The sequence below is a fragment of the Bombina bombina genome, chromosome 8 (assembly GCF_027579735.1).
Source record: "Bombina bombina isolate aBomBom1 chromosome 8, aBomBom1.pri, whole genome shotgun sequence".
Taxonomy (NCBI): domain Eukaryota; kingdom Metazoa; phylum Chordata; class Amphibia; order Anura; family Bombinatoridae; genus Bombina; species Bombina bombina.
Window position 1 is genome coordinate 171,506,915 of NC_069506.1, and position 576,716 is coordinate 172,083,630.

Consider the following 576,716-nt stretch of genomic DNA (forward strand, 5'->3'; position numbering starts at 1 on the left):
AGGTTCAGCACCATGGATAGTGCTTGCTTATTGGAGGCTTACATTTACCCACCAATAAGCAAGCATAACCCAGGTTCTCAAGCAAAAATGGTCCGGCTCCTATACATTCCTGCTTTTTAAATAAATATAGAAAGAGAACAAAGAAAAATATGAAAGTTGCCTTAAATGGCATGCTCTATCTGAATATTGAAAAAAAAATGGGTTTAGTGTCCCTTTAAAGTGGTTAAGTGCTCATTATCTTCAGTTAATTCTCATTTAATTAATATTTGTATCAGATTTAAAAAAAAAAAAAAAGAGTTATGTTAAACAGTGTTTCTACACCATATAACCTAAAATTAACTTTTTCTATGGGGCATTAGATCTGATGAATGAGTTTGTGTGTTTTTAACATTATTTGTCATTCTAACATTAAAACAGAACTCATAAATCAGTACATGACCAATATTTCTAACCAGACATTAACGTAAAGAAAAATTATATTACTCATAGGACTGAGCACCATTTCCAAAACAATACTTTTGCATGAAACAGATTAAATGGACAGTAACATTATTTTGTTCACTGTTTCTTAAAGGGACAGTCAACACTAAAATTGTTATTATTTAAAAGGGTAGATAACACCTTTACTAACCATTCCCCAGCTTTGCACAACCAACATTGTTATTTTAATATACTTTATAACATTTAAACCTCTAAATATCTGCCTGTTTATAAGCCACTCTAGACAGTATAAATAGGGCATGTAATTTTAAACAACTTCCCAATTTACTTTTATCACCAATTTTGCTTTGTTCTTTTGGTATTCTTAGTTGAAAGCTAAACATAGGAGGTTCATATGCTAATTTCTTAGACCTTGAAGAATGCCTCTAATCATTTTGACCACTAGAGGGCACTAGTTCATGTGTTTCATATAGATAACATTGAGCTCATGCACGTGAAGTGACCTAGGAGTGAGCACTGATTGGCTAAAAATGCAAGTCTGTCAAATGAACTGAAATAAGGGGGCAGTCAGCAGAAATTTAGATACAAGGTAATTACAGAGGTAAAATGTGTATTATTATAACTGTGTTGGTTATGCAAAACAGGGGAATGGGTACTAAAGGGATTATCTTTCTTTTTAAACAACAACAAAAAAATTGTGTTGACTGTCCCTTTAATATAACCATGTTGGTTATGCAAAACTGGGGAATGGGTAATAAAGGGATTATCTAACTTTTTAAACAATAAAACATTTGAGTTGACTGTCCCTTTAATTATTGCAACGGACAGTAGTTGGTTAGTTCCCTAAGCTGTTGGGATGTTTATTGAGTTACACATTTGCATGCATTTCAAACAGAAAGAAGTTTGGGCTGTTCCATGGAATTAAGTGTTTAGTTGCAAACAATATGCTAATATGTAGCATTGTTATCCAGAGGAGGATCATTCTACCAGTATAGAAACTAATATACATTAAGTGCTGTTTGAAATAAAGCAATTTATTTTGGGTTGATTGATCTTTATTCCAGTTTTTCTTTTACTGAAGCAAATCTATTTATATGTTAGTTGTTAAAAAATAACTCTAGTTTGTATTTGTACAAGGGGAAGATTCTATTTGCAATAGCAACTCTTGTGTTTGTTGTCAGAGCACAAGCAAGCAGTGCCTATCACACTGTGCAGGTTCTACTTCCTACTGTATTAAGGGAGGTGTGCATTCAAATAAAAAAGAGAAGGGTAAAGTCCTGCCTTACAGAGAGGAGGAGAATTGTTTGACTGCTGCTGCCAGTAATGATCTGTAACTCTCACTTCCCTATTACTTTATGACTTAAGACCAAGTTGCTGACAAGCCTGAACTGCTTCCCTCCTAAGACAATGTCAAAGTGGTTCAACTTGAAAAGTTAGCAAAACCTAAACTGAAGAAAAAGAGTTAAATAGTTTTTTTTTTTTCAATTCTCTTGGAGATTAGCGATTCAGACATCTTCATAAATCGTTGATTTTTCAATGTGCCAATGGCGTTTCCCAACATCAGTCCCCGGGAACACAAATCTCTGTTCCCACTGCTATTGGTGAGTGAAGAATGTGTTTATTCCTTTTAAAGTTAGCTGTATTGACAGGTCACTAGTTCTTGTTGTATAATTTGTGTAAATATGTGTTTATACCTAAGAATACATCCATTTCCTATTCTATCTTTGACAATTGGTATTGGTGTTACCAAATATAGGGTACTAATTTCAGCAAAGTAGTCATTTATTTTTATTTATATAGTTTCTCTTTGTTTATTTTTACTAGATACAATTATACCAAATACGTGCTTTCTTCTACCTCCTTTTATTTGTTTATGTAAAATAAATACTCAAATTCAAGCTGTGACCTTATTCTACTCATACCAATGAATGCAGCGTACACATTTGTGTTTTAACAAAGCTAAAAGGAAAGTTGCTATTTCAGTAATGCTTCTTAGATTCACTGTAAGGCTGCTGAAGTCTCTCTAAGCTTTACTCTTGCTCAGTGTTTGTATGTTAATATTATCTTACTACATGTTTTTGTATGCATTAATTACATGTTCACCCTTTGTAATTGCTGGGGTTTCAATTCCAGTCTAGTGTTTGTATGCTAATATTATCTTAGTACATGTTTCATTTTATATGCATTAGCCAATTGCAAACCATTGTGATAGTGGATTGTGATACACACTGCAAAAATCCTGAAATGCCATTTATAAGTGTGTGCTTTGTGTGCTAATTAGATGCACAACTCCTTGTGACATTGAACTAGATGCTAAAAACCACTGACAAAACATCATGATGTATAGATGGTTGGCATTTAAGTTCATGGTACTAGGATTGTACCCTCGAGGACCAGAGACAGATTAGATTCCTGTATGGTAAAATGCAAGTTCCTGAGGTACCTGTTTCATCTGTGCTCATGCAGAGATTACATTTGGCCCATACAGATAAATATTGGACAACCTTGGTTTATACAGGGTTATAAGAAATATTATATGAAGCCATTAACAATCCGTTTGATTCTCAGCTGTTGTAAAAGTACACGCTCAACTGAAAATTCAAAGTTACCAATCTGACATGCCCATAGAAAATAACCGCACACTTTAGTTACAGAATTGGATGATTAGTTGAAGCCATTTTTTGTGGATATGACCTAATATTCTTATCAGCTGACATAGCAAGCTAAGTCCAAAATAGGTGTGTGCACTCAGCATCTTTCAAGTGGTGAAGGTCTGAGGATGTCAACAGGGGGGCCAGACTTACATCAGCTATGGCAGGCAAATGTCAACAAATATTAAAGGGACAACAGCAATGGGCACTAGTTATCTGGAAGTACAAGATGTTGCCAAGAGGCTGCTCGTAAAGATTCAAATTAATGACACAAAAGATGATGGTAACATCTTAGTGAATGAATTTCAAATTAAAAATAGTTTGCAACATCTCAGCCTTTTTTTAATTTGAATTAACAGGGTGATATAAAAAAACAGGAAAAACCTGATGTGAGTACAGAAACAATACTATTTACAGAAACAACATAAACAATGGTATTTCCACTAAACAAAACAGAGCAAACAACTATCTTTAGAAAGCAGGACAATCTCTAAATGAATAAAAAAATAATAATATGTCATCTGTCTGATGAATAGCATCAATCAATTTATGTTCTAATGACTGGGCTTAACATAATCACCATATTATTTTGTATTATTGTTGTTAAGTTAATATGAACATAATCACCATATTATGTTTATTATTGTGGCTAACATGAACATAATCACCATATTATTTTTATTATTGTGGTTAACATGAACATAATCACCATATTATTTTTATTATTGTTGTTATTATTATTATTATAATTATTATTATAAATTTGGGTTAGATTGGCAAAATCTTTCATTTAACTCCCCAAAGACCAGTAATTTTCTGCACAGCCAAAAAACATTAATAATCTGGCACACACCCATATGAAAACTATACACTTTTAGGTTGGTACAATAGGAATTAATTCCCTTTAAATGTGATTTTATATATATATATATATATATATATATATATATATATATATATATATATACAGTATACATATATATATATATATATATATATATATATATATGTTGTATATAAATTAATTAACGATATATAGGCTGAACTAGTCATTGTCTCTTGACCTATATGCATTCTGCAAGTACCATTAATGCTTTAAATCTGTTTCAATGTAAGGATATACTTCACAGAAAGGATGTAAAAATAGATTTCTTATAAATAAAGTGAAAAAACTGGAATATCGTCTTAACAAAGCAGTTTAGCCAGAAAAGCCATCACAACACGCACAGAGCAAAGCAGTAGAATCACAAGAATGTCAGAACCTTAACTCTGTTTTTAGCTATTCTGACGGTCATTCTGACATTAAATCAAGACATTTTAAAGGATATGATAATGATATTAGTTAACAACAGCAAATAAATGCAAGATATAATGATATGTTTATAGCAAAGATTAGCTTGAGAATAGTATGTATTTTTTTAAAATTATATCAGTTGTTTAAATATTGAAGATATAAGTTTAAAGTTTTTATTTCTATAAAATACTTACACCTAGATTACGAGTTTTGCTTTCGTGTTTTAATGCTTAAAAAATTGCCATTTCAGCGTTAAAACAGCTCCGCGGCCATTACAAGTCTTATCGGTATAGCTGTACCCCAAGCCTTTTAGACTGTAAAGCAACAGTCCCGCACACGTAAAAATTACGTTTTTTTCATGGGACTTCCATAGCGCAGCCGTTACAAGTTTTGCGGTGAGGCTAAAAAGCTTGCGTTGCAACCTATATCGACAAGATCCGTTCCGCAATCTAAAAGCAGTAGTTATGAGTTTTACGCTACAAAACTGTTACGTAAAACTCATAACTAAAGTGTTACAAAGTACACTAAACACCCATAAACTACCTACTAACTCCTAAACCGATGCCCTCCCGCATCGCAAATACTATATTAAACTTATTAACCCCTAATTTGCTGCTCCCGACATCGCTGCCCCTAATAAAAATTATTAACTCCTATTCCGCCGCTTCCCGACATCGTCACCACTATGATAAAGTTATTAACCCCTAAACCGCCGCCCTTCTGCATCACAAACGCTATTTAAATATTATTAACCCCTAATCTGCCGTCCGCCCACATCACCCCCACTTCACTAAAGTTATTAAGCTCTACACCGCCGCCACTATAATAAACCTATTAACCCCTAAACCGCAAGCCCCCTACAATGAAATATACTAAAGTAAACTATTAACCCCTAAACTGAAAGCCCCCCACATCACAATAAACTAGATTAATCTAGCAACCCCTAAACTTAACTTTAACTTTAACTCTAACGTAAACCCTAACCCTAACACCCCCTAACTTTAACATAATTAAAATAGAGCTAAATTAAACTTACAATTATTAACTAAATAATTCCTATTTAAAATTAAATACATACTTACCTGTGAAATAAAGCCTAAGCTAGCTACAATATAACTATTGTTACTGTAGCTAGCTTAGGTTTTATTTTTATTTGACAGGTAAGTTTGTATTTATTTTAACTAGGTAGACTAGCTAGTAAATAGTTATTAACTATTTACTAACTACCTAGTTAAAATAAATACAAACTTACCTGTCAAATAAAACCTATGCTGCCTTACACTAAAACCTAACATTACAAAAAATAAAAAAACCTACCATTACAAAAAATAACAAACAAAATTATACAAAACAATAAAATGTATTCCTATTCTAATACCCTTTAAAAAAAATCACCCCCAAATAAAAAAAAAACCCTAATCTATAACAAACTACCAAGGACCCTTAAAACGGCCTTTTGGGGAACCTTAAGATGGCCTTTTGAAGGGCATTGCCCTAAAGTTAACAGCTCTTTTGCTACAAAACAAAACAAACACCCCCTAACAGTATACAAACCCCCACCCCCTCTAAAAACCTAATCTACCCATTGCCCTGAAAAGGGCATTTGTATGGGCATTGCCCTTAAAAGGGCATTTAGCTCTTTTGCTGCCCAAACACTAATCTAAAAAAAAGCCCCACCTAAAAACCCTTAAAAAAAATCTAACCCGACGATCCACCTACAGTTTTTGAAGCCCCGCTTGAATGATCTTCATCCAGGCGGCGAGAAGTCTTCATCTAGGCGGCCTCTTCTATCTTCATCCAGCCTGGTGGTGAGAAGTCTTCATCTAGGCGGCCTCTTCTATCTTCATCCAGCCTGGCGGTGAGAAGTCTTCATCCCTGCAACCTCTTCTATCTTCATCCAGGCGGCGAGAAGTCTTCATCTAGGCGGCCTCTTCTATCTTCATCCAGCCTGGCGGGGAGAAGTCTTCATCCCTGCAACCTCTTCTATCTTCATCCAGGCGGCGAGAAGTCTTCATCCAGATGGCCTCTTCTATCTTTATTCAGACGGCATCTTCTATCTTGATCCCAGCAATGTGGAGCGGGTCCATCCTGAAGACATCCAGCACGGAGCATGCTCTTCATACGGTCACCGCCGTACAATGAATCTTCAATGCAAGGGAGCCGTTTCAAAATGGCGCCCCTTGCATTCCTATTGGCTGAAAAAATTTAATCAGCCAATAGGAATTATAGTTGCTAAAATCCTATTGGCTGTTCAAATCAGCCAATAGGATTTAAGCAGCTCTCATTCTATTGGATGATTCATCATCCAATAGAATGAGAACTGCTTAAATTATATTGGCTTTATTTTTTATCATTAGTTTGTTATTTTGTGTAATGTTTTTTTTTTCGTTTTGGGGTGGGTTTTTTATTTTTAGATTAGGGCTTGGGCAGCAAAAGAGTTAAATGCCCTTTTTATGGCAATGCCCATACAAATGCCCTTTTCAGAGCAATGGGTAGATTAGGTTTTGCTTTATTTTTATTTTGGACAGCGCTGCGGAATATGTTGGCAATGCCATACAAAAGTCAAATCAATATTCAAATCATACTACTCACCCATAGGGGTAGATTTATCAAAGGCTAGGCAAACTCTGTATGTGCTCCTTTAACTTCTCCCCAGCTTGCCTCCGGAAAAGCGCACGTGTGCCTGAATTTATAAAAAAAATAGATGTAATTTTGCGTGTTTAGTAAAAGGCAAGCTGGGGCGTAATAATGATACATTTTGCCTGTCGGAAAAAGCATTTACTCCCTATTTATCAAAGTACATCCCTATAAATATTTATGCCGCCAACAAAAAGCGTTTTTTAGGTATCTATTTTGCGCATATTTATATTATATCATGTTTCTGTGCTGTTTTTGCCATATGTTGGTAATTTAAGATTGCAAAAATCAATATATCAATATATCGATATATATATATAAAACTCTTGGTACCCGTATGCACCTGTGGAAGCGCACATTTCTGGCAATAACAGTCTCTTCTTGGCGCTGAGCCTTTGCAAAATGAGTTAAAAGATTAAAGTACTGCATCACAAGATGTAAAAGCATGTATTATAATGGTGTTCACCTCAGTCTGTATGGCGAAATACACGCAATTAAAGGAGAAATTACGCCTATTACTAATGTATATTTGTGCACTCGGGAGCACGCCGTGCGCCTAGGTGAATGCAAGCGGAGTGCGAAGAAGTTTCTTTCAGATTTGCACAATTATAGGTGCAGATTGCTTTCATAAATATGGCAATTGGTGCGTATGCGTTATTTTGCCCGCAATTACAGGCAAATTGCTTTGATAAATCTACCCCATAGTGGTAGTACTACTAATATCCCACAAATGATTACTGTATAAAAAATCAGCTCACGTTACAAAATGATTTTTTGAGTGGGCTACAAGATGCCCCCAAACCTCAAAGATGCAAACTGAAGACAATATTTTGATTTGCTGTGTTAATATTCCCAAACTTGTTTAGTTATTCCTAAAGAAAGATATGTGAAGATAAAAATCTCAAGAGATCTTATCTAACATATTGTAAATATATATTTAATTATATATTTTGTATCGCATTTATCTACAGTATATATATATATAAACACACATATATACACATGTGTGTTTATGTGTGTGTATATATCCACACAAATATATTCACACACATATCCCCACACACACAAATATATAAACACACATATATACACACACATAAACACACAAATACCGTATATATATATATATATATATATATATATATATATACACATACATACATACATACATACATACACACACACACAAACTTTATTTTCTACATTAATTGTTAAATATAGCTTATTGTTAAAGGGACAGCCAAATAAATAAATCACATTCACTAATTCATTAGAACAAGATATTATTGCATTACTGACACATAATATTTTTTTTTTTAAAGGGACAATAAACGTAGATATTAAAGGAATAGAAAGGTCAAAAATGAAATGTGAATGGGTTAATTTCAAATTTAAATAGAAGCATTTTTGCAATATGAGCAGGCATGGTGTTTGATTACTGATACACAGACCCTCACAGAATATCTGCGTATGCCACTGAAAAGCAGTAACACATTTTTTTTTTTTTAATTTGTTTTTTATTGAGGTTGTGAAAGACATTACATAAAATATGCATAGATAAGCAAAAATAATCATGTGATGATACATACACCTTTAGTCAATAGTCATCCGAAGCGGTAGAAAAACAAAACTCGAATCTGTAATTCTCAGAACAGACGTAAACACTGTGTCTCTATAATATATAACTTAATCCAATAAACTACCTGTCAGTATCTAGTGGATCTAGTAAATGGAGGTGGTAATCTGAAGTTATATAAGCTAGTATGTCCATAGAAATTTCGCATAAGGTTTAATGGAACCTCAGTTTTATGTTACATGTACAAGCAAAATGATCCCTTCATTGCTATAAAGAATATTTATTAGGTTAACTATTCTAGAAAGAATGTGGCAAGGGGGGGTTTACATTTTTTTGGGGTTTTGGGTTAGGGGAATTCAGCGGGCAAGAGCCGCTCAAAATGAGATAAGGGAGAGGGGAGGGGGGCGGGGTTAGTTATGGTGCTAGTCTAGAAAATACGATTGAGCTTTTAAATTATGTGGGTGCAGAGCCAGAAAATAAATTTCCAATCAGTGCCAGGTATAGGGAGGAGCTGAAAGATGCTGTAAACCCTTTCATCAGATACCATATTTAATATCAGCATGCCCCTCTAATGAGTCACTATTGTCAGAGAAGTATGTAATAGGGCCATAATAATTTAACTTTCTACTGCATGGTTTGCTGGGCATAAGGAGACTACTATACTACTAAGGTGAATAAGGGAAGTGATTTATAAAAGCGTTTACAAATTAGTGTAATAGAAACAATAAGGATATTGCTAGGTACCCTTTAGCACTAAACATATCTTATATAGGAGAATAAATCTCTGAAATGTGTAAACTTTACTATCTTATGAAAATGTTTATTTAGCCAGAAACTCAGCAGCGGCTTCATTGTGTGAATCAAAAGACATGAGATGGCCTCATAAATGACCAGTTATGGGTCTTGGTAATAAGGAGGATTATCAACGAACAATCACCACTCAGTAAGGTATAATATAGCTGAGATTGGCTATTATAACTAATAGAGTAATAATTATTTGTTGCGAGAGGATTATTTCATGCTGAGATCAAGTCAAAGCAGGTAAAAATTAGTTTACATTATAGTTGTGAGGGAGGAAGGGATAGTCTTAAGTACTATAGTTCTGAGTAGAGCCCCAAGTAAAGTACTAACTAGGGTTAAAGGCAATCTAGCTACGGGCATCAGAGCGTGGAGAAAGATACGCTAGCAAAATAGTATGGTGTAAAAAGTCAGTATGAGTCTGGTGTGTGAGCCCTGCTACAATCAGATAGGGAGCCCATACAACAGCATACAGCCTAGGCTATGGTGGCGTTGTATACTGATAGCCCGCACTTAGTCATCATCATGGTCTAATATGAGTCTTGTAGTAAGCAGATGACAAAAATTCATTATGGTACTCTATAATACACGCTTGGTAAGGAAGGGGTGGACTAAGGGAGTTTTAGAGCTTGGTTTGGGACAAAGTTAAACTATCAACTGTATAAACTGCACTTGAACTGTTAACTAAAAGTTATAAAGAGATCCCTGGGAGCTGGGTTCAACGCTACATAAAGGTCCACACTAGTACTATTAAGTTGTCTGAACCAAAATCAACAGACAATAAATGTGATCTCTAGATTACAGCATGTAAATCTACGGTGGCAGTAAAATTATGAATTAAAAGCGATTACATAGCGGAATAGTAGCAGTAACACATTTTTTCCAGAAACATTTATGCTAATGCAAGTATATTGCATAAAATGCTTCTATTTCAAATTCAAATGCACCCATGCACATTTATTTTTATCCCTTTAATGGTATGTCATTCTGCACTATAGTGCAGAATTACGTAACATTAATATCTGTGTTTACTGTCCCTTTAACTCCTACAATGAGATAATCATAAGAAAACTAAGGTAAAGCACTACTACAAGCATTGTAGCGCCCAAGAATACCATGTTCTGTTGGGAGCTACAATACTTGAGGCTCCTGAACAGGAATTTACCTTTGTTTAAACACATAGGGCCAGATTAGAAGTGGAGCGCAAAGTAACTCTTCAGCTCGAGCATTAATTGCAATAGAAGTAAGCTTTTTGCTCTGGTATTATGAGTTGAAAGTAAACTGTTTTTGCTCTTGCGCTAACCCGACAAGCACATAAAGCCAAACTTAAAATATTGCATGCTCGTTCACGTATTCCCCAAAAGAAGTCAATGGAGCAAAAAAATGTAGGGAAAAAAACCCCACTCTCCCGCAAACCCGACCGCATATTCTCATTTGCGCTAACCCAACATGAAAATATGAAGATTTCACATTCCAATGTTCTTCAAATAACAGAATATATTCTATTTATTCAGAAATACATATTTCTACATAAATCTGATGTTATTTTGGTATAATATATAGCTATATACATATATATATATATATATATATATATATATATATATATATACATGCTTATATATAGGTATAGATATATACAGGAATATCTATTTAAAAATACATAGAACATGTTCCCCTATGTGCAAAACATTGGACTGTGAAATATTTACAGTAAACACAGTATAACACTTTATTAAAAATGAATATGGCATAAAAATGCTTTTACATATTTTTATCTACTTGACTGTAAAGGGCTCCAATGCACTTATATGTGTGTCTATATATGTGTACATGTGTATTTATGTGTTATATGTGTATATATACATATATTTATACACACACATATATATATATATATATATATATATATACACACACACACACATATATACATCTTTAGACATGTATATGTATGTATCTTTATGTTAAAGCCATTTGTCTGCCACCTGACACCTCATATTTTTTTACTTTTTTGTGCAATTTTTAAAAAAAAAAATCATTTTTAATAGATGGTGTTATTATGAGTGTAACTAAACTTTGTAATGTATTTCTGATGTGTCTGGTGTCACTTTTTTGTTTCGCAAAACAGTTAACCAGAGCTTTCAACTTGTAATACCGGCAGTAACCCCTTATCGCTTGGGCGCAAATGTTTGCGCTCCACTTGTAATCTGCCCCATAGATAGTTATCTAGGATAAGTAATACAAAAATGACATGCTCTAACAAACAAAAGCATTTCATTTTAACAACTAAATGCCCCTTTAAATGGCCTGTGATTCTTAAATTAATGTAGCTTTTAGTTGTCAGTCTACTCACAGATATATCTGGAGATGGGAATACTTAGTATCTCACTGTGTTTACAGAAGACAAGATATTATCTGTATTGCTAATTAAGGCAGGTGAATATGGAGGCCCCAGGGGCTAGACATTATTTGTTAATGTTTGTCTAAAAACACAGTAATGATTGGTTTACATTTTAGTGGAGCAGCCCATATTGAAGTGTGATGATTATCACTTGCCATGGAGCTAATAAAAACATTATGGCAAACAGTATGACAAGTATAAAACAACTCTATGTACAGTTATCTGCTATAGAGAATCTGGTAATGATGGGAATAAATCTTCTGTTGGGACAAATATATTATTATTATTATTCTTATTTATAAAGCACCAACAGATTCCGCAGCACTGCCCATGGGTACAAGGATAAAAGTATAATGGAGAAACAATACAATAAAAGACAAAATTTTACAGACAAATACAGGAGGAATTGAGGACCCTATTCCCATGGGAATTTACAATCTAGATATATAATGGGACAGATTACAAGTGACGCGCTATTTCCTCCCCGCTTGTGAGCAAACACAGCTCCAGCCACCACACACTAACCTCCTCCTGATCTCACTATTGGGTGTGTGTGAGCCTGTGCCTGAAGTCACTGTCATTCCTGCGCACAGTGAACATAGCCCTCTAACATCTAATACAAATTAAACATGTTTTCAAAATGTTTTGTTTGTATTCAATGGAAAGTGGCATACTTAGCTTGAGGTTTCAGCTACAGTAACCAACCCTTGTGGCACTGCTGGAGCAGAGTGTCAAAAAATGCCACCACCCCAAAAAAATCAGCCACCCTAGGCAAATGCCTTGTTTGCTTAGGCTATAATATGCCCCTGATACATCTATATATATATATATATATATATATATATATATATATATATATATATATACATATATATATATATATATATATATATATATATATATATATATACTGTATATATTCTGTATACTGTATATATATTTAAAAATACAAAGAACATTTTCTTCTAAGGAAAGAACATGGGAATGTATAATATTTACATTAAATACATAGTAAAATACATTACTAAATATTAAAAATTATTTTACAGGTTTTAAGGTATTTGAGTGGAAAGGGATCAAAAGTGTGTGTGTATGTATATATTTAAAACATAAATACAAACACATATATTTATTCACTATAGCCTTTTTTCAGTCAAACACGTTGTCATATGCTGTATACCTTTTAGGTATTATAAAAAACAATATTAGTATTTATATGAATATATTGTTATCAGAAACTTGCATATGCGTGTAATATTTTATTTTAATGTACTCATGTTCTGTTTGGTGCACTTTTTTTTTTTTAACGCCTCATATTTTAAGCTAGGTCTTCGGTTGTGCTAACCTGACAAGCGCAAATTATGTTGGTGCTCAAGCACACCTGTCTACTTTTTACTTTAGCGCGCCACTTGTAATCTAGCCCATAACTGGCACAATCAGGTGCAATTACACCAGTTTATTGATATGCTTCTACATTGCTATTTAAGTATGGCTTAAACTAGTTTTTGACGCATAAGTGCAGCATAAGCAAATATTTTGTGTCTAAATCTAACTGTCAGGATTCAGATAGGGAATGTAATTTTAAGTAACTTTCCATTTTTTCTGTTATAAAATGTACTTAATTCTCTTGGTATCTTTCTTTAAATAGTATACCTAGGTTTGCTCAAGAGCAGCAATGCACTACTCAGAGCTAGCTGCTAATTGATGGCTGCACATATATACCTCTTACTATTGACTCACCTAATGTGTTCAGCTAGCTCCCAGTAGTGCAGTGCTGTTCTCAAGCATACTTTTCAACAAAGGACAACAAAAGAATAGAACTGAATTGAAAACTAGTTCAAAAATTGCTGCTGTACATGAAAATTTATTTTTGACATTACTGGTCCTTTAAACTCTAAAACATTGAATATATATACAGTACATATAAAAATATATGTTAAAAAACATAATTTATGCTTACCTGATAAATTTATTTCTCTTGTAGTGTGTTCAGTCCACGGGTCATCCATTACTTATGGAATATATTCTCCTCCCCAACAGGAAGTTGCAAGAGGATCACCCAAGCAGAGCTGCTATATAGCTCCTCCCCTCACATGTCATATCCAGTCATTCGACCGAAACAAGACGAAAAAGGAGAAACTATAGGGTGCAGTGGTGACTGGAGTTTTAATTAAAATTTAGAACTGCCTCAAAAAAGACAGGGCGGGCCGTGGACTGAACACACTACAAGAGAAATAAATTTATCAGGTAAGCATAAATTATGTTTTCTCTTGTTAAGTGTGTTCAGTCCACGGGTCATCCATTACTTATGGGATACCAATACCAAAGCTAAAGTACACGGATGATGGGAGGGACAAGGCAGGAACATTAAACAGAAGGAACCACTGCCTGTAGAACCTTTCTCCCAAAACCAGCCTCCGAAGAAGCAAAAGTGTCAAATTTGTAAAATTTTGAAAAGGTGTGAAGTGAAGACCAAGTTGCAGCCTTGCAAATCTGTTCAACAGAGGCCTCATTCTTAAAGGCCCAGGTGGAAGCCACAGCTCTAGTGGAATGAGCTGTAATTCTTTCAGGAGGCTGCTGTCCAGCAGTCTCATAGGCTAAACGTATTATGCTACGAAGCCAAAAAGAGAGAGAGGTGGCCGAAGCCTTTTGACCTCTCCTCTGACCAGAATAAACGACAAACAGAGAAGAAGTTTGCCGAAAATCTTTAGTTGCCTGTAATTAGAACTTCAGGGCACGGACTACGTCCAGATTATGCAAAAGACTTCCTTCTTTGAAGAAGGATTAGGACATAATGAAGGAACAACAATCTCTTGATTGATATTCCTGTTAGAAACAACCTTAGGTAAAAATCCAGGTTTAGTACGCAGAACTACCTTGTCTGAAAGAAAAATCAGATAAGGAGAATCACAATGTAAGGCAGATAACTCAGAGACTCTTCGAGCCGAGGAAATAGCCATCAAAAACAGAACTTTCCAAGATAAAAGCTTAATATCAATGGAATGAAGGGGTTCAAACGGAACACCCTGAAGAACTTTAAGAACCAAGTTTAAGCTCCACGGAGGAGCAACAGTTTTAAACACAGGCTTAATCCTAGCCAAAGCCTGACAAAAAGCCTGGACGTCTGGATTCTCTGCCAGACGTTTGTGTAAAAGAATAGACAGAGCAGAAATCTGTCCCTTTAACGAACTAGCGGATAAACCCTTTTCTAAACCTTCTTGTAGAAAAGCCAATATCCTAGGAATCCTAACCTTACTCCATGAGTAACTCTTGGATTCACACCAATATAAATATTTACGCCATATCTTATGGTAAATTTTTCTGGTAACAGGTTTCCGAGCCTGTATTAACGTATCAATAACCGACTCCGAAAAACCACGCTTTGATAGAATCAAGCGTTCAATCTCCATGCAGTCAGCCTCAGAGAAATTAGGCTTGGATGGTTGAAAGGACCCTGAATTAGAAGGTCCTGCCTCAGAGGCAGAGACCATGGTGGACAGGACGACATGTCCACTAGGTCTGCATACCAGGTCCTGCGTGGCCACGCAGGCGCTATCAGAATCACTGATGCTCTCTCCTGTTTGATCCTGGCAATCAGTCGAGGTAGCAACGAAAATGGTGGAAACACATAAGCCATGTTGAAAACCCAAGGGGCTGCTAGTGCATCTACCAGCACCGCTCCCGGGTCCCTGGACCTGGATCCGTAACAAGGAAGCTTGGTGTTCTGGCGAGATGCCATGAGATCCAGCTCCGGTTCGCCCCAACGAAGGATCAGTTGAGCAAACACCTCCGGGTGAAGTTCCCACTCCCCCGGATGAAAGGTCTGGCGACTTAGAAAGTCCGCCTCCCAGTTCTCCACGCCTGGGATGTAGATCAATGACAGGTGACAAGAGTGCGACTCTGCCCAGCGAATTATCTTCGAGACTTCCAACATCGCTAGGGAACTCCTGGTTCCCCCTTGATGATTGATGTAAGCCACAGTTGTGATGTTGTCCGACTGAAATCTTATGAACCTCAGTGTTGCTAACTGAGGCCAAGCTAGAAGAGCATTGAATATTGCTCTTAATTCCAGAATGTTTATTGGGAGGAGTTTCTCCTCCTGAGTCCACGATCCCTGAGCCTTCAGGGAGTTCCAGACTGCACCCCAGCCTAGTAGGCTGGCATCTGTTGTTACAATCGTCCAATCTGGTCTGCGAAAAGTCATTCCTTTGGACAGATGAACCCGCGACAACCACCAGAGAAGAGAATCTCTGGCCTCCTGGTCCAGATTTAGTAAAGGGGACAGATCTGAATAATCTCCATTCCACTGACTTAGCATGCATAGTTGCAGCGGTCTGAGATGTAGGCGCGCAAATGGCACTATGTCCATTGCCGCGACCATTAAGCCGATTACTTCCATGCACTGAGCTACTGATGGGCTTGGAATGGAATGAAGGACACGGCAAGCATTTAGGATTTTTGATAACCTGGACTCCGTCAGGTAAATCTTCATCTCTACAGAATCTATAAGAGTCCCTAGAAAGGGAACCCTTGTGAGTGGGAACAGAGAACTCTTTTCCATGTTCACTTTCCACCCATGCGACCTTAGAAATGCTAGAACTATCTCTGTATGAGACTTTGCATTTTGAAAAGTTGACGCTTGTATCAGGATGTCGTCTAGGTACGGAGCCACCGCTATGCCTCGCGGTCTTAGTACCGCCAGAAGCGAGCCCAGAACCTTTGTAAAAATTCTCGGGGCCGTAGCCAACCCGAAGGGAAGAGCTACAAACTGGTAATGCCTGTCTAGAAAGGCAAACCTTAGGTACCGATAATGATCCTTGTGAATCGGTATGTGAAGGTAGGCATCCTTTAAGTCCACTGTGGTCATATACTGACCCTCTTGGATCATGGGTAGGATGGTTCGAATAGTTTCCATTTTGAACGATGGAACCCTTAGGAATTTGTTTAAGATCTTCAGGTCCAAGATTGGCCTGAAGGTTCCCTCTTTTTTGGGAACCACAAACAGATTTGAGTAAAAACCTTGCCCTTGTTCCGTCTGCGGTACCGGGTGGATCACTCCCATTACTAAGAGGTCTTGTACACATCGTAGAAATGCCTCTTTCTTTATTAGGTTTGTTGATAACCTTGACAGATGAAATCTCCCTTGTGGAGGAGAAGTTTTGAAGTCCAGAAGGTATCCCTGAGATATGAACTCCAACGCCCAGGGATCCTGGACATCTCTTGCCCAGGCCTGGGCGAAGAGAGAAAGTCTGCCCCCCATTAGATCCGTTTCCGGATAGGGGGCCCTTTCTTCATGCTGTCTTAGGGGCAGAAGTAGGTTTTCTGGCCTGCTTGCCCTTGTTCCAGGACTGGTTGCCTTTCCAACCCTGTCTGTAACGAGTAGCAGTCCCTTCCTGTTTTGGAGCGGAGGAAGTTGATGCTGCTCCTGCCTTGAAATTACGAAAGGCACGAAAATTAGACTGTTTGGCCTTTGATTTGGCCCTGTCCTGAGGAAGGGTGTGACCCTTACCTCCAGTAATGTCAGCAATAATTTCTTTCAAGCCGGGCCCGAATAAGGTTTGCCCTTTGAAAGGAATATTAAGCAATTTAGATTTAGAAGATACATCTGCTGACCAGGATTTAAGCCATAGCGCTCTGCGCGCCTGGATGGCGAATCCGGAGTTCTTAGCCGTTAGTTTGGTTAAATGCACAACGGCATCCGAAATAAATGCATTAGCTAGCTTAAGGGCTTTAAGCTTGTTCATAATCTCATCCAATGGTGCTGTGCGAATAGCCTCTTCCAGAAACTCAAACCAGAATGCCGCTGCAGCAGTGACGGGCGCAATGCATGCAAGGGGCTGTAATATAAAACCTTGTTGAACAAACATTTTCTTAAGGTAACCTTCTAATTTTTTATCCATTGGATCTGAGAAAGCACAACTATCCTCCACCGGGATAGTGGTACGCTTGGCTAAAGTAGAAACTGCTCCCTCCACCTTAGGGACCGTCTGCCATAAGTCTCGTGTGGTGGAGTCTATTGGGAACATTTTTCTAAATATCGGAGGAGGGGAAAAGGGCACACCGGGTCTATCCCACTCCTTGCTAATAATCTATGTAAGCCTTTTTGGTATAGGAAAAACGTCAGTACACACCGGTACCGCATAGTATTTATCCAGCCTACATAATTTCTCTGGGATTGCAACCGTGTCGCAAACGTTCAGAGCCGCTAACACCTCCCCTAGTAATACACGGAGGTTCTCAAGCTTAAATTTAAAATTTGAAATTTCTGAATCCGGTCTCCCCAGATCAGATCCGTCACCCACAGAATGAAGCTCTCCGTCCTCATGTTCTGCAAATTGTGACGCAGTATCGGACATGGCTCTCGTGTCATCTGCGCGCTCTGTCCTAAACCCAGAGCTATCGCGCTTGCCTCTTAACTCAGGCAAATTAGATAATACTTCTTTCATAACATTAGCCATATCATGCAAAGTGATTTGTAAGGGCCTTGATGTACTTGGCGCCACAATCTCACGCACCTCCTAAGCGGGAGGCGAAGGTACTGACACGTGAGGAGAGTTAGGCGGCATAACTTCCCCCTCGTTGTCTGGTGATAATTTCTTTACCGGTAAAGACTGACTTTTATTTAAAGTAACATCAATACAATTGGTACACATATTTCTATTTCATCTGTATCAGACATGTTTAAACAGACTAGCAATGAAGGCTAGCAAGCTTGGAAAAAATCTGTCAATAAATTTACAAGCAATTGAAAAAACGCTGCAGCGCTTTTAAAAACACAAAAAACTGTCACAGTTGAAATAACAATGAACTAATTCAGTTATAGCCAACAATTTTAACAGTAATTGTATGAATTTAGCAGAGGATTGCACCCACTAGCAAACGGATGATTAACCCCTCAATACCCAAAAACGGATAATCAATTTAAGATTTAATGCTTTTATCACAGTCAAACACACTGTCACAGGTCTGCTGTGACTGATTACCTCCCTCAAAAATGAATTTTGAAGACCGCTGAGCTCTCTGTAGACGTCCTGGATCAAGGAGGAAGAAGCAGGAAGACTGTGCAAGAATTTTAACTGCGCAACAAGGCGCTAAAAAAGCCCCCTCCCACTCATATTACAACAGTGGGAGACCTGTTACAACGGTTTCTATGCAGAAATACACGTTAGCCATATGGAAAAAAATCATGCCCAAAAAGATTTATCACCAAAGTACCTCACAAAACGAATAACATGCCAGTAAATGTTTTAAAAACAACTTTCCAGTGTTATGCAAAGTTATCACTAAGCCTGCTACCAGTCGCTTCTACTGCAGTTAAGGCTCATACATTTATTTCAGTATTAACAGTATTTTCTCAGTCAAATTCTAGTCCCTAGAAAATAACTCAACTGCGCATACATTTATCAGCCTGATACCAGTCGCTACTACTGCATTAAAGGCTGTGCTTACATCATATGGGTAACAGCAGTGTTTTCTTAGTCAATTCCATTCCTAGAAAATATTACTGCACATACCTCATTTGCGGGGGACCCCGCATGCTATTCCCTTTTCTGAAGTTACCCCACTCCTCAGAATGTGCGAGAACAGCCAGTGGATCTTAGTTACGTCTGCTAAGATCATAGAAAAACGCAGGCAGATTCTTCTTCTAAATACTGCCTGAGAGAAAAAAACAGCACACTCCGGTGCCATTTTAAAATAATAAACTTTTGATTGAAGAATAATTAGGTAAAAAACTCCTATCTCCTCTCGCGACCTCCTTCTTTGTTGAGACTTGCAAGAGAATGACTGGATATGACATGTGAGGGGAGGAGCTATATAGCAGCTCTGCTTGGGTGATCCTCTTGCAACTTCCTGTTGGGGAGGAGAATATATTCCATAAGTAATGGATGACCCGTGGACTGAACACACTTAACAAGAGAAACTAGCACTATATAAATATGTAAACAAATATTTTTTATTTTAAAATGTAAAACAATTTATTATGACATAAAGTGAATTTCAATGTAATGCTTGTATGTGGCATAACAATTTTATTGGTTAATAAGGACACCTCTCACCACTTGATTGGTGTTCAAGGATACGCTTCACAACCATGAACAAAGTGGGGGGTTTTATTCCCAGTTCATGAACAAACCTATTTTTTATTCATAAAATCACAGATGCAACCAACATGTTTTTTTAATCTCCTGTTAAATCTAGTCATCAAGTACCCAGCAAGAATGTTTTCATATATGTATGCCTTGGTTAATCATTGGCACGGACACAGGGATTTATCTATACTTTTGTTAGGACATCCTCAAAACCAGGGCTGTTACAGCTACTTGATTGCTGGCAATAACATACTATTCAGGTGCAGTAAATAATTTACATTCTATTTCAGCAAGGAGTTAATGGATATGGTGGTGTGATGTAAAAGGGCCATATTATTATTTAAATAGGGATTGTATCAGCTATAAAAAAATCATCTTCTTTACATCATCAAAGGGAGATCTAACCTTGTGCCAGAGTTTGCAGTAAGTATGTACATGTCAGGGATGTGCTGACGGCTGTCACTGATACAGGGGACGTGTAAAATGAAAGTAAAGTTTCACCTTTTTTAGAAAAAAGTGTTACTGTATTGTCTTTTTATTGTGCAAGGGACACTAAAGCCACACTTTTTCTTTAAAGGGACACTGAACCCAATTTTTTTCTTTTGTGATTCAGATAGAGCATGCAATTTTAGGCAACTTTCTAATTTACTCCTATTATCACTGTTTCTTCATTCTCTTGGTATTTTTATATGAAAAATAAGAATGTAAGTTTAGATGCCAGCCCATTTTTGGTGAACAAACTGGGTTGTCCTTGTTGATTGGACAACACCAATAAACAAGTGCTGTCCATGGATTCTGAACCAAAAATTGTCTGGCTCCTTAGCTTAGATGTCTTCTTTTTCAAATAAAGATAGCAAGAGAACAAAGAAAAATTGATAATAGGAGTAAATTAGAAAGTTGCTTAAAATTGCATGCTCTATATGAATCACAAAATAAGAAATTTGGGTTCAGTGTCCCTTAAATGATTCAGATAGAACATGCAATTTTAAGCAACTTTCTCATTTACTCCTATTATAATTTTTTCTTTGTTCTTTTGCAATCTTTATTTAAAAAGCAGGAATTTAAAGCTTAGAACCTGGGTTAACCTTGCTAAGTCGTAAGCACTATCCAGAGAGCTGAACCTAAAATGGGGTGGCTCCTAAACTTTACATTTCTGCTTTTTAAATAAAGATAGCAAAAGAACGAAGAAAAATTGATAATGGAAGTAAATTAGAAAGTTGCATGCTCTATCTGAATCACAAAAGAAAACAAAATTAGTTTAGTATCCCTTTAACTATGCAATTTTGCTGTAATTTAATGGTTCTTTTAACTCCAGTAGAATTTTGCAGGGTTTTAGGCCCAAGAAGATGAAAAAGAGATCTTCTGAATAATCAATGAAAATAGCTTGTACTTTGAGGATATACTATTAAAAGAATTCTGAATAGTAAGTGTTACTTGGTAAATATGATGCACAAATCTTGTTTGGTGTTTACTGCCCTACACTTGTTTCCGCTTATATAAGTTTCCAATGGAAACTGTGATATTTAGGACTGATTTTGTTCTTAGATGCAGAAACCACAATAATTTGTTTCATAGCAAATGATGCAGAAACCACAATAATTTGTTTCATAGCAAATATAAATTAAGGTTTAGTCTCTTTAGTAACACAGTGGCTAAAGTTCACAAACAAATACTTCTTAATACATGTTAAAGAGTAAACAATATTACTGTAAATACTGATGTAAATGAGAGTTGTTAAGTGTACATCCTGATTAAAGAGGGGGCTTGCAATCAAGATGGTGATTGGGTCATTAAAGTGAATGTAAACTTTAATGAATTAAATGCCAGTATCAAATAATAATTTTAAAAACACGGGCACTATAATTCATTAAAGTTTACAAAGATGTTTATTTTTTACAATACTTACCTTTTGGTTATTCTGGGAATATGGAGCAGTGTGAGATTATGGGAAAAGGTTCCACTAGAATGTTGTACATTTATAGAAAGCAATAAGCAGCGTTCTGTGGCACCCAGTCACCAGTGAAATAGCATAAGAAAGAGATTTAGTTACAGCCCTGAATGTATGATCTTTATCTTTCAAAAAAGTGAACATGAAGTAAAGAGCACTGACAAGCCCTGAAGTAAAGGGCATGATTAAGGGCTTGTAGAACTGAAATACTGCTGTTATTTTAAGTACTTGTGCTTCAATAAAGAATATATTTTATTGTTAATAGTGCTGTAAAGTGGACTATGTATTGAATTATATAGGCATTGATAAATTTATTTAAAACTGAATATTGAACAACAAGATTAAAACTTTATAAATATGCCTACAATAATTTAAGTTAGGAACGAGAAAAAAATCTACATAAATCACGTACCATCACAGGTCATTATTAGGGTTGCCAGGTGTCCAGTATTTAACTGGACAGTCCAGTATTTTAGCAAGCTGTCCAGTAAAAACCTCACAAAAAATACTGGACACTTACGTGTCCACTTTTGTTTTTAAATATCTGAGTGTTAGTTAAATGTAAAAGCCCTCCTTTTCCTCAACAGATTACAAATATGAAGCAGAAAATGCATGGGGCAGTTAAGGGAGTCAAAATAGTCACTTCTATTTATGCTTCTTACTGGCAGCCAAAGACATAACATTATTTATTTGTATGTTACTGGCAGCCAAGGGGCAAAATGACTTCTTAGTTGTGAAAAATATGCGGGATCAAGAAGGGGGCTAACATAGAGCATTGTAAGGGCAGGGGTTATTGTATTACCCTACCTACCATCGTGCCCAGTTGCAGACAGTTTATCCAGTATTTTTTTGGAGGACAGCTGGCTTTCCTAGTCATTATGGCACCCAGTACTTAGTTTGGATAACCTGGTTTAGAACACCAGATTGTTTGGAAACTTTGGAATAGATTATAATCTTTATAAAATGATTATCAAGAATTTTCCCTGCACGCGGATCCATAGCATTTATGCACCAAGCATTCAATTTACCAATGTAGCCAACAGAACCATGAAAATGAGAAATATTGTCATGGAACCTGTTATAAACTTTCTTAGAAACATTTATGCAATAAAAGTATATTTCAAAAATGTGTTCTAGTCAAAATTGACTTTTATTTCCCATTAAAGGGATATAACTGTACAACAAGAAAATGCTCTGTTAGAATATTTTTTTTATTGCACTGTGTTACTTGCTATATTGCTGTGAGTTTAACCCCTGCAAATGGGATTAAACACATATTTTAAGTCAATGCAATGTTGGGAGCTAGATAAACACATCTGGTGAGTAAATGACCACAGGCAGCTTACCACCAGTAGTGTATGATATTTACATATTCTATTTAACAAAAGACACCTAGAGAACAAAGTAAAATTGGTAACAAAAGTGAATTTAAAAGTGTCTGGCACTTGCATGCTCTATCTGAATCATGCAAGTTTAAATTTGACTTTCCCATCCCTTTAAGTTACATTGCATGTCATAAATAACAGATAAGCAGCCTACATATTTAATGATCTACACTGCATATCTAAGTGGTCAGGCAATTCTATTCATTAGGGCAGGGAACAGTTCCCTTGTGGTCAGGAAACACTACAAAGCAGGATGTGCATTGCATGATTGATAACATTATTACACATACTGCACTATTGTGTGGCACTGCTTTTAGAAGATGTGTACTCACAATAGAATATTAAATACATTTACATGGTAATAAAAGCATATTAATTTAAAAACCAGAATTTTAAGCCTATTTGTTTCACCTGCACATTGCTCATTAACCTGTTTTTGCTTAAAGGGACAGTTAACTCAAAAATGTTCTCCCCTTTAATTTGTTCCCAATTATCCACTTTACCTGCTGGAGTGCATTAAATAGTTTACAAGTATTTCCATTGCCCTTATATTGGCATTTGAAATAGTTTATGTAGCCGGTAGTATCCACACCTATCCTTAAAGTTTTTGGCCTCAAGGCCAGTAGAAGAAATTACACTCCTAGTGGGTTATATAAGAGATAAGGTAATAAAATGTTAATTTTCCATTGTTCTCTCCAAGTATTGGTGATTGGTTTATGGACAGAAATAATCCAAAGAAGCTGGTAAAAAAAGTAATTGGAAACACATTAAGAGAAAAACAATTTTATAGTATACTGTCCCTTTAATTCTTTTTACACTTTCACCAAAATAAAATGAAAAAGAACAGAAAACAGTTCTAGTTGGAAATGTCACCTGACTGTTTATATTGCAGCTACTAAAACATGGCAGTCAGGATGTTGCTATATCCAAAGATTGGGTATATTGGTGTCACTTGTGCAGGATGACTTTGTCTCCTGGGTGTAAATGCCTGTTAACCCTTTGAATGTCAATAAAGGTTGCAACACATTGCTATGCAATGTTCTGCACCTTTCTATGTTGCGCAAGGGATTAAACCTAGCTCCAGTTCCTATCCTTAAAGGGACGCTCAGGTCAAAATTAAACTCTCATGATTCAGATAGAGCAGACAATTTTAAACAAATTTTGAATTTACTTCAATTAACAAAATGTGCACAGTCTTTTTATATTTACCCTTTTTGAGTCACCAGCTCCTACTGAGCATGTGCAAGAATTCACACAATATGCATATATGCATTTGTGATTGGCTGATGGCTGTCACATGATACAGGAGGAGTGGATGTAGACATAACTTTAAAATTTGTCAGAAAAAAAATCTACTACTCCTTTGAAGTTCAGGCTAAGTGCTATTGCATTGTCTTTTTATTATGCATTTGTTGATTATCCAAATCTATTATATTAACTGGTCCTTTAACCTTACATCAAGATTACTTTCCATATCATTCTTCCACCAGGATGTCCCATGTATTGATATGTCAGTATGCAGAGCAATCTCACAATATTAAAGTTATATAATAACCAATTCCTTTTTGTCAGGTGGAGGTGTGTCCTCCTCTACCAATAGAGCAGTGGAAGTTGTCCTTATCAGCCAGTCAGAATTAGTAGAAAAACTACAAAGTCTGCTGTATAAATTTAAAGGGACCCTCAAGTCAAAATAAACTTTTATGATTCAGATACAACATGCAGATTTAAGACACTTTCCAATTTACTTACAAATTTTGCACAATCTTTTTATATTCACAATTTCTGGGGAACAAGATCCTACTGAGCATGTGCACAAGCTCACAGGGTATACGTATATTAGTCTGTGATTGGCTGATGTCTGTCCCATTATACAAGGGGCCGGAAAAATGGAAGAAAAAATACATTTGTCAAAAAATAATTTGCTGTTTATTTGAAATTCAGAGTAGGTTTTATTGCCTTGTATTTTTATTATGCATTTGTTTATTATGTAACTCTACTGCATTGAGTGGTCCTTTAATTTTAAATTATCCTATTTGTATGCATGCTAGAAATTAAAAATAAAATAAATCAATCAAAGCCCTAGCCACATAATCAGTACTTTTATGTCGTGCGCCATTCTGCTTTTTTTAAATGTTTTTTATGGTAAATCTAAAGGTTATAATAGAATATTGAAATGGTCAGAGGGAACATATGGCAAAGAGGATGATAGATATGTGGCCAAATGCTTATAACATCTTGAGAAATAAGGATCACACTTCTCAGAACTATTGCCTCATGCATGCTACCTGGGATCTTTCTTGTTGTGTCATTTACTCTAAAGAAGAAATCTTGTGTAAGAATTATTAGTGTATACTTATAGGAGTCTTTCATTGGCTGAGGGCTTTCACACGATACAAGGGGCTAGCAAATTTAAGTAAACTTTGAAATTTGACAGAAAAAAATCTACTGCTCGTTTCAAATTCAGAGTAAATGCTATTGCATTGTGTTTTCATTATTCCCTTGTTGACTATACAATTCTTCTGTATTAAAAAGTCATTTAAAACTCAGTTGATCACAAATTAATGGTCCCTAGTTGTCTAGTAGGGGTATGTGATACAATGTGCATCCCTGGCCTCCAATTTTATATATTAATATAAATATAAATATAAATATATACACACACACACACATATATATATATACACACAGACACACACACACACACATATATATATATATATATATACACACACACACACATATATATATATATATATATATACCATCAAAGAAAGACCTTGCACTCGCTGGATTTTTCAAAATTTTTTATTTTACTTGGCAAAATTAGTGACGTTTCGGGGACAGTGTATCCCCTTCCTCAGACAGTGAATGCTTCAAACATTAGTGACTTTATACAAACAAACAAATAAACCCCTCCCCCCAATTAGCAAAAAACCCGCCAAATGTGTTGCTAAGGTGACCATATGTCACAAAGTAAACATAGTATAAACATCATACATAAAGTGCAGTATAAGCCATCATTGCTCCTATACCAACTGTGACAGTGCAAATGTTCATATTAAAAGACCTGTAGCAATACTGAGCATGGTAAACAAATTTACATTCCACAGTTCTAATAATCACAACATACCCCTTATAACCATTATGTTAGGGGAGCCAACTAATATTAAAAGCCTCTTGAGTCATTAAATGAGCTGTCGGACACTAAGTTAATATCTAAGCTGACTCACAACCTACCATGTACAAAAAATATGCAGAATTCCTGATACCGATCGCCGTGTACCACGCCATCGCGAGCGCATCCGCAGCAGTAAAGGAAAACAAACCCGGAACTGCATCAGCCGCTCACGTGTGTGGCGATGCACCAATCACCCGGGTTGCGGTTGTCATGGCGATGGGTCACAACGATCCTAAGCTAAAACAAAGGGAAGAGCCAACAATACTATGTAACAGATTAAATGCAAAGCGTTATCTTGTCTGCAATAATACTATGTGACAGATTAAATGCAAAGCGTTATATTGTCTGCACTAGAACACTGTATCCTATCTATGATAAAGCGCGTATCAATCTACACTCATAGTGGGCGCCGCTGCAATAACTATAACCCTGCTGTAAAATTCATTGTTTATTTATTCTTTGGTTTATTTAATTTTGTTTACCTTTTGATTTATTCCTTGTTTTTTTGGTCATTTTTTGCACTATTTTCTTTTTGGGGACTACTCTTGCTGGGTTCTCTTGATCTATTATTTTTCATTCTTTGTGGTGCTTTGGGTACTCTCTCTTGGGAAGGTCTATGGGTTGTTGGGTCTCCTATCTATGATCGTGGCCCTCCTCTAATTGGCGGTGCTACCGTGTATGAGACTTACATATCCCCACCACATTACGGCAGGATTAGTATACAGCATGAATTTTACAGCAGGGTTATAGTTATTGCAGCGGCGCCCACTATGAGTGTAGATTGATACGCGCTTTATCATAGATAGGATACAGTGTTCTAGTGCAGACAATATAACGCTTTGCATTTAATCTGTCACATAGTATTATTGCAGACAAGATAACGCTTTGCATTTAATCTGTTACATAGTATTGTTGGCTCTTCCCTTTGTTTTAGCTTAGGATCGTTGTGACCCATCGCCATGACAACCGCAACCCGGGTGATTGGTGCATCGCCACACACGTGAGCGGCTGATGCAGTTCCGGGTTTGTTTTCCTTTACTGCTGCGGATGCGCTTGCGATGGTGTGGTACACGGCGATCGGTATCAGGAATTCTGCATATTTTTTGTACATGGTAGGTTGTGAGTCAGCTTAGATATTAACTTAGTGTCCGACAGCTCATTTAATGACTCAAGAGGCTTTTAATATTAGTTGGCTCCCCTAACATAATGGTTATAAGGGGTATGTTGTGATTATTTGAACTGTGGAATGTAAATTTGTTTACCATGCTCAGTATTGCTACAGGTCTTTTAATATGAACATTTGCACTGTCACAGTTGGTATAGGAGCAATGATGGCTTATACTGCACTTTATGTATGATGTTTATACTATGTTTACTTTGCGACATATGGTCACCTTAGCAACACATTTGGCGTTTTTTTTTTGCTAATTGGGGGGAGGGGTTTATTTGTTTGTTTGTATAAAGTCACTAATGTTTGAAGCATTCACTGTCTGAGGAAGGGGATACACTGTCCCCGAAACGTCACTAATTTTGCCAAGTAAAATAAAAAATTTTGAAAAATCCAGCGAGTGCAAGGTCTTTCTTTGATGGTATATCTAATTCTACTAGCACCCTGGTTGCTGCAATTAAGTGAGAGTGCACATCTTTGCTAACGTATATATATATATATATATATATATATATATATATAAAAAATTTAGCGCTCCACTTGTAATCTAGCCCATAGTGTGTTCGATTGTTTCATTGTTATATTACTATTAGATTTTACAATACATAAAATGTATTTTTTGTACCAATTAATGGTGTTTATTTGTTGTGCTTTGTTTATATCCAATCCTTGTCAGTGAGCTGTGTTTGGTGTTCATATAGATGCATTTCCTTTAAATCAAAATACTTTGTTCATGAAAAAGTGTAACATTTAACAATATTCTTACAGAACCTTTAAACTCTATTTCAGAATCCATTAAAAACATTTTTTTATTGCACTTATTTTTTGCAGAAGTAGTTCCTTGAACGTTACTACAGGTTTCTTGTGCAATTAACCTGCTGAGTATTTGCCAGCACTCAGCATTTATGTGGGAGGATAGCTATACTGTAAAATTGCTTGCTTTCTAAGTGTAATATTGCTTTAACTAAAACAAATTGCTCTCTTTAAAGGGACAGGAAATGTAAAAAATAATTATACATAATTCTGCACATAGTGCAGAATTATGTAACATTATTTTAGCGACAGCTTTAAAAATCAAAAGATTTGACCGATTTTAGCCCTCAAAGTTGCACTTACCTGGTCTCCTCTCCAGACTCTTCTGATCATGTCTTCTTTTTCAAAAGTGGTTTGCGGTGATTAGACAGCATGCCCAATCACGCTATTGAATTAAATGTAAATCGCTCCCGCTGCCAGACCAGAGTGGGAGCGTACTACATTCAGTTCAATAGCTGTGATTAGACAGCGTGCCCACGAACCGCTTTTGAAAAAGAAGACCTGATCAGAAGAGCCTGAAGAGGACACCAGGTAAGTACTTTGAGGGCTAAAATCTATCATATAGTTTGATTTTTAAAGCTGTTGCGAAGATAATGTTACATAATTCTGCACTATATATTATTATATTACTGTCCCTTTAAAAAGAAAAAAAAAGACATTCAAGCATTTGCTATGCTTTGAAAGGTTATTGGCTGAGCTTGGTTGACAAACTCTACTCATATGGTAAATCCAGAAAATGTACTTTGTAAATAGGTGAATATAAAATACATAATATTAAGTGACTGTGTGTAAACTTATTGTGTAGGATTTATGCATTATAGTAGTTTTCTACATAACATGTACATGACCACTAGCTGGAGGTGTGATTAATAGGTGGATTGTGTACAGGTAATTTGAGATTAGGGGTGTGGTCTGTATAGGTATTTAAGGATGAGGTCAGTTCCTGTTTAACCATACATGACTAAGGACATCTGTCCAAAACGTTGTTGTTAATTTGCAGTCTGGCTCAATAAATATACTTGATTCTTTGGATCCTTGGTGGTGCAGCTATTTTCTGGATTTGCTGTTATCTTTGGGGGATTGTACAGAGCCCTTGTAGTTTGCACACCTATTGCTCCTAGGTGCTGGATTCTCTGAACATTATCTACTTGTTATATGGTGCTATGCAAGATTGTCAACTACAGAGAAGGCTAAATGTGTGTGCTATGATGGTAATTCAAATTATGGTATACTTTACTTTTTTTTAAATCAGGTCCGGAATCTAAGCAATATTTTACATGGACTTTAATTGATCACTTCAAAACTCATATTTTTTGTGAGCTAACAGTTTGAACTGTTCTCCAATCAGCACTCTAGTCATATGGCACAATTTTCGTTGCTAGAGCGCTGATTGGAGAACAGTTCAAACTGTTAGCTCACAAAAAATATGAGTTTTGAAGTGGGAAGCTGGAGTGCAGAGGATAAGAATGGCATGGCAAGATTAAAAAGTAAGTTACAACGCATCTTTATTATCAGTGATCAATTAAAGTCCCTGCTTAGATTCCAGACCTGATTTTGAAACATGTAACGTTTACTATTACTTTAACACATTAAAAGTTAATACCTTTAAATATTACATTTCATAGCATAGCATTTAAAGAGCTGCCTAACTATCAAACAGTCTAAAAGAAAAAATACTAGTATTAGCTGATGTCTGTAACTTTTACAGCTAGGACCAGACACATCAACTATTAAGTATTTCGATGGTGAATTCAAATAAAAGATTTACAACATAAAATAATTGACTTGAGGCAAATATTGAGCTTATAATTGAAATAAAACATCAGGAGTTTCTGACACGTGCCTGCACATATATGCCTCATGCTATTGGCTCACTCAAAGTTCAGCTAGCTCCCAGTAGTGCATTGCTGCTTCTTCAACAAAAGATACAAAGAGAATGAAGACAATTAGATAATAGAAGTAAAATGAAAAGTAGTTTAAAATCATATGTTCTATCTGAATCACAAAAGAAAAAAAAGGGATTTCATGTCCCTTTAAATCAACTCAGGTACAAAGGGGCAAAATAAATAATGATAGTACACAACAAAGCTGTTTTTACTACACATAATTAAACATTTTATATGACAATCCCAAAGCATTTCATACCCATTTAATGGCCAGATTACAAGTGGAGCGATATTTAGTGCTTACGCTAGAGCGCTATTTGCGCTAGAAGTAAACGTTTTTGCGCTCGTTGGGTTGCACTGGTATTATGAGTTGAAAGTATAGCTCCCAACGAGTGCAAACAGCTTACGTCTAGCGCAATTAGACTATCGTGCAAACAAAAATCTCTGCCCCCATAGAAATCAATGGAGAAATAAAGTGGAAAAAACACCCTACTTGCGCGCTAACCTGATCGCATATTCTCATATGCGCATACCCGATCGCATATTCTAATGTGCGCTAACCTGACATGAAAAAATTAATATTTTACATACAAGAATATGTTCCGTTTATTCATGAATACATAAATACATATTTCTATATATCTGATGTTTTTTTTGGTACTATATTTATATATATACGTATATATATATATATGATTTTAATTATATAAATATGATTATATAAATATATATATATATATATATATATATATATATAGGAATATCTACTGTATCTAGAAATACTTTGAACATATTCTGCTATGTTCAGAACATTGGAATGTGAAATATTTACAGTAAATACGCAGTATAACACTTTTATTGCATAAATATGATTTTACATGTTTTCATTAACTTAAAGGGACATTAAACACAACATAAATGCTAGATAGAATGATGCATTTAAAGAAAAGATTCGTCTGATACATGTAGAAAATTTCATTAGCTGTTTAAATAGTGATAAAATAAGTGTCAAGTTTTAGGGGCCGATTTATCATCGTTCTGTCATTATTCTTGTGAACTGCTTGTGCAATGCCACACCCTGCAGATTCATGGCCAATCAGTCGCTAGCAGGGGACGTCAATTAGCCCGATCGTATAGGATCGGACGGATTGCGACCACAGCCTCAGAGCAGGCAGACCAGTTATGGAGCAGCGGTCTTAAGACGGCTGCTTTATAACTGCTGTTTCCGGTGAGCCTGAAGGATCGCGCAGAAACAAAAGCTTCAAGCTCCCTTCGGAGCTTGATAATTCGACCCATAGATTTGTATAAAACAATGGGAGCTGCCATGTTGTTACTTAGGTTACCTTCCCTGCTGTGTCCAGTTAGGTACAGTTATAAAATAGGTCACTAGAGTGTGTAGCCAATGGCTGTGTGGGATATAACATTGTTCTGCACTTCTATTTCTAACAGGAACTGAAAAGCTCACATTTTCAGAATGGAATTAAAGGAAAGGGGGACAAAATAAATAATGGAAGTATATCGCAGATTTTTTTTTAATATATAATATATATGATTTATCATTTTCTATTAACATCTTAAAGTGTTTCATGTCCCTTTAACTGCAAAGGGCTCCAATGCACTTCTATATATAGCTATATATGAATACACATGTATTTATGTGTTTATATATATATATATATATATATATATATATGTAAATACATAGATACATATGTACACATATATAAACAAATACATCTCTAAAGATGGATATGTATGTATATACTGTATATATATCCTTATAACTGCAATATTTTTTTTAAATAATTTTCATCAGATGGTGTTATTATGAGTGTAACTGTAATTTGTAATGCATTTGTGACACTATTTAAAAAAGTCGCTCTCCTTGTTAAAAATTAGTTTAACACTTTTGTGGGAGTTAAACATGTATTAAGCAAAGAATGTTTATGTTTATGTAAAACTAACAAAATCTAACTAATTAGAAGATTTTAGCATTAAAATATTCCTTTAAGCGACAGTAAACACAGGTTTTTATATAAAATGTTTAGTTACGCATAATCAAACGTTTGCAACATTATTTATTTTGCCCATTCATGTAATTTAGGTCCGAAAAAATTGTGGATTGTGAAAATTGAGCAATTTCTAATTCTCAGAACTTGAAATACACCCTGCTGATTTCTCAAGGATAACTATGCTACATATATGTCCCTAATTGGCTTTATCAGATAACAACTGCAATGCCATGTACTTTATACTAACTTTATGACAGTGGCTTGCGCCTTGTTGTCTGTGGACTAAAGCCCAGATTGGCTTCTCCAAACAAGACAAATGGTGGGTGGAGTTTGGCTATTGAAAAACTATTGTAGCAAAAAAGGATGTTTTTTTGTTTTAAAAACATTTAGACTTGGTATATATTTCTATAGCAACACAACAGAAATCTCTTGTAATTAAAAAGTGTTTACTGTCCCTTTAACCATTTTTTTTTACATAAACACGACTAAATGCCCTACTGTCTAAACCTATTATCTCTTTTTTTCCATGCCCCCCACCCCCGGGCCTCAATTATACTCGAGAAAATAAAACATTAAAGACGAAACTGGGAAAGATCATTCAGTTCACGTTTAATTAGAGAACAACAATGGCTAATTTTTATAAAGTGTAGGGTGTGAGTTTTAAAAATGTATCGCCCACTAGTGCATTGACCCAGTCACACAGACTGAGGTACAGCCCACAGCTATACTTGCATAAAGTAAGAGCAATCCCAGGCCAGCAGCTTAGGGATATCACTTGTCCTATTAACTCAGCTGTCTCCTCTCCTACTCTGTCTGTACCTAAATCAAATCCGAGTTATGTAGTAAGGGCATAAACAAAACATTCAGGCCCCAACTCAGAGAGTTATAAAGCAAGTTAAAGCTTGAGGGGAACATTCATTAATATCTCAGAATCATGGGGACTTGGTCAACTAACTCTTCTTGCCAAAGACGAACATACAGCAATGTCATTATCAGATTCCTGTCCCAACCAAGACAAATGACACATGAGAAGGGAGAAAAGTAAAAACGTTCTATCCACTAGTACAAACGTGGACTGGCTCCACGATAGTCCCTGCTTATGAAGGTAAATGCAAGCCCACCCCTTAGTGTAGTATTATTTTACTACATAAGCTACTGACAGCTTCTTAGTAGCGATAGGCGAATATTTCTCAACAATCAAAATTTAAAGCAAATATTTATACATTTGTCTGTTTGAATTGAATTTTGAATATTTATCAAACATTGTAATCTTGAATATTGGTATTCAAATTTTAATTAACATTCGGTAATATTCGTTCAAATATTTAAATTTTTTTTGTTTACTTTCGAATATAATATCAAATTTTAAAAAGTTAATTCCAAATAATAAAAATTAATTTAGATTTCGAATGTTCATAATCTATCGAATATACACATTAGAAATTTGAATGCTTATATTTGAACTATTATGAACATTCGAATTTGAAAGTACATTCAAATTAGAAAATAACATTCAAATTCGAGAATAACATTCAAATTAGAAAATAACATTCGATTTTCAAATTTTAAAGAATTTTCGTTCTTATCGTTATTCAATTGTGTAAAACGAATATCGAAAGGAATATTTTTTCTACCATTGACATTTCGATTTAGTCACATTCTCCCATCCCTAGTTCTCAGATTAAGAGGAGACAAATAAACAACTATTACCTTGGAAAGTTATAGAAAATGTCACCTAATTGGATATTTATTGTAGTCCAGCTCTGCTAAAGAATTATCACTAAAGTGACGGTAAAGAAAGTGAATATTTTCAGTTAACATATATTATATGTTCATATTTTTTTGTCTGAAATGATATAATTTTTTTTAATTTAAAATGTAAACAGTACCTTCCATGAAACTGTTGGCTGCTTTTTCTTCAACTGAAAAAAAAAAAGCTTTACATACAATATCTGCACACTGCAGTGCTGCTATACCACGTTCCTTACTATAACTATAAAGGTGCATTAAAGCACAATTATAATAAAATAATCACATGCTTTACTCCATTAGAGAAGGTAATTTTAAGACTATCAACCTTGCAGCACTTGCAAAGGGGTTAAACACATAGTAGAAATACCGCTCGGGATTCACAGTGCACTGCTGTTCCCAACGGAACTCGGCATTGATCCAATCAGCAGGGCTAATCACATGACTCAGCTGTCTAACAGTGCACCTCGAGCTCTGAGTGGTATTTCTAATGTGTGTTTAACCTTATTGCATAGGTTAAACACACAGTGCTGCATGTCATTTTTCAACTATAATGGCCCTTTAAAAACATTGAGATTTTACTATAAAATGTTTAAGTGTGTGTTGTAAAAAAAAACACATTAATTATTTACTTAGCTTTTTTCCTTGTAGTTTAGCTGAAAACAGCTTTCAATTCCTATTAGAAGTGCAGATTCCACAGTCTTGTAATTCATTTATAACCGTTCCTAATTGATCTCAGCAGTAAAGAAAACCTGTTACAACATGGTGACACCTATTGATTTATGGACAATACAACTTTACACTTGTTTTATTTTTATATTATCCTTGCTTTGAATATATAATGCTACCTTTTATTTAGTATTAAAATGGACATTGCCAGGGGTCAAGTCCTACAAAAAAAAGTGTGTGAACTCACCAAGACTTCCACCTCCCTCACAATTAATATCGGTTTATATACACACACACACTGTATTTATATGTATAAAATCTATACACTTTCGTTTATGAAAGCAAATTAAATCCAATGAAGGGTTGAATGGTTGCCTTTGGGCCTGAGTCTGTCCCGGAGTCTTTTTAAGGTGCAATAGTCCTATGTCTGATAAGGGGAGCTAAATAACCCAACCTCAAGCCAACCACACAGAAATGTAAGCGCCAGGTGTTCCACACAGTGCAGGGTGATCACACAGCAGGACCGCTGACAGGCTTACTTTTAGTGTATTGTAGGAAGTGTTACTGCCCATTAGTAGAGGATCTCACTATCCCTCTAACCAGGCTGTGCTCCAACTACTCTCACTAGCAGCAGCAGTGTTTACTGAAGCGCTCCTGTTCTTTTTCCAGAACTTAGTTCAACCTGCATAAAAAGTGCAGGAACTCCATTCCCATGCGTTCCCGTTCGACTTGACCCCTGGACATTACACTATAAAATAGTTTTCCCCTTAACGTGTTTACAATGACTTTTTATACAAGCTGCAGGGTATAACATTTATTGGAAATAGCTCCTTTATGTTTAGTTTTATCCATGAAATAGCTGATTTTTCTTGTTGAAACTTGGGCTGAACTTGCAGAAAGAGAATATATAATCAATTTCTCTATCTATGCATGCCTCTTTATTGTATCTATTTGTCTTTATATGTAATTAGAAATTAACATATTAGTATATCACTCCCCACTGGACTGCTACTAATGTTTACATAGCTTTTGTTTAGGGAATACAAAAGGATTAAGTCTAGGAACTGAGACAAAAATCTGCTATTTCAAATAGCATAATAAATATAAAGAGGCTATTTGTAAACAATTTAATACACTCCAGCAGGTGATATTGATCATTAAGAAACAGGGTAGAAAATGTTGTAGTACACTGTCCCTTTAATGTACAGATATATGATCTGTGTACTGCAACAACTGCTGTATTTTAGAAATATGTTCCTGAAACTTTCTAATCACTCACTGGTTAACTGTCAGAATTTGTACTACTTTGCATGGTTATCACTAAAGGAACACTTCTATTTATAATTAGCAATAGCTATAGCTAAAAGAGGAAGTATTTCTGTTCTGCAAAAAAAAGAAAAAAAAGAAGAAACAGAAACTCATACAAGAACAAAGTCCTTAAAACACAAAGCTTATGATTAATTACAGGCAATAAAACAATGACATATTGTATGAAGCTTGTGACGTCAGATAGGTAGAAGTAACATACTTAGGTGTGCTTTTTGTGTTGATCTTGTTCCTGATTTCACTTCCCAAATTCAGAATTTAAAAAATGATCTTGTTAATTTATGAAGAAATTGTGTGTTATTAGTGTGTATATGCTGGGTAAATGTGTATCAAACAGACATTTACATTAGATCTAGTAGTACATATATACATATATCTTCATAATGGAAACGGGATTCAAATTTAAACTTTTAGAATTCAGAGTGAACAATTAAAAATAATCCAATTTACTTTCTATCTCTTGAACTTCTTGGTTAAACTTTCAATGAGAGCATACAGTGTTAGGCTCAGGGGTGTGTACATATATTGATCTATGCAATCAATGTTGCAGAGATCAGAGAAAACTGCAGCATATAAAGTATGCACTATGTTCTCAAGCTTGTTTGAGAAATTAAAAATACACAGGAGAAATTACAGAAAAAGCAGGCAAAATAAATACTGAAAAACATTGGGCTGATTTTTTTCCACTATGCTTTATTTATTTGTAATGGTGTAGATTTGAAGCTTGAATTTGCTGTCTCCAGAGCCAGAGCTTTCATAAAGCAGCTCACCTTAGTGTTCTCCTATAGGGAAGCGTAGAGTTGCATTGCAAAAAGGCATAAAAACATATTTTTTTAAATGTATGTTTTTTCTTAAAGTCCCTAAATCCCTGCAGCTTTCAAAAATAATCCATGTGTGAGGAGGGAGGATGTCTTTGTGCTTTTTTGTTGTTGGGACAGTATACTATAAAATAGTTTTTCCCTTAATGTGTTTCCAATTTCTTATTTTACCAGCTGCAGAGAATAAAACGTATGCGATTTACTTTTTTAAGCCTTTTTTGTGTATATGAAGCAGCTGATTTTGTGTTTTGAAGCCACAACCTAATAAAATGGGTTGAGTTTAGAGGTATAAACAGATCTCATTACTTTATCACATTCAGGCCCATTTATCAAGCTCCGTGAAGACCGCTGCTCCATAACCCTGTCCGCCTGCTCTGAGCAGGCGGACAGAAATCGCCGGAAATCAACCCTATCGAGTACGATCGGGTTGATTGACATTTGACACCTCCCTGCTGGTCAGCAGGGGGCGGCGTTGCACCAGCAGCTCTTGTGAGCTGCTGGTGCAATGTTAAATGCAGAGAGCGTATTGCTCTCCGCATTTAGCGAGGTCTTGCGGACCTGATCCGCAGTGTCGGATCAGGTCCGCAAGCCCTTTGATAAATTGGGGCCATTGTGCACATATACCTGCTTCTTTATCTTATATCTGTCCATAAAACAATCACCAATACTTGGAGAGAACAATGGAAAGTTAACATTTTATCACCTTATGTCTGGAGCATTACATGGCAGGAAATAGTGTTGCCATCTAGTGCTCTTGCAAAACTGCTGTCATAGTGTGCTCCAAATACGTGCACGCTCCCGAGCTTATGTCCCTGCTTTTCAGCAAAAGAAAACTGATAATAGAAGTCAATTTGTTTAAAATTGCATACACCATCTGTATCATAAAAGAAAATTTTGGCTATCTGTTAAAGGGACCCATTTTTTTCTCTCCTGATTTAGAAAGAGCATGCAATTTTAAACAACTTTCTAATTTACTTTGCTGAAAAGCATATCTAGATAGGCTCAGAAGCTGCTGATTGGTAGCTGCACATAGATGCCTTGTGTGATTGGCTCTCCCGTGTGCATTGCTATTTCTTAAACAAACGATATCTAAAACATGAAGCAAATTAGATAAAAGAAGTAAATTGGAATGATGTTTAAAATTGTGTTCTCTACTTGAATCATGAATGAAAATCTTGGGGTTTAATATTCCTTAAAATATAAATAGAACATTACATTGCACATCTCTAAAACATCTTTTTTAAGAAGCAGTAATAGTAAGGTTTGTGATTTTTTTAATACACTTAGAATGCTTATTTCCTATAGGCTGGGAAGAGTACAATGTTAAAACTACAATGGCCATGGTCAAAATGTACCAGAAAAAATGAATAAATAAAGAATGCTCAGAAAAATATATGATCAGTAATATGCCCAAGGCCAATGTTGCACCCAGGGTGGATTATTTTTTGGGTGAGTAACCTAAGGGCACTGAATGATATGGAATGCAGAAGGCCTTGTTCAAGAGATTTGTAATAAATACTAGGTATGTGCAAAATGTTGGCACTCATTATTCGCATCATTTCAGTGCTGGATTTATTAGTATAAAAAAAACAACACACAAATATCTATTCAGATACAGATATTTATACAAATACAGATATTAATCTGTATTTATCACACTTTTACGCTAATTAATCTGGTGTTGAAATGACAGAATGTCACAGACCACAGCCATTTTTGGCATTCGTTTCACTAAGAAATATCAAATCACAAAATTTGCACATACCTAATACATTTAATTCAACTCTTCCAGGACCCCTGATCTAAGTTATTTTAATTTCATTTTGGGACTTGTGAGTTATCTGCCTCATAAAATATGAGGGTGATTAGAAAAAATATAAAGCCTCAGTGCCATGACTCGTGATTATAACAGAATATGTAGTGGTACGCCAACGCCAAAACGAACACTAACAGGCACGACAACATAATAAATATATACAGTGATTTGTTGCATAAATATATAGCAAGGGGAATACAAGTGATAACTGTGAAATGTTATTGTTGTTGCCCATGATTTTTATTCTTATTTCCAATTTTTTGAATTGATGTTTCTAACACAATAAAACAGGGTATTTAATAAGGCTATACTCAAACCTATGTTTCACATAGCTAGGCCATAAACTTCTTCAGAAATTTCAAAGCAAAAGTGTCAAACTCAGTGGGACTCTTACTCAGCAGTTTGTGTCTTAATTGGACAGTCAAGTCACAATTAAACGTTCATGATTCAGATAGGGCAATTTTAAACAACTTTCCAATTCACTTTTATCATCAAATTTGCTTTAGTCTCTTGGTATTCTTAGTAGAAAGCTAAAACCTAGGTATACTCATATGCTAATTTCTAAGCCCTTGAAGGTCGACTCTTATCTGAATGCTTTTGACATTTGTTCACAGCTAGAGGTTGATAGTTCATGTGTGCCATATAGATAACATTGTGCTCATGCCCGTTACTTATGAAAGGGCACTGACTGGATGAAATGCAATTTGTCAAAAGAACTGAAATAAGGGGGCAGTCTGCAGAGGCTTAGATACAAGGTAATCACAGGTGTATGGAGTATATTAATATAATCGTGTCGGTTATGCAAAACTAGGGAATGGGTAATGAAGAGATTATCTATCTTTTTATACAATCAAATTTGAGAGTAGACTGTCCCTTTAATGTATTTTGTTGACATCTGCTGACCACTACTGTATGGTATTTTTATTTTTTAACAAATAAAATCTAAAATAAAAATATATATATATATAAATTAAAATTTAAGAGTGGTTCTCTTTTCTGTAATTAAAGTGAAGGTAAATTTATATGATAAAGTGCCCGTTTTTTAAAAATCAGATTAAATACAGGGGCACTTTAATTCATCAAAATTTACATTTAACTCGTGTTGTGAAAATACCTTATTATCTTGACAGCCGCTGCATCGCTTCCCCCGCCCTTCGCAAAGCCTCTTCCCGGGTCTAAAATGAGGAATCCAGCTTCCTCTAATCGCGGTGTTTAATCAGACACTGATTCCCCTGGGGGGAAGCCGTGATTGGAGGATGACCGATCCGTCATTTCTGACGTATGAAGAGGCTTGCGACGACTGGGAGAATTGCTGGAGCGGCTGTCAAGATTAATAGGTAAGTATTTTCAGAACACGAGTGAAATGTAAATTTTGCTGAATTAAAGTGACCCTGTTTTTAATCAAATTTTTAAAAACCAGGCACTTTATCATCTAAATTTACATTCACTTTAACCAGAAACTACACCCAATATGTACTTTTGTTCATCTTTCAGATTAAATGCATTTCTAAACAATAGCAGTTTAATGAATAAGACTTGCTATCTAGACTTCAGAACAAACCCACATCCTGTTTCATGTTTTGGAGGAGCTCCTGATTTATATTAGGTTTTAAAGAATTAATTACTACTTAAATGGTTTCCTACACCAAAGTTTTAAGCTACTGTCTCTTGGGAAGCCCTGGGAGATTTTAGAAACCTTTTTCATAAAGCTGACCATCCCTATGCTCTTCAGCTAAGCGGCGGGGGACAGACCGCATGGTAGTGAGAACTGTGTGGTATTTCTGTTTTTCTTCACTGCTGGGGCTGCCGCACATTCCCCCCCCCCTAGATTCGAAGGATCTGGGGTTATAAGCAGCGAATAGTGCTGCCTTACATTATCCTCAAAAACCACCTAAGTACTTTCAAATAGAAGGGTGACAATACCACTCATCTGAGCAATGGCGGCGACGGAAGCAATTGTTTTGGAACTCAGCAAGCTTCTGGAATTTCACCAGACAGCCTTCACAGAAATGCTGCACAAAGCTTTTGGCTCAATTCGGGAAGTCATTTACAATAGGGGTAGCAGAATCGTATCAGATGGGGAGTTCCATGTGAATGGTGTTTACCTAGGGTCTCGGCACTCGCCACCTCCTACCGTTCCTCATCGGGATATGAAGACAGAACAGCAGGCCTCCTGCAAGTACTCTCAGTCTGTGGGTATGTGCCGGACCTCCTCTGATCAGCCAGAGCAGACCGGGTATAATCCATATTCAGAAGCCCAGATTGAAGAGGTACAGCGCAGGCATAACACACTGTACACGGCCGAAGCCACACCACATATTAAGGAGAGTAAAGCGGAGGAACAGGCCCAGATCTTGCAGAACGATGTAGAATTGGCTTACCGCTCCGTTAAGAGTACATCAGGGAAATCAGGAGCTCAATATCTAGGGCTGCATAGGGCAGTCATTATCACACCGGGCCGCACTGAACAGGTATGTGGTCTATCTCTATTAAAGTACTGCAGGGTGGAAACCCAAATCCCGGTCAATGAGCTTCCTTTTCTATCAACCCTAGTAGCTCTCACCTCACCAACTTCTCACCTGCTGGACACGGAACTCACACATGCAAGGAGGGAACGGGTTGCAATCTTACATGGCAAGCAGCTGAAGCATGGACACGCTTATCCACAAACAGAGAAATCTATAGTAAAGGCTGGTGTCGGCTAAGGCTAGCAAGGTAACAAATTAGTCCCCCTGAGCTATCTCTAACAACCATGGACGTTTGTGGAACTTGCAACGTCTTTCTTACAAAATGGGGACTTAACACTCGTTATAACAATGACGCTTGTATATTGATATTTGCTTGGTTTAATGTGATACTTCCCTAAAGGCTTCTGTTTACTCTTCCCTGACTCTATTACGTTGTGAGTTGATCAGATGCATGGAAGATATATGTACTTATGTTGTTTTATGCCTTTATACAACATAATCAATGGAGATGTTAGTTTTATTTTGCTCATAACAGGTAGTCAGAAGTACTTCTGTCCTTTGATATACCACAGACCTAATATTACAAAATATTGTTTACCTGTTACTGTTCTGGGATACCGTATACTAATCAACATTTACTCTGTTAGTAAGGAAACTACTACTTTGTTTCTAATGTAATGTGCACACAATGTGGGTTTGCTCTTGCTTAAACATGCATATAGGTTAGAAAAGTCATATTTTCTTTATAGGATGTAACTATGCATAGATTGTTGACCTGACGCCAATATGGGACTGCAAGTGGGTATAGTTGTAGTGTTAAAATTTAATGCACCCTAAGGCTATATGGCCAGTCCTATTGTATCTGACCTAAGTCAGATCATTGAAAGAGATACCTCCTTATAGAAGACTATAGTATGGTTCTCAGTGAGTATATAACATAGGGAATCACTTTAACTATAGTGGATATAATTTCTTCAGTACTGAGTACTCCTGTCTGTGCCTTATTTTGAGAGTTTAGCTTTACCCACTATATAGAGCATCTCACTTCTGTACTAGTTTCAAAAACAAAGCATTGTTATGGCTCAGAGAGGCATGCGCATAATTAGTTCAACGGCTATAATACTATTCATACATATTCCAGATGCTTATATCAGTTGAGAATTTCAACACACTTTACTAAGGGTCCAATAGAGACCCCAATTATCATTTTATTCCCTCTAGATAAAATTTTAGGTTACATGAGCCCAAAGGTGGCTTATCATAACAGGTGAGGGAGTTACAATAAAAGTACAAAATGAGGTCTCTGTTTAGCCTGTTAAGTACACATGTAGAGATATTACCTTGGGTTTTCTTAGGGAAAAATTCTATCTACATGAGACTCCATGTGTTACTTGTGTATTCTTATGCAATATTATAATCTAAGAGAATGTTTTAGAATGTCTATTGTAACATCTTTATTTGATGATGTTTTGCTTATGACCTCAATAAAAAATTATTTAACCCCCCCCCCAAAAAAAAGCTTAATTGTCAAAGTATCTGTTAATGAAGCTAAGCTCCTTTCCATGGCAGCATACTTAGGTAAGCTTAAAGGGACATTAAACCCAAACATTTTCATTCATGATTCAGATAGAGAATACAATTGTAAACAACATTCAAATTTACTTCTATTTTCTCATTTGCTTCATTCTTTAGATATCCTTTGTTGAATAAATAGAAATGCACATTGGTGAGCCAATCACACGAGGCATCTATGTGCAGCGACCAATCAGCAGCTACTGAGCCTATCTAGATATGCTTTTCAGAAAAGGATATCAAGAGAATGAAGCAAGTTAGATAATAGAAGTAAATTAGAAAGTTGTTTAAAATTGCATGCTCTTTCTAAACCATGAAAGGCATTTTTGGCGTTTAATGTCCCTTTAAAGGGATATGAAACCTAACAATTTTCTTTCATGATTCATAGAAACATAGATATTGACGGCAGATAAGAGCCATAGGCCCAGCAAGTCTGCCCGATATTACCTAACAGTATAAACGTATCTAGTTCGTAGGATAGCCTTGCTTGTCCCAGGCATTTTTAAAGTCTGCCACCGTGTTTGTCATTACTGCTATTCAGATAGAACATGCAACTTTAAACAACTTTTTAATGTACTTCTATTATAAATTATTCTGCGTACTCTTGGTACTCAGGGACGGAAGCTCATGATCCTACTGGCAGCAGTTTTTCCAAAATGCTATCCATTTGCAAGAGCACTATATTGCAGCACTATTTGATGCCATGTAGTGATCCAGATGCCTACCTAGGTATCTCGTCAACAATATATGAATAACATTGTCATTAAACACTTTTTGCTTTTGTGTAAAAATTGTACTTTGTTGCACACTCCCTAGAGAGAGCAGAATAGGTTTTTAAAATGTTGCAAATAGCCTAAACAAGCGAGTTGATAGGTAGTATTGCAGGTTACAATTTGCTTCCATCAAGCACAGTTTTTACCCAAAAGCAAGTGTTCAATGTCGTTTTAATGCAAACACTTTGCCATACAGTCAACAAAGGATATCAAGAGAAAGTCAGAAAGATGAAATATGAAAAGAGAGATAAATTGGAATTTATTTTTTAAAAATTTGAATAATGAAAGTTTAATTTTGATTTCCACATTCCATTTATTTACAGGAGTTTTTTTTTTGCTATGGATTAAATTAAAAACAGAATTCCTAATGAATGAATTTACATTAATGGAAATAAACCAACATTGTAAGATTCTAGGGCGCGATCCGATATCGATCGCAGTTTGCGGCGCAAGCGAGGGAACCGGCGTCGTCCGCAGTTTCAGCTCGCAACTCGAGCCATCCCATATAGGTCGCCGTCAGATGCTAACGTGCCGTAAGTCTCACAAACCAGCGATGTCCAGAAATCTGCGTAAGTACAAATTTCTGGCGTCGCCAGTGACTTGCGCCACGTTAGAAACTGCCGGCGCCTATAAAACCTGACTAAAGTTTAAAACACCCGCACTGTCTAACACGCCTCCCTAACATAGCCCGCACTGTCTAACACGCCTCCCTAACATAGCCCGCACTGTCTAACCCTCTATCCGCTATCCCCCCTCACTAGCCTAACAATAAAAAAGCTATTAACCCCTAAACCGCCGCTCCTTTACCCCGCCGCAACCTAATAAAGTTATTAACCCCTAAACCGCCGCTCCCGTACCCCGCCGCAACCTAATAAAGTTATTAACCCCTAAACCGCCGCTCCCGTACCCCGCCGCCAGCTATATTATATCTATAACCCCCTAAAGTGAGCCCCTAACACCGCCGCCACCTATATTAAAATTATTAACCCCTAATGTAAGCCCCTTACACTGCCGCCATCTCTATTAAAATGATTAACCCCTAATTTAATCTACCTACCCCGCCGCCAGCTATATTATCTATATTAACCCTAAGTATATTATAGTTAATATAGGTATTACATTATATATATTAACTATATTAACCCTAATTATATTAGGGTTAATATAGTTAATATAGTTACTATAGTATTTATATTAACTATATTAACTCTATCTAACCCTAACTAAATTTATATTAAATTAATCTAATTCATTTATAAACTAAAATATTCCTATTTAAATCTAAATACTTACCTATAAAATAAACCCTAAGATAGCTACAATATAATTAATAATTACATTGTAGCTATGTTAGGGTTAATATTTATTTTACAGGTAAATTGTTAATTATTTTAACTAGGTATAATAGATATTAAATAGTTATTAACTATTTAATATCTACCTAGTTAAAATAATTACCCAATTACCTGTAAAATAAATCCTAACCTAAGTTACAAATACACCTACACTATCAATAAATTTAATAAACTACAAACATCTATCTAAAAATACAATTAAATTAACTAAACTAAATTACAAAAAAAAACAAACACTAAATTACAAAAAATAAAAAAAAGATTTCAAGATTTTTAAGCTAATTACACCTATTCTAAGCCCCCTAATAAAATAATAAACCCCCAAAATAAAAAAAATTCCCTGCCCTATTCTAAATTAAACAAATTTCAAAGCTCTTTACCTTACCAGCCCTTAAAAGGGCCTTTTGTGGGGCATGCCCCAAAGAATTCAGCTCTTTTGCATACAAATACAATCCCCCCCCCCCCATTACAACCCACCACCCACATACCCCTATTCTAAAACCACCCAAACCCCCCTTAAAAAAGCCTAACACTACCCCCCTGAAGATCTCCCTACCTTGTCTTCACCACACCGGGCCGAACTCCTGATCCGATCCGGGCGATGTCTTCCTCCAAGCGGCAAAGAAGAATTCTTCCTCCGGCGACGTCTTCCTCCAAGCGGCAGCAAAGTCTTCATTCTTCCGGCGGCATCTTCAATCTTCTTTCTTCGCTCCGCCGCCGCGGAGCATCCATCCCGGCCGACTGCTGTACTACGAATGAGGTACCTTTAAATGACGTCATCCAAGATGGCGTCCGCCGAATTCCGATTGGCTGATAGGATTCTATCAGCCAATCGGAATTAAGTTAAAAAAATCTGATTGGCTGATTGAATCAGCCAATCAGATTCAAGTTCAATCCGATTGGCTGATCCAATCAGCCAATCAGATTGAGCTCGCATTCTATTGGCGTCGCCGGCTTTTGCGATTTATATCGGATCGACCCCCTAGAGAGACTGTAGTTTACATTCTGTAATCTAAAAATGCTGCAAACTGTCAGATGTGGATACTAAGCACACAATGATTGCTTAAAGTAGTGCACAAACTAATTGGTCACAACCAGGAAGGGAAATATGCTAATTAAAGGAACATGAAACCCAGAATTTTTCTTTTATAACTCAGAGCATACACTATTAAATTTAGGGTGACCATATTGCCGCTTTAAAAAGGAACACATATGAAAAATACATATGTCAGGGCTGTTTTCAGGGCTGTTTAAAAAAAATGTATTGTATAAGAACTCTGACATATGTATTTTTCATATGTGTCCCTTTTTAAAGCGGCAATATGGTCATCCTACTTTTTAAACAACTTTCAAATTTACTTCTATTATCTAATTTTCTTCATTTTCTTGTTATCCTTTGCAATACTGGGAGCTAGTTAACGCTTTGCGTGAGCCAATAACATTAGGCATATATGTGCAGCCACCAATTAACAGCTACTGAGCCTACCTAGGTACCCTTTTCAACAAAGGATACCAAGAGAACAAACAAAATTAGACAATAGAAGTAAATGGAAAGTTGTTTAAAAGCACATGCTCTATCTGAATCATAAAACAAAAAAATGTTTTTTATGTCCCTTTATCTTTTTTTCAAGTGGTTAAAATACTAATTTGAAAAAAAAACCTGCATGTTCTGCTAAGAATGTGACAGTTTAAATTGCTTAAAAAATATTTTGTGTATAGGGCTTTTGCAGTTTCCTGATAGATAGTATTCATATATAAAAACAGACCTTAAAAGGACATAAAACCCTAAATGTTTCATTCATTGTTCAGCAACAGCATCCAATTTTAAACAACTTTCCAATTTACTTCTATTATAATTTGCTCACTTGCTATCCTTTTTTAAAAAACATACATAGGTAGGCTCAGGAGCAGCAATGCATAATGGGAGCTAGCTGCTGATTGGTGGCTGCACTTATGTGCCTGTTATTGGCTCACCTGGTTCAACCAGCTTCCTCCAGTGCATTGTTACACCTTCAACAAAGGATACCAAGAGGATGAAGCAAATCTGTTAATAGAAGAAAATTGGAAAGTTGATTAAAATTGTATGCTTTATCTGAATCATAAAATAACAAAATTGGGGTTTATGTCCCTTTAAAGTCCCTTTAAAAGGCAAATACTAAAACAAACAAAAACTTTACCAAATGTTACTTTCCTGTGTAAATTATACAGTTGAGTAGCTCCATTTCAAATGTGTGCTTGTGTGGTGATAAATGTACTAAACATCCGAACACCTTTCTGAATGAGTCATGTGAGTGAGGTCTGTGGGAGCCTAGAGATTTATGTGCAAATGTAAAATGTATTAAAAACACACCTGATGTATTTTTATTATGAGTGATGCTCTTAATTATTGTTTTTATCTTCCTATATCGTTTTAATATGGTCAATGTATTTTACATTCTTTTGTTGTTTTTTTTGGACTAGTGTTTACATAATTTTGTACCCTCATACTTTGCTAGCATTCACATTAAAAGGACACTAAACCCAATTTTTTTTCTTTTGTGATTCATATAGAGCATGCAATTTTAAGCAACTTTCTAATTTACTCCTGTTAACAATTTTTCTTTGTTCTCTAGCTTTCTTTATTTGAAAAAGAAGGCATCTAAGCATTTTTTTTGGTTCAGACCATGGAAAGCACTTGTTTATTGGTGGGTGAATTTACCAACCAATCAGCAAGAACAACACAGTGTGTTCACCAAAAATGGGTCGGCATCTAAACTTACATTCTTGCATTTCAAATAAAGATACCAAGAGAATGAAGAAAATTTGATAATAGGAGTAAATTAGAAAGTTGCTTAAAATTGCATGCTCTATCTGAATCACAAAAGAAAAAAATTGGGTTCACGGTCCATTTAATTATTTATATCTGTTTTAAATATCTCATGACTATTGTGTTCATATTTATTTATTACTGTTAATATCTGTATCCAGACTAAAAATTAAAGTAAACTAATTCACCTGGATACAATAATTAAAAGATTCTGTTAAAGTATGTGTCCAGACTATATTTCAGTTTATATATGCAATTATATTATAGATTATGTCTCCTAATATTCAGTTATATACTTAAATAAAGTAATAAGTACTACTCTACTTTTAGACCAACACCACATTCATAATTTATACTGAAAGGTTTAATAGTACTGGAAGGGACATTGAATATAGAATTAAACGTTCATGATTCAGCTCAATAAAAAAATAAAAAAGCATGAAGAGAAATCACACAAATACTGTTTTTTTTAAGAATAACATTGTAATAGGTGTACCTCCTTTACATCCATAACCCTGCATAGTGAGATAAACAGACATTTACCTAGGTATCTTTCAAACACAGAATATCATGGGGAAAAAGCTAATTTAATAATAGAAAAAAATGGATTTTTATTTTAAATGGTATGTTCTGCCTGAATCACAAAATCATTTTTTTGGGTTTTCCTATCCCTTTAAGACACATTCATGCTCCTGAGCCTGCCTAATTATGCTCTTTAACAAAGAATATCAACAAGATTGGAAAGTTTGTTTATTTTTTGTTCTATCTGAATCATTACATTTTAATTTTGACTTTTAAACGTGTTCTTTTAATGTAAATATCCAATATGCCTCACTTACATTGATATTTTTGAATTTATCATAGAATATGATCTTTTGTCATTATCAAAATATATGCCAACACATTGTCATGTTGGCTCAAATGCCTGGCCAGCATAGAAGTTAGATTTTACTGTTCTAATAAATTATTACATATTCTTTCCCTCAAGGTATGAATCATGCACCCTATATACTGTAATGAGCACTGTTTGCCAGTGACTAAATAAACTATAGATTCAGAACATCACATAAAAAAATAACTTGTAATGTCTTTGTATGACACTAAAAGTAAATATATCTGAGATGCATGTATAATGACAACTATTATAAAATCTTCCTCAATATTTATGAAAAAATAAATAATTTTCTATTATTGTTTTTAAATCAATTGCCATTGTAGCTGGTTTGCCATTTCCGCAACATTTCAGCTTAATACGTAACCTATTGTATTAGTTCTTTTAGAGATCATTTTACACCCTGCAACTACTGCAAATACTAAACTCTTTCATCATACTTACAAATTTTAGTTTTGTTTTCTTAATTCTTGTTTGTCCAGTAAGTTAACCTCTTATTCATAGTTTATTTTTAATCTAATTAGTTGCTCTAGCCAGAGTCAGATCAAAATATAGTATTTCCTGAAATGGGTTAATCATTCCGGATAATTCAAACGTATCCATACATATGGAAATTAATGGTCTTGTGTGATGTGCTTGGGAGAATCGAGTCTCCAGTTAAAGAGATAGTAAAGTCCAAATTAAACTTTCATGATTCAGATAGGGCATGCAATTTTAAACAACTTTCTCATTTACTTTTATCATCAGATTTGCTTTGTTCTCTTGTTATTCTTAAATGAAAGCTAAACCTAGGTAGGCTCATATGCTAATTTCTAAGCCCTCAAAGGCCGCCTCTTAAATTAATGCATTTTACATTTTTTTCACAGCTAGAGGGTGTAAGTTCATGTGTTTCCTATAGATAATATTGTGCTCACGCATGTGAAGTTATTTAAGAGTCAGAACTAATTGCCTGAAATGCAAGTCTGTCAAAAGATCTGAGAAAAGGAGGCGGTCTGCAGAAGCTTAGATACAAGATAATTATAGAGGTAAAAAAGTATATTAATATAATAGTGTTGGTGATGCAAAACTGGGGAATGGTAAATAAAGGGATTATCTATCTTTATAAACAATAACATGTTTGGTGTTTACTCTCCCTTTAAATTCCATTGCAATCTTGCATTGTGGATAGAAGAATCATTTTTTATGCTCCTCTTTACTCAAAAGGCATTTTAAAACAAAACAAAAAAATAGTTCACTATGGGCCAGATTGCAAGTGGTCGCTAAATAACTTTTTTGCTCCAGCACAAACACTCACAGTAAACCTTTAACGCGGTCAGGTTCGCCCTCGTATTACAAGCTAAAAGTAAACTGTTTGCGCGCAAGCGATGTGCACTAACAGATGGACTTTGGATATCACAAACACATTTAATTCTTCTCTGTTTAGATTTCAATAGAGTGCACTTTAAAAAACAAAAAACGAACACTTAACGCTCGAACGCTAACCTAACACTGCATTAGACCCACAGCGCTAAACCTGAAGGTAGATATAAATATTTTACATTTCAATGCTCTTCACATAGAAGAAAATGTTCTTTTGATTTTTAAACATATATTTCAATATATCTGATATTTTTCGTAATATCTATATTTATAGCTATATATTTATATAATTATATACAGGTATAGCTAGGGTGACCATATCTTCATATCCAAACTTAGTGAATATTAGCAAATGTGCATACACATAGAAACTTTTCAATCGGAGCCATTTAAAGAGCTGTTTGGCAATAAAATAGAGAAGTGAGAGGGGTGTTAACCTGACTGTTAAATAGACCCTAACATTTCTAAACACATAACATACAGTAGTTCAATAGATCACTTACTTTTTAAAAGGGCATGATACTTTGTATATATATATATATATTTATAAAGACACTGGATGTGGGTACATTTTAATACTGGTATTATACATTTTATCACAGTGTACATGATAAACAAAAGTATTATTTTATTATTTTCTAAAGGAACATTCAATTCAATTAATGGAGTGAGGCTAATTGGTCTTTTTAGCAATATAGACACATTTCACATTGTTCTACATTGTGTTTATCATTTTTATGTATGTTTTAAAGGGACAGTCAACTTTTTTTTTTTTTTAGTACGCATTTAAAGCATGGTACCAAATATTTATACTTTCTTGCATTTTTCCAAAAAATTACTTTGCTTGCGTATTTGCACTTGGTGCATCAGTGCAAAGTAATTCACAATAAAGAGGAGAACTCATCTGTAATGAGATGTTGTGCTATAATAAAATTGTAAAATATAACAATGTATCTAATATCTCAAAGTACTAAAATATATATAAGTGAAAAACTTAAAAAATATTGTGACTGTGTATCTTATTAAGTTTTTAGGAATATATTACTGTATTCTGTTCACAAAAATATGCAGCTAAATCTGACAAAGTAAATGAGTAACCCTTATCTCAAACAAGGGGGAAAAATACAGAACAATAGTACTAAGAAACCAAGGAGGCAGCATCTCAAATCCTAATGTAGTGACTGTAGTGAGTGACAACTTTCTAGTATCCAAACCTCAAATATAGAAGACAGTAACAAGAGAGTTCCCCTTTGGTGTATCTACTTATATCCACAGACCTCAATCCAAATGATATAAGGGCTGAGTGTATTGTAGAATCTCCCATGTGTGTGTCTATGCAGCTTCTCTGCAGCTTGTAGCATGGTAGACTTCACTACAGTCCTTTTGGTATATGCATCGTACCGGATGGAAAAAAGAACAGCCAATAGTGATACTGTAATAGTACAGAAAGCCCCAATGCCCTGAAGGATCACACTTACAACTTTATGATGTATTTATTAAACAGAAAAACAGAAACACAATATATATTGGTAATACACCAATATTGTAGAGTCCTCGAACCTTGTAAACGAATACGTCTCAGACGGTTTCTTAGGAAAATGATGAGATGCTGATCAAATCAGTTGAGTGTCAAAAGGTAAGTACCCCTTACACGTTTCGAGATATATATATATATATATATATATATATATATATATATATATATATATATATATATCCAATAAAAATTGCAATTAACAGGGATTTACTGTAAAAAACTATGGAATAATCATCAAAATACTTGGGAAGTTTCAGAATGAGCTGATTCTGAGCTGAGATGAAAAGACCTGAAGTATTATACACAAGCTGTTTGAATACAGAACTAAGATGGAGACCCAAAATCAGTGCTATCAGTTCCAGGATATTCCCAGACATCAACAGTGACATATTACTACCTTTTCTTCCACTCACTGCAAACAAATAAACCTAGAAAGATACCACAGTTGATAATAAATTATTTGCTGGTGTCTGCACTAGAGCACACAAGCTGAAGAGAATTCCTTTCACAGTTAGTAAGAGCAGATGATACTTGCGTTGCCACCTAGACAATATTTTAAAGGCAACATGGTGTTTTTAAGATTTGGACCTCTATGTTAAATAAAGAAATAATGCCTTGATAATGGCTTTAACCATTCCTACATTTGAGTGAATCTATTTTGGGGGGGGGGGGGGGGGACCTATTTCAATCAATATTACCAGCCTTAGATTTTGGGTGATCATTAATTATGTGACATCAGTCATTGGAATGCCCTGAGTATTTGCACCAATCAACAGATTATGTGTTACAGAACCAGTACAGGTAACATTCAAATATTGTGAACTTTTTTTTTTTAATCCAAAACAATAGTATGGGCAAATAACACAATTTTATTAGTACTTGAGTATCCCTTTAACATTACCTGTAATGTTTTGGAAATTAATACAATTACTAATTTGCCAATACATTAAAACTTTAAAGGGACATGAAACACAGTTTTTTTCTTTAATGATTCAACGAGTCCATGCACTTTTAAATAACTTTCCCATGTACTTCTAATATCAAATGTGCTTCATTTTCTTGGTATTCTTTGTTGAAAAGCATACCTAGTAAGGCTCAGGAGCATCAATGCACTAATGGGAGCTAACTGCTGATTGGTGGCTGCACATATATCATATGCCTTTTGTCGTTGGCTCATCTGATGTGTTCAGCTAGCTCCCAGTAGTGTATTGCTACTCCTTCATTAAAGGATACCAACAGAATGGAGCAAATTTGACATTAGAAGTCAATTGGAAAGTTGCTTAAAATTGTATATTCAATTTGAATTATTAAAGAGATAGTAAAGACAAAATTACGCTGGCAGGATTCAGATAGAGCATGTCATTTTAAGACACTTTTAAATTCACTTCTATTGTCAAATGTTCTTCTTTCTCTTGGTATCTCGTGTTGAAAAAGAATACGCATATATCCTACACAAGTGGGAGCCTGGTGCTGATTGGTGCCTGCACACATCTCTCTCTTGTGATTTATCTAACTAGATGTGTTCAGCTTGATGTCAGTAGTCCAAAGCTGTTCCTTCAGCAAAGGATAACAAGGGAATGAAGCAAATTTGATAGTAGAACTGAATTGGAATGTTGTTTAGAATTGTATGTTCTGTCTAAATCATGAAATATCATTTTGGGGTTTCCTATCCCTTTAAATAAAAAAATAGGGTTTCTTGTGCCTTTATAAAATAATATTTAGGGAAAAAAATATGACTTAAAGGTTAGAGGTGATCGGACATACGTGGTGAGAAGAGATGTACAACACAAACATATCACACTCGCTGACGTCAAGAACCAACAAACTTGTAACCACAGGAGAAAGTCATCAGCAATATGCAAAGTGCTTGTCAGCCACACAAAGAACCACTCTTTCTTGTGTAAAAGATTTGTATATGCAAAGAGACCAGCCATTTATAATGAAAAAATAACCAATATTTCACCAGTTTGCTTATCAACTATGAGAATCCTTCACACTCGAAATAACTGACTTATAATTCAAAGTCACGTACTTGGAATAATATTTTCAGTAATTATTGGGAGGCTGTGCTTAAAATAGCCAAAATATTATTGCAAAGTGGAAACAATGAGAATAGGAGATGTTTGTTTTGTTTTTTTCGTTTTTCTTTTTAAATTTACAAGAAAATAAAAAAGCCATGAATAGATTTAATGAACAGTACTCTTTATAATTGGTAAATACACTAATGTTTGTGCCCAAACATGAACGATCATAGACCTCTTTGTCCTAATAGTCAGTGTTTCTAGAAAATGGAACTTAATCCTCTGTATTGAATGTCCCAAATTACAAAGCAAAATAAAATATTTACACCTGCCATAAATGTCCAGACACCCTTTGTATTGCTATGTCTAATAAACAGATATTTAATTCCAGTGCAATAGATTTCTGTCTGCCATTCAATCAAATGGATTTTTGTTTAAAGGGATATGAAGGCAAACAAATTTGTTTCGTGATTCACATAGAGCATGTAATTTTAAACACATTTCTAATTTAGCTCTATTATCTAATTTGCTTAATTCTCTTGTTATCCTTTATTGAAAAGAATATCTATATAAGTTTAGGAGCAGCAAAACACTTTGGGAGCTTTCGGCTGATTGGTGGCGGCACATATATGCCTTTTGTCATTGGCTAACCTAATGTGTTAGCTAGCTCCCAGTAGTGCATTGCTGCTCCTTCAACAAAGGATACCAAGAAAACAAAGCACATTCATGTTAGATTTTATGTCCCTTTAATAATATATCCATATAAATAAGAAATATGTATATTCACCATCTAACTCCTTATTTTACTCTTTGCCTTGCACCCTCTTCACTTGCTTTGATTGTATTTATTTGTTTTTACTTACCGGACTCATCGCCTGACCATCATGGTGACAATGCTCCTAACCATATTTTCCATTTTTCCATCACTATAGATGGAAGTGATTTTATTTTTAATAACTATCCAAAGAATCTCTAATTTCACATTATAGGTGCCCTATTCCATAAGACATCTGAGGGTATTAAAAAGCATTAACAATGTAACGGGTTGACAAGCTTACTTAGAAAACTTTAAAGGTATAGAAAGGCCAAAATCTAAATGTGCATAAATTAATTTCAACTTAAATAGAAGCATTTTTGCAAAATACTTCCATTAGCAAAAATGCTTCTAGTAAATCTTATTACTGTTTTTGTTTTGCATATGCACATATGCTGTGAGGGCCTTGCTCAGAGAGCTGGCTGTGGTGTGTATTACTTCTGTACGGATGCAATTTGTATCACAAAAGCCCCCACTGACTCTCTGAGAAGGTGTGGTGTCTGAATACTGGTGCACGAGCCCTCACAGGATATGTGCGTATGCTGCAAAATAAACAGTAATCATTTTACTAGAAGCATTTTTCTAATAGAAGTATAATGCAATAATGCTTCTATTTCACATTGAAATGCACCCATGTGCATTTCAATTTTGACCTTTCTCTCCTTTAAGGAGCCAGACATGGGTGACAAATTCCTTTCCTATCTATCGGCTAGATTACGAGTTGTGCATTAAGGTAAAAAAGCAGCGTTAAGAGGTCCTAACGCTGCTTTTTTACACCCGCTGCTATTACAAGTCTTGAAGGTTTAGGGTCACCACACACTTCTTTGGCCTTACTGCAAAACGACTTATGTAAACTTCGTAAAATCTTTTTTCTATGGGACTTCCATAGCGCTGATATTACGAGTCTGTCCTGGGAGGCCAAAAAGTGAGCGGTACACCCTACCCCGTCAAGAGTCCTAACGCATTCTAAAGTCAGTAGTTAAGAGTTTTATGGTACAACGCTGTAACATAAAACTCATAACTAAAGTGCTAAAAAGTAAACTAACACCCATAAACTACCTATTAACCCCTAAACTGAGGCCTTCCCGCATCGCAAACACTATAATAAAATTTTTAACCCCTAATCTGCCGCTCCGGACACCGCCGCCACCTACATTATATTTATGAAACCCTAATCTGCTGCCCCCAACATCGCCGACACCTACATACTATTTATTAACCCCTAATCTGCCACCCCCAATGTCGCCGCAACCTACCTACACTTATTAACCCCCAATCTGCCGCCCCCAATGTCGCGCCACTATACTAAATGTATTAACCCCTAAATCTAAGTCTAACCCTAACCCTAACACCCCCTAACTTAAATATAATTTAAATAAATCTAATTACTATCATTAACTAAATTATTCCTATTTAAAACTAAATTTTAAGTGACATCATCCAAGATGGCGTCCCTTAGATTCTTATTGGCTGATAGAATTCTATCAGCCAATCAGAATTAAGGTAGAAAAAATCCTATTGGATGATGCAATCAGCCAATAGGATTGAGCTCGCATTCTATTGGCTGATTGGAACTTTTCTACCTTAATTCCGATTGGCTGATAGAATTCTATCAGCCAATCAGAATCTAAGGGACGCCATCTTGGATGACGTCACTTAAAGGTACCTTCATTCATCTTTAGTCGTCGGATGAAGAGGATGCTCCGCGTCGGATGTCTTGAAGATGGACCCGCTCCGTGCCGGATGGATGAAGATAGACGATGCCGTCTAGATGAAGACTTCTGCCCGTCTGGAGGACCACTTCGCCCGGCTTCATTGAGGACTTCGGCCCGGCTTGGATGAAGACTTCTCCCGGTAAGTCGATCTTCAGGGGGTTAGTGTTAGGTTTTTTTTAAGGGTGTATTGGGTTTTAATTTTAGGTTAGGGTTTGGGCCTGCCAAAGAGCTAGCTGCCCTTTTAAGGGCAATGCCCATCCAAATGCCCTTTTCAGGGTAATGGGGAGCTTAGGTTTTTTTAGATAGTATTTTATTTGGGGGGTTGGTTGTGTGGGTGGTGGGTTTTACTGTTGGGGGGGTTGTTAGCATTTTTTTACAGGTAAAAGAGCTGATTACTTTGGGGCAATGCCCTGTAAAAGGCCCTTTTAAGGGCTATTGGTAGTTTAGTTTAGGCTAGGGTTTTTTTTTATTTTGGGGGGCTTTTTTTTAATGTGATAAGGCTATTAGATTAGGTGTAATTAGTTTAAATATCTGTAATTTGTTTATTATTTTTTGTAATTTAGTGTTTTTGTTTTTTTTGTACTTTAGCTAATTTAATTTAATTTAGGTAATTGTATTTAATTTAGTTAATTTATTTAATTATAGTGTAGTGTTAGGTGTTATTGTAACTTAGGTTAGGATTTATTTTAGCTAGGTAGTTATTAAATAGTTAATAACTATTTACTAACTAGTCTACCTAGTTAAAATAAATACAAACTTGCCTGTAAAATACAAATAAACCCTAAGCTAGCTACAATGTAACTATTAGTTATATTGTAGCTATCTTAGGGTTTATTTTATAGTTAAGTATTTAGTTTTAAATAGGAATAATTTAGTTAATGATAGTAATTTTATTTAGACTTATTTAAATTATATTTAAGTTAGGGGTGTTAAGGTTAGGGTTAGACTTAGATTTAAGGGTTAATACATTTAGCATAGTGGCGGCAACGCTGGGGGCGGCAGATTAGGGGTTAATAAATGTAGGTAGGTGGTGGCGATGTTAAGGACGGCAGATTAGGGGTTAATAATATTTAACTAATGTTTGCGAGTCGGGAGTGCAGCGGTTTAGTGGTTAATATATTTATTATAGTGGAGGCGACGTTGGGGGCGGCAGATTAGGGGTTAATAAGTGTAGGTAGGTTGCGGCGACATTGGGGGCGGCAGATTAGGGGTTAATAAATAGTATGTAGGTGTCGGCGATGTTGGGGGCAGCAGATTATTGGTTCATAAGTATAAAGTAGGTGGCGGCGGTGTCCAGAGCGGCAGATTAGGGGTTAATAAGACTAATGTAGGTGGCGGCGATGTCGGGGGCGGCAGATTAGGGGTTAATAAATGTAAGATTAGGGGTGTTTAGACTCGGGGGTTCATGTTAGGGTTTTAGGTGTAGACATAAATTTCCCCATAGGTATCAATGGGGCTGCGTTAGTGAATTTTCCCCGTTGATTCCTATGGGGAAATCGTGCATGAGCACGTACGACCAGCTCACCGCTGAGTTAAGCAGTGCTGGTATTGGAGTGTGGTAATGAGCAAAATTTTGCTCAACGCTCACTTCTTGTTTTTTAACGACGGGTTTGTAAAAACTCGTAATACCAGCGCTGTAGGTAAGTGAGCGGTGAGAGAAATCTGCTCGTTAGCACCGCACAGCTCAAAATGAAAAACTTGTAATCTAGCCGTATGTGTTTAACTCCAGAATAAGGATTAAATTATCCACAGCTGTACACCAGGCATGTTCACCTGCTGCTGCAAAAAGTATGAGCCAATCAAGAGCAGCATGCATTTGGATGCTCCAATTACCAGCCACTTCCTCATCAGATGTTGCAAGGAAGCAAGGGCTTAGGGTGCAATTTTGAATATATTTAATATCATAGCAGTAGCCAGACAAATAGCCTTCTAATCCTTTGGAAGAGATTATTAACTTTTCTCTGCAAAATTCACTATTAAAATTCTATAGGACTTTTGTTGATACATCATTTTGTTATTCTCTTCTACTCTACAGTATAAAGTAATTCACTTCTTCTCTACTCCACCAACAGAGAGACAGAAAGTGGGAAAAAAATAATTATGTTTAAAAGGACTACAAGACTTCCAAGTTACCTCCCCAGTTAGGAATTATTCAAAACTATTTATGATCATGGACAGACATTGTAATAAATTAAGTTTATATCACAAAGCTCTCAATATGGATGTGAGCTAACCATGACTAATGTTACTGGAGGGATATGTCTGATCTGCTGAATGGCAATTACTGGAATTCAGGTGGAATGGCTTTGTGCGTGGGAAAATTATTAGAATGAAAAATAATTAATATTTAAATAAAAAAAGAAGATGGAGGTGAGGAAGACAAACAGTGATGTAAGTCTATCTGAAGGAATTAGGAAAACTACTACAAAGAGATTTTCTTTTTTTATATACTTTAATTCCACTATTTCAAGCCAAGACTATACCAACCTCTGCTGGCTTTAGAATGGAAACATCTTTCTCTGAGCAGCGCATCGGGCAGGAGGAGTTAAAATAAAATCTAGCTACGCAAGTTGCGCAGTACTACGCAATGTGCGTAGGGATATTGTAATTTAACTTCTCCTCTGTCGGTTTTCACTGATGTCCAGCCAGGCACTGTAGGGAGTTGCGGCGTGACGGGGGTGACACCATCAGAGGAGATTAATTCCTGCTTGATGGTGTCAAGGACCACCAACATCTTCTCGTGGACCACCAGTGGTCCATGGACCACTGGTTGGCGACCGCTGCTATAGGCTATTCCTGCTAGAATTACCAGCTGCCATCCATATAAATATAGAAAAGGTTGTAGGTGGATGTGTAATGGTGGTAAATGAGGTCACACAATGGCTCCTCCCTTGAACCTGCAATATAGATTTTTCAAAACCCAGCAGTGATTGTATCCTCTTGAATGCCCGAAGCACAAATACAGGCTATTACCTCTTTAGCTGCCAAAAGCAAATACACAGCAGTTATTTGACCCTTCTTGACTGCCAGTAGCACAAACAGAAAAATTTTCTTACATCCCAATGGCTGACAGTAAGATACAGAGAGTACATCCTTTCTGTGCAATATTACTTATAATCAGTATCAGTATTTTCATTTTCTTTCATGTAATTGGCAAGAGTCCATGAGCTAGTGACATATGGGATAAACAATCCTACCAGGAGGGGCAAAGTTTCCCAAACCTCAAAATGCCTATAAATACACCCCTCACCACACCCACAATTCAGTTTTACAAACTTTGCCTCCTATGGAGGTGGTAAAGTAAGTTTGTGCTAAGATTTCTAAGTTGATATGCGCTTCTCAGCATTGTTGAAGCCCGATTCCTCTCAGAGTACAGCAAATGTCAGAGGGACGTGAAGGGAGTATCACTTATTTGAATACAATGATTTCCCTAACGGGGGTCTATTTCATAGGTTCTCTGTTATCGGTCGTAGAGAGTCATCTCCTACCTCCCTTTTCAGATCGACGATATACTCTCAATTTACCATTACCTCTACTAATAACTGTTTTAGTACTGCTTTGGCTATCTGCTATATGTGGATGGGTGTCTTTTGGTAAGTATGTTTTTTATTACTTAAGACACCTCATCTATGGTTTGGCACTTTATGTATTTATATAAAGTTCTAAATATATGTATTGTACTTATATTTGCCATGAGTCAGGTTCATGTATTTCCTTCAGCAGACTGTCAGTTTCATATTTGGGGAATTTAAACATTTTAAGAAATTTATTTCTTACCTGGGGTTTTAGTCTTTTTTTCAATTGACTACTTCTTGCTATTGCGGGTATTAGGCCCATGGGTGCGTCAAATGCTAAACTTTATTGCGTAATTTTTGGCGCGAAAATTTTTTTGGCGCGCAAAAAGACGTTTATGATGCAACTTCGTCATTTCCGGCATCATACGTGACGCTGTGACCTTTCACACGGCGGCGTCATTAGTGACGCGAGTGTGTCATTTCCGGTTATTTTTTTTTTTGCATTATTTTAATACCCCATTGATGTTTGCCTTTTGCTTTTTTCTCTATCACAGGCCTATGCTTTTGCATTTTTTCCCATTCCTGAAAATGTCATATAAGGAAATAGATAATTTTGCTTTATATGTTGTTTTTTCTCTTATATTGAGCAAGATGTCCCAATCTGATCCTGCCTCAGAAGTTTCTGCTGGAACATTGCTGCCTGACATCGGTTCTACCAAAGCAAAAGTGCATTTGTTGTAAAAGTGTAGAAATTATTCCACCAAATGTAATTTATAATAGTTGTCATGATAAACTTTTACATGCAGATAGTATTTCCATCAGTAATAGTACATTGCCAGTTGCAGTTCCTTCAACTTCTAATGTGCATGATAGAACCTGTAAATTTTAAAGAATTTGTTTCTGATTCTATTATGAAGGCTTTGTCTGCATTTCCACCTTCTAATAAATGTAAAAGGTCTTTTAAAACTTCTCATTTAGCTGATTAAATTTCAAATGACCAGCAACATAATAATTTATCCTCTTCTGATGAGGATCTATCTGATTCAGAAGATCCTTCCTCAGACATTGACACTGACAAATCTACTTATTTATTTGAAATAGAGTATATCCGTTCTTTATTAAAAGAAGTGTTAATTACTTTGGATATTGAGGTAACCAGTCCTATTGACGTTCAGTCTAATAAACGTTTAAAGGCTGTTTTCAAACCTCCTGTGGTTTCCCCAGGGGTTTTTCCTATTCCTGAAGCTATTTCTGATATGATTTCTAGGGAATGGAATAAGCCAGGTACTTCTTTTATTCCTTCTTCAAGGTTTAAAAAATTGTATCCTTTACCAGCAAAATCTATAGAGTTTTGGGAAAAAATCCCCAAAGTTGATGGGGCTATTTCTACTCTTGCTAAACGTACCACTATTCCTATGGAAGATAGTACTTCCTTTAAGGATCCTTTAGATAGGAAGCTTGAATCCTATCTAAGGAAGGCCTATTTATATTCAGGTCATCTTCTCAGACCTGCTATTTCTTTGGCTGATGTTGCGGCTGCCTCAACTTTTTGGTTGGAGAATTTAGTGCAACGAGAATTGGATCCTGACATATCTAGCATTACTCGCTTACTGCAACATGCTAATAATTTTATTTGTGATGCCATTTTTGATATTATCAAAATTGATGTTAGATCCATGTCTTTAGCTGTATTAGCTAGAAGAGCTTTGCGGCTTAAATCTTGGAATGCTGATATGACATCTAAAACTAGATTACTATCTCTTTCTTTCCAAGGTAATAATTTATTTGGTTCTCAGTTGGATTCTATTATTTCAACTATCACTGGAGGAAAAGGAGTTTTTTTGCCTCAGAATAAAAAACCTAAGGGTAAATCTAAGGCTTCTAACCGTTTTCGTTCCTTTCGTCAGAATAAGGAACAAATACTCAATCTTCCTCCCAAGGAATCTGCTTCCAGTTGGAAGCCTTCCTCAAATTGGAATAAATCCAAGCCATTTAGGAAACCAAAGTCTGCCCCTAAGTCCGCATGAAGGTAGCTCAGCTGGTAGGGGGCAGATTAAGGTTTTTCAAGGATTTTTGGATAAAATCTGTCCAAAATCATTGGATTCAGAGCATTGTCTCTCAAGGGTATCGAATAGGATTCAAAGTAAGACCTCCTGTGAGAAGATTTTTTCTCTCACGCATCCCTGTAAATCTAGTAAAAGCTCAGGCTTTTCTGAAGTGTGTTTCAGACCTGGAGTCTTCAGGGGTCATCATGCCAGTTCCTCCTCAGGAACAAGGTTTGGGGTTTTATTCAAACCTATTCATTGTACCAAAGAAAGAAAATTTGTTCAGACCAGTTCTGGATCTGAAAATTTTGAATCGTTATGTAAGAGTACCAACTTTCAAGATGGTGACTATAAGGACTATTCTGCATTTTGTTAAGCAAGGACATTATATGTCCACAATAGACTTGCAGGATGCATACCTTCATATTCCGATTCATCCAGAACACTATCAGTTTCTGAGATTCTCTTTTCTAGACAAGCATTACCAATTTGTTGCTCTTCCATTTGGCCTAGCAACAGCTCCAAGAATCTTTTCAAAGGTTCTGGGTGCCCTACTATCTGTAATCAGAGAACAGGGCATTGTGGTGTTTCCTTATTTGGACGATATCTTGGTACTAGCTCAGTCTTTACATACTGCAGAATCTCACACAAATCAACTAGTGTTGTTTCTTCGGAAACATGGTTGAAGGATCAAGTTACCAAAAAGTTTCTTGATTCCTCAAACAAGGGTCACCTTTTTAGGTTTCCAGATAGATTCAGTGTCCATGACTCTGTCTCTAACAGACAAGAGACGTTTAAAATTGGTCGCAGCATGCCGGCACCTTCAGTCTCAGTCATTCCCTTCAGTGGCTATGTGCATGGAAGTTTTAGGTCTCATGACTGCAGCTTCGGACGCGATCCCCTTTGCTCATTTTCACATGAGACCTCTACAGCTTTGCATACTGAATCAATGGTACAGGGATTATACAAAGATATCACAATTAATATGCTTGAATCCCAATGTACGACACTCTCTGACATGGTGGATAGATCACCATCATTTGGTTTAAGGGGCCTCTTTTGTTCGGCCAAAGTGGACTGTGATCTCAACAGATGTGAGTCTTTCAGGTTGGGGAGCTGTTTGGGGATCTCTGACAGCACAAGGGGTTTGGAAATATCAAGAGGCGAGATTACCAATAAATAATTTAGAACTCTGTGCAATTCTCAGGGCTCTTCAGTTTTGGCCTGTGCTAAAGAGAGAACCGTTCATTTGTTTTCAGACAGACAATATCACAACTGTGGCTTATGTCAATCATCAGGGTGGGACTCACAGTCCCCAAGCTATGAAAGAAGTATCTCGGATACTTGCTTGGGCGGAATCCAGCTCCTGTCTAATCTCTGCGGTGCATATCCCAGGTGTAGACAATTGGGAGGCGGATTATCTCAGCTGCTAGACTTTACCTCCAGGGGAGTGGTCTCTCCATCCAGATGTGTTTTCTCAGATTGTTCAGATGTGGGGTCTTCCAGAAATAGATCTCGTGGCCTCTCATCTAAACAAGAAACTTCCCAGATACCTGTCCAGGTCCAGGGATGTTCAGGCGGAAGCAGTGGATGCACTGACACTTCCTTGGTGTTATCATCCTGCTTACATCTTCCCGCCTCTAGTTCTCCTTCCAAGAGTGATCTCCAAAATCATCATGGATCAGTCTTTTGTGTTGCTGGTGGCTCCAGCATGGTCACACAGGTTTTGGTATGCGGATCTGGTGCTGATGTCCAGTTGCCCGCCTTGGCCACTTCCGTTACGGCCGGACCTACTATCTCAAGGTCCGTTTTTCCATCAGGATCTCAAATCATTAAATTTGAAGGTGTGGAAATTGAACGCTTAGTTCTAAGTCATAGAGGTTTCTCTGACTCAGTGATTAATACTATGTTACAAGCTCGTAAATCTGTCTCTAGAAAGATTTATTATAGAGTTTGGAAGACTTACATTTCATGGTGTTCTTCTCATAAATTCTCCTGGCATTCTTTTAGAATTCCTAGAATTTTACAGTTCCTTCAGGATGGTTTGGATAAGGGTTTGTCTGCAAGTTCCTTGAAAGGACAAATCTCCGCTCTTTCTGTTTTATTTCACAGAAAGATTGCTATACTTCCTGATATTCACTGTTTTGTACAGGCTTTAGTTCGTATTAAGCCTGTCATTAAATCAATTTCTCCTCCTTGGAGTCTTAATTTGGTTCTGAAGGCGTTACAGGCTCCTCCATTTGAGCCTATGCATTCTTTGGACATTAAACTACTTTCTTGGAAAGTGTTGTTTCTTTTGGCTATCTCTTCTGCTAGAAGAGTTTCTGAGCTATCTGCTCTTTCTTGTGAGTCTCCTTTTCTTATTTTTCATCAGGATAAGGCAGTTTTGCAGACTTCTTTTCAATTTTTACCTAAGGTTGTGAATTCTAACAACATTAGTAGAGAAATTGTTGTCCCTTCCTTATGTCCTAATCCTAAGAATTCTTTGGAGAGATCTTTACATTCTTTGGATGTGGTAAGAGCTTTGAAATATTATGTGGAAGCTACTAAAGATTTCAGGAAGACTTCTAGTCTATTTGTTTTATTTTCTGGTCCTAGGAAAGGTTAGAAGGCTTCTGCTAGTTCCTTGGCTTCTTGGTTGAAACTTTTGATTCATCAAGCTTATTTGGAGTCGGGTCAGGCCCCGCCTCAGAGAATTACAGCTCATTCTACTAGATCAGCTTCCACTTTGTGGGCTTTTAAGAATGAAGCTTCAGTTGATCAGATTTGCAAAGTGGCGACTTAGTCCTCTTTGCATACATTTACTAAATTCTACCATTTTGATGTATTTGCTTCTTCGGAAGCAGTTTTTGGTAGAAAAGTTCTTCAGGCAGCTGTTTCAGTTTGATTCTTCTGCTTTTGATTTAAGTTTTTTTCTTTCAAAGATGAAATAAACTTATTTTTGTTTTTGGGTTGTGGATTAATTTTTTTCAGCGGAATATGGCTGTTTTTATTTTTATTCCCTCCCTCTCTAGTGACTCTTGAGTGGAAGACTCCACATCTTGGGTATTGATATCCCATATGTCACTAGCTCATGGACTCTTGCCAATTACATGAAAGAAAACATAATTTATGTAAGAACTTACCTGATAAATTCATTTCTTTCATATTGGCAAGAGTCCATGAGGCCCACCCTTTTTATGGTGGTTATGATTTTTTGTATAAAGCACAATTATTTCCAAATTTCCTTTGTTGATGCTTTCTACTCCTTTCTTTATCACCCCACTGCTTGGCTATTCGTTAAACTGAATTGTGGGTGTGGTGAGGGGTGCATTTATAGGCATTTTGAGGTTTGGGAAACTTTGCCCCTCCTGGTAGGATTGTATATCCCATATGTCACTAGCTCATGGACTCTTGCCAATATGAAAGAAATGAATTTATCAGGTAAGTTCTTACATAAATTATGTTTTTATTTACATTAGGACTTTAGGATATTGGAGCTCTAATAAAAATATAGTGTCATCGCATTAATTTAAAAAGAAACAGTGTGAAGCTGTGCAAGTCATGATATGAGTCCTTTGTCTCCAAAAATCTAGAAAACATTGTTTCCACAGCTCTGATTTTACAAGAATAAACATAGTAAATACCTTTAAAAAAACACACTGTATTGAAGCTGACTGAATATGAACAAAGCTCCTTTGTCCATAATAAAGGCTTGAAAGAATCCTCACATCTATTGGTCTATCCTGGTCAGACAATAGACTGCACCCCTTTTGTTTCACATAGAGGTGCATTATCAATATGAGCATAGATGGAAAACAGCAAGCTGTTCTGTATGCTGTTTTGTTTTGTCAGTTTTTGTCTGTTACCCATTTAAAGAGAGTGGGAGTCTGTCCCATTATCAATACAAGAATGTTTGGTAAACAGTGCTTACAGCATAAGCCTCTGTTTTTTAAGAGCAGAATGAGCTTATTCATATGACCTTTCGTTTCACCTGCAAGATTCACGTCACTGAAGCATGAGCAGAGCTTGGAATGTACAGACAGCCACTGCCCAAAAGAGCAATCATTGTCAGAGTGTTTTGATAATGAATCTCACAACCTGTCATAATCCATATTAAAAATATAAGATAGAGATAGAAAGCAGGGACAGGCTGAAGAGCTATTTACCACAGCACTGGGTTTGTAATTTTAGCAACATAAGTCAACTTTAAAGGGACACCAAACATCTTGTACTTACAAAACATTACTGTTGTGTTGCTATAGGGTAACACATCAGCCAAGGCTAAACATTTTTACAACAAATGAACATCTTTTCTGCAATTGTTTGTAAGGACCAATCCGGACTTTAGTGTGCAGGCAAAAAGGCTAGTCATGATGATACTAATGAGCCCACTTGTCCTGTTGATCATTTTATGGTTTACGGCTTAAAGTGACTTAAAGGGACAGTCAACGCCAGAATTTTTGTTGTTAAAAAAGAAAGACAATTCCTTTATTACCCATTCCCCAGTTTTGCATAACCAACACTATTATAGAAATACATTTTTTACCTTTGTGATTACCTTGTATCTAAACTTCTGCAAAGTGCCCCCTTATTTTAGTTCTTTTGACAGTTATGCATTTTAGCCAATCAGTGCTCGCTCCAGGGTCACTTCACATGCATGAGCTCAATGTTATCTATATTAAACACATGAACTTATGCCCTCTAGTGGTTAAAATGCATTCAGATTAGAGGCAGTCTTCAAGGTCTAAGAAATTAGCATATGAACCTCCTAGGTTTAGCTTTCAACTAAGAATACCAAGAGAACAAAATAAAATTGGTGATAAAAGTAAATTGGAAAGTTGTTTAAAAAGTTGTTTAAATTACATTTCCTATTTAAATCATGGAAGTTTTTTTTGGACTTGACTGTCTTTTTAAGGGCACGGCCCTCTACCTCTACCATTAGGATTTATGTAAATGTCTGATTATTTTACTCTATAACTGTATACTTAATAACTTAAAGGGACATGAAACACACATTTTTTCTTTCATGATTTAGAAAGAGTATGACATTTTAAACAACTTTCTAGTTTACTTCTATTATCTAATTTGCTTATTTCACTTGATATAGTTTGCTAAAAAAAAAGCATATCTAGATAGGCTCAGTAGCTGTTGATTGGTGGCTGCACATAGATGACTCTTGTGATTGGCTCACCCATGTGCATTGGTTTTCTTCAACAAAGGATAGCTATAGAATGAAGTAAATTAGATAATAAAAGTAAATCGGGATGCTGTTTAAAATTGTATTCTCTATCAGAATCATTCATGAAAGTTTTGGGTTTAATGTCCCTTTAAAGTGATGGTAAACTCTCCCCTTTGTATAAAGAGATCCAGAATGTTACTGATATATATAGGATGGAGTTTAATTAATCATTAATAAGTTGTAATTAATCAGTTGTAATTAAGATGCGCTATAACTTACTTTTTAATGTAGTGAAGTAATTTTTTTTCTGTGAGCTAAGGGTTTGAATTGTTCTCCAGTCGGCGCTCTAGCCATATGGTGCTTGAGCGCCAAGTGGAGAACAATTCAAACCCTTAGCTCACAGAAAAAAATACTTTTGAAGTGAGCGGCCGGATCCCAGGTATTTTAATTTCAGCGCTGCATTAAAAAGTAAGTTATAGCGCATCTTCATTAAATTAATTAAACTCGTCTAAAATATCGCTAACATTCCGGATCTGTTTATACAAAGAGGAAAGGTTATAATCACTTTAATGTTACAGTGCTGTGTAATATGTTAGCGCTTTATAAACAGTAATAATAATAATAATTAATTGTTTTTCAGATGTTTTTCAGAAATGTAGAACGGTTAGCCTTGATATGTCAGCAGTGTGCATTTCAAGTTCAGAGAATTAGAAAATAAAAATTCAGAGCTGAATTACATGGAAAGTAGGTTGTTTCATTTTGCATCACTAAACATTTTATATAACAATATCAAGGTGTTTACTGTACCTTTAACATATTGAAATATTTTTGTATGTAAAAAGTGTAAGTTAAAAGTTTGATTTATTTTGAAGTACGCAGGAAATGCATATTTGAGTAGAGTACAGGAGTGAGAATACTAAAGGCAGTGATAATCACCAGAGGCAGCAGCGGTTTCATTTCTTTCAGAAGTTTCATAACCATTGTATATGTGTGTGCTATAAATGACACACATTAAAAAGCTGCATGCATTTTAGTCCCTTAGCTAGACAATTTTTAATAGATAACCAGATAAAATATTTTTTGAGTATGATGCCATAATGCACGTAAGGCTAATATTCCTCTTGCAGACAAACATAATAGAAGACTTTTGTTCTGTGTTAAACTAACAGGGGTGCTTAAAGGGACAGTGCACTGTAAACTTATTTTCCCCTTAATGTGTTTCAAAAGACTGGTTATACGAGCTGCAGAGTATAAAATGTATGGGAAATTGATCATTTTGATTTATTTTTGCATATGAAATAGTGCTAACAGTTACGCAAAAGCGATAAAAGGTGTATCGAGGGTGTTTGTGCACGTGTTTTTTTTTGTGCTCATACTACATGTTGAAAGTAAACCAGATCGCTGGAGTGTAATTAAAGTTAATGCGCAACCTCAGAACTTTGGTTAACTGTATCGCAAAACAAAAAAGTGTCACAAAACACATCAAAAATACATTACAAAGTACAGTTACACTGATAATAACACCATCTAATAAAATGATTAAAAAAAATATTGCACAAAAAAGTTATAAGGGCTCAAAGATATGAGGTGGAAAAAAAGTATGTTAAAAAGGGCTTTAACATACTGTAAATATACATACAGACAGTACATATACATGTCTAAAGATGGATATGCATTCGTATATATACACACACATATATTTATATGTGTGTACATATGTATTTGCAGACATATATACGCATATAAACACATAAATACATATGTACACATACACACATATATATATAATATATATATATATATACACATATACATATATATAGATACATAGATACATAGATACAAATACATATGTGCACACACATATATATATATATATTTACATATATGTATATATATATATAAATATATGTACGCACCTGCATATAAATAAACATAGGTACAAATACATATGAACACACACATACACATATATGCATACACACACACATATATATATATAAATATATATTATTAGCATTTATTTGTATAGCGCTGCAATATATATATATATATATAAGTGCATCGGAGCCCTTTGCAGTCAAGTAGATGAAAACATGAAAAGCAAATGTATCTAATATTCATATTTAATCAAGTGTTTAACTGTGTATGTATACACATTCACACACATATACACACACTGTATATGTATATTTCACATTTCAAAGTTCTTCACATAGAAGAATATGTTCTATGGGCTCCATGCATTAAAGGGACATTCCGGTCAAAATTTAATTGCACATAGATGAATTACATCTTTTAATACAAACATAAGGCAATATACATGTATTGGCAAAAATGCTTCTAGTAAAATTTATCACTGTTTTTGTGTTAACATTTTTCTCTGCACGTGCATGTGAAGCATAGCAAGATATTGTCAGTGCACTGGCATTATAAATACGGCAGCTGCTCAGAGCACCAGGGCTTGTATCATGTCAGCAATTAACAAATTGAGTCATTACTAGATGCTATAAGCACATTAGGCTCTCTGAGCAAGTGCTGTATTTAAAATGCTGGTGCACGGAGCATACTTAAATACGCTTTTGAAACAGCTATAACTTTTATTAGAAGCATTTTTGCTAATACATGTGTAATATAAAAATGCTTCTATTCAAAACTGAAATGAATCCATGTGGATTCCAATTTTGGATGGAATGTCCCTTTAACTGGCATGCAGACAAGTTTCTCAACATGAGAAGTTGTCCGCATGCCTATGCTGCATTTGAGCAGCGGATCTGTTTGTCCGCTGGCCCGTATGCACCATTACACACTCTGATGAGAGTGTAATGCCCACCTCTTTAATCACGCAAGAGAAGGAAGTGTCAATCACCCAGGGCGAGTGACCACTGCTTCTTAGATTGCAGGAGGCAGGCTCCCATGTGCAAACCTGCCCTGCAAGAGCTCCGGAGCAGCTTACGCTGCTTCACACATTGAGCCCAAAGTATTTTTAAAGACTGGGTATTTCTTCAAAAAAGCTTTATTCCAATGGAGACATAAAATTCATAATTAAAAACATGTCATGACACATAAGCAGTACATGTCTTACGCGTTTCGGCAGGAACAACACAGCCTTACTCATAGACATATTGCTGAAGCGAAAATGAGAGCTTAAATAGTCCTCAATCAATTCTGCAATCGTTACAAGCTGTGTGCCTTAAAGGTAAATTACACTCAACACTGAATGTGACTCGTACACCGAAGAAACACAAAGCTTTAATACATATCTAGGCTTAATAAGCTTAGTACTTATAAACCCTTACAGTTAAACTAAATAGTTCATGTGTACTCATTAATTATATGATTCATGAACACTTGTCAGCTATTACAAACATAGAAAATATATGTGACACCATTTACATATTATCGAGTGACTGAATGTAAATATCAGTATCTGTAGGGAGTTCAACTGTAGCTATGGTCATGTTTCTTGAGAATATTAGATAAGGGGTCTATTCTAAATACAGCAAGAACAGTAGAGAAAAAATAAAAACTGTCATAACATACACCATTCTAGTATGCATTAGGATGTTTTTGTCTCTAAAAAGAGAGTTAAAGGGACAGTATACACTCATTTTCATATAACTGCATGTAATAGACACTACTATAAAGAATAGGATGCACAGATACTGATATAAAAATCCAGTATAAAATTGTTTAAAAACGTACTTAGAAGCTGTCAGTTTGGCTCTGTTGAAAAGGTAGCTGGAAAGCCCACTGCAAGTGGCAAATAAGACACTCCCCCCTCCCCCTTCTTTTGTATATGAAAAGACCCTTTACACAAACAGGAGCAACCTGGAGAAGGTAGCTGACAGTATTCAAATAAAACTTTGGGGCTTGGTTAGGAGTCTGAAAATCAGAGCAATGTTATTTAAAAATAAGCAAAACTATACATTTATTTAAAAAAAAACTTTATGGGCTATATAAATAGATCATCTACAAAACATTTATGCAAAGAAAAAATGAGTGTATAATGGCCCTTTAAATAAACAAACAAACAAATCAGCCCCAGAGAGACCTATTCTCATATATTACAGGCAAATAATGATGATGTGGTCAATTAGAGGCTGCTTTCCTATGAAAAGATATCATCTTAGAAGGCACCATGTTAATTCGCTTATTTGCTAGGTTGATCACATCTCCATCAATATTAAATCCATGTGGTTTTCTGGTTTTCAGATAAAAGATCCAAAAGGCTTCTCTAAAAGCTTGTAACATTTTTTTTTTTTTTTTTTTTTTAAAACAAGCTTTATTAAATGAAACATATAAAGATACAGAGTCACAAAATAAAAATGTATGGTTGTACATAATTGAAATGGCATGAAGACGCGTGGCACACGCACCCTCAACAACGAGTGTGATATGTGACAGAAGGCTTGCATTTTTTTTTTTTTTTTTTTAACATAAATTAACATTTTTTGCCATAAATTAAGTTAGCGCACACGCTTAATTTGGCAGTGCACCGTAGGTATTAAAAGAGCGGGAATTGAGGAAGGAGAAGTAGGATAAGAAGAGAAGGCACAGAAGGAAGGAGGGAGAGGAGGAAGCTTGTAACATTTTTATTATGATAATTAATAAAATGCCTCGCTAGGTCTCCTTCCGCCAGTGCAAATCCTCTTTAAAGTACCTAGGTACATTCCTTACTGATGACTTAGAATCGGTTTACAATGCAAACTTTGTTAATTTTAAATTGTCTCTGGAGCGTGAACTATCTTCCTGGCACTCCAGACGCCTTTCCTGGATGGGAAGAATCAATTCAATAAAAATGACAGTCTGTATTTATTACAGGCCCTTCCTATCCCCCTCCCTCCGCGATTTTTTACGAATATCCAACAGTTATTTAATTCTTTTATTTGGAGGGGTGGACACTCGAGAATTAATAAAAAGATAATGATGAGTCCCCGTATCCATGGTGGTTTGGGAGTACCCAATTTAGAACTGTATAGTAACACGATTTTTATCCAGAGAATCCTTGACTGGAGGTTACATAAATCCCAGAAAAGGTGGATCCATCTCGAGGAACTCCTCAATAAAGGCATACATTTACAATCTAGTTGTTGGTCCCCACGAGGCGAGGAACTTATTAAAATCATGGAAAATCTGATCACTAAGGAGACCTTGACCCAGTGGGAAAAGGCCAATAGAACCAACCCATATCTTTCTTCCAGACCTTCCCCACTGACTTCCCTGATTCATAACACTGAGTTTACTCTGACTGACCTAGAGTTACATTCCAATGACCTTAAAACCTCCCGAGACATTGCTATACATCACCTCTCAGAAAATGAACACCTACACTTTCATACAAAAATGCGGGAGAATTCAATTGGGCTTATAACTGATTCAACTACAGGAGAGTTCACCATTACATTACAACCCATAAACAACAGCACAACATGTTGAGACCCAAGACTAATTTAGAAAAATTGCTATCTTTCACAACCTCACTTAATCATACCCTATCTAAGATATACTCAATCCTAACTCAACCTCCCCCTGGTTATTTGCCCCCTTCCATCGAGTCTTGGGAGAGGGAACTGGGGGTTATTATTCTCCCCCATATGGCATCCTCTATGTTTATTAACACTAAGACATTCTCATCATCGGCAGGGCTGTTAGAAATTAACTACAAAATTCTCCATAATTGGTACCTTACCCCGAGACGTTTACATAAGTTGTACCCCACATCTGGTAACTGCTGCTGGCGATGTGGACATGTAGGTAGTGGCATGGGCCACATGTGGTGGTGGTGTAACGGCATAAACCTCTTTTGGAGAGCCCTTATCGGGGAAATAGAGACAATTTTCCAGAAATTATTACCCTTAGACCCGCTAATATTTTTCCTGAATAAAAACATCAAACTCCCATCCAAAGTTCACATTATCCTGTTTCGTATTTTTACTAATAGCGCCAAATCACTTATCGCTAAAAACTGGAAATCCCCAGACCCCCCGGATATAATAATGTGGAGGAAAAAAGTCTCAGACCTTATAGAATTAGAGGAATATAGATCTTTCAGACTGGACACTAGAGACCTTTTTATTATTGCTCAAGACATGTGGGATCAATATATAAATCTAGATCAAAAACCTATCTGCAACTGCACATTACTAATATACCTAAATTGGTGTTAGTATATTTGTGGAGGCTTATTCTTATCATTAGTCTTATTTGAAGTGACCTTTTGCATTTTTATACAAGAGTTCGGCTGGAACAGAAACAAGGCCTATCTGGCTGCCTTTTACTTTTTTACTTTTTAAGTTATATATTTTTGTTGTCTTTATATCTCTATAAGAGATTAGTTGTTATTGTTAAGCAATATTGATCACATTGAAAAGTTATCAGAAGTATGTCTTTGCATATTCAATGTTGTAAAAACTCCTTTTTTGGAAACTTTCTCAATAAAAAAGAACTTGGAATAAAATGCCTCGCTAGGTCTGAACATTCGATCGGGAAAAAGGAATTGCAGGGTAGCGCTAATAAAAGCAAAGAGCTCTAGATATATATGTGGTATCTACCAGTGTAATATAAACATACGATCCCCTTGTCTATATTATTTAGATGTTCCCTTATCCGAAACCTGGCTTCCCTAGAGGAGCATGAAAAATAGTAGTGAAAGACAGCACCTTTTCAGTCTGGGGCACAGGAAAGGGTTAGCCAAACCCCAATATCAATTTCAAAAAAGGTAATTTTCCAGCCTCCAGTAGAATTTAAAAGACCTTTATTAATCTCTTACAGGGTCCATTATAACAACAACGTTTCAAACCTATGCCAGGTTCTTAATCATGTCCCTAGAGGAGCAGCCAACATATTGTTTTTCACAGACCGTACATTCTGCCAAGTATATTACATTGGTTTGCAACAGTTGGTACAACTGGAAAGATCATAGATTCTCTGTGTGACTCTGGACTGAAAAATCTGAGAAACTCTAGCACAAACACATGCAATACACTTGCTAAAGTGACATTTGAAATGGCCTTTCACACTTAGCCAGCCACTGGTATTTACTTTTGTATTTTTAAGCATGATAGGAAGGTGACAGCATATTCCCCTGGGTATACCCCCTTCTTGTTTAGATCAGTCTGATATAATCCAGGAATGTTCTCCTCTGTGAAACTGTTGGGCTAAAAGAGGCTTTGACTCACCAAAGAACATGCTTCTGAGCTGTTGTTTGTCTCTGGTAAAGTGCTTTTCTTTCTGTATGTATTTGTATTATGACCCTGGGGAACATCTACCTAAAGGTTACTGGGGGAAACCAAATGTGGACTCCTTGCCCAAAGTGTCTAGAGGGATATGGTTGCACCTCACGGCCTGCAGAAGGCTAAAATGATCATCTGGGGTTGCCATGTTGCTTGTTCAGAGGAAGATTTCTGGGTACTTCAAGGCTGGACAATCCTTTTTAAGTTGCATCAGATTGATATACTTCAGGAAAATTCTCCTTTGTTAAGTGCACAATAGGCCTAAAAGAGGTAGTGACTGACCAAAGAAGAAGCTTCTGAGCTGCATTTCATTTCTGACTAAGTGCATCTCTCTCTCTTTTTATAAATATAAGGAGAATACTATAACATAGAACTAAAAACACACAAAAAAATGTTTTAGAATTAAATTGTCAAAATACAATGAAAAAAAAATAAGTTTAAAGCTTTTGTCTCTATACATTGTGCTAGAAGGCTGTAATTTGTTAGACAAGGGTTAAAAATGTGCTCTCCTTATCTTATCTCCTCTGCTTAGACCAGTTAAGGACAGAGCTAAATGAGCTGATAAATATCCATCTTACAGGGTTTAATCTCCCCGTATTATACATCAACAAAAATGTAGCACGTGGTAAAAAGTTTATCCAATCGTGAAATACATTTCTCTTATCTGTTACAATCATTTTTCTTTACACATTATTTTGACTGCCAAGAAAATAAGGTTTCTAATTTTTCTCTAGAACAGGTATAGTAGCCGGATATTAGATAAAGTAATATTTTGGCTGGAATCTCTCTTATTAAACTAATGCATTTGATGCAGCCTCAGATAATGTAAACCCTAATTAAAACGTCTGACAATAGTCAATCTCTGTTGTAGAGAGTTAGTTCTTTTAAAGGGACAGTAAACTTTACTTTTATAAACTGCATTTAAAGCAGTGTATCAAATAATTGTAAGTCTGTGCTTTTTTTTTTTTTAATGATCCTTATTCTACCTATTTTCACACTAGTTAGGTACTTGTCCACTAATTCTGCTGGTTGCCCCTTCTTCTGAGTTTTTTTCTGTATTCCTACAGTCATTGTGAAATACTCAAAAAAAGCAATTATTATTTTGAAAAATTAAAATACAAGAACGTACAATTATTTGTTACAATGCATTAAATGCGTACTCAAACAAAAACTGGAGTTGATTGTCCCTTTATACATTAAAATAATAAATACAATGTAGAATAATGTAAAATGTGTCTATAATGCTAAAAAGACAAATTAGCCTCACTTTATCCATTAATTGTATTTATTCTATGTTTTGTATTTATACTTTGTGCTATGTAGAGGAAGCTGAAGGCTGTTTACAGAAAATCCGGGAAATGTTCCTTTGGAAAATAATACTTTTGTTTATCGTGTACACTGTAATAAAATGTGTTCCTATTTAAAGCTGAAACATATAATAAGTTAATTATTTAAACAAAACTAGTAGAAGATAATACCAATATTAAAATGTGCCCAAATTGAGTGTATATATATATATATATATATATATATATATATATATATATATATATATATATATATATCTATCTATATGCAAACACACAGTGCATGTACAAGAGATATAGAATTATTGTATAGAAAATTATCAAAACTATGCAAGTATCCCTGCTTGCTTTCCCCCAGAAGTACTCTGCATACAGTTACCAATGTACCAGGGAACTCTGGGTAAGATATCTCTTTTTTTTGCTTCCATTACTGTTTTAAGCATATGTTACCCAGATTTCCCTGGTGCATTGGTAACAGTGTATACAGAGTTTTTCTGGGGGAAAACAAGCAGGGATACTTGCATAGATTAACTAATTTTCTATACAATTATTTTATATCTCTTACTTTTATGTAATGGAGGATTTTAATCTCATGGTTGTATCTCCACCATAGCAAAAATGAGTATATAATTTATGTATATATATATATATATATATATATACATATATATATACACCTCCAACTATCAACAATTACTTAGAAACCTAGATCTCAATCAATTTACGTCTCAAAAAAGCAGTGAGAGCAAATTCTGTGTTTCAACTTCATTTTAACATCGACAACGGACCATCAAATTTTGACCATCAGGGTGGTACGTGAGTGTCTGCAAAATATATCACTTTTGTAGAGTGCGTTTAATATGAAATGATGAGTTGCTAACACCAGAGGCTCAACACATCTACAGCTGAATACAGTATCAGAGCTCCAAATCTTAATGCACATTGCAAAATTGTGTAGATTTGGGATTTTTATCCCTCTATATAACGTATAGCTTCTGTCAATGAATCCTGGGATATCACAAACCCTTTTAAAAAAATTTGCACACTCTGCCAAAGACCTACAAAGACATGCATCTAGTCAACCCATACTCTGCCTCACCAATCCCAACCACTAAGTCATGGCTTTTGTCATTAAAAAACTGGAAGCTATGCTTTATGTGTTGGAACCTTGGAGGAATGTTTCAATACTTTAATCCTACAATAGTAATATTAGTCTTCTTGCAACAAACGTGTACTGATGAAGACATAGACAGAAAGAATATGCGTCTTTCTGGGCCTGTACTTAAAGGGACATTCAACACAAACATTTTTTTATTGTTTAAAAAAATAGATAATCCCTTTATTACCCATTCCCCAGTTTTGCATAACCAACACAGTTATATTAATATACGTTTCACCTCTGTGATTACCTTGTATCTAAGCCTCTTCTGACAGCCCCGGATCACATGACTTTTTATTTATTATCTATTGACTTGCATTTTAGCTATTTTGTGCAGAACCCACGGGCGTGAGCACAATATTATCTACATGTCCCACATGAACTAGCAGTCTCCTGTTGTGAAAAGCAAATAAAAAGCATGTGATAAGAGGCTGTCTTTAGTGGATTAGAAACAGGCAGAAATGTAAAGGTTTAAATGTTATAAAGTATATTAATATAACAATGTTGGTTATACAAAGCTGGGTAATGGGTAGTAAAGGCATTGTCTATCTTTTCAAATAACAATTTAATGTTGACTGTCCTTTTAACAAAGATAATTTAATGAATAACTTTGCTAAGATAATATTAGCAGTTTTGTAGGCCAAACCAATTATACATCTAGATAAAGCTCATTTAAAGTTGGGTTAAAGTATTATACATTGATTACTAGACAGACAGGCAGATGGACAGATATATATATAGATAGATAGATAGATAGATAGATAGATAGAACCAACAGACAGATGTTTTCCATTTACTAGTAGTAATGTGCTTATTAGACAATAAGATTGGACACCCCTGCTTTACAAAATCACATTCCTTTGATTGAACACAGCCTGTAATAGCGTATAAGGCACACTGAATTACATTAAAAAAACATTAGAAAACATTTAATTCTGTTTAAACTTATATTTGTACTGAAATGTGCAGTGTTTGTTTTTGTAACAGATCCCACTTGTTCTGTCCCCATAGTACAGTCTAAATTAATTATTCTCGTTAGAGTGGGGTAAGCTGAGTGCAGCATTTTTAGAATTATAACGTTCCTTAGTGAGACTCCCACTTTAAAATTAATTACTTTATTTTTAGCTATCGAATGCACAAAAACACAGTCTACTTTAGTAAGAAAGGCCTCTTTTTAATAATAGATCAGGTAAAACTAATCAAAAAGCTATATAATAGCATTGTGGGCATATAAACTGCTGTCTAGCACTAACCTTGTTGTAGTTGAAGAATGAAGTAAACCACAATGTATACAAACAAAGCTTACCCTATATAGCTCACAGATGTTGTACACTTTAGAATAAATGTCTTTTGTTTGTAATCACAGATGATAGAATGCATTTAATGGATAAATGGAGTGAGAAAAATTGGAAACTTTCAGGTAGACTAAAAGTTTGATATTTTGTTCTTTTCCATTAGGCAGTAAAGGTGTCACTACTACAAGTAAATATATTGTTTCTCTTGACAAGTTTGAAACCAGATTATTATAATCTGTCATTTTCTAAATCTTAATGTGTAGAACCTTATAAATGCAGACAGACTTCTATATTCTACAAAGTCATTGGTTGCAGTCTCTAATGACCCATTTATAACTCTTCCTAATTGGCCTCCGCAGAGAATGAAACCCTGATCACAATGTGGTGGCACTCATTGCTTTATTGTCACTACTAAAACAACTAAAATCATTTTTAAAAATACATCAATGTATTAAAATATTTTGCTTTGAATACATCATTCTATCTAGCAGTTATTTAGTAATTAATGTCTGTTTAAGGTTTCTCTACTAATTAAATCTTTATACAAATACTTTTTGTAATTAATTATATTATTGCCTTATATTATAAGGCAATTTTATTTATTGTTTTATTATTTAATATGTCATTCATAGAATTACATTATAACATAGTGCTCATATACTGTATAAAATGTAACAAATATAAGACAGAGCATTCATTTTTTTATTTTGTGTCTGAATATATATTTTCATATTTATTAGAAACATTTCCAATAGAACTTAGACCATAATGTTTAAACTCACAAATGACACATGAGCATTGTTTGTGTCCATATCATGGTTCATAAATTGTCTCATGCTTTAACAAGATTACATGTTTTATAGATTGATTTGAGCAGGGATCCACAGGAGGATACAGTAGACATTTGTGTATCTGTTTTCAGGTTACAGGGTTAGGGAAAAAACAGGAGTTTCGTGTCAGTAGGCTAGCTGAGACGTGTTAGATTATTTAAACCATGGAATGCTTACTCTGCATACTTTTAAGTCTACCCTAATAAAAACCAGAAACAATGAGGGGGTGTCACAAACATATTAAACACCAAGCAGTGCAAGTTGTGAGACAAAACAGATGGAGTAACTCATGCGTTTCTAAGTAAAGCTGGACAGAGTGTGAGGCTAGTATAGTATTTTTGTCTAAACAGGACCTTTAACATAGTAGATGAGGTTGAAAGAAGACAAAACCCATCAAGCTCAGTGTCTACAAATTTAGCATTTCTAAAGACTGAAGTACAGTACACAAAAAAAGACATTAAATTGCTCACTATTCTTAGCAAACAATCGTTCTCTTATTGTACCTCTTTAGTGAAGCTTATCTTCATCTGAAGCTTCATCTTAGAGTGTATGTATTCTTGCATTCTGTGGCAGAAGCGGCGCACATTCATGGATCAGGATGTTGCTGTATCATGTGGTCACTGATCTGTGAATGAGTACAGCCGTACAGCATCTGTCACAGAGTACAAGAAGGCCTAAACTCCTAGATAATGGTGCCAAGTAAAAAAATATGGCGCTTGGCCAACCAACACCATTACGGGGTTAAAATAAGAGAACGATTTTAAACTGCCGGTACAGGAGGAATAACAAAACAATGATGAGTAGTAAACCTGCTACTATAGTTGTGTCTATCAGCTGAAGACAATAGAAAAATAGAATTAAAATCAATGATATCCATTCTGTCCATTTTAGTTTTGTTAGTCTGACCAACTGGGTTCCCATTTCGTTTTCTCCTATGTTATATAAAAGCAGTTCAGTTGTTGGGCTCTTACATAATGGCTGTCTACCAGATATTATTTATTTTCCTTCTAATCATAGAAACAAAAAAATAAAAACATCTAAACAGATTAGTTAAAATACAAGTATATACAATATTTTAGATGTTTAACATAATGTCTGACAAGATTATGATATTATATAAAGGAAAATCTGAAAGAAATAAAGCGAAAACTTGCAGTTTAGTTTCTCGTAAAAATAAAATGATGAAGTAAAATTCTTGTTTAAAATCTATTCATACTCCTTTAAAGAGCTTTTATTTCATTTTAACAGCTAACAACTTAAAAATGTCCGCCTTAAACGGATACTAAACCCACTTTACTTCTATTATCACATTTTCCTTGTTTTCGTGCTATCTTTATTTGAAAAAGCAGCAATGTAAGGTTAGTAGCTGGCCCATTTTTGGTTCAGCACCTAGGTAGCGATTGCTGATTGGTGGCTACATTTAGCCACCAATCAGTAATTGCTACCCAGATGCTGAACTAAAAATGGGCCGGCTCTTAAGCTTACATTTCTGCTTTTTTAAATAAAGCTAGCAAGAGAACAAAGAAAAAATGATAATAGGAGTAAAATAGAAAGTTGCTTAAAATTGCATGTTATATCTGAATCATGAAATATTTTGTTTTGTTTAGTATCCCTATAAAGAGACGTTAATAAAAACAGTTAAAAGCTAAATATAGATAAATTGATATAACAGGGAATGTATGTATGTGCAGAAAGCTGAATGGTTGAAAAGGACAAATCCCTCTTTCTATTGATAGAGAGGGACATGCATCAACAAGCATGACAAGAAAAGGTAGTTATTCAGCCTGCAACATTAAATATAATACATTTTAAAATACTTCCTTTTAGAGAAGACAAAGATCAAAACATTACATGTATTTCCCTTTAACATCACTCCTCTGACATTTTGATGAAACAAAAAAAAAATGAATTAAACCGTAGCTAAGAAACCACAGATGTAAAGAAACACAGCTACTTATGTTCAAAAGGTCACTGACATACATTGTGGGGCGTTTCCGTTTCCATCCTCAGCTTGCTCCTTTCAATATGTGGTGAAACCTGTTTAACGAGTTTATATGCTATTTCACATAGACAATGATGTTCACTCACATATTATTAGTTAACAGAAAGGGAATAAATTGCTTCTATTTTTTACATCAGTCTCACTTGCTTCTATTTCCATCCTATTTACCTAAGGATTATTTGTTTAAAGAAACGAGAATATAACATACAAAAGTATTGTTTGTCAATTCAAACTGACATTTTCAGAACACTTGCTAAAAATACCTCTTTCTTGATATCATACATTTGACTTCTGTATAATTAATTTAAGCCCATTTTCATATTCCCAACCTTCAATGAAACAACTAGGTTTGCCAGCTCTCCTCCACAAAAATACTGGACACTGTTGGCGACTGAGCTAGCTTAACACATCTGGTGACCCAATGACAAAAGACACATGTGAGTAGCCACCAATCAACAGCTAGCTCTCAGTAGTTCATTGCTGCTTCTGAGTATTGGTACATTTCCTTTTTAACAAAGTTGCCCAAGAAAACAAAGCAGAAGGGAATTTTCAATTACATGCTCAGTCTCAATTATGAAAATTGAATTTAATCTTTCCTGTCCCTTTAAGCAATCAGTATGGCTAAATTATACTACTAAAATTGTATGTGCTTGTTTTGGGGGTCGATCTGAGTGGGTGGAGCGATGCAAACTATAAATGGGCGTGGCTGTCCTGCAAAGTGTCCCTGAAAATGTTTTTCAAATGTTGGCAACTATGGGGTCACACAATGTCATCCATGATCCCATGATGTATATTCTTCACAAATGATCACACTTTATCTTGATAAAGCCAGGGTTGCTGGCGAAACATGTTGATATCTGTGTGAACACCAAGAAAGAAAAAGCCTGTTTTTTTCCTGCGTACAGAAGTACTTAAGTGCAGGAGATTGAGGAACTACAAACACAAAAGCTAACTTGCGCAAGTTACAGAAACAAAAGGATTGTCTACAGTTTGGTGCTGTAATCAGAGCACTTCTACAAAGACCAGTGACAAGGTAACACAAAGAAAATTACCTACCGGAACCCCTTGCCTGAGAGTCAAACTGAGGACACATAGGAACCGCTGGGAAGCCGTGAGTAGTAACAGCTCACAAGAGAGGGTAAGAAAATCACCCCTAAACACTGTTTGGAACATTCCTTTTCTACAAATTAAGCTCACTGAGGATACAAAGAGGTAACAGTGAAACCGTAATATATCACAACATAAATATAAGGATAAAGAACACAGCCCTCAGTAATTTATCTCCAATTACTTACAAATGCTTTGATGAACTTTTTAGATACACAAAATTACAACCAATATAAGTAAACAGCCATTGTGGGGACACCATTTATAATCAGTCTTGCATTTAAATTGTTTTAACTAATTGTTAGTTTTTGCTACATATTTGTAATTTTAAAGTTGATGAAATATAGATATAAAATTATCGAATAGAGACAAATATTATTAATTGTGTTGAAATAAAAGAATACATTCTATCTAAAATCTTTGAACAAAGGATACAAAAGAGCAGATAAATCCTTTTATTGGTGTATGAAACAAATATATATATGAATTTTAGAAATTTTATGAATTGATCGATATAGTGTTGCAACACTTAGGGATTGTGATTTATTTTATCTTGGTATTATCATGTTTTTATTTTGAAAATAAATTGTAGAAGAATTTTTCACTTATTCTGTTCAAGGTCCAGTTTTTTCTACATATTTAGCTAACGACTTGCATAAACACCTTTATCCCTTTCGCAGATTAAGCGCCTAATCTCCATAACTTTTTCACTTTATACACCTTTCTATCAGGGAAGTAGATAGTAGGAGAATAATGCAAGGGATATTAACTCTTAAGCGCTAGTTTATTTAACCCCCTTTTTTTTCTACATAACTATGGGGTCACACAATGTCATCCATGATCCCATGATGTATATTCTTCACAAATGAGCAATAGTTTTACCCCTTGGCTGCCAGTAACCTACAAATGAATTATTTAACCTCTTTAGCTGCCAGTAACATATAGTAATTTAAACCCCTTTTTTGTAAATATTTTACTGGACTTCTTGCTAAAATACATGAGTGTCCAGTGAATACTGGACTCCTGGCAACCCTACCAACAGCCAAGTGACATATCTAGGTGTATTGCATTGCGGAAGAAACATGCAACTATAGAGCAGCATGTGAGAGGAATTCAACTCTAAGGGGTACATTTATTAAATGGTGAGCAGACATGATTCAGCATCATTGCACAAACATTTCTAGTGAAATGCTTGTGCAATGCCGCCCCCTGCTCACTGGCTGCTAATCGGCCGCTAGCAGAGGCTGTCAATGATCTCGATTGTATCAGATCGGGATGACTTAAATCTGCCACCTATATACTGTGTGTTTATATATATATAGTAAACCAATGTAGAGAGCACTCACCGGGTCTTCAAAAATAAGCATTCAATTTATTAGAATATAACAGTGACGTTTCGAGGAGGTTATTCCCGTCTTCAGACCATATAACATAACAGAGTACATACCTTTTTTCTTTATACCCCATCACCAAACACCTTCTGACGTGAAACCAGAAGTTCCCCGGCATCATGGCCGCACCATTGCGCAGGCACAGCCTGTTGCCAAGGTTACCGGACACTGCATGTCTAAAAGCAGGACAGAAAGAGACACCGGACAAAATTATCAGACATTGGGCACCACAAAGTGCTTCACAATATGCCATATATATTAGTATTAGATTGCTGCGTATTGCTATTTCTTAACAGTGCCTTGCGATAAAATGCTGTACTACAAATATTTCTTTACTTTGAAAAAGTGACAGGCGGCAATTACATCTAAAGGGAGGGATAGCAGGCTCAGAGCGCTATCATTTATAATTGATATACGTCTCAAGTGCATAAGACAAAACATCCAATACCCTCTGCATTACCCCAACAGTAGATACACCTTGTCAAAAATACGCTAAGCATAAAACTGAAAATAAACTTAAAATAAACTATGGACAGCAGGGGGCATAATTAACTGAGTTAAAACTTTAAGGAACTCTCTTGAGTTAAAAAACAGATTAAGATAGAAAGTAGCTAATCAGCAGTGAGACCCACCATTACACAGCATAATATGTTGCATTACAATTGAGAACAACATATATACTTAGAGATAGCAGAGCCAGTCAAGGTGTGTATTCAGACCTCTGGACACCATGGTCCCCAGGTTAAATATCCACCTTGACTCGCACTGCAACAGCATTTTACTTCTATCCCCTTCTCTAAATGGAGGAGGGATGTGATCAATGATCACATACCTCAAATCAGAAACTGTATGGCTACTCAGCGCAATATGCTGAGCCACAAGTTGCTGGGACTTGTGATTTTTTTATAGCAGCTATAATTGAAGTACTGTGATTGGCCATACGCCTCCGGAGGTCATCCACCGTTTTCCCAACATAGAATAATCCACATGGACAGTATAACAAATACACAATAAAAGTAGTAGTGCAGGTTACTCTATGTCGGATCTTAAATTTACGATTAGTTAGTAGATGGGGGAAAAATTTGGTGGTTAGCAGACCATTGCAGGTGGTGCACCCAGCACATCTGTAACAGCCAGATTTTACTTGTTGTAGCCAAGTGGCAGTCTTGTAGCTGTGTACTGGATCCACCTTTACCAGAATGTCCCTGATGGATCGCGATATCTTCTATAACCCACTTTAGGAAGTTGCATCCATTTAAATGGTAGGTTTTTGTCAGACTCTTTTATCCGCAGTATAAGCTGTAGTGAGTATCATTCTCTCTTCTTGTTGCTGCTGTTTAGAAGTCATCAACGCCTTTTCTTTGTCCATGTTCATGAAAGTGTTAAGGTATTGTTGGATGTGCAGAGGAAGGTGTGCAGAGCCCTACGGAGGAGTATTATATATATATATATATATATATATATATATACACATACATATATATGCTTATATATATATATATATATATATATATATATATATAAAAGCTTATTTGTTAAATAAATGCGTGTGTGTATATACTGTAGGAAGAGGGTAGAGTGATTCTTGAGAAAATTAAGTAAAAAGCAATTACTTAACTGGCATGACAGTACCAACCTTGAGAGATACATAAATACAAAATTATTCCTCGAGGATTTAGAATGAAAAAAGAGTCTATAATAGACAGCACAGAAGTGGAACTCCTCTCAGAGTGGGAGACGGCCCTGGATACTTGTTCTTTCCCCTTTCTAGACATACTTATTAGATATAGGCAAAAGAAAGTTAAGGATATATCTGACCAAATTAAAGATATAAGAGAAAAACTTAATAACTTTAAGGGAGATGTATATTATCGAGAACTCGATAATGAAAATAAGAAGAAGATAGAAAGGTTTGAGGCACAAGTGGAAACAAATAAACTTAATAAATTTCTAAGGGACCTCAATGAGAGCAAGATGGAGAAAGATAGTACTCAGGAAGGTATTACATCAGGGTTAGAAGGAGGTGAGGAGATGTGGCAAGACACACCAGATACCCCGGGTTTAGATCCTCATAGCTCAAACTGGGCCAATATCTCTTCTGCTGACTATGTCACTTAAACAAGTTTTGGACAGATGTATAGTCACCAACTGGGTAAAGAGAATAGATATGCGACTAATCAGGTATTAGTAAGAAACCAGAATGTAGTAAAAACATATGACACTACAAGGCTTACGAGTAATAAGAAAAGTGCTGATCAAAATACTCAAATATTGAAACACTTTCCTTTTAATACTAACAAGAATATAAATACGAATTATAATTAAAACAAAAACAAAAATCAATATCCCAATAAATATTACAATAAACAGAAGGGGTAGGAGACCCCTAATGGGTATGGTAGATTCATTAATCATACCAATCAGCAATATGTGTCTCATAGTGGTTCAAAATACCTAAAAACCAATCAGGGTTTTCCAGGGGCACAACTCCAAAGACCTCCAAATATAAGTCAGGAACCCCAATTTTGGGACGAATGGTCAGACAGGAAAGAAACCCCTCTTTGGAGAGGAAAGGGTATGAAAAGAAGAAAAGAAAAACTAGACAAGGATGCAGAGGAGGAAAGAAACTTCGAAAGCAAAAGGAGAAAACCATCATGGATATGAGTGAGGGAGACCTGATGAAGATAATTAATCTCTCTAAAAGAAATCTCACTACAGAGGAGGAAATTCTCCTGAGACGAGGCCTTTCCTTTGCACCCATGAGGGGGCCTAATGCTTTCAACCTCTTTGTTGATATGAATAAATACATCCGTAAGCTAACATTACATAGACACTATAGAAAAATTGAGAATTCACAAAAAAATCTGAAAATGATAATGGGTTATTAAACCATGACAATTTTGAGTCATTGGAGGTTTTGGAGGCCTTGCAAGAGGAAAGTAAGGCTTCAATGGAAGTGGAAAATATAAATCCAATTCTAAAATAGGATCCTCACACGACGTTCAAACCTAACTCTGTGTTTAACCCCATACACTCTAGAGGAAATTTCATCCCAGTTTTCAATAGTTTGGTTCAAACAGACTTAGACAAAATGTGTGAGTCTTTTAAAATTAAGGATGGGAATCTTTCCAAAAAAGAAAACGTATGGTTGGATCTTCTGAAGAATGATAATTCAATAGTAATCGGAGAAGCAGACAAGGGGGGCGGGATTGTAATTCAAGATAGAAATTACTATCTTGAAAAAGCTAATAGACTCTTGGGAGACATAAGTTAATGTAAAATTGGATAGGAATCCCACTTCACAGTTTATGAGACTATACAGCAGCTTGCTGGATGACGCTAAACACCTGGGAACACTAAATGAAAATGAGTTTAAATTTCTGAATGTGGCAGATCCAGTAGCTGCTATCTTCTATCACCTCCCAAAGGTGCACAAGGGTCTTAAAGCCCCCCCAGGTAGACCAATTGTGTCGGGCATAATTTCTCTTACTACTAGGTTGTCCGAATTTGTGGACACATATCTGCAGCCACTAGTCCCATCTCTAAAATCATATATAAGGGACACCACAGATATAATTAATAAACTCGGCTCTATTAAGTGGGAGGAGGATTTTCAATGGTTAACTTTAGATGTGAGTAGCCTGTACACATGCATCCCCCATAACATAGGGGTATCAGCCATTGATTTTTGGCTGAATTATAGAACAACACTACCTAAAAATACCCAAAATTTTCTCTTACAAGTAATAAAATTAATTCTTGAACATATTTTTTTCTTTTTGAAAGTAAATATTATTTACAGATAAGTGGCACTGCTATGGACAAAAAATTTGCCCCTAGCTTTGCCAACCTCTATATGGGGTTCTGGGAAAACAATAAAATCTGGAACTACAACCCCTTCATATCAAATATAGTCATGTGGGGCCGCTATATCGACAATATAGCGATGATTTAGAAAGGGAATATGAATGATTTTAATTTAAAATTTACATACAAAGCTTGTAAAAAAGAAATTGATTTTTTGGACCTAGTATATAGATAATTACTAAACTTTTTAAAAAGGAAACAGACAGAAATGGGTATTTGCATGCCAGCAGTTGCCACCATCCAAATTGGATCAAAAACATTCCATACGGACAGTTCCAACATATTCGAAGGAACTGCATTAGGATGAAGGATTTTGAGCTTGAATGTGAGAACTTAAAGAAAAGGTTCATCAGCAAGGGTTACAGAAAGAATAACATCAAGAAAGCTTATGTAAAGGCAAAAAACACCCATAGAGATGATTTGTTGAAAGTGAAATCATATAAGAAAAATAACAAATTACATGAGGGTGTTAAGTTTGTAACCACTTACAATGAAGGTGCAAAAGAAATACAAGCATTGATAAGAAAACACTGAAATGTTTTGGAAAAAGATAAATTACTAAAAGATGTCTTGCTATCAGGGCCCCAAATAATTTTCAGGAAAAACAAGAATTGTAAAAATATTCCGGCACCAAGCCAACTAAGAGAAAATTCCAGGAGTGAAGGGAATTGGTTACACTCACAATCGATAGGGTATTTTAAATGTAACAGGGCCAATTGTGTAGCCTGCATCACTATGACAAAAAACCTACAAAACAAGTAGTATCAACTAGTAAGTAATAAGTCAGTATGTGTGATTGAGACTCTGTGTAACTGCAAATCAAGATTTGCGGTTTATCTTCTGCAATGTGTTTGCTGTTTCCAATATATAGGATGCACGACACGCCCCTTCAAAGTCAGACTTTTGGAACATATAAACAATATAAAAGCTGGTCTAACCGCACATAATGTTCCAGTGCATTTCACACACTTCCACAACAAGGATCCACAAGATTTGGAAGGAATGGATGGAGTGTTTGTGGATGATGGCGATGCCTCCTCCAGGTCGGTTGCTGTGGTCTTTGTGGGAGATTTTATAGCCATCGGGGATGGCGATGGCAATGTCCGGCGCTGATGTGGGGTTGAGCCAGGTTTTGGTGAGGAAGGCGACGTCTGGGGAGGTGGAGTTGAGCAGGTTCCAGATTTTGATGGTGTGCTTGTGCATGGATAGAAGCAATTCAGAAATCCAGCACTTCAATCCTTGATAGGGTGCATACTGCAGTAGGATTACTGCAAAAATCCTCAAAGTAATATAGAACAAAAGTAGCAGACGCACCACAAAGTCCTTATGCAGAGGTTCTCTTTATTGTCACAAACTGGGAGCCAGGAAAGCAGAACAACGTTTCGGGCTACAAACCCTTATTCATGTTCATGCACAAGCACTATAGAACAAAAGTAGCAGACGCACCACAAAGTCCTTATGCAGAGGTTCTCTTTATTGTCACAAACTGGGAGCCAGGAAAGCAGAACAACGTTTCGGGCTACAAACCCTTATTCATGTTCATATATATATATATATATATATATATATATATATATATATATATATATATGTATGTATGTGTGTGTATGTATTGGTATGTGTATGTATACATACCAATACACACATATATACTGTATACATCTTCCTAGTCCAACACCACTTTTTTTCAAAAAAATATTTGAAATATCTTTATTCTTCACTCAGAAGACGTGAATGGAATTTTAAATGGAAGTAGAAAATCCCCTTCCCCTCATTTTTAGTAATATTTTGAGCTAACTGTCCAAGTCCTGCTAACGTGATAACTTCACACTTTACAAATACCATTATCTTTATTGTCTCAGTTACTTCCGTTTTTTGAGAGGGTACTATTTTTTTTATGATAGTATAGTTTCGTATTATGGCATATCTTGTAATATATGATTTACCCTGTGTTTTATAGCATTTAAAAATACACAATCTGTATAAAAATAGCAAGTGCTAATTGTAATTTGCTTTTCCTGTTAAATTATCTTAAAAGGACAAAAGTATGTGTTGGTACTTTATACTCAAGCTTGCTTGAATCAGAGGATAAGCAATATTTGATTGGTGCATACACTGTGCACTATTAATCATGACTAGCAGCTAAGCATATGGATGGTGTGTACTTCTGCACCAAAATCAGTACTAAACAGTACTAAGTAGCAAAATTAATAGTGCTAATTTCTAAGCTAAAAAATGGACCAATGGAAATGTTTTAAATGTTTGTATGTTGGAATGTTGCTCAAATTGTATACAGGTAAAAAACCTTTATCCAAACTGCCTGAGACCGGAAAAGGTTTGTATTTCGGAAAGGTTTGGATTTCCGAATATTTGCATTTGTTAAATGGTAAAGTTTAGAGAGGGGAAGTAACCAAGTGTAAACAACAATATCTTATTTAATTTAGGTAAAAATTAAAAGAGAGACGCGCTCAACCTTGGAACGAACAATAGCATAATAGCTTGTTCTATGGCTAGTTACCACCCAAGAAGCAGCCTCTTTTTGCTCAACATGCGCCTTTCACAGAGAAGGGCTTTCCTGTAGCATATCATTCTGATCCTGACTTAACAGTACAGTCCAGCCCCGAAATACCAGGCAATCCCTCTCTGAACAAGAGAAAAGGCAAAACCCCAGACGTACTTTTCGGCCTAGCATGGACCTCGTCAGTGAGGTGCAGCCATATTCCTCTAGGCACACTGAGCAACGGGTCCACGTCTGGATTCCTGCATCACACTTAGGGAGACTTCCCTAAGAGTCATAAATTGCATAAATTAAAAGAGAGAAGCGCTCAACCTGGGAACGAACAAAAGCATAATAGCTTGTTCTATGGCTAGTTACCACCCAAGAAGTAGCCTCTTTTTGCTCAACATGTGCCTTTCACAGAGAAGAACTTTCCTGTAGCATATCAGTCTGATCCTGACTTAACAGTACAGTCCAGCCCTGAAATACCAGGCAATCCTTCTCTGAACAAGTGAAATGGCAAAACCCTAGACGTACATTTCGGCCTAATGTGGGCCTCGTCAGTGAGGTGCAGCCATATCCCTCTAGACTCACTGAACAACGGGTCCCCGTCTGGATTCCCGCATCACACTTATCGAGACTTCCCTAAGAGTCATAAATTGCATAAATTAAAAGAGAGAATTTGTATGCAAATGATATAATTTAGGTAATATTTACATGTCATAATGCAGCTTATACATGAAACCTAGAGGTAGTTTTATATCATTGTTATACATTTGTGTACATAGTACCCTCAGAAAGATACTACATTACTATAATTAGAAAGATAATATTTTTTGTTTAAAATATAGACTATTATTTGCATTTTACAACATAAAAATAAAATAAAATACACAGACATAGAAAATTGTGCCTTTCGTCATTTAGGAAGAAAGCTATGTCTTGAAAATAATAACTGTCTTTCCTATGTTACAAAATAGGTTATTTCAAAAGCTGCAATTGAGACTTAGGTATCTGTGTGATTAAGTATTTCAAAGTGTTCTGTACACCTCTGAAGTTATGAGGAGAGATTATAGTTTGTGAAAGAACTGGATCATCATGACAATGAACACTAGAAATGGCATCTGCTGTTCAATTTTTGAACCAGGGACAATGTGTTGTATGAAAATTTAAACTGACAGCTGAGAGCCAGCTCGGAATATGGTGATGTGGTGGAGCGAATGCGCAGTGAGTGAATTTGGGGTCAGACAGCTGATTCTACGCCAACGAAAGTCATATGATTGGCTAATCTGATGAATTAGCTGACCTGACAGGACACCAGATTTCTTCTTGTGAAAGTTGCACAAATGATCCGAATGCACATGCCTAATAATAATAAACTAATTGCTTTTCAGTGCAATTCACTTATTCACAGATTAGTGTCTTCTCAATGCCCAGATATAAGAATTTTAAAACTCAAAAGGCTGATTGTAAATGCATTCTAAACATAATTTAGTGGCACTCATCAGCTCTTAGTAAATGACTAGATCAGCAACACTGAGAAGGTTGTGATCTAGGATTAGAAGAAAAGAAAATCATAATAATATTATTATATTTAATAGGAATTAATTTTCTTATTGCAGTGTTATGTCCCTTTAATTAATAGTGTTTGTGAAATCTTTGGGAATTTGGTGGCGTCAGTGAGAGAACATGACTGACAAACAGGAACTAACTCTAGAGTAACTGGTAAATTGGATTGCATCTATAAAAATCTCTGCCTACAATTTTGCAGTAGTACATGAATATCAGATCTCTGACCTTGTGAGAACAAGCAACTTTTGCACTAATAATTTGAAAATCATAAATAACAAAGAAGAAATTAAAATTAATTAAGGTTAATAAATTAAATTAAATCAAGCGTATTTCTTTACAGAACAATCACACAGACATTTAGGGAGTTCATATGCATTTACTTATTTAAATGGGCATAACAGAGGAATACTATGATTCTGTAATAGGCAGAGCAGTGGTGGGAGACTTTATTGTGAGTGTGTAACCATATTGGAAATAATCTCAAAAAATATATGAAGGATACATGGTACCCTTTTAAATTAAAGGGTTATTAACCCCTTCACTACCTGGACTTTCAGAGAAGAACCTTACCAAAATACCAGATCATTTTTGCTATCACTCCATTTAAACAGAAATAGAGCCTTGTTTTTTTTATTTACCTGTCAAAACAATATATATTTTTTAAGTAGACAACCCAATGTATTGATCTAGGCCCATTTTGGTATATTTCATGCCAACATTTCACAGCCAAATGCAATCATATAAAAAAACAGTTAACTTTTTTCACAAACTTTTGGATTTCTCACTGAAATTATTTACATATCACTTGTGCAATCATGACACAAATGATTGTAAAAGCTTCTCTGAAATCCCCTTTGTTCAGAAATAGCAAACATATATGGCTTTGCCATTGCCTTTTGGTAATTAGAGGGCTGCTAATTGCAGCTGTGCACAAGACTTTTATTATTCCAGGCAGTGAAGAGATTAATCAGGTATCTTGGAAGGTTAATTTTAGCTTTAGTTTAAAAATGACCCTCCCATCTGACACCTCTCACCCCCTGATCCCTCCCTTACCCCCCACTGGTCACCACCATCTTAGGTACTGGCAGACAGTGTGCCAGTATGCAGTACAGGCTGTTTTTTTTTTTTTTTTAATTATTATTTTTTTTTTTTATATTTATTTTTTTCTGCAGTGTAGTGATCTTCCTCAACATTTCCCTGATAGCCCCAAAAAGCTTTCTACCCCCCCCCCCCCCACACACACAGCCATCTTTAGCACTGGCAACTGTCTGCCAGTACCTATAAAATACAATTTAAAAAAATATATATTTTCTGTAGTGTAGTGGTCCCCTCCCCACTGGTGATCATTGTCTAAGGCCTCCCACACCCACAGCCCACTTTTTTCTGTAGTGTAGCTCCCCATTCCTCCCTCTCCATTTATTTTTTTCCCCCACTCCCTCCCTCTGCTACTGGACCGCTCACCCATCTCCAGGTTTCCATGGCACAGCTCCTGCCAGAACAAGCAGATAATCGTTACATATGGTGATGACACACAAAGTGTCACCATCTGTAACAATCTGGCATCTGCCTTCATATGGAACCGGAGCACTGATTGTGATCTAGTTCCATATGAAGGCAGATGCCTTGAGCTCAGGAACTCCAGCTCTTGGCTGTAACTCCTGCAGCTCCGACATATATATATGTCATGCGGTACGATAGGCATAGTACTGCATGACATATATATATACTTATATAGCTTAAAGGGTTAAAAACAAAGAAATATTTTTAAATGCATAATATATATTACTAATTAATGTTTAATTGTTGTTATACAGCATGGATTCATAAAAAATAATATTGAGGACTATCATATTTTCCCAGTCTTTCTGGGATGAAGGAGGTTAAAGACATTGCGGGCGACAGGCATTTTGTGGGCAGGCAGTGGTCATATCTTTGTTGGCTGTGGGTGTGTCTGGCAGTCGCTTAAAGGGACATGAAACCCAAAATTTTCCTTTCATGATTCAGATAAAGGGTACACATAAAAACGTTCCCTGTTTACTTCTGTTATTTAATTTGCTTTGTTTGGTATTGTCATGGTATTCTTTATGAAAGAGGATACACGCCAATCCTGGGGTACTATGTCTGAGGATAATGAGTGCATATGTCTGGAGAACTATAAGACAGTAGTTTTGTAAGAATACTTTAACACACTAGAGTGTCATCATACTGTATTACATTGTTAAAAGCTTTATTTTAATACTGCTGCCATATAGTTATCCAAAAATGTGCATGCTCCTGAGTCTTCTTAACTGCTTTTTAATAAAGGATACCAAAAGAAAAAAATAAATTTGATAATAGAAGTAAACTTGAAACTTGAAAAACTTGTTTAATTGTACACTCTAAAACCAGGAAACCGAGAGGCTGTGGTAGGGAAGTGGGCCACTCCTCCCAACTCAGGATGTAAGATGGTTGGGAGGTTTGTAATGTACTATATTTTTAGCCAATTAAACCAAGCAGTATGTTGATAGCCCAAAGGCAGTGTCAACAAAATTGAGTGCAACATTTGGAATTTATATCATGGACTTTTACTATTGCCCTTTTACTTAAAAAGATCTGTGTGCATATACTTAACCAAAAGAGGTTAAACAATTTGTTAAAGTTGGTGCTAAACCATAAATGTACTACTGGCCTGATGCTGTACACAACAGCTGAGCCAATCAGATGCAACATATGGGTGCAGCCTCTAATCACTTACTGAGCTAAATCAAATGCAACAAATGAGTGTGGCCCCTTGTCACTGACCTCAGGAATAATTACCAATCCAGAGCAGACTTTAACTGTATTGAACTTCTATGATCAAATTTGCTTCATTATCATGATATTCTGTGTTGAAGAGATAGCTAGGTAGACATCTGGAGCCCTACATGACAGGAAATAATCCTGCCATCTAATGCTCTTGCAAATGGATAACATTCTTGCAAAACTGCTGCCATATAGTGCTCAAGAAATGGGCTGTCTCCTGCTCTTACATAGTAACATAGTAATATAGTAGATGAGGTTGAAAAAAAGACCGAAGTCCATCGAGTTCAACCTATACAAATCTAATATTCTTACAAAAAGCTTCAGTTGCGCTTAAATGAATCCAATTAAAAGGTGACACATTTAACACAAGCAATCATATCCATGAATTCTGCTTTTAGACATAAATGTATCCAAACCATTTTTAAATGTATCTAAAGTATTGGCATTCACTACCTCCTTTGTGTTCCACATGTTTATTGCTCTTACAGTAAAAAAAAAGTTTCCTTTGCAGGAGATGAAATCTCCTTTCCTCCAGCTTTAAATTGTGACCTCTTGTCACAAACAATTTGCTTGGAATAAACAGAGCTTTTGCCATCTCTGTATATGGGCCTTGAATATATTTATATAAAGTAATCATGTCACCTCTCAAACGCCTTTTTTCTAGAGAAAACAGACCCAGTTTGGCTAACCTCTCCTCATAGCTTAAATTGTCCATTCCCCTTATTAGCTTTGTGCCCCTTATCTTAACTTTTTCAAGGTCTACAATGTCTTTTTTGTTAGATTGGTCCCCAGAACTGAACTCCATACTCAAGGTGAGGTCTTACCAGGGATTCATATAGTGACAGCATTATGCTTTCCTCCCTTGAATCAATGCCTCTTTTAATACATGCTAGTATCTTATTAGCCTTAGAAGCCACTGCCCTGCATTGTGCACCCATCTTTAGCTTGTTATCTATTACTACTCAAAAATCCCTTTACTCTGTTTGGCTAAGTCTAGTCCCATTTAAATAATAAATTGCCTGCTTATTTTTACTTCCAAAATGTAGAACCTTGCATTTTCCTGTATTAAATCTAATTTTCCATTTACCTGCCCATACTTTTTTTTGCAGATCCCCCTGTAACTCTAGTTCATCCAGCTTTGACCTAATGACCTTACACAACTTTGTATCATCTGCAAAAATACAGATGTTGCTATTTAATCCTTGCTGCAAGTCATTAATAAAAATATTAAAAGAACAGGGCCTAGTACTGATCCCTGGGGGAATCCACTGATAACCTTTGTCAAATCTGAGTATTATCAATTTACTACTACTCATTGCTCTCTGTCTTTTATCCAGTTTTATCCATGAGCTAACATTTTAAGATATTCCCTGTCCCTTAATTTTGTACATTAATCTCTCATGTGGCACTGTATAAAACGCCTTTGCAAAATCTAAGTATATCACATCAACTGAATCCCCTTTATCTTTATTTTTACTTCCTTCCTCATAGAATCTAATTAGATTAGTTTGACATGATCTATTTCTCATAATATATTTCTCATAAAACCATGCTGATTTGAACTCATAATCTTGTTTACACGAATATACTCATCAATATAATCCTTTATAATCCCTTCAAGTATCTTCCCCACTATTGATGTCAGACTAACTGGTCTATAGCTTCCTGGATCAGCCCTGCTTCCCTTTTTGAAGAATGGCACCACATCAGCTTTATGCCAATCCTGGGGTACTATGCCTGAGGAAAATGAGTCTTGAAAAATTAAGAGTAGAGGTTTGTCTATAACAGCGCTAAATTCCCATAAATGGGTGTATTCCATCTGGGCCTGGAGTTTTATTTACCTTACGTCCCTGATTTTTAACAAAAGATACCAAGAGAACAATGAAAATTTGATAATAGATGTAAATTAGAAAATCGTTTAAAATCACATGCTCTATCTGAATCGTGAAATTTTTTTTGGGTTTCATCTCCCTTTAATCTTAAGCAACATTTTACAATGTATTAAATAAGCATATTTTAGCTATATATATATACACGCACAAACACTTATTCACAGAGTTTCACAATACACTGATATTTCCAAAAACAACATACTATGCCAGATATAACTCTTTAAACTTTAGCCTGTGTGTGCGTTGAGCAAACAAAATTGTTTTCTATTGGATGGCAAAAAATTTACAATGAGCAAACAGTCTGAGTAATTCCTGGTTCCTGAATCACTAAGCATATTTTATACCAGTTTATAAAGCTGAGGATAACCGACAATGCAGATACAAACTGAAAGGAATGTATCTAGTTTAAAGGGCGATTATAGTGTTAAAATGACATGCTCTAAGCCATTAAAACTAGTGATGCTGTAAGGCTATGGGCCCCATGTATTAAAATTAAGATAGAACTTTTCAGCACTTACAGGCTTAATGTTGCACGCCACCTAAGGACCACTGCCTAGGTCCCAAGTTCATAAATCAGAGAAAAAGCAGGCAGGTGACAGCAAATATGATAAATGGTAACAATATTTGCTGTCACCTGCCTGCTTTTTCCCCCCATGTATTAAAAGACAGACAGCTTTTAAACTTGCGAAGCTGTCCGCCCGCCTTCACTGCATGTGAGGTGTGTAATGGCCATCCCTTCAGTCGTGTGACCAATCGCGCGAGTGAAGGGACTGTCAATCACCGAGAGTGAGCGAGCTCTCAGTGATTTCTCTCCGTGCAGCGGTCTAGTAATGACCGCTTCTTCTTACATTGGGGGAAGCAGGCTCACACATGCGAACCTGCCTGCAAGGGCTCCGGAGCAAGTCTTGCTGCTTCTTACATGGAGCCCTATGTGTTTAACCCTGCAAAAGGGATAATCACATAAAGTCCCACTGATCCAATCAGCAGCACTAGTCACACAGCTGGATTAGAGCATGTTGTTTTAATACTGTTGTTTTAATACTATAAAGTCATATCTATTACAGTAAATTTCTATACCCACATCCCAAATATAGCTGATCAGCACTCCGAAGGCTCAGAGCATGAGAAATCACAGGATCCAGGGAGCCACAACCTCTAACTATTTTAAAATACTCTACATATGAGTATACAGACACCATGGCAGAGTTCCCATTTGTTTTGTGATTTGCTTGAATGTCTCAAACTGGGAGCTCTGTCCCACTTCCCCTCGTTCTTCCCAATTTATATCCTGATTTGTCTAAAAGTGAGCCGGACAGATTGCTCAGCATGCTAAGTCACTGTGGCTGAGCTCTGTAGCAACCCAAGGGTTGCAGGTTCAATCCCCGGCAAGGTCCACTCAGCCTTTCATCCTTCAGTGGTCGATAAAATGAACAGCGCCTTGAGACCCTTAAGGGTGATAAGCCGCGCTTTACAAGTACCCAATACATACATACAAAGTGACAACTTAAAGAGCCATTAAACACAGCAGAATAACATAATCAACAAATGCATAATAAAATGACAATGAAAAAACATTTAATTTAAATTTAAAATAAGTAGATTTTTATCTGACAAATTTTAACATTAGTTCTATTTTCCTTCCCCAAAATCATGTGACAGCCATCAGCCAATCACAAAATGCATCTATGTATATGCTGTGACTTCTTGCACATGCTCATTAAGAGCGGGTGCCTTTTAAAGTGTGCACATTTCGACGATAGAAGTAAATTTGAAAGTTGCTCAACATTGTGTTTTCTCTCTGAATCATGAAAATGTACTTGTTCCTTTAAAACCTAAAGAATGCTTAGACTCCACCTTGGCATGTTTAGCCACCCCATACTCTCTTCTGTAAAATCCGACACTGTCCCAGACAACTGAGACTCAATATTAAGATGAACGAACTTGTGCCAGTGACTCCTCAATATCCTGGGTGCATCCTAAGTTCTTGTAGAAGGAGCTTTAGAGTACAATAGGTTTAATAAAGAAGACTGAACACAAATCGAGAGTGTAGCTATCTTTCGGCTAGATTACGAGTTTTGCGTTATGAGTGAAAAAGCCTCATAACGCTGCTTTTCACTACCACTGCTATTATGAGTTTTGCAGATATATCTGTACCGCACACTTTTTTGGCCGTAACGCAACGTAACTACCACAGCTTTCAAAAAGTCCTTTTTCGATGGGACTTCCACAGCGCCGGCATTACGGGTTTGCTTGTCCGCCCAAAAAGTGAGCGGTACAGCCTATAACTACAAGAGCCATACCGTAAATTGAAAGTCAGTAGTTATGGCTTTTTTTTTTTGTAAATAATTTTTTTATTGAAGTTAAAGCATACATCATGACAGCAAGTACTCGCTCTAAGGCCAAAGTTACAACAGAGAAAATAATACATTGTCTATATAAAGGCATTATAAAGTAGGCAATATGCATATATATTTCAAATCTGAATATGAAAATAGACAATGTCTTAAGCGAGATGAAATAGAACTTCATTTTATATTAACAGCTTATGAGCTCCACATTCTAGTAGTGTTTTACCTAAGACCAACATAACAGCCTGTGGAGATTTAATATGAGTATCGGCCACTCTTGGGCCGAGCTATATGGGGGGGAGGGGGATATTCAGCGGGTAAGCACCGCTATGCGCATAGGGAAAGGAGGTGGGGGGACGGAGCCATGTATAAATATAAGTGACATAGGGTGTCTGAAGTGGACTTAGAGATGTCCGATCTCAGAGAACTTATGTTATTGGAGTTTAAATAATGTCAATGTAGCCCATAATATATATGGATCTAAGTGGGGAGACTACTAAAGCCTCCTGAGATTATATATAGGCTAAGGAGTAGATGAGTTGCAGAAGGGTTGTTAAATGTTGGAAAATGTATGTGTCTATGTGAGATGGAGCAGATGCTTTATCGTCTGGACTAGTAGCTATTGTCTTGGGTGCAACCATCTAACTATTGGCATATTTCAAGGCTTATGTGAAGTAGTGTAGCCAATAATCTATCCATCTTAGTACATTTGAGAAATATTTTAAGTATATCTAAGATTTAAACCACAACAAAACAGACAATATATAGCAAAAGAATTGTATAACAATTAGCCAACATAAACAAAAACCTGTAGGTCTAAATATAGAGTTAGGTCTATATAATACCAAACAAAGAATAGAGCATGCTTAAACATAAGAAAGTGACCTCTAAAACAATAAAGAACTGCAGACCTGTACTACGAGTAACTGTAAATTATACAATTCTTGATAGGAGTTGATATTAGGGTAAGAAGTGATCCAGCAATGCATAGTACTTGGTTAAATATGGACCAGGATGCTAAGGTACATCTAAATACAGAATTGTAGGCATATAGTATCTAAGGGTCAGCTAACCCTAACCGGGTCAAGTAACTGCCATGTTTAGTAGTACTTATACAGGTATTATGTACATCTAGCCTCAAAACCCATTATCAATAATAATATGGCACAATTAAAATGCAGAAGTGTAGGGCATATGCATTAATCACTGGCCATATTCACATGAGTTAGAATACATACAGCATATATAAACTACAAGCTGATAAGCCTATATTAGATTTGATCTATATAAATAGAATCATTACTGAAAAGCTAAGCAGAAAGAATATATTGCATGAAAAACAAAGTAAATTCTGTAGTGGTCTGCACTGATAAGAATGAGGTGCTAATACTTATTTTCACGGCAGCTAGTAGCAATTATCAGATAATATATGCAATATGTAAAAAGCATTTTCAGACCCAATCAAACTTGACAGGATATCTATTGTAATCTAGTGGAGTAACATTAACAGTATGCAGATGGAAACAGTTAAAAGCATCATATGCACTTGTCGGGTCTGAGCTACAAGCAGATGCCCTAAAAATGAATAATGTAACATTGAGCAAATGGACATGCAATGCTCAAATACATATCCAATAATCAAAAGATGCTATAAAAACTTCTATAGAGCCTGGGTATACTGATTCTCTGTTGGTCAGCGTAGGAGCCTGAGCAAAAAATATGAGGGCTAGCATGTTTCCCACACTGTCAGCATAATGCCTATGACTTATATATAACATTTAAGTAGTACATCCTATATGTGAAGAGTCAATATAGATATAGATCAGATAAATGTGAGCTACAGCAAAGAAAATCTTAGTGCATTAAAAACATTTTGTTAAGATAGGTAGCTGATGTCATGCAGGTCTCTTGGAGCTACGGGCCTGGAATGGAATAGATTGTCCTCCAATGTGTGGAGGCAGCAAAGTAAACATTGCTAAAGATTAACTTTATATTGTGGAAGCCTGTATTATGGCCTAGCCTCGGCAGGGAGACATTTGTACTTCTAACAGTGAGTTAAGACAGATATACTGGCAGCTTATGACTATATGTGAACTAATCTGGTTTGTAACCAGAGAGTGAGATAATAAAACCTAGCCTACAGGCAGAATGCACAAACTAAAGCGCAAAATAAAAACTTTTGAACATAAATAAACCCAGATGTATAAGTTATTAGGCCTAAGCCTGTTCATAAAAAATTAATGTCTTATTTCACATATAAGGTCACATTTCATTAACAATTAAGCATATAGTCAATAAGTTAGGACAAATGCAAATATTTAGGTATAAATCCTAGGTTAACAAGAACTAGCTGGTAATATATATGATGCCAGCACTCCAAACAAGGAGAAACATGAGTATAATGTTAGATTAGGTCCATGTAAATATAAGGGAGAAGGGTTGTCCCGGTTACTACAAGGGCCTTTATATAGAAGCTCCGTAGAGCTGCAAGGCCGTTCCATATGTGAGAGATAAGATGCTCCTAGTCATAGGTCCAGTGACATTTAGCAACAGGGTCAACATTAGGTATAGTAAATATATTGTAGAGACACTCATACCCGCAATTGGAGGTGGTCAAAAAATAGAGAAAGAAGTATCCAGTTAAGCCCTGTGATCTGTCCTGTAGCATTAGAAATCTCAGCCGATGCCTTCTCTTGTACAGTGATTTATAGGAGCGGAGTAGACTAGCATGGAAGTGCAAGTAGCGTTCCGATGTAACACACAACAAGCTAGGCCTAGGGTTGTGTTTGTAGTGTCTCCTAGTAGATGTTCTGGGCTGGAGGGTATGGCCTTAGATATTGGTAGGATCACTGCCACTTCCAGATATAAGAAAGTGTATCTCCTGCTGAGTTCTGTAAACCCTTCTTTGTAGAACGAAGCAGAGAAGAGGCGCTGTGTGTCAGTTGTCTTAGAGTGCAAAGTGAAATCAAATGCATGCCATAGCTCCGTAGTCTGTGGAGGCTGTTCCGTTACTGCTGCAGTACTTTTAGCGGGTAGCCTAGAAAGATCTCTCATCTGATCGCAACTTTCTTGTACATGATCACCCATTTCAGCTTCGCATCTATGAAGCAAAGAGAGTTGGCAAGGCGTTATTAAAAGATCCTCTAGGAGATATTCGTTCCCCGCAGCTCCGGAAAATTCACTGGTGTGTGCGCTGTTAGCTGCTCCCTTCAATGTCATCTGCAGCGTGTCTGATAAATCCGCATAGCAATTGTCAAGCTGTCGGGCTAGATCCTGAATTAGAGCGTGTAACGGCTCATGTGGCACCTCCATGAGAGAGATAGCTGTATGCTCCATACCATGAAAACTTGAGCTGAAAGTAATGGAGGTAGATCGGAGTGTATCTTTACACGTGGCGCAGCAGCTTTCTCCAGCAGTAGTTATACGACAGGTAGTCAGACATGCAATCCAACTCAGACAGAGCTTCTATTCAATTTACATCAGTATATGAGGGGTCACTCATGGGTCTAAAACGTTTTTGAGCTAAATATATATATTTTACATGGTTATGGCCTAGGAGCTCAGAAAGTGAGCGACCGACTCCATCAACTGCTGGCTCCGCCCCCACCAGTAGTTATGGCTTTTATGTTACAAAGCGGTAACATAGAACTCATACATAACCCTAAGCTAGCTACAATATAACTAATAGTTACATTGTAGCTATCTTAGGTTTTATTTTTATTTCACAGGCAAGTTTGTATTTATTTTAACTAGGTAGACTAGTTACTAAATAGTTATTAACTATTTACTAGCTACCTAGTTAAAATAAATACAAATTTGCCTGTAAAATAAAACCTAACCTGTCTTACACTAACACCTATATTACACTACAATTAAATCAATTACATTAATTAAATACAATTAACTAAATTACAAAAAAACAAACACTAAATTACACAAAATAAAAAAGAAATTATCAAATATTTAAACTAATTACACCTAATCTAATAGCCCTATCAAAATAAAAAAGCCCCCCCAAAATAAAAAACCCCTAGCCTAAACTAAACTGCCAATAGCCTTTAAAAGGGCCTTTTGCAGGGCATTGCCCCAAAGAAATCAGCTCTTTTACCTGTAAACAAAAATACAAACAACCCCCCAACAGTAAAACCCACCACCCACACAACCAAAACCCCCAAATAAAATCCTATCCAAAAAACCTAAGCTCCCCATTGCCCTGAAAAGGGCATTTGGATGGACATTGCCCTTAAAAGGGCATTTAGCTATTTTTCAGCCCAAACCCTAAGCTAAAAATAAAACCCACCCAATAAACCCTTAAAAAAACCTAACACTAACCCCCGAAGATCCACTTACAGTTTTTGAAGACTGGACATCCATCCTCAACAAAGCCGGGAGAAGTCTTCATCCAAGCGGGCAGAAGTCCTCAACGAAGCCGGGAGAAGTCTTCATCCAGATGGCATCTTCTATCTTCATCACTCCTGAAGCGGAGGGGCTCCATCTTCAAGACATCCGGCATGGAGCATCCTCTTCATACGGTCCCAGCCGTACACTGAAGGTCCCTTTAAATGACGTCATCCAAGATGGCGTCCCTTGAATTATAATGGCTGATAGCATTCTATCAGCCAATCGGAATTAAATAGGATTAAGCTTCAATCCTATTGGCTGATCCAATCAGCCAATAGGATTGAGCTCGCATTCTATTGGCTGTTCCAATCAGCCAATAGAATGCAAGCTCAATCCTATTGGCTGATTGGCCAATATGATTTTTTCACCTTTAATTCTATCTATAGAATTCTATCAGCCAATCGGAATTCAAGGGACGCCATCTTGGATGACGTCATTTAAAGGAAACTGCATTCTTGAAGAGCCATCGAAAGAAGAGGATGCTCGGCGCCGGATGTCTTGAAGATGGAGCCGCTCCGTGTCGGAAGGATGAAGATAGAAGATTCCGTCTGGATGAAGACTTCTGCCCGCCTAGAGGACCACTTCTTGCCGCTTGGATGAAGACTTCTCCCGGCTTCGTTGAGGACTTCTGCCCGCTTGGATGAAGACTTCTCCCGGCTTCTTTGAGGATGGATGTCCGGTCTTGTAAGTGGATCTTCGGGGGTTAGTGTTATTTTTTTTTAAGGGTTTATTGGGCGGGTTTTATTTTTAGCTTAGGGTTTGGGCTGAAAAAGAGCTAAATGCCCTTTTAAGGACAATGTCCATCCAAATGCCCTTTTCAGGGCAATGGGAAGCTAAGGGTTTTTAGATAGGATTTTATTTGGGGGGTTTGGTTGTGTGGGTGGTGGGTTTTACTGTTGGGGGTTGTTTGTATTTTTTTTACAGGTAAAAGAACTGATTTCTTTAGGGAAATGCCCCGCAAGAGGCCCTTTTAAGGGCTATTGGCAGTTTAGTTTAGGTTACGTTTTTTTTTATTTTGGGGGGGCTTTTTTATTTTGATAGGGCTATTAGATTAGGTGTAATTAGTTTAAATACTTGATTTTTTTTGTGTGTAATTTAGTGTTTTGTTTTGTAATTTTGTTAATTGTATTCAATTAATGTAATTTATTTAATTGTAGTGTAAGGTTAGGTGTTAGTGTAAGACAGGTTAGGCTTTATTTTACAGGTAAATTTGTATTTATTTTATCTAGGTAGTTAGTAAATAGTTAATAACTATTTACTAACTAGTCTACCTAGTTAAAATAAATAAACTTGCCTTTGAAATAAAAATAAAACCTAAGATAGCTACAATGTAACTATTAGTTATATTGTAGCTAGCTTATGGTTTATTTTATAGGGAAGTATTTAGTATTAAATAGGAATTATTTAGGTATTAATTGTAATTTTTATTTAGATTTATTTTAATTATGTTAAAGTTAGTGGGTGTTAGGGTTAGGGTTAGACTTAGGGTTAGGTTTAGGGGTTAATAACTTTATTACAGTGGTGGCGACATTGGAGGCGGAAGATTAGGGGTTAATAAGTGTAGGTAGGTGGTGGCGACATTGGGTGCGGCAGATTAGGGGTTAATAAGTGTTGGTAGGTGGCGGCAACATTGGGGCAGCAGATTAGGGGTTAATAAATGTAGGTAGGTGGCGGCAATGTTAGGGGTGGCAGATTAGGGGTTAATAAGTGTAATGTAGGTGTCAGCGATGTTGGGGACGGCAGATTAGGGGTGTTTAGACTTGGGGTTTATGTTAGGGTGTTACGTGTAAACATACATTTTCTTTCCCCATAGGAATCAATGGGGTTGCGTTATGGAGCTTTACACTCCGTTATTGCAGGTGTTAGGCTTTTTTTAAGCCGGTTCTCCCCACTGATGTCTATGGGGAAATCGTGCACGAGCACGTAAAACCAGCTCAAAGCAGCGCTGGTATTTGAGTGCGGTACTGAGCTCAATGGAGCTCAACGCTACAATATTGCCTGCTAACGCCGGGTTTTTGAAAACCTGTAATAGCAGGGCTATAGGGAGGTGAGCGGTGGAAATAACTTGCAAGTTAGTACCGAGCCGCTCATAACGCAAAACTCGTAATCTAGCCGTTTGTCAATTAAATATCTAAACAGCATGTGTGAGTAGTAGTATGAAAAGGTAGAGGTGTGGGTGTTCCCTGCTTTCACTCAGTACTGCCTGCTATACCCTCCCTCTACAGGTTGCTTGTTTAATATTGCTACAAACACTGCTGCCACAAACTGTTCAAGGCACATGTGCATTCCTCAGCCTACCTCAGTATGCCCTCATGGAAAGGGGCCAAGATTCAACCAAAGAGACAAAGAAAGGGGGTAAATGTGACAAAAGAAATGAATTGGAAAGCAATTTAAATTTGTAAACTGAGAGTCATGAAAATTTAATTTTAGCTTGTCCCTTTAAAGCCCAGTTATATACAGGCTTATACTTCCTCAAATCAAAATATATAAGTTTAACAACTATTTTTTTATTTTTCAAGCAAAAAACAAGTTAACATGTTTAAATAATGCTCTTTCTTATTGTCCCTTTAGGGCAGTAATATTTTTTATATAAGGCATTTGCTATTAAAATAACTACCTGTTTCTAAACTCCCACTACCACCAAATTGCTCCTACAGATCTTTTTTTATCCATTCTTTTAATTATATTAACTAAGTAGGGTTTTTGTTACTAAGTAAAATCTCTTTACAAAGATTAATACTCTTGTCAGCCATTCTTATCACTACACAATTTCAAATACATCAGTAGAACAGAAAGTAAGTTGTACTTTGATCTCTTGGAAAGCAAATTTTATTATTTTTAGACACAGACAGAAATAAAGTTAACTCACACTCATAGAAAATGATTGTAATGTTAGTTTAAAATATGCGCAAGGCAGGTGTGGTCACAATCTCACTTTTGTTCTTACTCTGGTGTTCATTGGAACATTTGATTAAAAGCATATCATATTGGCAAAGCAAATAACTTTTTTTATTACCATGGTGCAAATCTGCAATGGATGTATCTGCCTTTTAACAGATTGGCTATTTTGTCAGAGATAAAAACAGAGAACAACAACGAAGCTTCAGAAGCCAATAACTTTGAAAAAAACTCACTTAAAGTGACTGCAAATGTTAACAAATATTTTCAGCTCCTAGTGCAGCATGTGCAAAACTAATTACTATAATGATAGCCTTGTTTTCTGAAAATAAAGATTTCTTTATACAGATGCACTGAAAATTCCTCAACACCCTCCTTCCTGCCCCAGCATAATAAATAAAAAAAAGGTGTCACTGGGTTGTGCTTTAATCACAAACCACTTGATTACGCTGTTCACTCCAATGTATCAAGCTCCTACACTGGATAAAGCTGACAGCTTTTCCATGGGTCATACTAATAGGCTTAGGAGCATGCTTGTGCGCACTGAATCATGAAAGCCATGTCTCTTTAAATTGCCTTACATATGATTTACAATGTTATATTTTAATATAGACTTTTAAAGGGACAGTCTACACCAGATTTTTTATTGTTTAAAAAGACAGATAATCCCTTTATTACCCATTCACCAGTTTTGCATAACTAACAAAGTTATATTAATATACTTTTTACCTCTGTGATTACCTTGTATCTAAACCTCTGCAGACTGCCCCCTTATCTCAGTGCTTTTGACAGACATGCAGTTTAGTCAATCAGTGCAGTCTCCCAAATAACTCCACGGGAGTGAGCACAATGTTATCTATATGACACACATGAACTAGTACTGTCTAACTGTGAAAGTTTTTCAAGATGCTCTGAGCTAAGGAGCGGTTTTTAACGGTTTAGAAATCAGTTTGTGCCTACCTAGGTTTAGCTTTTCAAAAATACCACCAAGGGAACAAAGCAAATTTAATAATACAAATTTAAAGTTGTTTAAAATTGCATGCCCTCTCTGAATCATGAAAGTTTAATTTGGACTAGACTGTCCCTTTAATGAAGGAAGGTCAGTATTAAACTTTCATGAGTCAGATATAGCATGCACTTTTAATAGAGGATTCACTGTATTTGTATTATTAAAGAAACACTAAGCACATCTTGCTTTAGTGTAAAAATTGTGTTTTGTCTCATGCCAACAAGCAAAATCTGCAACTTGGTTTTCAAAATGCTGCAAATTGCCTTAACCAGCTATTTGATTTGCAGCAAATGCAGGATACAGAATTTGCTTTTTGGGAGTGTAGGACAAATACAATTATCATGCAAAAGCAAAAGGTTAATTAATGTCCCTTTAAATTAACTTAATTTTCTTAAAGGGACAGTCAAACACCAGAATAATTTTTGTTGTTAAAAAATATAGATAATCCCTTTATTACCCATTCCCCAGTTTTGCATAACCAACACTGTTATATTAATATACTTTTTACCTTTGTGATTAACTTGTATCTAAACATCTTCTGACAGCCCCCTGATCACATGACATTTTATTTATTATCTATTGACTTTCATTTTAGCCAATTAGTGCAGTGTCTGCCACAAGCCACAGGCGTGATCACAATGTTATCTATATGGCTGACATGAACTAGCTTTCTCCTGTTGTGAAAAGCAAATAAAAAAGCATGTGATAAGAGGCGGCCTTCAAGGGTTTTCAAAATTATTATATGAGCCTTCCTAGGTTTAGCTTTCAACTAAGAATACCAAGAGAACAAAGCAAAATGGGTGATAAAAAAAAGACATGCCCTATTTGAAACATGAAAGTTTTTTTTGGACTTGACTGTCCCTTCAATATACTTTGCTGAAAATCAAACCCTAGTCAAAAAGGAGGATCTTCCTAGTGTCATTCTGAAGTAATCGCCTTAACGGTGTGGAATCTTTAAAACTGACAGTCAGCCAAAAATATAGAGTATACTTACAGATTTAAAATGCACTGGTGAGTGCAAACATCAGCATTCTGAACCTTTATAAGCCTTTCAGTAAGCTCTATCTATGTATATACACACATTCACAGTAGTTGGGTTGCTGAGTTGTGAAGCGCGTAGCACATAAAAATTGCCCATCATGACTACAGAGTTATAAGGTTCCAGACTTCCTCAGGAGGCAACGTCAGCACACGAACTGTGCATCGGGAGCTTCATGAAATAGGTTTCCATTGACAGGTAGCTGTACACAAACCTCAAATCAATATGTACAATGCCAAGCATCAGCTGGAGTGGTGTAAAATATGCCAACACTGCACTCTGTAGCAATGGAAACTTGTTCTCTGGAGTGATGATTCATGCTTCACTATCTGGCAGTCTAATGGAATAATCTAAGTGTGAGGGATGCAAGGAGAACACTACCTTCTGGAAAGCATAGTGTCTACTGTAAAGTTTGTTGAAGAAGGGATAGTGGTCTTGGGCTGTTTTTCAGGGTTTGGTTTAGGCCCCTTAGTTCCAGTGAAGTGTTATCTTAATGCTACAAGATAAAAAAACATTTTAGACAACAGTAGGCATCAATGGGGAGAGCAGGTGAGAAAAAACCTAACACCTGCGATAGCGGAATGAAAAGCTCCGTAATGCAGCCCCATTGATGTCTATTGGGAAAAAAATGTTACGTTTAAACATAAACCCTAAATCTAAACACCCCTAATCTGACGCCCCCGACATTGCTGACACCTACATAATCCTATTAACCCCTAATCTGCTGCTCCTGATATCGCTGCCACCTAAATAAATCTATTAACCCCTAATCTGCCGCTCCCGATATCGCCGCCACTATACTAAAGTTATTAACCCCTATTCCCCTGCACACCAACATCGCCCACACTATAATAGATCTAAAAACCCCTATTCTGCCACTCCCCGACATCGCTGCAACTAAATAAAGCTATTAACCCCTAAACCTCTGGCCTCCCACATCCCTACCACTAAATAAACCTATTAACCCCTAAACCGCCAACCCCCCACATCGCAACAACCTAAATTAAACTATTAACCCCTAAAACTAACCCTAACGTAACCCTAACCCTAACACCCCCTAACTTTAACATAATTAAAATAAAGCTAAATTATAGTTACAATTAACTGAATAATACCTATTTAAAACTAAATACTTACCTGTGAAATAAAACCTAAGATAGCTACAATATAACTAATAGTTATATTGTAGCTAGCTTAGGTTTTATTTTTATTTCACAGGTAAGTTTGTATTTATTTTAACTAGTTAGTAAATAGTTATTAACTATTTACTAACTACCTAGTTAAAATAAATACAAACTTACCTGTGAAATAAAACCTAAGCTGCCTTACACTAAAACCTAACATTACAAAAAATAAAAAAAACCTACCATTGCAAAAAAATAAAAAACAAAATTATCCAAAACAATACAAATTATTCCTATTCTAATACCCTTTAAAAAAAAAAAAAAAAAACACCCCAAAATAAAAAAATCTCCTCAGGGATGAAGAAGATGCCGGTCCCGCGATGGATGAAGATGCGGCCTGGATGAAGATGTGGCCTTAATGAAGATGCGGCCTGGATGAAGATGCGGCCTGGATGAAGATGCGGCCTGGATGAAGATGTGGCCTGGATGAAGATGCGGCCTGGATGAAGATGCGGCCTTAATGAAGATGCGGCCTGGATGAAGATGCGGCTTGGATGAAGATGGAGCCGCCGGGATGAAGATCCTTCAAGCGGGACCGGCATCTTCTTCATCCCTGAGGAGTTTTTTTTATTTTGGGGTGTTTTTTTTTCCAAAGGTTATTAGAATAGGAATAATTTTTATTGTTTTGGATAATTTTGTTTATTTTTTTTAGTTTAGGGTTTGGGCTTTTCGTAAAAGAGCTAAATGCCATTTTAAGGGCAATGCCCATACAAATGCCCTTTTCAGGGCAATGGGTAGATTAGGTTTTTGTTAGAGTTAGTTTTTTTTTTATTTTGGGGGGTTGGTTGGTTGGTGGGTTTTACTGTTGGGGGGGTCTTTGTGATTTTTTTTACAGGTAAAAGCTGTTTAACTTAGGGCTATGCCCTACAAAAGGCCCTTTTAAGGGCTATTGGTAGTTTATTGTAGGCTACGTTTTTTTTCAGTTTGGATGGGCTTTTTTATTTTATAGAGTTACTAGATTAGGTGTAATTCTTTTATATTTTTGATCATTTTGTTTGTTATTTTTCGTAATTTAGTGTTTGTTATATTTTGTAATTTAGTGTTTTTATTTTTTGTAATTAGCTAGTTTGTAATTTTTATAGTAGTGTTAGGATTTTTTTAATGTGTATTTTAGTTTTATTTTATTGGTAGTTAGTTTAATATTAGTTTAACAGTTATATTAGTTTAATTGTTAGTTTAAACTTAGTTTTTTTTAATTTGATAGGTAAGTTTTAATTTAATTTAAGATAGTGAAATTGTAATTTTAATATAAAGTTAGGGGGGCATTAGGTTTAGGGGTTACTAGTTTAAATTAGTTTATTGCGATGTGGTTAGTTATGATTTTTATGTAACAGTTTTGTTGCGTAAAACTCACAACTACTGCTCTCAGATGGCGGTACGGATCTTGTCCTTATAGGGTGTAACGCAAGCTTTTTAGCCAGAACGCAAAACTTGTAATGGCTGCGCTATGGAAGTCCCATGAAAAAAACATAATTTTGAAGTGTGCAGGACTGACGTTGCGTTACAGGATAAAAGGCTTGCGGTACAGCTATACCGACAAAACTTGTAATGGCTGCGTTGCTGTTTTAACTCTGAAATTACAATTTTTTCAGCGTTAAAACACGAACACACAACTTGTAATCTAGGTGTTAGAAAATAACAGTCCCTTTAAGGAGAGACATACATTACAATATTATTTCCAAAAAAAAAGCCTCCAAAGATGTTGTGTGATTTTTTTCCATGCTGGCAAACTTTTGATCATAAGCCCTAAGACGTTGAAAACCTCTGATATATATTGATATTGCCATTGATAGCAGTGTCAGCTGCATAATGGAGTTTGGGGTAATGTTGTTGCTTGGTCATATGTATGATGTCATAATCGATGTTGTGATTCAAATGTCATGTGATCAGCAGTGCCATATTTACACCACATGTGATGTCATAAGGCATAAGAGATATTAGCATTGTCAATCAAGTGTTTGAAACTTTCAATCTCTAAATTTTACTTAAAGGGACAGTCTACACCAGAATTGTTATTGTTTAAAAAGAAAGATAATCCCTTTTTTACCCATTCCCCAGTTTTGCATAACCAACACAGTTATATTTATATATTTTTTTACCTCTGTGATTATCTTGTATCTAAGCCTCTGCAAACTGCCCCTTTATTTCAGTTCTTTTGACAGACTAGCCAATCAGTGATGGCTCCCAGGTAACTTCACGTGCATGAGCACAGTGTTATCTATATGAAAAACTTGAACTAACACCCTCTGGTGGTGAAAAACCTGTTAAAATGCATTCTTAAGAGGTGGCCTTCAAGGTCTAAGAAATTAACATATAAATCTCCTAGGTTAAGCTTTCAACTAAGAATACCAAGAGAACAAAGCAAAATTGGTGATAAAAGTAAATTGGAAAATTGTTTAAAATTACATGCCCTATCTGAATCATGAAAGTTTTTTTTGGACTAGACTGTCCCTTTAAGACCCCTTATTACTGAATTTTTAATAAATTTAGGAGTAACTAAAAATCTGACTCCAATAAAACTATTTTATCTCATTGAATAAATACGTCAACATAAATAAAATTTTTGTTCTCAGTTTGTCCAATTATCCAATTATTTTGATCGAGGATGGTTATTATATAATTATCTCATGGTTGATGATTTTACCTGTCTGAGAAATATCATTACAGGAGCAGGAAGCAATCCTTTTACTATGCTAAATACTTTACTCAGTTATTATCACAAACTAAAGAGGAAGTTGGATTTTCCCTTCATGTTAAGCAGAAGTTCATAATGTTGCTTTTCATTTTTGTGACATGAATGTAACTAACTGCGATTTAACATGAGAAAAAAGATATCATAAAAAGCGCTACTCATAGTTGCCAACATTTGAAAAAAAAGTCCAGGGACACTTTGGAGCATAGCTACACCCATTTATGGATTGTATAGCCCCGTCCACTCTAATCCACCTCAAAACAAGCACGTATACCAGTAGTATAATTTAGCCATAATGATTGCTTAAAGGGATAGGAAAAAAAATGATTCAGAGAGAGCATGTAATTTTTAAATTCACTTTTGTTATCAAATTTACTTTGTTTTCTTGGGTACCTTTGTTGAAAAGAATATGTACATATCCTCAGTAGCAACAACGCACTACTGCTCTGGAGATGACTTTAACTATGTGTTTAATCCATTTGCATGGCATTTTCTTTTTGCACTGTTACATCCCTTTAATGCAGGTTTAAATAATCAAGCTTCCTCATATCCTCCCTTACTCTCAAGCACATAACTGGCAAAGGAAAAATAACTTTACAGTATCAAAACAATCAAGGGTTAAATTAATAACCCTTCAGCATCTACATAGCAGGACAGCACAAAGCACACTAGTTTATATAGCTGTTACACAGCCTGAAATGAGATATAACCACAGTATGTTTAACCTGCTAACTGCTGTGTTGGGGCTTAACTTGTACTAAAACAGTATTGAAAGTTTCACAAGCAGGTGGAATTTTATGAGGTAAATAGTAATTTTTTATCTTTGCTGCAGCAGTGATTGTGGGCAGTGGGTCAATAGACTTAGCAATGCCCCAGTAAATCTGTATTTTTTTGTATGTTCTGTGAATTCCAGTCCTCCCAGCACATGAGGAGCCTCACACAAGGCATTATAATCTACCCACCCTGGTATTACACATCTCATGGCTCCATCTTATCTGACTACACATTGCTAACCTTCAGTATAACAGATGAGCAGAGATTAAAAAGACTAGAGAAAAAACGTATATGCTGTATTAGTGATGTCCGGTTCATGAACGAATCGTTCATTTGAACCGGATCTTTTCACTGAACTGAATGAATCAGTACATCAGACTGAACTGATTCGTTTGAAACAGTTCAGTTCCTGAGTCATCAGCAGCACTCTGGTAATATGATCCTAGAGTGAGTTCTGCTCTGCTAACTCCTCCTTTAATGAATCACACAGCAGAATCTCACTCTAGGATCATATTACCAGTGTTGTTGAATCAGTGTACTGTTAGCTAACTCGTCTGCAATGAATCAGTCTATTAACAGTTCACTGATTCAAAAGAAGTGAACTGTTAGCAAACGACTCAGTGTACTGTTAACAGATTCATTGCATACGAGTTAGCTAACAGTACACTGATTCAAATAACAGGTCACACTCACAGCAGTTCTCAACAGACTACTGCATTTACATTAACCCATTCAGCATCCCATGGCCTAGATTTAGAGTTCGGCGGTAGCCGTCAAAACCAGCGTTAGAGGCTCCTAACGCTGGTTTTGGGCGCCCGCTGGTATTTGGAGTCAGTGATTAAAGGGTCTAACGCTCACTTTACAGCCGCGACTTTTCCATACCGCAGATCCCCCTACGCCATTTGCGTAGCCTATCTTTTCAATGGGATCTTTCTAACGCTGGTATTTAGAGTCGTTTCTGCAGTGAGCGTTAGAGCTCTAACGACAAGATTCCAGCCGCCTGAAAATAGCAGGAGTTAAGAGCTTTCTGGCTAACGCCGGTTTATAAAGCTCTTAACTACTGTACCCTAAAGTACACTAACACCCATAAACTACCTATGTACCCCTAAACCGAGGTCCCCCCACATCGCCGCAACTCGATTAAAATTTTTAACCCCTAATCTTCCGACCGCCACCTACGTTATACTTATGTACCCCTAATCTGCTGCCCCTAACCCCGCCGACCCCTATATTACATTTATTAACCCCTAATCTGCCCCCCACAACATCGCCGCCAGCTACTTAAAATAATTAACCCCTAATCTTCCGACCGCAAAGCGCCGCCACCTACGTTATCCCTATGTACCCCTAATCTGCTGCCCTAACATCGCCGACCCCTATATTATATTTATTACCCCCTAATCTGCCCCCCACAACGTCGCCGACACCTGCCTACACTTATTAACCCCTAATCTGCCGAGCGGACCGCACCGCTACTATAATAAAGTTATTAACCCCTAATCCGTCTCACTAACCCTATCATAAATAGTATTAACCCCTAATCTGCCCTCCCTAACATCGCCGACACCTACCTTCAATTATTAACCCCTAATCTTCCGATCGGAGCTCACCGCTATTCTAATAAATGTATTAACCCCTAAAGCTAAGTCTAACCCTAACACTAACACCCCCCTAACTTAAATATAATTTACATATAACGAAATAAATTAACTCTTATTAAATAAATGATTCCTATTTAAAGCTAAATACTTACCTGTAAAATAAATCCTAATATAGCTACAATATAAATTATAATTATATTATAGCTATTTTAGGATTAATATTTATTTTACAGGCAACTTGGTATTTATTTTAACCAGGTACAATAGCTATTAAATAGTTAAGAACTATTTAATAGCTACCTAGTTAAAATAATAACAAAATTACCTGTAAAATAAATCCTAACCTAAGATATAATTAAACCTAACACTACCCTATCAATAAAATAATTAAATAAACTACCTACAATTACCTACAATTAACCTAACACTACACTATCAATAAATTAAATAAACACAATTGCTACAAATAAGTACAATTAAATAAACTAGCTAAAGTACAAAAAATAAAAAAGAACTAAGTTACAGAAAATAAAAAAATATTTACAAACATAAGAAAAATATTACAACAATTTTAAACTAATTACACCTACTCTAAGCCCCCTAATAAAATAACAAAGCCCCCCAAAATAATAAATTCCCTACCCTATTCTAAATTTAAAAAGTTACAAGCTCTTTTACCTTACCAGCCCTGAACAGGGCCCTTTGCGGGGCATGCCCCAAGAAGTTCAGCTCTTTTGCCTGTAAAAGAAAACATACAATACCCCCCCCCCAACATTACAACCCACCACCCACATACCCCTAATCTAACCCAAACCACCCTTAAATAAACCTAACACTAAGCCCCTGATGATCTTCCTACCTTGTCTTCACCATGCCAGGTTCACCGATCCGTCCTGGCTCCAAGATCTTCATCCAACCCAAGCGGGGGCTAGACATCCACTGAAGAAGTCCAGAAGAGGGTCCAAAGTCTTCCTCCTATCCGGCAAGAAGAGGACATCCGGACCGGCAAACATCTTCTCCAAGCGGCATCTTCGATCTTCTTCCATCCGGTGCGGAGCGGGTCCATCTTGAAGCAGGCGACGCGGATCCATCCTCTTCTTCCGATGTCTCCCGACGAATGACGGTTCCTTTAAGGGACGTCATCCAAGATGGCGTCCCTCGAATTCCGATTGGCTGATAGGATTCTATCAGCCAATCGGAATTAAGGTAGGAATTTTCTGATTGGCTGATGGAATCAGCCAATCAGAATCTAGTTCAATCTGATTGGCCGATCCAATCAGCCAATCAGATTGAGCTCGCATTCTATTGGCTGATCGGAACAGCCAATAGAATGCAAGCTCAATCTGATTGGCTGATTGGATCAGCCAATCGGATTGAACTTGATTCTGATTGGCTGATTCCATCAGCCAATCAGAAAATTCCTACCTTAATTCCGATTGGCTGATAGAATCCTATCAGCCAATCGGAATTCGAGGGACGCCATCTTGGATGACGTCCCTTAAAGGAACCGTCATTCGTCGGGAGACATCGGAAGAAGAGGATGGATCCGCGTCGCCTGCTTCAAGATGGACCCGCTCCGCACCGGATGGAAGAAGATCGAAGATGCCGCTTGGAGAAGATGTTTGCCGGTCCGGATGTCCTCTTCTTGCCGGATAGGAGGAAGACTTTGGACCCTCTTCTGGACTTCTTCAGTGGATGTCTAGCCCCCGCTTGGGTTGGATGAAGATCTTGGAGCCAGGACGGATCGGTGAACCTGGCATGGTGAAGACAAGGTAGGAAGATCATCAGGGGCTTAGTGTTAGGTTTATTTAAGGGTGGTTTGGGTTAGATTAGGGGTATGTGGGTGGTGGGTTGTAATGTTGGGGGGGGGGTATTGTATGTTTTCTTTTACAGGCAAAAGAGCTGAACTTCTTGGGGCATGCCCCGCAAAGGGCCCTGTTCAGGGCTGGTAAGGTAAAAGAGCTTGTAACTTTTTAAATTTAGAATAGGGTAGGGAATTTATTATTTTGGGGGGCTTTGTTATTTTATTAGGGGGCTTAGAGTAGGTGTAATTAGTTTAAAATTGTTGTAATATTTTTCTTATGTTTGTAAATATTTTTTTATTTTCTGTAACTTAGTTCTTTTTTATTTTTTGTACTTTAGCTAGTTTATTTAATTGTACTTATTTGTAGCAATTGTGTTTATTTAATTTATTGATAGTGTAGTGTTAGGTTAATTGTAGGTAATTGTAGGTAGTTTATTTAATTATTTTATTGATAGGGTAGTGTTAGGTTTAATTATATCTTAGGTTAGGATTTATTTTACAGGTAATTTTGTTATTATTTTAACTAGGTAGCTATTAAATAGTTCTTAACTATTTAATAGCTATTGTACCTGGTTAAAATAAATACCAAGTTGCCTGTAAAATAAATATTAATCCTAAAATAGCTATAATATAATTATAATTTATATTGTAGCTATATTAGGATTTATTTTACAGGTAAGTATTTAGCTTTAAATAGGAATCATTTATTTAATAAGAGTTAATTTATTTCGTTATATGTAAATTATATTTAAGTTAGGGGGGTGTTAGTGTTAGGGTTAGACTTAGCTTTAGGGGTTAATACATTTATTAGAATAGCGGTGAGCTCCGATCGGAAGATTAGGGGTTAATAATTGAAGGTAGGTGTCGGCGATGTTAGGGAGGGCAGATTAGGGGTTAATACTATTTATGATAGGGTTAGTGAGACGGATTAGGGGTTAATAACTTTATTATAGTAGCGGTGCGGTCCGCTCGGCAGATTAGGGGTTAATAAGTGTAGGCAGGTGTCGGCGACGTTGTGGGGGGCAGATTAGGGGTTAATAAATATAACATAGGGGTCGGCGATGTTAGGGCAGCAGATTAGGGGTACATAGGGATAACGTAGGTTGCGGCGGTTTACGGAGCGGAAGATTAGGGGTTAAAACTGTAATGCAGGGGTCAGCGATAGCGGGGGCGGAAGATTAGGGGTTAATAAGTGTAAGGTTAGGGGTGTTTAGACTTGGGGTTCATGTTAGGGTGTTAGGTGCAGACGTAGGAAGTGTTTCCCCATAGGAAACAATGGGGCTGCGTTAGGAGCTGAACGCTGCTTTTTTGCAGGTGTTAGGTTTTTTTTCAGCTCAAACAGTCCCATTGTTTCCTATGGGAGAATCGTGCACGAGCACGTTTTTGAGGCTGGCCGCGTCCGTAAGCAACTCTGGTATCGAGAGTTGCATTTGCGGTAAAAATGCCCTACGCTCCTTTTTTGGAGCCTAACGCAGCATTTGTTTTAACTCTCGATACCAGAGTTAAATTTATGGTGCGGCCAGAAAAAAGCCCGCGGAGCGTTAACAGCCCTTTTACCGCCGAACTCTAAATCTAGGCCCATGTTTGTATATATATATATATATATATATATATATATATATATATATATATATATATATATAATTTGTTGTTCTTCCTCTATATCTAAGCTAACTTTTACTTAGCAACAGCTACAAATTATATATATACACACAAACATGGTATGCTGAATGGGTTAATGTAATTGCAGGGGTCTGTTGAGAACCGCTGTGAGTGTGACCTGTTATTTGAATCAGTGTACTGTTATCTAAATGATTCATTAGAGTTACAGTACACTGAGTCATTTACATACAGCACTGCAGGAAACGAATCTGCGGCTCTACAGTTCACCTACTGAACAAGAGGTAGAGCCTCTACCTCATGTTCAGTAGGTGAACTGGTGAATCGGTTCATGAACCGGTTCAGTTAATCGAACCGTCCGAAATGAACCGATTCACCCAAAAGAACCGAACTGCACATCACTACACTGTATACAGAAACTAACAGACTAGACAGTGAAGTTAATCATAAGCCACAGCGCCCTCTGTGGTGGGAGTACTGCACTGCACACAATATTATCTAAATATAGACTAAATAGAACAAGGGACACAATTAACCCCTTAACGACCAGTGGCGTACCCTATCCTGGGAAAGACGGGATAATTAGCAACTATGTAAATTCATTATGTTTATCTATAAGTATACTTGGATCATCTATTATAGGTCTCAGACTGTTTCTTCTGGATCCCAGGGACTTATTTAAACTGAGCCGATATACAAAATATTGTGGCTGCATATCAGTACAGATCTATTTTAAAGGGACTTAAAATTGAACTCCCCCAAAAATATTTATGTTCATTAAAAAAACCTTTTAACCTACTTTCATTATTTATGATGCCTGCTTTTCCTGTATGTAAACTCTGAAAATTATGTTTTTTTACCATCAGCCTCCAGAGAGGCTGAAGTGGATTCTGCTGGATACAAAACATTCTGCACAGTGATTGCTTGATTAGCACAAAAACTGATTTTATGTCCCTAATTGGTCACAATAAAGGTGAAAAGAGAAACAAAACTCATGCAGATTTTTATACAGTTTTGCCCCTTTACTGTTTGCATGGAGGTCTTAAGCATGCAGTGCTTAAATGTTGATATATAATATGCATAATAAAAGTGATCGCCTAGATTTAGAGTTTGGCGTTAGCCGTCAAAAGCAGCGTTAAGGGGTCCTAACGCTGCTTTTTACCGCCCGCTGGTATTTAGAGTTAGGCAGGTAAGGGTCTACCGCTCACTTCCCTACCGCGATTCCAGGCTACCCCAGATCCCCTTACGCCAATTGCGTATCCTATCTTTTCAATGGGATCTGCCTAACGCTGGTATTTGGAGTCTTGGGAGAAGTGAGCGGTAGACCCTCTACCGACAAGCCTCCTAACGCCAAAAAAAAACAGTAGTTAAGAGCTTTATGGGCTAACGCCGGAATATAAAGCTCTTAACTACTGTGCTCTAAAGTACACTAACACCCATAAACTACCTATGTACCCCTAAACCGAGGCCCCCCACATCGCCGCCACTCTAATAAAATTTTTTAACCCCTAATCTGCCGACCGGACACCGCCGCCACCTACATTATCCCTATGAACCCCTAATCTGCTGCCCCTAACATCGCCGACCCCTATATTATATTTATTAACCCCTAATCTGCCCCCCCCAACATTGCCGCTACCTAACTACACTTATTAACCCCTAATCTGCCGACCGGACATCGCCGCCACTATAATAAATGTATTAACCCCTAAACCGCCGCACTCCCACCTCGCAAACACTAGAATAAATAGTATTAACCCCTAATCTGCCCTCCCTAACATCGCCGCCACCTACCTACAATTGTTAACCCCTAATCTCCCGCCCGCACCGTCGCCGCTACTATAATAAAGTTATTAACCCCTAAACCTAACTCTAACCCTAACACCCCCTAACATAAATATAATTTATATTAAACAAAATAATATTCCTATAATTAACTAAATTATTCCTATTTAAAACTAAATACTTACCTATCAAATAAACCCTAATATAGCTACAATATAACTAATAATTACATTGTAGCTATTTTAGGATTTATATTTATTTTACAGGCAACTTTGTATTTATTTTAACTAGGTACAATAGCTATTAAATAGTTAATAACTATTTAATAGCTACCTAGTTAAAATAAATACAAAATTACCTGTAAAATAAATCCTAACCTAAGTTACAATTAAACCTAACACTACACTATCATTAAATGAATTAAATAAATTACCTACAATTACCTAAAATAAAATACAATAAAATAAACTATTCTATAATACAAAAAAACCAAACACTAAATTACAAAAAATAAAAAAGAATTACAAGCAGTTTAAACTAATTACACCTAATCTAAGCCCCCTAATAAAATAAAACAGCCCCCCAAAATAAAAAATTTCCTACCCTATTCTAAAATACAAAAGTAATCAGCTCTTTTACCAGCCCTTAAAAGGGCTTTTTGCGGGGCCTTGCCCCAAAGTAATCAGCTCTTTTGCATGAAAATAAAAATACAATACCCCCCCAAACATTACAACCCACCACCCACATACCCCTACTCTAACCCACCCAAACCCCCCTTAAAAAAAACTATCACTAACCCCCTGAAGATCTCCCTACCTTGAGTCGTCTTCACCCAGCCAAGCCGAATTCTTTATCCAAGCGGAGCAAGAAGATGTCCTCCATCCGGTAGAAGTGTTGATCCAAGCGGCAAAGAAGAGGTCTTCCATCCGGGCTATGTCTTCTTCCAAGCGGCATCTTCTATTTTCTTTCTTCCGGATCCATCTTCATCCCGCTGACGCGGAACATCCTCCTTCCCCGACGGACTAACGACGAATGAAGGTTCCTTTAAGGGACGTCATCCAAGATGGCGTCCCTTCAATTCCGATTGGCTGATAGAATTCTATCAGCCAATCGGAATTAAGGTAGAAAAAAATCTGATTGGCTGATGCAATCAGCCAATCAGATTGAAGTTCAATCCGATTGGCTGATCCAATCAGCCAGTCGTATTGAACTCGCATTCTATTGACTGATCGGAACAGCCAATAGAATGCGAGTTCAATATGATTGGCTGATTGCATCAGCCAATCAGATTTTTTCTACCTTAATTCCGATTGGCTGATAGAATTCTATCAGCCAATCGGAATTGACGGGACGCCATCTTGGATGACACCTTTAAAGGAACCTTCATTCGTCGTTAGTCCGTCGGGGAAGGAGGATGTTCCGCGTCGGCGGGATGAAGATGGATCTGGAAGAAAGAAGATAGAAGATACCGCTTGGAAGAAGACATCGCCCGGATGGAAGACCTCTTCTTTGCCGCTTGGATCAAGACTTCGCCCGGATGGAGGACCTCTTCTTGCTCTGCTTGGATGAAGAATTCGGCTCGGCTGGGTGAAGACGACTCAAGGTAGGGAGATCTTCAGGGTGTTAGTGATAGGTTTTTTTAAGGGGGTTTGGGTGGGTTAGAGTAGGGGTATGTGGGTGGTGGGTTGTAATGTTGGGGGTATTGTATTTTTATTTTCATGCAAAAGAGCTGATTACTTTGGGGCAAGGCCCCGCAAAAAGCCCTTTTAAGGGCTGGTAAAAGAGCTGATTACTTTTGTATTTTAGAATAGGGTAGGGAATGTTTTATTTTGGGGGGCTGTTTTATTTTATTAGGGGGCTTAGATTAGGTGTAATTAGTTTAAACTGCTTGTAATTCTTTTTTATTTTTTGTAATTTAGTGTTTGTTTGTTTTTGTATTATAGAATAGTTTATTTTATTGAATTTCATTTTTGGTAATTGTAGGTAATTTATTTAATTCATTTAATGATAGTGTAGTGTTAGGCTTAATTGTAACTTAGGTTAGGATTTATTTTACAGGTAATTTTGAACTAGGTAGCTATTAAATAGTTATTAACTATTTAATAGCTATTGTACCTAGTTAAAATAAATACAAAGTTGCCTGTAAAATAAATATAAATCCTAAAATAGCTACAATGTAATTATAAATTATATTGTAGCTATATTAGGGTTTATTTGATAGGTAAGTATTTAGTTTTAAATAGGAACAATTTAGTTAATTATAGGAATATTATTTTGTTTAATATAAATTATATTTATGTTAGGGGGGTGTTAGGGTTAGAGTTAGGTTTAGGGGTTAATAACTTTATTATAGTAGCGGCGACGGTGCGGGCGGGACATTAGGGGTTAACAATTGTAGGTAGGTGGCGGCGATGTTAGGGAGGGCAGATTAGGGGTTAATACTATTCTAGTGTTTGCGAGGCGGGAGTGTGGCGGTTTAGGGGTTAATAAATTTATTATAGTGGTGGTGAGGTCCGGCCGGCAGATTAGGGGTTAATAAGTGTAGTTAGGTAGCGACAACGTGTGGGGGGGGCAGATTAGGGGTTGATAAATATAATATAGGGGTCGGGGATGTTAGGGGCAGCAGATTAGAGGTTCATAAGTATAATGTAGGTTGCGGCGGTGTACGGAGCAGCAGATTAGGGGTTAATATTATAATGCAGGTGTCAGCGATAGCGGGGGTGGCAGATTAGAGGTTAATAAGTGTAAGGTTAGGGGTGTTTAGACTCGGGGTACATGTTAAGGTGTTAGGTGCAGACTTAGAAAGTGTTTCCCCATAGGAAACAATGGGGCTGCGTTTGGAGCTGAACGCTGCTTTTTTGCAGGTGTTAGGTTTTTTTTCAGCCCAAAATGCCCCATTGTTTCCTATGGGGATATCGTCCACAAGCACGTTTTGCCAGCTTACCGCTACCGTAAGCAACGCTGGTATTGAGGGTTGAAGTGGAGCTAAGTTAGGCTTAACGCACCCTTTTTTGAGCTTAACGCAGCCCCTCAGACAACTCTAAATACCAGCGTTGTTGGAAGGGTGCATTGGCAAAAAAAGCAGCGTTAGCTACGTGGCTTTTTACAGACAAAACTCTAAATCTACCCGGATGTTAATATCCCTTTAAATGGAGATTAAATATTTTGAAATTGTTATATAACGTGTTTAATTATATGTAGAAATTAAAATAACTTTGCAATATACTTTATTTATTTTGCCCCCTTTTACATCATTTAAATCTGAAAGCTGTGGGTTTTATACCCAACCCTCCTTCTACATATGGTTCCAATTTACTTCCATTAACAAAATGTGCACAGTCTTTTAATATTTACACTTTTTGAATCACCAGCTACTATTGAGCATGTGCAAGAATTCACAGAATATAGGTATATGCATTTGTGATTGGCTAATGGCTGTCACATGATACAGGGTGAGTGGGAATAGACATAAGTACTATGTCATGTATGTGTTGATAATGCAAATCTACTGTATTTACTGGTCCTTTAAAGTGAATGTAGTGCCCGGTTTTTAAAAATATTATTAAAAACAGGGGCACTTTCATTCATGAAAGTTTACATTGCAGCGTATTCTTAGAAATACTTACCTTTCTCTTCAGCGACGCAGGATCGGCGATCCCCCGTCCACTTCTCATGCTGTACTTACACAGCAATGACGAAACCGTCTTTCTCCAATCACGGCGTGGCCTCACGAAATGGACTCTCTGGGGGGAAGCCATGATTGGAGGAAGACGGTTTCGTCATTGGTGATGTAAGTACAGAGGTGCTGCGGGCGGGGGAAAGGTATTTGTAAAAATATGCTGCAATGTAAACTTTCATGAATGAAAGTGCCCCTGTTTTTAATAGTATTTTTCAAGAAGCTTAATGAATATAATATTGTGTGGAGTAAAACAGATCTGCACAAGGAGCTCAGTGTGAGGAGGGAGGGGAAAAGTAAAATTAATGTGATACCAATAATGTTATTGTTTTAGTTAAATAAAACTATTTAAATTGATATTATTAAGGTAATGATTATTTTTCTCTTTTCAATAAAGCACAGCAGAAACGTTGTCCTAATATGAATGATAGATAACATCGCAATCATTTCATAATTATCTTTGTATTTCTAATGGTATATAACCAAATCAGTAATTTTCTGGAATAACCATAAAACTAAGCTAAAAATAAAACCTGCATCTGGTTGTAAATATTAAGATTGTATATATAAAGTCTAAAACAACCTGCAAAAATGAGTCTTTATGTAGAAAAACATGATTTAAATTAAGTCTTAGTGATTAGTGATTTGAATTGGAATTTGGCTGAAACATGACAATATTTTTCTTTTGCACTATGCCTTTATTATTTTTTCAAAATATAGAAGTACATAAACATTATCTATTTATCTATTTATCTATCTTTCTATTCATCTACTTATCTATACATCTTTCTGGCTGTCTATCTAGACACACATACAAAGTCAGACACACATACACAAACACATATATACACACACTGACACAAACACATACACACACTCAAACACATATACACGCACTCACACAAACACATATATACAGTATACACGCACTCACACAAACACATATATACACACACTCACACAAACACATATATACGCACACTTACACACACACAAACACATATATACACACACACTCACACAAACACATTTATACACACAAACACATAATATACACATTTATAAACACAAACATATATACACACACTCACACAAACACATATATGCATACAAACACAAACACATATATACACACACTCACACAAACACACACACATATATATATATATATATATATATATATACACACACACAAACCCATATATACACACACTCACAGGAACACATATATACACGCACACACACAAAAACATATATACACACACTCACAAACACATATATATACACACACAAACACATATAAACACACACTCACACAAACAAATATATATACAAGCACATATATACACCCACACATACATATATACACGCACTCACACAGCAATAAAAACATTAGTTAATTAACTATTTTGTATCAAGCAGAAATGATTTATGGAGGAGATCATACTGTAAAAACAAATAAATGTTCAGTTAAGAGAGAGAATATTTCCCCATGATTCCTAGAATGCATCCATAAATTCCTAAGTCCCTTTTTATTGTAGTATATAACCCATGCCATTTACATAATTTGGTCCATAGGTAATACAATTCCAGAGCATAAAGGAAAATTTTGGACTTCCAAATTATTTGCTAAATACGGTATATCTTAGTTTGTTAAGAAAAGGCTAAATAGATGTGAGAGAGTTTTTTTTTTAAATATTACAAAACAAGATAAAGAATTAATACATAATACACTTTAGCTACTGTGAAAAAGTAAATGTCCAGTGAAGAGGAAAGAGAAGGAGGTCATCCAGTAGCTTATTTACGGCCAATTGTCATACATTAATCCTCTCGGTACAAAAAAAAACCTTAAGAGCTAATACACATTATTCACAACACTTTGTCACAAAGCCTTAACAATCTTAACCTACAAATATACATTTATATTAAATCATCTGCCCCACAAGTTACCCTGGGACATAATCCTACTCCTTCCGTCCTAACCCCTCAAAAGCTACAAGCCTCATTAATCATTGTGTTAATGTTCCCTTTATAACCACGTTAATTATTTTGAGTATCCATCTATCCTTATTTCTATTGATCAAGTCATAGTAATTATCTACTCTGTTCTATTGCCTATGATCTGATCTAAGTCCAATTCCGGGCCCCAATTCAGATCTCCTGTTGTAACACAGATTAGAGGGCCAAGGATTTGTTTCTGGAGTGTTCTACTCTGCGCCTTAAAAAAAAAATCCTCATTTTGCTATAATTTTTTTTGCCCTTATCTCTCTACACCTAATGTGTCCAGCACTTCAATATTTAATTGCATTGTCAAAGCCTGACGGAATTCCTTTATATTTGGTATACCTGGTGCTATCCATTCCCTTAAAATAATTTCCTTGTAAAATAACCATCGACAAAAAAAAAAAAGCTTTTTCTTTATTTACTTGCCTATCTGCTAAGAGTATAATGTCATTGAAGCCAATATTATTTTTTTCCTTTAAAATATTGGTAATCCAGTAGCTAACCTTTGCCCATAATTGCTTTAGTTAAGGGCAGTCATATACATTTAATACACTTGCTCTCACATTTAAACAATTTAATAGCTTTCTTAGGACTGACATAAAACCTATTTAATAATTTTGTCTGAGTCAAGTGTAACCCCTTTAATGGTTTTTAAACTTCCTGTGATTTCCTTAACTTCCAATTGAATTGAGGCATCCTTCTGCCAGCCCTCTGTCATTTGTACCATCATTTTATTCCTGTTTGAAACCAATTGAGCTTCATACATTTTTGAATACATACGTTTCCCTTTAAAACAATTTAATTGACTTAGCACAACAATGTGGCTCCCAAATCTCCAGATGTATTTTCTCAATTCCCTTAATATAATGAACGAATGTAAGTATGCAAAAAATGTGTGTCAGGTAGTCCATATTTATCCCGGATTTCCATTAAGGACCTTATCCTATTATGCTCTACATCAGGCAAATCTCCCATTTTATTTTAATTCACATCAGCCCAATTTAAAAAATTTGGGAATCCAAAACAGGGGAGAGTTTTACATTGTTTCTTATAGGCAAATACACAGACCATTGGTTGGAAACCCCCATAATTTTATGTATCTTACTCTATGCTTTTAAAATGATTCATACATAATATTAATCCTAACTTGGTATGGAATCTATTTCCAATCTGAATGTAGTAAATATATTATAAATAAATCCTCTAGAGATCCATTATCCTTCAAGCTCTCAGAAAAATTTTATTTTTCTACAACCCAATCTATTGCCACCTTAGCTAAGGAGGATAAATTATGAAGATGAATATCAGTTATACCCAACCCTCCTTCTACATATGGTTGTTGGAGTTTCTTCAGGCTTATACATATTTTTTACCACACCAGAGAAACAAGTTAAATTATTTTTTATGTCTTTTTTGGGGATCAGTATTGGTAACATATTCATGGGGTGCAATCATTTAGGAAAGATCATTATTTTAATGAGGTGAGCTTTTCCCGTCAAAGCAATGAGTAGTTGTCCCCATCTTTTAAATTCTTGTTCTATGGATATAATAATTTGATACAAATTTAAATTATACCATTTGTTAGGTTTACTCCATACATTAATACCTAGATATGTTAAACATTTGTTGACTTCTATAAATGAATATTCTATACAGGCACAATTCTGATTCTAATTTAGCCATAGGATTTCTGATTTACTATTGTTTATTTTGAACCCTGAAGTTTGTCCTGTACAAACAAAAACATTTTGTCTGCATAAAGTGAGGGTTGATAGCTATTCTCATTTAAATTGATACCTGGGAAAATACCCTGTAATTGAATTGCCACTGGTTCTAACACTAAATAAATAAGAGTGGTGATAGTGGACATCCCTGTCTAGTTCCTCTCCCTTGATTAAACCCCTACACTGTCTCTCCATTGATTGCCAGGAATGCAGATGGCTTAAAGTAAATACTTCCTTTAAACTCATGAAAAGGACCCTGAATATTATATTTTCTAAACATGTCAGTAAATATCGCCATTCTGCACTATCAAAGGCCTTCTTTGCTTTACGTATATTCTTAGCAGAGGCCCTTCCTTGCCTGGACAAAACCTGTTTGATCATTGTGGATCAGAGTTGGAAGATACACTTTTAATCTATTGGCCAGTTATACAGTTCTGTCAACAATAGTTTTAACAACTTCTTCCAACAATATTAAGCTGTTTAAGGTCTCCTGTTGTAATTTTAGGGATTTCAATGGATGATAGAAAAGCATCATAGAAAAGCAGAAATAGGAAAGCAAAAATAAAAGAAAAAACTTTTATTGATAATCCATTAAAAACCACATCAACGTTAAAAAAAGACAAAAACACAGTCTGACCGGTTTTGGCCTGTCGACCGTACTCATTAACCTGTGTGTTACAAAGGAAGTGTCTCCTTTAAAAAGGCTAAAGTGTATCCTGATTGGCTGAAAACAAAAAACAAACAAACATTCATTTGTAACACACAGGTTTATGAGTATGGTCAACGGACCGAAACCGGTTATACTGTGTTTTTGTCTTTTTTAACATTGATGTGGTTTTTAATGGAAAATGTTTTTCTTTTAGTTTTGCTTTCCTAGTTCTGCTTTTCTATATTTATGTGGAGCACAGGGACTCCTCTATTTGGAAAGCATTTTTTTGTACTAGAGGCTTTTTTGTTATTTCTTGGATTACCTGCGGGCTAGCAGTGCTGGAACTTTTCTCACTCTCACTTCCTTGTGAGCCTCCTTTGATCACGTCATCTTTGCCTCAGCGGATGTTGAGTAGGATGCCAGGTTGAAGCTGTTGGATGCCGGGGAATGGACACAAGCTACTTTGCAGGTAGTAAGGAGCTTGATGGTCGAAGAATTTCACTGGTGGGGCACGATACACTGGCAGTACATGAACAAAGATGTTGGAGGTATGTGAACTTTTCTACAGCTATGCGGATAAGTGTTTACCAGCTCCTATATCTCTTTGCTGTGGGGCTGACATCTATACATGCTGTTTTGTGACAAGTTACAGTTTTGGTTTTCGTGCGTTGCTATTGGGGTGAGTGCGGTATATCCATGGTCCCCATACGCATCTTATCAGCTCTTAATAAATATAGTCCTTCTTCTAATGGATCCACATTTGTTTTATATCTTAGAAAAGCATAATTTTTAACATTATTCTTATTAGTTTCTGCTGTATATAATGATGAATAATAATTTAATAAATTCTTCCACTATTTCTTTGTTATCCGATTTCAGACCTTGCTTTCTATTTATGAACGTAATTTGCTTCCTAACTTTTTTAATCTGAACCAGGGAGGCTAATAACCTACCTGAGCGGTATCTATACCATTTAGTTTGCACTTTTTATTATCTACTCTAATTGCTTGTTGGGCCAAATGTCAATTCATTTCTTTTAAGATATTAAATACTTCCGTAAATTAAGTTTTGAACGCTTGTCAATATAATTTCTATACGAAATAGCACATTTTTCACTTAGGTGGTCATATTGTTTTTGTAAAGATTTATTATAATTACTCACATATGCGATAAATCCCCTCATGACTGCCTTTTCTACTTCCTACAATATTTGAGTATCCTGCTTTTCTTCCTTGTTACTATTTAAATAACTCTCCCATTTAGTGTTTAGAAATTCTTTACATTTTTCTGACCTGTATAGAAATCTTGGAACCTAAATTTTGAATGGTTGGCCTTGTTGTCTTTTCATTAGAAGTAATAATTTAATTGGTGCATAATCCGATTGTAATATCTTCCCTATCTTTTTTTTTTTTTTTAATATTTTTATTGAGGTATATTTAAAGGCATACATTAACCATAAAAAAAAAAATTAGTTTTTGCATCATATGTCACATACAGTGAAGCTTCACTTGTATAGGAATGGTGAAATAAACATATAAGAAACGTAGGGACAACAATTTACATACCATGCAACCATTGGATATATATATAGAATATATGATATAATGTAGTATATAATGCGAGTGTTGTTTAGCAAATGGTGTTGTAAATAATAACAAGAATGACTGTTCAATGACATGTTCTCTATGATTAAGACAGTAAAAAAGGGTACATTGAAATTGTGCGAAATAATACAATTAACTCTTTTCCTGTAGAATGACATATCTCAGTAGTTATAGCAAAAAAACAAACTAAGTTGAAACCTCTTTTTTAAGCAATATAGTGTAATATTGTATAAATCTCTCACGTGTTACCTTAGGCCACTCAAGGACCTCACTGTGCTGCAATTATCTTTAAAGAGAGTATGATAAACAGTAATTTTGAATGAAAAAGCTTGAACTCAAGTTGTAGGTAATGTTGAAGATTATGAAGGTGCGGCATAGGCAAGAGAAGCCGCGTATTTAACCCTCCTAATCTAGGAGGTATATTATGGAAGGGGGGGGGAGGTTATTTATAAATATGATAGGCAGCTTATATAACAGAAGTGTTAGTCCATCCTACTCTAAACATAGAACACACACTATAAGGTAGGATTATGGAGCCCAATAAAGCTGTGGCTATAGCAATACTTTATATATTTTAAATATTTTAAACAGGTTCAAAGCAAATGTGTGAGGGTCTAGACATATATTAGGTATTGAGCGCTGAAATCCATCTGGAGATACTAGGGCCTCTACTCTACCTGTAGCCCATACATAAGTGTAGGCGAACTCGGACATCCCGGCCGCAGATATCCAAGCTCCCCAGCTCATTCTCACCTAAGAGCCACATAAAAATAGCTGCAGAACGCGTGGTAGTCAGGTGCATACAAGATAGTGGTGGATAAGCCGTTGGGCTAAAAGGGATATTATAAAACACAACTTTATGCTGAGTTGCTAGGACTACCTCTAGAGGGGATATTACTGAGTAAATAATTAGGTGGTAGCTAGATCAGAGGAGGCATCACAATGCACTATTTATGCTAGGCGGAAAAGAATGCCTCTAGATTTAATACTTATAACTCAAGCTATTTGTAGCAAACTAGCACCTTGGTAGTTAGAGAGTAATTAATATGTCTTATACTCTAGGCGCGTGGAGACTCAATATAGATTCTGGTGAAGACAGGCCTTCAAGAGAAGTGCTAAATAAGAAACATATAAGCTAGTGTTGCAACTATATCCTAAAATAGATAAACGATGCACAAAGTATTAATAACAATTGAATAAAGTTATATCAATGCTAGTATAATTATCCCTCCATATTTGTAAAGCACATTATATAGGCAGTTAGTATCAAAGCAGGAGAGACAAACAGTAGGACACTCAGCTCAACTTAACACCAGTGATAAACTATATACATATAAAAGGTGTATGTCCACAGTGTGATATATGATGCTTATACCAGAGAGAATGTGGTGAAGTCCTTCAAATCATAAGTGTAATTATTAACAGTCCAGTCCCAAGATTTATCTAACCAATACCACTCCTGGAATTGGCCTGTCTGAGAGGTGATGAGGAGAAGTAATTCATCAAGCAGTGGGAAAGTAGGTGTCCATCGCTATTCCATCTCTGTACTCCAAGTCCTCTAACGGCAAGAAGGTCCGGCATGCACCGATCCATCATCGCGTCCATTCTTTTAAGACCCCCATTAGGAGCTAACCAAAGCTGTTTCACGGGAGGATGGGTAGCTTTGCGCACCATAGGAGAAGATAGGTCACGGGGTGTTGAGAATGTCGGCTCATAAGTGTTAGGCCTCAAGTCCAGCGCTGTCTTCATCGATTTCCCAGGCTCCGTCTCAGTATTGCTGACAGGACTCACTGCAACCGGCTCGGTAAGCTTACTGGTTAAGGCGGAGTCTGTGTCTAGCGGTTCTGGCATGGAGGAGCTAAATGCTGTTTCAATGGAGTTCAAGAATCTTGCGCGATGCGCAGCTAGCAAATCAGCAAAGGCTGTAATAAAAGTGAAGGGCTCCATCTTCGCTCCCGGATGCGTAGTAATTCTGACACACTAGAGGGATATTATAATACCTTAGACTGAGATTGTTGTTCCCCGCAAGATTCTAAGAGCTGGGTTGAGGTAATTTGTGTAACACAGTGCTATGGCATCGCTACATGCCGGTAGTTCAGTGATATGCAGAAGACAAGCAGATTGATGGGGTATTGCTCTGTAACACCCGTAAAAAAAACGAAGTCCCATATGATCTACGGATCTGATGAGTTTTCTCCCACTTTTTAAGTATACTTTTATGCTGTGGTTGTATGCTTTAGGTGCTGTTGTTAGAAATCCTCATGGAGAGCTTCTCTCTTGAGCGGCCATTTCTAGCGGCGCTTGGCTCCGCCCCATATCTTCCCTATCTTAACTTCTTTTATTTGGGGTAACAATTATTTAGAGACCAGAAAATAATCAATTCTTGAGGAGGTTCTTGTGGTTTGGAGAAAAATGTGTATTCTCTTACATTAGAAGTACAGTGTCTCCAGACATCTACTAAACCAAGTGCTTCCAAAATAAATACAATTATCTTCTGGCCTGTTTTAGCTTTATTTCTTTGTCCTTTTTCTTTAAGTGTAGAGGACTATCCTGTTCTATCTACAGCATAGTTTGTTGTTAGGTTAAAGACCCCACAAATGATCAGTCTAGTGTCTAAAAACTTACTCAAAACCATAACTAGTCTATTGGATTCATTGAGACCATATACGTTACACAAGGTTAGGTAAGTAGTTCTTCCTTGATTACAACTTGCACAATAATATATCTTCCCTGAGAATCTTTTATCACCCTTTTAATCTGGTAATCTAAATTTTTATTAATTAAAATTGCAATACCTCGACTTGATTTTTTTTTATATGATGCAAATAATTCTTTTTTGACCCATTCTCTTTTCACTTTTTGATGCTCTGTATCTAATAAGTGTGCCTCTTGTAAAAATACCAGGTCAGACTTAAAAGATTTAAAAAAAAAAAAAAAGTATTTAATTTCTTTTGATGGGCGAATTAATTCCGCCCACATTCCATGATGTAATGTTAAGCATTTATATTTTGCAAACAATGAGCCAAGAGAACAAGAAACATATCTTAACCATCATTTTTGCTGAAGAGTTGGTTAGGGGGAGAGGAGAGAGGAAAAAAAGTGTGGTTCTACACACAAGTGTGTAATGTAGTCTTGAATGATTATTGTAATAAAAAGGGGGGGGGGAGTCTTAGGCATCTGTTATAGTGTAAGGGGGGGAAAGTGAGGTTCATCCTGTCCCTCATTGGCTTCATCAGAGAAGGAAGGAGAAGGTTTGAAATGTTTATAATTTTGGTATGTAATAAACAATTTGGCTTAAAAACATGACAATATTTTTTTTTTGCACAATGCATTTATTATTTTTCCAAAATATAGAAGTACATAAACATTATCTATATATCTATTTACTTTTCTGTATATATTTCTGGCAGTCTATCTAGAAACACACACATAGTCAGACACATACACACATTCATATGCACACACATACACACATACCCAAACACATATATACACACACTCACTCAAACACATATATACACACACTTAAACACATATATACACACACTCACACACATATATACACACACTCACACACATATATACACACACACACACATATATATACACACACATACACACTTATAGTCAGACACATATATACACACATTCATATGCACACACATATACACACACACAAACATACACAAACACACACATACACACACAAAAACACACACCCACCCAAACACATATATACACACACTCACACACACACACACACACACACACACATATATACAGGGAGTGCAGAATTATTAGGCAAGTTGTATTTTTGAGGATTAATTTTATTATTGAACAACAACCATGTTCTCAATGAACCCAAAAAACTCATTAATATCAAAGCTGAATAGTTTTGGAAGTAGTTTTTAGTTTGTTTTTAGTTATAGCTATTTTAGGGGGATATCTGTGTGTGCAGGTGACTATTACTGTGCATAATTATTAGGCAACTTAACAAAAAACAAATATATACCCATTTCAATTATTTATTTTTACTAGTGAAACCAATATAACATCTCAACATTCACAAATATACATTTCTGACATTCAAAAACAAAACAAAAACAAATCAGTGACCAATATAGCCACCTTTCTTTGCAAGGACACTCAAAAGCCTGCCATCCATGGATTCTGTCAGTGTTTTGATCTGTTCACCATCAACATTGCGTGCAGCAGCAACCACAGCCTCCCAGACACTGTTCAGAGAGGTGTACTGTTTTCCCTCCTTGTAAATCTCACATTTGATGATGGACCACAGGTTCTCAATGGGGTTCAGATCAGGTGAACAAGGAGGCCATGTCATTAGATTTTCTTCTTTTATACCCTTTCTTGCCAGCCACGCTATGGAGTACTTGGACGCGTGTGATGGAGCATTGTCCTGCATGAAAATCATGTTTTTCTTGAAGGATGCAGACTTCTTCCTGTACCACTGCTTGAAGAAGGTGTCTTCCAGAAACTGGCAGTAGGACTGGGAGTTGAGCTTGACTCCATCCTCAACCCGAAAAGGCCCCACAAGCTCATCTTTGATGATACCAGCCCAAACCAGTACTCCACCTCCACCTTGCTGGCGTCTGAGTCGGACTGGAGCTCTCTGCCCTTTACCAATCCAGCCACGGGCCCATCCATCTGGCCCATCAAGACTCACTCTCATTTCATCAGTCCATAAAACCTTAGAAAAATAAGTCTTGAGATATTTCTTGGCCCATTCTTGATGTTTCAGCTTGTGTGTCTTGTTCAGTGGTGGTCGTCTTTCAGCCTTTCTTACCTTGGCCATGTCTCTGAGTATTGCACACCTTGTGCTTTTGGGCACTCCAGTGATGTTGCAGCTCTGAAATATGTCCAAACTGGTGGCAAGTGGCATCTTGGCAGCTGCACGCTTGACTTTTCTCAGTTCATGGGCAGTTATTTTGCGCCTTGGTTTTTCCACACGCTTCTTGCGACCCTGTTGACTATTTTAAATGAAACGCTTGATTGTTCGATGATCACGCTTCAGAAGCTATGCAATTTTAAGAGTGCTGCATCCCTCTGCAAGATATCTCACTATTTTTTACTTTTCTGAGCCTGTCAAGTCCTTCTTTTGACCCATTTTGCCAAAGGAAAGGAAGTTGCCTAATAATTATGCACACCTCATATAGGGTGTTGAAGTCATTAGACCACACCCCTTCTCATTACAGAGATGCACATCACCTAATATGCTTAATTGGTAGTAGGCTTTCGAGCCTATACAGCTTGGAGTAAGACAACATGCATAAAGAGGATGATGTGGTCAAAATACTCATTTGCCTAATAATTCTGCACTCCCTGTATATATATATATATACACACACACACTTATAGTCACACACACACACATATTTATATGCACACACATATACACACACACAAACATAGAAACATACACACACACACACCCAAACACATATAAGCACACACAAACACATATATTCACACACACACAAACACATATATACACACACAAACACATATATTCACACACACACAAACGCAAACACATATATGCACACACACAAACACATATACACACACACACACACACACACACACAAACACATATACACACACACACACACATATATATATATATATATATATATATATATATACACACACAAACACATATATACACACACATTCATACACACGCACACATTCAGTAATAAAAAACATTAGTTCATTAACTATTTTGTAGCAAGCAGAAAAAAGTTATGGAGGAGATTACACTGTAAAAACAAATATATGTTCAGTTAATAGAGAGAATATTTTACCATGATCCTAGATTGCAACCATAAATTCCTAAATCCGTTTTTATTGTAGTGTTTAACCCTTTACATTTACATCATTTTGTCCATAGGTAATACAATGCCAGAGCAAAAAGGAATAATATTGGACATCCTCATTACTCACTAAATAGATCATTAAGAAAAGGCTACATAGACTTGTGTGGAATGCTTTAATTTGTAGCATTACAGGTACAAATCTCAATTCCGGAATTCCAAAATCCAGAATTATTCAGAAATCCAAACTTTATTTAAAAAATAAAATTATTTTAAATTACCATTACCAGAAATTAAAAAAGTAAAAAGGTGCTATGTGCCTGATATATGTTTATCCCATTTTGCAAGGGTTAAAGGGACAGCAAATACCTTGATTATAACCTTTATTTATAGCAAATGAACATACTATTTGCTGAAGTTCAACAGCCAAACTATACCCAACATTTGCCTTATTTGGAGGAGCCACAAGCTACCCTCAGCCATAATGTTAGTATAAAATGCATTGTTTTGCTGGTTTTACCAGCTAAAGCCAATTGGTGAAAGAAATGTAGCACGATTAGCCTTGAAAAGTTAGCAGTGTGGATTTCAAGTTCTGAGAATTAGAAAATCCTCAATATTCAGAGCTAAATTACATGAAAAGGGGCAAAATAAAAAACTATTGGCTAGATATAGAGTTTTGTCGGTAACGACCCGCGTAGCTAACGCTGGCTTTTTTCTGGCCGCTCCTTTAAAATAACTCTGGTATTGAGAGTCCATATAATGTCAGCGTTAGGCTCCAAAAAAGGAGCGTAGAGCATATTTAACGCAGCTTCAACTCTCGATACCAGAGTTGCTTACGGACGCGGCCAGCCTCAAAAACGTGCTCGTGCACGATTCCCCCATAGGAAACAATGGGGCTGTTTGAGCTGAAAAAAAACCTAACACCTGCAAAAAAGCCGCGTTCAGATCCTAACGCAGCCCCATTGTTTGCTATGGGGAAACACTTCCTTCGTCTGCACCTAACACTCTAACATGTACCCCGAGTCTAAACACCCCTAACCTTACACTTATTAACCCCTATTCTGCCGCCCCCGCTATCGCTGACCCCTGTATATTATTTTTAACCCCTAATCTGCCGCTCCGTAAACCGCCGCTACTTACATTATCCCTATGTACCCCTAATCTGCTGCCCCTAACACCGCCGACCCCTATATTATATTTATTAACCCCTAATCTGCCCCCCACAACGTCGCCTCCACCTGCCTACACTTATTAACCCCTAATCTGCCGAGCGGACCGCACCGCTATTATTATAAAGTTATTAACCCCTAATCCGCCTCACTAACCCTATAATAAATAGTATTAACCCCTAATCTGCCCTCCCTAACATCGCCGACACCTAACTTCAATTATTAACCCCTAATCTGCCGACCGGAGCTCACCGCTATTCTAATAAATGTATTAACCCCTAAAGCTAAGTCTAACCCTAACACTAACACCCCCCTAAGTTAAATATAATTTAAATCTAACGAAATTAATTAACTCTTCTTAAATAAATTATTCCTATTTAAAGCTAAATACTTACCTGTAAAATAAATCCTAATATAGCTACAATATAAATTAAAATTATATTATAGCTATTTTAGGATTAATATTTATTTTACAGGTAACTTTGTATTTATTTTAACCAGGTACAATAGCTATTACATAGTTAAGAACTATTTAATAGTTACCTAGTTAAAATAATAACAAAATTACCTGTAAAATAAATCCTAACCTAAGTTATAATTAAACCTAACACTACACTATCATTAAATTAATTAAATACAATATCTACAATTATCTACAATTAAACCTAACACTACACTATCAATACATTAATTAAATACAATATCTACAAATAACTACAATGAAATAAACTAACTAAAGTACAAAAAATAAAAAAGAACTAAGTTACAAAAAATAAAAAAATATTTACAAACATAAGAAAAATCTTACAACAATTTTAAACTAATTACACCTACTCTAAGCCCCCTAATAAAATAACAAAGCCCCCCAAAATAAAAAAATGCCCTACCCTATTCTAAATTACTAAAGTTCAAAGCTCTTTTACCTTACCAGCCCTTAACAGGGCCCTTTGCGGGGCATGCCCCAAGAAGTTCAGCTCTTTTGCCTGTAAAAAAAAACATACAATACCCCCCCCAACATTACAACCCACCACCCACATACCCCTAATCTAACCCAAAGCCCCCTTAAATAAACCTAACACTAAGCCCCTGAAGATCATCCTACCTTGTCTTCACCATACCAGGTTCACCGATCGGTCCTGGCTCCAAAATCTTCATCCAACCCAAGCGGGGGCTGGCGATCCATCATCCGGTGGCTGAAGAGGTCCAGAAGAGGCTCCAAAGTCTTCATCCTATCCGGGAAGAAGAGTAGATCCGGACCGGCAACCATCATCTTCCAAGCGGCATCTTCTATCTTCATCCGATGAGGACCGGCTCCATCCTGAAGACCTCCACCGCGGACCCATCTTCATCCGGCGACGTCCAACTGAAGAATGACGGTTCCTTTAAGGGACCTCGAATTCCGATTGGCTAATAGGATTCTATCAGCCAATCGGAATTAAGGTAGGAATATTCTGATTGGCTGATGGAATCAAGTTCAATCCGATTGGCTGATCCAATCAGCCAATCAGATTGAGCTCGCATTCTATTGGCTGATCGGAGCTCTTTTTTATTTTTTGTACTTTAGTTAGTTTATTTCATTGTAGTTATTTGTAGATATTGTATTTAATTAATGTATTGATAGTGTAGTGTTAGGTTTAATTGTAGATAATTGTATATATTGTATTTAATTAATTTAATGATAGTGTAGTGTTAGGTTTAATTATAACTTAGGTTAGGATTTATTTTACAGGTAATTTTGTTATTATTTTAACTAGGTAACTATTAAATAGTTCTTAACTATGTAATAGCTATTGTACCTGGTTAAAATAAATACAAAGTTACCTGTAAAATAAATATTAATCCTAAAATAGCTATAGTATAATTTTAATTTATATTGTAGCTATATTAGGATTTATTTTACAGGTAAGTATTTAGCTTTAAATAGGAATAATTTATTTAAGAAGAGTTAATTAATTTCGTTAGATTTAAATTATATTTAACTTATGGGGGTGTTAGTGTTAGGGTTAGACTTAGCTTTAGGGGTTAATACATTTATTAGAATAGCGGTGAGCTCCGGTCAGCAGATTAGGGGTTAATAATTGAAGTTAGGTGTCGGCGATGTTAGGGAGGGCAGATTAGGGGTTAATACTATTTATTATAGGGTTAGTGAGGCGGATTAGGGGTTAATAACTTTATAATAATAGCGGTGCGGTCCGCTCGGCAGATTAGGGGTTAATAAGTGTATCAATAAATCATCAAAAAGAAGAGACAGTGTTCAGAATCAAATAATCCCCTGGTGCTTAAAAACGTATATCAAAGCACCCAGTCGTTGGGAAGTTCTCGGTCCCAATTAAATGTGTATTTGTAAAGAACCAAAAAAAGTCAATATGAAAAGTCACTAGGGTAGGAACAGAGTCCGTTGTGCCTTATGGACAAGGTATGAAATGAAATGAAAGTAAAGTTCCACAGTTTCCAGGTGTCTCAAAAGCCTAATAGTCACGGGTGGCAGTGTTAAATCACAGTATTGCGTCTTCGATCAATTCTTACCCTCCAATCCGATGGTGGGGTGCCTGGGAACACTCCTGTACTTCTCCTCGAGTGGGCGACGAACCCTTTCGGGGGGGTGCAGTCTGTGTTTCCCTTCTCGGCGTATCAGTGGATCCGACGCAAGGACGTTTCCTCAGTACCTGACCCGTGACGTTGCAAGGCTGGACCAAGTGGTGTTTCCTGGAGGGGGGAAGCAATCCGTAAAGGCAAGTAATAACGGCTCTGTAGCCCGGAGGTGGCTTGTGCTGGTATATGGTGCTTAAAGCGGTAAACCCAGCCGCTTGGAAACATAAAGTCAAGAAAAAGAAATAGCACCAATAAGTCGTAGCATCTGTTATGGTAAGAAAATTTTATTGTACAATCCAATGTTAGAGTACAAACAGGGTCACAGTGGAGAACGCCTGACGCGTTTCGCGCATGCGTAGATGCGCTTCTTCGGAGGAGAAGAAGAAGCGCATCTACGCATGCGCGAAACGCGTCAGGCGTTCTCCACTGTGACCCTGTTTGTACTCTAACATTGGATTGTACAATAAAATTTTCTTACCATAACAGATGCTACGACTTATTGGTGCTATTTCTTTTTCTTGACTTTATGTTAATAAGTGTAGGCAGGTGGAGGCGACGTTGAGGGGGGCAGATTAGGGGTTAATAAATATAATATAGGGGTCGGCGGTGTTAGGGGCAGCAGATTAGGGGTACATAAGGATAACTTAAGTAGCGGCGCTTTGCGGTCGGCAGATTAGGGGTTAATTATTGTAGGTAGCTGGCGGGGCGTTGTGGGGGGCAGGTTAGGGGTTAATAAATATAATATAGGGGTCGGCGGTGTTAGGGGCAGCAGATTAGGGGTACATAAGGATAACGTAGGTGGCGGTCGGCAGATTAGGGGTTAAAAAAATTTAATCGAGTGGCGGCGATGTGGGGGGACCTTGGTTTAGGGGTACATAGGTAGTTTATGGGTGTTAGTGTACTTTAGAGTACAGTAGTTAAGAGCTTTATGAACCGGCGTTAGCCCAGAAAGCTCTTAACTACTGACTTTTTTCTGCGGCTGGAGTTTTGTCGTTAGAATTCTAACGCTCACTTCAGACACGACTCTAAATACCGGAGTTAGAAAAATCCCATTGAAAAGATAGGATACGCAATTGACGTAAGGGGATATGCGGTATGGAAAAGTCGCGGCTGAAAAGTGAGCGTTAGACCCTTTTTTGAGTGACTCCAAATACCGGAGGTAGCCTAAAACCAGCGTTAGGAGCCTCTAACGCTGGTTTTCACGGCTACCGCCAAACTCCAAATCTAGGCCTATTAAAGTTGTTTAATTATGCTTTGCTGAACATTTTATATAAAACTCTCAAGGTGTTTACTGATCCTTTAAACACACAGGTCCTCATTACAGTCAGTCAGAATGGCCATGCAAAGTGTATCTTGTGGCTTTTTGTTGTTTAAAATCCCTTTTTAAATTGTTTGAAAATGACTGTAATTGTTTACAAGTGTAAAATATTCCCATCGGTTTTGTTATCAAAAATGAGTATTGCTGGATACAACAGAAGTTATCTCAGAGACATTGCAGAGTACATGAAGAAGGTCTGCATGTGTCACCACACTACCACCAAGCATGTGTAATTAGTAAAGGCTCTATTAACCTTGTGAAATATCTTGTCCCTTGCTGTTGTGTCTTACTTTTGCAAAGTTGTTCTATTCCTTTCCTTTGTGTGTTGCACAAATAAATCTGGTGCCGAGAATCAGCCAAATGCTGCTGCCTGCGGACATATTTGCCATTTTCTTTGTAAATTAATGTTAAAAAACAACTTTCTGCCCATACATAGTCGCAAGATGGATACGGCTCCACTAATATAATGTAGGACAATTTGCAGATTTGACAAGGGGTGGGCACAAATCTCAACAATTTTCAAGTTGTGATCTTACAAAACCTTAAAGAAACTGAACAGGACCCAGCCAATTACCTGCCATTTTACCTGCCAAGGCTTGAAGCTTTTTTGGGGGATCAACACATAGTTATCTAGCAATCTCACTGCAAATGGGAAAAACTGTTATGAATTAGAGCATGTCATTTTTGCATTAAAGGGACAGTCTAATCAAAATTAAACTTTCACGATTCAGATAGGCATGTAATTTTAACCCTGAATATCCGATCGGATACAATCGGGTTGATTGACACCCCCTGCTAGCGGCCGATTGGCAGAAAATGTGCATGGGGCAGCATTGCACAAGCATTTCACTAGAATCTTAATAAATTGTCCCCTTAGCTTCAAATTTGCTTTGTTTTCTTGGTATTCTTAGTTAAAAGTTAAACCTAGGTAGGCTCATATGCTAATTTTAAGCCCTTGAAGGCCACCTCTTATCTCAATGCATTTTACAGTTTTTCCCAGCTAGAGGGCGTTAGTTCATGTGCGCCCGTGAAGTTACCTATGAGTCAGCAGTGGTTGGCTAAAAGGCAATTCTGTCAAAAGAACTGAAATAAGGGGCAGACTGCAGAGGTTTAAATACAAGGCAATTACTGAGGTAAAAAGTATATTAATATAACCATGTTGGTTATGCAAAACTGGGGAATGGTAATAAAGGGATTATCTATCTTTTTAAACAATAAAAATTCTGGAGTAGATTGTGCCTTTAAAATGTTGATGTACTTTTATATTTCTGATTAAATTGCTTTCTCTACAGTCTTTGCTGTACAGTGTCAAGCAATAACATTTAAGGTACACACAGGTACATCGTTTGTTTTGAATGAGGTACAAGAAAGGAATTCATCGGTACAGTTACATATATCACAACAGAAAGGGTTTACAGATGTTTTGTGGGCGTTAGAGATGGGAGGGATAAAGAAGCAGACTTGTAATGTGGAATCGGCATGTCACAGGCAGGGCATGTTGTGGGGCAAAGCCGGGGAAGTCCATGAAAAATTAGGACATTTGCACTGGCTGGATCGGCTTTGGAGTGAAAGTGGCAGATTTCCCAAACAGTAACAATCCCAAATGATCCGCGGAGGCTGGAGATCGGCATTTACAGCACCTCAATACTGATTCTGATTTTATCTCTTTAAAGGGATAGTAAAGTCCAAATTAAACTTTCATTATTCAGATAGGGCATGTAATTTTAAACAACTTTCTAATTTACATTTATCATCAAATTTGCTTTGTTTTCTTGGTATACTTAGTTGAAAACTAAACCTAGGTAGACTCATATGCTAATTTCTAAGTCCTTGAACCCCGCCTCTTATATGAATGCATTTGACAGTTTTTCACAGCTAGAGGGCGTTAGTTCGTGTGTTTCATACAAATAACATTTTGCTCATTCACGTGGAGTTATTTAAGAGTCAGCACAAATTGCCTGAAATGCCAGTCTGTCATAAACTCAGCAAATTCCCAAACAGGGAAGTACAATTTTCAGAAATGATAATCAATTGCAAGATCGGACTGATAAATTAGAAGTTACACAACAGGTTTGCTTTTTTTAAAAATATTTGTATAGTTAGATTTCATAACATAATGAGTTTAGTGGACGAGGAGCATCACCCAAAAAAGCAAACAATAATCTACTTACACTGGCAAAATTCTGGTTCCACTTTCTATTTTGAGTTATGACTATTTTTTCACTTCTGCTTTCAAAACATTAATATTCTTTCACTATTTCAAAGTCTGTATTTTTTTTGAACTAACACTTCTAGAATTCTGGTTTGTTTTTAATAGCACATTAAACTTTAATGATCTCTTGGTGTCCTTTGTTTAAGAACATACATAGGTAGGCTCAGAGCATAGCTGGTAATTGGTGGCTATACACATATGTCTCTTGTGATTGGCTCACCAGATGTGTTGGGTTTTATCACCCTTTAACTATTTAGACGTAATATCAGTTGTAAGTTAATTACATGTCATTAACTAAGACTATACCAATCTGCAAGTTTACAATTGTGGCAGCCACCAGCAACAACATATCATTTTGGCTGATTATTTTAGGTATTCACATGTTTAGCCAATCCGAATGTAGGAAACACAGAAATTTTAGGATTATCACAGACATATGATGTGTGGCCCATATGCAAACATAAGAATAATAAGAATATTAGAGAAACTTGGAATATACTTCACAGTTTAAATTTAAGTACAGACCAGCAGACGAAAATTAACAAATTTAAACGTTTGTTTTTCAGAATGTATACAATTTTCAGCACAGCAAATATGTATAGTTTTTCTTTTTAACGTCTTCCTTATCCAAATTTGCTGTAATTGTATTTCACAGTTTCTGCAGGGAAGATTGCACTATATTATGGGTTAGATTACAAGTGGAGCTCTAATTTATCGATCAGATCAGATCTCTGGTTAATTTTCTAAAAGTGCCCCAAATGCACCCTTAATAGAGGGTCTTTTATTTTTTTATGAAAAAAATAAATGTAGCATTTTTTTTATATAAAAACTTCTGCACTAGTAGGTTTTTTGGGATTAAAAGTGACGGGTGCTAGAAAAAAAAACGGCACTGAAAAGTGCCTTTACATTGTGGGCTATGGGAACTCTGTGTTCCTGCTGTAAATATATATGTATTTGCTTATATACATATATATGTAAAATTGCTGACCATCGCCGCACCACTTACACCCTTTACTACACTTAGGTTCTGTGCTGTGTAAGATGGCATCAGAATGAGGTCGTGTTCGCATTGCACCTAACTCGTAATGCCAGCACACATTTGCATGCGCTGGTATCACTCTGTTGAGCGCAAATATTGCTTTAGCATAAGCGATATTTTGCACTCAACTCGTAATCTGGCCCTCTGTTAGTAGTTAACAAAATATATTTGAAATGTTTGAGCCACCCTTGATACTGAAGAGTCAGCCATATAACACTAAGGGGCGCTGAATGGTTTTGCATAGGGATTATGTAGAAGACTATACAACATTTGGAGCTGTTACTCCTTGGATTCGCTAAGCCCTGTATTATACACATAAATTATATTTAGTAAAGAAAAAAATACTTACATTGAGTTATTTTGTATGTTTGTTTTTTAGAACATGATGATAATGCTACTTTTTAACTAATGTATAAAGTTAAAGTGATAGTAAATCCTAGCATTTGTGAAATGCTAGGATTTACCCGTGCAACAAATAAAGGGGACTTTCAGTCATGAAGTATTAAATACTTCATGCTGAAAGTTCCATTATTTGTCTGTAGCATTTGTGGCGCTGAGCGCCTCAAGCTGCCGCAGCAAAACGCTATTTTTTTCTATGAGGTAATGTTTCCACCTCTTAGCCAATAGCCATGCGGGCCAGCTGGCACCATGCCGGATAGCAAGTACGCTATTGGCTAAGATTAACTCATTGTAAAATAGCTGCTGTGGGCTGCCTGAGGTGCTCAGAGACAAATAAAGGAACTTACAGCATGAGGTATTTTATACTTCATGACTGAAAGTCTCCTTTATTTCTTGCACTGGTAAATCCCAGCGTTTCAAAAAAGCTAGGATTTATCATCAGTTTAATATATTATCCCATTTTCTACATTTTATGTTTTGTTTTATTCTCTCTGTGCCCTGCATTCTATTTGCGGTTTCATTCAGCATTAGTGTTTCTACATTTGCAAATGTAGAAGTCGCCATATAGGTGCATGGGACCCCACAGCATATGTGTGTATGCTGCTGAAAAATAGTAATAACTTACTAGATGCAGTTTTGCTCATTGAAGTATATTGCAAAACTGCTTCTATTTCAATGGCTCTGCACCCATGCACGTTTCAGTTTTGACCTTTCTATCCCTTTAAGCAGTGTGCAACATTTTTAAAATCTTCTTTTGCGTTTTATTTCTCTATGGAGTGTGGTATGAACACAATATTTACACAAATGCAAGATGTGTTTAAAGGGATATGATACCATTTAAAAAAAAAGTTTCAATTTACTTACATGATCAAATTTGATTTCTAGAGCACTACAGGGCATGAAATAGTTCTACCATCTATTCCTCTTGCAAACAGGAAACATTCTTGATACCAAGAGAATTAAGAAAAAATAAAAAAAATTAAAGTAAATTAGGAAGTTGTATTCTCTATGTATCATGAAAAAAACTTTTTGGGTTTCATATCCCTTTAATGTCCATTCAATGTATTGTCCTTATTAGATCCTCAGCTGTTTTCCTTTGCTAAATTAACTGAATATAGATCATTATTTCTAAGTCTGTGTAATATGGACAATCTCTTTCAATTGTAATCACAAGACTATAAAATAATATAGAAATTTCGGAATATTCTCTCGCTGTAAATTAAAATACATTAACGTTCTGTAGCTGATAAATTTATTTTACAAATGTAGAACACAGATCTAGAAATCCTACAAGTTCATGAAAACTAGAAGTATTTAGACGTTTCAGCAGCGAGCCTTGTTTTCCTTTGTACCTGCTATGCAATATTTGCAGTATTTATTACTCTCTATGTCTAGGTAATGATTATCCTCATCTTGTTTAAAAGTTAATTACTAAACATAAAATATATTAATGAGCCATAAATTAGATAAAACAACAGGGAAAAAAGAATAAAAAAATGTTCACATACATGTGCTTGTTTGTAAATAAAAAATATTCTGAACATGGAAGAGGTATGTAATACAATAAACTGTAAAACATCACTTATTATTCAGGTTTATAGGTGTTCAGGAAGTTACACGATTATTAATGACTAACAACAAAGCTGGATTTGCTTTCATGGTTTATAACAGGTGCAAAACAACTTTTTTAATTGTACAAGATTGCTTGATTATTGAAGAGTCCTGCCACCTGCTGGTTAGTTGTGTGTAAAGCACAGCTGTTTGTATGGCTAAGGCAATACATAATAAAGGTTTTAGCAAACGCGATTAATTAAACATCAACAGGGAAATGCCCCAGGTTTACTATAATTCTGTTCTAAATAAATGTCCTTATCTTTGATTTCTCAAGCTGTGCACTGAGAGGAAACTCTTTTAACTGATAAGTTGCCAGAAAGTTCTGCAATACCCTCTTTGCAACTATTTAGTACAGGAATTGTTTTGTTTTTTTAAATAATTTTGTAATGCCACTTTTAAATACAGTAATATTTAAATCTCTCATATAATATGTTATTTATTGGCAGATTTTCACTAACAGGGTAAAAAAAATCCCCCAAATTATTTTTCTTTAAAGGAAATTGTATTAAAAAATAGTACTATATAATTTATACTGCAAACTGTTAAAGGGACATAAAACAATATTTTGTTGTTTATGATTAGGATAGAACATAACAATTTTAAATAACTTTCCAATTTACTTCTTTTGTCAAATTGTCTTTATTTTCTTGTTATCCTTTGTTGAAAAGCTGGGATGTAAGCTCAGGGGTGTGCACGTGTCTGCAGCACTATATGACAGCAGTTTTGCAGCAATGTTATTCATTAGCAATAGCACTAGATGACAGAGCTATTTCTTGTCATGTAGTGCCTCGGGTATGTGCACGCTACCTATTTAGATATCTCTTCAACAAGTAAATTTGAAAGTTGTTTAAAATCACACTCTCTATCTGAATCATCAAAGAAAAAATGAATTGTTATTTTACAAACACAATTTCATAAACTTTTAATAAACATATTTCTTACAAATAATTATATTAGGATTATTCTAATTATGTTTGGTTTTTAACCTTACATTTTTTTAATGTTTTCACTTTTCTTTGCTTTTTAGAGCACTTTTGATTTTACTCTGTTCCACTATTTTTTTTATTATGTGTTTTTGTAAAATGTTTATTTAAAATGTATGTTTATTTGCTGCACAAAAGGCTTCTTGGTTTTATGCCTGTGGAATGTGTTGCTCTCTCTACCAAAAAAAGCTGTTGGAAGTTTTCATTTCAGCCAGTGAGAGATGGTGCATACGTGAATGTCTTGTTAATGAAAAAATTTGTTTAAAGGGACACTGAACCCAATTTTTTCTTTTATGATTCAGATAAAGCATTCAATTTTAAGCAACTTTCTAATCTACTCCTATTATCACATTTTCTTAATTCTCTTGCTATCTTTATATGAAAGCAAGAATGTACAAGCCAGCCCATTTTTGGTTCACATCACAACCTGTGTAAACAAGTGCTGTCCAGGGCCTGAACAAAAAAATGGCTGGCTCCTTAGCTTAGATGCCTTCTTTTTCAAATAAAGATAGCAAGAGAACGAGGAAAAATTGATGCTATGAGTAAATTTGAAGGTTGCTTAGATTTGCATGCTCTATCTGAATCATGAAAGAAAGAATTTGGGTTTAGTATCCCTTTAAACAGCTTCATAACATATGTTCATGCAAAACAATATTTTAACATGTTAAGCAAGATAGACTTTTTAATAAATAAATAAATAAGCATATTTGATATGTTATCCAAATTTAAAAAAAACAATATGTGCTATTAAATGTGCCTAATCTGCTTGTACAAAATAAATTATTTTATATTTTTTTCCAGGCAATTCTGATTTGGCATGGAGGTACAGAAGTCATGGCTCAATCTGGTAAGCATCTCCATTAGCCTTCTAAGGAACTTTATAATGAACTTCCTAGAACAGACCACTGAAAGACGCTATTGTCAGACCAGTGAATCTGGATTATATTTTTCTCTCTTTGGTTATCTTTAAGTTTTACATTGTAAGCATGGTAACAGTAAATTGTTTATGTTGCTCTATATGGCTTCAAAGTGATAGTGATTGATATTTAGAGTAACTGTTTTTCTGAGCTTGTTAAGATAGAGAATAAGGAAGAATTCCTGGGCTTTTATTTTTTTCATTTTGGAAATTGTAGTATAAAATGGGGCATTGTAGAGCCAACATTACATGCTGTTATTACTTACAGAATGTCATTTTAGCACTATTGACCCTACAAGTCTATCGGCTAGATTTAGAGTTTGGCATTAGCCGTCAAAACCAGCGTTAGAGGCTCCTAACGCTGGTTTTGGGCTACCGCTGGTATTTAGAGTCGTGTAGGTAAGGGTCTAACGCTCACTTTCCAGCCGTGACTTTTCCATACCGCAGATCCCCCTACGCCATTTGCGTATCCTATCTTTTCAATGGGATCTTTCTAACGCTGGTATTTAGAGTCGTGGCTGAAGTGAGCGTTAGAAATCTAACGACAAAACTCCAGCCGCAGAAAAAAGTCAGTAGTTAGGAGCTTTCTGGGCTAACGCCGGTTCATAAAGCTCTTAACTACTGTGCTCTAAAGTACACTAACACCCATAAACTACCTATGTACCCCTAAACCAAGGCCCCCCCCACATCGCCGCCACTCTATTAAAATTTTTTAACCCCTAATCTGCCGACCGCACACCGCCGCCACTTACATTATCCCTATGTACCCCTAATCTGCTGCCCCTAACACCGTCGACCCCTATATTATATTTATTAACCCCTAATCTGCCGCCCCCAACGTCGCCTCCACCTACCTACAATTATTAACCCCTAATCTGCCGACCGGACCTCGCCGCCACTATAATAAATGTATTAACCCCTAATCCGACTCACTCCCGCCTCAATAACCCTATAATAAATAGTATTAACCCCTAATCTGCCCTCCCTAACATCGCCGACACCTAACTTCAAGTATTAACCCCTAATCTGCCGACCGGACCTCACCGCTACTCTAATAAATTTATTAACCCCTAAAGCTAAGTCTAACCCTAACACCCCCCTAAGTTAAATATAATTTAAATCTAACGAAATAAATTAACTCTTATTAAATAAATTATTCCTATTTAAAGCTAAATACTTACCTGTAAAATAAACCCTAATATAGCTACAATATAAATTATAATTATATTGTAGCTATTTTAGGGTTTATATTTATTTTACAGGCAACTTTGTATTTATTTTAACCAGGTACAATAGCTATTAAATAGTTAATAAATATTTAAAAGCTACCTAGTTAAAATAATTACAAAATTACCTGTAATATAAATCCTAACCTAAGTTACAATTAAACCTAACACTACACTATCAATAAATTAATTAAATAAAATACCTACAATTATCTACAATTAAACCTAACACTACACTATCAATAAATAAATTAAATAAAATACCTACAAATAAATACAATTAAATAAACTAACTAAAGTACAAAAAATAAAAAAAGCTAAGTTACAAAAAATAAAAAAATTAATTACAAACATAATAAAAATATTACAACAATTTTAAGCTAATTACACCTACTCTATTTAACAAAGCCCCCCAAAATAAAAAAATGCCCTACCCTATTCTAAAATTAAAATAGAAAAGCTCTTTTACCTTACCAGACCTTAAAAGGGCCTTTTGTGGGGCATACCCCAAAGAATTCAGCTCTTTTGCCTGTAAAAAAAAACATACAATACCACCCCCCCAACATTACAACCCACACCACCCACATACCCCTAATCTAACCCAAACCCCCCTTAAATAAACCTAACACTAAACCCCTGAAGATCTTCCTACCTTGTCCTCACCATGCCAGGTATCACCGATCGCTCCAGGCTTCGAAATCTTCATCCAAGCCCAAGCGGGGGCTGGAGATCCATCATCCGTCTGAAGTCTTCTATCAAGCGGCGGCTGAAGAGGTCCAGAAGAGGCTCCAAAGTCTTCATGCTATCCGGGCAGAAGAGTAGATCCGGACCGGCAACCATCTTCTTCCAAGCGGTGATAAGCGGCTCCATGTTGAAGACCTCCAGCGCGGATCCATCCTCTTCTTGCGACGTCCTAACTCCGAATGAAGGTTCCTTTAAATGACGTCATCCAAGATGGCGTCCCTCGAATTCCGATTGGCTGAATGCCATCTTGGATGACGTCATTTAAAGGAACCTTCATTCAGACTTAGGACGTCGCAAGAAGAGGATGGATCCGCGCCGGAGGTCTTCAACATGGAGCCGCTTGTCACCGCTTGGAAGAAGATGGTTGCCGGTCCGGATCTCCTCTTCTGCCCAGATAGCATGAAGACTTTGGAGCCTCTTCTGGACCTCTTCAGCCGCCGCTGTATAGAAGACTTCAGACGGATGATGGATCACCAGCCCCCGCTTGGGCTTGGATGAAGACTTCGGAGCCTGGAGCGATCGGTAATACCTGGCATGGTGAAGACAAGGTAGGAAGATCTTCAGGGGCTGAGTGTTAGGTTTATTTAAGGGGGGTTTGGGTTAGATTAGGGGTATGTGGGTGGTGGGTTGTAATGTTGGGGGGGGGTATTGTATGTTTTTTTTTACAGGCAAAAGAGCTGAATTCTTTGGGGTATGCCCCGCAAAAGGCCCTTTTAAGGGCTGGTAAGATAAAAGAGCTTTTCTATTTTAATTTTAGAATAGGGTAGGGCATTTTTTTTATTTTGGGGGGCTTTGTTATTTTATTAGGGGGCTTAGAGTAGGTGTAATTAGCTGAAAATTGTTGTAATATTTTTATTATGTTTGTTAAAATTAATTTTTTTATTTTTTGTAACTTAGCTTTTTTTATTTTTTGTACTTTAGTTAGTTTATTTAATTGTATTTATTTGTAGGTATTTTATTTAATTTATGTATTGATAGTGTAGTGTTAGGTTTAATTGTAGATAATTGTAGGTATTTTATTTAATTAATTTATTGCTAGTGTAGTGTTAGGTTTAATTGTAACTTAGGTTAGGATTTATTTTACAGGTAATTTTGTAATTATTTTAACTAGTTAGCTATTAAATAGTTCTTAACTATTTAATAGCTATTGTACCTGGTTAAAATAAATACAAAGTTGCCTTTAAAATAAATATAAATCCTAAAATAGCTACAATATAATTATTATTGATATTGTAGCTACATTAGGGTTTATTTTAAGGTAAGTATTTAGCTTAAAATAGGAATAATTTATTTAATAAGAGTTAATTTATTTTGTTAGATTAAAATTATATTTAACTTAGGGGGGTGTTAGGGTTAGACTTAGCTTTAGGGGTTAAAAAATTTATTAGAGTAGCCGTGAGGTCTGGTCGGCAGATTAGGGGTTAATACTTGAAGTTAGGTGTCGGCGATGTTAGGGAGGGCAGATTAGGGGTTAATACTATTTATTATAGGGTTAGTGAGGTGGATTAGGGGTTAATACATTTATTATAGTAGCGGTGAGGTCCGGTCGGCAGATTAGGGGTTAATAATTGTAGGTAGGTGGAGGCGACGTTGTGGGGGGCAGATCAGGGGTTAATAAATATAATATAGGGGTCGGCGGTGTTATGGGCAGCAGATTAGGGGTACATAGGGATAATGTAGGTTGCGGCGGTGTACGGAGCGGCAGATTAGGGGTTAATAATAATATGCAGGGGGCGGCAGATTAGAGGTTAATAAGTGTAAGGTTAGGGGTGTTTAGACTCGGGGTACATGTTAGGGTGTAAGGTGCAGACTTAGGAAGTGTTTCCCCATAGGAAACAATGGGGCTGCGTTAGGAGCTTAACGCTGCTTTTTTGCAGGTGTTAGGTTTTTTTTCACCTCAAACTGCCCCATTGTTTCCTATGGGGGAATCGTGCACGAGCACGTTTTTGAAGCTGGCCGCGTCCGTAAGCACCGCTGGTATTGAGAGTTGCAGTGGCGGTAAATTATGCTCTACGCTCCTTTTTTGGAGCCTAACGCAGCCATTCTGTGAACTCTAAATACCAGCGGTATTTAAAAGGTGCAGGGAAAAAAAGCATGTGTTAGCTACACGGGTCGTTACTGACAAAACTCTAAATCTAAGCGTACGTGTTTCAAATAGGGTGACCATATTGCTTTTTTTTAAAAATGGACACATATGAAAAATACATATGTCAGAGTTCTTATAATGGAACATTTTTTTTTTTATATGTGTCTCTTTTTAAAGTGGCAATATGGTCACTCTAGTTTAAAGGGATATTAAACAGTCCTCCTTTGGTAGCCCCTGCCCCAGTGTGATAAAAGGGGAACATTTTTTAAACTTAAAGTGAATGTAAATTTTGATGCTAAAGTGCCGGTTTTTAAAAATTTGATTAAAAACAGGGGCACTTTAATTTATTCAAATTTACATTTCACTCGTGAAAAAATACTTACCTTTTAAACTTGACAGCAGCTCCAGCTTCCTCCGGTCGTCACAAGCCATTTCTGATGTCAGAAATGATGGATAGGTCATCCTCCAATCACGGCTTCCCCCCCCCGGGAATCAGCTTCTGATTCAACACCGTGATTGGAGGAAGCCGGATTCCTCATTTTAGATCCAGGAAGAGGCTTTGCGACGGGTGGAGGAAGCTGGAGCTGCTGTCAAGATTAAAAGGTACGTTTTTTTCACAACACGAGTGAAATGTAAATTTTGATGAATTAAAGTGCCCCTGTTTTTAATCTAATTTTAAAAATTACACATTCTCTTTAAGTTTTGTTCGTTCTGAGCATGAGCAGATCTGACTCCCTATTTATCTAGTTTATTCACTTAATACTTAAACCAACTCTGGAAGTTGTATGACATGATGCTAGATAAACTTCCTGTAGAGACCACAGCCTCCTTGTAGGGCTGTGACAGGAAGTAATGGACACTGCACAAATGAAGTTTGAAAAAATAAATAAAAGGTACATTTATTTAAATAGATGAGTAATACATATTGCAATTATTTATATTAAGTATATGCTACTGTTCATTGCTTTTTTATTATGATAATGAAACAGACTTTTTAATATCCCTTCAATCCCTGCAAAGCGAATAAACAGTTTAAAGTACCTCTCAGAGAATTGCTTGTCCAGAGCAGTATCGACCTGTGAGCCAATCAGCAGTGGTTGTCACACGACTCAGGGTCAACAGTGCTAAAATTCCATGCGCTAATAAATTAGAGCATGTTATTTTTGCACTACAATATAAGGATAAGTGCAAAATCATGTGTTAAAGTCTACACCAGAATTTTTATTGTTTTCAAATATAGATACTCCCTTTATTACTAATTCCCCAGTTTTGCATTACCAACACTGTTATATTATTATACTTTTTACCTCTGTGATTACTTTGTAATTAAGCATCTTCTGACAGCCCCTGATCACATGACATTTTATTTATTATCTATTGACTTGGATTTTAGTCAATTAGTGCAGTGTCTGCCACAGGCGTGATCACAATGTTATCTATATGGCTCACATGAACTAGCTCTCCCCTGTTGGGAAAAGCAAATAAAAAAGCATGTTATAAGAGGCGGCCTTAATACAGATTAGGGATCCCTAAAAGATTTGGGGCTTAAAAGCCCAGTGCTGAATTACACACTGAAAATTTTAAATATTGAAGTAAATAAAAAAAAAAAAAAAACTTTATTAATAAATATGCAACACAGTCACACATTTAAAAATACAGCCGGAGCCTCAGATATGACTGGGTAAATCACTTCCACTTCACATTTATATTTCTGAAATCCAGCTAATAGTTAAAAAATAGAGCTGTGTGGGCTGAGAGAAGAGACGTAGTGATGTCACTGTAATCATGAATTGAGAAACTGGGGTGTACTCCAGCGCCAATAATAGCCTAAAAGCCCAGGGGGGGTGATCCCTAGCTGTCACCGCAGAGGTAAATAAGGAGAAAAAAGTGTGCCCAGGCGCCAAACCAAACGGAGGCTAAGGTATAAAAGCAATAAATTGTGTAATTAAATTATGTGATTAAAATATTTATTACAAACTTGATCAATAAAAGCAGATATCATGGATCCATGCAAAAAATTACAATAAGACAAAGTGACACATTAAAAGATAAGCAGCTCCAGCTTCCTCCGGTCGTCGCAAGCCATTTCTGATGTCAGAAATGATGGATAGGTCATCCTCCAATCATGGCTTCCTCCCCCGGGAATCAGCTTCTGATTCAACGCCATGATTGGAGGAAGCCGGATTCCTCATTTTAGATCCAGGAAGAGGCTTTGCGACGGGTGGAGGAAGCTGGAGCTGCTATGAAGATTAAAAGGTAAGTTTTTTTCACAACAGGAGTGAAATGTAAATTTTGATGAATTAAAGTGCCGCTGTTTTTAATCTAATTTTAAAAATTACACATTCTCTTTAAGTTTCGTTCGTTCTGAGCATGAGCAGATCTGACTCCCTCTTTATCTAGTTCATTCACTTAATACTTAAACCAGTGAACCAGTGAATCTGGATTATATTTTTTTCTCTTTGGTTATCTTTAAGTTTTACATTGTAAGCATGGTAACAGTAAGTTGTTTATGTTGCTCTATATGGCTTCAAAGTGATAGTGATTGATATTTAGAGTAACTGTTTTTCTGAGCTGGTTAATATAGAGAATAAGGAAGAATTCCTGGGCTTTTATTTTTTTCATTTTGGAAATTGTAGTATAAAATGGGGCATTGTAGAGCCAACATTACATGCTGTAATTACTTACAGAATGTCATTTTAGCACTATTGACCCTACAAGTCTATGTGTTTCAAGTAGGGTGACCATATTGCTGCTTTAAAAAATGGACACATATGAAACATACATATGTCAGAGTTCTTAAAATGGAACATTTTTTTCATATGTGTCTCTTTTTAAAATGGCAATATGGTCACCATAGTTTAAAGGGATATTAAACAGTCCTCCTTTGGTAAAAACAAATCTGTTAACTCAAAGTAAACATTAAAAGAAACAGATTGTGTAAAAAAACAGCAAACAACATTCTAGTTTTCTTGCAAAATTATCAGTTAGAATTTCAAGTCTTGATAAAGGCCTAGTAAGGGCCGAAACGCGTAGACCTGCACTGGTAAGCCTTATTTCAATCAGAGAATTTATTTGTGAATGTTCTACACATTTTGCTCTATCTTTTTTCCCCACAGGATTTTTTCCCACAGGATTTTTTCCACTCTGGCCCACTAGTTGCTTGTGATCGCCAGCTACTAGGAGCACAGAGACATTGTATCACTGAATATTTCTGCCTGACAGTATTTTTATTGTTTGATATTGGCACTTCACCTTTGTTTGTGATCAGCACATTTTTTATTAGACTTTTTTTCACGTTTGGATTGCATACATTTTACCACACCACTGGATTTGTTTATTTTTATTTTTATTTTTCTTTGGATATGACACCACGTTGACCTCATTATTTTTGGATATATATTTTTTGGACATTTGACTTGTTGCTTATTTGGATCACCGTTCAATTTGAAAAGGATCATTGACTTATTGACATTTTATCACCTTCACATTGTTTCTTTTTCTTTTTCTGTCCACACCAGGACCCTTGTTCGGATTTTTTCCATCACTTTTGTAATTCCTGACCGATACCCGTGTATGCTTCTTGTCTTACCATATATGTTTTAATCAACTATTTTATTACGTATTTTATCTTTTAATGTGTCACTTTGTCTTATGGTAATTTTTGCATGGATCCATGATATCTGCTTTTATTGATCAAGTTTGTAATAAATATTTTAATCACATAATTTAATTACACGATTTATTGCTTTTATACCTTAGCCTCCGTTTGGTTTGGCGCCTGGGCACACTTTTTTCTCCTTATTTTTCTCCTTACGTTTTTCTCCTTTTTTTCTCCTTACTCACTGTAATCATGCACAGGGATTCAACTTTCACACAGGTTGGCTGATCTATGCGCTCAAAGGCGACCTCCTGTCTGCATACTGCTGTGATTTAACACAGTTAGCCGATTTCTAGCTGTAGTCCCTAGTGCTGCAATTATCAATAGTCAGTACAAATTAAATGCAACTCCCATATCATGGAGTAAGTATATGTAGCAAATATTTCAAGCGTTACTCATTCATTTATTTCACTTAGATTAATCAATATCTAAGTTATTAAAGTAACAAAAATTGCTACAAATTGTTTACAGCAAACACGCTTCAAACCACACTTAATCCTCTCAACCCCGTGCTCCGACACGTTTTGTCACTGTACGTGACTTGGTCAGGGCTTAGGTGCGGTCTCAGCTAGTTTCTCTTATTATATAGGTATCTGTTGCCATGGTTATGTCTCGTATGGGCGTAAGTGTCAGCAGCCTGGCGATCCTAGTGCCAATGGTAATAGGCAGAGCTCTCACATATCGCTTATCCAAAATATGAATGTTATTGTTACGCTACAGATTCAGCTTTCCTACCTGATTTTAACTACCAAGGTTTTTAACAATCCATAATACACTTATCAGGTTAATTTTACCCTATACATGTCGTTAGATACATATATAGGGGACAAACAGAGAAAATTTAGCATTTATTCCAATAATCCTTTGATATAACTTATATGGATCAGTTTTATGCCTTTAAGGAAAAGCATAATACAGGATTTTATTATTCTATTTATGATTCAATATGGATGGTGTAACGTTCTCATATGTAGTGATTTAGAAGTGTGTATTCTGTTCATATGTGATACCCATTAATATCATTGTTCGATCACTTATTTACACATGTATTAGAGACAAATATCTCATTGTTCACAATCAAAGGTGATATTTAAAATAGTTCCAATTGAACAAGGATGCATATGCACTGCCTTAGGAGCTACGAATGAATGTATATCATTCTGAGCATAAAGGTAATAGTAATTCAGGTGTATACTATTTTTTGTTGTACAGGATTCTGCTACCCGGGTGGGTGAGAGGTTCACTTATAGATTTTGACATTGTGCCTCTTATGACCCTTCCACTGGGAACTATTTGGAATAAATACACAACACCATAATTGGGGTACAAAGGCCGCAGCTTTTTATTAACTTTAACACATAACCAGTTATAAATAATCAACTCCTCAGTCAAATACTCAAACCCACCAAACAGAGCTTGCCCATAGCAGTTGCATAAATCCATTATCCATCATATTCTCCCCTGGCATTCCAGGAGGTACCCCTTACTGCTATCCCACCAGGCAAGCACTCTGCCACAGGCACAGGCCTTACCGCCTTGCCCCGCCAACCAACCCAAAGGCCTTTGTCACCCCTTCCTTAATGTTAAAATTGAACAAATGCAAACCCACCTCATTTAAATGCCCCCCATCTCGAAGGAAAAAACATCTCCCAGACTCTCCTTCAAATTCCAGATGCCGTAAAGACAACCCGCCCCTCCTTTTAACAAAAACACTCATCATTCTGTTAATTTTCCTTTGAGATGTATCCAGCTTTTTAATATCCCATGCCGCCCTCCAAGCCAACCGCGGCTCTATTTCAGACCACAATATTACCAGCCCTGGAAACAGTTCCAACAATCTCTCCACATCCCTCTTCATTGCATTCACCAACTCCTTTTGCGCCATGAAACCTAAATCATTACCCCTAATGTGTATAAACAGGACCTCCGGCGGTCGGTAAAGCCTCGCATACTCTATCACTTTGACCAGCATCTGGTCCCACCTCATACCTCTGAAACCCAACCAACGCATACAGACCTCATCCGCTGACCACCCCAATTGCACCCCTTGCTCCTTAACTGCCGCCGTCTTCCGTGCCCAGTAAATGTATGAGTGGCCCATCAACCAACAATTAACCAGACCTGGAAAACAAGAAAAAAAAAACACACGGCCACCATGTCAATTCTAAATTAAAGCCGGCCTAACATACGACAAATAACTGTTAGACACCCACCTCCCAATCTTCTTAATCCCCCCAACCCCTATACCTAAGGCTTTCGCCTCCATGGCCGTCCCTATCCGGAATGAGTGTGTCCCAAACTCCCTTGGCTCCAACCCCAACAAATTCACACACCTTTTTAAAATTGCCTGAAATTGGAAGCGTGACAATGATGTCCCATCCTTATGAATAAATAGGGGTCCCCCTCCCTGGGGCCTCACCCCCACATAATCCTGAAAACTTTGTACTGGAGAACAAATTCCCCCCCAAGGTTCCCAAGGATATCTGGCAGCCCCTCCCCACCTGGTCCGTCTTGGACCTCCTCAGCCATATATCTAGCACCCCGACTCCCATCGCCACATCCTCCCACTGGATCCCCCCTTTGTCCCTTTTATTCATACCCACTAGCTCTGATATCCCAAAGGCCCCAAAAAAGGCCATCACAAAAGCCAACCTAAATAGCTTATATTCAAAATACGATAAACAGATTTCTCTCAGTTTTCCAATGATGCGCAGCAAAACTGAATAGTCCACAGGTCTTCTGCCATCCGGCACCCTCCTCCCTTTACACAAACTCCTCGCTGCCAATCTAACCACAAACCTCTTAGAAACGTCCTCCCATCCCATCAGCTGAAATAAGAAGGCCAGGGCCGACAACCTTCTCCTCACCATGGATCTGGACACCCCCATCCTCCGCCATTCCAACATCCAATCAACCACTGCTTCCATTCTGTCCTCGGAAGATCAACCACCGCCCGCCCCTGCAAAAATGTAAACCACAGAGCCTAAACCTGCGTGTATGCTTTCCAAGTTCCTGGAGCTACCGCTCCCCTCACCAAATTCAACCTGTCGCGAATGCTCTCCTCCATAACGACTCTGGGCATTGATCCCCGTACTCTTCTGCCTCCGGAGCCAACTCCCGAAATCGATCCCACTGTAAACGGGAAAGAGCATCAGCCACATTGTTGTCTTTACCAGGCACATGCACTGCTTGAAACAACACATTGCATTGCAAACATTTCAGCACAAATAACCGCAACAAGTGGACTACAGGCAAGGATGAGGCTGTGAGGCGATTCACTGCATAAACTACACCAATGTTATCAGAATGAAAGGTTACCCTCTTATCTGCCAAAAGATGTGGCCATACCTCCAATGCCACCACCAAGGGAAACAGTTCCAAGTACACCAAGTTTTTTGTCAAACCTTCCTCTTGCCACCACTTGGGCCATAACCCAACACACCACCTGCCCTGTAGGAAATCCCCAAAGCCAACTGCCCCTGCCGCATCCATGAACAAGTGGAGATCCGACTCTGCCGTCACCACCTCCTGCACTAGGGCTTTCCCATTAAACTCCTCCAAAAATGTCTTCCAAACCACCAAGTCCTCTTTCAGCTCTTTCCTCAGCCGGATTCTGTGCGACGGTTCCTTCACCCCCGCAGTTGCCAGCGATAGCATTCTCGTGAAATCCGTCCCACCGGTATAATTTTACATGCAAAATTCAACTTTCCAATTAGTGATTGCAATTCCTTCAATTTCAGCTTCTGCTTCCCCAACACCCCTTCAATTGTGGCTAACAAATCCTCCACTTTATCCGCCGGCAAACTACACTCCATCAGGTGCGTATCGATTTGAATACCCAAGAAGCTCAAGCACGTCGCCAGCCCCACCGTCTTTTCAGCTGCCACCGGAATCCCAAAGTCGCCTGCCACCTGCATAAAGGCCTTCATCAATCTTCACAATCCGCAGATCCCTCCGGGCCCACAAACAGGAAGTCATCCAAATAGTGCACCATCGACCCCAACCTCGCCGTCTGTCTTACCACCCATTCCACGAAACAACTGAACTTTTTGAAATAGCAACACGAAATGGAGCAACCCATCGGCAGACATAAGTCCACGAAATACGCCTCGTCAAAAAAACACCCCAGCAGATGGTGACACCTCGGGTGCACCGGTAGCAGTCGAAAGTCCGCTTCCACGTCTACTTTTGCCATCTAAGCCCCCACCCCTGCTGCCCTCACCAGTTCCACTGCCTTATCAAAGGATGCGTACCTGACCGCTGTTACCTCCGGGTCAATCCCATCATTAACTGAAGCCCCTTTTGGGTAAGACAGATGGTGAATCATCCGAAACTGCCCCGGAACCTTCTTCGGAACTACTCCCATAGGAGAGACCCTCAAATTATTCAATGGCACATCTCTGAATTGGCCCGCCATCCTACCCAGCGCAACTTCTTTCCCCAATTTACTCCGGACCACCTCCGGGAATTCCCTGGCTGATCTCAAGTTCCCTTTTGCCCTGACTCCCCCCCTTTCGACAAACAGGATCCAAAACCCCAAACTAAAGCCTGACAGCAGCAACTCCGCATCCCGCACCCCCCTTTGGCCCCTTAGCATACCGTTTTAACCAAGGGACCATCCTTTCGACCCTCACTGGCGTCCGCGCCCTGTGTACCCACGTCCCCCGGTTTGGCCGGGAACTTCCCTCTTCTAAAGCATTTTGCGCATGCGTGGGCCCCCCCACATCCTGAAAATTCGTGTTTATACTTACACGTTTCCCCAAACCTACACAGTCCATCGTTGAACTTGAAGCATAAACCTTTTCTGATAGCCATTGCCGCTGTCGTGCCTCCTCCTCCTGCCCCTGCTTCCCCCAGCCCGTGAAAGGACTGGCCCCCTCAAAGTGGGGATCGCACTGCTATCCTCTGGCGAAACTGTTCATCGTAACGCCACCAAGCCATCCCACCGTAAGTCTGATACGCCGCGGCTATTTCATCAAAATAAGAAAACAGCGCGGATCCCTGCTCCGGAAACTTCTCCGCCGTTACGCTTGCCAATATGCAAAACGCCCTAGATCAGTTCCCAAAGGTCTTGGGCAACTTTCTGTACCTCTTTTTCCGCTCTTCTTCCTCCTTTTCTCCATGTTCTCCTTTGGTATCCTCCTTAATCTCCACAAACTGCTCCAACGGCAACAGGGAAAAAATCTCCAAGAACTCCCATTTCCAAGTCTTTTCCTTGATGTCCTGGGCCAAATGTATCCCCAGTGGCCCGATCGTGCAGAGGCATGGCCTACTCATTGCAACCTCGGCTACCTTAATAGATCCCCGGCTGCCACTGCCACCGCCCCCCCTGTAGCCCCTTGGCCCCCCACCTGCTGGCCCCAGACACCTGCTACCCCTGTACCACCCCCACACTGCTTCTCTGCCTGTGCCACCAACTTTCTCAAACCTCTCAATAACCCAGACACTCCTTCATTTACATTCCCCACATTAGTTGTGATAGCTGTTTCTGTTGATCTTGACACCTCACCTGTGTTGAGAGGTGCCATGGCCTGTCCTGCTCTGCCTTCCTCCTGACTTCTGCTTCCAAATGCCTCCGCCCTCCTGGTCCTCTCCAGGGATCTCCTGTCCCCCCTTCCAGCTCCATCCCCTTGCCTCCCCATTGATTGTATCCTGTCCCTCGTCCTGTTCCTGTCCGCGTAACCACCTCGCCTAGGTGATCTCTCCAGCCTGCCCCAGGTCGGGGAGGTGTGCGGCACCCTCTGTCTCTTGACTTCCACCGGGGAACGGGACCTGTCCTGCCGTCTTTCCGCTTCCATTCCACTCCCTCTTTGGCTGCCATGTCTGCCGCCATGCCCGGATCCTGCCTGGGAAGATACAACATGTTCAAGGCTAGTCCACCCAGACCACCCCGTGCCAGACCTGCTCCCGTTGTCTATGTTCCTTTGTCCTCTCCCCCTCTCCCCTCCCGCAGCACCAGGTGACATAATCTGCAGCAATTGGGCTAACACCCTCATGTCCCCTACCTGGTCCGCTGTCCTTGGTCCTGACTCTTCCACATTCCCTTGCAGCTCCTCATCAATTATATGAGTCCCCAAGAAAAATGGTATCCATATCCATCTCATTAAAGTCGGGCTCCTCCTGGGGCGACCCCTGCCTCGCAGGTCCGCTGTCGCTGTTCCTGCTCCCCTCTGCTTGTACCCCTGCAAGGCAAGAAAGGCAGAAGGCAGACAGGGTACCACCCTCAAATTAACACTGAACCACACCACAATCCTAAGCACCCCCCCAACCCGAAGAAAGGGAGGGGGGAAGAAGGAGGGGAGGAGGAAACAAGAGAGGAGAGGGGGGAAAGGAGAGGAGGAGGAATATATATATATCATATTCAGATTGTTACATCAGTACATAATATATAGCTTGTAACTACTAAACCCAATTTCCTCAATTTTTTTTTTGCGCAACCCTCTAGAAAAATGTGGACATGCTGCACCCTGGCTTACATGGGCCGCTCCCCTGACTGCCCACAAACTGCTCTGAAAGCAGAGGGAACCTGTAACTCCCTGTCAGAAAGCCTGCTAATTTATGGGATGGCGATTTGAGTTCCCCCAATGTTACTGCCTAATGCCTGCATGCCCCCACGTGGCTTCCCATTCCTAAGGCCTTCATCCCCAGGCTGCCCAAACCCTCTCCTAACTCTGCACTACCTAATGCCCTCAATCCCTTCATGGGGCCCCCATACCCCCAACCGCTATCCCACTAATCCGGCCCATGTTTATCCCCACACGGGCCCCCATTTTTTAATCATTCTCCTTTGTCATTTTACATGCCCCTTGGACCTTAAATACCCATATAATTAACCCATGTACCTCTTTGCTAATCCGGCCCATGTTTATCCCCACACGGGCCCCCCTTTTTAATTATTTCCCTGTTTTATTATACAGGCCCCTCAGACCTTAACCCATATCCCCTCTGTGCCCCCTGCAATCACCCCGACACCCCCCCTGCATCTGCTCCTCATCCCCCGGTGAACATCCCCTCTGCCCCATCATCACACCGTCACACTACTTGTCCGCCGCCTCTCTTCTTACCTGCCTCCGGCGTCTCCTTCCACTGCAACCTCCTCGTCGGCTGGCTCCACCTGGTCCTCCCACCGGATCCTGTAGTCCCGCCATCCACTCCTCGATCCGTTGCCGCCTCTCATCCTTCTCCAGCTGACTTCCTCACTCCAATGACCCCGGCCACCGCCGCCGTTTCCGTTGCCGCGGGTCCGGTCACTGCAGGCGACATTCTCCTCAAACTTCTTCTCAAGCATGGCCCTTGCGTCCTGGGCCTGCCGCCGACTTCTGGACTGAGCCACTCTGGTGGTCTGGCCCTCCTGGCAGGCCTCCCTCCAGAAGGCCGTGATGTCCTGCCTCTCAGACAGCATCTCCGCTCTCCAGTGGCGCCAAGCCCACTGTCCTCAACTGATCCCTCACCCAGTCTGCGCCTCTGGCATTAGCCAAGGCTGTCACAGACTCGATCAGGTCCTGCAGAGATGCCATTCTCATACAAGGTACGTGACAGAAACTCCAGCTTCTTCCCCCACGGACCTTTGTAGGATAATTTTGGCGCTCTTTTGGACCACTCCCCCTTCCTATATACCCGATCCCAGCTCTCCACCCACTCAGCTCCATTGGTCCCTAGGTAGGGGGTCACATGCCCCTCCGACGTATCTGCTCCTCCAGGGCTTCTTTTATGCATACCTCTTATTATTGGTAAGAGTATATGTCACATATCACCTATAACCCATTCATCAATCCCTTGGTTGCAGCAGAGTTTAGTTTGTGTATCCATCTACACTCTTTTTGCAGCAAAATTTTATTAATGTTACCTCTTCTGCCTTTCAATTTAATTTGTTCAATTGCAGAAAACTGAATGTCATACTTGTTATCGGCATGTTGTGTCACCCATATGCTCCAGGACTCTAGTTCTCAGTTCCCTAGATGTTTCACCTATATAGATCATATTACATTTGCACATAGCCACATATATGACCATTTTGGACAACCAGTTAAGAAAGGATTTGATTTCATATTTTTTATGCGTGCTTGGGTGTGTAAAGAATTTTGTAGGTCTCACTTTCCTACAGGCTTTACAATGACCACACTCGTAAAATCCTTTAGTTTCCTTTAGCCAGGTTCTAGGTTTTGGAACACAAAAGTGACTATTAGTGAGGATATCTTTGAGATTTTGTGATCTCCTATTTGTTATCAATGGATTCTCAGTGATCACTTCCAACAAGTCTGGGTCATCTTTAAGCACATGCCAGTGTTTTTTTTAAAGATCTGGCAGACTTTATGGTTGTTCTCATCATATGTGCCTATAATTCTAATCGCTTGTTTTTGTTCTTGTTTGTTTTCCTCACCAATTTTTAGACATTGGTTAGGATACCCTATTTCTCTAAAACTTTTCCTTAAAGGGGCACTCAAGTCAAAATTAAACTTTCATTATTCAGATAGAGCAGGCAATTTTAAACAACTTTCCAATTTACTTCCATTAACAAAATGTGCACAGTCTTTTTATATTTACACTTTTTGAGTCACCAGCTCCCACTGAGCATGTGCAAGAATTCACAGCATATATGTATATGCATTTGTGATTGGCTGATGACTGTCACATGATACAGGGGGAGTGGAAATAGACAAATTTGCAATTTATTTAAAACAAATCCACTACTCATTTGAAATTCAGACTAAGTGCTATTGCATTGACTTCTTATAATGCATTTGTTGATTATGCAAATCTACTGTATTGGTCTGTACTGGTCCTTTAATAAAGTGTGGCATATACATATGTTATTCTTTATCATGAAAAAATGTATATACAGTATATATATATATATATATATATATATATATATATATATTTATATATATGTATATGTATTAAGTATGAAAATAGGCATCATCTTTGGTCACACTTTCATGCTAGTGTGAAAACATCATGAATACAATAACACAATGTGTACTGCAATTATTTTTAAATGGCCAAATTCCCCCTCCACATAATAATAATAATGTGTTATTAGTATTATAATTATTATTACTGTTTAGTGTTGCCAAATCCTGTAGCTCTGGACCACCTATCTTATTTGGGGGCGCCAATCCAGATAGAAGCCTGTTAAGAATCGATATGTAGCAGGGTTTGTCTGCAACCTGCACTTCCAGTTTTCAGAATTGGAAAACCTAACATTTTCAGTGTTAAATATAATGCAAAGGTTTTTACTTATATAATAATTTAAAAGTATATCTGAAATACTCTTTTGTTTTCTCTTTCATCTTAGAACCATCCACAGTCAGCAGTTTAAATGTAACCGGATATACAGATATCAGTGTGGAACTATTATGGACCAATCCTAATGAGACAAATTCATCAACATATAAATACAATATTCTTGCATCAACTAGTAACATATATGTGTTCAACCAAACAACAGAGGCCAATGCCACTCATTATAATGTGACTGGGTTAAACCCTGGGGTGAACTATCATTTCCAGGTTTTTACCGTTTCAGCAAGTGATGTCTCCAGCAAAGACAGTGCAAACACAAGTCAAACTACACGTAAGTTTAGCTTTTTATCCTTTTTGCTTTACTTAAATTTTTGCTAGATTCACAGCATTCATTTGACTGTCCTAGACTTATTTAAGGAGGAAAAAAGGGAAAAATAAAATTCTCTAATGTGTTACAGAATTTTATTATTGTACTATTGCTTGCATGTATCTATGTTTAACCCCTGAAAAGTTAAACCCATAGGTAAAGTAAGCTTCAAAGCAGCACTGTACTACTGGTACCTAGCTGAACACATCTGATGAGCCAATGACAAGAGGCATATGTGTGCAGCCACCAATCACCAGCCAGCTCTCAGTAGTGCGTTGCTGCTTCTGAGCATACCTAGATATGATTTTTTAACATTGGATACAAAATGAATGTAGTAAATTTGATAATAGGAGCAAATTTAAAAGTCTCTTAATATTGAATGTGATTATCTGGATCAAAATGATTTTGTGTGTATGAATATAAAGCTTTTCCTTAAAACTCTGTTGATTTGTAAATACAAAAAATCTGAGTAGGTTTTAACCAGGTAACTTGTAATCTTTTAAAATGATTGATTTTAACTTTAGCCACAATTGAATTATATGCAAGAATGTAAATTTAGCAGTGGTGTTAATACTGATATCGTAATATAAACTGTGACAAAATGAAAATAACAAATATGCAACATTATTATGTAATGACATATATATTCACCATTTTGCAGATCTGGATATGTTTTGTAAAAAAATCTATTTTTCTAATTTAATTTATTAAATATTATTTTTAAAGCAATTTCCTTCTATGTTCTAAACTGATTGTTTGCAATACTCTCAATATGCACAGCAACCCTGTTTGGTCAAATTGTGAATTAGATGAATTCCTAACAGGAGAGGTTATTGGGTCTCACATCACCAGAATTGTCATTTTTATTAGAGATTTACCCAAAAACATTTATGAGTGACAATCAAGATTTAGACATTTTCAGATTTGTGATAAATTTGATTCCCCAAATGATATGAGTGGCTGCAAGAAAAGATCCTGATGACCTAAAAAAAGATTTCAATGATTTTATGCTCTGCACTGTTTTACATAGAAAGAAAAAAACAAGTGACGCGCTAACTGCGCAAGCGATATCGTCTTTTTGCCATTAAAACGGAAAGAGTGCTATATTATAAGTTAAAAGTAAACATGACCAAGAGAGCGCAATCGCATTTTACACTCGTTAGTGTGATTGAAAACCTCACTTATAGGCTAGTGCCTTTAAAAAGTTGCACATAACACAACATTGACAATTAGTTACACTCATATAAACACTATCTGATAACAATTATTCACATACATACATATATATATATATATATATATATATATATAAAGTTATAAGGGTTACAAAATATATCGTACATATATGGTTCATGTATATGTTTTCCCCAGGGTCTTTTTAGCTATTTTTATTGACCACCCGGCTAAAATTTTAGCCAATATTAAGCTAAAATGAGATAATATTAAAAATGTTCAAGTTTTTTGCACAAATGATCATTAAATAAATTTACGTTAAATTATGTAATTAATTTGTGCTTTAGATAGCTGAAAATGATATAATATTAAAAAATATTACACTGCCCTCACCATGGCTACTTTATAATGCCACCTGGCTGGCAACATTTTCTGTGGAGAACACTGTAGTATATATCAAGGTGTTTAACTGCAAAGGGCTATAATCTATATTGTATATACATACATATACATGTCTAACTATGTGTAGGTATGCATATATGTGTGTGTATATATGTATTTATTTTACTGTATATTTTCTGTACATATTTAACATTCTAATGTTCTTCATATACAGATTTTTCTTTATTTTAAAAATATATTATATACAGTATATCTGTATATGCCTAAACCTGTATATTTATTCCTATAAATGTGTTCCTGACATATTAATAATAATTAAAAATGATTATAGATACTGTAAAAAATTATAAATAATCAATAGAATATATATATCATTTTTAATAATGATTTTTAAATATTTTATATTTAATATATCAAGAACGCGCTTTAAGATTATTAATTCTTCATGTGCGCTAACCCGACACCACGTTAGAACTAAAGCACAAAATATGAATCGTGTTACACATATTTTACATTCCTATGTTCTTCACATAGAATTTGTTTACATTTTTGTTATTAAGTATATTTTTCCATATATATCTGATAATGTTAATGTAAAATAGATATCTATAGCTATATATACTGTGTATATATATATATATATATATATATATATATATATATATATATATATATATACAATAAAAATAGAATTTTCCTCTATATGAAGAACACTGAAATGTAAAATATTCATAACTCCTGTAAGCGCACAAGTGATGATTGTTATTTTTTTCTATTGCACCCTCCATTAAAGTCTTTGGGGAGAATAAGTTAACGCGGCTGCAATATCGCAAAGTACTTTGGTTAGTGCACGTTGGGTTTTACTTTCATCTTGTAATGCACACGCTACTTAATTTTTCAATAGGACAGACATATAAATACACATTCCATGATTTAAATGAGGTAACACTTTTCAGCAATTAAAGGAAAACTACTGTTGCACTCTGCCTCCTTGCTCTCTAATCTATAAGCAGAGACTCAAACTGTGTATATAACCTCAGACCCATGTAAGCAAATTGACAAAATTCTGATTATCCTAGCTTTGTGAAGGAATAATCTAGATTTTATTAAAGAGACAGAGACGAGTATTTTGCATAAGCCTTTTCCTTTACTGCTCAACTTTAAATATTAAACATAGAAAACACAGAAATGAATATGGTAACCAATGAAAAACAACCCTGGATGGTGTGATCTAATTCAGACCAATCAGGAAAATTAATTTTGCTATAAACTGTCCAAATAATATCCCAACTGCCTCTTTGAACTTTGGTGCTTGAGGAGAAAATATTATTGAAGCCTTCACAAATGAGTCCATAAACTAATACAAAAAAACATAAGTAAAAACCAGAAAAAATAAAGAAAAAAATTTGAAACACAGTTCATCCGAAGGAATTTGACAAGGAGGATGAAATCCTGTAGAACTTGTTGAAAACTCTTCATATAAAGCTTGAATCTGAAGATCTTCTTCTGAATTTTGCAGACGTTCAAAATCCTGAAGGAGAGGGACCAGGAGCTGAAATAAATATAAATAAATTATTTATCCAATATAAATAAATACAAATACCAATAGGGTAGCGAAAAGGGGAGGGAAAATACTAATCTCTGTCTCGTTAATAAAATCTAGATTATTCCTTCACAAAGCTATGATAATCTGAATTTTATTACAAGGACAGACTCCTATTTTGCAAGTTTAAAGCTAGAAATAAAACTTATTCTAATAAACATTGAGGCAAAGAATTGATGGGTTTAAAATAAAATTGTCTAAAAACTGAATCAGAAGACCAGTCAGCGGCATTCAAAATTTCCTGAAGAGAAGCAGGGAAAAAAATAAATTAACATCCCAAAAGGAAGAATACTTAGCTGAAGGAGGTCTTTTAATTTTAATCGATTTAATAAGTCTAGAAATTGATATATGTTATCCAATAGGCATGTTATTAATAAATTCATGACCCGCAGATATAGCTAATCTATAAATGTTAATAGATCTATAAGCTAAACCTGCATAAAATTGAGAAGTTAAAAAAAACATTTATAATTTCATTTAAAGGAGCTGAAAAGGGATCCAAATGTTTTTGACAGAACAAGCTAGACCATGTGGACCAAGATGATAAATAACATTTTTTTTTTCCTGGGGCCCAAGCGTCTTGTAATAATGATTTAGCTGAAGAAGAAAGTCCTTCAGAAGCCCAGGATCCCCTGAAATTGTCCATGCAATAAGTTGAAGAGAACCTTGAAGAACTAGGTCGTGAAAACCTCCATTTGGATCTAATAGAAGGTGAGGAACGAGAGGAAGAAGGACCGGGAAGTGGATTGACATTTCCAGAAGAGATGGGTACCAGGATTGAGTTGGCCGAAATTTTGTTCCTCCTGATGACATTCAAAACTCGAGGAATCATTGAAAATGGAGGAAAGGCATACCCTCCCTGAAGGGGCCATGTCTGAAGAAATGCATCTACTGCTAACGCTTCTGGATCCGGACGCCAACAGAAGAAAGGAAGAATCTGATAATTCAGACGAGATGCAAACAAATCTATTGAGAAAGGACCTCTGACAAATTGTAAACTTTGAAAAATATCTGGATGTAATTTCCAATCGATGAGTCTGATATATACAGAGAACCCCAATCTGCAGCTGTATTGGAGAGACCCAGAATTTATTCTGCTTTAATAGATATGATGTTCTGGAGACATTGATGTACAAAATTCTTCGTTATAGCTGATAATTGTTTGGATTGAGTTCCACTCAAACGATTCAGATAACGAACTGCTGAGATATTTTCCATCCGTAAAAGAATGGAAATGGGAGAATTTTGTTTGACAAAACTCTTAATTGCAAATGAACCTGCAATCAATTTGAGACAATTTATATGCAACTTGCGTTCCGAAATTTACCATTTGCCTCCTGTTATTTGAGAACCACATCTGGCACCCCAACCTGAATTGCTTGCATCCGATTCTATTATAACATCTGGAGCTTTCCCAAATATAGCTTTGCCATTCCAAGCTTCTATATTGGAAAGCCACCAGATAAATTTGATCCTGGCCTCTTCTGACAAAGAAATCTTGTGCGAATAAGAGAAACCCTTCCTTAAATAAAATATTTTTAATCTCTGCAATGCTCTGTAATGTAATGGAGCCGGAAAAATAGCTTGAATTGAAGCTGAAAGAAGACCTACAATTCTTGCAAGAGACCTGATTGGAAAAAACCTTTTCTTTAATAAATTAGAAATTTCTAATTGTAATTGTTTGCTTCCTCCAAGGGAAGACTCAAAGTTGATAAAGATGTATCTATCAGAAAACCTAGAAAAATCATTTTATGGGAAGGAATTATTTTTTGTAATTGATTAGAAAACCTAGGTTCTTTAAGATATCCAGGGTTAATTCCAAATGAGAAAGAAGAAGAGAAGGATCTTGATTCATAAGAAGAATGTCGTCCAAATAAATAATTAGACAAATTCCTCTGAGTCTTAGCCAAGCTACTACAGGTTTCAGAATTTTTGTGAAAACCCAAGGAGCTTAAGAAAGACCAAAAGGGAGACAAGTAAACAGCCAAATCAGATTTTTCCAGATAAAACTGAGAAAATTGCGATGTGAAGGATGAATAGGAATTGTCAGATAAGCGTCTGTTAGATCCAGTCTTACTAACCAGTCTTTGTCCATAAGACAATCCCTCAGAAGATGAATTCCCTCCATCTTGAAATGATTGTAAGATAGGAAGGCATTCAGATTCCTCAGATTTATCACTGGATGTAGAGATTCTTCTTTCTTTCTCACAGAAAACATGTTGCTGAAAATCGAATTTTCGTTGTTTGGAGCTATTTCTATAGCTTGTTTTAAAAGAAGATTTTTTATTTCTTGGTCTAAAAGATTCGAGTCTGCTTTTGAAAATACAATTGGATTTGGAGGAAGATATTGGAAAGGAGGGGATATGAAATCTAGGAGGAGACCTGAAACAGTCTGAAGAACCCAAACGTCTGAAGTTATACAGCTCCAATTTTTTATAAAAAGGGATAATCTTCCTCCAACTTGTGTTGAGTGGAGAAAAAGAGCTTACCTGAGAAAGGTCTTGGACGGGATCTTGCTCTGGAGAATCTTGGGTTCCAAGAACAGGCTCTTGAAGGGAAGAAGTTTGTGATGGACTGAGTTGATGGAGGGAAGGATTAATATTGAGGTCTATTGGAGAAGTATGGAGGACCAGGAAAAAGGCCTCTTCCTTTCCCGGCCCAGTCAAAAACACGGTTAGGTGTAGGGTAAAAAATATTTTTTTAAGTGGTTTTTACTTTAGTCAACACATTGAAGGTATTTACATATGAATTTAATTATTTTAAACCTAGGTTACCAAACAAGAGACCCTCAGCATGAGGACCCATCTCTGTAGGAGCAAAGTCGGAGATTTTATGGTAAAGTTTTCGCAAAATATTTTGTCTACGCTGAGTAGACAAGGCCGTATTGGTGTCATTAATTAGATAAATAGATCTTTGAATCCATTGTCTCATTACATAAGGATCTAACAAAGATTTGTTAACAATAGCTTCCTCAGTCAGCTCCAACATTTTAGTAATAGGACCTAAAGTGTCCAGATATTTATCCTGACAAGCTTTCAAAAATTTATCAGGTCCTCTTCTGATATTAAAATTTTTTGAACTTACAAATTTCACAATATTTGCGTCCACTTCTGGCGTGACAGAAGTTTTATGAGGCAAGTCTGGTCTAGGACATTCAGCTCTTAAAGTGGACCTGGCTTTTGATTTCTTAATAGATTTTTTTAAATTTCTTCTTTTTAGGGACATAATCCGAAGAAAAACTATCAGAAAATTCTTGTGTAAAAACAGATTGCCAAGAATAATTATCATTATTTGAATTGGAGTCCGAAAACTCAGATGTAGAAACTAGGCCTACTTTCCTCTTGGCTGCTTTTTTAATAGGAGCTGCATCTTCAGAATCTGATTCTGAAGAGATAATTTGATTTTTTGTAATAGGAGAATTAACTCTGTTGTCTGGGTTTATCAGACTAAAAGCTCCTTTATTAAACTTCTTTTTCAATAAAATATTTTTATATTTTTTTGGATAAATGTTTTCTTTTTTGCTTAACTTTTCTAGGAGAATTAGCATTCTCATTGACAGATTTTGATGCTGTCTTAAAATGACTTCTATAGTCTCTAATAGAGTTATCAAATCCATCTGTAACAGATTCCTCAGATAAGGAATATGACTCATCTGTATAGATTTTTAATTACAAATAATATACAATACAAATGTAAAATTTATATGAGGGTATATAACTATGTATAGTATATAACTAAATAATGCCCCAATACAAGTATTAGTAAAACGAAACTTAGTTAGATAAAATAAAGTAATGCAATATCAGATATAAACAGTAAAAAATGATTTGTGTTTAAATGAAACTGTCAACAAATATCAGAGTACAAACTTTAAGAACAATGTTGCTAAAAATCTGAGAACTAAAAGCAAATTCTCCAGATATCGCAACAGTTCAGTGAGGTAAGGGCGGACCGTCAGTCAGAGGTGGGAAAACAGACGACGGCTCAGAGAGAAGATGGATGCGTCACAGGAGGGGCATGTCTAAGACGCAACAGGAAAGAAAATGGATGCCTGAACCAGAATACAGCAGTGTCGCTGTCAAGAAGCAAAGGATAGATACAGAGAAGTAATAAAAGCTCTAACCTAATGGTGAAAATAGGAACAAAACCCGGAAAGCACAAGAAGGTATATAACGATATAAAAAATGAAAATAAAAGTTATAATAAAACGGAAAAAGAAAATAAACTAAGCCAGAATAACAAAATACAAAACATCACTATAATAATAAAAAGAAATCAAAATAAAAGATAATAAAACGATAACAGAAGATAACTGCCTAAATGAAATAAAAGAAAAAATTAATACGAATAAAATAAAAGTAAAAGAAAAAAACAAAAGAAGTTAAAATAAAATAATGAATAAAACTTACAATAAATATAATAATATAAATTGAAACTCAAGGGAATAAAAATTTTATTCAAACAGATTTTAAATAAAGATATTTTGAAACACTGCAAAATACTTATCTTTGAGAGCAGCAAAGTGAAAAGAGGCAGTTGGGATACTATTTGGACAGTTAATAGCAAAGTTAACTTTTCTGATTGGTCGGAATTAGATCACACCATCCAGGGTTGTTTTTCATTGGTTACCATATTCATTTCTGTGTTTTCTATGTTAAATATTTAAAGTGTTTATTCTTACTTTGAATAGCTGTTGAGCAGTAAAGGGAAAGGCTTATGCAAAATAGGAGTCTCTGTCCTTGTAATAAAATCTAGAAAACAAGTAATCTTTTTGGCATACTCTTAAAACCAATTTACAGATGTATGATGTACAGATGCTAAACTTTATAACAGCTTCAGTTTCCATTAATAACAATACAAATAACCCCAAATACCGTGATTATCTATGCTGAACATTTTAACAGCATTTTAAGCATGGGAGCTCCCTTATAAGGCTATATGGACAATCTGTGAATCAACAATGATACATTGTAATTCTTAATATGGCTATCTGTTAGGACTTCTTTTCTCTTTTTGATTATAAAAATAATATAATGTGAATATTATGTTATGGAATCGTAAATGAAGGTATAAGTGAAATTTACTCCTAATCAAATAAAATTGCTGTTGAAATTGTCAAGTGCTAGATAAGTCTCGGATAAAGGTTAAATCATTTTAACCCTACAAGTGTCTTTCTTATTTTGTATCCATAAATATAATAATCCCAGTGCACCATTACATGCCGCCCTCTACACTAGAATGTACCTATACAGTTTCTGTATAATACTTACAGGCCCTATCCTAAAGGCCCTAAATCTTTAATAAAATAAATCTAAATATACATGCACATCTATTGCAGCTGAGTTGGTCACAGGTGAGGGTGGAGTACACAAAACAAATCTATACCACTATGTTAGAGTTTTTGAACAACATACTCTGAGATGATCATTTTCTTGTAGAAACTACGAAACTGCTGAAAGTTAAATAAACATGAGGGAAGAATTACACCTGACAAAGTGCTAGAATACGAGTGACATGCTAACAGTTGCGCCCGAGTGAAAAGGGATTTATTGCACCTTTTTGCACATCAGTAGTGTGCGTATTACAAGTTAAAAGTAAATGCATTCATTGGAGTGCAGTTGAATTTAACGTGCATCAGGATAGTGTGACTTCAGAGCTCTAGCTAACTGTTACGCTTGACTAAAAATTTGCACAAAAACATCAAAAATACATTGCACAGTACAATTACAATCATAATAAGACTGTCTAATAAAAATTATTTTAAGAAAATTGCAAAAAAAGTGATGACTCAAAGATTTAAGGTCTCAGGTGTTAGAAAAAAATGCATGCAAATAGCTTTGACACAGAGATACAGACTTATCCATGTATATTTTTATTTACAGTCATATTTACAGATATAAACATATAAATACATATGTATACATATAGGGGCTGAATTATCAATCTCCGAATGGAGATTGATGCCCCTGTTTCCGCGCGAGCCGTCAGGCTCGCCGGAAACAACAGTTATGAAGCAGCGGTCTAAAGAGTCAGACCACTGCTACATAACTTGTTTTCCTTCTCTGAGGCTGCGGACATTAATTCGCCCAATCCTATACGATCGGGCTGATTGACACCCCCCTGCTAGCGGCCACTTGGTAGCGAATCTGCAGGGGGCGGCATTGCACAAGCAGTTCACAAAAACTGCTTGTGCAATGATAAATGCAGACAGCGTATGCTGTCGACATTTATCGATGTGCGGCGGACATGATACGCTACATTGTATCATGTCTGCTCGCACTTTCATAAATCTACCCCATAGAGGCATATATTTAAGTGCACTGGAGCCCTTTGCAGTCAAGTTGCTGAAAACATGAAAAATCAAATGTATGCAATATTCATATTTAATAAGGTGTTTGACTGTGTTTGTACTGTAAATGTTTCACAGTATAATGTTCTTCACATAGGGGAATATGTTGTAAGTATTTATAAATATATATTCCTATATATATATATATGTATGTATCTATACCGATTTATAATTGTGTGTGTATATATATATATATATATAGTTATAGATTATATTTTACCTAAAAAATCACACACATACACACACATATATGTGTGTGTGTGTGTGTGTGTGTATGTGTGTGATTTTTTTGTAAAATATATATATATATATATATATAAAACTATATATATATATATATATCTATATATATATATTTATTTGTATATATTATTTTTTACAGTGTATGTGTGTGTGTGTATATATATATATATATATATATATATATTTAAGAATAAATAGAACATATTATTTTATGTGAATGTGTAATATTAATATTTTATGTCGGGATAGTGCACTTGAGTAAACAAGATTAGTTTTATGTGTGAGTAAGGTTTTTTTTTCACATGGGGGAATTACTTTAATGTGGTTGTGATATTCAAAGTTTGGCTTTTTGTGTGTGTCAGGTTAACGCATAGTGTTTAGTATATGCATATACTGTACAGTTAAATTTCTTAGAAAGAACACATTTTTATAGCTTAACTTTTACAGGACTTGTTTGTTTTTTTTGTTCCCTTTTGAATTGAGCTTGTGTAGGCTTGTCGTAGAGCTATGTGAGACATCCCTATCATCCAGTGTGCATAATATGACAGCATTATCAGAGCACAAACAGGGTTTTTCCTGGTTGTTTACATTTACACAGTTGTTACTTTACATCTTTTGTACAAACATTGTTAATAGTTTTTTGCTCTTTCATAAGTAAATCACAATTTTCTTTTTTAGTTCAATATCCAATGCCCTTCAGAATTGTTACAAAAAGAAATCAGATGTGATCATTTGTTTTTCTTGTATTTTTAGGTCCTTCCACTGTAAGCAAAGTGAATGTAACTGCAAGAACGACAACCACCATCTCTTTATCATGGGCAGTTCCCAATGACATAAATACAGCAACCTATGTCTATAACATAACTGTGAATAATGGCAGCTCTTCCTGGGAGATTTCTACAAAGGACAACAAAACACAGATTACATCACTATTGCCTGGTGTAAACTACGCATTCAAGATCTATACTGTCACTTCTGATGATGTGACAAGCATGGATTTTGTTTCCATCAGGGCAACAACAGGTAGGTTTATCTATATAGATTTACCTTGGTGTGCAAACAAACTTTTTTTTGCACTTTTCATATCTCTGTACTTCCTATTTGTGGTCAATAAATGCTTTACGACTACCAAAATTCAGTTACCTACTATCCTATCTAATCCTCCCTGTGCCCTTCTTTCCTTCCTCCCTGAGCCCTTCTTTCCTTCCTCCCTGTGTCCTTCTTTCCTTCCTCCTTGAGCCATTCTTTACCTTCCTCCCTGTGCCCTTCTTTCCTTCCTCCCTGAGCCCTTCTTTCCTTCCTCCCTGTGACCTTCTTTCCTTCCTCCTTGAGCCATTCTTTACTTCCTCCCTAAGCCCTTCTTTCCTTCCTCTCTGAGCCCTTCTTTTTTTCTTCCCTGTGCCCTTCTTTCCTTCCTCCTTGAGCCATTCTTTACTTTCTCCCTGAGCCATTCTTTCCTTCCTCCCGGTGCCCTTCTTTCCTTCCTCCCTGTGCCCTTCGTTCCTTCCTCCTTGTGCCCTTCTTTCCTTCCTCCCTGTGCCCTTCTTTCTTTCCTCTGTGTGTCCTTCTTTACTTCCTCCCTGTGCACTTCTTTCTTTCCTCTGTGTGTCCTTCTTTACTTCCTCCCTGTGCCCTTCTTTACTTGCTCCCTGTGCCCTTTTTTCTTTCCTCCATGTGCCCTTCTTTCCTTTCTCCTTTTGTCCTTCTTTCCTTCCTCCCTTTGTCCTTCCTTCTCATTTTGACTGATAGCTATCAATATGTTTAAATCCCTTTTTTCTTCCTCCTGTATTTTCTTACATCATGAAATACAAATCACATTATTGTAAGATTGCACATAACAATCTAAATAGATATTTCTATATATATCTATATACCTATACCTGTAAATGTATTCATATATACACACACACATATATATAAATCTATCTATATATATATATATATATATATATACACAGTGTATATATATTAACATTATCAGATATATATAGATATATATTTTAAAAATACAAAAATATTTTTCTATGTTAAGAACATTTAAGTATAAATTATACTTAATGAGCTTTTTCAATATTTCATATTTAATAAATTCATAATGCACATTGATATAACTCATGTCAGGTTAGTGCACATGAAAAATGTGTGTACTCCTTTTAGCTTTGCGCACATAAGCCGACATGAGTATATTAATTCTTCATGTGCCCTAACCCAACATGAGTGCGTTATGTATTTATTAAATATCAAATATTGCAAAATATTAACAATTAATGTAAATAATTATTATAGAGTTACTCAAATATTCTAAAAAATCAATAGAATATATATTTATATTTAACTGTAACTATAATAATTATTAATAAATATTTCTAGTATTTTTTCAATATTTAATATTTACATAATGTGCCTTAAAGGGACAGTCAAGTCCAAAAAGAACTTTCATGATTTAAATAGGGAATGTAATTTTAAACAACTTTCCAATTTACTTTTATCACAAATGTTGCTTTGTTCTCTTGGTATTCTTAGTTGAAAGCTAAATCTAGGCGGTTCATGTGCTAATTTCTTAGAGCTTGAAGACTGCCTCTAATCTGAATGCATTTTGACCACTAGAGGGCATTAGTTCATGTGTTTCATATAGATAACATGGAGCTCATGCATGTGAAGTTACCATGGAGATAGCACTGATTGGCTAAAATGCAAGTCTGTCAAAAGAATTGAAATAATGGGTTAGTTTGCAGAGGCATAGATACAAGGTAATCACAGAGGTAAAAAGTGTATTTCTATATTATTGTTAGTTATGAAAAACTGGGGATTGGGTAATAAAGGGATTATCTTTCTTTTTAAACAACAAAATTCTGGTGTTGACTGTCCCTTTAAGATAACTAATTATTTGTGTGTGCTAACCCAACACTGCGTTAGACCTATAGCACTCAACCTTTAGCTCGTTATGCATATTTTACATTCCAATGTTCTTCACATAGAAAAGTGTTCTTTTTTATTTAATAGATTTGTGTAGACAAACAGTGTCTGATTTACTAAACCTTAGAAATCCTATGTCATTAGTTTATGGGAGTCAAAGGTTAGTGGTATACATACTGCCCAAGTTTGTACAAATATGCAGCCAGATTACGAGTTTTGCGTTATGGCTGGCTCGCTAATTACTTGCAAGTTATTTCCACCACTCACCTTTTAATAGCGCTGCTATTACAGGTTTGCAAAAAATGGCTTGTGCGGGCGATATGGTTGCTTTGAGCTCCATACTTCACCCAAATACAAGCAGTGTTTTAACGTGCTCGTGCACGATTTCCCCATAGACATCAATGGGGAGAGCCAGCTAAAAAAAAGGCTAACATCTGCAATCTCAGAGTGTAAAGCTCTGTAACACAGCCCCATTGCTGTCTAGGGGGGAAAAAAAAGTGTGTTTAAACCTAACACCCTAACATAAACACAGAGTCTAAACACCCCTAATCTGCCGCTCCTAACATCGCCGACACCTACATTACACTTATTAACCCCTAATCTGCCGCCCCCAATGTCGACGCCACCTACATAAATTTATTAACCCCTAATCTGCCACCCCCAATGTCGCCGCTGCCACTATACTAAAGTTATTAACCCCTAAACCTCTGGCCTCCCACATCACTAACACTAAATAAATATATTAACCCCTAACGTAACCCTATATCTAATCCTAACCCTAACGTAACCCTAACACCCCCTAACAAATATAATTAAAATAAATCTAAATAAAACCTACTATTAATAACTAACTAATTCCTATTTAAAACTAAATACATACTTACCTGTAAAATAAACCCTAAGATAGCTACAATAGAACTAATAATTACATTGTAGCTATCTTAGGTTTTATTTTTATTTCACAGCTGAGTTTGCATTTATTTTAACTAGGTAGAGTAGTTAGTAAATAGTTATTAACTATTTACTAGCTACCTAGTTAAAATAAATACAAAGTTACCTGTAAAATAAAACCTAACCTGAGTTACACTAACACCTAACATTACAATAAAATTAAATAAATTAAATTAACAAAATACATTGATCTAAATTACAAAAAATAATAAACACTAAATTACACACACACAAAAAAAGAAATTATCAAAAATAAAAATGAATTACTCCTAATCTAATAGCCATATAAAAATAAAAAAGCCCCCCCCCCCAATAAAAAAAACCCCTAAACTACACTAAACTGCCAATGGCCCTGAAATGGGCCTTTTTTTGCGGGGCATTACCCCAAAGAAATCAGCTCTTTTACCTGTAAAAAAAAATACAAACAACCCCCAACAGTAAAACCCACCACCCACACAACCAAACCCCTCAAATAAAATCCTATCTAAATAAACCTAAGCTCCTCATTGCCCTGAAAAGGGCATTTGGATGGGCATTGCCCTTAAAAGGGCATTTAGCTCTTTTACATTGCCCAAAACCCTACATTTTTTAAGTGGCGGCGACATTGCGTGATGGCCAAAAAAGTGTGTGGTACACCTATACCTACAAGACTCGTAATAGCAGCGGTAGGGAAAAAGCAGCGTTATACTCATAATGCAAAACTCGTAATCTGGCTGAGAGTTTCTTATTCACAGTTATCAGTGTCTCTTTTTCAAGTATAAAATGTGTTGACGTCAACAGCTGAAAAAACTGTCCAGTTTGTTTCTCTCATGTAGTTGCTATCACCTTGTAGTTATAGACAGATAACGTAATACTGCTCTTTTAAGTGTGAACCTTACCAATACTCGGTAGATGTGTAAAACAATTAGAAACACTCACTCACCATATTAAGTCTGTGTATATGGTTACCATAGAGATGTCCCTCTGCTGCTGCAGCTGTCTCTGCCTTATCAGTGTCAGCTTTTTTTCACTCTAACGGTTAATTCAATGTGAGCATTTGGCTTCAGCTGGATGCGGATATTGGCCCGGATATAATAATAATGTAATAGTAATAATGATCATTTCGAATCATTAATGTACTGAGTGATTGAACCACTTTAGTCAACGTAAACCCTATAACGAAACATGTGTCAAAGGATGTTATTTATACATATATATATATATATATACATATATATATATATATAGATTATAATCAATCCTAAAATTTTAGTGTATAATTGATACTAAAGTATATATAGGAATGCTATATCAGCATAAATTTAACATTGCTGATTAATTTATGTGATTTGCCAAAATGTGTAAAATTGTTGTGTCAACTAAAGTGTAACGATACTAAAATGTGAATAGATGCTGTGACAAACTAAGTATAACTGACCTGTGTGTATGAATACTGTGTCAAAATAAGTATAGCTAAGCTATGTGACTTGTTGAAGTATATGTAAATAAATAAATACTGTGTAACTTATTAAAGTATATCAGCTAGAATACGAGTTTTGAGTGCTATAGGGTTTCTAACGACTGCAACAAAAGCGTCGTTATTTCACCCCCTATAGCGCTGCCATTACAAGTTTTTAAAAAGCAGGCTTGTGCTGGCGATATGGATGCGTTGAGCTCTGTACCACACCAAAAACAAGCGTTGCTTTGACATGCTCGTGCACAATTTCCCCATAGACATCAATGGGGAGAGCGGGCTAAAAAAAAGCTAACACCTGCGATCACGGAATGAAAAGCTCCGTAACGCAGCCCCATTGATGTCTATGGGGGAAAAAAAAGTATCGTTAAAACCTAACATAAACTCCACGTCTAAACACCCCTAATCTGCCGCCCCCAACATCGTCGCCACCTACATAATACTATTAACCCCTAATCTGCCGCTCCCGATATCGCCGCCACCTACATACAGTTATCAACCCCCAATCTGCCGCTCCCAACATTGCCGCCACCTACATACAGTTATTAACCCCTAATCTGCCACCCCCAACATCGCCACCACCTACATACAGTTATTAACCCCTAATCTGCCACCCCCAACATCGCTGCCACCTACATACAGTTATTAACCCCTAATCTGCCGGCCCCAACATCGCTGCCACCTACATACAGTTATTAACCCCTAATTTGCCGCTCCCAATATCGCCGCCTAAATAAAACTATTAACCCCTAAGCTGCTGCTCCTGATGTCGCCGCCACTATACTAAAGTTATTAACCCCTATTCCGCCGCTCCCCGACATCTAAACTAAATAAAGTTATTATGCATACGAAGAGAGGAGCGCTCTACCAGGAACGAACAACAACTCATCAGCTAGTTCTTGGGCGATTTACCACCCGGAAGTAGCCTCCTTTAGACCAGTGTGCTTTTCACAGAAGAAAACTTTCCTGAAGTATATCAGTCTGATCCCGCCAATTAAGGTCAGTCCAGCCCCGAAATACAAGGCAATTATCCTCTGAACAAGGAACATGACAACCCCAGATGATTGTTTCGGCCTCCTATGGGCCTCATCAGTGAGGTGCAGCCACATTCCTCTAAGCTCACTGAGCAAGGAGTCCACGTCTGGTTTCCCCCATCACCCATAGGGAGACTTCCCCAGGGTCATATTAATTTGAATACAAAGAGAGAAGTGCTCTACCAGGAATGAACAACAGCTCATCATCTAGTTCTTTGGCGATTTACCACCTGGAAGCAGCTTCTTTAGACCAGTGTGTTTTTCACAGAAGTTCCTGGTAGAGCGCTTTTCTCTTCGTATGCAAATAAATATAACCCTGGGGAAGTCTCTCTATGGATGATGGGGGAAACCAGGTGTGGACTCCTTGCCCAATGTGCTTAGAGGAATGTGGCTGCACCTCACTGACGAGGCCCATAGGAGGCCGAAACGATTGTCTGGGGTTGTCATGTTCCTTGTTCAGAGGATAATTGCCTGGTATTTCGGGGCTGGACTGACCTTACTTGGCGGAATCAGACTGATATACTTTAGGAAAGTTTTCCTCTGTGAAAAGCACACTGGTCTAAAAGAGGCTGCTTACAGGTGGTAAATCGCCATAGAACTAGCTGATAAGCTGTTGTTTGTTCCTGGTACTGCGCTTCTCTCTTTGTATGCTAAATAAAGTTATTGACCCCTAAACCTCTGGCCTCCCACATCACTATCACTAAATAAATCTATTAAATCCTAAACTGCCAGCCCCCCACATCACAACAAGCTAAATGAAACTATATTGAGCCCTAAATCTAACCCTAACCCTAACACCCCCTAACTTTAACATAATTAAAATAGAGCTGAATTAAATTTACAATTATTAACTAAATAATTCCTATTTAAAACTAAATACAAACTTACCTGTAAAATAAAACCTAAGATAGCTACAATATAACTAATAGTTATATTGTAGCTAGCTTAGGTTTTACTTTTATTTCCCAGGTAAGTTTGTATTTATTTTAACTAGGTAGACTAGTTAGTAAATAGTTATTAACTATTTACTAGCTACCTAGTTAAAATAAATACAAACTTACCTGTGAAATAAGACCTAACCTGCCTTACACTAAAACCTAACATTAAAAAAATAAAAAAAACACTAAAATTACTAAAAAAATAAAAAAGTCCCACTAACATTACAAACCCCCACCCCCCAAACCTACAAAATAAAAAACCTATCTAAAAAAACCTAAGCTAACCATTGCCATGAAAAGGGCATTTGTATGGGCATTGTCCTTAAAAGGGCATTTAGCTCTATTGCATTGTCTTTAAAATGGCATTTAGCTCTATTCAGAAAGCCCAAACCCTAAACTAAAAAAAACCCACCCAAAAAAACCTTAAAAAAACCTAACACTAACCCCCGACGATCCACTTACAGTTTTTGAACTCCCGCTTGAAGGATCTTCATCCAGGCGGCAAGAAGTCTTCATCCAGGCGGCGAAGTCCTCATCCAGGTGGCGAGAAGTCTTCATCCAGGCGGACTCTTCTATCTTCATCCAGGCAGCATCTACTATCTTGATTCCGGCGGCACAGAGCAGGTCCATCCTGAAGACATCCGGCACGGAGCATCCTCCTCATACGGTCGCCGCCGTATACTGGATCTTCAATGCAAGGGACACAATTCAAGATGGCATCCATTGCATTCCTATTTGCTGAAAGATTTGAATCAGCCAATAGGAATTAGAGTTGCTAAAATCCTATTGGCTTTTCCAATCAGCCAATAGGATTTGAGCAGCTCTCTTTCTATTGACTGTTCCAATCAGCCAATAGGATTTGAGCAGCTATCCTATTGGCTGATTGGAACAGCCAATAGAATGAGAGCTGCTCAAATCCTATTGGCTGATTGGAACAGCCAATAGGATTTTAGCAGCTCTAATTCCTATTGGCTGATTCAAATCTTTCAGCCAATTGGAATGCAAGGGAAGCCATCTTGAATCTGGATGAAGACTACTCGCTGCCTGGATGAAGATCCTTCAAGCGGGACTTCAAAAACTGTAAGTGGATCGTCGGGGGTTAGTGTTAGTTTTTTTTAAGGTTTTTTTGGGTGGGTTTTTTTTTAGTTTAGAGTTTGGGCTTTCTAAATAGATCTAAATGCCCTTTTAAGGGCAATGCCCATACAAATGCCCTTTTCAGGGCAATGGTTAGCTTAGGTTTTTTTAGATAGGTTTTTTATTTTGGGGGGTTGGTTGGGTGTTGGGTTTTACTCTTGGGGGGGGGTCTGTGTATTTTTTTTACAGGTAATAGAGCTGATAAACTTAGGGCAATCCCCTACAAAAGGCCCTTTTAAGGGCTATTGGTAGTTTATTGTAGGCTAGGTTTTTTTTATTTTGAGTGGGCTTTTTTATTTTAATAGGGCTATTCGATAAGGTGTAATTCTTTTTTATTTTTGATAAGTTTGTTTGTTATTTTTCGTAATTTAGTGTTTGTTATTTTTTGTAATTTAGTTTTTTTTTTAATTTTTAGAGTAGTTTTAGGATTTTTTTAATGTGTATTTTAGTTTACTTTAATTGGTAGTTAGTTTAATTGTAGTTTAATAGTTTTATTAGTTTAATTGTTAGTTTAAACTTAGTTTTTTTAATTTGACAGGAAAGTTTTAATTTAATTTAAGATAGGGAAATTGTAATTTTAATATAAAGTTAGAGGTGCATTAGGTTTAGGGGTTAATAGTTTAAATTAGTTTATTTCGTTGTGGGGGGCTTTCGGGTTTAGGGGTTAATAGTTTATTTTAGTATATTTCGTTGTGGGGGGCTTGCAGTTTAGCGGTTAATAGGTTTATCATAGTGGCGGCAGTGTGGGCGAATGGCAGATTAGGGGTTAATAATATTTAAATAGTGTTTGTAATGCGGGAGGGCGGCGGTTTAGGAGTTAATAACTTTAATATAGTGGCGATGATGTCGGGCAGCGGCGAAATAGGGCTTAATAAATTTTATTAGTGGTGGCGATGTCGGGAGCGGCAGATTAGGGGTTAATAACGTTATTATAGTGTTGGCAATGCGGGAGGGACTTGGTTTAGGGGTTAATAGGTAGTTTATAGGTGTTAAGAACAAACCAATGTGTAAAAACACACAAGAGGGCGCTAGTATGTCTGGTGACACCGTGAGAAAACAAAAAAATATAATATACCTAGGTGTGGATGAATACTACAAACTGAATACAATCAAATATTATTATATATAAATTGCTAATAATAATGATGATAATGGAAAGTGACACCTCATTAAATTTGTATAGTGAAATAGTCCAAATTTTTTCATAAATAGTCTAATAGATCACCAAAAGTCCACAACAAATTCCAACAAGTGGATTCGGTTTCCAAATGGCTGTGGAAATGATCCTCTCCTCCGATGTGGAATCAGTGATCTGTATAAATTACAAATAGAAAAGGACGACCATTGTGTGTATCGACAGTTCAAAAGACCCCACACATGCAGCCCACTCTAATCCAGGGTACTCACACTTTGGCTGAGCACACCAGTGTGCTTGTGGATACGATCTGGTTATCTGAGCCAACCAGCTTGCTCTTTCACAGGCAGCGTTCTCCTCGCAGCAGCTGTACACCAGCTGTACACCAGCAGACTTTTTGTAACTTCACGGCAGTATGGTAATGAGCACCTTGCTGCAGCCTTACAACACCTGACAATCCACTTGTTGGAATTTGTTGTGGACTTCTGGTGATCTATAAGACTATTTATGAAAAAATTTGGACTATTTCACTATACAAATTTAATGAGGTGTCACTTTCCATTATCATCATTATTATTAGCAATTTATATATAATAATATTTGATTGTATTCAGTTTGTAGTATTCATCCTCACCTAGGTATATTATATTTTTTTGTTTTCTCACGGTGTCACCAGACATACTAGCGCCCTCTTGTGTGTTTTTACACATTGGTTTGTTCTTAGTTTGATACACATTTGCGCTTATGATATTTGTGTTAAGAGGTGCTGCTTTAATATTTTTTAGGGATATTTTACTTGTTTATATAAACATTTAATAACTAGGAAGGATCTAACAAATCATTGTTAAAAGGAGCATATAACCATATATTGTCCCCACAAAGATACATACCATATCATATGGTGCTTGTATATTACTAATTTTTGTAATAGGTGTTTTTAGGATTAATCATGTATTTTATTTAACAGCGCCCTCTAGTGATTGTTTCACAAAACTTTCTTTGATTAGTTTATAGGTGTTAGTGTACTTTTTAAGACTTTAGTTATGAGTTTTATGTAACAGCTTTGTGGCGTAAAACTCCTAACTGCTTGTCTCAGATGGCGGTATGGATCTTGTCGGTATAGGCTATAACGCTCGCTTTTAAGCCTCCCAGAAAAACTTGTGATACCAATTCTATGGAAGTCCCATTAAAAAAACCTAATTTTTAGGAGTGCGGTACAGACGTTGCGTTACAGGCTAAAAGGCTTGCGGTACAGCTATACCGACAAGACTTGTAATGGCTGCGTTGCTGTTTTAGCTCTGAAAATTCCATATTTTCAGCGTTAAAAGACGAACGAACAAACTTGTAATCTAGCTGTATGTAAATAGATAATGTGTCAACTTGAGTCTGACAACTATGTAGTTTATTTGTAGAAAAAATCTTGCAGTGTTAGTGCACCTAAAGACTTTGGATGTATAAAACATGAGTATTAGAGAGTGATGTGTGTCATGTTGAGTACTGTGTTCATTTCTGTATCGGCTTAGAACTAACTTCTGTGTCAGCTAAGAACTAACAATATATAATGACTGCCGTGATGATGTGAATCAGTTGTGTTTGCAAATTCGGATATGTGCCCTAGATATTGGAGCATAAGAAGTGCAATAAGTAAATATAATACATTTGTGAGGTGGTGAAAATAAAACAAGAATACCTTTGTAAGAAACAAAAAGCAATTTGAGCAGTATTAGTGTACGTGAAGTGTGAGTATATGAAACATGAGCGTTGAATGATGTGTGTAGTGTTAAATTCTGTGTTGATTTCTATATCGGCTTAGAACTAACTTCTGTATTAACTGAAATCTAGCAGCGTTTAGTAACTGATGTGATGTTGTGAATCCAATGAGTTTACAAATTTGGGTATGTGCCCTAGATATCGAGGTATAAAAAGTGCAATAAATAAATATAGTGAATTTGTAGAGTGAAAGAAAACAAACAAATGAACATACCATTTTAAAAAACAGAAACAACCTTGTAGACTCATGAAGGTTGTTATATCTATAGTGTATATGTATATCTATAGTGTTGTTATATCTATATGTGTTTATGGAAATGAAGACAAGGGTGCAAGAAGATTGTATAACTAAAGAAGTAAGGTTAATATCCAATGATAAACAAATGCAGACGTTCCCAAATAAAATAATCATATTATATGATGCAACTTTACATACATACTTATTAAATTAGATATATAAATATTATATGGTGAGGAATGCAAGGGTATTTAGGATGATTATGTTATTTGATGCAACTTTGCATACATAATTATTAACCCCTTAAGGACCAAAGCATTTTTCCATTTTCTGACCGTTTGGGACCAGGGCTATTTTTACATTTCTGCGGTGTTTGTGTTTAGCTGTAATTTTCCTCTTACTAATTTACTGTACCCACACATATTATATATAGTTTTTCTCGCCATTAAATGGACTTTCTAAAGATACCATTATTTTCATCATATCATATATAATTTACTATAAATTTGTTTGTAAAATATAATGAAAAAATGGAAAAAAACACACTTTTTCTACTTTGACCCCAAAATCTGTTACACATCTACAACCACCAAAAAATCAACCATGCTAAATAGTTTCTAAATTCTGTCCTCATTTTAGAAATGCCCAATGTTTACATGTTATTTGCTTTTTTTGCAAGTTATAGGGCAATAAGTACAAGTAGCACTTTGCTATTTCCAAACCTTTTTTTCCCAGAATTAGTTACACTGGAACACTGATATCTGTCAGGAATACCTGAATATCCCTTGACATGTTTATATTTTGTTTTAGAAGACAACCCAAAGTATTGATCTAGTTCCATTTTGGTATATTTCATGCCACCATTTCACCGCCAAATGCGATCAAATAAAAAAAAATCGTTCACTTTTTCACAAACTTTTTCACAAATTTTAGGTTTCTCACTGAAATTATTTACAAACAGCTTGTGCAATTATGGCACAAATGGTTGTAAATACTTCTCTGGGATCCCCTTTGTTCAGAAATAGCAAACTTATATGGTTTTGGTGTTGCTTTTTGGTAATTAGAAGGCCGCTAAATGCCGCTGCGCACCATACGTGGATTATGCCCAGCAGTGAAGTGGTTAATTAGGGAACTTGTAGGTTTAATTTTAGCTTTAGTGCAGTGTAGTAGACAACCCAAAGTATTGATCTAGGCCAATTTTGGTATATTTCATGCCACCATTTCACCGCCAAATGTGATCAAATAAAAATAAACGTTAAATTTTTCACAATTTTAGGTTTCTCACTGAAATTATTTACAAACAGCTTGTGCAATTATGGCACAACTGGTTGTAAAAGCTTCTCTGGGATCCCCTTTGTTCAGAAACAGCAGACATATATGGCTTTGGCGTTGCTTTTTGGTAATTAGAAGGCCGCTTAATGCGGCTGCGCACCACACGTGTATTATGCCCAGCAGTGAAGGGGTTAATTAAGGAGCTTGTAGGGAGCTTGCAGGGTTAATTTTAGCTTTAGCTTTAGTGTAGTAGACAACCCAAAATATTGATCTAGGCCCATTTTGTATATTTTATGCCACCATTTCACCGCCAAATGCGATCAAATAAAAAAAAATTGTTCACTTTTTCACAAACTTTTTCACAAATTTTAGGTTTCTCACTGAAATCATTTACAAACAGCTTGTGCAATTATGGCTTCTCTGGGATCCCCTTTGTTCAGAAATAGTAGACATATATGGCTTTGGCGTTGCTTTTTGGTAATTAGAAGGCCGCTAAATGCTGCTGCGCACCACACGTGTATTATGAGTGAAGGGGTTAATTAAGTAGCTTGTAGGGAGCTTGCAGGGTTCATTTTAGCTTTAGTGTAGAGATCAGCCTCCCACCTGACACATCCCACCCCTTGATCCCTCCCAAACAGCTCTCTTCCCTCCCCCACCCCACAATTGTCCCCGCCACCTTAAGTACTGGCAGAAAGTCTGCCAGTACTAAAATAAAAGTTTTGTTTTTGTTTTTGTTTTGTTTTTTTTAAAAACATATTCTGCTGTGATCCCCCCTTAGCCCCCCCAAACAGCTCTCTAACCCTCCCCCTCTACCTTGCGGCCAATCAGGTGGATTGATGTCCGCGGCCTCAGAGCAGGCGAACCTGTTATGGAGCAGCGGTCTTCATAATTCGGCTCCATTGTCTGTGTTGAGTAGGAACACTTCAAATACAGCCCTACTTTGCTGATATTGCAGCGGTGTGGGCGTTCTTTTGCTGAAGCCGCAATCCCTATTATTTCCTATGGAAAACACATCACCACTTCTTGGCACAGCGAGGTACAGCCCACTTTTTCAGAATATATCAACAAGTTTTGAATATTGGGCTACATAAATGCATAGAACACTCCTTAACCCCTTCACTACCAGGACTTTCAGAGAAAAACACCCAAAATACCGGAGATTTTTTAGCATTTTTGCTATCACTCCATTTAAACAGAAATAGAGCCTTGTTTTATTTTTTATTTTCCCTTCAAAACTATATATATATATATATATATATATATATATATATATATATTTAAGTAGACAACCCAAGGTTTTGATCTAGGCCCATTTTGGTATATTTCATGCCACCATTTCACCACCAAATGCAGTCAAATTAAAAAAATAATAACTTTTTTTCACAAACTTTAGGCTCCTCAATGCAATTTTAGCTTTAGTGTATAGATTACCCTCCCACCTGACACACACCCTGGTCCATATCTGATCCTTCCCAAACAGCTCTTTTCCCTCCCTCACCGTCCACTGGAGTGGTCACCCCCATATTAAGTACTGGCAGACAGTCTGCCAATATACAAATGTAAGGCTTTTTTTTTTTAATTATTTTTTTTATTTTTTTCTGCTGTGTAGTATCCCCCCTTACTCTCCAACCTCACTGATCCCACCCAAACTGCTCTCTAACCCTCCCCCCTCTAACTAATGCCACCATCTTAGGTGCTGGCAGCTGTCTGCCATTACCTATAAAATGTTTTTTTAATTTTTTACTTCCCCCACCCACAATTGTAAATTACGGAACCCCTCCACACCCCTTTTCTGTATTGTAGCTGCCCTGTGAAGTCTGCACTATAATTTGTCTCCAACCAAAATAATCTTTTATCATCACACGTCTATCACAGTTTAACATTATGAGCCTGATGATCTAATTATCTCTCTCGCTCAGGTGAGATGATTTAAAATGATCCTACAACATTGAGAGATCCCTAGTGAAATTTTAAATAGGCAGATTTTGCTATAATTCTCCAAGGGGCGTTCCCTGCATTTTGGTAAATGAAGGAGAGACAAGCACAGTGCAATATAGCACTGCATGACATGACAGTTCTGCTGCATTTACACTTTGTGCTTTGCATTTTATGTTACTATACTCTTCAGATTAAGTTGTATTACATTTAAAAAAATACAGCAGTGTATTTAGGATTGGGATTTTACAAATTCAAATTATACTATCAAATTATACTATCAAATTATAATTTCTGAGTAACCTTAACAAATAAGGCTCATACTTTGGGGCCGATTTACCAACAGCCGTATTGTGCCTAATGCGGTCTTAAGATCACCGCTCCTTAATTCATACACCTCCTCTGAGGCTGCGGTCTGCAATCCGCCCCATTGTGTATAATCGGGTTGATTGACACCCCCTGCTAGCGGCCGATTGGCCGTGAATAGGCAGGATGCAGCATTGCACAAGCAGTTCACCAGAACTGCTTGTGCAATGTTAAATGCCGATATCGTATGCTATCGGCATTCAGCGATGTCTGGCAGACATGATCCGCTACAGCAAATTATGTCCGCCAGACATTTATAAATCGGCCACTTTGTATTTTTATGTGTATATTTTACAAATTACTTTGTATTTCTTGTATTTAAAATAAAACTGAAAAACTGACTGCATTAGTTTCCCAGAGAGCTTCATTACTTTCTATGGGCCCCATAAGCAAAGTTTCTCTAGTTTGGAGATAAATTATAGTGTAGTGGCTCCCTGGGCTTGAGGATTTGTCAAACTCTGCTCTACTTACCCTGGAACTGTCCCATTTTGGGCCACTAGCATTACAGCTCCTGAGCAGAACACAGCTGGTGATTGGGGGTCCTGTAATTGCTACTGCTAAATATCTCCCTGACCATACCTTCTGGGGACCAGTAATTATCTACAGAAATTCATTCATGGGCTGATTTATCAAGGGCCGAATGGCCCCTGATGCCCCTGTTTTCACGCAAGCCTTCAGGCTTGCTTGAAACAGCAGTTATGAAGCAGTGGTCTTAAAACCGCTGCTCCATAACTGGTCCGCTGACTATGAGGCTGCAGTCTGTAATCCGCCCGATCGTATACCATCGGGTTGATTGACACCCCCTGCTAGCGGCCGATTGGCCGTGAATCTGCAGGGGGCGGCATTGCACAAGCAGTTCACCAGAACTGCTTGTGTAATGTTAAATGCTGACAGCGTATGGTGTTGGCATTCAGCGATTTCTGTCTGACATGATACGCTAGATCCTATCATGTCGGACAGACGATGATAAATCGGCCCCTTTGTCCGTTTCATCAAATAATTTATTCTGTTGTTCTTATTTTGGATTACTCAATCTGCATAAATTCAAATGAATTTAGATTTGTCCAAAACTGAATGCACCTCTCTAGAAATTACATGAAATAGAGCACGTTATTTTTACACTACAATATTCATTTAAAGGAACACTAACATTGTTTAAATTTACACAGTTGTTACTTCACATCATTCATGAAACACTAATTTTGCATTATTGTTAATTCATTGTTATATGCACAACAGAATATTTTAAGCTCAATATCCGATGACCTTAAGAGTTTGTGATAATTTGTATTTTCAATGTATTTATTGTATTGCTGCTCTGTCATATGCACAGAATATTGTTAACTTCAATATCCAATATGACAATTTTTATTTTTTGTATTTTAAGAGCCCTCTGCTGTAACCAATGTGACTGTAACTGCAAAAACGACAACCACCATCTCTTTATCATGGGCAGTTCCCAATGACATAAATACAGCAACCTATGTCTATAAAATAATTGTGAATAATGGCAGCTCTTCCTGGGAGAATTCTACAAAGGACAACCAAACACAGATTACATCACTATTGCCTGGTGTAAACTACACATTCAACATTTATACTGTCACTTCTGATAATGTGACGAGCGTGGCTTTTGGTCCCATCCCTGCAACAACAAGTAGGTTTAACTTTATTGATTTTTTTTTTATGTGCAAAAATATTTTTACAATTTGATATCTCTGTACTTCCCATTCATGGCCATTAAATGCTTTACAGTAACCAAAATCCAGTTACCTTTCTATATTCCACCCATTTTCCTTCCATCCTTTCTTCCTTTGCCCTTCCTCCTCTTATGTAACTAATAGACGTCAATCTATTTAAAGCCCCTTTTTTCTTATATTTTATTCCATCATTATATAAAAATAAATTATTCTAAGATTACACATACAAATCTGAGGTATTAATGTATGTCAAACTTAACCTAAAGAATTTATGAATTGTCAGATCACATAATCGCTTGTCAATAAAATAGGTTTGGAGATTTAATTTTGTCCTTACTGACCCTTTTAAGGGACATTGTAGTGAAAAAGTCACATGCTTTAATTCAGTGCTTGACAGGTTTATGTCAAATTTAGGAGCCAGCCAGGAAGGTCATGAGCCAGTTATAGAGTTTAGTAGCAAAGCAAGGACTTAAGTATATAGACAAATGCAAATAACAAACAATTAGCAGCCTGTGGTAAAATTCTAGGTGTCATGGCTCCCTGGCCTTTAGGATTTGTCAAACCTTTCTCTAATTCATTAGAACATAAAACTTTAGCACTACTGACCCTAGAACTGTGTCTAATATCTGCAAAGATGTTAAAAATAGCTAAAGTTCCCTTTGGTGGCCACAAGTATTGCAGCTCTTTAGCAGAGCGCAGCTGGTGATTGCTGGGGTCCTGCAACTGCTGCTGCTAATTATTTCCCAGGCCTTGCCTGCTGGGATAAACTATTATCTGTAGCTCCATTGCAGGGCTTTAAATATATGTTCATCGCCTTTGTGGAGGCTAAACACAGAGTTCCTGGGTCAGTAGTGCAGAAATTACTAGAGATATGCATGGGCACAAAAAATTTCAGCCAAAAGATATTTTTCCCAACATTCAGTGTGGCCGAATTTCACTCATCTGGGCATTCGTTTCTTACCATTATTTCCAATGGAAACAGCAAATATATACAACTAATTTTAACAAAAATCTTATATTATAGAATTTGAACAATTAAAAGAACCTATCGTTCAATGCTAACAGAATTTCCAACTTGATGATTGAATCTAAGTCAATGACTAGCTCACACAGTTACACAACTTCACATTAGAATAGCTCTAAACAAACGAACCAGGCCGCTGCAGATCCACAGGTGAGTGCTGTAAAGCCGAACGCCGCACAAGCTGAGGGAGGAGCCACACACAGTCCCGAGAGGTGCAAGCCGGAAGCGGCCAAGCAGAGACCGCAAAGTGCACCAAAAAAAGTTAAAGGCAGCACTCGGGAGGCACTTATGAGAGTAAAAAAACTAAATCTATTGGAACATGTTAAAAACAGGCACAGAACAATAGGCTCCTTACGCGTTTCACTTAATCATAGGAATGGGTGGTTCGTTTAGACACCCCCTACTTAAAGGTAGGAGTGACCCAACAAAACACCTGAGGAATAATTAAAACATCATACAATAATAAGACATGCCAAATAGGACATGATATTGTGTTACATTGGAGTGGTTGAAATAACAAGTAATCGATCTATGTACAAATTCAGTTTTAGTTGATACTGTGTAACCAAAAAACATACACTTTGCAATTCAAACAAATTATGCCAAAACATATATACGGCACTTGCAAATATTATTGAACTTGAACAGAATCAAAAACTAAAACTAAAAAAAAGGGAAAGTTATATTTGATATAATGTATGGCATATATACATATGCAACTAGAAGGGCATATGCATGTTATTCTTCGACATAACATTTGTGTGAAAACATTTCATTTACTTAGAAATTATTATTACTACATGCAAACAGCAAAATTCATGAATTAATTGCCAAGTCCCGGGACACTTTATTTAAAAAAAATTAAAGATTTAAAGAGACAGGGACAGCAACACTCACTAAACAGAGAATCCAGCTGTCAAATCCCAAGCATCATATACATTGTATTATTATAACTCCATAAGGGACCTAGTTCGATAGCAAACTTTATAATTGACATCCCCAAATATATAAAGGCATTCATCAATGTAACATTGTGCAAAACATAGTTCCTAAGAATAATAATAAATGCTTATGAAAAGTACATGTGAATTGACCTATTTCATATGACATAAGTAAAAGGGGATATTGTGGTGTTTAACAGACATGTACAGTGATACCAGAAAAGGATAAGGGCTCGAATAAAAGTTAACACGAGCACATATGTTTATATCTAAAATGAAGATCTATACAAAAAGTAGATATGAACGTTATGAGTATTGTTCACACTAGTAAACGAAAATCCTATTCTACAAATAGACTCATATCCCATTCTTTATTAATACCACTAGGGGCAATAGTTCTTAATTTATAAATCCAGAACATCTCTTGTTTTAATAATAACTTATTTCTGTCCCCTCCTCTGATTGGTCTTCTCACTATGTCAATAACTTTTACCCCCATATTAAACTTATTAGTCATATGTACAGAAAAATGATGTCTGGCGATAGCTGAATCTTTGTTGAAATTTTTTGTATCATAAATATGTTCTCTTATTCGAGATCTGAGCTGTCTCGATGTTTGACCTGTATACTGCATGTGACACAAATTACACTCTAGGAGATATACAACAAACTCACTTCTGCAATTAGAATAAAATTTGATCTCAAACTGCTCATGGGTAAGCGAGCTATTGAATGTATTCCCTATACTAATTGTATCACAGGTGAGACAAGGACCAGTTCCACATCTAAATGTGCCCTTTCTCTGTAACCAGTTTCCTCCCTCATGTTTGTTGGTACGAACCATACTAGGTGAAAGTTTATTTGACAATAATGTGGGTGCTTTTCTGGGAACAAATTTACACTTCTCAGCTATTTCACAGAGTATTTCATCATCCCTTAAGATGTAAGTTTTTCTCCATAACCTCTTTCTACTAATCTCTCTTTAAGCGCTGAGGCTTGTTTGTAAAAATTATCTTGTGAGTTTGTGTTTCTCCTGAGGCGTAAAAATTGTCCCCTTGGGATGGACCTTTTTAAATGTGGAGGATGACAAGACCTAGCATGTAAAATGGTATTGCCAGCAGTTGGCTTATGAAAGGTATCAGTTATAATGTTCACTGAATCGACATCTCTTAGTGTGAGATCTAGAAAGTTAATCTCGTTGGACTGGCATTCTCCAACAAACTTCAAATTTAAATCATTGTCATTCAAATATTCCATGAAACCATCAAAGTTCACTGATTCATCTACTATAAAGATCAGATCGTCAATATATCTCATATATGTGATGATGGACTCCACAAACGGGTTCTCACTGCTATAGATGACATGATTCTCCCAACAACCAACATATAAATTGGCGAATGAGGGGGCAAAAGTTATGTTGTAGCAGAAATTCTATTATCTCACATAGTAGTAATTTTGTTTCTTCTGTGAAATTGGTGTTTATATCCAAAAAATACCTAATAGCTCTAATGCCCTTTATGTGGGGTATACATGAATACAGAGATGTTACATCTGCTACAATCCAGTAATACCCTTTCTTCCATGTTATTTACTGTAAAATCAAATCTGTGGAATCCCTCAAATAACTGTATAACCTGATTACCAAAGGTTGTAAAATGGAATCAATCCAATTGGACAGAGGCTCAAACAAAGAGCCTATGCCCGAGATGATTGGCCGGCCTGGAGGGGAAGTGACATTCTTGTGTGTTTTGGGCAAGTGATGAAAGATTGGTGTCAATGGATGGTTAGGGACAAGAATGCTGATCTCTTTCTTTGTAAGTAACCCTATCGCTAAAGTTTGTTCTAATAATCCTAACAATTTTGTTTTAAATTCACTTGTAGGATTTTTTGAAAGCCTTCTATACGTCTTAGTATCATCAAGTTGCCTTCTTGCCTCTGACATGTAATCACATTTATTTAAAATAACAACATTCCCTCCTTTGTCACTAGACCTGATTGTGATATCATTCTTCTGTTTTAAAGATCTTAGTGCCTCTTTCTCATTTTTTGTTAAATTTTGTTTTGTGTGTGTAGATTTGAGTTTTTCTTCTAATTCTAGTATCTCTTTCTCAACTTGTTTCTGAAAATTATTTAATGCTCTACCCCTGAAATGTTCTGGGTAAAAATCTGAAGATTTTTTTGAAGGCATTGTGATATCCTGATCACTAGGTCCCACACTAGTACTTTCAAGATCTCTTAGTTGTTTTAAACTGACTAGGTCCCTAAAGTCAAAGTTGTGATCGAACATTTCTGTTTGACCATTCTCAAAAGGCTCAGAATTTGTAAGTGTGTGACTCCTATCATGTGCCAATGCTCTATCATTTTTGAAAAATCTTTTTAACGTCATTTTTTCAACTTAGAATAGCTCTAGTCAAAGTGATTAAAAAACGCCTGAGCCTCCCCTAGTCTTCCACCTCCCTATGCTAGGTTAAAGCTTGATTGGGCAAGCCTGTATGACTAAAATCCAACATGTAGCCCATAACTAACATCAATAATTATTAATACTTCACCTATTTCATGCAATAATGTATTCGTCTGTTTGTGTATCGGACGACTCGTCGAATATGCATAAATATGGACAAATTTGAATATGTTTAAAGCTGAATGCACATCTCTAGAAATTACATGCTCTTATTAATTAGATACTCAACAATGTCCATTTAAAGGGACGTAAAGTTTTTTAAATTTACACTGTTGTTACTTTACATCTTCCATGCCAAATATATTTTTAATATATTTTAATTCTCCTCTAGCATATGCACAACAGAATATTGTTAAAGTGATTGTAAACTTTAACGAATTAAAGGCCAGTATTAAATAATACTCTTAAAAACAGGGGCACTTAAATTCATTAAAGTTTACAATGATGCTTATTTTTTAAAATACTTACCTTTGATTTATGGTAAACATAACCCTGATCCTCCGCCCCGATCTGCTGCTTCATTAGCATATCGATGACGAAACCGGCTTCCTCCAGTCGTTGCGTTGCCCCACAAGCTGAAAAACCTAAGGGAGCACACAATGATTAGAGGAAGCCGGATTCCACATCGATCTGCTAAAGAAAGCATAAGATGCGGGTGGAGGATCATTGTAAACTATAATGAATTAAAGTGCCCCTGTTTTTAAGAGTATTATTTAATTACTGGCCTTTAATTTGTTAAAGTTTACAATCCCTTTAAGTTCAATATCCAATGCCTTTCAGAATACGAAAATCAGATATGACAATTTGAATTTTTTGTATTTTAAGAGCCCTCTGCTGTAACCAATGTGACTGTAACTGCAAAAACGACAACCACCATCTCTTTATCATGGAAGATTCCCAATGACATAAATACAGCAACCTATGTCTATAAAATAATTGTGAATAATGGCAGCTCTTCCTGGGAGAATTCTACAAAGGACAACAAAACACAGATTACATCACTATTGCCTGGTGTAAACTACACATTCAACATTTATACTGTCACTTCTAATAATGTGACGAGCGTGGCTTTTGGTCCCATCCCTGCAACAACAGGTAGGTTTAAAGTTATTGATTTTTTTTTTGTATGCAAACAAACGTTTTTACAATTTTTATATCTCCGTACTTCCCATTCATAGCCAATAAATGCTTTACAACTATCAAAATGAAATTACCTATCTACATTCCACCCATTTTACTTCCATCCGTTCTTCATTTGTCCTTCCTTTTACAATTCACAAATAACATGCAATTTTAAACAACTTTTTCTATTATCAAATTGACTTTGTTGAAGAGTAAGCTCAAAAGCAGCAATGCACTACTGGGAGCTTGCAGAACATACAGTATATGTTGAGCCAATAAAAAGAGGCCAGAAAGAGGACACAAAGAGCAACCCTGGAAAAATTGAAAACCAGCCCTATATTTTGTTAAGTTCATAGAATGCTCACAAAATTAGTGGGATAGACTTTCTCTTAATATTTATTTTTTCAGAATGTATGCAAATGTTTTGAGGAATATGGTGATCAACTTTATGGATAGATTGGAAACACAAATCATGATATCTCAAATACTGGGTTGGGAGCAACAAGGAGATTACCAGGGCCAGATTAAAAGTGGCATGTTATTTAAGTGCCACTAAACCCAAAATCTTTCTTTCATGATTTAGATAGAACATAAAAAATGTAAACAACATTACAATTTACTTCTATTATTTATTTTGCTTCATTTTTTAGATATCCTTATTTGAAGAAAAAGCAATGCACATGGGTGAGCCAATCACATGAGGCTTCTATGTGCAGCAACCAATCAGCAGCTACTGAGCATATCTAGATATGCTTTTCAGCAAAGAATATCAAGATAATAAAACAAATTAGATAATAGAAGTAAATTAGAAAGATGTTTAAAAATGTATTCTCTTTCTAAATCATGAAAGAAAAAATGTGGGTTTCATGTCCCTTTAGTGCTTTCGCTTACATGCAAACACTGACAGAAGTAAATTTTTAATGCGAGCGGGTTAGCGCACATATTACAAGTTGAAAATAAGTTATTTGCGTGCGTGCGAAAACTAATGCATGCTAATACTTATCACTTGCATGCTAACCCGACACGTATTAGACCAACTGTACCCATAGGCAGTTATGAATATTTTACATTTCAATGTTATTCACATAGAAAAAAATGTTCTATTTATTTTTAAAAATATTTCTATGTATATAGTATGTATTTTTTGTAAAATATCTATGTATCTATACAGTATATATATATATGAATTTATATAGGTATAGGAATATATAAGAATATATATTTAAAAATACATAGAACGTGTTCCCCTATGTGAAGAATACTGAAATATAATATATTTACAGTACATAAACAGTAAAACACATTATAAATATTAAAAAATATTAAAAATGATTTTTCTTGTTTTGTGGTATTTGAGTGTATACATAAATAGACATGTAAATGTATATATATATATATATATATACAATATTACCCTCTCTGTTCAAATACCTTGTTATTTACCATATACCTTTTTACCCATATATTTCTTTTTACTATTTGTATGGATCATTTTTGTTAGCTTGTGTATATATGAGTATAACACTTTATTTAAATGTGTTTATGTTGTCTTTGGTGTCACTTTAGGACTTTAGCCGCGATAACCTGATGAGTGCAAATTTAATTTGTGCTTGTGTGGTCGCATTTACTTTCAACTTGTAATAGGAGCGCAAATTAGCACAGGTGCAATATTTTAATATCGTGCTTGCGTTAACATTAGCTCTCTGCTTGTAATCTAGTCCAGAGTCTGAAAAAAAACCCAGAAATATTAATGATATGCTAATCAGAAGCATGAGTTTGGCTACAGTCACTGCCGTACCCTCATCAGTAAACAATGTACGAAAATAAAATAAGCAACTATCGTCTCACTGGAATGCATAGAAAGATTACAGGCAATCACATTGGCACAACAGCAGGCCAACAAACATGTTCACATCAAGACACAGTCATTCTTCAGAAGGATCATTACATTCCAACCCAGACAGTGAGAAGATTTGTGTACTAGAATATGACAATAACTTAATCATTGCTTTCAGAATCATTAAGTGCATTATGTTAAAACTGCCAAGTTCATAAAAAAAAAAATACAAATGGGGATTAGAATGGCACTTAGACCCAATTGTAACACTGCATGCCATCCTGCTTCAACTACAGATTTGAGCTTCCAATTAAATTATGTTTCCAAATACTACCCTGCTGGAGGGCTGTATTCCCTCAACTATCAGATAAAAATAAGAGTGCGAGAGAACGACAGAAAGATTATACACATATACAAAATATGCATAGACTTGGTTTATATTCCACTAGAAGTTAACTATATTTAAATAATACACAATCTATGTACAAGAGATAGTATTTTAGATGGTTGTCTAACTAGGGTTGCCAGCTGTCCACCAAATATATACTGCACACTTGGTAGGTGACTGGGACTAATGATAGGTGGGGTCCCAAAATGGCCCCTCCACAAATCTCTACCTTAGGCGGCACCCTACACCCAGCCATACAAATTTTACACAACTAAGCAGTGATTTTATCCCCTTTGCTTTCAGTAACACTAAAATGAATGATTTTATCTTAAAAAAAATGGACCAGTATTTTTATAAAATTTTTACTGGACAGCAATGTTCCCTGTAAGGTGCGCAGTAGCACAGCTGCGCACATTTCCTCTCGGTGTAGCGCAGACAGCACAAACGCAACACCAGAGGGATGTTGAAAGTGAAGGTCTGCAAATCTCTTGCAAGTACTTTTGAGACTGACATCCTACCCACAGCGGGGGACGCGGCGGTGTAATATAAGTGCATGCACAACTAAAGGGGTGGCGGATGGAGGCAGCTACAGCCTGGATCAGAGCGTGCATAAGGAAGCAGAATTAGTTTTTTGAGGTGAGGCAGTGTGTGACATAGGGGCCGATTTATCAATGTCTGGCGGACATGATCCGCTGTAGCAGATCATGTCCGCCAGACATCGCTGAATGCCGATAGCATACGCTGCCGGCACTTAACAGTGCACAAGCAGTTCTGGTGAACTGCTTTTGCAATGCTGCCCCCTTGAGATTCGGTCGCTAGCAGGGGGTGTCAATCCACCCAATCGTGCACTATCAGGCGGATTGCAGACCGCAGCCTCAGAGGAGGAGTATGAGTTAAGGAGCAGCGGTCTTAAGACCGCTGCTTCTTAACTTGTTTCCAGTGAGCCTGAAGGCTCGTGCGGAAACAACTGCATTGGGGCCGATACGGGCCATGATAAATCGGCCCCATAGTATTTTTTCTGTGATGGTTAAAGTGTAGCAATGTTTTTACAGCCCACTGTGTATATATATATATATATATATATATATATATACACACAATAAAACCCTGATGCCCAGTAAAATGTTATTTAACCTTTGTTGACATGCACTAGCACAGCTGCTTGTCATTTCTGTTTGGCTGCCATGTCTCTTCTATTTTACCTCCCCATTCAATTCCTAGTTTATTACATTGTTATCAGAATACCACTTGCAGCATGTGGGTAAAAAAAAAATTCAGGCTTCATCCAATTTGTTCCCAGCAACAAAAATATATATGCACATATACAGTATGTGTATATGTGTAGCCAAAAATCAGGGCCTAAACCTCTGCTACTGGAATCCCTGAAAGAATCAGGCAATACCAACTGTTCAAAAAAGGAACTACTTAATATGCTAATATGCCTCTTACAATACACCATTTAACTTATGGTGACACACTCCACATAAAGCATAAATATACAGATAATAAATAATATACACATAATAATAATAAAATAGAACTTTGACAAAAGGAAGGGGTGTTCATGAGGTTATAAACAATAAAAGTAATAGCCATCCATTTGCATTGTCACCCTTTTTATCCTGTACAAATGTTGTTGATGAACCTGAAATCAATAGATGGTGCTGTGTTATAGAATGTCAAGGAACTTTCAACCAATATAGGGTGCTGTGCCACACATTGACACATTGTCCCTTTGGATGGCTATAGTTCTTTCACAGTGCCCCCCCTTTGTTTAATGGACTGAGGTTGAAACTCTATAGTTCGCACTTGTCCGCTGGCCTCTTTCTATCTGTCAAACTTTGGATTGCCAGGATAGCCCGTCAGCATTGGCATTGTCTCTCTCAGCCGGTATCGTATTGTGAAGTTAAAGGGTTGCAGGGTTAGACTACACCTGTGTAAACATTCATTATCCCTGGCCACCCTATTAAGCCAAACCTAGCCTACAATAAACTACCAATAGACCTTAAAAGGGCCTTTTGTGGGGCATTGTCCCAAAGATATCAGCTCTTTTACCTCTTAAAAAATACAACCCCCCCCAACAGTAAAATCCACCACCCAACCAACCCCCCCAAACCAACCCCCTAAGCTAACCATTGCCCTGAAAGGGGCATTTGTATGGGCATTGCCCTTAAAAGGGCATTTTGCTCTTTTGCCTTGCCCTTAAAAGGGCATTCAGCTCTTTAATTAATAGCCCAAACCCTAAGCTAAAATAAAAACCCACCCAAAAAAACCTTAAAAAAATCTAACACTACCCCCCGACGATCTACTTACAGTTGTTGAAGTCCCGCTTGAAGGATCTTCATCCAGCCGACAAAGTCCTCATCCAGCCGGCAAGAAGTTTTCATCCAGGCGCTTGTTTTCGTTGCGGTATGGAGCTCAACGCATCCATATCGCCCGCACAAGCCTGCTTTTTCCAAACTTGTAATGGCATCGCTATAGGGGGTTGTAGTTGCGGTCGTTAAAATCCCTATAGCGCTCAAAACTCGTAATCAAGCTATGTGTCTTATTTAAAGCATAATGCAATAGAACTACCCATTAAAATGTGTTGAAACCCCCCCCCCCCCATCCAAAGTATGCTGCCCTTGGCACAATTTGGCCTTGTTATGCTGTCTGCTGACTGAAGGACACATTTAAATTAACCCAGACTAGTATAACTACAGGAGAACAATGTTACTGTTCATTCCTATCTACAATCAACCAAGATTAAAATGTTTTTATTATCCATGCTGGTGATGATATATTCCTGCCTTGCACAAGATAACCCTCTTAAATGTGTTAATATCTCATTATGCAGTCTTATTAGTCAGAAGTTGCAACCTGGAAGGCAGGCTAAGCGGAAAAAGGAGGCAAAGGCTTACTATGCAACACCCTGGAGAGTGGACAAGTGTGAACTTTGAAGGGATATGGAACCCAAAAATGTTCTTCTGTGATTCACACAGAACATACAATTTTAAAAAAAGTTTCCAATTTACTTAGTTCATATGATATTCTGTGTTGAAGAGATACCTAGGTAGGTGTCTGGAGCACTTTGTTGCAGTAAATAGTGCTGCCATATAGTGCTCTTGCAAATGGATAACTTTCTTGCAAATCTGCTGACATATAGTGCTCCAGAAATGTCCTGGGTCCTAAGCATACATCCAAGCTTTTCAGCAAAAGATACCAAGATAACAAAGAAAATGTGATAATAGAGGTAAATTAGAAAGTTCTTTAAAATCTGAATCATGTAAAAAAAAATATTGAGGTTTCATGTGCCTTTAAGCTCTCTGTATACATAACCTAAGCCAGCACTAGCCCAAAGTATATTATAGATTTAATTTTATTTATGTGAACAGAAACCCCCCAGAAAAGATCACTAGTCAAATGTATTAAAGTGCTTAATTATAAAAATAATAAATAAATGTGCAAATTTGACCACTGAAAATCATTAAGATTCCTACTAGAGCCCATAAACCAAATAAGCATTCTTGTATTATTACAATGCTTGCAGTGTTGCAATCAATTAAATAAAAAATGTCAAACTTTAAACATCTCATATTCCATTATTTTTAATTGTCTAGCGCCTAAATATGTCTTATAAATTATCACTTCCCCATAACTTATACTAGTGCAGATTGGGAAAGGAAGAACTAACTTCTGGGAATGGTAGAGGTTATAGTAGAGAGGAGGAGAGACATGGCAAGCTAAAAGAGCCAAGTAACAGCTGGTCCCTGGCACACTGTGTGATTTATGCACATACACCACTGGGTGCCACAGACATGATATAATTACTGTTATTTACTCTGACTGTAATCTTTATATTTTTGCACACTTTATAGGAAGTCATGATTTTAGTTATCTGCAGATGATACATCACTTTATATACACAGTACAAAAATATATACAGATTACAGTCAGAGTAACTAATAAAAGATCTCCCTTTGCTCCAAAAACTATCTGTATGTGCTCTTTTTCCCTTTCTCTTTCTGTCTTATGCAAGTTAGAGTCACAAAAAAATCAGGTGCAGGCACGTTGTCTCTGCCTGGACCTGCTCCACCAATGCCACCTCCCTCTTAACTTGTGGCTCACGGACCCAGTTGCTGTGGTCCACTGGGAAATCTCCCGGTCTCCCAGTAGGCAAGTTCGGCTCTGCAAGAGACATATGTACAGCTACCAATCACCAGCTAGCTTCCAGCCTTGCTATTATAGCCACACAATCCCTTAACGACTGGCGGTGTACAGGGTACATTGCAGTTGTTAAGGGGTTAAAATTGCATGCTCTATCTGAATCATGAAAGAAAAAAATTGGGTTTCATATCCTTTTAATCAGAGTTCCAGGGTTATTAGTGTAGAAATTGCTAGAGATGTGCATGGGCGCAAAAATTTGTTTCTTTCAAAGATTAGCTTTCTCAACATTTGGTTTGGCCAAATTTCTTTTTACATGGGCATATGTTTCAGCCGAATATTGGATTCACATTTGTTACCATTATTTCCAATGGCAACTGAAAATATTTACATCTAATTTTAACAAAAATATTACATGAAAGAATTTGAGCAGTTAAAATGACCATTTAACGCTAACAGAACAAAAACTCACTGAAAGGATTTGAGTCAATAACTAGATCACACAGGCACAGAAGCCCGACTGACTGTCCCTTACATCAATCATTAGTAATTCTGTGGCAGAATTGGACAGGGGACAATGGACACATGAATGGCCAGAGTTCTTTACATCATTACACAAAGGAGTTGAATAGTCAAGCAATATAGCTACCCCCCATTCCTGTACCTTTATGGTTGCCGACCGGCAAAAATAAATTAATGCATCAATTTGGTCAAGCAATCATTCATTCTTCATCTGTTTCTTCCAATAATGTATTTGGATGTTCGTGTTTTGGACTACTTACTAGGGGCTAGCTTACGACTGGAGTGCACATTAGCGCGCCCGCTCGTGCATTAACTTCTCTGCACCAAGGCTTTTTGCACCCGTTGGGTTGCGCTTGTATTATGAAAGTATAAAGTTTGCGCTCGAGTGTTAACCCAACATTCGCAAGAAGTGGAACTTAGAATATTGCGGCTGCATGAAAGTATATATTTTTATATATATATATATATTATTTCTACATATATCTTTTGTTTTTTAAATAAATAAATATATATATATATATATATATATATATATATATATACACAACGCACAGAGAAAGTCCAGCACTCAAAACTGGAAGAGTTAGTTGCCGCAGCTGGCAAAATGGGACAAGCCCAAATACCACGTCAAGGTCTCTTCCAAAATCTGGGTTGCTAATAAAGCTATACAAATGCAAGCTCTCAATCAAACAATCTGGTGAACAAGTCAAGGGTTCACATCCTTATGTAATCACCCTAGGCATATACAAAACACAAAAGGGGACTGCATTTTCAGACTGAACTGGGTACACATCCAATGACCCTGCAACATGCTCCACCCTGGGTGCTCAATGTGCTATCCCCAGAGTCCTAGGCAGTTAACCCCAGACCAGTCTGGGTGTAAGGCCCAGGATCGTGCGGAATTAGATGCATTGGGGCTGGTTGATGGCATGATAAATCGGCCCCTATATCACCATGTTAGAGTTGCTGAACAACGTAATCTGATATGATCATTTTCTTAGAGAAACTATCAAGCTGTCGAAAGTTAAATGAAAATAAGGGTAGAATTACCTCTGAGAAAATGTGCGTTTTTAAAAAAGAATAAAGTATCTATTTTATTGTTAGCTATGTAATCTAGCCCATAGATTAAAGACTGCTGCTCCATAACCTGTACCCCTGCTGGCGGCATATTGGCTGCGAATCTGCAGGGGGCGGCGTTGCACCAGCAGCTCACAAGAGCTGCAGGTGCAATGCTGAGTATGCAGAGCGTATTGCTCTCCGCATTCAGCGAGGTCTGTCGGACCTGATCCGCACTGTCGGATCAGGTCCGACAGACCTTTGTTAAATAGGCCCCATAGTGTTTAGGTTAGTGTAAACAGAATAAAGTAATACAAAAAAAATTATGAGCATGTAAAATTATTCATATACTGTACAGTTAAACTTCTTAGAAAGAAAACAAATTTCTATAAACTCACCTTCTTCTATAAAGGTAAGACGAGTCCACGGATTCATCCTTTACTTGTGGGATATTATCCTCCTGCTAACAGGAAGTGGCAAAGAGCACCACAGCAGAGCTGTCTATATAGCTCCTCCCTTAGCTCCACCCCCAGTCATTCTCTTTGCCTACTCTAAGTACTAGGAAGGGTAAAGTGAAAGAGGTGATAAAATATTAGTTTTTAATTTCTTCAAGCAAGAGTTTGTTATTTTAAATGGTACCGGTGTATACTATTTACTCTCAGGCAGCAGATGGATGAAGACTGCTGCCTGGAGGATGATGATCTTAGCATTTGTAACTAAGATCCATTGCTGTTCCCACAGAGGCTGAGGAGTACAGGAAACTTCAGTGTGAGGAACGTTTTCATGCTATGCAGCAGTGAGGTATGTTCAGTCATAGTTTTCTGGAGGGACTGTGTATTTCAGAAAGGCTGACATTATACCCAGGAGGGTAAGGGTAAGCAGTAATCCTAGAGCTAATAATAAGGGCATTACTAAGCTTGCATAAGGGGCCAATTACAAATATGGTTGACACTGAGTTGTAAATGTTTGTGGGCAAACTTTTTTATGATCTGGGAGTGCTTTAACGTTTTGTGGGCAATAACGTTTTGTGCAACTTTATTGAGGGCACACATGGCTTAATTTCTGGGTCTCAGAACCCACATGGCTAGTTATAACCGCTCTGGTGCGGTTCTTTGAGGCTGTAGAGACATCGAGTGAGATGGGCGGGGCCTATTTTCGCGCCTCATATGCGCAGTTAGTTTCTCTCAGCAAGCAGCAAGCTCTAACTCCTGAGGGCCCTGGTGGATGTTTTGGGCCAAATCGAAGCTTTAACCCCACATTTACTATCCCTGAGGGCAGGTAGGGCCACAGCAGGGCTGTGGCAAGGTGCTGAGGGTGTTTTTCCGGATCTGGGCCTATTTTTAATCCGGTTTGCACATGAAAGGGTTAAATGTTAAAATACCTTGTGGGGCAATCTTAACTACATATATTGTGTCTGCATACAAAATTTTGAAAAATTTGGTGCATGTTTAGGCTGTTTTGCAGAACGTGTATGCTTTTTTTCTCTTAAAGGCGCAGTACCGTTTTTTAAGATTGTTATTTTTTTTACTAAATAAAGTGTTTTCATGCTTGTCTGTATTCATTACTAGCCTGTTCAACATGTCTGACATTGAGGAAAGTCAATGTTCAATATGTTTAGAAGCCATTGTGGAACCTCCACTTAGAATGTGTCCCTCATGCACTGAAAGGTCAATAAACTGTAAAGAACATATTTTAGCTACTAAAAGTATGTTGCAGGATGATTCTCAGTCAGAAGGGAATCAGGTTATGCCATCTAATTCTCCCCAAGTGTCACAACCGTTAACGCCCGCACAAGCAACGCCAAGTACTTCTAGTGCATCTAATTCTTTCACCCTGCAAGATATGGCCGCAGTTATGAATACTACCCTCACAGAGGTTTTATCTAAGTTGCCTGGGTTGCAGGGGAAGCGCAATAGGTCTGGTGTGAGAACAAACGCTGAGCCCTCTGACGCTTTATTAGCCATATCCGATGTACCCTCACAATGTTCTGAAGTGAGGGATTTGCTGGCTGAGTGAGAGATTTCTGATTCAGGAAATATGTTCCCTCAGACAGACTCAGATATGACGGCTTTTAAATTTAAACTAGAACACCTCCGCTTATTGCTCAGGGAGGTTTTAGCGACTCTGGATGATTGTGACCCTATTGTAGTTCAAGAGAAATTGTGTAAAATGGACAGATTCCTAGAGGTTCCTGCCTACACTGATGTTTTTCCGGTCCCTAAGAGGATTTCGGAAATTGTTACTAAGGAGTGGGATAGACCAGGTATTCCGTTCGCTCCCCCTCCTACTTTTAAGAAAATGTTTCCCATATCAGACGCCATGCGGGACTCATGGCAGATGGTCCCTAAGGTGGAGGGAGCTATTTCTACCCTGGCTAAGCGTACAACTATACCTATTGAGGACAGTTGTGCTTTCAAAGATCCTATGGATAAAAAATTAGAGGGTCTCCTGAAGAAAATATTTGTTCATCAAGGTTTTCTTCTCCAACCTATAGCATGCATTGTTCCTGTAACTACTGCAGCGTCCTTTTGGTTCGAGGCTCTGGAAGAGGCTCTTCGGGTTGAGACCCCATTAGATGATATTCTGGATAGAATTAGGGCTCTCAAGCTAGCTAATTCTTTCATTACAGACGCCGCTTTTCAACTGGCTAAATTAGCGGCGAAGAATTCAGGTTTTGCCATTTTAGCGCATAGAGCGTTATGGCTTAAGTCCTGGTCTGCTGATGTGTCATCAAAGGCTAAGCTTTTAGCCATCCCTTTCAAAGGTAAGACCCTATTCGGGCCTGAACTGAAAGAAATCATTTCAGACATTACTGGAGGGAAAGGCCATGCCCTTCCTCAGGATAAGACGAATAAGATGAGGACCAAACAAAATAGTTTTCGTTCCTTTTGAAACTTCAAAGGTGGTCCCTCTACCTCTTCCCATGCCGCAAAGCAAGAGGGGAATTTTGCTCAATCCAAGTCAGTCTGGAGACCTAACCAGACTTGGAACAAGGGTAAACAGGCCAAGAAGCCCGCTGCTGCCACCAAGACAGCATGAAGGGGTAGCCCCCGATCCGGGACCGGATCTAGTAGGGGGCAGACTTTCTCTCTTCACTCAGGCTTGGGCAAGAGACGTTCAGGACTCCTGGGCTTTAGAAATCGTAACCCAGGGGTATCTTCTAGATTTCAAAGATTCTCCCCCAAGGGGGAGATTCCATCTTTCTCAATTGTCTGTAAACCAGACAAAAAGAGAGGCATTCTTACGCTGTGTAGAAGACCTATATACCATGGGAGTGATCTGCCCAGTTCCGAAAACAGAACAGGGCCAATGGTTCTACTCCAATCTGTTTGTGGTTCCCAAAAAAGAGGGAACCTTCAGACCAATTTTGGATCTCAAGATCCTAAACAAATTCCTCAGAGTCCCATCCTTCAAGATGGAGACCATTCGGACTATTTTGCCAATGATCCAAGAGGGTCAATATATGACCACCGTGGACTTAAAGGATGCATATCTACACATTCCTATCCACAAAGATCATCACCAGTTCCTCAGGTTTGCCTTTCTGGACAAGCATTACCAGTTTGTGGCTCTTCCCTTCGGGTTGGCCACGGCTCCCAGAATTTTCACAAAGGTGCTAGGGTCCCTTCTGGCGGTTCTAAGGTCGCGGGGCATAGCTGTGGCGCCTTATCTGGACGATATCTTAATCCAGGCGTCGACTTTCCAACTAGCCAAGTCTCACACGGACATCATGTTGGCTTTTTTAAGATCTCACGGGCGGAAGGTGAACATAAAAAAGAGTTCACTTATCCCTCTCACAAGAGTTCCATTCCTGGGAACTCTGATAGATTCGGTGGACATGAAAATTTTTCTGATGGAGGTCAGGAAATCAAAATTTTTATCCATCTGCCGAGCTCTTCATTCCATTCCTCGGTTGTCTGTGGCTCAGTGTATGGAGATAATCGGCTTAATGGTAGCGGCAATGGACATAGTTCCGTTTGCTCGCTTGCATCTCAGACCACTGCAACTTTGCATGCTCAAACAGTGGAATGGGGATTATGCAGATTTATCTCCTCAGATAAATCTGGACCAAGAGACCAGAGACTCTCTTCTTTGGTGGTTGTCACAGGATCATCTGTCCAAGGGAATGTGTTTCCACTGGCCAGTGTGGGTCATAGTTTCCACCATTTCCTCTCCTCCCTCGTTTGATTGCCAGAATTAAACAGGAGAGAGCTTCTGTGATTTTGATAGCACCTGCGACGCTACGCAGGACTTGGTATGCAGACCTAGTCTTCCACCATGGACTCTGCCACTGAGACAGGAGTGGACATTCTGATTCAAGGTCTGTTCCAGCATCCAAATCTAGTTTCTCTGCGGCTGACTGCTTGGAGATTGAAAGCTTGATCTTCTCCAAGCGGGGTTTCTTGCAGTCGGTCATAGATACCTTGATTCAGGCTCGAAAGCCTGTCACCAGGAAAATTTATCATAAGATATGGCGTAAATATCTTTATTGGTGCGAATCCAAAGGCTACTCATGGAGTAAGATCAGGATTCCTAGGATTTTGTCCTTTCTCCAAGAAGGATTGGAGAAGGGGCTATCAGCTAGTTCCTTAAAGGGACAAATATCTGTTTTATCAATTCTACTGCACAAACGTCTGGCAGATGTTCCAGACGTTCAGTTGTTCTGTCAGGCTTTAGTTAGAATCAAGCCTGTGTTTAAACCTGTTGCTCCGCCATGGAGTTTGAATTTAGTTCTTAAAGTTCTTCAAGGGGTTCCGTTTGAACCTATGCATTCCATAGATATTACGCTTCTATCTTGGAAAGTTCTGTTTTTAGTTGCTATCTCTTCGGCTTGAAGAGTTTCTGAACTATCTGCATTGCAATGCGACTCGCCTTATCTTATTTTCCATGTTGATAAGGTGGTTTTGCGTACCAAACCTGGATTCCTTCCTAAGGTTGTTACTAATAAGAATATTAGTAAGGAAATTGTTGTTCCTACTCTGTGTCCTAGTCCTTCCTCTAAGAAGGAGCGTCTATTGCACAACTTGGACGTGGTTCGTGCTTTGAAGTTTTACTTGCAAGCGACCAAAGATTTCCGTCAAACATCTTCTTTGTTGTCTATTCTGGAAGACGTAGAGGTCAAAAAGCTACGGCTACCTCTCTTGCCTTTTGGCTGAAAAGCATCATCTGTTTGGCATACGAGACTGCTGGACAGCAGCCTCCTGAAAGAATTACAGCTCACTCTACTAGAGCGGTGGCTTCCACATGGGCTTTTAAAAATGATGTTTCTGTTGAACAGATTTGTAAGGCTGCGACTTGGTCTTCGCTTCATACCTTTTCCAAATTTTACAAATTTGATACCTTTGCTTCTTCGGAGGCTATTTTTGGGAGAAAAGTTCTTCCAGCAGTGGTGCCTTCTGTTTAACCATCTGTCTTGTCCCTCCCGTTCATCCGTGTCCTGTAGCTTTGGTATTGTATCCCACAAGTAAAGGATGAATCTATGGACTCGTCTTACATTTATAGAAGAAAAGTAAATTTATGCTTACCTGATAAATTGATTTCTTCTATGGTAAGACGAGTTCATGGCCCGCCCTGTCATTTTAAGACAGATTATATTTTTTTGATATAAACTTCAGCCACCTCTGCACCTTGTAGTTTCTCCTTTTTCTTCCTGTACCTTCGGTCGAATGACTGGGGGGTGGAGCTAAGGGAGGAGCTATATAGACAGCTCTGCTGTGGTGCTCTTTGCCACTTCCTTTTAGCAGGAGGATAATATCCCACAAGTAAAGGATGAATCAGTGGACTTGTCTTAACATAGAAGAAATCAATTTATCAGGTAAGCATAAATTTACTTTTTAGTGGACTTTTTATGGGGCCTTATACTTATTTTTTTTAATTTAATTTTATTTGTTCCTTTTTTAATCAAAGTTGTGGTGGTACTAAAATGTGGAAGTGCTCAACTCGGGACGGACTGTGCTTAATAACCAGCCCTTTGGGATGGTACCCACCCAGGGGGCAGCCTCTTTTGCACGATCTGTCCCTTTCACAGAATAAAACTTTCCTGCAGTACATTAATCTGATAGCATTCAAAAGGACAGTCCTGCCCAAAATACCAGGCAATTCTCATGTAAACAAAGGATTTGTACAGCTAACCCCAGACATATGTTTCAGACTATATGAGCCTAATCAGAGGAAGTGCAGCTATATCTCTCTATTCTCAGGCAGGGGTGGAACTACCGGTGATGCAGCAGTCAAGGTCGCAACCAGGCCCTCGGGAGATCCCCCATCAGGGGGCCCCAGCTTCAGCACAATTTTTTTTCTTTTTTTTTCTTGCACCGCAGCCCCCCTCCTTCATCTGCTGTCTACCTCTACTCCTCCTGACAGTTTTAAATCAGACGCTCTTTTACAACTGTGTTATTTGGCACATGTTCTAGAACACGCACAAACTATCACAAATTCATCTTAGTCTAAAAAAATACTTATTAAATTTGATTTCATTATATGACCACAGTCCTAAATAAACTTATTAAAGTATATAGTGTAAATTTATTTGGACACAATTTAAATCATATTTATTGATTTGTCTTAGATCATTTACATTCTCCTGATAGTGATTTTAATTGCTCATTATATATTAAACATTCCCATATGACTTTACTTACATCACTGATGCATTTAATTGTATTACAATAATTCATGTTAGATTTAGAGCTTCTGTTGTGGGTTTTTAGGGATCTACAAAAACATGAGTAACATCACAATATACATGTACAGTAAACCTTTAGAATGTTGTTACAAATAAAATAAAAGAAATTCCCTGAGTATTCTTTCAATAAACATTGATCTGAAGTTGAAGCCTAATGATTAAGTCATATTAAGTCATACAATCTATTTTATATAATAAGTCATGGTATCTCATTACATTTCTATATAATATCATTTGCCTAGCTGCAAGTAGCATTGTGTTGAACAGATCAGAGCAAACGGCCACAGCTAAAGTTTGCAAGAGGTGATTCCGTTTTGCCAGAAAAAGTAACTAGTGTAAAATTCAGCAGCTGCAGTTACCCCTGGCTTTCACTTTCTCCTTTGGGCATAATCTGTAAATACTGCTGTTGAGCTACATCTGTATTTCAGCTGCCATACTATCAATACACGTTACTTATTTCCCAGAGGATTTTTTCTTTTACATTAAAATTGCTGTTAAAAGGACACTAAACACATAGGGCCCGATCCGATATGCAGCGTTGCCCGCAAAAGCCGGCGACGCCAAATTTTGCGCTGGTTTGGTATCACATATACAGCGTAACCTAGAAGTTACGCTCGTATATTTCTGCCTTCGGCCGTAGTTTTTTGGCCCATAGACAGGTATACCAAACCAGCGCAGTTTGGTATCCAATATACAGCGTAAGGACTTACTTGGCGAAAATGGAGAAATCCTACTCCATTTTCACCTCGCCACAAATTGCAAGCGTAGTAAGCCTTACGCTGTCTATTGGAGCCCCGTAACTCCCTAAACTACCTGCAAAATAAAACCTAACGCATGCGCAATGTCTATCTACCTGTCAACCGCGAACTGCTAAATAAAACCTAACACCTAACGCATGCGCAATGTCTATCTACCTGTCAACCGTGATCCCCCGCCGCAATCCCTAATAAAGTATTTAACCCCTAAACCGCCGCTCCCGGACCCCGCCACCACCTACATTAAATGTATAACCCCCTAATGTGAGCCCCTACACCGTCGCCATCTACATTACCTACCCCCTAATGTGAGCCCCTTACACCGCCGCCATCTACATTACCTACCCCCTAATGTGAGCCCCTTACACCGTCGCCACCTACATTAACTACCCCCTAATGTGAGCCCCTTACACCGCCGCCACCTACATTAACTACCCCCTAATGTGAGCCCCTTACACCGCCGCCAGCTATATTAAAATTATTAACCCCTAATCTATTGCCCCTATACTGCCGCCACCTATATTAAATTAATTAACCCCTAATTTAATCCCCCTACACCGCCGCCAGCTATATTAAATTAACCCCTAATTTAATCCCCCTACACCGCCGCCAGCTATATTAAATTAATTAACCCTTAATTTAATCCCCCTACACCGCCGCCAGCTATATTAAATTAATTAACCCCTAATCTAATCCCCCCTATACCGCCACCACCTATATTAAATTAATTAACCCCTAAAATACTAAACTATCCCTACCACTAAACCTAAGTCTAACCCTACAAATAGCCCTGAAAAGGGCTTTTTTCGTGGCATTACCCCAAAGTAAACAGCTCTATTGCCAGCCCTTAAAAGGGCTTTTTGCGGGGCTTTGCCCCAAAGTAATCAGCTCTTTTACCAGCCCTTAAAAGGGCTTTTGGCGGGGCATTGTCACAAAGTAATCAGCTCTTTTGCCTATAATCTAAATCCCCCTATACCGCCGCCACCTATAATAAATGTATTACCCCCTAATCTAATCCCCCTACACTGCCGCCACCTATATTAACTATATTACCCCCTAATCTAATCCCCCTACACCGCCGCCACCTTTATTAACTATATTAACCCTAATTATATTAGGGTTAATATAGTTAATATAGTTATTATATTATATATATTAGCTATATTAACCCTAATTATATTAGGGTTAATATAGTTAATATAGTTATTATATTATATATATATATATTAAGTATAATAACCCTATCTAACTCTAACACCCCTAACTAAATTCTTATTAAAATAAATCTAATTAATATTAATATTATTAATTAAAATATTCCTATTTAAATCTAAATACCTATAAAATAAACCCTAAGATAGCTACAATGTAATTAATAATTACATTGTAGCTATTTTAGGGTTTATATTTATTTTACAGATAACTTGGTATTTATTTTAACTAGGTACAATAGCTATTAAATAGTTAACAACTATTTAATAGCTACCTTGTTAAAATAATTACCAATTTACCTGTAAAATAAAACCTAACCTAAGTTACAAATACACCTACACTATCAATAAATTAAATAAACTACAAATATCTAAACTAAAATACAATTAAATACACTAAACTAAATTACAAAAAATAAAAAAGATTAGAAGAATTTTAAGCTAATTACACCTCTTCTAAGCCCCCTAATAAAATAACAAAGCCCCCGAAAATAAAAAAATTTCCCTTCCCTAAACTAAATTACAAAAGTTAACAGCTCTATTAACAGCCCTTAAAAGGGCTTTTTGCAGGGCATGCCCCAAAGTATTCAGCTCTTTTGCCTGTAAAAAAAACACACAATACCACCCCCCAACATTACAACCCACCACCCACATACCCCTACTCTAACCCAAACCCCCCTTAAATAAACCTAACACTAAGGCCCAGAAGATCTCCCTACCTTGAGTCGTCTCCACCCAGCCGGGCCGGACTCTTCATCCATTCAGGGCGAAGTCTTCATCCAAGCGGCAAAGAAGAAGTCTTCCATCCGGCGATGTCTTCATCCAAGCGGCAAAGAAGAAGTCTTTCATCCGGCGATGTCTTCATCCAAGCGGCAAAGAAGAGGTCCTCCATCGGGGCAAAGTTTTCCTCCAAGCGTCATCTTCAATCTTCTTTCTTCGGACCTCCGACGCAGAACATCCAGCTGGCCCGACGACTGAAAGACGAATGAAGTCTTGGCTGATCGGAACAGCCAATAGAATGCAAGCTCAATCTGATTGGCTGATTGGATCAGCCAATCGGATTGAACTTTAATCTGATTGGCTGATTGAATCAGCCAATCAGATTTTCTTACCTTAATTCCGATTGGCTGATAGAATCCTATCAGCCAATCGGAATTCGAGGGACGCCATCTTGGATGACGTCATTTAAAGGAAACTTCAATCGTCTTTCAGTCGTCGGGCCAGCTGGATGTTCCGTGTCGGAGGTCCGAAGAAAGAAGATTGAAGATGCCGCTTGGAGGAAAACTTCGCCTCGATGGAGGACCTCTTCTTTGCCGCTTGGATGAAGACATCGCCGGATGGAAGACTTCTTCTTTGCCGCTTGGATGAAGGCATCGCCCGATGGAAGACTTCTTCTTTGCCGCTTGGATGAAGACATCGCCCGGATTGGATGAAGAATTCGGCCCGGCTGGGTGAAGACGACTCAAGGTAGGGAGATCTTCTGGGGCTTAGTGTTAGGTTTATTTAAGGGGGGTTTGGGTTAGAGTAGGGGTATGTGGGTGGTGGGTTGTAATGTTGGGGGTGGTATTGTAGTTTTTTTTACAGGCAAAAGAGCTGAATACTTTGGGGCATGCCCCGCAAAAAGCCCTTTTAAGGGCTGGTAATAGAGCTGTTAACTTTTGTAATTTAGTTTAGGGTAGGGAAATTTTTTCATTTTTGGGGGCTTTGTTATTTTATTAGGGGGCTTAGAATAGGTGTAATTAGCTTAAAATTCTTCTAATCTTTTTTATTTTTTGTAATTTAGTGTTTGTTTTTTTTGTAATTTAGTTTAGTGTATTTAATTGTATTTTAGTTTAGATATTTGTAGTTTATTTAATTTATTGATACTGTAGGTGTATTTGTAACTTAGGTTAGGATTTATTTTACAGGTAAATTGGTAATTATTTTAACAAGGTAGCTATTAAATAGTTATTAACTATTTAATAGCTATTGTACCTAGTTAAAATAAATAACAAGTTACCTGTAAAATAAATATAAACCCTAAAATAGCTACAATGTAATTATTAATTACATTGTAGCTATCTTAGGGTTTATTTTATAGGTAAGTATTTAGATTTAAATAGGAATATTTTAATTAATTATATTAATATTAATTAGATTTATTTTAATAAGAATTTAGTTAGGGGTGTTAGAGTTAGATAGGGTTATTATACTTAATATATATATATAATATAATAACTATATTAACTATATTAACCCTAATATAATTAGGGTTAATATAGTTAATATAGGTGGCGGCGGTGTAGGGGGGTCAGATTAGGGGTTAATCTATTTAATATAGATGGCGGCGGTGTAAGGGGATTAGATTAGGGGGTAATACATTTATTATAGGTGGCGGCGGTATAGGGGGATTTAGATTATAGGCAAAAGAGCTGATTACTTTGTGACAATGCCCCACCAAAAGCCCTTTTAAGGGCTGGTAAAAGAGCTGATTACTTTGGGGCAAAGCCCCGCAAAAAGCCCTTTTAAGGGCTGGCAATAGAGCTGTTTACTTTGCAGTAATGCCACGCAAAAAGCCCTTTTCAGGGCTATTTGTAGGGTTAGACTTAGGTTTAGTGGTAGGGATAGTTTAGTATTTTAGGAGTTAATTAATTTAATATAGGTGGCGGCGGTATAGGGGGATTAGATTAGGGGTTAATTTATTTAATATAGCTGGCGGCGGGGTAGGGGGCTTAAATTAGGGGGTTAATAATTTTAATATAGCTGGCGGCGTGGTAGGGGGATTAGATTAGGGGTTAATAATTTTAATATAGCTGGCGGCGGGGTAGGGGGATTAGATTAGGGGTTAATAATTTTAATATAGCTGGCGGCGGGTTAGTTGCTCACATTAGGGGGTAGGTAATGTAGGTGGCGGCGGTGTAAGGGGCTCACATAAGGGGGTAGGTAATGTAGGTGGCTGCGGTGTAAGGGGCTCACATTAGGGGGTAGGTAATGTAGGTGGCGGCGGTGTAAGGGGCTCACATTAGGGGGTAGTTAATGTAGGTGGCGGCGGGGTCCGGGAGCAGCGGTTTAGGGGTTAATAACTGTATTAGGTGCGGCGGGGTCTGGGAGCGGCGGTTTAGGGGTTAATACATTACGGGAGATTTAATACTTTAGTCAGGTTTTGTAGGCGCCGGCAGTTTCTGGACATCGCTGGTTTATCCGACTTACGGCACTTTAGCATCTGACGGCGCCGTATATGGGATAGCTCGAGTTGCGAGCTGAAACTACGGGCGGCGGGGGTTCCCTCGCTTGCGCCCCAAACTACGATCTATATCGGATCGCGCCCATAGTATTTGCAAGACATTTATGTTATCTTGCGATAGAATTAAGATATTGGCCAAGTCTAAACATTTTCAAAGGAAATGAACATGTTGTATATTGCTATTGATTTTTAATAAGCATAGGGACGTGATACGAAGTAGCATATCATGTCCGCCGCACATCGATAAATGCTGTCGGCATTTATCATTGCACCAGCAGTTCTTGTGAACTGCTGGTGCAATGCCGCCCCCTGCAGATTTGCGACCAATCGGCCGCTAGCAGGGGGTGTCAATCATCCATACAGAGCTTAATAAATATGTCCCATAGAATAAATAAAACTGCTTGTCACACAGTCACAGACTTGTATTTATTTATAAGACCACTGCTTCCCTAGTTCAGCAGATAAAAGGCTTTAGGCTAATATAATATTTTAAAATGATTAATCAGTCCATTTCTAAACTGCTTGTCACTCTCAATAACAAAATAATTTATTGACTTGGGGACATTAAAAGGGACAGTCACATGCAATTGTAGGCAACTTTACAATTTACATCCATTAACAAAATTTTCACAGTCTCGTTATATGTACACTTTTTATGTCACTAGCTTTAACTGAGCATGTGTAATAACTGACATCATATACGTATATGCCCACTTTTGTGATTGGCTGATGGCTGTCACATGATAGAAGGGGAGTTGAAATAGACATAACTTTAAAACTTGTCAGAAATAAAGCTATTACTCAGTAGGAGTTTAGGCTCATTACTATTGCATTGTGTTGTTGTTGTGCATTTGTTAGTTATTATGCAAATTAAAAAAAAAATTGTGGGGTTCGGGAGTCTTTCTTGAATTCTTGCACCCGGGCCCTGTTGTTTCTAGCTACGCCTCTGTTCTCAGGGGTCCTTGTCTGGATGCCCCCATTACTCTTAGGGAAACTAAATCTATGTCTTTCTTGTGCCAGACTTGTGGGAGGTTGCACTAGAGCTGTGTGAGCTATCGTTATCATTCAGTGAGCATTAATATGGCAGTATAAGCTGCGCACAAACATCATTTTCTAATTGTATACATTTACACAGTTGTTACTTTACAACTTTAATGCAAAACACATTTTTAATATAGTTAATTGCTGCTCTGTCATATGCAGAACAGAATATCTTTTAGTTCCATATCCAATGCCCTTCAGTATTTGTTACTAAAAAAAGTGATAATTTTTATTTTTTATATTTTAAGAGCCCTCTACTGTAAGCAATGTGACTGTAACTGCAAGAACGACAACCACCATCTCTTTATCATGGAAGATTCCCAATGACATAAATACAGCAACCTATGTCTATAAAATAGCTGTGAATAATGGCAGCTCTTCCTGGGAGAATTCTACAAAGGACAACAAAACACAGATTACATCACTATTGCCTGGTGTAAACTACACATTCAACATTTATACTGTCACTTCTGATAATGTGACGAGCGTGGCTTTTGGTCCCATCCCTGCAACAACAGGTAGGTTTATCTATATAGATTTACCTTGGTGTGCAAACAAACTTTTTTTTTACAATTTTCATATCTCTGTACTTCCCATTCTTGGGGGCCGATTTATCAAGCTCCGTATGTAAGCCCCTTCAGGCTCGCCGGAAACAGCAGTTATGAAGCAGCGGTTTAAAGACCGCTGCTCCATGACTGGTCCGTCTGCTCTGAGGCCGCGGAGAGAAATCAACCCGATCGAATACGATCGGGTTGATTGACACCCCCTGCTAGCGGCCGCAAATCTGCACCAGCAGTTCACAATGTCAATGTGCAGCGGATATGATACGCTACATCGTATCATGTCCGCTCACACTATGATAAATAAAATATACCCCTTGGTCAATAAAGGCTTTACGGCTACCAAAATTCAGTTACCCACTATCCTACCTAATCCTTCCTGTGTCCTTCTTTCCTTCCTCCTTGTGCCCTTCTTTCCTTCCTCCTTTTGTCTTTCTTTCCTTCCTCCCTGTGTCCTTCTTTCCTTCCTCCTTGTGTCCTTCTTTCCTCCCTGTGTCCTTCTTTCCTTCCTCCTTGTGTCCTTATTTCCTTCCTCCCTGTGCCCTTCTTTCCTTCCTCCTTGTGTCCTTCTTTCCTCCCTGTGCCCTTCTTTCCTTCCTCCCTGTGCCCTTCTTTCCTCCCTGTGCCCTTCTTTCCTTCCTCCCTGTGTCCTTCTTTCCTTCCTCCCTGTGCCCTTCTTTCCTTCCTCCCTGTGCCCTCCTTTCCTTCCTCCTTGTGCCCTTCTTTCCTTCCTCCCTGTGCCCTTCTTTACTTCCTCCTTGTGCCCTTCTTTCCTTCCTCCCTTTGCCCTTCTTTCTTTCCTCTGTGTGTCCTTCTTTACTTCCTCCCTGTGCCCTTCTTTCCTTCCTCCCTGTGCCCTTCTTTCCTTCCTCCCTGTGCCCTTCTTTCTTTCCTCTGTGTGTCCTTCTTTCCTTCCTCCCTGTGCCCTTCTTTCTTTCCTCTGTGTGTCCTTCTTTCCTTCCTCCCTGTGCCCTTCTTTCCTTCCTCCTTGTGCCCTTCTTTCCTTCCTCCCTGTGCCCTTATTTCCTTCCTCCCTGTGCCCTTCTTTCCTTCCTCCCTGTGCCCTTCGTTCCTTCCTCCTTGTGCCCTTCTTTCCTTCCTCCCTGTGCCCTTCTTTCCTTCCTCCTTGTGCCCTTCTTTCCTTCCTCCCTGTGCCCTTCTTTACTTCCTCCTTGTGCCCTTCTTTCCTTCCTCCCTTTGCCCTTCTTTCTTTCCTCTGTGTGTCCTTCTTTACTTCCTCCCTGTGCCCTTCTTTCCTTCCTCTCTGTGCCCTTCTTTCTTTCCTCTGTGTGTCCTTCTTTCCTTCCTCCCTGTGCCCTTCTTTCCTTCCTCCTTGTGCCCTTCTTTCCTTCCTCCCTGTGCCCTTCTTTCCTTCCTCCCTGTGCCCTTCTTTCCTTCCTCCTTGTGCCCTCCTTTCCTTCCTCCCTGTGTCCTTCTTTCCTTCCTCCCTGTGTCCTTCTTTCCTTCATCCCTGTGTCCTTCTTTCCTTCCTCCCTGTGTCCTTCTTTCCTTCCTCCCTGTGCCCTTCTTTCCTTCCTCCTTGTGCCCTTCTTTCCTTCCTCCCTGTGCCCTCCTTTCCTTCCTCCTTGTGCCCTTCTTTCCTTCCTCCCTGTGCCCTTCTTTACTTCCTCCTTGTGCCCTTCTTTCCTTCCTCCCTGTGCCCTTCTTTCCTCTGTGTGTCCTTCTTTACTTCCTCCCTGTGCCCTTCTTTCCTTCCTCCCTGTGCCCTTCTTTCCTTCCTCCTTGTGCCCTTCTTTCCTTCCTCCTTGTGCCCTTCTTTCCTTCCTCCCTCCCTGTGCCCTTCTTTCCTTCCTCCTTGTGCCCTTCTTTCTTTCCTCTGTGTGTCCTTCTTTCCTTCCTCCCAGTGCCCTTCTTTCCTTCCTCCTTGTGCCCTTCTTTCCTTCCTCCCTCCCTGTGCCCTTCTTTCCTTCCTCCCTGTGCCCTTCTTTCCTTCCTCCCTGTGCCCTTCGTTCCTTCCTCCTTGTGCCCTTCTTTCCTTCCTCCCTGTGCCCTTCTTTCCTTCCTCCCTGTGCCCTCCCTGTAACTAATAGACATCAATCTGTTTAAATCCCTTTTTTCTTCCTTCCTATACTTTCTTCCATCATGAAATACAAATGACATTATTGTAAGATTGCACATAACAATCTGAAGCATTAATGTATAACATAATTTATAGATCACATAATCGCTTATCAATAAAATAGGTTTGGATAACATTCTAGTTGAATACTTAAAGGGACACTGTACCCAAAAAATTTCTTTCGTGATTCAGATTGAGCATGAAATTTTAAGCAACTTTCTAATTTACTCCTATGATCAAATTTTCTTCATTCTCTTGGTATCTTTATTTGAAATGCAAGAATGTAAGTTTAGATGCCGGCCCATTTTTGGTGAACAACCTGGGTTGTCCTTGCTGATTGGTGGATAAATTCATCCACCAATAAAAAAGTGCTGTCCAGAGTACTGAAACAAAAAAAGCTTAGATGCCTTCTTTTTCAAATAATGATAGCAAGAGAACGAAGAAAAATTGATAATAGGAGTAAATTAGAAAGTTGCTTAAAATTGCATGCTCTTTCTGAATTACAAAAGAAAACAATTGGGTACAGTGTCCCTTTAATGGGCAGTAAAGTCAAAATTAAACTTTCATGATTATCATAGTGCATGCAATGATCAAATTTGCTTTGTGTTCTTGGTATCCTTAGCTGAAGAGTAGGCTCAGGAGCATCAATGTACTATTGAGAGCTAGCAGAACATATCTGTTGTACCAATGACAAGAGACATATATGTGCAGCTACTAATTACTAGCAGGCTCCCAGCAGTGCTTTGCTGCTCCTCGGGTCTACATAGTTATACTCTTCAACAAAGAATATAGGGAGAGCAAAACAAATTTGATAATGGTAGTAGATTGGAAAGTTGTTTAAAGTACATGCTCTGCCAGAATCATAGTAGTTCAGTTTTTACTTTACTGACCCTTTTAAGGGATAATGTAGTGCAAAAATGACAGCTTTAAAGTGACATAAACCCAATTTTTTTCTTTCATGATTCAGATAGAACAACGAGTTTTAACCAACTTTCCAATTTACTTCTATTATCACATTTTCTTTGTTTTCTTGTTATCCTTTTTTGAAAAGCTGGGATGTAAGCTCAGGAGTGTGCACGTGTCAGCAGCAGTTTTGCAGCAATGTTATACATTAGCAAGAGCACTAGATGGCAGCACTATTTCCTGTCATGTAGTGCTCTAGACATGTGCACTGTAATCTACCCCCGTAGTTTCAGGTTCCCTGAAACATAAGTTAAGAAGCAGCGAACTCGTCTGCCACCTCTGAGGCGACTTACAACAATCAGCCTGATCAGATAAGATCGGGATGATTGGCATCCCCTGCTAAATCTGCAGGGGGCAGCATTGCACAAGCATTTCAGTAGAAATGCTTGTGGAATGTTAAATGCCGACAGTGTATGCTGTCGTCATTTAGTAATGTCGGGGCGACATGATCCGGTACAGCAGATCATGTCCGCCAGCATCATAGTAAATCGGCCCCATAGAGTTAAGTATCAAAGCAAGGGGTTATATGTAAATACAAGTGCAAATAACCTAAACATAGAAGGCAGCATTAAAATTCTAGGAGCCATGGTTCCCTGGCCTTAAGGATTTGTCAAGCCCTGCTCTAATTCGTTAGAACATGTAATTCTAGCACTTCTCACCTTAGAACTGTGTCTAACTCCTGCAAAGACGTTAAACATAGCTATAAAGTTCAATTTGGGGGCCACAAGCGTTGCAGCTCCTGAACAGAGCACATCTGGTGATTGGTAGGGTTCTGCAGCAGATGCAGCAATTTTTCTCCCTGACCATGCCTGCTGGGGACAGGCAATTATCTGTAGTTCCAGAGCAGCACTTTAACTACATGCTCAGCCTCAACCCCTTTGTGTAGGTTAAACACAGAGTTCCAGGGTCAGAAGTGCAGAAATTCCATGCATGTTTATTGCGGCTGAGTTGGTCACAGGTGAGGGTGGAGTGCATAAAACAAGTGTATACCACCATGTTATAGGTGTTGAACAACATAATCTGAAATGATAATTTTCTTGTAGAAACAACCAAGCTGCTGAAAGTTAAAGGAAAATGAGGGAAGAATTACACCTGAAAAAGGACTAGATTACAAGTGAAGCACTAATTTATTGTGTACCTGTAAACTGGCAAATTTGCCCATTTACAGGCAAACGTTAAATAACTAGCCATTACAAGTGTCTGGTTAATGCTACCGCAAGCTCAGGGTAGCAATTAGCCCTCCGAAAATATCAGACCTATGGTTAATTTAAAAACTGTGGCCCAATTGCCCCCAAAATAAACTATTCAGTGTTAAGGGGTTAAAGTGTGCGGGCGGGGTGTTAGAAAAAAACGGCACTGAAAAGTGCCTTTACATTGCGGTCTATGGGGACTGTGTTATTGCTATAAATATATATGTATATGCTTATATGCACATATATACACATAAATATATATACATATATATATAACCTTTGCTGCCCATCACTACTTGACTTACCCCCTTTGCTGAGCTAGGTTCTCTGCCATGACTATCGGCATGAGAAAGAGGCTCCTATTATATGAGCGCATGCGCCTCACTTCAAATACCAGAGCATAATTGCGTATCCTGGTATTACAAGTGGAGCATAAGCAAAATTTTGTGCTCCACTAGTAATCTAGGCCAAAATGTTTTTGCGCTTGTAAAACAGAATAAAGTATCTTTTTTATTGTTAGCTATCTAATCTAGCCCATAGTGTTTAGGTTAGTGTAAACAGAACAAAATAATACTTTTATTTTTATCATCATGCCAAATTATGCATATACTGTACAGTTAAACCTCTTAGAAAAAAAATAAAATTTCTATAAATTAACTAGTACAAGACTTATTAACAGGCTTTATAAAAAAAACAATCCATTGATTTTTTAATCAAACTTGTGTAGGCTTGTTGTAGAACTGTGTGAGACATCCCTATCATACAGTGTGCATAATATGGCAATATTATCAGTGCACAAACAGGCATTTCCTGATTGTTTAAATTTACACTGTTATTACTTTACATATTTCATGCAAAACGCATTTTTAATATAGTTGTTGTTTTATATGTACAGAATATATTTTAGTTCAATATCCAATGCCATTCAATATTTGTTACTAAAACAAATGTGATAATTTGTATTTTTTGTTTTTTAAGAGCCCTCTGCTGTAAGCAATGTGAATGTAACTGCAAGAACGACAACCACCATCTCTTTATCGTGGACGGTTCCCAATGACATAAATAGAGTAACCTATGTCTATAAAATAACTGTGAATAATGGCAGCTCTTCCTGGGAGAATTCTACAAAGGACAACAAAACACAGATTACATCACTATTGCCTGGTGTAAACTACACATTCAACATTTATACTGTCACTTCTGATAATGTGACGAGCGTGGCTTTTGGTCCCATCCCTGCAACAACAAGTAAGTTTATCTTTATTGATTTTCAATGTTGTGCACAGAAAAGTAAACACATAAATATGTAAAATTCTGTTTAGCATTGTATATCTCTCTGTTCTTTCCATCCATGGCCAATAAATGCTTTACGGCTACCAAAATTCAATTATCTTCCATACCTTCCTCCCTGTGCCCTTCCTTCTCAAGTCCAGCTAATAGAAGTCAATGGGCTAGATTACAAGTGGAGCGCTATATATCGCTTTAATAAAACTGATATTAGCGCTCCACTTTGTAATACCAGTGCACGATTATGTAGAATTAAAAAATAGCCGCGCTTCCATAGGCTCCTATGTGAGCCTCTTCTGATGCAATAAAATAGGCATGGATTGGAGGGGCTGTCTTGGCAGCGGTCATGTTTGGTCATAAAATCTGAGGCTGCCAAAGTGATCCTTCTAATCTACTATCTTGGAAAACTTGCAACATCCTTATTTATAGCGGTTGCAAAGAGATGTGTATTGTTATCATCTGCAGAATTGATTGATGTTAGTTTGTCTTGCTGTACTTATGATCTTCCAGCCATTATCTGGACTGCTGAGGCTCTAGGCAGCGGCCCATATATAAGATCTAAACACCTCCATCCCCCGGTAATCCGGGTTGCACAGTCATAACAGGACTGTTCTTTTAGACCTGCTTCTGTCTGCTGAGTGCCATGGCAATTAATTTGCAAAGATTGCAAGAAGAGGTGTGTGCATTGCTGGAGGAGCATTTTGCTAAACTGCAACAGCTACTAGACCATTACTTTGACTTGAGTGTGGTTCCCTACAAACATGGTGATTCATCTCTATTCAGCACTCGAATGGCATGGAGGAAAACAGTGAATGGGAACTACTCAATGCTTTGCCCCAGAGACCATATGAGGTTTTTCAGACTAATGTACAAAAGTAAGAGTATAGCGCTGAAAGCACAGATCAAAATAAATTAGGAAATATTAATTAATAAATAGAACATATACAAATGGGATGTAAAATGACTATATATAGTGAATGCAAGGGCTAGGGAATAAATCTATGAATAAAATCAACGGTTTACAATAAATATGCTAAATAAATGTGCAATTCAATAGTTTAATAATCATATAAAAACAACAATATAAATAATAGGATACTAAAGGACGTCTCCCTTAAAAAGTAAGCAAATAAAGCCACTGTTTGGTTAAAAATAGAGTTCCCAGTCTCTAAAATGTAAAAATATATATAAAATAATGTCACTCCTTTGAAGCAAAACACTTTGTTATAACTTTTTTAGATAGTGTGTTGATCTGTATCTTGGATATAAGGTCTTAGAGGCTCCATGTAGCTTCCATAATTATAAACTATTACTTCAATGAACACCACCATGCGTCTTACGCTGTGTTAACCATACCTTGCCATGTTGGCCACCCTTGAATAAAGACACTGACAACTTGGTTTTGGCGAAATTTGGAAAGGTCACTTTAATATTTGTATATTAATAAATGGGATAATAACATATCCCTAAATCTTAATCAATTTTCCATAACAAACAATGCACCAGCATTGAACTTGAACTTGGGCCCATGCAACAGGGGTCAGACCACAATAGCCCCCTGTGGCGGAGTAAGAGAGGGGAGGAGAGAACCCGCGGCATAGACCACCCCCTAGTTAGACCACCGAATCACGACTTAGGATGAGGTATGCCACAGGTTCCCCCCACCCCTCAGATACCCCGCCCACGTGCCAGACCCCAATTTCACTGCCAACAAAGAGACCCTCTTTTCGCCAATACCCACTAGTTACCCTTATTGACCTTTCCATACCTTCATCATATCCTCCAGCATCGCTCTGATGTCCTGTAGGAACTGATCGTTACCTGTCTCATTGAGATGCACTCTGTCCGGTCTAAATAACTACTCCCTCTTTGCCGCTATCAACGTATGTTCCATTACTAGACCCCCAATACTTCTCACTGCCTTGGCTGCTATTTGATTTATCTTTCTTCTGTTCCTGTATCCTGCTCTTTGTGTGTCTGTGTTTCTCCAAAACATCCTTGAGATCATATTTGACCAAATTACTTTTACGCCTTGCCATGCTATGCCTAACCAGCTCATTACCTGCTTTAACTTTTCTTCTAGCTCTCTCAGAGGGAACGATCCTATGTCGTTACCCCCAGATGAATAATTAGTACATCTGGCTGACCCCATCTCTGTCTTGCCTGCTGTATAGTACCGACTAGCTTGTTCCATTTCATCCTTCTTTTCCCAATCCACCTAATATTGGCCTCCTTATGTGTAAAGCATAAGTGTGTTCCTTGCCTTACTTTCTCTGCTCTTATGTGAGCCCAATGTATGTATGTATGAATGCCCTACAACCCAAACTCTTAGTGCTGTTCCTGCAATTGAATAAAGAAAACAACGTTGAACATATAACCAAAACCATTCAATAACCATAACTGACACATTTTGTTGGCTCTATATACCCATAGATATGCAAACCCACATATATCTGTATATGAACATACACATACATATCCACTTTCGCAATCCACCCTTTTTTATTCCCCACTCTTTTCCAATCTTATGTAAGATTTGTACGCTGCAGACCTCCATCTGCCCATTTTCTTAATTTGTTCACCTGACCATCCTTTGCTTGCCGCGCTAATTGCTGCCCCTATTCTAAATGAGTGTGGGGCAAAGTAAGCTCCTTCCCAACATAACTTCCTCACTACATGCTCCAGCACCTTCCTGAATTGGAATTGTAACGTTAGCACCATCTTTGTGCCTAATCAAACACGACCCTCCTTCCCTTATTGATGGCGTATATTCCCTTACAAATGCGACTGGGCACGTTATCCCCCCTGTTGCCTGCATTGACACCCATGCTCTTTTCCCAGCCCTGTCCGTCTTTGATTTCCTAATTAAAATTAATACAGCATTCTCTCTCAATCTTACGTCTTCCAGCCTCAGGCCCCCCTCGCTATACTTTTTGTTTTTGGCTAACAGTTCTCCTACTCTTAACGCTCCATGGTAAGCCAATGAAAATGCAACTCTGAATACTAGGGCCTCATCATTGTTAAAACAAACCTCATGTAACACCTGTACCATTGTTCCCAATCTATCCTCCATTATTGGTTCCCTGCGATCCTTTACCACTCTTTCCCCTGCATTCCAGCCCTTCATTATCTTTTTTACCACAAACTGCTTAGTTAGATCTACCACCCCGTATAACTGCGTGAAATACGATACGCCTGCTATGACTGTACCCAGCTGTCCTTTCTTCATACCCCCCTTGTTTTAACACCCATAACCATTCCAAAAATGTGCTCTCAATTCCAGCCCAATTTTTTTCTTAAATTCCTGCCATTGCATCCAATACTTTTTGTATGTAGCCCAGGTTTTCGGCACCACTGATTTCTCGACCAACTCTCTGATTCCATCTATCCACTGCCAATCTGCCAGAGAAAAACAGGGCAGCATTCAACCTTCTGTCTCGCGCCAGAAGCTAGTTTCTTGAATGTCTCCCATTTGAAACGTGACAGTGCGTCTGCCACTACATTCTTATATCCCGGTATATGTTTTGCTTTGAAGCATATGTTGTGCTTAAGGCACCTCAGTACAAAGTACCTAGAATATTTAATTATTGGGCCATAGGATGATTATAGGTTGTGAATTATTTCCACTACTGCTATATTATCAGACTAGCATATTATTCGCTTATTTGCCAAGAGTCTGCCCTACAGTGCTATTGTGGCTACAATTGGGAATATCTCCAGCAGTCTAGATTCTTTGTCCAACCCATCTCCTTCCATGCCACAGGCCATTCCTCTGTACACCATCTGCCTTGGAGGTAAGCCCCTGAATCCCTTACTACCCGCCGCATCCAATTCATTTACCGATTTTTTCTCCTCCCATATCCTTACTCCATTGAATTCTAACATAAATGAATCCCATATCCTGAGATCTTCCTTAATTTCTGCGCTAATCCTAATCAGGTGTTCTGTTCGCTTAGCCTCCTTTGTACCCAATTCGAGTCGCCGCTTAAATATTCTACCCACCGGGATTACCCTACACGCAAAATTTAGTGTTCACAATAGTTTCTGTAATTCCCTTAGTGACACTTTTTTCCTTTTTAACGCTTCCGCAATCATTCGTCTAGCCTTCTTGACTTTGTTGCTTGGGAACTCGCATTGCCCTTTTACTGAATCTATTAGTATCCCTAGGAATGACAATCGCGTCCTCTGCCCTTCCGATTTCTCCTCAGCAACTGGAACATCACATTCTTGTAACATTAATTCCAACCCCTCTTCATATTTTTGCACTCGTCAGTTTCTGCCCTACCCACTACCAGAAAATTGTCTAGATAATGGGCCACTGATTTGTGCCCGAATCATTTTACAAACAGCCAGTGGAGGAAGGAACTGAATTTCTCAAAAATTGTGCATGATATAGAACACCCCATTGGGAGGCATTTGTCTATATAGTAGGACCCCTTAAATTTACACCCCATTAGCTTGAAGCTATCCGGGTTTAACGGCAGCAGTCTAAAAGCAGATTCCACATCAATTTTGGCCATAAGGGCCCCCTTTCCCGATTTTTTTACTATCTTAACAGCTCTGTCAAACGAATGGTACTGTACTGATTCGTCCCCTCTATTGATTACATAATTTACTGAGCTTCCTTTAGGGTATGACAAGATGTTGTATCATTCTATATTTTCCCTTCTCTTTTTTTGGGAACCACACCTAAAGGGGACACTACCAAATCTACAAAGGGTTTTTCTCTAAAGGGTCCCGCCATTCTACCCCAGTCTATTTCTTTTTCTATTTTTTCCCCCAAAATTTCTGGGAATTCTGTTGCTGATTTCAAATTCCTAGCTTGCGCAGCTCCCTTAACCCTCCCCTTAACTGGTACCACAAACCCCTTGCTCATTCCTTCTATTAATATAATTCTTTCCTTAAGTGAAAGAAGATAGCAGGTACTACACACAGGTTTTCGTTTGCAAATAAAATCCCAAATTTATTGGAAAGAGAAAACGGTAAATACCAATCCAAATATAACGGAACAGTCCATCAAGGTAACTCACAGTCTGGCAAAGGTTTGGACAATGGCGTGTCTGACGCGTTTTGCGCCCCCTACAGGCGCTTACTCATAGACCTAATACATGTCTAAACAAGGTGCTATTTATATACCCTAGTAGATTAAAAATTAACCCTATAGTGACCATAGTATAAAAACAGGACACAAGGATATAAGTTAATGCAAAATACTTAAACAAGCAATATACATGTATAAGAAAACAGAACTATGTACTAATCAATTGTGACTCTAGACATTCTGTGTATACTACAAAGCATATTTAAATAGTAGCAAAGCATTGATATATAAACATAATTCAAGTGCTGAATGTTAGAAAATAAACAAGTCTTAACACACCATTTAGTACAGGTATGTTTAAGAGAGTATTCTATAACATTATACAAATCATTACAATGTGACAAAAATAGACTGACATGAATGATGCTGGATTAAATAACTCTACTATATTCTCTAAAAGTAATATTGACTAAGTAAGGGATGCTGACATGCTAAAATAGCAAGGTTAATATATACAGAAAAGAAAGTAAATATTTTTGGAAAAAAGTTTAGTCATCAATAAAGAAATTAAATAGACGAGCTCACGGGAAAAACAGTCTTAGGCAGTGTGCTGATTTACCGTAGCAGTGTGTAGCTTCATCATTGTATAACTGATACGCACCTTAAATCTCTGAAGCAGAGTCTCTTTCCCTTACAACCTGGATTGAGGGAGAAGGGGGCGATGGCTACAGCAAGGAGGGGGAGGAGGAGAGGCTGCTGAACAACAGGCAGCGAAGGAAATGTGCACACACAAACACCAAGGGGTAGATTTATCAAATGGCGGGCGCACATACGCTGTTGGCATTTATCATTGCACAAGCATTTCTGGTGCAATGCCGCCCCCTGCACATTTGTGGGGTGTCAATGATCCCAATTGTATCTAATCGGGATGATTGCTGTCCGCCACCTCAGAGGTGGCAGGTGAGTTGAGGAGCAGCGGTCTTACGACCGCTGCTTCTTAACTTAAGTTACAGGCGGATCTGAAACTTCGGGGGTAGATTGCAGCATCTACTCCCAAATGTGCACTTTCAGAAAAACTCTGTGTTTTCTTTGAATAGTGACTGCTCCCAGTTTGCCCCTAAATGTATCTGTCTCCCCTGTCAGTAGACCGATTTGCCCGCCCCTTAAAAAGGCTGTGGAGATGGCTCTGTTGTAAGGGAAACCTGGATGCACATTTACAATTAGAGCAGCACTGACCCTTTTTTCCCAGTGCCCGTATGATTGTGCAGCCACCAAGGCTGGCTGAATTTCCCTTTTCACAGCTTGTTTCCCTGCAATGTGGGGAAACAAGCTCCACGGTATAGCATATTTAAAGAAATAAAAAAAATAAAACTGCTCTCACTTTGGGCCAGCCCTGGGCACTGGTGCAGCGGCATCTGTTGCACCACTTATAGTTCCGCCCCTGCACACATACATGTGTATGTATGTATCTCTGTGTTAAAGCCCTTTTAAACCTTTTTTTTCTTATTTGCACCTGAGTCCTTACATCTTGTTTTGCAATGTTTTTATCAGGCAGTGCTAATATAAGTGTAACTGTACTGTTAAATGTATTTATGATGTGTTTTGTGCAACTTTTGTATCTCACGTAATAGTTATCCAGAACTTTCAAGTTGCAGTAATCATTATTGTGTAAATCACGTTTGCGCTCGCACGTTCGCATTTATGTTCAACTCGTAATATGAGCGTTTTTTTAACTTGCGTGCGAACGGGCGCAAAAACCCGATATTGCTTGCGTGCAACAGTTAGCATGCCACTCGTAATCTAGCACTTTATAAAGGTTAAAAGTTATATGATATATCACAAGGTGTTTGAATGGAAATAATTAATGTATATCATTATTATAGATGTTAAAAATTCTAAAAGATCATTAGAATGTTTATGTATATTACAGTAACTGTATAAATATTAATAATTATTATTATTTTTTCAATATTTAATATCTACATAACGTGCCTTAAGATAAATAATTCTTTATGCGATTTAACCCAACACCGCTTTAGACTTACAGTGCAAAATCTGAAGCACGTTACGCATATTCTACATTACAATGTTCACATATAAGGAAATGTTCTTTTAATTTATATAAATATATACAGGTGAAACTCGAAAAATTTGAATATCGTGCAAAAGTTCATTTATTTCACTAATGCAACTTAAAAGGTGAAACTAATATATGAGATAGACTCATTACATGCAAAGCAAGATAGTGCAAGCCGTGATTTGTCATAATTGTGATGATTATGGCTTACAGCTCATGAAAACCCCAAATCCACAATCTGAGAACATTAGAATATTGTGAAAAGGTGCAATATTCTAGGCTCAAAGTGTCCCACTCTAATCAGCTAATTAAGCCATAACACCTACAAAGTGTTCCTGAGCCTTTAAATGGTCTCTCAGGGGCCTATCTATCAAGCTCCGAAAGGAGCTTGACGGCCCGTGTTTCTGGCGAGCCTTCAGACTCCCCAGAAACAGCAGTTATGAAGCAGCGGTCACAAAGACCGCTGCTCCATAACCCTGTCTGCCTGCTCTGAGCAGGCGGACAGGAATCGCCAGAAATCAACCTGATCAAGTACGCAGGGGGCGGCGTTGCACCAGCAGCTCTTGTGAGCTGCTGGTGCAATGCTGAATACGGAGAGCGTATTGCTCTCCGCATTCAGCGAGGTCTTGCGGACCTGATCCGCACTGTCGGATCAGGTCAGTAAGACCCGTAGTAAATAGGGGCCTCAGTCTGGTTCAGTAGGAATCACAATCATGGGAAAGACTGCTGACCTGACAGTTGTGCAGAAAACCATCATTGACACTCTCCATAAGGAGGGAAAGCCTCAAAATGTAATTGCAAAAGAAGTTGGATGTTCCCAAAGTGCTGTATCAAAGCACATTAATAGAAAGTTATGTGGAAGGGAAAAGTGTGGAAGAAAAAGGTGCACAAGCAGCAGGGATGACCGCAGCCTGGAGAGGATTGTCAGGAAAAGGCCATTCAAAAGTGTTGGGGACTTTCACAAGGAGTGGACTGAGGCTGGAGTCAGTGCATCAAGAGCCACCACACACAGACGGATCCTGGACATGGGCTTCAAATGTCGTATTCCTCTTGTCAAGCCACTCCTGAACAACAAACAACGTCAGAAGCATCTTACCTGGGCAAAAGAAAAACAGACCTGGTCAGTTGCTCAGTGGTCCAAAGTCCTCTTTTCTGATGAGAGCAAATTTTGCATCTCACTTGGAAACCAAGGACCCAGAGTATGGAGGAAGAATGGAGAGGCACACACTGCAAGATGCTTGAAGTCCAGTGTGAAGTTTCCACAGTCTGTGTTGATTTGGGGAGCCATGTCATCTGCTGGTGTTGGTCCACTGTGCATCATTAAGTCTAGTGTCAACGCAGTCGTCTACCAGGAGATTTTGGAGCACTTCATGCTTCCTTTCACAGACGAGCTCTATCGGGATGCTGACTTAATTTTCCAGCAGGACTTGGCACCTGCCCATACTGCCAAAAGCACCAAAACCTGGTTCAATGACCATGGGATTACTGTGCTTGATTGGCCAGCAAACTCGCCTGACCTGAACCCCATAGAGAATCTATGGGGCATTGCCAAGAGAAAGATAAGAGATATGATACCAAACGAAGCAGAAGAGCTGAAGGCCGCTATTGAAGCATCCTGGTCTTTTATAACACCTCAGCAGTGCCCACAGGCTGATAGCTTCCATGCCACGCCGCATTGAGGCAGTAATTTCTGCAAAAGGGGTCCAAACCAAGTACTGAGTACATACAGTATGCATGCTTATACTTTTCAGAGGTCCAATATTGTTCTATTTACAATCCTTGTTTTATTGATTGCATGTAATATTCTAATTTTCTGAGATTGTGGATTTGGGGTTTTCATGAGCTGTAAGCCATAATCATCACAATTATGACAAATCACGACTTGAACTATCTTGCTTTGCATGTAATGAGTCAATCTCATATATTAGTTACACCTTTTAAGTTGCATTAGTGAAATAAATTAACTTTTGCACGATATTCTAATTTTTCGAGTTTCACCTGTATATATATATACTGTATATAAAAAAAGCAAATTCTATTGGCTGATTGATTTTTTAAATTAGCCAATAGAATTTGCTTTTTTCTACTGAGTGATTGTGTGGCTGTTTATTGGTTAATAGCATATTGCAGTTTTTTTTTATTAAAATGATATTTAATAAACTAATGTATTAACAAATCGTGTTCCATTAATTTGTAAATATTATAACAAGTGCAGGCTGCTGTTTGTTGATTCGGTTGTTTGCCGAATGAATGAATTAGGTTGTAATGCTTCAAGTTCATTCTCTTTCTTTGCACAAGCTATTTATTTCTGTCCCCTTCACTCATTTATTTTCGTCCCCTTCACTCATTTGGGAAAACACATGTTCATGGGGCAACATCTTAAGGTTGATACTGAATGCCCATGATCCAAAAAATGTTCGGTCACTTGGTGTCCCGTGTGGCCGATTTCTCTTGCCTATCTAATGTGGGATTTATGTAGTGACCTCTGCTCATTCAACATCAACATCAGTTTTATGAACATACATTTTCCCACATAGGGCATATAATCAGGTATAGAACATATTTTGATTCATAGTTCACACATGCTAAGACGCTGCCATTGTTATTTTTTAATAAACTACACTAGACAGTATTTTGAGGGCATTTGGGGCAGATTTATAAAATTAACGAGAGATCTGATTTCTGGTTAATTTTACAAGAGCCAATTGCTACCGCAAGCTTAAGGTAGCAATAACTAGCCACTTGTAATGGCTGGTAAATTATCTTGCACGATAATTTAGCGCTTCACTTGTAATCTAGCCCATATTGTATCTAAAACATAGTACTATAAAGTGGGGTGCTTATTTGCCCTGGAAATAAGCTTCACGTAGCTGAAGAACCTATCTTCTGCTGAGAGCTAATGAGCTTGAAACAGCTGTCAAGAAGTGGTTTTGATTTTGCTGCAACTAGATTTCTGTGGTTAAACACAGTACAGGAAGCAAAAAGCATGAGATGTTGTATATCTTACCTATAGTTCTCTAGTGCAGTAGTAATAATGTATACAGACAAATTCAGGGTAAAACAAGGGGGTTTTGCTTTCCTAGAGGGCCTAATTTGTTGTACAATATTTTTTGGGGCTCATTTTTGAAGTAGAGAATTTTAATCTCACGCTTTTATCTCTATATATATGAAGCGCTAAATGCTCTTTTGGTTGAATAGGAAAAAATTGCCACAGACATTCCCTTGCAGAAGGGTGGCGGGTGTCCTAGCTACAAATGGGGGGTTAGCGCACTTGATAATATGCGTTCATGTTAGCGAGTGTTTTTTTTTCACTTTTTTTCTCCATTGACTTCTATGGAGGAATAGATTATCGCACATGCACGATAATATAAGTTTGCCTTTTTGCAAGCTTCGGGTTAGAGTGAGAGTGATAACATTTTACTTTCAACTTGTAATACGAATGCAACCCGGTGCATGCAAAAAGTTTACTTCTAGCGCAGTTAGCGTGCATGCAAAAGCACTAAATAGCGCTCCACTTGTAATCTGGCCCTCAGTATACAACTAACTACCAACAGAAGTTAAGAGAGACAAGGTGTATACATAAGAAAAGCCTTAAAGTTTATATATGTCATTACATCATATACCTCAAAACAGGGGTCTTGTACCCTAGTTAACCCCGTACCTAACACAGACCCACTTACTTTTCTGGGATTTTGTCTGTTGACAGAGTTCTGTCCAATACTTAATTTACAAATTACTGTGCTGCATATGTAAAGACAGCCTACCTGCGTTTTCTCTCTTATATAAAGTGATTCAAGTCATCTTTGACTTAGTTTAGATTATTGTTATCTGTATAGATAGACTTTCCATATCTATCTACTGTATTATGCAATCTCAGCTATTGCGTTATTATAGTTATAGTGCCCATATATACTCTGCAATGGCTTCAAAGAGAATGTTGAGACCAGATAAACTCACCAAAGGTCTTCCAACCTCCAATGCTAAAATGAATAACTTCTTTAAAGTTTTGGAAGTATCAGCTTCAGAGTCACCAATGCCACAAGATTCTAATCTGCCATCATCTGATACATAACTTCACCTAACCTGCAACAGAATTAACCACCTACTAAGGTAGATCTTTGCAATTTGTCCGCTAAGGCAGACTGCTCTCTCATACGTGGGTAAACTCAAGAAAGATGGCCTTGCAGAGGTTATGAAAGATCTCTCTGTTTTCTTCAAAAGATTTGTTCATATGGATCACATCAACACTGAAACAGATTCACAAAATTGTGTCCTCCAAGTGCAATGATATCTCCATTTGTATACTCTTTTTCTTTGAAAATCCTCTAAATTTCTTTGTAATTTATTTTTTTTGTTTTGAATCACTTCCTGTTCTAATTTGTCAAGCTCTCCCTGATATAATTTGTACATTATTTGATTAAGAATTCCTGTTTTTCTTCAAATTCTTTGAGTTTAATATTATATCGTTGAATTTCTTTATCTAATTGTTTGATCACCAAATCATTATCAGGTAGATTACAAGTTTGTGCGTTCGTCTTTAAACACTGAAAAAAATGGTAATTTCAGCGTTAAAATAGTAACGCAGCCATTACGAGTCTTGTCAGTATAGCTTTACCGCAAGCCTTTTAGCCTGTAACGCAACGCCACTACCGCACTCGTAAAAATTACGTTTTTGCATGAGATTTCCATAGCGCTGATATTACGAGTTTTTCTGGGAGGCTAAAAAGCTTGCGTTACACACTATAACGACACAATCCGTACCGCCATCTGAGACCAGTAGTTATGAGTTTTACGCAACAAAACTATTACATAAAACTCATAGCTAAAGTGTTAAAAAGTACACTAACACCCATAAACTACCTATTCACCCCTAAACCGAGGCCCTCCCGCATCGCAAACACTAAATAAAATTTATTAACCCCTAATCTGCCACTTTTGACATCGCCGCCACTAATAAAATGTATTAACCCTTATTCCGCCGCTCCCCGACATTGTCACCACTATAATAAAGTTATTAACCCCTAAACTGCCGCCCTCCCGTATTGCAAATACTATTTAAATATTATTAACCCCCTAATCTGCTGTCCGCCCATATCGCCCCCACTATACTAAAGTTATTAAGCCCTACACCGCTGCCACTATAATAAACCTATTAAGCCCTAAACCACAAGCCCTCCACAATGAAATATACTAAATTAAACTAGTAACCCCTAAACCTAACGCCCCCATAACTTTATATTAAAATTACAATTTCCTATCTCAAATTAAATTAAAACTTACCTGTCAAATTAAAAAAACTAAGTTTAAACTAACAATTAAACTAATATAACTATTAAACTAAAATTAAACTAACTACCAATTAAAGAAAACTAAAATACACATTAAAAAAATCCTAACACTGCTAAATAATACAAAGACCCCCCCCCCGAACAGTAAAACCCACCAGCCAACCAACCCCCCAAAATAAAAAACATAACTCTAATAAAAACCTAAGCTACCCATTGCCCTGAAAAGGGCATTTGTATGGGCATTGCCCTTAAAAGGGAATTTAGCTATTTTGCTTTGCCCTGAAAAGGGCATTTAGCTCTTTTACAAAAAGCCCAAACCCTAAACTAAAAAAAAAACCTACCCAAAAAAAGTTTAAAAAATCCTAACACTAACCCCTGAAGATCCACTCACAGTTGTTGAAGTCCCGCTTGAAGGATCTTCGTCCCGGTGGCTCCATCTTCATCCAGGTGGCTCCATCTTCATCCAGGCGGCATCTTCTATCTTCATCCCTGAGGCTTCTTCTATCTTCATCCCAGTGGCGCGGAGCAGGTCCATCCTATTCAAATCAGCCAATAGAATTTCAGTAGCTTTCATCCTATTGGCTGATTTGAACAGCCAATAGCATTTCAGTAGCTCTCATCCTATTGGCTGATTTGAATTTCCAAAATCAAATCAGCCTATAGGAATGCAAGGGACGCCATCTTGAATCGCATACCTTGCATTGAAGATTCAGTGTACGGCAGCGACCGTATGAAGAGGATGCTCCGTATTGGATGTCTTCAGGATGGACCCGCTCCGCCAAGATGAAGATAGAAGACGCCGCCGGGATAAAGATAGAAGATAAAGATGGAACCACCTGCCGTCTGGATGAAGATGGAGCCGTCTGGATGAAGATGGAGCCGTCGGGATGAAGATCCTTCAAGCGGCACTTCAGCAACTGTAAGTGGATCTTTGGGGGTTAGTGTTAGGATTTTTTTAAAAAATTTGGGGTGTTTTTTTTTTAGTTTAGGGTTTGGGCTTTTCGTAAAAGAGCTAAATGCCCTTTTCAGGGCAATGCAAAAGATCCAAATTCCCTTTTAAGGGCAATGCCCATACAGATGCCTTTTTCAGGGCAATGGTTAGCTTAGGTTTTTTTGGAGAGTTTTTTTTTATTTTGTGGGTTTGGGGGGGGTGGGGGTTTGTAATGTAAGTGGGTCTTTGTCATTTTTTTTCAGGTGAAAGAGCTGATTTAGGTTTTTATTTTGGGGGTGTGTTTTTTTTAAAATGGGTATTTAATTTTTATTATTTTTGATAATTAGTTTGTTATTTTGTCTAATTTTTTTTTTTTCGTTTTGTGGTGGGTTTTTATTTTTAGATTAGGCTTTGGGCATTTCATAAAAGAGCTGAATGCCCTTTTAAGGGCAGGGAAAAAACTAGAATGCCTTTTTAAGGGCAATGCCCATACAAATGCCCTTTTCAGGGCAATGGGTAGATTAGGTTTTACTTTATTTTTATTTTGTGGGTTTGGGGGGTGGGGGTTTGTATACTGTTAGGGGGTGTTTGTTTTTCTTTTGTAGGAAAAGAGCTATTATCTTTAGGGCAATGCCCTACAAAAGGACGTTTTAAGGGCCAACAAAAAGGCCCTTTTAAGGGCCCTTGGTAGTTTATTATAGATTAGGGTTTTTTATTTTGGGGTGGATTTTTTATTTTTTTAAAAGGGTATTAGAATAGGAATCATTTTTATTATTTTGTAAAATTTCGTTTGTTATTTTTTGTAATGGTAGGTTTTTTTTATTTTTTGTAATGGTAGGTTTTTATTTTTGTAATGTTAGGTTTTAGTGTAAGGCAGCTTAGGTTTTATTTCACAGGTTAGTTTGTATTTATTTTAACTAGGTAGTTAGTAAATAGTTAATAACTATTTACTAACTAGTCTACCTAGTTAAAATAAATACAAACTTACCTGTGAAATAAAAATAAAACCTAAGCTAGCTACAGTATAACTATTAGTTTTATTAATAATTGTAACTTTAATTTAGCTCTATTTTAATTATGTTAAAGTTAGGGGGTGTTAGGGTTAGGTTTAGGGGTTAATAGTTTAATTTCGGTTGTTGATGTGGGGGACTGGCGGTTTAGGGGTTAATAGGTTTATTTAGTGGTAGTGATGTGGGAGGCCAGAGGTTTAGGGGTTAATAGCTTTATTTAGTTGGGGTGATGTCGGGGAGCGGCCGAATAGGGGTTAAGATTTATTATAGTGTGGGCGATGTTGGGGTGCAGGGGATAGGGGTTAATAACTTTAGTATAGCAGTGGCGACATCGGGAGCAGCAGATTAGGGGTTAATAGTTTTATTTCGGTGGTGGCGATATCGGGAGCGGCAGATTAGGGGTTAATAACTGTATGTAGGTGGCGAAGATGTCGGGGGCAGCCGATTAGGGATGTTTAGACGTGGGGTTTATGTTAGGGTGTTAGGTTTAAACGTTACTTCCCCCCCCCCCCCCAGACATCAATGGGGCTGCGTTACAGAGCTTTTTATTCCGCAATCGCAGGTGTTAATTTTTTTTTTAGCCCACTCTCCCCATTGATGTCTATGGGGAAAGCATGCACAAGCATGTCAAAACAGCGCTTGTTTTTGGTGCGGTATGGAGCTCAACGCCACCATATTGCCTGCACAAGTCAGCTTTTTAAAAACTTGTAATGGCTGCGCTATAGAGGGTGAAATAACGCTGCTTTTGTTGTGGTTGTTAAAAACCCTGTAGCGCACAAAACTCGTAATCTACCTGTATGTTCTTTTAGAATTTGTATCAATTTCAGTGACCACTCTGTGAGTATATCTTCCCATTTTTTAACTTAATCGTCATTATGTTATGTATAAGCAGGAAAAACTTTTATTCTTAAAGGGATAGTAAACCCAAATTTTCCAAATATCTTCCAGTATAGAGACAGAGGCATCTACTTATCAACCCGTCAACTTACCTGCATTCGACGGCACCAATACGCTCACCTAAGTTCGCCTAACTTCGCTGCCGCGGACCTGAATACGTTCTCCAAAATTACCAAAAAAGCTACGGAGCGATGAGCAGCGGACTGTTGTTAACTAACAGTCATCGATCTCGCTGCTCTTCTGCTTTTTCCCAGCTTTATTGGTAAACTGTTACTAAACACCCACACTATACTACACTGTTTTACCCCCTAAACCGCCGCTCCCGGACCCCGCCGCAACTAAATAAAATGTTTAACCCCTAAACCGCCGCTCCCGGAGCCCACCGCCACCTACATTATATTTATTAACCCCTAATCTGCCCCCCCCTACACCGCCGCCACCTACATTATATTTATTAACCCCTAATCTGCCCCGCTCTACACTGCCACCACTATATTAAATTTATTAACCCCTAAACCTAAATCTAACCCTAACCCTAAGACCCCCTAACTTAAATATAATTAAAACAAATCTAAATAAATATTCCTAGCATTAAATAAATTATTCCTATTTAAAACTAAATACTTACCTATAAAATAAACCCTAAGATAGCTACAATATAACTAATAGTTACATTGTAGCTAGCCTAGGGTTTATTTTTATTTTTCAGGCAAGTTTGTATTTATTTTAACTAGGTAGAATAGTTATTAAATAGTTATTAACTATTTAATAACTACCTAGTTAAAATAAATACAAAAGTACCTGTAAAATAAAACCTAACCTAACAATTATACCTAACACTACACTATAATTAAATTAATTACCTACATTAACTACAATTAAATAAAATTAAATAAAGTTATCTAAAGTACAAAAAAAACAAACACTAAATTACAGAAAATAATAAAATAATTACACGATTTTTGAACTATTTACACCTAATCTAATCCCCCTAACAAAATAAAAAAGCCCCCCAAAATAAAAAAAGCCCTACCCTACACTAAATTACAAATAGCCCTTAAAAGGGCTTTTAGTGGGGCATTGCCCCAAAGTAATCAGCTCTTTTACCTGAAAAAAAAGTACACTACCCCCCAACATTAAAACCCACCACCCACACATAGCCATTCCTATTGGAACAGCCAATAGAATGTGAGCTCAATCCTATTGGTTTGTCATGATCCGGTGTACATGCGCTCAGGAAACAGACCCTCGGGGCAGTGGTAGGGATTTGAAGACACCGACACCTGACCCGGGGAAGAGTATCCTGGACGTGGATAGATGATATTCTGTGATTCATAGTTGCTAGAAGTTATTGAAGAATTAATGGAGGGTGCAATATTTGTTTACAATATATTCTGGCTTCACTGTGAGTTATAATTAGTTAACAGGAGTAGCTGCAGGATTCAATGAGAGAATTATATAGCAATGTTCAGGCTCCAAAGTAAACAGGTAGAAGTTTGATACTTAGATGCAAACTATGGTTTGTTGTAGGTTCACAGTACATAATGTTTTATAAGGTTGTATGTCAGGGTTAAACACAGCAGCACAAGTGATAAACAGGTTGCAAGTCTTAGGCATTAATTACTGTTCTGTGCATTTATATGCAAACCAAGGTTTGTTGCAGGTTCACAGTTCATTATATTATGTAAAGCTGTATATCAGTATAATCAGAGCAGCACAAGTGATAGACAAGTTACAAGTCTCAGGCATTAATTACTGTTTGATGAAACTAGGTTTGTTGCAGGTTATTTCAGCAATGACAACTAGAAGCACAGAAATAGTTATAAAGTTCTGAGTAAGATGATGTTATTGTAATTAGAGAGTGATGGTAAGCAAAAGCATAGTTGAGTTATAATAAAGTTCAGAGATTGTTAAGTAGCTGTGTCCAGGAAACAGAATGGAGATATTTTTGATACTTGCGGTTTGATGATATTTAGCATAGGTAATAGAAAATGCTGTATTTTGGAATAGTTGGTAAGTTCATGCAGGAAACTGACACAAGCCTCTGTTGTTCAGGATCACACTTCAATGTTAATGCAAAGCACATTAGACCTGAGAAGGCTTAAAAAGAGGCTGAGGTAATCAGGTGCATGAATGATTAATCAGGCAGGCAAGCAAGCTGAATGTGAATACTGCCCAAATACAGCAGTCAGAGAAGGAAGTCTTAAAGGGATAGTGACATTAGGCTGAGATATGTTACATGGCTGATTGGATCAGCCAATAGGATTGAACTTCAATCCTATTGGCTGATTGCATCAACCAATAGGATTTTTCCTACCTTAATTCCGATTGGCTGATAGAATTCTAGCAGCCAATCGTAATTGAAGGGACGCCATCATGGATGACATTAAAACCTACCACCCACACACAGCCATTCCTATTGGAACAGCCAATAGAATGCGAGCTCAATCCTATTGGCTGATTGGATCGGATTGAACTTCAATCCTATTGGCTGATTGCATTAACCAATAGGATTTTTCCTACCTTAATTCCGATTGGCTCATAGAATTCTATCAGCCAATCGGAATTGAAGGGACGCCATCATGGATGACGTCACTTAAAGGACCCGTCATTGTTGAAGAAGACATCGGAAGAAGAGGATGCTCCGCGTCGGATGTCTTGAAGATGGAACCGCTCCGCGCCGGATGGATGAAGATAGAAGATGCCGTCTGGATGAAGACTTCTGCCCGTCTGGAGGACCTCTTCTGCCTGGCTTGGATGAAGACGTCTGCCCGTCTGGAGGACCACTTCACCCGGCTTCGTTGAGGACTTCGGCCCGGTTGGGAGAAGACTTCTCAAGGTAAGGTGATCTTCAGGGGGTTAGAGTTAGGTTTTTTTAAGGGGGGATTTGGGTTGTTTTTATAGTAGGGTTGGGTGTGTGGGTGGTGGGTTTTAATGTTGGGGGGTATTTTACTTTTTTTTCAGGTAAAAGAGCTGATTACTTTAGTCCTTTTAAGGGCTATTTGTAATTTAGTGTAGGGTAGGGTTTTTTTATTTTTGGGGGCTTTTTTATTTTGTTAGGGGGATTAGATTAGGTATAATTAGTTTAAAAATCTTGTAATTATTTTATTATTTTCTGTAATTTAGTGTTTGTTTTTTTGTACTTTAGATAATTTTATTTAATTTTATTTAATTTTATTTAATTGTAGTTAATGTAGGTAATTAATTTAATTATAGTGTCGTGTTAGGTGTAGTTGTAACTTAGGTTAGGTTTTATTTTACAGGTACTTTTGTATTTATTTTAACTAGGTAGTTATTAAATAGTTAATAACTATTTAATAACTATTCTACCTAGTTAAAATAAATACAAATTTGCCTGTAAAATAAAAATAAACCCTAAGCTAACTACAATGTAACTATTAGTTATATTGTAGCTATTTTAGGGTTTATTTTATAGGTAAGTATTTAGTTTTAAATAGGAATAATTTATTTAATGCTAGGAATATTTATTTAGATTTATTTAAATTATATTTAAGTTAGGGGGTGTTAGGGTTAGACTTAGGTTTAGGGGTTAATAAATTTAATATAGTGGCAGCGGTGTAGGGGGGGCAGATTAGGGGTTAATAAATATAATGTAGGTAGTGGTGGGCTCCGGGAGCGGCGGTTTAGGGGTTAATAAGTTTAATGTAGGTGGCGGCGGTGTAGGGGGGGGCAGATTAGGGGTGTTTAGACTCAGGGTACATGTTAGGGTGTTAGGTGTAAACATTACCATAGGAATCAATGGGATATCGGGCAGCAGCGAACATGAGCTTTCGCTGCTTTCAGACTCCTATTGATTCCTATGGCATCCGCCGCCTCCAGGGCGGTGGATTGAAAACCAGGTACGCTGGGCCGGAATAGTGCCGAGCGTACCTGCTAGTTATTTGATAACTAGCAAAAGTAGTAAGATTGTGCCGAACTTGCATTCGGAACATCTGGAGTGACGTAAGCATCGATCTGTGTCGGACTGAGTCCTGCGGATCGTATGTTACGTCACAGATTTCTACTTTTGCTGGTCTGTAGGGTTTGATAACTGATAAAAGGGGAATCAGGCTCGACACAAATACGCTGAGGAATTCCAGCGTATTTGCGGTTGACAGCTTGATAAATAGATGCCAGAGCATGCAATTGTAAGCAACTCTCTAATTTACTCCTATTATCAATTTTTCTTCCTTCTCTTGCTATCTTTATTTAAAAAACAGAAATGTTTGTTTAAGAGCAGGCCTATTTTTGGTTCAGAACCTGGGTTGCACATGCTTATTGGTGGCTAAATGTAACTAACCAATAAGCAAGTGCAACTCAGGTTCTCAACCAAAAATGGGTTGGCTCTTAAACATACATTTATGCTTTTCAAATAAAGATATGTTAAATTCAATTATGCTTAAGCAAATGCATTTACTTTCAGCTCGTAATACCACGCTACTTAAGACGGGTGCAAAGAGCCGCAATAAACCCGTTTTAGCTTGTGCGTAACTGTTAGTGTGCCATGCGTAATCTTGCCCTAAATCCAGCCCTAAGCTTTTTATCCTTACTGCAAAACTTGTAATGGCAGCACTATGGAAATCCCATGCAAATACATCTTTTATTTGAGTGCGGGACTGACGTTGCGTTACAGGCTAAAATGCTTGCGGTACAGCTATACCGACAAGACTTGTAATGGATGCGTCCGGTTTTAACGCTGAAATGGCCATTTTTTTCAGCATTAAAACACGAACGCAAAACTCGTAATCTAGGTATGAGTGATAATGACAGCAGGAATCAAAAATTATTCTTACCTGGTGAGGTAGACATAAAACTTTAAAAGGAAACCTTATGCAGCCAGACATGTCTACCTGTTCCATATGGGAACCATTCCATATAAAATTTTAAAACTCTAACTCATGATGTAAAACATGAAATTCTGTGACAGGTGTTCCTAGTGAAAACAAATGATAAACCTTTTGATAGGTACCACTAGTGGGCACAAGTGAAGTAGCCCTGGATATATTTTCCCTGCAAACTAACCAACTGTTTAACCATAATTATTTGTGTTCTGATGCAAAACTGTTAACAACAGACTGCTTCCACCCTCCCAAAGGTGTATGGTTATTTTCCGTAGCCTGTGCTATGATATTTCTGTTTGCATGGAAATACACACAAAGTCCCAGGATACTTTCCTTAAACTACTAATTACTCCTATCAATATTTCCTCTGTATGTTGAATGGCAGGACCCTGAACCTGAATGACTGTCTGTGTCAGTGTCTCTACAAGGGTGTTTATCATTTGTTGTGTATGAATCCCTTTTGCATTTAACATCCTCTGAGACTTTAAGGTTGTTGTTAAGCTGGATATGTCAATGGAGTTTACTACCCCTAACCCTGTTCACACACCTCCCAAAAATGTATAAACAATATCCCTCCTGGTCCTTCTCCTAGTACCTTCTGCCCATTTAACTAATGTTTTTTCCATAGTGGCAGTAATTCTGGAACAATTTTGTTTATGTGTGGAAAATAGCCAATCTATTATTTTAATCATCCATGTGATAAATTGGAATGTGGCATCCCTCAATATTGGAATTGACTTGATTGTACTTATTTGAAATGGACTGCTAGAAACAACCCTTTGCCCTCACACATTGGAGTGTTGTCATAATGCTTCACCTTTGGTGTAGTGATTAAAGTAGAATAGATCAAAGGTGCAAAAGTAGTTGTTTCCCTCTTTTGATCTATTCTTAAGTATACTTCAATCCCTCCACCAAAGTTGGAAGCGGTAACTCTCTCCAATTTGCTGTTCAAATATAAACTTTGTTATATTATAGTTATCGCCATTCATATTGTGAATAGGATTAGCACATTTTGTAGACACAGAAATACCTTCTCCCACCAGACCTACAGTCCATTTTCTCCAAGCCACTCACTTACATTCAGAAAAAATGCAATCCCAGACCGGCTCCTCCTAAAACAGCTTTATTTTCTTCAATTAAAAATTCAACAGCACATAAAAAGTTTGTAGCACAACCTGTCACAACCAAAAACACCTACAGGTTAAGATATAGCACAAACATATGAAGTTGGCTCCCCTTCATATCTTACGCGTTTCGGGATTACCCTTATTCATACTTACATTCTCATTCCACTTTATCACCCTGATTGACCCTCCAAAAACCAGTTAAATTGTCTTGATGTTTTTCAGCAAATATTTCAACCCTCCCACCTGCATTAAAAGTCAGTTGTTCCAAACATTCTTTGTTACGGTCTTGAGAACTCCAGTAGCTTGTCCATCCTCTGATCATCTTGCTAGAACTCCATATACGGCTCCTTGTGAGGTTGGAGATTGAAAATTCATTACAGTCAAAAGTTGGAAGTTTTTTCAATAAAACCTACACAAATACCAAGAGGTTGGTGGTGATCATTCCACTCAGGTTCCACATAATGAAATCTGTCAAAAAGATTAAGAGAATATCAGTTCTTAGCAGAAATATCTACAGCTGGGACAACTGTCCCTTTATACAATTTACATTGGTCAACATGGATCCATTTGTAACCAGGCTGCCTTCTGGTATTCCCAGGGGTTGATCTTTCTATTTTAATCACAGTATTACCCAATTTGTCCAAAATTCTATAAGGCCCTTCCAAATTTGCATCCCAGGGAGAATTTTTGTGAAAATTTTTAATCATGATCAATCCCCCCTTCTCAAACAGAGTTTGAGGTGTAGTTGAACATTTATAATATGTTGGTGCCATATTAGCGGCAGCAAAATGTAGCAGTGAGCTCAACTGCTCCTGATATTGATCTCTAGACACAGAATCTCTCAAGGGAGTAGACAATTGTGGTTCACATGGGTGGCCTAATGCCATCTTTCTCCCTGTCATGAGATCATAGGGAGAACACTTAGTAGCATTTGATGGTGTAGCTCTAATAGCCATTAGAACTGCTGGACCCATGAATTACCATACTGGAAAAGCATTTTGGACAATTTTGTTTTTGATGTGCAATTCATGCGCTCAACTATACCAGAGGGTTGTGTATGGTATGGTACATGAAATCTTGTCTGTATTCCCAGTAGGGCACAGAGATTTTACATTACCTGACCTGTAAACTGTGTACCCCTGTCTGATTCAATGAGTGTTGGAAAACCCGATCTAAAGAAAACATGTTCCCATAGTGCTCTGGCAGTAGCCTGTGTAGTATCACAATGAAGTGGAATAGCCTCAACCAATTTTGAAAAAAATCTACAATTACTAGGGCATACCTGAGACCCCCCCTTTGATAGTGGAAGTGGGCCAATAAAATCAATTTGGGTAGATTTCCAAGGGCCATCTGCTACTGGTATTCTCTGGAGAATGGATCTCTGACCTTTAGGACGTGGATTTATTTGAGCACAAATTAAACACTCTTGTACACATTTTAAACAGGTTTCTGCTAAATCTGGTTGATGAAATGTTTGCCATAAATAGTACTCTAATGCACTTTGGCCAATATGCCCAAGAAGAGGATGTGTTTGCTGTGTTATAGGTCCCTGCAAATGACTTGGGACCACAAAAAGCAATTTAGCCTGTGGATCAGGGGAATTGGAATAACATATTAACCCATTACAAATTGAATAACTATTTGGGAGTGTTTGCTGTTCTGTTTGCAAATCAGGTACTTCTAGATCTATAATTGTAACCTTTGCTTTGTGTGCCACTGTATCTTTAGATGCAACATGTTCTATCCATGTTTCCTGTGTCTCAATGTCATGCTCATCTGATTGCCATGATTCCCCATCTAAAGCTGCCTTTTTGGCTAACATGTCCACTTGTGCATTTCCTTGTGAATGTTCATCTGTGAAATGTGTGTGTGCTTTAACTTTAACAATAGCTGCCTGCAATGGGTGTTATGTTCCCCAATCTGACAATTTCTTAAGGGCTTGAACATGTGACAATGGTTTGCCTGCTCAGTTTACCATTCCCCTTAGATTACAAATTGGTAAGTACTCTGTCAGTGATCTGGTAACATAGGCACTTTTTACTGTATATACAAATGTCTTTTCCCAACATCCTCCCCTTTCAAGAGATCATAGAGAGGTTTTGCTTTTCAGCAAACCCTTCAAAGAAATCATGAAAACAAATTACCAAGCCTAAGAATTGTCTTAAGGACTGCCTATGCAAAGGTCTGGGCACCTGAAGTATGGCTGTAATTCGTTTTTTAGTTGGGCATCTTGTACCCCTTTGGATTGATACTCTCAAAAATGTCACCTTTTGTCTCATTAATTCTACCTTTGAAGTGTTTAACTTGAGACCAGATTCAGCAATCAAACTAAACAATTCATTAAACTGCTCCAAATGTTCCTCTACTGTCTCTGTTTGTAACAAAATATCCTCAACATACTGAATGATACTTTCTTGGACTGAGAATGTTTTTAATACCTCTGCTAATGCTTGGCGAAAGTATGTTGGAGAGCTATGAAAGCCCTGGGGCAAATAATTGGAGCAATATTGAATGTTAGCGAAGCAAAAAGCAAACTTATATTGGCATTCTGGGGCTATTTTGACACTCCAAAAACCATTACTTATATATACAGAACGGAATACCACCTACATGTGGCATTCAGTTTGGATACAACTTCAGGAGTAGAAGCAACAAAATTTTTAACAGATGGGGTAACTTTATTCAACATGCAAAAATCAGCAGTTAACCTCCAAATATCATTTGCTTTCTGTACTGGCCACAAAGGAGAATTATTAGAGGAGGAACATTTTCTACTTATTCCTTGGCTTTCAAGCTGACTAATAATTTGCCTCACAGGTTCAATAGCTTCTGCTGGAAAACAATACTAGTCACATTTGGGATAAGAGATGCTTGGGTCTGGAATCCCCCAAGTTCCACAAAAAATGTCTGTCTTGTCCCCTGTGTCTGACTTAATAGTAATTCTGTCAGAGTCACTGAAGCTCCTGTGTCATCTAGAATGATCCCTAAAGGTGTTACATATAGGGACCATGTCATTCAGGGCCTGAGGTAGTCAGTTGGAGCAGGATATCAGAGGAGAATTATTTTCATAATTTTTCTCATGATATCCAACTCCCCCTCCCCCCACAGTCATCACTCTCAAAGCTTCATGCACTGGGCCATATAGATTAGTACCAGGCCTAAGCTTTGGAGTGTATTCATGTCCTGTTTTATCTGGGGGCTTAATCTTGTTATTTTTCCCTAACCAATTCTGGTCATAGCTTTCTTTTGGAGGTGCAAATGGATGTCATCTTTCCTGCCCTTCCTCAGGTTTCCTTCTGAATTCTCTTTAAAAATCTGCAATCTACTTGTTTGTGCCCATATTTATTGCAATAATAGCAAGCACCTTTGAAGGGACCCTCTAAATATTTTTGTTTCCCTTCATTAGTGGTTACCACAGCAATCCTGTGTTGCCCTGTGTTCCTTTTCTTTAGAATGTTTTGCCTAGCCTTTCCTATAATAGATAACACACACGCTAGTGTATTCTTTTCATCAGCCATCATTTGTATGCTAGGGTCCAAGTATGTGACATTTTTAATTAAATATTGCAACATATCATAAGGGAATTGTTCAGGGGGAACTCTATGGGTCAATCTATATATTTGTTAAAATTTAGCTGCAAATACCCATGGGTCATCATTTTGTGCTACTTGCATTTCTGCCAGAAAGTGACTGTCTAAATCTCTACTGCGTGTGATTAGTTTACAAACTGCTTAAATCTGTCCCCATCTGAACCCCATTTATACTCCTCAAACCAATCTGTATTCAAATTAACTGGACTTGCAACTGGTGGTCCTAATCTAGCCGTAATACTGTCTGGAAGCCAAATCTTTAACATTATACACGTTCTTTAGAAGAAAGCATGTATTGTTATATTGCAGACTCAAAATTTGACATGTTAGTAAATACATCTGCTTTTACATCATACACTGGAAAGAGAGGTTTTAACTTTACCAGTTTTCTCATTACTTTACCTCTATCTTGGTTTTTAATGGTAGTTGTTACCAGGGATGGTGTTCCAGGAGAGGTGGTAGAGAAGAGTACATTTTGCGACTGAGTTACATTTCTTCCCCTGGATCTTAAACTGGGTGTTAGTGATAAAGTATCTGTTTGGTGTTCTGCACTTAATGTTTTTGATTTAGTTATCTGTGGAGTTAGTATGGGAATGTGTGTGCTCTCTGTATTTTGTGTGTGATCAAATCTTTCCTCACTGTGTGGAATAGGCACCCTCCCCCCATCAACATGTGACCCATACTCTTCAGAAGCAGATGGTTTCTCCTGATTTAACACTGCAATAAGGGTTAAGTTTTCAAGCCCCTGTCTCAACGAAGCTATAAGTTCCCCTCTTGCGTCATAATTTTCATCTAAAGTATTAATATATTCTGCATTTATACCACACATGGGTCAATTCTCATCTAATGTGCTACAATTGATCTCTGTCAACATGGCTATTGGGGAATGTCCAGTGATTGCTGTATTCAATTGGTCTTTGATTGCTAACAACGGTTTTATGCAATTCTGTAACTTAGACTTTTCTTTTGTTAAACAAAACCTCTTTTTATCAACAAGTTTATTTTCATTCTCGTATTGCAACCATAAATCTTTCAGTCTTTTAACTATATTAATATTTTCATCAATAACAGGCTCAAATGTGCTACATTCTGCATATTTAACAATTAATTCCATACTCACACTTTGAAGTGTCTTCAGACTGCAAGCAAATCAGATTCACGTCCTGCGTGGCTGAGATTTTTGTGTCTGGATTGACTGAGTCCTGGCCAGGGACATATTGCTGAAGCACTCAATTCAAAGACAGTATAGCAACAGAAATACTAAGTTCAATTTTCGTCCAAAAATCACCCTTGAGTTATAAAAATGAACATGGATTTGTCCCCCCTTTAAAACAAGTGTATGTTGGTAAAAAAAATTATAGCTGTCTCGCCAAATGAAAGAAATCTATTTCTTAGTGTCTGTTTACTATACTTGTAGTGATATGCTAATATTCCTCCTAATAATCCCTTATGAATTATTATACCAACTATAAAATATTAACACACAATCACTAACTTAAAGGGACACTGAACCCAAATTTTTCATTTCATGATTCAGATAGAGCATGCAATTTTAAGCAACTTTATAATTTACTCCTATTATCAATTTTTATTTGTTCTCTTGCTATCTTTATTTGAAAAAGAAGGCATCTAAGATTTTTTTTTTGGGTCAGAACTCTGGACAGCACATGTTTATTGGTGGATGAATTTAGCCACCAATCAGCAAGGACAACCCAGGTTGTTCACCAAAAATGAGGCTATATAAAAATTAACACAATATGCAGACTACATATAAATATACAGCAATGAATTAAACATCAATATTACACTAATACATATGCCCATTCTATTACATATAAATACAGTACTGATGTAACATCAATATAACACTAATATATACCCATTCTATGTGAGTGTGTGTGGTGTGATGCAATGGAGGTTTTCAGTAGAAAGTACTCACATGTGTTGTTACCTTGCATCAGGGCCGGACTGGGACCAAAAAGAGGCCCGGGCATTTTAGGGCAAAGAGGCCCAACCCCCCCCCCCCCCCATACCATTTATTATTTAATCGTACATTTTGTCCATTGGTTGGTATGAAAAATTAAGTAAAATATAAAAAAAAAACAACAAAAACAAAAATAAAGTGCTATTTTTTAATGACAAAGACATTTAAAGTAGTCATTTGCAACACAAGGTACATTAAATAAACGCAGTCCCCTTCTCACCCTCCTCTCTCTCACACAGCCCCTTCTCACCCTCCTCTCTATCACACAGCCCCTTCTCACCCTCCTCTCCCTCACACAGCCCCTTCTCTCCCTCCTCTCTCTCACACAGCCCCTTCTCACCCTCCTCTCCCTCACACAGTCCCCTTCTCACCCTCCTCTCTCTCAGACAGCCCCTTCTCACCCTCCTCTCTATCACACAGTCCCCTTCTCACCCTCCTCTCTATCACACAGCCCCTTCTCACCATCCTCTCTATCACACAGCCCCTTTCTCACCCTCCTCTCCCTCACACAGTCCCCTTCTCACCCTCCTCTCCCTCACACAGCCCCTTCTCACCCTCCTCTCCCTCACACAGCCCCTTCTCACCCTCCTCTCCCTCACACAGCCCCTTCTCACCCTCCTCTCCCTCACACAGTCCCCTTCTCACCCTCCTGTCTATCACACAGCCCCTTCTCACCCTCCTCTCCCTCACACAGCCCCTTCTCACCCTCCTCTCTATCACACAGCCCCTTCTCACCCTCCTCTCCCTCACACAGCCCCTTCTCAACCTCCTCTCTATCACACAGCCCCTTCTCACCCTCCTCTCCCTCACACAGCCCCTTCTTCTCTATCACGCAGCCCCTTCTCACCCTCCTCTCCTTCACACAGCCCCTTCTCACCCTCCTCTCTATCACACAGCCCCTTCTCACCCTCCTCTCCCTCACACAGTGCCCTTCTCACCCTCCTCTCCCTCACACAGCCCCTTCTTCTCTATCACACAGCCCCTTCTCACCCTCCTCTCCTTCACACAGCCCCTTCTCACCCTCCTCTCTATCACACAGTCCCCTTCTCACCCTCCTCTCCCTCACACAGTGCCCTTCTCACCCTCCTCTCTATCACACAGCCCCTTCTCACCCTCCTCTCCCTCACACAGTGCCCTTCTCACCCTCCTCTCTATCACACAGCCCCTCACTGCAGACTGCAGACTCAGCTGTACATACAGTGTTACACAGATGTGACAGAGATAGACACTGCCAGTCTGCCAGCTCAGCCAGGCCTAGTTAGTACTGCTGACTGAGTCTGAGATCACTTACTAAGCTAAAGCTGTAGTGTAAACTACAATCATACTACTGTATAAGTGTAAATATAATAAATAATAATAATATTAATATATTAATTGTATATATATAATATTAAGGTCCTCTGAGACTGAGACCACATCACCAGACCTGACGGTCACCTACCTGCCCTGCTGCCGGCCACCTGCTGAGTCACAGCCTCCTCAGTCCTGATGACGTCCTCCTCATCATCATTAGATTCATCGCTGGCAGCCTGGCGCTGCTCTCCCCCGCCGGCCTCATGGAAAGCAAATGCGGCCCGGCCGGCCCCAATCCAGACCATGATGGAGGACTATTTGGGTGACTCGAGCAATGGAGCCTAGCAGCTAGGCCCTAGCCAGTAGCCTCACTCAGCCTGGATTCTGGGTAGACCGTCACGTGAGTCAGGACCCGGCTCAGGGCAACATATTTTCGGCCTTGCCGCCTGCACCAGCAGCTCCCCGCCCTCCGCCTCCAACCTGACACAGACTGTAGACACGTCACGTGATGGACCCGGAACGCGGCATGAGTGTGTAGCCGCGTGCAGGGCATGTGTCTATCACAGTCTGCGCGCCATCTCCAAACATTCCAGATTCCATGGCCCCCCCCATTCTGATTGGCTGCACTCTATATGCACATGCGCACTGCTTCCGGCCCCTGTGAGTGACGTCAGACTCCGACGTCACTCACAGGGGCCGGAAGCAGTGCGCATGTGCAGACAGTGTGGCCAATCAGACGGGGGGAGGCCCATCATGGAATCTGGAATGTTTGTACTTTGTAGATGGTGCGGGCTTGGCCTTGGCTGATTACCATTACCAATTTGCAATTGAGAGACTTGTGGGCCGTTGCAACTTCTTGTTATAGTATTGTACGGTACGGTGGCCGCGTGCGCACACTGAGCGCCGAGCGGCAGTGACCACAAGAAGAGTAAAAACACTAGTAAAGTTGATTTTTGCAGTAGTACAAACAAATATATATATAACATTAGATTACAATTGTCAATTTTTTTTTCTATGCTGTTGCGTGAGCTCGCAGTGGGCGGGGCTCTACCTCCATGCGGCCTACCGGGAAAATGCCCGGTATGCCCGACGGCCAGTCCGGGCCTGCCTTGCATGCATCCAGAGAGAGAGAATGACCCCCAGTGTGTGGAAGAGTTTTGTGTAAGTTTACCTCCCCTTTACCAATGACGTCACTCATATGCAACCCCCTTATCCTGCCCAGGTATATGGTTGCGGCCATGCCATGTGGTTGGGGGTTTAGTGCAAATAGCCTTTTGAAGAAAGAGACCTTATGGCTATATCTTCACACAGCTGGTCCTAATCAGCAGACAGTGTCTTAAAGGGACACTAAACCCAAACATTTTCTTTCATGATTTAGGTAGATAATACAATTTTAAACAACATTCCAATTTACTTCTATTATCTAATTTGCTTATTTTTTTAGATATCCTTTGCTGAAGAAATAGCAATGCACATGGGTGAGCCAATAACACGAGGCATCTATGTGCAGTCACCAATCAGCAACTACTGAGCCTATTTAGATATGCTTTTCAGCGCAGAATATAAAGATAATAAAACAAATTAGATAATAGAAGTAAATTAGAAAGTTGTTTAAAATTGCATGCTCTTTCTAAATCATGAAAGAAAAAATGTAGGTTTCATGTCCCTTTAAGACTCTTGGTAATGTGATCTCATCATTGCTCTACTTCAACCTCAGAAACTCCACTTAAAGGGACAGTCTATACCAGAATATTTATTGTTTTAAAAGATAAATAATCCTTTTATTGCCTATCCCCTAGTTTTGCATAACCAACACAGTTTTATTAATACACTTTTTTACCTCTGTGATTATCTTGTATCTAAGCCTCTGCAAACTGCCCCTTATTTCAGTTCTTTTGACAGACTTGCATTTTAGCCAAATCAGTACGGGCTCCTAGGAACTCCACGTGCATGAGCACAGTGTTATCTATATGAAACATATGAACTAACACCCTCTAGTGGTGAAAAACTGTCAAAATGCCCAGAGCGAAGATGCGGCCTTCAAGAGCTTAGAAATTAGCATATGAACCTCCTAGATTAAGCTTTCAACTAAGAAATCCAAGAGAACAAAGCAAAATTGGTGATAGAAGTAAATTGGAAAATTGTTTAAAATTACCTGCCCTGTCTGAATAATGAACTAGACTGTCCCTTTAATATATATTTTAGTATTCTGGAGATAATCACATTAATGATCAGTCTTACCATCTTACAACATGAATTTAAATATGTGTCCTAACAGAAGGAATCATAATGTAAAAAAAACAGTCACTAGTGTTTAATTAGAGGGAGATATAAATAAAATTTGATAATACTAATAGTGTGTGCATTCTGAATGTGAGTAGAAACATTGTGATACAGAGCTGAATCTGAATCTGTGCACAACCCACTTGGCATATACATTACTAGGTTGAAGGTATATAGCATATTTACAATAATCTCTCATATGTTGATAACCAGTTTTCATTGCTTTGCAAAGAATTTTGTACTAGTTTATTTGTTTTATAATACAAAATATCAATAATCCTTTTGTTTTTTTTTTCCAGTTCCTTCTGTTGTTGCAGATATTCAGCTTGTAAGTCGGAACACATCTTCCATAACCATCAACTGGACAAACCCACATGATAATAGAGTTTCCCTATACAAATTCTCCATACAGATCATTCTCGGCAGCAGTAATAATACCTACACTAGCAGCAACAATTATTTTACTGCGGAGAATCTGCTTCCTGGAACCCAATATAACTTTTTTGTGCAGTCAGTCATAGATGAATTATTTAGCGCCTACATGAACAATTCCTTTTATTCAAGTAAGTATCCATGCCTGCATGTTCTATTTAATGTTTTTAAATCTTAGATGTTTTTAATAGCCAATTTCTGAGGAATAAAATTAATTTATATTGTATGACAGTAGATTTTTAAACTCCCGAAAATTCAGGGTCTTTTTTTTAATTCCTATTCTTACCAGAAAAAAAGTTGTATATAATATACAAGTGCGAGTAAAAAATATCTAAAAACTGACAGATCTTATATGGCTATATGCAAATCCAAACCTTTGTAGAAATAAGGTGTAGTTGATATTATTTGTTGGCCCCATAATGTAAAAGGTAAAAAAAAATATTAGACTTGATAAACAATTACGGCTAGATTTAGAGTTCTGCGGCCAAAGGGGTGCGTTAGCTACGCATGCTTTTTTCCCCCCGCACCTTTTAAATACCGCTGGTATTTAGAGTTCACAGAAGGGCTGCGTTAGGCTCTAAAAAAGGGAGCGTACTGGCATATTTACCGCCACTGCAACTCTAAATACCAGCGGTGCTTACGGACGCGGCCAGCTTCAAAAACGTGCTCGTGCACGATTCCCCCATAGAAAACAATGGGGCCGTTTGAGCTGAAAAAAAACCTAACACCTGCAAAAAAGCAGCGTTCAGCTCCTAACGCAGCCCCATTGTTTCCTATGGGGAAACACTTCCTAAGTCTGCACCTAACACCCTAACATGTACCCTGAGTCTAAACACCCCTAACCTTACACTTATTAACCCCTAATCTGCCGCTCCGTACACTGCCGCAACCTACGTTATCCCTATGAACCCCTAATCTGCTGCCCCTAACCCCGCCGACCCCTATATTATATTTATTACCCCCCAACGTCGCCGCTACCTACCTACAATTATTAACCCCTAATCTGCCGACCGGACCTCACCGCTACTCTAATAAATGTATTAACCCCTAAAGCTAAGTCTAACCCTAACCCTAACACCCCCCTAAGTTAAATATAATTTTTATCTAACGAAATAAAAAAAATCTTATTAAATAAATTATTCCTATTTAAAGCTAAATACTTACCTGTAAAATAAACCCTATTATAGCTACAATATAAATAATAATTATATTGTAGCTATTTTAGGATTTATATTTATTTTACAGGCAACTTTGTATTTATTTTAACCAGGTACAATAGCTATTAAATAGTTAAGAACTATTTAATAGCTACCTAGTTAAAATAATTACAAAATTACCTGTAAAATAAATCCTAACCTAAGTTACAATTACACCTAACACTACACTATCAATAAATTAATTAAATACAAATACCTACAAATAAATACAAATAAATACACTAACTAAAGTACAAAAAATAAAAAATTTTTTACAAACATTATAAAAATATTACAACAATTTTAAGCTAATTACACCTACTCTAAGCCCCCTAATAAAATAACAAAGCCCCCCAAAATAAAAAAAATGCCCTACCCTATTCTAAAATAAAAATTGAAAAGCTCTTTTACCTTACCAGCCCTTAAAAGGGCCTTTTGCGGGGCATGCCCAAAAGAAATCTGCTCTTTTGCCTGTAAAAAAAAAACATACAATACCCCCCCAACATTACAACCCATCACCCACATACCCCTAATCTAACCCAAACCCCCCTTAAATAAACCTAACACTAAGCCCCTGAAGATCTTCCTACCTTATCTTCACCACGCCGGGTATCACCGATCCGTCCAGAAGAGGCTCCGAAATCTTCCTCCTATCCGGGCGATGTCTTCATCCAAGCGGGGGCTGAAGAGGTCCATCATCGGCTGAAGTCTTCATCCAAGCAGGGGCTGAAGAGGTCCATCATCAGCTGAAGTCTTCATCCAAGCGGGGGCTGAAGAGGTCCATCATCCGGCTGAAGTCTTCTATCAAGCGGCATCTTCAATCTTCTTTCTTCCGGCTCCATCTTCATCCCGCCGATGCGGAACATCCTTCCTCCACGACGAACTCCCGACGAATGAAGGTTCCTTTAAGGGACGTCATCCAAGATGGCGTCCCTCGAATTCCGATTGGCTGCTAGGATTCTATCAGCCAATCGGAATTAAGGTAGGAAAATTCTGATTGGCTGATTGAATCAGCCAATCAGATTCAAGTTCAATCCAATTGGCTGATTGGATCAGCCAATCAGATTGAGCTCGCATTCTATTGGCTGATCGGAACAGTCAATAGAATGCGAGCTCAATCTGATTGGCTGATCGGATCAGCCAATCGGATTGAACTTGAATCTGATTGGCTGATTCCATCAGCCAATCAGAATTTTCCTACCTTAATTCCGATTGGCTGATAGAATCCTATCAGCCAATCGGAATTCGAGGGACGCCATCTTGGATGACGGCCCTTAAAGGAACCTTTATTCGTCGGGAGTTCGTCGTGGAGGAAGGATGTTCCGCGTTAGCGGGATGAAGATGGAGCCGGAAGAAAGAAGATTGAAGATGCCGCTTGATAGAAGACTTCAGCCGGATGATGGACCTCTTCAGCCCCCGCTTGGATGAAGACTTCACTACATTTAGTGTGCTCCTACATTTTTGGGCTAGCTCCTAGAATTTAGAAATATTTGTATACTGAGCAGGCTAGGAGCACACAGCTTGTTTTTCGTTCTGCTATTTTGGATGAGCAGCAGGTGTGTGTATGTGGTGTGGTATGGTGCATGTGCATATGGTGTGGTATGGTGCGTGTGTATGTGGTGTGGTATGGTGTGTGTTTATTTATGTGATGTAGTGTGGTGGTTGTTTATGTATGTGGTGTGGTATGGTGGGTGTTTATGTATGTGGTGTGGTTTGGTGGGTGTTTATGTATGTGGTGTGGTATGGTGGGTGTTTATGTATGTGGTGTGGTGGGTGTATATGTGGTGTGGTGGGTGTGTATGTGGTGTGGTGTGTATGTTGTGTGATATGGTGTGGGTATATTTGGAGTGGTATGGTGTGTGTGTGTTGGGGTATTGTGTGTGTATGTGGTATGGTAGCTATCTGTCTATATCAGACTTCTATGGTGCACTAAATATATATGATTTATATATGATATGTACCAATCTGGCTGGGGGATGGAAGAGGGGGGGGGGGCCACGACTATTGGTTTAGTAAGGTTTTAAGTGGCAGCCCTTGCTTAGCAGTTATCTGATCATCTCTGCTGAGACCAGTTAGGGACAGATTTGTAGCAGGGTAAGGCTTCTGAAGTCTGCAATGTGCATTTCAAACTTTCTGAATTTTAAAACACTAGTGATGTGCACAGGCAAAAAAAAATTTCCCCAAAAGTTTTGTTTCAGATTTTACACAATGTTTGGTTTGGCTGAATTTTTTTCATGTGGGCATTTATTTTGGATAAATATTAAATTTGGATTTGTTAGTTATTTCCAGTGGGAAAAGCAAATATATGCAACTCATTTTAACAAAAATCTTAATGATAGAATTTGAACAATTATACAAACATATCTTTCAATGCTAATGGAACATTAAAGGGACATGAAACTCCAATTTTTTTTTCCATGGTTCAGATAGAGAATACAATTTTAAACAACATTCCAATTTACTTCTATTATCTAAATTGCTTCATTCTTTAGATATCCTTTGTTGAAGAAATTGCAATGCACATGGGTGAGCCAATCACATGAGGCATCTATGTGTAGCCACCAATCAGCAGCTACTGAGCCTATTTAGATATGCTTTTCAACAAAGTATATCAAGAGAATGAAACAAATTAGATACAAGAAGTAAATTGGAAAGTTGTTTAAAATTGCATGCTCTTTCTAAATCATGAAAGAAAAAATTGGGGTTTCATGTCCCTTTAAATTTGTTGATTGAATTTTAATTAATGATAAGCACACAGAGGAACAGAAGTCACACAACTGCATGTTCCAATAGTTATAGTCAAAGTGACAGGAAATGTCTGAGCTTCCCTTAGTCTCCCACCTCCATATACAAGGCTAAGGGTTGAATGGACATGCCTGTATGACTGAAATATAACATTTAGGCCGGACTGTCTGTCCTTAACATCAGTCATTAGTAATACTATGGCAGGATTGTGCAGGGATGATAGGCACATAAATGGTCAGACCCCCTGTACATCATTGCAAACAAAGGAGTCTGTTATCCAAGCTATACCTCCTCCCTCCCCCTCCCCCTTCCTGAGTATGTAACCTTACTGCTTAGGTAACATTGTGCTTAGTTTGCTTGACAAACAGGAATAAAATGTTTTGCACTGAAGTGCTATACTTCTCCTTGATATTAAAAAGACATTAAACCCACATTTTTTTTTCTTTTGTGATTTATACAGAGCATACATTTTAAACAACTTTCCCGTTTACTTTTATTAACAAATTTGCTTAATTTTTTTGGTATCCTTTGTTGAAAGAGCTGCAGTGCACTAGTGGAAACCAGCTGAACACATCAGTTGAGCCAATGACAAAAAGAGACATATATGTGCAGTTGCCAATTAGCAGATACCTCCCAGTAGTATATTGCTGCTCCTAAGGCTACCTAGGTATGCATCATAACAAAGCATACCAAGAGAATGAAGCAAATTATATAAGATGTATTGGGAAGTGGTTTAAACTTGATTTTGAGAGGGGAGGTGGGGAGGATGATAGAGATCCCTAGGCTAAAGAAAATAATTTAAATAATTAAAAAATAAATAAATAAAACTGCTCAGGATACTAGCAGACTAGCTGCAGTAACTAAGATGGTGGTGATAAGTGGGAGGTTGGAGGGTTACAGAGCTGTTGGGGAAGGATCAGGGAGGTCAGAACGTGAGGAGAGATCCCTATACTACAGAAAATTAAAAATATAAAATATAAATGAGCCTACACCTGGTACTGGCAGACAGATTGCTGTTTGCAGGGGTTCAGAGAGGTGGTGGGTGTCAGTTGGGAGGGTAATTCCTGCACTAGAATAAATATTACCCTCAACAGCTAACTGAGTAACCTTTCCATTCCGGGGAATTTCAGAAGTGTGGTGCGCATCTGCAATTTGCAGCCTTTTAGTTACCAAAAACTAATGGCAAAGCTATAAGAGAATGCTTAGGTGAATGGCTGCTTGATAGTAGTCAGGGTGGCTAGACCTTTGCAGTGGCATAGTGTTCTGAGGGGAGCAAAGCTACTACCGTCTGTTTAAAACAACACAAATCTTCAAACTTATGCAGAGCTCCAGCTCACCCCAAATACTATAACTACTAATAGTTTTAATCTTTGGAAGGAAAATAAAGGGTGAATATGGGAAAGGGAGTCACCTTAGACTCCTCCTTCTGACATATTTCACTGTACTTGGATAGAGGACTCATCAGTGACATTAGTTACTATAGCTATGCCTGTGTTGATTGACTGCTGCCATTTTTTCCTCTAGAATTTTGATACAGGCAGACTGAAATCTAGAATGTCAGAACACAAAAAGAGAGAGAGGGGAGAACAATGCTTTAATGCTGAGATTTGGATGATATTCTTAAAACAGCTTCTAGAGCTCAGTCATAGAGATGTTTTATAAAGACTAATATAAGTGGTAATATACCAAAGAAACCATCTGCACCACAGGGGAAATATATACAACATTTTAAACTTAGGGGAGTTCTATTGCCTGATACAATATTACAATCAAATATTTACATGATTGTATTACTTTTTATTACACAATAATGGTATTTTGTTGTCTGGAGTATCTGCTAGTTTCCTTGTGTTTTTGCTGAGAATTGTGTCAACGTTCTGTAAATAATGTTATTTATTATTTATTTTTCTAGTTCCTAATCAACCATTAAATGTTGCTGAAGTCACTGCCAATACGTCTGCTCTCAGTCTCACTTGGACAGCACCAAATGATCCCAACAAGGATTCCTACAATTACAAAGTAGTCTGTACTGACCAAAAACAAAACATTGCTTGTGACACTCTTATCATGAAGGATACTGTTGCTGTGATTTCCAACTTGAAGCCAGGAACTCTGTATAATGTAACAGTCAATTCTGAGATTGAAAACGCATACAGTACAGGAACTCAAAAATGGCTGCAGACCAGTAAGAATTATTTGTCCCTTGCACCACCTAATAACAAAGTATTGTGTAGAAAAATCATTTCTTGGGTTTTAAGTGAAATACACCATAGATTCTGACAATTTTTTTTCCTACCTTTATTAGACGTTTCTATGAATCAGAAACATGAAGCACCAATGATTGCATATAAAGAAGGGAATTTGTATGTGAAAAACAGTTACAATACACATAAAATATAAATGATAAATTAAACATTATTATAAACACTATAAAATCACATGTTTTAATGTCAATTCGTCGTGAGCATGTGGTCCCCTTGTAACAAAAGTATAAGCTGCTGCTCCAATACTCTTAAGTGCTGGTCACACATGACTGAAAAACAGACAGAGAAGAGAGCAAAACACGGCTCTAAGTTTTGTATTAAAACACCACTTTAATACAAACCACTCACATCCAAAACGTCAAAACATATGAGGTAGAGATACAGCAAAACACTGTAAAGGGGTGCCGTCCATGATATTCCAAACGCTTCCTACAATCTAGAATATGGCTCTCATGGACTGTCCCACTTAAAGGGACAGTCTACAGCAGAATTTTTCTTGTTTAAAAAGATAGATAATCCCTTTATTACCCATTCTCCAGTTTTGCATAACCAGCACAGTTATAATAATATATGTTTTACCTCTGTGATTACCTTGTATCTAAGCCTCTGCAGACTGCCCCCTTATCTCAGTGCATTTGACAGACATGCAGTTTAGCCAATCAGTGCAGACTCCTAAATAACTCCACAGGAGTGAGCACAATGTTTATCTATATGACACACACATGGACTAGTACTGTCTTACTGTAAAAAAAAAAAATCAAAATGCTCTGAGTTAAGGGGCAGTTTCCAACGGTTTAGAAATCATTTTGAGCTTACCTAGGTTTAGCTTTTCAAAAATACCACCAAGGGAACAAAGCAAATGTAATGATAAAAGTCAATTGGAAAGTTGTTTAAAATTGCATGCCCTATCTAAATCATTAAAGTTTAATTTGATTAGACTGTCGCTTTAAGTATCTCCTTAATGCCCAAAAGGGTTCTACAGTACAATCCTCACACCCTATAAACAAAATGCACTATCCTCAGTGTGACCCTGATGTGGGCTACAGGAACACTGCAGGATCGGGTGCGTAGCACAATGTTTTGCTGTATCTATACCTCATATGTTTTGACGTTTTCTATGTAAGTGGTTTATATTAAAGTGGTCTTTTAATACTACACTTAGAGCCCTGTTGTGCTCTCTCTTCTGTCTGTTTCTATGAATTAACATCTCTTTTTGTAAAACTATCCATGAACGTACTACCTGTCAACTTAGCGCTAGTATCCATTACTGTTGTAAACTGTGTAAACTGGTAGTGTAGTAACAAATGTATCTTCATTAAAGTCTATAAAGATGTTTTATGTTACCATCATTTTACACAGTTTACAACAGCAATGGGAATAAATCCTTAAAGGGTCATGAAACCCAAAATGTTTCTTTCATGATTCAGATAGAGAATGCAATTTTAAACAACTTTACAATTTACTTCTATTATTTAATTTGCTTCCTTCTCTTGTTAACCTTTGCAGAAAGCTTTATCTAGGAAAGCTCAGGAGCAGCAGAGAACCTAGGCTCTAGCTGTTGATTGGTAGCTGCATATATATATATATATATATATATATATAAAAATCCAAAAGGAAAAAAGTAGATGAACAGACAGCGACGTTTCGGGTAACGCAGACCCTTAATCATGAGCATGATTAATATTTCACTTTAATGAAACAGTGCTGGAGCCATCTACTTTTTTCCTTTTGGATTTATATATTGGAGGTGAGCAGGACCCTCTGGCTACCGTGCACTCTGTTACCTATTCCTGAACTGTTGACTGGTGCTGGACCTATTGCTTTTCTTATATATATATATATATATATATATATATATATATATATATATATATATATATATATATATATGTGTGTGTGTGTGTCGATTGTGATTGGCTCACCCACGAGATCAGGTAGAAACCATTAGTGCATTGTTGCTACTTCAACAAATGATACAAAGAGAATTAAACAAATTAGATAATAGAAGTAAATTAGAAAGTTGTTTAAAATTTTATGCTCTGTCTGACTCATGAAAGAAAAAATGTGGGTTTCATGTCCCTTTAATATCATGACTCTTTATTTTGTTGATGTTTTTGTGAATAATGCTTTTGTCCTCAGGTTTGTTAAAGGGACACTATACCCAAATTTTTTCTTTCATGATTCAGATAGAGCATGCAATTTTAAGCATCTTTCTAATTTACTCCTATTGTCAATTTTTCTTTATTTACTTGGTATTTTTATTTGAAAAGCAAGAATTTAAAGAGACACTGTACCCAAATTTTTTCTTTCGTGATTCAGATAGAGCATAACATTTTAAGCAACTTTCTAATTTACTGCTAGTATCATTTTTTCTTCGTTCTCTTGCTATCTTTATTTGAAAAAGAAGGCATATAAGCTTTTTTTCTTCGTTCAGAACTCTGGACAGCACTTATTAATTGGTGGATGAATTTATCCACCAATCAGCAAAGACAACCCAGGTTGTTCACAAAAAATGGGCCGGCATCTAAACTTAAATCTTTGGATTTCAAATAAAGATACCAAGAGCATAAAGAACATTTGATAAAAGGAGTAAATTAGAAAGTTGTTTAAAATGTTATGCTCTATCGGAATCACGAAAGAAAAAATTTAGGTACAGTGTCCCTTTAAGTTTAGATGCCGGCCCATCTTTGGTGAACAACCTGGGTTGTCCTTGCTGATTGGACAGCACCAATAAACAAGTGCTGTCCATGGTTCTGAACCACAAATTGGCTGGCTCCTTAGCTTAGATGTCTTCTTTTTCAAATAAAGAAAGCAAGAGAACGAAGAAAAATTGATAATAGGAGTAAATTAGAAAGTTGCTTAAAATTGCTTGCTCTAAATGAATCACAAAAGAAAAAAATTTGGGTTCAGTGTCCCTTTAAGCGTCTTAAAGCGACTTAAAGTGATTGTAAACTTTTGTAGTTGAATCAACAGTATATAAAAGTATTTATAAAACCAGGGGCACTTTCATTTACTACAATATTTAAAGGTGCTTCCTTTGTAAACTGATTACCATTTAGTGATGGTAAACATCTTCTATAACGAATCTGGCTTCATCCAATTATTGCGTGCCCCAAAAGCTGGACACCAAAGCTGCAAGTTGGAAAACAAAAAACACAATAGCCAATCAGCAATGCTGAGTTCATGCATTTCTTTACTGTGATCTCATGAGATTTTACAGTAAACTTCCTCAGACTCAATAGTAAAATAACATGACTGTGCCTGCACATGCCAAATGCACACTCCCTTGCAAGTCCTGGGACTCACATTCTTTACAGTGGGGTGTGAATACTAAGAAAATGTTTAGGTAAATATCTTCCTTTTTTACAGAGAGATGTTCAGGTGATATTTTCTAGTCAGATTTTTACAGTTATGCTGCATCACTTTTAAATGCTTCAACATTTGGGTATCATGTCCCTTTAATACTTTTGAAAGTCTGTATCATATCTTATTTCTTTATTTTCTTCTCTGAGTTATACATATTAAAGGAACACATTGATTTAAATAGAGAATACAATTTTAAACAACTCCATTTTACTTCTATTTTCTAATTTACTTAATTCTCTTGGTATCCTTTGTTGAAGAAGCAACAATGCACTACTGAGAGCTAGCTGTACACATTGGGTGACCCAGAAACATGCAGCTTATATATGTAGCCACCAATCAGCAGCTCCTGAACCTACCTAGGTATCCTTTTCAACAAAGAATGCCAAAATAACAAAACAAATTAGATAATAGACGTATGGTGAAAAGTTGTTTAAAATCACATGCTCTATCTGAAACACACAAGAAAAACATTGGATTTCATGTCCATTGATAATTACCAAGTCTTTTATTTTGTTTTAAGATTTGAAAATAAATCTTTATGTAGATTAACTGATATTGCAACATTATGAAAATACTTCATTAATGGGACAGTCTAGTCAAAATTAAACTTTCATGATTCAGATGGGGAAAGCAATTTCAAACAACTTTTCAATTTAATTTTACCATCACATTTGCTTTATCTTGGTATTCTTTGTTGATAGCTAAACCTTGGTAGGCTCATATGCTAATTTCTAAGACGTTGAAGGCCGCCCCTTATCATATTGATTTTGAAAGTGTTTCACAGCTATACAGTGCTAGTTCATGTGTTCCACATAGATAACATTGTGCTCATCCCCAGTGGAGTTATTTAGGAGTCAGCAGTCTGAAATGCAAGTCTATCAAAAGAACTGAGATAAGTGGGCAGTCTGCAGAGGCTTAGATACAAGGTAATCAGAGGTAAATAGTATATTAATGAAACCTTGTCAGTTATGCAAAACTGGGGAATGGGTAATAAAGGGATTATCTATCTTTTTAAACAATTTTTTTTTTCTTCGAGTAGAATGTCCCTTTAACTTAAAGGGACAGTAAAGTCATAATTAGACAATCGTGATTTAGACAGAGCATACAATTTTAAACAACTTTCCAATTTACTTCTATTATTTATTTTGCTTCTTTCTCTTCTTATCTTTGCTGAAAGGTTTATCTAGGTAAGCTCAGGAGCACCAATTAACCTAGATTCTAACTGCTAATTGGTGGCTGCATATATATATATATATATATATATATATATATATATATATATATATACTGATTGTCATTGGCTCATATTAGATACAATAAGCAAACTGGAAAGTTGTTTAAAATAGTTTGTTCTACCTAAATCATGAAAGAAAATGTTTGGGTTTCATGTCCCTGTAATGATGAGCGTTTAATTTGCAGCCACCAATCAACAGCTGGTTCTTTGCTGCTCCTAAGCTTGTCTAGATAAACCTTTCAGCAAAGGATAACAAGAGATGGACACAAATTAAATAATAGAAGTAAATTTGAAAGTTGTTTAAAATTGTTTGTTCTGTCTAAATCACAAATGTCTAATTATGACTTTACTGTCCCTTTAAGTTGAATTTAAAATAAAGGGCATGTGCAGGAGTTCAAATTATATATGTGATTGGCTGATGGCTGTCACATGAGAGAAAGTGTTGATTATACAATTAAACTTTATTGAATGGTCCTTTAAAATAAAACTTTTCATCCATTTCAGACCTAATACTTAAAGGGACAGTCTACACCAGAAATTTTGTTTAAAAAGATAGATAATTATTTTATTACCCATTCCCTAGATTTGCATAACCAATATAATATTAATACACTTTTTACCTCTGTGATTACCTTGTATCTGAGCCTCTGTAGACTGCCCCCTTATTTAAGTTCTTTTGACAGATTTGCATTTTAGCCAATCAGTGCTGACTCCTAGGTAACTTCACAGGCATGAGCACAATGTTACCTATATGGCACACATGAACTAATGCCCTCTAGTGGTGAAAACTGTCAAAATGCATTCAGATAAGAGGCGGCCTTCAAGGTCTAAGAAATTAGCATATGAGCCTCCTAGGTTTAGCTTTCAACTAAGAATAATTGGAGAACAAAGCAAAATTGGTAATAAAAGTAAATTGAAAAGTTGTTTAAAATGGCATGCCCTATCTGAATCATGAAAGTTTATTTTTGACTAGACTGTCCCTTTAACCTAGCTGTTTGTTTTTCATATCTGTGATGAACTAAGGAAGTATTTATTGCAATTGCTATGCAAATCTAACACATTGTTTCTTTGACAGACCCGCTCAGTCCTGAAAGCCTAAGTATTGATAACATTACCAATTCTACCGTTGTTTTTAAATGGAAGAATCCTAACTATTCGGAAGGTCACGTTACTGGCTTTCAGTTGGAGACTGAGACTAACAAAACCATTACAAAAATAAATGTTACAAATATCGCAGCTGATTCATACGAACTGACAGGGTTGGTGCCTGGAAGTAATTACAGTTTTACATTAAGAAGCTATACCATTAATATCATTGAACCTGGAACAAGGATTTTTCGCAGGGAAGTTGGGTCTAAGACTATTACAACATTCAGTGCAGCAATCACCCAGCGAAGTCAAATGGGTAAGACAATATTTATTCCATTTAAATTAGACGGCTATTTGTTTTCATATCCTGAGCACTTATTTCATATAAAAAAAAAATCTTATATCAAAGAGAAATTAACCATCTAATTAGTCATTTTTTTAGATCTAAAAGAGGACATTTTAAAGTATACTATACTTTTTTGAAAAATGGATGTTCCTGTGCTTAAATATAAATATTAAATATGTTTTTATGCTTTTGGAGTGTGTTAAATATTTTTTTAAAATGATATGATAATGAGAGCACTGTTAGGATTGCTAGGTGTCCAGTATTTAACTGAGCAGTGTAGAATTTCAGCAGGCTGTCCTGTAAAATCTTCACAAAAATACTGGGCACTTAAATGTCCATTTTTTAAGCCCCTGTATATTAGCTAAATGTTAAACGCCTCCTATGCCTCAACACATTGCAAATATGGAGCAGAAAGAGGTGAGACAGGCAAGAGGGTCAAATTGATTCTATTACTGTGTGTTACTGGCAGACAAAGGTTAAATGATTGATTTGTATGTTACTGACAGCCAAGGGGTAAAATGCTAAGTGGTGAAAAATAAACATGGTGGGTTTAAGAGTAGGGACAAAAGTAGAACTATTGGGGGGCATTGTGTGATCACCACCTACCATTGTTCTTTTTCTTATTTATGTGGAGGACCGCTGGCAACTGTATAAGACACAAATGTGTTTATAACACTGCCGTAAATACTAAGCAAGTGCATTATTAAAGGCTTCGCTATGCACAAATCAAAAGCAGGAAATGGCGGTGTTCCATAGCATTGAATGTTTTTGGCACTGTATTTATTTGAGAAAAAGTGCAAGACACAAATATTTTTGCACATACAGATTTGTGTGAGTTAAACTTTCTCTCAAATATATGAGGTGCCGAAAATAGCCACGTGCCGTACACCAAGTTTTGGGCTTTGTTTCACTTACAAATAACGAAGCCCGAAATAATGCGCATGCCTAGTAAATAGCACTATGGGCAGCTCTTCCTCACAGGGTAGGGTTTGATGTCATTGTATACACTTTAGAAAGTGAGAGAGAAAAGCAAAAGGGTGTTGCATAGTGTTTACTGTCCCTTTAAAAACGCCCTTTCTCTTTAAACTCCAATAATAACTTAAAATGCTTATGGTTTTATAAGATATTTTTATGAACGACTAACTTTGCGTGGAAAACGATTAATAATACAAATAAAGCCAGAACTCACACATATATGTTTTTTGTGTGTACATATGTATTTATGTGTTTTACTATATATTTGTTGTACATATGTAACATTCCAATGTTCTTCACTTACTGGAAATGTCTTTTTTATTCTTAGATAAATATTTCTATATAAATATCTGTATATACCTATACCTGCATATCTATTCCTATAGATAAATAGGTATGGATATGTATTTTACATGAACAGTATCATTTACATATATAAAAAATATATATATGTAAAAGAACATTAAACACTTTGAGATGGTAATATAAAATGATTAATCATATATAACAAAGGCTGCAACATACTTATAATTATTTATTTTGTCCCTTTTTCCTGTAATTCCACTTTTCCCTGTAGTTAGCTTTAAGACAAAGTTAGATATTATTTTAACTAAAATATTCCAATCCATTAGAAGAGCTGTAGGACATGTTTCACATGGGTTTCCCCAGGGTTATAAAATTCAGAAAACCGGATTATTGCATGGTTTTCCAGTGACTTTATTCCATCTAAACGCCACCAATACTTTGCTGTAAGTCAGTTGTAATGTTTCAATTGATCACAATGCACTTTTTCAACAATTTTAGATATCATTTTAGGACTTTTTTATTTTATCAACCTTGACCACCTGAAAACCCATTTATCTTCTTTTGAAATAAATACGCAAATAAATCTTTGGACATTAAAGTAAGTTGATTATAATATTATGTCAAATTATATAAAATTGTTCATTGCACACATCATGAACTTATATTACAGGTAATGGGGGGGGGGGAGCATTCAGAAGTTTTGGGAGATTATCCTCAACATTCAGTTACTTGGTTGTCATTTTTCCTTTACACTTGTATGTGTTTACCTAATCTAGGTGTAAGGAATACATATGTTCCTTTTATTTCACATACATAGCTGAGAAAGCTTAAAGGGACACTAAACCCAATTTTTTTCTTTAATGATTCAGATAGAGCATGCACTTTAAAGCAACTTTCTAATTTACTCCTATTATCAATCGCCTAGATTACGAGTTCTGCGTTAGGGTTAAAAAGCAGCTTTAAGGGGTCCTAACGCTGCTTTTTAACACCCTCTGGTATTACGAGTCTGGCAGGTAAAGGTGTACCGCTCACTTTTCTTCTGCGACTTTTGTCTACCGCAAATCCCCTTACGTCAATTGCGTATCCTATCTTTTTAATGGGATTTGCCTAACGCTGGTATTACAAGTCTTGGAAGAAGTGAGCGGTACAGCCTCTACCGCCAATACTCCTACAGCATTTAAAAGTCAGTAGTTAAGAGCTTTATGGGCTAACGCTGGAACATAAAGCTCTTAACTAAAGTGCTACAAAGTACACTAACACCCATAAACTACCTATGAACCCCTAAACTGAGGTCCCCCCACATTGCAAACACTAAAATAAAATTATTTGACCCCTAATCTGTCGACCGGACATCGCCGCCACCTACATTATACCTATGAACCCCTAATCTGCTGCCCCTAACATCGCCGGCACCTACATTATAGTTATTAACCCCTAATCTGCCGCCCCCAACGTCGCCCCCAACGTAACCACTAAACCTAAGTCTAACCCTAACCCCCCCAACTTAAATTTATTTTTAATAAATCTAAATAAAATTGCTATAATTAAATAAATTATTCCTATTTAAAATTAAATGTACTTACCTATAAAATAAACCCTAATATAGCTACAATATAACTAATAATTACATTATAGCTATTTTAGGATTTATTTTTATTTTACAGGCAACTTTGTATTTATTTTAACTAGGTACAATAGTTATTAAATAGTTATTAACTATTTAATAGCTACTTAGATAAAATAAATACAAATATACCTGTAAAATTAATCCTAACCTAAGATACAATTACACCTAACACTACACTATAATTAAATTAATTAACTAAACTACCTACAATTAAATACAATTAAATTAACTAAACTAAATTACGGGAAAAAAAACACTAAATTACAGAAAATAAAAAAGAAATTACAAGAAATTTAAACTAATTACACCTAATCTAAGCCCCCTAATAAAATAAAAAAGCCCCCCAAAATAATAAAAGTCCCTACCCTATACTAAATTACAAAGTAATCAGCTCTTTTACCAGCCCTTAAAAGGGCTTTTTGCGGGGCATTGCCCCAAAGTAATCAGCTCTTTTACCTGTAAAGAAAAATACAATACCCCCCAACATTACAACCCACCACCTACTCTAAAACCCACCTAAACCCCCCCTTAAAAAAAACTAACACTAACCCCCTGAAGATCACCCTACCTTGAGCCGTGTTCACCCAGCCGGGCCGAACTCTTCATCCAAGCGGCGCAGAAGAGGTCCTCCATCCAGTAGAAGTCTTGATCCAAGCGGCGCAGAAGAGGTCCTCCATCCGGTTGAAGTCATCATCCAAGCGGCATCTTCTATCTTCATCCATCCGGAGCAGAGCGGCAGCATCCTGAAGACATCGGACGCGGAGCATCCTCTTCTTTCTTGATCCGACGACTAAATGACGGTACCTTTAAGTGACGTCATCCAAGATGGCGTCCCTTGAATTCCGATTGGCTGATAGGATTCTATCAGCCAATCGGAATTAAGGTAGGAAAAATCTGATTGGCTGATTCAATCAGCCAATCAGATTGACCTCGCATTCTATTGGCTGTTCCGATCAGCTAATAGAATGCGAGGTCAATTCGATTGGCTGATTGGATCAGTCAATCGGATTGAACTTCAATCTGATTGGCTGATTGAATCAGCCAATCAGATTTTTCCTACCTTAATTCCGATTGGCTGATAGAATCCTAATTTAGTTGTAGGTAGTTTAGTTAATTAATTTAATTATAGTGTAGTGTTAGGTGTAATTGTATCTTAGGTTAGGATTTATTTTACAGGTATATTTGTATTTATTTTATCTAGGTAGCTATTAAACAGTTAATAACTATTTAATAACTATTCTACCTAGTTAAAATAAATACAAAGTTTCCTGTAAAATAAAAATAAATCCTAAAATAGCTATAATGTAACTATTAGTTATATTGTAGCTATATTAGGGTTTATTTTATAGGTAAGTATTTAGTTTTAAATAGGAATAATTTATTTAATAATAGTAATTTTATTTAGATTTATTAAAATTAGATTTAAGTTAGGGGGTGTTAGGGTTAGACTTAGGTTTAGGGGTTAATCACTTTATTATAGTAGCGGCGACGTTGGGGGCGGCAGAATAGGGGTTAATAATTGTAGGTAGGTCGCGTCGACATTGAGGATGGCAGATTAGGGGTTAATAAATAAAATGTCGGTGTCGGCAGTGTTAGGGGCAGCAGATTAGGGGTTCATAGGTATAACGTAGGTTGCGGCGGTGTCCGGAGCGGCAGATTAAGGGTTAATATTATAATGCAGGTTGCGAGGATGTCGGGGGTGGCAGATTAGGGGTTAATAAGTGTTAGATTAGGGGTGTTTAGAATCGGGGTTAATTGTTAGGGTTTTAGGTGTAGACATAAAAGTATTTCCCCATAGGAAACAATGGGGCTGCGTTAGGAGCTGGACGCTGCTTTTTTGCAGGTGTTAGGTTTTTTTCAGCCGTCTCAGCCCCATTGTTTCCTATGGGGAAATCGTGCACAAGCACGTTTTAGCCAGCTAACCGCTACTGTAAGCAACGCTGGTATTACAGTGAGAAGTGGAGCTAAATTTGCTTAACGCTCACTTTTCTGAGGCTAACGCAGCCATTCAGAAAACTTGTAATACCAGCGTTGTTTAGAGTCAGCGCTAGAAAATAAAGGAGCGTTGCTATCTTTATTTAAAAAGCAGGAATGTAAAGCTTAAGAGCTGGCTCATTTTTTGTTAAGAATCTGGGTTATGCTTGCTTATTGGTTTGCTAAATTTAGCCACCAGGTAGCAAGCGCTATCCAAGGTGCTGAACCTAAAATGGGCTAGCTCCTAAGCTTTAAAGGGACACTGAGCCCAATGTTTTTCTTTTGTGATTCAGATAGAGCATGCAGTTTTAAGCAACTTTCTAATTTACTTCTATGATCAATTTTTTTGTTCCCTTGCTATCTTTATTTGAAAAAGAAGGCATCTAAACTTTTTTTGGTTCAGGACTCTGGACAGCACTTTTTTATTGGTGGATGAATTTATCCACCAATCAGCAAGAACAACCCAGGTTGTTCACCAAAAACGGGCCGGCATCTAAACTTACAAACTTACAACGAAGAAAAATTGATAGTAGGAGTAAATTAGATAGTTGCTTAAAAGTGCATGCTCTATCTGAATCATTAAAGAAAAAAATTGGGTTTAGTATATTAACTAACTCAAATGGTGGCGATTCTAAGAGAATGGAAATCCAAAGGCAAAATCACCTAATTTATATACTGTACAGTGTTTTGACAGGGCAGTCTCTAATGGATTGGAATAGGAACCATGGTAAATACAGTTAGTCCAAAAACTGTAACCAATGGATTTATTTCTTTTAATAAATATAAAGACTTTTATTGCAGACATTCTGAGACAGATGCACTGGATGGAAATTTGTCTATTTTTGTTTATTAGTTATGTTTATAGATTTGTAAAGAAATGCTGTTCAGAATTTTTTTTTTAAATAGTTATGTTATATACGTTTAAGATCAGACCAACAATATGTGTAGATCACTATGTACAGTGTTATTTATCATAGCCATCAAAATCAGGTCTTTGGCTACAACATTAAAGGGACACTAAACCCAAATTTTTTTATTTCATGATTCAGATAGAGAATGCATTTTTTAGAAACTTTCTAATTTACTCCTATTATCAATTTTTCTTCTTTCTCTTGCTATCATTATTTGAAAAAGCAGGAATGTAAGCTTAAAAACCAGCCGATTTTTGGTTCAGAACCTGGGTAGCGTTTGCTAATTAGTGACTAAATGTAGCCACCAATCAGCAAGTGCTACCCAGATGGTTAAACAAAAATGGGCCGGCTCCTTACCTTACATTCCTGCTTTTTCAAATAAAGATAGCAAGAGAATTGAAGTGAACTGAATCATCAAATAAAAGATTTGGGCTTCGTATCCCTTTAATGTAACAATATTATGTTTAATACAGTTCATTTAAAATGACATAAAAGATCAATAAATAGTGCTCTAATGTGCTATTCTATTGAACTATTGCTTTCAGAGAACTATCGCCTAGATTTAGAGTTCTGCGTTAGCGACCTAACGCTGCTTTTTACGCCCGCTGGTATTTAGAGTCAGTCAGGAAAGGGTCTAACGCTCACTTTCCAGCCGCGACTTTTCCATACCGCAGATCCCCTTACGCCAATTGCGTATCCTATCTTTTCAATGGGATCTTCCTAACGCCGGTATTTAGAGTCTTGGCTGAAGTGAGCGGTAGACCCTCTACCGACAAGACTCCAGCCGCAGAAAAAAGTCAGGAGTTAAGAGCTTTATGGGCTAACGCCGGTTCATAAAGCTCTTAACTACTGTGCTCTAAAGTACACTAACACCCATAAACTACCTATGTACCCCTAAACCGAGGCCCCCCCACATCGCCGCCACTCTAATAAAAATGTTTAACCCCTAATCTGCCAACTGCACACCGCCGCCACCTACATTATCCCTATGTACCCCTAATCTGCTGCCCCTAACATCGCTGACCCATATATTATATTTATTAACCCCTAATCTGCCCCCCAACGTCGCTGCTACTTTACCTACACTTATTAACCCCTAATCTGCCGACCGGACCTTGCCGCCACTATAATAAATGTATTAACCCCTAAACCGCCTCACTCCCGCCTCAAAAACCCTATAATAAATAGTATTAACCCCTAATCTGCCCTCCCTAACATCACCGACACCTAACTTCAAGTATTAACCCCTAATCTGACGACCGGACCTCGCCGCTACTCTAATAAATGTATTAACCCCTAAAGCTAAGCCTAAACCTAACCCTAACACCCCCCTAAGTTAAATATAATTTTTATCTAACGAAATAAATTAAATATTATTAACTAAAGTCTTCCTATTTAAAACTAAATACTTACCTGTAAAATAAACCCTAATATAGCTACAATATAACGAATAATTATATTGTAGCTATTTTAGGATTTATATTTATTTTACAGGCAACTTTGTATTTATTTTAACTAGGTACAATAGCTATTAAATAGTTATTTACTATTTAATAGCTACCTAGTTAAAATAATTACAAAATTACCTGTAAAATAAATCCTAACCTAAGTTACAATTAAACCTAACACTACACTATCAATAAATAAATTAAATCAATTAACTACAAGTACCTACAATTAAATAAACTAAACTAAATTACAAAAAAAACAAACACTAAATTACAAAAAAAAAAAAAATTAAGCTAATTACACCTACTCTAAGTCCCCTAATAAAATAACAAAGCCCCCCAAAATAAAAAAATTCCCTACCCTAATCTAAATTAAAATAGTTAACAGCTCTATTACCTTACCAGCCCTTAAAAGGGCTTTTTGTGGGGCATGCTCCAAAGAAATCAGCTCTTTTGCCTGTAAAAAAAACACAATACCACCCCCAACATTACAACCCACCACCCACATACCCCTACTCTAACCCAACCCACCCTTAAATAAACCTAACACTACCCCCCTGAAGATCTCCCTACCTTGAGTCGTCTTAACTCAGCCGAGCAGCGATGGACCAAAAGAAGAAATCCGGAGTGGCAGAAGTCTTCATCCTATCCGGGCAGAAGAGGACATCCGGACCGGCAAACATCTTCATCCAAGCGGCATCTTCTATCTTCATCCATCCGACGAGGAGCGGCTCCATCTTCAAGACCTCCGGCGCGGAACATCCTCTTCTCCCAACGACTAGACAACGAATGAAGGTTCCTTTAAGTGACGTCATCCAAGATGGGGTCCCTCGAATTCCGATTGGCTGATAGGATTTTATCAGCCAATCGGAATTAAGGTAGGAAAAATCTGGCTGATTGAATCAGCCAATCAGATTCAAGTTCAATGTTCTGATCAGCCAATAGAATGCAAGCTCAATCTGATTGGCTTTTAAGGGCTGGTAAGATAATAGAGCTGTTAACTATTTTAATTTAGATTAGGGTAGGGAATTTTTTTTATTTTGGGGGGCTTTGTTATTTTATTAGGGGGCTTAGAGTAGGTATAATTAGCTTAAAATTCTTGTAATTTTTTTTATTTTTTGTAATTTAGTGTTTGTTTTTTTGTAATTTAGTTTAGTTTATTTAATTGTAGGTACTTGTAGTTAATTGATTTAATTTATTTATTGATAGTGTAGTGTTAGGTTTAATTGTAACTTAGGTTAGGATTTATTTTACAGGTAATTTTGTAATTATTTTAACTAGGTAGCTATTAAATAGTAAATAACTATTTAATAGCTATTGTACCTAGTTAAAATAAATACAAAGTTGCCTGTAAAATAAATATAAATCCTAAAATAGCTACAATATAATTATTCGTTATATTGTAGCTATATTAGGGTTTATTTTACATTTAAGTATTTAGTTTTAAATAGGAAGACTTTAGTTAATAATATTTAATTTATTTTGTTAGATAAAAATTATATTTAACTTAGGGGGGTGTTAGGGTTAGACTTAACTTTAGGGGTTAATACATTTATTAGAGTAGCGGCGAGGTCCGGTCGTCAGATTAGGGGTTAATACTTGAAGTTAGGTGTCGGCGATGTTAGGGAGGGCAGATTAGGGGTTAATACAATTTATTATAGGGTTTTTGAGGCGGGAGTGCGGCGGTTTAGGGGTTAATACATTTATTATAGTGGCGGCGATGTTAGGGGCAGCAGAATAGGGGTTAATAAGTGTAGGTAAAGTAGCGGCGACGTTGGGGGGGCAGATTAGGGGTTAATAAATATAATATATGGGTCGGCGATGTTAGGGGCAGCAGATTAGGGGTACATAGGTATAATGTAGGTTGCTGCGGTGTCCGGAGTGGCAGATTAGGGGTTAATAATAAAATGCAGGGGTCAGCGATAGCGGGGGCGGCAGATTAGGGGTTAATAAGTGTAAGGTTAGGGGTGTTTAGACTCGGGGTTCATGTTAGGGTGTTAGGTGCAGACTTAGAAAGTGTTTCCCCTTAGGAAACAATGGGGCTGCGTTGGGACGTAAGCAACGCTGGTATTGAGAGTTGAAGTGACGGTAAATATGCCTGTACGCTCCCTTTTTGGAGCCTAACGCAGCCCTTCAGAGAACTCTCAATACCAGCGTTATTTAAAAGGTTATTTAAAAGGTGCGGGGGGAAAAAAACATGCGTAGCTAACGCACCCCTTTGGCCGCAAAACTCTAAATCTAGGCCTTTGTGTTTAACCATGCTTATGGGTTAAAATACATAGTTAAAGGGACAGTCAACTTCAATCCCATTTTTACTCATTCCCCAGTTTTGCACAGCCAACACGGTTATATTAATATACTTTTAACCTCTGTGATTACCTTTTATCTAAGCCTCTTCCGACAGCCCCCTTATCACATGACTATTTATTTATTATTTATTGACTTACATTTTAGCCAATTAGTGCAGTGTCCTGCACAACTCCACATATAGAGCACAATGTTATCTATATGGTATAATAAAAAAGCATGTGATAAGAGGCTCTCTGTAGTGGCTCAGAAACAGACAGAAATATAGATGTTTTAAAGGTTATAAAGTATATTAATATAACAGTGTTGGTTGTGCAAAGCTGGGGAATGGGTAGTAAAGGCGTTATCTTTCTTTTTAAACAATATCAATTTTGGTGTTGAATGTCCCTTTAAAGTCAGCTCTGAAACAGCAGAGCACTTCTGGGCTAGAGCTAAACACTAAACACATCAGGGGCAGCATATGTGTGTAGCTGGCAATCACTGGCCATTATCGGCTAGATTTAGAGTTTTGTCGGTAAAAACCTGCGGCTCTAACGCTCCTTTTTTTTCCTGCGCACCCTTAAGACAACGCTGGTATTTTGAGTTTTCTGAATGGCTGCGTTAGGCTCAGAAAAGTGAGCGTTGAGCCAAATTTAGCGCCACTTCAACCCTCAATACCAGCGTTGTTTACGGTAGCAGTAAGCTGGAAAAACGTGCTTGTGCACAATTTCCCCATAGGAAACAATGGGGCAGTTTCGGCTGAAAAAAAACCTGCAAAAAAGCAGCGTTCAGCTCTTAACGCAGCCCCATTGTTTTCTATTGGAAAACACTTTCTAAGTCTACACCTAACACCCTAACATGAACCCCGAGTCTAAACACCCCTAATCTTACACTTATTATCCCCTAATCTGCTGCCCCCGCTATCGCTGACACCTGCATTATACTATTAACCCCTAATCTGCCGCTCCGGACATCGCCGCCACCTACATTACAGCTATGAACCCCTAATCTGCTGCCCCTAACATCGCCGACACCTACATTATATTTATTAACCCCTAATCTGCCCCCCCAACGTCGTCGCAACCTAACTACAAGTATTAACCCCTAATCTGCCGACCGGACATCCCCGCCACTATAATAAATGTATTAACCCCTAAACCGCCGCACTCCCGCCTCGCAAACACTATAATAAATTCTATTAACCTCTAATCTGCTATCCCTAACATCGCCGCACACCTACCTATAATTATTAACCCCTAATCTCCTGCCCCTAACGTTGACGCTACTATAAAAAAGTTATTAACCCCTAAAGCTAAGTCTAACCCTAACCCTAACACCCCCCTAAGTTAAATATAATTTATATAAAATGAAATAAATTTACTAAAATTAAATAAATTGATCTTATTTAAAACTAAATACTTACCTATAAAATAAAGCCTAATATAGCTACAATATAACTAATAGTTACATTGTAGCTATTTTAGGATTTATATTTATTTTACAGGCAACTTTGTATTTATTTTAACTAGGTACAATAGCTATTAAATAGTTAATAACTATTTAATAGCTACCTAGTTAAAATAAGTACAAAATTACCTGTAAAATAAATCCTAGCCTAAGTTACAAATACACCTAACACTACACTATCAATAAATTAATTAAATAAATTAACTACAATTATCTAAACTAACATACAATTAAATAAACTAAACTATAATACAAAAAAAAAACACTAAATTACAAAAAATAAAAAAATATTACAAGAAGTTTAATCTAATTACACCTAATCTAAGCCCCCTAATAAAATAAAAAAGCCCCCCAAAATAATAAAATTCCCTACCCTAAACTAAATTAAAAAGTAATCAGCTCTTTTACAAGCCCTTGCGGGGCATTGCCCCAAAGTAATCAGCTCTTTTACCTGTAAAAAAAAGAAAATCCGCCCCCCAACATTACAACCCACCACCCACACACCCCTACTCTAAAACCCACCCGATCCCCCCTTAAAAAAAAACTAACACTACCCCATTGAAGATCACCCTACCTTGAGCCATCTTCAGCCAGCCGGCCACCGATGGGACAGAAGAGGACATCCGGACCAGCAGAAGTCTTCATCCTATCCGGCAGAAGAGGACATCCGGACTGGCAGAAATCTTCATCCTATCCGGGCAGAAGAGGACATCCGGACCGGCAGAAGTCTTCATCCAGGCGACGTATTCTATCTTCATCCACCCGGAGTGGAGCAGAGCCATCTTCTAAGGAGCCAACACGGAGTCATCCTCTTCTTCCAACGGACTAACGACGAATGAAGGTTCCTTTAAATGACGTCTTCCAAGATGGCGTCCCTCGAATTCTATCAGCCAATCTGAATTAAGGTAGGAAAAATCTGATTGGTTGATTTAATCAGCCAATCGGATTGAACTTCAATCCGATAGGCTGATTGGATCAGCCAATAGAATTAACCTTGCATTCTATTGGCTGATCCAATCAGGCTGGCTGGCTGAAGATGGCTCAAGGTAGGGTGATCTTCAATGGGGTAGTGTTAGTTTTGTTTAAGGGGGGATCGGGTGGGTTTTAGAGTAGGGGTGTATGGGTGGTGGGTTGTAATGTTGGGGGGGGATTGTCTTTTTTTTTACAGGTAAAAGAGCTGATTACTTTGGGGCAATGCCCCGCAAAAAGCCCTTTTAAGGTCTGGTAAAAGAGCTGATTACTTTTTAATTTAGTTTAGGGTAGGGAATTTTATTATTTTGGGGGGCTTTTTTATTTTATTAGGGAGCTTAGATTAGGTGTAATTAGATTAAACTTCTTGTAATATTTTTTTATTTTTTGTAATTTAGTGTTTGTTTGTTTTTTTGTATTATAGTTTAGTTTATTTAATTGTATTTTAGTTTAGATAATTGTAGTTAATTTATTTAATTAATTTATTGATAGTGTAACTATTAGTTATATTGTAGCTATATTAGGGTTTATTTTATAGGTAAGTATTTAGTTTCAAATAGGATTAATTTATTTAATTTTAGTAAATTTATTTCGTTTTATTTAAATTATATTTAATTTAGGGGGTGTTAGGGTTAGGATTAGACTTAGGTTTAGGGGTTAATAACTTTATTATAGTAGCGGCGACGTTGGGGGCGGGAGGTAGGTAGGTGGTGTCGATGTTAGGGAGGGCAGATTAGGGGTTAATAGAATTTATTATAGTGTTTGCGAGGCAGGAGTGCGGCGGTTTAAGGGTTTATACATTTATTATAGTGGCAGCGATGTCCGGTCAGCAGATTAGGGGTTAATAGGTGGCGGCGATGTTGGGGGGGGGCAGATTAGGGGTTAATAAATATAATGTAGGTGTCGGCAATGTTAGGGGCAGCAGATTAGGGGTTCATAGGTATAATGTAGGTGGCGGCGGTGTCACATAGGTATAGGACTATAGGCAAACAATAGCAAAAAAATGTAATGCATTAGAACATTTTATGTTTGCCCTTTATAAATCTCTTTAAATCTGTATCACAATAACATGCTTGGTTATTGACACTTTTAACTAATAATTGTTTTAAAACTTCATTGTGACTAATCATTATCTTGTCTATCTTTTAGAGCCAAATATGGTCACCCAAATCTATTGTAAATCACTCAGCGCATATAAAGTAGAGGTAGATTTTCACTGTCCAAGTGGAGCATACACTAATTTTATCATATTAGTCAATGGTCAAGAAAGAGTGGTCACTTCCAACTGTGGGCCGGTTACTGTGGATGACCTTTCAGCTGCACAGGGTTATGAGATCAGTGTTCGAACGGTGGCATTTCCAAAATTTGCTACTAATTCACCAATAAGCTGTAACACCGATAGCACAGGTAAAGCCGCAAGACGTTTTTTTCTTTTCTAAACTGTTTCACTAATTTCACCTTCCTTTCTAAGCATCATTTATTGTTTCTGCAGGAGTCATTGTTGGAAGCATATTTGGAGTTTTGTTGTTCCTCCTTCTTGTGGGACTGATTGCTTTCTTTGTTTTGAAAAAGAGGAGGTAAGCAATAATATAACTCACCGTAGGAGCATTAGAACAGCTTAAAGTAACTTATAAACGTAAAGGGATAGGAAAGTCAAAATTAAACGTGCATGATTCAGATAGAGCATGTCATTTTAAGACACTTTTAAATTCACTTATATTTTCAAATGAGCTTTGTTCTCTTGGTAATCCTTGTTGAAAAAAAAAAATACACACATATCATACACTAGTGGGAGCTGCTGCTGATTGGTGCCTGCACACATTTGTCTCTTGTGATTGGCTAACTAGATGTGTTCATCTTGCTGCCAGTAGTGCAATGCTGTTCCTTCAGCAAATTATAACAAGAGAATGAAGCAAATTTGATAATGGAAATAAATTAGAAAGTTGTTTAAAATTGTATGTTCTATCCAAATCATGACAGAAAATTTGGGGGTTTCCTGTCCCTTTAAGCTAAATCACTTAAAAGTGATGCAGCATAACTGTAAAAATCTGACAAGTAAATATCACCTGAACATCTGTGTAAAAAGGGAAGATATTTGACCTCACAATTCATTCAGCTCACCAGAGTAAGTGCTCTGCAGCACAGTGTGGTGAAATAGCTTACTGACCTAGCTGTTATTGTAAATTCCTTCCCCCTAGATACACCTTTCTCTCTGAACTAGGTGTTTAATTAAACACACTCTAATTAGCCTTGACTGGCATGTGCTAGGCCAAACCCCTTTGAAATGAGAATAAAATTGGGAAACACCCTCTCTCTCTTCTCTCTTTCTTATCCTGTTCCTGAAAGGATGGCTGATTTTGGACACATTGGTGAATTTGGCCGAGTATATTCCTAGGATTATTTTAGTAGTGTTGCACAAATTGGGGTTGTAGTAGAGTTGCCCTGTATTAATTATTTGGACTGTTTTGCTGTAAAATAGATGTGTATATATGCCTGTAAATCTTTCTCTTATTATTAACATATATTGATTCCTAATAAATTCTTTGGAAAGAATGGAGGCTCTTTTTAAAGTGTTTATTTCACAACTTACTTGTATTGGTTTAGTGGTTTTACCATAGAGATTTAGTACTAAATTAGAATTATATTTAGTATAAAGAAAAAATATTTTAAACTAATTAATAACCACATTTTGGTGACCATGAAGGGACTTAATTCATTTAAAATATTTTTACTTTATACTAAATATAATTCTAATTTAGTAGTAAATCTCTATGGTAAAACCACTAAACCAATACAAGTAAGTGGTGAAATAAACACTTTAAAAAGAGTCTCCATTCTTTCCAAAGAATTTATTAGGAATCAATATATGTTAATAATAAGAGAAAGATTTACAGGCATATATACACATCTATTATACAGCAAAACAGTCCAAATAATTAATACAGGGCAACTCTACTACAACCCCAATTTGTGCAACACTGCTAAAATAATCCTAGGACTATACTCAGCCAAATTAATCAATGTGTCCAAAATCAGCCATCCTTTCAGGAACAGTATAAGAAAGAGAGAAGAGAGAGAGGGTGTTTCCCAATTTTATTCTCATTTCAAAGGGGTTTCGCCTAGCACATGCCAGTCAAGGCTAATGGGAGTGTCTTTAATTAAACACCTAGTTCAGAGAGAAAGGTGTATATGGGGGGGGAAGGGATTTCAATAACAGCTAGGTCAGTAAGCTATGTCACCACATACAGGGCTACTGGTTTTACTGTTGTCTGTGTAATTTCTAGCAATTTCAGAAAAAAAGGTAAACCAGGTTATTATTTCTCTGTTTGCAGTCTCATTTCATTGTATATCTAGGTTTGGAGAACATTACAAGTATTCAGCCTCATAAAATTCACCAAGAAAACTAAAACAGGTTTACACCTGTGTAATATCATAGCACAAAATGGGTGTGAACAATAAAACCTTGCTAACAAACACTTTGGCCCCTAGTTATCAAGCCATCGACCTCAAATACGCTGGAATTCCGCAGCGTTTTTGTGGCGAGGCTGATTCGCCTTAGTTATCAAGACCTAGACACCGGCAAAAGTAGAATTTAGTGACGTAAGCTTCGATCCGCCAGACTCAGTCCGACACAGATCGATTCTTACGTCAGTCCAGATGTTCCACACACAAGTTCGGCACAATCTGACTACTTTTGCTAGTTTTCCCATAGGAATCAATGGGATGTCGGGCAGCAGCAAACATGAACTTTCGCTATGGTCAGACTCCCATTGATTCCTATGGGATCCGCCGCCTCCAGGGCTTTGAAAACCAGGTACGCTGGGCCGGAAAAGTGCCGAGCGTACCTGGTTTTCAAAGCGCCAGCCTGGAGGCGGCGGATCCCATAGGAATCAATGGGAGTCTGACCATAGCGAAAGTTCATGTTTGCTGCTGCCCGACATCCCATTGATTCCTATGGGAAATGTATGCACCTAACACCCTAGCATGTACCCCGAGTCTAAACACCCCTAATCTGTCCCCCCCTAACCCGCCGCTCCCAGAGCCCACCGCCACTGTAATAAACTTATTAACCCCTAAACCACCGCTCCTAGACCCCGCCGCAACTATAATAAATATGTTAACCCATAAACCGCCGCTCCCGGACCTGCCACCACCTATATTAAACGTATTAACCCCTAATCTGCCCCCCCTACACCGTCGCCACCTATAATAAATTTATTAACCCCCTATCCTGCCCCTCCTACACCGTCGCCACCTATAATAAATTTATTAACCCTTAATCTGGGCATGATTGTAAGCCAACATTCCAATATTTACAAAAGTCAACCAGTACCCATCAGAAATGCCCTCTCCTACCCTCTCTTAGTAATTACAGCACCTGTAAGTAACTTACAGTTATATAAACAGAAATACAGGTGCATAAAATGAAAACATGCACAAATAATTGGAATATCAATTATATTTGAATGCCTAAAATACATCAATATGATCTTATTTATATACCTGTTAATACAAAAGCCAAATAAAGGCAGTGAAGACATATTTGCAGGTGCATCTGTTGCAGACACTCAGCCCCCCCTCCTCCATACTACCTAGCCCACTCACGCAAGTAACCCAACACCTTCCCATCTACCTCCTTAATTCCCTTGAGCTTCATAATCCAACCAGCACTAAAACATCCACATCTGGAAAAAAATACAGCCAATTAGCTTCATTAGTGTGAGTTCACACTTTGCTTTACTGTGATCTCTTGAGATTTCACTGAGAACTCAAGAGATTTCATACTAAACGTCATTAAATCGAGGAGGAAAATATATAGTCTGTGAATGTACATGCCAGATTTGCTCTCCCTTCAAGTCCTAAAACTAGCCTCCTGATTGGCTGCCTAAAGTCCCTTTACAATGGGATGTGGCTACTAAGAATATTTTTAGGTGAAATGTCTTGCTTTTTATAAAGAGATGTTCTGGTGATATTTTATTTTCTAGCCAGCCTTTTACAGCTATGCTGCATCACTTTCAATTGATCCAGTATTTGGATATCATGTCCATTTAAAGTCCAAAAACAATAAAGCAGAAGAACTTTGTAAAATGAATTAAATGAAACTGTCATAGATTGAATAGATTCAAATTCTCCCTTTTCCTGACATGCTGATGTTAGTCTGTGAGCACTGAGTTTTACTTGACAAACATTTGTTTCTTTGGACAGAACATATTAAAGGGATATGAAACCCAATTTGTTTCTTTCATGATTCAGATAGAGCATTCAATTTTAATCAACTTTCTTATTCACTCCTATTGTCAATTTTTCTTCGTGCTCTTGGTATCTCTATTTGGAAAGCAGGAATGCAAGCTTAGGAGCCAGACCATTTTTGCTTCAGCTTCTGGGTAGCATTTGCTGATTGGTGGCTAAATGTTTCCATCAGCTAAAACCTGAATGGGCATAGGTATATGCTTGTCATACAATTTTGATTATGAGTATAAACTCTTAGAAGGGCTTAAACAAATAGTAATACTGAGTAATGTATTTAAAAATAAAATGTTGTGATGAAATAACTTTTTAGAATTAAGGTTAAAGGGACGTTGTACAATAGATTTTTCTTTGCATAAATGTTTTGTAGATTATCCATTTATGTAGCCTATCTGGGAAAGTTGCTGTAACAATGTATAGTTTTGCTTATTTGTAAATAATGTGCTGATTCTAAGACTTATAGCCAAGCCTCAACGTTTTAGATGTATACTGATGTCTACAGATTCAAGCTTGCTAATTTTTGTCTAATGGTCTAATTGGTATTTTCATATGCAGGGAAGGGATGAGTCTCTGCACTTCCTGATTTCTTAGCATTTTTCACTGGGTCTCCTAGCCTAAGCTCATTAACAGTGCTAAACTGGGATCTTCTAATGAAGTTTTTAAAAGGGTTTATTCTGGATTTTTATATCAGTATCTGTGCATATTCTTCTTTATAGTAGTGTCTATCAAATGCAGTTATATGAAAATGGGTGCATGCTGCCTCTTTAAGCACAAATTCTTGAAACAAAATAAAAATGGAAATGATTGTGTCAAAATCTTGATAATGGTATTTAAAAAAAAATTCTTCTTTTATCTCAGGTTATATAAAGGTGAGCCGTCATCCTCATCGTCACTTCCCTTTAAACGGTAATTTATCTGTGACAATAAAGATTACGCAGAACGTACATTATACTATTAATAAACATGTAACAAGCACACTCATGTCTCTTTTATTTACAGATTCCCGACTCCCATAACTAAAGAAGACTTCACAGATTATTTTAATAAGCAGCATGCTGATAGTGATTTTGGGTTTGCTGAAGAATATCAGGTATATTCCGATGAGAGTATTTTTTTTTAAATGAATTTCAAATACACAGATTATTTTATCAATTAATATAAAAACATTGCAATATGTTTAGTATTATTAAAAATAGCATACTGTGAATATTAATTTTTTTTTCTAAATTGTGTCATATTAAATTGTGTTCATTTAAAGAATAATGCCTAGATTACAAGTGGAGCTCAAAAATATCAGCACGATTGTGCCTTAACATCGCTTGAGCGCAATCAATAGTGCTTCTATTTATGTGCTCATATTACAAGTCAAACGTTATAGGAGGACTGACAATTATTGGCCCAGGAGGCAAGAACATCGCCATGGCCCAGGTTTAGCAACTCACCCCTTTTAATGATATTGTATGAAATAAAATGCTGACGTGATCACATAATAAATAATAAACACATAATAAATAATAAAGACATAAGAAATAATAAACACATAAGAAATAATAAACACATAAGAAATAATAAACACATAAGAAATAAGTAAGGCTGTTTACTTGTATGTGATCAAGACTCCTTACAGCTCTACATTGGTTATCCTGTGGTCCCTTCTGCTGCACTCATGCAGCCTACAACTATAATAGCCAAGTGCTGTTGGGGATATATGTGATGAACCACTGATGAGGTGCACAGTAAAGGGCACTGGGCTGATTAGACACAGGTCTGTGGATAGTCTAGGGCATGCTAACATCTGCATGTTGGATGGCACAGGTGTGCTTATTCTCTCACATAGTAAACTTCTTTTCGGGTGAACAGTGAAAGTCATGTGGGATATTGCTTAAACTGTAAACTGATGGTACGCAAGTAGTTGACTTCTTCCTATAATTTTGTGCTATGCTATTTAAGGAAATTTTAAGTATAAAGCTTCACACACGTTTGAGCCCTTGTCATAAACCTTATCCATTTAATTCTGCCATAGAACCTTTTTTTATTAATAAACATTTTTTTCTTAAATATTAAGCCTATATATAACCTTTATTTCCATTTTCATGTGTTTTCTTTAGCAACTAGCAGTGCTATTTTGGACTGCGCATGATCTCTACTTTACTCACCATTTATAATATGAGAGCATTGTACGAGCTAATTGTGCTCCCTGAGATATCCATTAAAATATAGGGCACCCTAAAAATGTTACGGCAGCATTTAGATATTTTCTTCATAAATGGAAAGAGTCCACAACTGCATTCATTACTTCTGGGAATTTAGAACCTGGCCACCAGGAGGAGGCAAAAACACCCCAGCCAAAGGCTTAAATACTCCTCCCACTTGCCTCATCCCCCAGTCATTCTTTACCTTTCGTCCCAGGAGGTTGGTAGTCCTGTCAGCCTCTCAGTGAGAGCATGGATGAGTCCAGAGATGCAGGGAGAGTCTTTCTGCGAAACCATCCCAACTCATATTAACAGCTCCACAAGCAATCAGCGTTGACGAGTTTCGCTGCCTGCTTTTTCTCTCAAGTCCATGGCAGAGGCGATGCTACTATCTGTCACACTTGAAGGGCCGTGTTCCTGTTCCACGGCATAGATTTCCGGTAATATTCTTTTATTCTACTTTCATCATGGATGTATTGTAATTTCAACTGTTTATCCGAGAGGTGCTGCAACCTTTTGGGGATAACTTTAACATAGGGTCTCAGTGAGGCTCTTTTTTGTATCTAGGAATCAAGGGGTAATATCTCCTGAGGGGGATTATTGAACCAGGGGGGTTATAATCATGTTTGTTATGTGATTCTGTCTGCTACTGTGTAGTGTTGCTTCGGCTCATGGCTATTTTGGAACATAACGGCTTATGTCTAGTGACGCAGCCTTTTTTGGTCTGGCACGCTTTTGCATGGACTGCACGGTTTACTGTGTTGTTTTCCTGAACACGTGGCGACAGAGAAATCCTGGTCTGCTGTTGTCTGGTTCTCTGGAGGCGGCAGTGTCCCAGTTATGGAGGATTCTTGGAGATGGATGTCTCTGATTCAGACTCTACTTCTTACGAAGAATATGAATTGGCCAGGGTGATACATGCCCATCAGTTATGTTCCGAATGTCGTTTTAGAGTGCTCTGTTTCTCAGGATTGGGGAATCGGGTGCCCACTGAGCCATCTGTCTCTGGGGATTCTATTTCTCACGAGACGAGTTACCTACCATCAACTCTTACTACGCATGCAGGTAACCCAAACACTACTTATCCTTTCTAGGGAGTGTGGCCTGTTCCCACCGGAGGTTATGACACAGTTCCGCATGGCCATATCTTTGGCGCTGGCGCATCTGCACCTCCCGGGAGTGTGCTTACGATATTGTCTGTGTTTCGTTAACCAGGGCTCATCAGGCGTGGGATTGTCTGGTCCAGTTCAGTCTTCCGGGGGAGCAACTGCCCCTGTGGCTTCAGGGGGTCCACCTTTGGGGGCCGGTGTTTCCTTTTGTCCCGGCGGAGTTATGTTGCGCCTTTCATTATAGACTCCTGTTGTGGTGTGATGTTTCCTTCAGCAATTTCCTCTCTGGAATTGATACTCACGATTTTGTTTGCTCTGATTGCAAAGGTCTGTCTGACTGTTCTTTATCCCTCCATCATCGGGGGAGACTCTATGTGGCCTTGACAGTGCTGGGGCCCTTGGTTTCAGGCTGGTCCTGACTTAGTACAAATCCTTCTGTCTTTAAGGCCTAGTTCAGACACGTGACACCTTTTTATGTCCGGTTGGTCTGGTAAGGGTGCCCAGTGATCACAATATGATTGTGTGATTGTCTTGTTTTACAAGCTTCAACTAGCATCCTGAGAGGACTTGAGGGTCCGTGGTTGCTTAGGGGCATGGGGGATTGGTTCAGTCCTCATTTGCTTTTCAATCTAGTGGGCCGGGACTCTGTTGAGATCCGCGGCGACATGTTCAGTCATTTCTGAATTTTTCGGGAACTAGAGTGTTCCTTCCCGTTGTGGGTTGGAGGCTTGGAGGATTTAGGTTCTTCATACCGCCGTTCTAATGGTTTTGCCTTTCATGGTCTCTTTGGAAGTGTCCTTTTAAGACTTATTCCTTTTAGAGGTTCTCTTCCTTTGGGTCGAGACTTTCTGGACTTCATCCGGTTTTGGTGGCGGCTTTGGCCGCTTAATTAGGAAGTGAAGGCTGTGAGGCTCTGTCTTCCTTCGGGAGTTAGTTGTCTCCATATCAGGGGCGATAAGAGGTGTTGTCTCTTTTTACAAGCTTTTTGCTTAGGGGATGTTTTCTGCCTGGGTTCGGGATGCTTTGAGGGCTAGCCTTTCTTCTACTCTCTTTCGGGTGACTCTGTTCTTGTTTTCATTTCCCTTAGTGCTGCCCTTGGGGCCTTTGGGCTCTAGAGAACTTGCGTGACTTTGTCGCGGCCTAGTAGCTTACTGGGGGGGGGGGTGTTGACCTCTGGCTAAGGCTGTTCTCTTTCCTTTGGGCTGGGAATTCGAGTGAGTCCTGTACCCGTTCTCCGGGTTTCCCGGTTCTCATCCCCTGTGAGGTCTGATCACTTTAGACGGAGTATATTGTGTTCCCTGAGGGTGTTGTTCGTTCTAGGACAATTCTGGGCACTGGATCTGGAGTTCTTGTCTTGGATCCTTCTTGGATGTATGGAGACTTATGATCCGATGGACTGGTTCAGGATGACCCAGTGTTTTTCAGGGACCCTATGTTGCGACATAGGGGCTAGCTCATTGGGCTTGCAAGCAGGTAGGCCAGAGTTCTCATCCCCCTTCGGGTACTGGTTATAAACTTTAAGGCCTGACTTGTCCTTCGGATGGAGGGTGCATCTCAATGGGGAGTTTTTTTCTCTGTTGGGTCAACAGTGGTAATAGTAGTATAGTCCAGCACAGAGCACAATCCAAAAAGAGGGTAGTCCTTGGAGTGGCTGCCAACACTCAGTAATAGTAATCCAAGTAGTAATAAGGATGACTCCTCTATAGTTAAAATCCAAATTTATTAGTCATACAGGATCAGACAAAAGTGGTCTTTTGTCTGATCCTGTATGACTAATAAATTTGGATTTTAACTATAGAGGAGTCATCCTTATTACTACTTGGGTCAACAGTGGTGTCTGGATGATTTTTCATTTGGTCCGTGTTTTGATCATACTATGGCTTCATGTCTTGTAGATGTGTACGCTGTTCTTATCTGTGCCCTTCATTTTGGAGGGGGTAGTTTATCTTCCTTATGAGTTGGGGTTTCCTATCTCTGGAGGGTCCTTGTCCTACCCTATGTGTAGGAGGTTGGCTCAGGTGACTTACTTCGGTAGGGGTAGCATCTGCTGCTCTGTGGGCTCTGTTCCATGTGCTGGAAATTGGTCTCTCTACGTTGAGACTGTCTAAGAGAGTTGTGACAGGTCCTCCTACGGATCTATTGCACTTTTCTCTGTTCCAGGTCCTAGGGGGTTTTCCCTGGGAGTGCCTTATTTTGGAAGAGCGGATTGGGTTGGCACCCGAGCTCTGTTGGTGTGGGTGAATCCCCCCTTTTTTCTTCCATTCCCTGGGGGCTTGTGGTTGGGGTCTTCTATCCCCCTGTCTATCAGACATGTCTGTCGCTTGGACTGGTCTGGTGTTGGAGCAGGATCTGAGATCTGTTGCTCTGCTATTTCGTCCTCGGAGCATTCGAGATACAGTAAGCCTTTTTGAGGTTTCTCCTATCACCACATTCAAGATTTGTGGGAAGGACTGGCGGCTCTTAGATACTTAGCAATCTGAAGGATCCTATGTTTAGCTGCTTTTTATTTGCCCTGCAAGTATTTAAGTTTCAGAGTCATTTTTAGATGACTGCAGCGTGCAGTGTTTTTGCTTCAGGTGTTGTTCATCAGACCTATCTGAGCTTGCTGCACGAGGTTTCGTTCTGAATATTTCAATATTTTGAGATACCTTTTTGCGACTTGGGGACCTTCATCTTCAGTTGCTTTCTAGAGTGTGTTGCACTGTGTTAGTGGAAGATCCTCTCTCTGTTTCAGACTCCCGGCCTTATCCAGTGGTTTCTGTATTCTGGGGTCTGGGCATTGCCTCCCCTTGTTTCTATGAGACAGGTTGGGTCTCTGTTAGCCTGACCTGGTTTCTCAGGTTTTTGCTCTATGTTTTTATTTAGGACTCGTTGTGACCTTTTTAGGGTTTTAGGGGTTTTATTTTCTGGAGTTCCTTATGCTAGCTGGAAGCAAGCTCAGCATACTAATGCTCTGTGGCTACTCTGCACTGTAGCAAACTGAGGGTTAGATCCCCGGTGAGGTCTACTCAGCCTTTCCTCCTTTCAAGGTTGATAAAATGAGCAGCGCCTTGAGTCCCTAAAGGGGGATTAGCCGCACTTTACAAGTACAATCATGTTTTCTCCGTATCTAGCAAATATAAGTCTGTGTACTTTGTGTTTGACATTTTCTATCTGATTTGTCTATTTGGTGACTGATACACACATGAGGCGCCTCTCTTATATTTGCTAGATGCTGTTGTTTTATTCCACTACATTCGTGTGAGTGCAGCCACTGTGATCCTGAAATTGCTACAGGAAATTTAACCCCTGATGAACTGACAATACATGGGAGTCCAGGAGCTTTAACCCCTGATGAACTGACAATACATGGGAGTTCAGTGTATCCTGTGACTAGGTTTATTGTTGTGTATCGTTATCTGTATATACTTTGTTTCACCTTGTATGTTTATGTATTCTATCATTAAGCGCTGCATATAGAGCCATTTTTATAGTTCTTGTTTAATTATACATGTTTTCTCCGTGCCTTTTCTTCTTTGTGGAAGAATACAGTAGTTTGTTCCCTTTCTTTAGTAAGGGGTGTGTTGTTTGGGGACCGACTGCTGGGGACGGTGTCTCTTGGAGGCTGTTGACTCAGTCGAGTCTAGTTCCTGCGGTCTCTAGCAAGGCTTTTGGACTATCTGTGGATCAGTGTCCTTGGGCCTTTTCCTTTTTTCAAAGTTGTTCTCGGCTTCGGACGAAGCGGGATGTTTTTGGGTAGGGGTTTTCAGGCCTGGTGCCCTCAGAATGGGCCGCCTCTTGTACCCCCCCCGTTTTTGCATTCAGTGTGCAGAATGACTGGGGGATGAGGGAAGTGGGGGAGGTATCTAAGCCTTTGGCTGGGGTGTCTTTGCCTCCTCCTGATGGCCAGGTTCTAAATTCCCAAAAGTAATGAATGCAGCTGTGGACTCTTTCCATCTGAAGAAAAGAAAATTATCAGGTAAGTATAATTTAAGTTTTTAATTAAAATATTCAACCATCTAGTTGTAATACAAGATTATGTGATATTCTTTGCACAAGGTCACAGAAAAGATAACGCACCCTGCCTTAGTGATTGTTTTCTACTTGTAATCTAGTTAATATATGACAGTTGTCATTTTGTTATTGACAGAATTATTTGTTATTGTTATTTTTAGTTACTTTACAGTGGTGTAATATTATATACTTTTATATTAACAGCAACTTAGCTCTGTTGGTACAAACCAGGCAAAAACAGCCGCAGAAAATCCAGCTAACAGAGCAAAGAATAGGTTTACCAACGTTGTGCCATGTAAGTAGATCTTAGAAAATTGTGTTAGTGTATTGGTTTTAAGGAAACTGCATTTAGCATTCATCATTTTCATAAAGTCAACTCCAGTGCAGCAATGCAGTACTAGAACCTAGGTAGACACATGTGATGAACCAATGGCAAGAGGCATATTTGTGTAGCCACCAATCACCAGCTAGCTTTCATTACTGCATTGCTGATCCTGAGTCTACCTAGGTATGCTTTTCAACAAATAAAATATTCAGTGTTTTTTTTAATATAATATTATATTAATAATACTAATATATTATAATTATACTTTTATATACTTAAAGGGATACTAAACCCATTTTTTTCTCTCATGAGTCAGATAGCACATGCAATTTTAAGCAACTTTCTAATTTACTACTATTGTCAATTTGTCTTTGTTCTCTTGCTATCTTTATTTGAAAAAGCAGAAATGTAAGGTTAGAAGCCGGCACATTTTTGGTTCAGTACCTTGGTAGCGCTTGCTGATTGGTGGCTAAACAAGAGTTACAATTTGGGTTTAGCATCCCTTTAATACATATCCCTCTTGGGATTAACAATTGTTATACTGGAAGCAACTTGAAATATTTTCTGCAAATGATTTGTTTGTATGAATTTTGTGTACAAAAATCACTGTAACAATCTAGCTAGTAATTTATTTTATCAGAAACCTACTGCATTGTATTTGCTTTTTTTTCCATCTCTTATTTTCATTTTATTGATGTTTTGTTTCTTTAAGATGACCATTCCCGAGTTAAACTGAGCTGCATAGAAGGGGATTCTTCCAGTGATTACATTAATGCTAACTACATGCCTGTAAGTACATTTAAGACATCAATATCGATTTCTTTAACAGCTTTATTATGCATTGCTGATTCTTATTCTATAGTTTTTTTTAAAGGGACCTGAAACAATTTTAAACAACTTTCTAATTTACTTCTATAATAAACTTCATTCTTTTGGTATCCTTTATTGAAGAAGCAGCAATGCACTTCTTACAGCTAGCTAAACACATCAGTAAGCCAATGATAAAATGTATAAATGTGTATCCACCAATTATCGGCTAGCTTCCAGCTCCTGAGCCTATCTAGGCATGCTTTTCAACAAAGGATACAATAAGAATGAACCAATTTAGAAAATAGAAGTAAATTGGAAAGTTATTTAATATTGTATGCTCTGTTTGAGTTTCTTGTCCCTTTAAGTCTGATTTGTTTTTTTTTGCTTCTTTCTACTCTCTATTTAAATTTATTGTAAGATGCTTATGAAATTTTAAAGGGACAGTAAACAGTTTGCAATTACATTTTGTTGTGTTGCTGTATCACCCAAATTTTACATTTTTAATACAAAGTAGCATCTTATTTACTGTTGTCTATCAATAGCCATACTCAACCCACCTTTTGCTTTAAGTGGTGAAGCCAATCTGGGCTTCAGTGTGCAGATAACAAGGCTAACCACTGCCATAAAGTTTGCTAGTACCTTGCTGTTATAGCTAAGAACAATTAGGGAAATGTATGTAGCAGGGGTAGCCTTGAGAAGACAGCAGGGTTTATTTTAAGTTCTGAGAACTACAAAGAATACTCAATTTTTACAGCTAAATTACATTAAAATGTACACAATAAAAAATACAATTATATTTGAAGGTTGTTTCATTCCACATAACAAAACATATAGGGGCTGATTTATCACGGCCCGAATGGGGCTGTATACCCCTGTTTCCGAGTGAGCCTTCAGGCTCGCTGGAAACAGGAGTTAAGAAGCAGCGGTCTTAAGCAATCCGCCCGATCGCATACGATCGGGTTGATTGACACCCCTGTTAGCGGCCGGTTGGCTGCAAATGTGCAGGGGGCGGCATTGCACAAGCAGTTCACCAGAACTGCTTGTGCAATGATAAATGCTGACAGCATATCGATGTCCGCCAGACACATGATAAATATGCCCCTTTATATACAAATCTCAAGACTTGTAAGTTGTTACACCATGCAACCACTGCTGTATATTTAGCCTACTTCTATCTATAATTATTATTGTCTAAAGAAATTTCAAATAAAACTAAGATTAAACTGTTACAAAATACATAACCAAATAGAAATAAATTATTAATTTTTTTCAGAGGTAGGAGCTATAGCTTGATGTAGTTTTAATACATAATTGATTTTCTGCATTCTTTTCTTTATGACAACACCATAATAAACAAGATACATAGGGGCAGATTAATAAAATGTCTGTCCGACATGATCCGTTCGGTTTTCACTCGGCTGTAGTTTGAAACTGATTTCAGTGTCTGTGCCGTCCACCTTGTCACCGGGTATACCGGGAATAGTAAACAATGGATGCTCCTGGTGCTAAGTTAGGCTGAACTCGTATCAGCTACTTAGTAGAATGTCACAACTTCCTTCACAAATCTACGTGTTTCAGCATCTCACAGATGCCTTTATCAAGATGACAGGAAGTTGGAAAGTGTCCATTTTTTATATCCGTCCCTTAAAGGGATTTTTCTTTATTTCATCTCTTAAAGGGATATTTCTTTATTGCGTGAAGGGCAATTTGTAAATGTTTTCATATTATTCCTTTGTTATAATTCCCAGAAAAGTGTTATTTAAATTGGTGGTAGCATATTTGAAATTCCAAAAGAAATACCGTATGCCTCATTAGATAGATAAGTATACATAAAAATAATTTTTTTTTTTTATTATTTTTTTAACTAATTATCATTTAAAATTATTTTCAAATTATTTTAAAACCAAAAACTTATTTATATATAATAATTAATCATTCTGAAGATAAAAATATATATCAATACAAAATCATCTCTAAAAATCTGCAATTCATACATTAATAATTCTGGGGATTAAAATATATATATATACAAAATCATCTCTAAAAATCTGAAATTCATACATTACTATACAACATACCTACAAATGTAACTGATAAAATGTATCAAATAAATGGGTTTAGGTCCAATTCCGCATTTAGGCCATTTGGAGTTAAGGTGTTAAATCTAAAAATTAATTCAGCTTCAGTTAGGAGTAAATTATTAGTTATGTTCCCACCCCTGTGTAGATTATCCTTTTTTAATCCCCAATATTTTATCCCACTAGTACTTTGGTTATGATGGTCCTTAAAGTGTTTGGATAACAGATGATCCTCAAAGCCCCACTCAATGTTCAATATATGTTGTCTTATCCTGTCTCTTAGTGGGCGGCCTGTTTGACCTAAATATTGTCTCTTACACGGGCACTGAATTATATACACTACATTGTTATCAGTACATCTTATAACCTCTTTAGTATGAAATTTAAATTTGGGTTGACTGGATTCTACAATTTTGGTTTTAGTACTGAATTTGCAAGCTTTGCAGCCATGGCAAGGAAAGAAACCTTCTATTTTATGTCCTGATAGATCAACATCTATTTTATTTCCTTTTTTGTTACGAAATTCACTTGGTGACAAGATGTTCTTTAGAGATTTAGCCCTTCTATAAATTATTTTTGGTTTGTCACTAATTAAATCACTCAATAAAGGGTCCTTTTTAACCAAGTGTCAGTGTTTGTTCAATATTTTATTTACTAACTTGTGATCTGAGCTATAATTTGTAATGAAAGCTGTATCTCTTATTGTAGTTTCTTGTACCATCTAATTAGTATGAGTTTTTCTCGATCCTAACAATTTTTCGCTATCCTTCTGTTCTGCATAGAGCATAGCTTCATGTATGATATTTTCACTATATCCACGTTCAGTGAACTTATCCTTCAAAATTATAGCCTGTTCCCTGAAGACTGATATATTTGTACAGTTCTTTCTTAAGCGTAGGAACGGTCCCTTGGGTATATTAGTTTTCCATAAATTTAAAAGACAGCTCTGGAAGTGGATATTATTATTTGCATCCACTTCCTTAAAAAAGGTTTTGGTTAAGATCGAGTTCATTTCTATGTAAATCTGGATATCCAAAAAATTAATTTGTTTTGTACTAAATTCATGTGTAAAAGTTAGACCCCATGTGTTTTGGTTCAAATCCTGTATGAACATATTAAGGAGTTCTTCTCCTCCTTTCCATACGATGAAGATATAATTTATAAATCTTTTAAACATAATTAGGTTATTGTTCCAATGTGATTTCATAATATTTTCCAATTTGAACAGGCCCATAAAAATATTCGCATAACTGGGTGCGAATTTTGTAACCATAGCAGTGCCTTTGGTTTGAATAAAAAACGCACCATTAAAATTAAAATAGTTGTTGTTTAGAATAAAATCAATGCATTGTTATATGAAATCTGCTTGGACAACAGGGATATCTTCATCTCTGTGTAAATAGTATTTAACTGCTTCAAGGCCTAGTTGGTGAATAATATTTGTATAAAGGGAATTAACATCACAAGTTACAAGGGTATAATCCTCTTTCCACGAGATATCCCCTAATAGATTTAAAAAATGTGTTGAATCTTTTATATGAGATGGTAATGTGACCACATATTTCTGCAAAAAATTGTCCACGTATTAAGACAAATTTGATGTTAATTAATGTATGCATGACACTATAGGTCTTCCAGGTGGGTTTATAAGGGATTCGTGGATTTTTGGCAAATAATAAAAAATTGGAGGTTTTGGGTGTATAATGTTTAAAAAATGAAATTCCCTTTCATTCAGTATCTTCTCTCTTTTTGCAAACTGTAATAATTTATCTAGTTTTACTATTTGATTTCTAATTGGGTTCATTTTCAATGTTTTATATGTACTTTCATCATTTAATAATCTATATGATTCTATCACATAATTCTCTGTGTGTTCAAAATAACCAAACCTCCGCCCTTATCCGCGGGCTTTATCATAATGTTTGGATTATTTTTTAAATCGCGTATTACTTCATTTTCTCTTCTTGTAGTGTTTGAAAATTTTCCCTTTTTAAGTATACACTTTTCAAGATCCTCTTTTACAGACTTCTCAAATATTTCTAGATATTTTCCTTTATCTTGTGCTGGATAATAGGTGGATTTTGGTTTCAAATTAGTGTGTGAATATTGGGCCCCTATATGTGTGGATGAAGCAATGGAATATTCTATGGGATTCTTTAAAAAATGTCTCTTTAGAGTTAACTTACGTATATATTGGTTAACGTTTACCTCTAAAGAGACATTTTTTAAAGAATCCCATAGAATATTCCATTGCTTCATCCACACATATAGGGGCCCAATATTCACACACTAAGTTGAAACCAAAATCCACCTATTAGCCAGCACAAGATAAAGGAAAATATCTAGAAATATACGAGAAGTCTGTAAAAGAGGACCTTCAAAAATGTATACTTAAAAAGGGAAAATTTTCAAACACTACAAGATGAGAAAATGAAGTAATACGCAATTTAAAAAATAATCCAAACATTATGATAAAGCCCGCGGATAAGGGCGGAGGTTTTTTTTTTTTTAACACACAGAGGATTATGTGATAGAATCATATAGATTATTAAATGATTAAAGTACATATAAAACATTGAAAATTAACCCAATTAGAAATCAAATAGTAAAACTAGATAAATTATTACAGTTTGCAAAAAGAGAGAAGATACTGAATGAAAGGGAATTTCGTTTTTTAAACATTATACACCCAAAAACCCAATTTTTTTATTATTTGCCAAAAATCCACAAATCCCTTATAAACCCACCTGGAAGACCTATAGTGTCAGGCATACATTCATTAACATCAAATTTGTCTTAATACGTGGACAATTTTTTGCAGAAATATGTGGTCACATTAACATCTCATATAAAAGATTCAACACATTTTTTTATTCTATTAGGGGATATCTCGTGGAAAGAGGATTATAGCCTTGTAACTTGTGATGTTAATTCCCTTTATACAAATATTATTCACCAACTAGGCCTTGAAGCAGTTAAATACTATTTACACAGAGATGAAGATATCCCTGTTGTCCAAGCAGATTTCATATAACAATGCATTGATTTTATTCTAAACAACAACTATTTTAATTTTAATGGCGAGTTTTTTATTCAAACCAAAGGCACTGCTATGGGTACAAAATTCGCACCCAGTTATGCAAATATTTTTATGGGCCTGTTCGAATTGGAAAATATTATGAAATCACATTGGAACAATAACCTAATTATGTTTAAAAGATTTATAAATGATATCTTCATCGTATGGAAAGGAGGGGAAGAACTCCTTAATATGTTCATACAGGATTTGAACTAAAACACATGGGGTCTAACTTTTACACATGAATTTAGTACAAAACAAATTAATTTTTTGGATATCCATATTTACATAGAAATGAACTCGATCTTAACCAAAACCTTTTTTAAGGAAGTGGATGCAAATAATTATATCCACTTCCAGGGCTGTCATTTAGATTTATGGAAAACTAATATACCCAAGGGACAGTTCCTACGTTTAAGAAAGAACTGTACAAATATATCAGTCTTCAGGGAACAGGCTATAATTTTGAAGGATAAGTTCACTGAACATGGATATAGTGAAAATATCATACATGAAGCTATGCTCTATGCAGAACAGAAGGATAGCGAAAAATTGTTAGGATCGAGAAAAACTCATACTAATAAGATGGTACAAGAAACTACGATAAGAGATACAGCTTTCATCACAAATTATAGCTCAGATCACAAGTTAGTAAATAAAATATTGAACAAACACTGGCACTTGGTTAAAAAGGACCCTTTATTGAGTGATTTAATTAGTGACAAACCAAAAATAATTTATAGAAGGGCTAAATCTCTAAAGAACATCTTGTCACCAAGTGAATTTAGTAACAAAAAAGGAAATAAAATAGATGTTGATCTATCAGGACATAAAATAGAAGCTTTCTTTCCTTGCCATGGCTGCAAAGCTTGCAAATTCAGTACTAAAAACAAAATTGTAGAATCCAGTCAACCCAAATTTAAATTTCATACTAAAGAGGTTATAAGATGTACTGATAACAATGTAGTGTATATAATTCAGTGCCCGTGTAAGAGACAATATTTAGGTCAAACAAGTCGCCCACTAAGAGACAGGATAAGACAACATATATTGAACATTGAGTGGGGCTTTGAGGATCATCTGTTATCCAAACACTTTAAGGACCACCATAACCAAAGTACTAGTGGGATGAAATATTGGGGATTAAAAAAGGATAATCTACACAGGGGTGGGAATATAACTAATAATTTATTCCTAACTGAAGCTGAATTCATTTTTAGATTTAACACCTTAACTCCAAATGGCCTAAATGCAGTATTGGACCTAAACCCATTTATTTGAGACATTTTATCAGTTAAATTTGTAGGTATGTTGTATAGTAATGTATGAATTTCAGATTTTTAGAGATGATTTTGTATGTATATATATATATATATATATATATATATATATATATATATATTAATCCCCAGAATTATTAATGTATGAATTGCAGATTTTTAGAGATGATTTTGTATAGATATATATTTTTATCTTCAGAATTATTAATTATTATATATAAATACGTTTTTAGTTTTAAAATAATTTGAAAATAATTTGAAAATAATTTTAAATGATAATTAGTTAAAAATATATATATATTTTTATTTTTATGTATACTTATGTAATGAGGCATATTTCTTTTGGAATTTCAAATATGCTACCACCAATTTAAATAACACTTTTCTGGGAATTATAACAAAGGAATAATATGAAAACATTTACAAATTGCCCTTCACGCAATAAAGAAATATCCCTTTAAGAGATGAAATAAAGAAAAATCCCTTTAAGGGACGGATATAAAAAATGGACACTTTCCAACTTCCTGTCATCTTGATAAAGGCATCTGTGAGATGCTGAAACACGTAGATTTGTGAAGGCAGTTGTGACATTCTACTAAGTAGCTGATACGAGTTCAGCCTAACTTAGCACCAGGAGCATTCATTGTTTACTATTCCCGGTATACCCGGTGACAAGGTGGACGGCACAGACACTGAAATCAGTTTCAAACTACAGCCAAGTGAAAACCAATATTGGACAGACGCAATATAAATGGCAGAAGTGAGAGCCGTTTTCAGAATACAGTGGTGAGTAAGCGGTTGTAAAACCTAAAGACACAGTGGAGTGGAAAACATTATACTTTGTGAACTAAACCGGTAACTATCAGAGACTGTGCATCCTATTTACTGTTAATACATACCGCAAGTAGCGGATTGGATATAAGCTTGCAATTTTCACATCACTGATTTAAAAACAAGATCAGTTAATTGATTGGCTATCACGCTGTCACGTGTTGATTGAGAAACATAATGACTGGAGAACGCCGACTATCACAAAGGTACTTTGTATTTACTATTAACTGTGGATAACTAGGATTGTATACTTTGAAAATACTTTGAACATGCAGGGGCAATAAGTCTATAAGATACATTTTTGGAGAACATACTGAGTATCGACTAATGAGAATTAGACTGAAACTAAGTATATTTATCAAGCAGTGATATTTTTATCCCGATTTTTATACTATTTTTTATACTCTTTTTTTGGAATATTCCCTAACACCTTTTTTAGTTGTGGCCACAACATTTATTAGAGTTTATTGTACGATTGTAGTATTTTAATATTGTGTTTAATATTGTGTTTTATATGAATTAAAACTATTATATTATTATATTTATATCTAAATGTGATATGTTGTTTAGAAATACATTATAGAATGCTTTTCTACATACTATGCTAGGGGATCATACATTTAACACAATATTTGAAGAGCTTTTATTTATATAACGTGTAAATACACTGATAGTTGAATTCTCATATAATTTCAACCTTCAGCCCTTATGTTATGGGGCGCCACTCTCCATATTATCTATTGATTTATATCCTATCTTGAACGTGTTTGAGGAGATAACGTTTTTTTAGAGTGTGTATTGAAGGTTATATGTTGTAGTGAGGTCTAGAGGAATAATCTTTTATTTTAAACTTTTAAAGGGACATCAAAGCCAACATTAAACTTTCATGATTCACAAAGGGTGGGGGAAATAAAGAAAAAAATAATTTAAAAACGTATATATTTTTTATATATTGAAACTTTGTATCTTTCCATCAGAGCATACAAAAGTAGGCTTAGTAGCATGCACATGTCTGAGGCTACTTCAGTATGCTCTAATGCAAACAAGTTAAGTTTCAACAGAAGAATATGAAGGAGTAAATGTGACAATTAATTGATTTTTTTCTAGCTCCAATCCCTTTAAGCTTATTTGTTTTTATGACTTACCTTCTTGTGTTACAACTGTCCTTTTTTCTCATAGGGGTTTAATTCCGGTAAAGAATTCATTGCCACCCAAGGTCCTTTACCCAACACCACAGGAGACTTCTGGAGAATGATTTGGGAGCACCAGATCAACACGATTGTAATGCTAACCAACTGCATGGAAAATGGCAGAGTAGGTGCTTCTTATTACCACCTAATTGCCCAGATACTCATAAGCGGTTGTCATGCCCTACTATGATCTATGTAATGTGCTCAGGTGTTCATTGGTGGAATAACCGGCTCTATAGACAGTTTAAACTAATTCAGGTGTGCTTTTTAGTTCTGTAATTTATCATTGTTGGCACAAAGAGCCCATTTATTTTAAAGTAGAATCACCAATATAACATTTTGTGAATGTGATATCCATGCTTATCAAGGGATGTAAAGGGCAGCGAATGTTTGAAATATTGGGATCATTTTGGTACATAACATGAATTGTTTAAATAAATGTAGATACACAAGGAGGATTTATATTTGTGTTCTTTTCTCTCTCAGGTAAAATGTGAGCGTTATTGGCCCCTGGATTACACACCATGTACTTATGACGATATTACTGTAACAGTCACTTCTGAAACAATCCTTACTGATTGGACAATACGGGACTTCTCACTCAAACATGTAAATATGCACACTAAGTAATAAGTAGCCTCTTGTCTATCACTTAAAAGGAAAGTTTACCCATTTTTTTCTCCCCTTTAATTTGTTTCCAATTATCATTTTACCTGCTGAGTGTATTAAATTGTTTACAACTAGCTCCTTTACCCTTATTTCAACATTTGAAATAGCTGATTTAGCCTGTGGTTTCCACACCTATAGTGAAAGTTTGTATATTAAGTATAGGCTATTGACAAGCTATATAAACACAGCCAGCAGAAGTAATGACACCCCCAGTGGGATGTAGGAGAGATAAGTAATAAAATGTTAATTTTCCATTGTTCTCTCTAAGTATTGGGCTTTGGTTTACAGACAGAAATAAGATATGGATGCATGTGTGTGCTCAAATTGATAACATAAAGAGATCTGATTTTAACTGCAAGCTCAATACATTTTAATAGGTTGTGGTTTCAAAGCAAAGTGACATTTCATATACAAAAACAATCTTAAAATGCAATTTCACATACATTTTATACTCTGCAGCTGGTATAGCAAGTAATTGCGTAAATACATTAAGGGAAAAACAATTTTACAATATACTGTCCCTTTAATATTCAAGCATGCACCCTTCATTACAAGCTAATGATGGGTTACAGTTACAGAAAAACACCATAATATGTCTGTGAACAGAACAGATTTGCTATCTTACACCTTGAAATAACCAAGAATAAAGGGTGTATTCTGGAAATACTATAGCTGCCCAGGTTGAGATAACTTTTTATATTTTTAGTAGAGAAACCACCTTAAAGGGATACTAAACCCAGATTTTTTTCTTTTATGATTCAGATAGAGCATACAATTTCAAGCAACTTTCTGATTTACTCCTATTCATTTTTCTTTGTTCTCTTGCTTTCTTTATTTAAAAAGCAGGAGTGTAAAGCTTAGGAGTCGGACAATTTTTGGTTCAGAACCTGGGTTGCACTTGTTTTTGGTGGCTAAATGTAGTCACCAATAAGTAAGCGCTATTCAGGGTGCTGAACCTAAAATGGGCCAGCTCCTAAGTTTTACATTCCTGCTTTTAAAATAAAGATAGCAAGAGAACGAAGAAAAAATTGATAATAGGAGTAAATTAGAAAGTTGCTTAAAATTGTATGCTTTATCTGAATCATGAAAGAAAAAATTGGGTTTAGTGTCCCTTTAAGAAAACATATTACCAAACAGAACCAAAAATCTGGACCTACTTTAAATGATATGGGATACTGTACTTCAAAGTTTCAGCCACCTTTAAGAAAGAGCTGAATCGTACAGCATTTGTTGCATGAAAGGTCACATCGAAATATCTTAAAGGGGCATGAAACCCCAAAATTTTCTTTCATGATTCAGATAGAGAATACAATTTTAAACAACATTCCTCTTTACTTCTGTTATCTAATTTGCTTAATTCTTTAGATATCCTTTGCTGAAATAATAGCAATGCTCATGGGTGAGCCAATCACACAAGGCATCTATGTGCAGCCACCAATCAGCAGCTACTGAGCCTATATAGATATACATTTCAACGGATATCAAGAGAATGAAGCAAATTATAATATATTTATCTATCTATCTATCTATATATATATGTATATATATATATATATATATATATATATATATATATAATTATATAATAGAAGTAAATTTAAAAGTTGTTTAAAATTTCATGGTCTTTCTAAATCATGAAAGAAAAAACTTTTAAACAAAAATTGCATTTTAAATTAAAATGATATATATATATATATATATATATATATATATATATATATTATTATTTTTTAAAGGGGCATCACATGTTATTGTGGGGGCAATTGAGGGACAATTAAAAAAATTAACCAGAAGTCTGACCTCTGGTTAATTTTTTGAGCACTAAAACTCGCAGTAGCAATAACAAGCCTCATGTAATGGCTGGTTATTTATCGTTCACCAGTATACGGGCAAAGTTCCTTTTGTAATTGGGCCCTTAATTTCTGGATTATTAATCTAGAGATTAAAAAGGCAGATAATGATTGTATTCATTTTTGGGAGGCAACCAGGATTTTTAGATTGTGATCACTAGCAAAACACACTGACCAAACCAGCCAATGCACAGAAATCTTTATTTGATGAACAAAAATAAGATGTGATCAAATCGAAAGATGGGAAACACCGACTAGATAAAACAACTGTCTGTTATTTGCAGTCATTGTCTATATCTCTAAAACATCCTCTGTCCTGTAGCAAATCATTTATTGGTTTGCTATAAAAGAAATGAGATGGAAATTAAAACATAATCTTTTTTTTTCCAGGCTAAACAACAGGATATAAAAGATGTGCGTCATTATCATTACACTGCCTGGCCAGACCATAATGTTCCAGAGAACACCACAACCATTATCAAGTTCCGTAGTCTTGTCCGAGATTACTTGGAGCAAAGAAAGAGCAACGGGCCCTGTGTTGTCCACTGCAGGTAGGTAGTAGGTACATCACAATCTCATAGTGAGGCTTATTGTACTGCCAGCAACGATATAGTAGGTTTTGTATTTTTATTTCAGATTAATGTGTATCTGTCATTAGAATAACACATTTTCCTATCATAAAAGCCAATTTGTCAAATTATCTCTGTACATACTGAGTACTAACAAAATAACGCACCTGCCCGTAAGGGTTAAAGGGACATTTCACTGCAAAAGGTATATGCTTTAATTTAATGATGGCCAACTGGTCGCCCCAATGCTACATATGGACCTCTGCACTAGCCTTTCTGGCTCCCCAGGGAAAAGCAGTACTAACAATATGTGCCATAGTTTTTGTGGCTGCAAAAAACACACAGACACCACACAAAAGAGCACGCTGGAGGGGAAAAGAGGCGACAGATGGGCCATTCCATTTCTACCTAAATCTGATCCTGTGGGGTATATTTATTAATGGGCGAGCAGACATGATACGATATAGAGTATCATGTCCGCCACACATCGATAAATGCCGACAGCATACGCTGTCAGCATTTTTGTCATCGCACCAGCAGTTCTTGTGAACTGCTGGTGCAATGCTGCCCCCTGCAGATTCGTGGCCAATCGGCCGCTAGCAGGGGGTGTCAATCAGCCAGATCGTATTTGATCGGGTTGATTTCTGTCTGCCATCTCAGAGCAGGCGGACAAGTAATGGAGCAGCGGTCTTTAGACCGCTGCTTCATAACTTCTGTTTCCGGCGAACCTTCAGGGGCATCAAGCTCCATACAGAGGGGCATCAAGCTCCATACAGAGTTTGATAAATCGGCCCCTGTGCCTTTGGACATTTGTAGCTAATACATTCATTTGTTTGTCTAATAGCGCCATATTTATATGCGGCCCTTAAAGTGATGGTAAACGATGCTCATACTACCATACATAAATCAATACCTGTCAGTATATATATGCAAAAAGTATACTTTATTTTTTGTAAAACATAGTTAATAAATTAAATATTTCACATTAAATCACTTGTCAGTCAAATATAATTCCACCGCTTTCTGTGAATTATCGGGCTTCAGTGACGTGCAGAGGGGATTGTACTGCCCTGCACGTCATTATAGGGTGGAGCTTACGAAATTGATAGACAGGCTTCTGTTCAGTTCTATCTGTATCAAAAGAAAGTTGTGTGCATGTGTGTGTATAGCGCTATGTACTTTTACTTAGTGTTTAGCCTGTCAATTGACATGCAATTTGATTGGCAGTTAAAGAAAAGCTGCCAGAAAAAAAAAGTACTTTTAAGTAGGGCTGGAGGGGGAATAATGCAAAGAACATTCTACAGAACAATATTGTGAATCATTTAAAGTACAACATTAAAAAATGTCAATCTTTATTTTGAATCTGCTTTCAATTGGCACTTAGTAGTTTATCATCATTCACCATCAATTTAAGACTTCTCTAATACTGATCTGCAGCCCCCATGTTTTAGGTGTTGCCCATCACATCCAAGATAACAATGTGTTTAACCCCTGTAAAGCATTGCAGCTCCAGTGAAGGAAACTGCTAGTAAGTCAATCAGGAGTGGCATTTGCATAAACCCTCCAATCACTTTGCAGGGGTTAAAACGGATTGTTAGCTTGGGTCAGCAATGCACATATTAACATAAAAGAGAATGCAATTCCTGAATTAGAATATCTCATTAAAATACTTTTTCTGTGTTGATATTCATGTCATCTGAGCTGCTTGTTGGACAGATATTCTACTGTTTGTTTATTTATTTTTTATTTATTTTACATTTGTTGTATATTCTAGGGGGTCGATCCGATAAAAATCGTCGCCCGCAAAAGCCGGCGACGCCAATATTTGCGCTGGTTTGGTATCCTATATACGGTGTAACCTAGAAGTTACGCCCGTATATTTCTGCCGTCGCCCGTAGTTTTTTGGGCCATAGGCAGGTATACCAAACCAGCGCAGTTTGGTATCCAATATGCAGCGTAAGGACTTACGTGGCGAAAATAGAGAAATCTTACTCTATTTTCACCTCGCCACAAAAAGCAGCCGTAAGAAGCCTTACGCTGACTATTGGAGCCCCGTAACTCCCTAAACTAACTAGAAAATAAACCTAACACCTAACGCATGCGCAATGTCTATCTACCTGTCACCCGCGATCTGCTAAATAAAACCTAACACCTAACGCATGCGCAATGTCTATCTACCTGTCAACCGCGATCCCCCCCCCCCGAAATCCCTAATAAAGTTATTAACCCCTAAACCGCCGCTCCCGGACCCCCGCCATCTACATAAACTAACCCCCTACTGTGAGCCCCTAAAACCGCCGCCATCTACCTTATCTATCGCCTAATGTGAACCCCTTACACCGCTGTCATCTACCTTATCTATCCCCTAATCTGACCCCTTACACCGCCGCCACCTATATAAAAAATATTAACCCCTAATCTAATCCCCCTATACCGCCGCCAGCTATATTAATATTATTAACCCCTAATGTAAGCCCCTTACACCGCCGCCATCTCTATTAAAATGATTAACCCCTAATTTAATCTACCTACCCCGCCGCCAGCTATGTTATCTATATTAACCCTAAGTATATTATAGCTAATATAGGTATTACATTATATATATTAACTATATTAACCCTAATTATATTAGGGTTAATATAGTTAATATAGTTACTATAGTATTTATATTAACTATATTAACTCTATCTAACCCTAACACCCCTAACTAAATTCTTATTAAATTAATCTAATTCATTTATAAACTAAAATATTCCTATTTAAATCTAAATACTTACCTATAAAATAAACCCTAAGATAGCTACAATATAATTAATAATTACATTGTAGCTATGTTAGGGTTAATATTTATTTTACAGGTAAATTGTTAATTATTTTAACTAGGTATAATAGCTATTAAATAGTTATTAACTATTTAATATCTACCTAGTTAAAATAATTACCCAATTACCTGTAAAATAAATCCTAACCTAAGTTACAAATACACCTACACTATCAATAAATTAAATAAACTACAAATATCTATCTAAAAATACAATTAAATTAACTAAACTAAATTACAAAAAAAAAAACACTAAATTACAAAAAATAAAAAAAAGATTACAAGATTTTTAAGCTTACACCTATTCTAAGCCCCCTAATAAAATAATAAAGCCCCCCAAAATAAAAAAATTTCCTGCCCTATTCTAAATTAAAAAAAGTTCAAAGCTCTTTACCTTACCAGCCCTTAAAAGGGCCTTTTGTGGGGCATGCCCCAAAGAATTCAGCTCTTTTGCATTTAAAACATATACAATACCCCCCCCATTACAACCCACCACCCACATACCCCTATTCTAAACCCACCCAAACCCCCCTTAAAAAAGCCTAACACTACCCCCCTGAAGATCTCCCTACCTTGTCTTCACCACACCGGGCCGAACTCCTCATCCGATCCGGGCGATGTCTTGCTCCAAGCGGCAAAGAAGAATTCTTCCTCCGGCGATGTCTTGCTCCAAGCGGCAAAGAAGAATTCTTCCTCCGGCGACGTCTTCCTCCAAGCGGCAGCAAAGTCTTCTTCCTTCCGGCAGCATCTTCCATGAAGCGGCATCTTCAATCTTCTTTCTTCGCTCCGCCACCGCGGAGCATCCATCCCGGCCGACGACTGAACGACGAATGAGGTACCTTTAAATGACGTCATCCAAGATGGCGTCCGCAGAATTCCGATTGGCTGATAGGATTCTATCAGCCAATCGGAATTAAGTTAGAAAAATCTGATTGGCTGATTGAATAGCCAATCAGATTCAAGTTCAATCCGATTGGCTGATTGGTTCAGCCAATCGGATTGAACTTGAATCTGATTGGCTGATTCAATCAGCCAATCAGATTTTTCTACCTTAATTCCGATTGGCTGATAGAATCCTATCAGCCAATCGGAATTCGGCGGACGCCATCTTGGATGACGTCATTTAAAGGAACCTCATTCGTCGGGAAGTCGTCGTGCCGGAAGGATGCTCCGCGGCGGAGGAGCGAAGTAAGAAGATTGAAGATGCCGATTTGCTTGAAGACGTCGCCGATGGAAGAAGACTCTCTGCCGCTTGCTTCAAGACATCGCCCGGATGGATGAAGACTTCACTGCCGCTTGCTGGAACACATCGCCTGGATCGGTTCGGCCCGGCTGGGTGAATACAAGGTATGGAGATCTTCAGGGGGGTAGTGTTAGGTTTATTTAAGGGGGGTTTGGGTTAGATTAGGGGTATGTGGGTGGTGGGTTGTAATGTTGGGGGGTGGTATTGTGGTTTTTTTTTGCAGGCAAAAGAGCAGTTTTCTTTGGGGCATGCCCCCACAAAAGGCCCTTTTAAGGGCTGGTAAGGTAAAAGAGCTTTGAACTTGTTTTAATTTAGAATAGGGTAGGGAATTTTTTATTTTGGGGGGCTTTATTATTTTATTAGGGGGCTTAGAATAGGTGTAATTAGCTTAAAGTCTTGTAATCTTTTTTTTATTTTTTGTAATTTAGTGTTTTTTTTTTTTGTAATTTAGTTTAGTTTATTTAATTGTATTTTTAGATAGATATTTGTAGTTTATTTAATTTATTGATAGTGTAGGTGTATTTGTAACTTAGGTTAGGATTTATTTTACAGGTAATTGGGTAATTATTTTAACTAGGTAGCTATTAAATAGTTCATAACTATTTAATAGCTATTATACCTAGTTAAAATAATTAACAATTTACCTGTAAAATAAATATAAACCCTAACATAGCTATAATGTAATTATTAATTATATTGTAGCTATCTTAGGGTTTATTTTATAGGTAAGTATTTAGATTTAAATAGGAATATTTTAATTAATAATATTAATATTAGATTTATTTTAATAAGAGTTTAGTTAGGATGTTAGAGTTAGATAGGGTTATTATACTTAATATATATATAATATAATAACGATATTAACTATATGAACCCTAATATAATTAGGGTTAATATAGTTAATATAGCTGGCGGCGGTGTAGGGGGATTAGATTAGGGTTAATACATTTATTATAGGTGGCCGCGGTGTAGGGGGATGTAGATTGTAGGCAAAAGAGCAGTTTACTTTGTGACAAAGCCCCGCCAAAAGCCCTTTTAAGGGCTGGCAAAAGAGCTGTTACTTTGGGGCATGCCCCGCAAAAAGCCCTTTTAAGGGCTGGCAAAAGAGCTGTTACTTTGGGGCAATGCCACGCAAAAAGCCCTTTTCAGGGCTATTTGTAGGGTTAGACTTAGGTTTAGTGGTAGGGATAGTTTAGTATTTTAGGGGTTGAATAATTTAATATAGATGGCGGCGGGGTAGGGGGATTAAATTAGGGGTTAATAATTTTAAAATAGAAAGCGGCGGGGTAGGGGCTCACTTTAGGGGGTTATAGATTTAATATAGCTGGCGCCGGTTTAGGGGTTAATAACTTTATTAGGTAGCGGCGGTTAAGGGGTTAATACATATTTTATTGTTAGGCTAGTGAGGGGGATAGCGGATAGAGGGTTAGACGTGTCGGGCTATGTTAGGGAGGCGTGTTAGACAGTGCGGGCTATGTTAGGGAGGCGTGTTAGACAGTGCGGGCTATGTTAGGGAGGCGTGTTAGACAGTGCGGGCTATGTTAGGGAGGCGTGTTAGACAGTGCGGGTGATTTAGACTTTAGTCAGGTTTTATAGGCGCCGGCAGTTTCTAACGTGCCGCAAGTCACTGGCAACGCCAGAAATTTGTACTTGCGCAGATTTCTGGACATTGCTGGTTTGTCAGATTTACGGCACGTTAGCATCTGACGGCGCCGTATATGGGATAGCTCGAGTTGCGAGCTGAAACTGCGGGCGACGCGGGTTCCCTCGCTTGCGCCGCAAACTGCGATCTATATCGGATCGCGCCCCAGGTGTTAATCTTATAGGTAAAAAACAAAACACATTTTCATAAATATTTTTAGTAAACTAGTATTTTTTTTTACAAATTGTATTTTCCCTGGTTCCTGTGCGATGAGTGCTTAGCTCTCATGGGAATATATATTTTATAAATGCACTAATATATAAAGAGGTCCCATTTGGGTAATAAATTGTCCTTACATTGGTTTAGGAAAGAACCAATTTCCAACTGAATAGCATTATGAAGTAGTTAGGTTGGTGCACTGTAATATTATAATATATATATATATATATATATATATATATATATATATATATATATATACTGTATATTTATAATATTATTTGTCCCTTAGAAATATTACTTAAACTATCCTAAGAAAAATGAAGGGGTAGATTACAAGTGGCATGATATTTATTTATTTTGCGATTGCGAAAACTCCTCTAGAGTTAAGCTTTTTGTGCTAGTAGGGTTGCATTCATATTACAATTTCCAAAAAACTTATTTTGCACTAGCGGTAACCCGAATAGCGCAAAAATCCTAACTTAAGTTTTTGCGTGCGTGTGCATGTTTTCCCCCATAGGAATCAATGGAGACAAAAAAGTAGAAAAAAAACACCTGAGATCGCGCAAACATGATTGTATTTTCGCATTCCCCGTAGAAGTTGATGGAAATAAAAAAAATTGGGGGGGAAAAACCATCGCGCAAACAACATAACATATTCGCATTAGCAAATGTGAAATATTTACAGTAAATACATAGTTAAAATCTTTATTAAATAGGAATATTGCATAAATATGTTTTTACATATTTTCATCTACTTAATGGCAAAGGGCTATAATATATATGTTTATATATGTGTACATATATATTAATGTGTTTATATGTGTATATGAACATATAAATACATAAGTACTCACATATAAACATATCTATATGCATACAAATACATCTTTAGCAATGTATCTGTATGTATCTCTATGATAAAGTACTTGGGTGTCATATCTTTGAGCCCTTATAACTTTTTTGGGCAATCATTTTTTTAAATATTTTTTATTAGACAGTGTTAATGAGTGTAACTGAACTTTGTAATTTATTTTTGAAGTGCTTTGTGCAACTTTTTTGTTTTTGAAAACAATTAACCACAGCTCTGAGATTGCGGTAAGGATTGAAGCGTAAACGGTTTTGCTCAACTTGTAATATCAGCGCAATTAAAAAGGCTTGCGAAAAGACTAACCGTTTGCGCCTTACTTGTAATCTAGCCCTAAATGAATAATTTAACGTAAATTAGTTTAATGATAATTTGTGCAGCACACATTGAAAAAAATATATTAGCTCATTTTAGCTTAATATTGGCTTACATTTTAGCCGGATGGTCAGTAAAATTAGCCAGGTGGTGCACCCATTAAAGATCCTGGGCAGAACACTGTTAGTTTATACAAATTAGACCAGCATGGGAAGGACTCATATCAGAAAGTCATTGGAGTACAGGGGTCTAGCTTTGTCAGAGGTATTTTGATGTTCTATTATTGTGGTCAGGCAAAGCAAGGGATATAACATACACATTGTTTATTGGTAGACAATATGATGATGAGCAAAGAAAGGGTATCCCGACAATTAATGTAGACATCCTTCTAAGCCTATTTCTTTCATCAGTTGTTTTTTTCATTACTATTTTTTGCATTTAACCGATAGTTATAAGGTACATTACTAATTAGCAAATCATTGGTTTGAAAGCTGCAGTTCTACTAATCTTTTTGTAAATCAATAATAAGTACAAGAAGATTCCTAGCTCAAACTCATTTAATCATATTTCTGCATTGAAACTATATTGATTTGGCATTTTGATTTATGTAGATTTGTCCTTTCTATCATGGTCTTAATAATTTGTTTTGATCTTTGTGCTGTGTGCTTTTGTTAGTGCTGGGGTAGGGCGTACCGGAACACTTATTGCTCTGGACTACCTGATACAGCAGATGGAAAAGGAGCATCGTATTGGTACTTACAACTTTGTACAGAAGATGAGAATGAATCGAGGCCTAATGGTACAGACAGAGGTAAGAAAAGAGTAAACGTTTCTTGAAAAATGTAATTAACAAGAGCATTAAAACACCAAATATTAATAGATCTATCATTAGTTTCAGGAATGTTTCTCTATTTTTATGTGTTTAAACATATGGTTCAATATAAATGATTATTTTGCAAAAATGTTAAAATATTCCAAAAAATCTACAAGTATCTCCAAAATTAACTTAATTGAATTAAACTGTTTTTGTGAATAATCATATAGATTATTAAAAGCTCAATAGTAAAATAAATACACATACTTTGGTCTGTATTGTTTTACGTTAAAGGGGCAGTCTAGTCAAAATTAAACTTTTATGATTTAGATAAGGCGTGCAATTTTAAACCACTTTTAAATTTACATTTATCATCAAATTTGCTTTCTTCACTTGGTATTATTCGTTGAAAGCTAAACCTAGGCATATTCATATGCTAATTTCTAAGTTCTTGAAGGCTGCCACTTATTTCAGTGCATTTTGACAGTTTTTCACAACTAGACAGCGCTAGTTCATGTGTGCCATATAGATAATGGAGTTTTTTATGAGTCAGCACTGATTGGCTAAAATTCAAGTCTGTCAAAAGAACGGAAATAAGGGGGCAGTATGCAGAGACTTAGATAAAAAGATATAACGTAATCACAGAGGTAAAAAGTATATAAATATAACCATGTTGGTTATGCAAAACTGGGGAATGGGTAATAGAGGGATTATCTATCTTTTTAAACAGCAAACATTTGGAAGTAGACTGTATCTTTAAACTTAACTTAACTTTACTTAACTTTAAGCTTAACTGCTATTTATACATCAAAAAGCATCTGATAAAAACAGAAAAAAAAATATATATATATATTCTTGCAACATAGAAAATAAAGATATTCTAGCAACATAGTAATATAGTAGATGAAGTTGAAAGAAGACAGAAGTCCATCAAGTTCAAACTATACAGATTTTACTTGCTTTACAATAAAGAAGCTCCAAGTGAGCTAAAATTAATTCCTTTAAAAATGTGGCCCATTTAACACAAGCTATCATATTCTTGATTGGTTTCTAGCTAGAAATGTATCTAAGCCATTTTTAAATATATCTATGGTATTGCCATTTACTAGCTCCTTAGGCAATGAGTTCAACAATTTGATTGCTCTTACATTGAAAATATGTTTATGTTGCTGAAGATTACATCTCCTTTCCGCCAGTCTTAATTGTCACAAACAATTTCTGTGGAATAAACAGAGCTTCTGTCAACTCTGTATATGGGTATTGAACATATTTATAGAAAGTAATCATATCACCTCTAAAGCCCCTTTTTTCTAGAGAAAAATAGAAAAAAATCTGTTAACAGTTAGGTTGTATAAGTAATTTGTAGAGTGAATTTGGACAAAAGGTAATATTTTTTTCAAAAGTTAAGAAAAGTTTGATGGTTCAGAAAAGTAAGGGCCATTTACAAAAGTTTCCTCGTTTAAATATTTATGTTGATTCATCACTAACATTAGCACGTACTACAACCAGAAATCTGCAGTATTTGTGACTAATAAGTTGCCTTCCTGCACCTATTAACTATCAACCTGTAAGGATGTGACTGTCTTGTGTAAATATGATCAAATAAATGTATCTATTAAATGTTTATTGATATTTACAAGTTAAAGTGATGCTAAACTTTCCACCTTTTATAATCAGATCCTGAATGTTAGTAATATTTTAGATGGACTTTAATTGATCACTTTTAATGAAGATGCGCTTTAACTTACATTTTAATCTAGCTGTGTCATTCTAATACCGCACGCTCCCACCGCTCACTTTAAAAGTAATATTTTTTGTGAGCTAACAGTTTGAACTGTTCTCCAACCAGCTCTCTAGCTACAATAAAAGTGCGGTAGTGTAGAGCGCTATTTGTAGAACAGTTGAAACCATCAGCTCACAAAAAATGTTTCGGCAGGAGCATGCAATGTTAGAAAGGCTCGGCTAGATTAAAAAGTAAGCTAAAGCGCATCTTCATTGGAAATGATCAATTAAAGTCCTTGTAAAATATCACTAACATTCAGGATCTGATTATAAAAAGTGGTTTGTTTACCATCACTTTATTTGGGTTTGTTCAAATAAGAAATAATAAATGATAATTAATTGAGCAGAATCAGTTCTAAACCACCTTAATAAAATAATCTTCCCTCCCTTGTTCTTCCTTTACTGCACATGTGTGATGAACAATGTTAGTTCATACACCAGATACATGTGACTGGTTAGCAAGGGTCCTTTTGTTCTGGGGGATAAGGAAATCAATGAAAAGAAAGAGCATAATAAAATATATTAGTTTGACCAAAAAAAGTGCTCCATGTACAATGCAGTGTAAGCTGCTCCGGAGCCCTTGTGAGGCAGACTTGCACATACGAGCCCTCTTCCCACAATGTAAGAAGCAGTGGTCATTAGACTGCTGCTTCCTACACTCTTCCCACCTCTAGGAGAAATCACCCGACTTGCTCTGAGAAATTGACAGACCCTTCTCTCATGTGATTGGCCGTGTGAGAGAAGGGTCGGGCATTACAAACGCATCGGAGTGTGTAATGATGCAAAATGATTTCCAGATATGACACTGTATCTTCATGCAGCTTCCAATTTGTGTTTAAAATATTATAGTAATGGCCAATGTGATCCTGAATAATTTGCTGCAAGTTATAAATGTAGGGCTTATCAACTTCTGTAAGGTTCTAATTATAAGATCAATTATAGAAAAACTGATAACATTTTTCTTTCTTTTCTAGTCCCAGTATGTATTTCTTAACAAGTGTATGCTGGACTTAATAGAACAACCTGCAGAAGAGAATATCTATGAAAACCAGTTGACAGACCTCATCTATGAGAACGCCAGTGCTGTTCGTGAGTTCCAACGGCAGAACTAAGAAATATTGGGCACTTGAAGCATTGGTATCTGACAAGGACTAAACAAACCAGACTAGTTGCTACGTGCGTTTATTTGGCCTGCTTGTGTTTTTTCAATGCCATAATTGCTTTGGTTTTTTATGAAGCTTTACTTCTGCTCTGAAACAAGATTTTACTTTTTGTTGTTGAAATAGAGAAACAGTATACCCAGATTTTATTTATCTTATGTCCAGATTCATTAAGCTCTACCAGATACTTATCCATGAGAGGTCCTTATGTAGAGTAACTTGTAGATAATATTAGTCATACAGCAATTTACTTTCATGAAAAGTATAGAGATGAATAGATGCAGGCCATTTATTTTGGGAAGATGTCTTTCTCTTTTAAAGATTAATTCATTTCAAAGACTATATGTATATGCCTACTTGCAAATTTTCCATAAGGCTCTTTTAGGTTCAATTTTCTTTTTCAGACTTGCAGATCCTTCATAAAAAAAATATATTTACTACTGAAGACAAAGACAACCTGTAAATACTTCAACATATTCAAAGAACAAATTTATTTTCCATTTTAATGAAGTGATCTAAAAATAAGCAATAGCCCTATTATTTGCACTTTTTATAGTTTTGCTATCTTAATTCAAAAGTATATAAATATCTACTTCTCATGGATATAGGTACCAATAATTGTATGATGATGAGAGTTGATTGTCTTTTTAGGGTGGATTGTGAAGCTTATGAGATAAAAATGAAGGAGCAAGGATAAACTAGTAACGTTATTGTTGACAAAGAACTAGCATCTAGTATCAATAAAACACTGTCCAGTTCAGTGTGACTTAAAGCACTGAAATGATTGCTCTGTTTTTTAAGAACAGTTTTTCATTTAAAGTGGAAGCCTTAGTCCTGTCTAAACAAAGGGTAGAAGAGTGCTGGAGGCAGACCCGGGGATAAGTCTGGTCTACTGTATAAAGCAGTAATAGCACTACCAGGTGTTAAGTGAAATATCATTCAACTACAGTTTGCGCCAAAAGCTGCCATTGGACATAAAAGAGAATGATTCTTAAACCAAAAGCACTTAGAGCACATTTACCGACACCTAATGTGTTATGGACAAAATCTCACGTTCTTATGCACTGCTCACAATCAGAATCATATCCAATGGTAAAAAAGGTGACCATTAACATAACTTCCAATCTAAGCAAATAGCAGTTTTCAGCAGACCTAAGCTGCCAAAAAGTATAGATGAAAGTTACTTTGAAAAATGAAAATGCAATATGTAAACAAAAGGGCAATGTATTTGCTTTGACTCAGAATAGGATCATCTACAGTGTTTTACACTTACAACAGCTCATTTACATACAGCAACTTTTATATTTACAATGGGCAAAAGAGCTCTGATTTTTTTATTAAAAAAATACATTAAGCTAATCAAGGAAGCAAATGTCTTATTATCACTGCCGATCCAAATGAATTATCTTACAACTGTACAATTAAAAATAAGTAATACTTTCATTTTAAACAATTATATCATTTTTAGAAGAAATGACTCTTTTAGGATCAGAGTAATCCGGATAATAGAAGCACAATAGCATTTTGTGTGTTCATAAATACAAGTACCGTACAGGTCTCATTTTTCATCAGACGTTATGTCTAAAGTAAATCTGTCATTTATTTTTATTTGGCTTCAAGCTGCCGAGTCGGAGATGTCAACATGTCATTTTGGTTTAAATTTATATACCTCAATGACTTGGCTTGGATTTGCATCTGAATTGAAATGCATTTATAAACTAAAAAAATTACTTTTCCCATCATCCTGTAAATGGTGTTGGCTCAATTCCCCCCCCCCCCCAGCCACTCCAAATAAATAAAAATAAAATAAATTTAAATTTCAGATTAAAATTGAAACATTATTATTAGCAGTGAACACAACCAAGTCATTAAAATATTTATTAAAGGGACATGAAACCCAAACATTTCCTTTATTATTTAGGTAGAACATACCATTTTTAACAACCCTTCTGTTTATTTCTATTATTAAATTAGCTTCATTCTCTTGGTATCATTTGCTGAAGGAGCAGTAATGTACTACTGGTTTCTAACTGAACACATTGGTGAGCAAATGACAATCAGTATATATATGCAGCTTACCTAGATAAACCTTTCAGCAAAGGATAGCAAGAGAAGGAATCAAATTAAATAATAGAAGTACATTGGAAAGTTGTTTAAAATTGTATGCTCTGTCTAAATCATGAATGTCTAATTATGACTTTACTTTTAATGTTTGTAGTGTTTTGTTAATATGATTGATTCCTAACACAAGCTTAAAATATACGGTCAATGAAACATTTCAGCTGTAACATTTCCAATTGCTAAATAACGGTACTCAAACGTTTCCAACTAAATTGACCAGCTATATATAACATAACATTTTATAATCAAATCTCATGGTGTTTACTTTCCCTTTAATGTTTCAGTCACATCCGTTCAGTGTGTATTAAGTCTTATAATAGGTTACCTGTAAACAACAAGAGAACCACTCAACACCTCAATAGCTTATTCTACGACAAGTCACCAACTGGGAGAAGTTTTTGTAGCTCAATTGTACTTTAAAAGGTTACTATGAGAAGTGAACTTTTTGTCATAATCAACAAAAGTAGCCAGATGGTTCTATTTTACCATCAAACTGTGTTTTGACTTCATTATGGGAGTTTTACTTTGTTAATCATAATTAGCATAAGTATTTATTGCTGATACACAGGATAATGTTTTCATTCCAAGATCATTTGCAGGCAATTTCAAAATTGTCACAAAATGGTTCTGACAGCAGCTCCAGTTACAAAAGCTAATGACAGTGGCTTAGATGAAGGACATATAATCAGCATTAGAATATACACCACTGTAGTACAATAAAAAAATAAAAAATTGTACAAAAAAAACTTTATTACCTTGCCAGTTATCTTCAAAATATGTTTTTGAAAAACAAATCCGAAATGTATTAGTTATACAGTCGCCATTACAGAACTATATGCTCAAAGCTGCTGATCTGGCATTTTGTGCAAATATATCTGTCCATAATCAGGAAACGTTTCACCTTATGCCATAGAAATGAAGGACTAAGAGCATTATTAGTAATATAATTTACAGTGAAGCCTAATGTGTACATTTGTTTTGGAAAATAGAGACCCCTCCTTTAGCAGACCTTTATTTTACTTAGTATCAGGTTAAACAATGCACCAGTTGGTTTGACTACTCACACTTACACTCCTTAAAGGGACACTGAACCCAAATTTTTTTCTTTCGTGATTCAGATAGAGCATTCAATTTTAGCAACTTTCTAATTTTCTCCTATTATCATTTCTTCTTCGTTCTCTTGCTATCTTTATTTGAGAAAGAAGGTATCTAAGCTAAAAAGCATGACAATTTTTGGATTAGAACCCTGGACAGCACTTGTTTATTGGTGGGTGAATTTATCTACCAATCAGCAAGAACAACCCAGGTTGTTCACCAAAAATGGGTCGGCATCTAAACTTACATGGTTGCTTATCAAATAAAGATACCAAGAAAATGAAGAAAATTTGATAATAGGAGTAAATTAGAAAGTTGCTTAAAATTGCATACTCTATCTGAATCAAAAAAAAAATTGGGTTCAATGTCCCTTTTGATTAATCAATAATACTAGTAAGTGGATTAATTGCAATAAATATTATCATTAACCAAGTGCTAAAGGAGAGAAGGTATATCAGTTCGAGCCACACAAAATGTCACTTAAGTTTGAAAAAAGTAAAGTGTTAACCCCACATAACAACAGTAATGCCATCCATACCTTACTACAAAGATTTTAAACTAAAATGATCTAGTATTAATTTTTTCCTCAATGATTGTTGCTCAAATTGTCATTAACTCAATTTTTTTATGTTAAATTGTGAAATGAATGTGTACTTTGAATAGTTTAAAGGCGTAGAAAGGTCAAAAATGAAATGCGCATAGGTGCATTTTAATTTGAAATATAAACATGTTTGCAATATACTCCCATTAGCAAAAATTTGGCTAGTAAAAGTCATTACTGTTTTTTCTGCAAATTATGTATTCACAAGCAATACAAACTACTGCTAGCTCTCTAAGAAGCTTTAGTGTTTGAATACTGGTGCACGGCCCTTACAGGAGGAATTGCTTTTACTAGAAGCATTTTTGCTAATTGAAGTATATTGAAAAAATGTTTATATTTCAAATTGAAATGCACCCAGGCACATTTAAATTTTGACTTTTTTATCCCTTTAAAAAACAGAAAATGTTATAATATTGTAAATCATTGCACTGCCCCCACCCTGCTACTTCATAATGCCACCCAGCTGGCAAAATTTGATGGCATAACCTAAACACCAAATGCATAGGTACCCTACAATTTTAACTACCTTTATGGGAAAGAACACTGAAATCAGTAAAAAAACAAAAATAAAAAACCCAATTATTACACAATACAGCAGCATTTTGTACGTGCCACTTTCCATAAATATGTAATTTATATAATTAAGTTTATGATTGAAAAAAATTGGGGTCCAAGTATTACAAATGTGTTATATCTTTCAATGAAATACTATATTTACAATTAGGTAAATGTGAAGATAAATCTTGTAGATCTTTTATAACTTCAACTTTACATATATATTATCAGAACAATTAATATATATATTTTCATACTATATGCTTTGATATTTATAATAAAAAGATATATGTATATTTGAAAGTTGCATTGTATTGACAAAACAAATATATAGAGATAAATGTTTACTGTCATGGTAAATAATCAATGAAGAATAATTTATTGAAATGGTATGTATATAATATAATTTTTATGAATTGTAAATGTCTTGGATTTTGTGACTTGTAAACAGCAAAATAGTGATGTATTTGACAAATTACTGTCACTGGAAAAAAAAAAAAAACATTCTAATTTATTAAATGATTGGCTAACTGACCATTTTGATGTTTTTTTTTTTTTGAGAAAGAACATTATTAAGTTTTGTTGACTGAATTAAAATGCTTAAAGGGACACTGAACCCAAATTTTTTCTTTTGTGATTCAGATAGAGCATGCAATTTTAGGCAACTTTCTAATTTTCTCCTATTATCAAATTTTCTTCATTCTCTTGCTATCTTTATTTGAAAAAGAAGGCATCTAAGTTTTTTTGTTCAGCACTCTGGACAGCACTTTTTTATTAGTGGATGAATTTATCCACCAATCAGCAAGAACAACCCAGGTTGTTCACCAAAAATGGGCCGGCATCTAAACTTACACTCTTGCATTTCAAATAAAGATACCAAGAGAATGAAGAAAATTTGATAATAGGAGTAAATTAGAAAGTTGCTTAAAATGTAATGCTCTATCTGAATCACGAAAGAAAAAAATTTGGGTTCAGTGTCCCTTTAAATACACAAACATATATACACACACATACACACACTTACATGCACACATATATACTGTGTATATATATATATATATATACAGTATATATATATATATATATATATATATATATACACACACAAATGTATATATATTTATTTATATATTTACAAACACACTAATCAAAAGAGAGGAAATATTTTTTATGCATATTGATTAAACGTCTTAAGTTTTAACAAGGCTGTGCATAGTGTGTATCTTCTACGGAGGACTCGTTACCTGGTATCCTTCCTGTGCTATAAGGGAATCCTTCCTTACTGTATATACACACAGATGTGTATATATATATATATATATATATATATATATATACATGCACATTATCATATACACACAGAATAGTATGTCCCTCTGTCTCACAGTATGTCTTGACTAGATACTAGAAACCAATCAAAGGAGGCTACTAAACGGTACATGGTCTAGAAAATAAAACTTACAAATACATTCTTATGCTCAGAAGAGAAAAAAAGAGAGGCGATACAGCTGCATCTTTTGGTTTGCTGGTAGGCCAATCCGTCTAGTCTAGAGCAGTGTTTCTTAACCACAGTCCTCAAGTACCCCCAACAAGCCAGCTTTTCATTATAGCTGAACCAGTGCACAGGTGAAGTAATCAGCTGATCAGTAACCATGGTTACTAAGAAGCTCTCACCAATCAGCTGATTATTTCACCTGTGCACTGGTTAGCTATAATGGTACTTGGGGACTACGGTTGAGAAACAGTGGTCTAGAGTCTAGAAACACTCATGTATTATAGGGTTTGATGTATGAAGTCCATAGGCAAAGTCAGATAGCCCTTGACAGAGTTCAGATGGTTTAGGGCAGTAATTGCTAATCTCAGCACCCCTGATGTTTCAGAACTACATTTCCCATAATGCTTAACAAAAATGCCGAGTGCTAAGCATCATGGAAAATGTAGTTCCAAAACATCAATGGTGCCAAGGTTAGCCATCACTGGTCTAGGGCAGGATTGAACATTTGTGATGGGCAGGGCATTTCTAGGGGTTTTATGACATATAAAGGTTTGACAATTATGGCACAGAATACAGTGGGACAGAACTATCAAACCATGGAAATCCCTAAAAATATTTGATAGTTGGGCTCTCTTTTGTTTTGTTTGCTTGTTTTAATAACAGAAATAAATGGATTTATGAGTTAACGTAATATAATACTTTTTTTTGCTACTGATTTTATCTTTCTGTTCAAATTACAGAGAAAGAGATTGACAACAGAAAACACTTCGATTCACCTAAATGTATGGTCTTAAAATAGGGTATTAAAGTTAAAAAAGTACTGCTGACTTATAAAGACAGTAACAAAAAAAGTGTCAGGACTCTCTCTGCTACCTGTGTTGTTACACCTGATCTTACCTCGTCAATATACGAAATTTGACCCTCTCACATTAAGAATGGCTAATTCAAGTAAACAGTCTTTTTTATCTCAGTATAAATTCACGGTCCACTTTTTTTTATTTTTTATATTATATTAAAGAAAGTCGGGTCAGTCTCGGATATATATATATACACACTTGTATCCTTTTGTGTGACTGACCGGTTCCGGTCCACGGAGAGAGCAATTTGCGGGGTAGAGAAAATAATATGTGCTTCATATATCACAAAAAGGACTTTGCCTTTATTGCATAAACTTTTTTACTACTCACCGCTGCCCCTCTCCTCTTCGGCAACGCTGACCCGACTCCTTCCTGCTCTGTGAGCACTATGTGCATCCGGGGTCTGTGTTCCGTGTTTCCGCTCCTCAATGCTGAGTTCGACCCGGGTTTCAGGTGCTGGAATCAATGTAGTGAAAGAAACTCACCCGGGGAACTCCTTAAAAACCAAAATGCTTTATTTCCATAATATTATTAAAATCTTTTGCAGCAGTATAAAGAAAACAAAGGGTGTTTGTCCTCAAACACCCATATCGATCAAAGGTAGTGCCAAGGGGTCAGCTGACGCGTTTTGGCCTATCGCCGTAGTCCAAGCTGTATGACCCACTGTACACACCCCCATCATTTAAAACAATTAATCACATTTCATTGGTTGTTCAATACATGACGCTACAGTTTCAATCCATTGATACATTTCATCGATAAAAACAATTCTTGTATTACACTTTTAGTTGATTATACATATCACCATATTAATTGCTGCCTTATTCAAACTTGATCTACTCTTTACTCGCTGAAAACTGAAAAAGTTATAGCTCATTGCCAAATACATGTTAGCGAATTACATGATACAATTTACTAACATTTTTTCTTTTCCTCTCTCTTCCTAGTTTCAAATTACTGGGTATTATTGTTATTGGCTTTCTCATACTTGGTTTAAAATTAAAAATTTATTATCAGATTTACTTATCAAATTTTACTCTCTACTTTAGTCCTTTCGTGACCGTTAGCAGGTATTTCATTTGTAAGCTCCTTACATTTAGGTCTCCCTCCTAAAAAAAAATTCTCTCAATATGTTATTAGTCCACATTTGCTTATGAGTGATAAGGCACCTAGACTAAAAATATTTTTGTAACTCTCTCTTATTTGAGAGTATTATCTAAAGTACCTTAATATGCATTCCAATATTATTTACCTTATTTCACACATGAGGTAGAACCATCATAACTTCTTTGTATTTTCTAGTATTATTTACTTTTGACTTTTTACTCATTGAAAACTGATAAAGAACGTGACTGCACGACTACTGAATTGGAGAGTATTTTTTCGACAGATAAGGCACATTCATCACTAAGTCAACTTTTTGATGAAATGGAGAAATTACTGATTAAAGAAAAAAGACTGAGTTGGGACATTTGGATTATGGAGAGGTATCACACCTTGGGAATGGTCCCGCGGGGACTGCGAATTAACAAATTCCCAACCTTTTCCACTGATGACTTGGAGTTTATTACCAAGTGGAACAACATATTGACTGACTGTTCATTAAAACTTATCAAAATGATTATAGACTTAAAAAATGGACAATTAATAACTATGAAAGAACTGATTAATGCATTACAACAGGAATTGAATAAGAGAAGCAATGATGAGAATTATTTAAAGTTTGATGATATTTTGCATAAAACAGTGGCAGAGGCTAAGAAATTGCTAATGCAGGTTAAACAATAATACCCAGTAATTTGAAACTAGGAAGAGAGAGGAAAAGAAAAAATGTTAGTAAATCGTATCATGTAATACGCTAACATGTATTTGGCAATGAGCTATAACTCTTTCAGTTTTCAGCGACTAAAGAGTAGATCAAGTTTGAATAAGGCAGCAATTAATATGGTGATATGTATAATCAACTAAAAGTGTAATACAAGAATTGTTTTTATCGATGAAATGTATCAATGGATTGAAACTGTAGCGTCATGTATTGAACAACCAATGAAATGTGATTAATTGTTTTAAATGATGGGGGTGTGTACAGTGGGTCATACAGCTTGGACTACGGCGATAGGCCGAAACGCGTCAGCTGACCCCTTGGCGCTACCTTTGATCGATATGGGTGTTTGAGGACAAACACCCTTTGTTTTCTTTATACTGCTGCAAAAGATTTTAATAATATTATGGAAATAAAGCATTTTGGTTTTTAAGGAGTTCCCCGGGTGAGTTTCTTTCACTACACCTGATTTTACCTGCCTGTCAAACTCAGCCTCTGTTAGCCCAACCCACATCCTCTACTTAAAGGACGAGTCAACACAGTAGATTTGCATAATCAACAAATGCAAGATAACAAGACAATGCAATAGCACTTAGTCTGAACTTCAAATGAGTAGTAGATTTTTTTTTCTGACAATTTTAAAAGTTATGTCTTTTTCCACTCCCCCTGTACCATGTGACAGCCATCAGCCAATAACAAATGCATACACGTACCATGTGACAGCCATCAGCCATTCACAAATGCATACACACTTATTCTTGCACATGCTCAGTAGGAGCTGGTGACTCAAAAAGTTTAAATATAAAAAGACTGCACATTTTGTTAATGGAAGTAAATTGGAAAGTTGTTTAAAATAGCATGCTCTATCTGAATAATCAAAGTTTAATTTTGATACCAACTAATCGCAAGTATTTTGACTTTATCTACAAAGGTTTTGTCAAGGATATATTACAGACTACCTCTGCTTAAGCTGCTGTTTCCAACTTCTCTGTGCAGTTACGAACTTGTCGCAATATTGTCTATACTTGCTTGCTGGGAATTGCCATCTTATGTGATACAGATCTTCCACAAATTGTATATACTTTGTCTCAACGGGTAGACCAATTAGTTCAGGGTCTCAGGGAACTGCAAGTGGAAAATGAAACATTACGTAAGGTGATTTCAGAAACAGTAACTCCAAAATCACATTTCCAAGAAAATAACCCAGGGCCACAAATATCTTTACCAGATCTTTTTTATAGTGATAGAAAAGTTTATTGTCAATTTAAAAACGCTTGTCTTCTTACTTTTACTCTGAAACCCAAGACATCCTCTACTGATAGAATAAAAGTTTTAACCCTGATTTTGTTCCTCAGAGGGGAACCTAGGGTTTGGGCCGACTCTTACTATAAATCTGACAACCCCATACTCTCATATTTAACTGATTTCTTATCAGTAATGGACGAACTTTACTTAGAAACTAATTTACAAATTACTGCAGAAAGCAAGATGAGAGCTTTGAAGCAAGGCAACCGACCTGTCAAAATCTATAATACTGATTTTAAGCAATATGCAACTGACTCACAATGGAATGCAGTCACATTAAAAAACCAGTACAGACTTAGGCTCTCAGACTCAGTGAAGGATGAACTAGCAAGAACTGAACTGCCAGACACCCTAGATGCACTGATGAAGTTGTCTATGCAAATCGATAGGAGATTAAGGGAGAGGAGGAATGAACGCCAACAGAAGGAAACCTCCCCAAAGAAATTTTATAGCTCGTCTCATCCTGGAACTCCTATAGCAAACAATCAAGAAGCTATGTATATAGGGATGATAAAGGGCCCACTTTCAGCAGAAGAAAGACTGAGAAGGAAAACTAAGGTTCTGTGTATGTACTGTGCTAACCCTGCACACACAGTTAAGGACTGCCCTATTCTGGAGAAAAATAAGAAGAGTAAGTGTTCCTTCTCATTAACTTCACTTATTGTACATAATAAACCTGTTTACTGTACCCTCTCTCTGTCATTGCAGTGGGACCAAAGTCGTATAACGACATAATCCATTATTGATACAGGAGCTTATGGAAACTACATTGATAAAAAACCCTGTAATAAAAAACAAAATTCCTCTCATATTAAAACAAAAACCTGTATCTATTTGAGTGGTTGATGGTTCAGAAATATCTACTGGTCCCATAACCCATCATACTATCCCCATACTGATAACAACACACGATTCACATCAGGAATATATATGTTTTGATGTATTACCGTCTCCATTATTTCCTATGGTTCTAGGTCTTCTCTGGTTACAACTACATAAACCAGTAATCGATAGGGAAACTCTCCAACTTACATAAACTCCACTTTCTGCCAACAGACTTGTTACACTCATCCGTGTATATTTCAAATTTTGGAAGATGGTATGTCTATTCCTAAAGTCTATTCTGAATTCATTGGGGTCTTTAGTAAACGTGAAGGAGAAAACCTACCCCCACATTGTATTTATGATTGTCCGATAGATTTAAAACCTGGATCTACTGTACCTTATGGACATTTGTATCCTTTAAGCCAACCAGAGATTACTCATCTCAAACAATATCTAGAAGACAATCTAAAAAAATGGATTATTAGACCCTCTGTATTTCCTGCGGGTGCTGGGATTTTCTTCGTCACAAATAAAGATCAGACACTCCATCCAATCATCGACTACAGAGAACTTAACAAGATAACTATAAAAAACTGATATCCCTTACCTCTAATACCTGAAATGATAGAATGGTTACAACACGCAAAGATTTTTACCAAATTGGATTTGAGGGGATCCTATAATTTGGTTCGTATAAGGGAAGGTGATGAATGGCTAACTGCCTTCAGGACCAGATATGGACTGTACGAATATTTGGTGATGCCTTTCGGCTTATGCAACGCCCCAGCCACCTTCCAACATTTAATTAAAATGTATTCAGAGATCTTTTGGATATTTGTGTTGTAGTCTATTTAGACGATATTTTAAATTACTCTCAGAATTTAGAAGACCACATTAAACATGTACGGTGGGTTCTCTCTAGGTTACAAGTACATCGATTATATGCAAAATCTGAAAAGTGTGTATTCCATGCAAACAACATCTCATTCCTAGGATATACTATTAGTCCTAAGGGCATTCAGATGCAAGAACAAAAGGTGGAAGTAGTAAAAGATTGGCCCTCACCAACCAAAAGGAAAGATGCCAAAGATTCAGTAACTATTACAGAAAATGTATTAAGGGATTTTCTAAGATTGTGAGACCTCTCTGTAGTCTAACTACCTCTAATACACCCTTCCGTTGGAATTCTATTGCTGATAAAGCTTTCACTACACTAAAAGTATCATTTACAACAGCACCGATTCTTCAATTTCCGGATCATACATTACAATATATACTGGAAGTTTATTCATCCGATTACGCTCTTGGTGCTGACCTATCCCAAAGGAGAAGCTTGAATGAACCTTTACATCCAGTGGGTTACTTCTCTAAGGTCATGACACCTCCCGAAATGAACTACTCTATTGGAAAGAAAGAACTCTTAGCTATTAAAAGATTGTTTGAATATTGGAGGCACCTCCTTGAAGGAACTGAACTACCAATCATCATATATACTGATCATAAAAATCTCGAATATTTACAAATGAACAAAACACTCTCAGCGAGACAAGTTAGATGGAGTCTCTATTTCAGTAGATTTAAGTATCAGATCACATACAGACCTGGATCCAAAAATGGGAAAGCTGATGCTCTCTCTCGAAGGGAACAGAGACCATCAAATACTCCTTCAAAGGATTACATTATCCCAACCGAGAATTTCGTTGGGTTACTACCTGACTTCTCTAACCAAGTTTTAACCGCACAAGTAAGAGACAAATAACTACCACTAGAAGTACTTACAAAGACAAATGATCTCCTTTACCACGGGACGAAACTCTACATACCTAAGGAACTGAGATCTATAATATTAAAGCAGTATCATGATTCTCCACTGTCTGGACATCCAGGTTATAAAAGGACAAAAGAACTGTTACAGAGAGATTTCTGGTGGCCTAAAATTGACACATCCATCAAAGACTATATACAGGGTCATGTCACTTGTATTACATCTAAAGCTTAAAGAAAACCTCCTTATGGGTTACTCATGCCCATTCAAATAGCCGATAGACCATGGAATCATCTTGGAATGGATTTTATTGTTGAGTTACCAACTTCATCAGGGAAAAATACTATTCTAGTGGTAATCAATCTACTTACTAAGATGGCACATTTTATCCTGTACCATAAGCTACCAACTTCTTCCGAAACAGCACAACTTTTCCTAGATCATGAAATCAAATACCATGGTATACCATCCATAATTACTACTGATAGAGGCAGACAATTCACCTCAAGATTTTGGAACCATCTATGCGAAAAGCTACACATTGATCATCGACTTAGTACTGCCTATCACCCTCAAACTAAAGGATAATCAGAATGTTTAAACCAATGGTTAGAGCAATACCTACATTATTACTGTGCATACCAACAAAATAATTGGATGGATTTCCTCTCCATGGCAGAATTTTCCTATAATAATACTTTAAATTCATCCACTAACTTCACTCCATTCTTTGCTAATTATGCTTATCACCCAAGAATTTCATACATGACTACCGAAGGTTCATTATCCCCAAGTGTTGAAGATTTAACACATAAAATAACAGAAAACTTTCAGATCTTACAGAAAAATATTCAACTTGCTCAAAACAATCAGAGACAGTATTACAATTTAAGGAGAAGAACACCTCCTAAATACTCTGTAGGTGACATGGTCTGGTTATCTACAAAAAAACTGAAATTACAGATACCCAGTAAAAAACTTGCTGGATTATTTCTCGGACCATTCCCAATTACTTGCATAGTTAACTCCAATGCCGTCACCTTGCAATTGCCACCTTCCTTGAAGGTTCACTCCACTTTCCATGTCTCCTTACTAAAACCTGGAAATAGAAAAAAACAGAGGCGCCACCATGGCCCAGTACCACCAAAACAAAGATATATATATATATATATATATATATATATATATATATATATAGTTAATACATGTTCTCTAAGGTCTGTGTTTTATTTTGTTTTAAATTATCACTATTTTCATACAAGGTTCATATTTTTTATATAGATTATGAATGTATATACAAGTACTCCCAAATATCTCTTTGTCATAATCCAATCAGATGTGTTATGCATATCAGATAATTTAATGATGTTTATGTATTGATATATGTGTTTTGTGGTTACTATGGTAATGAATTGTGGCAGGGTTTGCTAGCTAGGAGGTGCACCTGTTTGCTAATTAGGTGCACACCTGGTTCTACCTTTCCACCCCAATGTTAATGAATGTGTTTTTTTGGTTGCCGTTGTAATTGAATGTTAATGATCACACATTGGTTGAAATTTTAATTGATTGTCCAATTAGATAATTTTTAGGTTTTTTAGTTTGGTATTTAGCAAGTGTATATTTTAATGTTTTATTATAGCCTGATGAAATAGCCCATAGGAGGCTGAGAAACGCGTCGCTGTGTTATTAAAGATTTTTATTTTATATATACACTTGCCTGTGTGGTATTTTGACCCATTAATTAGTTGTGGTGTCTACCATACAACTTTTTACCACTACCATTATCATCTCTGCTGGAAGTCAAGGATCACCTGTTGGGGTTTGTCTACTGGGCGACTTGTGGTTCCAGCTTGCTGGTATTGCACCTGGAGGTGCTTTGCTTCCTGTGAGTATACTCATTTGGTCACATCCTCCCTGGGCTCAAACAATACTAGGCCATGTTGGTTTGCCTTTCTCTTTTCTAGGCATATTATCTAGGCCCTCCAAGGAACTTCTATCGGATCTATAGAGAGGACTATCAGTGAGCTGGACTACTGTGAAGTTCCAGCCTGCCCCAATAGCACCATCTGGGTGCTATATGTTTGTGAGTATATATATTGCCATCTGTCTACATTTCTCTTTGTTTTGGTGGTACTGGGCCATGGTGGCGCCTCTGTTTTTTTCTATTTCCAGTATCTGACCTTCAGGATGACCATCCTTTGACAGAGTGCTGCCGCCTCCATATTGGGACCTGTTTGTTCAAATGGACACTGACATACAAATAGCAATTGTTTAGTATACTGTGTTGGGTGTTCCACTTTCTGATACTGTTTGTATTCATTGCCATAATATTCTATTGTGATTTTTTTACATTGCTTACTTCATAATTGTCAATTGTGTATTGGGAGGCGCACCCAAAAGGGTGTGGTGTGCAATTGTGTACACCACTCTCTACATTATTATTCCTTACTAAAACCTGTAACTCAAGCGAGTACTTATAAAACAGTACTACCCCCTACTCCGGTACTCTTGTATGCAGAGGTTTATGAGGTTCAGGATATATTGGATTCCAGACTGAATGATGAACTTCAATATTTGGTGCGATGGAAAGGTTATTCCCCTGATGATGATACCTGGGAACCTTATTCTCATGTCAATGCACCAAGGCTTGTCTCACGTTTGAACAGACGTTATCCTCACCGACCTCGGCTTCAAGCCGTGGAATGGCTTGCTTGAAGGGGGGGTCATATCAGGACTCTCTCAGCTACCTGTGTTGTTACACCTGATCTTACCTGCCTGTCAAACTCAGCCTCTGTTAGACCAACCCACATCCTCTACTTAAAGGGACATTAAACACTTTGAGATGGTAATATAAAATGATAAATTGTATATAATAAAACAACTCTGCAATATACTTTCATTATTTATTTTGTCCTCTTTGCCTGTAATTCCATTCTGAAAATATGAGCTTTTCAGTTCCTGTTAGAAATGGAAGTGCAGAACACTGTTAAATCCAGCACAGCCATTGGCTGCACACTCTAATGACCTATGTATAACTGTCCCTAATTGGCCACAGCAGGGAATGTAACACAAGTTACAACATGGCAGCTCCCAGTGTTTTATAGACACCTACGGCTAGATTTAGAGTTTTGTCGGTAACGACCCGAAAAGCTAACGTCGGCTTTTTTCTGGCCGCACCATAAAAATAACTCTGGTATTGAGAGTCCACATAAAGGCTGCGTTAGGCTCCAAAAAAGGAGCGTAGAGCATATTTAACGCAGCTTCAGCTCTCGATACCAGAGTTGCTTACAGACGCGGCCAGCCTCAAAAACGTGCTTGTGCACGATTCCCCCATAGAAAGCAATGGGGCTGTTTGAGCTGAAACAAAACCTAACACCTGCAAAAAAGCCGCGTTCAGCTCCTAACCCAGCCCCATTGTTTGCTATGCGGAAACACTTCCTACGTCTGCACCTAACACTCTAACATGTACCCCAAGTCTAAACACCCCTAACCTTACACTTATTAACCCCTAATCTGCCGCCCCCGCTATCGCTGACCCCTGCATATTATTATTAACCCCTAATCTGCCGCTCTGTAAACCGCCGCTACTTACATTATCCCTATGTACCCCTAATCTGCTGCCCTAACATCGCCGACCCCTATATTATATTTATTAACCCCTAATCTGCCCCCCACAATGTCGCCTCCACCTGCCTACACTTATTAACCCCTAATCTGCTGAGCGGACCTGAGCGCTACTATTATAAAGTTATTAACCCCTAATCCGCCTCACTAACCCTATAATAAATAGTATTAACCCCTAATCTGCCCTCCCTAACATCGCCGACACCTAACTTCAATTATTAACCCCTAATTTGCCGACTGGAGCTCACCGCTATTCTAATAAATGTATTAACCCCTAAAGCTAAGTCTAACCCTAACACTAACACCCCCCTAAGTTAAATATAATTTACATCTAACGAAATTAATTATCTCTTATTAAATAAATTATTCCTATTTAAAGCTAAATACTTACCTGTAAAATAAATCCTAATATAGCTACACTATAAATTATAATTATATTATAGCTATTTTAGGATTTATATTTATTTTACAGGTAACTTTGTAATTATTTTAACCAGGTACAATAGCTATTAAATAGTTAAGAACTATTTAATAGTTACCTAGTTAAAATAATAACAAAATTACCTGTAAAATAAATCCTAACCTAAGTTACAATTAAACCTAACACTACACTATCATTAAATTAATTAAATAAAATATCTACAATTACCTACAATTAAACCTAACACTACACTATCAATACATTAATTAAATACAATATCTACAAATAACTACAATGAAATAAACTAACTAAAGTACAAAAAATAAAAAAGAACTAAGTTACAAAAAATAAAAAAATATTTACAAACATAAGGAAAATCTTACAACAATTTTAAACTAATTACACCTACTCTAAGCCCCCTAATAAAATAACAAAGCCCCCCAAAATAAAAAATGCCCTACCCTATTCTAAATTACTAAAGTTCAAAGCTCTTTTACCTTACCAGCCCTGAACAGGGCCCTTTGCGGGGCATGCCCCAAGAAGTTCAGCTCTTTTGCCTGTAAAAAAAAACATACAATACCTTCCCCCCAACATTACAACCCACCACCCACATACCCCTAATCTAACCCAAACCCCCCTTAAATAAACCTAACACTAAGCCCCTGAAGATCATCCTACCTTGTCTTCACCTCACCGGGTATCACACCGATCCGTCCTGGCTCCGATATCTTCATCCAACCCAAGCGGGGGCTAGACATCCAGTGAAGAAGTCCAGAAGAGGGTCCAAAGTCTTCATCCTATCCGGGAAGAAGAGTAGATCCGGACCGGCAACCATCATCTTCCAAGCGGCATCTTCTATCTTCATCCGATGAGGACCGGCTCCATCCTGAAGACCTCCACCGCGGACCCATCTTCATCCGGCGACGTCCAACTGAAGAATGACGGTTCCTTTAAGGGACGTCATCCAAGATGGCGTCCCTCGAATTCCGATTGGCTTATAGGATTCTATCAGCCAATCGGAATTAAGGTAGGAATATTCTGATTGGCTGATGGAATCAGCCAATCAGAATCAAGTTCAATCCGATTGGCTGATCCAATCAGCCAATCAGATTGAGCTTGCATTCTATTAGGAGCCTCTAACGCTGGTTTTCACGGCTACCGCCAAAACTTTACACTTATTTTGTCACTTTTTAAACAACTAATGAAACTTTAAAGAATACATCTACATGTTAGTCATGGACTAATCTTTTCTTTGAATGCATCATTCTATCTAGCATGTATTTAGTGTTTAATGTCCCTTTAATGCTCTCACAGGCAAGCTCAGGTGCTTAGTTAATTTGTTTGTATCTAGCAAGCTACTGAGCTCCAAAGTATCCTCTGTTTTCTTTGTCCTCCACGGATTCCTGCAACCTGTGATTATTAAATCACCTACTCTGCTAAAAAGCTGTTACCAACTCCTCTATTTTGATACCAACTAATCCCAAGTATTTTGACTTTATCTGCAAAGGTTTTGTCAAGGATATATTACAGACTACCTCTGCTTAAGCTGCTGTTTCCAACTTCTCTGTGCAGTTACAAACTTGTTGCAATATTGTCTTTACTTGCTTGCCATCTTATGTGATACAGACTCAGTGTTTACCTCAAATTATTCAGAAGTTCATTCTTTGTTGTTAACAGACTTTGTTAAACTTACCCGTTACACATTTACTGAGAATTATTATGTTATCCGTGACCGGAGTTAAGACACACCCACATCTTGCCTGTCAGTAATTCTGTACCTCTCATTGGTGTTTCAGTGTTCTGGTCTTATTCGCAAGTGAATGTTAACTTCTATTACTGCACTCATATCATTTGAAACATGCTGTCTTAAGCATCTGTCCTCTTCTACACTGGGTACTCGTTATAAATGTACTTGAATTCCGTAGTTGAAGTTACTACACAAAATTACTGTGAATGCACTAGTGACACTTCCTCCTGACGTCGTCATCAGTTTAAAGCACTTGTTTCCTCAGATGAATGCCACAACAACAATTTGAGTTACTTAATTAATTCACCTTTATTCCTGCAACAAGAAGTGTTTATTTGATTGTTGATGAACTTTATCAAGAATTGAATAACTTCACTTTACACATAAAACAGATCTTATGTTAAATATTTATCTAGTGCCAAGTGATACATATACTTATAATTATTTACAATTCTGCAGTTGAGATCCTTAAAGAGACATACCAGGTCTAATTCACATTAGACCTTACAAAAAGACACACTTTGTGCAGCTGTATTAAATCAATGTTCCTTTAGTGAATGTAAAAGTGTGTCCCTTTCAGACAGTTAACCACAGTACCCTTTTCTTTTAAAAATTGGAAATCCGGGGGGGGGGGGGGAGCCAACTTCTGAAGCGGCAGGACGCGTCTTGGTGAAGCTCCTGGTCTCAATTATATTAATATAATATTCTGAAATAATTAGCTAACTAATATTTACCTACTCGATCATAGATAACAAGGACATAATACTTGTGAGACTCTGAAGTTGATAGCTGACTGCATACCTGACCTATACTCTTCAGAAAGCCACGCGGGCCTATCTTCACATGGTCCCGTAAAAACCTAGTCCACTAGTCTAGCTGCCGCGTGTCTAGGGCTACCGCATAGTCCCCCCCCCAGCCTCCTGGGTTACAAAGTAGACTATTTCTACTAAAAAAGCAACACCTCTCTTAAGTTCAGAAGAGAACCATCCATCCCTTCAACAAGGAATAAATACACCCCAAGCTGAGAGCTAGCACTGAATATTGAAGCCATAAACAAATGGGAGCGCAAAATGATACAACTTATGGAACAACACCATCAGGCCTTACAGTTCAAGCTCTACAATCTCCTCATAGCTACAAGACCCACGAGAAAGACCTTACCCGTAGCAACATGCTGGCCGGCAGATGATCATGGGGGTGGTCTCATGCCACAGAGGAGAGATCACAGATGGGGGCACCCGGTGTCTGTAGAGGCCTCAGAGTGTACCCTGGGACCACATGTGGATCAAGAGCTGACCATAATAACAGAGGAGACTTTTCCTGACCTGGTGAAAAAGAAAAAGGCTACCGCATCTGTTCATAGCAACATCCCAGAGATCGCACTTAAGAACTGTAAAGGGGACTTTACTGAAGAAATAGAGCTGGTCTCTCTTCAACTATCAGAAGCGGTCCAGGCAAGTCGCTCACCCCGGACTCCTACCAGCTCTAAGATCTTAGCTGCATAGGAACTACAATCTACTCCTAAGAAAGGGAGGCTTTTGAATGTTGCCCGAATTGAAAATAATCCTAGAGGGCTGGGGTCAGAGCTCTTACACTCTGCATTTCTAACAAAAGATCAAAGCACCCTGTTGCATTGTCCACAGCAGTTAGTTACAGATATCCTCTCAGAAAGGCATGTAACATGGAGGATCGTCAGGGAATCTGATTCTTGGCTTCAGGTAATCAAGTCACTCTTAATTGCTTCCTGGCTAGAATAACTTCTGCCCTAATGACGGCGACTGAGCCTGATATCTGGCGGCCTAGGATATTATCTGTTATGTTGGTTGTTTTTCTGCTTGGATATAATAGTTTATATGATATGTACCTGTCTATATACGGTCTACATTTGTCTCCATTACCATGTCACTAGGTTACTATATCTCACCCCTATTGCGGTCCAAAATCCAGATAAGTTATGTATATGATTTTCTGCACAATTGGTATTAGTATAAGAGAAGAGTTGACAGATACATTTATTATGTTCCCTTTTCCCTTCTTTCTAGATCTGCATATTATTATAACTGGAACTTTTTATATTTGTAATTACCTACTATTTATTGGCAGAGACATTTTACTTGTCTCTACAGCTTTACTAAAATACGTGGAAACCTATTTACTTATTCTAACCATATTTAACTTGGCTTATTAGAATTGAGACAGACCCAGTATATTTGCCAGGTTACAGGGACTCTCCTTTTTAATATCGCCTGGCTGTGCTGTCAGCGGCCGAGACAGCATAGTACATTTTATTGCCTATACTTGGGGTCTCTGTTAGCAAATGTTAATTGTGTACAGATAGCTTGGTAGCTTTCCACGATAACCATACCTACATAACATATATACTTCAATTATGCAACTTGTATATGCTTTTTACATAAACTGTGTATAAACATTCTCCTCACTAATAATTTCAACCATGGATAAGACAAGTAATAATGTCAAATATATGGTAACTAGCCTTAGGGCAAATACAGTGGAGCCATCTTTCTGGTTAACTAATCCTCATGTAGTAGATAACCCCAGCATATCTTAGTAGCCCTTTTTTGTTAATCTGTATCGGCTAGCCTATTCAAGACAGGACCAAAGAAAAATATAATTAACACTTTGTACCCCTGTATACTAAACCATGTCTCTACACCCTCCTTGGTTATGTTATCACTCTAGAGCATTTCACTGGGACTAAGATTCAACCTGCAAACTGGATACACTAGACTCAGAGGTCCTGCTAGCATATCTTCCAATTTATGTATTTAAGGTTCCTGTAACACTAGAATGGATAGTGGAAATTTAAAAATGTAATAAACTAGAGGTGTGAGAATCTTATACCTTGTGCTTATAAAGTCCCACTCCCCTCATTTTACCCTGTGTAGCCATTTCTTTAGATCAAGTGACCCATAAGTGGCCACATCCGGTTATCAGGGGTGTAGATTCTCAGATCATATTTCTAACAGTCACTAGGGGAATATCTTATATTAAGGGGGGAAAATGGGTTCATTATATGGGATCCATGAGTGGTCCCCTCCTGTTTCATGTTACCTGCGAAAGCTTTGTATATTTTATGGAGAGGTCCAAGAGTGGCCTCATGAGTCATTTAGTGGGTTTACAGTTGGAGAGGCAAATAATGTACACTCTAAAGTCATGTGCCATACAATTGTGTATCCTGTGTTTTTTTATTCTTCTTTTTTTTTGGCTGTATACTTCAAAATAATTTAAATGATTGTGTATTGTGTATTGACATTTACTGTTTTTATGCCTTTATTTGAACCTTAATTAAAAAAAATATTAAAAAAATCCAAACGGTAGTACAAATGTCTCTAAAGCGTATATTACTGTAAGGTTTGGTATTCCTCTGGCTGGAGTCATCTCACCATGACTTGTTTTATGGTTGCAGTTGTATCTATGGGAATTCCAATCCCAGCAAGTTAATTCTGAAACAAACAAATAAAAGTGCAGAGCAACCCGTGATTCGAGAATAAAACTTAAAGTTTATTGCTGTGACACAGCACAACATGCACTAATAAACAAATACAAATATTTGCTATATGGTAATGGTTTATTCTCCAATGTTGCCTTGACAACTCCTGTGTGTTCCCCTGATTTTTAGTCTGGGCCACCCAGCAACGTTTGTGCACAGTGTTATGTGAAGATGGAGTACGGTAGCTGTTGAGGGTCAATCTTGCCTTTGCGTTTCATTCTTCAATGGAAGAACTTCCTCACAATTTTTGTGAATAGCCATTACTTATAAAGTATAAAACACCATTGTCTAGATTACAAGTGGAATGTAAAAATTCAAAGCAATAAAGTGTGTTACCATTGCTGGAGTCGGGTCTTAACCACTTCCATTTTTTAGCTTATATTACAAATCCAAAGTGATCTTTTTATCATGAATTTACTTACATAATAGACTTCTAAGGGGACTCCCAATAAAATGTGGCGTCACTAAGGGGGTGCGGGGGGTGCGGTCCGCACCAGGTGACACCCTGGGGAGGGGTGACACCAACCCCTAGTGACTCTCCTGTTTCTGGCTATAGTTAGTGGCGCTGAGGTTTCAGTACTCATACCAGTACTTCCAAACTGTACACCCTTCAGTTTTGCATTGTCCCTGGGCCACTCGGCACTGCACAGAAGTTATATTTAAAAAAAACTTTCTATTGGGTCCTACATCATCACGTGATAACTTGCTGCTGCATGTTGCTCAAGTTAATACTTTGGCACATGATCGCAGGATTCTCAAGTGCTGTGTGCACTGCTGCTTAGTGACTGCCTGTCTGCCGATGGCTTGGAAACTATACTACTCTGTCTGTCTCAATCTGCAATGAGATCAGGTGGGTAATGGTGCTAAGTGAGAATATCTCTGGGCTGGAGGGGAGGGTGAGCAGTTATTATGTTACCAGTGGTGGCTCTGAGAGGAGAGCATAGTACACATGCTCAAAAAAACAATAGTGATGTGCTTTACTGTGCTGGGAGCCGGTCACTGATTTTATCTTACCGGTAAGCCTTACCTGTTTCCCAGGGTTTTACTGTGAATTCACTTAATATTTGTATAATGGAGGTCTGGGGATTATATGTTAAATGCATTGGAGGCAGAAGGGGGTTAATTACAATACACAAAAGCTTGCATGGAATATTGTGCAGGGAGCTGCTGGGGCTCACAGGGCACATTTGAGGAGGGTGGCCCAGTACAAGTTTTAGTCAGGAGCTGTCGGATAACACTCAAGTAGTGGGGTCTTTCATGTAGTTCTGTGCAATACTATTTCAATGAAGCTTAAAGGGACACGATACCCCAATTTGTTTTTCTTTTAGGATTCAATACAATTTTCAACAACTTTGTAATTTACTTTTATTATCAAATTTGCATCATTCTCATATTATTTTTCGTTAAAGGAGAAATGCAGTAGTGGGAGGAATCTGAACACATCACAACTTTTCTTTATGTCAGACTTTTCAAGGTTGTTCTTCTCAATCACAATAAACTCATGACCAACACATTGCACATTTTTTAATGAGGTAGTAGGAAGGACTGTGGAAAGACCATTAAATGCTATTAAGCTCCATAGAAATCAAAAACACAATTCTTACATATTCATTCATTTAACTAATAGTAAAAAAGTTGATGGTTCAAAAATATTATGTATGTATCTCTATTCAAATAAATTGGAAAAGTTTTAAAAATGAAGCCTAAAATTACACAAGCTGCATTTAATGTTTGAGCAGTAAACTATTATGGATTTTTATGGGCTGTCTATGTGATAAACTTTTGCACCTGACTCTGATCTAAACTCTCTGGTCTGGTGAGATTATCTAAGAAGTCTCATCAATACTGTGAGGTCCCTCAAAGAATTGTAGAATGGTAAAATGAAGCTTGAGAGCTGGTTATCTCACTATGCAAAATTCTAACACTTAGATTTAGAGTTTTGCGTTAGAAGGGGTGCGTTAGCTACGTGTGTCTTTTTTCCCCCGCACCTTTAAAATAACGCTGGTATTTAGAGTTCTCTGAAGGGCTGCGTTATGCTCCAAAAAGGGAGCGTAGAGCATAATTTACCGCCACTGCAACTCTAAATACCAGCGTTGCTTACGGAAGCGGCCAGCTTCAAAACCGTGCTCGTGCACGATATCCCCATAGGAAACAATGGGGCAGTTTGAGCTGAAAAAAACCCTAACACCTGCAAAAAAGCAGTGTTCAGCTCCTAACGCAGCCCCATTGTTTCCTATGGGGAAAAACTTCCTAAGTCTGCACCTAACACCCTAACATGAACCCCGAGTCTAAACACCCCTAACCTTACACTTATTAACCCCTAATCTGCCGTCCCCGCTATCGCTGACCCTTGCATATTATTATTAACCCCTAATCTGCCGCTCTGTACACCGCTGCAACCTACATTATAGCTATGTACCCCTAATCTGCTGCCCGTAACATCGACGACCCCTATATTATATTTATTAACCCCTAATCTGCCCCCCCCCAACGTCGCCGCTACCTAACTACACTTATTAACCCCTAATCTGCCGACCGGACCTCGCTGCCACTATAATAAATGTATTAACCCCTAAACCGCCTCTCTCCCGACTCAAAAACCCTATAATAAATAGTACTAACCCATAATCTGCCCTCCCTAACAACGCCGACACCGAACTTCAAGTATTAACCCCTAATCTGCCGACCGGACCTCGTCGCTACTCTAATAAATGTATTAACCCCTAAAGCTAAGTCTAACCCTAACACCCCCCTAAGTTAAATGTAATTTAAATCTAACGAAATAAAATAAATCTTATTAAATAAATTAATCCTATTTAAAGCTAAATACTTACCTGTAAAATAAACCCTAATATAGCTACAATATAACAAATAATTATATTGTAGCTATTTTAGCATTTATATTTATTTTACAGGCAACTTTGTATTTATTTTAACTAGGTACAATAGCTATTAAATAGTTAATAACTATTTAATAGCTACAAAGTTAAAATAAGTACAAAATTACCTGTAAAATAAATCCTAACCTATGTTACAATTAAACCTAACAATACACTATCAATAAATTAATTAACTAAACTACCTACAATTATCTACAATTAAATCAACTAAACTAAATTACAAAAAAAACCCCCACTAAATTACAAAAAATAAAAAAGATTACAAGAATTTTAAACTAATTACACCTACTCTAAGCCCCCTAAAAAATAACAAAGCCCCAAAAATAAAAAAATGCCCTACCCTATTCTAAAATAAAAAGTTAACAGCTCTTTTACCTTACCAGCCCTTAAAAGGGCCTTTTGCGGGGCATGCCCCAAAGAAATCAGCTCTTTTGCCTGAAAAAAAAACATACAATACCCCCCCCAACATTACAACCCACCACTCACATACCCCTAATCTAACCCAAACACCCCTTAAAAAACCTAACACTAAGCCCCTGAAGATCTCCCTACCTTATCTTCACCACGCGGGTTATCACCGATCCGTCCAGAAGAGGGTACGAAGTCTTCATCCTATCCGGCAAGAAGAGGTCCAGAAGAGGGTCCGAAGTCTTCATCCTATCCGGCAAGAAGAGGACATCCGGACCGGTAGACATGTTCATCAAGGCGGCGTCTTCTATCTTCATCCATCCAGCGCGGAGCGGGACCATCTTGAAGCAGCCGACGCGGATCCATCCTCTTCTTCCGGCGACTCCCGACGAATAAAGGTTCCTTTAAGTGACGTCATCCAAGATGGATTCTATCAGCCAATCGGAATTAAGGTAGGAAAAATCTGATTGGCTGATTGAATCAGCCAATCAGATTCAAGTTCAATCCGATTGGCTGATCCAATCAGCCAATCAGATTGAGCTTGCATTCTATTGGCTGTTCCGATCAGCCAATAGAATGCGAGCTCAATCTGATTGGCTGATCCAATCAGCCAATCGGATTGAACTTGAATCTGATTAGAGTAGGTGTAATTAGTTTAAAATTCTTGCAATCTTTTTTTATTTTTTGTAATTTAGTGTTTTTTTTTTTTTGTAATTTAGTTTAGTTGATTTAATTGTAGATAATTGTAGGTAGTTTAGTTAATTAATTTATTGATAGTGTAGTGTTAGGTTTAATTGTAACTTAGGTTAGGATTTATTTTACAGGTAATTTTGTAATTATTTTAACTAGGTAGATATTAAATAGTAAATAACTATTTAATAGCTATTGTACCTAGTTAAAATAAATACAAAGTTGCCTGTAAAATAAATATAAATCCTGAAATAGCTACAATATAATTATTCGTTATATTGTAGCTATATTAGGGTTTATTTTACAGGTAAGTATTTAGCTTTAAATAGGATTAATTTATTTAATAAGATTTATTTTATTTTGTTAGATTTAAATTATATTTAATTTAGGGGGGTGTTAGGGTTAGGGTTAGACTTAGCTTTCCAGTCGGCAGATTAGGGGTTAATAAGTGTAGGTAAGGTAGCGGCGACGTTGGTGGGGGGCAGATTAGGGGTTAATAAATATTATGTAGGTGGGCGATGTTAGGGGCAGCAGATTAGGGGTACATAGGGATAATGTAGGTGGCGGCGGTGTGCGGTTGGCAGATTAGGGGTTACAAAATTTTATTAGAGTGGCGGCGATGTGGGGGGACCTCGGTTTAGGGGTACATAGGTAGTTTATGGGTGTTAGTGTACTTTAGAGCACAGTAGTTAAGAGCTTTATGAACCGGCGTTAGCCCATAAAGCTCTTAACTCCTGACTTTTTTCTGCGGCTGGAGTCTTGTGATTAGAGTTCTATCGCTCACTTCAGCCAAGACTCTAAATACCAGCGTTAGAAAGATCCCATTGAAAAGATAGGATACGCAATTGACGTAAGGGGATCTGCGGTATGGAAAAGTTGCGGCTGGAAAGTGAGCGTTAGACCCTCTCCTGACTGACCCTAAATACCAGCGGGTGGCCGAAAACCAGCGTTAGGAGCCCTTAACGCTGGTTTGGACGGCTAACGCAGAACTCTAAATCTAGGCGTAAGTGTGAAGCAGAGACCTATACATTGCAATATGATGCTCAAAAAGCCTCCAAAGATTTGGCAGGATTTTCTCTCCATACCAGTGATATTTTGATCAAAAGTCTCTAGATGAGAATACAACAGTAAACATTTGCATCTTTTTATTTATAGTTAGCCCTCTTTGCCTGGATAAACCATAGAAAAGAAGGAAAATTAAATAAATAAAAAAAAGGAAATATAGAGGAAAAACAACAATTTAACTTGTTAGCCCAATGCGATGTATATATACATTGTGCAGTACTTTGCTTAAGTTACAGCCAAAAGCTGGAGTTCCTGAGCTCATGGCATCTGCCCGCATATGGAAGTGGAGCGCAATTGGTGCTCCGGTTCCAAATGAAGGCAGATGCCAGATCGTTACAGGCGGTGACTCTGTGTGGGAGGGAAACAGGAGGTGGGTGATGTCTACCAAGCAGCAGATGGGGGAGGAAGGAGGGAGGGCAGAAAATAAAAAAAGGGAAAGAGAGGGGAAATAAATAAATAATGACAATGTATATGTACTGGCAGACATACTGTAGCTGCCAGTACCTAAGATGGCAGACATAGTTAGAGGGGGAAGGGATGGAGGGTAAGAGGGATCCTACACTGCAGAAAAAAATATTAAACAAAATTGCCTTAAAACTTAATATTGGCAGACTGTCTGCCAGTACCTAAGATGGTTCTGACCAATGGGGGGTGATGGATGGAAGAGAGCTGTTTGGGGGGGATCAGGTAGGAATCAGGGGGTGGGATATGTCAGGTGGGAGGCTAATCTCTACACTAAAGCTAAAATTAACCTTACAAACTACCTGATTAACCCCATTCACAGCCAAGAATAATAGAAGTGTTGTGCGCAGCTGCAATTAGTGGCCTTCTAATTACCATAAACCAATGGCAAAGTCATGCATCTCTGCTATTTCTCAACAAAGGGGATCACAGAGAAGCGTTTACAATCATTTGCACCATGATTGCACACGCATATTGTAAATAATTTTAGTGAGAATCTCAAAGTTAGCAATTTTTTTCTATTTTTTTTTCTATAATCACATTTGACTGTGAAATGGTGGCATGAAATATACCCAAATGAACCTAGATCAATACCTTGGGTTGTCTACTCAAAAAATATATAGTTTTGACAGAAAATAGAAAAACTGGCTCTATTTCTGTTTAAATGGAGTGATAGCAAAAATGCTAAAGATTCCCTGGTATTCTTCTCTGAAAGTCCCGTTAGTGAAGGGGTTAAGACACACACAGTTGAAGAATATTACACTGAAGCAGTATTGTGGCCACTAGATGGCACTATAATGCATCTCTGTGTCAGTGAGTTAACTTTATTATGAGCAGGATTTTAAACTGTAAAATGTAGGGTAAGTCATTTTTAATATTTAACCTTTTTAATGAGAAGCCATTTCATACCCTATGCTGAAGTCATTTTTGGATGTTACACTCAGTACTTTTAACTTCATTTCATTTCAGTTTTAGTTTTTTCTGTGAGAACCCAGACAGATCATATCTTTTTTTCATCAGACTAAGCACTTTTAAAAAAATAATTATAGTTAACAGAAATAACCAATTATGGATAAAAAAAACCATATGGAATGCACGGAATGTTGTGTGTCTTTTTCTGTAGTATACATGATAAATAACTGGATATTAAAAGATATTTACATTTTTGTTACTTTGGACAATCTTGAATGCAATAGCTAAGCACCTTATTTCCCTAAGGGACGTCTTTTGTGTATCGTGACAATTGTTGTCTATGCTGTCTATGTTGTCTTAAGGGAATAATGGCGTTTTTGAAGCCCCCCTCACAGCAAATATATTAGGAAGGTGCTTACAATTTTATGATAACTTAAAATACCTCCCTCCACTTTAAAAGCCATCATGTTGAATTAGAGGGCTATGTTAACCCCTATTAAAAGATGAACTTCAAATAGTGATGTCGCGAACATAAAATTTTCCTTTCGCGAATAGCGAACGCAAACTTCCGCGAACCGCCATAGACTTCAATAGGCAGGCGAATTTTAAAACCCACAGGGACTCTTTCTGGCCACAATAGTGATGGAAAAGTTGTTTCAAGGGGACTAACACCTGGACTGTGGCATGCCGGAGGGGGATCCATGGAAAAACTCCCATGGAAAATTACATAGTTGATGCAGAGTCTGGTTTTAATCCATAAAGGGCATAAATAACCTAACATTCCTAAATTGTTTGGAATAACGTGCTTTAAAACATCAGGTATGATGTTGTATCGATCAGGTAGTGTAAGGGTTATGCCCGCTTCACAGTGACAGACCAAACTCCCGCAGCGGGTACAACATCATCATCATCACACCGTACGTACATGTGTGTAATGCTGCCTGACTGAGACATATCCCTGTTATCTACATCCTCTGGCAATAATGGTTGCGCATCACTCATTTCTTCCAACTGATGTGTAAATAACTCCTCTGACAGATCAAGTGAAGCGGCTGTGGTGCTAGTGTTAGTGGTGGCGGCAGGCGGGCGAGTGGTAACTTGAGAGGTGCCCGAAGCTAAGCTGGAGGAGGATGGTGCGTCAAGGTTCCGAGCGGAAGTTATAGAAGATTGGGTGTCCTGTGTTAGCCAGTCAACTATGTCCTCAGAACTTTTCGAGTTCAGGGTACATGGCCTCTGAACACTGGGAATTATTCTAGGGCCAAAGGGAATCACAGCACCATGACCACGATGGCCCCTGCGGGGTGGCCTGCCTCTGCCTGTCATTTTTTTTTCGATTAGTGGTACTATGCGTGCAAGCTACTGTGACAACAGATATGAGTGGCACTGTGCACTGGCAGAATTTGGCAGAGTAGACGCTGTAGAACTGACACACACGCTTGCAGACAACTAACTGCTATTCAATCTATTACAGTCAAAATTGTATTTTTTTTTTAATGTACACTACTGTTACACCAGATATGAGTTGCACTGGTGTGACACTGTGCCCTGGCAGGCCCTGAAACGCACACGCGTGAAGGAAACTGACTGCTATTATTTCACATTCAAATTTCTAGTTTTGTTTTAACCCCTTAAGGACCAAGGCCATTTTTAAATTCCTTTCCCTTAAGGACCAGGGCTATTTTTACATTTCTGTGGTGTTTGTGTTTAGCTGTAATTTTCCTCTTACTCATTTACTGTACCGAAACATATTATATACCATTTTTCTCGCCACTAAATGGACTTTCTAAAGATACCATTATTTTCATCATATCGTATAATTTATTATTAAAAATATTATAAAATATGAGGAAAAAATGGAAAAAAACACACTTTTTCTAACTTTGACCCCGAAAATCTGTTACACATCTACAACCACCAAAAAACAACCATGCTAAATAGTTTCTAAATTTTGTCCTGAGTTTAGAAATACCCAATGTTAACATGTTCTTTGCTTTTTTTTGCAAGTTATAGGGAAATAAATACAAGAAGCACTTTGCTATTTCAAAACCACTTTTTTTCAAAATGAGCGCTAGTTACATTGGAACCCTGATATCTGTCAGGAATACCTGAATATCCCTTGACATGTATATATATATTTTTAGAAGACATCCCAAAGTATTGATCTAGGCCAATTTTGGTATATTTCATGCCACCATTTCACCGCCAAATGCGATCAAATAAAAAATAATTGTTCACTTTTTAGGTAGTTTGTAGGGAGCTTGCAGGGTTAATTTTAGCTTTAGTGTAGAGATCAGCCTCCCACCTGACACATCAGACCCCCTGATCCCTCCCAAACAGCTCCCTTCCCTCCCCCACCCCACAATTGTCCCGGCCATCTTAAGTACTGGCAGAAAGTCTGCCATTACTAAAATAAAAGGTTTTTAATTTTTTTTTATTTTTTTTTAGCATATTTACATATGCTGTGGTGTAGCATCCCACCTTAGCCCCCAACCTCCCTGATCCCCCCAAAACAGCTCTCTAACCCTCCCCATCTGCCTTATTGGCGGCCATCTTGGGTACTGGCAGCTGTCTGCCAGTACCCAGTTTGCAAACAAAAGTAGTTTTTTCTGTTTTTTGTTATTTTTTCTGTAGTGTAGCTTTCCCCTCCCCACAGACCAACCCCCACCACCTGCCTGATCTTTTTTTTTTTTTTTTTATTCCTTTTTTTTTAAAATTTTACACCAACTTTTTCTGTAGTGTAGCAGTTCCCACCCGCTCCCTCCCCATGCACACGCCCGCCCCCACCCTCCCATGCACGCACGCACGTCTGTGCGCGCCCCCAGACATCCCCACCCACGATCCCGCCCCCCTCCACTGACTGCTATTATTTCACAGTCAAAAAAGTGTTGTTTTTTTAAATGTACACTGCTGTTACACCAGATATGAGTGGTGGCACTGGGCAAGTGGGCACAGTATACGCTGTGAGCCTGACACACACGCTGGCAGGCAGGCAATTAGATTACACAGGAAAAAAAAAAAGCAGACTGATGTTCTAACCCTAAAAAGGGCTTTTTGGGGTGCTGTCCTTACAGCAGAGATCAGATGAGTCCATCAGGACTGTAGTGGACACTGAATACACTAGCCTAGCTATCGATTTCCCTATTAAATCAGCAGCAGCTACACTTTCCCTCCTCTCACTAAGAATGCAGCTTCCGAATGAATCTAAAATGGATGCTGTCCAGGAGGTGGGAGGGTCTGGGAGGGAGGGTCTGCTGCTGATTGGCTGGAATGTGTCTGCTGACTGTGAGGTACAGGGTCAAAGTTTACTCAATGATGACGAATAGGGGGCGGCCCGAACATCGCATATGTTCGCCCTCCGCCGCGAACGCGAACAAGCTATGTTCGCCGGGAACTATTCGCTGGCGAACTATTTGGGACATCACTAACTTAAAATCTTTCAAATGATGTTTTATCACTCTCCAGGTAAAACAGAAGTTAAAGTTTTATATTCCAGTCCACATGATGAGTGACATGAAGTGTTTTGTGCTGTTTTTGTCAAGGATTCCAAATTTAAGGCAATCGTAATAAAATGCAAAGTTGCTTTTGTACAAGTTTTCTAAAGGTTTTTATTTTATGCAATTAAAAAACCTGGATCACTGAGAAAAACTTATTTCTTAGAACAAGATCTGTTTACTAAAAACCTGATACTTTGTAAACTTAATTTAAATTGGCTTAAAGGGACACTGCAGTCCAGAAAATACACAATCTAATTCATAAGAGCAGGCAATTTTAGCACTACTGAACCTGCAAGTCCCCAGCCATGCCACTGCCAACGCTGAATGGCTCACCTCTCCAAGTCCACTTAAATACAACACCTGTAGCATCCAAGGGACAACCCTATTAACAACCTCCAAAACCAAAAACCAAAGAATAATAACATTAAACCTCTTAAAAGGGTTGTACCCTATACATGAATCTAGCACAGATATATCTCATCTTGTTGACTGAAGAATGCCCCTTATATTTTAAAAATGAATCCTTAATGCTTAAATAATTGAAATGACAGTAATTATTTTAAGATTGTAATTTAAAATACTTAATTATGCCTAAAAAAACAACTTTGCAATATACTTGTATTATTTATTTATCGTCCCTTTCTTGTAATTTAGGTCTGAAAATTGTGTATATTCTAATCCTGAAAACAATGAGAGTGGAAAGCCTTGTAGTCTCCAGACTTTAGTCTCAATTGGCTCCAATAAGATAGGGGTGAGTGGTGAGTTTGACCACTGAAAAACAATTGCAGCAAAAAGGGCATTCATCTGTTCCAATAGCATTCAGACTCTGCTATGTTAATATCTTGTAAGACTGCAGAACAATTTTGAAATCACAAGGAGTTCCCTGTCCCTTTAACATTAATCAGGACTGAGAGTTCCCTAATGTAAATATTGAGCCCCCTTATCCAAGGAGGGAACACAAGGAAAGACCAAACCAATGGATTGGAACAGTTTTGCAAGATATCCTATTTCTGTAGCCTGAAGAGACTCTAGACAGACAATGTAAGGTAGGAATTTGTGCGTGTGTTTTAGGGATTGCTTAGAGTAAGCCTGCATGTGTTAGTGTTCCCTAAGGGGAGTTGAAGTTGGGGGTTCCTTAGATATTACGAGTGATTATGGTGGAAGAATTGACAATTAGTGATAATTGTAGTGGGATAGGTTTTGTTTAGCGATAATTGTGCTGAGTATGGTTTTACAGTGGACTGTGGTTCAATTTTGGGGCCCAGAGATTGCAAGCAATATGAATTTATTGCTGTGATCGGCCTGAGGGGATAATAATGTTCCCCTTATGTTAATTCACTACACAGGATCATTTATTTTTGAATATTGAAAGGACTTTGCGTCATTTCAAGACAGGTGTAATGGAAAACAAGATTACATGACGCATAGTAACAGGTGACAAATAATAGGTACAAAACAGCAGTTGTTATTAATTATAAGCTGTCGCTATGCAACTGGCATCTACTGAAGGTGTAACTCACAGGGGTCTCATCATGTGCAGCCTCAGTCTATTGCAGCTTGTATGTGATCTAGGTGTTTCTGTTACAATAAAAACCCTTGCAATAAATCTATAGTAAACCCAGCCTGTGTCAAATCCAACATACAGTGAACATTCTACCTGTTTTCCTTGTCACAGGGGGTATCTGTAAAATGTTTCCCAATATCATATGTTATGATTTTTGGAAAGATCTTGTTTTAAGCAAAACTTATATCTTGAACAAAAATAACAAAGCAGCTATGGATAGTTTTTCATTGTTGAGACAAGAGATTGAGGGGCAATATTCAAAAGATCTTTATGTCCACTACAAATGTTTATTTCTGTCTCGCCTGGACGGCCTGCTTAGAAACAGGCAATTTTAGAGGTTATAAAGTATATTAATATAACAATGTTGGTTTTGCAAATCTATGGAATTGGTAGTAAATGTGTTATCTATCTTTTTAAACAATAAAAAAATGTTTTAAAGGGGCAGTCTAGGCAAAATTAAACTTTCATGATTCCAATAGGGCATGCAATTTTAAACAACTTTCCAATTTACTTTTATCATCAAATTTGCTTTCCTCTCTTGGTATTCTTTGTGGAAAGCTAAACTTAGGTAGGATGATATGCTAATTTCTAAGATGTTGAACTGCCTCTTATCTCAGTGCATTTTGACAGTTTTTCACAGCTAGACAGCACTAGGTTATGTGTACCATGTAGATAACATTACACTCACTTCAGTTACCTATGAGTCAGCACTGATTGGTTAAAATGTAAGTCTGTAAAAATAACGGAAATAAGGGGGCAGTCTGCTGAGGCTTAGATACAAGATAACCACACAGGTAAAAAGTATATTAATATAACCGTGTTGGTTATGCAGAACTGGGAAATGGGTAATAAAGGGATTATCTATCTTTTCAAACAATAAAAATTCTGGAGTAGACTGTCCCTTTAATGTCCCTTTACATAAGCAGGTGCAGACAATGGGGCCTAGTTATCAAGCCGTCAACCTCAAATACGCTGGAATTCCGCAGCGTATTTGTGGCGAGGCTGATTCGCCTTAGTTATCAAAGGCTCGAGACCGGCAAAAGTAGAATTTTGTGACGTAAACTTCGATCCGCCGGACTCAGTCCGACACAGATCGATTCTTACGTCACTCCAGATGTTCCGCACACAAGTGCGGCACATTCTCACTACTTTTGCTAGTTATCAAAAAACTAGCAGGTACGCTCGGCACTTTTACGGCCCAGCGTACCTGGTTTTCAAAGCGCCAGCCTGGAGGCGGCGGATTCCATAGGAATCAATGGGAGTCTGACCATAGCGAAAGTACAAGTTCGCTGCTGCCAGACATCCCATTGATTTCTATGGGAACTGTCTGCACCTAACACCCTAACATGTACCCGAGTCTAAACACCGCTAATCTGACCCCCCCTACACCGCCGCAACTAAATAAAGTTATTACCCCCTAAACCGCCGCTCCCGGAGCCCACTGCAAGCTACTCTATACATATTAATCCCTAAACCGCCGCTCCCGGAGCCCACCGCAACTATAATAAATGTATTAACCCCTAAACCGCCGCTCCCTGAACCAGCCGCAACCTATATTAAATGTATTAACCCCTATCCTGCCCCCCCTACACCGTCGCCACCTATAATAAATTTATTAACCCCTAATCTGCCCCCCCTACACCGTCGCCACCTATAATAAATTTATTAACCCCTATCCTGCCCCCCACTACGCCGCCGCCACTGTAATAAAATTATTAACCCCTAAACCTAACCCTAACCCTAACGCACCCCTAACTTAAATATTAATTAAATAAATCTAAATAAATTAACTCTTATTAACTAAATGAATCCTATTTAAAACTAAATACTTACCTTTAAAATAAACCCTAATATAGCTACAATATAAATAAGAATTATATTCTAGCTATCTTAGGATTTATATTTATTTGACAGGTAACTTTCAATTTATTTTAACCATGTACAATAACTATTAAATAGTTATTAACTATTTAATAGCTTACCTAGCTAAAATAAAGAGAAATGTACCTGTGAAATAAATCCTAACCTAAGTTACAATTACACCTAACACTACACTATACTTTAATAAATTATTCCTATTTAAAAATAAATACTTACCTGTAAAATAAACCCTAAGATAGCTACAATATAATTAATAATTATATTATAGCTATCTTAGGATTTATATTTATTTTACAGGTAACTTTGCATTTATTTTAGCTAGTTAGAATAGTTATTAAATAGTTATTAACTATTTAATAACTACCTAGCTAAAAGAAATACAAAATTACCTGTAAAATAAATCCTAACCTAAGTTACAATTAAACCTAATACTACACTATCATTAAATTAACTAAATAAACTACCTACAAATAACTACAATTAAATACAATTACATAAACTAACTAAAGTACAAAAAATTAAAAAAGCTAAGTTACAAAAAATAAAAAAATAAGTTACAAACATGTTAAAAATATTACAACAATTTTAAGCTACTTACACCTAATCTAAGCCCCCTAATAAAATAACAAACCCCCCCAAAATAAGAAAAATCCCTACCCTATTCTAAATTAAATAAATTTCAAAGCTCTTTTACCTTACCAGCCCTTAAAAGGGCCATTTGTGGGGGCATGCCCCAAAAAGTTCAGCTCTTTTGCCTGTAAAAGAAAAATACAACCCCCCCCAACATTAAAACCCACCACCCACATACCCCTAATCTAACCCAAACCCCCATTACAAAAACCTAACACTAATCCCCTGAAGATCATCCTACCTTGAGTCGTCTTCACTCAGCCGAGCCACCGATGGAACTGAAGAGGACATCTGGAGCGGAAGAAGTTAATCCTCCAAGCGGCGCTGAAGAAATCTTCCATCCGATGAAGTCATCATCCAGGCGGCGCTGAAGAAGTCTTTGATCCGGCCGATGTCATCTTCCAAGAGGCGCTGAAGATGTCTTCTATCCGGGCGAAGTCATCTTCCAAGCCGGGTCTTGAATCTTCCTTCCGCCGACGCGGAACCACCTTCTTCACCGACGGACTACGACGAATGACGGCTCCTTTAAGGGACGTCATCCAAGATGGCGTCCCCTCAATTCCGATTGGCTGATAGGATTCTATCAGCCAATCGGAATTAAGGTAGGAAAAATCTGATTGGCTGATGGAATCAGCCAATCAGATTGAGCTCGCATTCTATTGGCTGTTCCGATCAGCCAATAGAATGCGAGCTCAATCTGATTGGCTGATTGGATCAGCCAATCGGATTGAACTTGAATCTGATTGGCTGATTCCATCAGCCAATCAGATTTTCCTACCTTAATTCCGATTGGCTGATAGAATCCTATCAGCCAATCGGAATTGAGGGGACGCCATCTTGGATGACGTCCCTTAAAGGAGCCGTCATTCGTCGTAGTCCGTCGGTGAAGAAGGTGGTTCCGCGTCCGCGGAAGGAAGATTCAAGACCCGGCTTGGAAGATGACTTCGCCCGGATAGAAGACATCTTCAGCGCCTCTTGGAAGATGACATCGGCCGGATCAAAGACTTCTTCAGCGCCGCCTGGATGATGACTTCATCGGATGGAAGATTTCTTCAGCGCCGCTTGGAGGATTAACTTCTTCCGCTCCGGATGTCCTCTTCAGTTCCATCAGTGGCTCGGCTGAGTGAAGACGACTCAAGGTAGGATGATCTTCAGGGGATTAGTGTTATGTTTTTGTAAGGGGGGTTTGGGTTAGATTAGGGGTATGTGGGTGGTGGGTTTTAATGTTGGGGGGGGGTTGTATTTTTCTTTTACAGGCAAAAGAGCTGAACTTTTTGGGGCATGCCCCCACAAATGGCCCTTTTAAGGGCTGGTAAGGTAAAAGAGCTTTGAAATTTATTTAATTTAGAATAGGGTAGGGATTTTTCTTATTTTGGGGGGGTTTGTTATTTTATTAGGGGGCTTAGATTAGGTGTAAGTAGCTTAAAATTGTTGTAATATTTTTAACATGTTTGTAACTTATTTTTTTATTTTTTGTAACTTAGCTTTTTTTATTTTTTGTACTTTAGTTAGTTTATGTAATTGTATTTAATTGTAGTTATTTGTAGGTAGTTTATTTAGTTAATTTAATGATAGTGTAGTATTAGGTTTAATTGTAACTTAGGTTAGGATTTATTTTACAGGTAATTTTGTATTTCTTTTAGCTAGGTAGTTATTAAATAGTTAATAACTATTTAATAACTATTCTAACTAGCTAAAATAAATACAAAGTTACCTGTAAAATAAATATAAATCCTAAGATAGCTATAATATAATTATTAATTATATTGTAGCTATCTTAGGGTTTATTTTACAGGTAAGTATTTATTTTTAAATAGGAATAATTTATTAAAGTATAGTGTAGTGTTAGGTGTAATTGTAACTTAGGTTAGGATTTATTTCACAGGTACATTTCTCTTTATTTTAGCTAGGTAAGCTATTAAATAGTTAATAACTATTTAATAGTTATTGTACATGGTTAAAATAAATTGAAAGTTACCTGTCAAATAAATATAAATCCTAAGATAGCTAGAATATAATTCTTATTTATATTGTAGCTATATTAGGGTTTATTTTAAAGGTAAGTATTTATTTTTTAAAAGGATTCATTTAGTTAATAAGAGTTAATTTATTTAGATTTATTTAATTAATATTTAAGTTAGGGGGGCGTTAGGGTTAGACTTAAGTTTAGGGGTTAATAATTTTATTACAGTGGCGGCGGCGTAGTGGGGGGCAGGATAGGGGTTAATAAATGTATTATAGGTGGCGACGGTGTAGGGGGGGCAGGATAGGGGTTAATAGGTTTAATATAGGTTGCGGCGGGTTCATGGAGCGGCGGTTTAGGGGTTAAACTATTTATTTAGTTGCGGAGAGGTGCGGGATCAGCAGGATAGGGGTTAATAATTTTATAATAGAGGGCGACGGTGTAGGGGGGGCAGGATAGGGGTTACTAGGTATACTGTAGGTGGCAGCGGTGTCCGGGAGCGGCGGTTTAGGGGTTAATACATTTATAAGAGTTGCGGCAGGGTCTAGGAGCGGCGGTTTAGGGGTTAGTAACTTTATTTAGTTGCGGGGGGCTCCGGGGGCGCCGGTATAGGGGGTAGAACAGTGCAGTTTAGTGTGAGTGCTTAGTGACAGGCTAGCAATAAAGCTGGGAAAAAGCCGAAGGGCAGCGAGATCGGATGAGTGATAACTGTCACAGTCCGCTGCTCATCGCCCCGCGGCTTTTTGACAGCTTTATTTGATAACTTAGGCGAACGTATTCAAGGTCCGCGGCGGCGAAGGTAGGCGAGCTTAGGCGGACGTATTGGGCCGGCAAAGCCAGAAAAGTAGACGGCTTGATAACTACCCCCCAATGTGGCACTGGGTATGGGTAATACTGGGGGCTATTGCAAAGAAAAGAAAATACTGATAAAAAAAAGGTTTGAATATAGTGAAAGAGTTTGATAATTGAAGTACAAGTTAAATAGCTATTCAGGGTAAGATATTTAGGTGTATCAGTAGAACGGCATAAGCGAGACATTAAACAGATGTTAAAGTTAATGATTTATATAAAACATGCCATTTGGAACAACTTTCCAATTTACTTTAATTATGAATTTTGCTTTGTTCTCTGGTGATTGGCTAATGCACCTATATATACCTCTTGTCATTGGCTCACACAATGTAATCTCCTGACTCTCAGTAGTACATTGCTTTTCCTAAGCCTATCTACATTTACTCTTCAACAAAGGATACATAGAGAACAAAGCACATTTAATAATAGAAATATATTGGAAAGTTGAATAAAAGTATGTGCCATATCTGAATCCTGAAAGTTTCATTTTGATTTTACTGCCCCATTCTATCAGAATAGCAAACAACATATCAGATCAGCAAACGGAAGTGACGTTCCGTTTGCTGATCCTCCGCGTTATCGCATTACAATCCCAGCATGTCACAAATTACTATCAGCAAGATTGCAAGTGTTGCGGTATGACTATAACGCTGAAAAATCGGCCATAGCGCGCAAAATATACAGGTCTCCCGTATTACAAGTTGTGGTGGTACGGCTATATCGCTAGCATTTTAGCCTTTACACAACTCTCCATTCCACACTCAAAAAATGGCTTTTGAGTGTGGAATTTTTATTGCGCCGTATTACAGGTTGTGCGGTCCGGCTATTACGCTAGCATTATAGCTTATAACTAGCTAGCTAGCATTATAGCTTATAACGCCCCGATCCATTCCACGATCTGAGACCAATAATTATGGATTTTGCAAAACAAAAATGTTTCACAAAACTCATAAGAAAAATATTACAAAGTACAGTATAAATAAACCTAACATTACTGTTTTAAAAAAATAAAAATAAAATAAAAAAACCTAATTTACAATATTAAAAAATCCTAACACTGAAAAAAAAAAAAAAATAACATTACAAAACAAAACAAAAAACACTACAATTACGAACATAAAAAATAATCTAACATTACAAAAAACCCCACTAATATTACGAAAAATAAAAATATTATTAGATTACAAAAATAATAAACGAAATTATCCAAAATAATCAAAATTAAACCTAATCTAACAGCCCTATAAAAATAATAAAGCCACCTCCAAATAAAAACACCCCCTAACCTAACAATAAACTGTTCAAATCAGCCAATAGAATTTAAGCAGCTCTCATCCTATTGTCTGATTTGAATATTTCAGCCAATAGGAATGCAAAGGTATCCCAATATAAAAGGGATACCTTGCATTAAAGTTTCAGTGTGCTGCGGGGGATCGCATGAAGAGGAGGATCCACATCACTGAAGATCGCCGCCGCTGAAGAGGACCAGGGTTCCAGATGAGGACCAGTGGTGATCTGAGATGTTTGCTATTCTGATAGAACACCCCTGTTAAAGACCTAGGGACAGAGAGAGCAACACCTTTTGCTTCTGACAGCCATTAAAATAGAAGCACAAGTTCAAAAAAGTAGCTTTATTAATCTACATTTTTATTTTAGTCTTAATTGTTTCAGGATCCTCATCTTTACAATAATGATAGCACTGGATTTGAAGATTCACAAAGGTCTCTTAATTGTCTTGCATGAGACCTACAATAATTTCTGATGTTTGTAACCATTACAAAATATATTACAAAATAAATTAATACAACACAAAGAGAAAGTCCAGCACTTGCTTGCAAGCTCTCAGCTAAGATTAAAAGCAAAACTGGAAAAGTTAGTTACTGCATCTGGCCAAATGGGACAAGCTGGACTTTCTCTGTGTGTTGTAATTATTTATTTTGTCATTTTCCCTATGGGCCTTGCACCCAGACCTGTCTGGGGTTAACTGCCTGGGACTCTGGGGACAGCACGGCTTCCTGAGAGTGCCAGTGAGCACCCAGGGCTGAGCATGTTGCAGGGTCTTAAGATGTGTACCCAGTCCAGTCTGAAAGTGCAGTCCCCTTCAGTGTTTTGATGTGGCATCTGATTTCTGATTTGAGGCAAAATCCTTCTTTCTGCTAATGTTATGCGTATCTTATCAAAACTCTTCAGCAAAAATTTACAGTTAAAATTTAAACTGCTAAATGCATAATCTACAGATTTGCTTCACTTTAATATGCTCCTTAATTTATAAACTATTTACTATTATTCAAGATTCACTGATCACAAATATTTATGTTTATGTAACCTTGGTGATATATGTTTTGTGTGTGCTGCAGTTTAACCTAACTGATTTATTATCTGATCCTGATATAGGTTGCAGTATATTATTATCTGATGCTGATATAGGTTGCAGTATATTATTATCTGATGCTGATATAGGTTGCTGTATATTATTATCTGATGCTGATATAGGTTGCATTATATTACTATCTGATCCTGATATAGGTTGATGTATATTATTATCTGATCCTGATATAGGTTGCAGTATATAATTATCTGATGCTGATATAGGTTTCAGGCTGATATATGTTGCAGTATATTATATTTTATGCTGATATATGTTGCAGTATATTATTATCTGATGCTGATATAGGTTGCAGTATATTATTATCTGATGCTGATATATGTTGCAGTATATTATTATCTGATGTTGATATATGTTATAGTATATTATTATCTGATGCTGATATATGTTATAGTATATTATTATCTGATGCTGATATATGTTATAGTATATTATTATCTGATGCTGATATATGTTGCAGTATATTATCTGATGCTGATATAGGTTGCAGTATATTACTATCTGATGCTGATATATGTTGCAGTATATTATTATCTGATGCTGATATAGGTTGCAGTATAGTATTATCTGATGCTAAAATAGGTTGCAGTATATTATTATTATCTGATGCTGATATAGGTTGCAGTATATTATTATCTGATGCTGATATATGTTGCAGTATATTATTATCTGATGCTGATATATGTTGCAGTATATTATTATCTGATGCTGATATAAGTTGCAGTATATTATTATCTGATGCTGATATATGTTGCAGTATATTATTATCTGATGCTGAAATATGTTACAGTATATTATTATCTGATGCTGATATATGTTGCAGTATATTATTATCTGATGCTGATATATGTTGCAGTATATTATTATCTGATGCTGATATAGGTTGCAGTATATTATTATCTGTTGCTGATATATGTTGCAGTATATTATTATCTGATGCTGAAATAGGTTGCAGTATATTATCTGAGGCTGATATATGTTGCAGTATATTATTATCTGATGCTGAAATAGGTTGCAGTATAATATTATCTGAGGCTGATATAGGTTGCAGTATATTATTATCTGATGCTGAAATAGGTTGCAGTATATTATTATCTGATGCTGATATAGGTTGCAGTATATTATTATCTGATGCTGATATATGTTTCAGTATATTATTATCTGATGCTGATATAGGTTGCAGTATATTATTATCTGATGCTGAAATAGGTTGCAGTATATTATTATCTGATGCTGATACAGGTTGCAGTATATTATTATCTGATGCTAAAATAGGTTGCAGTATATTATTATTATCTGATGCTGATATAGGTTGCAGTATATTATTATCTGATGCTGATATATGTTTCAGTATATTATTATCTGATGCTGATATATGTTGCAGTATATTATTATCTGATGCTGATATATGTTGCAGTATATTATTATCTGATGCTGATATAGGTTGCAGTATATTATTATCTGATGCTGATATATGTTGCAGTATATTATTATCTGATGCTGAAATATGTTACAGTATATTATTATCTGATGCTGATATATGTTGCAGTATATTATTATCTGATGCTGATATAGGTTGCAGTATATTATTATCTGATGCTGATATATGTTGCAGTATATTATTATCTGTTGCTGATATATGTTGCAGTATATTATTATCTGATGCTGAAATATGTTGCAGTATATAATCTGAGGCTGATATATGTTGCAGTATATTATTATCTGATGCTGAAACAGGTTGCAGTATATTATTATCTGAGGCTGATATAGGTTGCAGTATATTATTATCTGATGCTGAAATAGGTTGCAATATATTATTATCTGATGCTGATATAGGTTGCAGTATATTATTATCTGATGCTGATATAGGTTGCAGTATATTATTATCTGATGCTGATACAGGTTGCAGTATATTATTATCTGATGCTAAAATAGGTTGCAGTATATTATTATTATCTGATGCTGATATAAGTTGCAGTATATTATTATCTGATGCTGATATATGTTTCAGTATATTATTATCTGATGCTGATATATGTTTCAGTATATTATTATCTGATGCTGATATAGGTTGCAGTATATTATTATCTGATGCTGATATATGTTGCAGTATATTATTATCTGATGCTGATATATGTTACAGTATATTATTATCTGATGCTGATATATGTTGCAGTATATTATTATCTGATGCTGATATATGTTGCAGTATATTATTATCTGATGCTGATATAGGTTGCAGTATATAATTATCTGATGCTGATATAGGTTGCAGTATATTATTATCTGATGCTGATATATTTTGCAGTATATTATTATCTGATGCTGATATTTGTTGCAGTATATTATTATCTGATGCTGATATATGTTGCAGTATATTATTATCTAATGATGATATGTTACAGTATATTATTATCTAATGCTGATATAGGATGCAGTATATTACTATCTGATGCTGATATAGGTTGCAGTATATTATTATCTGATGCTGATATATGTTGCAGTATATAATTATCTGATGCTGATATAGGTTGCAGTATATAATTATCTGATGCTGATATAGGTTGCAGTATATTATTATATGATGCTGATATCTGATGCAGTACATTATTATCTGATGCTGATATATGTTGCAGTATATTATTATCTGATGCTGATATAGGTTGCAGTATATAATTATCTGATGCTGATATAGGTTGCAGTATATAATTATCTGATGCTGATATAGGTTGCAGTATAATATTATCTGATGCTGATATATGTTGCAGTATATTATTATATGATGCTGATATCTGATGCAGTACATTATTATCTGATGCTGATATATGTTGCAGTATATTATTATCTGTTGCTGATATATGTTGCAGTATATTATTATATGATGCTGAAATAGGTTGCAGTATATTATCTGAGGCTGATATATGTTGCAGTATATTATTATCTGATGCTGAAATAGGTTGCAGTATATTATTATCTGATGCTGAAATAGGTTGCAGTATATTATTATCTGATGCTGATATAGGTTGCAGTATATTATTATCTGATGCTGATATAGGTTGCAGTATATTATTATCTGATGCTGATACAGGTTGCAGTATATTATTATCTGATGCTGATACAGGTTGCAGTATATTATTATCTGATGCTGATACAGGTTGCAGTATATTATTATCTGATGCTAAAATAGGTTGCAGTATATTATTATTATCTGATGCTGATATAGGTTGCAGTATATTATTATCTGATGTTGATATATGTTTCAGTATATTATTATCTGATGCTGATATATGTTGCAGTATATTATTATCTGATGCTGATATAGGTTGCAGTATATTATTATCTGATGCTGATATATCTTGCAGTATATTATTATCTGATGCTGATATATGTTACAGTATATTATTATCTGATGCTGATATATGTTGCAGTATATTATTATCTGATGCTGATATATGTTGCAGTATATTATTATCTGATGCTGATATAGGTTGCAGTATATAATTATCTGATGCTGATATAGGTTGCAGTATATTATTATCTGATGCTGATATATTTTGCAGTATATTATTATCTGATGCTGATATTTGTTGCAGTATATTATTATCTGATGCTGATATATGTTGCAGTATATTATTATCTGATGATGATATGTTACAGTATATTATTATCTAATACTGATATAGGTTGCAGTATATTACTCTCTGATGCTGATATAGGTTGCAGTATATTATTATCTGATGCTGATATATGTTGCAGTATATTATTATCTGATGCTGATATAGGTTGCAGTATATTATTATCTGATGCTGATATATGTTGCAGTATATTATTATCTGATGCTAATATATGTTGCAGTATATTATTATCTGATGCTAATATATGTTGCAGTATTTTATTATCTGATGCTGATATATGTTGCAGTATATTATTATCTGATGCTGATATAGGTTGCAGTATATTATTATCTGATGCTACTATATGTTGCAGTATATTATTATCTGATGCTGATATAGGTTGCAGTATATTATTATCTGATGCTGATATATGTTACAGTTTATTATTATCTGATGCTGATATAGGTTGCAGTATATTATTATCTGATGCTGATATATTTTGCAGTATATTATTATCTGATGCTGATATAGGTTGCAGTATATTATTATCTGATGCTGATATATGTTGCATTTAATTATTATCTGATGCTGATATATGTTGCAGTATATTATTATCTGATGCTGATATATGTTGCAGTATATTATTATCTGATGCTGATATATGTTGCAGTATATTATTAGCTGATGCTGATATATTTTGCAGTATATTATTCTGATGCTGATATTTGTTGCAGTATATTATTATCTGATGCTGATATATGTTGCAGTATATTATTATCTGATGATGATATGTTACAGTATATTATTATCTAATACTGATATAGGTTGCAGTATATTACTCTCTGATGCTGATATAGGTTGCAGTATATTATTATCTGATGCTGATATATGTTGCAGTATATTATTATCTGATGCTGATATAGGTTGCAGTATATTATTATCTGATGCTGATATATGTTGCAGTATATTATTATCTGATGCTAATATATGTTGCAGTATATTATTATCTGATGCTAATATATGTTGCAGTATTTTATTATCTGATGCTGATATATGTTGCAGTATATTATTATCTGATGCTGATATAGGTTGCAGTATATTATTATCTGATGCTACTATATGTTGCAGTATATTATTATCTGATGCTGATATATGTTGCAGTATATTATTATCTGATGCTGATATATGTTACAGTTTATTATTATCTGATGCTGATATAGGTTGCAGTATATTATTATCTGATGCTGATATATTTTGCAGTATATTATTATCTGATGCTGATATAGGTTGCAGAATATTATTATCTGATGCTGATATATGTTGCATTAAATTATTATCTGATGTTGATATATGTTGCAGTATATTATTATCTGATGCTGATATATGTTGCAGTATATTATTATCTGATGCTGATATATGTTGCAGTATATTATTAGCTGATGCTGATATATTTTGCAGTATATTATTCTGATGCTGATATTTGTTGCAGTATATTATTATCTGATGCTGATATATGTTGCAGTATATTATTATCTGATGCTGATATAGGTTGCAGTATATTATTATCTGATGCTGATATATGTTGCAGTATATTATTATATGATGCTGATATATGTTGCAGTATATTATTATCTGATGCTGATATATGTTGCAGTATATTATTAGCTGATGCTGATATATGTTGCAGTATATTATTAGCTGATGCTGATATATGTTGCAGTATATTATTATCTAATGCTGATATATTTTGCAGTATATTATTAGCTGATGCTGATATATGTTGAAGTAGATTATTATCTGATGCTTATATATTTTGCAGTATATTATTATCTGATGCTGATATATGTTACAGTATATTATTATCTGATGCTGGTATAGGTTGCAGTATATTATTATCTGATGCTGATATATGTTACAGTATATTATTATATGATGCTGATGTATGTTGCAGTATATTATTATCTGATGCTAATATATGTTGCAGTATATTATTATCTGATGCTGATATATGTTACAGTTTATTATTATCTGATGCTGATATAGGTTGCAGTATATTATTATCTGATGCTAATATATTTTGCAGTATATTATTATCTGATGCTGATATATGTTGCAGTATATTATTATCTGATGCTGATGTATGTTGCAGTATATTATTATCTGATGCTAATATATTTTGCAGTATATTATTATCTGATGCTGATATATGTTGCAGTATATTATTATCTGATGCTGATGTATGTTGCTGTATATTATTATCTGATGCTGATATATGTTGCAGTATATTATTATCTGATGCTGATATATGTTGCAGTATATTATTATCTGATGCTGATATATGTTACAGTATATTATTATCTGATGCTGATATATGTTATTATTATTATTATTATTATCGATTATTTGTAGAGCGCCAACAGATTCCGCAGCGCTATAAACAAAGGGGGAGTACAACAAAACAATTATAGGGTAGAGGGCCCTGCCAGAGTTGCACTGTTGTAGTCAGCTCTTAAGAAGGTGATCTACAAACAGCTGGACTTTTAGGCTTACATGCTAAGAGGGTTCAGGGGATTGCAGTGGAGGAGAGGAACTGGTATTAGGAAAGGTTAGCGTAGGTTGTATGCGTCCCTGAACAGTAGAGTCTTTAGGGAGCACTTGAAGCTTTTAAAACTAGAAGAGAGTCTTGTGGAGCGAGGCAGAGAGTTCCACAAGATGGGAGCCAGTCTGTAAATGGGAGTGTGATGAGGTGACAAGAGAGGAGGAGAGTAGGAGGTCATGAGCAGAGCGAAGGGGATGGGAGGGAGAGTATCTGGAGACAAGGTCTGAGATGTAGGGGGGAGCAGTGCAGTTGAGGGCTTTGTATGTAAGAGTGAGAGTTTTGTGTTTGATCCTAGAGGCAAGAGGAAACCAGTGAAGGGATTGGCAGAGAGGTGCAGCATATGAAGAGCGACGTGTAAGGAAGATGAGTCTGGCAGAGGCATTCATTATGGATTGTAAAGGAGCTAGGCGGCAGGTGGGGAGACCAGAGAGGACAGAGTTGCAGTAATCAAGGTGGGAAAGAATGAGAGAGTGGATTAAAATCTTAGTTGTGTCTCGTGTAAGGAAGTGTCTAATTTTAGAGATGTTTTTAAGGTGGAAGCGGCAGGCTGTAGCCAAGGACTGAATGTGAGGAGTGAAGGAAAGATCTGAGTCAAATGTGACCCCGAGACATCGGGCATGCAGGGTAGGGGTAATGATGGAGTTGTCGACAGTTATAGAGATATTGGGGGTGGAGATTTTGGAAGAAGGGGGGAAAATGAGGAGCTCAGTTTTGGAGAGATTTAGCTTGAGGTAGTGAGAGGACATCCAGGAAGAGATGTGAGAAAGACAGTTAGTGACACGGGTTAGCACGGAAGGAGATAGTTCTGGTGCAGAGAAGTAGATTTGGGTGTCATCGGCATAGAAATGATATTGGAAACCGTGGGACTTAATTAGGGAACCTAGTGATGACGTATAGATTGAGAAGAGAAGTGGACCGAGGACAGAGCCTTGCGGTACTCCGACAGAAAGTGGTGACAGAGCAGAGGAGGCTCCAGAGAAGGCTACACTGAAGGTATGGTTTGACAGGTAGGAAGAGAGCCACGAAAGGGCTGTGTCACAGATGCCGAAGGATTGGAGGGTTTGGAGCAAAAGAGGGTGGTCGACAGTGTCAAAGGCTGCGGACAGATCAAGGAGGATAAGCGGACAGAAGTGGCCTTTTGATTTAGCTGTAAGTAGGTCGTTGGTGACCTTAACAATAGCTGTCTCTGTGGAGTGATAGGGACGAAATCCTTATTGCAGCGGGTCAAGAAGGGAGTTTAACGTAAGGAAATGGGATAGGCGTGCATATACTACTTTTTCGAGAAGCTTTGAAGCAAGAGGGAGGAGGGAAATAGGGCGGTAGTTGGATGGGGAGGTAGGATCAAGGGAAGGTTTTTTGAGGATAGGTGTGACCAGTGCATGTTTCATCGATGAGGGAAATGTACCAGTGCTGAGAGAGAGGTTGAAAATGTGTGTTAGTATAGGGGTAAGGGTAGCAGAGATAGAGGGGAGCAGCTGTGAGGGGATAGGGTCAAGGGGACAGGTAGTGAGGTGAGAGCGCAGTATAAGTGCTGAAACTTCTTCATCAGTAACAGGGGAGAATGAACTAAGTTTCAGGTTATGAGGGTTGTGGTTGAGTGAGAGTGTTTGAGGGGGGGAGAGAATGGAATTGTGTTGAGAGCTGATTTCATGTCTGATGGAGTCAATTTTGTTAATGAAGTGACTAGCAAAGTCTTGAGCTGACAGAGAAGTTGTATTAGGAAGTGGGGGAGGGCGGAGGAGAGTATTGAAAGTGGAGAACAGACGTTTTGGGTTTGAAGAAAGATTAGAGATAAGAGTAGAGAAGTACAGGCCCATTTATCAAAGGTCTTGCGGACCTGATCCGACACTGCGGATCAGGTCCGCAAGACCTCGCTAAATGCGGAGAGCAATACGCTCTCCGCATTTAACATTGCACCAGCAGCTCACAAGAGCTGCTGGTGCAACGCCGCCCCCTGCTGACTCGCGGCCAATCGGCCGCCAGCAGGGAGCTGTCAATCAACCCGATCGTATTCGATCGGGTTGATGTCTGGCGATTCCTGTCCGCCTGTTCAGAGCAGGCGGACAGGGTTATGGAGCAGCGGTCTTTTGACCGCTGCTTCATAAGTTGTGTTTCTGGCGAGTCTGAAGACTCGCCAGAAACACGGCCCTTCAAGCTCCATACGGAGCTTGATAAATGGGCCTGGTAGTGTTGCTTGTGGAGATTAAGGGCAGAGTAGTAGGAGTTCAAGATGAATTTATAATGAAGAAAATCAGCTGAACTTCGTGATTTTCTCCAATGCCGTTCAGCAGTACGGGAACATCTGCGTAGGTACCGTGTCAGAGGAGTATGCCAGGGCTGGGGATGAGTGTGTGATTTCAGAGCAGTGGTAAGAGGGGCGAGATTGTCAAGGACGAATATAAGGGTGGAATTATAGTGGCAGATAGATTGTTCAGGGCAGGAAAAGGAGGAGAAGGATGGGAGGAGCGGTTTAAGGGAATTAGCAAATTGTTGCTAATCTAAAGACCTAATGCTTCTGTGAAGTTTGGTGTGAGGAGTAGAAGGTGGGAGAGTTGAAGGAAGGGATGATATGTTGCAGGTAAGGAGATGGTGGTCAGAAAGAGGAAAGGGGAGTTTGAGAAGTTTGAGAGAGCTGTTTTCCAGAAGGCTACCTGTAGTAAGTTAGATGGCAGTTGTTGCAGCTGTGTATTTTCTCTGAGTTTGGGAGAGGATGTGTTGGAAATATGTTGCAGTATATTATTATCTAAAGCTGATATATGTTGCAGTATAGTATTATCTGATGCTGATATATATTGCAGTATATTATTATATGATGCTGATATCTGATGCAGTACATTATTATCTGATGCTGATATATGTTGCAGTATATTATTATCTGATGCTGATATATGTTGCAGTATATTACTATCTGATGCTGATATATGTTGCAGTATATTATTATCTGATGCTGATATAGGTTGCAGTATATTATTATATGATGCTGATATCTGATGCAGTATATTACTATCTGATGCTGATATATGTTGCAGTATATTACTATCTGATGCTGATATATGTTGCAGTATATTATTATCTGATGCTGATATAGGTTGCAGTATATAATTATCTGATGCTGATATAGGTTGCAGTATATTATTATCTGATGCTGATATAGGTTGCAGTATATTATTATATGATGCTGATATCTGATGCAGTACATTATTATCTGATGCTGATATATTTTGCAGTATATTATTATCTGATGCTGATATATGTTGCAGCATATTATTATCTGATGCTGAAATAGGTTGCAGTATATAATTATCTGATGCTGATATAGGTTGCAGTATAATATTATCTGATGCTGATATATGTTGCAGTATAGTATTATCTGATGCTGATATATGTTGCAGTATATTATTATATGATGCTGATATCTGATGCAGTACATTATTATCTGATGCTGATATATGTTGCAGTATATTATCTGATGCTGATATATGTTGCAGTATATTACTATCTGATGCTGATATATGTTGCAGTATATTATTATATGATGCTGATATCTGACGCAGTACATTATTATCTGATGCTGATATATGTTGCAGTATATTATTATCTGATGCTGATATATGTTGCAGTATATTATTATCTGATGCTGATATAGGTTGCAGTATATAATTATCTGATGCTGATATAGGTTGCAGTATATTATTATCTGATGCTGATATATGTTGCAGTATATTATTATCTGATGCTGATATAGGTTGCAGTATATAATTATCTGATGCTGATATAGGTTGCAGTACATTATTATCTGATGCTGATATATTTTGCAGTATATTATTATCTGATGCTGATATTTGTTGCAGTATATTATTATCTGATGCTGATATATGTTACAGTATATTATCTGATGCTGATGTATGTTGCAGTATATTATTATCCGATGCTGATATATGTTACAGTATATTATTATCTGATGCTGATATAGGTTGCAGTATATTATTATCTGATGCTGATATATGTTGCAGTATATTATTATCTGATGCTGATATAGGTTGCAGTATATAATTATCTGATGCTGATATAGGTTGCAGTATATTATTATCTGATGCTGATATATGTTGCCGTATATTATTATATGATGCTGATATATGTTGCAGTATATTATTATCTGATGCTGATATAGGTTGCAGTATATTATTATATGATGCTGATATCTGACGCAGTACATTATTATCTGATGCTGATATATGTTGCAGTATATTATTATCTGATGCTGATATATGTTGCAGTATATTATTATCTGATGCTAATATAGGTTGCAGTATATAATTATCTGATGCTGATATTGGTTGCAGTATATTATTATCTGAGGCTGATATAGGTTGCAGTATATTATTATCTGATGCTGATATAGGTTGCAGTATATAATTATCTGATGCTGATATAAGTTGCAGTATATTATTATCTGATGCTGATATAGGTTGCAGTATATTATTATCTGATGCTGATATATTTTGCAGTATATTATTATCTGATGCTGATATTTGTTGCAGTATATTATTATCTGATGCTGATATTTGTTGCAGTATATTATTATCTGATGCTGATATATGTTGAAGTATATTATTATCTGATGATGATATGTTACAGTATATTATTATCTAATGCTGATATAGGTTGCAGTATATAGTATTACTATCTGATGCTGATATAGGTTGAAGTATATTATTATATGATGCAGATATATGTTACAGTATATTATTATCTGATGCTGATATGGGTTGCAGTATGTTATTATTTGATGCTGATATATGTTGCAGCATATTATTATTTGATGCTGATATATGGTGCAGTATATTATTATCTGATGCTGATATATGTTACAGTATATTATTATCTGATGCTAATATCTGATGAAGTACATTATTATTTGATGCTGATATATGTTGCAGTATGTTATTATTTGATGCTGATATATGTTGCAGTATATTATTATCTGATGCTGATATATGTTGCAGTATATTATTATCTGATGCTGATATAGGTTGCAGTATATAATTATCTGATGCTGATATAGGTTGCAGTATATTATTATCTGATGCTGATATAGGTTGCAGTATATTATTATATGATGCTGATATCTAATGCAGTACATTATTATCTGATGCTGAAATAGGTTGCAGTATATAATTATCTGATGCTGATATAGGTTGCAGTATAATATTATCTGATGCTTATATATGTTGCAGTATAGTATTATCTGATGCTGATATATGTTGCAGTATATTATTATCTGATGCTGATATATGTTGCAGTATATTATTATCTGATGCTGATATAGGTTGCAGTATATTATTATATGATGCTGATATCTGACGCAGTACATTATTATCTGATGCTGATATATGTTGCAGTATATTATTATTTGATGCTGATATATGTTGCAGTATATTATTATCTGATGCTGATATAGGTTGCAGTATATAATTATCTGATGCTGATATAGGTTGCAGTATATTATTATCTGATGCTGATATAGGTTGCAGTATATTATTATCTGATGCTGATATATTTTGCAGTATAATTATCTGATGCTGATATTTGTTGCAGTATATTATTATCTGATGCTGATATATGTTGAAGTATATTATTATCTGATGATGATATGTTACAGTATATTATTATCTAATGCTGATATAGGTTGCAGTATACAGTATTACTATCTGATGCTGATATAGGTTGCAGTATATTATTATATGATGCAGATATATATTACAGTATATTATTATCTGATGCTGATATAGGTTGCAGTATGTTATTATTTGATGCTGATATATGTTGCAGCATATTATTATTTGATGCTGATATATGGTGCAGTATATTATTATCTGATGCTGATATATGTTACAGTATATTATTATTTGATGCTGATATCTGATGAAGTACATTATTATTTGATGCTGATATATGTTGCAGTATGTTATTATTTGATGCTGATATATGTTGCAGTATATTATTATCTGATGCTGATATATGTTGCAGTATATTATTATTTGATGCTGATATATGGTGCAGTATATTATTATCTGATGCTGATATATGTTGCAGTATATTATTATTTGATGCTGATATATGGTGCAGTATATTATTATCTGATTGTGATATATGTTGCAGTATATTATTATCTGATGCTGATATATGTTGCAGTATATTATTATTTGATGCTGATATATGGTGAAGTATATTATAATCTGATGATGATATCTGTTGCAGTATATTATTATCTGATGCTGATATATGTTGCAGTATATTATCTGATGCTGATATATGTTACAGTATATTATTATCTGATGCTGATATATGTAGCAGTATATTATTATTTTATACTGATATATGTTTCAGTACACTATTATCTGATGCTGATATATGTTGCAGTATATTATTATCTGATGCTGATATAGGTTTCAGTATATTGTTATCTGATGCTACTATATGTTGCAGTATATTATTATCTGATGCTGATATATGTTACAGTATATTATTATCTGATGCTGATATATGTTACAGTATATTATTATCTGATGCTGATGTATGTTGCAGTATATTATTATACGATGCTGATATATGTTACAGTATATTATTATCTGATGCTGATATATGTTGCAGTATATTATTATCTGATGCTGACATATGTTGCAGTATATTATTATCTGATGCTGATATATGTTGCAGTATATTATTATCTAATGCTGATATATTTTCCAGTATATTATTATCTGATGCTGATATATGTTACAGTAAATTATTATCTGATGCTGATATATGTTGCAGTATATTATTATCTAATGCTGATATATTTTGGAGTATATTATTATCTGATGCTTATATAAGTTGCAGTATATTATTATCTGATGCTGATGTATGTTGCAGTATATTATTATTTGATTCTGATATATGTTGCAGTATATTATTATCTGATGCTGATATATATATATGCTGATATATATTGCAGTATATTATTATCTGATGCTGATATATGTTTCAGGCTGATATATGTTGCAGTATGTTATTATTTGATGCTGATATATGTTGCAGTATATTATTATTTTATGCTGATATATGTTGCAGTATATTATTATCTGATGCTGATATATTTTACAGTACATTATTATCTGATGCTGATATAAGTTACAGTATATTATTATATGATGCTGATATATGTTACAGTATATTATTATCTGATGCTGATGTATGTTGCAGTATATTATTATCTGATGCTGATATATGTTACAGTATATTATTATCTGATGCTGATATATTTTACAGTATATTATCTGATGCTAATATATGTTACAGTATATTATTATATGATGCTTATATATGTTGCAGTATATTATTATCTGATGCTCATATATGTTACAGTATATTATTATCTAATGCTGATATATGTTACAGTATATTATTATCTGATGCTGATATATTTTGCAGTATATTATTATCTGATGCTGATATAGGTTTCAGTATATTGTTATCTGATGCTGATATATCTTGCAGTATATTATTATCTGATGCTGATGTATGTTGCAGTATATTATTATATGATGCTGATATATGTTGCAGTATATTATTATTTGATGCTGATATATGTTTCAGTATATTATTATCTGATGCTGATATATGTTTCAGTATATTATTATATGATGCTGATATATCTTGCAGTATATTATTATCTGATGCTGATGTATGTTGCAGTATATTATTATATGATGCTGATATATGTTGCAGTATATTATTATTTGATGCTGATATATGTTTCAGTATATTATTATCTGATGCTGATATATGTTTCAGTATATTATTATCTGATGCTGATATAGGTTGCAGTATATTGTTATCTGATGCTGATATATGTTGCAGTATATTATTATCTGATGCTGATTTATGTTGCAGTATATTATTATATGATGCTGATATATGTTGCAGTATATTATTATTTGATGCTGATATATGTTGCAGTATATTATTATTTGATGCTGATATATGTTTCAGTATATTATTATCTGATGCTGATATAGGTTGCAGTATATTGTTATCTGATGCTGATATATCTTGCAGTATATTATTATCTGATGCTGATATAGGTTGCAGTATATTATTATATGATGCTGATATATGTTGCAGTATATTACTATCTGATGCTGATATATGTTGCAGTATATTATTATCTGATGCTGATATAGGTTGCAGTATATTATTATATGATGCTGATATCTGACGCAGTACATTATTATCTGATGCTGATATATGTTGCAGTATATTATCTGATGCTGATATATGTTACAGTATATTATTATCCAATGCTGATATATGTTACAGTATATTATTATCTGATGCTGATATATGTTGCAGTATATTATTATCTGATGCTGATATAGGTTGCAGTATATTATTATCTGATGCTGATATATGTTGCAGTATATTATTATCTAATGCTGATATATTTTCCAGTATATTATTATCTGATGCTGATATATGTTACAGTAAATTATTATCTGATGCTGATATATGTTGCAGTATATTATCTAATGCTGATATATTTTGGAGTATATTATTATCTAATGCTGATATATTTTCCAGTATATTATTATCTGATGCTGATATATGTTGCAGTATATTATTATCTGATGCTGATATAAGTTGCAGTATATTATTATCTGATGCTGATGTATGTTGCAGTATATTATTATTTGATTCTGATATATGTTGCAGTATATTATTATCTGATGCTGATATATATATATGCTGATATATATTGCAGTATATTATTTTTTTTTTTTTAAAATAACTTTTTATTGGTTTGCAAGAAAGATAGTAACAATTCAACATAGACAATGGAGCATGCCCATACAGGTTACAAAAAATATATAAACGAGGCATTCACATCTTGTATCGTGTGTCTAACATCCAAACTTAAAGTTTGAAAAAAAAAACTAGTATGCTGCAATGCATGAGTTTGTAATCCCTAGGGGAGCCATAAACTTGAAGCAGTCCTAGGTCTATCTAGCTTACCCCAGGGGATTGTTGCAGCTGTGCCTCTTCGTAGCTCATAGTGGGTGATCGTTATTAAGCAAATTCAAATTCAAGTAAACAGTGTTAAACCTAAACTCAAAAAAAGAAAAAAAAGGAACTAAAAAGAAGAGAGCAGGAAAGAGAGGGAAAGAAAAGGGGGGAAGGAAGGGGAGGGAGGGAGGGCGAGGAAGAGACCTTTTATAGCCACAGTTGGGTGCAAATGCTATATCACCGTCAGTGTCTGCTTATTTATTTCTGAATATGGCAGCAGCTTTACTATGTATGTGGATGTGTTATGGTGTCCCAGTAGAACCTCAGGTCTGCATAGAATGTAGACTTATTTCTCTTATAGTATCCATATTCCTCACAGGAAAGCATCGCATCTGTCTTTTTTAGCCAATTTTCTAGGGAAGGGGTGATGGGGGATCTCCAGTGAAGGGCAATAAGGGCTTTTGCACAGTTTAGGCCTATACGTATTAGCGCCCTTCTAATTCTACATTGTAAAGGGGGGGTCTCATTTAAGAGAACTACTTGTGGGTTTAATGAAAAATCTGGTTCAGCCAGCTTCCTCAAGGTAGATTCAATGCCATGCCAAAAGGGACCCAATTTTGGGCAAGACCACCACATATGTAACATGGTGCCCTGTCCATCGCAGCCCCTCCAGCAAAAGGATGAAGAGGAGGGGTAAATGTTGTTTAGTCTGTTCGGGGTTAGATACCAGCGCAGAAGAACTTTGTAATTAAGCTCTATAATTTTAGGGGAAGTGGATGAAGTGCGTGTATTTTGGAAGATTTGTAACCATTGTTTAGTATCCAGAGTCGTATTCAGATCCTGGTGCCATCTGTCTGTGTAATTGGAAAGAGTGGGTGTCTGGGCATTCAGGAGTATGGTTTTCGCCAGTGATAATGATCCTCTAGTGATCCTGCCAGACAGGCAGATTTGCTCTAGTGGGGTTGGTGATCTCAGTAGGTCTCGTTTATCGTGTGCTGTCTGGAGGAAGTGTTGTAATTGCGCGTACTTTAGCCATGGTGCAAATGCTCCATGCAGAGTCTGCGATAGATCCGCTCGTGCCTTGAGCCTGCCTTGCGAGAGTAATTGTGCTATGGGAACGGAGTCCTGGAGTTCGTTAATTACTGTGTCATATTTTGAGGTACCATACCCTCCCATAAGTTCTATATTGGGGAAGATAGGGGTAAGTGGCGAGGTGGGTGTGGACAATGTTGGGGTCGTCTTGAGTAGGTAGTCCCATGTATTGAATATGTGTTTATATAATATGGAGGACGAGCATGCGGGAGTACGCTTAGTTCTGGGGAGCCAGCAGAGAGGACCTGGATTAGGGGATCTAAGTAGCTGAGAGTCAACTGTCACCCATGCTTTGGAATCTTTTCTGCAGTGCCAGTCTATTATTCTTTGCAGGGAGACCGCTTGATAGTAAGCATTTATGTTTGGCAGACCCAGCCCACCATTCTGGAGGGATCTATACATAGTTTCTCTTGATATCCTTGGGCGGAGTCTGCCCCACACAAAGGAATTCACAGCCTTTTGTAATTGTTGTATATAAGATTTGGGAAGGGCTATCGGTAACGCCTGTAGTATATAAAGGATTCTGGGCAGTATTGTCATTTTGACAGACTGTACCCTGCCCCACCACGATAGTGGCTTGTCTTTCCATGAAGATAGCGAATGTTGGGTAGAGTGAAGGAGTGGTTGGTAGTTAAGTGAGAACCATTTTGCTGGGTTGGAAGAAAGCATTATCCCCAAGTATTTGAGATGTGAATGTTGTATTTTGAATGGGCATGTTTTAGTGAAATTCGTAAAACTGGTGGAAGTCATCGAGACATTTAGGAGTTCGGATTTGGAACAATTGATAAGGAAGTGTGAAAGCTTACTGAATCTATCAAATTCTGCGGTCAGGATGGGTAGGGAGGAAGCAGGCTCAGAGAGGGTAAGCAATATGTCATCCGCGAACATAGCTAGTTTATGTGTATTTGGGCCAATAGTTACCCCATGGATATCTAGATTCTGCCTGATATGACAGGCTAGAACCTCCATCGTGAGGACAAAGAGGATGGGGGAGAGGGGGCAACCCTGCCTTGTCCCATTACATATATTAAACCTCTGTGAGAGAACTCCATTAGTGCGTACCCTAGCTGAGGGGCCATTATATAGGTGGAAAATGTGTTTAATCATCAGTTCTCCAAAACCAAATTGTTTTAGGGTGCAGCGTAGGAAGGGCCAATTTAGTCTGTCGAAGGCTTTTTCCGCATCAGTGGAGACCAGAACCGTAGGGATTTTTTGCTTTTTCACATATTCCAACAGGTGGAGTGTACGGATCGTGTTATCCCTGGCCTCCCTGAGCGGAACAAAGCCAGCCTGATCGACATGAATAATTGTGGAAAGTTCCTTATTGATTCGGTTCGCAAGGATTTTAGCATAAATTTTTACATCCCCATTCAGGAGGGAGATTGGACGATAGTTACCCGGTTCTGTGGGGGGCTTGCCTGGCTTGGGGAGGACCGAGATGTGTGCTTCTAGCAGGTTAGGGGAAAATTGGCCTTCTTTATCTAAGGAGTTAAAGAGTTTGGTGAGGTGTGGAACCAGGATATCTTGGAATTGTTTATAATAAAGTGTTGAGAAACCATCAGGGCCTGGGCTTTTGTGTAGGGGTGTATCTTTTATGGCTGTGATAACCTCTTGTGAGGTGATGGGGTTCTCCATTTGTTTAGAGATGTGCTCGGGTAGGGATGGGATATTGGAGTCTTGTATATATGTATCTATTGCCTTGCAGTCTAAGGAATGGGATGTCTCTGGAATGTTATAAAGTTTTTTGTAGTATTCACTAAATATATTTGCTATTGACTTGCTATCGTATGTGAACCCTCCTTGCTCGGTGGGGTGTGCTAGTTTGCGGATAAAATTACTATTCGTTCGAGCCTTTAATGCTCTTGCTAAGAGGGGTCCCGCTCTGTTGCCCTCCACGAAGTATAGCTTCTTTAGGTAAATCGCCTTCCTATGTGCTTCTTTATTAAGTAAATCATTTAATTCGCGCCTAGCAGTAGTCAGTTGTGCCGTGTATTGAGTGTTGTTAGGCGCGTGCATATGCAAATTTCCCAAATGTCTCAGTTGGTGCAGTAATTTGTTGTACTTTTCATTGTAGTTTTTCCTAATTATCGCTTTCTGCTTCATAAATTCTCCTCTAACTACTGCTTTATGTGCTTCCCATAACAGGGTAGGGGTGGTATTGGACGTGGTGTTGTGTTGAAAGTAATCCTTAAGTGTGTATACAATTTTATCCCGAATAGCTGGTTGTAGGAGAAGTGTTTCGTCAAGTCGCCAGGTAGGTTCTGTCAACGGTCTGTCTGGTATGTTCAATGATAAAGTCACCATCGAGTGATCTGACCAAGGGGTCGGTAGAATTTCTGTAGACCTCACCAGGGGCAGGCTCTGCTGGTCGATAAATATGTGATCTATTCTAGAGTAGGATTTTTGGGGGTTGGAATAGAAGGTATACGATTTCTGTAAGGGGTGTTGGATTCTCCACACATCTAATAAATTTGCCTCTCGTAGGGACTTTGTGATAGCTCCTAATGAGCTTCTGGGCACTGAGCTTTTAGCGTTGGAACAGTCTAAAGTAGGCTCCATAGCTGTGTTACTGTCTCCTGCAAGGATCACCGTACCTTGTGCTATACCTAATAAGACCCTAATCACTTTTTTAAAGAAGCGAGCCTGCCCTGTGTTTGGGGCGTAAATGTTCACTAATGTGACCGGTTGGTTATAGAGTGTGCCTAGCAGAATCAAGTACCGGCCCTCATTATCTGCATATTTTTGGGTAAGCTGGAAGGGGACCCTACTACTAAACAATATGCCCACACCATTTCTTTTAGTGGAAGCTGAGTTAAAAAAGCCTATTGGGAAATGCCTAGATGCACACCTGGGTTCTGTGAGTTTGCAAAAGTGGGTCTCCTGTAAAAAGATGATTTCCCCTTTATGTTTGTGGAACCAGTTGAGGGCTATCGATTTCTTGGTTGGGGAGTTAAGACCTTTTACGTTTTGTGATATAAGTAAAAGTTCAGGAATTGCCATATGTGCTACAAGGGAGTGTATTAATGTTGGACTGACTATAGCTTATGGGTGCCGTAAAGCATGGTCTCATATAGGAGGGTGGCTTCATTGCTGTGTATGCATCCCGTGTAGTACGTGAATGTTTGTTATAAGGTGTAGAACATGGGGTGACATACCTGAGGATCAGAATAACTGTCTGCGTTTTTCCGGCTGGGTCTCTGGTCTCAATGGAGAGGGAAGGGGGAGGGGAAAGGCAGGGAAAGGAACAGAATAGTCTTGAGCTGAAACTTGCAGGAACTGCAGAGAGGAAAAAGAAAAAGTAAAAAACATTGAACATCCAAAAACAAATACAATGCGTACATAACAAATAACCATACCTAAAATAGTATGTCATAAGGGGGGGGGGGGTAGGACAATTGCAGTATATTATTATCTGATGCTGATATATGTTTCAGGCTGATATATGTTGCAGTATGTTATTTGATGCTGATATATGTTGCAGTATATTATTATCTGATGCTGATATATGTTTCAGTATATTATTATTTGATGCTGATATATGTTTCAGTATATTATTATTTGATGCTGATATATGTTTCAGTATATTATTATTTGATGCTGATATATGTTTCAGTATATTATTATTTGATGCTGATATATGTTTCAGTATATTATTATTTGATGCTGATATATGTTTCAGTATATTATTATTTGATGCTGATATATGTTTCAGTATATTATTATTTGATGCTGATATATGTTTCAGTATATTATTATTTGATGCTGATATATGTTTCAGTCAGTGATGTGCAGTCACTAGAGGCAGGTGAGGCAGTGCTTCACCTCTCATATGGGCAAAAAAATTTTTTTTTTTATTGGCTTTAAAAAAAATAATTGTAATTTTTTTTCCCCAGCATTTTTTTTTCTCACAGCTATATGTTGTGCAATGGAGAGGCACAAGCAGGTCTGCCCACCATTACACAACATGCTGCGCCATCTACTGGATGCAAGTGGTTAAGATCATTGCATGGCCCATAAGTGCTTTATTTGAGGCAGTCCTATTTGGGCTGAACATTGAACATCCAAAAACAAATACAATGCGTACATAACAAATAACCATACCTAAAATAGTATGTCATAAGGGGGGGGGTAGGACAATTGCAGTATATTATTATCTGATGCTGATATATGTTTCAGGCTGATATATGTTGCAGTATGTTATTTGATGCTGATATATGTTGCAGTATATTATTATCTGATGCTGATATATGTTGCAGTATATTATTATCTGATGCTGATATATGTTGCCGTATATTATTATTTTATGCTGATATATGTTGCAGTATATTATTATCTGATGCTGATATATTTTGCAGTACATTATTATCTGATGCTGATATAAGTTACAGTATATTATTATATGATGCTGATATATGTTACAGTATATTATTATCTGATGCTGATGTATGTTGCAGTATATTATTATCTGATGCTGATATATGTTACAGTATATTATTATCTGATGCTGATATATCTTACAGTATATTATCTGATGCTAATATATGTTACAGTATATTATTATCTGATGCTGATATATGTTACAGTATATTATTATCTAATGCTGATATATGTTACAGTATATTATTATCTGATGCTGATATATTTTGCAGTATATTATTATCTGATGCTGATATAGGTTGCAGTATATTGTTATCTGATGCTGATATATCTTGCAGTATATTATTATCTGATGCTGATGTATGTTGCAGTATATTATTATATGATGCTGATATATGTTGCAGTATATTATTATTTGATGCTGATATATGTTTCAGTATATTATTATCTGATGTTGATATATGTTTCAGTATATTATTATATGATGCTGATATATCTTGCAGTATATTATTATCTGATGCTGATGTATGTTTCAGTATATTATTATTTGATGCTGATATATGTTTCAGTATATTATTATTTGATGCTGATATATGTTTCAGTATATTATTATTTGATGCTGATATATGTTTCAGTATATTATTATCTGATGCTGATATATGTTTCAGTATATTATTATTTGATGCTGATATATGTTTCAGTATATTATTATTTGATGCTGATATATGTTTCAGTATATTATTATTTGATGCTGATATATGTTTCAGTATATTATTATTTGATGCTGATATATGTTTCAGTATATTATTATTTGATGCTGATATATGTTTCAGTATATTATTATTTGATGCTGATATATGTTTCAGTATATTATTATTTGATGCTGATATATGTTTCAGTATATTATTATTTGATGCTGATATATGTTTCAGTCAGTGATGTGCAGTCACTAGAGGCAGGTGAGGCAGTGCTTCACCTCTCATATGGGCAAAAAAATTATTTTTTTTATTGGCTTTAAAAAAAATAATTGTAATTTTTTTTCCCCAGCATTTTTTTTTCTCACAGCTATATGTTGTGCAATGGAGAGGCACAAGCAGGTCTGCCCACCATTACACAACATGCTGCGCCATCTACTGGATGCAAGTGGTTAAGATCATTGCATGGCCCATAAGTGCTTTATTTGAGGCAGTCCTATTTGGGCTGAACCAATCCAGCGAGAGGCATTAGTAAGTGGAACATAGGGTTGGGGCTGGATGTTAAATCATATAAAACAAAACAAAAACGGAAAAAAACAACTTTCATATATTTTGTTGCTGTCCTGTGAACCTGCTAGCTTTGCTAAAGTGAAAAAGAGAGTTCTGTTCTTCCCCTCTAAGTGCAGTGGAATGTGCCACTGTCACTTCCTGAATCCTTACAGAGCAGGAAAAGAGGCACAGAGAGCAGTGTTTCAGCCACATCTTATTAAAGTAAGATTTTACTGAAAGGGATTCTGTTAGTGAAAATTATAATTTAATGAATGTGGTTTAGTGTTTTTTTACTCTTTTACAGCAGGGTCGCTTTTGTATTTTGTTTACTCAAACTTTACACCCACTAACTTAGCAGCTTGCCTCTGTACTTCACACTAAATTATAGACTAATTCTCTGAACTGTCTGTAGCTCTGCTGTTTTATTACTTAAAATGCAGTGCCCCCCCCCCTTGTGTGTGTGTCTCTCTCTATATATCTATCCATCTCTCTCCTTATGTGTTGTTCTCCCCCATGGTCTCTTTCTCTCTCTGTCTCTCTTCCTCCCCCTCTGACTGTCATCCCTTATGTAATGAAAGAATCTATAAGCATAATTTGCAGCATTAAAGTAAAAAGTATGTTTTAAACATATTTTAATGGGCATGGATTTCTAGATCTCATAATCAGAGCAAGCATTGTGTTATCTGGCAAGAGTTTCTGTTACAATCCTTTTAGACTAAAATCAGATGTTTACTAAGTTGACCAGTTTTCCAAGACACCATTTAAAGGGACATGAAACCCATATGAAACCCATATGCAAATTTAAATAACTTTCCAATTTACATCTAATATCTTATTTTCTTCATTCTTTTGATGTCCTTTGTTGGAAATAATATCTAAATATGCTCAGTAGCTGCTGATTGGTGGCTGCACATAGATACCTCATGTGATTGGCTCACCCATGTGCATTGCTATTTCTTCAACAAAGGATATCTAAAGAATGAAGGCGTATCCTGCCACTGCCTCACCAGCCTCTGATGTCACTGCACGTCACTGGTTTCAGTATATTATTATCTGATGCTGATATATGTTTCAGTATATTATTGCCCAAACTGCCATCTCTACAGACGACAATGTTAAGTGAATGTGCATTTCTAAACCAATACAAGGTGACTGAGATCTATTCAGTGTATCATTATTATTGTTATCAGTATTAGTCACGCTGCGTTATTTAGAGCTATTTGACGTATTTTATGTGTACCTAGGATTATTTTAAATGTCTACAAAGAAATGAAATAGTAACTGAATTTCTACTTCTAGGAAAACCTTTATTTTTCTTTTTTTAACATTTGTAATTGCTACAATAAAACTATTTGCCATAAAACAATTATGTTTCACACATCATGGTCTAGATTCTAGATTACTAGAGAACAAACGGAGAGCAGCTGAAAACACAGAATAACGCATAGGCCCAAAGTTATCAAGGTCTGTCGGACCTTGCTGAATACGGCGAGCAATACGCTCGCCGTATTCATCATTGCACCAGCAGCTCACAAGAGCTGCTGGTGCAACGCCGCCCCCTGCAGACTCGCAGCCAATAGGCCGCCAGCAGGGGGGTGTCAATATACCCGATCGTACTTGATCCGGTTGGTTTCCAGCGATGTCTGTCCACCTGTTTAGAGCAGGCAGACAGGTTATGGAGCAGCGGTCTTTGTGACCGCTGCTTCATAACTGCTGTTTCTGGTGAGTCTGAAGACTCCAATATAAAGGACCAGGGGAAGAAGGAGAGAAGTGGGAATTTATAGCACTCACGACCACTAAATTTGTGTCCTACTGTAATGAAACAGTTAATAGGTTCAGTGTTACTAGGAGATATAAAATACGTTAACTTTATTATAATTGCATTAAAAGTGATAAACATCACTTATCCCCTAATATGGGAGATATCATTCTAATTTAAATTCGAGATAAAAATAATGTGGTACACAAAAGCGCTCCAATGGGTGTACAGAAAGCCCTGGGGTAAAAGCCTCCCTGTATTCCTGGCCGTAGCTGGATACACGACTTCAGGTGACAGAGGCGTACCCCCCAGTACTTTTTAGATTATACTACCCAAAAGGAGCCAAATGTTTAAGGTTAAAATCAAAGTTTCTTTTACAAATGCATTTCGGCCGCACGGCCTTTTTCAATGTGTCTCAGGTTAGTAAGATTAGCAAACCGAGTGTATTGAGTGGCTGCTTTAACCCCTTAATGACCACAATGTACCCTGTATGTCACTGGTCGTTAAAGGTTTTTTCAGGACATAATAGCACAAGTCTAGCAAGAAGACGCTATTAATACCCTCCCTCCAGAAGGCTTTGTGGAATAGAGCAGTCTCAACGCTGGTGGCAAGACCACGCTATAAAACAATCAAGTCCCAAAAAAAGGCCAGCGACATACAGGGTACGTCGCTGGTCCTTAAGGGGTTAAAAGCCCATTCCTTGGTTGCGTTTATCCAATCAGATACCGTGCTCTAACCGCGCCCTCCGATCAGCCAATAGTCATAGCGGTGTTTAGCCGCTCCTTCCTGACCTGTGTCACGTTCCTATTGGGGCGACGTCACCCATGCATCCACATGCGTACACGCCCCTTCTGTAAACGATGGATGTTAATCGCTGTCAAACTCTATCTATTGTAGTGTGAGATAACATGCTATTATGCAGTACCCTGATGTAATCCACTTCTAATGCGCCATTTACACTTTGGCACTTAAATCCAACATGGTTTCTCCAACCTAAGGGATATTATGAGTGTTATATTTTAGGGTATATGCGTTTTGAAGGGAGTATAGTGAATAACATAGTTAAGGTTTCTCTTTATATGGCATATTATATGGAATAAGGTATATTACTAATGATCTGATTGGATCGCAAAATCTAGGAATATAATAGCGGGTTATTACTTAATTCATAACTTCGTGATGTGCACTCACAGAGTATTCCTACACAATCAGTGTAATTCCTCCCCAATAGAGCCTATATTAGGTTCCTAAAAACACATATACCAGCATTGATACCACATGGGGATGTAAGGCTGTCTCATATTATCTATCACAAAATGACTCCATATCCAAGGAAAACAAGGAATTTCTGTTAGAGCTGTTGGAATTTGTACTCAAACATAATTATTTTGTGTTTGATGAACGCTTTTATTTACAGACATGTGGCACGGCCATGGGGACTTCATGTGCCCCAACGTATGCCAACATATACCTGGGTTGGTGGGAGGAAACCATGGTGTTTCATGACTCTATGAGTAGATTTACATCTCATATCTCCCACTGGTCCAGGTATATAGATGATATTCTCTTTTTATGGGAAGGACCGAGTGATTTATTGTTGGAATTCATATCCACACTGAACCGGAACCCCCTAGGTTTATATCTAACCATGACCTATGACAAGCTTAAAGTTGAATTTTTAGATCTTACTATCAGTATTAAGGATGATCATCTAATGACTAGTTCATATAGGAAGCCAACCACAACTAATAACATACTAAGAGCGGACAGCTTCCATCACCCTAATACGATTAAAAGCTTACCGTATGGCGAATATTTGAGAATTCGCCGTAACTGTACCAATTTTGAGGCCTTTAAACAAGCCGCAGATTAATTAAAATTAAGACTACTGCAGAGGGGGTATACTAAAAAAGCATTGGCTAAGGCATATAGAAGAGCACTAAATAAAGACCGAGTGGAACTCCTGAAATCAAAAAAAGTTGAGTCATCTGACCAATTAAGATTCATATCTACCTATACTGGATTAAGTGATGAGGTCGCTAGCATCATACGTAAACATTGGAATATATTAAAAAGTGATACCACATTACAGACCCTAATTCCTGATCAACCCCTATTTACTTATAGGAGGGCTCATAATTTAAGGGATAGTCTAAACACAAGTCACTTCAATTGCAATGCCAAAAAATCCCAATATTCCAAGGATCTATATCATGTGGACATTGCAATATATGTAGCTATATGCAAAAGAAAAAATTTGTGGTTGATCGTTTCAATAAAAAGTGGTATATTAAAAATCACATTAATTGTAAGAGTATGAATGTGATTTATTGTCTATCATGTGATTGTGACATAAAGTATGTTGGTATGACAACCAGAGGCCTTGGGGTCAGAATGACTGAACATTTGAGTAACATCAGACTAGCTGCACGTGATGTGGAGAAAGGAAAAAAGATCACAAGTGTTGCCAGACACTTTCTTGATAAACATAATGGTAAAACCCAAAGCTTTAAATGCTGGGGTTTGGAATCTATCAAACCGGGCATCAGGGGTGGCAATACCAGGGATGCATTACTCAGAAAAGAAGCCCAATGGATTTTCAGATTAAATTCAGTAATACCATTCGGCATGAATGAATATAATAACTTTTGGGTATACTTGTAATTTAATTAACACATCTTACAATAAATAAACACCCATGAAAGACACTTGGGGTGAAGTGTTGTTGTTTGGAATATGTTAACTAATATTTTACAAGTATTACCCTATAATGATGTGCACCCAGAATCTTTGGTATGTTCTATATACATGTTCTTTGTTCGTGGGACAAAAAGCAGGAGGTGGTGCTATCATCACTGCTCCACAAACTGACAGATTGTATCTAATCCTAACACTACACAACTCCGTTAACCCCGACCTATTTGGGACCATATCCGAATAAATATGTGTTTTTAGGAACCTAATATAGGCTCTATTGGGGAGGAATGACACTGATTGTGTCGGAATAATCTGTGAGTGCACATCACGAAGTTATGAATTAAGTAATAACCCGCTATTATATTCCTAGATTTTGCGATCCAATCAGATCATCAGTAATATACCTTATTCCGTATAATATGCCATATAAAGAGAAACCTTAACTATGTTATTCACTATACTCCCTTCAAAACGCATATACCCTAAAATATAACACTCATAATATCCCTTAGGTTGGAGAAACCATGTTGGATTTAAGTGCCAAAGTGTAAATGGCGCATTAGAAGTGGATTACATCAGGGTACTGCATAATAGCATGTTATCTCACACTACAATAGATAGAGTTTGACAGCAATTAACATCCAGCGTTTACAGAAGGGGCGTGTACGCATGTGGATGCATGGGTGACGTAGCCCCAATAGGAACGTGACACATAGGTCAGGAAGGAGCGACTAAACACCGCTATGACTATTGGCTGATCGGAGGGCGCAGTTAGAGCATGATATCTGATTGGATAAACGCAACCAAGGAATGGGCTTTTAAAGCAGCCACCCAATACACTCGGTTTGCTAATCTTACTAACCTGAGACACATTGAAAAAGGCTGCGCAGCCGAAATGCATTTGTAAAAGAAACTTTGATTTTAACCTTAAACATTTGGCTCCTTTTGGGTAGTATAATCTAAAAAGTACTGGGGGGTACGCCTCTGTCACCTGAAGCCGTGTATCCAGCTACGGCCAGGAATACAGGGAGGGTTTTACCCCAGGGCTTTCTGTACACCCATTGGAGCGCTTTTGTGTACCACATTATTTTTATCTCAAATTTAAATTAGAATGATATCTCCCATATTAGGGGATACGTGATGTTTATCACTTTTAATGCAATTATAATAAAGTTAACATATTTTATATCTCCTAGTAACACTGAACCTATTAACTGTTTCATTACAGTAGGACACAAATTTAGTGGTCGTGAGTGCTATAAATTCCCACTTCTCTCCTTCTTCCCCTGGTCCTTTATATTGTAATTATAATATTGGGAATAGCACCAAGGCAATTTGCCCCAGAGACTCCTAACAGTAACTTTACCAGACACTGTGCAAATATTATCTTTGTTGTATTGGAGTCTGAAGACTCACCAGAAACAGGGGCCATCAAGCTCCTTACGGAGCTTGATAACTAGAGGCCATAATCTGGTATCAAAAGTGGATGATTAAATATTTTAACCAAAGGACATTAAAGGGACAGTCAGCTCCAAAATTGTTATTGTTTTAAAAGATAGATAATACCTTTATTATCCATTCCCCAGTTTTGCACAACGAAAACTGTTATATTAATATACTTTTTACCTCTGTGATTACCTTGTATCTAAGCATCTTCTGACAGCTTCCTGATCACATGACTATTTATTTATTATCTATTGGCTTGCATTTTAGCCAATTAGTGCAGTGTCAGCAACAACTCCACAGGAGAGAGAGCACAATGTTATGAATATGGCCCACATGAATTAGCAGTCTAGTTGTGAAAAGCTAATAAAAAAGAGGCTGTCTGTAGTTACTCAGAAACAGACAGAAAGTTAGATATTTAAATCTTATAAAGTATATTAATATAACAATATTGGTTGTGCAAAGCTGTGGAATGGGTAGTGAAGGCATTATCTATCTTTTTAAACAATAACAATTTTGGTGTTGACTGTCCCTTTAGGGCAGTCAAAACTTTGTAAGCTTGCCCTATACTTTTAATGAATAATGCAAAAGGCACTATTAGCATGCTAATTACAATCAAATTACATGTGGTGAGTTAAATGGACAGTCAACACTAACATTTTTATTGTTGATAGATAACGCCTTTACTACCCATTCCCCAGCTTTGCACAACCAACATTGATATATTAATTTACTTTATAACCTTTAAACCTCTAAATTTCTGCCTGTTTCTAAGCCACTACAGACAGCCTCTTCTCATGTGCTTTTTTTATTTGCTTTTCACAACAGGAGACTGCTAGTTCATGTAGACCACATAGATAACATTGTGTTCACGCCCGAGGAGTTATTTGAGTTAGCACAACACCATATTAACTGCAATTCAATAGATTATAAATACAAAGTCATGTGATCAGGGGGCTGTCAGAAAATGCTTAGATATAAGGTAATCACAGAGGTATAAAGTATATTAATTTAACTGTGTTGGTTATGAAAAACTGGTAAATGGGTAATAAATGGATTATTTATCTTTTTTTTAAAAATAAATGCTGGTGTAGACTGTCCCTTTAAGTGTTGAGCTTGAGCGCAATAAAAAATACAGTGTAATCCAAATACTTCCGTAAAATGTGCTTTTAAGAAGACCTGCAGTAAACCATTATTATTAATAGTATAGCTCAGAGCAATATGAAGTATTACATGACTTGGGCACCATCGGCTGAGCAAACTTTGGCCTTGCAATTTGATCGCAAATATAGAAGCTCTATTGATTGCAACTGAGCGATGCTAACACACAATATTGCAAGTGTTTTGTTTTTTTATCCACTTGTAATCTTTCCCATGACATTTTATCTATGAGGTTTTATTTTCAGATTTGCTGACAAAGTATTGCTTTAGTAGAATCAGATTTGTATTTGTTCATTTCTGCCAGCTCATTACAATGTGTCATCATTTCTGGTAAAATGTAAATTCTAGGAGTCACAAACTTGTTTTTGTGTAAATATATTTATTTTAGTGTTTGTGATATTTTCAGCTTATGGCTGGCACTGTTTTTAGCTATTTGTGGTGAACTGGAGCATAATGATCTCAGCCTCTGAATAAGAAACAGTGAGGTGCAGGTGAGCAGAATCTTAAAGGTTATTTGTAAAAACAATATATACTAATATATTATGACGTAATACTTTCATACGCATTGTATGGTTCTTCTGCTGTAACCTTTACAGGTTCAAAATCTCACTGGAGTGACGATCTAACAATGTCCTTTTTTTTCATGTTTTCAATGAGTGGTCACACACCTTCTGATATGCATCACAAAATATATAGGACTCTACAAACAAAGGAAAATATGCTTTAAAGGGATATGGACATTTTACTTTTGCGCTTCAGACAGATCATACCACTTTTTAAAAAAAATAATCAATTTTACTTCTGTTATCAAATTTTCTTCATTCCCATGATATTCTTTGTTGAAGAGATACCTAGTTAGGTGTATGGGGCACTATATGACAGGAAATAGTGCTGCTATTTAGTGCTCTTGCAATTGGATAACATTCTTGCAAAGCTATAGAGTGCTCCAGAAATGGGCAGGTTCCTAAGCTTATGTCATTGCATTTTCAGTCAAAGATACCAAGAAATTGAAGAAAAAATGATAAAAGAAGTAAATTAGAAAGTTGTTCAAAATTGTATGCTCTATTTGATTTATGAAAGACAAATGTTGGGATTTATATATATTTTAAAGCAAACGGGCTTCTATATATTTTACATTTCTTTCTTTAAAATGTAATATATGAATTATTCCCCATAGTCATATATCAATAATACCTCAATGATTTACTAAAAACACTCCATGTTGAATTGTTTGTGAATAAGAGAAACCTATAGTGTTATGCAATTTTTGCTAAGTAAAACTTAATTAATCCTGAGACTTATTGAAGTATTCCAATAAACTCATTAAATAAACATAACTCACTTATTAATTATTACATTATTACAAATACACATAATAATATTTATTGCCTTAACCTACAACAAAAATAGACTAATTACAAAAAAATTGCAACAGAATTAATGCATAAGATTGTTTACAAATGTATGAGTACATTAAATATATACAGTAAATATATATTAAATATTCAGTGCCTCATCCATACCCATAAGAGATTAATATGAAAATCCTTGCATACTTAAATATTGATTCTTGTAATCCAAAAAATACATATTAGTCCAATGTATAAATATTGCATGATGAATTTAAAGAGCCCTTTTAATCACCTGTGCTTTTACACTTAAAGGCACGCTGAACTCAAAATTAAGCTTTCAGATAGAGCATGATTCAGATAGAGCATGCACTATTAATAAGCTTTCTAATTTACTTATTTTATTTAATTTGATGATTGGTGCCTATACATATATGCCCCTTGTCATTGGCTCTTCTGTTCATCTAGTAGTGCATTGCTGCTCCTTCAACAAAGGATACCAAGAGAATGAAGCAAAAGTAGTTAGCAACACTTTGTGTTATTCAAATGTATTCAGTCCTTGATAACAGGTACTTAATATATAAAACTCTTATTAAAGTCTTGTCATTAATAGCAAAAATTAAGGTGTTACAAGACTGCCAAGAAAGGTATATCTGATAAGGGCTGGTTTATAAATGGCCCTTGTGATCAATCTGTTATAAAGAGGATGTTATCTGTAGCATACAGAGGTACCACAGATAAGTGATAAAACATCCAATAACAATATATATCATCTCAGCCTATGTTTACCCTAAACTGGGATGTCCTCTTTACAAAGACAAAAGGCTGTTGATGATTGTGGGAATTTATAAGTGGCACACATGCAAACATTCATTAAAATTTAAGAAAGAAAGTGAAATCTTTATTTATGTAAATCAGACTTCCTCAAACTTGGCCATCAAGAAGTTTTGGAACTGCATTTCACATGATGCTCAGCCAGCTGATATGTTGGCTGAGCATCATGGGAAATGTAGTTCCAAATCCTCTGGAGGGCAAAGTTTGAGGATGTCTGATGTAAATGGTTCCTGTATTGCCAGGAGTGAGCTAGCTGAGCAGCTCAGAATCAACCAGTGTAGGAAAACAGCACACAAAGTTTCTTGTTCAGGGGAACAGGACCTTGGATCTGCCACATCCAACAACTTGATACATAGAAACAAACTTCAGTTCCAGTCTTCTTTTCCTTTAAATTAAGACCTTTATTGTCACATCTGGGTCATCAGCTGACAACATTTTTGGCCTGCTATAGACATGATTAAGGGTCTATCGCAGGCCCGAAACGTTGTCACATACAAGCTGCAACTAAAGTTTGTTTCTGTGAGCAGCTCTGAAGCCTCAGCTTGCCTATATTCACCTTTTTACGTGAATACAATTTGTCACCATATTTCCTCCTGATTTATATTTTCTGAAGGTCTAAGTGTTGTGATACGCAACATGGCGCCCCTGGGTTATATTTTTATTATAGTGATTGTCTCAGTCTGTGAGTTCCAGTACTCATTTTGGAGTGGTTCAGCCCTTGCTGATAACAGTCTTCGATTCAACTTGGCATCTCAAAGACGCATTGGATTCGGATTACTATTGGACTAATCTATATTTTTGTTTTCACATTATGGGCTAGATTATGAGTGGAGCGTAACATTCGGCACTTCTCTGGCAGTTTCCTTTATGGTAAAGAAAAAAAAAGGGTGAGTTACAGAAATAAGAAAAGATAGCAAATATAAAAGTAAATAGAAATCTTAAGTGCAAGTGCACTATGAATTATTACCTACAAATTAAAATGATGTATAACCACATATATATGTATACTGCCGCATTAGCTACATTCCTTAAAATTATTTTTTGGCACACAAATAAATAAATGCTGTACTTCTACTAATGTAGAATGTGCCCTTATATTTGTATTTATTTTTATAATTATACCCAGTTCATACCATTAGAATTTTTATACAACTGTCTTGCCTTGTGTTATCAAATTCAAAGTTATTCCAATCAATTTGAAAATCCATTGATATCCCATTTATTGCAAGTGTTTTAAATAGATTTTGTGGATCAGTAACATAGCTTGTATCGTGTCAACTAGACAATGATATTCCATTCTATCAAAACTTTTCACAGGATTTGTGGACTTTGCAAATTCAACAACAGTCATGACCTCTTGAAAACCCATTTTTATTTCTTTTGAGTTGTATTTTAAATACCTTGGCTGTTTTTTTCATTATCAAAATGTTCTGCATGTCTAGATGGTATGTTAATGAGCACAACTGTTTTTATTTCATTAAGTTTTATCTGAAGTTACACTATAAGGAACATAACATAAATATCACAATATTAAAGGGACACTGAACCCAAATTTTTTTCTTTCGTGATTCAGAGTATGCAATTTTAAGCAACTTTCTAATTTACTCCTATTATCAATTTTTCTTCGTTCACTTGCTATCTTTATTTGAAAAAGAAGGCATCTAAGCTTATTTTTTGTTTCAGTACTCTGGACAGCACTTTTTTATTGGTGTATGAATTTATCCACCAATCAGCAAGAATAACCCAGATTATTCACCAAAAATGGGCCGGCATCTAAAGTTACATTCTTGCATTTCAAATAAAGATACCAAGAGAAGGAAGAAAATGTGATAATAGGAGTAAATTAGAAAGTTGCTTAAAATTGCATGCTCTATCTGAATCACGAAAGAAAAAATTTGGGTTCAGTGTCCCTTTAATGTAGGGCTAGATTACAAATGGAGCGCTAAATTATCACATGCCCATAAATGGGCAAATTCGTCCGTTTATGGGCGTGTGATAAATAACCAGCCTTTAAAAGTGGCTGGTTATTGCTACCACACGCTCGCTGTAGCAATTAGAGCTCTGTAAATTAACCAGAGTTCAGATCTTTAATTTGCAGCAATTGCAGGTTACAGAATTTTCTTTTTGGCCTCTCCTGGGAGTGTTTGGACTTTAAAAAAATGTTAATTATAAAATGACTAAAATTAAAAGTATTGCATTAGTGTAAAAATCTGCATTTAAACTTTTTTGGTGGTTGTCATCAATACTGAATCAAGCAGCCATCATGTTTTGCATTAGATTTAGACATGCTTCTGAGAAGAGATTTTAAAACCATTGCTAAAACCACATTGAAAAAACTATGCTTCGAGTGCATGGGCCCTCACAGCATATGTGCATATTCTGCTGAAAAATAGTAATAACTTTTACTAGAAGCTTTTTTTTCTCGTATAAGAATATTGCAAATATAATTCAAACTGAAATCTAAAACTGAAAGGCACCCATACAGTATTCATATGTTTCCTTTCGATCCCTTTAATATGTATTGGAATACACATAGAAATTATGATGGGTTGGAATGAGTTCAATGTTCTCTGGTTGTGATAAAAATATAAAAAAAGTATAACAGTAAAAAATGTGCGTGTATATTCTATATGGCTTGTAATTATGAATTCACACCAGAAGAGGGAGCTTGAAGCAGATAATTGTTTTAAAATGAGAGGTGGGAATACATTCTTGTGTATTTATAGAAAGCCTAGTTTCTTCCTGTTACTCATTTATAGTCAATACACCATATGTTGTCCTGGTTTGTCTTTGTCAGTTTTAACCAATTGTGATAATGCTTGATACAGGCATTTAGTGTTTGGCTACAGGTGAAGGTTTGTGTAGAGCAGTCGTTCTTTGTTACTATCAACACAAAGAAAGGGGAGTGGTAACTGAGATGTTATGTTTGAACTTTCAGTAATGATGATGAAATAATATAAGCACTGAGCATACTGCAAGGTATTTTTTACTCTGTTAATGTGTTTACAAAGGTAGTGACAACTAACTGTAATCTCTTGCAACACTTTAAAGGACTTTAAATACCTCTTGTCTTTGTTTAAAATATGTGCTTGTCCCACAATCCCTAGAGAAGGCAAAAAAGCAAATTTAGTAGCCTGCAAATGCTGCAATCAAATAGCCGCTTTACGCAATTGGCAGCTTTTTGAAAAACTATAGGTTGCCATCATCACATGGTTCCTAGACTCAGGAAAAAAACCTGCATGTCAACTCCTGTTGTGCAACTTCTGCCTGTTCATCCTCTATCCTGTAAGTATCCCTGCTTTTAGTGTTGCCCCTCCCCCCTCCATTACATATTGCATCCTGTGTGCCATGCACGCACTCACCTGCTACTGCCCCACGGCAGCACAGGTGTGCAAATAAACCAGGAATAAGCAGCAGCAATTGTTTTAGGATCTACAGGGGCTATGCATCTGAATTAGGGTTGTCACATCTGCCACATTATCCTGGACAGTTATGAGATACACATGGTACAAGGTGTGCAGGGGGGGGGAATTAATAGTGTTGCTCAGAAGCACAATAAAATGCAGCATGTTTAACTCACTGGGCTAGATTTATCAAGCTAGGGCGGACAGGGGTGGACAGGGGTGTACATATGCGCCCCTGTCCACCCCAGCTCGCCTCTGCTGGAAGCATTCAACATTACACATGAGTGCTAATTTGCAATTGGGTCCAACCGGTCCCCTGCCCGCGCAAAGACAATCACATGCGGGCAGGGGCTGTAAAACTCTATGGTCGGAAGAGACCGAGGAGATTGAAATTCACCACCTAAGAGGTGGAGAAGAGGGTAGGGAAGCAGCGGTCCCATGACCCCTGCTTGATAAATACTGACTGCAGGTTCTTTGGTGAGAACCTGCAGTCGTAGGTGAGGAGAAGGCTTGATAAATCAAACCCACAGAGTCATAACTGTCATAAAAGGGGCTAAATGGGTGCATCTCACCTGGCACCACCTGGGTCACATAGCTGGAAATAAAGAAAAGCTACATGTGTCTGATTTGAGGTCACACTCAGACCTTTAACTGGCCTACTGATGTGTATGTGTTACTGGCAGCCAAAGGGGTGAGATCACTAAAATATGTGTGTTGTAGAAAAAAAACTGTTAAATTATTGTTCTGTGTTATTGGCAGCCATTGGGTGGGGTGCAATTACAGATCTGAATTGGCTACTGTAATCCAAGATATAAAACCATTTATCACTTTATTACTTTACAAAGGGGTTATATATTCACTATATATCTGTTCCTGACAGCTAAACACACAATTAATTATCTGTGTGCTATTATCACACAAAGCATAAAATAATGCTCTATAGGTGCCTGTGTATCTGTGTGCAGGACTGGACTGGGACCAAAGCGAGGCCTAGGCATTTAAAGGCAGAGCAGCCCACTTTTGTAGCCTGGTTAAATTCACCTTTGTCAGAGCCTTGGCTATGCAACCTCTCTATCAGCCATCTTTATACATTATACTAGGTCCCTGACTTTGAAGTCCCTGTTTCAGACACATGCCATATCTGACCCCTGGTCCAACCACCTCACTGTCAGACCCCTAGACCCTCATCCCCTCTTCATGGAAAATCATTTGACGATCTAACCTTGCTAATCGATAACAGACTAAGGGCTAGCAGGTAAGCACTGTATGTCCTTACATCACGTCATACTCCCTATGACGTTATGTAATGAGCTCATTAGTCCTGCACTGTATGTTTGTTTAGGGAAGGGACAGGATAAGATACCAGCAGCTCACCATTGTGTATGAGGAAAGGAAAACAGGAAACATGTCAGCTGCCTAGTCTATTCCTGAGAGGGGGAGGGTGTATGGGCAAGAATAGATGGAAGCAACACCTTGCTGTTTGTGCCATTGAAGGTGAGGGCAGATTATGAAGATAGCTGTATGAGGTACTGGCAAAATAAGATGCCAGCCACTCCGCAATATGTGTTGAAGAGTTGGCAGGATAAAGCAAAATAGCTTTGCACATTATATATATGGTAGGGGAGCAGGACGGTTAAGATAAAAGCAGCCTTGTGGTACTGTGAAAGGTTATCACAAATGGATTTACGTTATTAGTGTCCTTAGGACATAGCTCGCTCCATGACTTTTTATTTGAATTGACTCAGTGATGTGATCACTAGCAGGTGTTCCCAATACAATTTCTTGCTTAGTAAGAAGTCTCTGATTGGCTGAACTAAGCACTATTTACAAACAATTTTAGAAATAAGTGGAGTGAAAAGCTGCATTATTTAATCAGTGCCCCTCTAGTAATGTCTAGGCAGCTAAGGAGAACATATATATGTTTAGATAGAAGAGCAGGATTACATTGTCAAGCCTAAGACCCAGGGATACAACATAGCCCTCCGGTGCTTTTTTTTTCTTAACCTATTTCAACACCTCTCATTAATCCTCTACCTCTTACTATTTATTATTATTATTATTATTATTATTTTTATTATTATTGGTTATTTGTAGAGCGCCAACAGATTCCGCAGCGCTATTTGCAGTATGTTGATTCATTTCTGATCTATTTCTTACCACCGACTCGATATGTTGAAATAAAAGTGTAACTTAAATATGTTTACTTGGATTTTGAAACTAACAGGATTTGCATGTCGGTGTACAACAGGTCCATAAGGACTGACTGGTCCCTGATCATGCTTCGTAAACATAAAACCATACAAAAAAACTTTTCTCAGTACAGGAAAATTCATTTTTACAAATGAACAAAAAAAGGGCAGTGGCATATTTAGGTTTTGTGCTGCCCTAGGCTGCCCCCCTCAGGTGTTATTTAGGTTTTGTGCTGCCCTAGGCTGCCCCCCTCAGGTGTTAGACCTTTTTTGTGTATAACATTTTTTGGTGAGGATGTATTGTGACTTTATTTTTCATGACATTAAATGTTCAAGTGCTTGTGTATATGTGTGTGCATGTGTGTTTGTGTGAGTATATGGTGAGTGTAGTGCAGAATGTGTAGTGCTCTCAGTGTGTAGTGCAGTGTGCGTGTATGTGTGGGTGTAGTGAGTGTTTGTGTAGTGAGACTCAAAAACTGCTGCCCCCCAAAATCTGCCTCCCTAGGCAAGTGCCTTGTTTGCCTAGGCCAAAATACAACCCTGAAAAAGGGTAATATTAAATTATGTTTTTTTGATGCAACAAAGAAACAATTCCAGTTTTCTTTTTAAGATGATAAATATACATTTCACTGTGTAACATTTGTTATAAAAATAGTAAAGTGGTTGAGTGAAAGTAAGGGTATTAGAAAGTAGGTTATGATCTGCATATTATGCATGTATTAAACCCCAATATCTGTGATGTCTGCTCTAAATGAGAAAGCACTAAACTGGCATTTGACAAAATGAAAATCAGATTCTTTCCTAAAAAAAAACAACCCCAAAATAAAACAGCAGCGATTCTAACATCTTAATAACAGACAACATATGCCCAGAATAGTGTCAGCTCACTGAAGATGTAATTAACATTTTGTTCTGTCTAAGCTACTTTTAGTAAAGAGGACGCCCAGTTCTTGCTGTGCTAAGACGACCTGTATTTCATTATAATTTAAATGTCACTGGTTTAATTGTGAGGATGTCTTTACTGTGTGTCCCTCCCACTAATTGCAATGTACATTTCATGTAATTTATTAATAACATGTTAAAGACAAACAATTCTTATATTGTATTTCTACAAGTGGCATTGAGAATTCTTATGCACTTTCATTTGTATGTTTTAACTGGTGTTGCTCTTTTATAGCTGTTAAATCAGCAATGTGACTGCACTTGGCTGGAAGTGTTAGAAAGAATACGAATTAAAAAAAGGGTTGGTAATAAGCCTAACTTGGCATATATAATATATATATTAGCGCACATCTACATACAAATATAGACCAAAAAGGACCCGATAAAATCATCTACAATCATGGTCAAAAATATTGGCACCCCTGCATTTCTGTCAGATAATGCACCCCTTTGTTTAGAAAATTGTTTCAATTACAAACGTTTAGGCATTCTCATGATTATTTCTTTTGTTTGTATTGATATGACACAAAAAAAGTGGAGAAAAAAACCCAAATCTGAGACATTCCACTCAAAACTCCAAAAATTGACTGTACACAATTATTGGCACCCTCAATTTTATATTTGGTAGCACACCCCTTGAAAAAAATAACTGATATCAATCGCTTCCTGTAAACATCAATGAGTTTCTTACACCTCTCTATTGGAATTCTGGACCTCTCTTCTTTTGCCAACTGCTCCAGTTCTCCCAGATTGGAAGGGTTCCTTTCCCAACTGCTGTTTTGAGATCTCTCCACAGGTGCTCTATGGGATTGAGACCTGGACTCATTGCTGGCCAGTTCAGTACTCTGCAGTGCTTTGTCTTAAACCATTTCTGGGTGCTTTTTGATGTGTGCTTTGTGTCATTGTCCTGCTGTAAGATCCATGACCTCTGAAAGAGACCCAACTTTCTGACACTAGGCCCTAATTTGCACCACAGGATTCTTTGGTAGTCTTCAGATTTCATAATGCCATGCACACAGTCAAGACATCCAGTGCCTGAAAGCAAAGCAACCCGAAAACATCAGTGAACCTCCACCATATTTCACTTTAGGGACTGTATTCTTTTCTTTAAAAGCCTCATTTCTTTTGCTGAAAACAGTAGAATGATGGGCTTTACCAAAAAGCTGTAATTTTGTTTAGTCTATCCACAGCACATTCTCCCAAAAGGATTTTGGCTTCCTCTGGTAAGTTTTGGCAAACTCCAATCTGGCTTTTTTATGTTTCTGTGTCAGCAGTGGCATCCTTCTGGGTCTCCTACCATAAAGTCCCTTTTCATTCAGATGGTGATGTATAGTGCAAGCTTACACATTTGTACCCTGTGCCTGAAGGTCAGCTTGAATTTGACTGGAAGTCAATTGAGGTTCTTTATCCACCATTCGAACAATCCTTTGTTGCAATCTTTTAACAATTTTTATCTTTCGTCCACATCCAGGGAGATTAGCTACAGTGACATGGGCTGTAAACTTCTTGACAATGTTGCGCACAGTGGACACAAGAACATTAAGATCTCTGGAGATGGACTTTGAGATTGTCCATGCTTTTCCACAATTTTTGTTCTCAAATCCTGAGAAATTTATTTGCTGTTCTTTTTCTTTTCCATGCTCAGTGTGGCACACAGAGACACACAACAGAAAGGTTGAGTCAAATTTTCACCATTTTAACTTGTTGCCGGTAAGATTTATATATTGTCAGCACCTGTTAATTTATACAGTTGAGTTTAATTACAAATTACAGGAGCATCACAAACTTTGAATGCAATTATTTCTTAAAATTTTAGAAGGTGCCAATAATTTTGTCCATTCCATTTGTGGAGTTTTGCGAGGAATGTGTCAGATTTCCCTTTAACACAGAATCACAATAAATACAACTCTTGGGACTAGGGTTGCCACATCAGCCATGTTTTCCTGGACACTTATGAATTTGCAGGTAGGAACATAAATTTCAACTCTGAACAGCACACAAATAGCGACAGTGAACAGCACTATTCATATTCCCCTCTGCGCAACCTGCAGCATGTATAAATCATAAGGGTCCAGGAAAACATGGCCGAGGTGGCAACCTTACTTGGGACACTTTTATAAGCACCTGAGATTGGGTGAAGTGATTAGTCAAATGACAGATGGTCAGTCTTCTTAGTTTTAGTTACAAACCTACAGTCTTTGGTTAACATACAGAAGAAAAAATATTGCTGCTGTCAATGAGACCATAAAAGGGGTGTTAGCTCATACATGTACAAATATAGATGAAACCATTTGAATTGACTGCATAAAATCACATATAGTTTTATGATGAAATTGGAAAATTAGCCACACAATATTCCCATACCCCCTGTTTTGTTGCACTTTTACCAAGTGTATTTTGAAACTGAATTTTGTTTGGTATGTTACCCAAACACTTTGAATTTCTATTTAGAAATTAGAAAACTGGCTACCTCCAATTGGTATAAGCACCCCACCAAGCTCAGGTGCTAATGATATAGTCTGCTAGGAGTTATATTTAAATGGACAGTCTAGTCAAAATTAAACTTTCATGATTCAGATAGGCATGCAATTTAAAAAAAAATTCAAATTACTTTTATCATTGAATTCGCTTTGTTTTCTTGGTATTCTTTGTGGAAAACTAAACCTAGGAAGGCACATATGCTAATTTTTATGCCGTTTATATATATCCTCTATGCAGTATGTGACAGCTTATGTATTGAGACACATACTCTAGAACTAATATTGCTATTTTGACTTTCTTTCATCCCTTGTTTTGAGTTTGCATGCAACATTTTTTAATCTATTAAAGGGACATGAAACCCAATGTTTTTTCATGTCATTAAGCTGGCTGTCACAGTGATTTTATTCACAATATCAGTTATACTTAACTGTTCCTGTAATGTTGCTGGATAGTAGTCTCACATGCAGGGATCAAGCAACAGCATGAAATAGCAATACCTTGTTCAGCATCTATCATTAAGGGGTTAATGAGGATGCTCTGTTTTGACTATGCATCTGTTTAGTGACTGTGTTCTCTATCTCTTTAAGTTGGTTTGACCAATGTTTCCTGTACTCCTCTTTCAAGCTAATATGCTCTATTGCTTTTTGGGAGTTTTTGTTCAATACAAAATTCTTATTTTCCATACTAATGTGTTTTTCTTCAATAATGTCCTCCATTTTGTGAGAACAGCATTTAAGTTATTTGTTAAAATATTATTTAACATTTAATTTACTAGCAGTCTTGCAGTTATTTCAGTTATCTGTGCAGAACTTAATTTCATCTGGATTATTTGACCAAATTTACTAGGTATGTTTATTAGTGATAGAATTTACATTCTTTGCTTTAGTTTGTCTATCAATTTTAGTTTCTTTTGCATTATAGATTACTGATTAAAGCATTTACGAGTTAATTTACCAGGTTTGTTCATATCACTCTCCTAGTTAGTTACAGTGTGTTTCTCTATATAATATGTGTCTATGTACAGGGAGTGCAGAATTATTAGGCAAGTTGTATTTTTGAGGATTAATTTTATTATTGAACAACAACCATGTTCTCAATGAACCCAAAAAACTCATTAATATCAAAGCTGAATACTTTTGGAAGTAGTTTTTAGTTTGTTTTTAGTTATAGCTATTTTAGGGGGATATCTGTGTGTGCAGGTGACTATTACTGTGTATAATTATTAGGCAACTTAACAAAAAACAAATATATACCCATTTCAATTATTTATTTTTACCAGTGAAACCAATATAACATCTCAACATTCACAAATATACATTTCTGACATTCAAAAACAAAACAAAAACAAATCAGTGACCAATATAGCCACCTTTCTTTGCAAGGACACTCAAAAGCCTGCCATCCATGGATTCTGTCAGTGTTTTGATCTGTTCACCATCAACATTGCGTGCAGCAGCAACCACAGCCTCCCAGACACTGTTCAGAGAGGTGTACTGTTTTCCCTCCTTGTAAATCTCACATTTGATGATGGACCACAGGTTCTCAATGGGGTTCAGATCAGGTGAACAAGGAGGCCATGTCATTAGATTTTCTTCTTTTATACCCTTTCTTGCCAGCCACGCTGTGGAGTACTTGGACGCGTGTGATGGAGCATTGTCCTGCATGAAAATCATGTTTTTCTTGAAGGATGCAGACTTCTTCCTGTACCACTGCTTGAAGAAGGTGTCTTCCAGAAACTGGCAGTAGGACTGGGAGTTGAGCTTGACTCCATCCTCAACCCGAAAAGGCCCCACAAGCTCATCTTTGATGATACCAGCCCAAACCAGTACTCCACCTCCACCTTGCTGGCGTCTGAGTCGGACTGGAGCTCTCTGCCCTTTACCAATCCAGCCACGGGCCCATCCATCTGGCCCATCAAGACTCACTCTCATTTCATCAGTCTATAAAACCTTAGAAAAATCAGTCTTGAGATATTTCTTGGCCCAGTCTTGACGTTTCAGCTTGTGTGTCTTGTTCAGTGGTGGTCGTCTTTCAGCCTTTCTTACCTTGGCCATGTCTCTGAGTATTGCACACCTTGTGCTTTTGGGCACTCCAGTGATGTTGCAGCTCTGAAATATGGCCAAACTGGTGGCAAGTGGCATCTTGGCAGCTGCACGCTTGACTTTTCTCAGTTCATGGGCAGTTATTTTGCACCTTGGTTTTTCCACACGCTTCTTGCGACCCTGTTGACTATTTTGAATGAAACGCTTGATTGTTCGATGATCACGCTTCAGAAGCTTTGCAATTTTAAGAGTGCTGCATCCCTCTGCAAGATATCTCACTATTTTTGACTTTTCTAAGCCTGTCAAGTCCTTCTTTTGACCCATTTTGCCAAAGGAAAGGAAGTTGCCTAATAATTATGCACACCTGATATAGGGTGTTGATGTCATTAGACCACACCCCTTCTCATTACAGAGATGCACATCACCTAATATGCTTAATTTGTAGTAGGCTTTCGAGCCTATACAGCTTGGAGTAAGACAACATGCATAAAGAGGATGATGTGGTCAAAATACTCATTTGCCTAATAATTCTGCACTCCCTGTATATATGTGTGCTGGATTTGTGTATATAAAACATGAAGTGCTTGTGGCTACATGATTCAGATAAAACTCCCAATGTGCTTCCATTATTAAAACATACACATTATTTTTTATATGCACACTTTCTGAGGCTCTAGCTCCTACTGAGCATGTGGAAAAGTGCACAGTATATACTGTACATTTTGTTATAGGCTGATGACTGTCACATGATACAGGGGGAGGGGAAAGTTGGATTAACTTTTGAAATTTGCAAGAAAATATTCTACTGCTTGTTTGTTTCAAATTCAAAGTAAGTACTGTTGTATCATCTTATTGTAATGCAAGAGTCAATTATTCAATTCTACTGTATTTAGTGGTGCTTTAAGCATTTTACTCGCTCTTTCCCCTTCCAAAAGAAAAAATTCATAGAGCAGGCACAGAGTAAAGCATGAAGATATGCAGGGGGTAAAAATCTTGGACAGAAGCCTTTATGAACTTGTGCTCCCAATCCCCATCAATAAAGATAATTTGAGAGAAATCATGTGGTAAATGGCACACAAATCATGTACATGGAGGCTACAGACTAGCTGGGTGCCACATGGTGCAATAGATGACAAACGTTTACCTCTCAAAATAGTTAGATAAATATCCAAATATAAACCACCAAAATAGTGGTCAAGCCTAGAACATCTACTTGCACTGGTGCAATATACACCATAAACATCTGAGCTCACAGGGTTAACATAGTAACATAATAACATAGTAGATAAGGTTGAAAGAAGACAGAAGTCCATCGAGTTCAACCTATACAGATCCTACTTGATTTATAAAAAAAAGATCAAATTGAGCTTAAATTAATTCCATTAAAAAGGTGACACGAGCATTCATATCTCAGAATTCTATTTCTAACCAGAAATGTATCTGTCCATTTTTAAATGTATCTAAGGTATTGGCATTCACTACCCCCATAGGCAATAAGATGCACAATTCCATTTTTCTGACAGTGAAAAAAAGTTTACATTGCTGGAGATTCAATCTATTTTCCTCCAGCCTTAAATTGTGACCTCTTGTCACAAACAATTTCCATGGAATAAGCAGAGCTTCTGACAACTCTGTATATGGGCCTTGACTATATTTATATAAAGTAATCATATCACCTCTCAAGAGCCTCTTTTCTAGAGAGAATCAATGCATCTTAATACATGCTACTATCTTATTAGCCTTAGAAGCCGCTCCTCTGCATTGTGCATCCATCTTTAGCTTGTTATCTAGAAGTACACCAAATATGTTTCCTCCACTGTTTTGCTAAATCTAGTCCCATTTAAATAATAGAGTTTCTGCTTATTTTTACTTCCAAAATGTAAACTCTTATATTTTCCAGTATTAAGTCTAATTTTTTTTATCTACCTGCCCATTCTTCCAATTTTTGTAAATCCCCTTACAAAGCAATTTCATCCTGTACTGACTTAATGACCTTACACAACTTTGTATCATCAGCAAAAATAGAGATGTTGCTATTTAATCCTTGTTGCAAGTCATTAATAAAAATAATAAAAAAAAACAGGGCCCAGTACTGATCACTGGGGGGCTCCACTGATTACCTTTGTCTAATCAGAGTATTATCTATTTACTAATACTTATTGCTCCCTGTCTTTTATCCGGTTATTTATCCGTGTACTAATATTTTCAGCTATTCCCAGTCCCTTAATTGTGTACAATAATCTCTCATGTGGCACTGTATCAAAATATTTTGCAAAATTTAAGTATATCACATCAACTGATTACTTTTTATCTAATTTTTTACTTCCTCATAGATTTATTTTACTTCCAATTAGATTCATTTGTCTATTGCTCATAAAACTATGCTGATTTGAGCTCACAATATTGTTTACATAAATATACTCAATGAATATAATCCCTTATTATACCTTTAAGTATCTTCCCCACTACCAATGTCAGACTAACTGGTCTATAGCTTCCTGGATCAGCTTTGCTTCCCTTTTTAAAAAGTGATACCACTTCAGTCCTGGGGTACTATGCCTGAGGATCACGGCTGGCTCAAGATATTGTGCTGCCTGGTTCCGAGAATGAAATGATGCCCCCTAGTACTAATATTACTGATTAGCATATCAACCTACTAGCCTGGCCGTTGACCTTACTAAACCTGCCTACCTGCATGCAACCAATGTTTATGCACAATAAGTGGAAAGGAAGTTGGGAAAGAGATGAACTTGTCACCCACCTTGAATATCCCCCTAACCAGAACTGGGTCTTTGTGCAGGATGAGGTTATGATGCTGGGAGCCTGAGACTTCAGCCACGGAGATACAGGACAGGAGTGGTCTGAGTCTGACAGTGACTGACTCAGTCAGTGAAGTGCTTTTAAATAAAATAATGCTATTTGTTATGTCATGTTTAGGGAGCTTCAATTCCCTTTCTCACACCAACAAGAATAACATACAAAAGAGGAATTACCTCATTTACTCAACTCTGTGAAACAACTACATCCAATTTGTGAAAACTTTGCATGCTTTTTTTATAGCTGTGATCTAAGTGGACTACATTAAAAATTAAATTCTGAGGAAGATTGCCTGGTATTTTGGGGCTGGACTGAATTTACTAGGAGGGATCCGATTGATGTACTTCAGGAAAATTCTCATCTGTGAAAATCACAATTGGACTAAAAAAGGCTGGTTTCAGGTGGGAAATTGCCATAGAACAAGCTATTGAGCTGTTGTTCGTACCTGAGAAAGTGCTTTTCTTTCTGTATGCATTTGTAATATGACCCTGTTAAAGTCTCCCTAAGGGTGATGAGGGACACCAGATGTGGACTCCTTGTGAGAAAGAGGCATATGGATCCCAGGTTTAACAAGTGCTTGTTAAAGGGACATACAACAAGTTGGAATAGAGACAAAATATCATAATATTTACCTTAATTACTTTACCTGCAAATTTATACTGCAGTGCCTCGCCATTAACCCTTTCCTTTGCTTTTGGTAGAATGCAGAAGGAGACACTCATTATCTGCTGAAGTATGCCTAGAAGCAAATAGGCAGCTGTGAAATACAATGCAGGTGTTTCTGTAGCTAAACATTGACAAGGGGGATGATCAGACTACTCCAGACAGCATGACTGTATAACTCATTTTACTTATTTTTAAAAATTATTTTAAAATACTTTCCAGCGATGTTTAAACAATTTTTTATGCCAACTATTTTTATTTAATTAGCCATTTTAGGATATGCACAGATCTCAACATGTTTTATGGCCCTTTAAGGATGCTAGAGTGTCTTCTTAAATGCTGCATTCTTCTTAGAATCCACAATTTATTGTCTGAACAATGATTGGAACCAGAATGAAATCTATTAAGGTGATCTGTTGGTAGCCATACATGTATCCAACTCCAATGGCTATCCAGCTGTTTTTATCAGTATATTTCCCCTAAACTAACTAAATTGTATACAGGTGGCCCTCGTTTTACAACGGTTCAATTTACACCGTTTCAGAATAACAACCTTTTTTCCAGTCATGTGACTGCTATTGAAAAGCATTGAGAAGCAGTGCATTTATTAAAATAGTCAGTAGGTGGAGCTGTCCGCTTGTGTTGCAGCAAAGCCAAGCAAGCTGAAATTAATCAGTTTAACCAGACCTGAGCTATCAAGCAGATTTCAAAGGAAGAAGATCTTCCTGTCTATAAATCAGTCCAGATTGTAATGCATAGAAATAACTGTTTGCAGAAAAATGCAAGTGAAGTCTGTGTTGTGGGATTATTTTATTAGGTTTATAATGCTGTTTAACAAATGTTTTAGTTAATTTAACTTAGTTTAATTATATATTCTGTGTTGTGTGATTATTTTATTAGGTTTATAATGCTGTTTAGCATTTAAAGTCTTCATTTCAAAGCTTTAAAAATAATGTATTAGGTGTTACTTATGACAATTTTGAGAGGAGCCTGGAACCTATCTCCCTCACTTCCCTTTGACTTACATTATAAACTGGGTTTCAATTTACAACGGTTTCGATTTACAACCATTCCTTCTGGAACCTAACCCCGGCGTAAACTGAGGGCTACCTGTATTGCACTAAACCATTTTCAGTTTGATAATTATTTGTATCTCCAAGTTGGAAACAAGGACAGGTTCTAACATGGACCTCACAAATACAAGCTTGATTGTGTGGCCTACTTTATTTCAAACAGTACAATAATGATGCCTCTCTGACCTAAGATGGTGACCAGTGTATTATATTGTTGGAAGTATTGTATAATCAGATCTCAAATAGAACTGGTAAATATGCCCTTAGGAAATTACATTGTGTGGTTAAAATAAATATTTTACTTAGTCTGAGCTACTAAATAATACCAACACCACTGTACATTTCAAATGAAATCATAGCAACATGGCGATGACGTTTTTAGACTTCTTTATCTGTATTGGTGGACTTAAGACAAGCTAGTTGTACAAACCAATAGACAAAAACTCATAACTATGTGCTTACAGTTGCCATTTTCTACCTCTGTTATGGGGTATGTCCAAGAAACCATTCTCTAGAAATAAAACATGTTAAAAAACAGATTGTGATTTGTGTGACACAATTATTTGGTTGCATACTGACACTTAATTCTCCTTTTTATTTTATTGTAACCTTTACATAAATACAGTGCAGTTAGGGTTATATTCGGTAGCTATAGTGACTGCTCTGAGGATCCACATGACTTCTGTTTTACGTAAAACTCTTGGTGAGTCGCATAATAGCTACTTCTTATTTTCTGTGCAGGTTTAGATGTATAGGAACACACAAAATTGTCACAATTTGGGGCGATTGCTTCAAAGGATTTATGTGGTTAAATATATTTATTTCCATTGGTCAGGTTTTTCTGTTTTGTTCTGAGAAACTGTGTTAATAGTATGTGGTTGTGTGTATCTATCTATTTATCTATCTATCTTTATATATATATATATATATATATATATATATATATATATATATATATATATATATATATATATATATATATATATATTGGCTTGATGATAAAAAAAATTGTCGGTATAGAGAAGAATCAAACAAAATCTTTTTTTTTTAATTGTTTTATTTTAAGTATTATATTGTTGTGTATGTGCCTCCTTCACACACAGAACCTTATATAGCTAGATAAACAGCTCTCATGCAAAAATTTGCCTTTCTGAAATTCTTTGAGGGACTGTGCTGTACTGACAAGCAGTGTTCTCTCTAAGGCCACATTTTGTGAGAGGCCCAACAGTGAAGCAGTAAATTAGGGAACCACACCCTAGAGTTAGCAAACACTACACCAGTGTTTTTCAACCAGTGTGCCGTGGCACACTAGTGTGCCGTGAGAGATCCTCATGTGTGCCACGGCAAACTGACAACAGTGTGACATATTTTTTAAACTTTGCTTGTTTTTTACTCCCAGTGCAGGGGTAGTTTGTATGAGGCATGGCATAACAGCACAATACATACAGTATTTGTGTGTTTGTGTGTATGTGTATATATATATATATGATGTATTAGGCTACAATGTGTGATTTTTTTAAAATTTTGGGATGGTGGTGTGCCACAGGATTTTTTAATGTAAAAAAAGTGTGCCACAGCAAAAAAAAGGTTAAAAATCACTGCACTACACAATGCAGACCACAATGTATGGTTCCCTTATTAACTATTTCACTGCTGACAAGACGTCTTAGATCATTTTGCCAGAGCGGAGAGCTTTAGATCATTGGGCTGAGCAAGAGAAAGAGAGAGACAGAGAGAGAAAGAGACAGAGAGAGAGAGAAAGAGAGGGAGAGAGAGAGAGAGAGAAAGTATAAGCAAAAGATAAGTGGTTATTATGACTTATAAAAAATATATTGTTACATGAACCCAAAGCTTTACATATAAACTAAACATGCAAACATATTTTGCAGATTTACAGTGTAAAATGCTAACCCTTCTTATATATGGGTTTACAACAAAACTCTTTGTAGAAATTATATTTCATGTACATTTGTGTTCCTTTAAACCATGCACAAAAACGTGAGCTGTAAATGTCTTTACACATTTAGGACATTTAAATGTAAGTTCTGATACACAACTGTTAAAATCAAATAACCACTTTCAGCAAACTGTAAACTTGTGAACTTTATATACCCTGCCCTGCTTATACACTTAAATGGATATTAAATTGCTGGGTACAACTACAGTAGCTTGTTGTTCACTACTCAAAGCAATTCTCATTTTTTAACCCTTCAACATTGCTGGTTAGAGAAGCTCTGCATCTTCACAGTGGGTGCTGCCATCTTGGAATGGAAGTTTTCTCACATCCTCTGACAGAAACGGAGCACCTTTAGAAATCAGTGCTATTGCAGACTTCTTGGCAAGCTTTGTCATGCACTTCAGTTTAGTATGCACAATACAGAGAGTGCACAATACATTGTTTGCAGTGGTTACATTTCTTTATGTTATGCCTGAGTGGTTTTTTTTTTTATATTTGTTATGTAACTTTTAAACAGTGTAAAAAAATAACTACAAAAATGTAACTCTTCAGCTTTCTACTGTGCCAGCTAATCCAAAGTGCAATTATAGCTGTCAAAAAGCCATCAACGTCACTGATTTGGGAAAGTCCAAAGACTCTGTCATAGGATGCAAAAATATGTGCGTACTAAAATGGCAGCACTTTAACAACTGGCTTCTGTTATGGGTTAAAAATAAGAGAATTGCTTTAAAAACAGTTGCATGTCCAAGAGGAAAAACAATAGCATGATGAGTAGTAGCCATATAGTTGCACTCAGCAGGTTTAATGTGCCTTTAACATACTTTGTAGTGTTCCCTTTTATACTGAAATTGTTTAGAGACGTGTTCATCAATGTCACAGGGGAAATGTGTTCATAAATTCAATGTGCTAAGTATATTTAAAGGGACAGTCTAAACTAAAATTGTTATTGTTTAAAAAGATAGATGATGCCTTTACTACCCATTCCCAGCTTTGCACAACCAACACTGATATATTTATATTCTTTATAACATTTAAACCTCTAAATGTCTGCCTTTTTCTAAGCCACTACAGACAGCCTCTTATCACATACTTTTTTATTTGCTTTTCACAACATGAGACTTCTAGTTCATGTGGGCAATATAGATAACATTGTGTTCATGCCCGAGGAGTTATTTAAGAGTTAGCACAACACATACTAAATGCAAGTCAATAGATAATAAATAAAAAGTCATGTGATCAGGGGGCTGTCAGAAGATACTCAGATACAAGGTAATCACAGAGGTAAAACGTGTATTAATATAACTGTGTTGGTTAGGCAAAACTGGGGAATGGGTAATAAAGGGACTAGCTATATTTTAAAAACAATAAAAATGATATTGGAGACTGTACCTTTAAGAAAAATTGGTTTGTGCTTTCAGATTTATATTAACGTGATTAAATATACCATACACTCTCTGCTGTGCAAACAAATCCATTATTAAAGATCGGAGAGAGATGTGTGTATATATACACATATACAATGTATAGGTATACTGTAATATTGCATAGCACTATATCGTCTATATGTATAGAGTGTGTAAAGAAATATTGGTAGAGATAGGGAAGGCATCAGAAACCGCTGCCGAAAGTCTTTAGAGAAATCCATCCCTACAGGTTCTGCCTTCTTTAAAGTGATGACACTTAAAAATATCTGGGGCGTCGCAGTTAAAACAGTTTCATTGTTTGCTAAACGGTTCTCACCTGTTAGCTCATAACTTTTATCATCCCTCTTTAATAAAAGGACATCACTAAATAGAAAATGACTGTAACGTAATACAACTGAATAAATATAAGTAAACCATGTTGAGTTTAACTATGTAATGTAACACAAGTGGAGTGAGATACAGATCTACTGGCACAGGATTTTTCTAAAGCACATTATAATAACAGGTAACAAAGTTGCTAGCAACAATTTACTTGTGGCTTTTGAAAGATTCATTTATCCCTACCACCCCGCCTTCAAGAGACAGATGGAAGAGTCCTTGTATTAAAGAAGATTCCTGGCTTTATATGTGTTTGTCTCCACCTCTCAGGCTCACTGGGGCTCCACCTTAGCCAAACAACTCAACGATCACTGAGCTTTCAGCACTGGGAGATGTGAACAGCTCCATCCACCAACACAAAAGGCCAGCTACTGTATCTAACGTGACAGGGAGTGCTTACATCCAGCTGGGGACCACTTTCTAAGCATTACACATTCCTTATCTTGATTAAAAAGAAGAGGAAAATCCCAGAATAAAAGAGAAAAAGGTAAGCAGTCCCTGCATGAATTGCTATGGGAGACAAATGTTTTACATGTTATGTGAAATATTGAACTGGAGCATTAATATTTGTCTTGTAAATGTGTTAATGGATCTATGAAATATACTTTTATGTTATTGTGTTTTACTGCATACAAATGTTTATGATTTTTTTTTTTAAATCACTGTATTAGTGTTAGAGAGCAGTGATTTCTATTTGTCTTGTGAATGTGTTAATAGGTCTATTAAATATACTTTTATGTTATTGTGTTTAACTGCATACAAATGTTTGTGATTTTTTTTTAAAAAAAACATAAATGTATTAATGTTGGAGAACAGTGCTCTCTACATATACATATAAAGAATGAGTGTTGGTGTGAAACTTAGTAACCCATTCCTTGTCAAAGAGGGCTGTGGTGTGTTACCAGCCAGTTGGTTGAAATCTCAGGGATTATTATTGTCATTTGTCAACTGGTACAACACTTACAAATAGCCACTGTTAGAGATTATCCATTTCCCTACAGCCCTGAATTTAGCTGTTATGATGCGTGACAACAATATAATATATAAATAAAGCTCCACCCCCCCCCCCCCCCCCACCCCAGTGGTTTGAGTTTAAAGAGGTCAGTGTTGATGAAAAACGGATCTTCAAAGTTTGGTGCTGGCTGACATCACTTTGAGTTGCTCCTCGTGTGTATTGTAATGATGGAAAATTGTTCGAAAGCAAGTTCGTTAATATTAATGAGCACCTTGTGTTCCTGGCTACGACCTACTGATCTGCCTTTTTTTCTTTCAAGAGAATGGTCACTTGCAGACGTCAGAAACAAGAGCTCAGAGGGTTACTGACCTTTTTAAGAGAGAGAGATGAGATTTAGTGAAGTGTTTAATAACATGTTTTAATTTGGATTTTTGCAAATGATTTGGAAAATATGAACAGTTTATTAGGTATAATGTATGAGCAAAGTAATCAGATCCAACAATAACACACTGAAATTCATCTTTGTATATATAATAAGAGACCTGGATCCATTTGTTATATTGTCCTCTACAATTATCATATTGGCTACATTGTAACTGTGAATACATATGTCAGGATACAAATACTATTAGGCATACAGATAAGGTGATGCTTTTCTGACATATATTTCCTGGATTAAAAAAAGATATATGCTTTGCTCCTAATGAGAGCTCATGACTGGGGGAAAAAGAAGAACTGTCAGCTGTTAGTTTCATTGTGCCAGAAGGTCCTGTCTTACTCAGCTCACTGCTAGGCAGGTGTATGCTTGTTTTGATTGCTGTACACTTGTTTTTTTAGTTCACAGTGGATATTGCCAGTAGATACCACAGTTATCTGATTGGTTTCCATGACTCCACTTGGATATCTAACACAAGGCACATTCTTGCCTAGCAGATATGACTAATGAAAAGTACCCTGCTTGACATACACTATTGCTAATGGAAAAAACAAAAGCTTTTGTCTATATATATATAAAATTATGTTGTGATGTTGTGAATATCAGCATGTATTGTTGGCTGCAAATTCATTAGGTTCATGTTGGTTCATATTTAAATAATAGACAGTATGTGATAATAAGGTGAATAATACTTATTTGATCAAATAAATTGTCTGATGTTGCACAGTGTGAACAAAAAAAAAAACCTCTTCTTTTCCTTTTAATTCACTTAAAATCACTGAAGTCAATCAATTTATTTTCTTATTACTGTGGTCAGATATTCAGTAGTTCTCTGGAACAAAAAATATGAAATATAATCTCATTATTCAAGGAGATTAACCTTTTAATTAAAAAGATGGTGGATACAAAAATATTAATCATATTGACAGTACTGCTTAACAAAAAATGTTTTTAGTTGTATGTTTTTTCCATATTAATAAGCATAGGGGTTATTGGAAATAACAATAGTATTTTATTTTTGTATTGACAATGTATGTTAGATCTCTTCAACTACCATGCAGGGTTGGTTGCAGACAAATAAGATGCTGTCAGACAAATCAATTTAAAATGACTTAGTCAAATATTTTTTAATGTATATGAAATTGCAGCAGTTAAATATGAAACAATACTTTTCTTTGCATAAAAAAATGAAACAAGGGCTGTTTAATTGTGAGATAAAAGTAACATGCAGACTCCAGTGGAACTGAGTCCCAGGGTACTGCTTACTGGCTGATAGGAACAACCCCAACAGTAAAATGTTGGTTTATTCAGTACAGGAACATCCATTTATAACAAACGCTAATATATAAAACAAAATTTTTAGATAGTACAGAGAAACATTATGAGTATTATGTCTCTATAATGCATGCAGTAATCCCATTAAAATTTTAGGGATAATTTAATTTAATTTGTATTATTTACATCTTACATTAATGGGATATGGGGATGTGGAAATTGCACTATTTGTCATACAGTAAAAAAATAAAAGATAAAAACTTGATCTTCATTACTTTTTTTTTTGGCATACAATGTGGAGCTACTAGTTACAATTATTTTACTTCCTTTCTTTAGTTCCTTGGGAAAATATCATTCTGACTGGCTGTATAGTGGTATACCTCTCTGTTCAATGCAGTGGCCTGTTTTGTCAGTATTTATCAGTTGTTTTGAAATTGGGCTTCAAGAGAAGATTAGTCTTTCAGTATATGATATTAAAGTACATAAGGTACCTGACATCTTGGAGATGTAAATAAATGTAAGTAGTGGCCTTACAAAAGATAAAATTATGTATTAAGGATACAAAACCCATCAATGGAATTTACACTTGATTGCACCTTACTGACAGTAAACAAATGTGGTACATTATTTAGGAAATATTATTTCAACTTATTTAAAAGTACAGTTTTGAGGTTATTCCCTGGCCCATCTAGTCATGAGTGCCACCATGTTGAAATTTGTCTTTCACTAAATTCCAGTCCTAACCTATTTGCACATGTGCATCAAATCTTCTTCAGACACCTACATGGTAACCTAGGTTCCATAATGGTGGCTCCCATAATTAGGGAGAGGCGCATGAAATGTAATATGTGTTTAATGTCCCTTTAAAAAAAAAAGGGGAACAATGCAGTAACATAGCAGGAAGTCCAGGATAGATGGTAGTGTAGCAAAATGTCTATATAAAAACGAAGTACTTGTGGGACTCTTTAGATAGCTAATCAGACATTATTTTTAATATACAGCTCTGGTGACCATATACTAAGAAAAATACAATAAACTGTTCAAAGGTGGCCAACAAATATGGTGCAAACTCTAGCAGCCAGTGAGCAGTAAGGTCCCAGGACTTGAATTTTTTTTTAATATGTTGACTGCTGTTTCATATACTTGAAAGAAAAATTGAGTCATATATCCCCTTAAAGGGGCAGTATACACCAATTTACATTTAACTGCATGTAATAGACACAACTATAAAAAATAATATGCACAGATATTGATATAAAAATCCAGTATAAAACCTTCTAAAATCTTACTCCGAAGCTCCCTATTTAGCACTGTTAATGAGATTAGCCTGGGACACCCACTGAAAAGGGCTGAAAACAGAACCTCCCCCCTCCAGTGCATATGAAAAGACTGTATATATTGTAAACATCTAAAACTTTGGGGCTTGGTTAAGAGTCTGAAAATCAGCACAATGTTATTTAAAAATAAGCAAAACTATCCATTTTTACAAAAACACAATAAAAACACACACAAAATGGGCTATATAAATGGATCATCTACAAAACATTAATGCAAAGAAAAATCTAGTGTACAATGCCCCTTTAAGAACATATCTTACTATGCAAAGTTTTACAGTGACAAGGATGAAAGTTATTGTGTAAAAAACATTGAAGTATATTAATGGATTTAAATGGACATGAAACACATTTTTTTTTTCTTTCATATAGAGCATGCAATTTTAAACAACTTTAAAATTTACTTCTATTATCCAATCTGCTTTATTCTTGTGGCATCTTTTGTTGAAGAAGCAACAATTCACTAAAAGGAGTTATTTGGTGAGCCAGTTACAAGAGACACTTATCAGCTGCCAGCAATCAGCTGCTAGATCCCAGTAGTTCATTACTGCTCCAGAGCCTACCTAGTTATGCTTTTCAACAAAGGGTACCAAGAGAACAAAGTTAATTAGCTATAGTAAATTGGAAAGTTGTTTACAATTACATTCTCTATCTGAACCATGATAGTTTCATTTGTAACGTTACCTTCCCTTTAATAAACTTCAGAAGAATTTTTTTTTCCCCATTAAACATTACTGTCAGAATAATGGTTTATGTATAGAATGGAAGTTGTAAAGATGCTGCAGAAATGGATTTTGAAGAAAGCCGGGGATTTGTACAAAGCTGTCCTGAAGGTTAATTAAGCCTGCACTTCAGACAGGAATATGGGCAGGTTTGATGGGCCTTCTGGTTCTAATCTACCTGGAATCAATGTTTCTATGCTTTAAAACATTTTCAATATTGCAAACATTGAATCAAAATGAAAGATGTTTTAATATGAATTGAAACTAGCAGGTCTGTTACATACAGTTGTTCTTATTCTCTTTTTGATAAAGATAACTATTACATCTTTATTAGTGAAGAATAAATACTTATAACTCTAAAGGGTAAGTAGATTAGTAGTATTAGACCGTTTTAAATATTTAAAGCCCTCTTTATCAGGTTCAGAAACATTTGTAATGGTCTCATAAACATTTGTTGCTTTTAAAACAATGTGATGTGATGGTCTTTGAAAGGTTAAGTGTAACTATTTGTGAAGACAGCTTTTTTTTTTTTTTGCAGTTCGCTTAAAGGGACAGTCTAGTCTAAAACAAACTTTCATTATTCAAATAGGGCATGTAATTTTAAACAATTTTCCAATTTACTTCTATCACCAATTTTGCTTTGTTTTCTTGGTATTCTTAGTTGAAAGCTAAACCTAAGAGGTTCATATGCTAATTTCGAAGTCCTTGAAGGACGCCTCTTATCTCAGGGTATTTTGACAGTTTTTCACCACTAGAGGGTGTTAGTTCATGTGTTTCATATAGATAACACTGTGCTCACGCACAGTGGGCAGGAGCTGTCAATCTTGATTGAAATTCGCCTCCTAAGAGGTGGAGAAGAGGATAGAAAGCCTGATGACCACTGCTTAATAAATAAAGACTACGGGTTCTCTTGTGAGAACCTGCATTTGAACAACAGGAGAAGGCTTCATAAATCGAGCCCAATATGTTACACTGCACTAAAACATATATCTTATATTGAAGGTTAACACAAATCACATGTTTTCTAGACACAAATTCATGTAAATGTGAGTGTAGGATGTTTAATGATACAGTAGGTGAGATGCTACTTACCTGCCATAGTATTCTGTCTCACAGCTGGCAGCCCTCCCATCTCTCCAAGTTACCTCACATAATATGGTCATTTTGTGGCTTGTGTATTTGTTTTGTCACTAATGTGAGTTTGTGAACAAAACACTTCTGTTTGTGGTGGTGGAATTACTCAGCTGTTTAGCAGTTTTGTAATAGAGTTAAAGTAAAGGTAAAGTTTTACCTATCTGAATACACTAATGAATTAGTCATAGTCTAACAAACTAAATTGCTAACATTTTTTCCCCAATACCTTATACATTTATATAAGAAAGAGGTTTTATAGTTGCCTACCGTTACTATCCTGACTTCTCCCAACAGTCATTTCCTTATCTTAGTTAGAGTGACGTATAGAGCGGTCCCACTCACTTTATATGTGTCTACACGATCATCCCTTGAAATGCTCATGCGCATAGTGGCGCTTACTATCAGTAATGCGCATGTGGTAATCTGCTACTTATTTTCCAATGTGCAGGTGTCATTCTTCTCCTCTTACGTATTATGCCAATTCAATAATAATTTCAATAGGCATGCACAAAACGGTAGCAAGCTTGTCTTTCAAGACCCAAAAATAATTCTGAACGCATGTACAGATCATCCAGGAGGCGGATGACGTAGATTGACGGCTGCCATTAAGGCCAGAATTTCAATAGGCCGGTGAAAAAACGTGACCTGATATAAAAAAAAGACGTGTTCAATTTACGGAGGGAAAAAAAAGTGAGTATTAACTGCGAAAACTCAGTTTCTATAGTCAAAAAAAAAAATGATGAATGAAACTACTATTGATTTAGGGGGAACAAGTATTATTAGATATTGTGATCAAGGTAACGTTACCTTCACTTTAAGCACTGCATTACATACAAAATAAATGCTTTAAAAGTAATTAAAATTGTTACACATATTGCTTGCAGACCATGCACATACTGTACATCCTGAAAGCCTATAAAGTTATCTTATATCTCTTGGTGATGGCAATTAGTGACAAATATAAATAAGCTGCTGCACTGATCAAGCAAATCTCTTTGTGTAATGTTGCAGGGTCATGATCCTACAGAATGCACTACAGTCACTTTAAAGGTAATGCGGGGAAACGACTATTTTTATGATTAAATTACTTTTTTTTTCTATGCAGAGTTAAACATTCTATTTGTAATTAGATTTTCAGTTTAATTTCTCTTTAATAGATCATATTTTGGATATTACTACAGGTAAAAGTCAAAATAGTTTATTAACGAAGCGTTAAACCCGACCTCTTGATACAATTTCATGTTAATCAGACACATTAATAATTGAGAAGTACTGAAAGAGTAATTTCAGTCTTTGGGTTGCAGTCAACATTGCCAAGTGAATGTGACAAAAGATTTAAAATTTCCAAATAAATAGAAGAACCAGCAAATGTTCCTAATGTTCTTGTAAGTTAGGCAGATGGTTGCTATTTTCACCATTTACAATTAAATTTGATAAACATTGATATAGCAGATTTTGCTGTTGCCTTGTTTAAAAAAAAAAAAAAAATCTTTCCTTTCTGTCCCTCTTCTTATCATGTGTCCTCCCTCTGGTGTACTGCTCACTACATTGGTTATCACTGGTTAGCATTAAATGATTAGAGGTTCACTCTTATACAAAGTAGTGCAGTCCTAAAGTTATGGGATGGTCACAGAACAACAGCACTTCCCTCTTCTTTAATATTAATTGTGAAGAGACTCCAGAAATAGATACCCCTGTGTGTAATTATGTGTGTTTTTGTATGTATATGTGTGCACACGTGTGTGAGTGTGTATGTATGTATGTGTAAGTGTTTGAGCGTGTTTTGTGTGTGTGTGCACGTGTGTGTGTGTAAAGCACTATTGTGCTATAAGAGGCTGCTACCAGGAGGTAAATTGCCATAGAACAAGCTATTGCTAGTTCCTGAGAGACTGCTTATCTTTCTGTATGCGTGCATATATATATATATATATATATATATATATATATATATATATATATCACCATCTTCCTTTTACTTTGTAGCATTTATGCTATGAAAATCCCTTTCTGAATCTTTAATACTTTTCCCAATCTTCATACTTTTAATTCTCCCACAACCCCACTTATTTATTGCATGTATCATTTATCGTCTTACAATAACACAATCACACTTATTTATTACATGTATCATTTATCGTCTTACAATAACACAATCACACATATTTATTGCATGTATCATTTATCGTCTTACAATAACACAATCACACTTATTTATTACATGTATCATTTATCGTCTTACAATAACACAATCACACATATTTATTGCATGTATCATTTATCGTCTTACAATAACACAATCACACATATTTATTGCATGTCTCATTTATCGTCTTACAATAACACAATCACACATATTTATTACATGTATCATTTATTGTCTTACAATCACACTTATTTATTACATGTATCATTTATTGTCTTACCATAACACTGTCAGGCACAACTAAGGAAGAAAAAATGTGTGCAGCTTAGTTATTTGGACCACAACTGCTGGAATGGAAAAAACAATGAAAATTGTATGGTTGTTTGCAACAGAGTGAAAAGGTAAAACAAAATTTAGGAATTAGGCAGCTATGTAAAACCTTATTCCTTATTGCAAAGTTTTAGTATACAGGCAGTAATTGAGCATATTCCCTATGGCTGCCACATGTGTCTGGGTAGTCACTGTGAGAAAGTAAATGCAGCAGGGGTATGCCCATATAAACCTGAGATTTTAACAATAATAAAGGTAAAAATTAAATAAGCAAGGAAAAAATGGTACTATGATCATAGAAAAAATAAGCAATTGCTATTGTGAACAGAGTTACGGTAAAACAGCAGGATATGAGGGAATGAACAAAAAGTCACAGAAATAACAGCAGCAACTGAGATACTAATCTGAAAGTATAGCAGCTAAGTAAAAATTCAGAGACTGGCTTACCGCTAACAGAACTGTTATAATGATAGTTGCAAACACCGGGTTGTAATGGCGACTTGCCAGAGGGAGCAGGGAAGCTCAGTAGCAGCTGGCTGATGACGTCACAGCATGAGGAAGCGGAGCTCCGTGAAAGGTGAATCCCAAGGCCGGTGAGCTGCAGGGAAAACTGGGTTAGAGGTGAAGGTTGCAATGAGGCTTTTGAAATAGCTGAATCTTCTGAGGGAGAAGCAGGCAGGTAGGAGAGGAATGACAACAGAAATCCAGTTAGATGGAGTAGAGGAATCCAACAAACAGAAGTAGTATGATAAATCTCACAGAGTGCAGGCTCAGGTTAAGGTTTAAGACAAACTTCAATACTAAGCAATGTGAAAATGCTGGGAGGGGCCTTAAATAAGCTGAAGTTAATGGGAGCAGGATGCTTTAAAGGGACAGTGCAGAGAATAAGTATGCCATTATCCTGACAGAATCCCCCCTCCAAGGAGCCACTCCAGAGGCTCAAGGCCCAGGACGATCCGGATGTCTCTGGTGGAAATGAGATATCAAACGAGGAGCGGATATGTTGGTAGCTGGTTCCCAGGAATCATCATCTGTAGAAAAACCCTTCCAACGAACAAGATATTCAATACGTCCCCTGCGGAAACGGGAATCCAGGATTGAGTGAACTTCATACTCCATTTCAGGGTCGAGAGAAATAGGTGGAAGAGACGTTTGTAAAGAGAAATCCCTGAGATCCTTATAGGGTTTGAGAAGGGATACATGGAATGTGGGATGAACCCTTAAATTATCGGGTAATTTAAGCCGGACAGCATTGGCATTAATGACGAGTTCAACAGGGTATGGACCAATGAACAACGGAGAAAGTTTTTTCGAAGGGGTTTTCAAACTTAGGTGTTTGGTGGATAGCCAGACGAGATCACCTTTTGTGTAGACAGGAGGCGGAGTTCTGCGGCGATCATAATACTGTTTCTGGAGTTGTTTTGCTGCTATGATGTTGGACTCGATGGTTTTAAAGTTGGAAGAGATGGAATCAGACAAATCTGATATACTAGATACTGGAACGGTAGAAGATGGTAGGATGTGAAATTTGGGGTGAAAACCGTAGTTTGCGAAGAAGGGAGTTTGACCAGTAGTGGAATGAATAGTGTTGTTGTAACAAAATTCAGCGTAATGCAGGAAGTCACTCCAAAGATGTTGTTGAGAGGAACAGAAGAGTCTTAAAAATTGTTCCAACCACTGGTTACAACGTTCAGTTTGACCATTACATTGCGGGTGGTAAGCAGTAGTTAACTTTCTCTCAACAGATAAAGTTTTACAGAAATGGTACCATAGTCTGCTAGAAAATTGACTGCCACGATCACTGAGGATTGAAGTGGGAAGTCCATGATACTTAACAATATGTTTGAGAAGCAAATGTACTGTCTCCAAAGCGGTAGGAAGTTTGGAGAAGGGGATGAAATGGCACATCTTCGTGAAGAGATCCACAACGACAAGGATGGTGGTATTCTTTGAAGAGACTGGCAAATCTACAATAAAGTCTAAAGCAATCTCAGACCATGGATTCTTTGGAGTAGGCAAAGGCAAAAGCAACCCATAGGGAGAGTGTTTATCCCTTTTTGAAATGGTACAATTAAGACAAGAGTTTACATAGTCCTTAACTTCAGTTGCCATATGAGGCCACCAGTAATCTCTTTTTACTAGATCGAGAGTTTTATGGATACCTGGATGACCAGCTAGAGGTGAATCATGTACAGATTGAAGGAGAATGAGTCTGAGGGAAGGTGGAACATATATCTTTGAATCATGAGAATAAAGTCCTTGAGTATTAAGTTGAAGAAGATGTGATGGCTTTGTAGAGTCGGCCAACTGTTCCTTTTTAAGGTTAGATGAGACTTCGAGAGTAAAAGAAATGAAGTTTTCTTTTGGTATGATGGATTGGTCGGTCGTTTGATGTGGAAGACTTTTGGGTAACCGGGATAGTGCGTCAGCTTTTTGGTTCTTTCCAGCAGGATGGTATGTGATGAGGAAATTAAAACGAGAGAAAAAGAGATTCCAGCGAACCTGTCTTGCTGACAAGGTTCTAGTGGCCTTCAAGTACTGCAGGTTCCTATGATCTGTATAGATGAGTGTAGGAATGGAAGTACCTTCAAGGAGGTGTCGCCAGTGTTCCAGGGAGAGTTTTATGGCTAAGAGTTCTTTGTCTCCAATAGGATAGTTTTGTTCCGCACTATTCAAAGTCTTGGAGTAAAAAGCCACAGGATGTAACGGTTTTGACAAGTTTTCTCTTTGGGAGAGAACAGCGCCAATAGCAGAATTTGAGGCGTCCACCTCAAGAACAAATTGCAGATTAGGGTCAGGAAAACGGAGTATTGGTGCTGAAGTGAACTTTTGTTTGAACAAATCAAAAGCGGATTGTGCTTCTTTAGTCCACCTGAAATGTGAATTATTTTTTGTTAGAACAGTTAAAGGAAGAGCAAGTTTGGAGAAATTTTTAATAAATTTGCGGTAGAAATTCGCAAAACCCATGAAGGACTGAACTTGATGTTTAGTTGTTGGTATGGGCCAATTTAAAACTGCATCAACCTTTTTTTGTTCCATATGGATACCTGAAGGAGAAATTTCATATCCCAGAAAGGATATGGTCTGTGAATTGAACAGGCATTTCTCAGCCTTAGCATACAAGTGGTTACCTCTGAGCCTTGATAAAACTTGTCTAACATGGGAAATGTGTTCCTGATAGGTCTTGGAATAAATTAAAATATCATCCAGATAAATGACAATAAAGACATCTAATATGTCCCTAAAAATGTCATTAATTAAGTGCTGGAAAGTTGCGGGCGCGTTGCAGAGCCCAAAAGGCATCACGACGTATTCGAACAATCCGTATCTTGTTCGAAACGCCGTGAGCCACTCATCTCCAGATCTAATTCGGATGAGATTATAGGCTCCTCTTAAGTCCAATTTTGTGAAAAATTTTGCTCCCTCCAACCTTTCAATTAACTCCGGGATGAGGGGTAAAGGATATCTGTTTTTTACTGTAATTTTATTTAGTTGTCTGTAGTCTACGATTGGCCTCAATGAGCCATCCTTATTTTTAACAAAAAAAATCCCAGCACTAGCTGGAGAGGTGGAGGGACGGATGAAACCTTTCCTTAGATTTTCATCTAAATAAGATTTAAGGTGTGTTAACTCAGGGTTTGAGAGTGGGTAAATATGACCCGTGGGGATCTCAGAGCCAGGTATGATCTCAATAGGACAATCATACTTCCTGTGAGGAGGAAGATTGTCGCATTGGGTTTTGCTGAATACATCTGCATAATCCTTATAAACCTCAGGAATTTGAATTGTCTCATTGGATTCAGTGGTTTGCAAAATAGTAGCTGGGAAACAAGTAGTAGAGCAGAATGTAGAATTAAATGTGACTGTTGAGGTAGACCAATTTACTTCAGGATTATGAATTCGGAGCCAGTTTATACCGAGAACTATGGGTGAAATAGGGGATGATATTACATCAAATGACATATACTCCCTATGGTGTTCTGGGGTAACAACAAGTAAGGGTATTGTTTGATATTTAACTGGACCTGATGTGATTGGATTACCATCTATTCCACGTAATAACACAGGAGACCTTTTTTGCACAAGTGGAATTTTATTGAATTTAGTGAATACAGTATCTATGTAGGAGGCTGTAGCTCCTGAGTCAATAATCGCGGGAGCGTTGATTCGATGTGACTCCCACTGTAAGAGAAGAGATAAATTTAGGTAAGGGAGAGCATGATCCTGAGTGGTACAACAAAAAGGTTCTTTATACATCTTACCCTTGTTTTGTTTCAGGAGGGAAGGACAGTCCCTGACAGTGTGTTTGTCTGAAGCACAGTATAAGCAGAGGTTATTAGCCCTTCGTCGGATCTTCTCCTCAGGGGTTAATGGTCCCTTTACAAAACCTATATCCATAGGTTCAGCAGTTGATTTGCTGGGGCTGGGTGTATTTTGTTTCTTTGCGGGATATTCATGAAATGATCTCTCCTGCTGTCTCTCTCTCAGTCTTCTGTCTATAGTTATGCTAAGTGACATTAAAGCCTCAAGAGTATGTGGTAGTTCAGATCTAGACAACTCATCCTTAATTCCTTCTGAAAGGCCTAATCTAAACTGATTTCTCAGTGAAAGGTCATTCCATTGAGTGTCTTTCGCCCATTTTTTAAATTCGGCAATGTAATCCTCAACTACTCTTTTCTTTTGTTTCAAGCCTCGCATTGCAGTTTCAGCAGTAAGCTGTTTATATGGATCCTCATATAGCTGACCCATAGCAGAAAAAAAACTTTCCAAAGAATTAAGTATATCATCGTTATTCTCAAAGTAAGTGTTGGCCCATGTGCGGGGCTCACCTCTCAAATAGGATATAACTGTGAGTACCCTTGCTCTATCAGTGGGATAGGTATGAGGTTTAAGGGAGAACATAAGCAAACAAGCATTCTTGAAATCTCTATACTCAGATCTCTCACCACTAAATTTTTCTGGTGTACTAACCAGTGGTTCTAATATAGGTACCCTCTTATCAACCACATCCCTGATATAAGCTTTTAAAGTATCATTTTCTGTTTTCAAAGTATTAACAGCTTCAGTTAATAAATCAACCCTGTGTGTGATATTTTGCACATGTGCGTTCATTCCAGCTGGGTCCATAGTTTAGGCTTAGTATTATGTCAGGCACAACTAAGGAAGAAAAAATGTGTGCAGCTTAGTTATTTGGACCACAACTGCTGGAATGGAAAAAACAATGAAAATTGTATGGTTGTTTGCAACAGAGTGAAAAGGTAAAACAAAATTTAGGAATTAGGCAGCTATGTAAAACCTTATTCCTTATTGCAAAGTTTTAGTATACAGGCAGTAATTGAGCATATTCCCTATGGCTGCCACATGTGTCTGGGTAGTCACTGTGAGAAAGTAAATGCAGCAGGGGTATGCCCATATAAACCTGAGATTTTAACAATAATAAAGGTAAAAATTAAATAAGCAAGGAAAAAATGGTACTATGATCATAGAAAAAATAAGCAATTGCTATTGTGAACAGAGTTACGGTAAAACAGCAGGATATGAGGGAATGAACAAAAAGTCACAGAAATAACAGCAGCAACTGAGATACTAATCTGAAAGTATAGCAGCTAAGTAAAAATTCAGAGACTGGCTTACCGCTAACAGAACTGTTATAATGATAGTTGCAAACACCGGGTTGTAATGGCGACTTGCCGGAGGGAGCAGGGAAGCTCAGTAGCAGCTGGCTGATGACGTCACAGCATGAGGAAGCGGAGCTCCGTGAAAGGTGAATCCCAAGGCCGGTGAGCTGCAGGGAAAACTGGGTTAGAGGTGAAGGTTGCAATGAGGCTTTTGAAATAGCTGAATCTTCTGAGGGAGAAGCAGGCAGGTAGGAGAGGAATGACAACAGAAATCCAGTTAGATGGAGTAGAGGAATCCAACAAACAGAAGTAGTATGATAAATCTCACAGAGTGCAGGCTCAGGTTAAGGTTTAAGACAAACTTCAATACTAAGCAATGTGAAAATGCTGGGAGGGGCCTTAAATAGGCTGAAGTTAATGGGAGCAGGATGCTTTAAAGGGACAGTGCAGAGAATAAGTATGCCATTATCCTGACAAACACAATCCCACTTATTTATTACATGTATCATTTATTGTCTTACAATAACACAATCCCACTTATTTATTACATGTATCATTTATCATCTTACAATAACACAATCCCACTTATTTATTACATGTATCATTTATCATCTTACAATAACTCAATCACACTTATTTATTACATGTATCATTTATCGTCTTACAATAACACAATCCCACTTATTTATTACATGTATCATTTATCGTCTTACAATAACACAATCCCACTTATTTATTACATGTATTATTTATCGTCTTACAATAACACAATCACACTTATTTATTACATGTATCATTTATCGTCTTACAATAACACAATCCCACTTATCTATTACATGTATCATTTATCGTCTTACAATAACACAATCACACTTATTTATTACATGTATCATTTATCATCATACAATAACACAATCACACATATTTATTACATGTATCATTTATCGTCTTACAATAACACATTCACACTTATTTATTACATGTATCATTTATCATCTTACAATAACACAATCCCACTTATTTATTACATGTATCATTTATTGTCTTACAATAACACAATCACACTTATTTATTACATGTATCATTTATCGTCTTACAATAACACAATCACACATATTTATTACATGTATCATTTATCGTCTTACAATAACACAATCACACTTATTTATTACATGTATCATTTATCGTCTTACAATAACACAATCACACTTATTTATTACATGTATCATTTATCATCATACAATAACACAATCACACATATTTATTACATGCATGATTTATCACACTACACTTAAAGTATTCACAGCCCAACTAGGTGGAGGGGTGGATGTGAAATTAAAGTACTTTAGATAATATGGCAAATGGCTATGAACAATTCACAGTTGTTAAATAGATATTGCACACTGGTAAATCAATAAAAATATTCATACATGTTCATAAACCCATTTGTTGATAAAAAAAATAAATAAGTAAGAATAAATTAAAAACAGTACAACAGGTATGTAAAAACCATAAGTGAATAAAAACCGCAGGTAAATAAAAACACTGATATGTTTTTCAGAATGATATTACCCACTGCAGGGAAGTAGTCTTAGGAGTACACTCGTATGGCTATATTGGTTGCAGGAATAGTATTGCCAACTCCTATTCACAAATTTGAAAATGAGGTGCAGCTGGTTCCAGAGGCTTGTTTCCAAATGCTCTCTTTAATTGAAAATCCTAGGGCGAAAGAAAGAGACAGCGCAGCCCCACATCAAGGTAGTAGTTTCACAATTTTAATTCACACTCAAAAAGTAATGCACTTACAGACAGACAATAAAGATATCGCATTAAGCAAGTCCCAGTTCTTTCAGGGATCTATTCAGGTTCACGGCTATCGATACTGCCGCTTCAATGTTGTTTGCAGACACACAGTCTCAATGAATCAAAGCCGTCCTTGGTTCCGCCCCCAACGCGTTTCGTCTGTGCTATCCAGACTTTCTCAAGAGGAAGTGATGCTGTCCTGCACGCTCCCGTGAGTCACTATTTACATCCGTTTGTGGGTTCTAATTGGATGATAACTGACCTATCCGGTATTAGTATACGGACAAGCCTCTCGTGTTGTAAATGATAAGTCCCACTTAGACTAAAACAAACATCTGAACGATCGTAGCAACATATGGCTATTAGACATTTTAGATTTACAATTTAATAGACTGCATAAATTACAAAATACAAATTAATATAAACAGCGTAAAAATATTTAAAACTTTAACATTGCCTGATTGACAAAATGGTGTAAAAAATATTATTAATAATAAAACCGCAACTTTTGCATACTGTAAAAGAAAACTAAAATTTACAAGAAATATTTTGCACACATTTTAAAATTACTAAAATTGATAAGAATTCGTTTTTCTTAATTCTTTAAAGGAACCTATATAATGAAAAAGAGAGAGTTAGCACAAAAGCAAGATGAAACCAAGACAAGGGATACTAGTTCAGAGCATAAAGGCTTGTAAGTCTATGTCAACATTTAACCCTTTTGGGGCCATACAGTTAAGTAAGTGAATCCATTTAGTTTCACATTTTCTAAGGTGCATTAGTCTCTGCTGCTCATTACCCACTGTCTGTGGTATGATCTCTAGAATTTTCACCTTTAGACTATTTGGATTTTTATTATGCACCTTCCTAAAATGTTCAGACAGACTATGATTCTCATATCCTTTTGTTATATTCTCTATGTGTTCATATATGCGGCGTTTGACTTTCCTTTTCGTTCTTCCTACGTAAATCAAATTGCAATCACACATAAGATAATACACCGCATATATGGATACACAAGAAGCTTTGTCTTTAATCTTGAATTCCTTAGAACAATCCCAATTGTACACACTATCACCTTTACTGATGAGATTGCACATGCAACAGTTAAGTCTACCACATTTAAAGGTACCTCCTTTATTTATACACCAATCTGAGAGTGTCCCTTTCTTTTTGTTATTCAATTCTCTTAGTCTTGATGGTGCTAAAATATTTTTGATGTTCTTATTTTTCTTAAAGATGGTTACTGGATAAGGCTCTAAATGGGGTCCTAACAGAGGGTCAGCCTGCAGGATATTCAAATGCTTATTAAGTGTGGTCTTAATAAATTTAGCACCTAAATTGTATGTGGTTATAAATTTAGCTCCCAATTTTTTATCTTCATTATGGGATTTTCTAGTAGTTTTTATTTCATTGTTGCTAAGCAGGAGGTCCTCTCTAACTTTATTTCTACTTTCAGTTTTTGCTTTCTTAATTAGGCCACTATCATATCCTTTCATTAGAAATTTCTCTTCTAACAGATCCGCTTCTATTTCAAAATCTTCTATATTAGTACAATTTCTACGGATCCTCAAAAATTGGCCATAAGGAATATTTCTTTTCCATTGGGGTAGATGGCCACTTCCTGCATTTAGGAATCCATTACTATCAACTTCTTTCTTGAAGTTTTTTACTGCTGTTTTATTAGTAATTGGATCAATGTAAAGACATAGATCTAAAAATTCTATTTCTTTCTTATGAATTTTGCTTGTAAATTCCAAATTGAAGTTATTGTTATTGAGATGGCTAATGAACTCCATGGCTCTAATGTCGCTACCTTTCCATACAATGAGAATATCGTCGATGTAGCGCCGATACATCACGACACTCTCACTGTATGGATTGTTGTTCCACACATAGTTCTCCTCAAATGCAGCCATGTAGATATTTGCATAGGAAGGGGCCATGGGCGTACCCATGGCCTTTCCTTGTATCTGCTGATAAAACTTCTTTTCAAAAGAGAAGAAGTTGTGGAACAAGATGAACTCTATCCCTCTGGCTAGATAACTTACTTGTATTGGTGGTAGATCACTGAATCTGTTAAAGAACTCTTCAAAGGCTTTTACTCCCTCTACATGAGGAATATTCGTGTATAAAGAGGTGATATCACAGGATATCCATAAAAAGTTATCATCCCAAGTCATGCCTTCAAATAATTTAATAGTTTGGGTAGTGTCTTTTAGGTAGGATCTGGTCTTTCTAACAACTGGCTGTAAGTACCAATCCACATAGCTGGAAAGATTACTAGTTAGGGACCCTACCCCAGAGACTATGGGTCTCCCTGGTGGGTTTTCTTTGTCCTTGTGCACCTTTGGAAGATGATAGAATAAAGGTACAGAAGGACACGAAATCAAAATAAAGTTTGCTTCCTCAGTTGTCAATACACTTTCTTCCCTTCCTTTTAATACAAAGGCATGTAGCTCTAAACTGTATTGGGAGGAGGGATCTTTTTCGAGTCTTTTGTATGTTTTAGTACAATTTAGTAGTCTATGCGCCTCATTGACATATGTATCTCGATCTTGGATAACGATCCCTCCTCCCTTGTCTGCTTGTCTTATGGTGATAGTTAAATCTGATTTAAGTTCATCTAAAGCCTTTCTTTCTTGCTAGGTTAGATTGTCCTTATATTTATAATTTTCTTTCTTTTTCAACGTTTCAAAATAACTTCTAAATTCTTCTTTTACAAGTTGCGGTTTTATTATTAATAATATTTTTTACACCATTTTGTCAATCAGGCAATGTTAAAGTTTTAAATATTTTTACGCTGTTTATATTAATTTGTATTTTGTAATTTATGCAGTCTATTAAATTGTAAATCTAAAATGTCTAATAGCCATATGTTGCTACGATCGTTCAGATGTTTGTTTTAGTCTAAGTGGGACTTATCATTTACAACACGAGAGGCTTGTCCGTATACTAATACCGGATAGGTCAGTTATCATCCAATTAGAACCCACAAACGGATGTAAATAGTGACTCACGGGAGCGTGCAGGACAGCATCACTTCCTCTTGAGAAAGTCTGGATAGCACAGACGAAACGCGTTGGGGGCGGAGCCAAGGACGGCTTTGATTCATTGAGACTGTGTGTCTGCAAACAACATTGAAGCGGCAGTATCGATAGCCGTGAACCTGAATAGATCCCTGAAAGAACTGGGACTTGCTTAATGCGATATCTTTATTGTCTGTCTGTAAGTGCATTACTTTTTGAGTGTGAATTAAAATTGTGAAACTACTACCTTGATGTGGGGCTGCGCTGTCTCTTTCTTTCGCCCTATGTATGATTTATCGTCTTACAATAACACAATCACACTTATTTATTACATGTATCATTTATCGTCTTACAATAACACAATCACACATATTTATTACATGTATCATTTATCGTCTTACAATAACACAATCACACTTATTTATTACATGTATCATGTATTGTCTTACAATAACACAATCACACATATCTACTTAAAAGTAATAATTATAATAATAATTCACTACTTATCTTCCACATATTTAGACCAACATTGACCAAACGGTTGCGTCATCTCTTGTCCATATCATCTCAATGAAACAGTAAACCTCCTGTAATTATAATACATTTCTGTTGCCTTGCTGTATAATAACATCATCTAAACATTTTTTAAATAAATTAACATCTTGCTTGCGACAGTTGTTTTTCAATAACCAAACTCCACCCATCACTGGTATTAAGGTATTATTTAAAGGGGCTTATCCAAACTTTAGTCTGCAGAAAACAAGGATAGCCACTGTCATTATTTTTGTATAAAGTTCATGGTTTTAAATGTGTAATCTGTTATAACCAATTAGCGAGAGATATGTAACAAGGCTAGCCTTGAACGTCTGCATTGTTTATTTCCAGCTCTGAAAATTAGAAATTCCCCAATTTTCAAAGGTAAATTACATGAAAAGGGGGCAGAATAAATACGTAGATTATTGCAAAGTTATTTTACTATGCATAACTAAACATTTTAAATAAATATCTTAAGATGCTAACTGTCCCTTTCATCAACTACATTATACAGGGCTCTGTATTGGCCTGTCTGTGTTCTGTTATTGTCTATTTATTTTACCCTTGTGCAAAATACATTGACGATTTATAAATAATGCACAGTATTATTGTTATTATTAATAATAATAATAATAATAATAATAATAATAATAACAACAACGATGCACTAGTCAGAGATATAGTTATTGCTACATCTAAATGTGACATCATTTTGGCACCTCTCTGTAACACTGGGAAAAAAAAGACAATTTTTAGAGAATGCTTCCCCCAGAGAGCACTTGTGCACAAGTGTCCATAGACCTACTGGACCGTGCTTGTAAACCATCTCCATACTTCTGTGTGCACATCTGATCCCTGGTTGCAATGATAAGTGTACAATAACCGTAAAAGCACTTTTTAATAGAAATAAATGCAGGTGCTGCTGTTATACTGCATATGTATTATCTTCTGTAGTTTAGAAACCCCTTGGATGTGGTGAATTGATAAAATCGTACCCACCATCCATACCAACCCCTAGTATTAAACGTTCACTTTCCCATTATACCTGAAACTAAATCTTCCCTACATACAAAAAAAACCGATATAAAATAACTACTTTAATGCACGGTGCCCCACTTCCTAACCTCCAAGAGCCACACCATCCAAGCAGATGCTTATATGCTGTCCCCATTTACAATGGACTCCTCACCTCATAAGGATCTCCTTGACAAATGTATACAAAAGGACACATCACATGACTGCCTCAACATATAGCAACACTTGTGGAACTATCACCTAAATAATATATGTTCTATTCATTTTATTATGTTTCATTTTGAGTGAGGTCATGGACCTTATCATCATGCTAAGAAAACTTGGCTCCTGTACTTTAATGGATCCCTTCAGCCTCTCTTAGGCAGGGTACCTCCTAGTACTGCTGTTCATGACTGTCAGTGTGGTACAATTCTTATTAAGGGACCACTCAATGCAGTAGAATTGTATAATTAACACGTGCATAATAAAAAGACATTGCAATAACACTTACTAATTTCAAATAAGCAGTAGATTTTTTTTTTGACAAATGTATTTTCTTCTTCTTCCATTTTCCGGCCTGATATCAGCCAATCACAGGCTAGTATATGTATACCCTGTGAGCTTGTGCACATGCTCAGTAGGATCTTATTTCACAGAAAGTGTTATATATAAAGACTGTGCAAAATTTTGATAATGGAAGTAAATTGGAAAGTGTCCTAAAACTGCATGCTCTATCTGATTCATAAAAGTTTTGACTTGAGTGTCCCTTTAATTAGTAGATTTTTTCTAAAAAAATCTAGAACCTTCCCAATCTGTTTCCATTTAATTTTCCTAATCTGTTCTAAACCACTTATCACGTCTGAAATAAAACAAAGGCTATGGGTTCCATATAGGAAGCTGCAGATGGCCTTACATACGCTGCAACCACAAGATAAGAAATAGCAGCCTTAAAGGGACAGTCTAGTATAAATTAAACTTTCATTATTCAGATAGGACATTTAATTTTAATCAACTTTCCAATATACTTTTATCATCAAATTACAGGTATACCCCACTTTACAGCGCTTCACTTTACAGCGATTCGCTAATACAGCGCTTTGTGGAGCTGAAGTTCAACCTCCAAGGATTTTGAAACAGTACTGTAATCATCGTGAGATTGCGAGAAAAGTGACTGGCACCATTTTGTTATGCTAAGTTCACTCTGTTTACAGCATTACAGCCCAATCTGTGTCTCAGTGTTATAGTCTGGCAAATTTTACTATAGTCATTGTCACTATTTTACAGGTACAGTATTTATTGAATACTAATTGAATACTGTGCTGTGCTAGTGTTAAACTAAACATAGCATTATTGTACCCCTAATATATGTTAGTTCAAACATGTTTTCAATTTTTTAAACACACTGGCAACTGAAAAGAAAGCTAAAACTGCCTTGTTTCACTTTAAGGCGGTTTTCACTTTACAGCGGGGCTCCGGTCCCTAACCCGCTGTATGAGCGGGGTATACCTGTAGTTTTTTTCTCTTGGTATTCCTAGGCAGACTCATATGCTAATTTCTAAGCCTTTGAGGGCTGCCTCTTATCACATGCTTTTTAAATCTCTTTTCAACACAAAGAGACAGAAAGTACACATGGGCCATATAGATAACACTGTGTTCAGGCACAGGGGGTTATTTAAGATTTAGCACAAAACAATGCTAAATTTAAGACAATAGATAATAAACAGTCACAGTCATGTGATCAGGGGGCTGGAAGAAGGTTCCTAGATACAAGGTAATCACAAAGGTAAAAAGTACATTAATATAACTGTATTGGTTATGCAAAACTGGGCAATGGGTAATAAAGGGATTATCTATATTTTAAAACAATAACGATTCTATGGTAGACTGTCCCTTTAAAGGGATACTAAATCCAATTTTTTTTTCTTTCATGATTCAGACAGAGCATGCAATTTTAATCAAATTTCTCATTTACTCTTATTATCAATTTTTCTTCATTCTCTTGCTATCTTATTTAAAGCTTAAGACCCAGCCCATTTTAGGTTCAGCACCATGGATAGCGCTTGCTTATTTGTGGCTACATTTAGCCACCAATAAGCAAGCATAACCCAGGCTCTGAACCAAAAATGGGCCGGCTCTTAAGCTTTACATTCCTGCTTTTTAAATAAAGATAGTGAGAGAACGAAGAAAAATTGATAATAGGAGTAAAATAGAAAGTTAATTAAAATTGCATGTTCTATCTGAATCACTAAAGACATTTTTTTTCTTAAAGGGACATTAAACACTAAATACATTAACAAGCATTGTATTGAGGCTATTCCCCCTCCCTCTAGTAATGGCGGCCGCCATGCTGAAATAAGTCTTTCACTGCATTCCATTGCTGACCCATTTGCACATGTGCAGTTCTTCTTCATCAGATACCTGCAGTGCAACCTAGGTTTCATTATGGCACCCATAATTATAGGGCATGCATGAAATGTATTTAGTGTTTTGTGTCCTTTTAAAGTGAAAGTAAATTTTAAGAAACTGTATTAATGCTATGGATTTGCTTAGTATCATACTATGTAGTTGCTAACTTATTTTTTTAAATTTTGTTCCTATTTTACAAATATTTATGTTTGATCAATCTTACTGTCTTTTAGGTTCCTCCGCCTCTGCTCATTTCCTGGTTTTCTAATCTCACACGTAAGTGCGGTCCCACCCACTCTATACGTGATCACCCGTGCTCGCTCTCGTCAATAATATTTTTAGCACATACGCAAATATCCGCTCTCTGCTGTGATACATAAGAAACAATGAAATTTCAGTAAGAGACGCATGCGCATTTGAATGTGGGGGTGTAGATTGAAGCTTTTCAGACGCCACTGGGAGACCAATCAATTAGGTATATCGATATTCGTCATCGCACAACATTTTTTTTAAGGCGGGCGGAGGAATGGCGAAATAGTGTTGCGGCTTGCAAGGTAAATTACTCTGCTAGATAAAGATCATTAAAAAAAATTGATGAATTAAACTCAACTTAATTTAAGATGTATTTGTAGATGCTGAATAGAGGTTGTGGATAGTTGACTTTCATTTTAAGCTCTCCAGCACCTGATAGCTAAAAGAGTTAAATCATAACAGACTGATTTATCGGTGATGATTGACAAGTTTTGCAGGCGCACATTTGGTTGCGTAAGAGAGCTGCACAAACACTTTTAAAGGTTAAACGTGGGTGTAACCCGGAGTAAAGAAGGTCTAGGGGCTTATACTATAAAGGGCACCTAATTTATCTTTAGTTGTAATAAAGCAATATTATAAGGCTGTAGCAGTGATCTGACAACAAGCTAGTTACAGGGTCTGCCATCAGAACAAGTAATCAGTCTTTTCATAAGTAACATTTCAAGCATTTAACAGATATTATAGTCTTTTTCATTTGGCACCAATTACTTAATTACTGTTTTGTAAAGGTCACTGAATAAGATAAGATCATTAAATAAATTAAACTGTTATCAGGAGAGGAACAATTTCTTGAGGTAAAATGCTTTATTTTATCTATTAGAAATTCATTATTGTTATTCTTTCAGTTACACTATTAGATGAGTATCTTACAAGTTCTTTAAGCCAGTGTTTTTCAACCAGTGTGCCGTGGCACACTAGTGTGCCGTGAGAGATCCTCAGGTGTGCCACGGCAGACTGACAACAGTGTGACATATTTTTTAAACTTTGCTTGTTTTTTACTCCCAGTGCAGGGGTAGTTTGTAGGAGGCATGGCATAACAGCACAATACATACAGTATGTGTGTGTTTGTGTGTATGTGTATATATATATGCTGTATTAGGCTACAATGTGTGATTTTTTTTACATTTTGGGATGGTGGTGTGCCACAGTATTTTTTAATGTAAAAAAGTGTGCCACGGCAAAAAAAAGGTTAAAAATCACTGCTTTAAGCACTAAAAGGGTTCTGTAAGGTAAATGTAAAGAGAATTGACAGAAAAAAACATCATATTTGTGTATTAGTTACACCACTTACAGTGTGTTTAACCCCCTGCAATAGAGTTATTCCCGTCAGTCATTCAGTAGGGTCAGTCACACAGATTCATCAGTCATTATCCATGTACTGTTTAAGGGCTGCAATGCTTGTGGTTCACAATCAGGACTTTAGCTATGTGTTTCACCCCTTTGTGGTGTTAAAAACATAGTAGTCTTAGAGCACTAATGTTAAAGGTACACACTGGAACTAATCAGAGCATGTAAGGATTTGCATTATGATGTCCCATTAATGTGTATATAGATTAATTTATCAAGCTGTGAGAGCAGCATTATTGCCCCAGTGTGAGTGAGGCTGAAACGCTAGTGAAATCTGCTGCTACTTAACCTCTCTGCCACCTAAAGTGCGTCAGACTTCAATCACCCCACTCAGACCAGATTGGGATGATTGACAGCCCACGATCGCATGCGATTAGCCACGTGTGAGCAGGGGGAGGCATTGCACAAGCAAGGCCGGCAAACAAGGTTCCTGATAGTGAATCTTGTCTGCCGGCCATTTGATAAATAGAGCCCATAGTCTAATTTAAATGATCAAATGTACCTCTTTTTCTTAGTATCCTTTGTTGAAATGTAGCTAATTTCTACAAGAGCATACTGAAGGAGTAATAGAATAGGACTTAAAGGGACAGTGTATTGAAAAAGTTGTTTTCAACCTTAATGTGTTTTCCAATAACTTGTTATACCAGTTGCAGGGTATAAAATGTATGGGAAGTTTTTCCCTTATATTTATTTTTGTATATGAAACCACTGTTTTTCTCTTTGAAAATGCTATCTATTAAAAATGGTTAAGCTTGCAGGGAGAGCTGAACTTATCTTACCCCCCTATAAATACAAGGAGGCCGAATTATCAAATGTCTGTCGGACCTGATCCGACAGTGCAGATCAGGTCCGACAGACATCGCTGAATGCGTAGAGCAATACGCTCTCCGTATTCAGCATTGCATCAGCAGCTCTTGTGAGCTGCTGGTGTAACGCTGCTCCCTGCAGACTCACGGCCAATCGATCACCAGCAAGGGGGTGTCAATCAACCCGATCGTACTTGATCGGGTTGAATTGTGGTGATTCCTGTCCACCTGCTCTTTAGACCGCTGCTTCATAACTGCTGTTTCTGGCGAGTCTGAAGTCTCGCCAGAAACACGGGCCCTCAAGCTTCATTCAAAGCTTGATCAATGGGCCTCAAAGGCTTTCTTATCCTATTTCTTTCTGTATATACACAGTTGAATACTTAGAGAGTACAATAGGAATTGAAAATGTTAGTAGCTATCTCTCCCACTGACATAGGAAGATGATTACAGCTGCTAACTCTTCTTTACATAGCTCTCTGCAGCCATTACTGTAGTATTGATATTTTCAGTAGGCAGCAGCTCCAACAGGTAAACACAGCTATTTCTAGATACAAAGGTAAATAAGCTATTTGCAAACAATGTAATATACACTAGCTGGTAAAATAGATTATTGGAAACACATGAAAGAGGAGAAAATGTTACTGTACACTGTCCCTTTAAGTGCAGGGTCATTGTTTTATCTTTTTTCACTTTTCAAAGCATTTATGTGGATTCGTCAGCCAATTAGCAGCGATAGTCACAGAGCATGTGTGACTAGCGCTGATAATTGTGTCAGCATAGTTTTCCGTTTCCTGCAGCTCAAAAGCAATACTTCGACTATGTGTTTAACCATTTTGCCACTTTTAAACCCACAGAGGGCTAAAATTACATGCTCTGACAAATTACTTGCTGGCAACAGAGAAAGATGACTTTTTAAAAAAAAGCCTTTGGCAAGGCAAAAAAAAAAAAAAATAGCAGTATAACGTAGAGAATTACTGGAACAGGGATACAAATAATATGTATATGTTTTTGTGTTTTATATGCCTCATTAACCAGGGCTTTTAAATATAAATTTGTGTGAAAGAACAAGTAGTTAGCATTTCTTATACCATTATTGCAGGATGTTCAAAGTAATAAGCTGTTACTGTTTTATATGGCGGTATTCCCATGTCTAAGTTGTCTGGGTCTATTTCCACTTAATTTACATATATTAAATGGTCTTTCATACGGCAGCATATACATGCAGTCATAGGAGAATGCTGCTATTGGATTACAGTTGATCAGCATTAGAATGTCAGGGTAATTAAATGAAATCTAGTATGTTTACACAACAGTTGTTGTTTTTTATTAATCAATTAATACTTATTCCAGTTGTACAATTATTTAAGTAGTTTTTAAAGAAAGATGTAGAAAAAACAATGTAATAGAGTTACAACTGAAAATACCAATAATTGCATAGAAAGTGAGTATCGTTTTGCAGAAAACACTTTTTAGTTTGATTAATTTAGATGAAATAGAACTAAATTATATCATTTCAACTTTAGATTATTGCTTTATTGTGGGAACTTATAAAGATATAACATTTTGCAGTTATGAACGGTACCCTATTTAAAAGGGACATTGTAATCCTATAGACTGTGAGCTCTCTGGAGCAGGGCCCTCTTCCTCCTGTACTAGATTTGTTTTGTTATGTTTTGTATTTTATCACAAATCTTTGTCATTGTATACCCCTATCACTGTACCCAGCGCTACGGAATTTGGCGGCGCTATACAAATAAATAATAATAATAATAATGCAGAAATTACCCTAGATGTCTATGTATTTAACCCCCAATTGGGTGTTAAACACATAAATAAAGTTCTCATTTGGAGCTGCACATATTGCAGGTCCAAAGCAGGACATGGTAGTTCAGCCAATCAGGAATAGTAGTCAAGCAATCCTACTAATCAGTGGATATATCTTGTTGGGACACTATAGGAGTGCGTAGCTATGTTCTCCTACAGTGCATGACCTGTAGTTTGCTGGAATGGCAACATTTTGCAACAAAGTCCCCCTTTATACCCTTTGTATCCTGTTTTTTTTTTTTGAGAATCCTTAGACATCATAAGCCACATCCAGTAACAGCCAAACCCTGCCCTTTGGTTGCTTGGCTCTACCCCTGGGCTATGTATTCTCCTACCCACCCAGGTCCTGTTTCCTTTTGCCCAGTTCACAGGTATGCAATACAGTGCTTCAGATACTTCTCTGCCCTATTAAAAATTAATTCAAAACATGTAATATACCAACAAACCAACCAAAAAACGTCAGCGCTTTACTGTGTATAATAATTAGGAACACAAGCATAATGTATCAGTAGTAAGAAAGCACAAATATCCCAAATATATTGTAAGGTCAGCCATTTTTATTGTAAATCATAAAATCTAAATTAAATAATTAATTCCAAACATGTTTGCCAATGTATTTTGTTAATTAATTAAGCAATTAAATAATTATATCCTTTTATATCAATGCTTGCTGTAAATAACTGTCCAGATTTAATGTCAGTTGAGAAAACTAGTTTTAAAAAGGCTAATTTCTGAAACTAAGATTGTGCTGAAAAAAACTTTCTGAAGCATTGCAGCTCAAAAATGGCAAAATTCAAAAAGATTTCTAAAAACCTATGGAAAAAATGTGAACAGGTGAAAGAAATATTTAACAATCTCGCCAGCTTTGTAATAATGAGACTACACTGTGCTTCACATGGGAAATTGTGTCTTTTTTAATCCTGAATTCTGATTGGAGATTTGAGTAAAAAACCAGAGCCCACCACACAAATGCCATGAAATACCCCCGGAATGCCAAAGAATAACATTTTGTTTGAGACTAACCAGTGAGACAACGATAACTTAACAGAAACAGACATGTGACTATTTAAAAGGACATTAAACACTACATACATTCTATAAGCATACTATTGAGGTTATTCCCCAATTCTCACTAGTCATAGGTGCTGCCATGTTGAAATCTGTCGTTCACTACATCCCAGTGCTCATCTGTTTGCACATGTGGAGCAATTTTCCTTCAGATACCTGTAGTGTAATCTAGGTTCCAAAATGGTGGCACTCATGATTAGAGGAAGGTGCATGAAATCTATATAAAGTTTAGTGTCCCTTTATAAATACATGCTTTTAAAGAATATGCTAATGTGTTTTATATGTACTGCAGTTGTATATTTTTGTTTTAACATTACATTATTAGCGGTTTCTGTGGGCAGTGGGAGATAAAAATTGGGCCACTTCCAACAACTATGAGCTAGATTACAAGTGGAGCACTAATTTATTGTGTGTGCACAAACAGGCAAATTTGCCCGTTTGCGGGTGCGCGATAAATAACCAGCCATTACAAGCTGCATGACTTACCCCCTTTGTTGTGCTAGTTCTCAAGCCATGGCACCCATTCGAGCCTATGGAAGCACACTCTATTGAGTGCAGAGCTTTCATGAAATGTGAACGCAAGGTCATGTTTGCATTGTGAGCCACTTAAAATACCAGCACAAAATTGCGCTGGAATTACGAGTGGAGCACAAATATTGTGCTCGCAAAAGTGCAATTTTGCGCTCCATTCGTAATCTGGCCCTATATATGTTAATTGCAGGAATGCCCATTAGTGTTCATATAGAAAACATAGGTGAAGTAAGACGCCAAGAATTTCTAACATGATCTCGCTGACATGGTCAAATATTAAAGGGACCTGAAACCCAATTTTTTTCTTATATGAACTAGATAGAGAATACAATTCTAAAAAAGTTTCCAATTTTCTTCTGTTATCAAATTTGCTTTGTTTTTAAGTTATTCTTTGTTGAAGAGATATCTAGATAGGTAGCGTGCACGTCTGCAGCACTACATGACAGGATATAGTGCTACCATCTACTGATCTTGCTAATGTATAACATTGTTGCAAAACTGCTGCCATATAGAGCTGCAGACACGTGCACACTCCTAAACTTACCTTCCTGCTTTTCAACAAAAGATAACAAGTAAATGAAGAAATTGTGAAAATAAAAGTAAATTGGAAAGTTGTTTAAAATTGTAAGCTCGATCTGAATCATGATTTTTTTTTTATTTTTATGTCCCTTTAAATCAAAAGCTAAAATTGAATATTTGTAAATGAACCGTTTGCACGTGTTTTTTTTTTCTATTTATTCTCATTAACAAATTGATTACACGCCTAAGTTCTTTGCCTTACTAAGAACTCTGCATATATCTTCTCTTACATAAATATGTTTAACATTTTTTAAGCATAAATCACACATTTTTTTGTTATTATTTGTTCAGGTATCAGCTTAATGCAGGCTCTCAAAATTCGGAATAATACGTTTTATTGTTGTTTTTTTTGTGGAAATTTCTACAGTTGTTTTTGACTGACAAATTAGGATAATGAGATGCGTTTAGAAAAAAAAAGATTCTTTTCTAATGAATTCATTAAAGCTTCTTACAATAGAAAAGCAAAGGATTTTATTGTAATATTCCGTTTCCCTTAGCAGTGGTTGGTTTTTAGATTTGGAGCATTGAATGGAATCTTTCATATGATACTTAGAAATTGGATTGTTATCACAGCAATGGTTTGAGCAATTGTATATGATGTCCTTTCTGCATAGAGATACAGTTATAATGAATGACAAAAAATCAGCATATATGTTCTCTTGAAGTAACAACAGTCCTGTTACAATGCTCTCTGCAAAAGCTCTTGGCTGCTAAATGCCATAAAATCTGCACTTTAAAACAATGTATATATTATGCAAAGCTAATACAGGAAGGTTTTCAACATCATTTAACTTGCTCAGTACTTTCAAGGATGTCATTACTTGGAGCATTTTCCATGTTCAAGTATGGATTTGCCATTATGTGCCAATTAATGCTTTCTCTAGTATAGCAAGCTGTTCAGCCAAGTCCTTCAACTTAATTAATTTGAAGTGATGAATGAATCTTGCATACATGTGGGAGACATGTAGTCACATCTGATGTGATATGTACTGGGAAAAAATGTCAGCGAAACACAAAAATCCTCCATTTAGTTTCTGTCATGTTTATATTTTGGGCATTAAAAAAAAAAAAAAAAGAAAAGATTAAATTAAAAATGAAATTTATGCTTACCTGATAAATTTATTTATTTCTTGACATGGTGAGTCCATGGATCATCATCAATTACTGTTGGGAATATCACTCTTGGCCAGCAGGAGGAGGCAAAGAGCACCACAGCAAAGCTGTTAAATATCACTCCCCTACCCACAATCCCCCAGTCAAAACCAAAAATGAAAGGAGATAAAGGAAGTAAAACAAGGTGCAGAGGTGCCTGAGGTTTATATAAAAAGAAACTGTCTGAATACAGGGAGGGCCATGGACTCACAGTGTCAAGAAATAAATAAATTTATCAGGTAAGCATAATTTTTTTTTTCTTTCTAATAACACAGTGAGTCCACGGATCATCATCAATTACTGTTGGGAACCAATACCCAAGCCAGAGGACACAGATGATAAGGGAGGGACAAGAAGGGAACCTAAACAGAAGGCACCACTGCTTGAAGAACCTTTCTCCCAAAAGAAGCCTCAGCCGAGGCAAAATTATCGAATTTGGAAAAAGTGTGCAAAGATGACCAAGTTGCAGCCTTGCAAATCTGTTCCATAGAAGCTTCATTTTTGAAGGCCCAGGAAGAAGAAACAGCCCTTGTGGAATGAGCTGTGATTTTCTCAGGAGGTTGCTGTCCAGCAGTCTCATATGCCAAGTGAATAACGTGCTTCAGCCAAAGGAAAAGTGAAGTAGCCGTAGCTTTCTGACCCTTGCATTTCCAAGAAAAGCAAACAAACAATGCAGAAGACTGACAAAAGTCCTTAGTCGCCTGCAAATAAAATTTTAGCGCACGCACAACATCCAGATTATGTAACAAGCGTTCTTTGTGAGAAGAAGGATTAGGACACAAAGAAGGTACAACGATTTCCTGATTAATATTCTTGACCGAAACAACCTTGGGCAGGAAACTAAACTTAGTATGCAAAACCACCTTATCAGAGTGAAATATAAGATAAGGGGAATCACACTGTAAAGCAGAGAGTTCAGAAACTCTCGGAGCAGAGGAAATACCAACAAGAAACAAAACTTTCCAAGTTAACTTCTTAATATCTAAAGAATGCATAGGCTAAAACGGAGCCTGTTGTAAAACTTCAAGAACAAGGTTGACTCCATGGAGGAGTAACAGGTTTAAACACAGGCCGAATTCTAACCAAGGCCTGACAAAACGATTGCACGTCAGGCACATTCGCCAAGCTCTTATGTAACAAAATAGACAATGCCGAAATCTGACCCTTTAGAGTACTTGCCAACAAACCCTTCTCCAGACCATCCTGGAGAAAGGACAAAATCCTAGGAATCCTTACTCTACTCCAAGAGTATCCTTTGGATTCACACCAATACAAGTATTTACGCCAGATCTTATGGTAAATCCTGCGAGTCACAGGCTTACGAGCCTGAATCAAGGTCACAATGACTGACTCTGAAAATCCACGCTTAGATAAAACTAAGCATTCAATCTCCAAGCAGTCAGCTTCAGAGAAACGAGATTTGGATGAAGGAAGGGACCCTGAAGTAGAAGGCCCTTCCTCAGTGGCAGTCTCCAAGGTGGAAAGGATGACATTTCCACTAGGTCTGCATACCAAATCCTGCGAGGCCACGCCGGGGCTATGAGAATTACAGATGCCCTCTCCTGCTTGATTCAAGCAATGACTCTTGAAAGGAGAGTGAACGGAGGAAACAGGTATGCTAGACTGAAGTTCCAAGGAACTGCCAGAGCATTGATCAGAAATGCCTGTGGATCTCTTGACCTCGAGCCGTATCTCAGAAGTTTGGCATTCTGACGAGAAGCCATGAGATCCAACTCCGGCTGCCCCCACTTGAGGGTCAAGCTGGAAAACACTCATACAGAGTTGATTATAGTTATTTATAATGTTTATAGGCTCTTTGTGTTTGAGGTTCTGAACTGTAAAAAAAAAAAAGTTGAGACATTTGTGATTTGTATAGAAAGATAGTGTTGTTGTACAAGTTCTCAAGTGCTCAAAAGCCACCACTCCCCTACTGAAGAGACTGATGTGGACTAGGCTAGACCCCAGAAAGTAACAGAGTAAGCTTACTCTGCTAAAAAAAAAAAAAAAAAATCTTGATTGAAGAAAACTTCTCATCAGACACCTAAACTTCACCTCCACCTTGCACTACAGGCAAAGAGAATAGCAGAATGCTGCTACCCACAGCCATATTTGGAATTTGTTGACAAACAAATATTCAAATAATTAATTTTGCACACATACCTACTTGAAACCCATTATACTAATGATGCTATTTAGATCAAGCACTCAGTTTACAAAAAAAACCAAAAACCTTTTTCAATGTATTTGTTCTAAAAAGAGGTCTTCATATAACACTGCGATTGGCATACTCTGCCCAGTGCACACATCCCTTTCTGGCTAATTTGTGTGCATATATTTGGTGTTTTTCTGTTATCTATCTATCTACCTATCTATCTATGGCCTTGAATTTTCAAAAGACAGATTTTGCTTTACTTCTCCAAGGGGCGTTCCCTGCATTTCTGAATGTAAAGGAGAGACAAGCCTAGTGCAATATAGCACTGCATTACATGACAGTTCTTCTGCATTTATACGTTGTGCTTTCTATTTTATACCACTTTACACTTCAGATTAAATTTTATTACATTTAAACTTTGCACTTTCTATTTTGAATTTTATTTTGTGTACAGCAGTGTATCTGGGATTATGATTTTATAAATTCTAATGCCTGAACATTTTCTGTGTAACGTTACCAAATTAGGTTCATAGTTTGACTATTTATGTGTATCTTTTACAAATTAGCCAAGGGAACTTCCCTGTCCCTCCCACTTTATAAAACTGTCAGTTTACAATGGAGAAAATACAAAGTGCAATATAATTTGTAAAAGATACACAGAAATGTACAATGCATGATCCTAAGTTATTAAAGTAACACAGAAACTTTCAAAGCATAAACAGAATGTGTAAAATACTTCTAGATCAAATTTTAAATGTATTAAATTGCAAATGAGAAAGTGCAAAGCTTGAATACTACAATACTGAAACTAGTGGACCCAATCTGAAATGTATATTAATATAAAATGCAATGCGCAAAGTGTAAGTGTAACAAAACTCTCATACCATGCAGTGCTGCTTCAAATACATAAATGAGCGAGATCTCGCAGTGCTGTAGTGTTCTGCCATTTTTCTTTTGAAAATTCAGTGAGTTCAGCTTCTGTGAAGTCTGAACTACAAATTTTCTCCAAGCTGGAGAATCTTTGAATATCAGGGCCTATCTCTCTTTCTGTCTATATCTATCTATCTATCTATCTATCTATCTATCTATTTATCCTTCCATTAGAGGTAAGAGCAAACACTGGGTTAAGCATAAGGCTATCCATATGAACTAAATAAGCTTATACTTTTAGGAAATTTGGGGCAGACACGTTGGGCTTATGGTTTATATCTCCCATTAAAATCTATAATTCTATGATACGTTTGTTCCTCTACTTGTCCCAGATGAAGCAAAAGTAGGCAGCTCTACAAAAACACATAAGACAGCATGACCTCTCTCTGTGTCTAAACAAACAATGTATAATCTTGGAGTATTAATTTTGGATGAATTAAATATTAAATAATATAGCATCAGTATAATAATACCACTGATACTATTACTACAACTGCTAGTAATAATGATTTGCTTCATATAAGAATGAATGTAAAGTATATCAACAAAAATAATGGAAAAAGTAAGATACAGCAAAAGTTAATACTAAGATGAGAGAAGAAAAAAATGTATTAGAAATTCTAGCTGCATCCTGAGAACTTAAAATGTAGGTGTAAAGCCCATATTGATCCTTTTAGCCAGTCTAGTCCTGCCTAAGCTTTTTCAGCCTGTGGATCTATAACTGACTCCTGTTTAGAATAGAAGGTGAAGGATATATTGTTGTCATTTTGTGATTCTTATATGTCATAAAATATGATACAATTTAAGTAACCTTTTGTGGTAATTTGGCCTATGATTTGCATTCATTATATTTATTGCTTGGTAGGTTTGATAGTGAATAAGCATAAAATGTATTTTTGTCTGGATTTCTAATGATTATTGAATGTATTGGAAGATTTATGCTTTCTTACCTGAGGTTATCGTTGCCAGACACTTTTAAATTCAAAAAAAGAAAAAAGAAAACAGGAAGTTCTGGAATCATGCATTGAATTTGTACAATATATTTGGTTTATGTGTGGATCTGAGGAGATCTGTGAAAAAAACTTTTTAATATATTTTTTCATCTGAATTTTTTTTCATACGAATAGCAAAGGTTTCAGATTTAACACATAATTATATCAGGCAGGTAAACTAACTCAAACAGCTGTGATTCTAATGCTTTGAAATGCCATAGAAAATAAAGCCTGGAACGACTCAACTTCAAAGTTTTTGTACAGTATAATCTAATGGACTTAAATTGGGGTCAGTGTTAGATGTTAACATGAAAAAAAAGCTGCATGAGAATGAAATCTAAGGTCTCGCGAGTCACAGCAGCAATTTTATTGTGTTTTCAGCAGGATGAAAAATAAAGAAGCAGTTATTTCTGCCTTAGTTCTGATCTTGTAAATGTTACTTAGAGAAGTATTAAAGGGATATGACATCCTTTCAAATCTACTTCTATTGTCAAATTGTCTTGGTTCTCTTGGTCTCTTTTGTTGAAAAGCAGGGATGTAAGCTCAGTAGCGTGCATGTGTTTGGGGCACTATCTAGCAGCATTTTTGCCATATAGTGTTCCAGACACTTATCTAGGTATCTCTTCAACAAAGAATGTCATGGGAACAAAGCAAACTTAATATCAGAAGTAAGGTTGGAAACTTTTAGGCCTAGATTTGGAGTTTGGCGTTAGCCGTGAAAACCAGCGTTAGAGGCTCCTAACGCTGGTTTTGGCCGCCCGCTGGTATTTGGAGTCAGTGATTAAAGGGTCTAACGCTCACTTTTCAGCCGCGACTTTTCCATACCGCAGATCCCCTTACGTCAATTGCGTATCCTATCTTTTCAATGGGATCTTTCTAACTCCGGTATTTAGAGTCGTTTCTGAAGTGAGCGTTAGAGCTCTAACGACAAAACTCCAGCCGCCGGAAAATAGCAGGAGTTAAGAGCTTTCTGGGCTAACGCCGGTTCATAAAGCTCTTAACTACTGTGCTCTAAAGTACACTAACACCCATAAACTACCTATGTACCCCTAAACCGAGCTCCCCCCACATCGCCGACACTCGATTAAAAATTTTTAACCCCTAATCTGCCGACCGCCACCTACGTTATACTTATGTACCCCTAATCTGCTGCCCCTAACCCCGCCGACCCCTGTATTACATTTATTAACCCCTAACCTGCCCCCCACAACGTCGCCGCCAGCTACCTACAATAATTAACCCCTAATCTGCCGACCGCAAAGCGCCGCCACCTACGTTATACTTATGTACCCATAATCTGCTGCCCCTAACCCCGTCGACCCCTGTATTACATTTATTAACCCCTAACCTGCCCCCCACAACGTCGCCGCCAGCTACTTACAATAATTAACCCCTAATCTTCCGACCGTAAACCGCCGCTACTTACATTATCCCTATGTACCCCTAATCTGCTGCCCTAACATCACCGACCCCTATATTATATTTATTAACCCCTAATCTGCCCCCCTCAACGTCGCCGACACCTGCCTACACTTATTAACCCCTAATCTGCCGAGCGGACCTGAGCGCTACTATAATAAAGTTATTAACCCCTAATCCGCCTCACTAACCCTATCATAAATAGTATTAACCCCTAATCTGCCCTCCCTAACATTGCCGACACCTACCTTCAATTATTAACCCCTAATCTGCCGACCGGAGCTCATCGCTACTATAATAAATGAATTAACCCCTAAAGCTAAGTCTAACCCTAACACTAACACCCCCCTAACTTAAATATAATTTACAGCTAACGAAATTAATTAACTCTTATTAAATAACTTATTCCTATTTAAAGCTAAATACTTACCTGTAAAATAAATCATAATATAGCTACAATATAAATTATAATTATATTATAGCTATTTTAGGATTAATATTTATTTTACAGGCAACTTTGTAATTATTTTAACCAGGTACAATAGCTATTAAATAGTTACCTAGTTAAAATAATAACAAATTTACCTGTAAAATAAATCCTAACCTAAGATATAATTAAACCTAACACTACCCTATCAATAAATTAATTAAATAAACTACCTACAATTAACCTAACACTACACTATCAATAAATTAATTAAACACAATTCCTACAAATAAATACAATTAAATAAACTAGCTAAAGTACAAAAAATAAAAAAGAACTGTTACAAAAAATAAAAAAATATTTACAAACATAAGAAAAATATTACAACAATTTTAAACTAATTACACCTACTCTAAGCCCCCTAATAAAATAACAAAGACCCCCAAAATAAAAAATTCCCTACCCTATTCTAAATTAAAAAAGGTAAAAGCTCTTTTACCTTACCAGCCCTGAACAGGGCCCTTTGCGGGGCATGCCCCAAGAATTTCAGCTCTTTTGCCTGTAAAAAAAACACATACAATACCCCCCCCAACATTACAACCCACCACCCACATACCCCTAATCTAACCCAAACCCCCCTTAAATAAACCTAACACTAAGCCCCTGAAGATCTTCCTACCTTGTCTTCACCATCCAGGTATCACCGATCCGTCCTGAAGAGCTCCTCCGATGTCCTGATCCAAGCCCAAGCGGGGGGCTGAAGAGGTCCATGATCCGGTCAAAGTCTTCATCCAAGCGGGGCAGAAGAGGATCTTCCATCCGATTGAAGTCTTCATCCAAGCAGCATCCATCCGGAGCGAAGCGGCAGGATCCTGAAGACCTCCAGCGCGGAACATCCATCCGGCCGACGACTGAACGACGAATGACTGTTCCTTTAAGGGACGTCATCCAAGATGGCGTCCCTCGAATTCCGATTGGCTGATAGGATTCTATCAGCCAATCGGAATTAAGGTAGGAATTTTCTGATTGGCTGATGGAATCAGCCAATCAGAATCAAGTTCAATCCGATTGGCTGATCCAATCAGCCTATCAGATTGAGCTCGCATTCTATTGGCTGATCGGAACAAATTAGTGTTAGGTTTAATTATATTTTAGGTTAGGATTTATTTTACAGGTAAATTTGTTATTATTTTAACTAGGTAACTATTAAATAGCTATTGTACCTGGTTAAAATAATTACCAAGTTGCCTGTAAAATAAATATAAATCCTAAAATAGCTATAATAAAATTATAATTTATATTGTAGCTATATTAGGATGTATTTTACAGGTAAGTATTTAGCTTTAAATAGGAATAATTTATTTAATAAGAGTTAATTTATTTCGTTAGATTTAAATTATATTTAACTTAGGGGGGTGTTAGTGTTAGGGTTAGACTTAGCTTTAGGGGTTAATCCATTTATTATAGTAGCGGTGAGCTCCGGTCGTCAGATTAGGGGTTAATAATTGAAGTTAGGTGTCGGCGATGTTAGGGAGGGCAGATTAGGGGTTAATACTATTTATGATAGGGTTAGTGAGGCGGATTAGGGGTTAATAACTTTATTATAGTAGCGCTCAGGTCCGCTCGGCAGATTAGGGGTTAATAAGTGTAGGCAGGTGTCGGCGACGTTGTGGGGGGCAGATTAGGGGTTAATAAATATAATATAGGGGTCGGCGGTGTTAGGGGCAGCAGATTAGGGGTACATAGGGATAACGTAGGTTGCGGCGGTTTACGGAGCGGCAGATTAGGGTTTAAAAAAAATATGCAGGGGTCAGCGATAGCGGGGGCGGCAGATTAGGGGTTAATAAGTGTAAGGTTAGGGGTGTTTAGACTCGGGTACATGTTAGAGTGTTAGGTGCAGACGTAGGAAGTGTTTCCCCATAGCAAACAATGGGGCTGCGTTAGGAGCTGAACGCTGCTTTTTTGCAGGTGTTAGGTTTTTTTTCAGCTCAAACAGCCCCATTGTTTTCTATGGGGGAATCGTGCACGAGCACGTTTTTGAGGCTGGCCGCGTCCGTAAGCAACTCTGGTATCGAGAGTTGCATTTGCGGTAAAAATGCTCTACGCTCCTTTTTTGGAGCCTAACGCAGCATTTGTTTGAACTCTCGATACCAGAGTTAAATTTATGGTGCGGCCAGAAAAAAGCCTGCGGAGCGTTAACAGCCCTTCTACCGCCAAACTCCAAATCTAGGCCTTAGTTTTTTATGCTGTGTCTGAATCACACAAGAAACATTTTAGGGTTCATTCCCCTTTAAGTTTTACATCTAACTCTCTCTACAAAACATTAGTGTGTGCTCCTTTAAGTCCTAATCAGATGATTGATGCATAATGAGATAAAACTGTCTTGCCATCACATCAACTGGACATAGCATAGACACAATAAAGTCAGCACATTTTATCAAAAGCTGCAGAAATATATTAACCTGTTATATTCAGCATTTAGGGTATTCTGCCCCTTTGTCAAGCACAGACACAACTTCTAAAATATCTATCAGCTGATACCACAGGCATTCAGAAAACACATATAAGTAAGTCAATTTATTTTTAGATATAAAAGGTAAACTTATTCTCTGTTTATATATTGACTTTATTTTAGTCTGTTATAGCAATATATTTATTATTTAAAATGTTTTATTATAAACATGTTACAATTTAAGATTAAAGGGATAGGAACGTCAAAATTAAACTTGCAAGAATCAGAAAGAGCATGCAATTTGAAGATACTTTTAAAATCACTTCTATTTTCAAATGTGCTTTATTCTTTTGGTATTCACTGTTGAAAGTGAATATGCACATATCCTACACTAGTGGGAGCTAGCTGGTGATTGGTGTCTGCATACATTTGTTACTTGGGATTGGCTAACTAGGGTCCAGATTATGAGTGGAGCGCAAATGTTTGCACACAAGCAATAAGGGGTTTATTGTGGGTGTTTCCACTCGTCAGGCTTATTGCTCGTATTACAAGTTAAAAGTAAACACAATCGCTTGAGCGCAATCGAGATTTACCCTAGAATGATTACTGCATCCTCAGAGCTTTGGTTAACTGTTTCGCGAAACAAAAAAGCTGCACAAAGCACATCAAAAATAAATTACAAAGTACATTTACACTCATAATAACACCATATAATATCATTTATTTTAAAAAAAATTGCACACAAAAGTTATAAGGGCTCAAAGATATGAGATCTGAGGTGTTAGAAAAACAAAAAAAGGCAGGCAAAGGGCTCTTACATTGAGATATATACATATACGTCTAAAGATGTATATGTATGTATGTGTATATATATATATATATATGTCTGTGTGTGTGTACATATGTATTTATATGTGTGTATATATGTATTTACTGACATATATACACATATAAACACAAATACGTATGTACACACATATAGATATATATATATATATATATATATATATATATATATATATATATATATATATATATATATATATATATATATATATATATAAAATGAGCAGTTATGAAGGATGAACCTGATCCAAGGAGAGAACGTCCGCAATGGTGATGCAGGTAAAAACAGACTTTATTGTAAGTCTTAACACACATACAGGGTACAAACAAGCTCAGGAGGGAGCTAGAAACAACAAAAAACATCATATATATATAAAAAAAATATGAAAAATCATATTTATGCAATATTCATATTTAATAAAGTATTTAAATTTGTTTGTACTGTAAATATTTCATATTTCAATGCTCTTCGCATAGGGGTATATGTTCTAAGTATTTTTAAATAGATACTCATATATATATATATATATATATATATATATATATATATATATATACTGTATATATACTGTATATATATATATATATATATATATTCTGTATATATATATATATATATATATATATATATGTGTGTATTTATTTTTAAATACATAGAACATATTCTATGTGAAGAACATTGGAATGTGAAATATTCATATTTTCATGTCAAGTTAACACACATGCGATCGGGTTTGTTTACTAGTAGGGTGTTTTTTTCTTTATAAAATTCTCCATTGACTTTTATGATGGAATATACGTGAATGCGCAAGCGATATTCTAAGTTTGGCTTTTTGTGCTCGTCGGGTTAGTGCAAGAGCGAAAACAGTTTACTTTTAACTCATAATACAAGCGCAACCCGACAAGGGGAAAAAGCTTACTTCTAGCGCAGTTAACGCTCGAGCGGGAGTGTTTATTAGTGCTCCACTTGTGATCTGGTCCTAGCTGTGTTCAGTAGTGCAATGCTGTTCCTTCAGCAAAGGATAACAAGAGAATTAAGAATATTCGATAATAAAAGTGAATTTTAAAGTTGTTTAAAATTGTATGTTCTAGAGGAGCAGGTTCCGGAGGAGGAGCTTAGCACAGGTAGCTGAGCAGTTGTTCTCCTGCCTCAAGCACCTGGCGGTGTTTTCCACGCGCCAAGCCCTGAGAAGATAGGGCTGCTACAAGGACGGCAAAAGGCAACTGCTGCCGGAACGCTAAGTGGAAATTTCAACCCACTGAAAATTCCCTACATTGAAGGAAAATAAAGACTCCACAAACCATACTGCAAGGGAGAGAAAGAAAATTTCTGGCTGTGATTTAAAACCCCTCACAGAGAAGAGGCGAAGAGGGTAAAGCTGACTTAAAAAGCCTGTGAAAGCAGGTATAACATGTCTATGCTTCATTTCCCCTTGTCAGCCAAAGTGTGTCTACCTCCCCCCTCCCGGTGTTAAAACTGTATACTCACAGCGCTATACTCCGGTGACGAGCCTACGTGTGCTGAGGAGTACCTGGGTCCCTGGAACGAGACTGACGGCTGCCCCTCCTCCCCCACCGGTGCTGCGTGGGAGGAGGTGTTCGTGTGAGCCGGCCGCGCTGGCATTGCAGAGGAGCTCTCATCACAGGAGCTGGATCGGAGTTCTTCCGGGAGAGAGGCGGGCTTGGTCCCGCTATCAGAGTCCCTGAGTTAGGATCCTGCGCAGGAGTGTCAACTGGGTTCCCACCGATACTGTACAGGAGTAGGTGGGTCAAGGAAGATAATTGCCTCCTCTGCCAAATAGCACTCCACACGCCGCAAAGATACTTCACCCAATCCGGCTGCCTCCAGAGGGAGCAGAAGCTCCGTGGACAATTCTCAGACCGCTGTTTTTCTGAAAATCCACCGGAGGGTGAGTACTCTTATTGTACTTTGCAAGACTTTTAACTGAATTATCCTAGGAGTATAAGGGGAGGAAAGAAAGAGAAGAAAGAGTGAAGAAAGGCTGTAATAGGGGGAATGCGAGCAGAAGCACAATATAAGCAAACAGGACTGAAACTTGTTATCAAGTTTTAAAAGAAGGGGAAAGGGGAGAAAGAAGAAAAATCTCCCTCTCTGGGAAAATTGTCAGCTGCAGAACCACTTATTTGAGAAAGTCTAACATTAAGCAAGCTAAGGAAAGGAGAGCGAAGGGAGAAGGAAAGGAAGAAGGGAAAGCTGGAAAGGGAACAGACTCTTGTATCTTTACATGCTACTATGTATCATCATTAGATACAAAGAACAAAAGTATAAATTTGTCAAGATCTATTAGCCTCAAGACAGATTATTCTCCCTATCTCTTAACCCACATTTGGCAGAACAGAATAGCACAGGAAAAGGAAACTTTTAAAACATTGTAAAAGATCTTGCTCTTAGCTCGGAACTTAGCATGTTGCTGAATTAAAGAAAAAGGACTGCCTTCCTGCCTAAAAGAGGAAAGGAGAAGGGAGAAGGGAGATTTTTTTTTTTTTTATTTCTCTTTTTTTTTTGCTTGGCCCAGTTGCCTCTTCTTTCCAGTTGGGACTTGTTTCTTCTAAATGTTTTTGTTCACTGGTTATAGTTCAACAAGTAACTGTTTAGCATTCACTGTCATTTCCTGATTATATGTAATAATTATCTTTCTGTGATTTTGTGAAATAGAGTACTAGACATATTGATAAATTTTGAAATCCTAGGGACAGTATACAGGTGCAAAAGATATCAAGTCTGTATTTTCTTTGGTAATATTTTATTTAAATTTTTCCTAAAACCAAAGGTGGTTTATACAGAAGGATTTTGGCATAGGTTCTTTCGGACAAGACCCTAGATCAAATACAAACCTCTAAATAAGAGGCAATATCTTACAATTACAAAAGTATCTTTGGATATGTATTTAAATAAATTAGCTTTCATAGGATAGGATATCATAGGATATAATTAAACTAAAGACCACTCTTAGTAGAGGACTAATATACTCTACCACGTAGGAAATTTAACAAAAAATTCATACTAGAGGTAACAAGGGGCATAAGCTTTGCGGGCTGGAAAAGGCCAGTTAGGCCAAAATTCTCACTGCAACACTAAACAAATACGCCAATACTTGAGAAATAGAATTTGGAAATTATCCATACAATCTCACTAAGGGTCCTAACTCACCTCTATCACTTACAAATAGTCATTTAAATTAAATTGAATTTCCCCCTTCTCTCTGCACTTCACTCCCCCCGATCACTTTCACAATCACATTCCTTTCCCCCCCCCCCCCCCTTTTTTTTCTTTTCTTCCCTACACAACCACACTTTCATACTTTGGTATCACAATTCACCACATTGGTGTCTTCTCTACACTAATAAACTATTCACACTGACACCTGGCACATGGATAAGTTTCTTAACACTTCCGCCAAAATCACATCTCCAAGTATGGCGGGAAGACACAGAGATAAAAAAACCAAAGGCTCTACTGAGACAGTTGCAGAAATACACCCAACAACTAATTTAAACCCAATAAGTGAAGCATTAAATCTGCAAAGTCTAGTCCACAATATCTCAGAAGCATTGACCCCCAAGTTTGACACCCTCAGAAATGAAATAAAACATGACATAGAAGTATTATCCTCAGAAATCAGACAATTTTCAAATAGGCTGCAAGAAGTAGAACAAAGGGTATCTGATTTAGAGGATACCACAATCGCCCAAGGTTCTAAACTAGATGACGTAGGGAATAAACTACAAAAGATGCAGATGAAACTAGAGGACTTAGAAAACCGGTCTCGTAGAAACAACTTAAGGATAATCGGTATACCAGAAGGAAAAACAAATGAAGATTTATCAGCATTTATAACAGAGACACTAGGTCATCTCCTGGAAATTACAGACTCACAGGTAGTAATCGAAAGGGCCCATAGAATTGGTCCTCCTCAGATAGATAATAACATCAATAAACGACCCAGGCCAGTTATTGTTCGTTTCTTGAATTATTTAGATAAAGTTAGAATGTTACAACAGTATAGAAAAAAACAACCAATTAGTATTGATGGCGTCAAAATCTTAATATTTCAGGACTATTCAGTAGAAACTTCAACAAAAAGAAGAGATCTAACACCCATCTGTTCAAAATTTATCCAAAAGGGTCATAGGGCAATCTTAATGTATCCATCCAAGTTAAAAGTAGTTATTGGAGATAGTATACACTTTTTTGACAATGCTTCAGAGGCAGAGAGGTTCTACACAGAATTGAATTAGTGGGATAATTTTTCTCTCCAGAAGGAGTTTTTTGGTTCAAAGAAGGAAGGAAAAGGGAGGAAAAAATGAGTATAGAAATACTCTTCTTTGTTTTTTTTTACTTTCTATCAAAATATGTTATGGCTGCATTGGAAGGATCACAATTCCTGAGACGGGGTTCCTTCTGTGTTAGGGAAAAAGAGAGGGGGAGTGTTCCCCCCTCTAATCATAAAATAGAGTGTCATGGTTTAATAATGCCCTCCCCCCCCCCCCCTTTTTTTTTTTTTTTTTTTTTTTTCTCTCTCTCTCCTTCCCTCTCCTCTTCCCCTCTCCCTTCCTTCCTCTCAATATGTTGTTTTAAAATTAATTAACTTCCTAAATCCAAGATGACAAGGCCACAAGATAAATTAAAAATGATATCATGGAATGTTGGAGGCATCTCAACTCCTATAAAAAGGAAAACCATAGTTTCTCATATGCGTAAGCTTCAAGCAGATATAATGTTTCTGCAAGAAACGCATTTAAACATTGAAGAAACAATGAAACTGAAAGGTTCTTGGATAAAAGAGGTAATTGCTTCGCCTAGTATTAGAAGGAAGAGAGGGGTAGCAATATTACTTGGCAAAAGGGTAGAATATGATACACTGCAGGTAAGGAGTGACCCAGAGGGAAGATATGTGATATTGAAAATTCGGATTGCTAGGCAAATTTATACACTATTCAATATATACGCACCAAATGAACTCGATTACGAGTTTTGGAATCAAATGCAAACCCTGGCGCTTTCTTTATCAGAAGGCTACCTGATTCTAGGCGGGGACTTTAATATGTCCCCACAATCCCCAATAGATAGACTGAGAAGTAACATCAGAAAAGTAAAGACTAAAAAAGATAAGCTGGAAACAAAAATATTTAAGAAACTTTTCCAAAACCTATCGGTCAAAGATATATGGAGGGCCCAAAACCCTGATGAACAAAACTATACATGTATATCTAGAGCGTTTAAAACGCTATCTAGAATAGATTTATTCTTGATAGACGAAAGACTCTGTTCCTATAATACCAAAGCAGGAATTACATCAATAATTGTCTCAGATCATGCTCCCATCACTCTTGAGATACAATTAAACAATTCAAAAAAAGTAGCAACGAGATTCAGGTTTCCTTACTATCTAACAAATGATCCCAAATTTAAAAAACATATGAAGGATAAGTTCATAGAATACGTCCAATTTAACTCAGACTACATTGATAGGCCAGAAATCTTCTGGGGGGCTGCAAAGGCAGTAATAAGAGGAGAAATAACAGCATATGCTGCAAAGTTATCTAAAAAACTGAAGTATAGGGAAAAGGAAGCCACTAATTTTCTTATAAATTCGTATAACAGTTATCTCCTCCATAAGACACCATTCCACTGGGCCAAATACACTAAAGCTAAAAAAGAAAGAGACGATTTAGCACTGCTCATAGAAACCCAAAAAGAACTCAGATTTCAGGCAAAAATGTACCGTTTTGGCAATAAATCGGGCAAATTACTAGCCAGATTGGTTAAAGGGGAAAAAAACCCCTCAATAATAGATAAAATAAGACAGGAAGAGCGTGTATTGACAAAACCTGAGGATATAGCAGAGATCTTTACAAAATATTACAAAAATCTCTATTCTTCAAGAATCACTGATCTGGAACAGTCTAGAGAGTTTTGGAATGACCTCAAATGTCCAGAAGTTCCAGAGGAATTATGTACTAAACTAAATAAACCAATCTTAGAGGAAGAAATAAGGAAAACGATTTCTGAACTATCACTGAATAAAGCGTCAGGCCCAGATGGGCTCCCTAATGAGTTATATAAGATTCTAGCTCCAGAAATGGGCCCCTATTTGTGTAAACAATACAATGACTTTTATATTAATGGCAAAATTATTCCATCTAGTTTCACAGCCTCATATACAACATTACTGCTTAAAGGGGGGAAGGACCCAAGCCAAAAAGAGTCATATCGGCCTATAGCTCTTTTGAATACAGAATATAAAATATTAGCTTCAATCTTAGCAAGTAGATTACAAAGCTGTCTTAGTCATATTATCCATAAAGATCAAGCAGGGTTTCTTAAGCATCGTAATTCTGCTTCTAAAATTAGAGAAGTATTGGCAATAACAGAATATTTTTCCTTAAAGTCGAATAGTGGGGAGGAGATAGGGGGTGACACAGATCTGGCAATAGTCGCGATTGATGCCGAAAAGGCTTTTGACTCGGTGTACTTCAACCACATATTCACATCTCTCGATAAATTCAAATTTAAACATAATTTCCCTCGGTTCATAGAAAATTTATACAAAAACCCCTCCACAAAGTTAATAATAAATAACTCTTTATCATCAGAAATCGAAATTAGAAGGGGCACGAGGCAGGGCTGCCCCCTATCTCCTCTTCTTTTTGACATAGCAATAGAGTCTCTGGCAATAAAAATCAGACATTCTCTCCAAGGAATCTCAATTACCAAATATGAATCAAAAATCGCGTTATACGCAGACGATGTACTTCTTTACTTATCAAATACACAGAGAAACATCCCTAAACTCATTAGTATAATAGATAAGTTCGGGTCTTTCTCCGGTTACAAAATAAATGCAACTAAATCAGAAATACTTTGGTTAAGGAAAAAAAAAGACTCATTTAAGGAATGTCCTTTTAAGGAGGTAAAAGAATCATTTAAATATCTAGGAATCATTATTCCAGCCAACCCATCAGATATTTACAAATTAAATGTGATGCCAATACTGTTAACTATTTTAGAGAAATTAAAAATGTGGCAGAATTTGCCAATCTCACTCTCGGGGAGAATAGCGTTGTATAAAATGGTTCTTTTACCAAAACTTTTATATGTCATACAGAATATTCCAATACTTATGTTTGAAAAAGATATCAGGTCACTTAATTCAGCCATCAGAAATTTCATATGGCAAGGAAAAAGATCTAGAATATCAATACCTAAGCTCTCCGTAGGGAAAGAATTCGGAGGGCTAGCCCTCCCAGATATTAGGTTGTATAACTTAGCTTTCCTAGCACGTACAGTAACAGATTGGTTTCATATTAAAAACTATGTGACTAATAATCTATTAGATGAAAACATCTGTTACCCATTTCTTCCCATAGGATTGGCTCATTGCGAACCGAAAGCACTACCACCAGAAATTAAAAAGCTTAAAGTAATTTCAAACCCGATTAGAGCATGGTGGAAGATTGGGAACCTCTTAAAAATTAATTGTAATGTTTCACAACACATGCCTATTAGGGGATGTCCCGATTTTCCCCCGGGTCTTGAGTTGGCAATTTTTGATAAGTGGCATATTAAAAATTTGAAGAGGGTTCAGCAACTCATTAAAAAAGATACACAGAGTGTAAAAACATTTGAGGAATTAAAAAATGAGTTTAAGTTAGAAAACAACGAATTTTTTGCATATCTTCAATTACGGCATTTTGTTTCAGAATTGGTTAGAAAGATAGGCTGGAATTGGGACATGGGTAAGATGGAAAGCTGGTTGACACTTACGAAGAGTGGTTACATGTCAATAACTTTTTGCTACATATCTCTAAATAGCATTAAAGGAGTCTCCTTCCTTGACCAAATAGCTGAAGAGTGGAATAGAATAATTCTCCCCTGTACTATAGATCCAAAATTTCTTCAAAAATCTATAAGAAAAGTATCCCAGGCAACGCTTTCAGCAACCTGGAGAGAAACTCATACTAAGTTACTGCATAGAGCATACTTTACACCACAGAAGGGATATAAATTACACAACGGCAACTTTGATAGATGCCCAAAGTGCTCCTTAGAAGCAGCTGATTTAAAACACATGTTCTGGAGCTGCCCGAAAATTGGGCAATTCTGGCATAAACTTGAATATTGGTTCCGAAATATATTGAAGGTCTCCCCTCTGGGTCTCACACTTACACAAGTTATATTTTGTATAAAACAAAGTGAAGAGCAACATCCTCAAGAAAAATTAGTAATACTTTCTATATTAGCAGCTAGGTACTTAATTATCAAAAGTTGGAAAAACCATAGGGCTCCTACAATATTAGAAGTTAAAAATTGCCTCAAAAAACAATGCATGCTAGAGCAAAGAGATACCAATATAAATAATGAAAAAGATATTAAAACATTCTTTAAGAAATGGTCAGCTCTAATTAAAAGCCTCCCAGAAAATGAAATAGAGCATATGGTTTTCCCTTTCAGAAATTCAGAACTGGTACAACTAAATATCTGGTAGAGGAGATGTGAAGGAAGTGAGAGAGGAATCAACCTTTCCCCCCCCCCCCCCCTTTTTTTTTTTTTTTTTTTTTCTCCTTTTTTTTTTCTTTTTTATTTTGTGTTATTTAGTGAAGCGTTAGAATTTATGGTTTTTTTTATGTAAATTGATAAAACAGCAGATGAAGTCAAAGGTCAAGAATTAATTGCCTAAAAGATGATAACTAACATACTCGTTACCTTGATATTTTATATTTTGTTCTGTATCCTTTTTTCTTTTTTTCAAATGTATTTAATCTTTCTGCTGATATGATAAATAAAATATATAAAAAAAAAAAAATTGTATGTTCTATTCAAATCAGCTATAAAATTAATACAAAACTCAGCTTACATAGCAGATATAATTATTTAAAACAGACTAAAAAACTTTAAACAGTGGATATGATTCTCATCTAGATTGTAATTTCCCACGGGAATAGGGCCCTCAATTCCCCCTGTTTTTGTCTGTAAAATTTTGTCTTATCGTATTGTTTCGCCATTGTACTGTTATCCTTGTACCCATGGGCAGCGCTGCGGAATCTGTTGGCGCTTTATAAATAAAGAATAAGAATAATAATAATATTGTAATAACTGTTTTTAAAGCAATGATTATGTTTTTAAAGTTATAAAGCGCATAAGAAAACCCTTTGGGTATCAAAAAAGCCTGCTACACTTTGCACTACAATTTGTTTTAGCCCTCTTTGGTAGCCAAGGGGTTAAATGTGTGACAGAGACTTATTTAAAATTGACATTAGTCTCAAAAGTAAACTCCCAATAAAATGTTTAATAAATTATAGCAACAAAAATTGTAATGTATGTGCATAATAGATTTTCAATCAATTTAACATCTTTCAACTTCCTCCAAAAATGCTGGAGTCAATCCTAAATATTTAGCCATTCTGTAATGTATATCACCCTGCAACATGCTATACATTTAGTTATTGCTTAAATCAGTACAGAAGCCCATTTACATCTGGCCTCTGACTGGTCTTAGCAAAGGGATCCAGGTAAACATACTAAAGGGGTTAACCATAAATTGCAAATCCTTTGTTAATTTTAATACATAGATGTAATTGTGTATAATTGTATGCAAGTATTTGGAATGCAGTGCTTATTTTCTGATATATAATTGCAGTGCTTAATTTCTAATATATTCTAGGTATATGCAAATATTACTAATAATATTTTCCAATCCATTGCACAAACTCCTAGTGTTGCTGTGCTGTGCTTCTATCCAGTAACTAAATCTATTTTTTCTTACTTGGGTGATGGGTTGTAGTTAGCAAGCAGGGAGTTGTGTACTATAGTGGGTAAGAATATGCATTTAAAAATACTATTATTTCACTATACAAATGGCAGTCGCTGTAGTCCAATCACATTGTCCTAAGATGCTGTATGCCCTACCCTAAACATTATGATCTAATGTACTGTAAAATTGCTGGAGTTAGGTATTTATGAACCATCTCTGCAATTAAATAGCAGGGACTCTGTCAAAGCCCTAGTTAAGTTACTTCTTTGCGTGTGGTGAAATAGCAGGAATGACAACTCGTAGTTAGTGAGCCAATTTTCAATTAAATGTCAGAGAGCAGAAAATGGAAAGGAATAACTGGTATTCCTGTATCACTGGCATCATAAAATAGCAGGCACCTTGTAAATAGGTACACTGTAAAAAGCAGGATCCTTACACGCAGGGAGCAATTTATTTAAAGCAGTTTTTACATTAAGAACAGAGTGTGTCACAAATGGGTTCCCTGCTTTTAAGCATGTAAAGGTGATACATACATTACAATAGGGCTCACCATTTGTTTTTATTTAAAAATCATAAAAAAAAATAAAAAAATATATATATAGAAATATAAATATGCAATAAAAAATTGTTTTGTTTAAATATATAAAAAATTGTAACTAAATAGTTTTGTGAAAATCGTAATTTACTGAAAAATTAAAATTCATATTACAATTATGCAGGAAAAATAACTATTTAAGGTGCACAGTAGAAATATTAATAAAATTACACTGCACAAAAACTATGTATGTACAGGGCCTATATCTTCCAACAGTGGCAGATATGGTAGGATTGTCATGGTTTAGGAGGTCTGTCTACTGTCCTTCCTGCAGCACCCCCTTCAGAGCAAATGTTCCCATTTCTAGGAAATATCTCAGTGCCACTCATGACACATCTTGACTTTGGTCAACTCTGCTGATGACAAACCCAGGTCCATATGTCCCTCCCTTACCATGTCTTGGAAAGCCTCTAAGAAATGCTGTAAGGTATGGAGAGCCTGATTGTTTAACTTTGCCAGTCCAGAATCCTGGCAGGAATGGTGTAGCACTGATAGACCTTTATTAAATATAGACTAAAGAGCTTTAGAGAATCTGACCTCAAACAGCTGAATCTGCATGTTCACATCTTCTCCTTTCCAATTCCCAGTGATCTACTCTTTACATATGCCTCTGCAAAGACCCGTGCAAACACATAAAGTCACACACACACACAGATAAATATAAATATACATGCAGGGCTGGGACCAAAAATAGGCCCAGGCATTTTAAGGATGAGCAGAAGCTACTCCAACCACAAAACTGACATAACCATACTCTCGAACTATCAATGTATTTTGTGAATTAGTTGTAAAAAAGTGAACTATAATAAAAAAAAAATCAGAAGCCCTATAAGCCCTATGCTCAGTCTGGGCCTATCTATCTATCTATCTATCTATCTATCTATCTATCTATATAAATATATATTTATATATATATATTTATTTATTTATATATACACAAAAAATAGCCGTTTAAAATATATCAAAGGGACACTAGTATATCTCTTGACAGACGATGTACATTTAGCACAGAATAAAAAAGTGACCATTATGGGTGGTGGAGGAACTCATGAACTGATATTATTTCATTAATTACTTAATCTATTTATTTATTTGTAGCAATCTTATATATCTGTAATGCTTCTTAAAGGACAATATTCACACAATCAGACGCAAATAATTAAAAGCAACTACCTGAAAAATGTTCAATTGAGTTGGGCTCTCTCTCTTACAGGTGAGTGAGAGGTTGAGTACTGCTGCTACATTTCTTTTGCATAGCTTTTCTATAGCCAATACTGCAGTACTGATATTTTCAGTACAAGTGGCAGTTTCAGTAGCAGATATTTTAAATAACAAAATAACAGTTTGCAATCAGTTTAATACACGCCAGATGGCAAAATGGATTACTGGGAACACATTTAAGGGGAAACCAGTTTACAGCTAATGTCCCTTTAATTGTCCTTAGTCATTCTGTAATAATTGTATGGGGGGTATTTACAACAGTATCACTATGTGACATTTAAAAAAAAAAATTTGTAAAAATATATATTAAGTGCATCTACTTTGCAACTACTCTATTTTTAGGCCTATAGTCATTAAAATAATGGTGTATGTGTGTCTTTAATAATCATTCATTATTATAAACTTTTTGTGTACAGATATTATACGACATACATTTAGATTGTCTCTATTTTTTATTCTTTATAATGATATCACTTTCTTATGACTTGCTTCCCTATAACAGGGTATTTATTTTAAATGTAATTGTGAATAGTTAGGTTACACATATTCTGAGTTTGTAGTATAATAATTTCCCCAATTTATTTTAGAATTTCAGATTTACAATGTTCATTTTAGGTAACATTTTTATATTGTATGATATCTCTTACTGTCTGATAATAAAGCTAGACTGACAATGTTTCCACAAAAAGGCAATTGTCAGTGTAGGAAATTTCTTGTTGTAGCTGAATTTAGTTTGGCAGTAAATCTGATTAGGAAGATGCTGTAATACAATCAGGTCAGGTAGAGTGGAGCCAGCATGCTCTGTCATCACCACAGACCATAACCTCCATGGAGTTAGTAGGAGACATTCAGTCATCCGATTTATCCCACTGGCTGTCAGGTGACGGTGACTTCTTTCTGTTCTCATATTCACTGGTGTGTGGTAGAGATTTTTAGGCATTTCTACTTCTAGTCTTAGTAAATCCATCAGATTTTAAATATATTTATATATTCTTTACACTTTTTTTATATGGAGCAGACAATGTTATGTATAACATAAAACTGTATCTAAGAGTCCCTCTCTCATTGTTTGTTTACAGTTTTACATCCTCAGGGAGGCTTTTCTGACATGCAACCTAATATTATCATATGTTACTATGTATAAGACGCACTGAAGTATACATTCAAAAAAAGGTAATGCTAGAGCGGCTCCGTAAAAACCAAGAGAGTTTATTAATGAATGTTTAAAAAACAAAAACACAAAACCAGCGTTGGCATAACAACATACTAAAGGGTTAAAAATATACTTGGAGCAGCCACATCCCAAGCCACAGGACGCGTTTCGGGGTTCCCAGTACTCACGGAAGTATAACATACATCTAATTTTTTCAGAAAAATCCTGCATTTGAAATATAAAATGCAGGATATTTTACTAGCTATTTGTCAAGGCTGGCTCAGGCATTCCTTTGGCCAGGCCCAAGAATTAAATGATACCCCCAATTTTCTTTCAGTACGGTCAGGTTTGGTCTGTCTGTTAGGCAAAATGTGCCCCTGAGGTCCTTTACCTTGGTTGTATGGATCACAAAGGACCTAGGGGCACAGCCAGGAACAGAACTAAAGATGGTGCAGTCTGTGCAGTGATACCTGAGACTGAGTGCTGATGAGACCCATAGGCTTTGGACCACTCAAACTCAAGAGCCTCAGGGAGCACGGAAGGGACAGTAGCTGCCTCAGATGGACCCTTAATGGGGCTGAATGAGCACCAGTATCTATTCCCTCTTATAACTCCCCTCCTCTCCTTCACCCTTTTCCTCTGTCCCTCTTGCAGTTGCTTCCCTCAGTGATGCTAAGGCTTCAGCTGGCTGATATCCACCACTAGGCCCCAACATCTTTGTCAGAGTACACCAGACACAGCCACTAGCCTTGGTTGCAGCAGTTAGAAGAGCCTGGCCTCTGAGTGTGAGTGCTCATATTATGCACTGAGTGCTGGGCCAGGCAGGGACAAGCATTTTATGTTGTGCTTAGGCACATAAGACCCTTGAGCCAACCCTAACTATAGTCTAAGGTCAACAGTAGTCAGCTGTCTCAAAGATTATAGTTTGGTAAAGTGAAATGTAATACACGACCATGTCGATACCCAGACCAGGATTGCTACAGCATGGTTGGTACAGTGAGATATAACAGTTTTGGAAAACAAAAGCTGCAAGATATTAATATTCCAAACTGTTAAACTTGTTTCTAGACCAAAACCACACCAAATTAAAAAACATGCTTTTTTTTTTTGCAATAAACAAACTTAGAAGAATGTATAATGCGCAATTTTACAGTATAATGCATACAATGTGCACATCATACACAAATGTGCTCTATATACCCATAATGCCCCAGCTCAAATGTTTGACTAATTCTTTTACATTTTTTCTATTCTTTTGGATGTGAAAAGAACATGGAATTAGTGGTTTGCATTTGTGTAAGGGAATCACAATAAGAATCACAGTTTACTTTCAGTTCTGGTAACTTGCACTTGAGTGATATACTGGTATATAAGTGTTTGAGTGAGAACTTTACTTTCAACTTGTAATAAAAGTGCACGGATGCTCCCGATATACTAGCGGTATGGATTCCACTTTAGCGCAATCCTGAGCAAAACACAGCTCCACTTGAAATATAGGTCTTTATGTTCTCTTTGGAAAGTAAACAAATATCGAACTTCAGGGGTATTAATGGCAAAGGCATGTTTGAATTGTGATCACTGTAAAAATACACTGACAATACCGGCTGAAGTTAAGAAATTGTTATCTACTATAAGCAAGTGGTCAACCCCTTAGTTTTATAAATGAAGATAATAAGGGGCATATTTATCAAGCTCCGAATGGAGCTTGATGCCCCATGTTTCTGGCGAGCCTGCAGGGAAACAGCAGTTATGAAGCAGCGGTCACAAGGACCGCTGCTCCATAACCTGTCAGCCTGCTCAGAGCAGGCGGACAGACATCACCGGAAATCAACCCGATCAAGTATGATCGGGTTGATTGACACCCCCTGCTGGCGGCCCATTGGCCTGCGAGTCTGCAGGGGGCGGCATTGCACCAGCAGCTCTTGTGAGCTGCTGGTGCAATGCTGAATACGGCGAGCATATTGCTCGCCGTATTCAGCAAGGTCTGTCGGACCTGATCCGTACTGTCGGATCAGGTCCGACAGACCTTGATAAATAGAGGCCTAAGCCTTAAGTAACTTCTCACTTTTTTAAATAGCCACTAAACACAGTAGAATAGCATAATCAATAAATGCATAATAAAGAGACAATGCAAAAGTACTTAGTTTGAATTTCACATGAGTAGTAGATTTTTTTCTGGCAAATGTTAAAGTTAGCTACATATGCCTTCCTAATTTATCATGTGACAGCCATCAGCCAATCACAAAATGCATATACATTTAGCCTGTAATAGATCTTGCACATGCTCAGAAGAGATGGTGCCTCAAAAAGGCATATAAAAAGACTGTGCACATTTAGATAATAGAAGGAAATTGGAAAGTTGTTTAAAATTGTATGTTCTATCTGAATCATGAAAGTTTAGTTTTGACTTGACTGTCCCTTTAAATTTGTTTTTGTGAAGTGAGCAGGGAGAAGTCATCAGTATCTCACTTCAATGAATTGGCATTCTGCCCTTCAGCTAACACATGCCAATCAAACTGTATTATATTTCAGCCCTGTTCTTGCATCTCTACAGCCAAAGAATAAACAGAAAGAATGTACATTTCAGATCTTGGTTTTTAATATCTCTATTTGATTGTTGGCCTATTGTTGCATATAGGTCTGAATTCTCTACAGAAGATATTTTCCAGTTATTGTGTTATTCTTGGAAAACTGTTTTTTAGGTTGCAGAGATCATATACAGTTTAATTAAAGTGAAAGTAAATTTTGATAAACGTGAATGCTGCTATGCATTCACCTAATCTAAAACTATATAGTCACTTATTTACTTTTCTTTATAATCGTGTGCAATTGAAAAATATTTATCTTTTATTTTTTCCTACCGTTTGTCATGTTCCTCCGCCCCCCTAACTTCCTGCTTCTGTAGGCTAATATGTAAGAACGGTCCCACCCGCTGTATACGTATGGAGCTGTGCTCGCTCTCGTGCAGAATATTGCACATGCGCAGTAGCACCCTCTCTGCTTGTAACTTCGCTATTGTGAATGCGCATCTACACATTCGGAGGAAATTCTGTGATAGCTGCATGCACACTTCAACCAGGGGGCATAGATAGACTGGTTAGAGACGCCACTGGGGGACTAGTGAATTCGATCTAGCGGTATTCATCACCGCACATCAAACAAAAAAAAGATTCATGCAGGCGGAGCAACAGGGAACAAGTTTAGCAGCTGAAAAGGTACAAAATTATGATTTATAAGACGTTTTAAAAAAAATGATGAATGAAAGTTAAGTTATTTTTTTAATGTATTTTCATGACACTTAGCGATTTGGTATACTTTACTTTCACTTTAATAACACAGGATCTAAAGTATGTATTACCTTGTAATTGGTTTGTATATCATTAATAGAGCTCCCCCATTATTTAATCTATAAGTAAGGAATTGTGTGAAATAATCTTTATTAATAGCATAATTTCCTTTTTATGGGACATCCTTATTCATTTTGCATCCTAAAATGCTCCAGTACCATGCTGGTGTGTGTATTTTGTACTATGAATATCTACCCACTGTATTAGTGGGACTTCCCTAGCGAACATTACTGTGAAAAGGACTTAAAAATATGCATTTGAAATTAATAACTCTATTCAAAATTTCTGAATAAAAATAAATGTTCTAAAAGCATTAAAAATAAAATTTATTTGCAGAATCCACATTTTTTTGCAGTCCAGGTACACACCCATTTTCATGGCCAATTAAGGATATACAGTCGTATGCAAAAGTTTAGGCACCCCTGACAATTTCCATGATTTTCATTTATAAATAATTGTGTGTTTGGATCAGCAATTTCATTTTAATCTATCAAATAACTGAAGGACACAGTAATATTTCAGTCGTGAAATTAGGTTTATTGGATTAACAGAAAATGTACAATATGCATCAAAACAAAATTAGGCAGGTGCATAAATTTGGGCACCCCAACAGAAATATTGCAGTAATATTTAGTAGAGCCTCCTTTAGCAGAAATAACAGCCTCTAGACGCTTCCTATAGCCTGTAATGAGTGTTTGGACTCTGGATGAAGGTATTTTGGACCATTCTTCCTTGCAAAACATCTCCAGTTCAGTTAGGTTTGATGGTTGCTGAGCATGGACAGCCTGCTTCAAATCACCCCACAGATTTTCAATGAAATTCAGGTCTGGGGACTGGGATGGGATGGCCATTCCAGAACATTGTACTTTGAGCTGTGTTTTGGGTCGTAGTCTTGTTGAAACATCCAGCTCCGGCGTAACTTCAACTTTATGACTGATTCCTCAACATTATTCTCAAGTATCTGCTGATATTGAGTGGAATCCATGTGACCCTCAACTATAACAAGATTCCCAGTACCAGCGCTGGCCACGCAGCCCCACAGCATGATGGAACATCAACCAAATTTTACTGTGGCTAGCATGTGTTTGTCTTGGAACGCTGTGTTCTTTTGATGCCATGCATAACGCCCCTTGTTATACCAAATAACTAAATCTTTGTTTCATCAGTCCATAGCACATTCTTCTAAAATAAAGCTGCCTTGGCCAAATGTGCACTTGCATACCTCAAACGACTCTTTTTGTGTGCAGAAAAGGCTTCTTCCGCATCACTCTCCCATACGTTGAATTGTTGAACGATGCACAGTGACACCATCTGCAGCAAGATGTTTTTGACAGTTCTCACCATCCTTTGCCTCTCCGATATTTTACTTCTGGCATTAAAGGACCAGTCAACACAGTAGATTTGCATAATCAACAAATGCAAGATAACAAAACAATGCAATAGTACTTAGTCTGTACTTCAAATGAGTAGTAGATTTTTTTTCTGACAATTTTAAAAGTTATGTCTTTTTCCACTCCCACTGTACCATGTGACAGCCATCAGCCAATCACAAATGCATACACGTATCATGTGACAGCAAACAGCCATTCACAAATGCATACACACTAATTCTTGCACATGCTCAGTAGGAGCTGGTGACTCAAAAAGTTTAAATGTAAAAAGACTGTGCACATTTTGTTAATGGAAGTAAATTGGAAAGTTTTTTAAAATTGCATGCTCTATCTGAATAATGAAAGTATAATTTTGATTGAGTGTCCCTTTAACAAAACTGTGCCTGTGGTCTTCCATTTCCTCACTATGTTCCTCACAGTGGACACTGACAGCTTAAATCTCTGTGATAGCTTTTTGTAGCCTTCCCCTAAACCATAATGTTGAACAATCTTTGTTTTCAGGTCATTTGAGAGTTATTTTGAGGCCCCCATGTTGCCACTCTTCAGAGAGTCAAAGAGAACAACAACTTGCAATTGGCCACCTTAAATACCTTTTCTCATGATTGGATGCACCTGTCTATGAAGTTCAAGGCTTAATGGGCTCACCAAACCAATTGTATGTTCCAATTAATCAGTGCTAGGTAGTTACAGGTACTCAAATCAACAAAATGAAAAGGGTGCCCAGATTTTTGCACCTGTCTAATTTCTATGGATGCATATTGCACATTTTCTGTTAATCCAATAAACCTCATTTTACTACTGAAATATTACTGTGTCCTTCAGTTATTTGATAGATGAAAATGAAATTGCTGATCCAAACACCCAATTATTTATAAATGGGAATCATGGAAATTGTCAGGGGTGCCTAAACTTTTGCATACGACTGTATATAAATGAGGTCCTGCAGGTATCAAACAGTCAATATGCAGTGGGTTAGGGTTTTAAATTCAATAGGATAAGCTCTAGCTTCTCTGGAAGCAGTAGAAAAATTACAATTTCAGATTTCAGTTACAAGAAAAGAAAGGCAAATAAATAAAAAGGCTACATTGCTTTTTTTCTCCTTTTTTTTTTTTTTAACTGTTGATGAACCTTTTATGGGGAATACATTTAGAGACTAATATGCTTTTATTTAAAACATGAGCAACTGTTTCTGCAATAATAACCTAACCGCTATATTGGTTATACAACATTCATTTTTATTGAAGTAAAAAGAAAATTGATGGTTTTGCTTTACTTTTAGCATGCTATATTATGGCATAACAATATATATATACTGTATGTATATATATATATATATATATATATATATTTATTATCCTTGGCCTGAATATATTTAGCAAATTCAAAAAATAAAATTGTCTACACTGAATTCTAAAAGAACACCCACTTTTAGTTACAGCATTTAGCCAAATTTGACAAGCCCAGGTACCACGTCAAGGTCCCTTCCAAAACCTTGGACCCTAAAACAGCCACACAATGCAAGCTCTCAATTCAACAAACTGGGAACAAGATAAGGGTGCACAGGCTTATGTAATCACCCTAGACATATACAAAACACAGAAGGGAACTGCACTGTCAGACTGGACTAGGTACACATCCCATGACCCTGCAACATGCTCAGCCCTGGGCAGTGGCGTAGCGTGGGTTGTCAGTGCCCAGGGCAAGGCAAGTATTGCGCCCCCCCAACCCCATTTTAGATATGCTGCTTCTTCTTACATTTGGGACAAATCAAGCAAAGACCCAAGCCTGGTAGATCACATAAAGCAAGGGACACTGTCTCCTCTCCCACAAAATGCTCCCTTAACCATCTTTACTGGATAACTAACAGTTATTGCTGATGATACCCATATCCCCAAAATATGTCCCTTGTCATAAGCAGCTGCTAATCAGTAGCGCCTTACAAACAAAGCCATGAAAATAATATATTGGCAATACAAGAGGCAGTGGGTGAAGCCTGCAAGCATTATGTGCTATCCCCCTGTGATCAAACCCTGTCTGCAGCTCTCCAGAGCTGGGCAAATATATACAATATTAAATTTTAAGATTTATTCTCGTTTTACACATGGGGGAAAGCCCCCCTTAACCCCCATCTGGTGGTGACATGTCCTGATCTGTAAAACTTCATGGTACAAATACTGCAGACCACAGGGTGCACCCACCCCCACATTGCAGCAATCCATATTGTATATGTTGTGCAATAGGTTTTTGGTAAGTCATTAAAAAGAGGAAAAGGGGACACACAGGTTGGCAGCTGTTACATAAGGTTGTCCCTGCTGGGCAGACTGTCTTTTGGGTGCCAATGACATATAAAAGTGGGGTATATATTCTACCTTAATAAATATAACAATTGTAAGTAATCAATATAAAAGGGGCATGGGACAGACAACCCAGCATTACATACATATATGGGGGGAGGGTGTATGGTATTTAGGGGGGTGCTGTTAAATTTATTTACTAACACAAATTATAGTTATTTTTTTTTACTTTAAATGCAGTAAGGGTGGGTTTAATGTAAATAAAAAAGGCAATGAGCACCCAAACCCTAAAAATCGTTAAAAGTCCACACCTTAGGAGTCCAGCAAGAAATAGATTCAAGATGGTGAATTCATAGGACTTCTTTGATAGGAGACAAACACAGTGAAATGCCTGGTGAGCAGCACAATCCTGGTGCCAGACAGCACACAAATCCCTAAATCTACTTCTGCCCTAGGAAGATCATGGAGGGGAAAAATCAAATACAGGAAACAAGGTCTCATTTTTGTCAACTGTCACGAATATACTTTTTTTGTGCAAGGACAAGATGGTGTAAGTTGTAATCAGAATCCGGTCAAACATGAAAGTATGGTCTCTGATCACCCCACCATCCCACTAACTAGGTAACTGGGGTTAACAGAAAGGCAGAGCCCAGCCATGCTGCCACCAGTGCCACGGGTTTGAAAGAGATTTATTGCACTTTTTAAGGATTCCTCCCCCCACCTCTGCTTAGAGATCCTTAAAAGTGCCCCAGGCAATGCATGGCATTCTGGCTCTGGGTCCTTTGTTGGAAGGGAACTTAATTGTTGGGTAATAATAGAACCGTAATTAAGCTGCATTTTGCGTGTTGCTAGTATCAGGCAAAAACAGAGCTATAAGTAAGTCTGGTCCTGACACCTTACCTTAGTCGCGGCATCACCACATTCCTGACGGGTCGCAGAACAGAGCTGGGGGCCTGTCAGAATTTTTAGCCTCCCTTCTTCCCTTTGCTAAGTTGAGGCTGGAAGCGCCCCTCAGAATTATGCGCCCGGGGCAACCGCCCCTGTTGCCCCCCCCACGCTACGCCGCCCCTGGGTGCTCACTGGCACTCACAGGAAGCTGTGCTGTCCCCAGAGTCACAGGCAGTTAACCCCAGACAGGTCTGGGTGCAAGAACCATAGGGAAATTACAAAACAAATTAATACAACACACAGAGAAAGTCCAGCACCCACTTACAAGCAATCAGCTAAGATTAAAAGCAAAAATGGAAGGGTTAGTTACCGCATTTGGCCAAATGGGACAAGCCCAGGTACCACGTCAAGGTCCCTTCCAAAACCTGAGACCCTAAAACAGCCACACAATGCAAGCTCTCAATCCAACAAACTGGGAACAAGTGAAGGGTGCACAGGCTTATGTAATCACCCTAGACATATACAAAACACGGAAGGGGACTGCACTCTCTGACTGGACTGGGTACACATCCCATGACCCTGCAACATGCTCAGCCCTGGGTACTCACGGGCACTCACAGGAAGCTGTGCTGTCCCCAGAGTCACAGGCAGTTAACCCCAGACAGGTCTGGGTGCAAGAACCATAGGGAAAATTACAAAACAAATTAATACAACACACAGAGAAAGTCCAGCACTCACTTACAAGCTCTCTGCTAAGATCAAAAGCAAAATATAATATATATATATATTACTTGTAATCTTTATTTCTTACCAAATAATACAACTTATTTTAGTATTTTGAAAAGTGTCTTATAGAAGCAAATAGCATAAAAATTGGCCTATATCCACTCTTTGGAGTTTGTCTGAAAGAATCAACACCATGTCCACAGAAAAGTCCCAAAGCAAAATGTGAACCGGCATCAGACTAAGACCATCATGTCCAGTGGCTTCGGCCTTCAGATGTAATTAAACTCATAGTAGCAAAGTTTAAGGGCATTTTGGGCTATGCTCAGATGCAAATCAAAACCAGTAAATTTTCTATAATCTTTTGATCTTATGCTAGAAAGCCAAGAAACAAAATACAGTATACTTTAGCATGAATGTTTAACAAATTTAACAACGGGAGCAAAGAACCCAATATGATTTACTATTGGCTCTGAAAGAGACATTAAACAATAAATACATTTTATATGCATAGTATTGAGGTTATTCCCCGCCTCCCGCTAGACATGGATGCCGCTATGTTGAAATCTAACCTTTACTACACTGCTGATATGTTTGAACATATGCAGCGACTCCCCTGCAGACACTTGCAGTGTAACCTCGGTTCCATAATGGCAGCTCCCATAATGACAGTGTGGAACATGACATGTATTTTTTGTTTAGAGCCTCTTTAAATGAAAACAGAAAACATATGTGACTGAAACTGGGTAAACACTGTGCCTGCCGTAATATTTTCTACATTGTAAAACTGAAATTAAAGAGACGTACTTATACAAAATTTGCATGCTTTATTTCATTATAATATTTCTTTTTTTCACTGACTCAAGCTAACTATGGAACCTATTTAGCAAAGAAACCAGTCTGTCCATGTTCTGGCCAGTTTTTAACATTGTACAAGCAAGTGCTTGTGCAACACTGCCACCTGCTCTTATGCAACCAATTGCATAAGAGCAAGGGCTGTCAATCATCTGTGCTGAGTCCCTCTGGTATGATTTACCTTCACTACCTCTGAGGTGATGGAGAGATTGCAGTAAAATGTAGTGTAGTGATAATAAGGATGATAGGTAGGTAGATAGATATATATAGATAGATAAATAGATATAGATAGATAGACAGGTAAAAAGAGATTATTGGATTATAGACAGACAGATAGATAGATAGATAGATAGATAGATAGATAGATAGATTGATCAATATATTGGATAGATAGATGATAGATAGATAGATAGATAGATAGATAGATGGATAGATAAAATTATGTCTCATTCTTTCATTGCAGAAAATGTTCCACATCTCCTGCACACAAAAAAGTTCCTTATGCTACATATAATCTGCAGCAGACTAAAATTGACACGTTAGGTGTAAAATTTTGGGCAGATGGGTGTATAAAATTAGGTTACTTTCAGTCTGTTTTCCTAAATTATTTTTTTAAATAAAAATAGAAAATGCATATGAAATGTGCTTTTCTCACTTCTCATTTTCTATGTAATAAAATCAGAGGAGCAAGATTTTATTTCAAATATAAAATATGGAATGTTATATTTAAAGAAACATGGTGCCCCTGTATTCGCTATAATGCATTACACCACACAATAATCCCTTAGAAAAACACTCTATGGAGATAAAATGTTTGATACATTTTTCTAAAGGATTGTGATCAACCCCATAATGTTTTTAAAAAGGATAAATGTTTTGCACATAAATATAAGGTCAGAGTCAAGAAAACTATTAAAAAATAAAATCACCAAAAATTTGGAGAACTCCTGGCTTCTCCCTACCACAAACTGTGTTATATACAGAGGGTGGTTTGTGAGTGATTAAGAAAAAGGTATTAATAATATCCTTTGTGCATTCAAATCACTAATGCTGCTTAGAAGATTCCATGCCTGTAGTAATGTGCAGCAATGCCGGGGGCTCTTTATTAGATGACGAAAAGAACATTTCTCCCCAGGATAGCAATTAGATGGAACATATAATATTAAACTAAATTCCTCTAAAGACAAATTGTTGGATATCTACATTATGAAGGACAAATAATACTAAAGCATCACACCAATTTTTTATTATTATTTTTTTTAATTTCCTGTTTTTAACTTAAATTACAATATTTTTTTATTAGATTTTATTTCTGAATCAAGATATGTTATATATACCAAGTTGACACCCAATATTAAAGGGACATAAAAATCCTATATAAAGTAAGATGCATAGTAAAATATTAGCAATATGCTTACATTATTTATTTTGCTTCCTTCTCTTGTAATTTAACTTTTTTTTTTTTTATTCCCTTGAAAATTAGATGTGGATACTCCAGACAGCAGTGGGACTTTAGTTTTAGAATAGGCATAACTGTTTTGTTTTTTGGTAAAAAAAAAAAATCAGTAATGGTATTTTTTTTTATTTTCTTTAATGGTAGATTTTTTATATGATTTTTTTCAGATAAGGTTAGGTTTTGGGGTTTTTTCAGGTAAGGTTAGTTTTTTGTGGTAATTTAGGGGTGTTAGGTTAGGAGAGTTAGCTGGTTAGGGGGTTTATATATTATATGGTATTTTGCAGTGGGGTTGTGGGGGTTTAGGGGTTAATAGTGTAGCGGGGTAGTTTGTGGTGTGGGTGTGTGGAAGTTTAGGGGTTAAAGGGACAGTTCACCCAAAAAAATTATCCCCTTTAAATTATTCCCAATGATCCTTTTAACCTGCTAGAGTTTATTAAATTGGTTACAAGTAGCTCCTTTACTCCTATTTTAGCATTTGAAATAGCTGATTTAGCCTGTGGTATCACCACCTACACTGAACAAATTAATACTGGAGTATAGGCTATTGAATAGCCTAAGTATACACCGCCAGCAGAAGAGATTACACTCTCAGTGGGATGCAGGATAGTTAAGTAATAAAATTATCATTTTCAATTGTTCTCTCTATGTATTGAGCTTTGGTGTTCCAGCCAAATAAAAGATAAGGAAGCAAGTCTGTTTACACAAACTTAGAACATAATGAGATCTGATATGCACCTTTAAGTTCAACCCATTGTAATAGGCTGTGGTTTCAAAGCACAAAATCAGCTACTTCATATACACAAATAAGCATGAAAATGGAATTTCTCAAATATTTTATACTCTGCAGTTGGTATAACAAGTCATTTAAAATACATTAATGGAAAAACAATTTTACAGTGTACTGTCCCTTTTATAGTGTAGTGGGGTAATTTGAGATGTGGGGGTGTGGCGGTTTATAGGTTAATAGCCTAGAAGGGTAGATTGCAATGAGGGTTGTGACGGTTTAGGGGTTAATAGAGTAGTGGGATAGTTTGCAATGTGAGATATGTAATATATATCAGGTTGACACCCAATATTAAATGTACATAAAACTCCCAGAAAATGTAAGATGCATAGTAAAATATTACCAATATGCTTACATTATATATTTTGCCACCTACTCTTATAATTGAACTTTGAAAATAGTTTTTTTCTAATTCCCTTGAAAATTAGATGTGGATACTGCAGATAGCAGTGGGCCTTTAGTTTTAGAATAGGCGTAACTGGGGTTTTCTTTTTTTTTTGTGGTTATTTTGTTTTTTTTCTGTAATGGTAGCCTTTTTTTAATGTGATGTTAGGTGTTTTTTTTTTTTTTTCAGGTAAGCTTAGGTTTTTGGGGTTTTTTTCAGGTAAGGTTAGTTTTTAGGGGGTAACTTAGGGGGTGTGAGGTTGGGAGGTTTAGCTGGTTAAGGGGTTTAGATGTTAGTGGATATTTTGTGGTTTGTGGTGGTTCAGGGGTTAATAATGTAGTGGGGTAGTTTGTGATGTGTGAGTGTGACATTTTAGGGGTTAATAGTGTAGAGGGGTAGTTTGCGATGAGGTTTGTGGTGATTTAGGGGTTAATAGAGTAGTGGGGTAGATTGCGATGTGGGGTTGTGGCGGTTTAGGGGTTAATAGTGTAGAGGGGAAGTCTGCAATGGGTTTGTGGTTGTTTAAGGGTTAATAGTGTAGTGGGGTAGGTTGCGATGTGGCGGTTTAGATTTAGTTTAAATATATACTTTATTTATTGGGCAATTGGGGGACATTTTTTGACCTCTGGTTAATTTTGCTTAGTACAAAGTGCTTCCACGAGCTTGCAGTAGCAATAACCAGCCACTTGTAATGGCTGGTTATTTAACGTGCGCCCGTAAATGGGTAAATTTACTCCATTACAGGCGCATGTTAAATTAGCATTCTACTTGTAATCTAGACCTTAGTCTACCTATTTTTTTATTTTTTTATAACAATCTTTATTAACATCCAAAAAGAAAAACAGACACAAAAAACAATAACAAACACATGAGACAAATTTTCCCAAAATAGCAACAGTTTCAGATCAAGAAAAGAAAAATACAAAACTAGTCTTTTTCATCTCCCTGTCCCCCTATCCCGCCCTTCCTGCTTCCTTGCAGACTAACTATCTATGTGATTCCTAAGAGGAAGAAAAAAAAAAAAAAAAAACTCTCCCGCATTCCCCTCTCCCCTATGATACTCTACCTAATTTCTCCCTCCTTCCCTCTCCCCTCAAGTTAACTTTGTTCTATATAGAGTACAACACCCTCACTTTGACAACAGGCAAAATCCCTCCAAGTCCTGAGGAAACAATTTCCTCTTACCCCACTTAACTTACACTCAAAAGCTGCCTAAATCATTGAGTCTAGCAAAAGTTTTTTCACTTCCGTCATGGAGGGAATTTTAGAGGTGATCCAGTGTTTAAAAATAAGTGTCCTAACAATTATTATTGCCGTAAGTATAAAGTTTGATATTTTTCCCCAAGAATTGTGGCCTACCAAAAAAAGAATAGAGTCCCTTTCCAAGTAAACCCTCCCTTTCCCTATCGTTGAGAGATAATACTCTAATTTCGCCCAAAACTGTTTGAGCTTGGGACAATCCCATAAAAAATTACCCAAATTGGGATCTTGAAAAGAACATTTAGGGCAAACATTGGTCACTCTTTTATTCCATTTAGCCACCCTACGTGGGGTTAGATAATCCCTCTGTACTCCCTAAATTGTGTTTCTCTATAATATGAAGCAGAGAAGAGTCTTTGAGTAGTTTTAAGACTATTCATAAGTATTCTATCTAGTTCTTCTAAATCCGTTATTTTATTCCACTGTTTGACTAGCTCCTGTATTGAACCCTTTTCTTCTATGGACAGAAGGAATCTATAGATAACTGACAGTCTGCCTATTTTTTATTTCTGAAATGTAAACTTAATTAGTTCTTGTATAATGTTTAATTATTGAATAACCTTACACTCTTCATCCTTACCACATCCATTGGAAGTGAATGCTATAAATCAACCACTTTCTGTAGAACCAAATACATTTCAGCTTGAAATCATGACACCTGATTCTGGTGTTGCTCGTCTTGTGAAAAATGCTTTCAGCCCCAGATTTATTAAATCCTTTAATATACTTGAAGGTTTTTTTCATATCATATCTCTCGCTTATCTCCTCTAATTTATACATAATTACATGATATGATCATGAAGTATTTCCTTGCAAGTTTTATTTTTTAGACCATGTGTTTTAATAGACCTCTTTGGAACTGTTTCTATTCACACCTTTCTGGAGATACTGTCTCCACAACTATGCACAATATTCAAGGTGAGGTTTAAAGTAATGGTAACCTTTAGCCTGCTAGTAATCATATTATGACTCTATGTACAAAGTAAATTGTACCTTTCATTCATTAATTCTAATGGAAGAGGCACTGGGAACATTATTTTTATTTAGGTAATTGTTCTATTGCATAACCCCCATCCGGCTGCCCTCCACAAAACAGTCTTTTTTCATAAGGTGATGATTCCACCTTTTATCCAATAATCATGCTAGCCATACGGCACAGCATACCTCTGAATCGGGAGTATTGGATAAGAGGTGGACTCTTCACCTCATGAAAAAAGACTGTTTTGCGGAGGGCGGGTGGATAGAGGTTATGTAATAGAAAGATTGCCTAAATAAAAAATGTTCCAGTTCATCTTCCATTAGAACTAATAAATGAAAGTACTGTTTATTTTTTACATGGAGTCAAATGGGTCGAGTTATGAAGCAGCGAATGTTAAGAAGCAGCGGTCATAAGACCGGCGCTCTTTAACTCGTCTGCTGCCTCTGAGGTGGCAAACAGCAATCAGCCCGATCGGATACGATCAGGTTGATTGACATCCCCTGCTAGCGGATGTGCAGGGGGCGGCATTGCACAAGCATTTCACTAGAAATGCTTGTGCAATGATAAATGCCAACAGCGTATGCTGACGGCATTTATCGATGTGCGGCGGACATAAATCGGCCCCATAATATCATTTCTTGCAGGCTAAAATTTACTGTCACCTTAATGATCTATAAAAGGGGAACCTAATTTGAAAATGTACAATATACATTTCAAGCTTAATTTCTTATACACAAAACAAATCATTACGCAGAAGTTCTTTAGAATAAAGCATCAATGCTACTGTATTCCTTTAAATAGTACCAAATGTATAGAGAAACTGTATTGTTCAGTGTCTAATATAGCTTTAGATAACTAAGGAATTAAATGGTTAACAAAAGAAATTCATATCACCAACACCTGTGTGATCAAGAGCTGAATGATTGACAGCTTTACAAAAGGTGTCAGAACCTATCACCTGGGATGTGGTCAAAATTACAATCAAATATGCTCATTGAAAATCCATACAAATAAAAAAAAAATACTAGCAAAAGCTCAGCAGGAAAGAAAACATATTACAAGGAAAACAGCAGGGGTAGATTAAGAGTGCGTCTGTACTTAAATATGCATGCCGGTGAGAAGTGACACAGCGTGGGTGTGAACCAGTGAAAGAAATTGCACGTTCTAAAAAAGCATGTCAGTGTGTGAGAGAAAAGAGAGGAAAAAGGATTGATGGGGGATAAAAAAATAAGAATCTTAAATTTGGTTTGGATAGAAATAGAAAGTAATATATAATTGTAATAGGATGTAAGTGCATGATTAAAACGTATAGTAAAAAAAGAGCAGATATTTTCAGAAAGAGAATATTAGGATTAGATACACAGTAAATCTTATTAAATAAGGAGCAACAATAACATACACTCAGTACTGTTGAATATATATACACAAAAACCTGCTGTATAACAATAAACAAAACACAGAATTTAGATTTTTCTCAGTGCTTTGGGAAGATGGAAAAAAAAAAAAGACAGACTCTGAAGGATGACTCATTTTACTGTAGTGATGAACTAATTGCTGATGTACATTAATGGTTACAGACCATGTCACTTCCTATATTTTGAACTTGGCTTCTGTGCAATCAGTAGGAATGAAATAAAGATGCAGTTAGGGGAAACGCTTTAAGGCAGATTACATCAAAGCAGGAGCCAACATAATATTTTTTAATACGTGTTTTACAGCACTACAGCATATTGACAGCATAAACATGTTGCTTGGCAGTTATTTTGCAGGGTGAGTAGTTATATTTTAGTTGGAAAGACAACTATTAAGTATAATTTGAGTACAAGGGCAGAAGGGGTGTTTTGTATAGGGTTCCTAACCAAGTCCAGGAATACAACAATATTTTATCAGGCCTAAAAAATGTGGTGCAGCTATAATTACATCCTTTGCATATATACACAGAAATATAATACAGCAATGTATTGGAAGACATCAGTAAAATGCAACAGTATTGTAATGTCATCATAACAATGTATGAACCAGGTTTCAGTTTGGTCTCTGTCCTTTGATTGCACAAACGGTCTTTAATTTTTCATAATACTTAGCCTTCAAAATGTAATTCCACATATCTAAAATACTTATAACCGGTAATTTAAAAAACATATCTGTTTTTATATAGCCAGTAAAACAATTATATAGCAAGAAAAATATAACCTGTAATACCACACACAGAAAAATCCTTTTAACCCTGTTACTAATCTTTAATGGGCAGTTACAGTCTAATTTCATAACTAAACATGACTAGCTATTTCTCCTATTCCTGTATTCAGAACATTTATAGCCTAGGACCAAAGTTACAGTCTGTAATATCGCATAAAGCAACTTTATTGACAGCTGTGTGAGTGCAACAATGGCAAGCTTAAAGGGACATATTATCGTGGGGAAAAAATTACATGATCTAATTTGTTAGAGTAACGTAGTTTTATTACTAGCGACCCTGCAACTAGAAAAACAACTGAATTTATATGTCTGGACTGTAAACTTTGAAGCAAGCCATTATATTAGAAAACTGATAGATTAAGACCATGATTAACTACAGCAAGCAGCCCTAACCAAGGCAGTAAACACATAGTTAAAGGAACATTAAATATGGTCAATTTGCATAATCCACATATTTTACTCTGGCTTTGAAATTATCACTAGAATAATTTCTGAGGAATTTCAAATACAGCTTCTATTTCCATACCTTCTGTATCATGTGACAGCCATCAGCCAATCAAAGACGTATATAAGTATACACTGTGAGTTCTTGCACATGCTCAGTAGGAGTTGGTGCCTCAAAAAGTGTGCATAAAACAAGACTGATCATAAATTGATAGTGGAAGTTAATTTGCTTTATCTGAATAACGAAAGTTTAATAGTGACTTTAGTTTCCCTTTAAAAAAAGTACCACTTGAGAGCAATAAAACACTGCTGGTCCCAAGTGGAAACTGTAGCCGGCCCAATCAGCAGCATTAGCTGCATGACCCAGCTGCTTAAGCAATAATCTAGTGTGCAAATCTGCATGTAGGATAAATCGCCAACATAACAGACTTCTATAGTGGAGCGCAATAACATTTATGTTGGATATCTCTTAATCGCTAAGTTAATATGCGCTAAGCCAAGGGTGCGCTTTGCAGATGGTGTGCAAGTAGTGGATTTCTTCATGTGGGACTGTACTATTAATAAAAATCCATAACTAAGAGATACAGTTCCAATTGTTACAGTTTCTTTTATTGCCATTTAACAATTGGAACTGCATCTCTTGGGTGTGCGCTCACCCTTTGAGAGAAAAAGAACTGACCACTGTCTACCCATCAAGCACTAATCTTATTAGTGCCAAGAACATTGTGAGATGACAAGCTTTCTATTTCTACATTTTACATTTCATAGATGAAATTATGTTATGTGGCGCCCTTTCTTTTCATCTGACGTTCTAGAATCTTTTGTGCCATTACCCGTACAGTGTGAGGTATAGCAGCTTAGCGTTCATCGATACCTGTACTACACGATATATGTTCAATGAGCTTCATGAGGATTATCCATTAAGATAAGTGTTTATTTTAATACATGTACAAAGATATTTTAATTGATTGCGCCACCCCTAGGGTACATGTCTTTGGTGACATTATTTTGTTGGTCTACTTCAGGTGTTAAAAAGTGTTAAATTGGGGGCAGAGCTAACCGCCAGACTGAACGGTCGCAAGTGAGAAGAGCTTTACAACAAAATCTCCTAAAAGGGATAGAAAAGGAAATTTTTGCCTTATCTGACAGCTCTCCCAGCAAAGCACAGCGTATAAAGTGAGAGAGAGCCTTAACATTTGGGAAAAAAGTGTTGCTTTTCGGATCTTCACCGTCGCAACTAAATCTAGCAAGGCACGGCTCAGGAGGAACATACAAAGCAAGCTGCAACAGGTGCGAAACCCCTAGAGGATTGACTTTTACTTTGTCACTGGTACCTGGTTCGGAGGGTCGGGGCCCCACTCTGGGGCCGGGAACTGGTGACACGGTGGTGCAGTGACTGAACTGAAGGGAGCCGGATGCCAGTATACTGTAAGATAGTGCGCCAGTCGACAAGTTTGTGGAGAACCGAATACGGCAGAGGTACCTCTCGATAATACAAATGCTCACCAGCAACAACACTACAACACTACAACTGGAGGACTGCTGATTACCCGGCCTCTGGCCCATACCCACTACGGCAAGGTAGGCCACAAACACATTTGCTAGTGGCGCCAAAAGATGCCATCTTTCCCTTCTCTTCCCCGTAACGACCAGCCACATAGGCACCTCAAACAAGGCCCATTTACCTACTAGAATTTGTTTATTTTTAGGGAAGGGGCAAAGTAATACATGTACAAAAGAAAAAACTTGGATATTAAGAAATATCTAGAGACTGTGTCTTTTCTCCTATACCTATTGGAATTGCCGTATAACATATGATTGCACTTTAAAGGTGCAAATGAACTCTACCTGAAATCTTTTTAGCCAAATCTTTTTAGCCACTTTTAAATAAGGATAATATTAGGAAATCCTTATTTTTAGATATTTGTTTTTTATATTCATGCATGAATTAGAGTAATTATTTCTATTTTAAACATTTCAATAAATTTACATATTATTTTAATATTGGTCTTTTGAGAATATTTTTTCACTATTGCATACACTGTTACATTCGAATATACAGAGGTTCATTCTCTACTTTAGATACTGCATAGTATGAGATACATTTTTAGCGTAACAGTTGAGTGTGCCTGATACCATCCTTGTCTCATCTCATTATATCTGCACTCCCCCTGAGGGCATCAGCTATGCTCCTTAACTTTTATCCCCCTGTTTTTGGTGCACCCCTTCAAGAAAGTATCAGTAGGGGGTGGGGGGAGACCACAGGTCACTGGGCCCCACTGTATTTCACATGAGGACACACAGGACAGTCTGGCCATACCCGGGTCCACGTCTGACACTATTGTCACTACTCTCCGGGCTTTACAAGATGCTGCTCCAACAAATATGACCCCTACCTTCATATTAGACTCTCTAAAATCTCTACTTGAGGTACACAATTCATCCTTCCAGACCCAAATCACTGCCTCGCTAGCAGATCTGCAGCGAGACTTTACTTCCACCTCAGAATGTCTGGATACTGTAGAGAGAAAACAGGAAGACATGGTTGTAGACCAGGCCAATGTTCTCTCCTATGCCCAAAATTTGGCGGAGCAACTTACTACACTGGAAAACAAAATGGCGGACATTGAGGATTGCTCCCGTCGCAATAACTTGCGCCTCCGAGGAGTCTCAGAGAGTGCGGGCCCGGATGACTTAGTTGCTTTTCTGACAGAGTTCTTTGGCTGCCTGGCACCACCTTCCACCTTGAGTGAGGGTCTTATCGACAGAGCGCATAGGGCCTTGCGCCCCAGAAGTTTGGCTTCTCATAAACCAAGGGACATTATAGTGAGACTGCACTTTTACACTTATAAGGAAAGGTTGGTTAGAGCATCCCTAGCCAAGCCTACCCTGCCTGACCAGATTAGGAACATCAACATATTTGCAGATCTATCGTTCCACACTCTTCAACAACGGAAATCATTTGGGGAATTTACAAAATTTCTCAGAGCTCACGGCATAAAATATAGATGGGGACACCCGACCAGGCTTTTCATTCTTAAAAATAACCAACAGCATGTCGTCACCACACTGGAACAGAGCCAACATCTCACAAAGCTGTGGAGCTCTGAGTTGGCACACCATGATCCCTCAGGAAGCCAACTGGACCCGTTGGTTCCATAATGGGACCCGCTTCCACAAAGACACTCCAGTAACTCTGTTGTCCCAAGCCAAGCTCAAGAGGAGGATATGGCTGAATAAGGATGGTATAAAGGGTAACATATTTGTTAATGTCTATCTTTATCCTAGGCCTTTGCGAAGACTGTAAGTTACCTTAAATTCATGGAGTTATTCTCCATTCCTCATTATACTGTTTAAGTGAGTCAGTGTAAATAATTTTTTTTATTTTTTGTTTTGTTTTGTATGTCATTTGTTTTGTTTTGTTTCTGATTTTGTTTTGTTTCTGCTCTTGTTCTGTTTATGTGGTTTTGTTCTTGGTTGTGTTTTGCCTATGCTCTGTACCTCAGCTTTGAATCTAGGTATGGATTGTCTATATTTGGAATATGCTACTGTGTCTATCTAATATATGTTTGTTCATACCATTTATTCATCATAGTGATATCTATATTACCCTGAGGTCTGATCCTACTCTATCATGAGTAGCCCTATCTTAACCAACCAAGGCCTCACTGCACTAACTTGGTGTGGCCTTCCTGACAGTCACACATACATATATAACCTATAGGACCTTAATTTGCTTCTAGATACACCCTCAGTTCCTTATAGATGGGGAGACACAATAATCCCTAGATACAGAGCTCAACTTGTCACAAGTTATTTACAATGCCTTAACTCTCTGATTCTCACAGGTGGTATCCCCTATTTTAAAGAATGTATGCTGGGGCGAGATAGCTTTAAGCCCCTCCTGCGCGCCTATGTTGTTTATGTTTTCCCTATATACCCACCACATTATCGGGTGTTCTAGATCTATCTAGATAGAGTGCAACTGAGCTCTCAGCTTATTAGTGATATGCTTTTAAATCTCCAGGGACAGATGGCTTCATGGATTTATTTTACAAGAAATTCCAAATACGGTTAATACCTATTTTAATACGTTTTTCACAATAGCGAGCTCTCGAGATACCGTCCCAGCTGAATTTTTACAGGCAATTATTATCACACTCCCGAAGCAAGGGAGGGATTCCACGATGTGTGAGAGTTACAGACCTATATCGTTGTTAAACCTTGACGTCAAGCTCTATGCCAAAATAATAGCTTTACACCTTAACTCTCTTCTGCCTTCATTAATCGACCCTGATCAGGTAGGCTTTGTTCTGAGACGTCAAGGGCCTGACAACACAAGACAGCTTCTGAATATTTATTTTGAGGCCCATAGACTTCATCTGCCCTGTGTCACCCTGTCGTTGGACGCTGAAAAGGCCTTCGACAGGGTGAGTTGGGAATACATGTTTATAGTCCTGCAGAGGTTTGGATTTCCGACTTCTTTTATCACATCCATAGCAGCACTATACTCCAATCCCTCTGCAAAAGTTAGGGGATTGGGATTTTGTTCCGAGCCCTTTTTAACAACCAACGGCACGAGGCAAGGGTGTCCACTATCACCTCTTATATTTACTTTCATAATGGAGCCGCTGGCCGAGGCCATTCGCTCCTGTTCACAGATCAGACATGTGGAAATACACCACATAGAGCAGAAAATAGCTCTATTTGCGGATGACCTGAGAGTACTGGTCTCTGACCCTCTCACCTATGTTCTCTCTGCTGGAGAGATTTGCTCTAGTCAGTTACTACAAACTTAACTCTTACATTTTGAGTTTTGGAGGCTACATAGCTTCCTTAAGTCCTGGGGCTTCGACAAAGGCCCCCTGAGAGCCAAAACTAGGTGGGAGATGAGATGGGATTCAGCTCTTCCCCCTGCAAAACTACTCTCACTCTTGTGTTTAGATATTTTGAACCCCCGCCTTTTTACAAATCCCCACCAATAAGACACTGAGAAACTTCTCTTGCTCTCACACACGAGCCACAACTGTGGAAGACCGCAACTCAGTTAACCAAAAAAGCTGTTCATTGTATAACCTTATATGAATTGTTCCTTAAAATTTTATTACAATGGCATATGACGCCTATCCGCTTGTTTAAAATTTCACCAACCAATTCTCCTAAGTGTTGGAGAGGATGTGACGCATTGGGGACTCCACTACACATTTGGTGGACTTGCTCGCAGATTAACCCCATCTGGCAAAGAGCAATTCAGTACTGCATCATGAAAGGCATTCAAATATCACCTTCCCCCGAGCATTGGCCTGTTCCATATATTACCTGTACACTTGACTCTACCACAAAAGCTGTTCTGTATCTACTTTTTCCTAGCAACAAAACTGGTTATAGCCTGAATGTGGCTCCAACAGGCTTCACCCTCCTGGGAACAGGTTGTCGATACCCTGAGATATATAAAGTCGATGGAATCACATGTCTTCCACATACATGGCTCGGAAGATCTCCAGATTATGATCTGGGCACACGGCCCTGAGTAAAACCCAGCTGCAAACTCTATTTATTTATGTATTCATAATTTTGCACACCATGATTTCACATAGTAATACCCTCTGACACTGTGAGTGGCCTTAATTACCCCCCCTCCCCTAGTCTGAAACCTTCCCTCTCCCCCCCCCTTTTTTTTCCTTTACTTTGCTCTCTTTTCTTCCATCTTTTATCACTTAGCGTTGACCTAATGGTAAATTTAATGTCCTGCATTTCAGCACACAATGGTTAAATATCAATGCTGGTAAGAACAGTTATTTTGTGTTTATGTGTAATATCTGTAACCCATAAGTCCATTCAGACAAACAGAAAACAAAAATAAGGCTATCCCTCTTTCTATGGTGAGTAATTGATATTTTCATCCTCTTGCTCCGGAGGGTCTCATATAACTATGGACAATGGACTGTGCCGCTCAGAAAACCATACAATGGATGTTTATATTTTGTAAAACGTGGCATGTTGAAAATATTGCACTGTATACCAATGATACTTGTATACCTGTTCCTATTGTTATTATTGTCAATTGCCTGAATAAAAAATATATTTAAAAAAAAAAGTGTTACATTTTGCAGCAGTCTTTAAGATTGCGCTCAAGCCCTCATAACTTGTAACAGAAGTGCAATTAGCATCCTAATAGTGCTCACTACACTATGGGGCAGATTTAACAAATGTCGGAAGGATATTATCTGCTGTAGGGGATAATGTCCGCCCAACATCACTAAATGCTGACAGCATACCCTGTCGGCATTTAACATTGCACAAGCATTTCTAGTGAAATGATGGTGCAATGCCGCTCCCTGCACATTCCGCTAGCAGGGGGTGTCAATCATACCGATCGTATCTGATCAGGATGATTGCTGTGCGCCACCTCAGAGGTGGTGGACGAGTTAAGGAACAGCGGTCTGAAGCATCCGCTGCTTCATAAATATACCTCTTCGCCTTAAAAGTACAGGGTGTGCTAAAAAATAGTTTCAGACACATTAAGATACTTTGGTTAAAATATTGCACCATTCACTTGTAATACCAGATTGTGCGTTATTCTTTGACTGAGTTTGCGCAAATGATAGCACACCCTACACAATCAATTGAGCTCCACTTACCGAACCCATAGTAAACCACAGAGACCTCAACCGAGTCGTACATCAATAAACAGAGATTTGCAGAGAGATTGAGTTGATGAGAATGTCAGAGACACAGAAAGACACATAGGGAGCAATAGGATCATAGTGCAAATCATAGCAACACACATATACGTAAAGAAATACTGATGCATATTAAGAAAGAGAGAAGAGATGGCAAAGACAGAGTGGAACATAGACTGAAATCAACAAAGGTAGAGCATTATACAGAGACACACAGATAGACAGTGAGACAGGAAAAGAGCAAGATAGATAGATAGATAGATAGATAGATACATAGATAGATAATAGATAGAAGATAGATAAATAGATAGATAGATAGATACATAGATAGATAATAGATAGAAGATAGATAAATAGATAGATAGATAGCTATACATAAGATAGATTAGATAGATTGCTAGATGATAGATAGATAGATAGATAGATAGATAGATAGATAGATAGATAGACAATATATCTATCTAATCTATTTTTATGTATATCATATACATAAAGATAGATAAATAGATAAAAAGATAGACAGACAAACAGGCAGAGAAATAGATGATATAGATAGATAGATAGATAGATAGATAGATAGATAGATAGATAGATAGATAGATAGGTAACTATACATAAATATAAATATAGATTAGATAGATGTATAGATAGAGAGATAGAGGGATAGATGGGCAGAGAGAGATCGACAGATTATATGAAAACTTGCATAAATAAACAGCAATAAACAGCAATAAATTCTACTGCACAATAAACTAATAGTTAAACAAGAACTGTGCAGTGTTTGTTAAAAAATGCAGTATAAAAGATAAATTACAGGTAATTGTAATTAAAGGGTTATTATGAGCCCTTAGAGCATTATCTGCTCATTGGATGTTTTGTTGCCTTTCATGACTGTGTATTATTGTGTGCTTTGTGTTTTTATTTATAATGACCTTTTCTCGTTCATCCACAAAAGTACTCGATTTCGGACTGTTTTGGGATTTTTACAGTCCATTAAAAGCAACACATTATGGCTTTGAGATTTTCTGGCACAGAACAGATTTGCGTTTCAGTGCTGCAGATCTTATCAATGGCAATTTACTTTCAAACAACCATAGGTGTCTAGTACTCTCAGAAACCAATTCATCTTGATATATAAGTGTATTTTATATTAAACTACTTAAGTTTTAAAAATAGGTATTTGATTTTCTTATTATCAGGTTCAAAACATGATGAATAAGGCTCTCATCTACATTATGTTTGCATTGAATTTGTGCAAGAACCACAAAATTGTAATATGTTATGTTTTCATAGAAATATGGTCCCCTACAGAGTTGTTAAATAAAATGTCAATGATTTCCATCATTGCTACCTGTAGACTATATAGCTATATTATTAATAGTGTAAAAGTCTAAAAGAATATAGAAATGAGAAAACGTCTGAAGACTTGCAGTATGGCAATTTTCTTATCAGTTTTAAAAATCAGGGTTTAGTTTGCTATCACGATAGTGTAGAGCCTTTTTTTACATCTATTTCGCTTACCCAGCAAGAATTCCAATACAATGTTCATCCCATGTCTTTTCATAAACCTTTCCAATCTGCATCATAATCCCATGTCAGATTGACACCATTCAAATCACAAAAATTATATATATATATATATATATATATATATATATATATATAGAGAGAGAGAGAGAGAGAGAGAGAGAGATATATATATAAATAAAATCTATGTGTGTGTGTATATATATATATATATATATAAAACATAGGAAGTCTGGCACTCTCTTACTCTTGCTAGCACACAGCTAGATCAAAAGCAAAATGGAAGAGTTAGTTACAGCATTTGGCCAAATGGTAAAAGGCCCAGGACCACATTAAGGTCTCTTCCTCCCTGGGTCCTAACCTTCAGCCACACAATGAAATACAACCAACGGTGACACAGGCCCTTTGTAATTTCACTAGACACATACAAAACTCGAAAATGGACTGCACTCTCAAACAGAACTAGGTACACATTGTAGGATCCTGCAAAGCTCACAACAATGGGTGCTCACCAGCACTCACAGACAGCTACACAGGTTTCAGGGACTCTGGCAGTTAACCCCAGACAAGCCTGGGTGCAAACATAACTAATAGAAAGTCTGTCTCTCTCTCTCAAAAGCACACAGCAAGTGCCAGGCTTTATATGTGTTGTGTTGTTTTCAAATAGCTTTTTTTGACTGCAGCATTTTTAAAGTCAAACGTTTATGGGCATAGTTCAAGCGATATTTTGCACTGAACTTGTAATCTATAGCTCTATGGGGCCAATTTATCATGTGAATCGGGCGGACATGAGCGGCTACATTGGATCATGTCCGCCCGACATTGATAAATGCAGACAGCATATGCTGTTCGGCATTTATCATTGCACAAGCATTTTGTGTGAAATGCTTGTGCAATGCCGCCCTCTGCACATTCGCGGCCAATTGGCCGCTTGCAGGGGGTGTCAATCATCCAGATCGGATCGGGATGATTGATGTCCGCCACCTCAGAGGTGGCGGAATAGTTAAGGAGCAGCGGTCTTGAGACTGCTGCTTCTTAACTTATGTTTCAGGGGAACCTGAAATTACAGGGGTAGATTGCAGCATCCGCTGCTTGATAAATCTACCCCTTTATATCTATAACAGGTTATAAAAATCTGGAGTTTGAAATAGGTTTTACAATCTGTTTTGCTGTACTATGTGCATTGGAGTGCGTTTTTATCAATGTTTTACAAATGTATGTTGTATTTCATTGGTTCCAAATATAGAAAGCACTTATACCATATCCTATTGAGAACCGTTACAGGGTGACTCGTAGTAAGTATGTCAACACAATAAGGTGTATAAAGGCCATTTGCAGAAAGGAAGTTAGCAAACAATTTGCTTGCTTTTAAAAGAGTATATATTAATTTCTATTTTATTAATATTTAATTGTGTCATTGCTTTTTTAGTGTCTTATGAGAATTGTTCTGGAGTTGGTTGTCAATGTAATGGATGGCTCCCAAATGGAAATGCTGTGGCACAGGAAATTGTTGGAGACACAGGAGATAAAAGGCAGCCTTAATGTTCATTTTAGTGAGAGGGTCAGAGCTTGAGCTGCTTAACAGGGATTATGTCTGAGGGCCCTGTATAAATGACTTAATATACACATGTAGCCATTGACTGTGTTCAGCGTTGCTATTAGTTAAGACAGCAGTGTACAGTTTGCAATCAAATTAACCAAATGAGTCTTCCAAAATACTCTTATTCCAAACATGTACAATATAGTTGGATATGCCTTTCACCGCTCTGTGTGACTATCTTTCTCCTGCTTCTGTAATTTGTTTTGCTTTCTTGAAAGTCATAATTCAAGGGTACTCCTCTGAAAAGTTATTCTTGTTGTTTTATATTTTTACTCAATTTACCTCCCTCAAAATGTATTGACAACTGAGACATTAAAGACAAGGGACATCAAACTATACATGCATCTTCAATAGCAACAATTAAACATGTAAGAACATCTTTTCTAAGAATAAAGGTGTATTTAAAGAGATGCTGAACCCAAATGTTTTCTTTCATGATACAGATAGAGCATGCAGTTTTAAGCAACTTTCTAATTTACTCCTATTATCAGTTTTTGATCATTCTCTTGGTATCTTTATTTGAAAAACCAGGAATCTAAGCTTACGAGCTGGCCCATTTTTGGTTCAGCACCCTGGATAGCACTTGCTTGATTGGTGGCTGGCTACCCAGGCGCTGAACCAGAGATGGACTGGCTTGTAAGCTTACATTCCTGATTTTTCAAATAAAGATACCAAGAGAATGAAGAAAAATAGGAGTAAATTAGAAAGTTGCTTAAAATTGCATGCTCTATCTGAATCATGAAAGAAAAAAAACAGAATTTATGCTTACCTGATAAATTACTTTCTCCAACGGTGTGTCCGGTCCATGGCGTCATCCTTACTTGTGGGAAATATCTCTTCCCCAACAGGAAATGGCAAAGAGTCCCAGCAAAAGCTGTCCATATAGTCCCTCCTAGGCTCCGCCCACCCCAGTCATTCGACCGACGGACAGGAGGAAAAAACAGGAGAAACTATAGGGTGCCGTGGTGACTGTAGTTAGAGAAAATTATTCATCAAACCTGATTAAAAAACCAGGGCGGGCCGTGGATCGGACACACCGTTGGAGAAAGTAATTTATCAGGTAAGCATAAATTCTGTTTTCTCCAACATTGGTGTGTCCGGTCCACGGCGTCATCCTTACTTGTGGGAACCAATACCAAAGCTTTAGGACACGGATGAAGGGAGGGAGCAAATCAGGTTACCTAAACAGAAGGCACCATGGCTTGCAAAACCTTTCTCCCAAAAATAGCCTCCGAAGAAGCAAAAGTATCAAATTTGTAAAATTTGGCAAAAGTGTGCAGTGAAGACCAAGTCGCTGCCTTACATATCTGATCAACAGAAGCCTCGTTCTTGAAGGCCCATGTGGAAGCCACAGCCCTAGTAGAGTGAGCTGTGATTCTTTCAGGAGGCTGCCGTCCGGCAGTCTCGTAAGCCAATCGGATGATGCTTTTCAGCCAAAAGGAAAGAGAGGTAGAAGTCGCTTTTTGACCTCTCCTTTTACCAGAATAGACGACAAACAGAGAAGATGTTTGTCTGAACTCTTTTGTAGCTTCTAAATAGAATTTTAGAGCACGGACTACGTCTAAATTGTGTAACAAACGTTCCTTCTTTGAAACTGGATTCGGACACAAAGAAGGTACAACTATCTCCTGGTTAATATTTTTGTTGGAAACAACCTTTGGAAGAAAACCAGGCTTAGTACGCAAAACAACCTTATCTGAATGGAACACCAGATAGGGCGGAGAACACTGCAAAGCAGATAACTCAGAAACTCTTCTAGCAGAAGAAATAGCAACCAAAAACAAAACTTTCCAAGATAACAACTTAATATCTATGGAATGTAAAGGTTCAAACAGAACCCCTTGGAGAACTGAAAGAACTAGATTTAAACTCCAGGGAGGAGTAAAAGGTCTGTAAACAGGCTTGATCCTAACCAGAGCCTGAACAAATGCTTGAACATCTGGCACAGCTGCCAGTCGTTTGTGTAGTAAGACAGATAACGCAGAAATCTGTCCCTTTAGAGAACTCGCTGATAATCCTTTATCCAAACCTTCTTGTAGAAAGGAAAGGATCTTAGGAATTTTGATCTTATTCCATAGGAATCCCTTGGATTCACACCAGCAGATATATCTTTTCCATATTTTATGGTAAATTTTTCTAGTTACCGGTTTTCTGGCTTGAACCAGAGTATCTATCACAGAATCTGAAAACCCACGCTTTGATAGAATCAAGCGTTCAATTTCCAAGCCGTCAGCTGGAGGGAGACCAGATTTGGATGTTCGAATGGACCCTGTACAAGAAGGTCCTGTCTCAAAGGTAGCTTCCATGGTGGAACCGATGACATATTCACCAGGTCTGCATACCAAATCCTGCGTGGCCACGCAGGAGCTATCAAGATCACCGAGGCCCTCTTCTGCTTGATCCTGGCTACCAGCCTGGGAATGAGAGGAAACGGTGGAAACACATAAGCTAGGTTGAAGGTCCAAGGCGCTACTAGTGCATCCACTAGAGTCGCCTTGGGATCCCTGGATCTGGACCCGTAGCAAGGAACCTTGAAGTTCTGACGAGACGCCATCAGATCCATGTCTGGAATGCCCCATAATTGAGTTAATTGGGCAAAGATCTCCGGGTGAAGTTCCCACTCCCCCGGATGGAATGTCTGACGACTCAGATAATCCGCCTCCCAGTTTTCCACTCCTGGGATGTGGATCGCAGATAGGTGGCAGGAGTGATCCTCCGCCCATTCTATTATTTTGGTCACTTCTCTCATCGCCAGGGAACTCCTTGTTCCCCCCTGATGATTGATATAAGCAACAGTCGTCATGTTGTCTGATTGGAATCTTATAAATCTGGCCTTTGCTAGTTGAGGCCAAGCCCTGAGAGCATTGAATATCGCTCTCAGTTCCAGAATGTTTATCGGAAGAAGAGACTCTTCCCGAGACCATAGTCCCTGAGCTTTCAGGGATTCCCAGACCGCGCCCCAGCCTACTAGACTGGCGTCGGTCGTGACGATGACCCACTCTGGTCTGCGGAAGCTCATTCCCTGGGACAGGTGGTCCAGGGTTAGCCACCAACGGAGTGAGTCTCTGGTCTTCTAATCTACTTGAATCACTGGAGACAAGTCTGTATAGTCCCCATTCCACTGTTTCAGCATGCACAGTTGTAATGGTCTTAGATGAATTCGCGCAAAAGGAACTATGTCCATTGCTGCAACCATCAACCCTACTACTTCCATGCACTGAGCTACGGAAGGACGTGGAATAGAATGAAGAACTTGACAAGCGTTTAGAAGTTTTGTCTTTCTGACTTCTGTCAGGAAAATCCTCATTTCTAAAGAATCTATTATTGTTCCCAAGAAAGGAACTCTTGTCGACGGAGACAGGGAACTTTTTTCTATGTTCACCTTCCATCCGTGAGATCTGAGAAAGGCCAGAACGATGTCTGTGTGAGCCTTTGCCTTTGAGAGAGACGACGCTTGTATCAGAATGTCGTCCAAGTAAGGTACTACTGCAATGCCCCTTGGTCTTAGAACCGCTAGAAGGGACCCGAGTACCTTTTTGAAAATCCTTGGAGCAGTGGCTAACCCGAATGGGAGGGCCACAAACTGGTAATGTTTGTCCAGAAAGGCGAACCTTAGGAACTGATGATGATCCTTGTGGATAGGAATATGTAGATACGCATCCTTTAGATCCACGGTAGTCATAAATTGACCTTCCTGGATTGTAGGTAGAATCGTTCGAATGGTCTCCATTTTGAACGATGGAACCCTGAGAAATTTGTTTAGGATCTTTAAATCCAGAATTGGTCTGAAAGTTCCCTCTTTTTTGGGAACTACAAACAGATTTGAGTAAAATCCCATTCCCTGTTCCGCCGTTGGAACTGGGTGTATCACTCCCATTTTTAACAGGTCTTCTACACAATGTAAGAATGCCTGTCTCTTTATTTGGTTTGAGGATAAGTGAGACATGTGGAACCTTCCCCTTGGGGGTAGTTCCTTGAATTCCAGAAGATAACCCTGAGAGACTATTTCTAGTGTCCAGGGACCTGAACATCTCTTGCCCAAGCCTGAGCAAAGAGAGAGAGTCTGCCCCCTACTAGATCCGGTCCCGGATCGGGGGCTACTCCTTCATGCTGTTTTGTTAGCAGCAGCAGGCTTCTTGGCCTGCTTACCCTTGTTCCAGCCTTGCATCGGTTTCCAGGCTGGTTTGGTTTGTGAAGCATTACCCTCTTGTTTAGAGGATGTGGAATTAGAGGCCGGTCCATTCCTGAAATTGCGAAAGGAACGAAAATTAGACTTATTCTTGGCTTTGAAAGGCCTATCTTGTGGGAGGGCGTGGCCCTTTCCCCCAGTGATGTCTGAGATAATCTCTTTCAATTCTGGCCCAAAGAGAGTTTTACCCTTGAAGGGGATATTAAGCAATTTTGTCTTGGAAGATACATCCGCTGACCAAGACTTTAGCCAAAGCGCTCTGCGCGCCACAATTGCAAACCCTGAATTTTTCGCCGCTAATCTAGCTAATTGCAAAGCGGCATCTAAAATAAAAGAATTAGCCAACTTGAGTGCGTGAACTCTGTCCATAACCTCCTCATACGGAGTCTCTCTACTGAGCGACTTTTCTAGTTCCTCGAACCAGAACCACGCTGCTGTAGTGACAGGAACAATGCACAAAATGGGTTGCAGGAGGTAACCTTGCTGTACAAAAATCTTTTTAAGCAAACCCTCCAATTTTTTATCCATAGGATCTTTGAAAGCACAATTATCCTCGATAGGAATAGTAGTGCGCTTGTTTAGAGTAGAAACTGCCCCCTTGACCTTAGGGACTGTCTGCCATAAGTCCTTTCTGGGGTCGACCATAGGAAATAATTTCTTAAATATAGGAGGGGGGACAAAAGGTATGCCGGGCTTCTCCCACTCCTTATTCACTATGTCCGCCACCCGCTTGGGTATAGGAAAAGCGTTGGGGTGCACCGGAACCTCTAGGAACTTGTCCATCTTGCATAATTTTTCTGGAATGACCAGGTTGTCACAATCATCCAGAGTAGATAACACCTCCTTAAGCAGTGCGCGGAGATGCTCTAATTTAAATTTAAATGTCACAACATCAGGTTCAGCCTGTTGAGAAATTTTTCCTGAATCTGAAATTTCCCCATCTGACAAAACCTCCCTCATGGCCCCTTCAGATTGGTGTGAGGGTATGACAGAGCAATTATCATCAGCGCCCTCCTGCTCTTCAGTGTTTAAAACAGAGCAATCGCGCTTTCTCTGATATGCAGGCATTTTGGATAAAATATTTGCTATGGAGTTATCCATTACTGCCGTCAATTGTTGCATAGTAATAAGCATTGGCGCGCTAGAAGTACTAGGGGCCTCCTGCGTGGGCAAAACTGGCATAGACACAGAAGGAGATGATGTAGAACTATGTCTACTCCCTTCATCTGATGAAACATCTTGGGCAATTTTACTATCTGTGGCAGTACTGTCCTTACTTTGTTTGGACGCTATGGCACAATTATCACACAATTTTGAAGGGGGAGACACATTGACTTTCATACATATAGAACATAGCTTATCTGAAGGTACAGACATGTTAAACAGGCTTAAACTTGTCAATAAAGCACAAAAACCGTTTTAAAACAAAAACGTTACTGTCTCTTTAAATTTTAAACAGTGCACACTTTGTTACTGAATATGTGAAAAAGTATGAAGGAATTGTTCAAAATTTACCAAATTTTCACCACAGTGTCTTAAAGCATTAAAAGTATTGCACACCAAATTTCAGAGCTTTAACCCTTAAAATAAAGAAACCGGAGCCGGTTACAGTTTTAACCCCTCTACAGTCCCAGCTACAGCCTTTGCTGCAACTTTACCAAACCCAGGGGGGAATACGATACCAAATGAAGCCTTCTAGGAACCTTTCCAACTACTTTCAGATCCACACACATGCATCTTCATGTCTTGCTTTCAAAAGTAACTGCGCAGTAATGGCGTGAACATGAGGCTCAGCCTACAACTGGGAAGGCCCTTCCTGACTGGAAAGGTGTCTAACTCAGTGCCTGACGTTAAAAAACGTTCCCCAAGCTTATAAGTGTGAATTTCAAACATAAACATGTATAAAATGCTCAAATAAAGCAATCGATTTTGCCCATAAAAGTGTCTACCAGTTTTATAGCCCATATTAAGCCCTTTATTCTGTTTGAGACTAAGAAAATGGCTTACCGGTCCCCATGAGGGAAATGACAGCCTTCCAGCATTACACAGTCTTGTTAGAAATATGGCTAGTCATACCTTAATCAGAAAAGTCTGCTAACTGTTTCCCCCAACTGAAGTTACTTCATCTCAACAGTCCTATGTGGAAACAGCAAACGATTTTAGTTACTGCTGCTAAAATCATCTTCCTCTCACAAACAGAACTCTTCATCTTTTTCTGTTTCAGAGTAAATAGTACATACCAGCACTATTTTAAAATAACAAACTCTTGATAGTAGAATAAAAAACTACAACTAAACACCACATACTCTTAACCATCTCCGTGGAGATGTTGCCTGTGCAACGGCAAAGAGAATGACTGGGGTGGGCGGAGCCTAGGAGGGACTATATGGACAGCTTTTGCTGGGACTCTTTGCCATTTCCTGTTGGGGAAGAGATATTTCCCACAAGTAAGGATGACGCCGTGGACCGGACACACCAATGTTGGAGAAATGTGGGTTCAGTATCCCTTTAACTTTTTAAAAGGACACTGTACTCAATTTTATTTTCAGAATTCATATTAAAGAGCAAAGTATTTAAGCATCATGATTTTGTTTTGCCTTAAATAAAAGTAAAAGATGTTTAAACTAAAACAGCTGTCAGTCAAGTACCTGTTTAGACTCATTAGCCATAAGGTACAAATTATGATGTTCAGCACAATGAGCCTTATCTGGAAGTAAAAAAATGTCAGGCCAAAATAGAAATCACCATGTTTATATACTGAGCCTACATTTTCAGTAATGTTAGAAGATAAATAACAAGTGGAAAGGTGATTTCTATTATATTAACTTTGTTCTTTTGGTATCCTTTATAGTAAAGCATACTTAGGTAGGCTCAGCCACAGCAATGCACTATGGGGAACTGGCTGGTGATTGGTGGCTATGTACATATGCTTTTTTGTCATTGGGATATGTTCAACCAAGTCCCAGCTAGGTCTGAAGCTGACCTTAAAAGGGACATAAAACAAGTCGTGATAGAGACAAAATATAATAATATGTACTTTAATTACTTTACCTGAAAATGTATACAGCAGTGCCTTGCCATTAACCCTTTTTTTAGCTCTAACTCCCCCTACACATTTCCTTATATGGCTGTAGCTATAGCCACCTTTGTTTTGGTAAAATGCAGAAGTGAATAGGGATTATCTGCTGGAGCATGCCTAGAGGCTGTGAACTCAGTAAAAATACAATGCCTGTGTCTAAACACTGAAGGGGGGGGGGGAGTTAGCTGCTCCAGACAGCACAGCTTTGTAACTAATTTTCCTTATATTTGAAAATTATTTTAAAATACTTGCCAGCAATTTTTAAACAATTTTTTTATGCAAACTATTTGTACTTAATTAGCCTTTTTAGGATATGCACAGATCTCAATCTGTTTTATGGCTTTTAACAGTTTAACCCTTTTGCAGGAGTTAAACATAATTATATGCAAGCAACTGTGCAACAATAAAATACTGTAATACATTAAAGCATTTTCTAATTGCACTTTTGTGTCCTTTAAAATCTTCCTCAGATGTGACTCGCTATAGAAGTTTCTACAAAACAGATGCTTGAAGACTCAGGGGTCCTTGGGAAAAAAATTAAAAAGTAGTATTTCCTGATTGCTAGTCTGAACATATAGCTTAGTTTTGTATGACAATTATGTAAGTAAATAACACTTGCAAGGGTCTACTGTATAAGATGACCTTTTATTGAAGAGGGGCCGTAATGGGTTGTGTGAAGGGGGAGTATGTGTTAGAATGAAGTGAGTGTGTGCAGCGCTAGGATCTGACATTCTGCATTCCTGTGAAAGTCTAATTATGGGGTTGGCATTTTTATTGGATGCCCATTTGCCTTAGCAGCCATGACTATGCAGCTGTATGCATTAAGGTGGTCTCTTTCCCTCAAGGAAGAGAAATGTCTAATTGTATATATTAAAGAGGCATTATCTGTTACAATCCACTGCAAACTTAATGCACATAATATTTTTTTTTCCTTAGTACTCATGTTTATGGTTTAATTTATAACCCAGATCCTACTGCTATTATTATGGTGACATTCCAGGAAAGCGATAGATACAGCATTTGATATTTTTTAAACAGAAAATATATCCATTTCCACACTGAGACAGATTCTTTTGACCAGTAATTAAGCTGTGCCTCTTTCTACAGTGTTTAAGGTTACCATGGCAACAGGGATATTTCCCAGGCCTAGATGCTTATGCTAACAGGTCCACCCACGCCACTAGTAAAAAAATAAAAAAAATAATACAAATATTACAGAGGAAAGCTTGAGAGAAGAAGATGGATTTCTTTTTTCAAAGTGTTAAGGCCAACATCTCACCTCTTGGCTGTTGTCACCTCTCATTTTCAGTCCACTTCATCTAACTTTCCCCTTCTCTTAAGAAGTCATGGCAGTTTATAAAATGTAGCTCTACATTTATTGATTGTTTAGAAAATAAGAAAAGATTTGTATTGCAAGTTATTTTTTTATTTTTTTATTCTAAAAAAATTTAATTACATTAAATAAATCCTCTTTCAAATACAGGATGATGTAAGGAATATACAAATAAGTTAGGAAAACACAGTGGTGGGGGTAAATATATAATCATAATTGAAAACGGAGATATATTTATATTAAGTGACTTGTCGTTATCATAAATAAATCTTTTTTTGTGAGTCCTCCTATAGTCCCAGATGTTATCAAAGCTCAATCCAGTCTATTTTGAAATGTACTAGTACCTCACATCTAGTCCCAGGCTTTAACCCCTTAATGACAACAGCACTTTTCCATTTTCTGTCCGTTTGGGACCAAGGCTATTTTTACATTTTTGCGGTGTTTGTATTTAGCTGTAATTTTCCTCTTAGTCATTTACTGTACCCACACATATTATATAATGTTTTTATCGCCATTAAATGGACTTTCAAAGGATACCATTATTTTCATCATATCTTATCAATTACTATAAAAAATTTATAAAATATGATGAAAACATGGAAAAAAACACACTTTTTCTAACTTTGACCCCCAAAATCTGTTACACATCTACAACCACTAAAAAACACCCATGCTAAATAGTTTCTAAATTTTGTCCTGAGATACCCAATGTTTACATGTTCTTTGCTTTTTTTGCAAGTTATAGGGCAATAAATACAAGTAGCACTTTGCTATTTCCAAATTACTTTTATTCAAAATTAGCGCTAGTTACATTGGGACACTGATATCTTTCAGGAATCCCTTAAAATGTATATAATTTTTTTTAGAAGACATCCCAAAGTATTGATCTAGGCCCATTTTTGGTATACTTCATGCTACCATTTCATCGCCAAATGAGATCAAATAAAAAAAAATTGTTCACTTTTTCACAAATTTTTTCACAAACTTTAGGATTCTCACTGAAATTATTTGCAAACAACTTGTGCAATTATGGCACAAATGGTTGTAAAAGCTTCTCTGGGATCCCCTTTGTTCAGAAATAGCAGACATATATGGCTTTGGCATTGCTTTTTGGTAATTAGAAGGCCGCTAAATGCCACTGCGCACCACACGTGTATTATGCCCAGCAGTGGAGGAGTTAATTAGGGAGCATGTAGGGAGCTTCTAGGGTTAATTTTAGCTTTAGTTTAGTGTAGTAGACAACCCCAAGAATTGATCTAGGCCCATCTTGGTATATTTCATGCCACCATTTCACCGCCAAATGCGATCAAATAAAAAAAAATTGTTAACTGTTTCACAATTTTAGGCTTCTCACTGAAATTATTTACAAACAGCCTGTGCAATTATGGCACAAATTGTTGTAAAAGCTTCTCTGGGATCCCCTTTGTTCAGAAATAGCAGACATATATGGCTTTGGCGTTGCTTTTTGGTAATTAGAAGGCCACTAAATGCTGCTGGGCATCACACGTGTATTATGTCTAGCAGTGAAGGGGTTAATTAGGTAGCTTGTAGGGAGCTTGCAGGGTTAATTTTAGCTTTAGTGTAGAGATCAGCCTCCCACTTGACACATCAGACCCCCTGATCCCTCCCAAACAGCGCTCTTCCCTCCCCCACCCTACAATTGTCACCGCCATCTTAAGTACTGGCAGAAAGTCTGCCAGTACTAAAATAAAAGGTATCTTTTAAAAAAATATATATTTTTTTAGCATATTTACAGTTGCTCATGTGTAGGATCCCCCCTTAGCCCCCAACCTCCCTGATCCCCCCAAACAGCTCTCTAACCCTCCCTCTCAACCTTACTTGGAGCCATCTTGGGTAGTGGCAGCTGTCTGCCAGTACCCAGTTTCCCAAATAAATGTTTTTTTTTCCCTTTTTCTTTTTTTTTTCTGTAGTGTAGCTTCCCCCCCAAAGAACAACCCCCCTCCATCTCCTAGATCACTTAGATTTTATTTATAATTATATTTTAACCCCCCTTTTTAATTTTCAATGTTTACATTTTTTCAGATGTGTAGCCGTTCCCACCCGCTTCCACCCTGTGCAAAGCGTCCACGTCCATGCGCGCCCCCCGGTGATCCCGCCCATGATCCCGCCCCCCTCCACTCCACGCGGCCATCGATGGCTGCCCACCCGCCTCCCAGACTGGCTCCCACCAACGATACCGGCCATCGATGTCCGGTGCAGAGAGGGCCACAGAGTGTCTCTCTCTGCATCGGATGGCCAAGGGGGGTTATTGCAGGATGCCTCGATATCGAGTCATCACTGCAGTAACCGGAAAGCGGCTGGAAGCGATCAGGATCGCTTCCACCGCTATCCAAGACCAAGGACGTACGCCATACGTCCTCGGTCATTAACTGTATTTTTTTTGAGGACGTATGGCGTACGTCCTTGGTCGTTAAGGAGTTAAAGGGACAGTATACTATAAAATTGTTTTTCCCTTAAAGGGACATTAAACACTAAATACATGCTAGATAGAATGATGCATTCAAAGAAAAGATTAGTCCATGACTAACATGTAGATGTATTTTTTAAAGTTTCATTAGTTGTTTAAAAAGTGACAAAATAAGTGTAAAGTTTTAGTGTCTATAAAACACTGGGAGCTGCCATGTTGTAACTTGTGTTACCTTCTCTGCAATGGCCAATTAGGGACAGTTATACATAGGTCATTAGAGTGTGCAGCCAATGGTTGTGCTGGATTTAACAGTGTTCTGCACTTCCATTTCTAACAGGAACTGAAAAGCTCACAATTTCAGAATTTCAGCAAAGAGGACAAAATAAATAATGAAAGTATATTGCAGAGTTGTTTTATTATATACAATTTATCATTTTATATTACCATCTCAAAGTGTTTAATGTCCCTTTAATGTGTTTCCAATTACTTTATATACCAGCTGCAGAGCATAAAATGTATGAGATTTGCTTTTTTAAGGCTTATTTGTGTATGTGAATTAGCTGATTTTGCGTTTTGAAGCCACAACCTAATAAAATGGGTTGAGCTTGTAGGTATAATCAGATCTCATTACTTTATCACATTGTGTACATATACATGCTTCTTTTTCTTATATCTGTCCATAAACCAATCACCAATACTTGGAGAGAACAATGGAAAATTAACATTTTATTACCTTATCTCGTCTATAACCTACTGTGAGTGTAATTTCTTCTACTGGCTGTGTTAACACAGCTTGGCCTTGAGGCCAAAAACTTTCAGGAAGGGTAGGAATACCACAGGCTAAATAAACTATTTCAAATGCCAATATAAGGGTAATGGAAATACTTGTAAACAATTTAATACACTCCAGCAGGTAAAGTGGATCATTGGGAACAAATTAAAGGGGAGAAGATTTTTAAAAACTGTCCCTTTAAGGACCACATTTGGATGTATACACCCCATGACAATCTAAATATCTATGTGCTTCTTATCTCTCATATCTATAGAGGATGCTGACTTTTTCTCAAAGGTCTGATCAATGTGCATCTGCTGGCACTCTGGTGGATTGTTTGAGCCAGTGACAGTATGAATCTACAGAGAAACTGGAAAGAAGGGGCCTAGCCCTGAAAAGCCCCACACCATTATCCTTCCTCCACTAAACTTTACAATAGGCTCTATGCATTCCAATAGGTAGCATTCTCCTGGTATTTGCCACACATGGGTTCTTTCATCAGACTTCTAGATAGTGAAGTGTGATTCATCACTCCAGAGAACACGTTTCCACTGCGTGAGTTTTCCACTGGTGACGTGCTTTACACCACTCCAGGTGGCGCTTTACATAGTGCATATTGCATAATGAACCAATAATCTTGTCAACATTTAGCCAAATGGAACAATCCCATGAGAAAATCTTGTATTCAATAAAATAAACAATACCTAACTATCGGCCAGATTACGAGTTTTGCATTATGAGCTATACGGTGCTACTGTGCCGTTTTTTATCACCACTCACTTACATGCAGCGCTGGTATTACAGATTTTTACAAACCCAGCGTTAAAAGGCAAGAAGTGAGCGTTGAGCAAAATTGAGCTCCATACCGCACTTCAATACCGGCGCTGCTTAAGTTAGCAGTGAGCTGGTCGTACGTGCTCGTACATGATTTCCCCATAGACATAAATGGAGAGAGCCGGCTGAGAAAAAGTCTAACACCTGCAAAAAAGCAGCGTAAATATCAGTAACGCAGCCCCATTGATTCCTATGGGGAAACACATTTTATGTTTACACCTAACACCTTAACATGAACCCCGAGTCTAAACTACTATCATCTTACAGTAATTAACCCCTAATCTGCCGCCCCCGACATCGCCGCCACCTACATTATACTTATTAACCCCTAATCTGCTGCCCCCAACATCGCCGACACCTACATTATATTTATTAACCCCTAATTTCCCACCCCTAATATCGCCGCAACCTACCTACACTTATTAACCCCTAATCTGCCGCCACCAATGTCACAGCCACTATATTAAATGTATTAACCCCTAAATCTAAGTCTAACCCTAACACCCCCTAACTTAAATATAATTTAAATAAATCTAAATAAAATTACTATAATTAACTAAATAATTCCTATTTAAAACTAAAAACTTACCTATAAAATAAAACCTAAGCTAGCTACAATATAACTAATAGTTACATTGTATCTAGCTTAGGGTTTATTTTTATTTTACAGGCAAGTTTGTATTTATTTTAACTAGAATAGTTATTAAATAGTTATTAACTATTTAATAACTACCTAGCTAAAATAAATACAAATTTACCTGTAAAATAAAACCTAACCAAAGTTACAATAACACCTAACACTACACTACAATTAAATAAATTAACTAAATTAAATGCAATTAAATAAATTAAATTAAATTAGCTAAATCACAAAAAAACACTAAATTACAGAAAATAAAAAACAAATTACAGATCTTTAAACTAATTTCAAGACATCCGGCGCGGAGCATCCTCTTCAAACGACGTCTTCTTCGGAATGAATATCACTTTAAGTGATGTCATCCAAGATGGCGTCCCTTAGATTCCGATTGGCTGATAGAATTCTATCAGCCAATCGGAATTAAGGTAGAAAAAAATCCTATTGGCTGATGCAATTAGGTGTAATTAGTTTAAAGATCTGTCATTTGTTTTTTATTTTCTGTAATTTAGTGTTTGTTTTTTTTGTGATTTAGCTAATTTAATATAATTTATTTAATTGTATTTCATTTAGTTAATTTATTTAATTGTAGTGTAGTGTTAGGTGTTATTGTAACTTGGGTTAGATTTTATTTTACAGGTCAATTTGTATTTATTTTAGCTAGGTAGTTTCTAAATAGTTAATAACTATTTAGTAACTATTCTACCTAGTTAAAATAAATACAAACTTGCCTCTAAAATAAAAAATAAACTCTAAGCTAGATACAATGTAACTATTAGTTATATTGTAGCTAGCTTAGGGTTTATTTTATAGGTAAGTATTTAGTTTTAAATAGGAATAATTTAGTTAATTATAGTAATTTTATTTAGATTTATTTAAATTATATTTAAGTTAGGGGGTGTTAGGGTTAGACTTAGATTTAGGGGTTAATACATTTAATATAGTGGCGGCGACATTGGGAACGGCAGATTAGGGGTTAAAAAATGTAGGTAGGTGGTGGCGATGTTAGGGGCGTCTGATTAGGGGTTAATAATATTTAACTAGTGTTTGCAAGGTGGGAGTGCGGCGGTTTAGGGGTTAATATGTTTATTATTGTGGCGGCAATGTCTGGAGCGGCAGATTAGGGGTTAAAATTTTTATTATAGTGTTTGCGATGCGGGAGGGCCTCGGTTTAGGGGTTAACAGGTAGTTTATGGGTGTTAGTGTACTTTTTAGCACTTCAGTTATGAGTTTTATGCTACAGCGTTGTAGTGTAAAAACTCATAACTACTGACTTTAGAATGCGTTAGGAATCTTGGAGGTAGAGGATGTACCGATCACTTTTTGGCCTGCCAGGACAGACTCGTAATACCAGCGCTATGGAATTCCCATAGAAAAAAGGGTTTAAGAAGTTTACTTAAGTCGGTTTGCGGTAAGGCCAAAAAAGTGTGCGGTGCCCCTAAACCTGTAACACGAGTAATAGCAGCGGTAGTGAAAAAGCAGCGTTAGGACCTGTTAACGCTGCTTTTTCAGCTAACCACAAAACTCGTAATCTAGCCGTATACTTTTATAAATAAGCATTGGTTCCAAAAAATTGTTGATGAGGGTATAATGCTTCCAATCAATAATATACTATATTAATATTATAATATTATATATGTATTATTCTATACTATATAATACTTAATGGACATTTTTTGCTTTTTATCTAATCTACCTGCTCTTTAATAGAAACCCATTGTATATAATTGTTAAAAAATCTAAATAAAGTTTAAGAATCCAGTAATCCCAAATTTTTGCATTTTGCCCCTTATCATCAATAATATCTGGTGCAATGTCTGACAAGCTCTGACAATATAAGATCTTATTAAAGGAACAGTTTACTGTGATTTTTTTTTCTATATCCTTTAATGTGTTCCCAGTGAATAGTTTTACCTGCTGGAGTGTATTACATTGTTTACATATATCTTCTTTACCTTGATTTTGCTATTTGAAATAACTGATTTTGCCGGTATAATCTCCACCTATACTGAAAGTTTCAATACCTAATTAATGGTTATAGAAAACTTCTTTAAACAAGAAGGTTTAGGAAAACATCACACTCCCAGTATGGAGTTAGACAGAGGGGTATAAAATTTTAATTTTCTATTGGTCTCACTGTGTATAGAGAGATACGAAAACAAAAATATTATTTGTTTAAATAATATAGAGATACACAAATTAGGTCTGTTCTCCCTGCAAGCTCAGCTCATTTCAATTGGTTGAGGTTTCAATGAACAGAAACAGCTATTTCATATACAAAAATACAATTAAAGGAACCATTCCCATACATTTTATATCTTGCAGCTGGTATAACAAGTTGTTGAAAACACATTTTAAGGAAACCAATTTTACAGTACTCTGCCCCTTTAGTTATATATATTTTTACTCAAAACAGTAAATTTTCATTTTTGTGCAAAATTCATACTGACTGCCGTAAAAACTGCTGATATACTTTTATTTATGAACTTGTTAAATCTGGATATTGATTAATGCAAAATAATTTCTCAAAGAGATGTAATACTCTATTATATTTGTAAGACCAATTGTCATAAATTACAGATATTAAGGCCATAACCATCATGCTTGCAAATATATATATTTTTTTCACACAGCAAGGTAAGCAAAAAGCTGAATGAGACCTAGATGAATAGACCACCATATTTTCATTTTTCTTTAATTACTGTTCTACATTAATGATTTCCTTGGGGTCTCAAGGGTATCTAAAAATAAGCCACAAACGTCAAATACATTTCAAAAATATGCGGGTTACCGAAGCAAAAAAGTTTGAGAACTACTGTTTAATGGTAAAGATGACTACAGTATTCTCCAAAATCAATTATATTAATCATAGCACGGAGAAAATCGAATGACTCATAACTAAATCTAATAGATGCACCTCTAACAGAAGGATAAATGAAAACAGCAAACAAAACCACATTAGGTCATTGATAAACTGCATGCTCATAATTCACTTTTAAACTAATTCTAAAGACAATATAAAAGATAATGCTGCCTAATAATTTGCAGAAAAAATCTTGTTCCTCAAATATTTAATAGGTAAAACTTATTTAAAAAAATAAAATAAATATATATATATATATATATATATATATATATATATATATATATATATAAATATATATATCAATGTGCAAGATGCAGATTATTTAATCAATTTACAGTATAACCTTGCATACTGCATTCCTTATAGAGGTGAAATATATTTTACACAAATCATCATGCTATATAAAGTGGACCATTTAATTTCAATCGTTTGTAACTTTAAAATAAATAATTTTGTTATGTAGCATTTCAATGCATAATTGTCCCTTCTTCAGACACTGAAAGCTTCAATTAGTATATCATGTCTGCTATAGAAGAAATTGCATATATATATATCAGGAAAATTGCTTGCACTTGGTGGATTTACACATTTAAAGACATTAAACCCAATGTTTTTCTTTCATAATTCAGATAGAATATGCAATTTTAAACAACTTTCTAATTTACTGCTATTATCCATTTTTCTTCGTTCTCTTGGTATCTTTATTTCAAAAAGCAGTAATGTAATTTTTTTTCTGACAAATGTATTTTCCCCTATTAGTCGGCCCCCTGTATCATGTGACAGCCATCTGCCAATCACAGACTAGTATAAGTATACCCTGTGAACTTGTGCACATGCTCAGTAGGGGCTGGTGACTCAGAAAGTGTGTATATAAAAAGAATGATAGATAGAATTTGATAATAGAAGTAAATTGGAAAGTTTCTTAGAACAACATGCTCTATCTGAATCATGAAAATTTAATTTTGGCTTGTGTCCCTTTAACAGACACTACCAGACAATAATAATCATACATATTCTACCTCTAATAAATTTAATTATTTTTATAGTTTTGCTTCTCAAATAACATTGTAATGAATACTTAATAATATCTAAGTTTGAATTTCAACGATCACATTTTATTGATAGTATACTAATTGTAAACGCATGCCAACAATTAAGGCCCATTTATCATTATACAGGCGGACAAGCCTCCCAGCTGGGGAACCTGCTTGCTCATCTTCACAGGAAGCCGGTAGTTGACGCTGTTCATTCTCTTCCTGCATTCAGTATTGTACAAGAAAGATTTTGTGCAGAGCCGTCCCCTGTCCTTAATCGGCAATCACACAAGATCAGGGCCTGTCAATCACTCAGAACAAATTAGTTTGGGATGATTTTCCCTGCCACCACTGAAATGCAGCTCAGTAAATGGAGCCGTTAATAATAAAAATAATAATAATAATAATATTTTTATAAATATGATTATGTTTCATGATAGCAGATCATATCACATAATGTGGGATGTAAATGATGATTCCATGTATTTTTAGAGCTAAACATATTTTTTCTATTTCATGGTATGTAGTGGCACTTTTTATTTTTAAAGCTCACTGTCATATTATTTATTCTTTCTGCCACAACACTTTCAGATATCATCAAAGGATTTATCCTTTAGAAACATAGCAGCACCCTTTCCAAGATGGGTGTCATCAAACAGTTGACTGTTCACATACTAAAAATATGAAATAATAATTCATGCTAAAAATTTAGGTGGTGGCAGCAATGAGTATGGACCCTCAAAATAATTTTAGAACAATATTTTTTTTAGTCTCTTACCGCAGTACATAAAGTCTATATTGTTTGAACAAATACTTGTAGTATATAGCCAAAATAAACTAAGATTTTTGTGGAAATAAAATTCAAAATGCATTTAAAATGCATTCAGATAAGAGGCGGCCTTCAAGGGCTAAGAAATTAGCATATTATCCTACCTTGGTTTAGCTTTCAACTAAGAATACCAAGAGAGAAAGCAAAATTGAGGATAAAATTAAATTGGAAAGTTGTTTAAAACTCCATGTCCTATCTGAATCATGAAAGTTTATTTTTGACTAGACTGTCCCTTTAATCAAATTAATAATTATTTTTCCTAAATTAATTTTCATGGTCCAGAAGCAAATAACATATATTTTTTGGATATGCCAAACATATGTGGATCCTTAACCCCTTAATGACCAGCAACATATCCTGTACGTCGCTCGTCTTTGAATGGGGATTTTTTTTATAGCCCAGTCTCACTGCTATTCCAAAAAGTCTGCAGTCGGAAGGGAGGTTATAATAGCACTGTCCTTACGCTCGTGGCAAGATCTGTGCTACTATGACCTGAATCACCCTAAAAGACCAGCAATGTACAGGGTACGTCACAGTCGTTAAGGGGTTAAATATTTTAATTTTCAGTTCATTCTTCTTCTTATTATTATTATAAGATTTATTAGCACATTTATTAAAATACAATTTAGGTAAAGTGCCGACAATCTAAGGTTTTAGATGTTAAATTGCAGCACTCTAAATTGATGTACTGCAGAAATGGAACTTAAAATGATAAGCAAAAACCTGTGGACAGATTAGCTAAAGAACACTAGAGAGTGTGTGAGCTTAAAATTACTGTTCTCTTGAATATTTTCTTCTGTGAATACTATATGAGTCAAGCCTCTGGGGAGCAATTTATCAACCTCCACAAAACTAGTGCTTGTTAGATATCAAGAAAATGGTGTAGCTTTTCAAGTAAAATAACAGCTATGAATCATCATTTTAAACACCGTTACGATGATGGATAAAGACGATGAAAATGATGATGATGATTTTCTTATTAATAATAACAAATCATATAGCATCTAACTAATGAACACGTTAGCCAAGATTGCAGTGGAGTATAGGCAATTGGTGACAACTGAAGTGCTAAAACGTAAGTTAACTATGAATCATGCATCATTAAAGGGATAGTCTACACCAGAATTGCTATTGTTTAGAAAGATAGATAACACCGTTACTACTCATTCCCCAGCTTTGGACAATCAACATTGTTATATTAATATTCTTTATAACATTTAAACCTCTAAATTTCTGCCTGTTTCTAAATTTCTGCCTGGTTATCACATGCTTTGTATTAGCTTTTCACAATAGGAGACTGCTAATCCATGTGGGCCATATAGATACCATTGTGCTCTCTCCCGTGAAGTTGTGCATGACCCAGCACTAATTGGATAAAATGCAAGTCAACAGATAATAAATAAATAGTCATGTGATCAGGGGGCTGTCAGAAGATGCTTAGATACAAGGTAATCACAGAGGTAAAAAGTATATTAATATAAATGTGTTGGTTGTGTAAAACTGGGGAATGGGTAATAAAGGAATTATCTATCTTTTTTAAAAATAAAAACTTTGGAGTAGACTGTCCCTTTAAATTAAAGGTGATCTACTATTTGTAAAAAAAAAACCAGCATGCTATTAAAAGTAGAGACCAGTACTTTCTATCCGACATATAAAATTCTTCATCCTCCCTCTAGCTCATAGACCATTAAATGGTCCTCCAACCTTATTAAAGTGCAAGCAGCAGATAAGAGTTATTTGTATGTAGATGAGGGAACACCATTTAAAAGGACCCTCCCACTGGGAGGTTGATTTCTTCTAAAGTCTCTTGTTTTCATTGCTTTTCTATAGCAATTGCTGCAGTATTGAAATGCGTAGGTGGAGGTTTCAACAGGAAAAGCAGCTATTTCAAATGAAAAAATAAAGGTAAATTATCTATTTGCAAACAATTTAATACACTCCAGCAGGTAAAGTGGATAATTAGGAACACATTAAAGAGGAGAAACGGTTAAAGTACACTGCCTCTTTATCCTGTACTGTTCTGGCCCCCATTGCATGAAATCACTGCCTACTGGAACCTCTTGTATATTACAAGACATTTCTGTTGTGTTGCTATAGAGTAGTATATTGGACAAATCTAAATGGTTTTAAAATAAATTTAAATAATTTGTCCTGTAATTGTTCTTCAGTAGTCAAACTCCACCCAACTTTTGCCTTATTTGGAGAAACTCAAACAGGCTTGAGTTCTTGAACAACAAGGCTAGCCACAGTCATAAATAGCATTGTTTTGCCGTTTTTATCAGCAAAAGCCAATTGGGGAAATATATGTAGTAGAGTTAGCCTTGTGAGGTCTGCAGGGTGCATTTAAAGCACTGGGAATTAGAAAATCCACTCCCCCCATATCTAAATGACATGAAAAGTGGGCAAAATAAAGAAGTATATTGCAAAGTTATTTTACTGAGCATAACTAAACATTTTAGCCTAAATTGCAAGTAGAAGGCAATAGATAGTGCAGGGTGTACTATCCACATCATGTACCAGCACTAAGAATAGCACACAATCTGGTATTACACTGGCAAAAATCAATTTACCAGAGAATCTTTAAAAGTTTTAGGGCGTCCTATGGATAGGGCAGGGTGCGCCATTATCACTAATATAACAAGTGTTGAGTTATGTGTTGCACTACATTATACACAGAAAAAACACATGCATGGTATATTACAGCAGGTGAATGTTTAGATTTTTCCTTGCAGCGTGACACTAGAGGGGCTCCGTACATATTAAATGCAAAATATTTTTTTTTATTGAAATAAAAACTGTTTCAACAGTGTTTTAAAGTGATATGGTATACGACAAGGTGTTGGTCTGGGAAGACCAGGATTAAATACATTTGTTGTTAATAAAATTTAAAAAAAAAAGCTGAAGTCCCTAGTAGGGAGATTGTCTTCACTTATTTTTTCTTACTAAATAAAATGTTTGTGTGTATATATATATATATATATATATAATATTTGTAAATGACATTTGCAGGCCTGGATGTGATATACAGGCAGCCCTACACAAAATCATTCTGAAACTGCAAAGCACAGGCTGCTACAATAAGGAAACAGACATAAGAGAAACTGAGAAAATATTGTGTCATTCTGTGATTTGCATATTTGATTAATGTAAGATATAAAATAAACGCCAAGGAAGTAAACAATGAATTGGCCTTAATAAGCTTTATTTATCTTATTCCAAAGGAGGTTTAGGCTTTCTCAATGTTATGTACTATAACTGGGCCTCCCTTGCAAAATTTGTCCTTGACTGGCAGTTAGCCACACAACATTTCTCTAATACACATTTAGAGGAATCACAAACCTCCTAAATCTCATTAGCCTTCCTTCTGCATGCCGGTTTTACAGAGGTACCAGCTAATCTGCAGATAAACCCAATGTTCAGAGACATTCTGTTAGCCAGGAAATATTTGAATAGACATTTGGGAGTGGATTATTGCCACTCACGTTATTATATGTGGGAATCTGAGATTTGTCCGTGTATTTAGTGTTTCACACTTGGGCATTTTGGGGCATTGACAACCTTAGTAAAGTACTAGATGAAACTGATAACTGTGTTGTTGTAACTTTTGTTGGCATACGTGGATTGTACCTTATTCCCCGTAATAATCTGTTCATGTATTTTCAATGGCATCATTATATGAATCATGTTTTGCATGACTGTACAAGGTTCTGGGAGATGTTTCCGCTTAGTCCCACACAAGCCCTATTTCCTTCTGGTAGTTTTGCTATTTTCCCCATATACCAATAATGTTACAGATACAAATAACCAAAGCTCAACAGGATATTTTAAAGAGTTTTGAATAAAAGGGTGGAGAGGGTAAATTCAGTTGACACAGTGGGGCCGATTTATTATCGGTCTGTCCGACATGATCCAGTCAGCGGATCATGTCCGACAGACATCGATGAATGCTGACAGCATACGCTGTCAATATTTATTGTTGCAAAAGCAGTTCTTGTGAACTACTTGTGCAATGCTGCACCCTGCAGATTTGTGGCCAATCGGCTGCTAGCAGGGGGTGTCAATCAGCCCGATCATATAGGATCTGGCAGATTGATGGCCCCAGCCTCAGAGCAGACGGACCAGTTATGGAGCAGCGGTCTTAAGACCTCTGCTTCATAACTGCTGTTTCGGGCAAGCCTGAAGGCTCGCACGGAAACGGGGGCATCAAGCTCCATTCATTGATAATTCGGCCCCAGTGTTTGCAAGTTTAAATCTGGTGTGGTCAGTAACATTAGCTTCAGACCTTAGGGAATCACAGATCAGAAGATTAAGTATATGAATCTATTTTTACTAATGTGTGTGGCCAATACTTGCACCCTGACCCAGATTTTTTACACTACCTCTGGTACTGCCCTAAAGTTAGGAGATTCTGGGGACGTGTGTCTTTTTGGCTATCGAAGGTTGTACATAACTCAATTAACCTAACACTTCCCGATATCCAGCTCTTAGAGTAAATGACAATTAGGAAACATGACATCAAATTTATTGTTATATCTATCATGCTGGCTAGAAAAAGTATATTTTGTAAATGTTTAGGTAAAGATGTACCTTCTGTAGTGACTTTGCAGAAGGCTTTGCTACGATATGTAGTTTGGGAACAATTTGATACAATGCGGTAGATTTACCAAACAGCAGATGCCGCAATCTACCCCAAATGTTTCCGGCTCGCCAAAAACATAAGTTAAGAAGCAGCGGTCATAAGACCGATGCTCCTTAACTTGTCCGACATCTTTTAGGTGGCCAACTGCAATCATCCTGATCAGATACGATTGGGATAATTGACAACCCCTGCTAGCGGCCGTTTGGCCGCGAGTGTGCAGGTGGCGGCATTGCACAAGCATTACTTGTGAAATGCTTGTACAATGTTAAATGCCGTCAGCATATGCTGTCAGCATTTAGCAATGCAGGGCGGACATGATTCGCTATAGCGAATCATGTCCGCCCGGGGTTTAATAAATTGACCCCATTGTCTGATGTTGCGTTTAGAGTGCCCCACTTCCTTGAGAAATGGAACCTAGTTTTAAAATTCTTAGACCTACTAATTAGACTACCTTTATACCCACAATATGCATGTTAGAAGTAAACCATAGGGCGAAGAATATCTGGAAGAATTAGAGACGATTGGCAAACCAAGTTATGCTTTAAGTGATAGAATGACTACATTTGGATATTTGTATAGTATTATTGGTTTCCCTAAAGAGTTTATTATGTGTATTCATTTTCTTCTTTTGTTTTTATTTTTTTGTTTTGTTTTTGTTTCTATTGTAAAAATAAATAAAAAGTAAGCAGTTGTGTTACATAAAATGTATGGTGAAAATGAACAGTTTACCCCAGAAAAGAGGATATTCGGCATTGACATTAATGATGCAATGATTCTCTTTTGTGTAATGGATCTACTATTCACTGTGACCTATGTATTTTATGTTTTTTTGTGCATAACTGCTGTAAAAATAAATGTTATAAAATAAACTCCATAATTGTGACAAGTTTGTTTTCAAATAATTAAAGGGCAGATTTGTTTGCTTATAGTTGTGACCTGTCTGGAACCTTAGCCTAAATGTTCATGATTGATCTGGTGAATCCCAAAATAATTATCACTTGCAAGTAGAATCCTGTGTAAGCCACTTAAAGTTGTCCAGAAAAGTCTTAGTTACGATAATCTTAAATGATTTGCATTTCTCCAAAACAGGAGAGACTTTATTCATGCCTGTCAATACGGTTGATTAGTGCATGCAATTAGTTTTCCAGTAAAAAAACAAAAACATTCTTAAAAGATAACAGGCTTCCATAAAAAGAACTGTTGCAAATAGTCATATCAATACTTTAAAGGTTTGACAATTTAATGGTTTAAAAAACTATTTTCTTTCTCAAAATGCTTATTATAGAGGATATTTTTGCTAACTCTACAAACTAATATTTATGTTCTGTGTAGCACAGACAAACAGGCAAATTTAGCCAGATCACTGTTTAAACATTTTGCTAAACCTGAAATTTTATTGCAACCACCTAATTGATTCATATACATTTAAAGGGACAGTCTAGTCCGAAATAAACTTTCATGATTCAGATAGAGAATCTCATTTTAAACAATTTTCCAATTTACTTTTATCACCAATTTTGCTTTGTTCTTTTGGTATTCTTAGTTGAAAGCTAAACCTAGGAGGTTCATATGCTAATTTCTAAGCCCTTGAAGGCCCCCTCTTCTCTCAGGGCATTTTGACAGTTTTTCACCACTAGAGGGTGTTAGTTCATGTGTGTCATATAGATAACACTGTGCTCACGCACGTGGAGTTCAGGTGAGCCAGCTCTGATTGGCTAAAAATAAAATGAATGTCTGTCAAAAGAACTGAAATAAGGGGGCCGTTTGCAGAGGCTTAGATACAAGGTAATCACAGAGGTTAAATGTGTATTTATATAACTGTGTTAGTTGTGCAAAACTAGGGAATGGGTAATAAAGGGATTATCTATCTTTTTAAACAATACAAATTCTGGTGTAGACTGTCCCTTTAATGATTTTCTAGAAAAATTGCAGAAAGCTACCATAGGTATAAGCTTCAGAGGGATAACACTTTTCAGGGAGAGGTGAAAGGAAGGAAGGAAGGAAGGAAGGAAGGAAGGAAAAGAGAGCGCAAAGCTGAGAGATAAAAAGAGTGATGGAAAGAGACACAGAAAGAAAAACAAGGAAGCCCTGATGATCAAACCATCTACAATGTTGCTATATATTCAAAATGGGTCCGTTGCGTGAATGTGATTGCTGGAAAAATATTTAAAACCGTGTTAGAAAGCAGTCTCGCTGAGAGGAAGTTTAATATACATCTCAGTGGGTAGCCACCATGCTCTTCAGATACTGACGATATATTCAAAGCAGCAATGCTACCTACATTGGCAATATAATTTATATGTCAACAGAAACTCAACCACTTTTGTAACAAAACAACAGTAGAATTATGACACCATTAATACACCAATAGGAGCTGGTGAATTGTGGGTAAATGATTGATGTATATACAATGTTTCATTTATGTGTATTGTATTGTGTGCTTTTGTATAATGTTATAATATGTATGTATGTTGTGATTGTAAAAATGTGTATTTCCCTTTGCCGTGTTTTTTTTTATTTTTTAGGAAGATTTCATGTTCGCAATATTAATATTTTATAGAAGACAGTAGACGTGACTTCTGTTGTTTATTTATGAATTGCCGATATGAGTTCTCAATGTTCTGAATGTGTTACATTACAAATATATAATATTGTGACCGCACTGTAGCAAACATGTTACTAATATAGAATGTATGGGCGTTTCATGGTTGTTCCATGGAAGTAATTTGTCTGGTTGTCTTGTAATACTCAAGACACCAACCTCTATGTTAGATGCACCATTTCAGCCATATCAGTCTCGCCAGCTTTTTAGTGGCGAGAATTTCCAGTGTGAGAAATCTAGTGAATGTAAAGGGAAACTTAATTTACGTTTGCATAATTTGAAGTGTTACGACACCAAAACCATTTTTTGTTTTTGCGAAACGCACAGTCTATGTTGTGTAAACACACTTTGAAGACAGCCCCCCTCCACTGAAATCGCAGCTAAGGGGCGACATGAGCGGACTTTTGTTGAAGCTGTGATCCCTATTATTTCCAAAGGGAGAACCATTGCCACTTATTAGAAAAGAAAGTTTCAATCCACTTTTTTGGAATTTTTTAGTATATTGTTGGATTCACAGACTGCGAGACTGGCGAGGCCAAAAAGGCAATTCTTGTGGATCTGAGGCTGCTTTGAATATAGTGGCCTGTAATAGAAATAGACATTTTCAGCAAGATTTATGCCAGTTATAGATTAGTGTCCTCTGCAATTCCTGTACCAGACACAAGAACTGATCAATGTCCAAAACTAACAGTATACTGTAGCTATTCAACCACTTCTGTGTCAGTAACATGCATGTAGTGTATTGCTCTAACCCTTTTTGAGCCAGTAACACACACAGTTATTAATGCACTAAGAGCAGATATTTAACTCATGTTAAGCCTATAAAACACAGAGAAGTGACCTCATTGATTTTGAGCCAAGAACACAGATAGCTTGACTTAACTTAATTGAAGTCAGTAACACAAAAAATAATAATGATTTAACCCTTTAAAGCCAGTAACACACATTGACATTAATGTAACCATTTAGAGCCAGTAACAAATAGAGCAGTAATGCAACCATTTCTGAGCATACAGATTGAAAATGTATTGCTTTTGAACCAGCATTACAAAGCTATTTTACTGTCTCAAAAGTAATAAATAACCTATTTTTATGCTCGAAAGTTGAACATTTAAGTTATGTTTTTCTTTAGTTCATTTTGAGTGGGTTAAACTCCTTAGTAGGGGTTAACCAAATAATGACATAATAGATTAGGGACACATCATTACTATGTCACACTCTCACTAGTAGTTCTCGTATCAGCAAATTGCAAAATTGCAATTAGATAACCAAATAATATATTCCTTAAACATATTCATGAAGCAAACTATATTTATAATAGGACAAGTGCTTATATGATTTACATTTAAGATGAGTTATCAACCTATCTATCTATTTATCTATCTATCTACAATTACATACACAATCATAGAAATATTTATACATTTATTTCCACACATTTTACACAGATAATACACTGAGAATGCACACATACTAAACACACACTCAAAGATGCGCACACACACAGTCATAAATATATATATATATATATATATATATACACACACATACATACGGACATAAGATACTAACACACATACACATATGCACACACACATATATATATATATATATATACATTATATATATATATATACACACAAACACACACATACATACACACAAACATGCACACCCCCCCCATACACATATGCACACACACATATATATATATATACACATACACACACATACATACGGACATAAGATACTAACACATATGCACACATATATATATATATATATATATATATATACACAAACACACACATACATACACACAAACATGCACACCCCCCCCATACACATATGCACACACACACACACATATATATATATATATATATATATATATATATATATATACACACACAAACACACACATACATATACACACACACACGCACACACACACCCCCATACACATATGCACACACACAAACACACACATACATACACACAAACACGCACACACACCCATACACATATGCACACACACATATATATATATATATATATACACACATACATACACACAAACACGCACACACACCCCCATACACATATGCACACACATATATATATATACACGCAAACACACACACACAAACACGCACACACACACACCCCCATACACATATGCACACACACAAACACACACATACATACACACAAACACGCACACACACCCCCATACACATATGCACACACACAAACACACACATACATACACACAAACACGCACACACACCCCCATACACATATGCACACACATATATATATACACGCAAACACACACACACAAACATGCACACACACACACCCATTCACATATGCACACACACAAACACACACATACTCACTTATTCAACCCTTGCAATATGTAATTTATTTTTATGTTATATTACCAGGTATTAATACATGTGGGGACACAATTTATAAAAAATATTCATGTAGTGCACTGGTTAAGTGGGACTGAATCATAAAACCCTGTGAAAACTAGAACAGCTCTGGGGATTGAAGTTGATAACATAATTGGATTCCTCCAGTCTCTCATCTGTCTCTTACTATGTATATAATTCAAAGTCTCCTTTCTATATCACCCTTTCTTATTTTCTTTTATACTCTATATTTTTTACTTCCTGCTCACCTATCATCTTTATTTGACAAATAGTTTATATCTTATTTTTATTGAAAAACATCAGAAAGGAAAAACCCACCTTTTTGTCACTTCAGTTCTTTTATCTTGTTTGAGCTGATGGGGAATTGTGGGAAAATGGTTGCTTAGCAACCTCTCCTCCTCTTAGCTGCTTGATATCCAAAGTCTTAAAAAAAGAATACTGTACACTGTTAGAAAAGATGTCGCTCAGCACAAAAGCATAAGCCCAGGCTGGTTGAACCATTTGTATATCAGCAAATTGTAGACTATATACTCACAGCTCAACAATGCCTCTCAAATCTCTCATTAGCATCCTGTTTTTCTTCGGGGGGGGGGGGGGGGTTCTTACGTACACAAACTTTTAAAAGTTTTGTTAGTGTTTGGATCTCTTCTTATTTTCTTACAGTAAATAATCTCTTCTCTGAGGAACCAATAATTCTCCAATAATATTATAGCTTTTCACAGTTTTTTTTTCTTTAAAACGGTACATTTTATTGTTATATCTGTTTCCTCTGAGGTTTATCTGTGATTGATTATTTTCTTATGAATATTGCCTTGCTACATGTGCACATGATATAAATTAGTGCAATATAATGTATATAAATACAGATGAAGGAAAGTGAGTTGCTCAACTGAAATATAGCATAGCAATATATTAGTTTAATTTATATTATGATAGTTACTGAGAGAGCAGGTTCTTTTTAACTTATTTGTGCCTATCACAAAAGAGAACATTCTTGCAAAGTATCAGCATTGACCCATGTAGTAGGACCCAAAGTATCAGACCCAAAGTACCAGTAATATTTGTAGCTAGACTGTGACATACTTTTAGGTCTATGTGAGCTCCGTCAGAGGAGATAAAGCTGTATCTCTCTAAGGCACACTTGGTAGAGCCATTGGGATAAATTTAACAAATGCCAGGCAGACATGATTCGCTGCAGCGAACATGTCCGCCCGGCATCGCTAAATGCAGACAGCATACGCTGTCAGCATTTAACATTGCACAAGTATTTCTTGTGAAATGCTTTTGCAATGCCGCCCCCTGCACATTTACGGCCAATTGGCCGCAAGCAGGGGGTGTCAAATCATCCCAATCGTATCTTATGACCTCTGCTTCTTAACTGCTGTTTCCGGGGATCCTGAAACTACGGGCGGGTAAAGCAGCATCTGCTGCTTATTAAATCCGCCCTATGTCTTCCTGTGTTTATTGTATATAAATACCTATAGAGAAATGTCTAACATTCTATACTAACGTAGGACTCCATTTATAAAGCTGTTGATTCTTGACTATGTGAGACTGCAAACCGTGAGTAAAGAAACTGCGTCCTCATTTGTCCAGGATGATTAACAATCCATGCTCTACCGTGATTAGTTGTACAAGAACAGGGGGTGGGGCTGCACAAGTATTTGCTTGTGTAGTGATAAATGAGGGCAGAGAATGGAACCTTGTTCACCCACAGGTTAGTAAATGGAGCCCTTAGTGAAAGGTGATAAGGATTTTTTACCTAAATAGAGGCCAAGCATGAAGAATTCATATTGACTCTATGGGGCTGAATTATCAAGCTCCAAATGGAGCTTGATGCCCCTTGTTTCCGGCGAACCTTCAGGCTTACGATCGGGTTGATTGACACCCCCTGCTAGCAGTCGATTGGCCGTGAATCTGCAGGGGGCGGTATTGCACAAGCAGTTCTGGTGAAATTTAGATTTTTGGAATAATATTTGTGATGTGGTAGAAGGTTTGCTTTTTTGCCCAAACAGTGCAGCATGCAACATTGAGTGCAAACTCTACTATCCTGTAAGAGAAAAGCATATACATATTATAATGGGCTGGATTTATCCATTTGTAAAAAGACAGGGTTCACATAAGAACTTGTCTGCATTCCATCACAAATTGTAGGGTGCATTTGGGACTGCAGAGGGTTTACCTGTTAGGACATTGCTTCCAAGCCAATTACAGTCATTTTCTGCTGTAAACACTCAATAAATGGGAAAAAAATGAATGTGCAAGAATTCATATTTTAAAAATGTAAGTCTAGACGACAGAGACAAGAGAGAAAGAAGACAGATGCCATAATCATTATATAAAGAACCTGCTCAGCCTTCTAAATCCTTCCCCTATTCTTTCCTTGGTGAATTTATCTATTTTATTTTGCGTATATAAGTAGAAGATAGGACAGATGGCATAGGCTTAGTTTAAAGTGATGTGTATCCATTAAAAGAACGCGCACTGCTTAGTGATTATTCGTTGGGACAGAGGATTACTTCACAACAACAAAGGATTTCTTGTATAATTGCTCCGTTGGAAATACTTTGGAAGGGAAGGCGATTGTGGGCATGTTTTGTTGATAGCTGCTGTTTACCAGAATTCAAGACCTAGAAATAGATTGTTTTAATAGACAATATATGTGAGGGACTTTTAATATGTTTATTTCTTATTCTATCTGAATAATGTTTTTATTAATAAACTCATTAAAGTTAAATTAAGTATACTAAACAGATATATTCTATCTGTCTATCTATATGTCTATTTGTCTGTCTGTCTATCTATCATCTATCTATCTGTCTATCTGTCTATATGTCTATATGTCTGTCTATATGTCTGTCTATCTTTATCTATCTATCATCTATCTATCTATCTATCTATCTATCTATCTATCTGTCTGTCTTTATCTATCTATCATCTATCTATCTATCATCTATCTATCTATCTATCTATCTATCTATCTATCTGTATGTTTGTCTGTTTGTCTTTGCCGGAGGCGCTGTGTTTGCAATATGCTTTCCTAAAAGCTAGGCTGAGTGTAACGCTGTATTTTACAAAACAATGAGAGAATCTCATATTTATTTTTAGTGATGGTAAATCCTAGCGTTTGTAATACGCTTGGATTTACCATCACTTTAAGCAATGTTATTGTCATATATGGCAACATTTAATATTTATAGCTACAAATAAATCAGTTAAGTCAGTGAGTATGTGAGTACCAGTTAAACAGACAGTAATGATGTTGTTGCACCAAGTGGCAAATATTAAACACTCAAAGGTATGTAGCTCTTGTTGTTTGTCTTTAAAGAGAAAGTAAGATGCTCTATTAGATAGAATTAAATAGAGGAAAAACACATTAGGCCAGATTACAAGTGGATCGTTATTTCCCGCTCCCGTTCGAGGGTTAAAACCGTTAGAAGTAAGTTTTTTGCATTTAGAGATTTGCGCTCATATTACAAGTTGAAAGTAAAAAGTTTATGTTCTCGCGTTTATAAAGTTGTGGTAAGATAGAGAGTTTGCGACTGCAGCATCGCATTCCCCCATAGTCTTCAATGGAGACAAAAAAGTTGCACAAACACAATTGCGTGTTTTTAAAAGTGCAATATAAGAAGATAATATTGCATATTTCATAATACAATGTTCTGCACATTGCAGAGTATGTTATATATTTAAATATCTCTTTAAAAATAAATATATCTAATGGATTTTTGCACAAATATATATATTTACTTTGCATTGGGGGGACTGTCGGTTTGAGAGTTAATATTGTATTGGTTTATGTTGAGTTGGTGGGGTGGTGGTTGAAGGGTTAATAGTGTAGTGGTTTGCTTTGCGTTGGGGTTTGGCAGTTTAGGGGTTATTAATATAATCTAGCCCTTAATGATTGATAAAACTGTAGTTGAAATGTGTGTTTGCTGTTTGGTTTTCATTTTATATCCTTGATATTAAACCAACATTTTTCACTTTGCGATTAGCGCTTGAGTTTTGTGGTGTGCCCCATAGAAGTCTGTTAGGTGATGGATTTAGCATGGCCACACTAACCGACCTCTAGATGTCAGTGTGCGCCCAAGGCTGTTACTGCAGCGTATCATGTCCGCCAGACTTTGTTAAATCGGCCCCCATGAGATGTAGATGACAGTAATAAGAACAGCTCTACGTAACAGAACACTAAGGGCTAGATTTACTAACCCTTGTACAGACACGGGCAGACATTTCCACCCCTGTCCACCCGTAATTGTGCAATAAGCATTTATCATTGCCTGCATTTATTATTGTTCACTCCGCCTCATGTGCAACGCCGCACTGTCAATCTTCCCAGTTTGGGAAGTCCGGGGGGGGGGGGGGTTAAATACGACACTTTATAGTTGGCGTATAGGTTAAGAAGCAGCAGTCTGATGACTTGTATCTGAAGGCGCTCCAAAGCTACTTCTATAGATTAAATGAAGCCCTTACTCTGGCAAACTAATGTAATTTTGAGGCAAAATATCTTTCATTTTCATATAGAAATGTTCATGTGATATTTTGTAGTCAGGTTTTTACAGATATGCTGCATCACTTTCAAATGATTTAGAATGGAGCATATGTGCACCTACATTTAAACTCTATGCCTGCTCAAAGAACATATATTGCGCTAAATTCATAGAGGATCTTGAAGTTGCTGAGTGAGATCATGTTCAAAATTAATTTACAATTGTTTCAGCTACATTTTCTACTGTTTTGTTAGTAGGTTTTCCTTACATTAACATCTAGTTGCATGAGGTGTCCATGTTATCTTGTTCTTGTGAACAGCTAGCAATGCAGGAAAACAATAATTGCAAATGCAACTTGCAAAATGCTTATTTAAGATTTTGTAATTGTATAATATATTTATTTAGTTATGGTAATGCAGTCTCTTTGGATAGAATGAAAGTTGTCTCAGAGATCTTGCAGATTCCAACAAGGGGTTGTTCTAGAGGTTTAGTTTGGATCTTTCACTAGCCATGTACGTTTTATTTCGGCCGAATTTCGTTTTCGGACGAATTTTGGCCGATTTGGAGATTTGAATGCATCCGAATTGGCAAATCCCGAAAAATTCTGAAAATTAATAAATCTGTTTCCAAATTATTCATATTCGGAATTTTTTATTTTTTTTCATTGTTCATTGTTCTAAACCTCAGTTCCCCGACATCGCCAACACTAAGTAAATCACAAAATAAAGCTATTAATCCATAAACTGCAGTTTCCCAACATCGCCAACACTAACTAAACCTATTAACCCCTAAACTGCCGTTCCCAAACATCGCCGACACTAACTAAACCTATTAACCCCTAAACTGCCGTTCCAAAATATCGCTGACACGAACTAAACCTATTAACCCCTAAACCGCTGTTCCCAAACATAGCCGACACAAACTAAACCTATTAACCCCTAAACCGCAGTTCCCCAACATCGCTGACACTAACTAAAACACTAAATAAAGCTATTAACCCCTAAACCACTGTTCCCCGACATCGCCGACACTAACTAAACCTATTAACCCCTAAACCACAGTTCCCAAACATTTCGCCAACATGAACTAAACCTATTAACCCCTAAACCGCCATTCCCAAACATCGCAGACACTAACTAAACCTATTAACCTCTAAACTGCCATTTCCAAAACATCACTGACACAAACTAAACCTATTAACCCCTAAACCGCTGTTCCTAAACATCGCCGACACTAACTAAACCTATTGACCCCTAAACCACAGTTCCCAAACATCGCCAACATGAACTAAACCTATTAACCCCTAAACCACTGGCCCCACATCAGAAAAACCTAAATTAAACTAAATTAACCCCTAAACCTAACACCCACTAATTTTAACATAATTAAAATAGACCTAAATTAAAGTTACAATTATTAACTACCTATTTAAAAATAAATACAAACTTACCTCTGAAATAAAACTAAAACCTAACATAGCTACAATATAACTATTTACTAAATACCTAGTTAAAATAAATACAAACTTACCTGTGAAATAAAAATAAAACCTAACATAGCTACAATATAACTATTTACTAAATACCTAGTTAAAATAAATACAAACTTTCCTGTGAAATAAAAATAAAAGCTAAGCTTACACTAATAAAACCTAACATTACAAAAAAATAAAAAACCTAAGATTACTAAAAATAAAAAAACCTATGATTGCAAAAAAATTAAACTACAATTACAAAAAATAAAAAAACTACCATTAGAAAAAATAACAAACAAAATTATCCAAAATTATAAAAATTATTCCCGTAAAAAAAAAACCCCACCCCAAAATAAAACATCCCTAATCTATAATAAACTACCAATAGCCCTTAAAAGGGCCTATAGTAGGGCTTTGTCCTAAAGTTAATATTACAAACCCCCACCCCCTAAACCCACAAAATAAAAAAAACCTAACTAAAAAAAAACTAATCTACCCATTGCCCCCTGCTCTTTTTCGTCCCATTAAATACCTAATCTAAAAAAAAAAAACAGCCCAAAAAAACAAAAAAAAAACTAACACTAACCCCAAAATCGGTACTCACAGTTGCTGAAGTCCGGCGAAAGATCTTCATCCCAGCTGCGAAGCATCTTCATCCAGACGGCTCCATCTTCATCCATCGTGGGACCAGTATCTTCTTCATCCCTGCGGAGGCGGCACGGTCTATGCACGGAGGTCCAGGCAGAAGTCCAGGCAGAGGTCGATCGGTACGACGTGGAGGTCCTCTTAATGCGATTGTCTGCCATAAACACTGATGATTAAATGCAAGGTACCCCTTTTATATTGCATTCCTATTGGCTGAAAAATTTAAATCAGCCAATAGGAATTAGAGCTGCTTAAATCCTATTGGCTGAGTTGAATAAAAAATGTATCGGAAAAAAACGAAAGGATCCGAAAAAACGATTAACTTAACTAATTTGCAGAAACTAATTTTTTTTAAAAAACGTAACCAAACTAATTTGCCAAAACAAAATTATTTATTTAACTAATCAGAATGAAACTAAACAATTTTTTTAGCGACGCACATGTCTATTTTTTACCTACAATTAGGCCCAACATGCAGCATTCATAAAGTCTCTATTGTCATTCACCAAGATTACAAGTTTTGCGCTATACCGGGTGCGTAAATAACGCAAAAAAATTAGCGGTGTCGCACTTTTCTATAGCGCTGCCATTACGAGTTACTGAAAAACTCTTGTTGTGCGTTATGGTCCCATAAGCTCCATACCACAAAACAGCAAAGGTCTGACTTGACGTGCTCATGCACACTTTCTCCCATAGACATAAATGGGTAGAAAGTGTCTGAAAAAACGAACACCTGCGATCGCCTTAACGCAACCCCATTGATGTCTATGGGGGAAAAGAAAGTTATGTTAAAACCTAACACCCTAACATAACCCCCTAGTCTAGACACCCCTAATCCGCCGCCCCCGACATCACCAACACTAAATAAAGTTATTAACCCCTAATCCGCCACTCCCTGATATCGCCGACATTAAATAAAATGATTACCTCCTAATCCACCGGCCCCAACATCGCCAACACTAAATAAACCTATTAACCTCTAAACCGCCAGCCCGCCCACATCGCTACTAATAAATAAAACTATTAACCTCAAAACCGCCTTCCCCCACATCGCTATTAATAAAATAAACCTATTAACCCCTAAACTGCCGGCTCCCCACATCGCAACACACTAAATTAAACTATTAACCTCTAAACCTAAAACCCCCCTAATTTTAAATTACATTTACAATATAACTATCTTTAACCCTTTGAGTGCTAAGAACTTTCCCACCTGGGTGCTAAGCGGATTTAATTTATTTTTTATTTTTTTATTTTGTGAAAAAAATGTTTTAACTTTTTAAATATTTTTTCCAGACCAGGTTAGGCGATTACCTTTCCAATGGCAGCATGCCCCCTTTCCCTATACTTTATATTGACAAATTGTTAATAAAGTTGTGCAGTGACGTCATCACGTCATTGCGCGTGACATCATCACGCAAAACGTTATGCCCCGGGGATGCCTGTCACTCTACAGGCACGATCACCGGGGTAGGAGCGGGTGGGAGCCCCCAGATCTCCCTCAAGGTGGGAGAGTGCTACTGACGGCTCTGAGCCGTCATTAGCACCAGAGTGGGAAACTCTGTGACGGCTCAGAGCCGTCATTAGCACTCAAAGGGTTAAATAAATAAAAACTTACCTGTGGAAAAAAACAACTAAGTTTAAACTATAAAGTAACCTAACATTACTATTTTAAAACAATAAAATTAACGAAAAATTAAAAAACCTAAATTACACATTAGAAAATCCTAACACTACGAAAAAATAAAAAAAAATTACATTACAAAAAAATAAAAACTCTAAAATTACGAAAAATAAAAAACTCTAAGATTACAAAAAATAATAAACAAAATTATCCAAAATAATAACAATAAAAACTAATCTAATACCCCTATAAAAACAAACCCCCCAAAATAAAAACACCCCCTAATCTAACAATAAACTACCAATAGCCCTTGAAAGGGCCTTTTGTAGGGCATTGTCCTGAAGCAATCAGTTCTTTTACCTTAAAAAATTACCAAGTCCCCCCTAAAAGTAAAAACCTAAGCTACCCATTGCCCCTAAAGTGGCATTTGTATGGGCATTGTCTTAAAAGGGCATTCAGCTCTTTTGTGCCCAAAGCCCAAATTTAGAAAAAAAAACACCCCCCCAAAAAAACCCTAACACTAACCCCAGGAAATCTACTCACAGTTCCTGAAGTCCAGACATCAATCTTCATCCAGGCGGCGAGAAGTCTTCATCCATCGCGGGTGCATCTTCTATCTACATCCCGGTGGTGCAGAGCTGTGGAGGCATGGAGCATCGTCGCCGGCAGCGCGGACATCCAGCATGGAGGATCCTCTTCATACAGTCACCGCCGTACACTGAAGCTTGAATGCAAGGTACCTGTTTAAAATTGGGGTACCTTGCATTCCTATTGGCTGACATTTTCAAATCAGCCAATAGGATGAGAGCTACTGAAACCTTATTGGCTGTTCAAATCAGTCAATAGAATTTTAGTAGCTCTCATCCTGCAATGGCCAATTTTGTATAGCCGTACCGCACCATACCGCAAAACTTGTAATCTTGCTGATTGTGAGGTATCTAATCTTACAGTAGTGTCTCTATTGTAAAGCTGTTGAGGTTATTTAGTTTTTCTTTTATTTCTCTTCAAAGTTTTTTTTTTGTCTCCTGTTAGAGTGGACATTTTTATGGAGAGAGGTTTTTTTTTTTTTAACTATTTGTTCTGTTATATTTAATGCATTTTTGTGATGCCTGTATCCTTCACAGTGAAACTTGTTCTATGTGCTGAGAGGTGAATGATTACAAGAAATATGCTGCTCATTTGATTATAATGTAGAATGATTTGCACCTCATGGAATTTAATGAGGTACAGGTGCAGATCTTTATGAATTGTTAAAATTTTGAGTTGCAATGTTGAAGAGAGTTGTTTTTCCCCCCAAGAGGTATCATTACCGCAATTTTTTTTTGGTTGCATTGGTGACCAGTCAGTTTGTTTCATTGCTGATGAATACATGCAACAGCTGTCTGTCTGTGCAGATGCAGTGTTAGAATGAGGGTACTCCAGCTCCTGCACTGTCATGACTGTACTGTGGTGCACGGTGCAGACCAGGTGGGGGTAGATATTGCCTCTGGGATGCCATGTGTGGTGGTATAGAGCCCTTGGGGGACTTGCCAGAAGTGTGAGGATGCAGAGAGTGCAGTACAGACAACACAGCTGAAGGAGTCATGCTGAATGTTCTGCCTGCACAGCCCCTGTGCTCTCTGGTAGACCTATACAGCGTTACAGTTAACTGAGCTTGTGACAGCAGTGGGACACGCCATCTAAATGCTGCTGGGGCTGATGGGCCCTCAGTAGCAATGAAAGCACCAAGACCAAAATGTTTTCTTCAGGAAAGCAGGATCACTGACACTTTTAAAAGCTTTATTACAAATTGATATCAGAGCACTGTTCTCTCTTCTTTGGCATACTGTCTAGTAGACTAAATAAATATTTTTCAGAGTGGTGGGTGGTGGTTCCTACCGTTTCTTCACCAGATGGTCCAGTAAAGCTCATGTTGGTGCGTGTGTCTCATCCTTTTTATTACAGCTCAAGATAAGCACTAGCAACTTATTGAACTCAAGAAGTCAAAACCTACCTAGCCCTCCTGCTCAGCTAACACCTAACCCCTTAGCATAGAGGGCTAAAATGAAAACTTGGTATGGTATACAAATCAAAAGTATGGCCATAAAAATATGTTTCCAAAATGTGCTACTATCATAATACAACCTTTCAAAGATTAATTCTAAAGGAAAATGCTATTGGCAAACAAAAAAGTATTATTTCAGCACTTGATTTATACATTGTATTTTAATAGTATTGATCATTATTCATTGGTTACTAAGAACCTGTTACTTAATTTCTGCACAAAAGACAGCAGGCAACTAGAGTGCTGGGTGCTGTTGAAAAGTTAAGATCCAATGGGCAGGCCCAGTGAATGCAGGCTCATGGGAAAAACATGGGTTGTGACAGGGGTGGCAATAAAGGGGGCGAGGTATAAAGGGGGTGGCGAATATGGGAGCTGGAGGGCCCCACACATCTGTCTTGCCCATGGCCCCACAAATGATAAGACTAATGCACAGTAAAAGATATGAATGAATGAATGAAGTAGTTAAAGTTTTTTTAAGCAGTACACACATACATTATTTTGTGTCTTTTATGTCCTTTTTAATATATTTTTATGTAAATGTTTTAATGTGTCTAATTGTTCTTTCCTCTTCATGGCCATTGGTTTTATATCATGTTCATTAATGAGGAGATGATACTGAAGAATTTAATAAAGATCTGCTTGAGAAAAAGGGATAGTCTCCTAACTTCGTTCTCCAGACCTCTGCTGCCCACAGTCACTGGTTGCCTTGTGCGGCATTATCACACATGGGGCAGTAAGATTTGTCTGCGCTCTGTAATGTATATCATCACTATGGCAGCAAAGAGGATAAAGTGAAAGCCAAACCTAATGAGTTCCTCTGTCTTCTGTGCATTTGGAAATGTAGCTTAAGAAGGATTATTTGTGTTAAAACCTGTTGTTGCTACAGGGCCTGCAGTGACATCTCTCTGGTAGATAAAGTGTTAAACAAGCAAGAAGCCGAGACATTATGCATGCATATCAAATAAACAGTGTTTTAATTCCCACTTCTGTGCTTCTGGCAATTTTCCCCAGAGCTAAATTAAATTATCAACAAATAAAGTGAAGAATATCAAAGGCCTCAGAAAATACATTTCTTCCTGACCCTTCCCACCTACTGTCAGAGCTAACAGAGCCCTCGTAACTGTAACATCTGCCCTTCTTAGAGTTTCCATGTAAAGAGCCTGTTTCCATGTCAATCAATACTCATTAAAGAGCAATCCCTGGGTCCAGGGCCAGCATAGATACTGCTTCCAAGAAGTGACAGGCAGACGAAATGGAAAAATCTCATCCCAGAGATGTGTAAACGTCAGAGTGAACAAGCAGAACAAAACCTCTACATGAAAGCCATTCACCAAGCACCAATTCTGATACTTTGTGGGCTGAAAGAACTATCATTAGGCCAACATGAAACTATATCAACCCACACATGTGCTTTTTATTAGCGCAACTTTTGGACTTTATCATGATATTTTTACTGATCGTCATCTAAAAATATATAGATGAAATAAGGTATATATATATATATATATATATATATATATATATATATATATATACTTAATTATTATTATTATCAGGTATTTGTATTTGTAGAGCACCAAAATTAATCAGATTGTGAGAAAGTATTGGCATATAATTAGGGACTGTTATCCACAAATAGAAGCCTTTAAAATTATGTCCATGACAGCATTTAAGAGAAATAAAAGTCTAAAAGACCAATTGGTCCATTCAGATATTGGAATTAATAAGAAAACTATACAAAAAACCATAGGGAGTACCAAAACTGGTTGTTACCCATGCCTGAATTGTAGACACTGTGGATCAATGATTAGAGGGGATTTTTTTTTCCATCCGACCAATGGTAACAAATTTAAGATTAGAGAATATCTTACTTGTGGATCAACATTTGTTATCTATCTAATCAAATGTCCGTGTGGTTTTATTTACCTTTATTTATTTATTGAGGTATTAAACAAGACATACAATGCAAACATGTCGGTAGAAATCGTACAGTGAAATAGTTTCCAGACAAGTTGTGAATACAGAATAAATAACTTACAATTTGCCCATTGCACCAAGAACTCTCTAAATGGCACATGAAGCCGCTTTTGGACCTCTCAATAATATAAGGAGTTGCAGAGAGTTATCATACACTATGAGACTACTATTGAGTCTCAAAGAACAACCTCTTTTTTATCTTTTTAACAAAATTATAAAACATGTAATATATAACACTGTAATAAGGTATGGGGGGGTTTAACATATATAGACTGTCTCCAAAATGCAGTCTGTAACAATTTATGTGAGGTTGTGGCATATTGTGATTTAAGCACTGCAAATAATTTGAAGTAGGAGTGTATGGGCTAATAAACTTTTATGATACTGGGGTAACATAAATAACCCTTTATATTACTGGTGCAGTGTAGAATGGGACTTAGCTTTAGTGCAGAGGTTGTCTTACAAGTTAAGTTAATATTGTCAGCTACTTGTCACTCACGCTTAACGGCTTATCAGGACTCAGATAGAAGCACAAATAGTAATATCACAAGCAAAATCACCCCATTCCAAATACAACCTGGGATCAGACGATTAAGTCCCCGTGAATGCCTGTAAGGATAATCGCAAATGAGAAGTAACAGGGAGCAAATATAATTACGCAGCCACTAGCCGTGAGTAACTAAATTTCATGTATAACGATCCAGTCATAACATCAACATGGAACAAACAAAAGTAAAGCGAAGGTTCATATTTATAGAACTCGGTACTGGTAAACTGTGTTGAGAAACATAAAACCAACCCACACAATATCTATTCTCTAGTCGGCATAATACAAAGGAGCGTGACAAAGGGAAGACACAGTATTAAATGGCCACACTAAACAAAACCCCATCCAGTGCTAGGAGAATTAGATCAGTAGGGCTTCTACTATGTGGCTACACAGAACTTAGATTTTAGAGATTGCAGATGCTAAGCAGATAGTACCTACGGGGCCCCAGATACCATTAAATCCTTTATTGCATACATTTTACCCAATGTCACTTTTCATCTAGTTGTTATGGGCTGTTTTTAATGAATCAAAGAGCTGCATTTTCAGGAGTCTATTTATGCTGCAGGCTCAAACGCCTCCATTCAAGCATATTAAAGAGGCGGCTCGTTGCCATCAGCGAGCCAAAGAGTTTCAAAACAGGTAGCATTTAGTGAGCAATGTGGGCATCGTACACGCTACCGGTCTCTGCGTTCCCTGGAGAGCTCATCCGATTCCAATTCTCTCAGTCAGTTAAGAGAATCCCCATAACTCCAAAACCAGACCTGTACACTCCTGCCAGCTTGATATCAGACCGGAGAAATCACATGGAGCCCCGTCAGCATGATCCGAAGGCAAAACTGATCCAAATGTAAACAAGGGGAGCGCTAGAGCAAAAAAATCAGTTTAAAGGTCTGGTACGTTTAGCGTCTCCTAGTGGGTCTTGTACTTTTAGGTTAAAGCAGCAGGTCGGCTCTTCATTCAGAGTAGGGAGGTACACTAGATTGGCTGTGTATTTCAGAGACCCGGTTGTGGCATTAGATATGTGTAACATATCTCAGCCTAATGTCACTATCCCTTTAAGAAATCCTTTTCTGACTGCTGCATTTGGGCAGTATTCACATTCAGCCTGCCTGCCTGATTAATCATTCATGCACCTGATTACCTCAGCCTCTTTTTAAGCCTTCTCAGGTCTAATGTGCCTTGGATTAACATTGAAGTTGTGATCCTGAACAGAGGTCTGTGACTGTTTCCTGCATGAACTTAGCAACTATTCCAAGATACAGCATTTCCTATTACCTATGCAGAATATCATCTATCCACGTCCAGGATACTCTTCCCCGGGTCAGGGGTCGGTGTCTTCAAATCCCTACCACTGCCCCGAGGGTCTGTTTCCTGAGCGCATGTACACCGGATCATGACAGAATGTTAATGCCTAAAAAAGGGATCCGCAGTGGTAGTGGATGCACCGACCCTCAAAGGAAAATGAAAAATTACAACATAACTCAGACCCAAGCAATCCCTAAAGGAAAAACAGAAGATTTTCAAACTTTAAAAAATTTAAAGACACAGTACTCCCATTCTAGACAATCCTCTACTCATGTTCGTGGTTACCATTTTGGTGAAACTGATCCTGAATCTGACTATGAAAATGAAGAGGATTTAACCATAGCTTCAGCAGAAAAAATTCAGGCTTTCAAAGATTTAAAGAGACAGAACCACTTTTCTAAAATGTCATCTGTTCCTCATGTTCGTGATTACCATTTTGGTGAAACTGATTCTGAATCTGACTATGAAAATGAAGAGAATGTATCCATCGATTCAGCAGAAAAAAATCAGATCTTTAAAGATTTAAAGAGACAGGACTACTGTTCCAGAATACCATCTACTCCTCCTGTTTGTGATTCCTATCCTGATGATACTGATTCTGAGTCTGTATATGTCAACAAGGAGGATGACTTCACAGATCCAGCTGAATTGGCATTAGACTGGTATGAGCGCAACTTTAATTCGCCACAAACTCAGACAAGACCTCAACCTATTTGCTATAATGACATCCTTGGTTGTTATATTTACAACATGGATGATACAGACAGCTCCCATCATGAAACCTCTCATGGAAATACTGATCTTCCTATTTCTGATATTACCATGGATTCGTTAGATTGGACAGATTCAGAGCTGGAAGAAAGGACATCTGGTTTACAGACTGCTGTTAGGAGTAAAGGTCCTCTCAACTACTATGCTGATTTATCACATCAGAATTATGCATCCAGTGATGAAGAGGATTTCTGTTCTCAACCTTACTACAAGCCACAATGGCAGCAACCTAAGAAGCCTCATACTGGGAAGAAATCTAAGTTCTCTAAGAAAAAGAAGAAGAAGAAGAAGAAAATCCTTCTGCCCACAGAAAATCAGAAGTGCAAAGAGGAAACTCAGCCTGATTCCCCTGTTTTAGATTCTGTTGTACCAGACCCTCTCTTGCCTCCTGACACTGTCAACACCGAGCTGGATGATGTCTATAGTCACTATCAGTCTCTTCTTAAAGCATCTAATGGTATCTCTTCTCAGACTCTACAACAACTACAAAAACTGTTTCCAACTATTGAATTCTTGCATCCCTCTCATGCTGCCTCAATACCTGTAAACCCTGTGCTAGAAGCAAAAGATAATTCTGTTCCAGATATACAACCTTTCAGTTTACCAGAGATAATCCCTGGAGAATTTAGCTCTGATATTCAAACTCAAATAAGCATGCCTGCTGAACTCCAGATAACTTCTCAGTCAGAATCTTGTGTCACAATTCCTCCGCATCTACCTGAGTGTGGCATATTGCAGTACACTTCACCTTCTCAAAATTCTTCTGTTATTGCATCTAAGAAATTGTTTCCCTTGGGAGATACTTTGCATCAACCTACATTTTCTACTACATCAGTTTCCTGTACAGGAATTCCTGATACTCAATCCTGTGAGGACAACTTTGAACCAAGTTTGCAAGTGGACATTCTTGAACCTGAAACTTGTACAAAAGTTCTTCAAGAAGATTCCCCTGTGCCCATTCCTGTTCCTGTTTTCCATGATTATACTACTAAACCTGACATCAAGGTGGACTCTCCTGTTTTTGACCCTGGTATGGGAATTCCTTTGTTTAACCCAGAAATGGGTGTAATAATACTTGATCCTGAAGATAGCCATGCCCTCTACTCAGAAGCGAGTATGGTTCTTGGCTCTAAAGTGGGTCTTGTTAATTCTTCGTTTATGAACCCTGAAGAAAGCCTTGCCCTCTGCTCAGAAGAGAGTATGGTTCCTGGCTCTAAAGTGGGTTCTTTTTCTTTCTCTATAGTTGAACCTTGCCCTGGCATGGGCATACCTTCACCTGATCCTACTGAGGATATTCCTGAACCTTGCCCAGATGTGGGTACTTCTGAACATTGCCCTGGCATGGGCATTCCTTCACCTGATCCTACTGAGGATAGTCCTGAACCTTGCCCAGATGTGGGTACTTCTGAACATTGCCCTGGCATGGGCATTCCTTCACCTGATCCTACTGAGGATATGACTGAACCTTGCCCAGATGTGGGTATTCCTGAACCTTACCCTGGTGTGGACATTCATATACCTATTCTTAGTGAGAACACTTTTGATTCTGAATCCAGTAAGGAGACATTTCATTTTGAATTAGAAGATGGCAAGAACTGGACAAATCTTGCACTCTACACTCCTATCTCCTATTTTGAAGAAAGCCCTGCTATTGCGTTAGAAGTGGCTATAGCTTTTTCTTTTGGAGTATATCTAATCCTCAGCCAAGAGGTTAATTCTGAGGATACTCAAATCTCTGACCCAAAGGTGGTTAATCTGGTTATCAATCCAGAATGCTGCATCTCTATTTCTGAAGCTGAGGAAAGCCTTTTCATATCTCTAGGACTGGCTGCCTTTTCATTGGCTATATACATGGTCATCTATCATGAAGAACATCCACCTGTCTACCCTCAGAATGATTCTGTGGTAGGAAGCTCATTGTATGTTACGTTCATGCATTCTCACGATGACTACAAAAAAGTTGACTTCAAGTTTTGCTCTCATCATTGTCAAGATCTTTTGATACCTGAATTACATGGCCTTTACTTCGTCATTCAACTTTTTCAAGAGATCTCCAATCCTCCTTTCTTGATTTCCGATTGGACTCACTACCTCCATACACCTACTACCGATTCTCCATATCAATTTTGTTCTCTCTCCTTTTGGATTGTATTGGGCGCCCGGAGGTCGCCTTTAAGGAGGGGAATCTGTAACATATCTCAGCCTAATGTCACTATCCCTTTAAGAAATCCTTTTCTGACTGCTGCATTTGGGCAGTATTCACATTCAGCCTGCCTGCCTGATTAATCATTCATGCACCTGATTACCTCAGCCTCTTTTTAAGCCTTCTCAGGTCTAATGTGCCTTGGATTAACATTGAAGTTGTGATCCTGAACAGAGGTCTGTGACTGTTTCCTGCATGAACTTAGCAACTATTCCAAGATACAGCATTTCCTATTACCTATGCAAAATATCATCAAACCGCAAGTATCAAAAATATCTCCATTCTGTTTCCTGGACACAGCTACTTAACAATCTCTGAACTTTATTATAATTCAACTATGCTTTTGCTTACCATCACTCTCTAATTACAACAGCATCTTACTCAGAACTTTATAACTATTTCTCTGCTACAAGTTGTCATTGCTGAAATATCCTGCTGCAAATATGTTAACATATTCTGAACTCTGCATCTATGTGTTCAATTAAAAGCTTTCCTGTGATTCTCCAATATATGTTCAAACAGTAATTAATGCCTTAAACTTAACTTTCACCTGTGCTGCTCTGCTAATTACTGACATACAGCTCATTATAATAATATGTACTGTGAACCTGCAATAAACCAAGTTTGCATCTAAATGCACAAACAGTAATTAATGCCTAAACTTGCAGCTTGTCTAAGTACCTGTGCAGCTGTGCTTTAACTCTGACATACAGCTTTATATAATATTATGTACTGTGAACCTGCAACAATCCTTAGTTTGCATCTAAGTGTCAAACTTTCACCAGATTACTCTGAAGCCTGAACATTCCACTTTGCTATATTTCTCTCTCATTGAATCCTGCAGTTACTTCTATTAACTAACTATAAGTCACAGTGAACTCAGAATATATTGTATACAAATGTTGCACTCTCCATTTATTCTACAATAACTTCTAGCAACTATGAATCACAGAATATCATCTATCCACGTCCAGGATACTCTTCCCCGGGTCAGGGGTCGGTGTCTTCAAATCCCTACCACTGCCCCGAGGGTCTGTTTCCTGAGCGCATGTACACCGGATCATGACAATATGAAATATCCTCCATCATCAACGACCCCCCTAGTCTTAACTAAGTCCTTCACCACCACATAGCCCTCGCTGCTGCCTGCTGGGTTCACTGTGTCACTGCTCAGAGGCCTCGGCTGTGCATGTCTATTAGGTGGCGTTGTCTGAAAATTGCTGTCTCCCTTGTATGTCGAGGCGGGTGTCGTTAAGACCCTTGTCGCCTCCGGAGTAATCCGATCTTGAAGCTGCATATTGTTAGTGGTAGGGTCAACGACTTTTATGGTTAGTAATGGCTGGGTAACTGTGTTGTCCGGTAGGATTGTAGCCTCCCCTGTTGTATCCTGTAAAGTCCCGGTGCGACAATTAGCTCCGGAGTAAGGGCGATCTTGTTTGTTAAAGGTGGTTGCACTTCCCCTTGAGGCAGATCAGTGTGTGTTACCATGTTCATGTTAGTGGATCTACCGAAGCTCCTATTGATTAACAGGTGGAGGTTCTGAAAGTGTTCCTCCAGCATGCACAGCAAAGTATCGTCCAATATCTGCGTCTCCATACTTAGATGAGAATGTTTTATCTCTTAGAAATTGCTTGAGTGAGAATCGCTCACTCCTTACCCGCGTAAACGGGGGGGGGTGTTGAGGCCTTCCCTATTTGGGCCGCTAAAAACCTCAACGGTCTAGACTAGACTGCAGGCAATACAGAAATAGAGGTATCAAACGATGCAGTGGTTTTAGTGAAATCTAGGCAAGGCAATATAAGTGCTGATCGTCAGGTAATCCTCTTAATACACAGCGGATTGTATTATTCCAATGCTCAGCTGCTAGTATTGTGACCGAACATGGCCGCTGCCCGGACACGCCCCCCGGTTTTATTTACATTGGCGAGATCTGTAGAGAGGCCAGAGATAGACTTATGGAACATAAGTCAAACATTAGACGCAAAAATAAAGAAGCGCCTGTTTCCTCTCACTTCCTCTCCAGGGGACATAACATCAGCTAGCTTCGGTTTCAGGTTATCGAACAAGTGGCTTTCCCCAGGAGAGGAGGTGACAGGGAACACCTTTTAAAAATAATACCCAAGGGTCTTAATAAAGACTTTGATTGGAATCTATTTTCGTTAAATAACATTTATCTGTTGTGTTATATTCTGGTTTCTTTTAAAAATATATTTTTTTGTATATAATGGTTTTACTTTATTTATGTTTTTAACTTTTTAGAGTTTGGTACATTAAGGGTTAATATTGAAGTTAAAAGATGCCATACCAATATATTACCAGCAGATGTCACTATAATGTTACCTAGAACTCTGTATTATCCAGGTGAGGGTATAAAAGGTACAAACCTGTATGCAATCAGTGTACATGACTAAGAGCCTATTGTAGGTTTGAAACGTTGTTCCTGCAAACTTTTGGACCCAACTAATGAAAATAAAGGTCTTTTAAACAAAGATTTCTTCTGGTGGCTGGAGTGCTTTGGATGTATGACTATTTGTAGAGCACCAACAGATTCCTCAGCACTATAAACAGGTGGTATACAAGGTAACATTTATAGGAATAAAATGGGTAGAGGGCCCTGCCGAGAGTTGCACTGTTGTAGTCAGCTCTTATGAGGGTGATCTACAAACAGCTGGGCTCATAGGCTACATGCTAAGGGGTTCAAGGGGATAGCAATGGAGTTAGGAAAGGTTAGTTTAGGTTGTATGCATCCCTGAATAGTACATTCTTTAGGGAGCGCTTGAAGCCTTCAAAATTAGGGGAGAGTCTTGTGGAGCGAGGCAGAGAGTTCCACAAGATGGAAGCCAGTCTGGAGAAGTCTTGTAAATGGGAATGTGAGGAGAAGAGTAGGAGATCGTGAGCAGAGCAAAGGGGTTGGGAGGTAGAGTATCTGGAGACAAGGTCTGAGATATAGGGGGGAGCAGTGCAGTTTAAGGCTTTGCATATCAGAGTGAGAATTTAGTGTTTAAGCCTGGAGGCAAGAGGAAGCCAGTTAAGGGATTGGCAGAAAGGGGCAGCAGATGAAGAGCGATGTGTAAGGAAGATGAGCCTGGCACAGGCATTCATTATGTATTTGTAAAGGAGCTAGACAGCAGCTAGTAAGACCACAGAGGATGGAGTTGCAATTGTCGAGATGGGAAAAGATGATAGAGTGGATTAAAATCTTAGTTGTGTCTTTTTCAAGGAAATGTCTAATTTTAGAGATGTTTTTAAGGTGGAAGCGACAGGATTTAGCCAAGGCCTGAATGTGAGGAGTAAAAGAAAGATCTGAGTCAAGTGTGACCCCAAGACATCGAGCATGCAGGGTAAGGGTGATGATGGAGTCATTGACAGTTACAGAGAAGTTGGGGGTGGAGATTTTTGAATAAGGGAAGAAATAGGGAGCTCAGTTTTGTAGAGATTTAGCTTCAGGTAGTGAGAATACATCAAAGATGAGATATGAGAAAGAAAGTTAGTGAATTGGGTTTGCAAGGAAGAAGATAGGTCTGGTGACGAGAGGTAGATTTTCAGTGTCATCGGCATACAAATGATATTTAAACCCGTGGAACTTTATTAAGTAACCTAATGATGACTTAATAATAGTGTATTAGAAATCAAGGTATTAGATCTCATCTTGTCACTAAAATTTTTTTATATACACGCAAACACACTTTATATATATATATATATATATATATATATATATATATATATATATATATATATATATATATATATACTGTGTATATATATATATAATATATATATATATAATATATATATATATACTATATATATATATATATATATATATATATATATATATATATATATATAATAAAAATCAATGTACCAGCACTACTAGTATAAAATATATGAGAGTCTATACAAAAACATAGTATTCCTATACAGGATACACTTCCTTGCAGTGCACGGTAGGGGTCTATATCACATATGAAACTATAAAGAGAAAAAGGACCCTATGTTCCAGCAACAGACTATAACTCATAAATAATTAACATTGCCTTAGGTGAAAAAAGGAGATTAAAAAAGCAGGGTAGTGCATTCATAACAGTATAATATATTTAATTCATAGCAACATCACATCAAAAATCTGCATCAAAACATAATAACCCTTGTATACAGATACACTGTAGACAGTTCTTTATATAAGTCCGTTATCCGGATCCATAAAAGAAAGAAAACATCCCAACTGATGTATATTTGTAATCCACATTGGAAATTAGAAAGTTTATGCAGGCATAGCTCTATGCCGTAATATCTAACAGACAGGTTATTTCTGAACAAGTTGTTTCCCACTTGTATGCTCTCAGCGCTCCTTTTAAATCACTTAAACATAGCAATACATGCTATGTGACCGTAGTGACAGGAGATTTTTCAAACAGTGCAGCACGAGTCAAGCTTGATTTACCTGTTGTAGAGCGGCCATAGATCAGCTGTGTATTACCTGCTCTCCATCCATCCAAGCAAGGTTTTTCCGGTTCCCTGAGCGGACATTATCTGTAAGACTTTTGTTAGTTCTTACCACTCATACTCAGAGTAAAAAAGTCAGTGGTGCTCAGCTGAAGATACCACCGACAATCAGCTACGCGCGTTTCACCCGTGCTTCATACAGGCTTCTTTTGGCTGTGTATGATTGGAGTATTACAGCCATAGGTTTTTAAGCAGGATACTCCGCTTTCTTTTTTCCCACCTACTAAGATTGTAGAGCCCCCCGGGGGAAATATATGAACATATTGCTTATTCACAATGTTGCTATATTCATTAAATTTGTACAAAATTAAACAGTAACAATCCTAAGTTACAATATATTATCTTTTTGTTCTTCTTTAAGAATTTAGATTGTGCACTGCGAAGTGTAAGGTACTGCTTTTGTTTACTACGGAAATTTATAGAGAAAAACACACACTCTATTTATATTGGAGATTATTTAGGTTTAATAATGGGGTATTTCCTCATTTAGACCTGTGGGTTTGAGACTTTTTGTGTTGAATATCCACTTACTCTCTCTACGTAAAAGAATCTGATCTAGATTCCCTCCTCTACCTTTTAAGTCAACGAGGTCCAGACCTCTGAACCGTAAAAGGTTTTTATTACTTGCATGATGCTCCATGATGTGCCTAGCAACGTTGCTATTTTTAATGCACTTATTTTTTATATCACGTTTGTGCTCTTTTATTCTTTCTTTGAGTTCTCTCAATGTAATACATGGGACAGTTACATGATACCATATATACAACACCCTCGCTTTTACAAGTGATGTGTCCCTTCACTGTATGAAATTTGGCTATGGATTGATCAATCATTAGAACATGACAATGTTTATTCAAGATTGCACAAATGTATTGCCATTTCTTATTATATGTACCTATAAATCTTATTAAAGAAATATCTTCTGATTTAACATTGTCATTATATAATAGAACTTCTCTGTCTTTATTTATTGTTTTATCAAAGGCATATTTTAGACATTGTTGGGAATACCCTCTTTCCTTAAATCTCTTTTTCAAGCTGTTTGCTTCTGTCTTAAATTGATTGAAATCTGTACAATTTCTTCTGTGCCTCAAATATTGTCCATATAGAATATTTAGAATAATTTTTTTTGGATGATGACTTACATTTCCTGCAGTCTCCTTACGATATGTGGCCATTTTTAATTCATTATTTACATTCATGATTCGCAGGTCCAAGAATGTAATTTCTTCTGTACTATAATTGTAAGTGAATTTTAAATTTTGTTCATTATTATTTAGTCAATGCATAAAATCAATTAGTTTCATCTCCGTGTCCTCCCAAAGGAGGAACACATCATCGATGAATCTCAACCATAAAGCAATTGATGCATTATCTCATCATAATTTTGTTTGTTTGTTCATAACATTTATCTTTAAAGACAAAATAATTATGTTTCAAAATGAAGGACAGCAGTTCCAAAACAAAATCAGTATGTTTATTGTATTCTTGACCTTTCTGAATCAAAAATAATTTTCTTGCCTCTACCCCTTTATTGTGGGGTATACTGGAATAGAGCGCCTCAACATCATTGCCACTAGGATCGTTTTTGAAGTGATTGTAATACAATTTAATTTTTACAGCACATCAAGAGTATCTTTACCATAAGATGGGAGACTAAGTAGACTTGGTCTAAGACAAAAGTCCACATATTGGGAGATTCTTTTTGTTACGGATCCCATGCCTGAAACTATAGGGCGTCCAGGAGGTGGGAATTTATTTTTAAATAGTTTTGGTAAACTATAAAAAGTAGTTGTTATAGGATATTTCACATAGAGAAAGTCAAATTCTCTTTGGTTTATAAGACCTTCATCCTTAGCCTTAGTTAATATTTTGGTTAAAATGTAGCAGCAGTGTTTATAGCTATGTATAATATTACTATAAACAATGTTGCAAGTACTTCTGCCAGATGGCTTAAGACGTGCACGTTCATGAGCTCACCTAGGATTACTTTTCAACAAAGTATAGCAAGAAAACTAAGCACAATTGATAATAGAAGCAAATTGGAAAATTGGTTAAAATTGCATGGTTTATCCATTTAAGATACATTTTGACTTTACTGTCCCTTTAATGTTTTAAGTTTTGTGATTGTGACATGCTGTGCTGCTGTTATATATGTGCTGGCACAGTTTGCATATTATCCTGTTCTGTGCTCAATTTACTACGGATTAGTTTGTGTTTCAGGTTACGTGGTGGTTTAAATGCCAATATTGGGGGTTGGGGGGAATTTATTTAAGTGTGGTATCCTCTTTTGCATTGCAGTAGTACTTTTAAAGCAGATTTTATTTTTTTTATTTTTTCTGTTTATTGTCCTTGTCTTATAGCACTTTTCTCTGAATGAATCAGACAGTGTATTTAAATTTTTATCCTGGTCCTCATTATCAGAGCAAATCCGATGGTATCTGATAGCTTGGCTAGAGACAATGGCTTATTTGGTGTGGTTGGGATGAAAGCTGGTGCTTTGAAGGTAGCTACATATGTGAAAAAGAAAGTACACCCTCTTTCAAATTATATGGTTTTACGTATCAGGACATAATAACAATCATCTTGTCCTTAGTAGGTCTTAAAATTAGGTAAATACAACCTCAGAAGAACAACACATTACATATTACACTGTGTCATGATTTATTTAACAAACATAAAGCCAAAATGGAGAAGCCATGTGTGAAAAACTAAGTACCCCCTTACTGCTTCCATAGAAATTAAGAGGCTAAGTAGCATGTAGCAAGTGGCCTTGATTAATTGATCATCGACAAGTGTGACTACCTCTATAAAAGCCAACGTTTTAACAGTTTGCTGGTCTTGAGCATTCATCTGTGCCACAATGCCAAGGAAGAAAGACATAAGCAATGATCTTAGAGAAGCAATTGTTGCTGCACATCAATCTGGGAAGGGTTAGAAGGCCATTTCCAAATAATTTAAAAGTCCATCATTTTACAGTGAGAAAGATTATTCACAAGTGGAAAGCATTCAAGATAGTTGCCAATATTCCCAGGAGTGGACGTCCCAGCAAATTCACCCCAAGGTCAGACCGTGCAATGCTCAGAGAAATTGCACAAAACCCAAAACTTACATTTCAGAATCAGAAAGTTCATGACAGTACAAATAGAAAAAAACTGAACAAGTATGGTTTGTATAGAAGGGTTGCCAATAGAAAGCCTCTTCTCTCAAAAAGAACATGGCATCTGAACAAGCCACAAGACTTCTGGAACAATGTCCTTTGAACAGACAAGACCAAAGTGGAGATGTTTGGCCATAATGCACAGCGACACCTTTGGCGAAAACCAAACACAGCATATCAGCACAAACACATCATACCCACTGTCTAGCACAGTGGCAGAGGGGTGATGATTAAGGCTTATTTTGCAGCCACTAGACCTGGGCAACTTGCAGTCATTGAGTTGACCATGAACTCCTCTGTATATCAAAGTATTCTAGAGTCAAATGTTAAGCCATCTGTCCGACAGCTAAAGCTTGGCTGAAATTGCATCATGCAACAGGACTGTGCTTTGAAAAGTTGATTTTAAGTTTTATTGATGGATGGAATGAGTTAAATGAGTTATGAAAGATTTGCAAATTATCTTCTCCTTCTGTCCATATGATGAAAATATAATCTATGTAGAGATAATATGTATAAGGTTTATGAGGGTAAGTGGTTATGAAACTCTGTTCAAGTTCAGAAATAAACAGGTCTAAGGAAGAGGGGAAATTCGAAAGCTTGTCTTTTACTCTATAATGTTAGCCCAATAAAAAAAAGTATTACTGCATACTGCAATACTCTTGATATTTTGCAATTTACCTACTGGACTAATATGGCTACTCTAATCTAGTTGACAAATTAAATATATCTATAGAAATATATATTTAAGAATAAAAAGAACATTTTCTTCTAAGTGAATAATATATGTATTTGAAATATTTATATAAAAAGAACATAAAAACATATTAAAATAGTTTTAAAATTATATTGCATATTTTAAGATATTTGACTGGGAAGGGCTCAAAAGTGTATGCATATTTCTATATAAGGTTTTATATGTTTATATACATATATATAAATATACACACATATATACACATATATAGGCATATACAGAATATATGAACACATACAAATATTTAGACACACCCACACACACAAACACACACACACACACACACACATATATATATATATATATATATTTATATATATATATATATACGTTGTTGTTTTGTCTGTCTGAGGACGAGCCGGTCAGGCTCGAAAACGTTCACAATAAAGTGGATCAACAAGTAAGTCCATTGGAGTGCACTTTCTTCTACCTGCCTATACATACTGTTTGTTGCACCCAAGGCAGCTGACTGATAAGCTTGGAGTGCACTTTGTCTACAAATTTATATATATATATATATATATATATATATATATATACACACACCGGCCACTTTATTAGGTACACCTTGCTAGTATCGGGTTGGACCCCCTTTTGCCTTCAGAACTGCCTTAATTATTCATGACATAGATTCAACAAGGTGTTGGAAACATTCCTCAGACATTTTGGTCCATATTGACATGATAGCATCGCGCAGTTGCTGCAGATTTGTCGCCTGCACATCCATGATGCAAATCTCCCGTTCCACCACATTCCAAAAGGTGCTCTATTGGATTGAGATCTGGTGACTGTGGAGGCCATTGGAGTACAGTAAACTCATTATCATGTTCAAGAAACCAGTTTGAGATGATCTGAGCTTTGTGACATGGTGCATTATCCTGCTGGAAATAGCCATCAGAAGATGGGTACACTGTAGTCATAAAGGGATGACATGGTCAGCAATAATATTCAGGTAGGCCGTGCCATTTAAACAATGCTCAATTGGTACTAAGGGGCCCAAAGTGTGCAAGAAAATATCCCCCACACCATTACACCACCAGCCTGAACCATTGATACAAGGCAGGATGGATCCATGCTTTTATGTTGTTTATGCCACATTCTGACCCTACCATCTAATTGTCACAGCTGAAATCAAGATTCACCAGACCAAGCAACATTTTGCCATTGTTCTATTGTCCAATTTTGGTAAACCTGTGCGAATTGTGGCCTCAGTTTTCTCTTCTTAGCTGACAGAAGTGGCACCCAGTGTGGTCTTCTGCTACAGTAGCTGATCTGCTTCAAGGTTCAACTTGTTGTGCATTCAGAGATGGTATTCTGCATACCTTGGTTGTAACGAGTGGCTATTTGAGTTACTGTTGCCTTTCTATCATCTCGAACAAGTCTGCCCATTCTCTTCTGACCTCTAACATCAACAAGGCATTTTCGCACACAACTGCCGCTCATTGGATATTTTCGCTTTTTCAGACTATTCTCTGTAAACCATAGAGATGGTTGTGAGTGAAAATACCAGTAGATCAGCAGTTTGTTAAATACTCAGACCAGTCCGTCTGGCACCAACAACCATGCCACATTCAAGGTCACTTAAATCTCCTTTCTTCCCCATTCTGATGCTTGGTTTGAACAAGTCGTCTTCACCACATCTAGATGACGTTGCTGCCATGTGATTGGCTGATTAACCATTTGTGTTACCAAGCAATTGAACAGGTGGTACCTAATAAAGTGGCCGGTGAGTGTATATATATTGATGTTTCTTATTAGAAATCTTTATATATATAAGTGTAATACTCTAATATGTTTTGCATATGTTTTGAGAATCTTTCATTTTAACCCTAACACTTTACTTCAGGTCTCAAGCCTGTACGCCTCTATATCTGTATATGTTCATATAGATATATAGGTATAAATAACGTATTGTTCCGAGTTTAGGCCACACTTTTTTACCCTGATGTAAGTCTTTAAATCAGGGGTATGGCCTATACTCAGGATGTTGCCGTGAGTGGTCCGGGCCAGGGGGTGGGGTTAAGCGGGCGTGCGGTTCTCGTTACAGGGAGGAATTTTGGCACAAACACTGTGCTTCCTGGAGATTCTGTCAGCTACAGTCTCCCGCACTCAACACTCATCAGGATGGGCACTAGGGGCGATGCCCTACTCAAAGTTGTATTTGTAACTGGCCACTGCACCGTGCCACAGAAGCAGGTGTCCGGCACAGTATATCCCCCAGCAAAACCGTGACCCACATGGATGTGCTTAGGATGGGAGTGGGAGGGGCTTAAGATGAGAGCAGGAGCTGCTGTGAGTTACCGGTATCGGCTGTGACACAGGAGGCAGCGTGACAGGATTGAGGTACACTGAAATTGATCTCAATAAATTAATCTAACAGTACTGTTTTTGATTTACTGGTACTTACTACTAGTCTAACACCTTTGAGAATACCAGTAAACATCTATAGCACAAAGGATGGGAGTGGGATGGACCCAGGATGGGAGCCGCCTTATGTGTGTGTGCTGAGGGTGAGAAGGGTGAGTCAGGATTGGGGATGTATTATAAGTGGTGAGGAGGGGGTTGTGTGAGGAAGAAGGGGGCTAAGAGGGTGAGGAAGGCTGATGGGAGGCTTGTAGGAAAGTGGTTAATAGGGTGAGTAGTAGGAACTGTGTGAGGGAAGGAGGCTGAGTGGGTTAAGAGGAGGCAGTAATGTGTATATTTATTTTAAGTTAAAATTTTAATTTCTTTAAAATGGCACCAAACTTTAAGGGTGCAGCTTATAATCAGGAGCGGACTATACTCGGAACAATACAATATATAGATATTTATTTATTTTTCATCACGCTCCATAGAATCTTAGGGGAGAAGTTAGTGCAGTCTTTCATTCATGCTCTAACTTTTTACTTTCAACTTGAAAAAAATAAATAAATAGTGCTCCACTGGTAATCTTGACTTGTTATGCCATTATGTTTGTATATGAAATACTGTAACTGTTTTTGCTAGTTGAAACCACAACCTATTTAAATGGACTGAACTTTCAGGAAGATCTTACACCCATATCTTTGTTTTCTCTATATACTCTATGGGCTTCTTATTTTATCTTTGTCTGATTACATAAAGCAAGTGCAATTAAAAATGAACATTTAAAGGAACAGTGTACCCTACATTTTTCTCCCCTTTAATTTGTTTCCAATTATCCATGTTACCTGATGGAGTGTTTTAAATTGTTCACAAATAGTTCCTTTACTTTATTTTGGCCTTTGAAACTTTCATTTTGCCTGTGCTACCCCTAACCATACTGAAATTTTCTATTCTTCTATACTCTGGCTATAGAAAATCTGTATAACTATATCAGAAGCTGCTGATTGGTTTCTGCACAAATATGGCTCTTGTGATTGGCTTCAGCTAGCTCCCAGTAGTGTATTACTGCACCTTAAACAAAGGATACCAAGAAAGAAAAATGTTTGGTTTCATGTCCCATTAACATCACTTGAGAGAAATCAATAGTGTTTCTGTTCGCACTCATATTACAAGTTATTTTTATCGCTAGCGATACTCTGGGGCGCACTACATCTGCATGGTAAATCCCTCACCTAATAGGCTTCTATGGGGCACACAGTAAAAATCATGTGAGATATTACTTGATCCTGCACAAAGCAAATGGCGTTCTTTGTGTAGTCCTGTGCTATAGTATTAATAAGAATGGTTTACTTCATGGGGCATATGTATCACAAAGACCCCTGCTCCATAACCTGTTTGCCTGCTCTGAGCAGGCGGACAGACATCGCCGGAAATCAACCCGATCGAGTACGATCGGGTTGATTGACACCCCCCTGCTGGTGGCCTATTGGCCGCGAGTCTGCAGGGGGCGGCGTTGCACCAGCAGCTCTTGTGAGCTGCTGGTGCAATGCTGAATACGGCGAGCGTATTGCTCGCCGTATTCAGCGAGGTCTGTCAGACCTGATCCGCACTGTCGGATCAGGTCCGACAGACCTTGTTAACTAGAGCCCCATGTCTTAAAAAGCTCTACATTTTAGGATATTTTATATTGCTCCCAAGCACAACACTTAAAGGGACATGAAACACAACATTTTTTTCTTTCATGATTCAGATAGAGAATACAATTTAGAACAACTTTTCAATTTACTTCTATTATTAAATTTGCTTAGTTCTCCTGGTATACTTTGTTGAAAAGCATAACTAGACAGGCTCGGGAGCTGGAAAATAACTGCTGATTGGCAGCTGAACATATATCCTGCTTCTCATTGGCTTACCAATGTGTTCTGCGAGTTCCTAGTAGTGCATTTGCTGCTCCTTTAATAAAGGTTACCAAGAGAATGAAGCAAAATGCATCATTGAAGTAAACTCCCTGCACTAAAAATTAAAAGTATAGGATGCGCTAAAAAAGTTTCAGCTGCGTCCACCTATAAAACAGATACTCTTTGCTGAAGGTTGTGCAAAAGAAAATGCAATTAATTGTGTTCCACTTGTAATAAGTGATCCAGTTATCTCACACCCTTGATTTGGAGTAGTTCTCACTCAAGTAATCCCCTATAGAGGGGAGTGCAATGTATTTAATATGTAACCAAATTACAAAACAAATACAAAGATCTCCAGTTGGACCCCACTCACAACAGATAACCTGAGCTAATGAGTTATGCAATCAGCATTCAGCAAAAGCAGCGTTTTTCCAATCCATCTACTGATCTCCTGGTTTGATCAAAGGTGCAATGTTTGCTGTGTGAATGTTGCCTTTAAGAACTGGTGGTATCTCTCCTAATTCTCAAGAAGTAAGCATTTGTATTTTTGTTATTGGTTTGGCTTACACGTGTGACAACATCTCCCTAGTAGAATGTGTTACCTGTTTTTCCTACTATCTACACACACACTTACATCTCCTACATCACCATCAATTGTGCTGCTTGATGAAGAATTTTGATTAATTTCATGGTCTAGACAAACAGTATTCAGCTTGGCAAACTGAGGACTAAATTATAGCCCCCATTTATGAAGCTGTGAAAGTTATGACTGTTGTTTCTTAACATGTCATCAAGATCCAAAAGCATGCAGACAGGTCCTCTGTCTGAGAAAATTGTCCACATGGCTCTTAATAAATGAGAACCTAAATATGGTTTAGTGCAGGGTTCTTCAAACTTTATCCCCAAGACCCAGTGTCATGATACCACATATCTTTGCGACCCTATTTTTATACTTTGTTTGAAAATATTAGTAACATATATACAACAAGATAGCTGCAATTTTTGCAAAGTGACTTAGGGCTCTATTTATCATTCCAATTCTCCTATATTTTCTCCTAAAAGTTCTCATGAGAAATAATTCTCCTATTTATCATTCAAAAATACTCCTAAAATTGGGCAAGTTCGACTGTAAAATTCTCCTACTCTGTTCTAACTCTCCTTGGAGAACATGTTCTCCAAAAAAAGGGTTAAATTAGATCTTTTTAGTCGTATTTCATATAGTTCTCCTCATAATTCTCCTAGTTACAAATTTATCATTTATATTCTCCTGTGGAGGACTGAAAGTTCTCCTGCAAGTTCCTACCTTAAAGTTCTCCATAGTTAATGTGGAGAACAGCATTAGAAATCTATTCTCTACCAGTTGTAGAAGCAGTTACACACAAAAAAAGGGCTCTACAAGGTGCAAAAATTATCTATAACAAAGCACAATAATAATGGTTATTGGAGTGCAATAATAATTTATGATGGAGTAAAAAAAAAATATATAATGGAGCACCAAAATAATATATAACAGAGCACAAAAATGATATCTATTGGGGCATAAAAATAAGATATAAAAAAGCACTAAAATTGAAGCACAAAAACAATGAAAATGTAGATCTATTTTCTTATATGAAAGTTTGCTGAAGAGGGGCGTTAACAAAGCTACTAGGAAGGCTGTATAAAGATTTCTATTGGTTTATATATGATTGACATGGAGAATAGTTGCTTATTTTTAGTGATAAATAAGGAGAAAATACTAATCCGACTGGAGAAATTTATCATTAGTTCTCCCCAGCTCTCCCATGGAGAAAAAACAACTTTTTTATGATAAATATGGGCGCACATGTGCTCCTCTCCTAAGGAGAGCTGTGGAGAACTGATAGGAGAACAGAAAGGAGAATTCCCCAAATGATTGATAAATGGAGCCCTTAATGTGTGTGTACTTTACTCTCATGCCACAGACACACCACAAACACTCTCATGCCACAGACACACCACACACACTCTCATGCCACAGATACACCACACACACTCTCATGCCACAGACACACTCATGCCACAGACACACCACACACACTCTCATGCCACAGACACACCATACACACTCTCATGCAACAGACACACCACACACACACTCATGCAACAGACACACCACACACACACTCATGCAACAGACACACCACACACACTCTCATGCCACAGACACACCACAAACACTCTCATGCCACAGACACACCACACACACTCTCATGCCACAGACACACCACACACACTCTCATGCCACAGATACACCACACACACTCTCATGCCACAGACACACTCATGCCACAGACACACCACACACACTCTCATGCCACAGACACACCATACACACTCTCATGCAACAGACACACCACACACACACTCATGCAACAGACACACCACACACACACTCATGCAACAGACACACCACACACACTCTCATGCAGCAGACACACCACACACACTCTCATGCCACAGACACACCACACACACTCTCATGCAACAGACACACCACACATACTCTCATGCAACAGACACACCACACACACTCTCATGCAGCAGACACACCACAGACACTCTCATGCAACAGACACACCACACACACTCTCATGCAACTGACACACCACACACACTCATGCAACAGACACACCACACACACTCTCATGCAACAGTCACAAACACCCCACACATTTTCATACTACACACACACAAGCCACAACCCAGTAAACATGGTGTGGTGACCCAGTAATGGGTCCCACAACGTGGTTTGAAGAACCCTGGTTTAGTGAGAAAGGGGCTGAATTTGGAATTCCTTGTGAGCCGTTTCCCTAAATTATAACTAGACTTGTGCATGGCCGAAAAATTTGTTTCGGTTCGGTTCTGATCAATTCGGATGTTTTCGAATTTCGGTTTGGATCGATTCGAATTCGGAAAAATTCAAATGAATTTGTTTCGGATTCATTCGGATTCGAATAAATTCGGCTGGATTCGGTTCAATTTGGAAATTCGGAATTTCGGTATGTGTTAGATGGGATGTGCTGTGTATTAGACTAGTATTATGTACTGTATATTAGGTGTAACCCATAGCAGAGTGATATAACTTAATATACTGTACAATACTAGTGTAATCCATGGCCATCCGAATGTAACGAATAAATCCGAACTAATTCAGATTTATTTGGTAGATTCGGTACTACCGTAATTCGGAAATTCGAATCAATCCAAATCTCCGAATTTAACAAATTCGCCGAATTTCGATTTGGAACTAATTGAAACGCACATGTCTAATTATAACAAGTATCTCTGATTAACAAGATTGAAACATGGCAGCGCTAACAACTTCCAAAGGTTTTCAGTTTAATCAAAATTAAGTTTTAGTGTAGTTCAGTTTCTATTCCCTTCCAGTTTTACATACACACTATGAGCTTAGATAGATTGTTTTACATTTCCAGAGATCTTGAAGAAGGTAGCTGTGCCAAAAGCATTCATATTAATCACATACTAAGCAAGTGAATAGACAGGTGTACTCCTAACCAAGGAAAAGCTGCAGAAAGAAATTCAATCAGTAGTGATGGCTGATTTTAAGAACTATCTTTAGAAAATCATGACTAACTGATTACAACTACTTCACAATTTCAGAATAATACAGTATGTGATCAGGGAAATATAAAGACAATTTTGCACATTATGCCTGACTGCTTCCATTCTGATTTAATATGAATGGAGAACTTGCTGTACAGTGATTGGTTGGCGCCATGATCAATCAACCAACAAATGTGAAGAGGTTCATTAATGTGGCATTTAGATTAATGCATTTTCTGACCCTGATAGGAAATGTAACTTTGGCTCATGGAACAATTCAACTCCAAATTAAGAAAATAATGCAAGTGACCACCATCTTTCATTGTGTTTGCCATGTAAGAGAAAGGGTTAATATAGATCCAACAGTAATTAATTGCTGTTGTTTGTTGTTGCTTCTTGCTTGAAAGATCCCCCTATTGGGCAATGACATCTCTTTGAGGGCATCAGATTTGTGTTACTAATTGTGACAAATTTTCAAAGACGTTTTTTTGTAATGCAGCAGCTTGCCCCCTTTATTTAATCAATTGTTATTATGTTTGAAAGAATCTTTTTGCTTTTATGTGCTGCTGCAGGAGGAATGCTTTTTGTGTAGCTAAATACTGAATAGCTTGCACATTTCTTGTGATTTATAGATCAGTGGGGGAGTACATTATGTGAGATCTTGAAATGGTTGTTACATAGATGTGCTGATTTCTTTTATTTACTTCATAGTTCATTCAGCAGTTGTGGACTAATGTACCACAGAAATGTATCTTTATATTGGTTTAGCAGTAAACAATTTAAAAGGAAAAAAACTTTGGGAATGGACACATAAAACCATACACATCTCATTATTTATCTAGTGAACTGCTTGTGCAATGCTGCTCCCTGCGGATTCGCGGCCAATCGGCCGCTAGCAGGAGGCGTCAATCAACCCGATTGTACACGATCAGGCAGATTAATGTCCGCAGCCTCAGAGCAGGCAGACGAGATAAGAAGCAGCGGTCTTGAAACTCAGTTATCCTTTTAACCTAACCCAACAAGTGGACATTTTTTCTAAAATAGTACACAGATAACCAACTTTGATGAGAACTTTTTTACCTTATACAGAAAAAACTACTAACTGCGCACAAAAAGTCGCTAAACTATCAACAACCTATCGAATTCTCAAACTATTAAAGTTATTTCAGCCAAAATGGAAACCACATGGGTGCATTTCGGTATTGAGCAGAAGCAATTTTGTAATATATTGTACATGTATTAGCAAAAATGCTTCTAATAAAAGCTATAGCTGTTTCAAAAGTGTATTTAAGTATGCACCGTGCACCAGCATTTTAAATACAGAACTTGCTCAGAGATCCTAAGGTGTTTGTACCATCTAGTAATGACTAACAGCTAGATTACGAGTTTGGCGTTATGAGTGAAAAAGCAGTGTTATGCTTCATAACGCTGCTTTTTCCCTACCGCTGCTATTACAAGTCTTGCAGGTGTAGATGTACCGCACACATTTTTGGCCGTCACGCAATGTCAGTACCGCACTTTAAGAAAAGTCCTTTTTCAATGGGACTCCCATAACGCTGGTATTACGAGTTTTGCCTGGGAGGCCAAAAAGTGAGTTGTACACCCTATACCGACAAGATTCGTACCGCCATCTAAAGTCAGTAGTTATGAGTTTTACGTTACAAAACTGTAGCATAAAACTCATAACTAAAGTGTTAAAAAGTACACTAACACCCATAAACTACCTATTAACCCCTAAACCGAGGCCCTCCCACATCACAAACAATAAAATGATTAACCCCTAATCTGCTGCTCCAGACATCGCCGCCACTTAAAAAATGTATTAACCCCTATTCCGCCGCTCCCCGACATCGTCGCCACTATAGTAAAATTATTAACCCCTAAACCGCCGCCCTCCTGCATCAAAAATACTATTTAAATATAATTAACACCTAATCTGCCATCCGCCCACTCCGCTGCTATAATAAACCTATTAACCTCTAAAAATAGCCCTAGCGTAACCCTAACCCTAACACCCCCTAACTTAAATAGAATTAAAATAAATTCCTATTTAAAACTAAATACTTACCTGTAAAATAAACCCTAAGCTAGCTACAATATAACTAATAGTTACAATTTAGCTATCTTAGGTTTTATTTTTATTTCACAGCTAAGTTTGTATCTATTTTAACTAGGTAGACTAGTTAGTAAATAGTTATTAACTATTTACTAGCTACCTAGCTAAAATAAATACAAATTTACCTGTAAAATAAAACCTAACCTGAGTTATGCTAACACCTAACATTACAATAAAATTAAAATTAAAAAATTAAATTAACAAAATCAATTTTTCTAAATTACAAAAAAAACACTAAAATTACATAAAATAAAAAAAGAAATGATCAAAAATAAAAACAAATTACTCCTAATCTAATAACCCTATCAAAATAAAAAAAAAACCTCCAAAATAAAAATAACCTAGCCTACACTAAACTGCCAATGGCCCTTAAAAGGGCCTTTTGCAGGGCATTGCCCCAAAGAAATCAGCTCTTTTACCTGTAAAAAAAAATACAAACAACCCCCCAACAGTAAAACCCACCACCCACACAACCAAACCCCCAAATGAAATCCTATCTAAATAAACCTAAGCTAACCATTGCCCAGAAAAGGGCATTTGGATGGGCATTGCCCTTAAAAGGGCATTTAGCTCTTTTACATTGCCCAAAACCCTAAGCTAAAAATAAAACCCACCCAATAAATCCTTAAAAAAACCTAACGCCAACGATTCACTTTCAGTTTTTGAAGACCGGACATCCATCCTCATCCAGGCGGCAGAAGTCTTCATCCAAGCGGGCAGAAGTCCTCATTGAAGACGGCATAAGTCTTCATCCAAACGGGCAGAAGTCTTCATCCAGACGGCATCTTCTTTCTTCATCCATCCGGCGCAGAGCGGGTACATCTTCAAGACATCCGGCGCAGAGCATCCTTTTCTTCCGATGCCTGTTAAAGAATGAAGTTTACCTTTAAATGACGTCATCCAAGATGGCGTCCCTTACATTCCAATTGGCTGATAGAATTCTATCAGCCAATAGGAATCAAGGGGGAAAAAATCATATTAGCTGTTGCAATCAGCCAATAGGATTGAGCTCGCATTCTATTGCCTATTCCAATCGGAATGTAAGGGACACCATCTTGGATGACGTAATTTAAAAGGAAACTTGATTCTTCAACAGACATCAGATGAAGAGGATGCTCTGCGCCGGATGTCTTGAAGATGGACCCGCTCCGCACCGGATGGATGAAGATAGAAGATGCCGTCTGGATGAAGACTTCTGCCGCTTGGATGAAGACTTATGCCGGCTTCGATGAGGACTTCTGCCCACTTGGATGAAGACTTCTGCCGCCTGGATAAGGATGGATGTAAGTGTAAGTGGATCGTCGGGGGTTAGTGTTAGGTTTTTTTAAGGCTTTATTGGGTGGGTTTTATTTTTAACACCACACAAAAAGAAAGATTATGTAGAAACAACATAAGTAACTACACGTAAGACAGGGATTTCAGCACTTTCTTTTTATTAGGTTCCAATAACCTTGCCAAACTTCAATGTTTTGTAATTGACACAGTGCAGTACTGTTCTTGCAAGCATACAACAGGTATAGAATCACTGATAATAGGCTATGCACAAGAACCACATCCAGATAGTAAACAAAGAGCATTAAGCCTTTCTGTCCTAGAACAACAAATGTGAAACATTAAAACATGAACCTAGTGCTTATATTACCTCTAAAAATAAACAACACCTCTACCAGAGGATGGCAATGCAAATTTGCACAATTCGGCCATCATGGTAAGCCATGAGGATCTATGTTTGTTAAATTACACCACCTTTAGAAAGGCAAGCAAATATTGTAACTACAATGTAGATTGCAAATACACATACATTGGGTAATTTACATGTTAACCATACATTAAGCACATAGATAAAGCATGTTTGAAAATGTAAAGTTGGACCAGGGGGCACCGGACAACACCTATTTCAGAGGGCACCCCTAACACATAGTGAAGGATCCGGTGTCATGAAAATAATTTTTTTAAATTAAATAAGGATCTATGTTCGGTCCCCCTAGTTCAGGTCACAAGAATACCACATAATTAGTTGCAACTAAGGAAATAAATTGGACAGGCATTAGAGACAAAATAACTTGAGCTTTTCTAGAGGTTTCCTATAGATGAATTACATTGTCATCACGTCCTTATGTTATAAGGCTTGAATAGATTAGTAGCAGATCCTTGACAAAATTAGGATTAATTTCCTCCAAGCTAGCTAGTACCATTGATGAATACCGTCCAGGTTAAACATGGCCGTGTGCCAAGTGAATAATTACCATATAGTTACGTATTAGGAGGGGTAACAATCCATCCCACCGATGTGGCAACTCACGGCTCCTGTTTTAGCAATCCACACAGGTAAGGACGGCCAGCGTGTATACATCAAAACAACCTGCTGTAAACGGCAACTCTGTATCCTCTTGTTGCAAAATAGTTACACATTTGCTTGATCCAGGACAAAGCAGCCCACCTCTTTGTACGTCACTGCCGACGCGCGTTTCACCCCCCACATGACCACAGCGTCATGGGGTTTCCTCAGGGCAAACGGATAGCGAGTATAGAACCTCCCAGCTATTTACCGGTCTTGGCTCTCCATTATTGGATGAACATTTTAAAAACCAACCGCCAATGAAACAGTCTGTTAGTTTACACACCTTTTTTTTGGAGGATAAGTGAAAATATTGTGATTGACTAATAAGACAAGGATTAATCACTATATACAAATGCTAAATATACAACTTACAGTAAAGTGTAACTCTATAATAGTTACTAATTATAGACTTATATTTACAAATAGACAATAATAATAAACAGAGGTTTAAATCTTTATGTACACAAAGTAAGTGGTTCCAGTGTTTAGCCATAAATAACACCTTTAATTTTTTTTTAAAGATAAATTAAAAAAATAAAGAAAAATTAAAAAAGAAAAGGAAATATATAAATAAAAAGAAGATAATATATCCAATAATATGGAAATAATTTGTATTACCCTATTTACGTTACATAAATTGTAGTAACCTACTTACAATAGAAACAGTGTTTGCATTCTGTGCCCACCAAGGGCCTATCCACAAATGTTTGACACAATATACTTCCCAATATTTCACAGGAAAGCAGCAAACTCAAACTTCTCATTTAGTCCCTTCGGGACCAATGTTTGTAGTTTGTACATCCAGGCTGTTTCCTTTTTAAGGAGTATATTATCGATGTCCCCTCCTCTACCAAAAAGGGAACAAGTCTCAATTCCTATAATCCTGAGGTCAGTTAGAGTGGAATTATGGTGTATTAGAAAGTGCAGAGCTACTCCAATTTTTATCTCACCATCCCTAGTTGCTTTTATATCATCTCTATGCTCGGTAACTCTGTCTTTCAACATGCGTCTAGTTTTACCTACATAGAAGGTCGGGCAACTACAGGAAAGTAGGTAAATAACATTCTCTGTTTTACAATTAATAAACTGTTTAATGGGAAAAATGTTGCCTCCTGTTGAAAAATATTTGGAGCGAACAATATATCTACATAGGACACAATGTCCACATTGGAAGCAACCTTTAACCTTCCTATGTTCACTTAACCAGTCCTTAGGACTTGGACTTTTTACATAGAAACTTTTTACGAGTTTATCTTTTAAGTTAGGAGCTTGCCTAGCCACTAATGAGGGTTGTTCCCCCACTAGTTCTGAAATTCCTTCATCAGCTTGTAAAAATTGCCATTTTTCTTTCAGGATACCACGTATCTTTTCCCAGTGACAGTTAAACTCAGTGACAAAACAGATTTTTTGATCTTGTGACTTTTCTTTATTTTCATAGACTAAATCATCTCTATTCTCTCTCCTTGCTCTATTCATAGCAAAATTTAGATTTCGTTTGGAGTAACCTCTATTCTCAAATCTACTGTACATATCCTTTGCCTGTTTGTTATATTTACTCAAACTCAAGCAGTTTCTCCTTAACCGGAGGAACTGTCCGACGGGGATGCCTCTTATCAGCGACTTTGGATGATGACTGGAGGCTTCCAAGATGTTATTAGTAGCCGTTTCTTTTCGATATATCTCCGTTGCCAACATTGTTCCTTCCTTTTTGATTTTGACATCGAGGAAGGTAAGTTCACTTTAACTATAGTCAAAAGGATATTAAACTCATTTACTTTCAATATTTTAACAAATTCTTTCAAGGATTTCTCTGTGCCCCTCCAAAGGAGGAACACGTCGTCCACATAACGAAGCCAAATTAAGACATGGTAGTCCAACCATTCCTGTAAATCTCCAAAAACCACTAGGTTTTCCCATAAACCTAGGTGGAGACAGGCATACGACGGGGCGCATGTAGCCCCCATCGCCGTTCCCCTAATTTGCTTATAGAATTTTTTATCAAAAAGAAAGACATTGTTCGTCAGAACAAATTTCAACAGGTTTAAGACTAATTCTGTATGTTTATTGTACCCTGGACCTCTACTTTCTAAAAAGTGTCTGGCGGCTATTAAGCCTACCATGTGTGGTATAGATGAATAGAGGCCTTCAACATCTAAGGACACCAAGAGAGTGTTCTGTTCTACTTCAAGACCATCAAGAAGTCCCCTCTGTAATCCCTCCGTGTCCTCATTTTCTCCATCCCTCTCCTCATCCCCTTTCCTCTCCTCTGAAATCTGCCCCTTACCCTGGATGTTTGTCCTTCCATAAAATTTGTTTTTATTTCTATTCCTTTTCCTTCCTCCACGTTTCCTTTCTTTTTTACATGTGTACCTGCTGCCTCGTTTTTTTATTTATTATCATTCTCTATATCCGAACAATCAGTGCCTGAATCATACGAGTTTTTATTTAAGAAGTAGGTATAAACCTGATTCTTCTTATAGTCATCTTGGTCACGTCCTAACTTCCTACACTTACGCTGTTTAATTTCCTGTTGTAATTTGGAAACAGCATCTTTAGTTTCGTCATTTAGCTTAACAAATTTCGAATCACCCTCAAAGCCATTGACTATATTCAATGCATCATCAATTTCAATTTTTAGTTTGTCCAATTTAATTATATCTCTATTTACCATTTGCTGCATAATGTCAAGGGAACATTCAGAAAGCCTGTTGTTCCAATCCTCCATAAAGTTATCGTCCTCATCATCATCATTTCTCATGTGCATGCCTGGGTCAAGGTGTAAACGAAGGCCTCTAGGCACTATTTTAAGTTTAATATAATTTTCTAGACTAAATTTCTCAGCTCTCATTCTAATTTGTTTAGTCACCACATTTCGGTACTTTTTAAAAGCACTATAGATATTTAAAGTTGCATCACCATCTAATGGAGTGTTATTTTGAAGTGATTCACCTAATTCCACTTCCTATTGTTCATCTGAGACCTCAAAGGCCATATTTAACTGCAATTTATGAACAGGTCACCAGATAGCCCCAGAATACAATACACCGTTATAAATAATCTTTAAATAAAAAAGAAAAAAACAAAAAACAAGAAAAATAATAGGATAATACAGTATCCTTTACCAGCATACGCAAGCCGTCACAATTAAAGCACTGTGAGTGATGTCAAAAGTAAAATAAATTGCATCACAGGTATAATAAATGTTGAGCTACTACTCAAATGTAGTTGTAATGCTAAACAGTCATGTAATCACCCATTAGTAAAGCTACAAAAGTATCCACTAAAAAGCTTAAGTTTAGAAATAATAATGATAACTTAAGGGGAGTCAGGCTATGGAAATGATTAAATCTTAGTATTAAATTTAAACTTAGTAGAAAACCTATAAATAGGGTGAAAGTGCAGACCCTTAAACTATCATAAACAACACACAAAAAGAAAGAGATTTTGTAAAAACAACATAAGGAAACGTGGAGGAAGGAAAAGGAATAGAAATAAAAACATATTTTATGGAAGGACAAACATCCAGGGTAAGGGGCAGATTTCAGAGGAGAGGAAGGGGGATGAGGAGAGGGATGGAGAAAATGAGGACACAGAGGGATTACAGAGGCGACTTCTAGGTGATCTACCCCCCAATAAAAGTGATGAGTTACAAATTGTAAACCTCTCTTCATTTCCATTAAAAAAATAATGCACATGTTAAACTTTTGAAAAAAGGCCTCTCTTACTGTCCCACTAAAAGTTTGGACAAGTTTACAGTTATAAAGGACCTGTACCTATTTGCTCGAAAAGTGGTTCTCTCACATGTTATGAAGGATAGAACCAACACTGGATATCAAATGGGTGCAGACACTGTGACCTTAGACAGTGGAGATTGTGAAACTGTGGATGATCTTGTATATCTTTTAAATACTAATGATCTCCCTCCAGTGGAATTTCCAAACACTAACGCTTTAGCTACACAGGGGGATATTAGTGCCTCAAATATAGTAGTTAATTCTGGGTTGAAAAGAGAGTCTGATTACATGCCTGCCCTAGCCTTGGTACCAGCAGTACAATTATTTGTTAGGGAGGTGGAAAAGGAGATAAATAAAATCTCTTTTGATAAAATCTCCAAGGACAATTTAAAATATGACGAAAGAAAGGCATTGTTTGAGCTAACCAATCAAACAGGAATCATCATTAAGCAGGCGGACAAGGGGGGCAATTTGGTAATAATGGATGAGGTGAATTACACCAATGAGGTAAAACGCCAATTGAGAAATAACGATCAGTACCTCTTGTTACCAAGTAGCCCCATTGAGTCTATACAGGCGGAACTATTACACCTACTTAATGATGCAAGAAAGGACGGCATCATTGACAAAAAAAGAATGTAATTATCTATATGCAAAATTTCCCAGGGTTCCAGTTTTTTACTGTATCCCAAAACTCCATAAAAATTTGAGGGACCCTCCGGGTCGACCCATAATATCAGGGATTGGGAGCATTAGTGAGAATTTAGGGAACTATGTTGATAGATTTCTTAAACCCTTTCTTACTACCTTAACATCTTATGTGAAAGATACTAGTGATCTGTTGAGAAAACGTGATGGTCTTGAAGTAGAACAGAACACTCTCTTGGTGTCCTTAGATGTTTAAAGCCTCTATTCATCTATACCTCCCGCGGTAGGCTTAAGAGCCACCAGACACTTTTTAGAAAGTAGAGGTCCAGGGTATAATAAACATACAGAATTTGTCTTAAACCTGTTGAAATTTGTTTTGACAAACAATGTCTTTCTTTTTGATAAAAAATGTTATAAGGAAATTAGGGGAACGGCGATGGGGGCTACATACGCCCCGTCGTATGCCTGTCTCCACCTAGGTTTATGGGAAAACCTAGTGGTTATTGGAGATTTACAGGAATGGTTGGACAAACATGTCTTAATTTGACTTCATTATGTGGACGACGTGTTCCTCCTTTGGAGGAATTCTTGAAAGAATTTGTTAAAATATTGAATGTAAATGAGTTTAATATCCTTTTGACTATAGTGAAAGTGAACTTACCTTCCTTGATGTCAAAATCAAAAAGGAAGGAACAATGTTGGCAACGGAGATATATCAAAAAGAAACGGCTACTAATAACATATTGGAAGCCTCCAGTCATCATCCAAAGTCGCTAATAAGAGGCATCCCCGTCGGACAGTTCCTCCGGTTAAGGAGAAACTGCTCGAGTTTGAGTAAATATAACAAACATGCAAAGGATATGTACAGTAGATTTGAGAATAGAGGTTACTCCAAACGAAATCTAAATTTTGCTATGAATAGAGCAAGGAGAGAGAATAGAGATGATTTAGTCTATAAAAATAAAGAAAAGTCACAAGATCAAAAAATCCGTTTTGTCACTGAGTTTAACTGTCACTGGGAAAAGATACGTGGTATCCTGAAAGAAAAATGGCAATTTCTACAAGCTGATGAAGGAATTTCAGAACTAGTGAGGGAACAACCCTCATTAGTGGCTAGGCGAGCTCCTAACTTAAAAGATAAACTCATAAAAAGTTTCTATGTAAAAAGTCCAAGTCCTAAGGAGTGGTTAAGTGAACATAGGACGGTTAAAGGTTGCTTCCAATGTGGATATTGTGTACTATGTAGATATATTGTTCGCTCCAAATCTTTTTCAACAGGAGGCAAACTTTTTCCCATTAAACAGTTTATTAATTGTAAAACAGAGAATGTTATTTACCTACTTTCCTGTAGTTGCCTGACCTTCTATGTAGGTAAAACTAGACGCATGTTGAAAGACAGAGTTACAGAGCATAGAGATGATATAAAAGCAACTAGGAATGGTGAGATAAAAAGTGGATTAGCTCTGCACTTTCTAATACACCATAATTCCACTCTAACTGACCTCAGGATTATAGGAATTGAGACATGTTCCCTCTTTGGTAGAGGAGGGGACATCGATAATATACTCATTAAAAAGGAAACAGCCTGGATGTACAAACTACAAACATTGGTCCCGAAGGGACTAAATGAGAAGTTTGAGTTTGCTGCTTTCCTGTGAAATATTGGGAAGTATATTGTGTCAAACATTTGTGGATAGGCCCTTGGTGGGCACAGAATGCAAACAACGTTTCTATTGTAAGTAGGTTACTACAATTTATGTAACGTAAATAGGGTAATACAAATTATTTCCATATTATTGGATATATTATCATCTTTTTATTTATATATTTCCTTTTTTTGGAATTTTTCTTTATTTTTTTAATTTATTATTAAAAAAAAATTCAAGGTGTTATTTATGGCTAAACACTGGAACCACTTACTTTGTATACATAAAGAGTTAAGCCTCTGTTTATTATTATTGTCTATTTGTAAATATAAGTCTATAATTAGTAACTATTATAGAGTCACACTTTACTGTAAGTTGTATATTTAGCATTTGTATATAGTGATTAATCCTTGTCTTATTAGTCTATCACAATATTTTCACTTATCCTCCAAAAAAAAGGTGTGTAAACTAACGGACTGTTCCATTGGCGGTTGGTTTTTAAAATGTTCATCCAATAATGGAGAGCCAAGACCGGTAAATAGCTGGGAGGTTCTATACTCGCTATCCTTTTGCCCTGAGGAAACCCCATGACACTGTGGTCATGTGGGGGGTGAAACGCGCGTCAGCAGTGACGTACACAGAGGCGGGCTGCTTTGTCCTGCATCAAGCAAACGTGTAACTATTTTGCAACAAGAGGATACAGTGTTGCCGTTTACAGCAGGTTGTTTTGATGTTTACACGCTGGCCGTCCTTACCTGTGTGGATTGCTAAAACAGGAGCCGTGAGTTGCCGCATCAGTGGGATGGATTGTTACCCCTCCTAATACGTAACTATATGGTATCATTCACTTGGCACACGGCCATGTTTAACCTGGATGGTATTCATCAATGGTACTAGCTAGCTTGGAGGAAATTAATCCTAATGTTGTCAAGGATCTGCTACTAATCTATTCAAGCACTATAACATAAGGACGTGATGACAACGTAATTCATCTATTGGAAACCTCTAGAAAAGCTCATGTTATTTTGTCTCTAGTGCCTGTCCAATTTATATCCTTAGTTGCAACTAATTATGTGGTATTCTTGTGACCTGAACTAGGGTGACCGAACATAGATCCTTATTTAATTAAAAAAAAATATTTTCATGACACTGGATCCTTCACTATGTTTTAGGGGTGCCCTCTGAAATAGGTGTTGTCTGGTGCCCCCTGGTCCAACTTTACATTTTCAAACATGCTTTAGCTATGTGCTTAATGTATGGTTAACATGTAAATTACCCAATGTATGTGTATTTGCAATCTACATTGTACTTACAATATTTGCTTGCCTTTCTAAAGGTAGTATTACTTAACAAACATAGATCCTCATGGCTTACCTTGATGGCCGAATTGTGCAAATTTGCATTGCCATCCTCTGGTAGAGGTGTTGTTTGTTTTAGAGGTAATATAAGCACTAGGTTCATGTTTTAATGTTTCACATTTGTTGTTCTAGGACAGAAAGGCTTAATGCTCTTTGTGTGCTATCTGGATGTGGTTCTTGTGCATAGCCTATTATTAGTGATTCTATAACTGTTGTATGCTTGCAAGAACAATACTGCACTGTGTCAATTACCGAACATTGAAGTTTGGCAAGGTTATTGGAACCTAATAAAAAGAAAGTGCTGAAATCCCTGTCTTACGTGTAGTTACCTATGTTGTTTCTACAAAATCTCTCTTTTTTGTGTGTTGTTTATGATAGTTTAAGGCTCTGCACTTTCACCCTATATATAGGTTTTCTACTAAGTTTAAATTTAATACTTAGATTTAATAATTTCCATAGCCTGACTCCCCTTAAGTTATCATTATTATTTCTAAACTTAAGCGTTTTTATTTTTAGCTTAGGATTTTGGGCAATGTAAAAGAGTGAAATGCCCTTTTAAGGGTAATGCCCATCCAAATGCCCTATCCAGGGCAATGGTTATCTTAGGTTAATTTAGATAGGATTTTATTTGGGGGTTTGATTGTGTGGGTGGTGGGTTTTACTGTTGGGGGCTGTTTGTATTTTTTTTACAGGTAAAAGAGCTGATTTCTTTGGGACAATGCCCCACAAAAGGCCCTTTTAAGGGCCATTGGCAGTTTAGTGTAGGCTAGGTTTTTTTTTGGGGGGGGGGCTTTTTTATTTTGATAGGGCTATTAGATTAGGAGTAGTTCGTTTTTGATAATTTCTTTTTTTAATTAGTATAATTTAGTGTTTATTTGTTTTTGTAATTTAGAAAAATGTATTTTGTTAATTTAATTAATTTAATTGTATTGTAATGTTAGGTGTTAGTAAAAGGCAGGTTAGGTTTTATTTTACAGGTAAATTTGTATTTATTTTAACTAGGTAGTTAATAAATAGTTAATAACTATTTACTAACTAGTCTACCTAGTTAAAATAAATACAAACTTAGCTGTGAAATAAAAATAAAACGTATTTAGAAAAAAAAAAGTATTTAGTTTTAAATAGGAATTATTTAGTTATTAATAGTAAGTTTTTTTTAGAATTATTTTAATTATATTTAAGTTAGGGGGTATTAGGGTTACGTTAGGGTTAGGGTTAGACTTAGGGTTACGCTAGGGGTTAATATATTTATTTAGTGATTGTGATGCGGGAGGCCAGAGGTTTAGGGGTTAATAACTTTAGTATAGTGGCGGCAGCGACATTGGGGGCAGCAGATTAGCAGTTAATAAATTTACGTAGGTGGTGGCGACATTAGGGGCGGCAGATTAGGGGTTTATAAGTGAAGGTAGGTGGCGGCGACATTGGGGGCGGCATCTTAATAAGTGTAGGTAGGTGGTGGCGACATTGGGGGAGGCAGATTAGGGGTTAATAAATTTATGTAGGTGGCAGCGACATTGGGGGCGGTAGATTAGGGGTTAATAAGTGTAATGTAGGTGTCGGCGGTGTCAGATTATGGGTGTTTAGACTCTGGGTTTATGTTAGGGTGTTAGGTTTAAACATACATTTTTTTCCCCATAGACATCAATGGGGCAGCGTTACGGAGCTTTACGCTCAGCGATTGCAGGTGTTAGGCTTTTTTTTAGCCGGCTCTCCCCATTGATGTCTATGTGGAAATCGTGCACAAGCACGTCAAAACACCGCTTGTATTTGGGTGCTGTATGGAGCTCAAAGCAACCATATCGCCCGCACAAGCCGGGTTTTTGCAAACCTGTAATAGCAGCACTAATAAAGGTGAGCGGTGAAAATAACTTGCAAGTTATTAGCGAGCAGCCATAACGCAAAACTCGTAATCTGGCTGTCAATTTGTTAATTGTGGACATGATACAAGACCCAGTGATAATTTGAGCATCTGCAGTATTTAAAATGTGGGTGCAGTGACAATATCTAACTATGCTTCACATGTACGTCCAGAGAAAAATGTTACAACTAAACTATACAGTGATAACATTTACTAGAAGCATTTTTGCTAATACATGTACATTGCAAATATTTTTCTATTCAAAGATGTAATTAATCTATGTGCATTTAAATTTTGACTGGAATGTCCCTTTAACAAATATGTTAAAGTAACCATAAAAAGAAACAGATTGTGTAATACAGCGAACAACTTTCTTATTTTCTTGCTAAATGAGCACTTATAAATTCTCAGTACAGCCACTACCTGCAGATAGATAACAAGGCTGCTCTTTTTACTTCCTATAGAGACTACAGTGCTCTTGTGGGGTTGTGAAAGGAAGTAATGGACCCTTGGCAAATTACGTTAAAAATACATTACTAAAAAAAATCCCCAAAGTTTTTGGGGTATATTTAACAATGTGCAAGCGAACATGATACATTGCACCAGCAGTTCTTGTGAACTGCTGGTGCAATACCGCCCCCTGCAAATTCGCGTCCAATAGGCCACTAGCAGGGGGTGTCAATCAACCTGATTGTGTTCGATCGGGTTGATTTCTGTCCGCCGCCTCAGAGCAGGTGGACAAGTTATGGAGCAGCGGCCTTTAGACCGCTGCTTTATAACTTCGGTTTCCGGCGAGCCTGAAGGCTCACCAGAAACACGGGGCATCAAGCTCCATACTGAGCTTGATAAATTGACCCCATAGTGTCAATTTTCTCCATATTGTCAAGTATTTGTTCATTGGACCCCTAGAGAGAAAATGTATCATTGTTATGAAATGAATACATTTGACCCATGCCAGCCTACTGGCTCTCCAGAGTGTCAAAGGAAAAATACCTGCCACATGCTCTTCAGAAAGTACTATCCAAAGCAACTGTCTATAATGCCACATGCTTAAAGGGACAGTACACTGTAAAATTGTTTTTCCATTAACAACTTGTTATACCAGCTGCAGTGTATAAAATATTTGAGAAATTGCATTTTCAGGTTTTTTTGTTTATATGAAGTAGCTGGTTTTGTGCTTTTAAACCACAGCCTATTAGAATGGGTTGAACTTAAAGGTTATATATCATATGTCATAATGTTATCACTTTGTGTACACACACATGCTTCCTTATCTTATATTTGTCTGGAAAACCAAAGCTTAATACATAGAGAGAACAATGGAAATTTTTTATTTTATCGCTTAACTTTCCTGCACCCACTGAGAGTGTAATCTCTTCTGCTGGCTGTGTTTACTAAGGCTTATCAATAGCGTAGACTCCAGTATAGAAACTTTTAGTATAGGTTGGGATACCACAGGCTATATCATCTATTTCAAATGCCAAAATAGGGGTAAAGGAGCTACTTGTACACAATTTAATACACTCCAGTAGGTAAAATTGATCATTGGGAATAATTTAAAGGGGAGAACATTTTTGGGTGAACTGTCCCTTTAAACTCCAGGCCAATGTCTAAAAGCAAGCATAAAATAGCAACCAGTTCGCTAATTTGCAAGGCTATAAAAAAAGGCAAATAAAAAATTTAAAAACAACCATTTTAAGATCATAACAACAGGCAAAGGAAAAACTTGAATCAACACTCAAAGCAAACTTGTGTAGATGGGTCCCTACTATAAGCTTAACATAACATACTTTATCCTCCCACTGTTGATTTAAGGCCTGGTGGTTTAAAACTTGCTTGCACAGAGAAAAATCATGGAAAATGTTTGGGGGCCTTCTTTGAGCCTTATATTGCATTGTATGTATCTTTCCTTCACATCCAGCACCCTGCATAGCTAAATAAACCGTTCTCAGGCTAAAACCTGAGACCTCACAGTACTGATGACACATTTTAGATAATCTTGCTACAGAAGAGAGCTTTAGATCATTAGACCATTAGACCCTTAATGACTCTTAGTAGTATTGGAAGCTTTAAACAGTTTGACAATTAATGTGTACTCTGGAAAAGCAGCACAGAGAGAAGAACTGGAGATTAACAGAGTACAAGGTAGTCTGGAGTCCATCTCATAACTAAATCAAATCCTGCAAATGTCCCTCATATGACCACCAGGTAAAAGGGTCAAGGAAGTCCAAACCAATCAAACTCAGCCTGCTAGCTGTCGCTGCCTGCCAGAGATATTTATTGGCTCACATGTTTATTTCAGTTCTTTAAATGGGATGCGCTGCAGACGTTGTCCCACTGAAATCATGAAATCGCATATAAGACGGAGTAGCTCAGTTAGGGTAGGAAACGTTTTGAAAAGGTTTTAAGCAGCCAGACTCCTTTTTGGCTATAACACATAATTATAAAACAAAGCTAGTGGGGGACAACAATTACTTCCTCTGAGAATATGAGAAAAATACCAGGGTTATAGGTCTTTGGCTTGAATGTCTACACCCCTCGCCCATCCAAACTCTGGCTTCTACGTAAACTGTGAAATTTGACTTTTGTTCCTGACATAAATTAACATTTTAAGACATGTTAAAATCAAAATTGCCTTCTCCATAAAGAGAATTACAAAAATAGTAGCACTATTGTGTGTTAACATCACTTGAGTGCAATCAAAAGCGGTTCTATTTTTGCACTTATATTTAGTTCTTTTTTTAAACCTAACAGTCTAGGGCTCCCTAGAATCTGCATGTCTGATAGAGCAGAGGGCGCACAGTAACATTTATGTCGGATACTGCTTGAATAATAATCCACTGGTGTGCAAGTAGTGTAGTTCTTCATGCAGTTCTGTGCTATACTACTAATAATAATGGTTTACTTCAGGTCTTAAAAAGTGTCAGATTTGACTTGAGTATTTTAATTGCACTTAATTCACCACTTGTAATGAAAGCACAATTTGCATGCTAATAGGGCCCTCTGTGCTATCCATTAAACATATAGGGGCCGATTTTTCAAAGTGCGAACTGACATGATCCACTGTAGCGATCATGTCTGCCTCACATTGATAAATGCCGACAGCATCATTGTACAAGCATATAACTAGAAATGCTGGTGCAATGCCGCCCCCTGCACATTCGCGGCCAATCGGCCGCTAGCAGAGTGTGTCAATCAACCCGATAGTATGCGATCGGGCAGATTGCTGTCTGCCGTCCTCAGAGGTGGCTGACGAGTTAAGGAGCAGCGGTCTTAAGCATGCTGCTTCTTAACTCCTGTTTTCTGGAGAGCCTGAAGGCTCGCGCGGAAACAGCTGCATACAGCTCCATACGGAGCTTGATAAATCATCCCCATAGGGAGCAATAAAATAGTTTTGGCCAAGTTAAGATGCTTCAGTTAAAAATATTTAACCATCCACTTGTAATAACAAATTGTACATTTGTGTAAGGTTGCAGAAAAGATGATGCACACTACTATCGATTGCGCTCCACTTCAAATCAACCTTTTTAGGAAGAATGACATTTTGAGTTTAATATCCCTTAATAAATCAAACTGTTATGATTCAGAAAGAGCATGCAGTTTTAGGACACATTCCAATTTACTTCTATTAACAAATTTTACACAGTCTTTTAATATGCACACTTTCTGGGGAACAACATCATACTGAACATGTGCACAAGCTCACAGGGTTTATTTATACCTGTCTGTGATTGGCTTATGTCTGTCACATGATACAGGGGGCCGGGAAATGGGAGAAAACAATAAATTTGTCAGAAAAAAAATGTACTGCTTATTTGTAATTCAGAGTAGGTGTTAAATAATTGGGGCCTATTTATTAATGTGCAAGTGGACATGATCCGATATTGCGGATCATGTCACTGCACAACGATAAATGCATTTATCATTGCACCAGCAGTTTTGATGAACTGCTGGGGCAATGCCGCCCCCTGCAGATTCGCGGCCAATCGTCCGCTAGCGGGGGGTGTCAATCCACCCGATCGTATTCGATCGGGTTGATTTCTGTCCGCCGCCTCAGAGCAGGCGGACAGGTTATGGAGCAGCGATCTTTCCATACGGAGATTGATAAATATGCCCCATTGTCTTTTTATTATGCACTTAATTATGCAATTCTATTGCACTGAATGGTCCTTCAAATGTGCACTTTTTTAAGTCCATAGTTGTTAGCTAAATGTAAATAGACTCATATGCCTAAACACATTACAAAAATGTAGCAGAAAGAAGTAAGGGGCAGTCAAGATGGTGAAATCACTTCTGTTTATGTGTGTTACTGGCAGCCAAAGAGGTCAAATTATTGATGGTTAAATGACTACCTAGTTATGAAATATACATTGTAGGTTCAAGAATTGGGGCTTAGGTAGAGCTTTTGGGGGGCAGTGTATGACCCCCATCTACCATAGTATCCAGTCACAGACAGATTTCCAGCATTTTTGTGGAGGACAACTGGTAGCCCTAATTATGTCTTATTATTATTATTTTTGTCTCAATCTGCATTGATGCTGCTGCTGTGAAGAATGAAGATGTTATCCTAATGGATTTAATAGTTGGAAACTAAATCCCACTTCTGTAATATACTTTCAATTTCTTTGCCCTATTCACTTTGTGCCCAATTTATCAACATGGGGATGGAACATGTTCCGAGCCAGGGAACCTATCGCCCAACGTTCAGGGAGAGCAAGGAAGCATCCCCTGCCCACACTTAACATTGCAAAAAAAGTACTTGTGCAACCCAGCCCCCTGTTCTTACACACCCACTTGTGAGAGACATGCTTTGTCAATTATCCCAGAATAACCAAACATTAAACGGACAGTAAACCTAGCAAATAATGTTATATAATTCTGAACATAGTGCAGAATTATATAACATTAGCTTACCGCCATGTTTCTAAAGCAAAGGGTTATATAGATATTTTCAAACGAAATGTAGCTCTCCCTACCAGACCAGAGCGGGAGCGAGCTACATTGAGTTTAATAGCACGCTCGGGCACGCTGTGACTAGAAAGTGTGCCTGCAATGCGCTTAGGAGAAGAAAACAGACCTGCTCAGTAGAGCCAGGAGCGGCGTTCTGTTTTCGTTGCAAAATATCTATATAACCCTTTGCTTTAGAAACATGGCGGTAAGCTAATGTTATATAATTCTGCACTATGTGCAGAATTATATAACATTATTTGCTAGGTTTACTGTCCCTTTAAATAAGCATGGTCATTCTGAAATTAAAAGCTCTTACCACCCATAATTTAATAATATAAAATATTGTTTGATAGTGGAGTTTAATTTTGGAATTTCCATGCCTTTTAATTACTGAATGGGAACTTCACCCTTCAATTAATGTTAGTTTTTTTGCAATTGAATACATATATATATATATATATATATATATATATATATATATATATATATATATTAGAAGAAAAGGTAAAGAAAAAGTGCTTAAAGGGTCTCATAGGAATGAAAATGGATATAAAATCCAAAATTAAAACATGATCTAGGGAAAAAAAGGCTCTAAAAAAACAAACAAAAAAAAGGTTCTAAAAACCCTAAGTGAAGATCCGACAATCATCTTTAGAGAGGCAGATAAAGGAGGATCAATAATTATCCAAGACAGAGAAGCATACATAGGAGAAGCAACACGTCTTCTTTCAGATACAACGACATACGGGATACTGGAAACTGATCCAACCAAACAATTTTTGGATGAATATCTGACACTTTTACATACAGCAACCACAAACCAAATTTGTTCAGAGGAAGAATGGAAATTTTTACGAATAGATAACCCGAAAATGTCAACATTTTATCACCTACCAAAAATACACAAAGAAAAAAATAATCCACCCAGAAAGCCAATAATATCAGGTATTGGAAATCTCACTAATAAGCTCCTAATTTTGCTAACCTCTATATGGGCATGTTTGAAGATGTAACCATATGGCAGAACAATCCCTTTGCAGACAATATCATCCATTGGTTTCGATTCATTGATGATATCCTAATAATATGGAAAGGAGACATAACAATATTCAACAAATTTGTGGATATGATCAACCAGAACAACTTTAACCTCAAATTCGCAAAATAATGGGATAAACACCAAGTACATTTCTTGGATATCACTATTTTCCTTAAAGAGGAGAAGATCAGTACAAAATTATTCACCAAAGAATCAGATACAAACGTTTATCTTCATGCCCAAAGCAGCCATCACCCAAAATGGATAAAAAAAACATACCTTTTGGACAGTTCCAGAGGTTAAAAAGAAACTGTACAGAAGGGGAGGATTTTGAAAAATCCTCATCACTATTAAAAGATAAATTTAAAGAAAAAGGCTATAATGAAAAGGATATTTCAAAAGCATATAATAAAGTGAGAGTAATGGAAAGATATACAATGCTTCAACAAAAGAAGAAAACTAAAGAACCACATACAAATAAAGACACAACCCCTAGATTCATCACAACTTATAATTGTGCTTCAAAACAAATTGAAAGCATTCTAAATGAACATTGGTACATTCTAAAGAAAGATCCAGTTCTTGGAAACCACTTACCACAGAGACCTCTGGTTACTTATAAAAAAAACTAAACCTTAAAAATATTTTAGCACCAACGAAACTAAAAACAAGTAAACCAAAGGGAGGTGAAACAAACAATCAATTTGTGAAAGGTTTCCACAAATGTGGGAGAAAGAACTGCGAGTACTGCAAAAGAACAAGTGGAGACAAACAAGAAAACAAATGGATCATCAATGACAGTACCAAGCAAATCCAAATTCAATCATACATGAATTGCAAATCACAATATGTTTTTTTTATCAAATAGAGTGTAAGTGTAAAAAAATCTATATTGGTAGAACAAAAAGAATTCTAAAAACTAGACTTTTAGAACATGTGAAAAATATTGAAGGTAAAACGTCAGAATATGGTCTAAGTAGAAACTTTGAGGAATTCCATAATAAAAACCCCAATGAATTCACAATTAAAGCTATTGAACAAATACCAAAATCATGGAATAGTGATAGACTGCTACAACTGAGAAAGAGAAACTTATTGGATCCACTTTTTAAATACAAGGGAACCATATTGTCTGAATAGAGATAGGGGCCCATAGTTATTAAGGTCTGGCGGACCTGATCCGACACTGCGGATCAGGTCCGCCAGACCTCGCTAAATACGGCGCGCAATACGCTCGCCGTATTCAGCATTGCACCAGCAGCTCACAAGAGCTGCTGGTGCAACACCACCCCCTGCAGACTCGCGGCCAGCAGGGGGGTGTCAATCAACCCGATTGTACTCGATCGGGTTGTATTGTGGCGATGTGTGTCCGCCTGCTCAGAGCAGGCGGACAGGTTATGGAGCAGCGGTCTTTGTGACCATTGCTTCATAACTCCGTTCGGAGCTTGATACATATGCCCCATAGACCTAGCAGCCTTTTTATGAAAAATCTATTTCCAATAAATAAATAAATACATTCAAATTCATTACCATCTAAATTATTAGGGGAATCATTATAATTAAGAAAAATATATAATCCACCAAAATTTGGCATTCATCCTTGCATTTAATTAATTATTTATTCATTTACATATTTTTTATTCACATATTGATTATTCAGCTATTTTATTTATATATTAATTATATCTAAAAATATTTTTAATATGAAATTTTTAATAATTATATTTATAATATATATTTTTTTAAATATTTTTAGGATTTTAATCTGGTAGTCTCGATTGTATATTTGTTTTTGTTCTTGTTCTCTCTTTTATGGACCAATTTTTTCATCTGAATTTATACTCTATTTAAAATACCTTCTAGGTAAAAGTATTTATATGTTCAATTGATTTGGGGTATTTATTTATCCTAAGTGCTTCACACCCCAAATGAAACCCTTTACTTAGGCATATACAATACTATCGAAAATATGCACTTGATCAAGAAAATTTCTACCTGCAAATAAAGATAGAAATTAACATAATTAAATGGAAGCACATCCGGTTCTCAAAAATAAAAGGAGTCCAAGGATGGAGGTGGATCCTATCTCTGAGGAAGTGGGCATAGGACCCATGAAACGCGTAAGAATTTGCTACACCAGTGATGTCACTTCCGGTATAGCGCACAGGATCCACTTCCGGTTTCGCGGAAAACCACCCACGCTGGCGTGTACACACCATTTTTTCAGGCTCCTCCATTCTATACACCAACGAAAAAGCTCCATACAGATAAGTACTTTCATTGTATTTGAACATTAGTCAGTATTAAACAGAAAGTTTGTTTTACGGTATTTTGAAGCCAATTGGAAAGAAAAAAAGCTTTATACAGATAAGCACCACCATCCCTGCTGGATACTAGGAAGGATTTTATAAGAAGGTGGATTATTGACTTTTTATACACAGCACTTTTTAATATAGTGAATCAACAAACAAGCTTCATTTTTGGGCTGTCTATATTTAGGAAAGATACACAAATAGCTTTTAGGGCTATAATCCCATTTTAGGTTAAACCTATACCACATTGATCATTTTATTTTGTATTTTAGCATTTTGTATCTTTTACCAATTTAGTTTAATTTGTTATATTTTGCATATTGCACTTTGGATTGGAATCCCCAATAACCCTCTCAGTTCACTTTGGACACACGATCCGGGAATTGACTTTCACATACTTTCTATGAGTTAGTGTGAGCCAGTATCCCGGACCCAGAGAAAACAACTGTTTGTAACCATTTAGTTGGATTACTATTTATTTAATAGTATTTTGTTGTGGCATATATTGCGTTTGTAACTTATGTTTACAATTAAAATTGAGTTTTAAGTAATTGCGTTTTTTACTGTCTTCAAGAAAATATTGATTACAGTTCTGTTCTGAGTCCTACACTCTATTTTTTGCCTAGATCATGTTTTGATTTTGGATTTTATATCCATTTTCATTCCTATGAGACCCTTTTAGCGCTTTTTCTTTAACTTTTCTTCTAAACTTTAAAATTTGTATTTGATAGTGGTATCAAATCAAAACACTAGAATATAGCAGCTTTAAGGTACCTCACCTAAATATTGTTCTGGGATTTAAAACAAATCCATTTATTGGACAGCACTTAAAAACATACCCTTAACACTTCTTATATATATATATACAGAGATACATTGAAAGTTACACTTACGTGTGTACTTGATTTAGTTGGTGTTTATCTAGTTTTTAAAATGTTATAAAATGATGCTCAGTCATGTTGCTATGTAAAACGGCGCATGCACAGTTTCATCTGAAAAAAGAAACACAGAGGCGCCCAATGGCCTAATACCACAATACCAAAGGACAAACAAAATATGTAAGACTAATACTCACAAACAAATAGCACCAAAAAGTGCAAGGAAGCAGACTGGAACCTCACAGTTGCCCAGCAAACTGAACAGACGCAGAGATAATTCTGTAGTACTTCTTCACCAGTGAGGTCCTCCTGGTTCCTAAAGGGGAGGATATAGAGTCCGCACTGAACTCTCTGTATTCAGCGAGGTCTGGCGGACCTGATCCGCACTGTCAGATCAGGTCCGCCAGTCTTTGATAACTAGAGGCCATTAAGAATGTTGCAATTAAAAATATATTATTTTGCAAGTAAAACCACATAAATATTTTTTGTTAAAAAGTGTATAAATATTTCCTAATAAAAGATTTATAATCCTAATTGATATTGTCTTTTCCTCTGCACCCCTTCATTTCCTCTTTTAGCTGGGTTGTGATGTATAGAGCAATCACATCCACTCATTGGCTTCCTAAGGGCTTTAAGGTGCTGGACTTCAAGATTGTCAAATGACACACATGTTGATTGGATGTTCACTGGAACTGTCATAATTTTTATTTTATCCAAGTTGGCCGGTATAACATTGCAATAGAAGCATTACTATATGCACTAATTTAATCCTTTCACAGATGGATTAAAATTTAAAAAAATGGTACACATATACTTCTTTAATGGCAAATATAAAATATATAGAATGATTAGTTAAAGGGACATTATACACTAGATTTTTCTTTGCATTAATGTTTTGTAGATGATCCATTTATATAGCTCATACAGTTTTTTAGTTTTTTTTTAATGGATAGTTTTGTTTATTTTTAAATAGCATTGCTCTGATTTTCAGACTGCTAACCAAGCCCCAGGTTTTAGGAGAATACCGACGTATACCTACTCCAGCTTGCTTCTGTTTGTGTAAAGGGTCTTTTCATATGCAAAGCTGCAAAGGAAGGCAGAGGGGAGGAGTGTCTGCTATTTCCCACTTGTAGTAGGTGTTCCAGCAACCTTTTAAACAGAGCTAAACTGGAAGATTCTAAGTAAGTTTTTAAACGGTTTTGTTTAGGATTTTTAAATCAGTATCTGTGCATATTATTCTTTATAGTAGTGTCTATTACATGCAGTTATATGAAAATCGGTGTATACTGTCCCTTTAAGGTTTACCATCACTTTAAGGAACTTGTATAAGTTGTACTTTATATGCATCTGAAGACAGTGGTGAAACCTAGAGAAGTCCTAACAATATATTCACATTGTCATTAAAATCCTGAGTGGTCAGTTATGAAGATTAATCGAACAGAATATAATAAAAAAAAATTACCGTATAGAAGGGCAAGCATGGTTACCAAAGACAATTAAATAGAATTGCTTACACTTTTCAAAACCACATTGATTCTTCTTTCTCTTAGAGAGATAAAATCCTTTGAGAATAAAATACTGCTAGGAAGATGCCTGTGCATGTTTACGTTTGATTGGACAGGAACTTTATAAATGAGAGCAAGATCTATGACCTCCAACTGAGTGTGTGGAAATAACCATAATGCTACATGAATAAACTTTGAAACTGACTGTCCTTAATTTGATCCAGAGCTTGTGTCAGGATACATTGAGAAACAGCCAGAGACTATGGCCTCTAGTTATCAAGCCGTCAACCTCAAATACGCTGGAATTCCGCAGCGTATTTGTGGTGAGGCTAATTCACCTAAGTTATCAAGCCCTGCTGCCGGCAAAAGTAGAATATAGTGATGTAAGCTTCGATCCGCCGGACTCAGTCCGACACAGATAGATTCTTACGTCACTAGCAAAAGTAGTCAGATTGTGCCGAACTTGCGTTCGGAACAATCTGACTACTTTTGCTAGTTATCAAATAACTAGCAGGTACGCTCGGCACTTTTACGGCCCAGCGTACCTGGTTTTCAATCCGCCGCCCTGGAGGCAGCGGATCCCATAGGAATCAATGGGAGTCTGACAATAGCGAAAGCTCATGTTCGCTGCTGCCCGACATCCCATTGATTCCTATGGGAAATGTCTGCACCTAACACCCTAACATGTACCCCGAGTCTAAACACCCCTAATCTGCACCCCCTACACCGCCGCAACTAAATACATTTATTACCCCCTAAACCGCTGCTCCCGGACCCCGCCGCAACCTACATTATACATATTAACCCCTAATCTGCCGCCCCCTACACTACCGCAACTAAATAAAGTTATTCCCCCCTATACAGCCGCTCCCGTACCCCGCCGCAACTATAATAAATATGTTAACCCCTAAACCGCCGCTCCCGGACCCCGCCACCACCTACATAATACCTATTAACCCCTATCCTGCCCCCTCTACACTGCCGCCACCTATAATAAATTTATTAACCCCTATCCTGCCCCCCCTACACTGCCGCCACTATAATAAATATGTTAACCCCTAAACCTAAGTCTAACACTAACACCCACCTAACTTAAATATTAATTAAATACATCTAAATATTATAACTCTTATTAACTAAATTAATCCTATTTAAAACTAAATACTTACCTTTAAAATAAACCCTAATATAGCTACAATATAAATAATAATTATACTGTATCTATCTTAGGATTTATATTTATTTTACAGGAAACTTTGTATTTATTTTAGCTAGTTAGAATAGTTGTTAAATAGTTATTAACTATTTAATAACTACCTAGCTAAAAGAAATACAAAATGACCTGTAAAATAAATCCTAACCTAAGTTACAATTAAACCTAACACTAAACTATCATTAAGTAAATTAAATAAATTAGCTACAAATAACTACAATTAAATACAATTAAATAAACTAACTAAAGTACAAAAAATAAAAAAACTAAGTTACAAAAAATAAAAAAATAAGTTACAAACATTTAAAAAATATTACAACAATTTTAAGCTACTTACACCTAATCTAAGCCCCCTAATAAAATAACAAAGCCCCCCAAAATAAAAAAATGCCCTACCCTATTCTACATTAAAAAGTTAACAGCTCTATTACCTTACCAGCCCTTAAAAGGGCCTTTTGCCGGCATGCCCCAAAGAAATCAGCTCTTTTGCCTGTAAAAAACCCACACACCCCTACTCTAACCCAAACCCCCTTAAATAAACCTAACACTACCCCCTTGAAGATCATCCTACCTTTAGCCGTCTTCAGCCAGCCGACCACCGATGGAACAGTAGAGGACATCTGCAGCAGCCAAAGTCATCATCCAAGGGGCGCTGAAGAAGTCTTCCATCCGATTGAAGTCATCATCCAAGGGGCGCTGAAGAGGTCTTCCATCCGATTGAAGTCTTCATCCAGGCGGCGTCTTCAAACTTCATCCATCCGGAGCGGAGCCATCTTCAGACGAGCCGACGCGGAGCCATCTTCCACCGATGACTTCCCGACGAATGACGGTTCCTTTAAGTGATGTTATCCAAGATGGCGTCCCTCGAATTCGAATTCCGATTGGCTGATAGGATTCTATCAGCCAATTGGAATTAAGGTAGGAAAAATCTGATAGGCTGATTGAATCAGCCAATCAGATTGAGCTTGCATTCTATTGGCTGATCAGAACAGCCAATAGAATGCGAGCTCAATCTGATTGGCTGATTGGATCAGCCAATCGGAATGAACTTCAATCTGATTGGCTGATTCAATCAGCCAATCAGATTTTTCCTACCTTAATTCCGATTGGCTGATAGAATCCTATCAGCCAATCGGAATTCGAGGGACGCCATCTTGGATGACGTCACTTAAAGGAACCGTCATTCGTCAGGATGTCGTTGGTGGAAGAAGATGGCTCCGCGTCAGCTCGTCTGAAGATGGCTCCGCTCCGCTCCGGATGGATGAAGATTGAAGACGCCGCCTGGATGAAGACTTCAATCGGTTGGAAGACCTCTTCAGCGCCCCTTGGATGAGGACGTCAATCGGATGGAAGACTTCTTCAGTGCCCCTTGGATGATGACTTTGGCCGCTGCGGATGTCCTCTTCTGTTCCATCGGTGGTCGGCTGGCTGAAGACGGCTAAAGGTAGGATGATCTTCAGGGGGGTAGTGTTAGGTTTATTTAAGGGGGGTTTGGGTTAGAATAAGGGTGTGTGGGTGGTGGGTTTTAATGTTGGGGGGGTTGTAATTTTTTTTTTACAGGCAAAAGAGCTGATTTCTTTGGGGCATGCCCCGCAAAAGGCCCTTTTAATAGAGCTGTTAACTTTTTAATGTAGAATAGGGTAGGGCATTTTTTTATTTTGAGGGGCTTTGTTATTTTATTAGGGGGCTTAGATTAGGTGTAAGTAGCTTAAAATTGTTGTAATATTTTTTAAATGTTTGTAACTTATTTTTTTTTATTTTTTGTAACTTATTTTTTTTTATTTTTTGTACTTTAGTTAGTTTATTTAATTGTATTTAATTGTAGTTATTTGTAGCTAATTTATTTAATTTATTTAATGATAGTGTAGTGTTAGGTTTAATTGTAACTTAGGTTAGGATTTATTTTACAGGTAATTTTGTATTTCTTTTAGCTAGGTAGTTATTAAATAGTTAATAACTATTTAATAACTATTCTAACTAGCTAAAATAAATACAAAGTTACCTGTAAAATAAATATAAATCCTAAAATAGCTACAATGTAATTATTAATTACATTGTAGCTATCTTAGGGTTTATTTTACAGGTAAGTATTTAGTTTTAAATATGAATAATTTATTTAATGATAGTGTAGTGTTAGGTGTAATTGTAACTTAGGTTAGTTTTTATTTTACAGGTAAATTTCTCTTTATTTTAGCTAGGTAGCTATTAAATCGTTATTAACCATTTAATAGCTATTGTACCTAGTTAAAATAAATTGAAATTTGCCTGTAAAATAAATATAAATCCTAAGATAGCTACAATATAATTATTATTTATATTGTTGCTATATTAGGGTTTATTTTAAAGGTAAGTATTTAGTTTTAAATAGGATTAATTTAGTTAATAAGAGTTATAATATTTAGATGTATTTAATAAATATTTAAGTTAGGTGGGTGTTAGGGTTAGACTTAGGTTTAGGGGTTAATAATTTTATTATAGTGGCGGCGGTGTAGGGGGGGCAGGATAGGGGCTAATAAATTTATTATAGTTTGCGTCGGTATAGGGGGGCAGGATAGGGGTTAATACATTTATTATAGGTGGCGACAGTGTAGGGGGGGCAGATTAGGGGTTAATAAGTTTAATATAGGTGGCGGCGGGGTCTGGGAGCATCGGTTTAGGGGTTAAACAATTTATTTAGTTGCGGCGGGGTCCGGGATCGGCAGGATAGGGGTTAATAAATTTATTATAGGTGGCGGCGGTATAGGGGGGCAGGATAGGGGTTACTAGGTATAATGTAGGTGGCGGCAGGGTCTGGGAGTGGCAGTTTAGGGGTTAAACAATTTATTTAGTTGCGGCGGGGTCCGGGATCGGCAGGATAGGGGTTAATAAATTTATTATAGGTGGCGGCGGTATAGGGGGGGCAGGATAGTGGTTACTAGGTATAATGTAGGTGGTGGCGGGGTCCAGGAGTGGTGGTTTAGGGGTTAAACAATTTATTTAGTTGCGGCGGGGTCCGGGATCGGCAGGATAGGGGTTAATAAATTTATTATAGGTGGCGGCGGTATAGGGGGGGCAGGATAGGGGTTACTAGGTATAATGTAGGTGGCGGCGGGGACCGGGAGCGGCAGTTTAGGAGTTAATCAGTTTATTAGAGTGGCGGTGGGCTCCGGGAGTGGCGGTTTAGGGGTTAATACATTTATTATAGTTGTGGCGGGGTCTAGGAGCAGCGGTTTAGGGGTTAATAACTTTATTTAGTTTGGGGGGGCTCCGGGGGCACCGGTATAGGGGGTAGAACAGTGTAGTTTAGTGTGGGTGCTTAGTGACAGCTTATCAATAAAGCTGTGAAAAAGCCGAAGAGCAGCAAGATCGGATGAGTGATAACTATCACAGTCTGCTGCTCATCGCCCCGTGCGCGGCTTTTTGACAGCTTTATTGATAACGTTGGCAAGCATATTCAGGTCCACGGCGGCAATGGTAGGCGAGCTTAGGCGGGCGTATTGGGGCCGGCGATGGCAGGTAAGTAGACACGTTGATAAATAGAGGCCAGAGACTCTCAGGGGCATATCTATCAAGCTCCGTATGGAGCTTGAAGCCCCCTGTTTCTGGCAAGCTTTCAGGCTTTCCAGAAACACCAGTTATGAAGCAGCGGTCTAAAGACCGCTGCTCCATAACCTGTCCTCCTGCTCTGAGGAGGCCGACAGACATCGCTGCAATTCAACCCGATCGAATATGATCGCAGCCGATTTTCCGCAAATCTGCAGGGTGCGGCGTTGCACCAGCACTTCACAAGAACTGCTGATGCAATGCTGAATGCGGAGAGCTTATTGCTCTCCACATTCAGCGAGGTCTGTCGGACATGATCCGCAATGTTGGATCATGTCCGACAGGCTTTTCATAAATAGGCCCCTTTGTCTGGAAAATTGTAATCACAACTGATTTCACAGTACAACAATTTTCTTTCTAATCACCAGTTTATCTAAATGCACTAGTATATTGTTGCTTCAGTATCATTGCTAATAAGCTTTGACCAATAGTCTAAGAATTTTCTGCTTTGACAACTGGCAAGGCCATTTCTATTAATATCCTGACTCAGAAATAATGTAGGAAGAAAAAATAAATAAATAAAAAAAAAACTGAGATGCAGGGCTCAGACTCATAATGGTTGTTTTCCATTGTCTGAATGAAGCTGTATGTAAACTTTTTGTATATGGAGAGGTTAGTCATAAACCTGTCAACATTTAGCAGCCATTTCAAACATTTCTTAAAAGGATTTTTCAAGGCAATGATAATACAATTCTAGAAGCATCATGGCTCTCTAGAAAAATGTTTCCACTGGGCTGCAACAAAATAAAATATCCAATGTATAAATTATATAAAAAAAAAATCATCAACCATATGATAAAAGGAGTCTCTTATCTTTCACACTTTGGTCTCATTAATGCATGGATTTTATTTTTACAGAGAAAAACATAATCTCCCTTTTTTATTACTCTTATGCTGAGGTATAACAGGTTAAAATTCATTTTTACATTAACCATGTCATTGCTCATTTGAAAGAGGAGATTCTCCTCTTTTAAGTTAGTGGTCTCATGGGTGTATAGATTTATCTTTGGCTGAGACAGATCCATCCCGCACAAATTACTATAAACCTGATGTCAAGAAGGATAGATAATTGCTATTTCCACACTCTCAAAATGATAACCAGAGAATGAAGAAACTCAGTATTTGAAACAGGAAACCATCCTCTTCTCAACAAGAATCATGCATCATTAAGTTGTTTGTAAGGAGAGCTGCAGGGCAAGGCTCTAGACAGTTTCTGTCCTTGGATGTCCATGAGCAACATTTACATTTGATATACTTTTTTTGTGACATAAATCATCTAAATATTTACAATTTTTTTTCAATCACTTGCTAAGCCAGCTTGCTTTATGAGAATGGGATTTTTTGATAGTTGGGAGAAAAAAATTGTCTTAAAGCAAGATAGGAGTCAGATAAATACCAATAAAAAAGTGTTTAATTTTATTATTTTCGAATTAAAAAAACCTAACAACACTTGGGGGTATATTTATTAAATGTCGGATAGACATAATCCGCTGTACAACTTATGAAATGCTTGTGCAATGCTGCCCCCTGCACATTTGTGGCCAATTGGCTGCTGGCAGGGGGTGTCAATCATCCCGTATCTGATTGGGATAATTGCGGTCGATGAGTTAAGAAGCAACAGTCTTACGACCCTTGATTCTTAACTCTTGTTTCCAGTGATCTGGAACCTACGGTGGTAGATTGCAACATGCGATGCTTCATAAATCTACCCCTTGGGCACAAAAGAAAGAAAGCTTCCATAGAATTCTTAGATGTTCGCTACTCATTGACTGATTGGGTCAGACAGCTGTATTGAAGCCTGTAAAGGCTAAAGTG

At 37.0% G+C, this 576,716-nt stretch overlaps 1 protein-coding gene and 1 long non-coding RNA gene across 2 annotated transcripts; one reads left to right on the forward strand and one right to left on the reverse strand.

Moving 5' to 3' along the window:
- The first annotated feature begins 1,752 nt into the window (after window positions 1-1,752).
- On the forward strand, window positions 1,753-318,939 carry PTPRH (protein tyrosine phosphatase receptor type H). The gene is made up of 22 exons (XM_053690705.1): window positions 1,753-2,042; window positions 146,401-146,446; window positions 163,528-163,806; window positions 174,366-174,635; window positions 190,142-190,411; window positions 195,709-195,978; window positions 217,115-217,384; window positions 222,641-222,910; window positions 253,611-253,874; window positions 259,597-259,869; window positions 265,624-265,953; window positions 279,096-279,353; window positions 279,439-279,523; window positions 284,052-284,099; window positions 284,193-284,283; window positions 290,692-290,782; window positions 291,525-291,601; window positions 300,070-300,204; window positions 300,567-300,689; window positions 302,990-303,150; window positions 310,952-311,087; window positions 313,847-318,939. The coding sequence occupies exons 1-22, from the start codon at window positions 1,986-1,988 to the stop codon at window positions 313,982-313,984; spliced, it is 3,942 nt and encodes a 1,313-aa protein (XP_053546680.1). The 5' UTR covers window positions 1,753-1,985; the 3' UTR covers window positions 313,985-318,939.
- A 99,036-nt stretch (window positions 318,940-417,975) lies between these two features.
- LOC128638073 (uncharacterized) lies at window positions 417,976-418,267 on the reverse strand. Its single transcript, XR_008399040.1, has 2 exons — window positions 418,165-418,267; window positions 417,976-418,084 (listed from the first exon to the last, which is right to left on the reverse strand). It is a non-coding gene; the product is annotated as an uncharacterized LOC128638073 (long non-coding RNA).
- Between the last annotated feature and the right edge of the window lie 158,449 nt (window positions 418,268-576,716).

What these genes read in the sequence shown, in the direction of transcription:
- PTPRH (XM_053690705.1), top strand. Translation starts at nt 1,986, where the DNA reads ATGGCGTTTCCCAACATCAGTCCCCGGGAACACAAATCTCTGTTCCCA. An exon ending in CTGTAACACCGATAGCACAG is followed by an intron (nt 279,354 to 279,438) that starts GTAAAGCCGCAA and finishes TTGTTTCTGCAG; the next exon opens with GAGTCATTGTTGGAAGCATA. An exon ending in TTAATGCTAACTACATGCCT is followed by an intron (nt 291,602 to 300,069) that starts GTAAGTACATTT and finishes TTTTTCTCATAG; the next exon opens with GGGTTTAATTCCGGTAAAGA.